Source organism: Sorex fumeus, unplaced genomic scaffold, assembly GCF_029834395.1.
Source record: "Sorex fumeus unplaced genomic scaffold, SorFum_2.1 ptg000043l, whole genome shotgun sequence".
NCBI lineage: Eukaryota > Metazoa > Chordata > Mammalia > Eulipotyphla > Soricidae > Sorex > Sorex fumeus.
Window position 1 is genome coordinate 24,954,314 of NW_026606100.1, and position 485,259 is coordinate 25,439,572.

The window sequence follows — 485,259 nt, forward strand, 5'->3', positions numbered from 1 at the left end:
TCCTGTGTCCTGACAGGATGGAGACACCCTTGAGATGCATGTACTGTGCGTTGGAGAGCAGTCCCCCATAGTCCCCCCAAAGACAGTATATTTTGTACTTTGTAAAGTGTTCATTAAAGTGAAGGAAACGCAAAATAAATAAATAAATGCCCTAGCACCACGACTGATTTGAGAGAAGCTGCAGCCCACGCTGAAGGTGATAGTCCTGGTCTCTGGGCCCTGATCATGGAGCTCTTGAAATGGGCAGGCTGAGTCACGACCCTATTGGAGGGTTAGCATCCACCCTGCTTCCCACTTAGATTTAAGCACCCAACCCCATGACCAACTCTGGAGAGAATCAGCAAGCAAGCCGAACCTGGTAGGCCCAAGATGCAGTGGTACTGGATCATCCTAGTCATACACCTGCTGACACAGGGCCAAGACATCTCCAAAGTTCACAGTACTGACAGTCCAGTAGGAACCCAGAAAATTAAATGGGAAAGATGCAGAGAGGTCCGCTAAGCTCAATGAGCAAAAACAATAGCACAGAAGGCCCGTCTAGCACCTAACAACTTAGCAAAACCATATATATATATATATACATATATATATATATACAATACAGAGTAAATTATTTTCTGCTTGCTAAGAGCATTCAAGGGGTATGGGTGGGTAACTTAGCACATTTGTGGAGAGAAGGTCACATTGGTGGTGGGATTGATATTGAAATATTGAATATTGAAGTGACTGTATAAGAAAAACAAAAAAGTTTCAAATGGGAAAAAATTAAGAATTAAAATTCGATGTTACCCAGAAATTCCAAAAATGTTATTTTGAAAATACTTTTGTTATCCTCTGTTCATTGTACTGCTAGTCACAATGTCCAAGATTTGGAAACAAACCAATTGTTCAAGAACAGATGACTAGATAAAAAAACTTTGCTATATATACACAATTAAATAACAATAAGCTGTAATAAAATATGAAATAATAAATTTGCTGCAATGCTTTGGAGCTAGAGGGAAATCAGTAGAAAAAAGCCAGGGGTAGGGGCAGACAAATAGAGAATTATTTCTCTCATATGTGGGATATGAAGAAAGAAAAGAAAAGAACAAAATTCCAAAGGCAACAGAACCTGAAAGTGGTCCACAGAACTGAGCTTACCAAGATGTGGGGAAATTAGATGGGAGGAAACTCTGGGACATTGGTGTATGCATGCTGACACCACAAAGACAGATGTGGTGTTAGAACATTGTATGCCTGAAATTCTATCATTAACCATGTAGTCAACAACGTTCCTCAATAAAACTTGCAAGAGGAAAAATAATTGATAAAAAACAAATTTCACTGGCATTCTTCAAGGTCATAGAAAAAAAGTACTACTAGGTTGACTCACCCACCTGCTGTACTGATTCTGATTTAATCTCCCAGGAGATGCACACCAGTCAGCTAAAACGCATGGAAACACCAATCCCTGTAACTGAAAACTCCAGAGGGCCCTAGGGAACCGAATGGGCTGAACACCTCTACCCTGCCAAAGTACCAAAGTATGGATGAGGCTGCATCCATACTCCATTGCTGCATCCGTGCCAAGGGCACAACTCTACCACTTAATGAATATTCTCTGCAGAGATGCCAAACTCTTGCAAATTTTATTGAGGAACATTATTTATTACATGGTTACTTTAAGATAATAAACTGAGGTTTCCATAGACAGGGTTGTGAGATTTACCAGAGATGATGAGAGATGGGGCTGATGAGAAGTGACATGAATCCTATGGTGGAGGAACTGTGTCACTAAAGTTTGTCTTTGGCACATCAAAAGCATAGATGTTAACCCTATTATGAAAAATACTATCTGAATAATAACAAAATAATAGCTTTACTAGAGTTAGAGCAGATTTATTTCACACAAGAAATTTGAACTGAATCTTGGAGAATGGAAAATTTTAAGAGACAGGGTTCAGGACTGTCAGTTCTGCTGTGAAGGAGTACATGGATACTGTCTAACACACAGGCTGAAGGCATTGCTCTGCAATCTGACAGTCAATAATTTCTTCAGACTGGAATGAAACATAGTTTATAGAAGGAAAGGACGGAGCCTACTCCACTGAGAACTGCACGGTGTCAATGTCCTTTGGTTTCAAGGTAAAATGCTGTAAAATACTAGTCAGAAATATAAACAGCTTCATACAGCCCAAGCCTCTCCAACACATGCTTTTTTTCCTGAAAATGAAACACAAACGGTGTTATTTTAATAGTGTTTGAATAATCAGACAGGGATATTTAAAGGGTTATATATTATAAATATCATCGTATTTATTTCCTCAATTCCACCTTGCCAGGTCACCAGTTAGTCAGCCTCTGAATTCTCTTATATGTTGAGGCATTCCTCTCTCTCTCTATCTCTCTATCTCTATCTCTATCTCTCATAAAAGTTTCTCTGGATTACAGAGACAGACTCCTTCTGTAGTAACCTAGAATGGTAACATCTCACTAATGTTAGTTCCAGAGTTCTTTTTCACACATTGTTACTTCTCTTATTCCTGCCAATGCCTTCAAAAATTAGTATCTTCTTTAAGCTCTCTAATTGACCTTTCTGAGTATGTTACCAGCGTCTGCCCAGAAACCTTGTTATGTTGAAGGAACATCTCAAATGGGCCTTTCTTTAATCTCAAACTACTATCCCTGCTGACCAGAAGACACAAGTCTTCTCTCGAGGCTCCTACAACAACTCCTGAAAGACATTCTCTTTTTAGTCTCATCTGTTACTGAGTCTTCCTCTTGGTATCCCTGAATATAGGTCTAGGTCTGTTACATATAATGTCCTCAGTGAATTTTTGAATTCTCTAACTGGCCAGGGCAGATGAGAAAAATATTTATAGAGTTTTATTTTTAGGACAATCCCCTTAGTTATAGAAAATAATGAAGCTTGCTTGCCTGCTGAAAAGGCCGTGAAGTAGTTGCTCTTCTTAAAGTTGCCACTTTGATCCAGGAAGTGGCCAGGATCAAATCTCTCTAGATTGGGAAACTCTTTGGCATCATAAAGGACAGATGTCAGAGATGTAAATATGGTTGTGCCCTGATAGAAGGAAGAAAAAAGTGAGTTATGAAAGTGAGTCTCCTTTTCCCGAGCCTGGCTGTCCTTGCTGGGGCCCCTTGGGGGTGGGGGGCGGGTTGAGTTTCTCTCCCCGCCCTGAGCAGAGCTCCAGCAGCCAAAGACCTCCAGAACCAGTCACAATAATGCTGAGACCACTCTCCACATGCATGAAGGTACCGGCAGAGGAACAAAGGCGTGTGAGTCCCAGGGCTGAGATCTCCAAGTCTGCTCGGATCAGGGCTGAGCATCCTCCACCCAGATCCTCCTTATTCCAGAGGCAGGGGTCACACCCACCAACTGAACCCTTGGCGCCATGTAATCCCATCAATGGCCAAGACCCAGAGACTACAAAACCCAGCTCCTGGAAGCGACATCTTATTACCTCATTCTTACTTTGGACAACGTAGCAGGCTACCGAATGTAAACTGCCCACATGACAGAGTCTGTGGTGTACCCAATATGCCAAATACCAGTAACAATGAGGAGTCTCATTCTCTTAACCCTAAAAGAGCCTTGAATATGGAACTTTAAAATTTCAGGGCTAGGACGAAGGAGACGTTACTGGTGCCTGCTCAAGGCAATCGACGAACAACAGGATGATCGTGATCATAATCGTGATGAAAGTCATTGAATAGGGCAGGGAAGAGGGGAAAGTGTGGGGCAGAGAGCCAGTTGGTGGGCATTTGCCTTGCATGCAGCCGACCCGGGTTTGAACTCCAGCACTCCATATGGTTTCCTGAGTACCACCAGGAGTGATCTCTAAGCCTAGAGCCAGAAGTAAGCCATCACCACTGCCAGATGTGACCCCCAAACCAAAATAAATAAAATATTAAATAAAAGAGAGGGTCATGGGGTTCAAACAAGTCTCTCATCTAATCATTTTCTTTTATAGATGAAACTGTTGAGACACAAGAAAAGGAGAATTTTCTTTCCCTGAAACAGATCAGATTAAAGAATAAACCTAATAGGAATTAAACCATGTAACACAAGATCAGAGTGGCCAATGAGCAACCCTCCAGAACTCACAGCTGCTTCTCCCGGAAGGGAGCATAAAATAAGGCACCCATAACATGCCACTGGATTCCATGCCAGGCTGATTTCACTTGGGGCACCCTAGAGAGGAGCGGGTGAGAGCCTTCCCCGCCCTAAGGGACCCAGCCCCGGCAGCCGACCTCCAACACCAAACCATCACCACGCTCTAGGCCATTTTCCACACACTTTAGCCAAGGTTCACATATGAGGAATATATTCCTGGACACCTCATAACACACTCACTACCCATTTTCGATAATTACCACACCATATTTGATTGGGTTCAAACAGTAGGCAACAAGCCATATAAGGATATATATATATAATATATACATATATATCATATATATACCTCTCGGAGAGCCCAGCAAGCTACCAAGTGTATCCCACCTGCAAGGCAGAGTCTGGCAAGCTGCCTGTGATGTATTCAATATGCCAAAAACATATCAAAAAGTAGCAATAATGGGTCTCTTTCCCCTGACCCTGAAAGAGCCTCCAATATGGCAGCATTGGGAAAGACAAGTAAGGAGGTGCTAATAAAAATAAAATCTCAGGGCAGGAACGAATGGAGACATTACTGGCACCCACTTGAGTAACTCAATGAACTGGATGACCATGGTACAGTGATACAGAAAACAAGTCCAAGACATTACTTATTGACTGCAAGACCAGTCTTATCAGCCTGACTCCAGCATCTACTCGTGTGAAAATTTAGGAAGCTCTCTGCAGTGCACTATTCTTTTTTGTTTGTTTTTGGTTTGGGAGTCACATCTGGCGATGCTAAATTCTCACTCCTGGCTCTGCTCTGCTCAGGAATCACTCTTCGTGGGCTGGAGGACCATAACAGCTGCCAGAGATCAAACCTGGTTGGCTACATGAGAGGGAAGCACCTTATGTGCTGTACTATCACTCTGCTCCATTTAATGCATTGTTCTTTTTTGTTGCTGTTGTTTTGAAGTGCGTTATTCTTGACAAGTAAATTACACTGTTGTCTCAAGGTCCTGTCTTTGTAAAGTATAACATTTCCTTTTAGATCTATGTTATTAGGCCTTCTACAAAGCTCTGGGAGTCATATTCTTGAAAACCCTTTACTCTCATCAAAATCAGAAACTGTTCACTCAATGTGTTTTCTGCTGATTTATTCTCACAGAAATGAAATAGCATGTCTGACTTGTGATGGGACTTTCTTAAACTCAGAAATATAACACAATGTAATGATTTGAAGTTTGGTTTTCAGAATTAATAAACTATTTTCTTTCCATAAAATTAAGTTCTGTGACTTTAGGTAAGTTGTATAACACTTCAGTGCTTCATTGCTAGTAAAATGTAAATAAATAAGAAAATTTTATTTTGTTTATTATAAGGACTGGACCGGAAGCACAGCAGGTAGGGTGTTTGCCTTGCACGCGGCTGACCCAGGTTCGATTCCTTTGTCCCTCTCAGAGAGCCCGGAAAGCTACTGAGAGTATTCTGCTCACATGGCAGAGTCTGGCAAGCTCCCTGTGCCATATTCAATATGCCAAAAACAGTAACAACAAGTCTCACAATGGAGATGTTACTGCTGCCCACTCGAGCAAATCGATGAAAAACAGGAGGACAGTGCTACAGTGCTACAGTTTATTATAAACATAAATTGAGATAATATGCTAAATTCCTTTACACATGCCAGTGTTTGAGATATTACAACCAGAAAGTTTATGGGCCTATCATCCAGGAGAAGGGTTTTGTTACAAATTCATTTTCTATGACAATGAGAGGTAACTAAAGTTACTATCTTTGTAAACCAAAAATAGAGTGATCAAAATTTGCGCCTAGAACTCATGAGCAAACAGGAGAGTAAGAATCTACAAACAGACAGCATTCAGCCGAAGAGAAGAACAACATGGAGGGCGGGATCCACAGATCCCGAAGGAAAAAAAAAAAAAAACAGGTTCCAAAAAGAGCCGAGATCATCGGGAAGCCCCAGATGGGGTAGGTACCGCATCCCGCCTCTCCCAGATGGAACCCCAGTGACAAGAAGCCTCTACAACCACAGCTCGAGTATGCGGGAACTAGGAATTTTCCTCAAAATGGCGCGGCTGCTCATGCGGCCGCGCGACATCTTTCTATATACAAAGTGATCCATGGGAAGTAAACCACCCAACGTTTCTCTCTGAAAATCATAGTTAAGTTTGGAGCATGGCCACAGCCCCAGAAGCACAAGGACTTAATGCAGAACCCAGCAGCTTGGAGCAGAAAAGTGAAAGGACTATGCATTAATCCAGGCCATCATGTCTGCCCGGAGGGGAAAGGGTGTTGGTCCCTTCCACCCTCCTCCCTCTGGAAAGAAAGATGGCGGCCACATGGGAGCCTTGTGGACAGCAGGTATGAGCCGGGGGTGTGGGGGCAACTAAAACCTCATGGGAAGGGGGGGCGTTCCGGTCCGTCCTTCACGCCCTACCGAGGTCACCAGTTGCCCCCCACGAGCGGCTCTCCAGCACGGCCACGGCCCCAGAAGCACAAGAACTTAATGCAGAACCCGGAAGCTTGGAGCAGAAAAGTGAATGGACCATGCGTTAATCCAGGCCATCAAGTCTGCCGGAGGAGAAAGGGTGTTGCCCCATTTGCCCTCTCTTCTCTGGAAAGAAGGATGGCGGCTGCATGGGAGCCTTGTGGACAGCAGGTATGAGCCGGGGGAGTGGGGGCGACTAAAACCTCATGGGAAGGGGGGCGTTCCAGTCCGTCCTTCACGCCCTACCAAGGTCACCACTTGCCCCCCGCGAGCGGCTCTCCAGCACGGCCATGGCCCCAGAAGCACAAGGACTTAATGCAGAACCCGACAGCTTGGAGCAGAAAAGTGAACGGACTATGCGTTAATCCAGGCCATCATGACTGTCCAGAGGGGAAAGGGTGTTGCCCCAGTCGCCTTCTCCTCTCTGGAAAGAAAGATGGTGGCCGCATGGGAGCCTTGTGGACAGCAGGTATGAGCCGGGGGAGTGGGGGCGACTAAAACCTCATGGGAAGGGGGGCGTTTCGGTCCGCCCTTCACGCCCTACAGAGGTCACCAGTTGCCCCCCATGAGCGGCTCTCCAGCACGGCCACAGCCCCAGAAGCACAAGGACTTAATGCAGAACCCAGCAGCTTGGAGCAGAAAAGTGAAAGGACTAAGCGTTAATCCAGGCCATCATGTCTGCCCGGAGGGGAAAGGGTGTTGGTCCCTTCCGCCCTCCTCCCTCTGGAAAGAAAGATGGTGGCCACATGGGAGCCTTGTGGACAGCAGGTATGAGCCGGGGGAGTGGGGGCGACTAAAACCTCATGGGAAGGGGGGCGTTTCGGTCCGCCCTTCACGCCCTACAGAGGTCACCAGTTGCCCCCCATGAGCGGCTCTCCAGCACGGCCACAGCCCCAGAAGCACAAGGACTTAATGCAGAACCCAGCAGCTTGGAGCAGAAAAGTGAAAGGACTAAGCGTTAATCCAGGCCATCATGTCTGCCCGGAGGGGAAAGGGTGTTGGTCCCTTCCGCCCTCCTCCCTCTGGAAAGAAAGATGGTGGCCACATGGGAGCCTTGTGGACAGCAGGTATGAGCCGGGGGAGTGGGGGCGACTAAAACCTCATGGGAAGGGGGGCGTTTCGGTCCGCCCTTCACGCCCTACCGAGGCCACCAGTTGCCCCCACTAGCGGCTCTCCAGCACGGCCACGACTCCAGAGCACAGAAACCAATTTCTTAACTATCTGACTTTCAGTAGAAATACTTCCAGGGTCAATAAGTAAAATAGCAGAAATCCAAAACCGACATATAATTCTTGAACCCAGCTGTAGAAAGCAAATCACTTCACAATGCTTTGTCAGCATGTCTGATTTGGGGGTGGGGGGGTAAACTCTAAATAATAGTGGTGAATCTTTTATTGAATCAATGAATCTAATCAAAGCAGATAGAGTGCTAACTAGAATTCATCTGCCCCACAGGGACTGGGAGGGGTGGGGGGTGGGGTTTTATTGGGGTTCTTCATGGTAAAAAATAAGTTTTGGTAAAGGGAAATGTGCTTGATATTTGCATGACTGAGACCTAAACCTGAAAGCTTTGTAACCTTTCCCATGGTGATTCAATAAATAAATTAATTAATTAAAAAAAAGAATCTACAAACATGATTGGACAATCTCAAGAGACTATAAAACTATTCTATGTAAATCCATGGCTGTAGGTTTGTGGCACAAATAAAGAAGAAAACTTCTCAAACATCTACCATTGTATTATTGCTGGAGAATTGAGAAAAGAAGACACATACCACAAAGATGGCAGATATCGTGCAGTGACATAGAAGTTGTAGTTCCATCCCAAAGTGGTGAAAAATTCCTTGACACTTCAGATTCTCTGTGGCGACTCCCTTCAACCCATATTTTTGGATTAAGAAACAGCCTAGAGCCATACCTAAACTCTCAATTCTAAGTTAAAATTAGGAAACAATAACATAGAATTGTCCTAAACTTAACAGAAAAACACCTAGCAGCAATTTAACTGCCTATCAAACTAAAAGTGATCAGTTTTAGAGAAAGATAGAATAATCCAGATTCCTCATAAGGCACCACTAAATATCAGCATATAGAAAAGCAAACTGCAGAAGAGAATGTCACAATTACTAAAAAAAAAAAAAAGTCAATATAAGTATATGCTATGGTTTCTTGGTTAGATTATCACACAAGAACACCAAATCAGGGGCCAGAGTGATAGTATAGCTGGTAGAGTGCTTGCCTTGAGCACAGCCACCCTGGTTCGATATGGGTCATCCCATATGGTCCCCCTTGCACCGCCTGGAGTAATTCTTGAGTGCAGAACCAGCATTAACCCTTGATGTTACCGAAAACGCCAAAACAAATACAAACACCAAGAATTTCAAATCATGTGATACCATCACAGTATGAAAGGAGTACTTTGCAATAACTAAGAATAAGTGAGAAATATTGACAGAGTAGTTATAACTATGAAACTTCTTTTGAAAGACCTCGCCTACAGATAATTACTATAAACTATGCAACACACATTGAAAAAGAGTCCAAAGCATGGAGGTTCTGAATTACAGAAAACATTTGAAAAAGAAAAAGTTCCTGAGTTAGTTTTCCATTTTTGTGACTTTTTCTGAGGGCTGCTTCCAGACAACAAAATATTGGTTGCCCATTCCCTGACCATAGGACAAAAAATTCAACCTTTTTTTATATTGAATCACCGTGAGAACAGTCACAAAGCTTTCAGGTTTAAGTCTCAGTCATACAATGAGCAAACACCCATCCCTCCACCAGTTCACATTTTCCACCACCAAGAACCTCAGTATGCCCCCCGCCCATCCCTCCCCTGCCAGCGTGGCAGATGACTTCCACGTTAGTCTCTCTCTACTTTGATTACATTCAATTTTTTGACAGAAGACCTAACATTATTATTTGCAATTTTCCCCCAACATTCAGACCTGCTGAGAAGGTATCATTATATAATTTGTTTTCTATTGCTGATAATGAAGAGCATATAATATTGTGCGATTGCAGCTGTGCAATTTTGAATTTCTTATATTTTAGTAATTAAGTCTGGAGGAATTTCTGCCAGAAACCACTGGGTTCCGGGATTGGTTTGTGTGCCTCTGGGATCATGGCCATTCAGGAGCTGAAGGAACCATTTGTGGATGGCAACTTGGAGTCTCAAAAGGGTGGGGAGAAGGGCCAGTTACAGCCCTCATCCCATGAGACCCCACATGTCTCGTCACTGCAGGCTCATACCTCTCAGTCCAATAGGCTCTGAAAGATGGCAGTCACCATGCTGCTGAGGGGGAGAAGGCAGAAGGGACAACGCCCTCCCAGGGCGGCATGGGGCCATGACTTGATTCACAGTCCAGAAGCATGAGCCACCATGAGATACATTTACAAAGCTTTTATGTTTGATATTCAGCTAAACAGTGATCAATCACCCATCCCTCCACCATTACAAACTTTTCACCACTAATATCCCCATTATTCCCTCCATTTCCATCTCAGTCCTTCCTCTTCCTCTACAGCAGGCAATTGCTCAGATACTCTCTATGCTCAGATACTCTCTAGGGCTGGAGCGATAGCACGGGTAGGGCATTCGCCTTACAAGCGGCCAACATGGCTGACCCGAGTTCGATTCCTCCGCCCCTCTTGGAGAGCCCGGCAAGCTACCAAGAATATTGGATATGCCAGACACAGTAACTACAAAGTCTCCAATGGAGACGTTACTGGGCCCGCTCGAGCAAATCGACGATCAACGGGAGGGCCTTTACCTTTACCTTTACTCTCTCTATAGTTTGGGGCATTATATTTTGCTTGGATATCCCCACCACCATTCAAGACTGCCTTCTATGGGCAGATGCTAGATCATCTATTTTCCATAGCTCACTTTGTATATCAAGCAAAGGTCCTGGTGCTCACATACTGGAGGAATGGTCCTGGTGCCCACATACCAGATCCATGCTCGTAGAAGCTCATGGTAGCCGAAATTCCATCTGGAGAAGGCGGGGAGACTGCACCTGTACCATATGGGGCACCCCGGTGATATCAGCTTGGTTTGGGACCCGGAGAACTCTCCGGTGTTGTGGTGCCCACTAGGTTTTTTCACTGCTGAGTGCAGCAGGATGGCGCCGGGAAATTCAACATTTTTTAGGTCCAGTACCTAAACAAAGGCTGGACACAAAAAGAATAAATTCAAGAAAAGAAAGCTCAAAAAAAGACGGGTTTATAGACTCAAGTAGATTATATTTGCATACTCATAGGGCAGGTAGCCTAAGATTCCTAAGAAGAAGTATAGAGGAAAATATTTTCACTTTCGGAATAAGGTATTCTCTGAACTTAATGTTCTGAGTCACGCATGAGGCAGGTTGTTGGGGATAATGTTGCCATATTCTGGATTTCACGTATTAAGGCATCCATGTCGGGCATGGATTAAAGGATCTGCATTAAAGGATTCTGGGGTCTGCCAATTACATGCTCAATCTCCTTCTTGGCTTTAGTTTGGCAAGGGAAAAATTGGAATTTATACAAAAGGGAAAATATTTCACTTTCTTAATCATGCTACATTGTGGCGGAAGATAAGATGTAGGAAAACTATGTTTGCTTGCTCTAAATTTTGGGTTTTTTCTTTTGGATATTACAAACAAAAAGTTTATTGAAACTGAACATGAATATTGTAAATCCTGGTACTTGGATAAAATGTTTTTAAAAATTAAAAATAAGGCCATCTTTGCAGCATTCAGCCTAAGAGAAGGACCACATGGAGGGTGCGGGAACCACAGATTCCGGAGAAAAAAAAAAACAAAACAGGTTCCAAAAAGAGCCGAGATCATCGGCAAGTCCCAGATGGGGTAGGTGCTGCATCCCGCCTCCCCCAGATGGAACCCCGGTGACCAGAAGCCTCTACAAACACAGCTCGAGTATGCGGGAACTAGGACTTTTTCTCAAATCTGCCGGACTACAGCTCCCAGGTAACCTCTGATTCCGGAAGTCACGCCCACAGCCCGCCCCCCAGCGCCATCTTTGCAGCATTCAGCCTAAGAGAAGGACCACATGGAGGGTGCGGGAACCACAGATCCCGGAGAAAAAAAAAAAAGAAGCAGGTTCCAGGAAGAGACGAGATCATCGGCAGGTCCCAGATGGGGTGGGTGCCGCATCCCGCCTCCCCCAGATGAAACCCCGGTGACCAGAGGCCTCTACAGACGCGGCTCGAGTGTGCGGGAACTAGGACTTTTTCTCAAATCTGCCGGACTACAGCTCCCAGGTAACCTCTGATTCCGGAAGTCATGCCCACAGCCCGCCCCCCAGCGCCATCTTTGCAGCATTCAGCCTAAGAGAGGGACCACATGGAGGGTGCGGGAACCACAGATCCCAGAGGAAAAAAAAAATACGGGTTCCAAGGGGAGCCGGGATCATCGGCAAGTCCCAGATGGGGTGGGTGCCGCGTCCCGCCTCCCCCAGATGGAGCCCCGGTGACCAGAGGCCTCTACAGACACGGCTCTAGTATGCGAGAGCTAGGACTTTTTCTCAAAACCGCGCGGCCGCTTACGTGACCGCGCGACATCTCTCTATATGCAGGGTGATCAATGGGAAGTAAACCACCCAATCTTTCTCCCTGAGGATCAGAGTTGGATTTGGAGCATGGCCACGGCCCCAGAAACACAAGGACTTGGTGCAGGGCCCAGCAGCTTGGAGCGGAGAAGTGGACGGACTGTGCGTTAATCCGGGCCATCATTTCTGCCCGGAGGGGAAAGGGTGTTGCCCCATTCGCCCTCTCTTCTCTGGAAAGAAGGATGGCGACCGCATGGGAGCCTTGTGGACAGCAGGTATGAGCCGTGGGTGTGGGGGCGACTAAAACCTCATGGGAAGGGGGGCATTCTGGTCCGTCCTTCACGCCCTACCAAGATCAACAGTTGCCCCCCACGAGCGACTCCCCAGCACGGCCACAGCCCCAGAAGCACAAGGACTTAATGCAGAACCCAGCAGCTTGGAGCAGAAAAGTGAAAGGACTATGCGTTAATCCAGGCAATCATGTCTGCCCAGAGGGGAAAGGGTGTTGCTCCCTTCCGCCCTCCTCCCTCTGGAAAGAAAGATGGTGGCCACATGGGAGCCTTGTGGACAGGAGGTATGAGCCGGGGGTGTGGGGGCGACTAAAGCCTCATGGGTCGGTGGGCGTTCCGGTCCGTCCTTCACGCCCTACCCAGGCCACCAGTTGCCCCCACGAGTGGCTCTCCAACATGGCCACGACTCCAGAACACAGATACCAATTTCTTAACTATCTGACTTTCAGTAGAAATACTTCCAGGGTCAATAGGTAAAATAACAGAAATCCAAAACCAACATTTAATTCTTGAACCCAGCTGTAGAAAGCAAATCACTTCACAATGCTTTTTCAGCATGTCTGATTTGGGGGGGGGGGGGTAAACTCTAAATAATAGTGGTGAATCTTTTATTGAAACAATGAATCTAATCAAAGCAGATAGAGTGTTAACTAGAATTCATCTGCCTCACAGGGACGGGGAGGGGTGGGGGGTGGGGTTTTATTGGTGTTCTTCATGGTAAAAAATAAGTATTGGTAAAGGGAAATGTGTTTGATATTTGCATGACTGAGACCTAAACCTGAAAGCTTTGTAACCTTTCCCACAGTGATTCAATAAATTAAAAAAAAATTAAAAATAAAACTGAACATGGAGTTGGTGCTCATTCTATCCTAAACCAAAGGAAGCTATTACTGTAGATCTTTCCTTTTTAAAAAAAAACTTGGTTTTGAATTAACCAAGAAATAAACAGTTACATAGTTTCCATGATTCTGCTTCAATCTTACAATGTTCCAGAATCCATCCCTTAGCCAGTGTACTCTTCCCACCAACAATGTCCCCAATTTCCCTCCTTCCACCTCCACCCTATCCTCAGTCTGCCTCTGTGGCAGTCACTTCTCTCTCTCTCTCTCTCTTCTCTCTCTCTCTCTCTTCTCTCTCTCTCTTTCTCTCTCTGTGTCTCTCATTCTTGCTAATGGTTTATCAATCTTCATTTTCTTAAAGAACCAGTTCTTGCTTTCATTGATCCTTTGAATAGCTTTTTTGTATTCTAGTTTAATTTCTGCTCTGTTTTATTATTTTCTTTCTCCTGCCTGATCTGGGTTCTTTTGTGGTCATTTTCCAAGATCTTAAGTTGAGAATTAAAGTTCTATATTTGGGTCCTTTCTTCCTTTCTGATAAATGCTTGTAGAGCTATTAACTTTCCTCTTAACACTGCATTTGCTGTGTTCCACAAGTTCTGGTAGTCATGTCCTCATTCTCATTTGTTTCCAAGAACCTTTTGATTTCCTCTTTGACTTCCTCTAATCTACTGGTTGTTCAACAATGAGCTGTTTAATTTACAGGTATTTGATCTGTTTCTCTGATTCTGTATGTTACAGAAAATTCTATTTCCAGTGCATCATGTTCTGAAAAGTTATTTGATAAAATTTCTATCTTCTTGCTTTTATGGAAATATGTTTTATGGTGCAGCGTGTGATATAACTTAGAGAATGTCCCATGTGCATTGGAGAAGAATGTTTATTCGGACGTTGGGGCATAAAAAGTCCTATATATATTTACTAGACACCTCTCTTCCATTTCTCCAGTCAAAACCAGTATTTCCTTGTTGAGGTTTAGTGTCATTGTTCTATCAAGAGGTGACCAAGCTGTGTTGAAGTTTCCAACTATTATTTTTTGTTACCAATATCTTCCTTGAAGTCTATTAGCAATTGTTTGAAGTATTTTACTGGTCCCTCATTGGTAGCATAAATGTTTAGGAGTGTAATTTCTTCCTGATGTGTATATTCCTTGATCATTAATAAATTGTGTTCGTTGTCCTTTCTAACCTTTTTCAGCCTGAAATCTATGTTGTCAAATACTAATACGCCCACCTCAGCCTTTTTGAAGAAGTTGTTTGCTTGAAGAATTGTTTTCCAGTCTTTAATATGGAGTCTGTGTTTGCTCTGACTATTCAAATATAATTCTTGTAGGCAGTAGACTATCGGATTCAGTTTTTAAACCATTTTGCTACTCAGTGACTCTTAATTAGTGTGTTTAGACCATTGACATTGAGAGAGATTAATGTCATGGGGTTTTGTGTACAAAATCTTTGTGTACAAAGTTGTTGTGCTTGTGATGTTTGTCTTGTCTTACAGTGGCCCCTTCAATCCTTCTTTTAAGGTTGGGTTTGAGTGAAGTTCCGGAACTGTTTACCCATGAGGTAGTGTATCATTCCTTTGAGTCTGAGTGAGAGTCTAGCCAGATAAAGTATTCTTGGTGGGCATTCATTTCAGTTTTTTCACTATATTCCAGGAGGGTCTCATCTGATAAGTCTGCTATAAATCTAAGGGACCAAGCAATAGTGGCAAAATCAGGTTTGGTTACCTAATATGTGTGTTTCACCACTGCAGCTCATTTTAAAAATCTTCTTTCTGCCACACTGCTGCCGCCAATCAGGTCTTCCACAAGGGGAGAGGCACCTGAGCTCCAAAGGAAGGGGACACCTGCCATCTGAGTCACCTTTAAGTTTTATTTTTAAAGGAACATAATTAGAAATTCTTGGGCATCTTAAATTCTACTAAATATATATCTGTATAATATAATAAGTGTTCCACAAGTTCTGGTAGTCATGTCCTCATTAGTACACACACTAAATTATATATAGCCTATATGGTGTATATATAGTATGTATATCATATGTGACATATTTTATATGATGTGCAGTATATTATATAGAATGTTAATATATATGATATGAATTCTATTATAACCAATATATACAAATATAAATTCACTGTATCACTGTCACTGTCATCCTGTTGTTCATCGATTTCCTTGAGCAGGCACCAGTAACATTTCCTTCATACTTGCCCTGAGATTTTAGAAAGTGCCACCTTTGAGGCTCTTTCATGGTCAGGGGAATGTGACCCATCATAAATATAAATTATATGTTGTAAATAATATATCACTTATATCACTTGTCATCCCGTTGCTCATTGATTTGCTCGAGCAGGGGACAGTAACGTCGCAATTTGACCCTGTCATGTGCTAATGTAGTCCAATGGCATCTGCTTGCCTAGGAACACAAAGAGCCTCAAACCATTCGTTCAGGGTCTTGAAGAAGTCCAACAATCTCATAGGTCAGGTCAGGCATTCTTTTGACATCCCATGGATTCCAGTTAGTCACAGCTCTAGTCCAGCAGTCATCTCCAAATCTCATTACATGTCTGGCCCAACTGATTTCTGACGCCTTGGCAAACAAGACAGCATCCCTGATTCTCGATCATCGACAGAGGTCGGAACTCCAGATTTCTTCTCTCACTTGAGTGAAACGTGATATTCCAAGCATAGCTCTTTTGATTCCTCTTTAGGAGACCCGAATAACATCCTCATCCTGTTTTCATAGAGCCCAGATCTCGGAGGCATATGCTAGTGCAGGAAGAATAGTGGAGTCGAAAAGATGTGCCCAGAGCCAGAGGTTCTTCATCTTCTTAACAACTTCTTCGACATTCTTGAAGGAATCCCATGCTGCTCCCTGCCTCCTGCTCAGCTCAGGTGCCAGGTCATTCGCCATGTTAAGTTCTCAACCCAAGTACACATAGCTGCTGCATTCGGAGATGTTTGTTCCCTTGAGAGCAAATGGAACATCAGGAACGAATCTGTTTCTCATGAACATTGTCTTCATGAGATTCAGCTGCAGTCCAATCTTTCCACACTCATGGTTGAAGTCGTCCAGCATTCAAGCTGCTTGGCTAATGTTTGGTGTTATTAGAACGATGTCATTAGCAAAGCTGTGGTGGTGTAGTTGCCTACAGTCGATCTTCACTCCCATTCCCATTCCTTTCCATTCCAGTCAGTCACTGTATGATGTTCTCGTGGATGGCACTGAAAAGTTTTGTAAAATGGTATCGCCCTGCTGAACCCCTCTCTTTACATCAATGATCACTTCCTTGTAGAATGGTGAGATCCTGGTGGTGAATCCATAATATGGCTCACGGAGGATCCTGATACTGAGTTTGAATGCCCTGTTTGGCTAGGGCTTCGATGAACACTTCAGTCTCAATATAATCAAAGACCTTCTTTATTTTTTTTTGGATTTTTATTAGTGAAACACCATGAGGTACAGTTGTAGACTTACAAATTTTTATGCTTGGGATCGAGTACCCATCCCTCCACCAGTGCCCATTCTCCACCATCAGTAATCCCAGTATCCCTCCCACCGCCCCATCCCTCCCATCCCACCCTGCCTCTGTGGCAGGGCACTCCCTTTTGTTCTCTCTCTCCTTTTGGGTGCTGTAGTTTGCAAAAGAGGCATTGAGTGGCAATCATGTTCAGTCTATAGTCTGCTTTCAGCATGCCTCTCCCATCCTGAGTGGATCTTCCCAACACCCTTTATTTGGTACTCCCTTCTCTATCTGAGCTCCCTTTTCCCCTAGCATGTGTGGCTGGCCTCCATGCCATGAAGTAAGCCTCCTGGTATTTATCTCAGCTATTCTTGGATGTTAGTCTCCTATTTTGTTACTTTATGTTCCCCAGATGAATGCAATCTTTCTATGCCTGTCCCTCTCTTTCTGACTCATTTCACTTAGCATGATACTTTCAATGTAGTACCACTTGTATGTAAATTTCATGACCTTCTGACAGCTACATAGTACTCCATTGTGTAGATGTTCCAAAGTTTCTTTAACCAGTCATCTGTTCTCGGGCACTCAGGTTTTTTCCAGATTCTAGCTATTGTGAATAGTGCAGCAATAAACATAGAATTGCAGATGTCATTTTGACTGTACTTTTTTGCCTCTCCAGGATATATTCCCAGTAGTGGTATTGCTGAGTCAAATGGGAGCTCAATGTCCAATTTTTTGAGAATCATCCATACTGTTTTCCAAAAGGGCTGAACCAGTCGGCATTCCCACCAGCAGTGAAGGAGGATCCCTTTCTCACCACATCCGCGCCAACACTGGTTGCTTTTGTTCTTGTGGATGTGGGCCAGTCTCTGTGGTGTGAAATGATATCTCATTGTTGTTTTGATCTGCATCTCCCTGATGATTAATCATGCAGAGCATTTTCTCATGTGTCCTTTAGCCATTCGGATTTCTTCCTTGAGAAAGTTTCTGTTCATTTCATCGCCCCATTTTTTGATGGGGTTGGATGTTTTCTTCTTGTGGAGTTCAACCAGTACTTTGTATATCTTTGATATAAACCCCTTGTTGGATGTGTATTCGGTGAATATCCTTTCCCATTCTGTAGACTGTCTTTGTATTTTGATCACTGTTTCTTTTGAGGTGCAGAAGCTTCTTAATTTAAGATAGTCCCATTTGTCTATCTCTGTTTTCACTTGCTTGGCCAGTGGCGTGACATCTTTGAAGAAACAATTAGATTCAATGTCATGGAGGGTTTTGCAAAGACCTTCTTTAAATCAATGAACATTAGACAAAGCAGCATCTTGAACACCTGAGAAACCTCAATGAGATGGTCACCATGTGGATATGGTTGATCATGCTGAATCCTTTTCGGAACCTGGCTTGCTCGCATGGTTGTCCTTCATCTACTGTTCTGCCAATCCTATTCAGAATGATTCAAATTAATAACTTGTAGACGATGAACAACAGGCAGATCTGGTGATAGTTGCCAATGTCGTGGATGTCTCCCTTATTGTCCAACAGAACGAACCTGCTGGTTTTCCATTGGGATGGAACCTTGCATTCATATGGGTAGTGTGTGAAGAGCTGAACCAGTATACACTTGATGAGTACTGGTGGCAGATTCTTCAGGTTTTCAGGTATGACCTTGTCTGGACTGGGTGCTGTACACCTCTTTACCAATGAAATGACATGTAGGATTTTGGAAAAGAGAACACTGAGAACGACATATCCATCCTGCAGAATTTGGTATGTGGGCAGGTGGACATGGCTATCAAAGAGATCTGAGTAGAAGTCCTGGATAACTTTCTCCATTGACCTTCTGGAAGATGTGATAGATCCATCAGGACATCGGAAGGCATCATCTTGGTCTTATAATTGGAGGACAGTCGGGCATTGTGAATACTTTTCCAGGTTTCTGCTGTGTCAGCCAACACTGCTGCTATTCTCTCTTTGAGGTCTTCCTTTATCCCTTCTCTGCACAGCTTTGCGATATCGGACTTTAGCTTGTGATTGCTTGTGGCTCACGCCAAACACGTTGGTGAATGAACTCGAGACTTTCCAAAGACAGGCATCTTTTTGTGCCTTTCCCACTATTGGCATTCCTCCCACAGTCATGAAGGTGCTAAAGCAGTAGATCGTATTCCTCGTCAATGTTGTCAACGACAGCATTTTCCCATATTGCTGGAATAGTGCCAAAGAACTCCCAGTTGGTGGTTGTTTTGGGAGTTCTTGTCTTAAACTTTTCAGCCCTTCTCCCCACTCTGTGAAGTATAATTTCACACAAAGGAGATGGTGGGTTAATCCCATTTGGAATTTTGGGTCAACAGTGACATTGGTCAGGCAAAACCATCAGCTGAATATGATATGGTCTACCGAAAGACTCCCATGTCCAGTGTTTAGATTCTGCTTTCTGGAACTGCGAATTACCATGAATAGTATTGGTCAACATGATGAACTCAAACAGTCTCTCTCACCCTGTTTGTTCCATTCTAGGCCATGGGTCCTGATGTGGACTTATTCAGGTGACCTTCTCAGTCCTATTTTGGCATTAAAATCACTAACAATGACCTTGTATAAGGTGTGGTCTTCTTTATAGAACTTCCCAGCTCCATGTAGAACTCCTCAATTTCTTCTTCGTCATAGTAGGATGGTGGTGGGTAGACAATGAAGATAGAAACTGCCAGCAATGAGCCACATCTATTCAAATGTAAGCATTCGATTCAGGTTGTTAGGCATTCAAATGAATCAATGTTCATGGCCAAGTTCATGTTGATGAGGACACCAACACCACTGACACCTCTAATGTCACATGTTTTGAAGAAGAGTTCTTCTCCAGTATCAAAAATTGCATGATGTGATCGATGCCTTCTCGTCTTGGTCAGACCAATGACATCGTATTTGATCTTCTGCACTTGCACCATCAGGTCCTAGATGGATGCTTCTGATGCCGGCATACCTGCATTGAAAGTACAGACAGTCATTTTAGTTTCTTCAGTTTGGCAGCCTAGTTTGACCCTGAGATTTTATTAGCCTCTCCTTGCTTGTCCTTCCTAATGCCGCCGTATTGGAGGATCTTTCAGGGTCAGGGGAATGAGGCTGAATATTGTTACTGTTTTGGGCATATCAAATATGCCACGGGTAGCTTGTCAGGCTCTGCCATGTGGGTGAGATATTCTCGGTAGCTTTCCAAGTTCTTCGAGAGGGAGGGAGGCTTTTAGGTTGGCCTCCAATCAACCTTACAGGTGCCCCCAGTCTACTGAATGCAAGCTTTTGGTCGCCTGGTATGTTGTAATGATCTGCACGCAGACAATCACACACCTGCCTGCATCTCTGGACAGCACCTGTTAGTTCACAATTCACCAGTTGGCACCGTTGCCACCCCTGCCACAATGAGGCGGTGAACCATCTAGGGGTGAACTTCCATATGACTTCACAATACCACTTCTGGGAATATATGCCGAGGGTGAAAAAAAAGCACAATACAAATAACATCTGTACCTATATGTTCATTGCAGCACTGTTCACAATAGCCAAAACCTGGAAACAACCAAGTGCCCAAGAACAGAAGACTGGTTAAAGAAACTTTGGTACATCAACACAATGGAATACTATGCATCTGTTAGGAGAGATGAAGTCATGAAATTACCTTATAAGTGAATAGACATGAGGAGTATCATGCTAAGTGAAATGAGTCAGAAAGAGAGGGACAGAGAAGGACTGCACTCAGTTGTGGAGTATAAAATAACAGAACAAGAGACTGATACCTAAGGACAGTAGATACAAGGGCCAGAAAGATTGCTCCAGAGTTGGAAGCCTGTCTCATGAGCAGGTGCAGGGAAGGGATGTGGAGAAGGCAGCTGACATAGAGAAGGGATCACACTAAGAAAATCAAGGTTGGAGGAGTAAGTAAGGATGGGAGGTATGTTCTGAAAGTAGATAAAGGAGCAAGCTTGATAACCTCTCATTATCTGCATTGCAAACCATAATGCCCAAAAGTAGAGAGAATGACAAATATTGTCTGCCATGGAGAGAGTGGGAGAGTAGGAAAGGGGGCGTATACTGAGGATATTGGTGGTGGGGAATGTGCACTGGTGGAGGGATGGGTGTTGATCATTGTGTGATTATAACTCAAATATGAAAGCTTTAACTATATCTCACGGTGATTCAATAAAAAAAGTAAAAGAAATTCTTAGACCTGAGAAAAATGCATTATCACTAGAGATCAGAGTTCAGAGTGATATGCAACCTAACAGTTTAAAAAAATTATGTACTTTTGGACCTTGTTAGACCAGTATTAGACTAAAAGGTTTGGTTTCTAAAACAAAATGTTGATCCCAGCTGAGTTTAATGAGAAGTTAGGCTGTTTTACAAGTAACAGAGGTACGGAAGTCATCAAAGAAAGCTTATTTTGTTTATAAAAATTGGAAATTTAAGTGTTTTCTTTTTCTGGTATCTGAAAGTTTACTAAAAGATCAAAGACCTTTTTCTGTAAGTGAATTTGTTTTTTTTATTTCTGTGTGGACGTGCTAGAATATTAGAATATCTAGCCTAGATAATTCATAATTTAAAATACTTATGATAAAATGCAAAACTGATACTCCTTCAAAAAGAAGAAATAGGTCCTTTTACTTTTGTGTAAACACAAAAAGGCAGCAGCAGAGGTCTGTCTCTCCCGCTGCCCACGTTCTGTAGTTTCAAGCTGCTTCCCCCACCCTGGGGATGTCTATGGCAATGGGTAGGCGAAGGAAGGAATAAAAGCCAGGCCGGTTGGTCTTAGCTGAAGTTTATTCCAATCCTCTCTCCATTCATTCCTGTCTTTCCTCTGCCTCCCCCCACCCCCAGCCCACTCTTACAGTCTAGTTATATCCCCCAGCATGAGGGGTTGGGGTAACAATTATGCATAGGTGTGGTCACAATCAATAGGGGTAGAGTTCTTTCCCTAGGGGAAAGCCTCTTCTAGGACAGATTCTCATTATTAGGTTGACCCACCCTAGAGCAGAATCCCCTGGGTCTGTTTCTCCTCTCCTTGTCCAACAAACATATAAGCATACATAATATAAATCATTTTGTATGGATACAATAAGAAATACCTTAAACTTATAGAATTGCTCTCTTAGTGCCATCTCGATCTCAGACTACACTGCTCAGGCAAGATAGTCTTTCCTATCCCTAGCAGGGTCCTAGTCTCGTCATTACTTTTGGATCATGACAGCATCTGTCCATGATAAAGCTCTTAACTTATAGTTAAGAATCATGGCACTTTGACCTGGCCCATTTCGATGCCAGGGTAGCTCAAGGCTTGCCCTGCATCCATTCAGTCCCTCGATGGGATCCTGCTTCTGGGGTGTTAGGAAGTAAGGGCAACTGAGGCTTAAGTTGAGAAAGCAGATGCCCGGGAGTGAATAATATTCAAAGCCAATTAAATTCTAAGTTTAACTGTCTTCTTGTATCTATACAAAAAGGACATTGCATTAAAGTAAACTATTCAAAAGACATAACGAGAGGAGAAAGGCAATATTAACTTACAATACAATTTCAGTGTCCTAGAAGGATCTGACCTTACAAATTAACAGGTCCTGATTAGGGGAAAAAGCTGATTGGGGTTGGAGAGCATAGAAGTGGTTACAGATAAGAAAGGAATGAAAGTGACTCAGGGGCAATGTGATGGGTGTGACTCAATGAACCTAATCTCCTGTGGCAAGGTGAAAAGGGCAAGCCAATGTTAAGCCTAAAATATTTGGAGCTATATTCCAATATACATTTATTTATTTATTTATTTAAAATGAATCACCATGAGATACACAAACTTTCATGATTGGGTTTCATTCATACAATGTTCTAACACCTGATCCTCTACAGTGCCCATTTCCCACCACCAATGTCCAAAGAATCCCTCCTGCCACCAAATTTAAAAAATTTAAAACCGAAATAATCAATGAGGTTTTTTCACATGAAACTAAACAGAACCAACAAAAAATTATTTTGTTCTTCAAACTGTATAGTCTATATATTTGACCTCTATAAGTCAAGGTGATAATGCTCTTCTTTATCTTTAGCCCTATAATCATTAGACCCCAAAATGATTTAGGGCCTACAGTTGAGCCTCAAGGAATGTTATACAGGCTCACTTTTAGTCTTGGCTTTACAAGATTATGTTTATGTTATGTCATTTTATGAATGATATCTTTTTTCTATTTTTTAATTTTTCTTAGTGAGACACCATGAGGTACAGTTATAGACTTACAAATTTTTGTGCTTGTCTTTCAATTATACAATTATCAAATACCCATCCCTCCCCAGAGCCCATTTCCCACCACCACAGATCCCAGTATCCCTCCCACCCCCCATCCCCCATCCCACCCTGCCTATGTGGCAGGGCATTCCCCTCTGTTCTCTCTCTTCTTTTAGGTGTTGTGGTTTGCAAAAGAGGCATTGAGTGGCAATCATGTTTGGTCTATAGTCTTCTTTCAGAATGCTTCTCCCATCCTGGGAAGATCCTCCCAACACCCTTTATTTGGTGTTCTATCTGAGCTCCCTTTTCCCCTAGCATGCATGGGTGGCCTCCAAGCCATGGAGCAAAATTCCTGGTACTAATCTGGGCCATTCTTGGGTGTTAGTCTCCTATTTTGTTACTTTATGTTCCCCAGATAAATGTAATCTTTCTATGTCTATCCCTCTCTTTCTGACTCATTTCCCTTAATATGATACTTTCCATGTAGTATCACTTGTATGTAAATTTCATGACTTCATCTTTTCTAACATCTACATAGTACTCCATTGTGGAAATGTACCAAAGTTTCTTTAACCAGTCATCTGTTCTCGGGAACTCAGGTTTTTTCCAGATTCTGGCTATTGTAAAGAGTGCTGCAATGAACAAACAAGTGCAATTTTTTGAGAATCGTCCATACTGTTTTCCAAAGGGGGCTGAACCAGTCAGCATTCCCACCAGCAGTGAAGGAGGGTCCCTTTCTCACCACATCCACGCCAACACCGGTTGCTTTTGTTCTTGTGGATGTGGGCCAGTCTCTGTGGTGTGAAATGATGTATCATTGTTGTTTTGATCTGCATCTTCCTGATGATTAATGATGTGGAGCATTTTCTCACATGCCTTTTAGCCATTCAGATTTCTTCTTTGAGAAAGTTTCTGTTCATTTCATCACCCCATTTTTTGATGGGGTTGGATGTTTTCTCTTTGTGGAGTTCAACCAGTACTTTGTATATCCTTGATATCAACCCCTTGTCGGATGTGTATTCAGCGAATGTCCTTTCCCATTCTGTAGACTGTCTTTGTATTTTGGTCACTGTTTCTTTTGAGGTGCAGAAGCTTCTTAGTTTAAGATAGTCCCATTTGTCTATCTCTGTTTTCACTTGCTTGACCAGTGGCGTGACATCTTTGAAGATACCATTAACTTCAATATCATGGAGAGTTTTGCCAACTTTGTCTTCAACAAACATTATGGATTCCGGTCTGATGTTGAGGTCATAAATCCATTTTGATCTTACTTTTGTGCATGGCATTAGGCAGAGATCTGAGCCCACTTTTTTGCATGTAGCCGTCCAGTTTTGCCAGCACAATTTATTAAAGAGGCTTTCCCTGCTCCATTTCACTTTTCTTGCCCCCTTATCGAAGATTAGATGATTATATGTTTGGGAGGAGATGTCAGTATTTTCAACTCTGTTCCATTGGTCTGCAGCTCTGCCTTTCTTCCAGTACCATGCTGTTTCAATTATTATTGCTTTGTAGTAGAGCTTGAAGTTAGGTAGGTTGATTCCTCCCATTTTCTTTTTCCCAAGAATTGCTTTAGCTATTCGTGGGGGCTTATTGTTCCAAATAAATTTCAGGAGTGTTTGCTCCATTTCTTTGAAGAATGTCATGGGCATCCTTATAGGGATTGCATTGAATTTGTACAGTGCTTTGGGAAGTATTGCCATTTTGACAATGTTAATTCTTCCCATCCATGAACAGGGGATATTTTTCCATTTCCTCGTGTCCTCTTTTATTTCCTGAAGTAGCTTTTTGTAGTTTTCTTTGTACAGGTCCTTTACTTCCTTAGTTAAGCTGATTCCTAGGTACTTGATTTTTCTGGGGCACAATGTGAACAGGATTGTTTTCTTCATGTCATTTTCTTCTCTTTCACTATTTGCATATAGGAAAGCCATGGACTTTTGGGTATTGATTTTATAGCCTGCAACTTTACTATACAAGTCTATTGTTTCTAGGAGTTTCTTCGTAGAGGTTTTAGGGTTCTCTAATTATAGTACCATATCATCTGCGAATAGTGAGAGCTTGATTTCTTTTTTTCGTACCTGGATGCCCTTAATATCTTTTTCTTGCCTGATCGCCATTGCAAGTACTTCCAGTACAATGTTGAACAGCAGTGGAGAGAGTGGACATCCTTGTCTCGTCCCTGATCTTAGGGGGAAGGCTCTCAGTTTTTCCCCATTGAGGATGATATTTGCTGTAGGCCTGTAGTAGATTGCTTTAACTATATTGAGGAAAGTCCCCTCTATCCCTGTTTTGGCGAGGGTTTTCATCATAAACGGGTGCTGGATCTGTCAAATGCTTTTTCTGCATCTATTGATATGATCATATTATTTTTATCTTTTCTTTTGTTGATATGATGGTTTCTGTTGATTGATTTCCGAGTGTCAAATCATCCTTGAATCCCCGGGATGAATCCCACTTGGTCATGTTGTATGATCTTTTTGATGAGTAGTTGAATTCTATTTGCTGGTATTTTCTTGAGAATCTTCGCATCCATGTTCATCAGGGATATCGGCCTGTAGTTTTCTTTTCTTGTGGTGTCTTTGTTTCCTTTTGGTATTAGAGAGATATGGGCTTCATAGAAACTGTTTGGGAGAGTTTCTGTTTTTTCAATTTCCTGGAAAAGCTTGAGAAGGACTGGCAGTAGGTTCTCTTTAAATGTTTGGAAAAATTTACTTGTGAATCCATCTGGGCCTGGACTTTTGTTTTGGGGAAGACTTTTGATTACAGTTTCAATTTCCTTTATGTTATTAGGTGTATCAGGTACTCTATATCTTCTTGATTCAGCTTTGGGAGATGATAGGAATCCAGGAATTTATCTATTTCTTCTAGGTTCTCTTGTTTTGTGGCATACAGACTTTTGAAGTAGTCTCTGATGATATTTTTAATTTCTTTAGTTTCTGTTGTGATATCCCCTTTCTCATTTCTGATTCGGTTTATTAGGGTTCTCTCTCTCTGTTTCTTTGTGAGTGTTGCTGGTGGTTTATCTATCTTGTTTATTTTCTCGAAGAACCAGCTCTTGGTTTCCTTGATCTTTCGGATTGTATCTTTGGTTTCCATTTCATTGATTTCTGCTCTAAGTTTTATGATCTCTTTCCTTTTGCCTGATTTAGGCTCTTTCTGTTGATACTTTTCTAAGGTCTTGAGCTGTGAGGTCAAGTTGTTTATGTGCATCCTTTCTTCAGTCCTGAGATATGCTTGCAGAGCTATAAACTTCCCCTTAATATGGCTTTTCTGCATCCGCATAAGTTTTGGTAGCTCATTTCTTCATTCTTATTTGTTTCCAGGTATCTTTTGATTTCATTCTTGACTTCCTTCCTGACCCACTCGTTGTTCAGCATTGATTTGTTCAATTTCCAGGTGTTTGATTTGGTTCTCCGTGTCTGTGTGTGATTCACTTCTATCCTCAGTGCATCATGGTCTGAAAAGATGGTTGATTCTATTCCTATCTTCCTGATTCTGTTGAGGTATGTTTTGTGGCCTAGCACATGGTCTATTTTGGAAAATGTTCCATGCGTGCTGGAGAAGAATGTGTATTCTTTCTTTTTGGGGTGTAAAGACCTTTATAGGTCTATCAGCCCTTTCTCTTCTCTTCTATTTCTTCTTTCAAAGCCAATGATTCCTTGCTGAGTTTTGTTCTTGTTAATTTATCCAGAGGTGATAAGGATATGTTGATGTCTATAACTACTATTGTTTTTCTTGCAATGTCCTCCTTAAAATCTGTTAGCAGTTGTTTTAAATATTTAGCTGTTCCCTCATTAGTTGCGTATACATTTAAGAGTGTGATTTCTTCCTGTGTATGTATACCTTGATGAAGAGAAAACATCTTTCACTGTACCTTCTAATCTTTTTCAACCTGAAATTAATGTTGTTGAATACTAGTATGATCACCCCAGCTTTTTTGAAGGAGCTGTTTGCTTGTAGGGTTGTTTTCCATCCTTTGACTTTGAGTCTGTGTTTGCTCTGACTGTTGAGATGAGTTTCTTGTAGGCAGCACAATTTTGGTTTCTGTCTCTGTATCCATTTTGCCACTCGGTGTCTCTTAAATGGTGAGTTTAGACCATTGACATTGAGAGAGATTACTGCTATGGGGTTTTGTGTCATCTTTTTGTAAGGGTCTGTTGTGGTTGTAGGGTTTGTCTTGTCTTATAGTAGCCCCTTTAGCCCTTGTTTTAGGTTTGGTTTTGAGTCTATGAAGTTCTTGAGCTGCTGTTTATCTAGAAAATAGTGTACCGTTCCTTCGAGTTTGAGTGAGAGTTTAGCCGGATAGAGTATTCTTGGTGAAGCATTCATTTCAGTAAGGTTTTTCATTACGTCTCGCCACTGCCTTCCAGCTTGGAGGTTTTCCTGTGATAGATCTGCTATGAATCTAAGGGGTGTTCCTTTGTATGTGATTTCCTTCTTTGACCTTGCTGATTGCAGTATTGTGTCTCTATCCGCAGCATCGATCATTCTAACTATGATATGTCTTGGAGTGCTTTTGTTAGGGGCCTGGAGCGATAGCACAGCGGTAGGGCGTTTGTCTTACAAGTGGCCAACATAGCCGACCCGAGTTCGATTCCTCCGCCCCTCTCGGAGAGCCCAGCAAGCTACCGAGAGTATCTCGCCCGCACAGCAGAGCCTGGCAAGCTACCTGTGACGTATTTGATCTCATATTCAATATGCCAAACACAGTAATAACAAGTCTCATGATGGAGACGTTACTGGGCCCGCTTGAGCAAATCGGTGAACAACGGGAGGACCGTGACCGTAACCGTGACCTCTTTTATCTGATACCCTTCAGGCTCCTTGAATCTGAATGGCTGCATTGTTGAGCTCTGGGAATTTTTCAGCTATGATTTGTTTTTCATTGGGATTGTTTCCCTGAGCTTTTGATAGTCCAATGATTCTAATGTGGTTTATCTTGGAATCGTCTCCTAGGACTCTGATTCTCTGTAGAGCTACTTTGAGGTCCCTTGCCACTATTTGTTGTTGCCTGTTGGCTTGGTGCAGCTGATCTTCCAGCTCACTGATTCTTTTCTCAGCTGTGGTCATTCTATTTTTGAGGGCACAGACTGAGTTTTTCATCTCATCTATGGAATCTTTAATTTGTGACTTTGCTGTGCATAGCTTTCCAATTTCTGCTCTCATTTCTTCAAGTCCCGGGTTCAAGAAGCAGCGGATAAACTCACCTGGGTGAGGGAGAAGACAAGCTCAACTGGGTGGGGGAGTAGACCAGCTCAGCTAGGGGACGAAAAGGAAGAGGGAAAGGTTCAGGACTACTTTGTCTCCCAAGGTCCGAGCGGATGCCTGGAGTGCTTCCAGGGAGAAATCCAAGTCACGGGTTCAAGAAGCGGCGGATAAACTCCCCTGGGTGGGGGAGAAGACCAGCTCAGTTTAGGGGACGAAAAGGAAGAGGCAGAGTCTAGGGTTGCTTTGTCTCCCAATGTCCGAGAGGATGCCTGGGGGGCTTGCAAGGAGAAATTCAAGTCCTGAGTTCGAAAAGCGTTGGACAAACTGACTTGAGAGGGAGAGAAGACTAGCTAAGCTTGGGGGATGAAAAGGAAGAGGCAGAGGCTCAGGGCTGCGTTCTCTCCCAAGGTCCAACTCCTGAGGGGCTTGCAGGGAGGAATCAAAGTCCTGGGTTTGAGAAGCGGTGGCTAAACTGACGTGGGTGAGGGAGAAGACCAGCTCAGCTTAGGGGACGAAAAGGAAGAGGCAGAGACTCAAGGCTTCTTTGTCTCCCAAGGTCCAAGATGACGCCAGGAGGACTTGCAGGGACAAATCCAAGTCCCGGGTTCGAGAAGTGACTGATAAACTAACTTGGGTGGGGGAGAAGACCAGCTCAGCTGGGTGGGGGAGTAGACCAGCTCAGCTAGGGGACGAAAAGGAAAAGGCAGAGGCTCAGGTGTTCTTTGTCTCCCAATGTCCGAGAGGACTCCTGGGGGCCTTGCAGGGAGAAATCCAAGTCCCGGGTTCTGGAAGCAGTGGATAAACAGACCTATGTGGGGGAGAAGACCAGCTCAGCCTGGGGAACGAAAAGGAAGAGGCAGAGGCTCACGACTGCGTTCTCTCCCAAGATCCGAGAGGACATCTGGGGGGCTTGGAGGGAGGAATCCAAGTCCCGGGTTCGAGAAGCAGCGGCTAAACTGACCTGGGTGCGAAAGAAGACCAGCTGAGCTTGGGAGCCGAAAAGGAAGAGGCAGAGGCTCAGGACTGCTTTGTCTCCCCAGGTCCAAGATGACACCTGGGGGGGGGGGGGGGGGTGCAGGGAGAAATCCAAGTCCCGGGTTTGAAAAGCAGCGGATAAACTGACCTGGGTGGGGGAGAAGACCAGCTAAGCTGGGTGGGGAATTAGACCAGCTCAGCTTGGTAACAAAAATCAAGGGGCTGAGATGCAGGCTGCTTTTTTCCCATGGTCCGAGAGGACGCCTTGCAGGGAGGAGGGCTTGCAGGGAGAAATCCAAGTCCCGGGTTTGAGAAGGGGCAACTATACTTACCTGGGTGGGGGAGAATACCAGCTCAGCTTGGGAGACGAAAAGGAAGAGGCAGAGGCTCAAGGATGCTTTGTCTCCGAAGGTCTAAGAGGATGCCAGGGGGACATGCAGGGAGAAATCCAGTCCTGGGTTCGAGAAGCGGCAGATAAACTGACCTGGGTGTAGGAGAAGACCAGCTCAGCTGGGTTGGGAAGTAGACCAGCTCAGCTTGGTAATGAATAGGCAGAGGAAGAGGCTCAGGGTTGCATTGTCTCCTAAAGTCCGGGAGGAGGCCTAGGGGGCTTGTAGGGAAAAATCCAAGTCCTGGGTTTGAGAAGCAGTGGATAAAATGACCTGGGTGGGGGAGAAGACCATCTCAGCTAGGTGGGAAGTAGACCAGCTCAGCTTGAGGGACGAAAAGGAAGAGGCTCAGGGCTGCTTTTTCTCCCACAGTCAGAGAGGACACCTGGGGGGCTTGCAGGGAGAAATCCAAGTCCCAGGTTCGAGAAGCAGCTGATAAACTCACCTGGGTGGGGGAGAAGTCCAGCTCAGTTGGGTAGGGGAGTAGACGAGCTCAGCTTGGGGGATGAGAAGGAAGACACAGAGGCTCAGAGCTGCTTTGTCCCCCATGTCCGAGAGGACGCCTGGGGGGGCTTGCAGGGAGAAATCCAAATCCCGGTTTCAAAAAGTGGTGGATAAAATGACCTGGTTGGAGGAGAAGACCAGCTCAGCTTGGCAAAGAAAAATGAAGACGCAGATACTCAGAGCTGCTTTATCTCCCAAGGTCTGAAAGGATGCCCGGGGGGGGGGGGGGGGGGGGGGGGGGCTTGCAGGGAGAAATCCAAGTCCTGGGTTCAAGAAGTGATAGATAAACTTATCTGGGTGGGGGAGAAGACCCGCTCAGCTTGGGGGTCGAATGTATGAATGATATCTTAATAATCACCCAATCTGATGATCACCTACAAACTGGTATTCCAATACTAAAAAATATCTTTTGGCTCAGACAGGGTTTCAGAAGGAATATCCAATTCTATATCTTGGTCATTTAATAAATAGGAGTATCATTGTGCCACAAAAAGGTACAGCTTATACTTGATAACTTAGCGAAGAAAACTGCCCGTTGGACCCCACAACTCCAATGCGGGCATCAGGACAATTCTTGCAAACTGCACGGGGACGCTGGAGCCGGGCAGTTCAGCCCCAGTTCCCAGGCAGCTTTTGATCCCGGAAGTCACGCCCACAACCCGCCCCCCTTCTCCATATTACAGCACACAGCTGAGAAGGAAACTGGCAAGCAGGCTCCACAACTCCCGGAGGATTCTCCGGGCCCCATACTGAGCTGATATCACTGGGAGGTCCCAGATCGGGTAGGTGCCCTCTCCCTGCCTTCTCCAGATGGAGTCCCGGTGACCATGAGCTTCTATAAGCATGGCTCCAGTATGCGGGTACCAGGACTATTCTTTCGAACCGTGATATTGAATCTGATCAATGTAGAGAGAGAAAGTAAAGTAGAAATCTGCCGCACAGGCGGGGGAAGGGCGGGTGGGAGGGGGGTACACTGGGATTCTTGGTGGTGAAAAATGTGCACTGGTGAAGGGACGGGTGTTTGATCATTGTATGATGGACTGAGACTTAAACTGAAAGGCTTTGTGACTGTTCTTACAGTGATTCAATAAAAAACAAAAAAAAGAACTGATAACTTAAACACTAAACACCCTAAACAACTTTCAGAAATGGAGATATAAACTGGTTCTAGCCTATTTTAGGAATCTCCACTTAATAAATTATAATTAAAATGGGGACAAGATAGAATTTATGAAACCAAATTAGAGCATATCTCTTTAGATGCAAAATAAGCTTGTTAGTTTTCCTTCAAAATTCCTCTAGAGGTGTTTTTTAATCAACAAGAAATTAAGGACTGGATATTTTTACCTCATGTACAACAACAACAACAAAAAAGACTGGAAATTTGCTTACACAAAATAGGAAGGATACTTTAGGACGCTCCCATTTACACCAATTAATTAATCAATACACAAATAAAATAGTCTTTTACCTTACTAATCTATACGTGAAGGAAACACTCTAAGTGAGTTTGGAATGGTAATTAGAACTTTCTGACTTCATTAGCGCCCATAGATAATGATTATACTTTTTCTAACTTGTTTCAATTCTTAAAGCTAATTGGATTTTAAAGGGGCCTATTAGGGATCCACTATGAAGATTAGGCAAACACCTTATTCCTCAGCCCAGAAAGTGAAAATGGTGGCAGTGATTCAATTATTAAAAGATGTGACAGGAGAAATATTGTTTCTGATAGCCAGTATGTAGTCAGAACAGTGCAAGATACAGAAAGTATTGACCTTTAGGAGACCATGAAGAAATTGATTAAATCTAAAGGCATTTACAAAATCACCAAGTTAAAGTATTTATTATGCATAAAATCTCATTTGTGAAAACAACCCTATTTTTTTTTGGTTTTTTGCTCTACAGGGAAAAGAAAAATTGTGCAGCTGAGAAACATTTGCAACTAGCCAGTGATAAAATCCAGATAAATGAGCATATCTGTTTTAGGGATGAAGAAAAGGGGAAACAGAATAAATAGAAAGATGCAAATGTTTGGTGGAGAGGATATGCATGTTTTTTGACAAGAAATGATAACCAACCTGTCCTTCAAAAGACCCAAGTCAGTGATCCATCAAGCATCACTGCACAGCTGGGGACTAATAAAGAAGTTTACCCAGGAGGCAGGAAGTAGTTGTCTTCTTTTTTTTAAAATTGAATCACTGTGAGATACAGTTACAAACCTGTTTATGATCAGGTTTCAGTCATACAATGTTCCAACACCCATCCCTCCACCAGTGTACGTTTCCCACCACCAATGTCCCCATTACCCCTCCTGCCACCTCCAAGTCTGTCTCTATGTCTCTATGGCAGGCAATCTCTCTCTCTCTCTCTCTCTCTCTCTCTCTCTCTCTCTCTCTCTCTCTCTCTCTCTCTCTCCCTCTCTCGGGCATTATGGTTTGCAATACAGATACAGAAAGGTTATAATGATTGTCCTTTTACCTACTTTTAGCATGCAGTTCTTGTCCAGAGTGATCATTTCCAACTATCACTGTCATAGTGGTCCCTTCTGTATCTCAACTGCCTTCTCCCCCAGCACTTGGGGAGAACAACTAGGTTGGAAACACTAGACTTCTAACTGTGAAAAATCCTCCTGGTCCTTGTTTCTACTGTCCTGGGGTATTAGTATCATACTATGTTTTATTTTATATCCCACAAACAAGTGCAGTCATACTGTCTACCCATCTTCTTCTTACTCATTTTACTCAGTATGATACTCTCCATTCATTTATAAGCAAATGTCATTACTTTATTTTTCCTCACAGCTGCATAGTTTCCATTGTGTAGATATACCATAGTTTCTCTATCCAGTTGTCTGTTTTGGGGCACTTGGGTTGCTTCTAGATTCTGGCTATTATGAATAGGGCTGCAATGAACATAGAAGTGCAGGCAGCATTTCTGTTGTGTGTCTTTGCGCCCCCAGGGTACATTCCAGAAGTGGTATTGCTGGGTCATATGGAAGCTAGATTTCAATTTTTTGAGGAATGCCCATATTATTTTCCAAGAAGACTGAACCAGTGGGTATTCCCACCAACAAGAAATAAGAGTCCCTTTATCTCTACCTCCATAGCAGCACTGGTTGTTCTTGTTCTTTCTGATGTGTGCCAGTCTCTGTGGTGTGAGCCGATATCTCATGGTCATTTTAATTTGCATCTCCCTGATGATTCATGATGCAGAGCATTTTATTTTCCTGTGCCTTTTGGTCATTTATATATCTTTTTTGAGGAAATTTCTGTTCATATCTTCTCTCTATTTTTTGATGGGGTTGGATTTTTTTCTTGTAAAGTTCTACCAGTGTTTTATATATCTTGAATATTAATCCCTTATCTGAAGCATATTGGGTAAACAGCTTTTTCTATTCCATGAGCTGTCTCTATATCTTGGTCCCTATTTGTTTTGAGGTCCAGATGTTTCTTAGTTTCATGTAGTCCCATTTGTTTATCTTTGTTTCCACTTGCTTGGTCAGTGGTCTTTCATCTTTAAAGATGCCTTGAGCTTCAATAGTCATGGAGATTCGAGGCAGGAAGAAAGAGTATTGATCCAGACCAATACTGGTAAGACACCAACTACTATGTTTCTAGCTATCATTGATATTATGAGCATACTGGTAATATATGCTGGTGAGCACCATACAGGGCTTTCTTCACTCGCCCCCAACTAAGCAGGTAGTGGAATGGGAGATATACCACCTCTGGAATTCACTAATGGAATTATATGGATGCCAGGTCCTGACATCAGAAAAAACAATGGGAAAAGGGAAAATTCTCAGAAACCGTACCCTGGATTTTTCCACTTTCCCAATCTGTTAAGGCTATGAAGATCATGTCTCAAGCTAGAAAATAAGTTTTGGATTCAGACTTACAAATACTACAGAAGGAGTTTTAGCCTAACAGATGTTATTAAGCTTTTCTCTTTAATGGCTTGGACCTGTGACTCAAAAAGATATATGACTTCCAAATATCTCCAGGCCATATATGTTAACTTGTAAAGTCAAACCATCTGACTTCTGGTTCTAAATTTTTGATACTATGGAACAATGAATAAACAGAGTAGGTAGAGTCCTACTAACTACCCACCATGGCAAGATAATTGATTGGAGACCTTTTGGTTTAGCCAGTGCAAACAAAAATTAATTAAGTTGAACAGTAAAATTGTTAGAGAAACTAAAACTATGATAGCTTATTCCAACATGATTGTCTATGGAATATGGAAGAACTTTCTCCTCCAATGCCCAGTATTCCAGGCAGGTCTCAATATCTGGAACTGTGGAGGCTTGTTGCAACTTTAAAACTCATGAAAGGATGGAAAGGGAAGTATCAAAATATTGGTAAAGAAACTCTGTCTGGCTTTAGTGTCACAGAAAATGACACTCATTTTATACAAACTTTTCTGACAATACCCATCCTATTAATAGGAAAATTAAGATTTGATAAAGAAAAACAAACCCTAGTCTGTGTCTTTTGCAGATTATTCACTTGCCTAAATTCAGGCATTTCCTTGCCTTTATTTATTTAAAGCCGTGGATGCCTGTTAAGCTTACTTAAAACTATGGATGCCTGTTAAGCTTCCTAGGGCATGGAGGACTCTCCTTCAATGTGCATTGTAGAAAGTTTGTTAGAGAAGATACTGAAAAGATCATGAAGGATTATATCACATGCATATCTTTGGAATCACGGGATTAATAGCATTAATGGCCACTGCAGCTGCTGCTGGAGCTGCCTTTCATCAGGGCATCCAAACTGTCCATTTTGTTGAGAACTGACATTATACTAGTTTATTATGACATAGTCAACAACAAATTAATACAAAAACTGTTACCTAAATAGCAGACTTGCAACAAGCAGTGTGTGTGTAACTTTTTAGGGGATGAAATACAAAATTTACAAACTAAAGCTGGCTTAATATGGAATTGGAATGTTACTCAGATCTGTGTTACTCCCAAAATTTATAATGAAACACAGCAGTCATGGAAATTAATTAGAAAACGTTTGCTTAATCAGGAAGTATTTCCTATCATATACAACATTTGCAACTTGAAATCTTTGACGCATTTTCTCATAAATTATGAGTTCTTTCCCACTGAGATCTACCTGAAAGCATGACTTGATGTTATACACAGTTTCAGTCACCCTATCCAGCCAGGACTACTAGGTCATGGAGCAGCAGAAAAAGGGGGGAGATATTGGGAACCAGCCAGAACCCTGGAGTCCATTTATGGAATGCTGCCCTGTAATACTGACTCGAGCAGGTGTCCTGTCTGCTCTATCTCTGTTCACCTTCTGAAAGAACTTCTCCTTAAGAAAGCTCTTTACACTTATGTTTATCCCAGTAAACTAACACCTTCTGATATGTAATAGTCTAACCTAGATCAAGATTGTTAGGTGCAATGAAAAAAAGAAAAAAGATTGTTTGGTGCCTGACCAAAGAATGTTGTTCTTCTCCATTTAATGATTATTGGTTCTTAGCAATAAGCAATAAATACTGTTTGTGAAGGACAGTCGGGGCTCTCAGTCCATGAGGCTGTTAGCCCCTTGATTGTAGGCTTTTGCTCTCTTATTTTTGTCTTTTTTGTAAATCTTCGTGATGCCTCTGACCTGTTTGCCCCTGGCTTGCCTTTGGCAGGTGTGGCCCCCAAACCAAAAATTAAATAAATAAAAGTGCCAGGCCTTAAAACTTTTTTTATTATTATCAATACCTGGTAATCCCAAAGTAGTATTAAATTAAACCAGTACCTACAGATGGTCGTTGGATTAAAGGTAAGAGAGGACTAAAGGCCATTTAATTATCTTTATCAGTGGGTCAAAGTTCACTCACAGAGTCTGTAACCGGTTGCCTTTTCAGAAAGGCACAAGTTGAATTAGCAGAAAGTGTTCTTAAAGATCTTTTGATTTCAGGTTAGCTTCTCTGAGTAAGAAGAGAATGTTTCCAGTTCTGTTGCTGGTGTTTTTTCTCTCCTGTTGGCTTCTTCTTTCACGGCAGAAACAGAATGCCAGTAAAGGAAAGCTTCCACCTGGCCCTACTCCTCTCCCAATTATTGGAAACATTCTACAAGTAGATGTTAAGAATATCAGCAAATCCCTGAGCAATGTGAGTATATTTTATGCTCCTTTTAATGATTTGAAATGTAAGTAATTTACACCAAATTTTAAAGGTAAGATATACTACCACTGGCACCCTATTAAAATAGACTCACTGTCAACTTTGTGATTCAAATTACTTCCAGTTATTTTAAAACTTTACCTTGTATTTTACTGTCACGGTAAACAGTGAAATAAAAGAATGAGTTTGTGTGTAGAGAACCAATTGGTTTTATCTGTGTGTGTGTCCTAAAACTGTAGTGCTATTTTAGACTGTGATAATTAAAAAAATTAAAATGACACGATAATATCATTTTGGAGAAAGCACAATATTTTATCAAATACTGACTTAGCATTTGCCTTTCCCAGCTCTCAAAAGTCTATGGCCCTGTGTTCACTGTGTATTTTGGTATGAAGCCTACTGTGGTACTGTACGGATATGAAGCAGTGAAGGAAGCCCTGGTAGATCTGGGAGAAGACTTTGCTGGAAGAAGTGATAACCCAGTAATTGAAAAACTTAATAAAGGACATGGTAGGTATGGCTGTGTTCAAGTATAGCACTGATACTGGGGATGAAAGAAATGGAAGACAGGAATTTGTTGTACTTTTCTGCAAAACTTGGCCAATTCCCTTAACCTCCTCCTCACAATGTTTCTCCTTTTTCTATCTTCTCTCATAGTTGGGATAGTGTTCAGTGTTGGAAAGACATGGAAGGAACTCAGGCGCTTCTCTCTCATGACCCTACGGAATTTTGGGATGGGGAAGAAGAGCATTGAGGAGCGAGTTCAAGAGGAAGCCCACTGCCTCGTGGAGGAGTTGAAAAAAACCAATGGTGGGATGATATGTGTGCTCTAATTGGGCCTGGAGGGCGTTTTCTGCTTTACCTCTGCCCTTGGAAAGGTCTCAGGTTCTGCTAACTACTTTTAGGGGTAGAAGCTGTCGGTCCTCTGTGGAAAGAATAACCTCGTTTGTTTATTTGTTTGCTTGGGGGCCACATTCAGTATTGTTTCAGGACTTACTCTAGATTCTGTGCTCAGAGATCACTCCTGATGTGTCCACGTGCAATGCAAACACCTTCCCTGCTGCACTATCCCTCAGACCTTCTAAGGAGGGGAATCTGAAGCAGAGAGTCAATTGAGACTGAAACATGTGTGCACCTATGTCTCACTGTGTATACACCTATTGTCGTATACACAGTGTGGGTATGACATATGAAATGTTATTCAGTTCTCTACTCAATTCAATTTTATTTTAATTTTTTAAATTATTTTAAAGTAGACAAATGCCACAACTGTTCATACAATTCTAGAGTTTAAATAGACTATCTAACAAAGTCCTAACATTAAAATCAATAAGCATAAAAGAATCATATTTGAAAATTGTTATATCCCATCATGGGGTTTTTAAGTCCTTGTCTAAAGATTTACTAGGCTCATTGTTGTTAATGGAGCCTACTGTGTTATTGTTTTTGTTTGTTGAGTTTAGTCAGCTTCTATATGATTTTTCCATCTAATTCGGTGTGCTCCTACTGGAACTTCAGTATTGAAGTATTAGGAGGTGTAGGAGGCTGCTTGGTCCAGAGACTGCTTGATTCAGAATCAATGGTCTGTGTCAATAAGCTGACAAGACAGAATCTTTGTGATGTGGACGTGTCTTTAGGGGCTTTTGGAAGTTGGGAGGTGGGGAGAGACTACATTATTCACAGTTTGGCACCTTTGTAGAGAGGATTAATGAAGTAATAGAGTTGAACCCTTGCCATGGCTGCAACACTGGGATGTGAATGCTTCTACTGGAGCTTCAGCATCGCAGGTACTCGACCCGCCCACCTCCCAAGGGCAGACCCAGAGTTTTCAACTATGAGGATTGGTGTTTTAGCTTCTTGGTGTATATCTCCTGGGAGATTTAGTTGGGAATCAGTCGAACAGGGGTATTAAATATAGTGGTGGCTGTGGAACGTCCTGAATTAAGTTTTTAGACCATAAATCACAGAGAATAGTTTTGAGTCATTAAATGAAAGAGTTAGGAAATGTTACTATAATTTTTGAACGTTTTACCAGTGAATGCTTGTCAAGTACACAAGGTAGGAATGATCTTAAGATACAAGAGACAAATATTTTCCTTAGTTGGACTAATTTATATAATCAGTCTCACAGACATGTCTCAGAGTTAACGCAGAGATCACGTCTACAATTTGGGCCAATAATAATACCAAGTTAAAATATTAATTGTGCAATTCTCATTACCAGTAGTTTTGTGCAAAGACAGCCTATTCAAAATATATCAGCATTAATTACTCTTTATTATCAATGCCCTCTGTGCTTAAATATGCTCTGCTTCATAATTCAATAATATATACACACAAAGTTATAAAACTTTAACCTTTGTCAGTAACTGTTTAACCGGCTTGTCTAAGTGGACGTTGGCTTTGTTTTCAGTTTACTAAACTTTACTCTATCTTTGTGATTTCTCTAGTGTGGGAAAGAGAAATATATCTTTCTATCCTCTACATTCTTTTGGTTTGTCTACTAATGACATTGGCATAAAGAAGATTAACAGGAAAAAATTACATTTAATTACAGACATCCAGCAACATAGAAACAGGAGACTCACAATAGTTAGGCAATGAGAAATTATATGAGATGGGGAAAAGAAGATAGTTTTAAACCTCAAAAAAATAGAAAATGTATAGAAAGAAGAGAAAAGTAAATATTTGGTAAACAGAAGTTTGTTGTACCATGCAGAGATAAAGAGAAACAGAGAAGAATTTGCAGAAACAGACCTTGCTAATCTCCCCAACCTAATCAGTCTAACATCATATTATTTTGTTGTATGCCTAGTAATGTCCAATTAATTGAGGCACTTTTGTGAATGGGTAAAACATGGCAATGGTAATAAATTAAATATTTTAATTGTTTTCTGTTAATGTTTATATTTTACTGTCAGATGTTATAAAATAAAATTTTCATTTATTTCATAGAACATTATTTAGCTACCTGGGTCAAAATAGTTTACACTGATTTAATGTAGAAGTGATCTCAGTTTTATACATGTTGGTATTTTCTTATTAAGGGAATTTTTAGGGAATATTTTATTTTGAAGGTTTTTTTTTATTTACTTGTCATCTAAAAAACAGTATTTCATGTGCATATTTTAATTGTATTTTAAAATATTCTCTGATCTTTAGCTTCACCTTGTGACCCCACCTTTATCCTGGGATGTGCTCCATGCAATGTGATCTGCTCCATTATTTTACAGAATCGCTTTGATTATAGAGATCAAGATTTTTTAAACTTGATGAAAAAGTTGAATGAAAATAGTGAAATTTTTAGCTCTCCATGGATTCAGGTGAGAATCCATTCACTTTTATTTATTTATTTATTCACTTTTACTTAGGAATTATTTTGTTCTTTTCTCCAAGATTGCAAACCTCTACATATACTAAGCTGAGAAGCAAATGTGTGAACACCACAGCCCTGCAGAGCTTAGCTTTCGATTGCTCATCTGTGAAATATGGCCTTGCCCCAGCAGTCCTCTTAGCACAGTAGGCAGAGCATCAATCTCATGATATGGCCTTGTCCCTGAAAATATTGGCAAAAAATGCTCAGAGTATTTTCAGAATGAAGAACTGGAATTAAATACTCTTGAGTGGGGCTGGAGCAATAGCACAGGGGGTAGGGCATTTGCCTTGCACAAGGCCGACCCAGGTTCGAGTCCCAGCATCCCATATGATCCCCTGAGCATCGCCAGGAGTTATTCATGAGTACAAAACCAGGAGTAACACCTGAGCATCGCCTGGTGTGACCCAAAAAGCAAAATAAATAAATAAATAAATAAATAAATAAATACTCTTGAGTTTGTCCCGTGCTTTTCTCACTAAAGTTCAAACCTATAAAGTTACTTTGGTAACTTCCCCAAAACATGTTCATTGCATTAAATATTCTTTTACACTCATTAAAAGAGTTCTGTTACCTACAAATATTGTTTTTCAACACTGAATAACACTTTCATCACATCAGATGCAAAAATATCTGTATTTGGGGAAGAGGACGATATTCTTTCAGGGAGTTCTATTATAGCGATGTGTTAAGCTTCAAGTGACCTTCTAACTAACAAAATAATTGGGGTTTTTTTTGAAGGGGTGGCAAGGAAAATCATGGTCTCACTCTGTATTGAGCTGATGTATCTGTACTCTGCCTCAAAGATAGTGATGTTATTTCAAAGAAATCTCACTATTCTATTGCACAGTTTCTATATATGTAGATTATTTAGATAGTATCTTGTGTTGAGATATTTCACAGTATCTTAAAGACATTTGCATTTCTAAAACACTAATTTTGTATCTGAAGCTAGTAGAAACAGCAGGATTTTTTTCACTGCCCAAACTTCCTTTTTTCTTTGGTGTCATTTAATATGTGTTCATTTGTGGATGTGCAGAGACAGTACAGGAGGTAAGATGTTTGCCTTCCAAACCACTGATCTAGGTCGTTATCCGGCACCACATATGATTTTCCAGTCTTGCTAAGAGTGATCCCTGAGCACAGAACCAGGAATAAGCCAGGAGTATTACAGCATGTGGCCCCCAAAACAAAAGTAAAATAAAATATGTAAATCTACCTCCTGAGCACAGAGGTAGGGGTAACCTCCAGTGTATTTCTTGAGTGTTGTCTCAAACCCACAAAACATGAACTCTAGTCGTTTCAATATTTAAGAATCTGTGAAAGATACATGAGAGAATTGATAAGGATTCTTGAATTCCATAAACATTACCTATGAATGAGAGGCATGATTATCAGATTGGTAACCTGGTTAAAAATGTTTTCTACCAAATCATCTATCGCATAAAAATAGCAGCTATTCAAAAAATAAATATTTTCTCTCAAGACAAAGACTCTTTTATTTAAATTTATAATGCAATTCCTAACCAGGCTTTGTGTTTATATGTAGATATTTAAATGTTCACTATTTAATAAACTTGTTTTCTCTTCTAGCTCTGCAATTCTTTTCCGATTCTCCTTGATTATTATCCAGGGATTTATAACAAATTAAATCACAATATTTCTTATTTTAAAAGTTATTTTATGGAGAAAATGGTGGAACATCAAGCATCTTTGGACATTGATAATCCTCGAGACTTTATTGATTGTTTCCTCGTCAAAATGGAGCAGGTAAGATGTTAGTAGAAGTTCAATTACTTGATTGTTAGTACAATTTTGACACATTGTGGTTTGTTGAATAGTTCTGCATTTATCAGAGATGTCTCAATAATTATACAAATAATGCTGTCAAGAGCTTTTATTGTGTGTTATATGCATGATTCTATACTAATCATTAAGGAAGATGCAAATTAAATTGTTAAAAATGAGTAGAATATTTTGTCCTGTTCTATGGTAACTGATAATTAACTCAAGAAGTGAGAAAATGATATTCAAGTAAAATAAATACAATTACAGAAAAATTGGAAATTGCAGAATTTCACATTATAATATGAAGATACACATAATTATTATATACAATGTCTAAGGGAAGGTAAAGGGGGCTCAGAATAATGGCCTTCTTCTACAGCTGGTGATTGCAGATAAATCTAAAATATTTTCAGGAAAGACAGGAGAAGGAATTTCAGATATGTCAATAATGCATATAACACACAGAGCTCTATGCTTGGATAATGTAGATAGAAATAAGAAAAACATGAATATACGATAGAAAGAATTTGATATAGGGGACTGGAGCAATAGCACAGTGGGTAGAGTGTTTGCCTTGCACCTGGCTGATCCGGGTTCGACTCCCAGCATCCCATATTGTCCCCTGAGTACCTCCTAGAGTAATTCCTGAGTGAAGAACCAGGAGTAACTCCTGTGCATTTCTGGGTCTGACCCAAAAAGCAAAAATAATAATAATAATAATGATAATAATAATAATAATTTGATATGGAAGAGGAGGGTTGTGTTTGAAAACATGATATGGAGGAGGAGGGTTATTTGAAAACATCTGTTGAAAAGATGGATTTTTCCACATGAGCAAACAATTATAGTTCCTAGTCAAAAATCAGTTGATGTAAATCTAAGAAATGATATTTTGAACCTCAACTACTAGTCTTAATTACTAGCTTTTAGCAATTTGAAATTGAACTGTAAATCTTCCCTTTGCTATTTTTCAAGATTTTTATCTTGGTTATTATTCTGGATCCACTGAATTTCCACATGCATTTTAGAATAAAGTTGTCAACTTTTTTTTTGAAGCAAGATAATTTTTATTAAATAAAACTTACTTTTAAAGTTGTGAGAGAAGAAAAAAAGGGGAAATGTGTTTAAGGGAGAACAGAGGCTTCTCCAGAGTGGAAATAGTACAGCCCTACCCACTGTACTATTGTTCTGGTCCCTAAGAGTTATTTTTGTGTGGATATTTTGTTAGTTTGTTACTTTATTTATATTACAGATGTGAATAAAAGCATCCAGCATTTATATTTCACTTTCTGTCTTGTTTTACTTTGCATATCTACAGGAAGATTTTATCATGCCCAAAACAACAGATTTCATCATTTTTAATAGCTAAGTAGTATTTTATTTAGTATATAAACCACACAGAGCCTGGCAAGCTACCCATGGCGTATTCGTTATGTCAAAAACAATAACAAGTCTCACTTCCTGCTACTGGAGCTAGCAGACAGGGACGAATGGAGATGTTACTGGATGAGGCTCGGCCCAAGCATGTGGAGAGCAGCCGTGAGCATGGCAGCGGTTGAGTTCTGGAGGTTTTAGGCTGCCAGGGCTGGGTCCTTTGGGATGGGGTGGTGTCTCACCCATCCCCCTCCAGGGCGCCCCAAATGAAACAGCCTGGTGCAGGGTCTGGTAGCATGGTTATGGTGAGTGTCGTATTATTATTTTTTTTTTGTTTTGCTTGTTATGTCTGTCTTCAGTTTTTTTTAATATTTTATTAGTGAAATCACCGTGGCGTACAGTTACAGACTTACAAACTTTCGTGCTTGTGTTTCAGTCATACAATGATCAAGTACTCATCCCTCTACCTGTGCCCATTCTCCACCACCAATGATCCCAAGATCCCTCCTACCACCCCCATCCCATCCCCCACCCCACTCCGCCTCTGAGGCAGGGCATTCCCTTTTGTTCTCTCTTTCCATTTGAGTGTTGTAGCACTGCAACACTATCTTCCAGTTGTTCATCGATTTTCTCGAGTGGGCCCAGTAACATCTCCATTGTGAGACCTGTTGTTACTATGTTTGGCATATTGAATAAGTCACAGGTAGCTTGCCAAGCTTTACCATGCGAGTGAGATACTCTTGGTAGCTTGCCGGATCTGAGAGGGGTAGAGGAATCAAACACAGCTCAGCTGGGCTGGCCTTGCGCAAGGCAGAGGCCCTACCGCTGTGCTGTCATCCAGCCCTTGGGTGTTGTAGTTTGCACTAAAAGCATTGTGTGGCCATTCTGTTGGATCTATAGTCTACATTCAGCTCTCATCTCCCAACCCGAACTGGTCCTCCAAATACCCTTTATTTGGTGTTCCCTGCTCCCTTCCAGGAGAGAAGGACATACAACACTGAATTGTGGCCGATGACAAGATTATCTGGCGCCTTTGAGTTATTTTCATAGTTTTGCACAAGGTGTTAAATAATGATCTATTTTCATTTATCATTTTCCCCTGTGGCTATACAACTGTCCCAACACTGTTTATTCAAAAAACTTCCTTCTTCAATGTATGGTCTTACTCTTTTGTTATAAATTAACTGTCCATATGTACTGGTGCTTATTTTCAGACTCACAATTATATTCCATATCTTATGTCTACTTTTGTTCAATATCTTAATTTTTATTATTAATGATTCTTTGTAATATAGTTTGAGTTAGTGTCATACAATAGCTTCATACTATCCTCCTTAGGATTCTTTTGTCCACAGTATTTGTGGTTTCACATAAATGTCACCAAATGGTAAATATTACATACAAATGTTACTTGTTCTACTTCCTTAAAATGTTGTTAGGAATTTGATGGGTATTATGCTGAATCTGTAAACTGTATTAGGTAAGATGGACATTTTAACACTATAAGACTTTAATATATTGTTTTGTAGCCTATCACTTTATTATATTCATTAGTTATTTCTAGTTAGATTTATTATAATCTTTTTTTAAAAAAATTATTAAATCACCGTGAAATACAGTTACAAAGCTTTCATGTTTGAGTTTCAGTCTTACAATGATTGAACACCCATCCCTCCACCAGCTCACATTTTCCACCACCAATGTCCCCAGTATGCACCTCCCTATCTCACCCCACCCCCTGCCTCTATGGCAGACAATTTCCCCCATACTCTCTCTCTCTGCTTTTGGACACTATAGCATACTCTTTATGTTTGTCTATTTCTGGATTTTTTTAAAGGGAGGGTGGTGTTTAGACCACATATAACTTTAGCTCAGGGCTTACTCCTCTATATTCAGGAATCATTCCTGGAGGTGCTCAGTGAGCCATATAAAATGCTGAAGATCCAACCCAGGTTAAGAGCAGTCAAGGCAAGCACCCTACCTGCTCTATTATCCTTATAATCCTGGTTGTCTGTTTATGATATTGTACTTTTTAGTATCTGAAACTATTAGCTTATTTTTTATTATCAATTCTCAGCTTTTTTATGCAGTTTTATGGTTATCTCTAGCTTTTTATATTTAAGACAGTAAATTTAAAACACTTATATTCTTATTTGTATTCCTATTGAGCATATTTAAGACATTTAAAGTATTATCTTGTAAATTTAATTTCTGGGATTACTCAATAATTTCATGTCAATTTAAATTTTCAACTATGAATGGGTCGTACACTTCTGTCTTTAAAAAAATATATGCTTTTTTTTTCTGTTGGGAATAGCACTGTAGCACTGAACTCCGGTTTTTCATCAATTTGCTCAAGTGGGCACCAGTAACGTCTTTATTGTGAGACTTGTTACTGTTTTTGGCATACCAAATACGCCACGGGGAGCTTGCCAGGCTCTGCTATTCGAGCGGGATACTCTCGGTAGCTTTCCGGGCTCTCCGAGAGGGAGAGAGGAATCCAACTCGGGTTGGCCACATGCAAAGCAAACACCCTACCCACTGTGCTATCCGTTGGTAATAGATTATTTAAATATTATTGTAATAAGGTACCACGACAAATAAGAATTTTCTTTTTTGGAATTACACTGTTACTTACTAAACATTTGTTTAGGAATTTTCTGTATCATTTTTGCCAATAGTTTTTTTTCTCACTTGTGTAGATACTTAAATCTCTGATTATCTCTGTGATCAGTGCCCTTTCAGAGAGTTGCCCTTAAATGAATAGATTTTAAAAAAACAAAGCAAAGTAAAAGGTGCCTTTCTGTTTGTATCCTTGGTGAAAGTCAGTGAAGAAAAAAAGTTTCTTAAGGCTATCGGGACTGAAACCATAGCTACTCTTGGTGCCACCCTCAGAGATCAGAGCACAACTCCAGTGCAGAAGATTCTATCCTTTTGCCACTTTGGAACCTTTATCTGTTGTAGAAATACCATTCATACTCTCAAGAATTGTCTGCCTTAGAAGAAAATAAGAATATAGGTCACTATATGTCAAACGTGCAAGACACTGATTTAAGCACTGCATTGTGTACCTCAACTGACCAAAACATCATCAGATTCAAGAGATCATTTAGAAAGTTTGTGCATGGTTAATAGTTGTTTCAGTGTAAGAACTGATTTGTGGGAACTTCGTCTCTGCCATGTTTGTGAGTTTACACCAGTAATGTCATTATAACAACATAGAGTTCCCAGATCTTCAAGGGAAGTCTTTCTGATTATTTAGATCTTCTTTGATTTCTTTCAGCATTATTTCATGTAATTTATGTTAACATTGTTTTGCCCAGTTTAATAATGATAGACCATGTGTACATACCTACTGCATCACAAACTTAATTCAGGGAATGAAAATAATGTTTTGTGAGTATACTGCTCTTTTTCACAGATATTAGTTTTCTTTTAATTTTAAATTTTTATTTTCCCCTTTATATAAACACTGTAGTTTACAGAGTTGTTCATGATGATTAGAGTTATTTTGAACTGAGAAATTTAAGTACTATATAAAGCCAATTATAACAAGGACATGATTATCCAGAAATTTCAAACATTCAGAGGACTTACTCTGCTTTATTGTGTTTATACATAATATTTAACATACATTTGCTCACTGACAATTACATGAGCATAATAAAATTAATGCAAGCCGGGGGATATGTTTGCAAGTACATACTCTTTTGTATGTTAATGATACTTTCCACATGTCACATCTTTATCTCAGTTCTTTTTATCTTCTTTGTTTTTGGGCCACATCCAGTGGAGTTCAGGGGTTTACTCCTGATTCTGTACTCAAGAATCACTCTTGGGACTTTTTGCAGTATGTTGTAAATCTATATTTATTCTTAAATTTGTTTCCTAGACCAAAATGCCTAATTCACTGAATGTGATATACAATATTTTATGATACTATATTGTCTTTGTGAATCTATTGTTTTGCTAGAATATATTTAAGGTTGAGCTGCTATATTAGCTACCATAAAATTTCAAAGTACTCACAATATTAAATTCATATAAATTTTTCACTGAGAGTGACCCTGGAATATCAGAATCAAATGTCTTCCACTATTCTTCATCCACACAGAGTATTTTATAATAAAACTTAATTAATGATTGACTCCTCTCACCCAAGATGGTATCTACTATTCTCTTCTATCTTAGTTTGGGATAAGAAGAAGAAATAGAGAAAATAACACACTCAGTCTCCCCTTATTTCTCACTGATAAAGAAGATGTTGCATGACACATCTAATTGTGAAAAAAATCTAATAATCAGAACTTCTAGGTGAGCAAGGGATTAGATACTGGAAAATGACCTTCTAATCATCTGATTTACAATGTTTTATCATACCATAAGGTAATATTTTCTAAAATATAACTGGAATCGCATGTTACTTAATTTTATAATGTGATTTATATTGCCTCAGCTATAATTCTGGAAAGTTATTTCTCAAATAATTTTATCAAAATCTTTTTAGGAAAAACAGAGTCAAGAGCTGATATTTACTTTAGAAAATTTGGTGATTGCTATACTTGATCTATTTGGAGCTGGGACAGAGACAACAAGCACCACACTGAAATATGCATTGCTTCTGCTGCTAAAGCACCCAGATGTCACAGGTATCACCAGCATGGTAGACTGGGAGAGTTTCAAAAACACCTTGATAGACACAGCAAAGGCACACAGAGTCTTGTTTTTCTCAGAAAAACTTCATTATTCAATTGTCTGACTACTTGCTTAATCTTCTCAAATGTAATAAAGAGAAAATAATGGGAATCTTTGATTAATATGAGAACATTATTGGGACAAATTAAATCATTGTAGGCAGCAAACAGCAACAACAAAAAAAATGGAAACCAGTGATTGGATTTCATGGACGGTTATCTGTGATAGGATGTCCATCTTGAATTGGCAAGAACTACATATTTGTTTTCATATGAAAAAAATTAGCCTGAAAGGATAGAGTGATAGAACAGAAGGTAGAGTGTTTGCCTTGCACGTGGATGACCCAGGTTTGATTCTCAGCATCCCATATGGTCCCCTGAGCACCAGGAGGAGTGATTCTGAGTGCATGAGCCAGGAGTAACCCTTGTGCATAGCCAGATGTGACCCAAAAAGAAAAAAAAATTAGTCTGAACAGTACATGTATCTGTACATGTATCAGTACAGATCTCTCCTGTACTGATAATGCACTGTTCAGATGTCAGGGAATAGAAAATATAAATTATCCATCTTAAATCACAGCTAGAAAAAATTTTTTAAAAAGGAAATTTTAGAAATCTATTGAATGTTTCTTAAATCATTTCCACAGAAAGGAAAGTATTGTTAAAGGTTATATTAACAATAAATATAATAATCTTCAGGTTTGTTTTAACAACTTACCATTGATTTACATTTTTGTGGAATTTCAGGAACTTAGCGTTACTCACCCAGATGATCTAGGTGATGTATATGTAGATAGGTGTTACCAAATCCACAATAAGTTTTTTAAAAAGATCTCTCATATGTTAGATTAAAAAAAAAGAAACACAGTAAGGGAACAACAAATGGTCAGACATCATAACAGGAGATTTTTCCTATGAGGTTATGTGGGAAGGGGTAGTAGGAGGAGGCCTTGGGACACTGGAGGGAAGTGATCTCTCTGGTGATGGTTGTGGTGTTGAAATGATGTATGCATTAAAAATATAATTAACAGTATTCTACATCCTGGTACATTGATAAAAATGACTAAAGTTAAGGAACTGTGGAAAGAGTTTTAAAAAAATAGTGAACTTTTAGCAGGTTTCTGAAACATAAAATATATCTAGCAATAAGGTACTACGTTGATAAAATAAGGCAGTAAGACTGTAGTCTAGGGGCTGGAGCGCAATAGCACAGCTGGTAGGGCATTTGCCTTGCAGACGATCGACCCAGGTTCTATTCCTAGCATCCCATATGGTCCCCTGAGCACCGCCAGAGGTAATTCCTGAGTGCAGAGCCAGGAGTAACCCCAGTGCTTTGCTGGGTGTGACTCCCCCCCCAAAAAAAAGGAAAAGAAAAAAAATAGCATGTAGTCTAATGTCAGAAAAGGAAGTAATATTGAGGAAAATCTTTTGTGTCCCTATAATTGTAAATTTCAGTAGTTGAAACTTAGTATCAGTGAAAATAAAGGAATAGGCTGATGCTGTCTTCCCTCCACAACTTCTTTAATGCTTTCCCGCAGTAGGGTGAGGGACATTTTCTCTCTGGAGAACCTGAATCTAAGGGGCTAGACACACAGGCACAGGAAAAGTGTGACGTGTACAACTGAAAAGAAAAATAAGAATTCAATTATTGAATTCAGAGACTTCAGAGACACTCAACTACTCCTCTGCCTCCTGAAATATAATGAACTGATTTTTTAAAAGAAATAAAAATAGATAGTTAATTGTTGTGGAGAAGACTTTCCTATTTTCAAATTAGATAGGTACTTGGTTGTCATTACAGTGTATGAAATATAAAACATACACTGCTCGACCCGCACATGCACAAACACACACATAGGTTTAAAGAATTTCACAGCAGTATTGAGGAGAGATTAAGAGTATTGCAGCGAGATTCATTAGGTTCTATAAAGTAGATGAGGATTTGGGACTGCATTACAGCATTAGAATTGTGTGTGTGTGTGTGTGTGTGTGTGTGTGTGTATTTTGGGTCATACTCAGCAATACTTAGGGATTACTTTGGCTCTGCATTCAGGAATTATTCCTGGAGGGGATGAGGGGACATATGGGATGCTGGGCATTGAACCTGAGTCAGTGACATGCAATGCAAAAGCCCTACCAGCTGTACTAACACTTGGGTCCCATTATTAGACTTCTTAACAGCAACTATCTAATTGTATGTTAGTGAAAGGAAAGTATACCCAGACTTATATGTTTGAAAAAATTCCCCCACATCCCTACACTCACTTTTTTTTTCCTCTCAATGTCTGAGATTATGTCAGGAGAAATAATGAACATCAAGAATCTGGGGAGCTTGTGAAGAATGAAAGAGTCAGGAAGTTACAAGATACCAGGCAGGATAGTAGAAAATTCAAAATAGAATAGCTGGACAAACAGTTAACAGAGGAGACACAAAGAATAAGAGAAGTGCTCGATTAGCACAGGTTTCCTATTATTATCCATTATTAATATAATATTTATTTTAATTCAGAGTTGCAAAAAGCTATCTCAGGATTTGAGAATAATTGTACATCAAAATATTCTTTAAAACCATGAACTGAAATGAAGATACATTATTAAGTGGAATAAAATAACACACATTTTGCATAATCATAGTTGTCTTACCAGGACACTTGGTTTATCTAGTCAGAACTATGTTAAAAGGAATATTCTAATAGCCAAAATTGTGGTCTAAGTATATTAGAGGAATGATATAAGGACAACTATATGTGTATAATTGTGCGTGTTTGCATTTCTACATGAACTATATCTTCTGTGTGAGATGGGGCTAGAAATAGTAAATGAGACCAGATAGTCTAAAAACAGGTAAGAAATAGAAATGGAGTTTTATTTAGAAATGGAGAATAAATTTCAGAAGAAACTTAAGTTTCAACATTTGAAGCAGTTGGCAAGTTGCAAGATGAAAGTAGTACTCTTGAAAATTGAACATACTAACAATACACAATTATACTGCAACACCACATTTAAAGTCATTGTAATTTAATTTTTTTGTGGACCACACTCGGCAGTGCTCAGAGTTTACTCCTTACTCTCAGGGATCACTCCCGGCAATCTTGGGGGACCATATAGAGTGTCAGGGATCAAACCCAGGTTGGCCACATGCAAGACAAATGCCTTACCTACTGCACTCCAGCCCCTGAATTTAATTTTTAACTGATAATTATTACATATATAATTATTACTTCCTACTTTTCTTTTAAAAGAAAGAGGCTAAAATTTCTTAATTTTATTCACATTTTGAGGCATTATTTTTTTATTATCACATGTGCTAACATATGGGTGTGGAGAGATGTATCTTATATGTGAGTTATATGCATTAGTAAATTCTGAAATGTAGCTGATGCCTATAAAGATGCTAGGACTTACATGATACTTTGCATATCCCTCTAATGATATACACATGTGGTACTTATTGTTCTCTTTTTCAATGAGTCTTACTTGCCTCTCATCAGCTAAAGCCCAAGAGGAGATTGAGCGTGTGATTGGTAAACAACGGAGGCCCTGTATGCAGGACAAGAGCAACATGCCTTACATGGATGCCTTGGTGCACGAGGTCCAGAGATTCATTGACCTCCTTCCCAACAATTTGCCTCATGCTGTGACCCGTGATGTTAAATTCAGAAATTACTTTATCCCCAAGGTAAGATTTTTTTATTGTTGTTATTCTGATCTCAGTGGTTCTATTACAAAGGTATTTCTTTCACATTATATAACCAATCATCTAAAAATATAAGAGTGCAAAATATAATAATATAATAGAATTATATTATATATTATAATTAATTAAATAAATCATTAATTAAAATAATTGTAGCACTGTGGCACTGTCCTCCCATTGTTCATCTATTTCTTTGAGCAAGCCTGATAACGTCTCCATTGTGAGACTAGTTGTTACTGTGTTTGGCATATTGAATACATCACAGGTAGCTTGCCAGGCTTTGCACTGTGGGCGAGATACTCTCGGTAGCTTGCTGAGCTCTCTGAGAGGGATGGATGAATTGAACCCAGGTCAGCCAGGCTGGACACGTACAAGGTAAATGCCCTACTGCTGTGCTATCGTTCCAGCCCTTAAATTAATTAATTTATTTAACTAAAGCAATTAAATAAATAGAACTAATTAGTGCAGAGAATATTAGTAAAGTGGTGGAGTTTAACCCTTGGCATGGCTCCAGCAGTAGGGTATGGGTACAGCTGCTGTGTCTTCAGCAGAGTACACGGCCTGCCCCTACACCCCATGATATCCTAGAATTTTCAGCCCAGGATACCTGTAGCACTGTAGCACTGACATCCCGTTGTTCATCGGTTTGCTCAAGTGGGCACCAGTAACATCTCCAATGTGAGACTTGTTGTTACTGTTTCTGGAATATTGAATACGCCACAGAAAACTTGCCAGGCTCTGCCATGTGTGCGGTATACTCTTCGTAGTTTGCCAGGCTCTTGAGAGGGACGAAGAAATCGAACCCAGGTCGGCCGCATGCAAGGCAAACACCCTACCTGCTGTGCTATCACTCCAGCCCCAGGGTACCTGTGTGTCCATAAATTTTAGCTGTTTGGCTTTCATCTCCTTGAAGATTTAGTCATGAATTGGTAGAACAGAACCTGTGGGTAAGTCAACATGGCAGTCAGTTGTGGGAGGTAAACATGGATGCCTAGGAATATTTTCATCCTAAATAATCTATTCCCTTACCTTCTTACTTTACCACATATTAATGAGGTCACCCAGTATTTGTCTTTCACTTTCTGAGTAATTTCACTTAGCATGACATCCTCCAGTTCCATTCAGTTTAAACTAACAGGCAAGAGTTTGTCTTCTCTCCTGGTTCAGTAGGTGTTCCATTGTGTAGGTGTTCCACATCTTTATTCCCTCATCTGTCATTGAACACCTAAGTTGTTTCCAGATCTTGGCTATTGTAAATCATGCTTCAATGAACATAGGTGTGCATATATCTTTTCAAGTAAGTGTTTTTGTGTTCTTGGAACAGATGCTTGAAGCACAATTTCTGTATCATGCGGTGTTCTATTTTTTTAATTTTTGAGGTCTTCATACTGTTTTCCATAGTAGTTGAACCAGTTTACATTCCTACCAACACTGAATGAAGGTTTCTGTTTCAACACTTCCCTGCTGTCTCTCATTGTTTCTGGTCATTTTGATATGTATCATTCTCACTGTGTGAGGTGCTAGCTCATTGATGTTTTATTTTTCTTTTTGGGTCACACCTGGCAATGCACAGGGGTTACTCCTGGCTCTGCACTCAGGAATTACTCCTGGCAGTGCTTGGGGAACCATATAGGATGCCGGGAATTGAACTTAGGTCGCCACATGCAAGGCAAACGGCCTACCCAGTGTACTATCACTCCGGACCTCATTGACAGTTTTGTTTAATAATTACTAATAATAATCATCTTTCACATGTGCCTGAAGGACGTCTTTATCTCTTCATTGTTTGCCTCCTCTCTACATTTCTGATGGGGTTGTCTGTTAATTTTATTGCAGTTTTGTGTACTCCTTAAATATCTTCAATATTTGCCCTGTGTCATATTTAATATGTGAATAATTTACCCATTCAATAAGGTAAGGTAAGGTAAAGGCCCTTCCGTTGATCGTCGATTTGCTCGAGCGAGCCCAGTAACGTCTCCATTGGAGACTTTGTTGTTACTGTGTTTGACATATTGAATACGTCACAGGGAGCTTGCCAGGCTCTACCGTGCGGGCGAGATACTCTCGGTAGCTTGCCGGGCTCTCCAAGTTTCATACATATTTCCATTTTATCTATGACCCATGTTAGAAATTAGTGAAAATAGAAACAAGATCATCCATCTGATAGTATAAGGTATCAGTGTCCAAATAAGTAGGATGGATTCAGAGGTTTGGTATTGTAGATGCCAAGGTTCAGTAGTTAAATGCTATTGAAGCCCTCGTTATTAACATCACCACCACTAGTTTTATACTATAGCTCTTTATTTTTCATTTTATCTGACTATGATACACTGACATTTCTTGGAACCAGGTTTTTAAAAAAAAATCTATAAGATTGGATTACTGTTGTTACTGTGATTGGCATATCAAATACATCACAGTAACAACAAAGTCTCCAATGGAGACGTTACTGGGCCCACTCGAGCAAATCTATGAACAACGGGAGGACAGTGACAGTGACAAGATTGGATTGAATTATTTTGAGTATTTCTTCCAGCTTCACAACTTCTTCATAACTCAGTTTTATATTTATTTCAGGGCACAATCATATTAACATCATTGACTTCAGTCCTGCATGATGACAAAGAATTTCCCAAACCAAAGGTGTTTGACCCTGGTCACTTTCTGGATAAGAGTGGCAACTTTAAGAAAAGTGACCATTTCATGGCTTTCTCAGCAGGTAATAAGTGTTTAATTTATTTGTACTTATAGGACAAGGTACATTTTGAGAATTAGTAAAAACTCATGTAGTACCCATTCTATTTTTTCAAATTTATTCATTGTGAAATTACAAAAGTTATTCATGATTGGTGGGTGGTTGGAGCAATAGTACAGCAGATAGGGCCTTTGCCTTGTGCACAACCAACCCGGGATTGACTCCCAGCATCCCACATGGTTATGTACCCTGAGCACTGCCAGGGGTGATTCCTGAGTGCAGAGCCAGGAGCAATCCCTGAGCATTGCCAGGTGTGGCCCACAAACAAAAGTTATTTATGGTTGGGTTTCAGATACACAATGTTTCAACACGAATTCCTTCATCAGTGTCCAGTTCCCTCTCTCATTTCTACCCACCCTGAATCCCATTTGGCTCCCATCCATCAGTCTGTTTCTACCAGAGGTGCTTTCAAAAAAACTATATGTAAGTTTTTGCACTGTGATTTACAGTACTGTTGCTGATAGAGTTTCATCCAAAAAACTTTACCACCCTTCAGCACCATCTCCTCCTCTTGCTTGAACACTTCTCTCCACTATAGATATTTTGCCCCACCCTGTCCTATCCCCTAGCAACATTCCCAAGTGGCATGTTTTCTACTGAAAACCAGTTCTCATGTTCTTCGTTTCTATTGTCTTTAGGCATTTGTTGTTCCACCATTATGGTTCTTTATATCCTGCATATGAAAGAGATTAGTGCGTGTGTGTGTGTCTCTCTGACTAACTTCACTTAACATGATACTTTCCAGGTTCCTCCATGTAGCAGCAGCAAATTTTCTTTATCTTTTTCTTATGGCTGAGTAGTATATGTGCATATGTACCACAATTTCTTTATCCAGTCATCTATTCTTGGACACTTGAATGCTCACAAGTGATAGCTGAGTTGATAGAATTGAGTTCATAGAATCGCTGTCTTTTAGTAAAAACATCAATCTTAGTATCCACACAATTTTCTTTTTATAACAATTATTGATCCCGATCACTGGAACTTTGGGTATTTCATCCAGTTTTTTAGAAGGTTAGAAACACAATTTGATCTAGGAACTAAAAAATATGAATAAAGGGTATACCAAAAACAACAGTGTAGTAAAATATCTAAACTTCTTGGTTTATTGAATTTTGATAAAGGAAGTAATAGCAGAAATGAGAGGTTATGAAGAATGGAAGTTATGGAATAACAGAGTAGGAACAGAAATTACTACTAATGCATGTGTATTTCTAGAAAAACACTGATCAAAGTTTTAAATGTCAAAATAGCAATTATAGGATTATTTAATGAATTATTTGGCATAATGTTGATCCTCAGTAAGTATTTACTTAAAGAGAAAATATGTGTTTAGGTAAATGTATTACATATGTGTCTACCTTTTGTTCATCTATCTATTCAAACCTTCTGTCTTTTATGCAACCATTCATCACACAGGTATTGCATATTCTCCATCTCACAAGAGAAAAAATAATCAAAACATTTTTGCATTCTGTTTGTTATTTTCAGGGAAAAGAGCATGTGCTGGAGAGAGTCTGGCTCGTATGGAGCTATTTTTGTTTCTCACCACTATTTTACAGAATTTTACCTTGAAATCTGAAGTTGATCCCAAGGACATTGACACTACCCCAACTTCCAATGGATTTATTTCTGTACCCCCTAACTACAAACTCTGCTTCATTCCTGTGTAAAGAATAGAGATCATTTGGTTTTTACAGTGATACTATCTATAACTTCTGCTCACCTGGGGGCGGGTTTACCTCCTTTCATTTTTTATCCATTTCCTGAAATTACCCTGTCTACCTCTCCTATCTTCATAAAAAAAAAAACCAGGAACATCCAATCTTTATTAAAAGAGAATTTCCGGGGCTGGAGTGATAGCACAGCAGGTAGGGGTTTTACCTTCACACGGCCAACCCAGGTTCAATTCCCAGCATCCTGTGTGGTCCCATGAGCACCGCCAAGAATAATTCCTGAGTGCGGAGCCAGGAGTAACCCTTGTGTATCGCTGAGTGTGATTCAAAAAAGCAAATAAAATGAAATAAAATAAAATAAATAAAAAGAATTTCCTTAATCTCAATGCACATGTATCAGTTATTTCAATAATCTATAACTTTTTTTCTGGCCACTATATATAATAATTTTTACTTAATATTGAGTAATTCTAGATAGACAATATGATAGAGAAAGATGATTAATATATACAAAATTATTTATATATATTTTTCCCTGTATGTTGTAAATAAAAGTTATAATTTGATGAGCCAAGAACTAGATTTTATTCCAATTTTCCATAATTCAGATAAGAAAAGAAGATTGAAAATGAGAGGCTAAAGAGAAAATAAGCAGGTAAGACATTTGCCTTGCATGCAGTGGACCCGGTTTTGATCCTAGGCATCCCATATAGTCCTAAAAATACCATCAAGAGTAATCCCCGAGGAGTTAGCCCTGAGCACTGCTGGGTATCCCACCCCCCAGAAATAAAAGCAATACAAAGAAGATCTTTTGATCTTCATAATGATTCACACAGGAAGGAGAAAAAGAAAGAGAATAGAACAGTCCTTGGGCTTAATATTATTGAGAGATATTGATACCAATTTTGAAAGTGTGGGAAAGCTGTTCAAAAGCAGCCTTATTCAATATCTCTAAAAAAGATATTGAAATGAGTGATGGTGAGGCATTTTGCCCACCTAAGCCATAAAGACTACAAAGAAAAATAAGAGCAGAAATCAATGAAATTACAAGCATACAATCAATATCGTATGAAAACAATGAAAGCAAAACTCTTTAAAAAGTTAATCATATTGATAAAACCAGGCTACTCTGAAGAGTGAAGATACAAATGTCTAATACCAAGTTTAACAAGGTACCATCACTTGATTTCACTGAAATTAAAAGAATTAAAAAATGAGTAATATCATATACCAAGAGTAGCACAACACATTTGATGGGGTTTAAAGTAGAAGGCAACCAATCTTAGGGGGAAGTGTATTTATGCAGATATATACATATAGCACACAAGGCTCAACCTTTAACAATATGTTACTAATCTCTTATAGAAGGGCTTAATGGCTCCTGGGTGGAATACAACAATCTTCACACACTTTCCTCTAAGAAACCCTTTTTGTTTCATAACAAGCAATATAAAAATAAATTATTTTGGTTCTACTTGGGGGGCAGGGTTTGGGGTTTGGGATGGAAATTATGATGGTGGGAAGGTGTAATGGTGGGGATTGGTGTTCGAATATTAAATGTAATCAAATGTTGCAAACATCTTTGTAAAAATAAAATAATTATTTAAAAAAAGAGTAGTATGAGCAAGTCTATGCCAAATATTTGATAATGTAAATGAAATATTTTCTCATCACACACTTAATAAAGCACTAAAGTACAAGATACCTGAAGCATTCAAAAAAGTAATAAGAAAATGATAACTCCATTAAAAAATGGAGAGAATAGATGAACAGACTTGTCCTCAAAGAAGGCACAAAGATATCCAATTGGCATATGAAAAAATGTTCTACCCACCATTGTTACACAAATTAAAGTAATGAGTTACTACGTCATACCAGTGAGACTAACATATCAGAAAAAGTAGGAACGGGGGTGAGAGAAAATTGGGCACTTGACTTGCACAAAGTCAACTGGAGTTTGATCGCCCGCACCCCATATGACCCTCTGATCCCCACCAATAGTGATCCCTGAGCACAGAGCCAGGAATAAGCTGTGAGCCCTGCTGGTTGTCCCTTTTGCGCCCCCCCCCAAAAAAGCCCACAAATCAATAAGAATAAACAACCAGTGCTGCCAGGGGTGCAGAAGAAAGGGGACACTCGTGTGCTATTAGGAATGCCATTAAGTTCATTCTCTATGAGAAAAAGTATGGAGATTACTCAAAATATATAATTGAAAAATAGCATGGACCCAAGACCATTCTCGGGTAGAAACTGTAGCCTGGCTGAAATTGCGGACCCAGACTCTGGACCCAGATCACCCGAGTCTTCTCAGAAGCGGGCTGGCTGAGTCACAGCCCTGCTGGCATCTTACTGTTCCCGGTACACATCCGCTTCTGCCAGCATTTAAAGGGCCTGACCCCCTCACCAATCTCAAAGAGAGCCTCAGCCACATGGAAGGGGCTAGGTGAAGTCTCCTGAACCAGCCCACTGGAGCTTTGTCTGGATGTGTCATGTCCAGTCCTGCCCAGCTGGAGGCCCCAGCGCGCCACCAACCACACCTGATTCTGCTCTCGTTTAAGTGGCGGGCCTCATGACGAATCTCTGAGACAAGCCTCAGATGTGCTGAATCTGCTCTCTTTATCCAGATCAATGGAGTTTTCTTGGGATAGCGCAAACCACGTCCCTGCCTGTAGGAGGACCCAAAGCCCCACCAGCCGACCGCCACTGACTTTTGCTCCTATTTAAATGGCCCAGCACCGCGACTGATTCTACAGAAGCTGCAACCCGCGCTGAAGGCAGTAGTCCTGGTCTCTGGGCCCTGATCATGGAGCTCTCAGGATGGGGCAGGCTGATTCACTACCCTACGCTGGTCAATACCCCCAGCATCCACCCTGCTTCCACTTGGGTTTAAGCACCCAGCCCCATGACCAACCACGGAGAGAATCATCAGGCAAGCAAAATCTGGTAGGCCCAAGATGCAACGGTACTGCATCATCCTAGTCATGCACCTGATGATGCAGGGCCAAGATATCTCCTTAGTCCACAGCGATGACAGTCCAGTAGGAACCCAGAAAATTAAATAAGAAAGATGCAGAGAGACCCACTAAGCTCAATGAGCAAAAACAATACCACAGAAGGCTCATCTAGTACCTAACAACTTAAAAAAACCTTGGACAATAACTTATAGAATATATATATATATATATATATTGGGCTGGGGCGATAGCACAGCGGGTAGGGCGTTTGCCTTGCACGCAGCCAACATGGCCAACCGGAGTTCGATTCCTCCGTCCCTCTCGGAGAGCCCAGCAAGCTACTGAGAGTATCTCATCCGGCGGCAAAGCCTGGCAAGCTACCCGTGATGTATTTGATATGCCAAACACAGTAACAAGTCTCACAATGTTACTGGGCCTGCTCGAGCAAATTGATGAACAACGGGAGGACCATGATCGCGACATATATATATAGTGTACCAAACCATACAGAGTAAATTATTTTCTGCTTGCTAAGGAGCATTCAGGGGGTATGGGTGAGTAACTTGACACATTTATAGAGAGAAGGTCACATTGGTGGTGGGATTGGTATTGGAATATTGAAATGACTGTATATAAAAAAAACTTTGTAAATCACAGTGTTTAAATAAAGTTTTAAATGGGAAAAATTAAGAATTAAAATTTGATGTTACCCAGAAATTCCAAAAATGTTATTTTGAAAATGCTTTTGTTCTCCTCTGTTCATTGCACTGCTAGTCACAATGTCCAAGATTTGTAAACAATCCAAGAGTTCAAGAACAGATGACTAGATAAAGAAACTGTGCTATATATGCACAGTTAAATAAAAGTCAGCTATAAGAAAATATGAAATAATGAAATTTGCTGCAATGCTTTGGAGCTAGAGGGAAATCAGTAAAAAAAAATATCTGGGGACAGGGGCAGACAAATAGAGAATTATTTCTATCATATGTGGGATATAAAGAAAGAAGAGAAAAGAACAAAATGCCAAGGCAACAGAACTTGAAAGAGGGCCACAGAACTGAGCTTACCAAGATGTCAGGGAATAGATGGGTGAAAATGCTGGGACATTGGTGTATGCAAGCTATACCACGAAGACAGATGTGGTGTTAGAGCATTTTATGCCTGAAATTCTATCATTAACCATGTAGTCAACAATGTTCCTCAATAAAACTTGCAAGAGGAAAAATAATTGATAAAAACAAATTCCACTGGCATTCTTCAAGGTCATAGAAAAAAAATTCTACTAGGTTGACTCACCCACCAGCCCTGCTCTAATAATCCTGATTTAATCTCCCAGGAGATGCACATCAAGCATCTAAAACTCATGGAAACACCGTTACAGTTACAGTTCAGTTCCCTGTAACTGAAAACTCCAGAGGGCCTTAGAGAAAAAAATGAGCTGAATACCTCTGCCCTGCCAAAATACCTGAAGTTGCATCCATACCTCATTGCTACATCCGTGCCAAGGGCTCAACTCTACCACTTAATGAATATTCTCTGAAGAGATGCCAAACACTTGCAATTTTTATTGAGGAACATTATTTATTACATGGTTACTTTAAGACATTGAACTGAGGATACCATAGACGGGGTTGTAGGATATACCAGAGATGGTGAGATATGGGGCTGATGAGAAGTGACGGAAATCCTAGGTGGAGGACCTGTGTCACTCGAGTTTGTCTTTGGTATTTTGTACATCAAAAGCATAGATATTAACGCTATTATAAATAATACTGCTAAATAATAACAAAATAGTAGCTTTACTAGAGGTAGACCATATTTATTTTATCTAAGAAATTTGAACTGAATCTCGGAGAATAGAAAATTAAAAGAGACAGGGTTCAGGAATGTCATTTCTGCTGTGAAGGAGTAGGTGGATAATGCCTAACACATAGGGGAGAAGGCATTGTTCTGCAATCTGGCAGTCAATAATTTCTTCAGACTGGAATGAAACATAGTTTATAGAAGGGAGGAACAGAGCCTACTCCACTGAGAACTGGGGTGATGTCAATGTCCTTTGGATCAACCAGAGGTTTCAAGGTAAAATGCTGTAAAATACTAGTCAGAAATATAAACAGCTCCATACGGGCCAAGCCCTCTCCAACACATGCTCTTTTTCCTGAAAATGAAACACAAACGGTGTTATTTTAATAGTGTTTGAATAATCAGACAGGGATAAATTCAAAGGGTTATATATTATAAATATCATCATATTTATTTTACATGTTGAGGCATCTCTCTCTCTCTCTCTCTCTCTCTCTCTCTCTCTCTCTCTCTCTCATAAAAGTCTCTCTGGATTACAGAGAAAGCCTCTTCTCAAGTCTGTAGTAATCTAGAATGGTAACTTCTCCTCACTAATGTTAGTTTCTGAGTTCTTTTTCACACCTTGTTACCTCCCTTATTCCTGCCAATGCCTCCAAAAATTAGTATCCTCTTTAAGCTCTCTAATTGACCTTTCTGAGTATGTTACCAGAGTCTGCCCAGAAACCTGGTTATTCGAAGGAACATCTCAAATAGGCCTTTCTTTAATCTCAAACTACTGTTCTCATGTTTGCCACTCAAAGCCTCTTTTGCAGACCACAACACCCAAAAGCAGAGAGAGAACAAAAGGGAATGCCCTGCCACAGAGGCAGCGTGGGATGGGGGGGGATGGGGGTGGGAGGGATATTATCTATGGTGGTAGAAAATGGGCACTGGTGGAGGAATGGGTATTTGATCATTGTATAATCGAAACCCAAGCACAAAAAATTGTAAATCTACAACTGTACCTCATGGTGTTTCACTAATAAAAATTTAAAAAAAAAAAAACTACTGTTCTCTATCCCTGCTGACCAGAAGACACAAGTCTTCTCTCACTAATGTTAGTTCCAGAGTTCTTTTTCACACCTTGTTACTTCTCTTATTCCTGTCAATGCCTCCAAAAATTAGTATCTTCTTTAAGCTCTCTAATTGACCTTTCTGAGTATGTTACCAGCATCTGCCCAGAAACCTTGTTATGTTGAAGGAACATCTCAAATGGGCCTTTCTTTAATCTCAAACTACTATCCCTGCTGACCAGAAGACACAAGTCTTCTCTCGAGGCTCCTACAACAACTCCTGATAGACATTCTCTTTTTAGTCTCATCTGTTACTGAGTCTTCCTCTTGGTATCCCTGAATATAGGTCTAGGTCTGTTACATATAAAGTCCTCAGTGAATTTTTGAATTCTCTAGCTGGCCAGGGCAGGTGAGAAAAATCTTTATGGAGTTTTATTTCTAGGACAATCCCCTTAGTTATGGAAAATAATGAAGCTTGCTTGCCTGCTGAAAAGGCCATGAAGTAGTTGCTCTTCTTAAAGTTGCCACTTTGATCCAGGAAGTGGCCAGGATCAAATCTTTCTGGATTGGGAAACTCTTTGGCATCATAAAGGACAGATGTTAGAGATGTAAATATTGTTGTGCCCTGATAGAAGGAGGGAAAAAGTGAGTTATGAAAGTCATTGACTAGAGCAGGGGAAGGGGTGGGACAGAGAGTCAGTTGGTGGGCATTTGCCTTGCATGCAGCCAACCCGGGTTTGAACTCCAGCACTCCATATGGTTTCCTGAGTACCACCAGGAATGATCTCTGAGCCTAAAGCCAGAAGTAAGACCTCAACACTAGTGTGACCTCCAAACCAAAATAAATAAAATATTAATTAAAAGAGAGGATCATGGGGTTCAAAACAAATCTCTCATCTAATCATTTTCTTTTATAGATGATAATGTAGAGACACAAAGAAAGGAGATTTTTTTCCCTGAAACAAATCAGATTATTGAATAAGCCTAATAGGAATTAAACCATGTAACACAAGTCCAAGATATTATTTATTGACGGCAAGGCCAATCTTATCAGCCTGACCCCAGCATTTTCTTGTGTGAAAACTTAGGAAGCTCTCTGCAGTGCACTGTTCTTTTTTTGTTTGGTTTTGGTTTGGGGGTCACATCTGGTGATGCTAAGATCCCACTCCTGGCTCTGCTCTGCTCAGGAATCACTTCTCGTGGGCTGGAGGACCATAAGGGATGCCAGAGACCAATCCTGGTTGGTTACATGAGAGGGAAGCACCTTATCTGCTGTACTATCACTCTACTCCATTTAGTGCATTTTTTTTGAAGTGCATTATTCTTGACAAGTAAATTGCACTGTTTTCTCAAGGTCCTGTCTTTGTAAAGTATAACATTTCCTTTTGGATCTATGTTATTAGGCCTTCTACAAAGCTCTAGGAGTCATATTCTTGAAAACCCTTTTCTCTCATCAAAATCAGAAACTGTTCACTCAATGTGTTTTCAACTGATTTCTTCTGACAGAAATGAAATAGCATGTCTGGCTTGTGATGGAACTTTCTTAAACTCAGAAATGTAACAAAATGTAATAATCTGAAGTTTGGTTTTCAGAATTAATCAACTATTTTCTTTCCTTAAAATTAAGTTCTGTGACTATAGGTAAGTTGTATAACATTTCAGTGTCTCATTGCTAGTAAAATGTAAATACATAAGAAATTTTTATTTAGTTTATTATAAACATAAAATGAGATAATACACTAAATTCCTTTACACCTGCCTATGCTTGAGCTATTACAACCAGAAAGTATATGAGCCTAACTTCCAGGAGAAGGGTCTTGTTACAAATTCAATTTCTATGAAATGAGAGGTAACTGAAGTTATTATCTTTGTAAGCTAAGAAGAGAGTGATCAAAAATTTGCACCTAGAACTCATGAGCAAACAGGAGAGTAAGAATCTATAAACAAGATTGGACAATTTAAGAGTCTATAAAACTATTCCATGTAAATTCATGACTGTGGGTTTTGTGGCACAGATAGAAAACTTCTCAAACATATACCAATGTATTATTGCTGGAGAATTGAGAAAAGAAGACAGATACCACAAATATGGCAGATATCATGCAATGACATAGAAATTGCGGTTCCATCCCAGAGTGGTGAGAACTTCCTTGATGTGTCAGATTCTCTGTGGTGACTCCCCATAACCCAAAATTTGAGATTAAGAAACAGCCTAGAGCCATACCCAAACTCTCAATTGAAAGTTAAAATTAGCAAACAATAACATAGAATTGGCCTGCACTTAACAGAAAAACACCTAACAGCGATTTAACTGCCTATCAAACTGAAAGTGATCCGTTTTAGAGGAAGATAGAATAATCCAGATTCCTCATAAGGCATCACTAAATATCAGCATATAAAAAAACAAACTGCAGAAGACAATGACATGGTTAATTAAAAAATAGACAATAGAAGTATATGCTATGTTTTCTTGATTAGATTATCACACAAGAGCTTCAAATCTGGGGCTAGAGTGATAGTATAGCTGACTGGGTGCTTGCCTTGAGCGCAGCCACCCTTGATTCGATCTGCGTCATCCCAAATGGTCCCCCTTGCACCACCTGGAGTAATTCCTGAGTGCAGAACCAGGAGTAACCCTGGAGTATCACTGGGTGTGACCCAAAATGCTTAAAGGAAAAAAAACAAAAACAAAAACTTCAAATCATGTGACACGGTCACAGTTTTAAGGGAATATTTTGCAATAACTAAGAATAAATGAGAAATATTGATAGAGTAGTTATAACTATGAAACTTCTTTTGAAAGAACTCTCAAACAGATAGCACTGTAGCAGCACTGTAGCACTGTCGTCCAGTTGTTCATCTATTTGCTTGAGCAGGCACCAGTAATGTCTCCATTGTGAGACTTGTTGTTACTGTTTATGACATATTGAATATGCCACAGGGAACTTGCCAGGCTCTGCTGTGTGGGCAGGATACTCTCGGTAGCTTGCTGGGCTCTCTGAGAGGGACGGAGGAACCATACACAGGTCAATCATTGTCAAGGCAAATGCCCTACCCACTGTGCTATCCCTCCAACAGATAATTACTATAAACTACGAAATACACACTGGAAAAGAGTCAAAAGCATGGAAGTTCTGAACTACAGAAAGCACTTGAAAAAGAAAGAGTTCCTGAGTCAGTTTTCCATTTTTGTGACTTTATCTGAGGGCAGGTTTCAGACAACAAAATATTGGTTGCCCATACCCTGACTATAAGCCACAAAAATGCAACATATTTTTAGGTCTAGTACCTAAACAAAGGCTGAACACAAAAAGAATAAATCCAAGAATAGAAATCTCCAAAGGGTTTTTAGACCCAAGTAGATTATATTTGCATACTTAAAGGGCTGGTAACCTAAGATTTCTAAGGAGAAGTATAGAGAAAAAAATTTTCACCTTCGGAATAAGGTATTCTCTGAACTTAATGTTCTGAGTCACAGCATGAGGCAGGCTGTTGGGGACAATGTCGATATATCTCTGGATTTCATGTATCAAGGCATCCATATAGGGCATGTTGCTCCTGTCTTGCATTGAAGGACTCCGGTGTCTGCCAATCACACGCTCAATCTCCTCCTTGGCTTTCGCTTGGCAAGAGAAAAATTGGAATTTATACAAAAGGGACAAGATTTCACTTTCTTAATCATGCTACATTGTGGCAAAGAATGAGAAGTAGGAAAATTATGTTCACTTGCTCTAAGTTTTGGGTTTTTTCTGTTTCTATAATACAAACAAAAAGTTTATTAAAACTGAACATGTGTATTGTAAATCTTGGTACTTTGATAATGTTTTAAAAAATTTTTTTAAATTAAAAATAAAACTGAATGTAAAGTTGGTGCTTGTGCTTTCCTAAACCAAAGGAAGCTATTACTGTAGATCTTTCAATCTTAAAATGTTCCAGCATCAATTCCTTCACCAGTGGACACTTCCCACCAACAATGTCCTAAATTTTCCTCCTTCCATCTCCACCCCATACTCAGTCTAACCTCTGTGGCAGGCACTTTTCTTCTCTCTCTCTCTCTCTTTCTCTCTCTCTCTCTCTCTCTCTCTCTCTCTCTCTCTCTCTCTCCTTGCTAATGTTTTGTCTAACTTTTTAATTTTCTTAAAGAACCAGCTCTTGGTTTAATTGGTCTTTTGGATAGCTTTTTGGTATTTCAGCTCTAATTTAATTTCTGCCCTATTTTATTATTTCCTCCTCATGCCTGGTCTGGTATTTTTTTTGTGGTCATTTTCCATGATCTTAAGATGAGAATTCAAGTTTTTTATATGGCCATTTTTTCCTTTCTAGTAAATGCTTGTAGATCTATTAACTTTCCTCTTAACACTACTTTTGCTGTGTTCCACAAGTTTTGGTAGTCATGTCCTCATTTTCATTTGTTTCCAAGAAACTTTTGATTTCCTCTCTGACTTCCTCTAATTTACTGGTTGATCAGCATTGAGTTGCTTAATTTCCAGCTTATTTCATATGATTCTCTGGTTCTGTATGTTACTAAATTCTATTTTCAGTGCATCATGTTCTGAAAAACTAGTTGATATAATTTTTATCTTCTTTATTTTATAGAAATGTGTTTTATGGCCCAACATGTGATATATCTTAGAGAATGTTCCATGTGCATTAGAATAATGTGTACTCAGCCTTTGGGGCATAAAAAGTCCCATATATATCTACTACCCACCTCTCCTCCATTTCTTCATTCAAACCAGTATTTCCTTATTGAGTTTTTGTGTCATTGTTCTAACAAGAGGTGACCAAGCTGTGTTGAAGCCTCCAACTATTATTTTGTTGCTACCAATGTCTTCCTTGAAGTCTATTAGCAGTTGTTTGAAGTATTTTACTGGTCCCTCTTTGGGAGCATAAATATTTAGGAGTATAGCTTCACACCCTACCAAGGTCACAAGTTGCCCCCCCCCCCCCCATGAGCGGCTCTCTGGCACGACCATGGCTCCAGAAGCACGAGGACTTAATGCAGAGCCCGGCAGCTTGCAGCAGAAAAGTGAATGGACTATGCATTAAACTACGGCACCATGCCTCCCTGGGAGGGAAACGGTGTTTCTCCCTTCACCTCTTTCCCCCCAGCAGCAAGGTGGCCGCCATCTCAGAGCTTCTTGGAAAGCCAGATATGAGCCAGCGGTGACGGGGTATCTGCAACCTCATGGGAAGGGGGGTGGTACCAGCTCATCCTTAACGTCCTAGTGAGGTCACAAGTTGCCCCCCACAAGCAGCTCTCCGGCACGGCCATGACTTCAGAGGCACAGAAACCAATCTCATAATTATCTGGCTCTTGGCAGAAATCCCTCCAGACTTAATTAGTAAAATATCAGAAATCCAAAATGGACACCATATGGTTCTCATAACCAGCTATAGAAAACAAATTATTTCACAATGCCTTTTCAGCAGTTCTGATTGTTGGGTGATACTCTAAACAATAATGGTGCATCTTTTGTCAAAATAATGAATATAATCAAAGTAGAGAGAGAGTTAAGTAGAAATCATTTGCCTCATAGGCATTGGGAGGGGTGGGATGGGGGATATATTGAGGTTCTTGGTGGTGAAAAATAAGTACTGGTGAACATACCAAGACTTAAACCTGAAAGCTTTGTAATTTTTCCCACAGGATTCAATAAATAAATATAACAAAAATATTTAGGAGTATAATTTCTTCCTGATGTGTATATCCCTTGATCATTAATAAATTGCCTTCGTTGTCCTTACTAACCTTTTTCAGACTGAAATCTATGTTGTCAGATACTAATACGCCTACCTCAGCCTTTTTGAAGAAGTTGTTTGCTTGAAGAATTGTTTTCCAGTCTTTAATATGGAGTCTGTGTTTGCTCTGACTTTTCAAATATAATTCTTGTAGGCAGTAGACTATCAGATTCAGTTTTTTAAACCATTTTGCTACTCAGTGTCTCTTAATCCATTTTGCTACTGAGTGTCTCTTAATTGGTGTGTTTAGACCATTGACATTGAGAGAGATTAGTGTCTTGGGGTTTTGTGCAATCTTTTGTAGAAAGTAGTTGTGCTTGTGATGTTTGTCTTGTCATACTGTAGCCCCTTTACTCCTTCTATTAAGGTTGGGGTTGAGTGAAGTTCCTGTGTTGTTTATCCATGAAGTAATGTCATCATTCCTTTGAGTCTGAGTGAGAGTCTAGCCAGATTTGAATAGCTTTTTTCTATCTAGCCAGATAAAGTATTCTTGATGAGTATTCATTTCAGTTTTTTTGCTATATCCCAGGAGGGTTTCATCTGATAAGTCTGCTATAAACCTAAGGGACATTCCTTTGTGTGCAATTTCCTTCTTTGATCTTGCAGCTTGCAGTATTGTGTCTCTACCTATAGTATTCATTGTTCTGATTATGATGTCTTGGAGGTTTCCTTTTATTAGGGTACCCTTTGAGCTTCTTGGATCTGGATGCCTGCATTATTCAGCTCTGGGAATTTTTCAGCAATGATGTCTTTAGCTGTCACTACCTCATTGAGGATACCTTACTGTCCCTCTTGGAATATGATGATTCCTATGTTTTTCTTTTTGAATTCATCCCATAGTTGCCCGCCCTTGAACTATTTTGAGATCTTTTTCCATCTTTTGTTGTTGCCTAGATATTTTCTGCAGCTCATCTTCAGGCTCACTGATTCTGTCTTCAGCTGTTGTTCCTCTCATTTGAAGGGACCCACTGAGTTTTTCATTTCATCTACCGATTTTGTTTTATTATTGACACTTCTGTTGGTATTATTCTTATTTCTGCTCTCATTTCTTCCTTTATCTTATTGGCTGTCCATTCCATTGTTTCTCTCTCGTATCCTCTTATATTTTATTGGTTGTCCATTGCACTGTCTCTTTGAATTCACTGAACATCCTCATTATTTCATCTCTGAATTCTTTATCAGAGAGATTATGGATGTAGATATTCATTGTTGAGGCTTCATAGCTATCTTCATTCATTCCCTGTGATGGGAGATGGGATGTTCTGTGCTGTTTTCCCATGGTACTTGTGGTGGTCTGGAGGTGGTTCCTTCCAAAAAATATCAGTGTATCCCCATAACAGCCAAGGAGTACTCTGTGGGAACTTGGTGAGTGGTGGTCTCTTCTTTCCCCTTTAGGGATATTTACTTTTCTCTTTGGTGCTCCTGGGTAACTTGTGTGAAGCCTCTTGCGCTGATTCAGTACATGTTCTTTGGTCTGAACTCATATCAGAGATTGGGGTTATATTGTTTTTTTGCACTCAGTGTTATTTTTGTGGGTTTGGGGAAAATGTTCATTGGAATAGGGGTTAAGGGCTATTGGTCTAATGTATTAGAGGTAGCCACATTGCTCTGTTGAGTGTTCAATATAAGAGTCTGAGACGAAGGTGTGGGTCTTATGGAATATGGAAGGGAAGATTAATTGGTGGCCATGTTTAGGGGAGGGACCAGGTATTAGTGGCACAATCAGGGTTGGTTACCAAATATGTGTGTTTCACCGCAGCAACTCATTTAAAAAATCTTCCTGCCACACTGCTACCGCCAAGTCGGGTCTTCCACGAGGGGAGGGGCATCTGAACTCCAAAGGAAGGGGGCACCTGCCATCTGAGTCACCTTTAAGTTTTATTTTAAAAGAACATAATTTCCAATTGTTGTACATCTTAAATTCTACTAATTATACATATTTAATATATAAATTTACATATTATGTACATTAAAATTATTGCATAAATAGATATTATGTCATAAATATTATATATTCCATACAGATGATAAATTATGTAATTATGATATATTGTTTATATAATATAATAACTCGAGCGGGCCCAGTAACGTCCCCATTGGAGACTTTGTTGTTACTGTGTTTGGCATATCGAATACGTCACGGGGAGCTTGCCAGGCTCTGCCGTGCGGGCGAGATACTCTCGGTAGCTTGCCGGGCTCTCCGAGAGCGGCGGAGGAATCGAACTCGGGTCGGCCATGTTGGCCGCTTGTAAGGCGAACGCCCTACCGCTGTGCTCTCGCTCCAGCCCGGGAGCGATAGCACAGTGGGTAGGGCGTTTCCCTTGCACGCAGCCAACATGGCCGACCCAAGTTCGATTCCTCCGCCCCTCTTGGAGAGCCCGGCAAGCTACCGAGAGTATTCGATATGCCAGACACAGTAACAACAAAGTCTCCAATGGAGACGTTACTGGGCCCGCTCGAGCAAAATCGATGATCAACGAGAGGGCCTTTACCTTACCTATAATATAATAAATTATATGATATATTACAATATATAATAAATTCTATCTATCCTATCTGATATATACTATGTATATCATATGTGATATATTATATATGATGTGTAATATATTATATATAGAATGTTAATATATGTGATATTTGTATGAATTATATTCTAAGCAATGTAGCACTGTAGCACTGTCCTCCCATTGTTCATCAATTTGCTAGAGCAGGCACCAGTAATGTCTCCATCATGAGACTTGTTACTGTTTTTGGCATATTGATTACCTCGCGGGTAGCTTACCAGGCTTTGCCGTGCGGGCGGGATACTCTCAGTAGCTTGCCGGGCTCTCGGAGAAGGGCAGAGGAATTGAACCCGAGTCTGCCATGTGCAAGACAAACTCCCTACCCACTGTGCTATCACACCAGCCCATTATAAGCAATATATACAAATATTATAAATTATATGTTGGGAATATAATATATAATAACTTATATATTATATATAATAAATGTATATTATATATACATATAATATGTATATTATATCAATGTATTAGAGCCCCGGCAGAGCCTCGGCAGCTGAAGACCTCTGAAATCCAGCCACAGCCATGCTTAAGACCACTCTCCACACCCGGACGAGCCACACGCATGAAGGAACCAGCAGAGGAACACAGGTGTGCAGTACCCGGGGCTGAGATCTCCAAGCCTGCTCAGATAAGGACTGGGCCTCCTCCACCCAGATCCTCCATCTTCCAGCAGCTAGGGGTTACACCACCAACTGCCTCCCACGCCCATGTAATCCCATCAACGGCCAAGATCCAGAGACTATAAAACCAAACTCCTGGAAGAGAACACTGCAGAGTCTCCTGCCCCCACACCTGGCTGTCCTCACCAGGGCCCCTTGGAAGGGGGCAGGTTGAGTTTTCCTGCCTGCCCCGAGCAGAGTCCCGGCAGCTAAAGACTTCTGAAATCCAGCCACAGTCATGCTTAAGACCACTCTCCACACACTCAGATGAGCCTCACACATGAAGGAACCAGCAGAGGAACCCAGGTGTTCGGGATCTGGGGCTGAGATCTCCAAGCCTGCTCGGATCAGGACTGGGCCTCCTCCACCCAGATCCCCTGTCTTCCAGCAGCTAGGTGTTACACCCACCAACTGCCCCTGGTGCCATGTAATCCCATCAACAATTATCCAGGTATAGGTATCAGTGAATTATTTGGCTGTTTGTTACTTAAAAGTAATACAACTGGATCACATTCCACCATAGCAAAGAAAACAATAGACTCTTCTATTTGAATTTATGATACTGCTTCATTTTTATATGATAATCTAACTTGAATTTAATACATACAATGATAGGAGGGTGTCATAATGATGAATATTTACTTGTGCGTCTTGGCTGACTAGTCATCAGTGTTGATTGCCAAAACCTCCCTGGAATTTCATCCTGTCCATTATCTGTGATCATACCTGTGATATCCGGGTACTTCAGTAAGAGCAGGAGTCCATATGTCAGGGTGGTAGTCATTGTCTCTGTTCCCGCAACAAATACATCGAATATGGTCATGATCAAGTTAGCCATAGTAAATTCAGGTTTTTTATTATGTTTTTCCTAAAAATAGTATGTTAAAATTACTTGATTAATGAATAAATTCATTTTTACTTTTATTGTTGTTGTTTTGGTCACATACTGTGGTGTTAAGGGATTACTCCTGGCTCTGTGCATAAGGATCACTTCTATCAGGCTCAGGGGACCATTATGAGTGTCCGGGGTTGAACCCAGGTTGGTGACATGCAAGGCAAATGCCCTACCCACTACACAAATACTTCAGCCCCTAAATTAATTATTGGAAGTAACACAAAACAACTCAACATAGCATCATATTTTATTATTTTCTTATTTAGAAAACTAAACCAGATATTAGAAAGTACTGTAATTCAAAGTGAAGGTGAATAGTTTTGAAGTTAAGATAGTTTTGAAGTTAAGATAACTTTAAAAAATACCTTGCCTGCCATAGAGCCATAGAGGCAAGCTGGGGGAAAGAGGTGGCCAGAGGGGAAAATGAGGTCATTAGGGGTGGAGGGATGGGTGTTCCATCATTGTACAACTGAAACCTGATCATGAACACCTTTGTAACTATGTATCTCATGGTGACTCAATTAAAAAATTAGAATTATAAAAGAAAGGGGAAAAAAGGTACCTTCAAAAAGTTAAATTAAAATATAGTAAAGGTTATAAACTTCCAATAAGTTCTTTCTGATTTCTCACATCTTCACTCACTAGAGGAAATTGGTCACTCTATAATTTCTCACAAAAATGAAATTTATCAAGTATGTGTTGACAACTCTAGCATCAATTTTCAATTTTATCATCTCTAAATCTCTTAGTCAAGTCTCCAGAATCACCTACCCTTCCGCCCTAAACTATATTTGTATTTCAACCTCATGGTGGTAGTACTCACTTTATCACTTGATATCCTGTTACTCATCAATTTGCTCGAGTGGGCGCCAGTAACATCTTCATTCATCCCTGTTGCGTGCTAGCATAGCCCAATGGCATCTGCTCGTTCTAGGAAGAGGAAGAACCTTAAACCAATCGTTCAGGGTCTTGACGAAGAAGTCTGACCATCTCGTAGGTGGGCGGCCACATGATCTTTTGACATCTCGTGGAATCCAGTCGATAATGGCTCTAGTCCAGCGGTCGTCTCTAAATCTCATTACGTGTCCAGCACACCTGATTTCCGATTCCTTGGCAAACGAGGCAGCGTTCCTGATTCTTGAGCATTGACGGAGGTCGGAACTCTAGATTCTTTCTCTCATTTGAGTGAAGTGTGATACTCCAAGCATAGCTCTTTTGATTCCTGGTTGAGAGACCCAAATAGTGTTCTCATTCTTTTTTCGTAGGGCCCAGGTCTCTGAGCATATGTTAATGCAGGAAGAACAGTGAAATCGAAAAGATGTGCTCAGAGCTGGAGGTTCTTCATCCTCTTAGTTATTCTTCAACACTCTCAAAGGCGTTCCAAGCCGCTCTCTTCCTCCTGTGCAACTCAGGTGCCAGGTCATTCGTCATGTTGACTTCTCAACCTAAGTACACATAACTGTTGCATTCGGAGATGGTCGTTCTGTTGAGAGTGAATGGAACATCAGGAACAAGACTGTTTCTCATGAACATTGTCTTTGTGAGATTCAGCTGTAATCCAACCTTTCCACATTTGTGCAGCTTGGCTGATATTTGGCGTTATTAGAACAATGTCATCAGCAAAGTGGAGGTGGTATAGTTGCCAACCATCTATCTTCACTCCCATTCCTTCCCATTCCAGTCGTCCCATGAAGTTCTCGAGGGTGGCACTGAAGAGTTTCAGTGAAATAGTATCACCTATCGAACCCCTCTCTTGACATCGATGATCACTTCTTTGTAGAATGGTGAAATCCTGGTAGTGAATCTGTAACACAGCTCATGGAGGATCCTGATGTATTGAGTTTGAATGCCCTGATTGGCTAGGGCTTCGATGACGGCCTCCGTCTCAACAGAATCAAAGGCCTTCTTTAAATCAATGAACATTAGACAGAGCTGCATCTTGAACTCCTGAGAAACCTCAATGAGCTTAGTTATCGTATGGATATGGTTAATCGTGCTGAATCCTTTTCAAAACCCAGCTTGCTTGCATGGTTGTCCTTCATCTAGTGTTCTGCCAATCCTATTTAGATGACTCAAGTGAACAGCTTGTAGATGACAGACAATAGGCAGATTGGGCAATAGTTGCCAATGTCATGGATGTCTCCCTGTCGTGGATGTATAGTAGTACAGTCCTGATGGCTTTCCATTGGGACGGAACCTTGCATTCAGATTGGTAGCATGTGAAGAGACAAGCCAGTGTATTGATGAGTACTGACGGTAGGTTCTTCAGGTGTTCAGGTCTGACCTTGTCTGAGCCAGGTGCTCTTTGTGTCTTTGCCGACAAGGTGGTGTGTCAGATTTCGGAAGGGAGAACATTGGGAACAACATATCCATCCTGTGGAATGTGGTATGTGGGCAAGTGGACATGGCTATTAAAAAGATTTGAGTAGAAGTCATGAATAATCTTCTCCATTGTCCTTCTGGAAGATGTGATAGATCTATCAGAACGTCAGAGGGCAGTGCAGTCATCTTGGTTTGTAGTCGGTGAAAGACAGGCGGGCATTATGAATACTTTTCCTGGCTTCTGCCTCATCTATCAGCACTGCTGCTCTTCTATCTGAGGTCTTCCTTGATTGCTTCTCTGCACTGTTTTGCGAGCTCGGACATTCGCTTGCGGTTGCCTGAGGCATGCGCCAATTCACATTGGCGAATACGCTTAAGAGTGTTCAAAGACAGCCTTTTCTTGTGGTTGTCTCTCTCTTGGTGTTCCTCGCACAATCATGAAGGTGCTGAACCAGTTGATCGTATTCCTTGTCAATGTTGTCAATGATGGCATCTTTCCATGTTGCAGCAACAGAGCCAAAGAGCTCCCAGTCATTGGTGGTTGTTCTGGGAGTTCTCTTAAACTTCGCATTCCTTTCTCCCCACTCTGTAAAGTAGAATTTTGCATGAAGGAGATGATGGTCCGATCCGGTTTGGAATTTTGGGGTAACAGCAACATCAGTCAGGCAAAACTGTCAATTGAATATGATGTCAATTTTGTTGTGGAACCATCCACCGGGAGACTCCCATGTCCAACGTTTAGATTCGGCCTTCTGGAACTGTGAGTTACCACGGATGGTTTTGCTCAACATGATGAACTCTGACAGTTGTCACCCTGTTCGTTCCATTCTAGGCTATGGGTCCCGAAGTGGAGTTCTTCAGCTGATCTTCTTGGTCCAATCTTGGCATTAAAATCACCGACAATGATCTTGTAGAAGGTGTGGTCTTCTTTATAAAACTTCTCCAGCTCCATGTAGAACTTCTCAATTTCTCCTTCACCATAATTGGATTTTGATGCGTAGACAACGAAGGTAGAAACTACCGGCAGTGAGCCACATCTATTCAAGTGTAATCATCCGATTTGGGTTGTTAGACATTCCAATGAATCAATGCTCATGGCTAAGTTCATATTGACAAAGACACCGACACCACGGATGCCTCTTTTGTAGCATGTTCCAAGGAACAGTTCTTCTCCAGTGTCGAAAATGGCGTGATGTGATTGATGCCTTCTTGTCTCTGTCAGACCAATGATGTCGTACTTGATCTTTCGTACTTGTACCATCAGGTCCTCGATGGATGCATCATATGCCAGAGTACGTGCATTGAAAGTACAGACAGTCATTTTTATCTTTCTTCATTTTGGCAGCCTAGTTCGGCCTTGAGATTTTATCAGCCTCTCCTTTCACTTCCTTCTCAATGCTGCCGAATTTAGGGTCAGGGGAATGAGACCCATTGTATTTACTGGATTTGGCATATTGAATACACCACAGATAGCTTGCCAGGCTCTGCCATGTGGGTGGGATATTATCAGTAGCCTGGAGCGAGTACTCTATGGTAGTACTCTGAGTGGTAGAACTGAGTGGTAATACTAATATATATATATATATATATATATATATATATATCAGTTACAGTTACAATGACAATAAATTTAACCTCTCTGGAAACTCTACACATTTTATCACTGCAATTTTAATTTCCTGAACAATTTTATCAACCAGGTCCATCTAAGCCAGAGTGTTGGCCAAAACTAGTACATCTGTGAAGATTTCATAGACTCTTTCTAAAGATTCCTATTCATTCCTATGTTTCCTCATTTGTGATGCTCTCCATTCAAGAAACTATCTTTATGAATAACAATAGATTGTCATGTATTTTTATTGTGTGTGTGCCTGTTTTGTTGAATGTGTGTATTTCAAACTGCTCCCAAATAATGAACCAACTTTGGACCTAAAAGGTAGCTGAAAGAACTGAAACACATGCTTTGCATAAAATGGTTCTCAATCTCCTGTCAGTACATGGCTCCCTAACACTACATGATCACCAGAGCATCACTATGTGTGGCCAAATGGTCCCTAAAGCAGTGCAGCATCACTAAAATGAACCTGAATCATCAGGCCCACAATAACAGGCCTAGTTCACCCAAAATGGTTACAAGTTCACTTGGGGTGTCCTCGCAGTTCCTTGATTACAGGGAGAATCCTCTTCTATTCCCCAAGGGGAGAAAAACAACTAGAGGACCAATTTAATATATTTTCTAAGTCCATTTCAGTTCTGAGATTTGATATGGTTGGACAAGCAACAGTTTTCACCAGCAAATAATAAATCTTCAACATTTTTTTCAGTTGGGCTATAAAGCAAATTATGAGTGGTATTTTTTATCCCAGTTCATTGGAAATAATAAAGCTAATCACTGAGTCACATCACCCAAAAAGTAAAGGACCCCATTATACCTTTTCCATTTTAATTAGAAAGTAGTCAATAAAATCTCGAGGGTTATTGAGGTCCAAAGTATCCTGGTGTTCTTTTATTTTCTCCAAAATAAACTTCTCTTGTTCTGCAATGTTTTTAAAAAACTTCCTATGACATCCTGGAAGGTGATGTACTAAAGCAGGGAAAGCATTGTAGAACTGAAGAAAAAGAATCATTCATTAATTCACTTGGCAAACATGCCCATTATCTATCAGGTATGTTGCTATATGCTGAGTAAGATGTATAAGAGGTATAAGACAAAGGAATTTTTAAAACCAACTAAATACGTTTCCTAATCATGTCTCTCTGAAACCATTCTGGAATATTACCACTTCTCCCAAAGTGAAAACATGACCATTGAGAAGGGTTAGTAAATGAGTCTTCAACACACCTGGCAATGGAGACTGAACCAACTGTTCATCCTAGTTTAGCATATACATATTTTCCCAGAGATCACCCACTGTGTTTGCAGGACTCATACCCTTTTCTTGTAATGAAGAAAGAGTGTACCATAAAGATGAAATAAATGTGAATTATTCATTTTCACATAAGTATTTACCTCTCCAAAATGTGTACAATATTCTCATTCATTCTGCCACTGCCATTTCTACAGTTTTCTGACTGACATTAAACTGTAATTTCAAGATTGAATATACTAATAATATGAATTCATTTTATAATGAATTATTATATTGAATTATTATAATGAATTATTCACATAATAATTTATTCAGATGTAACTTGTATCAAACAAGTAGTAAACAGAAATTTAGATTCTAAGTGTATTTCATTCTTATTCTTAGCAAGGCTACTTTGTAAAATAGATTAAAATAGAAAAATGTTAATTTCCTCTTTCAAAAATGCAGTACAGACTGTTCATTTTTGCAGGTCCTTTCCAGGCAGAACACATCAGAACTGTGAACTATACAGAATTGTAATCACTAGTAATTAAACAACATAGGTAAATAATAACATTTCTGGCAGTCTGCTTTAATATAAAACACACTTTACAATATCACTACCCTTTTTACAGATAAAACTACCAGTGAGAAAGGGGTTCCTAAAAGTTTTTCTTTGCTATAATTGATGAATCCCATTTTACTTTTCTATTACAATAGCACATACCTTAACTTTCATTTAAATATTTTGAATTGATTTGGCAGTGCTATAATTGGAAACATTACTTTAGCCAGTTTGAAATTGGTGGGCAGGAGTAAGTGGGGGGAGACAGAGATGACCAATAGATTAGCTAGAAAATTATTTCCAACTGGAAAAAAAGATTTAACTCACCTGTACCCAGGAGTTAGATGAAATTTTGAGGTTCTCTTGAATATATTCTAACAAGATTAGCAACTTATTATCATTGTACTCATAACGATTCTGGAAAATAATGGAGCAGATCACGTTGCAGGGAGCACAGCCCAAAAGGAAAGTAGGATCACAGGGAGATGCTACAAGCCAAGTAAGTCAACTATGAGAACACAATTTTTACATATCTCCTCAGTGAGCAGTTCAAAATCATTGAGAATGGTTGACTTCTAAGGATTTTTAATGTTAGGACTTACCTGGACATGTCATCATCACTGTTAACTCAATACGCTAGAATAAATGCACTGCTTTTCAAGACAATTCTGCCTAATACAGTTCGGTTAATTTATTGCTTTTCTTCAAATATTCTCATTAAGAACCACAAGGAAATTCACATAAATAAAACAAGATACTTAGTTTCAATGTGGATACTTTTATCCAGTGATAAAAGTGAGCATACTAATGGAAAATCAGGAGGCTGAGGAGATTTAAAGTCATATCTTACAAAGCACAAGTGGAAAAATACCCACAAACACACAATTGGTGTGCTTTTCTAGAAGAGGACTTGCAGAAATTGGAGTTGCATTCGGATCCTAAAAACAAACATTTTATATGTGATACAGATGTCTCCATTTTTCTTTTTTGATTGATGATAGCTTTAAACTTCACCTTCTTTCCTTCTACTCACTTCTGGACAATCTAACATAAAAACTTCAAGTAGTTCCTTTTTGGTACAAGCCTGACATTTTTAAACCACACAACCCTCTCCGGCATGCTACAATCCTCACCTCAACTTTTCCCCCAAACTACAATAAACATCTCAAGCCAGCATCCTGTTCTCCTCTTTCACATCTTCTTAAGATATGCAATGGAATATGCCTGATACCCTATTTTAATGTTTACAGTACCATAAATTTCAACATGTAAATCAAAGTTTGAAAGGAAGGTCCAAACTGCTTCTGAAAATTGACTACTTCAACTGTCTAATCCAAAATCAAAAGTTTTAGCATAAATCAATATAAGTTCCAGTAGAAAAACGTTCTACTCAATATGTGAAAGAAATGAACAACAAATGATGAAATGGGGCACAGAGGACTATGAAGTGCACATAACTGGTTGGACTCACATAGAATGTAGGTGATAACAGAGGAGACGGTTTAGAGAAGAACATAGTTACTGTGAGAAATGTTTACCTAAATTCTTTAGGTAAAGGTAAAGATAAAGGTCCTCCCGTTGATCGTCGATTTGCTCGAGCGGGCCCAGTAACGTCTCCATTGGAGACTTTGTTGTTACTGTGTCTGGCATATCGAATACTCTCGGTAGCTTGCTGGGCTCTCCGAGAGGGGCGGAGGAATCGAACTAGGGTCGGCCATGTTGGCTGCGTGTAAGGCGAACGCCCTACCCGCTGTGCTATCGCTCCAGCTAAAAAATATGTGGAAGTCAGCCAGATTGAGAGGGATTGATGCAGAATATCTCTCATATGTGGGATATAAAGAAGCATAGTAAGGGATGAGGCTGGAGCGATAGCACAGCGGGTAGGGCATTTGCCTTGCACGTTGCCAACCCAGGTTCGATTCCCAGCATCCTATATGGTCCCCCGAGCACTGCCAGGAGTAATTCCTGATGCAGAGCCAGAAGTAACCTCTGTGCATCGCTGGGTGTGAGCCAAAAAAAGAGAAAAAAAGCGACTAACTAAAGGCCAAAGGTAACAGAACAGAATTTTCTGAGAATGGATCTACAGAACTAACCTTACTATCGCTGGGAGCCAAGGGATGAATAATAGTGATCACTGGTGGAGGACATGGGATTGGAATATTACATGCATGGAACCCTATCATAAACAGTACTGTAATTCATTGTAACTAAGATAAAATACTTAAAATAATTTTAATTAAAAAATTAAAAATAAAATGTATAGAGTATGGTTCAAATATAAATTAAGTGAACCAAATAATTTTCTAAATAATATATCAAAATCTAATTCCAAAACGTGATTAAATCAGGGATCAGCAATGATTAACATGGATTGCATTTTTTAATTAATAGAACAAATAAATGGTTAGACTATGGTGTCTATTAAACAATGCAAAACTTAACTATTTTTTATAACATTCTTTTAACTCATTAAAAAATATGTGAAAATATCTTTTATGCCTTAGCTTACAAAACAATATACACAGATAAGCTTTATATGTCTATTTATATTCTACATAGATATGTATTATACATAGAAATATTAGATAACTATAAGGCTATAGATATAAAAACTGATAAAGATATATAGATATTTGTGATGCTAGGGACTGAACTCAGAGCTTCACATATGCAAAGTATGTCCTCTACCACTGAGTTTCATAAAGAGACCCATGTTTCAAATCTTCTTCTGCCAAATGTCCTGCCCCTGACCACAACACCCAAAAGGAGAGAGAAAACAAAAGGGAATGCGCTGCCACAGAGGCAGGGTGGGATGGAGGGGATGAGGGTGGGAGGGATACTGGGATCCATGATGGTGGAAAATGGGCACTGGTGGAGGGATGGGTATTTGATCATTGTCTAATCGAAACCCAAGCACAAAAATTTGTAAGTCTACAACTGTACCTCATGGTGTTTCACTAATAAAAATATAAAAAAATGTCCTGCCCCTTCCTAAGTAATATTTATCAAATGACCTAAAAGATATTCATTGATACCTAGCTGCCATTTCCAGAAATTTATTCCAAGGCAGAAGTTCAAATTATAGAAATATTTTTATGCCATTTTCTATTACTATCATAGAAAAGCAATCAACCTATCTGGGTGACACTAGTTTCACAATAGTGTCAATTCACTTCATAGGTTTAATGTTATTAAATTAATGATGTTCTTGAAAATTATTTGAATGTTAAGACTAATAATGTATAAATCTTCTATGACCTTGATCTGAGCCCTTCCTGCCGACTCTCTGACTGCCCAGTCTCCTTTTTCTCTCCGCCTATGCTACAAAAAAAAAAAAATCCACAAACAAATTAAGCACACTTGTGCTATTGCAATTGCAACTCCCTTCACACAACACTCCTCCAGATGAGCTGGCCATACAGCACCACACGCTAGAAAAAATTGCTGTAAGTTCCACCACTGAACTACTGCCCTAACTACTGTATTATCTACAGTGCTCTTCTTTTACATACAGTTATGTTTTTATATGCACAGACTAATGAAGTGTCAAGCATATACAGAAATGCTTGCAACTTATCAAGAAGTTCCTAGAAAACTTACTTCATTTTTCAAGTTGCCATGCCAGAACTTTTAAATGATTACTGAAATTCATGTTCTCTTCTTTCTGTGCACAAAATAACCAGCTTTTCTTAATTAGATGTGACCCTGAGTTATATAGCCCATGGAACACTAGAACAGGTTTGAATGTCATTGCATACCTAATCCATTAAAAACAATAGGTTTTGGGGCCAGAGAAATAATATAGTAGTTAGGGTAGTAGTAATTTCCTTGTGTGCCACTAACCCTGATTCGATCCAGGACATCAAATCTATATCTAAATATTTATATATAGAAATAGATATTGATAGATATATTCTCTCAAGCACTACCAGGACGATTCATCATCACATTGTCAGGAGTAAGCACAGAGCAACCCTAAGCATGGTCCCAAAACTAAAAAATTAAATTAACCAATATTTTCTTTTCTTGTTTATTGTTCTTTCAACCATAACGCAAAAAGGATTCTAAGTGACGCTATATACTATAGAACTTGGTACCTGAAAAATCTATTACTTTCACCTCTTATTACTATCATGTGAATAAAATTAAACTGCTGCATTTCAACCATCATTTATTTCAGAAGTCAACATTTAAAAGCACTAAATCTGTCCAAACTATTATTTTAATGATATGACAAAATACACACCATTGGTGTTTTTCAAGGCTTCCACCAGACACAAAGCCTCCTCTTGAATTCTGTCTTCAATTGTCCTCTTCCCCACCCCCATATTCCTTAAAACCATGAGAACGAAACGTCGGGTTTGCTTCCATGTTTCTCCAGAGCTGAAAGCTACTCCTATCAGGATAGAAGAAAAAAAATAAATAAAAAACATAGAAGAAACTATCAATAGTCACAAACTCTATCTGACAGTCTTCATCTTAGGTTATGATAACAACACTTAGTTGAGATGTAAATATAGTGGTAGCAGCCTATGAAATTTCCATGGAGCTCAATCTCACTTCCTTTCTCCCCTAACCCATATAGTATCTTGCTGTCTTAGTTTTACATATTATTAAACCTTTCTTCATCTTTGAGTTCGTCTAAACCTTAGAGTAATTCTGTGAAGCAATTGTGTTATTTCTTTTTGGCTGGTGACGATGCTGAAGATTATGGAGACAAAATTCTTCATCTCTGATCCCACAGCTAATAATTCATGAGTTAAATAAGTGAAATTGTCAGCACTGACCTATGAACATTATAAGTAAATTTTGGAGACACAGCTAAAGGGATCACATTTCAAGAAGAGGCTGTTCTTATGCATCAGAAGAATGTTCACAAAAATTATTCATCAGATTAGAATCAGCCACATTCATCCCATTTTAACATTTTCTCTTTATTTCCTAAATTTCTTCTGTGAAATGTGATGTTAGCATCAAACAAATTCAATATCAGATTTTTAGAACTAAGAAGCCATTTTTTTAAAATGTTTATTAGTGAAAAACCATGAGGTACAGTTGTAGATCTACAAATTTTTTGTGCTTGAGTTTCAGTTATACAATGATTGAGTACCCATCCCTCCACCAGTGCCCATTCCCCACCTCCAATGCTCCCAGCATCCTGCCCACCCCCCACCTCCCCATCCCACCCCACCCCTTCGGCAGGGCATTCCCTTTTGTTCTCTCTCTCCTTTTGGGTGCTGTGGTTTGCAAAAGAGGCATTGAGTGGCAATCATGCTCAGTCTATAGTCTACTTTCAGCATGCATCTCTCATCCTGGGAGGATCCTCCCAACATCCTTTACTTGGTGCCTTAAGAAGCTATTTGATAGTGTTCCTAAGAAACATGTCCAAGATGATCTTGCAGAACAATGTTCAGGTGAAAATGGCTTCATTCGAACTTTCATTTTTCCTGAATCTACTAACCTACCAGAGGACTGACATTGAACCAACTCCAAAAACAAATACATTCAGAGACTACTGGGGGGAAATCAGGATCATTGCAAAGTCTGCTGCCACTAGGATACTCTTCGGATCAGCCTCACCATGCCCCCTGTCTTATGAACTCAGAGTTCATAGCTAGGAAGCTGAACTCAGTCAAAATTTTGGCTCCAGATCATAACCCCTGCAAAGCGCTTAGTAGAGTAACATTTCACTACTTCATATATCATAGAAAGCACACATTGGCATCCTGACTCTGGTCACCTAGCCACTCCACACTACACAGAGAACACCTCCAGACTGCAAAAGGCACAATGGGAAAGCAACACAGAACACCATGCTATGCTTAGTGAGCAACTAAGATTCAGCCAGTAAAAACTAGCTACTAACCTCTCTAATAAGGACTTTGGAGAGGAAATGTTGAGGATGTGTTGGATGACACTGGAAACTTTACAACAAGCTCTACTCTGGGTCCAAGGGTGGGTTGATATCTTGGAGCAACAAATGAGACTGTTTTGTGACTGGAATAGCTCCTCTTTCTGTGTCAGCCCCCAAAAATATTTTGGATCAACTTAGACTTGGGACCAAATTAGATACCCTTGCAAGAGTTGAAAGGAAATAATGTCTTTTAGATACTCTCACTCTGATGTAGCCAGGTAGATAGGGAAAGGCCCTTTGCAATGAAACAAAGTTTCGTGGAAGAAGAATTCTAGGAACGACCCACCTTGTGGATACAGAAAACAAAGACCTGATAAGACCATCTGCAGACCCTGAGGATATAGGCCTCCTCTCCACGAAGTTCCTCTTTTTGGACCTCCCTGGTAACCTCGTTGGCAACAGACTTTTACCTGGGAAGAGGCCCCACATGGGGGCAGGCTGGAGAAACCCTATAAAGGCCACCTTGAACAAAGGAAGGGTGCGCATATGCTGCCCGAGCCCTTGTGCTGCTTGGGCCCACGAGGCCGAGCACATGTGGTGCCCAAGCACATGTGTCGCCCGCATCTCCCCTCTTGAGATGTGTACTTTCACACTTTCGTGACTAATGCTAGGATGTGTGTAGGGGCTCTCTTTGCCCTTGGAGAAGCCCGTGTTCTCTCTTGAGTATGTTACTCTCTCTCACTCTCTCTCCCTCCATACCTAAAAATCCTCCAAACAAAATCTATTTACTTCACTGCTTGTCTACTCCTGAAATTCCTTTCTGTGAGGTGAGACAAGAACCCAGTAACCCTGGGTCCCAGGTGGCAGGGGCGGTTGGGGAGAAAGTGACCGTCTTTTTCCTCCCCGCTTCACATAAGTCACCCGTGGGGCCCACCGATACCAACTCTTCAGAATAAGATCATCCAAATGTTTAAGGACAAACTCCCAGAAGTTCAGTGTGAAAACTTAGCCCAGGCTATTGCTGACGCATTACAGGGTCTTGACCCAAGGTAGGTCATGGTGGCAGAGTATCACACAGACTATTGGCAGTGCTGGTATAACCTTACTTATCATGTCCATTTTATTGATTATAGGATCCTGCCTCTTCCAGAAAAGAGTAGAAAATAATGAGGCCATGACCCATCAAACCTATTATCTTTGGCAATTTGTAAACAGAAAAAAAGGACATGTTGTATTAATCAGTTCTAAACTTGTTAGGTTTAATATTGCTTCATCATGGGCCAGAGTGATAGTACAGCGGGTAGGGCATTTGTTCGATCCCTGGCATCCCATATGGTCCCCAAGCACTGCCAGGAGCAATTCCTGAGTGCAAAGCCAGGAGTAACCCTGAGCATCACTGGGTGTGACCCAAAAAAACAAATATATATATATATATATATATATATTGGTTCATCCTTTCTCTGTCCTTTCTTCTCAGCCCCTTCTCCTCCACTGCAAGCAGCTTAGGTGTACTGAGTAACACCCATCACACACAATGCTTCCAAAGCACTCCCATTTCCTCAGTTTTCATCGTTAACTTCTCCTTTGTGCTCTGCTTCCTCTATTTGTTATTCACTCACTTCCCCTAATCAGAACCTGTGACTTGGAAAGTCAGATTCTTCAGAGATCTCTGGATTTTGTATTTATAAGTGAAATATTGCTTTTCTCTTTCCTTTGTGTCCTTTGTATAGTTTAGAGCAATGTCCTTTTTGTATAGACACAGAAAGACAATTATTGTTATGCTTTTGTGACTTGAGAGTTAATTGACTCCAAATATATTTACACTTGGGCATCTGCCATATTTACTCAACTTAAACCTCAGTTGCCTTTAATTCGTAGCACCCCATAAGGAGAGTCCTGACAAAGGGACTTGGATGGACCCAGAACAAGCTGTAAGCTATCCTGGCATTGAAAAGGAACAGGCTAACTTCAATAAAACTTATTTAAGTATCCCAAAAATAAATATAGTCATTCTATATCTGTCCCTTTCCTTCTGACTCATTTCACTCAACATGATACTCTCCAATCTATCGATTTATAGGCAAATTTCATGACCTCATTTTCCCTAATAAACAGTATGGGATACTAATATTACCCAATGCCAGGGAAAACAGGCCAGGAGGACTGGTCAATGGTTGGCTAATGGTGTGGGAGATGGTTGGTAGTTACAACAGAGGAGGATCCATTAATGGTAACACTAGTAGGAAATGATCTGGACAAGAACTGGGTGTTGAAATCAGGTAAGGGGATAATGATAACCTTTCAGCATCTACATTGCAAACCATAATGCCTAAAATGAGAGAGAGAAAGAAAGATCAGGCTGGGGTTGGGGAGGTGGCCTGAAGGGGTGAGAGGGAACTGAGGACACTGGTGCTGGGAAATTACACCAGTGGAGGGACAGGTGTTGGAACATTGTATGACTGAAATGGAATCATGAACAATTTTTTTTCTTCTTATATTTATTTATTGAATCACTGTGGGAAAAGTTACTAAGCTTTCAGGTTTAAGTCTCAGTCATACAATAATCAAACACGTCTTCCTTCACCAGTACTCATTTTTCACCACCAAGAACCCCAATATACCCCCCCAGTCCTCCCAATGCCTGTGAGGCAGATGATTTCCACTTAACTCTTCTCTACATTGATTACATTCATCATTTCGACAAAAGATACACCATTAATGTTTAGAATTCACACACACACACACACACAACAATCAGAATTGCTGAAAAGGCATTGTGAAATACTTTGTTTTCTATAGCTGGTTATGAGAATCATATAATGTCATGCGGCTGCGATTTGGGATTTCTGCAAAGAGTCAGATAATTATGAGATTGGTTTCTATGCGTCTGGTGTTATGGCCATGCCGGAAAGCCGCTTGTGGAGGGCAACTTGTGACCTTGGTAGGGCGTGAAGGACGAGCCGGTAACACCCCCCTTCCCATGAGACTGCAGTTGCCCTGGCACCGCCAGCTCATACCTTGCTTGCCCATAATCTCTGAGGTGGTAGCCACCTTGCTTGCTGCTGGGCGGGGGGCGGGGGGGGTGAGGAAGGGGGGAGGCAGAAGGGAGCAACACCCATTGCCTCCCAGGGAGGCATGGCGCCGTGGTTTAATGCATGGTCCATTCACTTTCATGAACAATTTTGTAATGCTCTATCGAATGGTGATTCAATACAACAACAACTAAACAGACTACTTTAAAACAAGACAAAACCCTCAAATACACCAGATGAGAAAGATGAGACAAAACAGCATAACAATAATCTCTTTCAATGTCAATGGGTTAAACGCACCAATTAAAAGTTACAGAGTGACGATTCAGCCTAAGAGAAGGACCACATGGAGGGTGCGGGAACCACAGATCCCGGAGGGAAAAAAAAAAAAAAAACAGGTTCCAAAAAGAGCCGAGATCACCGGCAAGTTCCAGATGGGGTAGGTGCCGCATCCCGCCTCCCCCAGATGGAACCCCGGTGACCAGAAGACTCTACAAACACAGCTCGAGTATGCGGGAACTAGGACTTTTTCTCAAATCTGCCGGACTACAGCTCCCAGGTAACCTCTGATTCCAGAAGTCACGCCCACAGCCCGCCCCCCAGCGCCATCTTTGAAGCATTCAGCCTAAGAGAAGGACCACATGGAGGGTGCGGGAACCACAGATCCCGGAGGAAAAAAAAAAAACAGGTTCCAAAAAGAGCCAAGATCACTGGCAAGTTCCAGATGGGGTAGGTGCCGCATCCCGCCTCCCCCAGATGGAACCCCGGTGACCAGAAGCCTCTACAAACACAGCTCGAGTATGCTGGAACTAGGACCTTTTCTCAAAACCGCGCAACCGCTTATGCGGCCGCGCGACATCTCTCTATATAAAAAGTGACCAATGAGAAGTAAACCACCCAATCTTTCTCCCTGAAAATCAGAGTTAAGTTTGGAGCACGGCCACAGCCCCAGAAACACAGTGACTTAATGCAGAACCCAGCAGCTTGGAGCAGAAAAGTGAACGGACTATGCGTTAATCCAGGCAATCATTTCTGCCCAGAGGGGAAAGGGTGTTGCCCCATTCGCCCTCTCTTCTCTGAAAAGAAGGATGGCGGCCGCATGGGAGCCTTGTGGACAGCAGGTATGAGCCGGGGGTGTGGGGGCGACTAAAACCTCATGGGAAGGGGGGCGTTCCGGTCCGTCCTTCACGCCCTACCGAGGCCACCAGTTGCCCCCCACGAGCAGCTCTCCAGCACGGCCACAGCCCCAGAAGCACAAGGATTTAATGCAGAACCCAGCAGCTTGGAGCAGAAAAGTGAACGGACTATGCGTTAATCCAGGCCATCAGGTCTGCCCAGAGGGGAAAGGGTGTTGCCCCATTCGCCCTCTCTTCTCTGGAAAGAAGGATGGCGGCCACATGGGAGCCTTGTGGACAGCAGGTATGAGCTGGGGGTGTGGGGGCGACTAAAACCTCATGGGAAGGGGGGCGTTCTGGTCTGTCCTTGTCCTTCACGCCCTACCGAGGCCACCAGTTGCCCCCCACGAGCAGCTCTCCAGCACGGCCACAGCCCCAGAAGCACAAGGACTTAATGCGGAACCTGGCAGCTTGGAGCAGAAAAGTGAAAGGACTATGCGTTAATCCAGGCCATCATGTCTGCCCGGAGGGGAAAGGGTGTTGGTCCCTTCCGCCCTCCTCCCTCTGGAAAGAAAGATGGCGGCCACATGGGAGCCTTCTGGACAGCAGGTATGGGCTGGGGGTGTGGAGGTGACTAGAACCTCATGGGAAGGGGGGCGTTCCGGTCTGTCCTTCACGCCCTACCAAGGCCACCAGTTGCCCCCCACGAGCGACTCTTCAGCACGGCCACAGCCCCAGAAGCACAAGGACTTAATGCAGAACCCAGCAGCTTGGTGCAGAAAAGTGAAAGGACTATGCATTAATACAGGCAATCATTTCTGCCCAGAGGGCAAAGGGTGTTGCTCCCTTCCGCCCTCCTCCCTCTGGAAAGAAAGATGGCGGCCACATGGGAGCCTTGTGGACAGCAGGTATGAGCCGGGGGTGTGGGGGCGACTAAAACCTCATGGGTCGGGGGGCGTTCCGGTCCGTCCTTCACGCCATACCGAGGTCACCAGTCGCCCCCCTCGAGTGGCTCTCCAGCACGGCCACGGCCCCAGAAGCACAAGGACTTAATGCAGAACCCGGCAGCTTGGAGCAGAAAAGTGAAAGGACTATGCATTGATCCAGGCCATCAAGTCTGCCGGAGGGGAAAGGGTGTTGCCCCATTCACCCTCTCCTCTCTGGAAAGAAAGATGGCGGCCACATGGGAGCCTTGTGGACAGCAGGTATGAGCCGGGAGTGTGGGGGCGACTAAAACCTCATGGGAAGGGGGGCGTTTCGGTCCGCCCTTCACGCCCTACCGAGGCCACCAGTTGCCCCCACGAGCGGCTCTCCAGCACGGCCACGACTCCAGAACACAGAAACCAATTTCTTAACTATCTGACTTTCAGTAGAAATACTTTCAGGGTCAATAGGTAAAATAGCAGAAATCCAAAACCAACATTTAATTCTTGAACCCAGCTGTAGAAAGCAAATCACTTCACAATGCTTTTTCAGCATGTCTGATTTGGGGCGGGGGTAAACTCTAAATAATAGTGGTGAATCTTTTATTGAAACAATGAATCTAATCAAAGCAGATAGAGTGTTAACTAGAATTCATCTGCCTTACAGGGACGGGGAGGGGTGGGGGTGGGGTTTTATTGGGGTTCTTCATGGTAAAAAATAAGTATTGGTAAAGGGAAATGTGTTTGATATTTGCATGACTGAGACCTAAACCTGAAAGCTTTGTAACCTTTCCCACAGTGATTCTATAAATAAGTAAATAAATAAATAAATATTAAAAGAAAAAGATACAGAGTGGCAAGATGGATCAGAAAATTGAACCCAACATTCTGCTGCCTGCAAGAAACACATATGAACAGTCAGAGCACTAGAAAACAATCCTACAGGCTAACAACTCCCAGAAAAAATGGGGTGCTAAAGTTTGTAAGTCGGTAACTGTACCTCATGGTGATTCATTAATAAAAAATTTACTAAAAAAACTCGATCATTGTAAGTATGACTGAAATGCAAGCATGAATGTTTGTTAAGTCAGTAACTGTACCTCATGGTGATTCATTAATAAAAAATTATTAAACAAAAAATCTGTAGTGGCCATTCTGGTATCAGACCACATTGATTTCAGACTGAAGAAGGTCACAAGAGACAGTGAAGTACATTTCTTATTGATCAAGGAACCTCTACGGCAGGAAAAACTTACACTCCTAAATGTATATGTACCTAACAAGGGAAACAAGGGACCAGCAAAGTACTTAAAAAACTACTCATAGATTTGAAGAAAGAAATCAATAACAACACAATACTAGTGGGAGATCTCAACACCATTTTTTCACCTCTCGATAGATCAACCAGACTCAAGCTTAGTAAGGAAATACTTTATCTGAGGGAAGATATGAAAGAAAGGGACTTCATAGATATATACAGACCACTTCATCCTCAAAAAGCTGAATACACATTCTTCTCAAGTGTACATGGGACATTCTCCAAGATAGATCACATGCTGAGCCACAAAACATACCTCTATAAAATTAAGAATATAGAGATTGTATCAGTGATCTTCTCAGACCATGATTCACTGAAAATAGAAGTAAATCACACACACAAACAGAAAATCAAATCAAACACCTGGAAATTAAACAGTTCACTACTGAACAATGAGTGGCTTGAGAGGAAAACAAAAGATTCCTGGAAATGAACAAAAATGAGGACACAAGTTACCAAAAGTTATGGGATATGGCAAAAGCCGTGTTAAGAGGAAAGTTTAAAGCTCTACAAGCATTCCTCAGGAAGGAAGAGCGAGCTCATATAAGTAACCTAATCTCACAGTTTAAGAGATTGGAGAATGACCAACAACAAGAGTCCAATCTGAGCAGGAGGAAGGAAATAATAAAACTCAGAGCAGAAATTAACTATATGGAAAACCAAAAAACAATCCAAAAGATCAATAAAATCAAGAGCTTGTTCTTTGAGAAAATAAACAAGATCGAGAAACCTCTAGCAAGTCTCACAAAGAAAGGGAGAGAGAAAACCCTAATAAACCGAATCTGAAATGAAACGGGGGGGGGACATCACATCACAACAGAAGCTACAGAAATTCAAAGGATCCCCAGAGATTAGTTTGAGAATCATTATGCCACGAAACAAGAAAACCTCGAGGAAATGGATAAATTTCTGGATTCCTATAGCCTCCCAAGGCGAACCAAGAGGACCTGGAATACCTGAACAGATCTATCACCATCAAGGAAATTGAAATGGTAATAAAAAGTCTCCCCAAACACAAAAGTCCTGGCCCAGATGGATTCACTAGTGAATTCTTCCAAATCTTTAAAGAGGGCTTTCTCCCAATCCTCTTTAAGCCTTTCCGGGAAATAGAAGTTTCATAAATAATTCAAAACAGCTTCTATGAAGCAAATATCACTCTGACACCAAAAGTAGTCAGAGATACCACAAAGAAAGTAATTACAAGCCGATATCCCAGATGAACACAGACACAAAGATTCTCAACAAAATCCTATCAAACAGAATCCAAAGACTCGACTCATCAAAAAGATCATATACCATGACTAAGTAGGATTCATCCCGGGGATGCAAGGATGGTTTAGCATTTGCAAGTCAATTAATATAATTCATCATATAAATAAAAGAAAGAATAAAAATCATATGATCATATCAATAGGCACAGAGAAAGCATTTGACAAGATCCAGCACCCGTTTATTATGAAAACTCTCAGCAAAATGGGCACTGAAGGAACTTTCCTCAATTTAGTTAAAGCCAAGCATCATTCTCAATGGGGAAAAACTAAAAGTCTTCCCTAGTCTAAGATCAAGCACAAGACAACATTGCCCGTTTTCACTTCTCCTATTCAATATAGTACTGGAATACTGGCCATAGCAGTTAGGCAAGAAAAGGATATAAAGGGAATACAGATAGAAAAGGAAGAGGTCAGGCTATTACTATTTGAAGATTTATGATACTATACTTAGAAAACCCTAAAGACTCTAGAGAAAATTTCCTAGAAACAATAGGTCTATGTAGTAAAGTGGCAGGCTACAAAATCAACACCCAAAATCCATGACTTTCTTATATACAAATAACGAAAGAGATGAAGGAGACATTAAAAAAACCAATCCCATTCACAACAGTCACTGTGCTTCTGTTGTTCATCAATTTGCTCGAGCGGGCCCAGTAACGTCTCCATTGTGACAATTGTTACTGTGTTTGGCATATCGAATACATCACAGGTAGCTGCAGGTAGCTTGCCAGGCTTTGCCATGTGGGCAAGAGACTCTCAGTAGCTCGCCAGGCTCTCTGAGAGGGGCGAAGGAATCAAACTCAGGCCGGCCATGTTGGCCACTTGCAAAGCAAATGCCCTACCCGCTGTGCTATCGCTCCAGCCCTCAGAAAACAGAGTACCTCAGAATCAGCTTAACTAAAGAGGTAAAGGACCTATACAATGAAAATTACAAAACACTACTTCAAGAAATAAAAGAGAAAACTAAGAAATGAAGACACATCCCCTGCTCATGGATAGGGAGAATTAACATTATCAAAATGGTAGTACTTCCCAATCAGTCCCTATAAGGTACCCATGATATTTTTCAAAAAAATAGACAAAATACTCCTGAAATTTATGTGGGACAATAAACCCCCACTAATAGCTAAAGCAATCCTTGGCGGGGCGAGGGAAGATGGGTAGCATCACCTTCCCCAACTTCAAACTGTACTACAAAGCAGTAGTAATTAAAACAGCAAGGTGTTGGGCTAGAAACAGACCAGCAGATCAATGGAACAGAGTTGAATATTCTATCACAGACTTTCAAATATATGATCACTTAATCTTTGACGGGCGGGCGGGCGGGCGGCCGGGCAGACTAAGCCTCCTCTTGGCGGCTCGAGAGCACAGCGGTAGGGCGTTCGCCTTACAAGCGGCCAACATGGCCGACCCTAGTTCGATTCCTCCGCCCCTCTCGGAGAACCCGGCAAGCTACCGAGAGTATTCGATATGCCAAACACAGTAACAGCAAAGTCTCCAATGGAGACGTTAGTGGGCCCTCTCGAGCAAATCGACGATCAACGGGAGGGCCTTTACCTTTACCTTTACCTTTAATCTTTGACAAAGGAGCAAGAAATGTGAAGTGGAACAAGGGAAGCCTTTTCAACAAGTGGTGCTGGGAAAACTGGATAGCTATCTGGGAAAACAATGAACTCTGACCCCTGTCTAAGGCCAGGCTCTAAAGTCAGATCAAAGTGGATTAAAGACCTCAATATCAGATCTGAATCCATAAGGTACATGGAGGAAAATGTAGGCATAACGGTCCAGGACATTGAAGCTAAAAGCATCTTTAAGAATGAAACACCACTGACCAAGCAAGTGGAAACAAACATGAACAAATGGGACTAAATCAAACTAATAAGCTTCTGCATTTCAAAATAAATAGTGACTAAAATAAAGAGAGAGCCCACAGAATGGGAAAGAATATTTACCCAATACCTATCTGATAAGGGATTAATATCCAGGATATACAAGACACTAGTATAATTGTACAAGAAAAAAACCTCCAACCCCATCAAAAAATGGGAAGAAGAAATGTACAGAAGCTTCCTCAAAAAAAAAGAAATATAAATGGCCAAAAGACACATGAAAAAGTGCTCCACATTGCTAATCGTCAGGGATATGCAGATCAAAACAAGAATGAGATATCATCTTCACCACAGAGACTGGCACATATTCAAAAGAACAAAAGCAAACAGTGCTGGCGTGGATGTGGGGACAAAGGGATGCTTTTTCACTGTTGGTGGGAATGCTGACTGGTCCAGTCTTTCTGGAAAACAATATGGACATTCTTTCAAAAACTAGAAATTGAGCTTTCATGACTCTGCAATACAATTCTGGGAACATATCCCAAGGGTGCACAGTAAAAATGACATCTGCACCTAAATGTTCATTGCAGCACTGTTCACAATAGCCAAAATCTGGAAACAACCCAAGTGCCCGAGAACAGACAACTGGTTAAAGAAACTTTGCTACATCTACACAATGGAATACTATGCAAATGTTAGGAGAGATGAAGTCATGAAATTTTATTATAAGTAAATAAGTATGGAGAGTATCATGCTAAGTGAAATGAGTTAGAAAGAGAAGGACAGAACTAGAAGGACTGCATTCATTTGTGGAGTACAAAATAACATAATATGAGGCTGACGCCCAATAACAGTTGAGGCTGACACCCAATAACAGTAGATACAAGGGCCAGGAGGATTGCCCCATGGCTGGAAGCCTGCCTCATTAGAGGAGGGGAGAAGGCAGCTGGAATATAGAAGGGATCACTAAGAAAATGATGGTTGGAGGGATAGTTTGGGATGGAAGATGTGTGCTGAAAATAGATAAAAGGCCAAACATGATAATGCCTCAGCATCTGTATTGAAAACTCTAATGCCCAAAAGTAGAGAGAGTGTGTGGGGGAAATTATCTGCCATGGAGGCAAGGTGAAGGGTGGGAAAGGAGGGGTATACTGGGGAGATTGGTATTGAGGAATGTGCACTTGTGGAGGGAAGAGTGTTTGATCATTGTATGATTGTAACGCAAATATGAAAGCTTGCAACTGTATCTCATGGTGATTCAATTAAAAGAAAATAATGGTGATTCTATTTTTAAAAATTATATAAGTTAAGAGCACAGTCATGATCAAATTCTGTCATGACCCAAAGAGAAACGACTGAACAAGAACACTGTTAGGGTTAGGAAAGACAAATCTGGCCTGAGCACTGTAGTCTGGGATATATAGCAAGATGTCCCCAGGAGAGCCACCCTATAAGCTTACTAAATCTCTTATTGTGTCCATACAAAGTGACTAGAAATATTATTAAGAAGTAAATTTAAGATGACCATTTGAATGGATGCAATGGTCTGCTACCAAATTAGTCCTGTCCTGTCTTGTCCTCTCGTTGTTCATTGATTTGCTTGAGCGGGCCCAGTAACATCTCAATTTTTGAGGCTTGTTGTCACTGTGTTTGGCATACCTGCTTTGCCATTCTGGCGAGATACTCTCAGTAGCTTGCCACACTCTCTGAGAGGGGCGGAGGAATCGAACCCCGCTCTGCCCAGCTGGCTGCGCACAAGGCAAACGCCCTACCGCTGTGCTATCGCTCCAGCCAGGCTGGAGCGATAGCACAGCGGTAGGGCGTTTGCCTTGCACGCAGCCAACATGGCCGACCCGAGTTCTATTCCTCCGCCCCTCTCGGAGAGTCTGGCAAGCTACCGAGAGTATCTCACCCACACGGCAGAGCCTGGCAAGCTACCCATGATGTATTTGATATGCCAAACACAGTAACAACAAAGTCTCCAATGAAGACGTTACTGGGCCCGCTCGAGCAAATCGATGAACAACGGGAGGACTGTGACCGTGACCGTGGTTTGAATGGATATGAACTAGGAAAGGGGTAATACGCCCCTAGATGGTATTCCACCCTTAGGCTATCTCCTTGCAGGATGACATTTTGTCCGAGAAGCTTCCCCTGAGAGAAGGGTTTTACATCTGTTTATTGTACAACCCTAGCACTGTAGCACTATCTTCCCGTTGTTCATCGATTTGCTCCAGCGGGCACCAATAACGTCTCCAATGTGAAACCTGTTGTTACTGTTTTTGGCATATCGAATATGCCATGGGGAGCTTCTCAGGCTCTGCTGTGTGGGCAGGATACTCTCAGTAACTTGCTGGGTTCTCCAAGAGGGTCAGAGGAATCAAGCCCGGGTCAGCTGCGTGCAAGGCAAATGCCAGACCCGCTGTGCTATCCCTCCAACCATACCTATGCAACCCCCAACCCTTCATTATTTTTCTATAACTAACACAGTGCAATGGGCTTGAGGAGAGACTAGAATAGGAAGACACTGGAATATGGGCAGGAGGAGACAGGAATACAAGACAGTGGGAGACTACCTTGGGTGGCAGAGAGTGAGACTTGAGGTTAGAATAAACAGTGACTGATCACCAATAAGCCTGGCCTCTATTTTCTTCTTCATTTGACCATCGTCATTCATCGTCCAGGATGGGGAGATGAGTCATGGCCACCAAATGCGCATCGCATAAAGAGGCCAAAGAAACAATGGAACAAGCAGCTAATAAAACAAAAAAGGATATGAGAGCAAAAATGAGAAAATTATAAGCAGAACTGACAGACAGAACTAAAGAATTTGGTGGGTGAAATGAAAAATTCACTAAGAGGTCTAAATAAAAAGCGTCTGATAAGATCCAGCAGTTGTAGCTGACAAAGCAGCTCAAATATCCTTGTAAAAACACCCTTGTAAGGAAGAAACTTGACTGCTCTGCCATTATCAAGTTCCCCCTGACCACTGAGTCAGCCATGATGCAGACATTTGGGATCACTGTGAATACCAATGACAACAAACACCCGATTAAAGTGAAGAACTTCTTATGATACTGATGTGACCAAGGTCAACATCCTGATTATACCTGATAGGGAGAAGGCATATGTTTATCTGGACCTGAACATTTGCTAACAAAATTGGAGCCATCTAAAATGTCTAGCAGACTAATCCTAAATACAATTTTTTCATGATAAAATAATGTGATTGTTATTTTATGATGATAAGAACAGCCTCCTTAAAAACTTTTTAAAAGTTTTAAAAGCTTTTTCCAATATCAATTTCCATTCATACTTATGTACATCACCTTAATCCATTTATCCAAACATGCTTATGTGCTTTGCTTTGAATTATGTTGGATTTAAATATTTCTTAGGATTTTTAGAAGAGAAGATTGAAGGTAATGTTGGAACTATTACAAATCTTTGTTGGTTCCATACTTATAAAAGTTTCCTAAAGTGTTTTCTAAGTAGCCATGAATTATACCAGAGAGCAAAATTTAGGGGAATAACTTATTTAATCATTTTTCTTCTTATTTTTTCTTTCTTTATCTTAACCAATAGTAATTTAAAGTAAGTATAATTTTTTTAGAAATTCTCAAAACACAGGTAGCTTGTTTCTTTGCACTTAATGTTTCATGGAATTAATGTGCTCCCTTCATAAGTTAAAATATGGATTAATGATATTTATATAAAAATACTGGAATTATATTCTCATAAATTTATCTAAATATAATTTCCAATTCCTTAGTTGATTTGAGTCTTTTTAATTACAAACCCACACATGCTTCCCAAAGAGAAACCTACCTAATCCTTGAATCGCCCTGTCTATTATTGGGAAACTTCCTCTGCCAGAAAACACCTCGCCGTGATCAATCAAGGCTTCTTTCACTGCATCATATCCATGCAGCACCACCGTGGGCTTCATGCCAAAATATACAGTGAACACAGGGCCATAGATTTCTGCAAGCTGAAAATGAAATAAGAGAATACAAGAATAGTAATATTTTCAAAACTGAAAATATACATGAGCAACAAAAAATACTACTGGTTTACAATACTCTAAAATTTCAGGGGTAGAACTTTATACCTTCTGCTGTGGAACACTCATGATATACCAGTCAAGTTTCTAATATCATATCAACTATAATAATGAGAACTCTGCCCATTTCTACCACTCTCTTTTTTGTCCAATATAGATTTTATCAAGTAGTTTGTAGTTTGTTTCCTTTAGGGTTTTTTGTCTGTTTTGTTTTGTTTTTTATTTTTTGGCCACACATGGCAAGCCTCAGAGTGACTCCTGGCTCTGTAGTCAGGAATTACTCCTGGAGGTGCTTGAGCACTATATGTGATGCTGGAAATGAACCCCAGGTCAGCCATGTGCTAGGCTAACACCCGACATAATTATGTTATGCAATTATGTTTAGTTTTTATATGAGTGAGATCATCCAGGAATAGTCTTTGTCTTTATAAATGCCAGCATTTCTTTATTCATTCATCTTTTTATGGGCATCTAGTATGGACTACAATTTGGCTATAACAGTTTTTATATTTTTCAGATACATTCCTTGAAGTGATATTGTAGAATTACATGGTAGTTTCATTTTTAGTTACCATAATGGACTACAATTTGGCTATAACAGTTTTTATATCTTTCAGATATACTCCTTGAAGTGATATTGTAGAATTACATGGTAGTTTCATTTTTAGTTTCCATAATGGTTAAAACAATTTCTCGTCCCACCAGTAATATAACAGAGTTTTTTTTTTCTTATTTTTTTAGTAAACAGAACATTTTACTGTTTTCCAACAACAAAGTATCTGTTAGTATCCATAAATTTCATAGCAGAGTTTTCTTAGTTCATCAACTCTTGATGCTTGTGACAGACTATAATTTAATCCAATGGGATTAAGTGGTGCTATAAACATTTCTTTTTTTGTTTTGTTTTTGAATTCTTTATGTTTCATTGAATCACCATGAGAAACACAGTTGCAAAGATGTTTCAGTCATGCAATGTTCCAACACCAACCCCTTCACCAGAGTGAAGGACAGTGTCCCCAGTTTTCCCCCTGCTACCCCTGGCCCCCAGCCTGGCTCTATGGCAGATACTTTTCTCCTTCCTCTCTCTCTCTCTCTCTCTCTCTCTCTCTCTCTCTCTCTCTTTCTCTCTCTCTCTCCTCTCTTCTCCCCCTTTTATGCCAGAGTTTCTTTTTTCTCCATATCTGTGCAGGCATTTGTTTAAAGTTTATTGATATAGGTCATTCTAACTGCAATCTTTATACCATTGTGATTTGGATTAGCATTTTCTTAATAATAAGCACTTCTTTTCAGATACCCCAAAATTGCTGCTGTGCCTTTGGCCAGACCCCAAAAACTTGGGGAAAAGTTTACCAAGAAAGTAAATGGACAAAAGTTAGGTATGTGGGAGACACACCCACAAACCACCCCCGGCTCAGCTATATAATTGGAGGCATGGCCTCTCTGGTTCCTAATTGAACTGCTTAATGGCCATGATCTCAGAGACTCAGAAATGAACCTCGGAACCCAAAGACTTTTGGCAGAAATGTGTCTTATTCCTGCAGTAGGTTACTGGGGCTGGGCCACTACAAGTGGAAATAGGTTTCGTGCCTTGGTCTGTTCCCCTTGGTGGCCCGTTGATAGTCATCCTCCAGAGGCCACTGGACAGACAGGTTTGGGTCTGCAGTGATGAGACACGCAGGGCCTCACCAGATCGAGGTGGAACCAGCCCTTTCTTCCCCATCCCAGCGAGACCCCGAGTTGCCGCCTACAAAGGCCTCTCTGGCTCCTGATCAAGCTGATTAATGGCCATGATCCCAGAGACTCAGAAACAAATCTCGAAACCCAGCGGCTTTGGGCAGAAATGCATCTGGACCACACACAGCCATGGCTCCAGAGGCAAAAGGACTTAATCCAGAGCCTGGCAGCTTGTAGCAGAAAAGTGAATGGACCATGCGTTAAACTACAGCACCATGCCACCCTGGGAGTGAAAGGTTATTAAGGTTATTGCTCCCTTCCACCTCCCCCCCCCCCCCCCCCCCCCAGGCAGCAAGGTAGCCGCCGCCTCAGAGCTTATTGGAAAGCCAGGTATGAGCCGGTGGTGCCAGGGCAACTGCAGTCTCGTGGGAAGGGGGCAGTACCGGCTCATCCTTCACACCCTACCAAGGTCACGAGTTGCCCCCCAGGAGCGGCTCTCCGGCATGGCCATAACACAGACGCATAGAAACTAATTTATAATTATCTGGCTCTTCGCAGAAATCCCAAATCGCAGCCGCATGACATTATATGATTCTCATAACCAGCTATAGAAAACAAAGTATTTCAGAATGCCTTTTCAGCAATTCTGATTTTGGGGCGGGGGGAGGAATTCTAAACAATAATGGTGTATCTTTTGTCGAAATGATGAATGTAATCAATGTAGAGAAGAATTAAGTGGAAATCATCTGCCTCACAGGCATTGGGAGGGCTGGGGGGGTATATTGGGGTTCTTGGTGGTGAAAAATGAGTACTGGGGAAGGGAGAGGTGTTTGATCATTGCATGACCGAGACTTAAACCTGAAAGCTTAGTAACTTTTCCCACAGTAATTCAGTAAATAAATATAAGAAGATAAATAAATAAATAAATAAAACTATGAAAAAAACAAGTAAAATGGAATTCATGCCCAATTCAATCAGCTAATCAGTGACTGAATAAATAACAGTACTCCTACATTAAAAATTAAAAAAAAAATTGGGGGGTATGGTACCGCCAGCAGGTCAACCTGTACCTGTGAGGTGAGTGCATCAGCAGCCTGATGGTGCCTTCAGACTTCCAGATACCCCAAAATTGCTGCTGTGCCTTTGGACCCCAAAAAACCTTGGGGCAAAGTTTACCAAGAAAGTAAACAGCCAAAAGTTAGGTATGTGGGAAACACACCCACAAACCACCTTCGGCTCAGCTATATAATCAGAGGCATGGCTTCTCTGGTTCCTGATTGAACTGCGTAATGGCCATGATCCCAGAGACTCAGGAACAAATCTCGGAACCCAAAGGCTGTTGGCAGAAATGAGTCCAGTCCCTGCAGTAGGTTACCGGTGCTGGGCCAACCAAGGTGGGAATAGGTTTCGTGCCTTGGCCTGTTCCCCCTGACGGTCTGGTGGCCACCATCCTCCAGAGGCTACTGGACAGTCAGGTTTGGGCCTGCAGCAATGAGACGCAGGACCTCACGGGATGGGGGTGGAGCCGAGCCTGTCCTCCCCACCCCAATGAGACCCCAAGTTGTCGCCCAAGAATGGCCTCTCTGGTTCCTGATCAAGCTACTTAACAGCCATGATCCCCAAGACTCAGAAACAAATCTCTAAACCCAGTGGCTTTTGGCAGAAATGTATCCGGACCCCACAGTAGGTTACTGTTGCCGGGCCACCCCAGGAGGGATGTTGTCACTCCGCCTGCTCCCCCTTGGCGGATGTTGTCACTCCGCCTGCTCCCCCTTGGTGGCTCAGTAGCCATTGGTCATCCTTCAGAGGCCATTGGACAGTCAGGCTTGGGCCCGCAGTAACAAAACTTGTTGGGCCTCATGGGATGAAGGTGGAGCCAGTCCTGTTCTCCCCACCCCAACGAGACCCCAAGTCATTGCCCACGAACAGCCTCTCTGGCTCCTGATCAAGCTGCTTAACGGCCATGATCCCAGAGACTCAGAAACAAGTCTCGAAACTCAGCGGCTTTTGGCAGAAATGCGTCTGGACCCCGCAGTAGGTGACTGTCGCTGAGCCACCCCAGGAGAGAAAGGGTGTCGTCCCTCCGCCTGCTTCCCCCTGGCGGCTCAGTGGCCGTCATCCTCCAGAGGCCATTGGACAGTCAGGTTTGGGCCTGCAGTGACGAGACATTTTGGGCCTCACGGGATGGGGGTGGAGCCAGTCCTGTCCTCCCCACCCCAATGAGAACCCAAGTCATCACCCACGAACGGTCTTTCTGTCTCCTGATCAAGCTGCTTAACGGCCATGCTCCCAGAGACTCAGGAGCAAATCTCGGAACCCAGCAGGTTTTTGCAGAAATCCCTCCAGATTTAAGTGTTAAAATTTGGAATTTCATAATCGTGCGGCCACGACTGCAGCCACGCGACATCATATGTTATTCATAACCAGCAATAGAATACAAATTTGTCTACTGCTGCCTTTTCAGCAGATCTGAGTGTTGGCGTAAAATCTAAAATAATAATGGTGGGTCTGGTGTCAAAATATTAAACGTGATAAAAGTAGAGGGAGAGTAATGTGGAAATCATATGCCCCACAGTTAGGGGGAGGGTGTGGAATGGGGGTATACTGGGGTTGTTGGGGGTGGATAATGGGCACTGGTGAAGGTATGGGTGTTTCATTGTATGACCAAGACTTAGACCCGAAAGCTTTGTAATTGCTCTCACGGTGATCCAATAAATAAAATTATAAAATTTTTTTTAAAAAGTCAGGTGGAGTTCATGCACAATTCAATCAGCTAATTAGTGGCTGAATTAATAGCAGTACTACTACATAAAAAAATAAATAAAATTTAAAAATTTTTTAAAAATTTAAAAAATTTAAAAATAAATAAAAAATAAATAATAAGCACTATTGAGAATTTTTCATTTGTCTCTGGAACATATTTGTCTCCCTTGGAAAAGTCCAAGGGAGACAAATATGTTTGTCTTTTTTTTTTTTCATGTCTTTTGCCTACTTTCTATTGGGCTTCTTGCTTTTTTTAATTCTTGATTTTTTTAGAGTTCTTTGTACTATTTTGATATAAATCCATTGTTCGATATATAATATACAAAAATCTTAACCCAATTAGAAGATTGCATCTTTATGTTTGTGGCAGGTTTTTTTTTTTACTGTATAAATGCTTTCTTAGTTTAAGTTGTCCCATTTATTTAATTTTTTTGTTTTTGTACCTTATCATTAGAGTTGAGTCCCAAAATATATCTCTGGGTCAGATGACATTAGTCGTGGGCGTGTCATATAGGGTATTTATTATGCTGCTATTAATAGAATACTACAGCCTTCCATTCCTCCTCCTACCTTAGTAGAAATAACAGTATATACGTGGCTTGACTATGACTAAAGAAATAAAGACAATAGCTTAGTGACACAAGTGATACAACACCAGAGAGATAAGACGCAGCACACAGGACACTTCCTTGCACATGATCTACCCAAGTTCAATTCCTAGCACCCCTTATGGCTCCCTGAGCCATCAGGAGTGCTCCCTGATCACAGAGACAGGAATAAGCACTGAGCACAGAGCCAAGACTGAGCACTGAGTATGACTGGGTATAGCCCAAAAACCAGTAACAACAACAAACAATAAATTGAAATCACCAGACTGAGAAAAACTAAGTAGTACCATGAAAGAGAGGCACTTTCTAACAGTCACCTATCATCATGTGATATAGAAATAAGTTTCTGTGTTCTTTAGCCCATTGTATTGTTGAGGTTTTTCTTTTATGTAAAATACATACTTATCCTCTTTCATCTAATCTAATATTCCAGGCCAATATTTTACATTCATTCTTCATTCTTCATAAAACAACCAGAGTGATCTTTTCACAAGACAAAGGTGAAAGACATTAGTGACACTAGGAATAATTATGAGAAAGGATGTGTGAGTCTCAATAAGAACAAATAATTCATTTGTTTGGCAGTTTCTGTAATTATCCCATGGATCTCATCCTCTCTGGCAGTCTTCCAATGGCATGCCATTTAAAATATACATGGGCATCCAATGGACACTTTCCTTCAAAACCACTTCCTATTAATTATGATGTCTGGTACCATGTCTTCTTTAAATGTTGACCTGTCTTACTTGATGTGAACAATTGAATAAAATAAAATTATGCTCACCTTTTGTAAGGATTTGTTGATATCGCTGGTATTTATTTGGAGAATATTTCCAATGATTGGGAGAGGGGTGGGACCAGGCGGAAGTTTCCCTTTGCTAGACCTTTGATTCCATAAGAAAAGAAAACTCAAACAAGAAAGAAAAATCACCAGGGCTATGAAGAGATCCATCATTAGTGTATACAAATCCAGAGTTTAGAATCCAAAGATTTTGTGAACATGGGAGGCAAGCTTACCACCAAAAAAACACACACCTTATCTTTGAAATTCTGGGCAAATATTGCTCTATCTCCAGTGTACTTTGGTATTTTGGCAGAAACAAAAACTGAGAGTGTTCACCTTAGTATTTATAAATTAAATACGCTATTTCTGAAAATTCCAACTAAAAATAGTTCAGTTCTTCTCAGAATATTTTAATATTGAAATGAAAGTCATCAGATTTTTAAAAGACTGGGGTGTATGATCTTGAAAGAAATTAAAACTGATACTTTGTAGAGTCCCTCACTAACACAGTTTCTGACTATATAGCTCAATGACTCCTGAGTTCACTTCTCCTGTCCTTATTATGAGAGAAAATGAAATAGTATGTGCTGTCTCAAAATCATATGAGCAAAATGGAAAATGCCCTCGCTTAGAGCCTTTCCCTAGAAGATCCTAGGAAATGCCAGAATTAATAGAAGGGAGCTGAATAAAAATGTATATGTATGTGTGTATGTATATATATGTGTGTGTGCGTGTGTATAATATATATATAAAAACTGGTAACAATCTGTGTTAGCAGGGATGTGGTGAAAAAGTAATTCTCACTCACTGTTGGTGTGAATGCTGTCCGGTTCAATCCCCATGGAAAACAGTTTAGAGATTTCCCAGAAAAATAAGAAGAGAGCTGCCATATGACACAGCAATTCTAATTCTTGGTATCTACCCAGGACACTAAAGCCTTTTTTCAAAAGGACACATGCACACCATTATTTATTACAGGAAATTATTCTAAACTTTGAGTGAAAATACAAAACTACAATTCTAAGAAGAAATAAAAATAAAAGATCATGCTCCCAGTGATATTTGACCTTTTGGGGAGGGAAAGTTCAGTGCTGAACCAGTGATTTCTTGATGCTTGGTCCAGGTGATACTGGGGTAAACAGAGCCTTGCTCTAAACTGAAAACAAGGTAATGCCTCAGACAAAGTCAGGGTTTGCACATATATAGGTCTTTTGAAAAATGTCCTAGTCCCATGATAATTTATAATATTGATCCAGATTAGTTTTAAGATATTTAAAGTCTAAATGTATATCATTGTCAGGGTCTTCCCATTGTTCATCGATTTGCTCGAGCGGGCCCAGTAACATTGTGAGACTTGTTACTTTGTTTGGCATATCCAATACATCACGGGTAGCTTGCCAGGCTTTGCCATGCGAGCGAGATATTCTCAGTAGCTTGCCGGGCTCTCCGAGAGGGGTGGAGGAATAGAACTCGGGTCAGCCATGTTGGCTGCGTGTAAGGCAAACACCCTACCCGCTGTGCTATTGCTCCAGGCCCTAAATGTATATAAACTTCACTAATATATAACAAAAACCTATAACATGATAAGATTAAGTGAGGATGTATTTTAGTAGCTCTTTCATGTCAGATATAGTGTTAAATGACTAAGTCTTTTAATTTGTTTGGTTTTTGTTTTTGGACCACACAGCCATGTTCAGGGCTTACTCATGGCTCTGTGCTTAGGAGTCATACCTGGTGGTGCTCAAGGTACTATATGCCCTCCCGTTGATCGTCGATTTGCTCGAGCGGGCCCAGTAACGTCTCCATTGGAGACTTTGTTGTTACTGTGTCTGGCATATCGAATACTCTTGGTAGCTTGCCGGGCTCTCCGAGGGGGAGCGGAGGAATCGAACCCGGCTCGGCCATGTTGGTCGCTTGTAAGGTGAACGCCCTACCCGCTGTGCTATCACTCCAGCGGGTACTATATTAAGGTACTATATGAAGTGTCAAAAACTAAACCAGTACCAACCGTGTATAAGGCAAGCAACATAATCCCTGTACTATCTCTCTGGTCTCTAGATCAGAGAGATTAGTATTTTTTTTAAAAAAATTCATAATACAAATGTGGAAAAATAATAAGGGTAGCTTAAAAAGAATCCGACACTTTTACATCCAGTTCATAAAAGAGAAGGCTGGAATTTGAATCTAAGCCATCAGACACATTTCCATAAATGCCAGTTATACTTAAGAAAGCACACAATAAATGTACATTCTACCGTGGTCTGGAGAAGAGTCTCCAAAGACCCATGCATAGATGGTGTCCAATACAGATCCCCTGTTTTGCTTAGTCATCTGCACTCCTCTTAATGAACTATGTCAAGTCTTTCAGCAGGAAAAGTCCATCGAGTGGAAATCAGCACAAAGGACAGAAGAGACATGAGTGTACCTCCATGGCAGTAGAGAAGCCCTACCAATCCAATAAGCAGCCACCAAGCTTATGAACACAGAGCAGTGCAATGGAAACAAAACACATGAAAAAAATACTTCAGTCTGGAGAGACAACCATGGCCAGGACACAGACCAGAATATAATATTTTAGACCAAAATATAAGTATAACAAAGTCAAAATTAAACTTTATATCAATGAAGTAAACTTAAAACCACTACTGTAAAACCCAGTTTTTTATTTTTAACAAAATGTCTAAACATAGTTTCCACAATTCAAAAGCAAATATTATTTTCATTTGCAAAGTTTTGAGGCAATTTTTATTTATTTTATTTTTATATCTCATTTATTTTGATTTTTTGGCTACTCCAGATGGGGTGTCAGTGATGAAACCCAGGTGGAAGAACCCTTTAAAACAATTTTTTAAAATATGTCTTATTATTTGACTCCCAAAATTAACCCATGAAACAGGTACTTTTATTTATTTTACAGATAGGAAACTAAGTATTATAATTGAAGGAATTCACTCAAGTTTCCATTGCACTGTAATGATAAGTAAGAAACTGAATGTAATAAGAGTTATGAAATTGTAATGTGGAGTAAGAAAACGTAATGGGGAAAGGGAAACAGAAAACTGAACCTTACGTTAAACAAGAGAAGGGAGGAAGAAGCCTTCCTTTACCCCCTCCAGGCAACCAGATTTACCAGAGTGTACTGGACCTGAGGAATTTACTGGAATGCTGGGAGGCACCTACGGGTGGCGCCAAATGAGCAGAATATACTGTCACTGACTGTTTTTCCTTTTGGCGCCTGAAGGCCATACCATAGGGAGAAGATGCTTTGATTGTTTGATCTTTTACCATTTATCTCTGTATCCCCTGTCTCACTGATAAGAAAGTATGTAGACTATAGACCACTCTTAGAGGATAAAAGAGAGACCCTCTCAGCAAACAGAGTTCCAAGTCTCTTTCTCTTATGATTTGGGGTCCTCAGCACTGAGCTTCTAATAAACTTACTATCCTATTCTGAGCTGTTTCTGTTTATTTGCGGCTTGAGCCAGCACAACGGCATAGACATAAAAAAAAAAAAAAAAAGACTGCGATTTTTTTTTCTTTTTGGGTCACACCCGGCGATGCTCAGGGGTTACTCCTGGCTCTGCACTCAGGAATCAGTCCTGGCGGTGCTCAGGAGACCATATAGGATATTGAGAATTGAATCCGGGTTGGCCCCGCACAAGGCAAACGCCCTACCCGCTGTGCTATGGCTCCAGCCCCAAGGCTGTGATTCTTAATCATGACTTGTCAACTCTGCTTGGAGAGTACTTCTATTCGATTACATTCCACAAAAAGTTTGGATAATAATTCAGTTATTTCACAGAAATTTTGTGGGGAATAATTAGGTGTGTCACAGTCTGACTTTGGCATTACACAAGCGGCTTAAAATTTAAGGTGCTATATCAGCAATTACACAATGGGTAAATAAAAGTGAGCATTCTGAAAGGTTTGTCCTTTTGTAATGTTCAGGACTTCATTGTAATGTTCGGGACTTCAGGAACCAGGATTTTAAAAATATGATCAATATGAAACAAAAATGGAAGTAGACAGCTAATGACAGCATATGAAATTGTAAAGAATCTAATGATGATTTCTACCTCTTTATTTTAGAAGCGGACTGAAGAGATAACACAGCGGTAGGGCGTTTGCCTTGCACATGGCCGACCTGGCTGACCCAGGTTCGATTCCTCCGCCCCCTCGGAGAGCCCAGCAAGCTACTGAGAGTATCTTGACGTATTCAATAATGTTTCTTCATCCGGTCATTCTAACCTTTTCTCGAGAATCTGGAGTGCATTCTTTGTTTTGGTGGAGGCCACCCCTGACTCAGCTCCCGGATCGCTCCTGGTGGTACAGGGGTGGGGCAGGGGAGCACGTTGGGGATGCCAGGGTAGAGCCCAGTTCAGCGCCCTGCACCACTGTCTCTGGGGCCCGGAACGCCTCTTCAGAGGTGGTCGTGTTATAAGCGGTTTTAGAATACTGCTGTGTTCTCCTGGAAGCCCGAAGTTTTGTGAGTAGATTGCAGAAGCTTACCTGGGTGTGTCCTAAACTGAAAGGTTGTCAGGCCTCTTCGTTTTTGACAACCGCCCGTTTTGTCTAATTTTAAGCCAGGAGACATTTGCCAGCCCAAGTGAACTGGCTGGGTTGGGCGCAATTCTGTGATCCATCTGCCCGCAGGCCAAGGTGCTTTCAGGCTTCACCTTTGCCTCCCTCCCTGGCCTCTAGGGTTGCCTGCCCCGGGCAAGTTCCTTAATCTCCTTATGCTTCACTTTCCCCCATCTGTAACGGGCCTGTCCTTGGGGGATTGGCCTGGACAGACTTGAGACCACATTTCTACCTGGGGAAAGCAGGAGAACAAGATGCAGCAACCAGGGTCATGATTACTTCATTCCTTCTCTCTTTTTCTGCATGACCCACTCATCATTTGAAATCTCAATATGAAAGTAAAAGCCATCTGCTTTTGGTGCTTGGTGCTTGAAGTACTGTGTGCTCCAAACTGGCCAAGGTCTCAGGTGGATTAGCGAACACACTATAGACAGTATCTTCCGCCTGCACTGTTTCTGTTCATAATTCATGTTGTGAGTCTCAGAGGTATATTTTATTTGTTTGGGTTTTTTTAATGGGTGATAGGCGAAAGATTTATATGATCTGAAGAGAAACCAGAAAATCTCGCCCGCAGAGCAAAGCCTGGCAAGCTACCTGTGACGTATTCGATATGCCAAACACAGTAACAAGTTTCACAGTGGAGACGTTACTGGACCCGCTCGAGCAAATCTATGAACAACGGGAGGACAGTGCTACAGTGCAGTGCTACATATGCCATACAAACAGATGAACTCATGCATTTGCACTGCCCTGCCAGCTGGTTGTCTCCTGGTTTCCATCCCCCACTGCCATTTCTACAGTGTCTGATATTGAAAACACAGGAAGCAGAGCAGAGCTGGACCCAAACCACAGTGCGCTCACACTGCTTTGGGTTCTTCAGGACAAGGCACTTCTGCGCCCTGTAAAAATGGAAAATTCGCTTTACTGATGTGCCATGTCTTAGTTTGAGGACTCCAGTCTAATTCTAAATTTTCATAAGTTCTGTGGGAAGGCATGGCCTTGGGGACAGAGAGGTGGGTTCAAGTTCTGATCCGAGGAGGTTCTAGAAACTCCCTCCACTTCCAGTGCCTGAGCTCAGTCTGGGTTTACAAGACCTGGGACACCATCAATGAGATGAATAGTCCCCAGTGAACAGCAATGCTCTGCTTTAGCAAGGTCAGACTTCCTCACTTTACATTTCAGGATCTTGAACCCTGAATGGATTTTTTCCAAGGACAAAAGAGAGAAGTGATTGTTTGGCAGCTATGTGTTCCCAGAAAAAGGAATAAATTGGTATTCAATCTGGTATTCGTAGTTTGTGAACACATAGTGTTCTACAGAGTGACCTGAGTGTTTCATATCCCCAAGTTTGACTTTACTCCTTTCTCCAAGACCTTGTCTGATAATCCCCTTTCAACACATGTGAATTCCCTACTGGTGGTCTTGGCTATTGCAGCATCTGTGTTCACCCCAATTATCTCACTTGGAATCTATTGGTTTAATTACTTCCCAGAAATTCTCTAGCCATTGGGCTCTTCCCCATTTACCTGTTTGCCTCAGAACAAATATATATATATATATATATATATATATATATATATATATATGATTGAGTTTCCCTCTCCATCCCTAGCAGAGTCCTGGCAGCTGAAGACCTATGGGACCCAGCCATAGCCATGCTAAGACCACTTTCCACATGCCCGGATGAGCCTCGCACATGAAAGAAACAGCAGAGGAACCCAGGTGTGTGGGACCCGGGGCTGAGATCTCCAAGTCTGCTCGGTTCATTGACGGAGGTTGGAACTCCGGATTTTTTCTCTCACTTGAGTGAAGTGTGATACTCAAAGCATAGCTCTTTCGATTCCTCTTTGGCTGATTCAAATAGCATTCTCGTCCTGTTTTCATAGGGCCCAGGTCTCTGAGGCATATGTTAATGCAGGAAGAATGGTGGAGTAAAAAGATGTGCCCAGAGCCAGAGGTTCTTCATCCTCTTAACAACTTCTTCAATGCTCTTGAAGGCATTCCACGCTGCTCTCTTCCTCTTGTGCAGTTCTGGCACTAAGTTGTTCCTCATGTTGAGTTCTTGACCCAGGTACACATAGCTGCTGCATTCAGAGATGATTGCTCCATTGAGAGTAAATGGAATGTCAGGGACAAGTTCTTTTTTTCATGAACATAGTCTTGGTGAGATTCGGCTGCAGTCCGACCTTTCCACACTCACGGTAGAAGTCAGCCAGCATTTGTGCCACTTGGATAATGTTTGGTATTATTAGAACAATGTCATCAGCGAAGTGGAGGTGGTGTGGTTGCCAACCATCTACCTTCACTCCCATTTCTTCCCATTCCAGTTGTCACATGACGTTCTCGAGGGTGGCACTGAAGGGTGAAATGGTATCACCCTGCTGAACCTCTCTTGACTTGGATGATCACTTCCTTGTAGAATGGTGAGGTCTTGGTGGTGAATACATAATACAGCTCACGGAAGATTCTGATGTACTGAGTTTGAATGCCCTATTTGGCTAGGGCTTCGATGATCGCTTCAGTCTCAACAGAATCAAAGACCTTCTTTAGATCCATGAACGTTAGAGAGAGTGGCATCTTGAACTCTGGCGAAACCTCAATGAGCTTGGTCACCATGTGGATATGGTCGATTGTGCTGAATCCTTTTCGAAACCCAGCTTGTTTGCTTGGTTGTCCTTCATCTAGTGTTCTGCCTATTCTATTCAGGATGACTCGAATGAACAACTTGTAGGCGATGGACAACAGAGAGATCGACTGGATTCCACAGGACATCAAAAGAACACCTGGCCGCCCACCTACGAAATGGTCAGACTTCTTTGTCAAGACCTGAACAAACAGTTTTATGCTCTTCATGTTCCTGGAGTGCAATGGAAACACCATTGCACTACATTAGCATGCGACAGGGTCAAATGGAGATGTTACTGGCACCCACTTGAGAAAATCGATGAACAACGGGATGACAAGTGATACAAGTGAATTCTTCTAATCTACAAACTGGGGATGTATATATACATTTTAATAGTGACATAATTCTTTGTAAAGAGAATTATGTCATTATTAATTTTACTTCCTTGTTAAGCAGTTTTCAAGGTATTTGATTTTGAGGAGCACACAAACACTGTCCTCCCGTTGTTCATTGATTTGCTCAAGCAGGCCCAGTAACATCTCATTTTGAGACTTGTTGTTACTGTGTTTGGCATATCGAAATACATCACGGGTAGCTTGCCAGGCTTTGTTGTGGAGGCCAGATATTCTCAGTAGCTTGCTGGGCTCCGAGAGGGGCAGAGAAATCGAACCCAGCTCGGCCCAGCTGACTGCACGCAAGACAAACACCCTATATGAATGATATTTTAAAAAAATATTTCTACTTCATTGTTTGTTGTATGTAGAAATCCTTCCATTTCAGAGTGTTTATTTTAAAGCCTAACATTTTTCTGTATAGGTGTACTGTTTCCAGGTTAATTTTTTAAAGAGTCCTTAGAGTTTTCTAAGTATAATATCATTCCACCACCAAATAGTGATATTTTGCCTTATTTTTCAATCTGGATACACTTAATATCTCATTCTTGCCTAACTGATGTTCAAGGACTTCCAATACTATAATAGAATTATATTTTTTAATTTTTATTTGTGAAACACTATGAGGTACAGTTGTAGACTTACAAATTTTTGTGCTTGGGTTTCAGTTCTACAATGATCAAGTACCCATCCCTCCACCGGTTCCCATTCTCCACCACCACTGATCCCAGTCTCCCTCCCACCCCCCATTTCCCCCCATCCCACCCTGTCTCTGTGGCAGGGAATTCACTTTTGTTCTCTCTCTCCTTTTGGGTGCTGTGGTTTGCAAAAGAGGTATTGTGTGGCAATTATGTTCGGTCTAGAATCTACTTTCAGCATGCATCTCCCATCCTGGGAGGATCCTTCCAACACTCTTTATTTGGTACTCCCTTCTCTATCTGAGCTGCCTTTTCCCCTAGCATGTGCGGCTGTCCTCCAAGCCATGGAGTAAACCTCCTGGTACTTATCTAGGCTATTCTGGGGTGTTAATCTCCTATTTTGTTACTTTATGTTCCCCAGATGAATGCAATCTTTCTATGTCTTTCTCTCTCTTTCTGAATCATTTCACTTAGCATAATACTTTCCATGTAGTACAACTTGTATGTAAATTTCATGACTTCAACTTTTCTTTTTTTTTTAATTTATTTATTTATTGAATCACCATGGGAAAGGTTACAAAGCTTTCAGGTTTAGGTCTCAGTCATGCAAATATCAAGCACATTTCCCTTTACCAAAACTTATTTTTTACCATGAAGAACCCCAATAAAACCCCACCCCCCACCCCTCCCAGTCCCTGTAAGGCAGATGAATTCTAGTTAACACTCTATCTGCTTTGATTAGATTCATTGTTTCAATAAAAGATTCACCACTATTATTTAGAGTTTACCCCCCCACCCCCAAATCAGACATGCTGACAAAGCATTGTGAAGTGATTTGCTTTCTATAGCTGGGTTCAAGAATTATATGTCGGTTTTGGATTTCTGCTATTTTACTTATTGACCCTGGAAGTATTTCTACTGAAAGTCAGATAGTTAAGAAATTGGTTTCTGTGCTCTGGAGTCGTGGCCGTGATGGAGAGCCGCTAGTGGGGGGCAACTGGTGGCCTCGGTAGGGCGTGAAGGGCGGACCGAAACGCCCCCCTTCCCATGAGGTTTTAGTCGCCCCCACACCCCCGGCTCATACCTGCTGTCCACAAGGCTCCCATGCGGCCGCCATCTTTCTTTCCAGAGAGGAGAAGGCGACTGAGGCAACACCCCTTCCCCTCCGGACAGACCTGATGGCCTGGATTAACGCATAGTCCTTTCACTTTTCTGCTCCAAGCTGCCGGGTTCTGCATTAAGTCCTTGTGCTTCTGGGGCCGTGGCCGTGCTGGAGAGCCGCTCGTGGGGGGCAACTGGTGACCTCGTTAGGGCGTGAAGGACGGACCGGAACGCCCCCTTTCCCATGAGGTTTTAGCCGCCCCCACACCCCCGGCTCATACCTGCTGTCCACAAGGCTCCCATGCGGCCGCCATCTTTCTTTCCAGAGAGGAGAGGGCGAATGGGGCAATACCCTTTCCCCTCCGGCAGACTTGATGGCCTGGATTAACGCATAGTCCGTTCACTTTTCTGCTCCAAGCTGCTGGGTTCTGCATTAAGTCCTTGTGCTTCTGGGGCTGTGGCCGTGCTGGAGAGCCGCTCGTGGGGGGCAACTGGTGGCCTCGGTAGGGCGTGAAGGGCGGACCGAAACGCCCCCTTTCCCATGAGGTTTTAGTCGCCCCCACACCCCCGGCTCATACTTGCTGTCCACAAGGCTCCCATGTGGCCTCCATCTTTCTTTCCAGAGAGGAGAGGGCGAATGGGGCAACACCCTTTCCCCTCCGGCAGACTTGATGGCCTGGATTAACGCATAGCCCGTTCACTTTTCTGCTCCAAGCTGCTGGGTTCTGCATTAAGTCCTTGTGCTTCTGGGGCTGTGGCCGTGCTGGAGAGCCGCTCGTGGGGGGCAACTGGTGGCCTCGGTAGGGCGTGAAGGGCGGACCGAAACGCCTCCCTTCCCATGAGGTTTTAGTCGCCCCCACACCCCCGGCTCATACCTGCTGTCCACAAGGCTCCCATGTGGCCACCATCTTTCTTTCCAGAGAGGAGAGGGCGAATGGGGCAACACCCTTTTCCCTCCGGCAGACTTGATGGCCTGGATTAACGCATAGTCCGTTCACTTTTCTGCTCCAAGCTGCTGGGTTATGCATTAAGTCCTTGTGTTTCTGGGGCTGTGGCCGTGCTCCAAACTTAACTATGATTTTCAGAGAGAAACGTTGGGTGGTTCACTTCCCATGGATCACTTTGTATATAGAGAGATGTCGCGCGGCCGCATGAGCGGCCGCGCCATTTTGAGGAAAAGTCCTAGTTCCCGCATACTCGAGCTGTGTTTGTAGAGGCTTCTGGTCACCAGGGTTCCATCTGGGGGAGGCGGGATGCGGTACCTACCCCATCTGGGGCTTCCCGATGATCTTGGCTCTTTTGGGAACCTGGTTTTTTTTTTTTCCCTTCAGGATCTGTGGATCCCGCCCTCTATGTTGTCCTTCTCTTCGGCTGAATGCTGTAAATATGACGCTGGGGGGGCGGGCTGTGGGTGTGACTTCTGGAATCTGAGGTTACCTGGGAGTTGTAGTCCCGGCAGATTTGAGGAAAAGTCCAAGTTCCCGCATACTCGAGCTGTGGTTGTAGAGGCTTCTGGTCACCAGGGTTCCATCTGGGGGAGGCGGGATGCGGTACCTACCCCATCTGGGGCTTCCCGATGATCTCGGCTCTTTTTGGAACCTGTTTTTTTTTTTTCCCTTCGGGATCTGTGGATCCCGCCCTCCATGTTGTCCTTCTCTTCGGCTGAATGCTGTAAATGACTTCAACTTTTCTAACAGCTACATATTACTCCACTGTGTAGATGTACCAAAGTTTCTTTAACCAGTCTGTTCTTGGTTACTCAGGTTTTTTCTAGATTCTGGCTATTGTAAACAGTGCTGCAATGAACAAACAAGTGTCACTTCGACTATACTTTTTTGCCTCTCTGGGATATATTCTGAGGAGTGGTATTGCTGGGACAAATTTCTAATTTTTTGAGAATCGTTCATACTGTTTTCCAAAAGGGTTGAACCAGTCAGCATTCAGGTACGGCATTTGCCTTGCATGCGGCCGACCTGGGTCGATTCTTTTGTCCCTCTCAGAGACATCGGCAAGCTACCAAGAGTATCCCATCCACATGGCAAAGCCTGACAAGCTACCTGTGGCATATTCAATATACCAAAAACACTAACACAAGTTTCACAATGGAGATGTTACTGGTGCCCACTCAAACAAATTAATGAACAAAGGAAGGACAGTGCTACAGTGCTACAGAATAATGTTATTAATATAATTAATAGGATTATTAATAAGTAAAAAGTAAAGGCCCTCCCGTTGATCATCGATTTGCTTGAGCGGGCCCAGTAACGTCTCCATTGGAGACTTTGTTGTTACTGTGTCTGGCATATCGAATACTCTCGGTAGCTTGCCGGGCTCTCCGAGAGGGGCGGAAGAATCGAACTCGGGTCAGCCATGTTGGCTGCGTGCAAGGCAGATGCCCTACCCGCTGTGCTATAGCACAGGATTATTAATAACCGAATAATAATTGAAAAAGTGGACATCTTTTCTTTTGCCTTATCATTGTAGAAAAGCTTTCAGGTTTTTAGCATTGAGCATGATGTTGATTGTGGCTTTGTGATAAAGGGCTTTAAATATACTAAAGAAATTTTCTTCTTTCCTCATTTTGTTGACTTTTTACCATGAATGGGTGTTGAATGTTGTTGAATACCTTATATCATTCTATTAATATGATCATATGATTTTATCTTTCTTATGTTGATACGATATATTGCTTGACTGACTTGCATATATTAAACCATCTTGCATTTTTGGAATAATCTCACCTATTGATGGTGTAAGATGTAATAAATGAGATCATCTTGTGTTTTTCTTTCTTTCTTCACTCAACATAATACCTTCCAATTTTAACCAGGTTGCAGCAAATTATTTTATGTTCTTTTGCAGCTACATAGTATTCACTTGTGTGCGTGTATACCCCACATCTTCATAATCCATTCATGTCGTTAGACACCAAGATATATTTCATATCTTAGCTATTGCACTGAGTTCAGCAATTAATAATGATGTGTATATGTTATTTTGGGAGTTTTTCTTTTATATCTTGAGGATAGATGCCCCAAAATGGAGTTTCTGGGTCATATGGCTGTTCAATTCTAAGTTTACTAAGAAATTTCCATATTCTTTTCCTCAGGGATTGTGGCAGAAAACATTCCCATTAGCAGTAGATAAGAGTTCCTTTTACACCTCATCTCTGCCAACAGGTACTGTTCCTACTATTTTTGATATGTGCCATCCTCAGTGGTGTGAGATATTTTATCATTGCCTTTATTTGAATTTCTATGAAGATAAGTCCTGCTGATTTTTTTTAATCTGCCTACTGCGTACAGTCCTGTTTTTCTCTGAAAAGTATCTAGTATTTTCTCCTACTCACTTTTTGAGAGGGTTTTTGAGTTTTAGGTTGTTGATCTTTATGAATGATTTGTATATCCTGGATGGCAAACCTTTACCTGATATGTTGAATAAAAATATTTTTCCCCATTAAAAAAAAGATGTATTTGGATTTGATTTTCTAATATTTTGTTGAGGATCTTTGCAATTATGTTTATTAGGGATACTGGTCTATAATTTTAATTTTTAATGATATCTCTGTCTGCTTCCAGTGTGAAAGTAATATAGAAATTACAGAAATTGGGAGAATTTCGATTTATGTAACTTTATGGAAGAGTCTGAAAAGGATAAAAAGTAGGTCTTTGGAGGTTTGGAAAAACTCTCTAGTAAATCACTCTGACTCAAGCTTTTGTCTTAGGGAGAGATTTTGATTACCATTTCCATTTCTTTGTCAGTAATTGGCCTGGGAATTTTTTCTCTTTCCTTCTGACTCAGTTTTGGGAGGTCATAGGATTTCAAAATTGCATCCATCTGTATGTAAAATTTTTATGGTAATCTCTGATTATCCTTTGGATTTCTGTGATATAAATTATAGTGTCTTCACTTTTGTTTAGTATCCCGTTTATTCAAGTTTTCTCTTTTATTTGTGATTCTAGCTAATTCACAGTCACAGTCCTCCAGTTGTTCATCGATTTGCTCGAGCGGGCCCAGTAACGTCTCCATCATGAGACTTGTTGTTACTGTGTTTGGCATATCGAATACATCACGGGCAGCTTGCCAGGCTCTGCCGTGCAGGCGAAATACTCTCAGTAGCTTGCCGGGCTCTCTCAGAGGGGCAGAGGAATCAAACTCGTGTCGGCCATGTTGGCCGCTTGTAAGGCAAACACCCTACCGCTGTGCTATCGCTCCAACCCTCTAGCTAATTAATGGTTAATTAATCTTGCTTATTCTTTTGAAAAACCAGTTCTTGATTTCAGCCAGTGAAACCAAATAAAACAACAAAAACTAGAACCAGAGAGATCATACAGCAGATAAACCTTACACAAACCTAGGTGGCAGACCCACGTTCAATCCCTAGCACTACATCTGGTCCACAGAGTACTGCCAAGAGTAATCCCTGAGCACATAGCCAGGAGAGGACCCTGAGCAGCACTAAGTGTGGCCCAAAAGACAGGAAAAAATAATAATAAAAGAAAATAAAGAACTAGTTTTTGGTTTCATTGATCTTTTTTATTTTTATTAATTTATTTATTTTTGGTTTCTGCATTGTTGATTTTTGCTCTAAGTTTTCTTTCCTTCCTTCTTGCTTATTTTGGGTTTCCTTTATTAGTCTTTTTTCTAATAACAAGTTGTGCAGGAAGGTGGTTTATTTGGGCCTTTTGCTTATTTCCTGATGAATGCTTCTATTGCGATGAACTTCCCTTTTAACACGGCACTTACTATGTCCCACATGTTTGGTAACTCATGTATCCATTATTTATTTTCATGAATCTTTATATTAATTCTTTAACCTACTGATTATTTAGTAGTAAATTGTAATAGTTGGCAACACAGGCCTAAACAGCATGGCATCTCCCATCTCTTGCATTGAATCATGAGTCTGATTGGCTGAGAATTATCAGTAGGGGCTCCCCATGACTCCTGATGACCACTGGGGAGACACCCACCAAAAAAATCACAAAAATCAATTCTTTAAAAATTATGCACAGTAATAAATATAGCTCATGGCAGCCATATTTATAATAGTCAAGATTTGGAAGCAGGGACTAGAGCAATAGCACTGTAGGTAGGGCATTTGCCTTACATGCGCTGACCTGGGTTCAATTCCCAGCAACCATATGGTCCCCTGAGCACTGCCAGGAGTAATTCCTGAGTGCAGAGCCATAGGTAACCCCTGTGCACCGCCAGGTGTGACCCAAAAAGCAAAAAGAAAATAATATTAAAAGATTTGGAAGCAACCCAAATGCCCACTGACAGGTGAAAGCATAAATAAACAGTTATGTATATGGAATACTACTCAATTACATGAAAATATGTAATATTGTCTTTTGTGTGATGTATGCACAAAATGGAATACCACTAAATTATAAAAATTTAATATGTATTCATTGTTACAACTTGAATGAAGCTATAAAGGTGTCATGTTAAGTGAAATTAATCAAAGGGAGGACAAAGGCCAACTGATCTTACTTTATATCATATATGAGGAAGAATAGAAAGTGAAAGGATAATGTCCAATGAAAACAACATGTGCAGTCTGAAAACAGACTGAGGTTACCAAGATGGGGTGCAGTGGGGGTTATGAGAGATGGGGCAGACTGGAATGACCTAAGAAAAAGGTGGAGTATATTTGGCACTAGGGTTCTTGTCATTTTTTTGTACACCAAAAGCATTAACATTTACACTTACAATTCATGCTAACTGAATAATATACAAATATGAGAACAATATTTTTATTACAGATGGAACTCTAATTCATGCAGGAAACTTGAACTGGGTATTGAAGACTGTAGACAATTAGAAGAGACATGGTTCAGAAATATCATTCCTTCTAGGAAGAAAGACATGGACAAAGCCAGTACATAGGCCAAAAAGCATCCTTCTGCAATAGAGCAGCCAGCAATTTCTTTAGGCTGGAATGAAACATAGCTTATAGAAAGGTGGTACAGAACCTAACCCATTAACAACTGGGGTAGTGTCAATGTCCTTTGGATCAACCAGAGGCTTCAAGGTAAAATGCTGTAAAATGCTAGTCAGAAATATAAACAGCTCCATACGGGCCAAGCCCTCGCCAGCACATACCCTTTTTCCTGAAAATGAAGCATAAACTAAATGTTATCTTAGTTATATTTCTGAGATGCAATAATGGCAACTCAAATCAACATGGAATTAACACATACACAAAAGCATTCATTCATAATTTGGAGTCAGAGCAATAGTACAGAGGGTAGGACATTTGCTTTGCATGCAGTTGACCCAGGGTTGATGCCTGGCATGCTATATGGTCCCCTGAGCCTGCCAGGAGTGATCTCTGAGCTCAAAGTCAAAAGTAAGCCCTGAGCACGCCAGGTATTCTCCCTGTTAACCAAAATCACTAATAATTAATTGCAAGTCAACCTGGCTTATTTCCTTAGCACATACTGCTGTGTGCATGCTATAAAAAAAATCTATTTGAACACCTACCTTGAAATTGCTATGCTAAGATTTACTTGTGACATTTTCCTATACACACACACACACACACACACACACACACACACACACCTATTCCAATTGACATGAGATATACACAACCTTTTTTCATCTACTTTCAATCCAAGACTGAACAATGATTTTTTTTCCTAACGAGATAGTGTTAACATGATACTCTTTTTAAAAAAAAAATTACCAGCTTACTATGGCTAAATCTAAAACAATTATCACACACTAGTCACAAGCACGATTAACTTTACACTATTCCACAAACTAAGACTAGCAATTTCAAATGTTATCTAGTTTCTAGTTGTCCTCCAGTAAGAATGGTCTTTCCCAATGTTCTGCCTACCAATAGTCTTCTTATCCGTATAGATCTAATTTAAATGATATTTGTACTGTGCAAACATCTATGGGCTGCCTTAACCCAGAAATTAGTTCCCTTTTGGGGCTGGAGCAATAGCACAGCGGGTAGGGCGTTTGTCTTGCATGCTGCCAACCCGGGTTCGATTCCCAGCATCCCATATGGTCCCCTGAGCACTGCCAGGGGTAATTCCTGAGCGCAGAGCCAGGAGGAACCCCTGTGCATTGCCGGGTGTGACCCAAAAAGCAAAAAAAAAAAAGAAATTAGTTCCCTCTTGGGATTCTAATTAATTCAATGGATTAAGTTTATATAAAGTCACACTACTTATTTTCTCACCACTTCCTTGCTAAGCACCCTTTAGACAATTACTAAAATCCTCCACTTGCACATTTATCTTCTATTAAAACATCCTTCTCTCTTTGTTAGAAGTTTATTTAGATTATAGTAAAACCCCTCTCATATCTCCAGTGACTTAAAATGATAGCATCTCCCCAATAATGCTAGTCTTGATATTTTTCTTAAATTAATCTTGATATTTTTCTTAATCCTACCTATGCCTCTGAAAACAATATCTTCCTTAAACTCTCTTTACTATTTTGGGTGTGCCACTTGTTTCTTCTAGGATTTGGTCAAATTACAACAGTACTCTCCTTGACTCTCAAATTACTATGACCTCTGCTCCCATCGACCAAAAAAGAACAGTATCTTCTCTTTTTATTTCTGAGATCTTCTTGTCTATCTTTCCATCTCTATGAAAGAGAATCTCTTTCTTATTCACAGTTTCTTTTTGCTTTTTGGGTCACACCCAGCAATGTTCAGGGGTTATTCCTGACTCTGCATTCAGGAATTACTCCTGGCAGTCCTTGGGGGACCATATGGGATGCCAGGGATCGAACCCGGGTCAGCTTTGTGCAAGGCAAATGCCCTACCCACTGTACTATCACTCCAGCCCCCTTATTCACATTTTTATTCCTGGATATAGCATGGGTCTGCTGTATAGCATGTTTCTCAGTGATTTTTTTTTCAAAAACTGGACTCTCAGGACAGATGAGAAATGTTTTTGAGAAATTTTACTATAATTAGAAATTTCATTGTAGCCTTCATGTAAAATCCTTCCTTATCAAAGTTGGTCCCTGTAGTACAGATAAAAATGAAAAGTTGAAAAACTTGCCTGTTGAAAAGGCCATGAAGTAGTCACTCTTCTTAAAATTACCACTTTCATCCAGGAAGTGGCCAGGATCAAATCGTTCTGGGTTGGGAAATTCTTTGCCATCATGAAGAACAGAACTCAGAGATGTTAATATCTCTGTGCCCTGATATAAAGAGGGGAGGAAAAGTGAAACATAAAGAAGGCTATGTAGCTTGAAACAAGCCTCAATGAATCCTTTTTTATTCATAGATGAAGAGGTTAAGACACACAAAGAATTTCTCCACGTCAAATAATTAATAAATGAATAAGCATAAAAGGTCTTAGATCTCTCAGTTAAAATTCAAGGCACTTTTCATTGATTCCAAGACCAAACTTGCAGCCAGTATTTTCATTTGTGAAAACTAAAGAAATTCTCTTCATTGCATTGTTGACAAGTAAACTGTACTGTTATCTCAATGTAATATCACTAAAAAGAAACTCATTCCTTGGATGCAAGTACAAGGTCTTCTACAAAACTACCTGATTGGAAATATTTTTTAAGACTTTTACTTTCTCATCAAAATTAGATATTGTTAATAATCTGCTCATTTTAATATGTTCTTTCAATTTACCTATTCTTGTGGAGATGACAGAGCATTTCAAACTTGTGGTAAAACTTTTCTAAACTCAGAGATATAGTTGGATATAATAATTTGGTGTTTAGGTTTTAGAATTAATGAAATCCTTCCTTTGTATAAAATTAAGCTCTGTGACCACAAGAAAATTGTTTAACATGTCAGTAGCTCATCATTAGTAAAGTGTAAATAAATAATACATTTGCATGAATTTATTATTTAAAATGAGATAAAACACTATATATTGAGGCCAGAGAGATACTAAAGCAAGTAGGGCACTTGCCTATATGTGGTAGATTCTAGGTTGGATCCCCAGCACCACATAGCCCTGTCAGGAGTAAGCCCTGAGTACCCCTGGGTATGGTCCAAAAAACAAAACCAACCAAGCAAATAAATAAACAAAAAAGCCCCACAAAATAACTTTTATATGTGTCAATCCAAGTGTGTTACTCTGTTATAACCAGAAAGCAGATGGTCCCATGAGCCAGGAGAGGATTTTGTCATAAACTAATCTATAAGGCTGAGAACCAACAAGAGTGCTTGTCTTTTTACACTAAGGGGATAATGGTTAAAATTTTACATCCTGGGGCTGGAGCGATAGCACAGCAGGTAGCGTGTTTGCTTTGCACGCAGCCAACCCAGGTTTGATTTCCAACATCCCATATGATCCCCCGAGCACTGCCAGGAGTAATTCCTGAGTGCAGAGACAGGAGTAACCCCTGAGTATTGCTGGGTGTGACCCAAAAGGAAAAAAAATTTACACCTAGAGGCCTGGAGCAGTGGTACAGTGGGTACCATGTAAAGCACTTGCCTTACATGCACCTGACTCAGGTTTTATCTCTGGCATTTCATACCATTACCTGAGTACTACCAGGAGTGATTCCTGAGTACAGAGCCAGGTTTAACCCATGAGCATTGCTAGGCATAGCCCAAAAATGAAAAAAAGAAATTTTAAAGAAGGATACAGGACAGGAAAAATTAACAAATAGGAAAATCTCAAAAGTTTATAAAACTGCTCCCCTAAGTTTATGACTGTGGATTGGGTTGCACAAATACACAGGGAAATTCCTTGAAGTCTATTAATGTATTGCTACTTAAGATAAGGGAAAAGAAGGTTGACAGCATATAAATGGCATATATTGTGAGTGTCACAGAAGACAGTTTCATTCCAGCTATGCAGCTATAGTGAAGAGAAATTGATATTTCTGATTTTTAATGGTCACTTCGAAAATTCTAATTTTTGTAATGAAAAAAATAGTGTAAATCCCACCCTCAAATACTAAATTATACTATAAATTAATAAATACACAAGCAGAAAGAGTAAGCCTAACAGATTTTAAAGCACCTGTAGCAATTTAACTATCAAAATAAAAATCATGCCCTTTAGAGAGAGGAAGACGAAATAATCAAAACTTCCCATAGAGTACCATCCAAACGTTAGTACATATGTAAAAATAGTGAGGAAATGACCCACAATTAAGGTAAAGTTGGGAACCCAATAGAAACAGATTCCATGATATCCTAGATGCTAAAATGATCACCCAAGAAATTCCAATCACATTATTAAAGAAACATTTCACAATAATGAAAGAATTAATTGGAAACACTTGAAAAAAAAAAGAGAAAAGTACCAAGTGAGTTTTCTTGGTCTCTCTCTTCTCTATTCCAGTCTCATTCATTTTTCTAACTTCATATCGAAATAGAAAGAGTTCAAGGCAACAAAGTATTGATTGACTGAAACTGGGTATAAGATACTAATCTCACTGATTTGACAGTTTTTAGATCCACTAAGTGTACAGTGGCTGCAGAGAGAGGGAATAAATACCCAGAAGAAAGATCTGAAGAAGAGGGGATTATAGACTCAATTAGACTGGTGTTTATAACTATATTACTATGACAGTTTATATCATACAATTCCTAATGGGGACTGTAGATAAAAAATAATGTTCACCTTTGGAAAAATGTACTCTCTGAACTTAATGTTCTGAGTCACAGCATGAGGCAAGTTGTTGGGAACAAGGTCTATGAATCTCTGGACCTCGTGCACCAAGGCATCCATGTAGGGCATGCTGCTCCTGTCCTGCATGCAGGGGCTCCGATGTTTGCCAATGACACGCTCAATCTCCTTCTGGGCTTTAGCTGGCAAAAGAGAAATCAGAATTTATGTGAAACAAAGGAGACTTTTATCTTCTTAATCATGGTAAATTGTGATAGAAGATGAGAACTTTTGTGTGTGTTGTTCAGAGATTTGTCAGGAAAAACAAAACCAAGCTCCCGGAAGAGGACAACACAGAGTCTCCCTGCCCCCACGCCTAGTTGTCCTCACCGGGGCCCCTTGGAGGAGGGCGGGTTGAGTTTCCTTCTCCTTCCTAAGCAAAGCCCCAGCAACTGAAGACCTCTGGGACCCAGCCACAGTCATGCTGAGACCACTCTCCACATGCTCAGACAAGCCTCACTCATGAAGGAACCGGCAGAGGAACCCAGGTGCGCGGGACCCGGAGCTGAAATCTCCAAGTCTGCTCGGTTCAGGACTGGGCCTCCTCCATCCCTCATTTTCCAGTAGCTAGACAGTTACACCCACCAACTGCTGTGTAACCCCATCAGCGGCCAGGATCCAGAGACTATAAAACAAAGCTCCCGGAAGCATGCAGCCACATTTGCGGCCACACGACCTCTTATTTTCTAATTCTCACTCTCAGAGAACCAGGCAGGCTACTGAAAGTATCCTACCCACATATATTCCTGACTGGGAACACCTGTAAAGGTCATTAGAGGCTGCCCCAAAAGCCTCCATCCCTCTCAAAGAGCCCAGCAAGCTACCGAGAGTACCCCGCCCACACAGCAGAGTCTGGCAAGCTACTTGTGGCATACTTAATATGTCAAAAACAGTAACAATGTTGGCCCTCATTCCCCTGACCTTGAAAGAGCCCGCAATATGCCACTGGACTACACGTGACAGGGATGAATGGAGACGATTTGCCCATTCGAGCAAATCAATGAACAATGGGGTGATAGTGATAGTGATAGTGACTTGTAAGAAAGAGCTCAGAAGAATGGCAAAATTTATTTATCACATAGTGAAGTGAGTTTTGTTTTCTGGGAAGTCACACCCAGTGATGCTCAGGGGTTACTCCTGGCTTTGTACTCAGGAATCACACCTGGTGCTGCTTGGGAAATCATATGGGATGCTGGGGAATGAACATAGGTCAGCCACATGCAAGGCAATTGCCCTACCTACTATCACTCCAGTCCTGGAAGTGAGCTCTTAGAAAAATAAAAAGACTGAATTTTTTTTAATCTTAAGACACATCTGTTTACTTGCTTCTGATCAAAATTAAGAAAACTCCTCTAAAGCAGGGAAAACACTTCTACCTTCCAAATTTCTGGTGTTGGTTAGTATTTTAGTCTGGTTTAGTACAATAATCTAATTTGAGTTTACCATAGTGAATGATAGGAAGATGTACTAATAAATATTTTACTTGAACATTTTCTTAGCTGGTATAGAGCAGCACACTCATTAGTGTTGACTTTCAATGGTTACGTGGAATTTCATTCTTTCAATCATCTGTGACCATACCTGTGACTTCTGGGTACTTCAGCAAAAGTAGGAGTCCATATCTCAAAGTAGTACTTGTTGTCTCTGTTCCGGCACTAAACACATCCCATATGGTAGTGATCAAGTTGTCCATAGTAAATTCAGATGCCTTATCATGTTTCTCCTAGCAATAAGGTGTTAAAATTACTTGATAGAGGAATAACTTCTTAGAAGTATCGTAAAATTTTCAATATAATATCATTACTTGATTTTCTTGTTCGGAAAATTTAACCAGACATTTTAAAAGTGCTATAGTTTAAGATAAAGTGAGTTGTTATGATTTCTCCAAACCCATAAAATACAATCAGATACAAACTTCCAGGGCTGGAGCAATAGCACAGTGGGTAGGGCTTTTGTCTTGCATGTGGCTGACCAGAGTTGGATTCCTCCGCCCCTCTTGGAGAGCTCAGAAAGCTACCAAGAGTATCTCTTCCACAAGGCAAAACCTGGCAAGCTCCCTGTGGCATATTGGATATGCCAAAAACAGTAACAAGTCTCACAATGTTACTGGGCCCACTCAAGCAAATCGATGAACAACAAGAGGACAGCATGCCAGTGACAAACTTCCAATGAGTCATTTCTTATTCCTCATTTTCTCACTCACTGAAGACAATTGGTTACTTTAGAATCCCTCTCTTGAATCACTTTTATCATGTACTGCCAACTTTGAGTCATTTTTCAATTATTTTGGATGTTGGGGATGGAGATATACCCAGCCATATTCAGGGACCATTCCTGGCTCTGTGCTAAGGAATGACACCTGGCAATGCTTAGAGAACCATATGTGGTGCCGGAGATTCAAATCCTTGTCAGCTGCCTCTGTACCATCTCTTCAGCACTAATTTTCAATTGTACTTAGTCTAAATTGCTCACTGAAGTCTCCAGACATGCTGCCCCATACATACAGCTCCTGCCAATCTAAGTCTCTATTCCAATCTCATAGTCATTATACCCAAAACTCAATTATAATCAAAAGAATGTCATTGGAAATTCTAGACATTTCATCTTTGTGCTTACAATTTATGGAACATATTATCATCCATGTCCATTTAATCCACAGTTTAAGTTAAACCTTGTATATCTGTAAAGATTTCATAGACTTTTCTAAAGATTCCTATCCATTCTTTTGTTTCCTCATTTATGGCATCTTCCAATCATGAAATTTATTTTACAATTAGTAATAGGCTATTAATCTTGAATGTGTTGTGTTTGTTGGTTTGAATATGTGTATTTAAAACAACCTCAGATATGAAGAGCCAGAACTGGGCTGGGGAGATAGTTCAAAGGACTGGCGCACATGCCTGCAAAAGGAGGCCTCCCACCACCTCGAACAGTATGGCCTACCTGGCAAAGTTCCCTAGGGCAGTGCTGCGTGTGGCATCAATGGTCCCCAAGCATCAAAAACCATCTGGGTTACCACTGAATAGTCAGGACCACCACACAACCTGGCAAACTTCACTTAAACTGACCCCAGGACCCCAAAGTATGCCTAGAGACCCAACAAAAAAGAAATAGAACCATTTATGTTACAGAAAACCTAAGTCATTTTCAGTGAAAATTTAGAAATAGTTTTTTGTTGTTTGTTTGGGGGGCCACACCAAGTAGTGCCCTCAGGGGTCACATCTGGCTCTGTGCTCAGTTATCACTCCTGGCAGGACTCAGGGAATCAAATCCAGGTTACCCGCATGCAAGGTACCTGCATCCATAGACATATTGTAAGTCCCCTAATATTCTTTGCACAAGCAATAAGTTTCACAAGCGATTAATATAACTTTAGTATTTTATTTTTCTTGGGATATTACTGGTTTATAAAAACAAATCAAGAGCACTTTCACTATCCTAACATCACTGGAAAGACAAGTTAATCCATGAGTCTTATCACCCACAAAGTTGAAGTAGCTAATCAGGCCCACATTACACCTTTTGCATTTTGTGTGTAATCATTTTTATAATTACCTTTTCCATTTTAATCAGAAAGTAGTCAATAAAGTCTCGTGGGTTATTGAAGTCCAGGGACTCTTGGTGTTCCTTTATCTTCTCCAAAATAAACTTATTTTGCTTAGCAATGTTTTTAAACAAGTCATTATGACATCCTGGGAGATAATGTATTAAAAAAGGAAAAGCATTGTAGAGCTGGAAGAGAAAGAATCATTAATTAATTCACTCAACAAATTTACATGCACATGCTACATATGAGACACTTTGTTATAAGCTCAGTAAATATTAATAAGACTTTTTTATTAATGAAAAGACTTGTTTCTTTAACTAGAAAATGCTGATAATTTGGAGGGGAATAAATGAAACAGCTAAGTTACATAATGCACAAATTACATAGCAATTTTTTTTGCTTTTTGGGTCACACTCGGGGATACACAGGGGTTACTCCTGGCTCTGCACTCAGGAATTACTCCTGACGGTGCTTGGGGGGCCATATGGGATGCTAGGAATCGAACCCAGGTCAGCCGATGCAAGGTAAATATTCTACCTACTGTACTATCGCTCCAGCCCCACAAAGCAATTTCAAAAACAACCAAATTCATTTCCTAACTGTTAACTCTCTGAAATAATTCTAGAATATACTGTAGCACTGTAGCACTGTCCTCCCACTCTTCATTGATTTTCTCAAGCAGGTATCAGTAACATCTCCATTGTGAGACTTGTTATTGTTTTTGGCATATCGAATACACAATGGGGAGCTTGCCAGGCTCTGCCATGTGAGCAGGATACTCTCGGTAGCTTAGCAGGCTCTCCGAGAGGGAGGGAGGAATCAAACCCCAGTTGGTCACATGCAAGGCAAACACCCTACCCGCTGTGCTATCACTCTAGCCCAAATATACTACCTCAGCTAAAATGAAAAAGTGGCTATGTGGGAAATAATGGAACATAGTAGGTTAATAACAAATGCCCAAAGCCAATAGATATCAAGAATTGGTCTTCAGTAGGATAGAGATGAAGGGAAGTAGACACTCTGTCCTATGACGCTAGAATGTGTTATGCATGGAACCCTACCATAAAAAGTTTTGTAAACCGTGGTGCCTAAAATAATTTTGTTGAACATAACCACTCCATAGGGCCAAAGTTGGCAAAAGTTCTAATGCTGACCTTCCTCCTAAGGCTAGTAAAAAATAAGTAAAATAAAATTAAATAAAAATGTGGAGGTTGAAAAGAGTTAGTCAATCTGTCTTAGACACAGTTGATTCAGTGATGAAGCCTGCACCAATCGTTCATTCCAGTTTTACCTCTATTATTTCTATTTTACCTTTACATTCTATTTTACCTCTATTATATCTATTTCTGCAGAGTATGTGCAGGATTCATACCCATTTTTTGTTATGAAGAAACAGTGCACCAAAACCCTCCATGACATAGAGGCTAATAGTATTTTCAAAGAGGCCACGCCACTGGCAGAGCAAGTGAAAACAGAGATAGATAAATGGGACTATCTTAAACTAAGAAGCTTCTGCACCTCCAAAGAAACAGTGACCAAAATACAAAGACAGTCTACTGAATGGGAAAGGATATTTGCCGAATACACATCTGACAAGGGGTTGATATCAAGAATATACAAAGTACTGGTTGAACTCCACAAGAAGAAAACATCCAACCCCATCCAAAAATGGGGCAATGAAATGAACAGAAACTTTCTCAAAGAAGAAATCCGAATGGCAAAAAAGCACATGAGAAAATGCTCTACATCATTAATCATCAGGGAGATGCAGATCAAAACCACAATGAGATACCATCTCACACCTCAGAGACTGGCCCACATTCAAAAGAACAAAAGCAACCAATGCTGGAGCGGATGTGGCGAGAAAGGGACACTCCTTCACTATTGGTGGGAATGTCGACTGGTTCAGCCCTTCTGGAAAACAGTATGGACGATTCTCAAAATATTAGAAATTGAGCTCCCATTTGACCCAGCAATACCACTCCTGGGAATATATTCCAGAGAGGCAAAAATGTGTAGTCGAAGTGACATCTGCACTTGTTTGTTCATTGCAGCACTCTTTACAATAGCCAGAAACTGGAAGAAACCTGAGTGCCCAAGAACAGATGACTGGTTAAAGAAACTTTGGTACGTCTACACAATGGAGTACTATGTAGCTCCTAGAAAAGATGAAGTCATAAAATTTACATACAAGTGGTACAATATGGAAAGTATGCTAAGCGAAATGAGTCAGAAAGAGAGGGATAGACATAGAAAGATTGCATTCATCTGGGGGATATAAAGTAACAAAATATGAGATTAATACCCAAGAATAGCTGAGATCAACACCAGGAGGATTACTCCATAGCTTAGAAGCCAGCGGGTATTCTAGGGGAAAGGGCAGCTCAGATAGAGAAGGGAGCACCAAATAAAGGGTGTTTGGAGGATCCTCCCAGGAGGGGAGATGCATGTTGAAAGTAGACTATGGACTGAACGTGTTTGCCACTCAATGCCTCTTTTGCAGACCACAACACCCAAAAGGAGAGAGAGAGAACAAAAGGGAATGCCCTGCCACAGAGGCAGGATGGGGGGGGGGGGGATATTATCCATGGTGGTGGAAAATGGGCACTGGTGGAGGGATGGGTATTTGATCATTGTATAACCGAAATCCAAGTACAAAAATTTGTAAATCTACAATTGGACCTCATAGTGCTTCACTAATAAAAAAAAAAGAAAAAAAAAGAAACAGTGCACCATAAAGATTTTTAAAAAGGCAAATTAATAATTTTTCTTTAGAGTCCTACACTCTCAGAAAAGTGTACAATATCCTTATTCATGCTGCTACTCCCAGTCTTAGAGTTTCCTGACTCATTTTGGACAGCTCTTTTTTGATTGAAGATTCTAAGTGTATTTTATTTCTTGTCTTGGCTAGTAAAATATTGTTGTCTCATTTAGAAAATGTTATTATAGTCAAGTAAAAATTCTTGTTCTAAAAATGATACTTAGGGCCTGAAGGGATAGTACACAAGGTAAGACTCCTTCGTTGTATACAATCAACTCAAGTTAAATTCTGGACATATATACGGTCCTCCAAACCTCACCGGAAGTGATCCCTGAGCACAGAGCCAGAAGTAAGCCAGGAACTCTGCTGAGTATGCCCCGCCCCACTTTCCCCAAAATGAAGCATAGACTGTTCATTCCTTCAGGTCCTTCCTAGGTAGAACATACCATAATCTTATGACCTAATCATGATTTAAGTTGTCAATGATTATGAATTGGAGGTTAATAACATCTTCTGACAGTGTGCAATAATACCAAACACATTCTACAACACCCTCTCCAGCTTCAGATATGAAAATAAGGAAGTGTACCTCAAAAAAAAACCTTACCATAATTGATGCATTATATTTTATTTTTCTATTACAATATCTTATGTTTTCATCTTTTTTCAATTTTTTATTAGTGAGTCACCGTGGGGTACAGTTACAGGCTTACAAACTTCCGTGCTTGTGTTTCAGTCATACAATGGTCGAGTACCCATCCCTCCACCAGTGCCCATTTTCCACCACCAATGGTCCCAGCATCCCTCCCACTGTTTTAATTTTTATTTGAAAACATTGACTGCATCTGCTAACACACCGTTTACAAGTGATAATTTGATAAACATTATAATCACTAATTTAAAGCATGAAAAAGCATGGGGTATAGAAATGAACAACACATCAGCAAGAAAATTATTTTTTATAAAAGAAAACCATGACCAACCTGTATCCAGGAAGAACTTGAAATTCTCAGGTTTTCATTAAAATATTCCATCATGATTAGAAATTTCTTATCACTGTACTCATAACGATCCTGGAAAATAATGGAGCAGATCACATTGCAGGGAGCACAGCCCAAAAGAAAAGTTGGATCACAGGGAGATGCTAAAAGCAAAGTAAGTTTAATGTTAGAACACAATTACCATATAAGTCTTAATTTAAAATACTGATTTTCTCAGTTGACTTCTAAGGCTTATAAATAAAAGAATAACCTGGACATGCCATCTGCAAACTCAACATACCTAAAATACAGTTCATTGTTTTCCCACCAGAATTGTCTAGTGCGTTTCAATTACTTTACTATTTTCTCAAGTATCTTCTATTTACATCATTCTCTAATAAGAACCACAAGGTAATTTATAAGATAGAAAACAAGAAGTAGTGGATAGGGCATTTGCTTTGCAAGTGGATGATCACGGGTTCTATCCCTAGCACCATGTATGGTCCCCTGAGCTCCACCAGACTGATCCCTGAGTGAAGTGCCAGGAAATAAGTTCAGGGAAGATCCAGGAACAAGCTACCTCTGCGCTTGTTCCTGGTCAGGTGTGGCCTTGCTGGGTAACAAACAAATGTAGTCATTCAAATATATAATTACATGTATAAAATTCAGCTCGGTGAGAAATATTTTGGTCTATCATTTTAGGGGAGTTTGTTTCTAGGGCCACGTCTGACAGTTTTCAGAGCTTACTCCTGGCTCTGGGCTCAGGGATCACTTCTGGCAGGGCTGGGGAACCCTATGGGGTGTGTAGTTTGGGCCCAGGTTGACGATATGCAAGGCAAGTGCCTCACCCACTCTACTCTGTCTCCAGCCCCCTTTGTGAGGATACTTATTTTTGATGCAGGAAAGTGGGTGTACTCACTAAAAATCAGAGGCTGAGTAGAATTGAATTCTATTTTGCAAAATACAATTAAAAACAAATAAGCATGTTTTTCTAGCAGGAGTGAAGAAGATTGAGGATATTGAAGTTATGTCCTGATCTTAAAAAAAAATTCTATAAAGGAGATAATATAACATCTTCTTTTAAAAATGTCTGATGACAGCTTTAAAGCCTTACTTTCCTTTCTTCTAATTGCATATGGTCATCTGACATAAAAAAAAATCTCAGGTGATTCTTCAATAAAAGCCTGAAGTGTAAACCACGCAACCCTCTCCAGCACACTGCAATCCTCCTCTCAGCTCAACCCACGAACCACCATAAGCACCACAAGCCAGCATCTTGTCCAGCCTCTCTCTCATGTTTCTCAATGCACAATCCAGTCACACAGGAGTATTTCAAATCCTGTTGAGATGTCTATGGAACCATCAATATGACCATCCAAACCCCATTTTGAATGAAAGATCCACCTTGCCTCTGGGAACTAACTACTAACACAAAATCTAATCCAAAGAAAAAAGGCTTATCAGGGATCAAGCTAGAAAAAAATGTTCTGGTCAAGATGTGAAAGAAACGTTTAACAGTGAGAGTGATGAAATGGAATCCTGAAGAATGTGAGATTTGATAAGTAGAGAATCTGAGTTACCACAGCCAGGGAGCTTAGTGGACATAATCACCATGAGAAAAGATAAATAAGTTAAAATAAAGTAGGGTAGTTTTGCTCAAATATAAATGAAGCATATATCATTATTTCCTAGAATATACATATACACATATATCAGAACCTTATTCTAAAAGAATTAAATATATGCATTGATTAATATGGATTGCAATTTTTACAATAGCAAAAATAATAAAAACAGTACATCTGACAAAAAATAAGATTTTTAAAATAAACTATGGTGCCTAAAAATTATGGAATACTATTGTATTTGTTTATAATATTCTTAAGAAACTAAACATGTGAAAAACATATACTTAACATTTTAGGCATAAAATGTTATAAAACAATATACATCAACAAGACTAATTTTCTTTTTATTTAGAAAAAATAATTGTGTATGTGTGTGTTGCTAGGGATCAAACTCAGAGCCTCATACCTGCAAGGTTTCTAGGAATATTTTGGCGTAGTGTTTTATAGACCAAAGTGTGCTCTCTCTCTCTCTCTCTCTCTATCTCTCACTCTCTCTCTCTCTATCTATCTATCTATCTATCTACTTATCTATCTCTGAACACAGTGCTGTATACATTTAAGATACACAACACAATGACTTGATAGATATATTAGATAATATAAATGTTTTTATCAAAAAATTCCTAGAAGTAAATTCATCTTTAAAACCACTGTGGCCAAAACTATTAAATGATTACTAAACTCCATATTCTCTTCTGTGTATAGCTAGACCCATTTCCCAAGTCCTCTTAGCTACATAGAGGTGACCCTGATTCACAATCCATGAACTATGAAAGAAATCTTGAGTGCCAATGCCACATCAGGCACTTATGTTATTTGCCCTTTTCACTACCATGCAAAGAGAAGTATTCTGGGTGATAAGGGCTGGAGCGATAGCACAGCGGTAGGGCGTTTGCCTTGCATGCAGCCAACATGGCCCACCCGAGTTCGATTCCTCCGCCCCTCCCGGAGAGTCCGGCAAGCTACCGAGAGTATCTCGCCCACACGGCAGAGCCTGGCAAGCTCCCCGTGACGTATTCGATATGCCAAACACAGTAACAACAAAGTCTCCAATGGAGACGTTACTGGGCCCGCTCGAGCAAATTGTAATGCCACATATGCTTGAAAAAATAGGTATGCTAACCACTTTGCTTCTTATTACCTTATTCACCACTTATTATGTGAACCAGAAGTTCTGTTGCATTTGAGCTATCAGATTCCTCTGGTCTACATTTAATAGTATCTTATCTATCCAAATTATTATTGTAATGGTATGAAATACACACCATTAGTTTTTTTCAAGGCTTCCACCAGATACAAAGCCTCTTCTTGAATTCTGTCTTCAATTGTCCTCTTCCCCATCCCCATATTCCTCAAAACCGTGAGGGCAAAACGTCGGGTTTGCTTCCACATTTCTCCATTGCTGAAAACAACTCCTATTAAAAGACAAAAGAAAAAAAGAAAGAAGTAGAGAAGAAAACCTTCTTAGCCACAGACTCTGGCTAGTAGTCTGCATCTTAGGCAATGAGGAAGATCCTTAGCAGGAAGATAAACAATGGTGGAATTTCCCTCAAGCTCAGCCTTACGGCTTCTTTTCCTAACCCAGTTGCTATCTTAACAAGGTTCTTGGTTTTATAGCTCCTTCATCCTTCAGCCCTCAAGCCTCAGACTAATCCTGTGAAGCATGTATTTTGTCTCCTATTTACTGCTGAGGATGCCGAATTTCATGGAAGCAAGATTCTTGCTTTCTGGTCACACACCTAATAAATCATGGGTGAAATTTTCAACACTGAATTTTGAACTTTGTAAGTAAATTCTAGGATATATAACAAAGGGATCACTGCGAATTTGATATGCCAAAAACAGTAACAAGAAGTTTCACAATGGAGACATTACTGGCGCCTGCTCGAGGAAATTGATGAACAATAGGACAGTGCTACAGTGCTACCATATATATGTGTTTATATATCCTTGTTATATACTCTTTTTAGAGAATGATTTTTTTGGTGTTTATGAATGTTTATATTTTTGGCAATTTTAAGAAATTTTATTTATTTCATTTATTTATTTATTTGTTGTTACTGTGTCTGGCATATTGAATACGTCACGGGGAGCTTGCCAGGCTCTGCCGTGCGGGCGAGATACTCTCCGTAGCTTGCCGGGCTCTCCAAGTTTCATACATATTTAGTGAAACACCATGAGGTACAGTTGTAGACTTACAAACGTTCGTGCTTGGGTTTCAGTTATACAATGATCAAGTACCCATCCCTCCATCAGTGCCCATTCTCCACCACCAATGATCCGAGTATCCCTCCCACCCCCACAACCCAACTCCCCTACCCCATCCCGCCTCTGTGGCAGAGAATTCCCTTTTGCTCACTGTTTCCCTTAGGGTGTTGTAGTTTGCAATAGAGGTTTTGAGAGGCCATCATGTTCGGTCTATAGTCTACTTATAGCCCACATCTCACATACCGAGTGAGTCCTCCAAACGCCCTTTACTTGGTGTTCACTTCTCTATCTGAGCTGCCTTTTCCCCAGCATGTGAGGCCGGCTTCCAAGCCCTGGAGCACACCTCCTGCTACTTATCTCAATTATTCTTGGGTGTTCGACTCCCATTCTGTTACTTTATATTCCCCAGATGAGTGCAGTTTTTCTATGTCTGTCCCTCTCTTTCTGCCTAATTTCACTTAGCATGACACTTTCCATGTAGAACCACTTGTATATAAATTTCATGACTTCATCTTTTCTAACAACTGCATAGTATTCCATTGTGTAGATGTATCAACATTTCTTTAACCAGTCATCTGTTCTCAAGCACTTGGGTTTTTTCCAAATTTTAGCTATTGTGAACAGTGCAGCAATGAACATATACGTGCAGATGTCACTTCAACTATACTTTTTTTGCCTCTCTGTGATATATTCCCAGGAGTGGTATTGCTGAGTCAAATGGGAGCTCAATTTCTAATTTTTTGAGACTTGCTCACACTGTTTTCGCAAAAAACGGAACCAGTCGACATTCCCACCAGCAGTGAAGGAGGATCCCTTTCTCACCACATCCGCGCCAACACTGGTTGCTTTTGTTCTTTTGGATGTGGGCCAGTTTCTGTGGTGTGAAATGATATCTCATTATGGTTTTGATCTGCATCTCCCTGATTAGTAATGATGTAGAGCATTTTCTCAAGTGACTTTTTGTCATTCGGATTTCTTCTTTGAGAAAGTTTCTGTTCATTTCGTCGCCCCATTTTTGGGGGGTTGAATGTTTTCTTCTTGTGGAGTTCAACCAGCACTTTGTATATCCTTGATATCAATACCTTGTTGGATGTGTATTGGGCGAATATCCTTTCCCATTCAGTAGACTGTCTTTGTATTTTGCTCACTGTTTCTTTGGAGGTGCAGAAGCTTCTTAGTTTAAGATAGTCCCATTTGTCTATCTCTGTTTTCACTTGCTTGGCCAGTGGCATGTCATCTTTGAAAATACCATTAGCTTCAATGTCGTGGAAGGTTTTGCAAACTTGTCTTCAATGTACCTTATGGATTCCGGTCTGATGTTGAGATTTTTGATCCATTCTGATCTTACTTTTGTACATGGTGTTAGGTAGAGATCTGAGACCATTTTTTTGCATGTAGCTGTCCAGTTTTTCCAGCATAATTGGTTAAAGAGGCTTTCCTTGCTCCACTTCACATTTCTTGCTCCCTTATCAAAGATTAGATGATCATATGTTTGTGGAGAGATGTCAGTATATTCAACCCTGTTCCATTGGTCTGCGGCTCTGCCTTTTTTCCAGTGCCATGCTGTTTTAATTATTGCTGCTTTGTAGTAGAGTTTGAAGTTAGGGAGGTTGATTCCTCCCATTTTTTTTTCCCAAAAATTGCTTTAGCTACTCGTGAGGTTTATTGTTCCGTATGAATTTCAGGAGTGTTTGTTCCATTTCTTTAAAGAATGTCATGGGTATCGTTATAGGGATCGCATTGAATTTGTACAATGCTTTGGGGAGTATTGCCATTTTGACGATGTTATTTCTCCCAATCCATGAGCAGGGGATATCTTTCCATTTCCTCGTGTTCTCTTTTATTTCCTGAAGTAGTGTTTTGTAGTTTTCTTTGAGCAGGTCTTTTAGTTCCTTAGTTAAGCTGATTCCAAGGTACATGGTTTTCTGGGGCATAATTGTGAACAGGATTATTTTTTCATGTCACTTTATTCTCTCTCATTACTTGCATATAGGAAGGTCATGGACTTTGGGTATTCATTTTATAGCCTGCAACTTTACTATACAAGACTATTGTTTCTAGGAGTTTCTTGGTGGAGGTCTTAGGGTTCTCTAAGTATAGTATCATATCATCTGCGAATAGTGAGAGCATGCTTTCTTCCTTTCCTACCTGAATGGCCTTAGTTTCTTTTTCTTGCCTAACCACTGTTGCAAGTACTTCCAGTACTATATTGAACAGCAGTGGAGAGAGTAGGCATCCTTGTCTTGTCCTTGATCTTAGAGGGAAGGCTCTCAGTTTTTCCCCATTGAGGATGATGTTTGCTGTAGGCTTGTGGTAGATGGCTTTAACTATATTGAGAAAAGTCCCCTCTATACCCATTTTGGCAAGGATTTTCATCATAAATGGGTGGTGGATCTTGTCAAGTGCTTTCTCTGCATCTATTGATATGATCATATGCTTTTTATCTTTTCTTTTGTTGATATGATGTATTGTGTTGATTGATTTCTGAATGTTAAACCATCCTTGCATCCCTGGGATGAATCCCACTTGGTCATGGTGTATGGTCATGGTGTATGAGTTGTTGAATTCTATTTGCTAGTATTTTGTTGAGAATCTTCGCATCCGTGTTCATCAGGGGTATCGGCCTATAGTTTTCTTTTCTTGTGGTGTCTTTGTTTCCTTTTGGTCTTAGAGAGATATGGGCTTCATAGAAACTGTTTGGGAGAGTTTCTGTTTTTTCAATTTCCTGGAAAAGCTTGAGAAGAACTGACAATATGTCCTCTTTAAGTGTTTAGAAAAATTTGCTAGTGAATCCATCTGGACCTGAGCTTTTATTTTTGAGAAGACTTTTGATTACAGTTTCAATTTTCTTGATGTTAATAGGAACATATACTATTCAGATACTCTAGATCTTCTTGATTCAGCCTTGGGAGATTATAGGAATCCAGAAATTTTTCCATTTCTTCTAGGTTCTCTTGTTTCATGGCATACAGACTTTCAAAGTAGTCTCTGATGATCTTTAGAATTTCTTTGGTTTCTGTTGTGATATCCCCCTTCTCATTTCTGATTCGGTTTGTTCAGGTTCTCTCCCTCTCTTTCTTTGTGAGTCTTACTAGTGGTTTATCTATCTTGTTTATTTTCTCAAAGAACCAGCTCTTGGATTCATTGATCTTTTGGATTGTTTTTTGGGTTTCCATGTCTTTGATTTCTGCTCTCAGATTTATGATCTCTTTCCTTCTGCTTGATTTAAGCTCCTTTTATTGGTCCTTTTCTAAGATCTTGAGCTGTGAAGTCATGTTGTTTATGTGGGCCCTTTCTTCCTTTCTGATAAATCTTGCAGAGCTATAAATTTTCCCCTTAACATGGTTTTAGCTGCATCCCCTAGATTCTGGTAGCTTGTGTCTTCATTCTCATTTGTTTCCAGGTATCTTTTAATTTCATCCTTGACTTCCTTCCTTACCCACTCATTGTTCAACATTGAATTGTTTAATTTCCAGGTGTTTGATTTGGTTCTCCATGTCTGAGTGTGATTCATTTCTATTCTCAGTGCATCGTGGTCTGAAAATATTTTTGATACTATTTCTACCTTTCTGGTTCTATTGAGGTATATTTTGTGTCCTATCACAAGGTCTATTTTGGAAAATGTTCCGTGTGCACTGGAGAAGAATGTGTATTCTTTCTTTTGGGGGTGTAAAGCCCTGTATAGGTCTATAAGCCTTCTCTCTTCTTTTTCTTTCTTCAAAGTCAATGTTTCCTTGCTGAATTTTGTTCTTGTTGATCTATCCAGAGCTGACAAGGCGATGTTGAAATCTCCAGCTACTATTGTGTTGCCAGCAATGTTCTCCTTAAAATCTGTTAGCAGTTGTTTTAAATATTTAGCTGTTTCCTCATTAGGTGCGTATACATTTAAGAGTGTGATTTCTTCCTGTTGTATGTATCCCTTGATAAATAGAAAATGGCCTTTGCTGTCTCTTCTAATCTTTTTCAACCTGAAATTCATGTTGTCGGATACTAGTATGGCCACCCCACCTTTTTTAAGGGAGCTAATTGCTTTCAGGATTGTTTCCCATCCTTTAAATTTGAGTCTGTGTTTGCTCTGACTGTTGAGATAAGTTTCTTGTAGGCAGCAGAATGTTGGGTTCTGCCTCTGAATCCATTTTGCCATTCTGTGTCTCTTAATTTAAACCATTGACATTGAGAGAGATTATTGTTATGGGGTTTTGTGTCATCTTTCTGTAAGGTTTTTTGTGCTTGTACAGGGTTCGTCTTGTCTTATAGTAGCCCCTTTAGCCCTTCTTTTAGAGTATGATTTTTCACTTGTTTTATATTAGATTAAAATATTTCTCATGCATTTTATAAGACTAGTTTGAAAACAAGATTGCAATATTACAAACCTTTGCTAACTCTATACATCATATACATGTTTCCTAAAATAGCTTCTTTGCATACATGACTCAGGTCAAAAAGCATAATTTGGGTAAATAAGATAACAATTATTTTTTCTCTCACTTTTCTCTTTTTTGCATTATCTTAACCAATTATAATTAAAAAGATCATAGTTTAGACACAAATATGTATATTATTACTGGGACCAGAACGAGAGTACAGTGAGTAGTACTCTTGCCTTGCATGTAGCTGTCTTGCATTCCATCCTTGGAGCCACATATGGTCCCCTGAGCACTGCCAGAATTGATCCCTGAGCACAGAGCCAGGAGTAAGTCCTGAGCACTGCCATGCATGGCCCAAAAACTAACAAAAAATAAATTTGCAGAACATTAGAAGTTAGTTTCACTGTATTTAAAGCTTCATTAAATTGTGTTATCTTTACCATTTTAAATATAGATTAATTATACTTATATAGAAAATATTAGTGACAGTGACAGAAAATATTAGAATTCTGACGTTATAATAAATTTCTGTAAATATAGTTTCCAATCCCTTAGTCTATTTGAGTCTATTTGGGTCTTTACAATTACAAGCCATACACGTTCCCCAAAGAGAAGCCTACCTAACCCTTTGGACGTGTGATCTATTGCTGGGAAATTTCCTCTGCCAGAAAACACCTCGCTGTGATCAATCAAGGCTTCCTTCACTGCATCATATCCATGCAGCACCACTGTGGGCTTCATTCCGAAATACACAGTGAACACAGGGCCATAGACTTCTGCAAGCTGGAAAATAAGAAATAGAATAGTTTCATTTTCAAAACTAAAAATGTAGAGAGGAAACATATTTTTATCCCTCATTCACAACACTCTGAAATTTATAGTTTCAAAGACTGAACTTACAAGGGTTACATACATATGTAACACCAATTAACCACTAATTTTCTAGTTCCCAGCATCAGAACGAGGCTTTATCCATCCTTCCCCATGCCTTCTCCTTTCGTCTACAATACCTATCTGAGATTCCATAAAGTCTATGAGTTAGAATGTTGGGTTTTCTTGTTTGTTTTAGTTTCTATATTCTATACATAATTGAAATTATTCAGTAATAGTCTTTCACTTCATTACTTACTTCATTTAGTGTACTCACCATTTTGAGTATATATGTACCACCACTTCTTTATACAGTCAACTGTATTTAAGATGACTCACATTTTGCTATTATGAAAAACTATGTAACTAATACAGAGAATCAATTATCTTTTCAAGCTAGTATTTTCATATCCTTTAGATAAATGCCTGAGTGGAAAAGCTGAAGCATATAGTACTTTCATTTTCAGTGTTTTAAAAGAATCTCCATGACATTTTCCATAAGTATTTATTAATTTACCTTTTCACCAAGAGCACACCAATTTTTCTCTACATCTTTGCCAACACATGTGTTCAGGCTTATTGACAAAGGTCATTCTCACTGGTGTCAGGTGATATATCATTATAGTTATAGAGGAAGGGAAGAAGAGTCATACAGTATTTCAAGTGTCATGTCCAAAGAGGTAAAAACAGGGGGAATGTCACTGTCACTGTTCACCTGTTGTTCATCGATTTGCTGGAACGGGCACCAGTAACGTCTCCATTGTGAGACCTATTTTTTTTTTTTGCTTTTTGGGTCACACCTGGCAATGCACAGGGGTCACTCCTGGCTCAGCACTCAGGAGTACTCCTGACGGTGCTCAGGGGACCATACGGGATGCTGGGAATTGAACCCGGGTTGGCCGCGTGCAAGGCAAACGCCCTACCTGCTGTGCTATCTCTCCAACCCCTTATTTTTCCTTTTTTAAAAGTTCATTTATTTTATTTTCCTTTTGGGGGTCATACCCAGCGATGCACAGGGGTTCCTCCTGGCTCTGCACTCAGGAATTATCCCTGCTGGTGCTCGGGGTACCATATGGGATGCTGGGAATTGAACTCGGGCGGGCTGCATGCAAGGCAAACACCCTACCTGCTGCGCTATTGCTCCAGCCCCCTGAGACCTTTTTGTTACTGTTTTTGGCATATCAAATACGCAACGGGTAGCTTGCCACGCTTTGCTGTGCAAGCGGGATACTCTCGGTAGCTTGCCAGGCTCTCCGAGAGGGACAGAGGAATCTAACCTGGGTTGGAGGTGCAAGGCAAACACCCTACCTGCTGTGCTGTCGCTCCAGCCCCAAGCCCCTTATTAAAGAGCATTATTAAACACTTACTCTCAAGATAGATCTAGGTCTGAATCCAAGACTCAGTTTCCCCACAGTCATCCTTACTGAACTGAATGGGGTTTTTTTTTTCATTCACTAAGATGCTTATTGAGGAGTTGAGTTTGAATCCTCTATCATCAATAGTCTATTCAACTTTTTCCGATATAGTGTTATCAAAGTGCTTTTAGTAAAAGATAATACTAATAGCTCTGAAAAAGCACAATGATATTAAAATAAGGCTTTGTACAAAATGTTCAATGTCCCTTGCATATTTCTGTTTAAGAGGTCAAAACTTAAAAAAAAAAAACTAGGAAAACTGAAATCAGCTTGTATGGATGTTCCTTTTATTTTATTTATTTTATTTTATTTTATTTTACTTTGCTTGTTTGGGATCACACCTGGCAATGCTCAGGGAACGATTTGGAGCCAGGCATCAAACTTGGCCCCAATATGCAAAGCATTTATTTCAGCCCACTGATCAATTTCTTGGGCCTCTTGGTTATTGGAGTAATTATTTTAAGGGTACCCATAAACCATACCCATGAGAGGGCTTTCTTAAGTCATATGTGTATTCTGGCAAATCTTGTCACTGACCACTGTCCTGTTTCTCCCCTTTTTCTCAGGCTTTCCTGCTTCTAATAGGCAACAATGATTAAATTAGGCCAATTAATAACTCTACAACTGTCTGAATAAAAGAAAGAGTGAAAGTGAAAAAGTCCAAGTGAAAAAAAGCATTCTGGGGCTGGAGCGATAGCACAGCGTGTAGGGTATTTGCCTTGCACGCAGCCAACGAGGGTTCGATTCCCAGCATCCCATATGGTCCCCCGAGCACCGCCAGGAGTAATTCCTGAGTACATGAGCCAGGAGTAACCCCTGTGCATCGCCGGGTGTGACCCAAAAAGCCAAAAAAAAGCATTCTAAACCTCATTTAACAAAAACTGGATTGAGCACATTGGAAGCTGAAACACTTTTGTCATATATTAAATTTATTTTTTAATGTATGTTCCTTCTCTGATAACCCAACTTATTGCTTTATCATAAATGTATGTTGAATCTTGTCAGATGGTTTTCAGCATCTACTGAAATAATGTGTTCTTTTTCATTTATTTTTGTTGATGTGGTATATTTATGTTAGCTGATTTGTGTATGATGAGTTATCTTAGGCAATTAGCTGGGATGCTCACATAGTCTCTTCAAATCTAAAGTCCAAAACACTACAGGAGCTTTATTCTGTAAATAGATGTTTCATGGGGGTAATATTTCAGATAATTTCTTTAGAGCATCTGAGAGATATTACTATATAAATATCTGAGATTAGAAAAGTAATTCATGCACTGATAAATATAATAGGACCTAAATGTGTTTGACTTCGTTATTTCCACAATTTCCAAAAGAAATGTGATTTTACGAAAACTTTCGTAAAATGACTTCATAACTGAAAGCAATTTTATTGCTATTAGTGATCGTTAAAAATTATGAGAAAAAGGGGTGTAGATCACAATATAAGTAGGTAATTAATACTTTTGGACAATTTCAACAATCTTCCTATGGATGTCATTTCCTTCTTATGACATTGAAAGCATGTCTGGATTTCCAATGAACCTTTTCATTTATTTATTTCTTGGACAGTCCTTCCAAGCAAGATCAGGAAGTCCAGAGCCCAATGGTGGTTGTTTACCAGCCAGACCATACAATGTGGCTCCCCTCTGGGAGGTGCCAGGGATACCTGGGCTGTCCCAGTGGGCCTGGGGCCACCAGAATACTTGATACTTGGAAGATCAGGTAGTGCTGGGAACTGAATCAAATAAGGAGCATGTTAAGCATGTTCTCTGACCACTCTACTATCTTCAGGCCTGGGACATTTCCCTTTAAAACCACGTCTTTTAACCATAGTACTTGATACCATGTTTTATTTAGATATTGAGCTGTCTTATTTAGTTGCTGCATGCAATTCAGTTAAAAGTAATCGTACTCACCTTGTCTAAGGATTTGCTGATGTTACTGGTATCTATTTGTAGAATATTTCCAATAATTGGAAGAGGAGTGGGGCCAGGTGGCAACTTTCCTTTGGTAGAATTTTGATTCCACAGAAAAAGGAAAATCAAACAAAAAAGACAAACTACCAGAATAGTGAAGAGGTCCATCACTGTGCTTTGCAAATTCAAAGCTTGAAGCTACAGACTAATACACACAAAATGGAAGGTGATCATCAATCCTGCACTCAGTCTTTGAAGTTTATATATTATTTCATCCTAAGTGCACTTTGATATATATTGCAGAAACAAAAAGCAAAGATGGTCATGTGGTTAATTATTAAGAAATTGGTGTTCTTTGAGTAAATTCTAATCAGAAAACAACTCCAACAGGGGAGGGGCAGAATAGACAAATGAGAAGCAAAGGAGGCCAAGTCAAGGGATTAAGGTACAAAGATAATGTTAAGGAATGATAGAGCCAAATATTCAAATCACATAGTCAATAACACTGAACTTAAGAGACCCAAACTTCTACAGTTCAACTTATAATGATGTCTGTCAAGAGGTTAGGCTGATGACTGAGACTTAAACCCGAAAGCTTTGCGGCTGCTCTGGCGGAGATTCAATGAATAGAATTGTAAGAAGTAGAAGTGGAAAAGGGTAGGGTGGAGTTCATGCACAATTCAATCAGCCTAATCAGTGGCTGAGTGAATGGCGGTACTCCTACATAAAAAAAAATAAAATAAAATAAAAAGAGGTCAGGCTGGGGGGAGGGGGGAGGCTATGAGAGGGAACCTGGAAACTTTAGTGGAGGGAAACTGACACTGGTGCTGGGATTGGTGCTACAATATTGTATATCTAAAACTTAACTATGTAAATCACAGTGCATTAAAAGAAAGAAACAAAAGAAAATAACTCCACTCTTCAGAGAGGGTCAAATGATTTATTAAATGTTAGGTCACAAATTTCTTGCAATAGTGTTAACATTTATCCTACCTCACCATCTATCACCAAAGTGTTAAGACTCTCCACCAATGTCCTTATGTGACTTCCACTCCCCAACATCTCCCCTATTACACCCCATTTTGTAATATCAGTTTTGTAATCCAGGGTCAAGGTTATTACTTGATATTACCATTCCTTTGTTCCTTTCTCCATGTACCAAAGATGAGTACATGGAGAAAGCCGCAAAGCCAGAGCAGCCGCAAAGCTTTCAGGTTTAAGTCTCAGTACATGGAGTACATTATCCAGGATTTGTCTCACTCCTTATGAGAAGAACATGATGTCCTCAAGATTATCCAAGTTGCAAGAAATTTCATGATTTCATCTTTCCTATGGCTGAAATTGTATTCTATCGTGTTAATGCACCAATACTTTCTAACTCATTCATCTGTTGCTGAACAAATTCATATCTTGACTGTTGTACTTAACAATTCAATAGACATAAGTGAGCATATGTATTTTCACATATTTTATGTGAAAAATTTAAAAATTAATGTTTTTGTGTTGAAAGGTAGACACCAAGAAATAGAAATACTGAGTTATGAGGAAGCTCTATACTGTTTTTGAGAAGCCATCATACTGTTTTCCATTAAGACTGAAGCAGACAATATTTCCACCAACAGTGAATGAGAGCTCTTTATTCTCTACATCCCCACCAACACTGATGCTTTTCAGCCTTTACATACATTCATTCATTCATTCATCATCCTGTTATTTGTCGATTGCCTTGAGCAGGCCCCAGTAACGTCTCTTTCATCCTAGCCCTGAGATTATATTCAAGGCTCTTTAGGAGAATGAGACCCAGAAATTGTTACTGGTATTTGGCATATTTGCTATGCCATGGGGAGTTTGCCAGACTCTGCCCTGTGGGCAGGCTACATTCGATAGCCTGCAAGTTTGTCCAAAGTAGGAGTGAGATAATAAGATATCATAAAAAGATGTCCTGATAAGATGTCGCGCGGCCACAAATGTGGCCGCGCGGTTCCAGGAGCTGGATTTTGGTCTCTGAGTCTTGGCCGTTGATGTGATTACACAGCGCCAGGGGGCCAGGTGGTGGGTGTGACCCCCGCCTACTGGAATTTGGAGGATCTGGGTGGAGAATGCTCTACTCCAATCCGAGTAGGCTTGGAGATCTCGGCCCCGGAACCCGCGTGGCTTTGTCCCTCTGCCAGTACCTTCATGTGTGCGGAGAGTGGTCTCAGCATGGTGGTGGCTGGTCCTAGAGGTCTTCGGCTGCCGGAGCCCTGGTCGGGCCGGGGAGGAAAGCTCAACCCGCTCCCCTCCAAGGGGCCCCGGCGAGGAACAGCCAGGCGCGGGGGCAGGAGACTGCACTGGTCTCCTCCGGGAGCTGGATTTTATAGTCTCTTAGTCTTGGCCATTGATGAGATTACACGGCGCCAGGGGTCCAGGTGGTGGGTGTGACCCCCGCCTACTGGAATTTGGAGTGTAATCCCATCAACCAGGGCTCCGGCATATATATATGTATATATATGCCTACCTATTGGCATGAGATATCTCATTGTCTTTCTGATTTATGTTTTCCTAATAGATGATGAAGAACACTTTTTCATACTCTCATACGTTTACCTTTATGTAAGTGTCTGTTCATCTCTCCCCACTTTTTGATGCAGTTGTTCATATTTGTGCATTGTGTATTTTAGATATTAAACTTTTACCTGAAGTACTGTGTGGAAATATTTTGTCCTACTCAGAAGAATATTTTTGTATTTCTCCAAAATCTTATGCATTCCCTTTGACAGGTAAGCTACCTTTATCTTCCATTGGTGAGAATTTTAGTTCCTTCTCTCTATGCTAAATTTACCTGCTGAGTTTTTCCAACAATGTTTGTGACCTCATTACCATTCAGATAGCATATAAGTCAGCACCCAATCCTACAGGTATCTATTTTCATGGCCCTTCCATTTAATGATGTTAAACTCCAGATATCAATTGTCACAGGTAAAGATACCAAAAGTTTGTTAGAGAATATTTTGGGTTATGGGGGTGCAGGGGCCACATCCAGCTGAGCTCAGAGCTTACTCCCAGCTCTGTGCTCAGGGATTACTCTTGGCAGGGCTCAGGGGACCATATGGCATGCCAAGGAATGAACCCAGGTACAAGGCAAGAGCCCTACATGACATACTCTCTATCCCTAGGGAAGGACAATTTCCTGAGGGAAAAGAAGAAAGCATGATAGATCTGAGAAAGAGATTGTAAACTGCAATGAATACCAAACACACATGCACGTGGGACTCAAAAACTACAATAGCCTTTAACATCACTGAAAGTTGGGTTCAAGGCACATTAGACCTCTATAATGATCAATCATTGCATATAATCTAATCAGGAAAAGAAACACTTTCAGCAATGAAGAAAGCTGGTAGACGACATCTACTTTTTGGCATCACTCCTGAAACCTAGACAAATAAACTCTTTGGTCCTTCCTAAAGCAACACAACCCACTCCTCATTGTAACAGCATATAGTGCCTCTAAATTTCAGTTACCTGGCTCTTTTCCAAAAATTCCCACATCTACTCTCCCTCTCATGATTTATTCTGAGCTTATGTGACCCCACCCCCAGCTTCAGCACCTCCTGCTCCCTCTGCTTTGGAGCATTTCTCCCCAGATCACCCCATAGTTTTCACTCTATACTCAGGTCTCTGCACAGACATCACACCTCAGAGAGAGCTCCTTGATCCTAAGACTGACCACCCCCTCCATCCTCATCCATGTCCCACCCTTATCTATGGCATCTTTTCCATATATTTCTCACTTTATTACCACGGAGTGGGCATATATACTAGTTTCATTCCTGTTTCCTCCCAAGAAAGGAAGCTCCATGAGGACAAGGACATGGCCTCTCTATTCAACACTGTGTTCCCGGCCTGCATTATATCTGGTATAGGGTCAGGACTCAGCAGGTATTGGGGAAATGAATGAAAACTGGTAAGTGACTCAAGTCCCCTGTCTTCACTATGCCCCATTAGTGCTTATTCCAATGTAGCAGATCTTCTGAGTATAGTAAAGTAAGTAAAGTAAAGGCCCTCCCGTTGATCATCGATTTGCTCGAACGGGCCCAGTAACATCTCCATTGGAGACTTTGTTGTTACTGTGTCTGGCATATCCAATACGTCACGGGGAGCTTGCCAGGCTCTGCCATGCGGGCGAGATACTCTCGGTAGCTTGCCGGGCTCTGCGAGAGGGGCGGAGGAATCGAACTCGGGTCGGCCATGTTGGCTGCGTGCAAGGCAAACGCCCTACCACTGTGCTAAATGTCATGATAATGCCAAGGTCTCTGCTGCCAGAGCATCTCTTGCCACTCAACCTCTATTATTTTCAGAAGCTGCCGTCTCTACAGAGCTGACATTACCAGAAGGTCATATAATTTAGAGATGCGTATGAACAAGTTTATATGCCAAAAAATTAAAAACTATAAAAGTATATGAAATCCAGACCAGCTAATTATAGCTTCAAGGTTTAAGAATGTAGGCAGTGACTACAGTGAAAAAGTAGAGACAGGATGCTATAATTGATATTTTCTAAATCCAGGGGAGTGGGTCAGGACACTTCTCCTCATTTAAGCAGTCATTGGCTCATCCAGTCATTCTATTTACAGGTGAAAGTTTTACTCTTCTGATCCTCCCCTTTCAACTTGGGGAACAGACCAAATACCTGAAGATAATCCATCAGCAAAGGGTATACCCAGAGTGGGTAAAATTATAAGATTCATTAAAAAAAGACTTTTGTCTTAGGTTTTCCACAAGTAGGCTGCATTTGCCAATTCCCTGAGCCATGTGTAAGTCTGGAGTTTAGACACTAGAGTTTGCTTCCCTTCACAAAGAAGATGGGTCAGAGTTGCAGCCATCAGCCTAGAGAGAAATTCATTCAGGAATATTTTAAGGCCAACCGGCAAAGCTCTACAAGTATCAGTCAGAAGGCATTCATTTCTTCTTCTAAGCCCCAGAACTGTCAGATATGGAAGCATCATTTCATTAGAACACAACTTGTATCTTCTGTGAAATCAGAGAAAGAAAGCTCAGAGCACTCTTCAAAATGTGATGTGTCGGGGGCTGGAGCAATAGCACAGTGGGTAGGGTGTTTGCCTTGCACACGGCCAACCTGGGTTCGATTCTCAGCATCCCATATGGTCCCCTAAGCACTGCCAGGAGTAATTCCTGAGTGCAGAGCCAGGAATAACCCCTGTGCATTGCCAGGTGTGACCTAAAAAAACAAAGAAAAAAAACAGTGATGTGTCAGGGTTAAACTGCAGTATTTGCACTGCTCTGCCCAGGCCCTTTGAATTAAGAAATGCTTTATCTCCATGTTTGTTGGGAAACTTAGAAACATATGCGAGTAACTAAGCACAGGTAGCCAGGGAGGGAGCCAGAGGCTGGAGTTCTGAGCAGCCCTGAAAGATATGAATAGGTCATAAATCATGACTGAGCAGAACGGAAAAGGACCCAAATCCACCTGCTACCTAGTAGGGAAGAGGAATGGGCCACCAAAACACTAAGTAGATTACTAAATGTCTACGGGACCTAAAGCAGGCATTTGCCTTGCACACAGTCAACCCTGGTTCGATTTCTCCATCCCTCTCGGACAGCCCGGCAAGCTACTGAGAGTATCCCGCTGACACGGCAGAGCCTAGCAAGCTCCCCGTGGCATATTGGATATGCCAAAAACAGTAACACCAAGTCTCACAGTGGAGACATTACTGGTGCCCGCTCAAGCAAATCGATGAACAATGGGAGGACAGTGCTACAGTGGTTTAGAAGGAGCCAGGACTCCTTCCGGCAAGGAAAAGGGGAGACTCCAAAACAGAATGTACCACCACAAAGATCCTAAGCAACATGGGCTCCCCTCTAAGTCCCATGTTTGGCCCTCCTGCCTCAGTGTACCCCAGTGTATAGTCACTCCTCAACAATCAAGAATTTCCATTCTTTTGTCCTTCTCCTCTTTGTCCCACAAGTTGCTATGTTGCCAGGAAACCAAAAAGAACTCTGAATCCCTGCTCTGAGCCGCAACTTCAGTTTTATTGTGGTCTGTCTTAATGTTAAACAATTAAATCTCCTAGTTTTCTCACCTAAAGATGTTTCCTATGACCGAAACTCAGGCACAAAGATTTGTAAATCTACAACTGTACCTCATGGTGCTTCACTAATAAAAAAAAAAAAAAGCCAATTATCGGGACTGGAGTGATAGCACAGCAGGTAGGGTGTTTGCCTTGCATGTGGCCGACCAGGGTTCAATTCTCAGCATCCTATATGGTTCCCCAAGCACCACCAGGAGTAATTCCTGAGTGTGGAGCCAGGGGTAACCCCTGTGCATTGCCGGTGTGACCCAAAAAGCCAAACAAAAAACTTTATTAAAAAATAGTAATGAAGAAAGATTCAAAACTATTACATCTTTGTTTCCAAAGTTTTTCTTTTACAAAAAATCTCAAACTATATTTTTATAAAGTGCCTAAGACAATTATCTATTTAAATTTACTTATAATCTTTATGACTTAATGAAAATAGGCAAATTTTATATCACCTATTTGCTAAGGAAAATATTAGGCATTTTCATATACTTATATTTTCTCCAGATTCTATACATTTTATTATAGTATATTATAACCACAAATAATACTTTTCCAAATGTAGAGATAGATTTATTTCTTTACCAAGTAGACTGGCACAAATGATGCCAGGCAAAGACAGTAATTCTGACCATATCATACCTTCAATTTAAATTAAAAAATCTTTCTTTGTATTGTTAGTTCAAAATTATTTGTTTTCCAATTTTGTATACTATGTTCCCCATTTTAATTTTCATTAAATCTACTTTGTATTTAAAAAAAAAAAAGAAATTGGTTTTCCTAAATAAGAGTACGAAGGCTTTAAGTGGTGTGGTTTGACAGCAATTTGTATTAGAGTCTAGAAGAGCACATTTGTAATGTCTTGTGGTAGTACATTTATCTCTTAGTGACAGAAGGAATAATTGCTTTAGAGAGTATATCAGTGACTGTTTAAAAATTTAACTCTTTATTTCCTATACCTAAGGTTACAAAATTGAGAGAAAGAAAAACAATATGGGAAGTGTAATCCAGGTAGAATAGTCATGAAATTATGGTTACTAGAAAAATGTACAAATTGTCAGTTTTCCAGAATGATAAAAAGACCTGAAAACTATAAAAAATTTATTTTCATTATATAGTATATTATTTATAGATATTACTATTATGTTCTAATATTCTAATATTTTTACATGTTTTGTCTCTGGAACACATTTTCAAGTTAAACACAACTGTCTAAAATGGTATTTTGTTCAAAGATGAACTATCTGATAAGTTGTTAATTAGGGTTTGCCATTCTATGCTCTCAAATTTGACATTTCTGATGACTATTTGAGCACGATCTCCCTTTTATCTATACCTTGGTGTGAAATCTGTTCATCTTTCAGGGTCTTGCTTTCCCTTGAAAATATCTGTTCATATTATGTCTCCCTTAGATTCTAACTATGTACCCAAGGGCACAAAATCAAAAAAAAAAAAAAAAGATGTTTCCAATGTCTCCAGTGCGTTTGGGTAAGCAAATTCTCTTACAACAAAAGAACTACTGGAATGCGGCTCATTCAAATGTCAGTTCTCACACCAGGAGGGAAAGAGCTGCAAATCCCAAAGTGGGAAGAAAGAAAGAAACAAACAAACAATGCTCCAAACAAGATTAAGAGGCTTTAGAAATCTCCTCTCGAAATAAAGCACAAGGTCAATGACAAAATGACACCACACTCTCTTAGGGTTCATAAATTTATTGAGTAAAAACAAAATAAGATCAGGCATATTAAATTTGGGTCTGTTTGAACGTGACCGATGTCCGTATGCAGCAGAGATGAAATGAGGTAAGTATAAGGGTAAGACAGTGTGCTCTGGCAAGCAGACACTGAGCAAAAGCCCTCTTCCCTCCATTGTAAAGGACCCACATTGTCGCTGCATCAGGAAGCAAAGGAAGGGGAACTGACAATTTAAACAGCAGGGATGAAACCATAGGGAGAAAGAACTTGCCAGAGCCGAGAGGGCTAGTGAGTGCAGAGAGAGAACAGACTGCCTGAGGGGCTAGTTGGAGAATGGATTCGGAGCGGATCTGCCTGCCAACTCACTTGGGGAACACAGCAACCACATCATAGCCCTCAGGGGGAGTCGTCCGCTCCCGGGCATGCTTTTCACAGTAGATTTGATCCTCTACAAAGAAATGGCCCTTCTGTTTCAGATTGGTGCCGCAGTCGGTGCACACGTAACACTCCGGGTGGCGGTGTCGTTCTCTCAGCTTCACAAACACGCCACTGCAGGAGAAGGAGAGAGAAGAAGCAAGGGGGAGGGGGGTGGGTGTCTGTGAAGAGTGAGTACCAAGCAGGGCCTCCAAACAATTCCTAGTTATCAGGAGCTTACTCACTCTTGGGATTCAGAGTCATTTCTTTCGTTTGGTTTTTGGGCCGTACCCTATGGTGCTCCTAGTTCTGCTCAAGAATCACTCCTAGCGGGCTCAGGGGACCCAGCGGGGAGCCAGAGACTGAGTCTGGGTCCGCTGAGTGCAAGGCAAGTGCGACCCCGCTGTACTAATGCTGCCACTCCCAAGAGATGTTTCCATTCACGCCCTGCAGGAGTCTCCCCCACTTTAAGGGAGCAGCCCTGCTTTTCCTGGCTTTATAGGTTCTTCATCTAAGGGCTCTCCAGCCCAGGCAGCCTCTCTGCAGTGGGCTCTGGGGCACGTGACCCACAGGCTCTTGCTGCTCTGCTGTTTCAGGCTAGACTCTCCCCCATGCCACACTCCAAATGAACAGCACTGCACAGCCACGAGCGCATTGTTGACCTTTGGAGTTCAAGGCCTGGGGAAGGTAGATACTTACACAATGCCAGTGCCGCATTTGTCACACATGGGCAGCTTTTGCGCATTTCCTATAGATGCAGCCACTTTGGTGACTGGAGCCTTTACACTTCTGAAACCAGTGGGTTTGTTGGGATCTCCTAAAATGAAAAAATAAATAAATAAATAAATAAAAATGGAGTTGGCCAGAAAGTAGAAAACCACATAAGTTACTTTTTCAGAAACACACACATACTCACATGCAGTATACGTATCTCTCTCCCACTCTGTATGTGTGTATATACTATATAAATCACAAATATAATATATATATACAAATACTTACATGTTCTAGGAAGATCATGGGTACTAGACTCAAACAGATCTAGCTCTGCTGTGTGATCCTAAGCAAGTTACTTAACCTTTCTAATCCCAAGTTTCCTGTTCAATAAAACAAGGGCTCATACTCCTCTCCCATTATGAGTACAAAAAAAAGTAAAAGTAAAGGCCCTCCCGTTGATCACTGATTTGCTCGAGCGGGCCCAATAACGTCTCCATTGGAGACTTTGTTGTTACTGTGTCTGGCATATCGAATACTCTCGGTAGCTTGCTGGGCTCTCCGAGAGGGGTGGAAGAATCGAACTCGGGTCGGCCATGTTGGCTGCGTGCAAGGCAAACGCCCTACCCGCTGTGCTGTCGCTCCAGCCCTGAGTACAAAAATTTTGTACTCAAAAATGAGTACAAAAATTCTCCTAAAATACCATCCCCTCAAAACACAAATTACTTTATGAGTACAAACATGCAAATACTAATATAGGAACATTAAAATGCTTTACTTAAACAAGACAAACAAAACATTGTTTGATAAACGAAAGACAATGTGCTTGGATGTAAAAACAAATCCATAAAAGAAAGTGATTCCTTTTTTTAACTCAACCTTTCTTGCCCCAGTCAGAACTATCATTCAAATAGTTGGAGGACTCCCTCTGCTGGCCTCTGAATGGAAGGACTTATTCCTAAGTACAGTCCCAGCCACTATTGCCCAGGCTCAAACCGAAATTGACCAGGAGTTTTATAGAGCCAAACTCTATAACACCAGTAGGAGCTACACTGGGTCATCCCCGAAACCCAAAATGGGCTGGCAAGAGAGGACAGCGTGTGTAGCACTTGCCTTTCATAGAACTGAGCCTAGTTTGATCCCCAGCGCTACCTGTAGTCCCTACTCCAGGAGTGACCCCTGAGCAGAGTTAGCAAGTTGGGTGTGACTTCCCAAAAAAAATAAATATATAAAACAGAAGCATATCAGTTTTGTCTTGATCATTAAAGGGTTTAGAGGCTTTAGAAGATAGATCTAGGCCGGATGTCTTTTTCACATCACCCTAATCTAGGCCTTGCTCCACGACATCTCAGAAGAACCTGTGGGCAGCTTTATGGCTCAAAGCACTCCAAATTTTCTGGCTACAGGTGTTGACACCACCTTGGCTTGCCTGTCCCTGTCAAAAATGAGGAAATGGCAGCATCTCTGGAGAAGGACAGGGCTCAGAAAGGCAAACTGTGTGCTCAAGATACCCACTCACAGAGATCGGGGGCTTCCACGTGATGGGTTGTTTTCCACACAACTTACTGCATCCGGAGGGGGAAATAATGGGAACAGGAAAGAACCCGGATGCTAGAGGGTAAAAGGAGAAGAAAGGGGGGACAGGAGAGCCCCCTTGTGGTGGCAGTAGAATCCACACTCCATCCTGAAATAAAGAGAATTGACCCTCAGGAAGCTGACAGAGAGGATAAAGCCAAACTCACTGTGGAGAGCGCAGACCCACAGTGCCACCTTCTGGCTCAAATTTTTCTCTTCTCACTTATTCAGTTAACACTAAATTTTTTTATACTTCCCTTCAACTTCCCTCCACCCCCATTTCCCTCCCTCAGTTTGCTTACAGTCAAAATAGTAGTAGTCATTAGATTTTGGGCAATTACAAAAATTTCCAAATTTCCCTTTTACCTAGTAAATCTTGCATCTCAAAGCTTCCCTGGGGCGAAGTGGGGGAGGGGCACACAAAAAATAGATTAATAATCTCAGTCTTTTTTCTACCCACTTCACTGTTCAACAACCTTCCCTGGTTGCTCAAACCCTGTAGATTCAGACTCACAGTGTTCCTTCTGATCTGAATCCAGACCAGCGAAGGATTCTCCGGCAACCTCAGATACCAGTCCTTAGGACCCTCGTCCTCCCTGAACAGGCCATCAGCTTTCTAAGCGCAAAGGCTTCCAATCACTAGGGTGTTTTCTAAGTCTGTGGTGCCGGCTTCCAAGTCTCCACTCATTCAAGGCGCCCTCCAATGGACAAATGAATAAATAAGATGTGGCATATCCACAGAAGGCAGCAGTATTCACTTTAAAAAAAAGAAAGGGCCAGAGCAAGATGCCAAGAATATATATGCCTGGCATGGGTCAGGACCCAACCTCAATGCCTGGCACTGCATGGCTCCCCCTAAGACAGCTGGTATAGCCATCCTGGTTCCTGAGAGTCACTGAAATAGCTCTGATGCCTGATGCTTCAAGCAGTGCCAGGTCCTAGCACTGAACAGCCACATTATTGGTCACCAGGAGTAGCCCCTAGTTTTCTCAAGAAGTACTTAGGAAGCCCCATTGAAAATAAATAAACAGGAAGAAAATTCAGACACTCTGCTATAAGCACTGAGTAATCTGGGTCTCAGACAATGCAGAATGTGAAGGGTTGGACGAATTGTTACCACTTCAAAACAGTCATCCATAGCAAGGCTGTCTATGAGAAATCAGGACAGCATTTATAAATAACAGCCTGGGAGGCACGTGAACCCTGAGGGCGATTGCTCACAAATGACCTTTGTGAGAATAAGGAAAAATCATCTTTTCCACAGACTCATCTAGTAAAACTGTCTCATAATGAACAGTTGCCATTATGATAGCATTACTAATATCTACTTGGAAACCAAAACCACATAGTAGGTCTACAAGGAGACCTGCAAAGCTACACAGGGTGGCCAGGGTACCATGAAAAGGCAGGCTGGTCCTGAGTCTCATGCTGAGCAATCGTCAATCGTCAGAATAGTTTACAAGCACCTCTTCTGGTCATGACTGTGATGGTGTCTGTGCAGTGTAGGACAATTGATCTTTACAATAATCTTAGAGAAAAGGAGTTTTATTCCTGAGGGTCAGAAGAAGTAGATGTGGCCAAACTGGGACAAAGGCTCTCATGAGGTCACTTACTGGCTCTCATGAAGTCACTTACTCTCAGAGCAGAACAAATATAAGTACCCAAGAGTAAACTCCCACACCTGGTGTTACCCAGCTGCAGATTTATCTTCACTCTGCTCTGTGATAACCCATGGCCTACCAGCTCTGACTCATGTTAAACACCATAAAAGGGTGACACGTGAGTTCAAACCAGTGGCCGGGAGACAGATCAACGGTATGCTACAACAGTCCAGCTGATCCTTACCTCAGTGTCCTGAGGCTCATGAGTCATAAAAATAGCCAGACAGGTGTGGCTGGGAACCTATGACCTTCCTCTGTCTTGTTTCCTCTCCCCCTCACCTCCCTCTCCTGTCCTCTTCCTCACTGTCATTATTTTCAAAATGTTATAAGGGACAGAGAGGTAGCACAGCAGGCAGGAACTCACCTGGCACATGACTGACCCCAGTTCGATCCCTGGTACCCCATATGATCCCCCAAGTCATCCAGGAGTGATCCCGGAGCACAGAGCTGGTAGTAAACCCTGAGCACTGGTGGATGTGGACCCCCCCACCCCCGAATAAAAACAAAAAACGAACACGAAAAATGCCTGTCCAAGAGTCAGGATGGTGTGGGAGGGAAAGTAGGGAGAAAACTTGGAGACATTAGTGGAAGAAAGTTAACACCAGTGCACTTGTACTAGTCTATAACTATAAATCATGGTGCTTTAACAAAAATTTTTCAAGAGAATTCAAAAAATAAATTATAAAAACCAAAATATTTAAAAGTCATGAACATTTTTAAATCCATCTCTTCCAATTCCACGCTGTGTTCTTCCTGCCTACTCCAAGCCCAGAGAGGTCAGCAATAGTTGCCCCTTAGCCCAAAGCTAGAACAAGACCCTCCAAACACAGGCTGAGCTGGTTACCTTTCTCCTCAGACTCGAGGATTTCCTGCAAAACCAAGAAGGAAGTGGATTGTTTCGGGGGTTCGTTCAACTCCTGCTTCTCCTGCAGCATCTTGTAGACTTCAGATTCCTTGCTGATGATGAGTCCGCTGGCAGGCTGAGAAGGGTCTAAGCTGTTAAGAGTGTACAGGAATTTATTAGAACTTGTACAAAGGGAGAAGAATTTTTCTAGGCATCCCTCTTATAAGCAAATACACCCCAAAATCAGAGACAGTTTTAGTCTTCTCTTCACCTAGCCCCACCTGCCAATGGTGTGATGGATCTGGGGTCTGATCAGGCAACTACTTCCACCTAGTAAGAGTCTTTCCCAAACAGCTTCAGTAACTTGATTGCCTCTGCCCGAACCCCATGGAATCAAAATGCTTTGCTTCTCCTTCAATAATAAAAACAACATTACGGTCCAGAGGAAATTCAGAAGGAAAATGCCAATCACCACCTGAGCACTGAAAAGTCGACCAGGCATGCTCAGTAGAAGGCTACAGAGATCACGATGTTCTTATTCCTGAGGGTGCTGAAGTGCTGCTGTCTCTGTAATTCCCAGGACTAGGGTCTCTGGTCTCTCACCTGCACTACTGAGGGAACAGACTTAGCTCTGCCTGGCTTACAGGACTGTGCCCAAGAAAATGCACAAGCACTGTGGAAACAGCCCAGGATGTTCACTGTATTTCACTGTGCAGTTGGTACACCTTGTTTTGCCATCTGAAATTTGGTTTTCTCTACAGGGGAGGTGGGAAGGATGGCTCCCAAGTGGTGCTCAGGGTCCTGGCAATATTCCACCAAGCGAGCCAACAACAGGACCCAAGGATTCAGTGCTGCTCAGGGCATGGGGTGCTGGGGACAAGCAGGGCCATCCCAGCAATGTTTACGGGCCTCTAGAGTCACATCCAGTAAGCTCGAGGGATCAGGTGATGCCAGGGATCAAAAGCTACAAGTAACAGTCCCACCCCACTTCTTTTTCCAAAAAACTCTGGCATAATGTTTGTGACATTATGGTGAAATATATGGTGAAATACAATAAAGAGGGAGTAGAGTCCTCAGCTCCTCCAGAACAGGCACTGGGAAAACCAGACCTTTCCTCCACACCTTCCACCATCATTGTGGGCTCCTGAGAGGTCTTTGGCTTTTTTCCCCAAAAAGGGGTATTTTCTAGTAGAGGAGGCCTCTGCTGCCTTTCTAGGAGTGTAAAGGGATGGAGACTCCAGTCGCCTTTACCCATTAAGTCTATCCTGAACCTACTCCTTCTCAGTACCCTTCCTCCACCACATGCCACAGTCATACCAGTATGTCTTATCAGCTTCCTAGTTTTCCCCCTGCTGCCATTTTCAACCCCAGGATATTGGGTGTTGCTCCCAAATAGTTCTCAGGGAACCCAGGGCCTACATTCTACCCAACAGGTCTGAGATTCAGTGCAAGGGCCTAAGGAGGCAGTGCTGTTCAGGCTCTACTAGGGCAATCCCAGTCATGGTGAGGGTCTCCACAAAGACACTAGGCAATGTTCAGGGGAGCTGTGTGGTGCCAGGGATCAAACCAAGTTGGGTGCATAACCCCTGTACCATCTCCTTGTCCTGGAGATACTTATGTTCAATTAGAGGCCAACTCAGATGTCAAACACAAGAATTAGACTCAGACTATGACAGGATGTGCTTCCATGCATTCTCATCTGATTGAAATGCCCAAAGAAATAAGATTTGGCAACAGAATACAAGCTAAATGTAATTTATTACCACGGGAGTAAATGTCATAATGAAAAGCAGACAGGCTCTCATGGCAATGTTCTTCCGTCTCCATGCACATCAACATGCACTCCTTGCTCATTTCAACTGAGGCATAATGTGAAAGCTCTTTCTTGAACACTCCTGAGCCTTTGTGCTTACTGCTCCCTCTGCTTGGAACATCTCTACCCAGACTGCCCCACAACTCCAATACTACCACGAGTTCTCTGCTCAAATATCATCCTTGAAGAATGCTCCCAAGCTTCCATTCTCATTTACTCTATTTTCAATCCCAGTTTGATCCATGGCACCATAATATATGGCCCCCTGAGCACCATTAAGAATGATTTCTGAGCACAGAACCAGGAGTAAGTCCTGGGTACCACAAGTTATGGCCCAACCCACCCCCAATCACACTAGCATATCAATTAACAGAACAAATATTTGTTAAAATTAAGTATACTTCTTCATGATTAAAAAACAAAAATTTAAGAAACTCAGAAGGAGATTATTTCCAAATTGTAAAGGCCATATGTGGAAAGCAATTGACATCATATTTAATGGTGAAAAACTAAGATTTTTTTTCCTTAAGATTGGGACCAAGGTAAGAAGTCCACCATCATTACTTCTCAGTGTAGTTTTTAAGTCCTCATCAGAGCAATTTAAAAGAAAAAGAAAAGGAAATTGAAAAGGAAAAGGGAAAATTATCTGTACATAACAACATTTTCTATTAATACTAAGGATTAACCCAAACACAAAACTGTTCACATAAAAGGATTCAGCAAAGTTGTATATACAAAAATCACTTGATGAACAATTCAAAAATAAAGTCAACAAAGTAATTCCATTTACAATATCATCAAAACAATATAATACTTAGGAATAAAGTAAACCAAGGAGATCAAAAACTTGTATACCAAAACCAAAAAAGATATGAAAGAAATTAAAGATGTAGGGGGCTGGAGCAATAATACAGCAGTAGTGTGTTTCTGCTGCACGTGAGTGATCTGGGACCACCCCATATGGTCCCCCAAATCTGCCAAGGAGTCATCCCTGAGTGAAGAAACAGGGATAAACCCTGAAGGTCACCGGGTGGAGCACCAAAACAACAATAATAATTATAGATTTAAATAAATGGGAGGACATCTAGGGTCACATACTGGCAAAATTAATATTCTTCAAATAATGATCCTATACAAGCAATCAACAGGTGTGATGCAATGAACATCATAACAAGGAAGTGTGACCCCTGGTGAGCATTGTGTGAGAACCACAGAGGCACAATACTCAGAGCTTTTGTGCCTAAACTAAGAAGTGCACTTTCTGGCAAGCATATGCCCAAAACCCACAACTACAAGAGTGTGAACTTCGTTGAGCACCAAGGCCAAGTGTGTGAGCATCACAACCTGATAAACACTCCCTGGGAATTACAACTAAATTGTGCAAGCACCCCAGTCAGGTGTGTGTGTAACCCCTGGTTGTGAGAGGGAGGGAAAGAATAAAGAAAACAGACAATTACCAGAAAAATTCAAATCAACTCAAAACCATGATAATATCCTCACTTCATGTCATTAGGATGGCTACTGTCAAAACAAACACATAGCAAAAACAGAAAATAGCAAGTGTTATAGATGGAAAAATAAGAATCTTACGCATTCTTGGTAAAAATGTAAAATGTTGCCACTTTTATGAAAAAAACGCAAAGAAGTTCTTTAAAAAAAATCAGCCACAACTACCATGTCATCTAACAATTACACTTCAGGGTATATATTCATAAGAAATAAAATCAGGATTTCAGAGAGATACTTTCAGCTTCAGTATCACTGCAGCATTATTCAGAGTATTTCAGAAGTACAAGAAAACCACCTGCAGGAGTAACAGATAAATGCATAAAGAAAATGTGGTGGATACATACACAATGGAACCTACAAAAGAATCCTGTCATATGCTAAAACATGATGAAACTAGTTATTCTCATGCTATAGCATGATGAACTTAGCATGATAAACTTAAGACAGTAAGCTAAGTGAAATCAGCCAGTCACATAGAGGCAAATATGATGATTTGATGATTTGATTTCTATTAGATATTGAGAGAAATCCTCCTTAAAAACAACAAGTGGAACAGTGGTTTTTCAAGAGAGAGGAAAGGGGAATAAGGAGAGCTATGTTCAGTGTCAGTTTTACACGATGAAAAATTTCTAAGATGAATTGCACAACAAACTGCATATAGTTATCATTACTTTACACTTAAAAATGGCTGGGATGATGTATTTTATATTACGTGTTTTCACTACAATGGAAACAAAGGTATGTCCTTTAAAATGAAATAAAAGGAAGCATTGGTACATTTTTTAAAAGGCTGAATAAATTTCCTGTGAATTATGCTAAGTAGAAAAAAAAAATCAATCCCCAGCCTTTTCTACTCTGAAAAAGATCGTGCTCTTTCTTGAACATCTCTCTCTGTCTCTCTCTCTCTGTGTCTCTCTGTGTCTCTTTCTCTGTCTCTCTCTCGCTTTCCCCCTTTGCTCGCAACATTCCTCTAAAATAATTTATTTAAATAAAACTATTTTACACTACTAAAAAAAGTATCCTCCAAAAGTTACATACTGTGTAATTCCATTAAGATATCACTGTATCACTGTCATCCCATTGTTCATATATTTCCTTGAGCAGGCACCAGTAATGTCTTCATTTGTCCTAGCCCTGAGATTTTACCAAGTGCCACATTGGAGGCTCTTTCAGGGTCAGGGAAATGAGACCCATCATTGTTACTGGATTTTGGCATATCGAATACTCCACGGGGAGCTTTCCAGACTCTGCTGTGCGGGCAGGATACTCTCGGTAGCCTGCCAGGCTCTCTGAGAGTGGGAACAAGACAAAAGAGGTCGCGCAGCTGGAGCTACAGTACAGTGGATAGGGCATTTGCCTTGCACGTGGCCGACCCAGGTCCGATTCCCAGCATCCCATATGGTCCCCTGAGCACGGCCAGGAGTAATTCCTGAGTGCAGAGCCAGGAGTAATCCCTCTGCATCGCTGGGTGTGACTCGAAAAGCCATTAAGATATAACATTTTTTAAAAAAGAAAAAGAAAATCACAAAAATAAAAGCAATTGATGGATTGTAAGGGATTAAGTAAGGGGAGAGGCATCAAAAATGGGATAAATGAGACAAACACACAGTTCTGTGAAGAAAATATACAAATGGACAAAAGTATATGAGGAAGTGTTCAATGACACTTATTATCAGAGAAATACAAATCAAAGCAACAAGATATCATCTTACACCAGTGACAGAGGCACATATAAAAGAATCTGAAACAACAGGTGTTGGCAGGGATGTATTAAAAAAAGAAATCCTCTTTCATTAGAGTGAGGATATTGACCAGCTTGGTTTCTGTGGAAAACAGCATGAAGTTTTCAACAAAACAAAAAACAGAGCTTTCATAAGACCCAGTAATTCTACTTCTTCACCTCTATCCCGCAAACACAAAAACATTAACTCAAAAAGTATCCACATACCTACATTCATTACATAGAAGTAAAAAATCCAGGATATAGAAAAAACCCAAATGTCCAATGACCAATGACTGGATAAAGAAGTTGTGGCATATTTATACCATGGGAATATAAGAAAAGATGATATGCAGCTATAAGAAAAGATGAAATGTTACATTTGGCTACAACTTGGATGGAAATGGAGAGGATCATGTTAAGCAAAGCAAGTCAGAGGCAGAAGAACAAATACCAGATGAGCTCATTCTCTGTGGTATACAGAGAATCAAAAACGGGAATAAACAGTAACAATTATGAATTCTTGGCCCTCAATTACAAAACTCAGATACCAAGCAGTTTAAAAGATAGGAGGGGCATGAAGAGGTGGAGTAGGAGTAACATAAGGACAGCGGTGGAGGGGATGGAATACTGTGGTGGTAGCGGGGAGCTGTAATTTTGTACATCAGAACTATAAATGTTAAACTATCGTAACCATGTTACCTAAACTATAATAAAAGCATGGGGAGAGGCAATATGAGAGGGTGAATGTGGCTGTAATAAAGGGCATCCTAAGGAACCCTTGTGGTGATGGAAATATTCAGAATCTTGACTGGGACAATGTCACTGTTCTAGTGTTGAAATTGTGCTCTAGTTTTCAAGATGTTATCATTGAAGGAAAGCGGGTGGAGGGTAAAGAAGATTTGACTGTATTAAGTCCTATAAGTATTTGTGAATTATTTCAGAGTAAAAAGCTTCATTTTTGAGAAGATAGCTTTTTCCCAAAAGCGGTGAATAGATTTGCCGACTTTGTTTTCAAGTAAGTGGGGAGGGGATAGAGAGATAGCACAGCGGACAGAGCATTTGCCTTACACGTGACTAAACCAGGTTTGATTCCCAGCATCCCATATTGTTCCCTGAGCACCATCAGGAGTGATTCCTGAGGGCAAAGCCAGGAGTAAGCCCTGCGCATTGCCAGGTGTGACCCAAAAAGAAAAAAAAAATATCAAGTAAGTGGGGAAAAGAGAGGTAGACCAATTCAGAAAAGAAACTTTTTTTTAATGACATACCAACCTAGTTACCTTAGGGTTCTCTCTCTCTCTCTCTCTCTCTCTCTCTCTCTCTCTCTCTCTCATATACACACACACACACACACACACACACACACAATGCAAATCTGGGAAACCCTATGCAACAATTTTTGAAAGGGGAGCCTAGTCAGAATATTCCCTAAATTCCCTAGACTTCAAAGGGCTAGATGCTGGACCTGTAATGAGAAACCAAAAGAGTAATTATGGCCACTGGGAGAGAGTGTAATCCAAACTCTAGAGCCAGTTCACTGTGGACTGCAGGCAAGTCCAAAAGCGGTTCAAAGTGCTACCCTCTTGCAAGAGGTTTCTTCTGAAGCAGCTCCAAATGAGTCAGACTTAGCATAATCCCTCTGATCTCATCTGACTAGAGACAATGCATTCTTTTATTTCCACTGCACCTGCTTAGAAATCTGCCCCAGAATATATGTGAGGAATGCTGAGAACACAATGGGAAGAGCTAGCACCTTTGTCAACTATGCTGGTTACAGGCACTCAACCAACTATTCCCTGGAAAGGTCACCACTCCCTCAGAAAGGTGATTAACTACACCAGTCCCTGGCTTACACTGTAAACTAAAAAGTTTACTATAGGTGACAGCGAAATCTCATCCAAGACATTCTGTCTGCATGCTCCCATCCTTCTTCAATCCCTAGTAATCAGAAGAGATGGTCCTAGAGCTTCTTGTGGGCAATGAAATCAGTAACAAATGGTATTTACTGAGCTTGTCTAGAAGCCATGCACCATGCTGGATGCTTCATACACATCATTTAGCACCTTCTCAGTAACCTGATGAGGAAGTCAGTGTTATCTGCACCTTAGAAATGAGGAGTCTGGGTTTCTGAGAAGGTACAGGTTCATGCAATTACAAAGAGGCAGAGCTGGAATTTAAGCACAGGTCCCTCTCACAAAGCAGGTACCTTTAGAATAGCATCAAGCAGCAACAAATATAATGAAATCCAGGTCCCAAAACACTAGTAAATGACCAGAACTCAACTAAAAGAGGTGAGGGAACAGGTGAAAACTTTCTACTGGACTGAATAGCATTTCCTCCACCCGCCTGGTTCATAGCAGGTACTCAATAATGAATGCTGAGCTGACCTGGCCTGGGGACCCTCCTGGTCAGCTGTGCCTGTGCTGAGAGGACAGGTGGCTATCGTACCCTCTTACCTGCCTTCCCAGCTGCATTTAGAAATGGTAATGCTATCAATCACTTGCTCAGAAACCCCACAAGAGAGGACAGCCCCAAAGCACAGGGCTTTGACATGAGCAGGACAAACAAGACTCAAGCGTTGACCCCCAGGAGATTGGCAATGACCTCAGAGGCGAAGTATGAAATAAGTCAATTCTGGAAGCTCAGGGACTTCCACAGAATAAACAGCGGGGATGAGTGGGTGCTTTGACCTCCTGCTGACTGAGCAAGCAGGTTGCCCAGTGGCTGCTGGCTCTGCAAGAGAAGCTCCCTTTGCTGAGAACCCAAAAGAGCCCACTTGAGGAATTGGCCAGTAAGCAGACACCCCAGGATATGCTGCATTAGCTATCCTGGCTGGCCTTTATTTCCTGGTAATGCTCACAGGCTGCTGGTATTCCCACAGTTTCTGGATTCATCCTTAAAGAGCTAGGGATGGAGCAGAAGTGGGGGCCTCTCTGCTGAGAAAATCTGAAAAGAGAATTCTGATAAAGACTTGAAGGCTACTGCAGCCAAAACATCTGTGACAGGAGGGGACAGAGGCATCCAGACAGTTTTAGAATTAAATTTCAGATTGGGAGGTGGGAGCTGGCAGGGAGTATGAGAGAAGAAAGAAGACATTAATGAAGGAATAACAGCCAAGGCCATACTAAAAATACTTCCCAGGCACATATTTCTCCCAATGCATAGCAGCTCTTGCAATTAAGGATGTGTCATTTCCTGGGTTATTAAATCCAGATCATAGAACATTCCTCTCTGGGACAGTAAAAGAGGGTCACATTCTCAGCCCAAAGCAGCAGAGAACAAGGCTCATGACCCTCGGAGTTTCTACCCACGTGGCTCCTCACAGAGCTGCATGAGAGAACTTTTGTCTGAGAACGCTGCAGTACTTCCTCCCAGGTGCCCTTAATGGCCCCATCATCACCTTGGAGGATATTGTTATTTCACCATAGTAAAGTCTTATCAAAACCAGAATTTGGCAAAAGCAGCAGGATATTGCTTCTTGAACTGGTTTACGACAACAAATGATAAGGATTTTTACAATCTTACAAAATCAAACAGCAAAGAAGTCTCCCCAACATGACTCTAAGAAACCTAAGAGGAAGTCTGAGATACAACCGGAGTTGAGGTACTTGTCTTGCATGAGGCTGACCTTGGTTTGATCCCCGGCCCCGCATATGGGCCCCTGAGCATTGCCAGGAAGAGCCAGGAACAGCCCCTGAGCATGATGAGAGTAGCTCCAAAAACACCTCCCGCGAAAGTAAACGTGAAAGGTAATCACTGTCCTTTCAGTGCTGGGCAACTGCTCCATGCCATTTCTCTGGTGAAAGATCAATATGCAGAGGAGGCCCTTTCTAAACATTTAAGTGCTTTGGAGTCCTTAACCACTCCGAATTTTCATTTGAAGTAACTGTTTTGCAACCTAATTACCCTAATTGCTTTTCAGATTCTGGTTAAAGGTGAACTGGGGAGAAATAAAGCGGCAAATTGGACATCAGAGTTAATCCAAAAAACGAGGATTCCACGCAGGAAAGATCTCCAAAGAGCAGATAAGGTTAGATCACACAATAAGCTTTTCCAATAAATTTGATTATCACTAACATTTTTTAAAAAATCACATTTCAAAGGGCCAGAGAAAGAGTGCAACAGGCTGGAGCAACCACTTTGCTTGCGGGAGGCCCAGGTTCAGTTTTCAGCATTGCCTGGCCCCCTCCTAGTGCTGGGAGTGACCCTGAGAATGCAAGAGCAGAGAGCAGCCCCTGAGTACAACCAGGTATGGTCCAAAAAGAAAAGAAAAGAGAAATGTCAAATAAAAAGAGCATATCTGAACTGAATGACATTTTCCAAAGTGGGAATTCGGTTCATCTAGGACAGGGTACGTGTGTTCTGCCTTTCCGTTGCCCATGCCTGGACTCAGAATTCCACCCCTGGATCATCATCTTCCCTGTCACTGGGAGCCTTTGAAGTGACAACCAGTGACCTCCTTCATCCCCTTTCCTCTTAGAAAGAACAGCGTCCATCTCTGGTTCTCCAGAATCAGCCCAGTTCTTTGCCACAAGCTGGCAAAGCTGGCAAAAACCCTGATGTTTCTGGTTCTACCTTCCCCTGCCTGGCTCCTTCCCTTGGGAAAATCCAGAGGATACATGGGATCAAGACACAGAGACACCATGTAAGAGAGAGTGTTGCAGGGGTGAAGGTCCTTGGTCCTTGTCTTGCATGTGGCCAAGCCTGGTTCTATCGTCAGTAACATCTGGTCCCCTGAGCATCACCAGATGTGCTCTGGAGGCCCTGAGTAGCTCCAGGGCGGCCCAGTTGATTCCAGTACCACAGGGCACAGCAGCATCACAGCCTCAGATCTGAGCACAGAACTACTCATCGGGGTGGTTGAGAATCTCCAGGAGGGCTCCTCCCCCCAGGTCTCATGAGCACCACTTGAGCCTCCTCGCCCGCAAACTTAGAGCACATGTGACCAAATGGATCATGGCATGTGGGGACGAGAGTTCCCCTTCCTTAGCCGTCTTCTCCCTGTCCAGCAGCACTGCCTTGCTCCCTCTGCCTTGGGCCCCGGAGCAGAGCCTGCTCCCGGGGACACACATTCAAAGACATAGGGACTGTAGTGGTGTCCTTTCCAGAGCACTGTCAAGGGTCATGGGGAGAGTCAACACTGCTTTCCTGGTAATCCATCCTAAAGGGAGTCTCCCATACTCCATGCAGATGGATACAAGAGCAGAAACCCCAAACTCTAAACACTGTAGAGCTTCCCAGGAAGGAAGAGGACTGCCAAGGAAAGAAGAATGTCACTGAGAAGGTGACCCAGGCCACAAAAATCAGGTCAGCTCCAGCACGGGATCTCAGTCCATCTATGTAGGTCAATAACACACTGGTGACTTTCCCACCTTGACTTCTTATTGCTACAAATACCCTACAAGCAGAAGCCCCCTTTTAGAGAAGAGGAAAAGGAATGTTGTAAGAATGGTGATGGAGAATGGGCACTGGTGGAGGCATGGGTACTTGATCATTGTATAACTGAAACCCAAGCACAAAAATTTGTAATAAAAATTTAAAAAAAAAGAAGAATGGTGTGAAAATAAAAAAGGGTGTTGGGAAGATCTGCCCAGGTTGGGAGATACATGCTGAGAGTAGACTATACAGACTATAGACCGAACATGACTGCCACTCAATTCCTCTTTTGCAAATGACAGCATCCAAAAGGAGAGAGAGAACAAAAGGCAATGCCCTGCCACAGAGGCAGGGTGGGATGGGGGGATGGGGGGTGGAATGGCTTCTGGGATCATTGGTGGTGGAGAATGGGCACTGGTGGAGGGATGGGTACTCGATCATTGTATAACTGAAACCCAAGCACAAAAATGTGTAAGTCTACAACTGTATCTCATGGTGTTTCACTAATAAATTTAAAAAAAAAAAGAATGGTGTGAAAGTAGGTATTTTTTTCACTGGGTCGTGGCGGAATCCCTCTTTCCTCCTGCCAAGAGCAAGGCAAAGGCTTACTCACATTCGGCCGTTCGCCTCCTCCCCACTCGCTGCTGTCTTTGACTCTAAGGCGTTGTTGAAGTTGGAGATGTTTTCTGAGGAGTACAGGCCAGCCGGGTTGTTGTACTGGTTCGTGATGATCCTGGGGGCAGAGCTGGAGGCAGGCGAGGCGGTGAAGGGCATGGCACTTCGGTTGTGGGCACTCCCTATATGCAGGACCTCCTGTCAACAGATCAGAGGAGCAATGAAGCAGGAAGCTCCAATGCACACCCCGACATGGGCAGTGCAGGGAGAAGGGCTCTGAGTGAGAGGTTCACCGCCACCCATCGATGAGAAGCTCTGCTATTCCATTAGACGCAGCAAAGGTGGGTAAGAGGGAGGCATCTTCACGGGCCAGCTTACCAGGAAAGCCTGACTTCCTTCTGCTCCTGGGTCCCCTGTGGGATTTCTCCCTGGCATGACCCCTTGACCACTACAGGTCACTGGACCTTTAAGGAGCACCTTGGGTCCTGACTTCTCTGGGAACTGGACTGTTGCCAGGGGAATCTGACATTTCTAACAATAACAGATTAATTGTCTTTGATTGCCATCAGCCCGATGACTTGAGACTTGGGAAACAGACATGTTTGGGTGTCAAACATACTTCAACCTTGCCTCTGCCTTAGAGATAAAGGACAGCAGCTTCTTCCTAGCCATAACAATACCCTCCCTCCCTCTGCCACCTGCTCGTTGTATACACAGGCATTCTCCCTCGGCCTCTATTTAACCATTGCCTATCCTAATAAACTTTCTCATAGGACTACAAGTTATGGCCCTTATGAGTGGCTTTGTCACGACCATGCAGCATGCACAACCTATGAGCATTTGGTTGCCCTATGTGCTAGGATCTTCTTCATGCTCCATGGGTCTCTGTAGTTACCAGATAACTATAGTCCCCCTTGACAGGATGCCCCTAGATGCCTGGGTTGTCAGAATCCAAGATGAAATGAAAACATCCTCTTAGGGCATCTTTCAGGGCTATTAAAGTAGGGGAAGAATAAGCAGTGGGGTAGAGGAGGACATAAAAGACAGCGAGGGTCAGCGAGAACACTCAGGGGGCTAAGGTGCATGCTTCCTGTCTGGCATGGTCATCCTGCACACTGACGGGAGCAGCCCCCAAACCACTCAAGCACAGAGTCAAGAGAAGTCGCAAAATACCCTGCAGATGAGGCCCCAAAACAAACTAAAAATATGGTGGTACATTCCTCTGAATGGAATGAGTCAGACAAGCCAGCAAAGAGGGTGGGGTATCCTCTGTAAAGCAGCTTCTCCCCAGGCACAGACCGCAGACCACTCAGCAGTGCTGGGCAGAAGGAAGAGACTCAAGATCTGTCATTTCTTTCTTTTTTTTCTCTTTTTGGGGTCTCACTCAGCAGTGCTCAGGAGTGATCCCTGGCCCGGCAGTGCTCAGGGAACCATATATGGTGCCCAGAATTCAAACCAGGGCTGAACAGGAAACAAGGCCAGCACGTTAAGCTCTGCACTATCTCTCCAGCCCAGGATCTGCCTTTTCTTGCAGGAGAAAGACAAGGCAAATCAGGAGAAAGACAAGGCAAATCAGATGTTAGACTGGAGGATACCTGTTACTGGGGCGGGCGGGGAGCTGCAGGAAGACTGAATTCCTTGTGGGTTCATTACCTTCTTTCTGTAATTTGAGGAAACATCCTCCACCCCCACTCCAGACCTCTGGGAGTCAGAGAGTGGATAATTGCATTTCAGAGCTTCTTTACAAATACCCAAAACAACTTTTTCAACAGAATTCCTTTAAAAAAATAAAACCTGGCTTTTCTGACAACTCCCTTAGCAGGATGATTTCCACAGAAGATTTTGGATCTACCAGCATGCTCTGCGCATATGCTCACTGTGTGTTCTATATCCTGGACCCCCAGAAATCTTTGTACTGGCTATCATGGCCAAAATCAACTGCACTCTAAAGAATTCATGTCTTCTAAAAGAATTCATGTCCTCTATTGCTTTTTCTTTTCTCCTTCTTTCTTCATTTCTCTTTCTTTCCTTCTCTTTTTCTTTTTCTTTCTCTCTTTTCCTTTCCTTTTTTTTTTTGGCTTAACCTTCAAATTTTTCATGCTTACTTGAAATACAACGTTCTGATTTTAAAATACAAAAGGAACATGAAAATGTATTTTATGATTAAGATTTTTCTTTTAGGGACCAAAGAGATAGTAAGGAGGTAAAAGAGAATGATTTCTTTCACTGTTCACACAGGTTTCCTCTTCAGCAAATGAGAATGAGGAAGATTGTTCCATATGAATGATATTGAGCTAACTTTATCCACATTGGACAAACACTCCATATGCAGATAATTCATAAAAGGAAAGTCTAATTCATCCAGAAAATAAACTCTAAAGTAGTCACCAAAGAATGGTGACATGAACTCTAGGACACAACTACCTCCAAGAAATAATGAGAGAGGCTGGAGCACAGGGAGTAGGGCGTTTGCCTTGCACGTGGTCGACCTGGGTTCAATTCCCAGGATCCCATATGGTTCCCCGAGCTCAGCCAGGAGTAATTCCTGAGTTCAGGAGCCAGGAGTAACCTCTGTGCATCGCTGGGTGTGATTCCCCCCACCCCCCAAATAAATAAATAAAATACTTGGAAAGAAAAAAAAGAAATAATGAGAGTCATTAAGGGCAGCAGACATGCAGCTAGATGGCCTGGGATATGGGCCTACACCCACTGGCTGATACACAGCAGACCGTGGATCACGCACAACAGCAGGCTGGAGTGAAATGCTTGCCTCCTTTCTCCTCTCTTCCTCCCCAAGGCAATTTCTAGGAGCAGAGTAGGACACTGAGCACCAGGGAACAATCCTACTCTTGGCCAAATTTTTCCACGTCACTTCCTGTTCAGCTGCTTGGGTAAGGTCTACCTCTAGGAGTCCACTTAGGAACAAGAGGCGCATGGTGTGGTGTCATGCACCAAAGAGGTGCCAGATGGTGCTCCTGAAACTCAAACAGTGCTGCAAAGCATTTCCTCCATTTAGCACAGATTAAAAGAAGGACCTCTTTCACCAGGCCAGGGTGTGAAATATTAATGTGCCGGGCACCCAGCAAGCATTCCAGCAGGACCCAGACCCTCCTTCCTTCAGAGGAACACACTTTCTCTCAGAATGGAAATCAGCAAAAAACTCAGGCTGGAAATTCTGGTTTTTACTCTATAGAGATCTTCCAAGAATATATCTGTTTTGTACATAAAAAGGAATATCTCTAAGCCTGTGTGAATACTGGTATTTCCAGAAGTCAGGCGGTTAATTCAGGGCCTGCCTTTGGAAGGGATGATGTAATTGTTTGGGCTTGTATTTATCAGTCTCCAAGGAAACTCAATAATAAGGAAATATAAAGTAGGTGTGTAACTACATTGACCTCAGATAAGCTGGGGTGTTGGTTGGCATTACATGAACTAATAGATCTTTTCATTCTATATGCACTCTCCTCTTACTCATTCCCCCAAGGAAACGGAAGATTTTGAAAGAGAAAAAAAAGAGAGGTGGGAAGTATTTCATATGAACAAAGAATTACTGGACTCAAAAATTACTCAAGTTAGAAGTTAAAAGCATCTGATCATATTTTGATGTGAAAGAATTACTTTTAACATATTAATAGGGAAATCACGTTTTATATATATTAAGCTGGAAATTCAAATATAATGCACATAAAAACTATAAAATTTAGGAATTAAGATATTTAAATAAGTTAGAATTTTAGATAATGGAAATTAAAACAAGATCATTCCTTATATATTACAAAATATAATATGTAATATTGTAACATGTAATATTGTAACATGTAATAATGTAACACATCAAACTTAACATTTATAGTAAATTTACCATAAACTGGCTGAGAATTGAGAATTAACAATAGCATGAGTATGTATAGTTGCCAGTTTATAAGCAGAATGTCACTTTAAGCATTTTCCTGGGCCTGGAGAGGTACTATGGAGGTTAAGGTTTGTGCCTTGTGTGTCACCAACCCCAGAGAGATCTCCAGTACCACATGGTATCCAACATCATGGGGCATAGCCCTGGAGGTCCTCGAGCTCTCCTGGGGATTAAAGGGGGCACATAATCTCCAGCACCACAGGGCCTGAGTAGCACCACATCCTCGGCCCCTTATACTGACCCATTTGCCTGGTAGGCTGAGAATCACTGGGAGAGACTCACAGACCTCCGGAGCAGCACCTGGGAGCCACACACACCTCCCCCACCAAAAAAATGATGAAAGAATTTTCCTTGTAGGAACTTTACAGAATGATATGTCCATGTCTATTTGAAATGTCAGATGCAAAACTCTAAAGTGATACTTAAAAGAATTCTTAAGCATCATTTTTTTAATATAATAATGGGGAAAATTGGCTACATTTCTGTTGTGCTAATAAAATCTCTTTGAGAAAATAATGAATTATATACAACCACTGAATTTACACACACCAAGGTACCCACTGAGTTCAATTTCATAAATTTCCATTTTATGTTTATAAGCTTGCTAGCTATAGGATGTCTTTTGATTTTTTTCTTAATTCACCATAAAAAATACTTCCCAGTACTTCCCAGAAAGAGAGTATAGTAGGTGGGGCATTTGCTTTGCACATGGCTGATCCAATTTCAGTATCTGGCACCACATTTGGTCCCCCAAGTCCAACTAGGAGTGATCCCTAAGCGCAGAACCAGGAATAAGCCTGAGTACCATCAAATGTGTCCCTCCCCTGCAAAAACAAAATAAATATTTGCCTAGACTATTTCAAATTGGTAGGGGGAAAAAGTCGAAATTTAATTTTGCATATAGTTATACAGTTGGGACAGTAACAATGATGGTCCTCATTCCCCTGACCCTGGAAGAGCCCCCAATATGCCATCAGGCTATACTAGCATGTGATAGAGATGAATGGAGACATCAATGGCGCCCACTCGAGCAAATTGATGAACAATGGGATAACAGTGACAGTGACAGTGACAGTGACAGTTGGGACTAAATGTATAACCACCACAAACCAAACAATAAGAAGTTTTCAGAAGTAATACTCATTTAATTATTACCTTATCACTAACAATTCAGTAATTTATCCAACATGTAACTTTGTGAAATGTATCATGTTAGGTTTAAAGAACTCTACGATGATGCTATAAACATTCTTTTAAGTTTTTTCCCTCTTAATTCAAAAGACTACTTATTCACTGCTATTATCCATAATGATATTATCCATTTCATTAATTTTGATTCTATATCAAACTACTAAGAAATGTATTGACAAACATGAGCTTTTCAGACAGTCTTTTGTCTCAGGGAATTCTATTTAGTCAACAAGTTATACCCTGATTCCCTGACACATTTTTCAATACACAAAGCTACTTTATTTTCATGCTTTTACTATTTCACTAGAAGTCTTACTATAACAATACTAGAAATTTTCATCCTCCAGCTCATAGAAACACAGTGGGACATGGAGAGAAGTAGGATTTACTATTAAACATCCTCTTAGTTCCCAGAGGCTCTAGGATTCAAGAACCACACTTCTTTCCAATTCCTGCCTGATTTATTTGTATCCGATATCCATAATAAGCTGAGTCCTCACTTGACATGGTCCTGCCACTCTATTGTGTACGGGAAGGCTTCCACCCGCTTCCCGTAGGGCCTTCCTATCCCAGGCCACGGTGTCACAGCCTAGGGGCTTTCCAAGCTCTTTCCTCTGACAGTTCCCTTACGGGAAGCACTTTACAAGAGCCAGATTCTAGCATGTCACTTGGCTCTCCCAGGCCTCCAAACACTGGAGCATGCTGAGCTATGTCCAAAGTCGAAAAGACAGCAGGAGACAAGAAGACTGGCAGTGAGGAGCAAGTACTTACTTGGGGTTCAGAGGCTAGATTCATCTTGTATGGATGACGTTTCCCTTCCTCTGTCACCAGAGGTGACCAGACTTTATGTTCAGATCTGCAACAGATTGACAAAGTTGTTGATACATTCATGTTTAAAAAAGTGACATATCCTAAGAAGAGAGCAGACAAATATCCTTGTGCTGAACCACTAGCCTCTGAACTACTAGTGCTCTGCCACCACCTTCCCCTCCTTCAAGCTACCACGAATGTGAGCTTTGAAAAGCACCAAGCCTGTGACATCTGGGTCTATGGATGCATAGGCTTACCCCAAAGATGCCTTCTCCATGCCCTTTAGGCTGCCCCAACTCTAGTCTTTCTTTCCACCCCTCTGACACCCCCAGACTGAACAATCAACTTAATCACACAACCTGTCTGGACTAAATAATTAAGCCTGTGAAAACTTCAGCAGCAACCTGAGTCTTACCTATTTTCAATACAGTTCTTTTTCCTTCCCTAAGTAGAGAACTACTGTATCTTTCAATTATCAGAGTGCCCTGCACTATGCCAGATATATAGTAGATATGCCTATTCAATCTCTTAAAAAAATGAATCAAAAATAAATGAATCAATGAATATATGTCTGGAACTGGGGTTTGTAGGAAGAAATTTGAACTGAGATAGAAATAAAGATAAGAATGAGGGGCACTTGTACTTTTCAGAGGTAATGATAAAAAAAAGTATACTTCCCATAAAGACAGGGTTCTGAAGTATACAAAAATTTTGATCATACTTCCCTACCCTCAGACTCCCTCACTGGTATGAGGTAAAGAAAACAGCTCAAGAGAATACATGCCTGGCATATGCAAGGCCCTGGTACTGAGTGCCAACCCCCACCCCCAAAAAAATACCACTGGATGTGACCAAAGTGTCTCCTAAACACTGAACAATTAGGCCCCCCAATGCTGGGTAAGGAATCACCAGAAGTGGCCCTCAGCTCCTCTGAGTACCAAAGGTGTCTCCTATGAAAATAACAAAAAATAAAGAAAGTGATAAACCTACTTCATGGTTGAGATCCTGAGAAAAGAAGTGAAAACTTTAATAAAACATTAAAGGGCAGGTTCACAGAAGATCAGAATAAAGAATGTGAACTTGATCCAACAGGAAACAGAGAGCCTTAAAGGATAAAAAAAAATCACTCCTGAAGCCATGCCTTTGCAGAGTCCCTCCCAAGGCTAAAGGAGAGAGAATAATGGGAATTTTAGTCCAATGATAACTCCCAATTCACTCTCCTCCCTCGCCAGTCTGTTGAGAACATTCAACCCTAGCTCTCCTTTCTTGCAGCATATTTCAAAGTTGTAAGAAAAGTAGTACTCAGCACTCTGAAGTGTTGAAGGCTTTCTCTGTTATTGTAACCTCCTGGCATGGTACCCACTGTTTTGCGTAGTACAGCAGGAACGGCATCCTAAGTAAACACAATGGTTTCCAGGAAGACATTTTCAGTACATTCTACCCACAGCTTTTAATTGATTGTACTTCCTTAAATGTGGGTGAGTTGTGCTGGATCAAGTGAAAAATGCAACTATTTTAGAGAAAGACGTCTACAGCATATAAAGCACTGTGAAAGGCAGGGAAGAAAGTGAGCAACCTGAAATTCCAACTCCACAGATCTTGGCTCTGGCTACAAGATCACAACTATGAGCTAGGGGCTGTAGAGGATTCCGAGTCAGGTAAAGCAATATTTTATTGCCCACAAGCCAATTCCAGTTAATCAGAAATGAATGAGCATGCCCACAGGCTGTACCTGGTTACTGTGAGAGTCATGTTGTTGTCTACACAGCCTTTAATTTTGTTCTGAGCTTCCAAGTGTGTCATATTGCTAGTATTTTCCCCATCAATAGCTGTGATTATATCTCCAATACATAAATTTGCTATAGCAGCCTTGCTTCCAGGAGTGACCTAAAGAAAAGAATAGGCTAGTTATTACTGATATATAGATAAATAAAACAAAACAAACAAAAAAAAACAACCACTAGTCAATTACCTGTGAGTTTTTGTACTCTGTTATATGGATCAAAGCATTTAAAAACTAAAGGAGGCTGAAATTATTGGCTTCACTAATAACAATCTCTTATATTCTGTAATATGGTTTACAAAAACTTTTTTAAATTAATTAATTAATTAATTTGAGTCACACCCAGCAATGCTCAGGGGTTAGTCCTGGCTCTGCACTCAGGAATTACTCCTGGCATTGCTTGTGGGAACATGTGGGATGCCAGGGATCGAACCCGGTTGGCCAAGTGCAAGGCAAATGCCCTACCCGCTCTACTATCTTTCCAGGCCTACAAAAAGTTATTTTCTATATGCCACTCACTGGGACCTTATAATGCCCTTGCAAGGAAAGGAAAATGCCAGTCACCATTTCAGAAAGAGGAGTCCAAGGTTCAGAAAGATCTGTTTTTTAACTACTGGTCCAATTGGCACAGTACAGGGCCAGGACTCAAACCCTGAGTCAGATTGAATGTTCCTCCTACTGACCCTTTTACTTTCCTAAAATAACTGACCAATTATATTTTTTAACACACACATATAGAGAACATTCTGGATAGTAAGATTCTATTTTCATAAAAATCTTAATGTTACTTATAGAAAGGAATACTTATAGAAATGGAAACACTGCACACAAACTGTTCTTTGTGTCATCACTTTGTTCTTTAAAATGAGCTTAGGCTACTTTTGTAAATGAAAGAAGCAGTAAAGAATATTTTAATAAATAAGGAATAAAGAATAAAGACACAATAAAGAATAATAGCAATTAAGATAACTTAAGTTTACACTGACTCATTAATTTATTTGGCAATACCCACACTGCTCTGTGGCCACTCTTGGCTGTGCTTAGAGGACCATGCACTGCTGGCAATGGAACTTGAGTCAACACCCTGGCCCTATATTGGTTCATTTCTTTCCACCCAAGAAGCTTAATAGATAATTAAGGTCTTCCTCCTAGATAGCTGGTTTCCTGCAGACTGATGCTTCCATACCAGAAGTTCCAAATCTATAGCCCACTGATTCTTGGTCAAGGCCAGTCAACTACCATGATGGGCTATCAAATCCATCTGCTTACTAAACACCACATGTGGACTGATAAACATCTTGCCTCACACACAGATGTACAATTATCTCAATTGAACACAGATGCTGTGTAATAAACAACATACAAATGCATTTTGGAATTACACTAACCTCAAAGTTTTCACTGTTATTTTCTAAATTGATATATACTAAGATAAAAAATAAAAGGTATAAAATGTATATATAAGTGTATGTGTTATAAATATACATACATCCATATATATACATCTCTGATGGATTCATGATATTAGATATGAAAAGACTGTTCTTGATGGCAGTTGCAAGTCCCCCCACTCCAGAGCATGGTGGGGGTAACACACCGAGCACCCACAGAGTGTTGGCCTACTCTGACAAAAGGAAGGCCCTTGACTCCCAGAAGTCACCTGAGAAGGAAGATGGAATACTTTGGTGTCTCCACAAATCTGAACCACACCTAAGACGTTAGTGCCTTCAAGGCACCAAACTGGAACACCAAACTAAAGTCCTATGTCTCCGCATCTGATGTCGATTTCAGCAGTCGGTTTCCAAATAGCCTCACCAAACTGCCATCACTGAGCCTTCTGAGGTGTCTAGTGTAATGCTGCAATCATGACTCATACCCCCAAGGAGTACCCTAAACCCTAAAATATAAGGGGTGGATGACTTGATCCTTGAGGCCCCTTTTGACTCAAAACATGCTATGACTTTATCAGACAAAACTTCCCTGGAATGTAGCAGGATGTGGAAACCAGTGCAGAGACCCTGACCTCCTAACCTTCCTTTCTAGCTTTCCCATCATCTGTTGGCCAGAGATCTGGCTTTGAGAGAATGAAAAGTCCCTGGTTCCAAGTTCAGACCTTCTCTCATGCAGCCACTGGGAAAAGACATTTTTGATGGGCAAGCGTAGGCTGTTCCCCTCTCAGTCAACATTGGGGAGTTAGCCTGTGAGTCACCAGCTACACGCAGAAAAACCAAATTCCTTTCATTTTCTGACTGTCTTCCTGAGAAGAGTGCTCTGGTCTGACTTCATGCATATTTCACTTTTTCTAAAGAAAGACACAGACCCCTTGTTTTCTTAATGGCCTTAGCCAGCCCTTTATTTGGGACTGAAAATGGTTCTGATTGGCAGACCTGATATCTAGAGAGGACAGCCTGACAGAAATCATTGACCATGACCAAATCTAATAGTGTGAAGGAGTGGTCCTCTTAGGGCGAAATTCCAAATCATGAATAATGCTCCTCATCTTCCTGCCTCTCCCTTAACTCAGCTCTGCCTGCAGGGTCCTGCCTTCCTACTTTCCACCCGTGAGCTGAAGCACCTGCTGGAAATCTCTGCCAGAGTCACTGCTTCTCATCTTCAGATCTTGGTTTAACTGACTCTTCTCAGCTGTGCCTTCCCTGACCTTCAACCCAGTTTGGATCTCCACTGTCATTCTCTCAATATACTTCTCAGGGCCAAAGAGATCATACAGTGCGTTAGCTTTGCACACTGTGACCCTGGCTTGATTCTCGGCACCACATATTATGATCCCCTGAATCTTACCAGGAGTGATTCCTGAGCAAAGAGACTGAATTGAGCCCTGAGCACTGCTGGGTGTGACTCAAAACTAAAACAAACTTAAAAAAAAAAACACTTCATTCCTCTTTTTTCATGACATCTATCTCACTAGGTTTCTAAATCTAATCGGTAGGTGTTGATTTAATATCTGAGAGCTTACCTAACGGTAAGCTGCATAAGTATAGACCTTTGTATGCCTTCTAGCCTATGGCAACCACATTTCTAGCACAGTAACACAGTGGGTGCTCAGTAAATATGTGTACAATGAATTGTTGAATCTAAAATACCTAGGGGCATTAGATAAGTAATCATGTTGCTTCCTTTAAAAATGATTTATACTTCTTTTGTTTGGGGGCCACATCCAGTAATGTTCAAGGTCTACTCTTGGCTGCTCTCAAGACCCATGGTGGTGGAAAATGGGCACTGGTGGAGGGATGGGTATTTGATCATTGTATAACTGAAACCCAAGCACAAAAATCTGTAAGTCTACAACTGTACCCCATGGTGTTTCACTAATAAAAATTTAAAAAAAAAGAATCACGGCAGTTCTTGGGGTACTATAGAGTACCAGAGATCAAAATGGAAACAGCTGCATGCAAGGCAAGTGCCTTACCCCTTATACTATCTTTCCAGCCATAACAATGCTTTTTTAATCTTTGCAAAAGTGGCCTTTTCAGAAGAAATGAAATGATCATTTTCTTCAAGTTTGCGATCCTGGAACATGCCTGCTCACAAAACTGAGATGATGACAGGGAATGGGTGAAAGGAAAGTTTGAAAAGATGAAAACAGACAGGATATTTCATTTTGATTCCATATGCTCAGCTGCAAACAACTCTGGAATTTACAGTATTTGGTTCAAACTGTCTTGTGGGACAGGCATTTCTGCTGAGTACATCTCAATAAGCCCTGGACAAGCTAGAACCAGTCATAAAAGCCCTGAGCCTGAGTAATCAAGGCTTGGCCCTCCAATTTTTCAGTTTGAATTTTTTTTAAGTCAAAGAAATGGGAAGTCAAAAGAAATCTCAGACAGTTCCAAACCAAAAGCAGCATAAGGATCTCAGACAGAATCACAAAGATTAAGCATATATTCTTTCATGATCTATCTCTTTTTAGGAGGAAAAAAAAAGGGACTTCAATAAAGGATGAGAACTGCCTCTTACAAAGCCCTTTCACATACAACTTCCCACTCAAGATAATAGTAATAATGACCTCACCACCAACACATAACTTTACAGAAGAAGAAACCGAGACTTAGAGAAGCTGTGATTGATTCAAGTTCACACAGCTACAAGCTGAAACTTGAAACCCAATCCTCCTATTCCAAATACAACAAGCTCTTACTGCTTTATTGCCATGCAGCTAGCGAAGACTCAAAACCCAACTGCTGGAGCCAAAGAGAAATTCGGCATGAAGGAGGTCCATCTATGGCCTCTGTCACAAGGAACTGTGAGGCCAGCAACTCAAGTCCCTGTTTGAGTGCTTCCCCACCATAAGATAACCATCTCCCCTGCAAAGCCAGGATCTGGTCAGACCATTCCTTACTAAAGAAGAAAATCCATCACACAACTGAAAAGGTCTCAGGGAGAAGACCTGAGACTGATTCTGGTTAGTTTTCCTCTTGAGCATTGGACTCCAAGCCTCACTATACCCTATTCATCACCATCATAATCATCCACCAGATAATGAGTGCCTTTATGTGCCAAGCACAGTTTAATTATTTGGCAAAGATTAATTTACCACTCCTCATGCAATGCTTATCGGGTAGGCAATATTATTTGCTTCATTAGAGATGAGGAAATGGAGGCACAGGAGTTAAGTGATTTTGCCTGAGGTTATACTGTTGGTGAGTGGCAGGCAGGCTCTGAGGCTCCAGACTTCATCGACTTAACCCAGGATACTAGCGTGTCTATTTAAATTTCCTCCTGACAGTCAAATTCCAGCAATAGCAGCTCCAAATGGAGTCAGGTTCAATCTGTGCATAGCACCAAAGAAATAGATCCATGGGCTCAATAACCATCCTCTAAAACATTCAGTTTACTTTCTCAGAGGTCAAACAGCTAGTACACAAATTCTCAAGAAAATAAATGGATTAGGCACAACCTCACTTAATGAACAACCTGCCATTTTCTGCAAGTTCATTTCTCCCCTACCCTTTACCCCAACTTATACCCCAATCTCAGGCAGACACTTTGTTCTGAGTCCAGCTTGGATAACCTCCCTAACTTATAAGTATTAATGCAACTTTATAAAAGGGACGGCAGAGCCTGGCAAGCTCCCCGTGACGTATTCGATATGCCAAACACAGTAACAACAAAGTCTCCAAAGGAGACATTACTGGGCCTGCTCGAGCAAATCGATGATCAACGGGAGGGCCTTTACCTTTACCTTTATAAAAGGCATGCATTGAGGCCAGATTCCTGAGAATATGAGGCTTTTGAGGAGTTTAGTTTCACACCTAAATGGTAAAGAATGAGATTAAAATGTAGCTATCCTGCTTTCTCCAACTTACATCAAAAAGCTAAATGGTGGACTGGAAACAGAACTCAATAGGCTAGAGTGCATGCTTTGCATGCTGATTTGATACACAGCAATGCATAATTCCTCCTGATCCACCAAAAATGATCCCCAAAGGGCTGGAGAGATGGTACAGTGGATAAGGTGTTTGCCCTGCACATGGCCGACCCAGGTTCAATCCCTGGCATCCCATATGGTCCCCCAAGCAGTCAGGAGTAATTCCTGACTGCAGAACCATAAGTAACCCCTGAGCATTGCTGGGTGTGTCCCCCCTCCCAAAAAAAGTGATTCCCCAAGCACCGAGTCAGGAGTCGCATCTAAACACCACTTCATTTAAACAGAAAAAAAGAAAAAGAAAAACAAATAAATATTTCTGGCAAACAGTACTGCAAACCTACATACCCATTGCTATGACAAACAAAAAGTGAATCTTATTTTCTTAGCGAAAATGACATGTCTCTATTAGATCCCAACCTCTTACTCATTCACTCCACAGCAAATAAAGGTAAAGTACATTCTAAAAGAATACATAGAGGTTACTACGATGTGGCTCTAGAGTCAAAGAAACAGGTTCAAGTCCATCCCAGCCACTTGTCAGAGAAGCCTTAGAGGCAACAGTTCACTCATATACCTCATTCTTGTTATCTAGCAAGGAGAAATAACAATATAGACATCAAAAGGCTTTTTGAGGATTCCATGTGATGACTCCAGCAAAGCATACTCTGCCAGAGCTCTAGAAACATGAGCTATTGTTTGTAGTTCCAGAAGCCACACAGGACACTGGAATTCAGATGTGGAAAGGATGAAGACAGTTACCAGGAGGCTCAGGATCTTCTGAGGCATGCACAGACAGGCGCGTACCAACAGGCATGCTAATACTGGTAAATACTATGCTAGAAGCATGAACAAAGAGATTGTAGAAGCCTCAATGTGAATCAAAGCTTTGCAAAAAAAAACTGAAAAGAGGGGCCAGAGTGATAGTACAGAGTGGGTCATTTTGCATTGCATGCAGCTGACCTGGGTTCAATCCTTGGCATCCCATATGGTACCCCAAGCACCGCCAGGAGTGATTCCTGAGTGCAGAGTGTGATCCAAAGCATCGCTGGGTGTGATCCAAAAAAGACAAAAACAAACAAACAACAACAACAACAACAAAAACTGCTAGCGCACTTTTGAAGGAAATGAAAACAACCAGACCAAGCTGCAGGAACACCATGTGAACTGGCATGGACAAAAACACAGGTGATCAAGATAAAGGAAGAGGATGAGGCTGGGTCTATATAGGCAAAGGCCAGGCCTTCTGAAACCTATTACATTCTTTCTAAAGGGATGGTATTTAATCTGGAAAACAATGCAGGAAGGATTTAAACCTAGTCTCTAACTCAATTGTCCAGTAATTGCCAAGAAATAACCATTAAGTCTTAGCTCTGGTTAGATGAGGTGACTATATCTGACATCTAATAGCAGTTCAAAGACTGCAAAGGGGTCACCTATTCAGCCTGGAGGGCAGTCATTCTAAGACTGACTCCCCAGTAGACCTTTCTTTCAGTGCCACTTGCACGTAAAATTAGGAGGTCTGTTGCTAGTTTGAAGAGGTTCCTTTATCTCCCTAAACTTCACTGAAGGCTGGAGGCCCAGGAACACAATCCTGGTGGAATTTTGCTTTATTTTTAATTATCTGCTAATATTTACATATGGGTAAATTTCACACAAAACCTCAGCTTCTCAGCTTCTGGTAGAGAGGGGGGGGGGGGGACAGACAGACAGACAGACAGACTGTGAAACCATATTGCTGTATGACAGTTATCAGCACTAGCTGAGGAGCCTCCGCACTCTGAATGAACCGTTGCCTTTCTCACTAAGCACTCACCACACCACTGCCTTAACACAGCAGTCTCTGACTAGCTGCCATTTATTATCATTCCAGCAGCTATTCAATTTTCTTACTACCTCCCCTTCAAGTTAAAACTCATTTGTACTGTTTCCTCACCCTTCACACAAACGCAGTTGCAACCCTGGCTTGGGTAATAAATCATGTAAAACAAAATTATATGCAGGAACCACCTTAGGTCTAAGATGATGAGACACCTGGTTTGCCCAGGATAGAAACCCATTATCCCAGATTAATTATCTAAAGTATACCCATTCCAACTCTCCACTGGATGAGAAAATGAATTGTCTTTGACAGAGATCATGTACTTGACCAAACAATTATAAGAAAGAAAAACGTTCAGAAGAGGGTTCTCTTAAGGAAAGTTCTCTAACTTTTTACCTGTAGACAAGAATTACAGCCAATTTCCTGACTATTCCTTGAACACTGTTAACCTTACCCCTTAAAACTGGCATATAAGTCTCAGGACGGAAATTGACTCCACTCACCAATAACTCAAGGGGAAAATTCTGACATTAGCAAGGATGAGACAATAGTTCCCCAAACAAATCAGTGACAGGTTCCTTTGGGAGTGGGGGTGGTGAAGAATAAAAATGAAAGATTTCCACCGCGAGGTCCAGGAATTTATATATTTCTATATTTTTAAAAGCTTCCCAGAAAATTATAATATTCATCTGGATTGAAAACATCCAGAGAAAATGCTGGCAATTCTTTCCCCCTAAGCGCTCTCTCTGAATAAAATCAATTTATCAAGTAAACAATCAGAACATACAATCTCAACTCCTAAAGAAAGTCTTAAGGAACTTGTATTACCTTGAAAGTATATAGAAACCCATTATCCTATATTAATTATCCAAAGTATCTATTTCACTCTCTCAACTGGATGACAAAATATAATGTCTTTGACTTAAAAGAAAATCACAAATCACAAATCATCCTGTTAATCGTTGATTGCCTCGAGCAGGCCCCAGTAACGTCTCCTTCATCCTAGCCCTGAGATTATATTCAAAGCTCTTTAGGAGAATGAGAGCCATCATTGTTACTGGTATTTGGCATATTGGGTACGCCACGGGGAGTTTACCAGACTCTGCCGTGTGGGCAGGCTACATTCGGTAGCCTGCCAGTTTGTCCAAAGTAGGAATGAGATAATAAGATGTCATAATACTATTCTTCTCAGAGCACAAAACTTATGTGCATCTCCTATAATTTTAGTCCCATTCTTCAAGATGCTGAGCAAATGGAGTGCTGTAGAGGCAATTTTATTTTATGGTTTAAATAACATAAAAATACAGTTCCCATTTGGCCATGAACAGAAAATCCAGAGCTAAATTACAAAAATTTAAAGGTCCTGGAATAGCTCTCTTCTTTGTTCCAATTTTTTGTTAGCCCTTATCATGTGTGTTCTGCTATTTTAAATACTATATGTGTTTTGGTTTGGTAAAGTACCTTTAAACATTTTTCTAGATAAATAATTGCATATATAATGATAGTTATAATCTAACAAAGTAAGGTAAGGAAACTGGAATAAAAATTTTACAATTCAGTTTTTATCCCAGTGGCAGATGAGGGAAATGTAAAAGTTCCTGAGCCAGGCCACAGCACTGCAATATCCCATTTAGGTATAGAATTTGAACTCTGCTTAGTTAAACTGGCTAAATTTGTTGAGAATCCAGATTGAGGCACAGACTTCTGAAGACACTTCTGAAGCTGGATGATCTTAGACAGGTTGGCCTGAAACTCTCAAAAATGTTTTTTTGAAATGTTCTTGGTTACTCTACAATCATTCTCTGAAGGAAATGAGGCAATAAAGTACTGTTCAAGTACTTGTAGATGACTTAGCTTCACTTGTACTTTTCATACTCAGTGAAAAAGAAAGCGATTAATACTGAGGTGGGTCCAAAATGACTTGGTGCTCTTAGTATAAAATGATTATTTCTTAGAAATGTAACCAAAAAGGGGCTGGAGAGATAGCACAGTGGGTAGGGCATTTGCCTTGCATGTGGCCCACCCGGGTTCAATTCCCAGCATCCCATATGGTCCCCTGAGCACTACCAGGAGTAACTCCTGAGTGCAGAGCCAGGAGTAACCCCTGTGCATCGCCAGGTGTGACCCAAAAAGCAAAAAAAAAAAAAAATGTAACCAAAAAAGGAAGCAAAATAGACTATTCTAATGTACTAAGAAGTCATGGGGTCTCTCAAATGTCTTCAAGCAAGTCCCTTTGGATGTCTGTACTTTATAAACAGCTCCTAAATAATAACCACCCATAGGCCAAAGACTAACCACCACAAAAGTTAGGCAAATTACCCGCTGGGCCTCAGTTTTTCAATATCAAATGAAATAGATAATAGTATCAACCTCATTGGGTTTTGGAATTAAATGAGATTACACTGGTAATACTTTAGAACAGTAACTGACACAAAATAGCATTCAATATGTGGTATCTTCCATCAACATTTTTTAAAAGTACCACTGAATCTTAATGCTGATACCATCCTATGTGTAAAAGCCAAAGTGCTCTGTTTTCGACATACATTATCTTAATCTTTGCCACTATCTTTGAAGGTTAAATGTCATTCCAGTGTTGGTAGATAGTACAGTGGACAGGGCACTTGAGCACTGCAGGGTGTGGCCCAAAAACAAAAACAAAGGAAAAAACCTGTCATTCTCACTTTACAAATTTGGGCAGTGCCCACCTCAGGTCACATGTTTAATAAATGAACAAGCCAGGATCTGAAGACTGTGTTTTCCTACAACATCAAGACATCTTTAATGCTTGGTTTGCTACAGTAAAAAGCAAGGAGAAGGAACAAAGCAATTAATGTCTAAATAGTTCACTAAGGTATTGGGGAGGGGGGCTGGAACATCCCCAGTTGTGCTCAGTAGCTATTCCTAACTCTGTGCTCAGGAGTGACCACTGCACAGGTAGGGGGACCGTATGCAGTGCCGGAGATCAAACTAGAGCTGGTCTCATTCAACGACAGCTCCTTAACCTCTGCATGATCTCTCTGGCCCCTGATGTGGTATTTTAAAATGCTACATGAATAGAAAAAAGTCTTGAGAAGTTTTATGGCCGTATTTTTACTGAAATTAAGACTGGGGAAGGCTTCTGACTTATACTTTTCAAATACTGAATACTATTTCATCTGTAATAACAAACATGGGGATGTTAAGGTAAACTTCATCAAAGCATACCCTGCATACAGAAAAGTGCATAAATCTGAAATAGGCCATTGGATGGATTCTCACAGATTGCACTCCCACAGAACCAGCACCAGATTTTAAAAAAATCACTTGAACTTCTGAAACCCCCACAAAATGCTTTCCTGTCACAAATATCTGGATAGAGGTTTCCAGGTTTCCATGAACCTGACTTCTAACATCAGAGGTTCCTTGCATTAGAGCTTGAATTTGCCTGATTAATTTGAAATGACTGGTATTGCATAATAGTGACCCTTTTGTGTCTGGCTTCTTTCTCTCAGTGTTTTGAGCATGCGTGTGTGAAAGCCAAGTCATTGTGAAAGCTATAATTCCTTCATTCTAATTGCTTTATTTTATAGAACTACTCCACCATTTATTTCTCTCCATTCTATTGTTCAACATTTGAATTGTTTCGTGTTTGAGCTATTGTGAATACTGCTGCCTTGACATTTTTAAACACAGCTTTTGGTGCCCAGGGGGACACATTTCTATTGAATAACTTGAAAAATTGTTGGGCCAAAGGATATGTGGACATTCAGCTTTAGAAACATGACTGGTGTGTGTGTGTGTGTGTGTGTGTGTGTGTGTGTGTGTGTGTGGTTTGGGACCATTTATTTGTTTCGGGACCACACCCAGCAGTGCTCAGGGCTTACTCCTGGCTCTTCATTTGGGATGACTCCCACTGGTACTCAGGAGACCAGATGCAATGGTAGGGATCAACCACAATCTGGCATGCAAAGCCAAAGCCTTAACCTCCAGATTATCAATCTGGTCCTAGTCCTTTATTTTTTTTAATAATTTTAATGGTATAGATGAATGGAAATCATTACTACATCATATAAATTTAATTTCCATATGAATTTCAGGCATCTTTATCATATAGGTCATACCTCTGTCCTCACTGTGTTATTTGATAAAAAGTATTCCTCTATGTAAAAATTACGCCCTGGGTCCTTGGTGAAAAACTTGGTCTCCTACAAGATTCAGGGGTTCTTCAGAAAGTTATTTTTAATATTTATGGCATTTATCCATAAAGTTTATGGCATTTACCCATAAAGCAGTATACTATATATGTGAAAAGTACATCACTGACCTCAGTTACAGATGAGCATTCAAATTCATACAGAATGATGCTAGTAAGAAAAACTACACTCATACAAAGTGCTATGGACCAATCAGAAATTTTCGGTCTTCAATTTTATGAGCACGTTTTGTTTTGTGACTGGCATCTTTCAAGGCACTTTATCAGCTGGGCACATGAAAGTGTTCACCCATTCATCATCATTTGCCATTAAAACTATTCCCAAGTTCCCTCTTAGCCAACCAAGGAGACTATACTTTGGCCAATGCTTCAACTCCTCTGCACTTCTGTTCTTCACTGTCCACAGACTCATTTCTCCCAGGAGGAGTCCTGGCTTCTGATTCAGAAGTAATAGGGAAGAAGGGCTGTGCTCTCAGGCTGGCTCTGAGCTCCAGAAGCAACCAGCTGAGATCACAAAGCAGAAAGAAGTCAATCCTCGTGAACACAGAAAGCTCTTGGGTGAGGACTCCAAGACAGAAATCCTGAGAAACTAAATGAAGAACCTGGAACAATGCTGACATCTAACAGGCCTACATATGTGTGAATCTTTACCCCAGCTATTCAAATATTCAAAGCCATTCAAATGTTCTACACATAACTTTCAAATATAAACAAAGGCTCCCTGTGACTAATACAATACTCAGCTGGGTAGATACAGCTGAATAGTACAATAGAAATCATCTAAAAACAGTCCTGAATTGATCATTTATTTTCTTAAATAACTCATAATTCAAGGTACAATTAATACCATGTGAAAGGTAGGGACACTTTTGAACAATAAGAAAGGAAACTGCCTCGCATTCACAGTTGCACGATTTCTCATACTCTACACCACTGATGTATCAAGGGTAGCACACCACATTTAATGAGGTGTAAAGTAGAAGGTAATAGATCTTGATTTTTTTTTTTGTTTTTTGGGTCACACCTGATGATGCACAGGGGTTACTCCTGGCTCTGCACTCAGGAATTACCCCTGGCAGTGCTCAGGAGACCATATGGGATGCTTGGAATCGAACCCGGGTTGGTAGCATGCAAGGCAAACACCCTACCCTCTGTGCTATTGCTCCAGCCCCTAGATCTTGATTTTTATACACATCCACCCACACACACACACACACACACACACACATATTGCACACAATTCTCAATCTGTAACAATGTGTCAGTAATCTCTTATACAAGGCCTCAATGGCTCCAGAATAAGACACAATAATCTTCACACACTTTGCTCTACGGAAACTTTTTTGGATCATTTTCAGCGGATTATTCATAACAAACAAATACAAAATAAATTATTTAGGAGCTGCTTTTGATGCAGGCTTTGGTGGTGGTGAAAAGATTTGAAATAATAGCGGTGAGAAGGTATCATAGTGGTGGGATTGGTGTTGGAATACTGAACGTAATCAATTATTGTGAACAACTTTATAAAAATAAAATTAAAAATTTTAAAAAAAAAACAAAAAACAAAGAGGGCCCTCTGAGTCAAAGTGCACAAATCCTTAGTTTGGCTTGTTCACTTGTCACGTTACCTTTTCAGAGCACTGAGCCCCAGAAGGCGCTGACTTGCTAAGGAGCAACCCCTGCTTGAATCCTTGCCTTGGACCCTTTCACAGGCACCAGCCACAACTTCTGGCAGTGACCCCAGGTTTTCTCTCAGTCATACCGTAAGTCAAACCATCTTCTAAAAAGTTTCTTTCTGATGACCCAAAGTGACTCTATGGTAAAAGAGCCTGAGAATGACACTGTGAATCTTATCCCTACTGCCACTCACATACAATGAGCACAGTCCCTGCAACTTTGCTGTTTGGAGTGTGTCAGATAGGGACACTTCCAAATAAAACTCGGAATTAAGATCCCATATGACACAGCGATTTTAGTTCCTGACAAGTACTCCAAAGAAGCCCAAAAACTCAGCAAAAACATTTGCATTTCTGTGTTCATTTTAGCACTATACACACCAGGGAAAACCTAGAAATAACCTAAGTATCTAAGAACAGATGATCGGATAATGAAACTATGGTACATATACACAATGGAATGCTACTTGGCCATAAGAAAAAAATGCAATCATGCAATTTGCTGCTAGGGATGTTGACCTGGAAAATATCTGGGGGAAAAAAGCTGAGTTAAGTTAGTCAGAAGTAGAGCACAGACACAGAACAACTCTCTCATGTGTCGGATGTTAGGAACATAGTAAGAGGATAACAAATTCCACCCAAATAACTGGTCTTCAGTAGGAAAATTACCATGCGTGGGGGGAGTGAGAGGCTATAGGATGGGGGGGGGGGGAGTGGTGCACAACAATAGGACAATGGTAGAGGGAAGAAGACCCTTGGTGGAGGGTGTGATGCTGGAATGACTTATGCAAGAAACCCTATCATTAACAGTACTGTAAACCATGGTGCCAGAAATAAAATAAAATTTTTTAAAAGTATGTGTTATCGGGGCTGGAGAGATAGCACAGCAGGTAGGGCATTTGCCTTGCACGTGGCCAACCCAGGTTCGATTCCCAGCATCCCATATGGTCCCCTGAGCACTGCCAGGGGTAACTCCTGAGTGCAGAGCCAGGAGTAACCTCTGTGCATCGCCAGGTGTGACCCAAAAAGCAAAAAAAAAAAAAAAGTATGTGTTATCTCCACAGCATAACTGAGTGTGTACAAGCCCCAAGACTAAAGTGTGCACCCTGACCAGTATATGACCCCTGGGGAACAACCACAACCAAGTGCACTAGAACCACAACAAGCACGTGTGTAAACCCTGAGTATCACAACAATAAAGGGAAGAAAAAAAAATATTTCTGACATAGTCAATGCTGCTGATTTTTATTCAATCTCCATGCTCTCCTTTCCAAGGAAGTTAAGAAGTAGTTCCATCAATAGAAAACTACACAAAATGTATGAAGTATTAAGGTAAAGGTAATCATCGATCATCGATTTGATCGAGCGGGCCCAGTAACGTCTCCATTGGAGACTTTGTTGTTACTGTGTCTGGCATATCGAATACTCTCGGTAGCTTGCCGGGCTCTCCAAGAGGGGCGGAGGAATCGAACTCGGGTCGGCCATGTTGGCTGCGTGCAAGGCAGACGCCCTACCCGCTGTGCTATCGCTCCAGCCCAAGTTACCTAAGCTATAGACACCTGATCAACTGCTCTGCAAATGGCAATGTTTTGGAGCTTTTCACTCCTCTGTGGAGCAATGACAAAGCATGATCAGCGTGCATTCCACAGAATGTGCATACCACAGAAGCATGTCCTAACCCAGGCCCTGCAGAAAGCAACTCCTGGCGGCTTTCCCCAATGCTGATAAGCACAGGAGACCCCAGAGGTTAGATGACTATCTCCTCTTCATCCCATGCCATATTATAGTATCTGCAAGCCATTTATCTCCTCTCCTTTCAAAGATAAACCTACAAGGATGGCATCAATGAGATCGGGTAAGAGAAAAGGTAGTACTTAGAGTCACATCATATATTGTCAAGTTGCATGCAAACAGGCTCAAGCATTCACTTATGAACACCTTTGATTCATTCTCTTCCTCTTCTCTCCTTTGATTAGCGGTGATCAACTGGAATAATATTTCCCAGGTGATCAGTTTTACAGAAAGGGGGAGTGCAGAGTAAGGGCCATTAATGCATAAAGAGCCTTAATGGACATTTCCTGCTTTTCATAATCTGACAAACCCTGCGCTTTCGACATCTAGGATATGCTATAAACCAAGTTGTATCCAAAAATAACATTATTAAATCAAAAAAGACACTGTGGTTATTAATTATCCTTCTCCTTTAATATACATAAGCAAAGGTACTAGCATTTGGCATAAAACTCTGAAACTCTTAGAAAAGTCTTGGGGGTTGGTGGGGTGTGGTTTCTTTCTACCAAGAGGATCCCCTTATCTCGGCCCCACCCCTTCCTGTCTTTTGTCAGTTGCTGGGAGAGAAAAAACAGTCAACAAAAACTGAGCAAGCAGTTTGGGCTGAGTATAGATTCTCTGGAGTAGCTTCTCTTTGAAAGTAACTAAAGGAAATAAGAAATTGAGATGGGTGGGGGAACCTCAAGGAGACAAACAAGTATAGATTTGAAACAGGAATTGATAGGGAAAATAATCTCAGGGGACAGTGGCAAAAGTATGGCTAGATCACAGAGAGACCAAAACAGGGGCTTTGAAGGAAGGAGAAGCTGAGAATAGGAGAGAGCGAGTTTATGTCCATTTAAAGTTGGAAGTCTGGACTACAGTCTTAAGTTCATAAGACTAAGTTTGATGAAAATATTTAGGCGTAAAAGCAGCTCTTCACACATGTACACACAAATGTCTTCTGCATGATTTTGTTTAGAAATAGCAAAATTAAGTTTTGGTGCCCAAGATATGTTTTTAGGTAGTAAAATGATAGAGAGAGTAAGGTGGATACAGCAAGTCAGGATAAGATTACATGTTGTGGGTTTTGGTAGAGTTCTAGCTCTAGACCTACCAGGTGATTAGACAGGCATTTGCTTTCTAACCATTTGCGATCATTTTATATTTTATAACTTTTTGATTTCACAACAGAAAATCAGTTCAAAAGAGAGAGAGAGAGAGAGAAAGAAACCAATTTCAAGAACACAAGATTACAAAATGATATTCGGAAGCGTTAGCAATTTAACAAAATCATTCATGCATAGAGGAAGCAAACACAGTTATTTAAATAAAAGGCACTCCTCTTCCAGTCTAATTTTATGGTTTGCTTTGGTGTGGAGACTCAGAGTCTACGTAGACAAAACCTCTGTGCCCAGGTTGAAGAACGTAGCACACACCTGTCACCCAGAGTGTGCAGGGTACTCAGCGTTCACACCTCACTGTAGTTTAAAGAGCTCGAACATTCCGTAACTCACAGTCCATGCTGTAGTCAGCCCCACTGCAGAGATAAAGGCGACCTCAGACTGGAGAGGGCTCACCCAAGCTCAAAAAAGCAGCAGAAATCTGACCAGATCTCAGGTGGCTCTCACAGGGCCTCTTTAAGGCACTGATTTTCCCTCTCAGGAGGAGCCCCCTCCTTTTTCTTTTCTTTTTTTTTTCCCAGTGAGGAAATAAGATGAAGAAACAAGTAAATTACTATCCACAAGAGAATGTCACTTCCTCTGAGTCACTTTCACTTTTCAACTAAAGTACTTGCCAAGGGCATAATAAAAAGGAGCGTCCCTCTCTTTATCATGAGCACCTAAAGAAGGAAGCTGGGGCCTTTCATCCCAAGGACACCCCCCCAGCTTCACAGATTCTGGAATATGGTATATGCATATTAAACATGTACTAATGAATCAATGAATGGACACAAACTAATGACTATGAGTGCTGTATCTTCTAACCCTCATCATCATGTACCACCACATGAAAATTTTTAAAAGCAGCTAAAATGAGAAGTGCTAACTGCCCTTTTAACAGATTACCATTTCTTAAAAAAAAAAGTTTTATGTCATATTCAAATGCAGATGTGGAGAGGGCTGACAGGGTAATTATAGACACAAAGATCAAGGATAAATGGACTATGAGGTAAGCGAGTCTAAATGTGCCTTCCTGGATAAGCATGTATTAATAAATCTGCAAAGATTTACTGCACACAGCCAGATTCAGTTCTGTGCCAGGCTTGGGGGCTGGGGTTCAGCTGAGAGAAAGGCACAGTTTCTGCACTTGAGGAATTCGGTGGCAGGAAAACTGTGTGCCTGCAAGAAGAATCAAAGAGATGCCCCGGGGACAGCAGGTGGAAGATGGGGAGAAGACAGAACCTAAGCACCAGTACTACGGGGGTCCGGGTGGGGGTGAAATTGACAAGGAAACTTCTGGAAGTCTACTGGGCTCACCTGGAAAGAAATGTGAATAGAAATGAGGCTGGTAGAAAAGCCAGGAGGCAGGCGCTGGAGCATAGTCCAGCAGGGAAGGTGTTTGCCTAGCATCTGCTTTGATGCCATCTGGTTTCCTGGGCCCACCAGGAGTGATTCCTGAGTACAGAGTCAGAAATAAGCCTGAGCCCTGATGGGTGTGGCCCAAAAACAAAAGAAGAAAAACCCAGAGGCAGCCCTAATTCTTCTACCACCAGGCTCCGCTGTTGGAAGAAGCAGGGTCTTGGGGCTGAGGGATAGTACAGCACGGAGGGCATTTGCCTTGCATGCAGCCGACCTGGGTTCCATCCAGGGCATCCCATATGGTCCTCTAAGCACCACCATGAACAATTCCTGAGTGCAGGACCAGGAGTAAAGCCTGAACATTGCTGGGTATGACTGGCAAAAGCAAAAAGCAAAAAACCCAAAATAAAAAAAAATTTTTTTAAAAAAGAAGAAGAAGCAGGGTCTTAAGTCACAAGGAACTGCAGGCTGGGACTAGAGAGACTAGATCAAGGAGTTAAGCTACAGCTGAGCACTGCTTATGGTCCCCAGAACACTGCCAGGAGTGATCCCTGAAAGGTCTTTCTTTCCAGGTCTTTCTCTCCCGGAGGCCAGTTTCGGTCTACTCCAGTAAGCAGATGGGCCCGAGAATGGAATGAGGAAAGAGAGGACCCCAGATGGTGCTTTGTGCTCCCCTTTATCATTCAGTCAAGAGACAATTATTGGCTGCAGTCTACAGGCAGACACTGAATTGGTGGGACACAAGCCTGTTCTCAGTCCAAACTAGAGGACCAAAGCCTGGCCCCACACTGACTCTGGGTCTCTGTGCCCGTCTGTTTTGTTCGGCTGGGGGTCGACCACTCCACTTGGGTGCTTGCAAAGACATGATGCTCCTCAGAAGTGTTCGAGCACCAACCTCCCCTCCAGACACTCACACAAGGTGCGGCTCCCTGTCCACCTGGTATTCCTGGGGGGAATACTTATGAAAGGATAATAGAGGGGGCTTATCTGGGAAGGACAAAATACAGTATAACCATCTCCAACAAAGTTTTACTTCACTTATTCCTAAAATCCGGGCTTGACTCCAAAGGGAATTAGGAGAGGTGGGTCCCGAGCCATGGATTAGGTCCGAAGAGTAGGAAACTGGCGGCTTGGGGTAATGTGTTTTAAAGTTCATCTCGCTCAACCCCTAGTTAACGCCAGTCCCGTTCCACCTTACTTCCCTGATGGTTCTCGCCGTTTCCACTCTGAGATTTACAAAGGACCCGGGAAGGTATCCTCAACCCACGGGGTGACAAAGCGTTCGGCACACTGTGGGCCGCGCTTCCGAGGCGAACACCCGAAAACCGCCTCCTGCTCTCCGGCTTAGGGGCTCGAGGGTGCGCAGCGCTTGCTGGGGACGCTGCAGGCCCGCAGCGCGCGCGGCAAAGCGCTCTGGGCACGGCGCACCTGGCAGTCCCCAGCGGTCCCAGCCGCGTCCCGGGCTCCTACAACCCGCCCCCTCCGACGGCGCCCGCGGGGCCCCAGCGTCCCCCCTCTCCTCCCCGCGTGCGCCCGCGGCAGCTCTTACCCGGGAAATGGCTAGAGGCTGCTCGAAGTCTTTGCCCCCCACGAGACGAAAGCCCCAGGGACCCGGCCCCTGGAGCACGATTTGCTGGGTGGTCATGGCGCGGCGACAGAGGGGACCGAGCGGGCAGGACGCGGTGCACTGGCTCCCCGGCAGCCGTCGGAGAAAGAGCGCGCAGCGCGGGTCCGGGAGCGCGGGGCGGGCGCGGGCGGGCGGGGGCGGCGGCGGGGCGGGGGCGGCTCCGCCCAGGCCCGGCGCAGCCGCGCGCCCCGCCCGTCCCCCCCGGCCCAGCTCCTGGGGCGCTCCCGGAGTCTCAGCCTCGTCTCCATCTGTCCCGCTGCTCTAGCAGGTTGCCACCATTCCAAACTTGCCTTTTTTTTTTTTTTTTTTTTGGCGAGTGTAGACAGTCTGTGCCAAGTCCACCTTCCTAGGTTGGCCCCGTTTCTTGTTTGCTTTCTGCGAACGGAATGGAGGGGTGGGGGAGGGATGATTTCGGGAGAATGCGCTCAGAGGATGCTTTTGAGGTCTTCGGGACTTTTAACCCCCTTTTAACAGACCAGGAACCGAGGGGGCCAGAAATGAAAAGATTTGCCCGAGGCCACACAGCTGCAGCTGGAGTGCTGACCGCGCTGCAGCCTGGGCTTCCCAGGCTGAAAAAAAACCCTTTTCTCATGCAAATGAGAACCATCCTTAGATGTTGTAATTGAACTTCAAACGCTTCCTAGAAACTTTTCCTCCAGGCCCGAGTTTGCTATAGGTGCGGACCCTCCGGGCGACGCAAACCTTTAGTCTGGGGTTGGCCACGCGCTTCGTGCGTGGAGATGGGACCTGTGTCTCCGGCCCCCACTAGCCTTGGAACTGCACTGCCTGCCAGGCTACGCCCGACACTATCGCTGGGTCTCTGCTTCTTTCCAGAAAGCCCGCATCCTTCAATCCTTCCGATGCTTTTAGGACTGCTCATAGAGTGGTCCCCAATTCTCTCCTCTCTGACCTCATCGCCTCCAGCAACTTCAACCCCCACCCCTGTCCCTATGTTCGTCACACACGCACACACACACACACACACACACACACACACACACACACACACACACACCCTTCCTCGCTCCTGCCTCAGGGTCTTGCATCAGAGCCCAGGAATGCCTTTCTCTCAGACTCCAGGCTCTTTGTTCACATGTCACCCTTTTAGGCAGGCCATCTCTGAGCCTCCAATTTAAAATTAACTCTGTAGAGCGCTCGGTCACCTTCTGCCTTTTGATCTTCATTGTATTGATCACTGTCTGCAGAATCAATATTTTACTTATTGACTCATGCCACCCCACCCCAAGGGTTATTTTCTTTCATTCACAACTGTTTCTCAGCTGGACACTAGTATTTCATCAGCTAGCCAACCTAGTTGCTAAGAGCCCTAACTTCTCTGGACTCCAGTTCTTTTATGGTCTGCTTGGAACCTGTTCTTCCTGGCACCTGGACGCCAGCTTGGTGCCTGGCACAAACACCTGCTCAGGTGAGGATGGAAAGCAGTCCTCTGCCCACCCTCCCCCCATCACGATCTCCTTGTTGAGGAGCACAGGAACATAATTCATTCATAAAAGGGTGATTTTTACTTGGCTTTCAACACATCAGTACCTGTAATTGGCAGCCTCTTGCTTATTTTTTTTAAGGAATGAGTGGATTTCTGGTCTCTCTGCCTCTCTGTTACTCCCTTGCATCCTAGTATTTTTTTCCTTATATCTGAGAGTAAACAAATAGAGTTATATAGCCAGAAACTGGCCATCTGTTTCACAGAACCCCTCCCAAACAAATCTTCTTTAATTTGGATACTATTGATTAGAAAACAGGCTAGAGTTTCATGTCCCTGCACAATTTTTAAAATGGGCAGATTCTGAGTTTTCACTAAGGTATGTAAGAGTTTTTGACATTTTTGTCTCCTCAAATGTTCCATGCTTCAAAGGTAAAACTATCCCTCAATTGTTTCTGGATGCACTGTACATACCAATAAGTATTTATTCTAAAAGAACCCTCTTAACAATAAAGGGGCTAGCACCTTTGTGAGTTGCTTTGTTGTTGGAAGTTCTTAGTTGTCATCCAGCTACACACAGCAAAGTCTATTAAACAGCAAACTCTCTGACCTAAACTTTGCCTTTCTGGGCACTAATCCCAAGGACATGGTTTTAAAGAAGAAAAAAATGCTATATGTACAAAGATATTTATAACAACATTATTTATAATGACCAAAAAAAATCTAGACTCAACCAGTAACAGAAAAGTGGCTAAATATGGTATGGCTACATGAGAGAATAGTACGCAACATGAAAATATGATAACCATGAGGCAATCTGGCTCCTAATATTTTCCTCCTGCTTCTTGTTCCAGCCCAGGGGACATCCTGGGCCGGAGCAAGAAATGGCCTCTTGGGATTGGACACCTTCCTAACTCTTGTCTACCCAGAACATGCTCTGTGCTGGGCCCACCTGGATGTGGGTACCAGTGTGCTGGGGCACCCTTACCCTCCCAGCTGGTGAGGGTGGATAGAAGGACTGGCAGGTCCCAGGGTAGCCCTGGAATTAAGGGGAGACCCTAGGAGTCTATAATTATATTGTCCTCTCCCTGATTCAACTGTATAGGTGGCACCAAACTTCAAATATGAGTGGTCTGCCCCACTGCCTTTTCACAAGCATTCTTGGTTCTTGAAAAGAAAGGGGGAGATTCCAATACATGGTCATACATAATTCATACTAATTTTTTCCTTTGGTTTTGGGGTCATACCCAGTTGTGCTCAGGGCTTACTCCTGCTCTGTGCTCAGGGAACCGTCCTGGTGCGGGTCAGGGGTCTATATGTGGTGCTAGGAATTGCACTCAGGTCAGCTGCATGCAAGGCAAGTGCCCTATCTGTTATACTATCTCTAGTCACTAAATTAAATATTTGTTCAGAAAAGTTAAGGTAAAAAAAGTTTTACATAGTCTAAGACAATATAAGACAATATAGCTTGTATTTGTCATAGACAATTATAGATAATTTAAAATGTAATTTTTATTACATTGTAATATCTGTTTATATGCCTGTATTTAAATTTGTGAGTTGGACACATTTCATATCTATTCTTATATTTTTGTGACTTCTTTCTAAATGTACCTAGAAATGTCCCAAAAGTTTACATTTGAGTTTTTAGCTCAAGTGGAACCAGCCCTTAACCCTCTCCCCAACAGAGGAAAAGTGGCTTGAGGTCAGGGTTACCCAGCAGGCCATAACCAGTATCCAGAAAATAGAAGAAGAATGAGTCAGAGAGTGAGCTGCGGTTTTGACATATGCTGTTGCGTTTCATCAGGACAAGAGTGCAATGGAGTGTTAAGATCCCTTGTTCGAGGGGTTCTGAGGTGCTACCCAGACCCCACATCATGGAAGGAGATATGGCCACTTTTTCACCATTGCTCCTTGGGGCTGCCTCAGCTGCAGAGAGCAGCCTAGCTCAGGAGAAGACCTTTGCCCTGGAGGCAGGGAGAATGGACTGACCATTCTGGCCCCACAATGGACCGTTCTCATGGGTAATATTGGCTCTTCCAGAGCTTACTATAGAAGAGGTTGAGTCAGTCTCTGCTACATGCCATCTTTACTCCTCCCTCTCCCTAACCCACCCTTGTTCCCTTCCACAGGCATCCAAATCCATAATTATTATCCTTCAGGCTGCACTCTGTCTCTAAGATCAGAAAATTCAGCCTGCATCAGGCCCAAGAGATTATGAGACTTGACTAAAATCCCTCAGTATCCAAGTAATGGGGAAAGGGGATGCAAGATCCGGATGTCTTTGTAATGGAAGGAAAAGGGGCAAGAAGTTATTCAGAGGTTCCTATGATTCCAGAAGACCTTACAGATCAACAATACATGGAAATCCCAAGGGCTAAATCTGCTCCTCTGGGCAGGGACCTAAAGCCCAAGGGCTGAATTTAGACCAGATTCTTTGTGGGGGGGATGGCATTTTGGATTTCGTCTTTGAAGGAGGTGGAATTTGAATTAAATTTTAAAAGTATGAACAAATATGGATGCAGAAAGGCCAATTTGGGCAGCAGAAATAGAACAAGATAGTAGGAGGGCCAAAGCACTATTTGCTAGCCCAATCTGACAGCATGATAGGCAGGCCAGAAAATTCTAGGGGAGGGCTCTGAATACCAGTGACCTGAGGTGCTGTGCACGGGGACAGGCACCATGTCATTCCACCCACCCATTCCACTCTGTGCATTTTCTCTGCAACATCCTCCCCCCCAAATTCATTTCCTGTCCGAGTTTGTCCATGCTGTGGGTCTGGTCTGGCCAGTGCTGATACTGAAACCACCTATTTATAGCATTTGAGGGCAGATGGAATGACAGAGCCAGTTTCCATGACGCCAGGGCTCCTAGAGGACAGCTTTCTCTGCTGGGTCCTCATCCGAGGGATGACTTCTCTCATGTGACCACTAACTCGACTTCCATGTGGTCATTTCTTCAGGAGTATCAGGGCTGCTAGGTGAGAAGAGAGCGGGAGGTGAACTAGCAATGGCAAGTCGCACTCCAGGTACCAGCACCAGGACACCCAGCTTAGGCTGCATGCCAGCCCCAGGACAGGTTTCAGCTGTCACTATGGGGTGATGTGGACCTGGGGTATTCTCCTATCCTCAAAGCCTAACCAGTCTTCAATAACAAAAATCCCTAGATTTCACTTTAAACATCAACAAGTCTTTATTTATTAAGCCATTCGTAAATCAGAAAGTAGTCAGTCAGACTCCTCTTTCATAGAAAGGTACCACCCCCCCCCCCCCCCGCAAAAAAAAACAATTCAAAATGAAAGTTTCTCAGGGATAGGAAAAGGCAAGATAAGAAAATAAAGTTATTTCAGGCTTAGGTAACTTACCTGAAGGGATTAGATAAGGGTCTTATGACAGATTATCTCATTTTCCTTGGGAGAATGGAAAAGATTTCCCTAATCAGTACTGACCAGACAGTTTACCACAGGCTAGTTGGGACGACATTCCTGGGGAAGGTTGAAATCAAAGGGGGAATTGAAACTGTAATTTATTTAGTATTAAATCTTGGTAGGATTCACAGAAACCTCCATCTGGGGCCTGTCACTACCTAGCATCTGCCTTCATGTCCCGCTCCCTGATCAATGGAGAATGCGAACTGCAGAGGCCTGGAGGTAAAAGAGATCAGCAAAAATTAGAGTTAATGTGGGAAAGTAACCACAAAGATATTTGCTATCCTGAGCTAGATATTAGCCTTTGTTGTGTGTCTTTGAAGCCGAAGAAAAGGTGAATTCTGGTGGGGTATTCTCTTGGTTGTTATTTGTTTTTTTATTTCAGCCATGAGGATTTGGCAAGTCATTTGATCCGTTGGGACTTCTTTTTCTCTTTTTTGTCAACAACTATTTATTTAACACTCCCCATTTTCTATGCACTGTTGTTTGTACTAGAAAATCAATAACAAACAAAACAGGCTGATGTTCTTCCATGTAGAATTTACATTTCAGTGTATCTGAAAAATCATAAAATAATTACATGAACTATATGGTATGTTTGTGAATGTTCATGTAGTGTGTGTATGTGTGTGCATATATAGGTTGTAGGTGTATTTATATATGTTTATATGTGTATATTTTCCTGCAAAGGGCCACAGAATATAGATAGAAGCATGAGTATACCTGAGTCTTTAACTTTATTTTTCAGAGACCATGAAAGAAGACAGGACTTCCAAAAGAAATTCTAGGCTGTAGTGGAATAGGTAAAAGATGACCCCAGAACAACTTGTTATGAAGAAAGTAAGAAAGCACTTAAAATATGATGAGATGGAGGGGTGAAGGAAAGCTGAATAGATACTTCCTCAGAGAGGATATACAGATGACCAATAGGCATATGAAAAGGTACTCATCTACACACTGGAGTACTATGTAGCTCTTAGAAAAGATGAAGTCATGAACTTTACATACAAGTGGTACAATATGGAAAGTATCATGCTAAGCTAAATGAGTCAGAAAGAGAGGGATAGACATAGAAAGATTGCATTCATCTGGGGGATATAAAGTAACAAAATATGAGATTAATACCCAAGAATAGCTGAGATCAACACCAGGAGGATTACTCCATAGCTAAGAGGCCAGCCGGGTATTCTAGGGGAAAGGACAGTTCAGACGGAGAAGGGAGCACCAAATGGAGGGTGTTTGGAGGATCCTCCCAGGAGGGGAGATGCAGGTTGAAAGTAGACTGGACTGAACATGTTTGCCACTCAGTGTCTCTTTTGCTGATCACAGCACCCAAGAGGAGAGAGAGAACAAAAGGAAATGCCCTGCCACAGTGTTAGGGGGGGATGGGGGGAATGGGGGGGGAGGGATATTATCCTTGGTGGTGGAAAATGGGCACTGGTGAAGGGATGGGTATTTGATCATGGTATGACCGAGCCCGGCAAGCTACCGAGAGTATTCGATATGCCAGACACAGTAACAACAAAGTCTCCAATGGAGACGTTACTGGGCCCACTCGAGCAAATCGACGATCAACGGGAGGGCCTTTATGACCGAGATCCAAGCACAAAAATTTGTAAGTCGACAACTGTACCTCATGGTGTTTCACTAATAAAAATTAAAAAAAAAAAAAAGAAAAGGTACTCTTCAATCACTTGTCGTCAGAGAAATGCAGATCAAAACAACAATGAAATATCATCATCACCTCACACCAACGACACTGTCCTACCTCAAAAAGAGAAACAATTTGTGCTGGGGGAATGTGAAAGGAAAGGAGCCTTCATCTACTGTTGGTAGAAACATTCTCTGGGAAACAGTATGGAGACTTTAAAAAAAAATGAGTATATTAGAGGCTAAAGCAACAGTGGGTAGGGCGCTTGCTTTACATGTTACCGACTGGGGTTCGATCCCTGGCACCACACTTGGTTCCCTGAACGCCACATGGAGTAATTCCTGAGTATGTGCAAAGCATAACCCCTGAGTATTGCCAGGTGTGACCCAAATGTGAAAAAAAGTTAAGTATTGAATTTCCATATAACTCAGTGATTCACCTCTTGTCATCTACCCCCAAGAGCCCAAAACTGATATTTTCACTCCTATATTCATTGCAGCACTAATACACAAAAACAAGCCAAATGCTCACTCAAGAACATATAAAGAAACTCTCTCTCTCTCTCTTTCTCTCTCTCTCTCTCTCTCTCTCTCTCTCTCTCTCTCTCTCTAGTGTGTTTGTGGTTCCATGTACCATATATCTGCAATGGACACTATGCAGTCATAAGAAAAGGTGATTTGCAATACAAATAATGAAAGGTTATCAGGTATATCCCTTTACCTGTGCCCTTCGCCCCACACACTCTTGTTGCAAGTTTACAACCATTGACCTGATCTGTCCTCCTGGCTCCTGTTTACCCTCACCTTGTATATTAGCCCCATAATATATATGCATATACGTATACGTATATGTATACGTATACATACACATACACATATACATACACATATACATATACATATATCTCCAACCCACGAAGGAATGTAGTCATTCTGTACTTGTCCCTCTGTTTCTGACTCATTTCACTCAACATTTGTAAGCAAATTTCATGAGTTCATTCTTCCTAACAGCTACATAGTTTCAAATCATAAGGCCCAAAAGGAAAGAGAGAGAGAGAGAAAGAGAAGAAAAGTGAAGTCCTCTGCCATAAAGGCAGACTGGGTGGTGCAGCAGGAGGGTATGGAGGACATTGGTGGTAGGAAATCTACACTGGTGGAGGGATGAGTGTTGGGACATTGTATTCCTGTATGACTGAAACTGAATTATGAAAACTTTGTAACTGTATCTCATGCAATTCAATTTTTAAAAAATGATGCCGCATGATGCAAAGGCTCATAAGCCTTTTTTTTCTTTTTGGGTCACACCCAGCGATGGTCAGGGGTTACTCCTAGATCTGCACTCAGGAATTACTCCTGGCAGTGCTTGGAGGACCATATGGGACGCCGGAAATCGAACCCAGGTCGGTCACGTGCAAGGCAAACGCCCTAACTGCTGTACTATTGCTCTGGCCCTGGCTCACAAGTCTTGTTAAAGAGGTTTTGACTGGTTAAATTTGGGGACGTTAAAGAATTAAAATAATAATTATAGCTTATTGTAAAAATATGAATCAATATGTCTACACAGTAGATTATTTACACAGATGACAGAGGGATTAAAATGGAGGGACTTAGAGGAGAGAAAAGGGAGAGGGAGGTGAAGAGAGGAAGGGGAAAGATAGAAGGGTCTATATTTACAGTAAAATTCTACTTGTGAAATAATAGATGTAGAAGGAGTACAGAGTTTGCGAAGAATTTTTTCACATCCATCATAGTAAAGACCAATCCAAATAAAAATTCAGCACTGGGTACAAAATCGAGGGTTAAAGTCTGATGAGGAACAGTATGCTTATATGATCTTAAAGTATCTTCCCACAAATTGTTAATTTGATGCAAAGAAGTGAAAAGGGTAAAATTGTTCATCTTGCTAGGAGATCAAAATCAATATTAATGAAGGGGAGAAAGTACCATGTGACTTAAAATGACAACTTGAGAAGGACATAGCATCCTTATATAACATTCCAGTCAAGAATCACTGTCACTGTCACTGTCCTCCCATTGTTCATCAATTTGCTTCAGAGGGCCCAGTAACATTGTGAAACTTGTTGTTACTGTGTTTGGCATATCGAATACCTCATGGGTAGCTTGCCAGGCTTTGCTGTTCGGGCTATGTACTCTCAGTAGCTTGCCGGGCTATCCGAGAGGGAAGGAGAAATCGAACTCGGGTCGACCAGGTCAGCCGCTTGCAAGGCAAATGCCCTACCCGCTGTGCTATCACTCCAGCCCTCAGTCAAGAATAAGAAATCTGAATCGAACCATAAGAAAGTATCATATATAACCCCACACCAAATAAAAGGGGACAGGGGCCTATTTGGGGTTCTGATCATCAGATTCTGGTGTTGGGGGCAATGAGATGGGGCTTACTCACTCCACCAGGCAATTCTACAGTCATCACTGGTATCCTACAATTAAATCCTGACACTATAGTCAGAGATAACACCATTTGCAGGTTAGGGATTTAGTCCTACAAGACTACCCCACTCCATTTTAGACTTCATTGTCAAACCCAGGTTGTTAGCTATGATCCTGACTTACTAGCTATCTATGGGAGTGTCCTATGATCCTCTCTCCTAACAGGGGGTGAATTGATTTGCTAGAGAGGCTCACAGAATTTAGAAACATTTTACCTACCAGATCACTAATTTACTGTAAAACCCTCTTACACTGTTGGTGAGAATGTGAATTTGTATAGCTTCAATGGAAAATACCAAGCTCTCAAAAGTTTTAAAATGTGTCTATCATATGATCCAGCAACTCTACTGCTAGGTTATCGATCCAACGACACAAAACCACTAATTGAAAACAACTATCAGAAAGTTGGATACTACATCTGGCAAGGCATGCTTGCCTTGCAAATGGGTGGTCTGGGTTCAATCCCTGGAATGATATATGGTCCCCCAAACCCTGTCTGGAGTAATCCCTGAGCACAGAGCCAGGTGTAAACTTTGAGCAAAACTACCATCTCTCCCCATTCAAAAACAACAGCAACAAAACAAAACATATGTACTCCTATTCATTGCAGCACTATTTAAAGACGTCAGTCAAAGTACGCAATGACAAAAGAGTGAATAAAGCTGTAGATATATGCACAATGGAATACTACTCACTCAATTATTAGAAAGAGTGAAATATTGCCTTTTGCTACAACATGGATAGAACCGGAAGGGGTAAAAGTAAAGTGAAATAAGTCAGGAGAAGGAAAAAAAAAACAAACAGATGATCTCACTTATATGTGGTATTTAAAGAAACAAAGCAAGGGACCAGACAAAGTCCAACAAAAACAAATTCTTACTCTGTGACTACAGCACTGAGATTACCAAAGGAGGAGAAAGTCTGCTGAAAGGATGGGGGAGTCCAGTGGGCAGTGGCGGAGGGATATTGGCAAATTAAGTATGGCATAACATTGCCAATAAAACATACTAACCCCCCAAAAAAACATACTAACCCAGACAGTCATATAGTACTATGAAAAATTAAAACTTAAGTGTTAAAAAAAAGGATAAAATTTTGGGAATGTTCCAGGTTAAAGGAGAATAAAAACTCAGACTATCCAAATACAATATATCTGACCATAAAGTTGATCCTGTACTGGAGGGAGTAAATGGATAGCAACAGTGGATTAGAGAAAAGAGTTGTATGGGAAAATTGGGAAAGGGCAGAACTCCATCTCATTCTCTTGGACTCTTCAAGATGACTTCACAAATTGACTCATGGAAGGTTAGCACAGGCAAAGACAAACTTTAATTATAAGCACACCAGGTTGCAAGAATCTGAACTGTCATATGTTTGTTCCAGTGAAGATATATAGGTTTTAGAAAGTTATAATAACATTTGCGTTGAAAAGACAGGGGGAAAACTCGGCAATTTTAAAAGAAGGAATTTTATAGGGTGTGCATGTGGATACAGACTTCGCAGCTTCTAGAGTCAGCAACAGGACTGTCTTTTCCTTTCAGGGGAGAGGAGCCATTTATTTTCTTTTGGAGGACTAGATAATCAGGCTAATTTCATTGCCCTCAATTTAGATAATCCTGCCACTTTGACATGTCCTGGGCAGTCAGTCTTTGATTACCACGGGATAATATTAAATTTACTGATCAACATCTAAATCGTGGTTGTGTAAGAATACATCCCTACCTTTAGGAAGAGAACGTTGAAGTACTTATGGATGGAGAACTGTAGTTATGTAATTTATGTAGCATATATACATACATACATATATAAAGCATGGTGCAGGAAAAATGTGGTATGTATGTGTATATGGAGAGAGTGAGAGAGAGAAAACAAATGAAGCAAACAGAATAAAATGTTAACAAATCATCAGTTAAAGGACATATGAAAGTTCTTTGCACTGTCATTATTCTTGGAATCTTTCCTATGATGTTGAAATCATTTCCAAATGAAATATTTTTAATAAAAAATAGTATGATCTGTGGTGTTATGTTTCATAGAAAACTAAGACAGGATTGCAAGTGTTAATAGTAAAAATGATGAGGGAAGTCTTCTCCAGCACCATCATCTGAGTCTAGACGGGTGAGTGGGCCTCTGGCCTGGAGAGCTGGGAGAAAGTTCAGGGGAAGTCGTTGCTCAGAAATGGGAACAAGCCTGGCAGGTTCTTAGGCAAACAGGACCTTGGTCTGGAGTTGGGCTGCAGGGGAAAGAGGAGGAGGCAGGGATGAGGTCAGAGAAATAATCCAGACCGAGGCAGCACCTGCAGGGCCATTTGAGAAACAGCAGGCATTTGAGGGAAGGTCATGGGGGCTGTGTACCGAGGACGAAACAGGTTCTGTCCCTTGTTTTCAACACTGTGTTGAAACAGAAGGAAGAGGAGGCAAGCATAAGGCAGGGGAGCAGTGACCGGTGATCATCTAGGCAGGAGGTGATCACAGGCTTGAATCAGTTGTATTCAGTCTCTGGCTCTGTGTGAAACTGTTTACTAAGGGGTTGAAGTCCAGGAAGGGTGTTGAGGGCGAGGCCAGGCCTTCACAGCAACCACAGAGAAGCTGCTCCCGGGGCACACTAAGGAATGAATGTTACCAGGATAGAACTGGGTTTCAGACAGTTGTGTGGTATTTCAGTGAGGACGGCACTGGCAGCTGTACCCAGGAGTCTGGAGTTCATGGGAGAGGCTGAAGTCAGAGGTGAGTATGCAGATTTGAATCAGGTGCTCTAAGGCAGTTCCTGTCTGATGGGTATCGTGGTCTATATGTGGTCCCAAGCATTCGAACCCCCAGACATATTCAAGTTGCATGTAAGCCACCTTTCCTCCTGTGCTGTCTTTCCACCCCAGGAATCTTTCCCCTTATTATTAACCTAAGAGTGGGAGGAGGCATCTTTGCAGGACCCCAGGGCCATTGCTCTATATTAAGGAACTTCATTTTTCTTCAGTAGGACATTGGTTCCTATTCTTTTTCTTTTTTTTGGGGGGGGGGTTACACCCGGCGAAGCACAGGGGTTACTCCTGGTTCTGCACTCAAGAATTACTCCTGGCGGTGCTCAGGGGACCATATGGAATGCTGGAAATCGAACCCGGGTTGGTCGTGTGCAAGGCAAACGCCCTACCTGCTGTGCTATTGCTCCAGCCCCGGTTCCTATTCTTTTTCTTTTCTTCCTTGTTGACCTTTAGCTATGTGCTTGGGGATCACTCCCAGTAGTGCTGGAGGAACCCTGAGGTATCAAGGATTAAATTCTAGTCTCCTGAATGGAAAATGTGTGCTCTAGCTCTCTGGGCTATTTCCCTGGAGTTTTTGGTTTTTTTGTTTGATTTTTTCTAGGCTGAGGATTAGCATCACATATGCAAGGCCAGTGCTGGACTGTAAACCATACCCCAGTCTTACTGTTGGGATTCCTGTTCTCTCACTGGCCCCAATCTGCTCTAGGTTGACCTTGAAATTTGGAACTTGAAGGTCCTGCAGTGCATCTTTGTGTATCTCTTCTTGAAAGCTCTGGTATCTCGCTTGCCTCTGAGGTCGTCCTTCCCTTTATCTCTCCTGACCTATTTTCTCCACAATTTTCTAGAAACCCTGTGGTTCCATACCTATCCCACTAAAACATCCCCCATGTGTCTCGGGGGGGGGGGGGGGGGGCTTCCCTGCCCCCTGTTTCTTATGCTAAGAAGTTTTTCTATGATTCTTTTTCTGGTACTGGTGGAGGTGGGAAGTGAAGGATTTTCCAGAGCAGCAGTGCTCAGGGCATTACTCTTGGCTCTGTGTTTATTTATTTTTTCTGTTTTATTTTAATTTTATTTATTTTTAAATGAATCACAGTGATATATACATTTACAAAATTGCTCATGATTGGATTTTGCTTCAACATCTGTCCCTTCACCAGTATACTCTTCTCCCCACCAATGTTCCCAGTTCCCCCCCACCCCCCATTGCTCCCCACCTGCAGGCACTCCCCTGCCCCCTCCTTTTGAACTTTATGGTTTGCAATACAGATAGTGAAAGATTATCAGGTATATCCCTTTACCTACTTTCAACATTCAGTTCCTGTCCAAAATGATTGTTTCCAACTATTATTGCCATGTTGGTCCCTTCTTTATCCTAACTGCCCTTTGGTGCCCCTCCCCCCCACACCCCCCCAACACACACTCTTGTGGCAAGCTTCCAACCATTGTGGCTTTGTGTTTAGGGATCGCTCCTAGCGGTGCTCAGGAAACCATATGTGGTGCTGGGGATCAAACTTGGGTCAACTGTGTGCAAGGCAAGCAAAACTACTTCCTGTACTATCTGTCCTACCCACCTGCTTCAGTTCTCTGAAAACATTCCAAGTATACTTAAAGCTCAGACTTTCATAACTGGACTTTCACTACAGATAATAAGGGCACCACACGGATTTCGTGAGTAGGAAACATTAACATAGAAGAGATTTCAAGTACTGGTATCAGTTGAGGGAGGATATACAAGGATGAATTCTTCACAGTAGAAAGGACAAATCTAAGATAATTTCCAAAGAACTGACAGATCTTGTGAACAGTTGTGTTAGAACAGGTAGGTGTTAAAAGTCTTAAAGAGACCTTAACCTTTGATTTAGTAATACTACTTGCAGAAATTTCTCTAGAAAAAGAATTTAGTTATTCAAGATAGATTATATAAATGGTTGTTCATCAAAGAATGAATATATTTGTTTATAATTGAACATAATAGTCTATAATTGAAAAATATTAGAAACACCATCAGTGTTAAAACTTATACCGTGGAATGCCATTCAAGCATTAATGATGTTGAGTAAGTATTGTTAAGAAAAGTGTAAACAAAGTGGTACTACATGGAAAGTATCATGTTAAGCGAAATGACTCAGAAAAAAAGGGATAGACATAGAAAGATTGCATTCATCTGGGGAACATAAAGTAATAAAATAGGAGACTAACACTCAAGAATGGCCGAGATTAGTACCAGGAATTTTACTCTATGGCTTGGAGGCCAACCACACAGGCTAGGGGAAAAGGGAGCTCAGATAGAGAAGGGAACACCAAATAAAGGTGTTGGGAGGATCCTCCCAGGATGGGAGAAGCATGCTGAAAGTAGACTATAGACTAAACATGATTGTCACCCATTGCCTCTTTTGCAAACCACAACACCCAATAAGAGAGAGAGAACAAAAGGGAATGCCCTGCCACAGAGGCAGGGTGGGATGGGGAGTGGGAGGGATACTGGGATCCGTGGTGGTGGGAAATGGGCACTGGTGGAGGGATGGGTATTTGATCATTGTATAATTGAAACCCAAACACAAAAATGAGTAAGTCTTCAACTGTACCTTATGATGTCTCACTATTAAAAAATTTTTTTAAAAAGTGTAAATAAGAAGTGCAAAAAGAAAATTACATATGGTACATCTGAAGAGATTATATTTCAGTGATAGTGATTATGGGCTTTCTTTCACTTTGTTGTTACTTTAGCCTCATCCTCGGTTTAGTGTGGTGGTGAGGAAACAGAGGCAGAGACTGGACTACAGTCCAGTGAGCAGCTGGAACAGCGAGAAATTTGTCTGGGATAAGAGAGCCAGGTGGGGAAGGGAGAGGGGGTGGCAGGATGTCTCTGAACTTGGACTTGAGGTTCTGGTACCACTAAGCAACCACCAGAGAACTGGGGCAAGCCTTAAAACACGATCACTTTATTTCCTCTTATGAACACTAAGGAGGCCAAGGGTGAAAGTAGAGACCAGTGAGGAAGTTACTGCAATGATCCTGATGAGAGACAGTTCTGTGGACTCTGGTGGCATATGTGATGGTGTTTGTAAACACCTTGGGAATGTTCAGTGGATGAATTTTGTTGGGTGGGATGGAGTGCTGTGACACAGGGCTCAGTGAGGAGGCCGTGAGACCCCTGCAGGGCACCCCCTGTGTATGTGTTATGGTCCCGAGTGACCCCAAAAGCATAGCAGGGGGCTTGAAGCTAGAGGTGGCAAGAATCAGTGGACAGAACACAGAGGGTTGGGATTTTGTTACAGGACAGACCCCTTGCCCTGAATGCAGCAAGTCACATCCAAATGAGATGGTCAGTCTTGGAATGCTGGGGAAGCCTGGATTCCAGTCACTGCCTTGGCAGCACACTGGGCTGGGGAGGAACAATTCGGGCAGGCTGCATTTTCACCAGCATTGCACTAGAAGACTCTGAGCAGATTTCTTAGAAAGACTAAGTGTTGCATGATTTTTCTCTATGTAGGTTGTGGAGCAAAACAAGACCCACAATACACCTTCTCTAATGTCCCTCTCATGTTTAAAGGAAGATGTATTATTGGTAATTAGAATAAGACTTGCTATAGAATGAACTGGTGAAAAGGTCAATGAGTCATCAGCTCAGAGAAGGGCATGCTATAGCAGAGAAAAAAGGTGAGAACTGAGGTGTCTTGCGGGAGCAGAAAGGAAGTGAGCAGAAAGGATTGAGCACAGACCACGGAGGGGAGTCCAAGAAGTGGAGGTGACGACTTCCAGCTGAGGAGCTTGGTAAAGGGAGGAGACAATGAATGGTAAAAACAAACCTATGCCACGCAGTTCTGAATAAAGTTTATTAAATAATATGTACAGCAAATGTAGTAAATTAACATGTCTAGCAAATCAATTCACTGCAATAAAGAAAAATAAATGAATGGAAAAATCTGTGTCTGCAGAGTACATGCTCTTGGTGTAGCATTAAATGGCAAAATACTTTAAATTAATTGGTTATATATAATGATGGTTTTCTGTCAGGATATAATTCTTGTAATCTTCTTTTAGCAATAGTCCATAAAACCACTGCAGATAAATAGGACTAAAATTTAAAAAAAAGAGAGAAACTATAACTGAGATAAGAGTTACCTCTTACAAGAAAGAATGAGTATTTTCACACTTTGCGATGGTTATTTTTGTGCCACAGATCTGCAGGTGACTTATTTGGAATTCCTTCATTTAAATAAAAATGCAAAAAACTTCATGACTTCCTTATTTTACCCCCTTCAGTTCAAATTTTTAAAATTCTTTTTTCTATACAAAGTAGTTACATGGGCTATACAAAGTTAAATATACATATTTACAGTCCCACTTCTGAAGCAAATGATATTTTTCTTTTACTGACCCCAGAGAGACTGCAAAAGCTAAGTCGTTTGAGGCTTGCCTTTACCCAGAAGCATGGCTAATATATCAAAATGTGCTGCAAGGCATGCTGCCAGTTAGTTGCACTTGCTATTAATAAACCTGTACAAACATTTCAGCATAAAAATAGGTATTTTATAATACTAAATGTCGGAAGACAAAAGAGCAATTGGAAACCTTTGATGTTTTGTCATATAGAGGAAGCTGAAGTTTGATGCGATTTTTAAACATGATTTTATTAAAGACGGTCAAATTGATGAGGCATACCTGGGTTTCTTGGAGCTATATAAATGCGTGAGGCTGGCATCATTTGCAAATGTGGCTTTACAAATTGGTTTTATTTTCTAGCTGTATTCAAAGAGGCATTTAAAATGACCTGACCAAGAAGCGCCCCCTCAAAAAAAAAAAAAGTAGAGAAGATCATGTTGTTAGTGGTTTGCGGCTAAAACAGGCCAGGAATCACATGAGCCAACTCAAAGATGACATTCGGAAAGGGGTGAAATGCTGCTGTGCACAGTGCATGGCCATCCACGCTGCTGCTAGATTCCCCCTGGGAGAGGGAACATGGAGAGTAAAAGCTATGTCCAGGAGGCTGCAACGGTCCCTCCAGAGCAACTGAGTCTGATCTAAGGGACATCAAGGCGGCCCTTGGTACTTCTCTCCCAACTGCAGTGCCACAGCCTTTCTCCCGCTGGCTTCGTTGAAACAAGAATGTCTCTGGGAATAGGTAACATTCCTTGTGTCAGTCCTGCACGCTTCTGAGAGAACAGGCAGAGAGCACAGCTGCTGTGGCTATCTGTGACAAGGGGAGGTTGCTGGAGGTATCCTACCAGGGGAAGCAGACACAGACACTGAGGCAGAGACACTGAAGACCAAACTTTGCTCATCTGTGAAGACATCCCACTTGGGGACAATGGTTCTGGGGGCAATTCTGCGCCCAGATTTCCTGTCCACACCCTACCCTCTAGAATTGCTACTCCTATTTGTGGGGAGGGTCAGTCTGAAGACTCTGGCAACAATTCCAAGTATTTTCAGCTACACAGAACCCCTCAGGCTAAGGTTCTTCCAGGACTGTAGGTGTTCAAAAGTGAGCTAACAGAGACAGAAATAGGGCAGTACTTTCTAGGATTCCTCCAGGGAAAATGTACCTCTTCCTCTCTCACACCCTTCTTAGCACGTATCACAGTCTCTCTTGATGTGGTATTTTGGAGTCTCTCTCTCATCACCTCTAAGTTCCCAGCGGACAGGAACTACTCATTTCTATCTTGATCTCTGTCAGAACAGAGAAGTCAACAAACATCCTTGAGCTGAGTGGAGTTGGGTGTCCACAGCCCTCATATGAAAGGATCCCCCTCCCTGGATCTGGGTGCTCCACCAAAGGCTAACTTCCTGAAGTGGCAGAACTGCCATCTCAATACTTGGAGGGGTGCCAGCACCTGCAGCTTCTCTCCAAAGCTACCCCAGGCTGGGTTACTCCATTCTTCGAGGTCCTTGAGCTTCTTTGGGGAGTAAAAGCAGAGACCCAGTGAGTCTCTTCCAAGGCATGGAGATTGTCTTGCTCATTGGTGTTCCTGGGATCTGGTGTTCACCAGTATCTGGGAAATGCATCAATGCTCATCTTTAGTTTCTCTGTGAGAAAAGGCCTATCAACCTCAAATTGTCCCGGCCAGAAACCAACAAAAAAGACAGGTTAGCTATGGTGCCCTGATATACTAAACGGTGCTGCCTGAGGGTGATTGTGTATGAAAAAGCCAGGGACATGGGAAACTTGCCCAGTGTAAGTGACCTTCAGAACTATAGGGCTTCTTGGGCTGTGAATATGGCTCAGTGGTAGAGCACTTGCCTTGCTTGGATGAGTCCCCGGGTTCCAGTCCCAGCACTTTAAATTAGCAACAACTATGGAAATTCTTGACTTAAGCACTTGGAAATCTCTCTGCCTGGCCACTTCGCTATTGTGGGCAAACCTATGTGTGTGCCTACCCCCCTTTGAGTTGAGTGCAGAGGGCACGGAGTCTTCACCTCCATTACCCCAGGTTCCTCAGCAGGTCCAGTGTGGGACTTGGTCTTGAGTAATTCGCAGGGGTGGCTTCAGAAGTCCAGGCTGAGTTCCTGCAGTGTTGCGGGATCAGCAGCCTCTAAGCAGCTGGGGGAGCCTGTGTGTGAAGTCACAGGAGAACAGGCGGGGAGCTGCCTGACACTGCAAGAGCGGGTTCAGGCTAAAAGACCTCTTTGAGCAGGAGCTGGTCATATCTGGACAGCAAGAGGTCTTTCTGGCCTATTGGCTCCTACTGGACTGGTTGGCAAGTCAGATTAACCAAGAAGGGGGAGGGATGGGGAAGGTTGGAGAGGCCGCCAGAAGCAGCTAAGGAAATAAAGATTTGCCTCATTCCTTTTTGTTCAACACACATTTCAACCCTGTCTGATACACCGTAAGCTTCGACAGGCCCAATGTTTCTCTGTCCCTCTCTTTTGCTTTCCACTTTATCCATTGCATTAGCTTTCTTACTGACTCAATGTTTAAATAAAGAGACCAGTTCATGAATTGGGTTTCATCCTCCAATAAAAATAATCTCTGTGCTTTTCAGTCTTCTTATAGATACAAAGGCTTTACATAGTTGCCTGGAAAAGTACCAAATTGCCTTGTCCTTCTTGAAGTACCTGTAAAAAAAAAAAAAGCACACATACACAAAATGAGAAGACTTGCCCATGTGAATGTAGAGCCATGTGATAGCCACCACCCGGAAGTTCATTGAGTAGCTTATGGTTCTAAAGTACTATCTTATCTCTTTTGGACAGCAAAATAATGCTGGGTGGTAGGCAAAGCAGGCGTTTCTCATACTGCTATTTTTCAGTGAGGAAGCCCAGACTCAGAGATCTTATGTGACAGGTCCGTGGTTTGGCCACTTAACAAGCAGCAGAAGCTGACTTGAAACCCATCTCCTGAAGCCAAGCCCATTGCCCTATCCACTACTTTTTTTTTCTTTTCATTTTTGGAGGAATCAACACATTTATTCAATCTAACTCTTAAAATCTTGGATATAAAATTTCCAAACTGTAGGATTCCTAAGTGTCCACTGGAAATGACCACAAATCAAACAGAAATTCTTCTCCTAAGCCTATGCCTAAGTCCCACACTGATTCCCTGTGTCTGTTATCAACTTTGTTAGGGTTCCTGCTGGGTCAGGCACATAGGACTATTGACAAGTGGGGGTGGGGGGAACCAAGACCTTCCTTGCCTTGGGGCTCTCTCTCTCTCTCTCTCTCTCTCTCAAGTCCAGGTGAGAAGTGGTAGACATATGTTTGTCATCCTGATCATTCCCTCACACTGAAAGCTGACCATTACACCTGTCCCCCTTGAATGTGGCTTAGAATCCTGCTGAACAGGATAGTTGAAATAGCCACCACCAGTGGGTTGAAGTTGTTGCCTGGAATGAAACATCAAAGCTGATAGAGTGTCGAGAACTTAGAGACAGCTTAAACAGCTAGCTGAATCTTTGTGTGTGTGTGTGTGTGTGTGTGTGTGTGTGTGTTTGCGTATGTGTGTGTGTGTAGTGGTGGCAGTAAAAGAAGCCACAGGGAAAGTGAGATGTGCCCTGATAGTTGGCTAGCATCTTTCTTGACAGATGAGAAAAATGAGTTCTGCTGGGTTTCTTTACTCAGTGTCAGCACTAGACTGCATTTTTTAAAAGTATTTGGGGAATCCAAAATATTTCTGTTACCTAGCTGCTGGGATGTCCCTTCAAAAAACTCAGTGCCTCACTCCCCACTCCTGGAAGAGTTTAAAACTAAAACTTGTGAGAGCAGTACTTATGTAGATCATGCCCACATGTGGCTCCTGAGAGCTTGAGACATGATTAGTCTAAACTGACCTATGCTGTAACTGTGTGTGGGGGTGGGGGTGGGAAAGGGGGGGGACATTGAATTTTGAACACTTACTAGGAAAAGAATGCAAAATATCTGACAACTTTTTTTTTTGTTGATTACACGGTCAAATGAGAATATCACTGCTGTCTTAGGTCTAATACAATGTTATTAACATCAGTGCCACTGGTTTTATTTTACTGTTCTCAATGTGACTTCAAGAAGAAGTAAAATGTCATACAAGAACTATTGGGGCTGGAGAGATAGCACAGCGGGTAGGGCATTTGCCTTGCACAGGGCCAAGCCGGGTTTGATTCCCAGCATCCCATATGGTCCCCTGAGCTCCGTCAGGAGTAATTCCTCAGTGCAGAGCCAGGAGTAATCTCTGTGCATTGCTGGGTGTGACCCAAAAATAAATAAATAAATGAATAAACAAATAAAGTGTTTTTTTTTTAAATAACTATTAGGTTTCTACCAAACTGGACTGCACCAGAGTTGCTGTCTTTTCAGATCTGAACAGAACAACTCAAGGCAGAGTAGGCCATAGGCACCTGGTGCAATAGGGTGGCTGATGGAAGCGAGACAAACTGGCTCCAGTTATGTGTAGGCATTGCTGTTCTCACTACTTCAGTCCTACCATTACTTTCCTTGAGCAAAACTTTTTCAGAAAGATCAGGAAAGAGCTAGTGTTTGGAAAGAAGATAAAGGTAAAGCTATGCATAGAGAGGGGAACTGACATAAGGAGTGAGTGTATGGCCCTAAAATCATATCCATGCATCCAGAACCTAAATGGAGGGAGAAAGGGCCTAAGTTCCAATACAAATGGTTCTATTTGCTATCCAGGTGACTGGGCCATTTGTTTAACCTCTACAGAACTCAGGTTTTGAATCTGTGAAATGAGGCTATTTGCGGAGAGGAAAGCAAGTGTCCGTTTTGTGATATAACCTCACTAAATGCTGACCTTTCCCACCACCTATCTTTATTTTAAATATGTGTCCTTTTTAATTAAGCAGGTGCTTTGATAAAAATATGGCATACATATGAACTTTTGAATATCTATATTTACACTTGAGATTCATGCTAAAGACTTAAGGCTCAATTTTTTTCTTTATCTGTTTTATAATGGTTTTTAGAAATAATATTCCAAATATATCCACAATGGAAATTCAAATGGAATTCAATGCAGTACATGTTGGCACAGTTTGTTTTTAGGTTCAAATTAGTGTGATCCACCCTGTCTTCAGAGGAAACAAGAAACCGGCTCGCCCAGCATTCCTAAGGATGGTGTAGGAATAGAGAAAGCTCTCCTTTCTCTGCAGGGAACACTGCTTTTTGTGTAGCTCATCACTACTAGTTAGTCCTTCAATACACAACTAGTAAGAAAAACATGAGGAATTCACTCACCAACAAACCATCCATCATCACATTTTTCCATGACATCAACAATATCTCCATCTCGGAGTTCCAATTCATCATCGTTCTGGGGTATATAGCTATATAATGCTTGGTAGCTAAATCTATAAATGAGAAAAATGAAAATTAAATGACTCAAACACTGGTAGGATTAAATAATTGGTCTAACAAACCGATTTCAATTAAATCTGCATCAGGTGGTATTTCCTACTAAGTGGTGAGAGAGAGAGAGAGAGAGAGAGAGAGAGAGAGAGAGCAGCGAATAGTGCACTTGCCTTATTTGGCCAACCTGTGTTTCATCCCTGTCACCACATAAAATCCTTTGAGTATTGCCAGGAGTGATACCTGAGCACAAAGCCAGGAATAAGCCCTGAGCACTGTCAAGTGTGATCCAAAAACAAAACAAAAAGGGTATTTTATGAGTGATTTCTTTAATAATAGCATTAGGGAGATATATTCAAATATAAGAAGCAATTTAAGCCTGAGATGACTGGGGGACTTCTAAGAAGCAAGTCATAAAGGAGTTCTTTTATTTAGTTTCACGTGGTAATGACAGAAAAGGTTTTTGTCGCCTCACTGGCAAAACTATCTTGAGTTTATTTACATGTCTACACACATTTCATTAATTGTTTTTAAAATATGGACATCATTTTTTCAAAGACTCCTGAAAGCATTTTGATTTTTGGGATTAAGAATTTTATTTACTTGCTAGTCTGAGGCAATTTGGACTACATTCTGTTCTAACAATAGTTGCTGAGAAAGTTGGAACTACTTGTGAAATTGGATATTTGCTTAGGCTACAAGGCAAAGCTTTGCTTTTATTTATGTCTCTGACAAGTACTTAAGAAACGTCAACTATGCACCAAATTCCTAATTCTGTTTAGTCAGTATTTTTAATTTATTTATCTAATTTTTTAGGCTTTTGGGCCACACCTGGCAATGTTCAGGGGTTATTTCTGCCTCTGTGCTCAGGAATTTATTCCTGGTGAGTTTCAGAGACCCTATAGGATGCCAGGGATCAAATCTGGTTCAAAGTGCAAGGCAAACGGCCTACCCACTGTACTATCTCTCCAGCCTCAGTTTAGTCAATATTTTAAAACAGTAGCAAGCAAAACTTTGCCTATGTGCCATTCATCTACTATTTCTAAAAGATGCCAGTGAATTCAGAGTGTGGATAAGAGAATGGAAATAAGAAAACAGAGTCAGTTTACAGAAACAAGAGATTCATTTTCCACAGCTAAAACCCAAGGAGTGATTACATTTACATATTTAGCCCAATGTTTTGGTACTTTGGTACTTGGGTATGCCTGTTAGAAGAAAAGGCTCTATTAAGAGGCAGACAGATTGTCAGTTGGCAAACTAATATAATTCTGATATCACAGTATTTGTCTGCCGTCTGCTGCCCAAACTGGTCTCTTTAGAATGCCTTCTCCCCTTAATGTCCCATGCCTGCTTCACTCTGGGAGACAACTCCTGACATCTCCTCTGTTCTCTGCCCAGACTGTGCAGATTGGCTGGAGAATGCTGCATTACTGTTGCTGCCTGGACACTGTCCCCTACCACCAATGTTCATTTTGGATGGAACCCTTGCTAGGCTCAGCATCCTGTTTCACTGAGTTCTTCCTTCATACCCTCTGATACTCCAGGCACCCGACTTAGCATAAGGCTTTCTTCTACCTGTTCATACTTTAATGTCCCTCCTTTCCAGTTTAAGTCTTTGCATGTGGACCCACCCTCCAGCAAATACTTCTTTACCCATACCTCTGTTCCAAGAGCCTGCAACGTCTTTTTATTTACAAGCCACCTGTAGTTATGTTGGCTAACAGGAAACATAGTCTGAACCAGCAACCCTTGGGGAAGCTGTTTGTTCCTTCCCCTCAGTTAACAACCCACATTCTTAAGTCCAATTGTTTACCAAGTATGTGAGAATGAAAGTATGCCCAAAGTACTTACAAATCTTGTGAGGTTTGATTCCTGTCTGGGGTGACTCTTCGCTGCTGGGCTTGAGGTTGCTGAGAAATGATTAAAGATGGTTTATTGTCAGAAGGGGATACTTTGTGATGAAAGTCAAGGGGGTGAGAAACAGTGCTGCAGTAATGAACAGATTTTTCGGCAATGTTTATGATCTCATTGCATACTGCTTCCTGTGAGGTGGCCCCGAGATATCCAGAAACCCCCATAAAAGTCAACATGGGGACAAAAAAAAAAGACAGAGAGAGGAAGAGATGTAACATTCCAGACGAAGCACATAAGTCCAGGGAAACAACAGAGTTGAAGATCCAGGTTAAAAAAATAGATATTCCAGTAGTGGAGTGCAGGAGGGATCCAGGCGTAAGCATGGAAAAACAGGTGAGATAAGGAAGAATTTGGAATTTAGTATGAATATTTTGTTTTAGAAAGGGCATCAGTTTAAAGGCCTGAAATTAGTGAATAAATGTTACAAATAACTCCAGGACAGAAATGCAAATATGTACCCCCAATCATGCACTAATACATTAATTTAATCCCACGTTCAGGCAGAGTAGAGGTATTGTCTCTAAAGTTCTCTGCTTTTTAAATTTTTTTTTTGAAGGCGTGGGAGTCCTAACATCTCGCTCCACTCCAACAGCCAGGTAATTCCTGTAAACAATGGCTCTGTGAATTAACCAGCCATTCCTCCAGTCTAGACCTTAGAATTCAGGAGAGATTGTCTTTAAAGCTGCAGTTGTATTCAACAGGCATCTTACCACATAGCTCTTTTCAGATTCTGTGAGATCAGGTCCTGCTCTCAATGAATGATGAGAAGGCTGTGATCATCAAGCAAATCATAAGGGAGACATTTTTAGCAGATGTCACATTGGAACGGATTCAAAATAAAAGCATGAGCAAATACACATACCACACCAGCATACTCGATGACACCGGATACTCGGGGCCTTCGGCCACTGAGTTTCCATGACAACATGGTGGGAGCACAGGAGAAAATGCAATGTACAGCGTTAGAAGCAAGCATCCAGGCAATGAAATGGCCCAGTGAGTTGAGAATGAGTAACATGGGGACCCCAGATTGGCAGAGGAAAGACACAGAGAAGCTATCTACAGGAGCCTACAGCCCTCTCCCATCACACAAACCGCTTGGTCTCCCGGCTCTTCGCCAGCCCGCATGGACAGGAGGGCTACTGTACCAAAAGCCAGTTTTGGTTATCATGCGGAAAAAGAACCTCCTCTGGCAAAGAAGGCTCCAGAAACTATCAGGTGTGCCTTATCTGAGGATGAATAAAAATAAAACCAAACAGAAAAATAGGCTTTTGAAAGTTCCTTGGTAATATCTGAAGTATCAAATACAACTGATCCCCCAGAAAAATCTGCACCTATCACTCCCCAGCCTGGTATGAGTTCAGGTAGCTCATAACAGAGCAGAATGTGCTTCCAGAAATAAGTATGTGCATCCCGAGTCAGTGAGAGAGATGAAGCCATGACTTCACTCCCCCCACTCAGGAACACAAGCTGACACCAGCACACAGGTACCACAGAGAGCAGGAGAGCCGTCTCTGCAGTGGGGCTCCCACAGGAGGGCCAGGAAGGCGAACCCTTTACTAGAAGATTGTTTGCAATCACTAAGAACTCCCCCAGCCCACCCCACCCCACCCTACCTCACCCCACCCCAGAGAATTCAATTCCAAGCCCTAGAAACCTCCCAAACTAAATTTTGTGTCTGAGCCACATCCAGTGATACACAGGGCTTACTCCTAGCTCTGTGCTCAAGGATCACTCCTGGAGGCGTGGGGGACCACCTGGGGTTCTGAGGATTGAACCTGGGTCAGCCACATGCAAAGAACATGCCCTTCCCCTACCTGCTGTACTATTGCTCCAGTCTCCCAGCAAACGAAGTATTTAAGGAGCCGCCCTAAGAGAAATCTCCCGCATAACCTGTCATAGTAGCCACAAGCCACAGCATCCTCCTGCCTCCCCTCCCTGTCCCTGGTCTTTTAAAAAGGCTATCAGAACTGTTCTGCAGCTGACCCACTTGTTTTATAGAGAGGCTCAGAGAGGGTGAGGATCTCTCCTGAGGACACACAGCAGACCAACATCTGTCTTGTCTCCTGGATTCAGCTCATGGCCCCAACAGACTTTCTCTTTCCATCTCAGACTATTCCCTACCTTAGCAATGTACTTGCTAACTTTCCCTCCAATGAGCCCTACAGAGGCCCTGGAGATGTGATCGGGTGGGCAGAGCATCTTATTTTCTTTTAAAACTCAGAATTACAGTGGCTGTGTGCCTCCCTCACTGGGTGACACTGCTAGGGAGAAAGAAAGTTACCAGGCTGCTCCACTGCCTTCCTGCCACGCCCTCCTGCGGGACCAACCGCCAACTCGTATGTCACTTCAACACTTTCACAGTTTCAGGAAATCTCTTCAAGCTTTCCAGCCCCTTAACAGGCAGCAATCACTTAAATCAGACCTGCTGGGCAAAAGAGGGCTGAGAGGGTTGATTTCATGCTCTTAAGATGTCTTGAGACCTGCCCGTCTTTGCCACAAGCGTGGTAGCTAACCTTATATAACCCCACTCAGGTCCCAGTCTCAGGGCTTCTGCATATCCAAGAGAAGCAATGATATTTTCCAAGTGCTTACTACGTAGCAGAAGAACATAACTTATTTCACGCATTGGAGGTTGAATTATTTCTCAATGGGATATTGGTGAGCCATGCTTCTCAAATTTCCACCCATACAGGGGTCACTCAGGATCCTACGAAAAAGCGGGTTCTGACTTAGCACATCTGTTGCGTGTTCAAAGACAGCACCTCTTTTTGGCAATGTTCACACTATTGATCTGCAGCCTAGCGCTCTTTAGTTATCTGATTCTGAGGTTCCCTGGCTGGCTGATCTTGGTGACATCTCACGAATACACAAATTCTTATTTAAAAAGAGCCAGAATATTTCCAAACTCTCCAGTCAAATGCAGTATAGAAAAAAGAACTTGACACTACCAATACAGCTTCCATAAATCCCTTTCTTAAGTGTCTTTCAGCCAATTTAATTCCCAATTGAGATTCCCCAGGCTAATGGACATTTAATAAATATTTGGTACTTAAAATGGATTTGAAGAATGCAGTACAGTAAGAAGGACCTGCTGGTTTACTTTTATCTCTTCAATGAAGCACTTAAAAAAAGGCAAAAACAACAACAACAAAAAAACTGCTTTGAAAGTACATACAGATCCCATGACATATGACTTTCACATTAACTCCCTGACTTGGGGGAAGCAGAGAAAGCAACTGAAGCTCAGGAAGGTCTGAAGTCTCGTGCAAGGTGGTAAAGCCCACAACCTGGAGTGTGTGATCATCACAGACTACCTCATGTCATGACAGAGCTGGGATCACAATGACAGCTCCCAACCCTGCCTATCCTGCAAATAAGCACGGTCATTTCTATTCCTGAATATTTTGTCTTTCAGGTAAAAAGTGAGGTATGGCTCGGGATGTTGGTTAGTGGTAGGTCCTGGGTTTGATTGCACACACATGAGCATGTGAGTGCACTACAGTGTGCAGTAATAAATACTGTCTGATCACCAACTCAAGGATTCACAGTCGTGGCAGGGATTCTGATATTCCAACTACTACCTTCCTTGCTCCCAGATCCCATCTAAATTGTAGGGTAATCATCATCCTAGCGGTCCCATCTGAATAAACTCAGGTAGGAAAGACCCACAGTTTCTTAGCATCTGTGGAAGCCATGAAGAAGGAAAGATAAACACTGATACTATTAACTAAGATTCAACTTCTCCTTGTTAGAAATTCATTTTTCAGATCTGAACCTCATATAGGTTCAAAGGTGTGTGTGTGTGTGTGTGTGTGTGTGTGTGTGTGTGTCTCACAGGCAGATCCTCAGTGAAGATAATGATTTATTTCTATCACAGGTATCTGCCCATCACTTTAAACTCTTGTTTTCCCTCTTGACATAAGTTTTCCTTTCTTTAGCCTCACTTTCTAACTATACACAGCTCTGGGCTCTCTCTCTCTCTCTCCTTCTTCCTACGGTGCCCAATACAGTAGCCAGTAGCCCTCCGTCTCATGAACGAGCACTGGAGATACAGCCTGAAAGAACAAGCTGTAAGTGTAACACATAAAATTCCATTTTCATATTAATTTGCATATATTAAAGTTTTTCTTATTTAAATTTTGGGGGTGGTGCTGGGCTACACCCAAAATGTTGGCTAGATCCTGGCTTTACAGTACTCAGGGATCACTCCTGGTGTTGCTCATAGGATGGTATGGGGTACTTGGTATTAAATCTGGGGTGGCCACGAGCAAGGCAAGAACTTTTCCTGCTCTGATCTTTGATTGTACATTTAAATATTATTTTAGATACTTTGGTTCTATAATATATTATTAAAATTAAATGTACCTGGGCTATTTTATCCCGGGAAAATCTGAAATTGCTCTCTCTTTTTTTTTTTTAATTAGTGAGACATCATGAGGTACAGTTGTAGACTTACAATTTTTTGTGCTTGGGTTTCAATTATACAATGATCAAATACCCATCCCTCCACCAGTGCCCATTTCCCACCACCACGGATCCCAGTATCCCTCCCACCCCCCCATTGCTCTCTACTTCTAACTGACACGGTTGCTCTTAGCCCTCCCCAGGCCTTTAGTATCTGTCCTCATGTAAACTTAAAAGTGGGCACAAGATCTTGTCAGGACCTCATCCAAGGTTAAGAATAAAGAGAGTATTATCTCATGTGTGGTACATTTTGGACTCTTGGAGATGCATTCCAGATTCATGTTCAGGAAAATAATGACCAACCTCCTCAGCATGCAGACGACATTCGATCAAGAGACTGCGTTTGCCCATCTTTGTGGACACTACTCCAGAAGCCTTCCTTCGCTCTTTGCTCTCTGCGGTGAGGAATCCCGTCTTCCTGAGTGGCTGCCTCAGTTCTTCAGTTCACACAAGTCCCTCAGATACCTGATCCTGCATTCCCAGGGGCCCTATTAATCCCTCTGGATCCACAAAGCACCTGGTACGACTGCTGGGGTTACTAAGCATCCTCTTTGGTTGTGAGCCAAAGAAACCCAAAATAAACTGTCCCTGGGCTAAAGAACAGCAGGAAGCCCTGGAGACAAAGACGTGGATGAACTCAACCTCAGGGTGACTGGTTCCTACAGAAATATTAGGAGTCTCTTCTGCTCCCCTAACTAGTCCAAGAGGTCGAAGACTTATCTCACACCCCGAAGCACCTCAACTTCTGAAACTTCAGCCCACCTTTCTGGTGACTTATACTGACCTCTCAGGGGACATTGGTTGGGGTGTGGTTAGCTCTGACACTAATGTATGGCTTCGGACCACACGTGGTGGTGCTCAGGGGTTACTTCTAGCTCTGCACTGAGGAATTACTTCTGGTGGTGCTCAGGAGATCATATGGAGTGCCAGGGCTCAAACTTGGGCATGCATGGCAAATGCCCTACCCACTGTACTATCTCTCCGACATCAGTGGTTAACTTCATTGGACTTCATATAAAGTTCTTCAATGCACTCCATATAAAGGTCTTTTATGACTCTGTGAATGCCGTTAGCATGAGTCAAGGATAAATTCTGGATGAGGGCTAATGGGCTAAAGTGGGGCAGCTCTGCCCACACTGCCCCCTGGAGAGTGGGTGGGAGGAGGGCTTTTGACTGCAAATGTAGATGGAGGTTAGCTTTTGACAGGGAGTTTTAGACGTGGATGAACTCTTAAAACAGCAGGGAGTTTTAACTCTTAAAACTACCACAGCATGCTCAAAATAGTCTCTGCTTCCACTGAGTTCTCTAGGATTTACTGAGAAAGATTAAATGCAGGCTAATTATAACCAATTAGGTCAACCATTTACTATCCTAGACTTGATCTCCTTGCATTTGATGCTGTAACAGCTGTTTTGTTCTTTGAATCAAATTACAACATAGAACTTAAACATCCAGCGTTCTTTATGTAAATATAAAACTTTAAACATCTTCTTACCTGAATCTGTAATGTGGCCTTCTGTTTCTTTCCTGAAACCATCAGAGGGGGAATGGCAAATGTGCATTCAAGAAATCAAAAGCCTTCCAAGAGGGTGCTTTGTACTCAAGGTGGGAGGGAGTAAGGAGAAATATTCGGGTATAGAATATAAATTCCACAGTTTTTATGTTCTGGATTTGTGTAGCCCACAGTAAAATGATTTCCCTATTTTCTACTTTGTTCTCCTGATGTCACCCCCCACTTTCCTCTGTTAAGGAAGAGTAAGTAGGCAGGAACAGGCCAACTACTTTACCCTATTTCCTCTGTATCATGCATCAGGTATTTTTATTTTGTTTATTTGAGTGACACCTGGCAGTACTTAGGGCTTATTCCTGGCTCTGTGCTCAGAGTTCACTCCCTGTAGAGCTTGGGGGACCATATGGGATGCCGGGGAACAAATCTGGATCAACAGAATGCAAGACAAGTGCCCGGCTCACTGGACTATCACTCCGGCCCCACATAGGTATTTAATGAGTTCCAGCTACATCTAATTTAATCTCTCCATTAACTCAATAATTATGATCTGCTCCTGTGGGTCTGTGCTCAGCCGGAGGAGCCCTCAGAGCAGTTAGAGATGCCAGATGTCAGGCTGAACGTGCCCAGCACTCTGCAGCTGCCCTGGGACTTCTAGTGATCTTGATAATTTCTCTAAACACCATTACAGGGGTGAACATTTCAACTTGGGCCTTCTATCCCCTACTATAGGTGGTGAAAGCATACCTGCTGGTTATAAAGATTTTTTTAAGAACTGTAGACAATGTCTCTTCCCATCCCATAAATAGTTAAACACCCCTGGTGTTTATTTAGAGATTTCCCTTCCGTATGAGTCAAAGGAAAACATTTCCCATGTTTAGCTGGATAGCTTAACATTTAAAATTTCCTTCTGGTTCTTGCAAGTTGTATCACATGTTTTCCTCTCTATGTCTGATTCCCAGGCCTAAGCCTTTGTTCTTATCATTCTGGGAACTAACCTAGTTTCCACTAAGTGAGGGGCAATCCCTGGGAAGTCACCGAAGCACATCCTCCTGTCACCAGCTGAGTAGCTTTCCCTCCCCTCCTTTCTTTAAGGCAGAAGTCTGTTCTTGTGTTTCTCAGATAGTGAATTTGAGGACACAGAAATTTCTAGAACAATTTCACGTCAAATTTCATGCACTTGATTTGTACTGTTTGGGTTCTAACCTTTGGAACCCAAACTGTCATCACAAATTCTGTCCCTTTTTTCCAGACTTCCTTTCTCCCAATTCTTCTGAAAAGTCAAAGAGATTAGGAGTTCTTAGTCTGGGTATCAGGGCAGCTCTTGAATGGACTCAGGTGTGAACTTCTTGAAACTTTATGAAAATGATAAGTGCGTCCCACTTTCTTCCTCAAACTTACTGGCCTAGCATACTTGGCCAACTTCAGATTCTCAAAGGTTCTGCAACCGAGAAAAAAAAGTTGTGATTCACTCATAGATGAACCCCAAAGTTTCTTTTAAATTTGGAAATTCTATAAGGCTCTCTCACAACTGTAGGAACACCTTAAAAACCAAGTCTGTGCACGAGTTGACACTCGGAGCTTCTATCTTGGGGAAGTTAAGTAAATATGTGGCAATGCAAATGATGGGAGATTTCCGAAATGGCCACCTCTTTTTCTTTCTTGATCTGTCATTCTCAACTTTCTCAATCAAAATGATGTGCAACAAAATAAAACCCAAGAACCTGGCAGGTAACTCTGAAGTTCTAACACATTTTATATACCTTTGTATATTTTTGTTCAATTAGTTAAGCTGTCTCTTAAAACAACAAACAAAAGGAAAAGCTTTCACTTTTCAACTGTGAAGGTTTGCAGGTGTAAAATATACCATCTATTTAAAATTTTGTAGTTGTTCTTCTTTCTTTTTTCTATTGAAATCCCAACAGGATTTATATCTAACCATAGAATATGAAAGCTATAAAGAACTTCAATTCTCTTCTTGTCTGGATCTTTTGTCAATGACAGGGAAGCTGCCAGAAAGAGGGACTACGTGAACCGGATGAAAGAACCTCCGGCAGGCAAATAACAGAGCTGGGAGTGGAAGCCCGGTCTGGCTACTTCTAACACAGCTCTTCCGACTCAAACCCAGTTCACCCAGACGCCAACTCTGCACCTCACTCACCTGCTTGTTCAGAGAACACACGTACCAAACCAACCGAATGCGGGAGCAGTTTGGGAATTCACAAAGGAGTGAAAAGTCAGATGTTTCACAAAGGAAGTGCTTGTTTGCAGGTCTGCAGAGTTGTGGGTAAAGGGGACTGGGGTGGGCCCGGAACAGGTGACTAATGGGAGGAAAGGAGCAAAGCAGGGACTTAGCCCCAAGCAGGGAAGTTTGACAAGTAAGTCAAGTAAGGTCAGCTAAGGAAGATAGCTGGGGAAGAAGACTAGGTGGTAGCAGGTGCTAATAAATAACTGCAGCACCAAACTCCACAGCTCTGCTCCCAGCTGCTGCCCCAGACTCCTCCTTCCCATCCATCTTATACCCTCTGCAACTAAGCCCTTGCCCCTCCCCCCCCCCCCCTTTCTTTTTCTGGGCCTTTGCTGAAGGCTTAGCCTCCTTGAATGCTGCCCTTTCCCTCCATGCTAGTACTTAGCTAAATCTCTCTATTCTTTCCCCCCAAATCAAGTGTCACCTTTTCTCACCTTCCAACCCCGCTCCTGAAACTTATTACTTGCCCCTATACCAAACTTTTAGAATGAACTGTGTATGACTCTCCATTGTGGGTCTTAAAATCACATGTAACCAGTGATGGTTGCGGTGTTGGAATTCCGTACACAGGAAACTATCATCAAAGATTAACAGTACTATAAATCACAGAATCTCAATCAATGAAAAGAGTTCCAAAACATGTCTTATTCCCTCAGTGGGATCAACGGCCCTTTAGATAGGATCAGTCATTTTTCATCTTTTCTTTCATTCAACAAATATTTACTGAATGCCTTTCAGATATCCTGTGCCATGGATGCAGACTTGTGACACTAATCCTCTAGTGGTGACATGGGCGATCAAAAAGATGAACAGGGCACAGCCGAGAAGGGCTATGCAGGTCAGGGGCAGGAGTTGTGGAAGTACAAAGTTAGAGCACTTAATCCTGTCTCGAAGGTAGGGGAGGTAGTCAGGAAATATTTTCTGGAAGAAGGGACATCCAAGTGGCTAGGAGAAAGACAAGTGGCAGGTACCCAGGTGATGAGCAGGGGATGCATTGGAAGGTGAGGCTGGCTGCCATCTATATGGTCAGATTGTATGAGGCTTCCATGCCAGTGAGGAGGGCATGGAAGGCAATGGGAACTGAAGGCAATGGGAACCCCTGATGATGCTCAGCACTCTCCTCCCCTCCTAAACATTTAGAATGTCCTAAATGCTTGAATAAGAGAGAAAATGATCGGGACATTTCAGAACGTCTTTTCATATATGGATCCCAGGTAAAATCCCCTCCACTTCTTAGAGTCAAGTAAGTGTCCCAACAATTAGAACTAACTAATATTCCCACAACCAGGAAAATACTAGTTGGTAACTTCCTGATAACAAGCCTGGAATGCATTTAATCTGGTAAGTGACCCAGCCTGAGCTTGTGACTTTCTGATTGCCTTTCCATTTCTAGCTCTTAAAGAGGCCCCTGACAGGTAGAATGTTTCTTGGGAGGACCTCCATTTCCAAAGCTGCAGACTCCTGCTTCCAGCTGCATAAAGGGAGAAGGAAGTGATTGGGAGGGGGAAGGAGTAGGCCGGAGTCCTTTCTCCCCAAGTCTTTGGCTCTCGACAGGGAGCCGGGCCAAGACCCACAGCCCAAGCACAGCCACGCAGAAGTGGCTGTGCTAGAAGAGCAAGAGGAAGGGAGGGGACAGGAAGTTGCATACTTGAGGTTCTATGCCCATCACGCAAGGAAAATGAATTTTCAGCAAGTTTGTTGAGTTCCATGTTGCCAGCTCCCCACCTCCTCTCCTCTGTTAGGAAGGGGATGTATAAACTCGCCTCACTCATAGGTCTGGCACCATATGCACTTCCTGTCCACGCAAGGCCTGGAAGCTGGTCACCGGGATGACTCACTGCTGACAGTAACCAGGGTTCCAGGCCCCATGTTCCACTTGAAACATGTACAGAATTGTTCTTGTGGCACAGACTTTGAATTCTTCTCAACCAACTACTTTGCTGCTACCATTCCCCCAATGAACCATTCTCTCCTTAACTGGATACTTCCTTTTCTTCTTCACAGAACACATTCCAAGGGCATCAGCTCCAGGGCTGGGCAAAGCCCTCCCCAGGTATTGAAATTCTCCCATGAACCCATAGCAAGAACCCACTTACGGACTTTCTCCGCATGAAAGGCACCACAGTATGTGCATTACCACATGGAATCTTTGTGACAGCCCTGAAGGGAGGGACTACTTTTACTCCTACTTGATACATAGACACTGTGACTCAATGTCACTTGCTAGCCTGATCATTTACCACTGTTCTATACTGCCACTTTCTGCAGCAAAGAGTCCACCATTTTCAGTCTCTGGCCTTAGAGGTCCGGTAACTGTCCTCTGTGCTCCTGTACCCTCCAAACCTCCAAGTCTGCCCTGTGACTCTGTTGTCTGCCTGTCTCTGTGGAACTGAAATTCCTAAAGAGCATGAAGATGACGACCCTTGTATTTTGCACAGAATCTGGTACATACAGGCCTTGAAACATTTGTTGAGTGAATAAATATAGCTTTATGCTTATAAACATAAACATAAATGAGTTCTGAATCACCTTAAGAGGCCAGAACTTAGCCTATCCTTTGCTTCCAACCCTCCTCAGATCTAACACCTGAACCAAGAACCCTGCTCCTCCTGGACAATACTAATACTCCCCAAGCAAGCAAACAGTTCTCGTGAGCATCCACTTGGCCTCAGTGGGCCTCAGAGAGCATCCACTTGGCCTCAAGCACAGTCTACTATGGGTAGCACTGTCTGTAGCACTGTCCTCCCGTTGTTCATTGATTTGCTCGAGCGGGCCCAGTAAAGTCTTCATTGTGAGACATATTGAATATGTGTTTGGCATATCAAATACATCACAGGGAGCTTGTCAGGCTTTGCTGTGCAGGCGAGAGACTCTCAGTAACTTGCTGGGCTTTCCGAGAGGGGCAGAGGAATTGAATCCGGGTCAGCTGGGCCCGCTGCGTGCAAGGCAAACGCCCTACCGCTGTGCTATCGCCCAGCCTTACTATGGTTATTAGACAATAAATGGTTTGGGGGCATTCTAGAATGTTCTCTACTCCAGAAGTGGCTCTACAGCACCCAAGATGGGAGCTCCACAGCTTCTATCTACAAAGTGTCGATGTTTTGTTTCTAGATCCTGTGCTAAGCACTCAGGCACACTGCTTTGGGGAATCCTTTCACCCACTTCTGAACTGAAGTTCAGAGAGAGGAAGTAATTCCCAAATAATCAGTAAGAGAGGCATCCAGACCTAGCTATTTACTTGGAGAAGCTGTCCAAAATCTTTAACTTTTGGGGGGTTACTGAACAGCAGTCAAAATGGGAATCATGATATAAGCACCACAATAACTCCCCAACCATTAGTCAGTCCTCAAAACACCCTGAGGTCATCTTGATCAAGATCCTGGAATTACTGACGCTGGCCCAGAGAATACATGGAAAGTCACCTAAAGACCCAGCATGCCCCTGGCAGGGCCTTATCTGTCAGGACTGCAGTGCTTGGTACGGCATAGTCTGTTTGTCCCAGTACCAAAATGTGCTTGCTCGTCAGTGAACAGTGTCCACAGTACCACACAAACATGAGACAGAACAAAGAGCTGACAGCTGAGCACTGGCAGAGCATCATAGGTTATGGAAACAAAGTGCATCTCACACAAAACCAAGCCACAGTGAGCCAAACCGCAGCTGCAGGGTTAGTCAGAGCAGACTGAGGTAACTCTCTGAACACATAGGGAGCATGAGGAAGTCCTTCCTTCTCACAGGCTGCCATCAGCCCCTCCCCCCTCCCGAAGGAAGGAGGGGGTAATTTCTGAATCACCTTAAGAGGCCAGAACTTAGCCTGTCCTTTGCTTCCAACCCTCCTCAGATATAACACCTTGAGCCAAGATCCCTGCACCCTCCTGGACAACATTAATACTCCTCAAGCAAGCAAACAGTTTTTGAGAGCATCCATTTGGCCTCAGCGGGCGGACCATGGCTGAGGCAGCTGGCCCGCCCTGCCCGGTGAGACGAAGGCACACACAGTCATGCCGCAGGCCTACCTGGCTCACAACACTCTGAGCGGCCTTCCTCTCAGCCTGCTCGCCACCTCTAGGAAGGTCTGTCTGCTCAATCTCCCTTTCCGGAAAGGGGCCACCCAGGGGCTTGCTGAGCCGGCTCTCCTCGGGACTGTGGAGATCTGAGAGTCTCTGTTCAGTGCTCAGGCTCCTGACCACGTCTGATGGCTTCAAGCAGCTCTTCTTAGAGATCTTGGGTCCGCCGAGGCCTCTCTCACCTGCCTCTCTTTCTGCTCTCCTCTCAGATTGTCCGCTCTCTTCTTGCCACAGCCGCTGCCTGCCCTGGCTACTAAAGGCATTGCTAAGTTCTGAGATGACCCTATCAGAGCTCCTAGGAGGCACTGGTGGCTGGGAGAAGCTATACTGGTGGACGCCAGGAGGGGACGTGTGGACACCATTGGCTCCATTGAGCTGAAGGGCAGTATGGGCACTGGGCTCTGGGGAGTAGGTTCTGTCAGGGGCAGGCAGAGCCAGCGGGGAAACAGCAGAGTAGGGGGCAGGATGGTCTGACCAATTCAGATGGGGGAGGCTGACAGAAAGCGAGGGACTGGGTCTTGACAAAAAGGCCAAGGGATCCCTCTTATAGATGGAAGCCTCTGGCAGAGGAGGCAAGGGAGGCGTCAGTGCCAGAGAACGCTGGCCTGGGACCCCGACAGTCAGTGAAATCCACTCAGAGGTGACAGCATGCATCTCAGGGGACAGGGCTCGGTGAGGGGAGGGCATGGATCGGGGGGCTGGTATGAGTTCCTTGCCGTGACTCGGAAACTTAAACAGAAAAGGAGAGAGGAAAAGAAAAGAAAGAAGCAAAAGGCACAAATGTCAGCATAAAGGAGAAAGAAGGAGACCCATCACAGGGGATATACAGAGAGGGGTGAGACAAGCAGGCACACTGGTGCCGGAGAAGGAATCACTGGGTTAAGTTTGGAGAGAAAATGGTATTTGGGCGGGCATCTTCACGTGCATGCAACATGTGTGTGCAGACGGAGGATGGGAGAAGTGGGATGAGGATGGGAGAAGGAGTCCCTTTGGGGCAGTGACTATGGTGCTGGCCTGGTTTGCGCAATCAGACATTCAAAGGGACACACTGGGATTCCTCCCCAACTCATCCCACCTCATCACCTCTGCAGTATGATGCAGAAACAGGAAGAAAGGGTTCCACCATTGCACTGCCCTGGCCCCTCTTGGATTTTCATTCCCTTGAGCAGTGTGTGTGTATGTGTGTGTGTGTGTGTGTGTGTGTGTGTATGGGGGTGGGGGGCATTGAAGGGGATATGTGCAGCCAAGAACCTTCTAGAGAGGAGTGTGAGTAATGCAGCCACCTGAATTTCTACTCCTGCCAGGCCCAGGTCAAGTGAAAAAACAATTTGAGTTTCCCATATTATCCCAAAGCAAAATGACCCGCACAGACATCACCCTGCTGAGCAAATCAAAGGGCTCAGGGCTAACTGCACAGGTATCCCTGGGACAGCCCGAGGCAAGGCTCTCAGCCAAGAGCCACCTCTGGGGTCACTGATGAGAAGGTGGAAGAAAAGGAAATGACTAGGCGATGAGAGAAGAGGACCAAACAAGTGTCACCCCTAGCCCTGGTCCCATGCTTCCCTCTGGCTTCCTCCTGACATGTACCACACAGAATGATCAGTGTCTTGCACAGGAAGTCACCCTAGGGCCTCTCCTGAGCCCAAGGGCCTAATATTTTTTTTGGCTTTGGAAAAGGGGAGACAGGTTTAGAATAACTTCTGTTCTCAAAATGAGTTTGCTCATAATGGTCAGAAAAGCAAACATTCGATAATCAGCCTTCGCTCTGCCCACCCAAAGTAGAGAGGATGTCTGATTCCCAACTTTATTCTGGCTTACCACGATACTCTGATCTTTACCTTCTGTAGGTCAACTATGACCAATGAGCTGACTGAGAACTACACTGGGTGGCGGACCAGGATGGGATGTTTCTAGCCTAGAGTTTGGGGCCAACTAATAATGGTTCTTATCTTTTGCCTTAGTCATCTTATTCCCAGAGTGATCAACTTAAGCAGTTTCTTTTCTCTTGAGCTAATATTTATGCCACCGAGTGCTAGGCAAATATTTGTACTCAAGAAAACACATCCCAGTGTGGATACCCGACATTGCTCCAGACAGTTCTCAATCACCCTGAAGAACCATGCCAGAGAGGCCGTGTGTGGCAGCCATGGTGGTTGTGCCATGCTGACTGTGAATACCAGAGATGAGAAGCTTTGGTACCTGGGGGCTTGCAGCAGTGCTCCGACTTGGGGATGAGAAAGGCAGGTCGATGTAATCCACGGGGTGCTTGACCAGTGGCCGTTTGAGCACATCCACATACGTGATGGGGAAGATGCCTTGGCGGGATGTCCCTGGAATCCTCCCCTCATACCAGTTCTCATCCACTTGTCGAAGCAGCGTGATCCTTTCACCCTGAAAGATGCAGCAAAGCAAAGCGTTCTTGTTACACCTGCCTCAGAAAAGCCTTTGACACAACCCCTGAACAGGATAATAGCTCACTGGAATAAGTATGGCATGCACCCCCTTGCCACACTCCCCCCAGCCTCCCTGGCAACAGGACCATCCAATATGATCCTAAGCAAGGAACCACTTACCTTTCTGAATGACATTTCTACTTGTGTATCACCATTAAAGTTAAACTTAGCAATAGCTTCTCCATATTCCAAAATCTGCACGGGTGGCAACTTTTTGGGCTGAGCCTTCTCAGCGGGAGGAAGCAGCTGAGAAAGTTAAAGGCAAAAGAGAAAAGGAAAAGGAAGAAAGTGGAGGAAATGAGAAGAGAAGGGGAGAAAAAAAACAAAAAATATGCAAGCATTTGGTAAATGATCAAGGTTTGGGTACAACCGGGTTTTTCTGTAGAAAGACAAGGACCACATGCAGTACCTCGATGTAGGTGCGGGGAAAGATGCCCACGCGGCCGTGGTGCTCTCCTTCATACCAGTTCTGATCAATCTGCCTATATATGTAAACAATATCTCCCTTCTGCAGAGGTAGCTCCCTGTCAACAGAGGGTCAAGACTTGTCAGCAAGTGTTTTATTAAATATTAAGACACTCAGCAAAAGGAGATTTGGAGAGGGGTCACAGGGGACAAATTATCGGAGGAGGCTCTACATTTAGAAGCAAGAACCTGTACTATTCAGGAAATTATGTAACTTGGGCATTTGTCCCAGTCTTTTGTGGGTTGGATGGTACCTTTAAAACCCTCTCGCTCTCAAAAAGCACTCAATGGTTGCGGTTTTCTTAAAAGTATGTTTTGTGAATGATGTCTTAGGCTAGAACATTTACACAACACACAAAAGTGCATCTCCCCATCTTAATTGACGTTCATTATCGTGATAAAAATGCTTCCTTATAAAGACATTAACTACCAGCACTGTTCTCTCCTACACCCTAGCAAGCCATGCCTTTCTTGCTTCAAGTTATTTGTGAAACACATCCTTCTCTCATTCCCTCCAGAGAGCTGCCACTCACTCACTCACCCTTTCACAATCTCTCTCTAATCCTGAAAGGTTATGAAGTTAGGTGGACCTAAGTTCAAAACACGATTACTCTATTTTACTAACTAAGGGATTCTGGGCAAGATTCTCTTTCTGAGATTACTTAATCTGAAAAAAAAAAAGCTAGTTGAGAGGTATTAAAAAAATTGAACTACAAAGTCCAAGCATAACACCTAGCACAGTGCCTCTGTCTGCAATTAGTGCTCAGTTACATTCATTCCCTTCCTTCTCAGTGTGGAAGAGGGACCATGAAAAGAAAAGTGGAGCATTTACTTATCCAAACCTATTCGTCAGGAATAATGTTAACCTGTAATAACTATGAGTTCTCTTGAAATGCAATAAAACAGAAAAAAGAAAGATAAATGACACACAAAATGATAACTTCAAAGGAAAGCGAAAAAAAAATGTGAGTTGAAATTTTCTTGAATTTAAAAGAAAAGGACCCAGGTCTTGATCCATTTGCACTGAACCAAGAGCACATCAAGCAAAGTTTCTGACTGTAATTTGAAGGAGGTGTGTCTGCTGAGTGGTGTGCCAGGAAGTCCCTCAGTACATGAGAGGGGCTGGCTACACAATGGGGGCACATCTGGAAAACTTTACACAAAGTCAACACTGTGCTGCATGAACAAGGCGGCCTTTGTGGATCTGGCATTGGTAGGTAGCATTTTAATCCTAAAGAGGTGCAGGAAGGAAGGGGAAGCGGGGTACTGGTTTCTAGAAAAAAGCAATGGTTTACTCAATTTTTGCCATAACCCTCTGTGTGGGGGTCCTGAGTACCACTTCTCTTCACTTCTAACCAAAGACATGGGGATAAACAAGACGTGCAGCACATCTAATCTTTTGGGAGATCTGCAGATTCAACCTCAGCCCAGCCAAAGTGACTTGCAGTTGGGAGCAACAATGGCCCCAGTGGAGGCAGAGTAGGACAGTGGGAGTGGCAGAAGTGTGTCGCTGTAGCCAAAGGAGGGGTGTCAAGAGCTACCCTCCTTCCAGCACTGTGGACCACACCCCATCTGGCAAAGAACCACTTCGATGAGATCTGGTGGGAACAATGTTTGAGAAACAACATGATCTAGCTGACATCTTTTCTGCCGTGTCCCCCTGTACATTAGCCTGGTGCAGTGCCCCAGAAGTCCTGTGCAAGAAGCCTGTTTCACTCTGAGGACCGAAATATTCCCACAGGATGCTCCTGTAGTAGCTTAACTAGGTGGGAAAATAGAACCTAGGGACTGAAAATATTAAAACTTTAATATTTAAAATATTTAAGAGACTCAAGTCCATGGTCTGACCTGGACTCTTTTGTACTTTTTTCTAGAGGTCTGCTGAAAACAGATTCAGGAGGAAGGAATCCTTTTGCCCTGCTGATAAATGGGACAAGCTGGGTTTTTCTCAGCTTCCCTACCTGTTCTATTTGATAGCACTTCTTGAATGAAAGACTGATTGTTGAAGTCTAGATAAACATAGCATCACAAAGTCATTCAATGAAAGTTTTAACTCAAGGGGGAAAAAGAGATACAAACTTAAGCTGTATGATGCAAAATACTTTTCAGTATCATCTTAGCTATTCTTTAAAAGAGGCATTTTGATGTCAATTCTACACCTGACAAAATGAGGTGGAAGAGGTGAGTGGATTGTCCACATTACAGGAATCACTAGTTGCGCCATCGAGATTCCAACCCAGACTCCTGACTCTAGAGCCCATCGCCTTTTCAGCCCTGGATACCACCACCTGATGAGCTAGAGGACAGGAGTAACTACAAACAAATCCAAGTTTACCTCATTTGGACCTCAGTTCTGATAATCAGGGCCTGACCACCTATCTGTGCTGGCGATGAGAACCACAGCTGAGTGCTGCAACTCAGCATTTCCTGCACGTGGTGTCCAGGGATGGGAGGGGAGCCCTCCCTCCTGCCACCAGATGTGAGACCTCCGGCAGAACAATGGGATGGCTGCTGTTCATTGCTGCCAATGAAAACTCAGGGTTCGTTTTCATCCATAATTAGACATGAAGTGAGTGGTTTCCTTTGGGAACCCCGTCTCTGGTAGCATTTCCCAAATCTCATTCCATGGAAAATATAAAGATTTCCTGGTCATCTAAATTTAGATGAGAAAATAAGCTAATCAGGTTTCTTCTAAGACTTCTAGAACTATGAATATGTCAATAGGAGGGAAGGTGGTAGAGACATAGTATGCAGTGGTTCCCCAACTATGCAGGAACTTTGAGAAGTATTTTTCCAGACTTATCACAATCCAGAACACAGTGTTTCTTCTTCATGTGCCTCTAAAGAGCCTTTAAGCTCTTGGGAGCAATATAAGCATAGCAAATCTGGTAAAGTTATTTTCCTAGAAAATGGACACAACTCCCTCCACAAAATAGGTGAGTCAGATGGAGTCATCTCTTAATCAAGTAAACAAAAGTCTCTTATAGGAAGCAGCAGCATGGTGTTTTGAGAAGAGTGCAGATTGCCTGGGTTTGAATTCCAACTCTATCATCATCCAGTTCCAGCAAGTTCCTTAACACTATAGTTTCTTGACTTCCCCAGATACATAGAACATTAGTAACTATAAGCCCCTCATAGGGTTACACATAATGGATATAGAAGAAGACAGAGTCTTTGTGTATAGTACTTTGAACAGCAATTGGTACCTTGAAAAATTCTATAAATGATTTCTTTTTATGTTATTATTTCTCTAACTCTCCCCTACAAAGCAAACATTCCTGTTTCAAAGAGGCAGTCAAAATGACAAATGTGACTGGTGGCACTTACTTTAGTGTCTGAGCTTTAAAGTCATATTTGGCTCTTGCCGGTCTCATCTAGACATAAGAAAATGATAACAAGTTAAAATCACAATTCACATATGATAAGAAGAACACAGTCCCACAAGTTTCCAGAAAGCAAAGCAGAAAATTCACTCTAACCAGTTCGTTCTGCTATAGAAATCTGGGAAAAATTCCACTTGTCTGACCTTAGCAGAATACTACATGGATTTTTGGTCAACTACGTCATGCATGAGCATCTCTCTTGGAAGGGCCAGATTTGGGGAAGACACGATTAGAAAAGTGGCAAAGCTTCAGTGCTAGTTCCCCAAAGCTGACCACAATCATTAAAGACACAAATAAGCCAAGATTGGCCAAAAGTTCTAACCCACTCCTAGGCTGTGGTCTTACTTTTCAAGGGACACATTCTATTTTCCTAATTTTCATTGAAATTATGATCTGAAAGTAGATAAAGCCCTGGTTGACCTCTCATGATAATTTTCAGCTGCATTTATTCATCTTGGTCCGTGAGATTCTCTGGAAAGTCAGATAAAAGTGAGCCCTGGGCTCATCTACGGCAAGGTTCCATTCCTGTTGAACTGCTTTTACCTTCCAGACCCCATCCCCACCTCCTCACCCCACCTCCAGTTATCAAGACACGACATCTGTCTAGAACCCTTCTCAGGACTGACCTCCAGTTCTGCAGGCACAAAGCTTCTTTTGTGAAACTTCGCACTGTCTCTCTTTAATCTACTGCCACTCAGGAGCATAAATAACATTCCTTGAATACTTCCATCACATCACTTCCTTGAAGTTGGCCCAGACTCTCAACCATCCCTCAGATCAAATCTCAATTCCTGACGTGGGTTAAGGCCTTTGGGTAATCTCTCCCCACTCACACCTAACTGCCTTCATCCTTTATTACACTTTTTGCTCCCGTCAGACAAAACTATTTGTTCTATCTTGTCTAAACTTTTCTGCCTGGTATTTCTTCATCTCCAATTCCAACCGAAAGTTGGTCTACACTATATTTATTTGTGAATTTTCTTCTATACTGTTAAAAAGGGAAGGGAGGAGAAATCATGTGAGGAGGCTGTTTATGGCTGTCACTATAATTCTGCCTCTAGTCATGAGCTGTTACAACTTCTTCAACTGCTATGATTCTCAGGACTTGGGAAACAATGTGATGCAAATTAAATTACACACTTCCTCTTCAGTTTTAGAGGGTATGAACTAAATGGAGTGGGGAAAATGGGAGAGACTAGGTGAGGAGAAATAGATAATTATGAGTTTCACCATGTAGAGGTTAGACCATAATTCTTAGTCATATCCAAGTACCTGACATTGGGATCTTGCCAGGATCTTCTGAAGGGTCATAAATTTACAAGAACTTTATTTTTTCCTTTTATGCTGATATTTCCACCTCTCTCTCAATATATACACATACTAGAGGTCAACAGAACACCTTATAAACCAATGTAACACAGCTCAATGCCTGCATTAATTTAAAATTTTAAATTTTAATAAGTGGTGCTCAGTGACACCCAGCTATAGAGCAAATTGATATCACCTATCAATTACTAAAACTTTGTAGGTATTTAGCTTGTTATATAGTTGGTAAATTGGCTTAGGTCAATATTGGGAGACGTTTTTCAATACAGAAAATCTCTCCATAATAAAAATTTTGAAAGAATGAGTCTATTGATACTTAAGACTTACTAAATGATTGACCACTGGTTATCCAAAACATCAGCTCCCTCTTAATTTTCTTCTTTCTGATGCCAAATCTATCTTTCCTTCCTCTTCTAGAGCACTGTTATCTACTACAGGAGAGATAACTGTTATGATGATGCCTTTTCCATTAAACCACCAGCTTTTCAGGGATATATCTGAATCTTACTGCTGCCTCCTGACTCAGGGTCATTGAGTGAATTAGTGGCCACCAAACTCTACTGAATGGAACCAAGCACTATATCTAGATGAGTGATTTTAAACTCCTGGTCCATTATTTGGTGTATGGAGCAGTGCTGGTTTGCAGGTATAGAAAGGTTGAACATCACTGGTCTATAAAGCCTGGTTTAAGACTTGTTGTTTCTCATTTAAATCCATATCTAATGCACTGATTCTCAAAGTGTGGGCCCTAAATTGATAGCTTCAAAGTCACCTGAGAACTGATTAGAGATGAAAACTTTCTGGTCCCACATCAGCATTGGAAATGCTATAGGCAGAGGTCCATGATGGGTATTTCAACCAGCCCCTCACTCATGAAGTCTGATGAAAGTTTGAGAATCACTACTCTGGGAGGAGGCTGAACAGGCTGGGCAGAGTTTTTTTTTGTCCTAGCTACACTTCCAGTTGCATGCATCCCTGTGAATTGGCAGCCTAAGGTACCTTTGCACATTCTCATCTCCCCCATCACTCGCGTGCAGGGAAACCAGTGAACAAGAATAATTGACCCTAGAAATTTTCTGAACAGGGAAGTTTTGAGAAGGAGCAAGAGCACAGAGGGCTGAGGACCTTCTGACTTTGGCAACTGACTACTTTCTGCCTCTTCCTTGTTACAAGATTTTTCTTTTTAGTCATTTTTTTTATTATGAAGAACCAGTGATGCCTCTGTTACTCAAGAGATAGAAACAAAAATATGAATTGACAATTAAAAAAAGTGAATATTGTATAGGACTCTGGGGTTTTACTCTACCAATTCTCGAACCCTCAACTCCCAGACACACAAATTCCATGAAAGGAGTAAATAATTCTTCAGCAGGCCTATGATGGGGCACGTGGCCAAACAAACTCTGACGCAGGCTCCAGCACTGGGCGAGCACAAGAATTTCAACATGCTGACCTTAGTGCAGGAGGCCAGGAAAGCCTGGATGAAATCACTTTGGTGGTTTATGGTTTTGCCCTGTTATAATATCAAGCTTTTGTAAACTCAACTGAGAAATGTCAAAATGAGGGAACAAACGCACTGTCTCTCATGGAGCTCCTTTATGGGCCATGGGCTTCCCCTATCTGTAAGAACTCTGGGTTTCAACATTTATTCATGGAAACTTTAGCCCTCATGAGCAGCAGTATTCTGCCCGAATATTTCAATGTGACTGGCACTAAAATTTGGAGCTACTGTCTATACTAGAAACAAAACATCACTGGGTAACTTTTGCCATTTCACAAAATCATTCCTTTAGAGAACCATCTTATCATTGTCTACCCCATAGCTACAAAGGTTTCTAAGCAGAATGCACAGGCAACACAGGCTCATGATAAAATGCAGGATGTACAGGACTGGACTCATGAAGGCAGCCGATGCTCTAAGGCATGCAATAGGGGTGTGCACTAGCAGATCCGGATCCCACAGCCAGGCATGCTTGAACATAACAGAGCACAGGACATAATGGGAATCACGTCCAGTGACCAGCCATAGAGGAGCCAAAGCAAGCCTAAGGGAAGGCAGGATGACAGATGCTGTTTGGAGAACTAATTTGGCCTACAGAGGGCACTGCCAAAGGAAGGCAAATATTGCTTTGGGTCAAGCAGCAGATCGAGGCAACCAAAACAGACCTCTGACCCAGATTTCCTTTTTGCCGTATCGTCTATATTGAGGAGGTCCCCAAAGCGCTCATTAGTGATAAACTGATGGTGTGTCGGAATGACGCCTGTGTGGCGTCGAGCTGCAATATCGGCCTCTTCTTGCTCACGCTTAAGTCGTCTCTGGTCCGCTAAAAGTTTCTGCCATGAGATTGCATAAAATGGGCAGTGAATCATCTGGTCCAGGGTAGGGTTAACTGACAACAAAAACAACTAAGGAAAAAGGTGTTGGGTCAATAGAGAGGAATTTGGACAGTCGGATGTCAGAGAGGCTTTATGGGTTCAATTCCCACGTTTCCCCGGAACCACTCTGGTTAGCTATATCCTGAAGTGCAGGGAGGAGGCAGCATTGCCCAGGAGAAGCCCACGAGAAACCCAGGGAAAGCTGGGATGCAGGGAAGGAGAGATTCCACAGTTACTCTGTTTATAAACAGCCCCCTGGCTCAGCCAAAAGCCTCCTGCTTCCTGATACACAGTAGCCAAGGTCAGGTGACCCAGGGGGACATCTGGACATTCACAAGCATGCTGGGGTGGCACTGTGGCCAGCTGTCTTGACTATGCTCACTTGGCCAGTGATTAATTTCCACAGTATATTCCCATGCTGGAAGCAGTAGGCTGATGCTTCCTGCCTAAGGCAGGCCTAATTCAACATGCCAAAGAGCACTTATCACGTGGGGTTTGTGGCAACTCTATCATTTTAGAGCTTCCTCCTTCTATTACTTTTTATTGAGAGGGCAGAGATTTAGAAAATATGGCGTCCTTTTCTCGTAAGTCAGATGACCCTTCCTCTGGCCTTAGGAAGGTTGAAGAGATCTTGGGACAGGCATCAGGGTTTATCTGTGTGATTGACAGAGAGCAGCAGATTCTTTCTTGATTCTGTTTGGGCAGGGGGGAAGGGAGTGGGATTGGGTATACATCCAGCTGTGCTCAGGTCTTACTTCTGGCCCTCTGCTCAGGGATCATTCCTGGTGGGCTCAGGAGACCATATGTGGTGCCAGAGACTGAACTTGAGTTGGCTGTGTATAAGGCACATGCCCTACTCACAATAATCTAGTCCATGATTATTTTTTCATTGGGTGAAATGATGCTTAGTTTAAGGGAATGATATATAATATGAAAACAGAAAGTACAGTAAGAATAATGGTGTCTGGGTTTAGAAAAAAAATACCCACTTATCATTAAAAATAATTAAATAATATTGACTTTTACCAAAGGTACTCTTTGTTTATTGTAATGACATGAAATAGAATGTTAACATCTTTTCTTATTCCATATCACCTAAATATTTCTGGTATTAGTATTTCTTGTAGAAGAGCACTCATTAGACTGATAGTTCTTAGCAAACTCAATAAAATAGCAGTCTTCTTCCAGGAGGCAATTCGGAGACACTGAGCTCAAGGTGGCCCTGATTTTTCCTTTTTTCTGTAGGATCTACAAATACTAAGGCAGCAATTAATCGAATGACTGAGTTTTCTAGTGTTCAGGTAAGTTGTTGTAAAATTACAATAAGACAGGAGAAAGTAATTTTCATGCACAGTGCTCTATTCTTGGGTAGCAGTCCAGGAATGTGAAGCCAACTAGCTCTCCCTCTAATACAAGTTGATTTACAATATGATCCTGGGCAAGTCAGATCCTGCTTCAGTCATACCTTTGATATAACAAGAGGGGTGGTTAGATTATCACCTTGCCTGTACAACTGACATGTTATTTTTGTCAATGTTAATAAGAACTGCTAATATTTTAAAATGTCAGAACTGAATCCCATTCACCAGGAAAAGTGCCTTGTTTCTATAACTGATGCTTGAGGATAACATGTTTCTTGGCTCACTGACTAAGGAAAAATAGAATCGGTGAAAGTGATTCCATGCAGTGTTGGGGTCTGCAAACCCATCTCTCCCCTAGTTTAATCACTGAGGCCATGAATAATGGTTAAGACACATTCTTAAAGCACTTGTGAGCCAGTGGGAATTAGATACAAATGGCTTCTCTTATGAATGTGCCTTTAGTACATCAACTACACAACCTGCTTCTTAGAGAAACAGGCCTGCAGTGCAGTGAGCAAGAATTCTATCAAAGCTTTCCATGTCGGATAGCAACTTAGACCAATGAAATGCTGGGCCATGGTCTTTTATCGTAGTAGCTCAGGCCTATACAGGGCACATTCTTTTTTTTGGGGGGTCACACCCGGCAATACACAGGGGTTACTCCTGGCTCATGCACTTAGGAATTACTCCTGGCAGTGCTCGGGGACCATATAGGATGCTGGGAATCGAACCTGAGTTGGCTACATGCAAGGCAAATACCCTATCAGCTGTGCTATCGCTCCAGCCCCTACAGGGCACATTCTTATATCTCCATGACAAGGTCTACAAATGATCTGATCTGTGACCGCAAGGACATGCACTGTGTTTTTCATTATTAAAAAGAAGTTTTTTGCACCTGTTCTTCAAGCCATGTTCTCCGTTGAACACGTTTCTCCCTTGTCTCTCTGTTTCTTTGCTTATTTTCACTCTTGAGAAGCCCGTGTGTTCTCTCCTGAACACACACGTCTCCCTTTCTTTTCCCTCACATCTTTCTAAATAAGTTTCAATAAAAATTATGTTGCTTCACATACAAAAAAATAATTCTGTGTGACCAGTGTTCCCTCTGGTTTCTTTCTGTGATTAGGAACAAGTGTCTGTGTGGCATCTGGAGAAGGGGTGGGCCACAGATTACTTTGTTGTCTCACTACCGGGCAGCTGATAACCATTCCGCTGTCCTCAAAGCCTACAACCATCTGAAGAATTACCCCCAAAATCCTTAAAGAAAGTTCCCTAAACTCTGGAAAACAGTCAAATAGCAGAAACCAAGGACTTCAGAGTTTACAGAAAAAGAGACAAAGCTGTGGACAATGAACATGCCTCTTCTTCCTCCTGATACCAAGTCAAAGCACTTCTTAGGAAAAATGGACACCAGAGTTTGATTAATCTACAGGAACCCTGCTCCTGGGAAGATAAAGTCCAAAGGCATGCCTCATGAAGACTTTATGATTTGGTTGTTTTTACAGTGCTGGGAATCAAACTTGGGATCTCCACCTGAGAAGAATGTGCTCTACCACCAGTTTTCATTCCTGACCACTTCTACTCCATGGCGACTTTCTATCAAAACAGACACATGGCTTTGCTCATTTGGTAACTATCCGGGCCTGTTCATCGCACTGCTGTGGACACATGTGCAAGAGCAGGACCAAGATCTGCTATGGTTGGTTAGGCTCCTTCATCGTCAGAGGGCTAGTTCTCTTATCCAAGTTAAAAGCAACTTCCTTAAATGTTTTTTTTATAACACTTATCGTGTTCATTATGATTTTCATCTTTGTCTTAAATGCTCTTTTCTAAATTTTAACTGTACTTTGTGGCAAAAACAGAGTTCTTGAGAAAGCATGGGTGAATTTCCCTAGAGAAAACCAGAGTGGGGGATAGGCGGGGGGGTGAGGGGAATAGGAGTGGCAAAAAATATGGAGCAAACACCAGGTTCCCAAGGTTCCCACCCATGAGATCTGAATGTAGTCATGGGTAACTTCTTCCTGAAACTCTCATGCAATAGTATACTGGATGGACTTGGGATGTAGATTCTATTGTCCTTTGTTGTGGTGGGGGATGCCCTACTTTTTGGAAAAATGAATTTAAAAAGGTATTCATGAGCTTATCTCACATAATAAATCACTTTGCGTCTAAATGCTCAGTCATCTCACCTCTCTCACAGATATCTAGAATGCACACTTCTTATTTTTATCTGAGCAAAAGCTAAGGTTGTAAAGATGGCATTTTACCTCTTTATCATCATGTCGCCTCCGAATATAATCTTCTGCAGATTCCAAATAATCAGCTGGTATAAAATGTCTTGGTGATTCTGAATCTTCAAGACAACAAAGTAGAATTAAAACAGGCAAAGATTTAGTAGGAACCCAGAGTGGGAAAAGATTTCACCTTCCATCTGTTACAAATAAAGTTGTTAAAGTTATTGATCAATGATCCACAAACAAATTCTTAAGGAATAAAACACATCTCCACCTCCCAGCCCCCCCTTTTATTTTAACCTTGTGAAGTAGTTTCATACAAAGAAAACTAATCAGAAGGTCAAAAGATGAGCAAAAAGAGAGAACTTCTTTGAAAACTTGTCCCTCCTAAGAGGCGTGCAGGATCTCACAGGGACACACTGTACACTCACACACTCGCAAACACACGGCCACCAAGAGTGGCTGCCTCTCGAAAAAACCCTGGGTGAGCGGGACGGAAGCAAACCTCACCAAGAGTTCAAATGAACAAATTTCTCAGAGGAGCGCAACGGCCAATTTTTCTTTCGAAATAAAGAGTTTGGCGGTTAGTCTAAATGGCATGGGGGTTTTGTTTTTAAAGAAGAGCAGCCACTACGAGCCATGATGGATTGCCAAGCAAAACAAACAGAAAACAAAGGACGGACCAGAAAAGGAACACCGGGGCCACAGAGGAAGGGGGGGACAAAGCAAGCAGTGGAGAGATGGGTGAAGTGAGACTGGGCAAAGACACAAAGGCCACCTCCAAGGGATGTTCCCAGTTCACTTTGTGGGTTGTTGTTCCTGTCCAGGCCGTGGTCTGAGTATGGCCCAGGGTTCCCATTGTTAAAGGCCCCTGGGCAGTCCTGGGGGGCCTCGTGTCTCTCCTGGGGGGGCTCTGTGGTCCGGCTCAGTCTGGCCATGGCCTGCCGGGAAGACACGCGTTTGGGGACGGGGGGCTTTCCCCCGGCGGCGTGGGGCTCATCCAGAGGGGGCTGACTGGGGAGGTCTGGCTTCTGGCCCGCCAGGGGGCCTGAGAGGTCACTGGGGGAAGTCTGTCTGGGGGCGTGCTGGAGGGGCTTTTTCAACCGGAAAGGGAGGGGGCTCATCAGGTAGATGTTTCTGAGGAGGGCGTTCTTGTCGCCTCTGGGGTCCGGGCGCCAGTCCGGCTGCCGGGGCGTCTGCTGCTGCTCGTGTTTGCGGATGGTGGTGAAGCGCGTGTAGGAGGCCGGGCAGGTGCCCTTGCACTTGGGGAGGCGGTGCTTGGGGAAGTCTCCGTGTACGCTGCCACTGCTGCCCTCTCGGCTGTCACTGGAGACATTGGAGCAGCGGTCCAGATCGTCGGAGCACATGGACAGGGGCTCGGAAGGCAGGGGGCCCCGGAGGCCCAAGGTGGGCTCTGCCACGTTGCTGCAGGTCGGGGAGGAGTAGATCCCCCGGGGGGTCATGCCCTCGATCTCCCTGGGCCGGAGCTTGGTGGATTCCAAGAGGGACTCAGCGGAGCGAGCCGCCGTCAGGCCCAGGCGGGACAGCACCGGTGTGGGGGACTTGCTGAGCCGGCCCGACAGGTCCAGGGACGGCATGGACCTGGAACGCTGGATTAGCTGCTCGAAGGCTGTGATGCGGGAGGAGACGGTGTGCTTGGGGATGTGCTCGGAGCCCTCCTGGCTGGCCCCCAGCTCCCCTCTGGCCAACGCCAGGCCACTCCTTTCAAAGTGGGACGCGAGGTCACGAACACTCGAGGAGGAGACCGAGCCGGGGAAGAGACCGGCCCGGTTGATGTGGTGCATGTCCCGATAGAGCATGGAGAACTGCATGCCGGGCTTCCTGGAGAGAGGACACGGCCTCCGGGCGCTGGTGCCGTACTCCTGCAGGCTCAGGGTGCTGCTGGACCGGCCATCGTACTCCCGCCGGGACCGCATGAGCAGGTTCTCGATGCTCCCCCCCAGCTGCAGGGGGAAACCTCTCCTGGCATCATTCAGAGAGGCGGAAACGCACAGGTTCTCACAGCTCTGAGTCTTCTCAGAGGGCAGCAGGATGCTCTTCTGGTCCCGCAAAAGAGCGCTGGGAGCAGAGAGCCTGGGTTTGAATTTGGAGGGGAGGATTTCCGAAATGCAGGCTTTGGCGGCGGACAGGGGTTTCTTGTGCTTACACACAGGGCCTAACGCATGGCTAGTGTTAGCTGTTCGGCTAGGAACTGAAGATGAAGAAATCATGTAAGCATTCCCACCTTTACGATCCACTGGAAAGCATGCAGAATAAAATAAACACACCCATTAGGTTAAAGCTGAAAGCTGCAAAAAAATAAAATAAAATAAAGTGGGGAGGCTGGGGTGGGGTGGTGATCTGGGAGAGGTAACATGCTCATTGGTCATAAGAGGGTATTTGGTTTTCCTTTAATTCCCAGTTGATGTCCTGAAGCAAAATGATCTGCGCTGCGAAGCAGGTGCAAAGATGCAAAGGAAAAAAAATTAATAAATGGCTACCCTGCTAGAATTAGGAAAGGCTAAAGCTCAGCTGATATCTAAGAAAAGGGAATCAAAACAAAAAAGAGAGAGAGAAAAAGAGAGATGCTTTGGGGAGAGAGAGGGTGAGGGCTTGAAGGAAAGGAAACTATTAATACCAGAAAGAAAAATGGCCGGTGGAAAATCTGGGAAGGGCTCAAAGGCCTGTGGGGTCTGATCCAGGCAGAAGTTCTCCCACTTGCTGGAGGAGCACCTGCCACCACGCCCTGGAAGGGCTGTGGAGGGGTGAGCGGCCTGCAGGACGTGCCCAGTTACCTTTCGTGGAGGCCGAGCTGGAGGGCCGCTTGAGCCCACTCAGGCCCTGGAGAGGGATATCGCCACCTTCCAAGACGCTTTTATAAATCTGCCTCTCGTTTTCCAAGCTAGCCAGATCCCCAGGAGCCCCATCGGATTCCTTCTTCACTGCATGGAAGTTGGAAGAATAAACACTAAGAACAAGGTGATGTGAAAAGAAAAAGGGAAAAAGAAAGACAAGGAGTTAGTATTTTTGTTCTTTTATTTTATCTTTCTTGAAAAACATACTATCAGCTGAGGACATAAAAACAGACTTCTTTATCATCCGAATTGAGAACCATCTTTTCTCAAGGGCATTCTTACTTAGCATAGAGTTCTACAAAAAAGATAGGCTCATGTCCCACGTGGATGCTCAGGAATTGTATCCAAAGAGGAGAGTGCTCTGATTGTATGCATGATTTAAAACAGAGGGTCCCAAAATTAATTTGGTCTATGCTGCCCCCCTTCCTGCCCCCCCCCTTCCAGGGCTGGAGCGATAGCACAGTGGTAGGGCATTTGCCTTGCACGCGGTCGACCTGGTCAGCCCAGGTTCGATTCCTCTGCCCCTCTCGGAGAGCCCGGCAAGCTACCAAGAGTATCTCACCCGCACGGCAAAGCCTGGCAAGCTACCCGTGATGGTGATGTATTCGATATGTCAAACACAGTAACAACAAGTCTCACAATGGAGGTGTTACTGGGCCTGCTCGAGTAAATTGATGAACAATGGGAGGACAGTGCTACAGTGCTGTCCCCCTCCCCAACAAAACAAAATGTAAAAGGTAAAGGTAAAGGCCCTCCTGTTGATCATCGATTTGCTCGAGTGGGCCCAGTAACGTCTCCATTGGAGACTTTGTTGTTACTGTGTCTGGCATATTGAATACGTCACGGAGAGCTCGCCAGGCTCTGCTGCGCGGGCAAGATACTCTCGGTAGCTTGCCGGGCTCTCCGAGAGGGGCGGAGGAATCGAACTCGGGTCAGCCACGTTGGCTGCGTGCAAGTCAAACGCCCTACCGCTGTGCTATCGCTCCAGCCCTAAAACAAAAACAAAAACAATTCAGCACATCCTTAGAAATCAATCTTAAATGAACAAGGTGCCCCCAAAGTTGCACCCGAGGACAATTATGAACTCCACCCTCCCCTTAACCCCAGCCCTGCCATCATTCAGCACAGAGCAGAGATTGGGGGATCTGGGGTGGGGGGAAGTAGTACTGCCCACTTTGGAAAGCGTATTTTAAAAATAACTGGGATACAGTGCCTAGGATGGGAGTGAGGTATGGGGATCATAGGACGAAGACAGAGAGGTGTCAGGGAAATGGCAGGAAGAAGGGAGGAAGAAAGAAAGGGCTGGAAGGAAGGGATGAAAGATGCTAGAGGGCAGGCGGGAAGAGGGGAAGGAGGTGGACAGGACAGGAGTTGGGAGGGTGGAGGTGGGGGAAGGCAAGACAGGGAAGCTGAGGACCCAGCAGCTGTGCACAAACGAGGTACGGATCTCACTGAAGCATCCCACTTAGAGGCCTATGAGTGTCAGTGATTTCAAGCCCTCTACTTGGGTCATTTTTCCAGGCTATTATTCTTCGTAGAACAGCCCTTGGCGGAAAGAAGATTAAAATCGACCAGGAGAGGAGGCAGCCCAGCTGTCTTGGGAACCCAGGAAGGCAAGTGGCACCTGGGACCCTACGCATTCTTGTTATGCAGCCGGGCTTTCTACCCACTTCTCTTCGATACTTGTGTTCAGAACTTTGGACCCATGTTGTTAGTATAAACTACTGCTCATTTAGACCCTTCATTTATTTTCATCTCCTTGAAATTCGAGGTATTTATTTTTTCAAGTTACTACAAATCCTTTCTGGAATGAGGTGGGGCACAGAAAAAAAAAAGAAAAGTGAAAAGTCCTCACTTGCTGAGTCTCCCTCCTCCCTAATCTCAGGGTTTTCTGCCTCACCCAGGGACACAGGGGAGTGACCCCTTCCTGCAGTAGAATGCTCAGGCTTCCACTGGGCTACTTTCCCTGCCAAATGAATCTGGTTTGCTGAATTCAACATGAATTTTCTAGCTCTGAAGATGTACATGGCTTGGTGGAATTTCTTTATTCCAATATTTTACTAGGAATGTGATCAAATATAGAGAAAAGTTGACAGAATCACTCTAGTACCTCTCTCCAGTCCTCCTTTCATCAGCAGTCAGATTCTTCAGGGGAAAATGCAGTTAGGGCTGCATCTGCTCTAACACATGCCTGGCCCTCTCTTTCCCTCTACCCAAGCTGCCAGTGATGGGGCTGTTTTCACATCCCAACCAACCACCTGCTGCTTTGGGATGGTCTTTAACGTTTTTCCTTTTGGTTAAGTTTTTAGATTCTGTCCTTCACCATTTCCGCTTTTTTTTTTTTTGGTATAACCCTGGCTGCAAAAGAGATCCATGTGTAGATGCCCTTTAGTTCCTGCCAACCAACAGCCATGGCAACCATTACATCCATTTTGTAAAAGGACAGTATCTAAAGCCCTACTTGCCTTGGTTTGGGGCTTCCCAGTCCTCCCTCAGAACTGGGGAGTGACTAAAGTAGTTTCCATCCACTTCCTTTGTCTCTGTTTACTGTTCTCTAAAATTGACTGAGCCCAGATTGGAATGTCCCAGGTCAGAACTTCTCACTTAGTTGCTCCCAACTTGCTCCAGTCCTGACTCTCAGCCTGACCTCACAACTCCTCTACCTCATTAGTCATCCAAACTCACAGCCATCACAAATTCTGGCTTTAATCCACCCCTTATCACTATTTTTTTCCTCCAGCCTTCCCACCAAAATGATGAACCAGCACTCAGGAAATCTCTTAGAACAGATTTGCTACAGCCAATTGTTTTCTTTCTGATACAAAAGCCAACAAGCTTTTTCCAGATGTGCAACACATTGCAACTGAGGTGCTCTTTATTTAAAAACTATTATCTAACAGCTCTGAAATGGCATATTTAAAATCTATTATTCCATCAAATTTCCATATGTTGGAAAGACACGCACCATTTGTCTTCTTATACTAAAGGGTAAACTGGGGACCAGAGTAGTGAAGGCGTTTTACAAAGCCCAAGAGTTCTTGGATCTTTGCTATGCTCAAATAGATCAGAGAGGATTAAAGAAAGCGGGCTGGGACCAGAGAGATAGCACAGACAGTTCTTGCCTTGTACCCCACTAATCTCTGGTTCAAATCTTCAACACTTCATATGGGCCTCTGAGCACTGCCAGGGGTCATTCTTGAGCACAGAGCCATGAATAACCCCAGAGTTCCACCAGATATGGTCCCAAACCAAACACTGGGATATATAAAAAAAAAAAAGCAGTTTGGTAGTCCAGGTTGATTGCGAAAGGCCCAGTCAGGATTAGCAGCTACTGATTACTTAACAAAAACAGGTTCCATTCAGATGCTCAGCACAGAGCAACCTGGACTGAGATAGCTTTCGGTTCAGATAATGCTAGCCAGGGCCAGGGAGAGAGCTCAAAGAGCTCAAGCATATGCCTGGAATGCCCAGGGCCCCAGCTTTAATCCCAGGCATCACAAGGCCTGCTGAGTGTAGTCCTAGTGGGCCTCAGCATTGCTGGGGAGCATCCCCCAAATGAAACAAAAGAGCAAACCAGCTGACCGCAGGAAGAACTCAACCTCCAGCTAAGACAGAGCTGGCTGCTGAGTTTTAAGGGAATTCAACAAAAACATACTCACTGGGAGAATAAAGTAAGAGAACAGAGCAATCATCTCAGGGCTGACAGTTTCCAGTTGTGCTAGCGGACGGGCTCTGGACGCGCAGGCGGGGTCTTGGCAAGCTGTGATCCCAGCCTGACTCCATAAAGGAATGTGTCACAGCTGAGAAAATGGGAAACAGCGGGCTGGAGCAATAGTACAGCGAGTAGTGAATTTGCCTTGCTCTTGGCCAAGCTGGGTTTGATCCCTGGCACTCCATATGGTCCCCCAAGCTCACCAGGAGTGATTCCTGAGTGCAGAACCAAGAGTAAGCTATGAGCACTACTGGGTATAGCCCCCCAAAACAAAAATAACAATGGGGAAAAATGAGTTGCTCTTAGCCTTAATTTCTTTCAGCTATAAAACTATAAGGCAAGGTAACACTCAAAATGTTGTCAAATCTGTTATCTCAGGGAACAGAGAGGGATAGTAAAAAAGTTAAACCACCTGCCTTGTATGCAGCTAGTCCAAGTTTGATCCCTGCACCACATATGGTCTCCTGAACACTACCAGGTATGGCCTAGAACCCCTTTCCCCTTGCAGAAGTCTGTTTATAAACCCTTCTTTTGAGCGCCTGACACATACCTTCAAATGCTTCCTGAACATCTCCACTTGGAGGGTCCTAAGTTATCTGAAGCCGAACATGTTCCAAGCCAAACCCAGTGCTATGCCTCAGCCTCCATCACCAACTCCAGGGAATCAACCTCCTTTTCACCTCCTTTTCCTTAGAAGCTAAATCAATCACCAGGTCCTATTTTCTCCCTGTATTTGATCCTTTCCTGTTGTCCCCTGGGTCTCACCTCACCCTGGCTCCCCTACACCTCTGCAGAGACCACACAATTACCCTCAGACATCTCGGATCAACTCTACAAACCACTACCAGTGAAATTTCTAGAAAAGATTCCATCCCACCATTCCAGTGGTCGTTTATTCATTCAGTAAAAATTTATTGAGCTTCTGCTAAGTATCAGTTACTCTCCAAGTTCAATAGAGAACAAAACGGACTGAGGAATATATAGCAGTGGTTATTACATTCATTATTCAAAAACACTTGGTTTTTTGGTGCTGGAGAGATAGCACAGCGGGTGGGGCATTTGCCTTGCACACAGCCGACCTGAGTTCGATTCCCAGCATCCGATATGGTCTCCTGAGCACCGCCAGGAGTGACTCCTGAGTGCAGAGCCAGGAATAACCCCTGTGCATCGCCGGGTGTGACCCAAAAAGAAAAAAAAAAAAACACTTGGTGTTTTCAGGAAGAAAGGAGTACAGGAGAATGGAAGGTATCAAATAATGGCAAATCTTTGACCTGGGATTACAGAACTGAGAGTAGTATCAAGTCAGGCAGAGAGAGAGGTGAGGAATGATGGGGTAGACTGACAGAACATAAGGAACATTGGTGGATGGTCTCGGGCACTTTGGGGGTGGTGAGGTGAGGTAAGTATACATTAAAACCATAAGTATTAGAAATATTGTAAACATGTGACCCAGAATATAATTATATATTTTGATGAGTTTACCCAGGGGGAATTGGTGGGATAGGAGAGAGTCCTGGACGGTAATTTGGTTGGAGGGATGCTGACACTGATGTTGAATGTGGAGTTAGAATATTGTGTACCTGAAACTCCATTTTTAACAGCATTACAGATAAAAATTTGGAAAGGGAAAAAAAATTTAAATGGAAAAATAGTAACTTTTTTTTTGTGGCCTTGGGGGAGTCTACACAATGCGGAAAGAACAGTTTCATTGTAGAGTTTCATTTTAAAAAATTCTTGTTTTCTTCCCCCAAAAGGTTTATTGGAAAGTAGAAGTGTAAGGGAAGGAAACTACCCAATTTTGTAAAAATTTTACTTTTAATCTTTGTATTCATAATATGTTGTTACTTACTTTTTCTTAGCTGCACCTTCAAATGGAGCCTTCCTTTCTTCCTCCACGATACAGAGGCCCAAGTTACATCTTGACCTTTACGGAATGGGACCTCATTGCTACTTACAAATCTGTCTCCCCATCGCACTGAATCCCCAAAGGTAGCCACTTTATCCTATTAGTTTTAGGCCTGCTGCCCTGTCCTGTTGTCCAATTATTATCAGTAGAATAGGTGATCCTACAAAATCAAATGCCTACATGCACTGAAATTCCTAAGATGTGGTAGTGTAATATTTCTATAGTTCTTCAGGTAATGACTATAGCTTGATGTTAAGTCAAACCAAAAGAAAAAACAGGGATTTCTCCATGGTTCCATCACTATCAATCAGCAAAACACTCGGACTGTTCTTGAGTGTCATCTTCTGGCCAAACAGAGTAAAGCTCTTTGGTGAGGGAGGGGAAAAAAAAAAAGCATTAGTATTTACCAATGCTGAGATTTTACTAAGCAATGATTAAAAGGAACAGCCTACAATATAGATTTTTAGATCTCATACCTATCTGTAAATGAAATGCAAAATTGGAGCAATAATCCAAGTATAAAAATACTTCTTTTTTGAGGATGGGTAGCTATATTAAGTTACTGGGACTATTGGTGAATTTCTTCTCGTGCTCCTAGGGTCTTTTAATATGTGACGTGTTGACTAATACTGCACTCTTCCAACATATGAAAGTGGATTTCAAACGACACCATCACTTCTCCAGCTGCTACAAAGTTCTTGAGCTGGGGCCATATGTGACTCCCCTTTCTTCAGTCAACTTGGGTTAAGTCAACTCTTGCCAATGTTTCTTTCAGCACGTCATTCCCATCCCTCCAGCAAAAGGAGTCAGATTCAGTTCACAAGTTGCCTGCCTTGGAGCTAAGTAAGTTGGATTTCAGTTAATTAAGATTTATAGATGCACTCGTTTATGCAGTAAACATTAGTTGTGTGCTTCCCTACGTGTTAGGCCCTGCACATGGTTCTGGCTTCTCACCAGAACCAACCACGAAAAAACCTTATTAATTTAAACAAACTGGGAGAAAACTAAATCTGAATTACTCAACAATCTCCAAATTGTTGAAGAACAAGAAGCAAAAAACTCAAGTATTTCTGCCAAGTGCTTAATGAGTGGTAGGCAACAGCTGAGCAAGAGGAGTATTTGGAGACCAATTCTGATGATACAAACAAGAGTCCTTGGTAAACAGAACATCAGATATCTTTACGTACACAAATTTTAGCGCACCTGAAAATCATTTGCTTTTAAACAGCTTCTAGTCATCCACTTAAATTCTGCACAGTGTTAATACAGTCACTTGAGCTGTTCTTTTTAATCACTCAAAAATAGTAAATTTTTGCATGCCTTCTGTTAATTTATTACCCAATTTGGACTCAGATTGGTGCAAATGAGTGTTTGCTGCTGATCTTGGTCCCCTCTAGTTCTAGAACTTCTCTGTCCCCTCTGGCTACAACTTTGCCATATACCAGCTATGGGAACTTGGGAGTACACTGTCTCTGAGCACCTATCTCCTCACCTATAAAGTGGGGGTCAAAAATAACACCTGATGTATTATGAGGAATGCTCAGAGGACTACATGAGGTAAGGTACCTAGGATGAAAAGTATAGGGCCTGGCCTGTGTAAATGACCAATAAGTTGTGGAAACTGTCATTTATTCCAGACCTGTGCTCCCAATCTTGACAGCCTAAGCACACTGCCTTTTCTTCGGAATACTTTTCCTCCTTAGAGTTTCTATTTCATTCATTTGCCACTTTGCCATTTTTATTTATTAACAGTTATTTAGATGTGTCTTCTTGGTCTCCAAAACCATGATGTGACAGTATATTTTGGGGGGAGGGCTAGCCATATTTGACACATTGCTTGGGGCCACTCTGCTGTGCTCAGGGGTCCGTGCAAATGCTGGTGATCTGGTCCAACCAGAACCTACAAAAGCAAGGCATGACCTTCTGAATTATCTTTGACTTACATTCTTCTAATACCTAGCATGGTGCTTTGTTCCAGCAGGGCTAAGGAATAAGACAGCCAAGACACAAGAAGCAGCGTGTGTGTGTGTGTGTGTGTGTGTGTGTGTGTGTGTGTGTAAGAGAGAGAGAGAGAGAGAGAGAGAGAGAGAGTAGTGGTTGTAGATGGGGGAAGACCAGGCTTTAGATACCAGGATAGTGCCATGTCATAATAAAAACAGTAGAGGCAGGGAGAGGTCTGGCGTGATCAGGCACTTAGCACGTGGACTCTGAAAATTACAAACTTTGTCACTTTGATAAAGAGGTGGCCATGGGGACCACGGAGAGTTTGTGAAAAATTCTGACCTTAAAAAAAAGCACAACCTTTATTTATAGGGAGCCCAAAGTCATCTGGTGGGCTGCACTTCCAAAAGCATATCTCGGGACCCTTGTGCCATCTTTGATTCTGATGGAACAGTTCAACCATTGTAAGAAAATCAGGGCCAAGGGACAGCTTAAGCTGCAGTGGGCACACCTAGCAGATGGGAATCTCAGAGTTTGATTTGTGACCTTCCCAGCACCAGTGGGTTATCCCTGGAGACCCCTGGGCATCAAACTGTCATTTCTATATGATCAAACTGAGCCACCGGGATAGGGCCCTCTACCAATAATAATTAAAAGTAAAGAGAGTAACCCTCAGAGCCCAGAATGGAGGGAGAAAGATGAAGAGGTTCTGAAGTTATGTCTGAGCTTTGAAGGCTCTCTGCCATATTGGTGGATATTGGCCTGATTGAAACCAGCAGGTCCAAAAACTCTCCATCCATCCTTCATGAAGATAAAAGTATCTTTAAGGCAGTAATCTTTTCTCTAACTACTGTCCTAATATAGCCTCTCAATTTATTCTTCCTCTCTGGGACATGTGAAATCACTAATGCACGTATTTTTAGGAAAAAAAATAGGAACAGATCTAGTTAGAGATTTGGTGGCTGCACTAAAAAGATTAAGGTTTTTCCAATTTTCCATGAAAACAAAGAAATTCCAGCAGACTGACTTTCAAACAAAAACATGTTTGCAAAATATCTCTTTGGCAAGGCAGGTAGCACATGACCAATGACCAGAATAATTCATCCCTACCCCTAAAATTCCAGCAATTCAGCATTTAAACAAAGTAGCCTTTTATTTATATAAGCAAGCTTATAACTGATTTACCCAGCCCACAAGAAAGGCAGTGGTTTGCTTTTCTTCCCTGTCCTATTTCACAGGAGATAAGAAGAAGAGAAGGTGCTTCTGTAACAACAAGCTCCAAATCTACTGGGTGTACCAGGACAATCTCTGTCCTCAAGAGAGGACTTCATTGTCTATTAGCAGTTGTATGAACACATGAGTATCGTTTAAACATACAGCAAATGGAGGTGTCAAAAAAGGCAGCATTATGATACTAGGCAAGGAAGGCTCAGCTCAGGTTCATTTCTGCAAGCTGAAATGCTTATTAGCTACCATTTCTAAAGAGGGTGGGGGCATGCAAAGAGGCACTGAAACCATCTCCACTGGGTCGGTCAGCTGTGTGGCCAAGTACTGGAAGTAATTCAGCAGGTAGAGCCCTCCAATGTGAGTCACCTGGAGATTTTTTTTTCCTTTTTGGGTCACACCCAACAATGCACAGGGGTTACTCCTGGCCCATGCACTCAGGAATTACTGCTCAGGGGGCCATATGGGATGCTGGGAATCAAACCTGGGTGAGCTGCGTACAAGGAAAACGCCCCACCCACTGTGCTATTGCTCCAGCCCCATCACCTGGAAAGTTTTAATATTTATAATGTCTTCTAATCTTCCTAATAACATGGTTGAGGGCCAGACCACAATGACATCAGAATCATGTCTGAGGGCAGAGCCCAGGATTTAGCAGCTTTGAATCTGTTCAGATGATTTCTGTGTACAATCATTCTTGATATTCATGTGGCAGAGGGCTCAGAATGGCTGGGGAAAGACAGAAAAGGGGCTGTTGCACACCCCCAGAAAGAAGTGAATGGGGTGTGCACAGAACAGTCTGGCATAATCCTAAGATCTGGTGTGGGGATCTGAATCCACATGTCAGAATCAGATAAGTGAGTGGGACCCCTCTTTCCCTGTGACGGGTCGAGCCTGAGAGCCCCGGCATCACCTTGTCTTGGTCACACAGACCCTCCTTCCAAGTATCAGTCAATGAGATGCCATTAGATTCTCAATTCACGCAAATCAATCAACTCACATTCTAAAGGGAAGGATGTCAACACAGTGAAAGCTTATCTAATAGGAAGGAGCACAAAATTAATTTAGAAGGAAAGAAGACAAAAAACTCCTATGACCGATGTACTCAAGAACAGATGACTGGATAAAGAAGCAATGGTACATATATACAAGAGAATAGTATTTGGCAGTAAGAAAAGATAAAAAGTCATGCAGTTTGCTGCTCTGTGGATGGATCTGCTGAATGTTGAATGTTGAATGAAGTCAGAGAGAGGAACATGCACAGTATGGTAGTTCTTATTTGTGGGATATAAAGAAACTTTGTAAGGGAGTAACAAAGCCCGGAAGGTAATAGACAAAGGAAGAGCAGGAGAACTGTTCTACATCAGGGAGTTTGCCACCGGACTGGAGGTGGTAGGATAAATTAGGGAAGGACAATGGCGGAGGGGAAAGGAGCCTACCACAGAAGCAGGAAAGCAGGAGACACGAGGGAAACCGGGACATTGGTGGAGGGAAGTGGACACTAGTGAAGGGACTGGTGTTGGAACACTGTATACCTGAAACTTAATCATGAATAACTTTGTAATTCATGTAATTATGAATTACATAATTCATAATTCAAAAATTTTAAATTATTTTAAAAATTCTTTGAAAACAAGTGGAAGCATCCTTTTTGCTGGATTTTGAAGTCAATAAACTGCTCCATCCTACGGGGGAAAGAGTCCAAAGTGCAAACCTTTTCCCATTTCAGACATTCGAGACAGAAAGCCGTGTACACAGCGTGGCAACTTACTATCCAGGGGGCTCCGAAGAAACGTCCAGAGAGGGGCTGACCACGGAACTCTGCAAATGTGAAGGAAATAAAAATAGATGATGTATTCTGATTTAGATATTTCCAGCGGGGGTGAAGGGAGAGATCCCTCTCCTTTTCTAAGTCAGAGATGAGCCTCTGGGTGTTGGGGGTCCCTGGTGGGACGGGATCCGCGCTCCTGCTTTGGGAAGACTTGCAGGCAAGTGAGCTCCTGGCCTTTCCTTCCCAGTGAGCAACAGCTCTGGGGTGGGGGCTGCTGAGGGGATCCAGAGATGGTCTCTACCTTCTCTGAATCTTTGGCTGCACCCCCTTCCCGCCCCACCTCCACCCCCACCATGGAAAACCGATTGGCCGACATGCATTAATGGCAGATAGCACACCCTTCACCAGCTGGTCCGCAGCCCTCGCACCCTGCTGCCAAGCCCACCACACACTCCTGCACACACCCCAGGAGCCACACCCAGAGAGAGGGTTGCCAGACAGTTCAGTTTCAGAATGTGCAGAAATAAGCTTTTAAAGACACCTTCCCCTGACAGCCCAATGAGTTTAAGAGTCCTTGATTGTCCCCTGCAGCTTTAAAAAGTGTGTGTGTGTGGGGGGGGGATGGGGGGTGTCTCCCCACTCCGTGAAGTGCAGCTTCGCAAAACTTATTCATGATCATTTCAGTCTAAGAGTTGGGAACATTGTACAAAATTACAGGCTGCTGCACAGAAGGAAGAATACAATTAACCGCAAGCTTCATGCAGAGAGAAAAAAAAGCATCATAATCACCTAGATTAGGGCACTATGCTGTTTGTGAGGGTAGAAGGGAAAAAGGTTCGAGATGCCTGTTTTAGAAATAAGGTGTGAGTTTTCTAAATCCATATAAAAGCTAGCTTCAAATACACTCTTATCCCCGATAAAGACTACATCAAAGAAAATAGCTTTTGGAGAATAGATTCTTAGAGAAAGGAGTGAGACACAAACGCACATGCAGCCAGAGAGATAAAAGGCAGAGATGGTGGAAGGAGAGGGAAGGTGACCTTGAGCAGGGGTTCTGCCCCTCAACCTGCTGCATCTTTCATTTTCATGGGCACCTTTGTTCAGGTAAGAATGCAGCATCCCCATCCCTGCTCCAATGGCAGCTAAGAGGCAGTAATTTCCCTCGAGGTCACCCTTCCAGGTCCTGCACCTGCCCTGGCCTCCCATGTCCCTCCTCTTTAGCATGAGGCTCTTGCCTTTGACATCTGTCCCACAGGAGGGGGTGGGGGTGGTTCTCCACTCATTGGGAGGATGATGCCCCAGTCTCCACCTGACTCTAATAGGAGCCTGCTGAGTTTTCTGGGAACACTCCCCCCCGCCCCCGTGCCCTTTCACACATGCACCCCATCAGCAGTTGCCCCCCAGTGGGCCCTGGATTCCTTATCACATACTCTGGATTCCATCCATTCCACACCCAGCAACCCTCAGTTTTTAGAAATCTCTCGGTTATCAAATCCACTAGCCATCCCTGGGAGAGGTTGAGGGGTTGAAGGGCTCTCTGGAGGGGGGTTCTTAGATAGTCTCTTCCTCCACCATGTTCCTCTGATTTCTCCAAACCTTTCTTGCTCCCCCTCCCGCTCACGCTTCAGTTATATGGCAGCCGACATCCTGCAAGGTAGTCACAGAACTGTGTGTCATTCTTTTCCCAAAAAGAACCCCCCAATTCACCCATAATCTTTCACATCTCTTGGAGTATGAGCCATCACTTCATTTCAGAGGCTTCCACTGGCTTTGTGAGCCCCTACCAGGCTCCTAAGACCCAGTATTTGCTGCCCAGCTTAACTGCATATTTCCCAGTAAGTCCCCAATACCTCAAAAAAAAAAATGACCTGAGATGCACTCTATCTAACCTGTGTTCTCAGGGGATATAGTTATGTCCCCACTCTTTCAGCTGCTTGGCTCAAATCCTAGAGAGATGCCTGTCACCATCCCACTCCTCCAGTCTTTGTTCTTTACACCAGTTGGCCCATAGGATTTGCCATCACTTCCTCTATTGTCTCATCTCACCTGCTCACACCTCTCTGACTGGAGGTGCCGCAGGAGTGAGCTCTCACCTCTATACTCTATATTCCTACATTGCTGCCAAAGCACCTGCCCTCAGTCTTGACGGGTGTGTCTCCTTCCAGCTCATGCTCTAGTGAGTGGAGACACTCACCTTCCGAAAGCACATCCTGAGTCACCAACCTGGTCTCTGGGCAAATCATGTCCAAGCTACGAGTTTAGAACTGCTACAACTCAGGTCCTTTGTTCCCACCTCCAATCATCCCATTATGACCAGCCAAATTTTCTACCAGAGCTGATTTTGTCTATTTAACCCCTTTCATACATCCTGTACACTTCTTTACCATGCCTCAATCGGGTAGCCCTATTTTCTTCATGGACTTCAGCTTCATCTACCCTTTAAGCTCTTGACTACTGACTGGACAAATAGTACAGGTGGTAAGGCACTTGTCACAACCCTCGTTTGAATCCCTGGCACCACATCTGGTCTCCTGAGTACAGATCTAGAAATAGTCCCTTGAATACCAGTGGATGTGGCCCTGAACCCAAAACCAAATAAACTAATCTCAACTAATGTCTCTGAGAAACATTTCTTGATTCTTCACACGCTTTCTCTCTCTTGAGGCACTTAGATCCCCCATCACTGGCTTGGGTCTTAGCAGGCACTGCTGCGGCCACTAGAGATCTTTAGCTGTGATGAAAATTATGTGTTCATGACAGCAAAAACCATTTGGGGAGTTAGATGAGCACCACCCTCTGCACATCTTGCACTCCTTAGGGACAAGGGGAAGCAGGTCACTGAGCAATCGGAGGGGAAGCAGGTCACTGAGCAATCGGAAGGTGGTTCACTTGGGTGTCAAGCACTGTGCTCACCACACTTGCTTTGGGCAGGACTCTGGGTACTGGAAGCAGACTCTGCCCTCTGGGTAGCTAATTGCTTCCTTAGTTCTCCAGGGGCTTCCCTCCAGGCACGTGTGACAGAACTGCTTATTTTGGACTATTTTGAAAAATAACCACTGATTCGTTTGGGGGGTTGACCTCTTGAGTCCAGAATCCCTACCCTATCCAGTTCAATTTAGTATACATACCTACAGCCCAGTTCTGCCTGGAGAACTAACTCAGATCTTCAATCCCAGGGGGTAGCGCTGGTGCCAATCTCCACTCTGGGGTGCCCACTTTCCCTGCCTTACCCCACTGTGTCTGGGGTACACTGTTGCTTTTTGCTTGCATCTCTTCCAAGTTCTGAAAAGGGGTCTGAGCACTGCTGCTCCATGATGCTAGCTCATCTTCTGATAATTCTGAGTTCCCGAATCCCATCTCCCCTCATCTGTCTGCAATTCCCTGGATTCTGGTCCTCTCACCCAGACTACAGCAGTTATGATAACACTCTGATTTTGTTAGTCCTTTCTTCATTTCAATCTCTGACACTCACATGACTTTTCACACCCAAGTCACCTAGGTTGGTGGTCAAAAATTCCTTGTCTTTGTTCTGCTTAGGAATAACACAAGCCATTAGCATTTTTCAGTCCAGTGGTGAACCTTCCCAACCTCTTCAGCCATATCTGCATTCCCATTTTATTTTCTATCAAAATACTCTTTCTCCCTATGAGTCTTCATTGTTTGGTTAGGAAGCCTGGAGGTTGGGGCGGAAAGGCTCCAAGCTTTTGGTAGTTTTCCCCCTTGGGAGCCCATTTACTTTGGACTCTATTTCTGACATATTCTTTAATAAACCACACTGGCATGGCTCCCTGTAAAAATATCAATGCAGGTTCAGTTTCAAATCCTTGTTTGTGGCGAGGCCATCTGGTCCATGGAGTGCATTTTTCCATTGAGAACTTTCTGACCTGTGCAACTACAAATACTATGAACCTATCAGTGCCATGCACATAAAAGGTGCTCAAGTCACCACTTTCTTTTTCAAAATGATCCTTGAGGTTGGTATCTCCCAGACTCCAAAAGTAAAACAGAAATTGTCCCCCCAAATAGCACCCTGAACATTCAGAGGGTATCACAGAGATAGATTTAAAAGGCTCAACCCTTGAAAGTACAGGGAGAGAAAGATGTAGAGGAAAGGGAGTAGTTTAAATCCCAAGCCCCCCCCCCATTGTGGTTTTAAACACCCACACTGGGAAGATGCCAAGCTCAAAAAAAATCCAAGCGAAAACTGAGTTGTGGGGCGAGGAATTGAAAATAGGAGTCAGAAAGCCATGCATTTTAAAAATAGCTAGTAAAATAATTCATCACCTCAACTACATCAAAAATCATAGGACAAATCAGGAGAAAAACCAAAAACCAAAACAGAGCTTTAAAGGGAACCGATGGTGTGAGGGAAAAAAAAATCTCGAAAATACCTGTGACAGGTTTGTAGTGGGGGCTTTACTAAGCGTCTCCACTTTTTCTAAATCTGCCTCTAACTCTGTTTGGTAGAGGTGGAGATCTTTTTCTAGGTTAGTCTGGTTCGAGAAAGAAAAGACAGGAAAGAAGGTTTTAGTTTGGGGAAAAGGCACAAAATATGGAAGGTTAAGTTTGAAAAACAAATGTTCTTAGTGTTAAACTTTAAAAAGGCAGAGATGGCATGACTCAAATGCAAAAGCTCACTAGAAATTAAAGGCGTGAAAACAAAGAATACAGCATTAGGAATATAAAACAGAATCCTGAAGTCATCAGCACTTCAAAACTATTCTACTTGCTAAAGAAAACTACAGACACCACAAAAACCTACCTGCAAGGAAGTACCTATTTCCTCTCTTTTCAATAGTATGATGATGGCAACTAATACTCTACATCCAGAAGACTAAGTAATTGCTCTAAAAATTGTTCTAGGTATCAGTGTTATGTCTTAGAGAATTTAAATGGTTTCATCACCCAATCAAAAGAAAAAGTTGATCATCAAGTTATCATTTATTTAAGTGATTTAAGAAAATAAAAGGAAAGAAAAAAATCCCACAACACACTCACACTAACCAGGCTAGAGAGCACACACACAGCCCACGGAGGCGGCAGAGCAGAATTACCTTTCTATCCTCTCTAGGAAGGATAGAGCAGTCTCCAGGAGTATAATCCCATATCTTTTTGGGAGGCTGACGGGAAGCAGAGGAGGAAATGAAGAAATGAGCATAAAGACATAAGACAAACATGGAGACTGGCTCAAACAAAGAGGGGCACACTCAGAAAACTGTATCAACACAGAAAACTAAGAGTGCAGGGAGAGGGCTCAGCTTGCTAAGGATACCCCCCTCCCCCAGGGATACCAAGCTAAAGAGGAACCCTGCAGAAACTAGGAGCTGACCACATTAACTCTACGCCTGTGTCTCAAGAGGAAAATCATTCTCGGGAAGTAAATACTGAGAACTTAAAGGGAACCAAAAAAAGAGAGAGAAAGAGAAAACAACAATCCCTGTTTGAACAAAACTAGAAACTTTCAAATTCCTCGCTGATTTTTTCAAATGAAGACTATTGTCAGAGCATCGACACATTAGTCTACACAATCTTTTCCTCTTGTAAATTACTTATGTGTTCATAAACGCATGAATTGGGAGATCGGAGTTCAACTGATACACTGTGGTCTGTGGACTCCATGTCCACAGTGGGTGCTCAGCACTGCATACAGAACTAGGAAATTACACTGTGTAAAGTCTTCTTTATAGTTTCACTAGACATGAGTAACATTGCTGGTGGTTGAGTGAGACTCTGTTCTCCCTCAGGGAACTGAGTTGACATCTAAATGCTGAACCATAAGCTTATTTAATTGTCTCCTTTAAGTCTTCATGTTGCAATTAGAGTTGTAGTCCTAAAATATAAATTTGCCAGAACTTTAAATTTAATGAAGGTGGGATAGGAAAACAGGGTATTCAGAAGTGGCCTCAGGTAATCTCTTTCCTACAGAATGAATCTTCCCAACCCCATTTATTTGAATTTAAAAAAAAAAACAACAAACCCTGAAATGACTAAAACACTGCCCAAAACATTTATTTCTGAACCTTTTTTTCTCCCTGTTCTAAGTTTTTTTTGTTAATTTTTAACTTCATTCATTTATTTTCTTTTTTTCTTTAGTTTTTTGCTTTTGTTTTTTGGGGGCATCACACCCAGAGATGCTCAGGGGTTACTCCTGGCTCTACACTCAGGAATTACTCCTGGCAGTGCTTGGGGGACCATATGGGATGCCGGGGATTGAACCTGGGTCGGCCGTGTGCAAGGCAAACTCCCTACCCACTGTACTATCACTGTGAACACGTATTCATTTACTTTCTAAGGGGCGGGGGGGGGGGGGGTCCTTCTTCTTGTTCTACCTTCACCTTGAGAGTTCTGGATCAATGGCCTTTAAGGAGAGGGCATCAATAATAATTCCTAGAATTTTGTACAAAGTTCATTATAGCCAGCTCTGTGGAAGCATCCAAATTAGCTTTTGTTGTGACACTTTGCCTTGAGCTTACTTAGACAAAACTCATCAATTTCTGCAAAATTTGGGGGTGGGGAAGGAGAAAGAACAGGTACCCAGGCTCTGATCAAGAATCTGAAAGGGAAAAGTCATCTGATTTCAAAGTGCTTCTACATGGACAGGCACATGTGTATACTTTGCAGTTGGTAAAGATGGTGTTAAAAACTATGGTTATTCATATTTAAGCATTTATTAACATCCTTGGACTATTAATCTAAAAAAATAAGTTTTAAAAAGAAAACCACTTTTGGTATCCCTCACTCTATTTGCTTGCTACAAAAATAAGGTAACTTATTAAGTGTAAAAAAAGTATTTACACTTTATATTGGCTTCATATAATTCACCCAAAAATGGTTCCTGGAGGTTTGAATGGACATGTTATGATAATCTATTGAAGATAAAAGGTTAGTTAGGGGCCAGAGCGATAGTATAGCAGGTAGGGTGTTTGCCTTGCACACGACTGCCCAGGTTCGATCCCTGGCATCTCATATGGTCCCCTGAGCACCGCCAGGAGGAGTAATTCCTGAGTGCAAAGTCAGGAGTTACCCCTGAGCACTGCCGGGAGCGATCCAAAATTTTTTTTTTTTAAAAAGGTGTTAGAACCAGGATCTTGCTAAAATGTAAACTCATTTGAGGGTGGCTTTAACTGAAAGGGTTGAAGAAGAAAAGAGTTCAGGGTAAATCTAGTTGCTGAAGGTTCTACTTACTCCGGGAAAGCAGGCCCTTAGTTGGTATTGGGGTAAAAATATAATAACAAGTAGACTCACATGATTTGGTTTTACTTTCATTTTGGTCAGAATGACTAAGGAAAGTTTCCCAGATAACTTCTATAGTTTATTCCACTTTTATTTCATGCCTCTCACTCTTAAGTGTTACAGAGTGATTGCATAGGAGAGAAGAGAAAAAAAAATTCTGCTACCCTTTCTTCCCAAGTTCTGTGAGCAATATCCAATCACCAATTTGGCTCAATGAGATAACAGGCCCACCCCGGGATACTTCAGCCCATAAGAACCACTTATTTCTATGTTGGTGCTTAGGCTACAGTGGTTGATTGTGTCATTTTGTCAAGTTTTTGCCAAGTATTCTCTTAGCATTTTTAAAGATCCATATAAGAAATAGTGGTAGTAGTAGTTGTGGTGGTGGTGGTGGTGAGTCTTACATAAGGACTTTAAAATCTATGCCAGTAAAAAACACACATGGCTTCATAGAAAACGAGTTTGGAAAAGTATCTCTGAGTCTCAATCTTTAAACAATTAAGAGTCTATGAGAACAACAGGGTAGGGATACAAATTACAAGACAGTCCCAATACACAAATGGGTAGTTTCCTCAATGTTTGTTTGGACTGGTTACTGTGGTACTCAGACCACACGTGTAGAAACTGTGCTAATTTGTGAAGCTATTTGTGGTGTGTAGCTCATCATATTCAGCAACTAAAATAATGTCTGTTGCTAACAAAATTAAAATTTTTTGTCATAAACTAAGAAGTAGTCTATCAGTAATAAATAGTTGCAATTATTTAAAAGAAAAAATAATAAAGGCTTCACAGCTTTCCCTAAAAGCTTTCCCTAAAAGCTTTCCAGCTATCTGGAAAATCTGAGGATAGTTGGAAAATTGTGAATTCTAAAAGGAATTTCAAAACTCAGTGTCACACATTATTCCATATAATTTTGCTTTTTTTTGATGAAATTATGGCTCCACCCACCCCCTGCTTTTTAAACCATCACCTCAGCTCTTCAGTAGGAGGAGGGGCTGGTGAGCAGAGAACTAGTTAACTTTTTTTTAAGTGAGATAATTGAGCAGGTGTTTAGGATAAAGAAAGGAACAGCATGTGATATGGGACACTGTTAAATATTTGTCTGATACAGACTTCTCTGGCATCTGAATGGGAAACAACAGAAAATAAAGGGATAAAAAGGAGAAAATGGGGTGCACTGCGCCAAAGCTTTGGGAGAAGAGGTGCTTTCCTCAGCATCTGTCACTAGGTGGCACTGTTCACCCAGGATCGCTTAGGGTATATTTGGAAATTGCTTGCAAATGGAGAAGGTGAAAGGCCTCTTCCTCCAAAGGATGTGCACAGGTCAAGAACTCCCATCTCAGAAGGTGACTAAACTTTCAAACAAGCTTAGCATGACTAAATCAAAACAGCAACTGCAAAGCACTGCTTTTTTTTTAAATCTCATCTTAATAAGAAAATGTAGTCATGGAATTGAACACTTCTACTGAATTATAAAGTTAATTCCAGCCTGCAATAAAACTCATTTCAAACCACAATGATCCAAGTGCTGATTCAAGGCTAGTGTCTCATATAAACATCAAATAAAAATGCTATGTTTCAATACATTTAATTCCCATGCCTGTAAATTAGTTTTGCAGCGTAATGATTAAGACTAGAGTAAAAAGGAATTTTGAGGCTAATTTCTAGTCATCTCCAGTGGAAAGATGATCTCAATTCTCCCTTCTATTTAATACTGATGGGGGTTCAGGGCTAAGAAAACTCTCCTTTTTTAAGTGTCAAAAGTCAAATTGTACCTAAATTAATTTGTACTCAAGCCAACACAGATAGTTTCCTGGAGGTTGCAAAACAGTATTAGGCTAAAAATACATTTGCTCAAATTCTTACCATTACCCTAACTCAAGAAACAATTACATAAAGTTACCTCTAAGGGTTGGATTCACGGATCCTATCTGCACAAAGAAGCCCTTTTGGGTCTGCTATGACATTTCCCTTGCATATGTGTTTTTAAACATGCTTTTATGGCCGTGATAAAGCTGCTGTTCTGTGTGCATTGTGTTTTTCTGTTTGTCTACACTATGTCAGAGAGTCTTTGGTTAAGAAACTCAACCAACTGCTAAAACAATGCCATCTACAAGGCAAAAAAAAAATTGGTGCTAGCTGTGGTGATATAAGATAAGCAATGATTTATTTAGATATGTGTGTCTGGGATCTTCTGGAAATAAATTCCTCCAACGCTCGCCTTCCTTTCTCGGTGAAGTAAAGTGATGGAAAGTTTACACAGGGTGGAGTAAGAATAGATAATCCCGCGCTGGAAAGGGACGTGGCCCTTCCCCACTTCCTGAATTCCTTCCAAGGAGATCTGACTCCTTAGCAGCAACAGCACATCAACAGCATCATTTTAAAAGGTGTCTATAACCACTGAAGCTATTAAACTTACCGGTTTCCCAAACTCCAATTCCGAAAAGAATTTATACCAAGGTTCATTCTTTAAATCTATCTCTTCTGGGCTTATATCCCGACTCTATAAGGGGTTGGTGACAGGGAAATGGAAGAGAGAGAAGGATAACATTATGCAAAGATTACATAGGAACAGGCCAGTAGAGATGCAGTGGTCTCCAGGTGACAGGGCAACTGCATTCAGTAGCAGCAATCATTCTTTCTTAGCGCCATCAGCAAAAACAGCTAGAACAGGTTGGGGAGGATGGGTTTCTAGAAACAGACACTGCGGTAAGGGCCAGTGGGGGGATCATTCTCAGTCCTCAGGCAGAAGGCCACTGAACTGTATAGAGAAGTCTCCCTCACACCGCTCCCGCTGCCACAGATCTGAGTGTGGGCATAACTTTAGCCCTTCACAGCACTGCCAGTACTGTGGAGAGAAAAGAAAGCCATTATTTCCTCTTGACAGAGATCTATTAGTCACAAACAAATAACCTGGTGAACACGTCAAACATTTAGGCATTGTTGCCAGGTGAGCGGAGCAAATCATTTTTATGGGCTAGTACAGTTTTAGTACTTTGCAAGGCTGCCTTAAGGTTTTCAAAATAAATGCAAATACACTGTAAAAAGCCAATTTGTTAATACTGCATCTTTAATGGCACATGAGTAGGTGAGAAACCATGTCCCATACATAGTAAAGTGACAGATGACATAAGTAAAAAACAGAAGACACGGGTAAAAAAACATTTTAAACAAGCATCTGTGGGGAATGAAAACAGACAGAATATACTTTGTGTTCTAACAAATAAATGTTAAGGAACTGGGGAAAAAAATAAAGCGAGGGAAAGTGGAGCAAGATAGATAACAGAACAACAGGGGGAAAAATCTTCTGTTATATTACCCCCTCCCCAAAAAAAGTTAATTTCTCACTTTATTTAAATCTAGAGTTAGTTCACTGAGACCCATTGTTTGGTCCTGTGGGATTTCATTTTATAAATATATTTATAAAGTTTTTGTACTTTGCAACTGTACTTTATTATCCCATGGAGGGATAAAATGTGTTTCTGAAAATAAGGAGTTAGAAAGTAAATACCTGGAAAGCAAATCAGGTTTGTGTGTAATTAATAGGAGCTATGTTCACAGCAGACAAAGGTATCTGACACTCATGGCTCAATTAAGTTTATACAGGTAAACAGGTTACAAAGCCCCTGGCGGTCACAGAAGAGAGACATGGTGTCTTTCTGTAACAACGTAAATACACAATATATATTGTGTGAGAGTGAAAATACTGGGGCTGGAGTAATAGTATAGCAGGTAGGGCATTTGCCTTGCACGTGGCCGACCCAGGTTCAATTCCCAGCATCCCATATAGTTCCCCAGGTCCTCCAAGTACCACCAGGAGTAATCCTGAGTGCAGAGCCAGGAGTAACCCCTGAGCGTCACTGGGTGTGACCCCTCCCCCCAAAAAGAGAGAGAGAGTGAAAATATCTGCTAATAAAATCCACTCCCAGGGGAGGAGAAATAGTTCAGGGGTAAAAGTGCATGCCTGTGGGGCACTTGCCTGACTTGCACAAGGCCCTGGGCTGGATTTCCGGTATGATGGGGGAAAACACATACCAAAAAGATGTCTTTCTCATATATGGCTGACCCTGGTTCAATTCCCAGCATTATGAGGATCCCCATATATTGCCAGATACAGCCCTGGTACCCCTCCCCACCCCACAGCACCACTAGGGTGGTCCAAATAATCCCTAGTACCACAGGACCCTTGTACTCTTGGGTCCTCACGGTGAAGTCCCATCCTGATTGGTGTAGAACTGCCCAGAAGACCCGTCCCCAATGCTGCTACCTTCCCAGGCTGCCTTCTTGGACATGTTTTCCTTAACCCTCAGTTCACAGGCTTTTAGACTAAATTCTTTAGAAGAACTTTAGAAGAACTTTAGAAGAACTTTAGAACTTTAGAACTAAATTCTTTAGAAGAAAGAATTTAGAAGAACTAAATTCTTTAGAAGAACATCTCCAAATCAGCCGCTTGCTTTTTGGGCTGGAGCGATAGCACAGCGGGTAGGGCGTTCGCCTTACAAGCGGCCAACATGGCCGACCCGAGTTCGATTCCTCCACCCCTCTCGGAGAGCCCGGCAAGCTACCGAGAGTATTCGATATGCCAGACACAGTAACAACAAAGTCTCCAATGGAGACGTTACTGGGCCCGCTCGAGCAAATTGACGATCAACGGGAGGGCCTTTACTTTACTTTACTTACTTTTACTATTGTTCCTACTCTTCCTTTGCAAAAAGTAAACTTTTCCTTAACCGACACTGGCTGAATACAAGTGACCTGGAACCAGTGTATAGAAACAGAATCTGTCTTCTTGTATTCATATTAAAACCTTCCCCAATAGTTCACAGTGATCCAAGGCTTACATCCTGAAGAATGTTTGTTCCTCAGAAGATTCTGTAATTATGTACAATAATGGACTCTGATGGTGTCTGTATTTGGTCGATGAAATGAGGGACACTAGCAAGATTTTTCAGCAGGGACTGACCAAATGTCCTAGGTCCTTATATAATGGGCTTGTGGAAACGTACTTCATGTTTATTGTTTTAAAAAACTGCTTAGAAACTGCTCTCTGGGAAAAGATGGAGCTTTATAAAAAAATAAAATGCATCAACTCTTTCAGGAAACTGACCTTTTGTTAGTCAGCCCTGAAAGAATTAACCTAATTTTATTACCTAGAGGTTGTTTGCAAATGGTTTTACTGCTGAGGGGAATATTATATCAAGAATTGAATCATACAAAAAAAAATAAAAGCTGGAGTTACAGTACAGTGGGTAAGGCATTTTGTCTTGCACGTGGCTGACCTGGGTTTGATCCCTAGACAGTCCCCTGAGCACTGTCAGGAGTGATCCCTGAGCACAGAACTAGGAGTAAGCCCTAAGAACAGCCAGAAATGCCACGCCCCCTTGACCCCTACTGCAATTTTAAAAAAGAGTGAATCAGGTGATATATCAACCAGTTTGTAGCTGAAATAGTAGGTCTCATTCAAGCCCTGTGAATTACCCAGAAAGAAAGAGTTAAAGAATAATAACACTTATAATGTGGTAACAGGCACACCCTTCTGTATGTATAGCAGGTCTCTGACCTAAGCTGGCAGGGCAGGCTAAGTTTTCTCTTGGATGACTCGCATTGTGGCAGCAGCTTTGGGGAGAACAGCAGACTCACCAGGAAGACAGCTGATTCTCCTCAAGGACAGTTTTGCTGCTTGGACAGGAGCCAGAGACTAGAATACAATTTTTTTTGTGGGGTTTTGGGTTCCAGGTGGCAATGGTCAGGGATTACTCCTGGCTCTGTTCTCAGAGGACTCAGGATCAATTTTAAACTCAGTTCTGTGAATATGGTATATCCATTTGCACAGCACTTTTTATCTGTGGTCCTTTTACCCATAACAATCCTCTCATTCAATCTTTCACAAGATTGGCAGGCCAGAGAATACGTCTGCTTTAAAGATGAAAACAGTGAAGTTCAGAAAGGTCACATGACTTGCCCCAAGACAAAAGTCAGAGCCAGAACTTTAGAACTCAGATCTTCCAAATACTAGTCCAGTTCTCATTACACCAGACTGATGACTTTCAACCACTGCAGTTCTGACCCACAGGTGTAGTCTTAAAACCATTGCACTAGATTATATTCCACTTCTCATACTCCCTATGGCCCATGAGGTTTGCACATGGTGTCAAACTTAAAGAGGGAAGACCAACTTGACAACTCAAGACAGAATTCAAAATGGCCATGTTTTGAAAGAAACCACATTAGGTAAACCTGTATGAGATGTCTTTACTTTCCACCATATTCTATAGGGGCGGGAAACCTCAACATCTTATTCAGGACTTGACACATAACAGTTACTATGTGTACCTGTATATATTTGCTCAATTGAGCTGGGAAAGTTCTGCTAGGTACTTGGAAGGAAATGTAAAGGAATTAAGACTGGAAAAAGCCACTTCTGATCAAGCAGGAGAGGATCTGCCCAAGAGAGCTGCAATTCCATGGCCAGAAGAGAAAAAAATGGATCTGTGCATGATACAAAGGTAGACTAAGTAGTTATGAAGAACTTCATATCAATTTGTCAAATAACTGAACAGGTCATGAAAATGCACATTTCCAAGGGGAGTGTTGTCTTTCACCTTCTGGGGATGGTCTTGTTGACTCTAGGGATGAAACAGCCTCTATGTAGCCCTGACAGTTGACCATTGTAGGCTTCCTTTGAACATGAGTAGACATCCCTATGAGGACATAGTCTTTTAAGATACATCAGACTTAAAAGTATGGAGGAAAGCACATCTTTTGATTTTTCCCCCCAAAAAAAGACTTGTGTATGCCTGGGAACAAATTTAGATTTTACATCTGCCACTAATTATTGTCCTTATCTAGTTACCAACTAACTAGCGTATGTTGGTGGTAGTGGTGTTGGCAGTAGGGAATCCTCAGATTCTGGGAAAACAGGCACTAGGTACCCAAATCAATAATTCACAAACTAAAAATCACTTCGATTACAACTTTTCCTGTGGTAAAAGTAGACGGGAGCAAAATTCCAAATAAATTCAACTACTGCAAAGAGTAGATGGAGCAAACTGAGTTAAATTTTCTCTCTAAAATAAGATTTTTTGGGACAGAGTGTTAAATAGGGGAAAGGGCCCTAAACCAAACAATTGTACAGTCATGTGGCTTACTGGCCATGTGCCCCATTACCGGATAGACCTATAGCCTAGAACAATCCAGGGGGCTTCTTGGGGCTAAACACCTTAAGAGCTGCTTTGCAATATGTGGGTGTGATCACTGCAGCATCCTAAACTCCCCTGGACCACATCCCCATGGGCCTAAATGTTGTTTTTCAATGTTTATAAAACCAATATAAATGATCCCAAGAACTGTGGTTTGGCAGATACTTGAAACCACTGTGCTATCAATAAGAAAAATGAGTATTTGTTTTATTTCCTTCTTCTGAATAACGATCAAAGTATGAGGAAACAAGAAAAGGGGAGGGGGCAGAAGATATTTTAAAAAGCTACAGATTTCACATAAAAGCTGTGGCCATCTATGAACAATAATAAGGTCTCCCCCCTAAAAAAAAGAAACACCCAAAATCATTTAAATCATGTTATGGTGTATCCTCATCTTGTCATTCAAGTGTGTCAATGACAAGTGTGTCAAGAGTAGGACTTTCCTTCCAGGAATATCCATGTGGAAGGTTCCCTGCCAAGCTTGTTCTTTCAATAGGGAGAGAGCCTGTATTGAAGGGAAGAGCCAGGGACAAAAATCCCCTGCTTTCTCTCTGAACTTTCTGCTTAAAATAACCAGGGTATGCTGTAAATGCCAAAAAATGACAACTCTAAATCATTTTCGCGAACTGCTGTCCTTTTTCTCTAATTAAAATTGCTAATCAACTTTTGCTTTTAAAGATGTCACATTTTTATTTTAGTGAAAGCGAAACCAAGCATTCCTTAAAAACACGTAGAGCAGAAGAGGATCAAGGAAAATAATTTGGAATCTGCATTTCAGAGGTCTACTTATTCTAAACTCTGTGTGGTAATAACATTTTACTGAAAAGCAATCCTCAGCATGATAATTCCATCCGGCTGGCTCGGCTGGAGAGCTGTGATGTTTACAGGACTTTGGAGAATCCCTTTACCCACAATCAGAATTCTGAACTAGCCTTTTCTATGGGGTCTTTAAGGGGAGTGTGATAGACAGACACGAAACAAATCCATTTGTAAAAATTCCTTCTCATTGCCCCAAACAGTTGCTTTTACAGGGTGGTCCAACTCTGCCCATATAGGTGATTTCCCACACCTAAAATAAGTTGGAGATATGACTGGCAATACCAGATTGAAAAGGAAATTATTCCTCAATATTTATTACACTAGGCAGAAAAGACCTAACAACATATTTTTCTAACAGCCTGGAGCTTCCCCCCCGCCCCCAAGTCATAACATCATATCAATTATTTAGTTTGGCATGATGTACTAGCAAGTTCTTGCAAATTTTAAGCATGTTCAAATAAATGTCACTTAAAAAAATAACAACAAACAACCCCCCCACTTTGTCCAGTTAGTAACAAGCCTGATAAAATTCATGGTTAGATATATATATACATAAAAGACAGCAATACAATTAATCTTTATATTAGCAGAAAAATTAAAATGAGTTAAAACCATGCACAAGAAGAGCAACAATGCCACAAATAAAAGGATTCTTTTAAAGCTGACTCGTAGGACTTATTTTATGAACACCTGCAAAAATGGAAAGGGTAAAAATACTTCAGTTTTTCATTGTCTTCTAAACAAAGCAAGTCTATCTCAAGGGAGAAATACAATAATCCAAGCGCACAATACATCCGGATTAAAGAACATGGCAGGGTGAGACAAAGAACTTCAATATGCACATTACCATCTTTTCGTTGGTCAGAACGGAGGACTTGCCCGGCTGATATTCATAAATGCTTCTGGGCTCTGCACGGTATTTTCTTGTATCCACTTTCTTATCTGGGGGCTCCCAGTCGTTTCTGTTGAAAGAAAATCCTATGAGAGCTATTTTCATGAAAATTGACATCCGGCATGGCCTGATTTTGGCTGACTGCAGTCTAGTCAAGGAATTTGTATATCCGAAGCAGATAATCAAACTCAGGACGAGGCATTTTGGTTGTACTGGTTTCCTGCTCTCTGTGTCCACTTCACAGAAGGCTTGAGGTTCTCTGTGCTCAAAATCAGAAAGAGAAAAGGAGGGAGGGAGGAAAAGCAGCAAGCTTGCTCTGGAAAAATCCTATACCTCGCTCTGTTTTCATGAGCTTTCATTTCCCAAACATGCTGGCACTTCCCACTCATACTAGTACAGAAAGAGACTGTAGATTCAGGAGCCAGTAGGCTGTGGTTCAAATCCCTGCTATGGCATTTGCTAATGTGGTGATCTGGGTCAAGTACCTTTACTTCTTGCTACCTCACCTTCCTAATCTGAAAAATAACATAGTTGTAAGGATAAGCAAGAGAATGCTAAGTCCACTGCAACCATTCAATAAACGTTATTTGCTATCCCAGCTGTGACTTCTCTATTCTTCGCCCACTCTGCAAAGCTCCCAAATCATCTCCCACTCTGCTGTCCTTGGCAGCAGAGCTAGTTAATCTGGTATTCAGCAATCGGTTTCAGAGCATGCATAAATCCTTGATTATTGTCTGCATTTTTAGGGGGTGGGTGGGACTCATTTAGGACAAAACAGTGTTGCTCTGTGGCTTCTGTTGGTACACTGCTCAAGGGTTGTTCCTTGCCACTCTGGGGAATGATGAGATATCAGGGATTGAACCAGAACCTCCCAGTAGTGCTCACTCTTTGAGCGATCTCTCTGGCCTTGTCTGCAAAAAATTTCTAGGCTTGAACATTACTGCCTTTGCACTGTGCTTACATTTACTTTTTCTTGCAAGACTTTGAGGTCAAGAACTCTGATTTATTCATGCATATAGGAGACAGACAGAGAGAGAGAAAGAGAGAGAGAGAAAATAAGAGAGAGAAAATGAGAGAGAGTTCAAGTGACAGACACATGTTAGCAGGTGTGAAGTGTGATGTGAGGTCTGGAATTTGATGTCAAGTACCCAGTGTTCTCCCTCTCACACCTGGGCAAGCACTATTGGTGTAGTTCTGGCCCATGAGCACCACTGGGCATGAGCCCTACATAAAAAAAATATAGTGGAAAATATGTTTATATTCTTCCATAACATTTGGTTCAATCTGTGCACAAAATACATGTAGGCACTTGTTCAATGTACTTGTAAAGGATTTATTGGCATACCTGGCCTTCCTTTCAGATTAATTAGCAAACTCTTCACGTATATGCCTCTTAGTATGGTGTGTGGCTTTACAAACAGCCTTGCATTTGTCTATGAAGATGGAAAGGGCATAGAGGTACGAAACTAAGTGTGTATTTAAGAGAAAGATTCAGTATGGAGAAAGTTACTTTTGTGTTGATAAGTGGAAGCTGGGAGGGGAAGATGAATGGAAACCAACCAAGTTTAGATGCTCTGCAGGACGTAAGAACTCAATTAATGAAAACCATTTCATTAGTTCAGGCTTTATAAAAGGTAAAGGCCCTCCCGTTGATCGTCGATTTGCTCGAGCGGGCCCAGTAACGTCTCCATTGGAGACTTTGTTGTTACTGTGTCTGGCATATCGAATACTCTCGGTAGCTTGCCGGGCTCTCCGAGAGGGGCGGAGGACTCGAACTCGGGTCGGCCATGTTGGCCGCGTGTAAGGCGAACGCCCTACCGCTGTGCTATCGCTCCGGCCTCAGGCTTTATAAGATGACCAAAAAGAGTTGGGGCAGCAGTTCAATGAGAGAAGACATGTTATGTATATATATATATATATATATATATATATATATATATTCCTAGGATTGAGGCCTAACATAGGGCTGCATGGGAGATGACTCAAGTGAGAACCAATCCTTGCTTTATATCATTAAAATATGTTGATATAAACAAATACACAGATAAACATTGCTTTACTTTAAAATTATATTCACTGCCCTAAGTCCTATTGGCAGGCAAATAGTAGGAAAAGACAAGTAAAATCTTATAGCTATGCTTTCTTTTGGGGGGAAAAATGCAAAAGGGGAAGACAGTAGTCAATATTCACAAAGTCTCTTCTGTACTGGCACTCAGAAAATTTTATCTGCATTATTTTGTCTTACCCTTGCAACCTACTCTATGAACATAAAATTTATTCCCATTTTGCAAGTGAGGATATTAAGATTCAAAAAAAAAACCAAGAAAAAAAGAAAAGAATGACAGAAAGACAAAAAGAGAGACAGAAAGAGAGAAAGAAAGAAACAAAGAAACAAAGAGAGAAGAGCAGAGAATTACAACATTACTATCAGATATAAACAAATAAACTGATAAGCTATGGAAAAATCTAAATATTGTCAGGAGAGTGAACAATATTCACAATCAGGTCAGCTTGACTCCTGACTCCAATGCAGCCTGACCCAGCAGAGGGAGTTTATACTTTACCGGAAGATTGTTCTCACCTAATAGCACAGGGCTGATGGTAGGTGAAAGCCTACTTACCTTTCTGGGCTAGATTTTAGTGAGGAAGAGCGGGCTGGGAGGGGAAGTGTGGCCGACCTCTTAACTACCTTCTCCCCATCAATGTAGTTCATCTCACTTTTTGAGCGAGGTACAGACAGGGGCACTTTTGCTGGAGAAGGAAAGGTGTGTACAAGAGACTTTTAAAATGGATAAAAACAGACAACAAGATGTCTCCCCTCACCCACCACCCTCCCCGCCTCCCCCTCAAGCCAGGAAGTTCCAAGTCACTTACTGTCTTCAGAAAAGGAGTACCGAGGGGAGTACAGGTCTGAATCATCATCTATAGTGAACAAAACAAAACGTCATCAGGAGAGATCAGGTGAGGGTGAGAGAGCTGAGTGACCTGTCTTCCGCTTCCACAGTCCTGCCCTGGGATCCGGCCACACCAGAGAGCCCAGCGGAGAGAGAAGGAGCCAAGCGCGAGGAGCGACACCACAGCAAACCACATTGGAGAAAAGCAGGCTTGTGGAGTCCACCCACCACACGGACCTGTGGTCTAGCAGGCCCATTCAGAATGCCAGACAGCAGGAAGACCAGAGGGCACCTGGAGATCCAGGTCCTCCTTCAGCGAATATGTATCTACAGCCCAAACTGGAACACAAGGTCCCCAGCCTGGCTGAACTAGAGGCTGGGGTAGAGTATCTGGTCTGGCCTGCTGGCTTCCGCAGATTCCGCCCCAGAGCCCTCTTCGAGATGGGATGGGGAGGTCCAGAAGTGTGGTTCCTCTCTGCCTACCTTGGCTGACAGAAATTGAGAAATAGTTCTTACAAGACGGGGAAAAAAATAGCACAGCTTGGGAAGTTAAACAGCTTATGGGCTTTAAAAAGTAAGAGAAGGAAAGATGTGGACATGACGGCAGCAGGGAAGGAAGTCTGAATGACTGAATGCGTGTGGGTGGGGTAAACAGCCATCCAAGGCAACCTGAGCAGGGCCATCTTGTGTGAACAGCTTTATGCTTTTGGAGAAGTGCCCATGCTGAGTCTGATATGTGCATGTCAGTGTGCCGACTATTAAGAGGGCAGAATGGGGCTGGAGAGATAGTCCAGTGGGTAGGGCTCCTGCCTCACATGTAGCTGACCTGGGTTTGATCCCCTGCATTCTGTATGGTCCCCCAGGGAACCGTCAGGAGTAATTCCTGAGAGTAGAGTCAGAAGCAACCCCTGAGCATCACTAGGTATGATCCAAAGACTGAGGAAAAAAAAAGGGGGGGGGGTGAGGCGGGGGCAAACCCAAGTAAGATGGATTTCTCTAAACTTTGATGAAATTTATTTTTCCTTTTTGGGTCACACCCGGCAATGCACAGGGGTTACTTCTGGCTCTGCACTCAGAAATTACTCCTGGCTGTGCTCAGGGGACCACATGGGATGGTAGGAATCGAACCTGGGTTGGCGGCATGCAAGGCAAACGCCCTATCCACTGTATTATTGCTCCAGCCCCTAAACTTTGATGATTAGTTCTCAAGGCATGCCATTAACTCTCATTGCCTAATGTTTATTTTATAGATCTAAGAGAATAAAATGTTACCTATCCTTATGGATAAAAATGACAATAGTGATCAAACACTATTTTACTCATAAGGATTGATCATTGTATAATTGAAATCCAAGCACAAATATATGTAAATCTACAACTGTACCTCATGGTGTTTCACTAATAAAAAAAAATTTTTTTAAAAATTGACAGGTGGAGGATGGGCACTGGTGGAGTGATGGGTACTTGATTATTGTATAACTGGAACCCAAGCACAAAAATTTATAAATCTATAACTGTACCTCATGATGTTTCACTAATAAAAAAATAAAAAATAAATTAAAAAATTTGACAATAGTATTCTCTAATTATTAGATATCTAAAAGTAATTAGTAATCTACAAATAGTTCACTTCTGTCTTAAAAAAATACCAAGAAGTACATAAATATATCATTTTATGGGCAAAGAAATTTAGGCCCAGGTAAACTGATAATCTAGGAATCAGAGCAACTGGCCTTGCATGCCACAGACTCCTGGCAGATCCCTGGCACTGCATGATCCCTTGGACACCACTAGAGATCAGCCTCCAAGCACAGAATTGGTAGAAGCCCCAGCACTAGTGGGGGGATTGGGAGTGCTCCCCCCACCCCCAATAAACAAGAACCAAATTAAGGTCCAAAATATCTGCCCTGGGCCACTCTCTGGGACGCAAACAGAGCAGTAATGGATTTGAAGTTTTGTAATCCATAGTCTCTATGCCACCTGGAAACCGGGGATGAGCACAGATGCTCCATGGTGCTCTGTCCTATGCACAATGCAGGAACAGCTGTGGCTACTCCAGCGTGGTTTTTATTGTGAAACAGAAGCTTCGGTTGTTGAGCAAAACTCAAGTCATGTACAGCAGTGCTGGCCACACTAACTTCCTGCCTGCAAAGCCTTTGCTCTATTTTCCTACATCACTCCAGCCCTGGTGGCACCAAGGCAAGTTTTCTGATTCACCCCACGACTTCTGGTTGCCCTTCTGCTGGTGTCCATGCACAGAGGACAAAACAGAGTCATTTATACTCTATCTGTCACTTGCTGCTTCTTGGTATCTTCTCTTGCAGGCTGGGTCTATAACCAGATAGAGGGCACAAAGTTTTAAAGTCCAATGAAAGGGCAAACTGGGTGCAAGAATCACCACTCTATCATCCAGACACCAGAGCTTTCCAAAGGGAACATGTGATTTTCACCACAGTGAAGATAATCAATCAGTAAGATGTCGCTCAAGCTGCCTATGCACACAAACACTGTGTCTGAAACTCTGCCTTCACTCTCCCCCACCATGGAAAACAATGCCCTCATGGGTTCGGCTGAGGACCTTGTGACTGAATCCTGCTCATGGTGAGCTTCACACTGCCTGTGCCCCCCTCGGAGATCCAAGCAGCAAACATCCAACCTTGGCAGGAACTCGCAGAACTTCTTGTGTGCCAGTGACTTCCAAGAAGCCCAACACTAAGTAGGATTTACTCAGGGGGAACAACTCAAGACTGGGTCCCAAAGGTCCCCCTAGCCCCTCAATGAGGCCTTTGTCAATCTGTCCTTGGTATACAACTTGGGGACAACCACTCTCTTAAAACTGCCAGGAGCCACATAATTGCCTTTTCAAGCACAGTGACTTCAAACCAGAGATTCTCAAACTGATTTGGCCAACCGCCCCTTTTTAGAAAAAAAAAAAAAGTAGCTGTCTAGAATCTTGAAGCAAACAAAGCTGTACCCAAGGATACTATGGCCCTGTGAATCTTCTAGTGCCCCTCAGGGGGTGAAAGAAGTATGGCCCACTTTGGGAAAGACTGAGTTAAGTGAGCCTCTTTTAAGAAAAGAATTTATAATAATCTTAAAGATAATGGAGGATGGTTAATAATCCTTAACAGCGCCTGTTAAGAATAGTTGTTCTATTAACAGTATGTTATTGACCAAAATGGGATGAAAGGTAAAAAGCAGCATTTGCATCATCACTTACCTGGATCAGTTACATTTCAATTTTAAACATTTCTTAGGCTTTGACACTTCAGATTCCTTTGCTAATTATCAGGGGGAACATTTTCTTTCCCATTGCTCAAATCAATACCTTCTACTTCATTCAAAGTACTTAGGAAGGGAAAGGATAACAGGGTCAAGAGAGAGAGGCACAAAATAAAAACAAAAAGAATGGGAGGGATACCAGGGTAGGGCTAAGGTGTGGGTGAGGCTGGAGAGGAAGAGACTAAGCAAAGGGGACAACGGGCAGGAGGATCTGCCTAGGAGCCTGGGAAAAGACTGACAAAGTTCTCTATGTTCTGGTTAAAAGCGACCACACTTTAAAGAATGACCCAAAAACTCAAAATAGAAGGTAGAATAGTAACAGAACCTAAGTTTTGGGGTTTCTTGAAATGAAACGAGTAGAGCAAGAGAATGGGGTGGAGGAGGAAACGGGGCTGGGGGTAGGGGGTAGGGGGCACCTGAGAGAACCAGAGGGCTAGAAAAAGACTCACCATGCCCCTGTCCTGTGGCATTTCTGGGCCTGAAAGGTGGCCAAGTAGTAACTGCCATCTCCTCACTACCTTGCGGGCCCGTGGAAAATTCTTGCACTTGTTGGGCGGCTCCAGTTATGGGAGCAAAGGTGACTGACGGAGCTCTTGGCCCCTCCTCTGGGCAGTCCCAACTAGAGTTTGGGGCAGAAGGCACAGATCCCAGCCAGGCATCTTCACAATAGAATGATGTGTGCTGCACTCAGGGCAAAAATCAGGCTATTCTTAGAAATCCTGTAAGGCCCTCAGAAGATCATTTTACTCAAATATAGATGTGGCTGGGAAAAATCAGCCCCTGTAAATCAGGGCTGCAGTGCACCCTTCAAGAGAAGAGAAGAAAAAGCTCAATGAAACACACCAGGGTCCTGTGGCTTGTCACTGACTCCTGGGGATACCCAGAGGGGGCAACTGGAGTCACTTCGCCAGTGTGGACAGTGGCCCCCACCTGCTGGACAGAGATGGGAAAGGCATCTGAAAGCAAGCCAGAGGCTGCTCTCAAGGACATCACCTCTGGCAGGACAGCCTTTACTTGATTTGGGTTTTCAGGGGCCATATGGAACACAAAGTGACACACCAGTTACCTGGTTTTGCTGTTTCAAGGAGGTGTCATTTGCAAATATCTTGCAATTATTTGACATAAAACATAAAAGAAACATCTGACCATGTTCAGAGTCGCGGAGAATCCACTCTTGGATTCTATTTCCCACACACATTCTGTCTCTAACTCCCCCACCTCAAAGCATGGAGGGCATCTTCTACCCCATTTGGAGGGTAGAAAAGGTGGTATTCTAGAGGTTCCAGTGGTTCTCCTCTCCAGTATGCATGAAATCACTCAAGGAGCTTTTCCAGATAGCAAGCAGGGAAGAAGCAGGCTCAGCTGAGTGAAGCTGAGCAAACTGGATGACTGAATTCGGGAGCTTCTGGCCAGGGGGACAACTCAGGCCCCAAAGTGCAACAAGGAAGGGAAAGGAATCAGGGGGCACCTGAGTGGAGTCAGACAAGGCCTGTCTAGAAGCCCTTCTGATCTGATGGAAACTGACTGTCCCTTACGCTGTGATCTTGCAAACCTTAAGCTTTCTAAGCCTCATACTCTTAAAACCCCCCACGGGCCTTACTGGGAAGGTAAAGGTAAAGGTAAAGGCCCTCCCGTTGATCGTCGATTTGCTCGAGCGGGCCCAGTAACGTCTCCATTGGAGACTTTGTTGTTACTGTGTCTGGCATATCGAATACTCTCGGTAGCTTGCCGGGCTCTCCAAGAGGGGCGGAGGAATCGAACTCGGGTCGGCCATGTTGGCCGCTTGTAAGGCGAACGCCCTACCGCTGTGCTATCGCTCCTGGAATCATCCCAATGCCTGCAGCACAGAGCCTTGGGTCTGGTCTGGGCTCCATAACTGGCAGTGACAGCACCATCCCATGTTAACAGGTTTTGTTATTCTTGTTACTGATACTATTATGATTCGTGGAACTGTGACTGAGCCACTGAGGTGCCAGTTACCGCACCACTGCTTCTTAAAGCAGGAGGGAGGGGGCGAGACAGCCATGCGCTCTGGAAGCTAGTTCCCACACCGCTCCTCTCCATCACGTTGCAGGGAGCAATCAGGGGCAGGTTGGTCTGAAGATGTGTAGCAGCCCTTGGTGGGGCTGGCAGGCTCTGTTCGCCACCAGAAACTCCTCCCCCAATTCTAGAGTCTTTCTGAGGCAGATGCAAAAAGGGGACATTTCCCTCTAGGAGAACTATGGCGGGTAATTCCCAGCTTCAGGGCAGATAGGAAGGGATGATGGAGAAGAGAGGGTGGTTCAAGGAAAAGATAAAAGACAAAACGAAACTCACCTGGTTAGCCTTGAGTAAAAAGTATTTTTGGTAAATTAATCTCATTTTAAATAATCTCTCTAGAGGTCAGGGTATACAATGAAAGTCTCTTGAATCCATTTGGGATTCCAAATTTCTAAACCCAGATTCTTTCCAACTCGCTACCATATGAAATAGCAATTATAGGGATCCTGGCCGCAGCTGACCTGAATGGTCTCTAAGATGATTAAGGCATCCAAAGTGAGTAATCTCTTAGAATTTACAGATTTCTTTCAAAGTACCTTTGGAAATAATACACATGGACACACATTCACATAGTCCTTGGCTAGCCTAAATTTCATGTTCATTAATATCTCTGGAGGCTGATCTTCTCCTAGCATCTTTCACTGACAGACATAAACCTTTCTTGGGTTCAGAAAGAAATGCGAAATACCTGTCAGCCGACCAGGGCGGGAGTCACACTACGGTCAAGGCTGGGAAATCTCACAGGCCCTCCCAGACAACCAGCTCCAACTCAAGAATCTGCTGCTTTGAAACCAAATAAAAATTCTGAAATGATTCTAGCTCAGATGTCTCACTCATTTCTCAAAAGCCTCCGTCTAACCGAGCCTGCGTCTGGATCTGCCATTTAGGCAAGGTGCGGGGGTGACAGATGGAGTCGACCCTATTTTTGAAAGGTCTCTAGGGAGGACGGCTTCTGAGAAACGTGTATTAAAGTCTAACTGTCGTGGTTAATGTGAATTATTTCGGTCGCCTCGAACTTTTTTCCTTTTCTAATCCTTTAAGATGATTTATTCCTCTTGGGGTTGTGGAAATTGAAAAAAAAAATTTGCCTCCTAAATGATGAGGGGGTTGAAAGTAATCAAGTGAGCCCTTATTTGTTTTTAGCCTCTAGGCAAAGGAGAAAGAATTTCTTCTTGGGTCTGACTTGATATGTACCAAAAAGCAGACGTCAGTGTCAGCTGGGGTTGCTAGGTGTGGCAGATAATGACAAAGCAGCTCTGAGCAGGAGCCAGGCTGACAGTGAAAGGTGCTGGCGCTGCCCAGCAGTTGGCATTCTTTCCATCCCATGGCACTCCCTGTTTACAATGCAGGCTCCTTCAGATGGCCTTTCTCCACCCATGTCTCTGGGACACTTTGCTTTCAAGCAGACTGTGTACTTGTCATCCTATCTGGAAGAGGGTCCTATTTTATGAGTGGGCTGGGTCCTCTAGTCAAATAAAACAACAGAACAACATTTGCAATCAGACAAAATTACCCTATATTTCCCCCACCTGTCCAACTCTGGTTTCTTAAGCAGACCATTGGGTAAAATCAGCTCTCCTAGAATATCTGCCACCTAAGTTACTCCATTAGGAGGTCACTGATAAAAATGAAAGTAACAGCTTTAGGGGCTGAAGTGATAGCACAGCAGGTAGGGCGTTTGCCTTGCACGCAGCCAATATGTCCGACCCGAGTTCGATTCCTCCGCCCCTCTCAGAGAGCCCAGCAAGCTACCAAGAGAATCTCACCCACACGGCAAAGCCTGGCAAGCTACCCATGACGTATTCAATATGCCAAACACAGTAACAAGTCTCACAGTGTTACTGGGCCCACTCCAGCAAATCGATGAACAACGGGAGGACAGTGATAGTGACAGTGACGGCCGACCTGGGTTCGATTCCCAGCATCTCATATGGTCCCCCAAGCACCACCAGGAGTAATTACTGAGTGCAGAGCCAGGAGTAACTCCTGTGCATCACAGGGTGTGACCCAAAGAGAAAAAAAAAGTAACAGCTTTTAGTTTCTTCAACACTGGCTTGTTGGGTCGGCTTTTCTTCTGTTTGAAATAGGAATAGAAAACGGTTGCAAAGCACTGACATGCACATCTGGTATTTTAAGACTGTACCCAACACTTTATCCCAGTGAGTGATGTGATACATGATAAATGATGGGTGAAAGTTTGGGGAGTAACTGAATAAATGACTTTCCCAATGAGGAGGGCTGTGTGGAATGATTTGTGGAGCTAATTAGACTAGAGAGGCACCAAGGTGATCAGAGAGAGCTTCATCCTATTTCGATTTTTTTATCCTTTAAGATGATTTATTCCTTCAGGGTTTCGAAAATTGAAAAAGAAAAAAAAACTGTCTCCTAAATTACAGGGAGCAGGGTGTTGAAAATATCAAGCGAGCCTTTATTTGTTGAGCTTTGAGTGAGCTTCATCCTAAGAATTCTGGTACATCGTGATACAAAGCTTTTTCTCTGGATAACCACAAGTTTTGTGTAGCCTGGACACGTGATCTTACAACTGCCACCGCACTAGTATGGTGTAATGGCGTGGCCTTATTCAGCTTCCTTCTAATAATAAACTTTGGAGCACAGAGGTCATATGGAGCTATATTCAATTCCAAAGACAATGGTGCCTATATTTTATGCTACTCAAAGTAAATGAAACTCAGCATGCTCAACCTCTCATCCTAGAAGAGGATTTAATAAAACTTCCTTCATAAAAATCTTTCTGGTCATATATCTAAGATCAGAATTAGATCTTAGATATATGACCAGAAAGATGAATTAGAATCATCCTCCTGCTGGGGCCCCCACTCACCAATTATATGTAATCTTACTCTGACCTAGACTTCTTTGCCCCAGAAAAAAATCTCTCAGATACAAAAAAGTGGCTCTTTTCCCTGGCATGTCCAAATCCTACCCAGCTTTTTCATGAAATGCTTTCTCACTTGGTTAAACCCTTATTTCCAAGCACCACCTTCCTTGCCACAACTGAATTTCATGCCTGGATGCGTCTCTGTGAAGTCCCTACCCAGAAAGTATATTCCCAAGGGCCCAGTGACAAGTTAGTTGTGTATATACTGCCCAGATAACTACTCTATTAATATAGCTGATAAACCTCCCTCTGCTCATTGGCCACAATGACTCAGCTTTTCTGAGTCACTGCCCAGCCTTAGAGCACCATGTGACAACCACAAATATACAGCCTTGGTAGAAGGGGATGCTTTGCCCAGAGCCCCACATGTCCAAAGCATTATAACTAAGCTACACTGGCTATCCCATTAATCATGCAAACTCCACAGGAATAGGATTAAAATACCATCTGGGTAGACTTGATTAGACAGCCAGTACAGAGCAGGCCACCACCACAAACACAAGGTTAGAAGCAGAAGGATGGGGAGAGAGCCTCAAGCCATCGAGAAAACTCCCAAGGTGCAAAAGAAAGAAACAGCACCAGTACAGAGAAGCATATGATTTCCCTTTAATTACCTTCAGATTTAGGACTAGGAGTAGATGCAGGAAACTGGTAGGTAGGAGTGTAAGGATTGTCCTCTGTAGCAGAGAAAAGCAGTGGATTTTGAAAGTATCCACCAGAAAACAGAGGAAGTGACAAGCCCCCAGTTGACTTTTGAATGACTGATTACCTATTTTAGTGTTATTAAAGCACCCGGGCATCACACTTCAGTATATATTAATGAATTAGAAAAGACTAGTCATTTTAATATAATACATCATGCAAATGAGTGAAATAAAATGTTTACCAATCAAAAGCAGCTTAAAAAAAACTCAACAACTAAAAGCCAATCTTATGCCTCTATTGGAACTAAAAGAATTAAATTAAAGCTAGGACAACAGATAGACTGTCTAAGTTTATGGTACCTTCAGAACTTGGCTGGATTTCAGGAAGTTCAGGGAATTTGTACGTAGGGAAATAAGGGTTTTCTTCAGGAGTGTCTGGACAGAGGAGCAGGTTTGGGAGAGAGCACAGAGGAAGATACAAATGGAGAGAATAAATGAACGGGAACCCATACACAATTCAGACTCCTTGAATTCTGGGACATACTAAGCTTCATGGATGGTATGAAAGAAGTTCAAAGTGCTCTTTAAAAATCCAGTCCTTTTGCCTGAATTACTGAGACACATCTAAAGAAACAATATCATTTTGTGCACCAAGAATCACACACTATATAAGGAAGAGGCACTCAGCACAAAGGTTTTATCTTTTGAGGTTTTCACCTTTTATTCTAAAAACAAATTATGCAAACTAATAAGGTGATAAAAACACTATTATAAAATGATTTATTTGAAGTCAAATCTTGTGCAAAGAGGCACTTGATTTACAGTAAACAAGTGGATTCTTAATTTTTCAAAGACCTTTGCCCACCAGTAGGGTGGGGCATTTTATTCAGAAGCTCTCATTTAAGTTGGGTTTACAGCTATAACATGGGAGAGGCCCAGCGCTGCCTGAGGGGTAGAACTATGTTATTTCCCAAGATCGCACACGTGCTACAGCACTTGGGCTGCCAACACTGGGCCTACGGGTGAGAAAGGCACAGACTAATGAAAAAAATGGATGTCAACTTTAAGAAGGGACCAGTGGATTCGACCTGTCTGATCAGAGACCCCACATTTAGCCCATCACCCCTGTACTGAGCTCATCCACTTAATTGCAGTGGTTTTATCCTTGGCTCAGGAAGGGAAGCCCGGGGCATCTCAATTTAGAGACACAGTTTTCAGAGGGGCACAGCCAGGTTCATTTTGAACACGGCAGGAGCTCATTAACAGTGATGCTGGCTGGCATGCACAGCTAATCGGAGGGATTGTTTATTTGAAGCTTGGGCCAACACTGACCAGAATGCTTTTTTCCTCGCCTTCATGTGTCATCCAGGCCAGGCAGCCAGACTGGATTTGGCCACAAGGAGAGACAGGATGCTGGGCCTGAGGAAGGAGTGGTACCCTTCCCACAGCGCTGCGGCATCCCGCCTAAGAGTCAATGGGCAGCACAGGTGGATGAGAGCTGCAGGGTCAGGACCTGCCCGCACGCACACTGGTCAGGGCATCTCCTGCCATGCTGGGTGACCTGCTGACAGCCCAGCGGATCCTGATTTGAAAGCATTTCTCTTCCAGCTTGAGCAGGCTCTGGCGTGTCAGCGCTTGACTGACTCTCAGGACTCCCTGCCAAGCACTTGTTCCCAGCTGGGCTAGATTAGTTTTCATATTAATGCATCTTTCAGGTGCACCAGGCATATATCTCACCAGGTGACTTTTGCTCTCCTTCGGTCCCTGCAACATCCCTCAAAGGAAGGGAAGTGGGACAAACATAGAGGCAGAGAATTGGCCTAAAGTCACACACGAGTCCTTAAGGGACTGAATCCGGGTGAGAATGGTTTTCTAGATGCCTGGTTTGGTGTTTTCTTGATGTGCAGTGCCTACAAGGCAGTCAGGGGCTGACAGCGGGGCTATACCTAAAGCTGGAAGCGCGTGGGACTCGGAGATGCCTGCAGCCTCGGCGGGGAGAGTGTGGAACACAGGCAGAGGCTGGGTTCAGCCTGCCGCCACCTGGGAGCGGGGGCTAATGAGCAGCCTTAGAACCCCACCGATGAGGCAAGCACACATGTGCTCCCACCCTCCATCTGGTCCAAATGTGTATGGCTGAGTTCAGGTAGGATCTAATGAGGTCCAGCTGCAAGGTTCTCTGGAGGAGAAATCCAGGCCTTCACCATACAACCAACATATGGGCACCATACAGATTCTACAGATCAGTGGAAATCAGTACCTCGGTTCAGTTTGTGGATCTGTTTGAACATGGTCTTGTACCAGTCTTTGGATCTCTCGGTGTTCTGGAGAAAAACAGAGGTAAAATGCAACATAAAACAGAAGCTTCGTTACATTTCAGAATTTCTATGATGGCAAAATCAAAATGGACAGGACAAGCAATGAAGCCAGAACTCTGGAACTATCCTTTTTGTGATGCCATTAGTGACACATTTCTTTGAAAATGCAACACATTTGATGGGAGAGTCAGAATCAGGGAGCAAACTTTCTCCTAAAGCATGCGGATTCTGAAAAGAGTGGTCACAGATCCACCAGAAATTGTCCCCATTTGTGAATAACTATTTACCACTTCGTGCTGAGAGACCAGCTCTTTGTATTGAGATGACTAAATGGAAGTAAAGCCACCTAACAACCTGAGACAAAGGACACCTGCCCTCACCCATGTTCAGGTCAGCTTGCAAGAGACCAGATTCATCCACACATAAACCACGGAGGCCTCCAGTAACACAGAGTTACGGTCCGAAACACAAAGCTGGCCAGTGTGTGCATTATTATAAGAAAAGAAAATCCAACAAGGAAGGGGACAGAGAGGTGGTCGGATCATGAATTTTTACTCTCACTTTACAGAGGAGAAGGAGGAAATTAGATAAAAACAAACAAACAAACAAAAAACCCAAGTGGACTACACAAAGGTCAGAGAGCTGGGGAAGGACACTAGCAGGATGCTTTAGCTACTTGGCTCTGCAAGTCAGGCTGCTCCATATTCCCAGGAGGCGCCACCCTGATCAAGAAATATCATTCCTCTGGAGCTTGGGTTCTTCCTCCCTGGCATGGGAATGAGATTAGTGTTCTTGAAGAAGGAAGGTGGTTCAAACATTAGTGTAACCAGCCAAGACAGCTGTGCTTACTCTTAGTAACAAACCTCTTTTGACTTCTTTTTTCTTACTTTACAATTATTATTATGGGGAGGGGGGAAAGAGAAGAGGTGGGGTGGGGGTGAGGAGGGTTAGCCACAACTGTTTCTACTGACTTTCTCTAAAGGGACACAAAAAACAGTGCAATTGCTAGATGGAAATCACAAAGAAAATAGATTGCAACCAGTGTTCTAGTAGGTACAAAGAGAAGAATAGAATGTACCCTAATCAGGTTTCCAAAGCCAGATCCCCAGGAATTCCCCAGGGTGGCAGGAGGTCAGCATGGGCTTATGGCGGCAGAAGCCAGGCAAGTGGTGGCAGACCCACTCTGTTCTGTCCCAGAGGCCACAGGAAGCTCAGGCTGAAGACCGTCTCTGGTGCTTCTAGAGGTGCCAACCACCCCGATGACCAGCATCTCCCCACCTCATGAACCCCTCCCTGAAAGTGGAAACAGGGTCCCGGGGCCTGGCACTCCCACCAGGTTCTCTAAGCCCAGGCTAACAATTTCCCAGGTGTGTTCCAGAAACAGTAACAGCAAGAGTTCCGGAAACACCGCCCACAACGTCTGCTGGACAAGCGCGCACGCGCGCGCGCACACACACACACACACACACACAGATCATAGATGCCTCTTACAAGTTCTGCTGCAGAGAGATCTTGCTCCTCCCAGCTTTCTGCCACATCCATTAACTACAGAACCCTTTTCTCTTGAGACCCTCGGGCACCTAACACATCCAAGGCAAAAGAGCCCAGGACCAAGGTATTCTCAGGAGGCTGGGGCAGTTTTGAAAGGTCTCAGACTCCCGCTCTGAGGGGTGAGGAGGGTGGTGGGAACCCTCCTCGAGTCCTTTCACCATGCATAGGTGAGGTCACATGTGCCTGTCACTGGCTCCTCACAACAAAGCCCCAGGAGGACTTCCCATCTGGCATTCATACCCGGAGAGGGATGCCCACTTCATCTGCAGAGACATCGCTTAGGTCCTGAGCACTCTTGGCCACCCGCCGACTGTCATCCTTGGCTTTCTTTTCAGAAGCCCTGCCAGGGGAGGTAGGCTTTTCTTGGGCGGGTGCAGAGTTCTGATTTCCCACTCGTCTTTCGGGGACAGGATCTGGAAAGGAAGACAACAACATTAGCTGAGGTTCTTCAGGCAGCCAGAAAAAAAAAAACCTAAATAATCCAGCTTGGGGAAAGAATTTAAAGCTCTCAATTTGGAACATGCTTTGCTTAGACAAGGGTCAGCACTGTGTGGCCTCACTGCCTATTTTATTTTTGTTTGTTTTTGTTGTTGTTGTTGTTGTTTTAAAGAAGCTTGACTGGGACTACAACAATAGTACAAGTAGGGCACTTACCTGTCCAGTGAATATCAGAGCTGGATTCAGGAATACAGGTGAGGGGGTTAATAGACACACAGACATGGTCTACAGACTGTAAAATTACTAAACAAAACTTGTTCTTCCAAGACAGGCCACTCATTACAGAAAAACATTGTCAGGTGCAATGGATTCACATGCCCTGTGGAAATGAGGGGCACCCACTCATGGTCCAGCTTTCCAGAAACTTTGTCTTACTAGGTGGCAAAACAAAGACAGCCATCAAGGAGAACTGCCAAATGCCAGCTCAGGAGAGGCATTTAGGTCAGGGCCAACCTCTCAGAGAAGGAGTAAGCTGGATAAATAGGAAGTGATGAGAGCTTCTGGCAGGCCACAGAGCAATGAGCAAAAAGCAGGGAGCCTCCAAACTTCTCATATGCCCAGCATTGTGCTAAACCCTTCAGACACATGACCTCAGTCTAGCTTCCCAACACTGCTATGGGGAAGAGACTGTTAACTGTTTCTCAACTCTTTTTTAAAAAATGGAGCGATAGCACAGCAGTAGGGCATTTGCCTTACAAGCAGCCGGCCTGGCCGACCTGAGTTCGATTCTTCCACCCCTCTCGGAGAGCCCGGCAAGCTACCGAGAGTATCTCGCCCAAGCGGCAAAGTCTGGCAAGCTACCCGTGATGTATTCAATATGCCAAACACAGTAGTAACAAGTCTCATGATGGAGATGTTATTGGGCCCGCTCGAGCAAATCAATGAACAATGGGAGGACCATGACCGTGACCAAAGCAAACTGAAAGTCCAGAGAAATCAAAGTGTCCCAAGATCACCATCAGTATGTGGGCAAGCTAGGACTTGGCCAAACATCCACTTAACTCCAGACATTCTCCCTGCCTTGTCTTCTTCCAAATTAACAACACAAGTTTGTGCCTGGAAGCTTGGCATGATCCAAATCCAACATCTGGAAAGAAAACTGGGTTGGGGAAGGGAGGGAGCGATGGTCACTTCACTAAGATATGGTAACTTTGAGAAGCCAGTGAGACATGCTTTTAGATATATCCTGGAGGCCCTGGAAGGGGTAAAATTTTTTGGTCATCCCCACAAAAGTGATGACTGAAACCAAGGAGAGGGGACCGTGTTGAGGAGGGGTGGGAGCAGTTGGGGGGCTGAAGACTGGGGAATGTCAGGGCTAAAAGGCACTACAGAATCCTCCAGTGGATGTGGAAATCAGCAGCATGGCGGAATAATTTGAAAGGGGCAGCCAGGTGTCCGCGGATCCTGGAAAGACAGAATCCCAAGAAGCAGGTGGTCACACGCATGCACACACAGACGCAAGGAAACAGGCAGAGAAGGTGGTGCTGGATGAAACAAAAGAAAAACAGCACAATCACCAGGGACGGACAGGTGGATGGATGGACAGATAAGATAGAAAGAAAGACAAAAAGAAATGCCATACATTAAAGAAGTCAAAGACCAATGCAGGTTAGACTGACTCAGGTTGTATCTCTGGCCTGGAGGCTCCCACATGCCTCACTCTTGAATGCCATCTAAGAAGCGGGGGACAAGTAGAGACAGGGCAAGGGCCCCAGGCAATATTTCTGACATAGTGACACATGGGATGACAATTCCTAGATTTGTTCCAAAGCTGCAAGCATCTTTTTCATCCACAAAAACGAGCCCTGAATTATTGAACTCTAAGGCCTGTGGCCACAGGATCCACTGACTGGGTCGATTTCAATAGATAATGGACTGGACAGCAGTCCCTGAAGGAAAAAAATTTTTTTAAATGGTGAATGCCCATGGTGACATGAAGCCTTTGTCACAAGAGGGCTGTGCTGTCTCCCACCAGGCACAGGACGCTTCCTCACGTAACATCCCCTTCAGGTTTGATCTCAGGTTTCCAAAAGGAAGTTCTTGGCGAGGGCCACCCAGTGGCTACTGCTGCCACCAACCTCAGCAGGGCCTCTGGGCTGCAGGAAGTGGAGGTACCCTTCTTCTTTGCACCCAGACTCTGAGACTGTGGAGAAGACACTGGCCTTGAGGGTGCAGGGGTGGCCCCTCGACACTCACTGCCAACCCCTGATCCTGGTCCATCCCTCTACCCAGGCCACACATCATGAGCTTCACAAGGCCCAATTCCACATAGGCTCTGCACCCACATGAATCTGAGTACAAAGCCCACGCGCTCAGTGAAAATCCAGCCAAAGGAGTGTGCCCCTTCCAAGGCCTTCACCGTGGCTGCGAGGGGCAGAGTTGCACATCTGTGTACTGACTTGTTTTCAATCACCTGTGCTCCGTGGGTATCAGTGATCAGGTATAAAATGTTTGAGAACTGCCACACTAACCAACCAGGCCACCTCCAACCCAGCAGCACCTTAAGGGGAGCTTCTGACCAAAAAGGTACTGCTTGTGAAACAAAAACTCCATTTGGTATTTTGTTTTGTTTTGGTGAAGGGGTGGTTGGACAGTTCCTGGCAGTACTGGGGGCTCATGAGACCATGTGGTATCAGGGATCATTACGGGATGGCTGCATGCAAGGCAAGCATCTTCACTGCAGTTCTATTTCCCTGGCCCACAAAAACTAACACTGAATGAGCACTTTATGTTCCACTCCATCAAACACCGTCAGTGAATCTGTCTTCCAAACTGTAAGAGTACACAGCACTCAGTTTATTTTAGAGATGGAGAAGGACAGTGTTCGCATAACACTCTGCAGCCAGCAAAGCCTATTATCACATTGAACATTGACCATACTGTGGAGGCAGGGGCAAGACACGAAATCTCCACTTCCTGTACGAGCACACTTTGACTCAGAGAGGGAAAGCCACATGCTCAGAGATAAACAGCTACAAGGGGGAAGTCACAGGAACCAAACTCTGGGTCTCCTAACTGATTTGCATCTATCCCTCTGCTGCTTTCATTCTCCCTAAGGGCAGTTAGGAGCCAACGAGAGCCCATACCAGTGTTTAGAGCCCTACGGTTTAGTGCTGGGGCTGGTGGTGAGTGGAGTGGGCTACAGTGTGGCAGCTCCTGTAGGGGCAGTGAAGGGCACCTTCAGATACACACAATCTGTCCTGGTCCTGCGGCCAAGTCCCAACAAAGCCAAGAGGCTGTAATCACCCCATGTCCTGCCTGCCACCAGCTCTCAGGAATGAAGTAACAGGAATCAGGCAGCAGCTGCTCAGAAAATGGAAGCTTAGTATTATTATTTTTTTTTACCAGCCAGGTCAAGTTCTTAACCCTGAGGTTCATGACTGTCTGTCAATCCATCCTGTATGTGTTTGCACACGTGTGGTCTCTCCCCAGAGAATAAACTGACTGCTTTTATTAGCAGTCCCAAGTGAGCCCAGGATCCAAACAGGCCCCCACACACCAAAATAAGCTGATCGGGACACACAGGATTGAAGCCCAGCAAACAGACAAGGGGATTGACGGAGGCACCTACTGATCTTGGGTGTGAACACCCTGGGCTCAGCTCCTTGGGAGGAGAATGCATGAGGCATGATTTCTTTCCCATCTGCCAAACACAAAAACTGACCTGGAGTTTCAATCCTACCTTCTGAAACTGTGGAACACGCTAACCCCTGTGGGTCACTGAATGTCAGGGTCATTTTAAAGTAAATTGTTTTATGTCTTATTATCCATATATGTTTGCCTTGTATACTGATTTCATTTTCATTTCATCATTCGTCGATTGTCTCGAGCAGGCCCCAGTAACGTCTCTTTCATCCTAGCCCTGAGATTATATTCAAGGCTATTTAGGAGAATGAGACCCATCATTGTTACTGGTATTTGGCATATTTGGTACGCCACGGGGAGTTTGCCAGACTCTGCCCTGTGGGCAGGCTACATTCGATAGCCTGCAAGTTTGTCCAAAGTAGGAATGAGACAATAAGATGTCATTAAAAAAAAGTTCTGATAAGATGTCGCGCAGCCGCATTTGCGGCCGCGCGGTTCCGGGATCTGGATGTTATAGTCTCTGAGTCTTGGCCGCTGATGGGATTACACAGCGCCAGGGGGCCAGGTGGTGGGTGTGACCCCTGCCTACTGGAATTTGGAGGATCTGGGTGGAAGATGCTCGACTCCAATTCAAGTAGGCTTCATATACCTAGAAACCTGGGGCTGCAAAAGTAGAGAGAGATTATGGGGGATAATGTCTGCTATGGAGGCAGGGGGAGGGTGGGAAAGGGGGGCATATCACTGTATCACTGTCCTCCGGTTGTTCATAGATTTGCTCGAGCGGGCCCAGTAACGTCTCCATTGGAGACTTTGTTGTTACTGTGTTTGGCATATCGGATACATCACGAGTAGCTTGCCAGGCTCTGCCATGTGGGCGAGATACTCTCGGTAGCTTGCCGGGCTCTCCGAGAGGGGCAGAGGAATCGAACTCGGGTCGGCCATATTGGCTGCGTGCAAGGCAAACGCCCTACCGCTGTGCTATCGCTCTATGGGAAGGGGGGAGGGCGTATATCGGGGATATTGGTGGTGGGGAATGTGCACTGGTGGAGGGATGGGTGTTTGATCATTGTGTGATTGTAACCCAAACATGAAAGCTTGTAACTATCTCACGGTGATTCAATAAAATTTAAAAAAAAAAAACAAACCCCCCCCCAAGGCTGAATAAGAATTTCGTGGATGAGGAAGGGTGGCAAGCAGAAAATGTTGAAGACCTGATTTAGTTTTGTTTCATTGGAGGAGGGGGTCGGGGTGGGCAATTTCTGGCAGTACTGGGGACTGCAAGAACTCTGTGATCAGGAGACCATGTGATGCCAGGGATCGTAGCAGGTTGGCTGCAAGCAAGGCAAACATCTTCACCGTTGTATCTCCCCAGTCCACAAAAACTAAGTGAGAACTTTATGTTCCACTCTATCAAACACTGTGAGTGGATCTGTCCTCCAAAGTCTAAGAGGATAGCACTCGGCTTATTTTAGAGATGGAGGAGGAGGAGAAGGAGGAGGAGGATATTCATATAACACTCTGCAGCCAGCAAAGCCTATTATCACACAGAACATTGACCATACTGCAGAGGCAAGAGCAAGACACACAATCCCCCATTTCCAATTTTCAATCTTTTTATACCTGCAGGCCAGCACTGACCTGATTAGATGTCATGGATGTGACTAAAGTTTTAGCCGCTTCAATGAACCACTGCTCTTTTTGTTTGTTTTGGGACCGCACCTAGCTATGCTTAGGGTTTACTCCTGGATCTGCACGCAGGGGTCACTCTTGCTGGGGCTCAGGAGACCATATGGAGTCCTGGGGACTGAACTTAGGTTGGGAGTATGCAAGGCAAACAGCCAACCTACTGTACTACCTCTGCAGTTTAGAACCCCTGCTTTTCAACCTCTCTTCACCTGTGTACCAGCAGTCCATGGATTGGTGGCTGAAAACCTGTGGTTTGGCCCAGTCATCACCTGCCTAAAGCCACACTGCCAATACTTTGCAGAACCAGGACCCAAAGAAGAGTGACAACAGGAAGCCACAGAAAAAGGCTAAACATGCCCATTCCTGGGTTTCCTCAAAATTTCAGCCCCCATTTGTTTTTTCTCACCCTGGCACTGGTCCCAGCCTGCACATTTAATCAGGAAGGGAACCCTAGGCTCTGATGGAATTTGCAGTCACGCCCACCACTGTCAGCTCTGGGTGAGATTCCCTACTCTCTAGAGAGAGCAGCAACATTGGCATCACCAGGCAGCCGGGTGAAAGTGCAACTTCTTTTTTTTTTTTTTACAAAAATAAGTGTTTTTTCAGATATATCTTTGAAATCATCCAGTTAAATTTCATTATTTAATAGCTGATGTGATTTTTAAAAAAAAATTTATTAGTGAGACACCATGAGGTACAGTTGTAGACTTACAAATTTTTGTGCTTGGTTTCAATTATACAATGATCAAATACCCATCCCTCTACCAGTGCCCATTTCCCACCACCGCGATCCCAGTATCCCTAATAAAGGTGTTGGGAGGATCCTCCCAGGACAGGAGAAGCATGCTGAAAGTAGACAAAACATGATTGCCACTCAATGCCTCTTTTGCAAACCACAACACCCAAAAGGAGAGAAAGTGCAACTTCTTGAACCAGAGAGATAGTACCAGGGTCAAGGCTTTTGTCTTGTATGGAGCTGACCCTGGTTTGATTCCTGACAATGCAGAGGGTCCCCCAAGCACCACTGGGAGTGATCTTTGAGTGTGGAGCCAGGCCCCCAAAACCCAACCCTGCTGGATATAGACCAACCCTCCCCCATGCCTCCCCACCCAAAGGCAAATCCTAACCCACACCCATGAAATACCAAACTCCTGCAGGCAGGGGTGTGGCTCAGGAATCTAGATTTGGCAATGTCCTGGAGGTCTGTGATACCTGCTCAAATTCAAGAAGCAGAGATCTCACACCTCCAGGCAGTGGCTCTCCCCTGGGTCCATCCATCCTCTTGAAAAGCATTTACCAGGCACCTGGCTCAATCCCCTCCCCACACACATACCCCAAAATTAAAGAACTGGTCCTCATCTCCCAACCCTTGACTAGACATATTCTAGAAGAAACAACAGAATCATGGCATCTTCAATAAGGCCTGCTTTGAAGACGTCTTCCAAAACAGATCACCTGTTCCTCTGATTCATATTAGCCTGCCTCAGCCCTCCAGGTACTCAGATATATTTGCTGCTCTGACGTACAAGCCAGGCCTGACCCCATCAACCTGGTACATCCTCCTTACAGGCCAAACACAGAGGAGTCCCCAACATGGCAGAGGGGTTCAGAGCTCTCTGCCGATGAAGCAGCTGGTGAGCAGAGATGACTTTATAGGAACAGTGCAAGCAAATAAGAAAAGCAAAATATTTCACACCTACCTGAAAGGTTACTGAGTCGTTTCTGCTGTTCTGTGGCAAAAGGAAAAAAAAAAAAACAAAACACAGAATCAGTGAGAGAAACAAAGATCAAGAAGGCATTGAAACTCAATCATGAACATCTCTGTAATTCACAGCAATTCCATGTTTTTTTTTATTTATTTATTTTGCTTTTTTGGGTTACACCCAGCATTACTCAGGGGTTATTCCTGGCTCTGCACTCAGGAATTATTTCTGGCAGTGCTTGGGGGACCATATGGGATGCCGGAGATCAAACCCAGGTTAGCTACATGCAAGGCAAATGCCCTACCCGCTGTGCTATCGCTCCGGCCCCCAGAAATTCCATTTTTTAAATGTGCATGAAGACAGGGGAAAAGAAAAAAGAAAGAAGGAAGACCTGGCAGAACTCATCAGGACCCCGAAGTCTAGATTCTCTGCTAGGCTGAGATACTTTAACGTATTGTTGTGCAGCTGATTGTAGGGGTTTCACTGTATCATCCTCATCTCATTGTTCATTGATTTACTCAAGCAGGCACCAGTAATGTCTCCATTCGTCCTAGCCCTGAGATTTTAGCAGCCTCTCCTTACTTGTCCTTCCCAACACTGCCATACTGGAGACTCTTTCAGGGTCAGGGGAATGAGACATGTTATTGTTACTGTTGTTGGCCTATCAAATACGCAATGGGTAGATTGCCAGGCTCTGCCATGAATGCAGGGGTATGCCATGGAGTTTTCTTACCTAGGACTCGGAGAAGTGTCACTCCCCTCAGGTCCCTTGCATTTCCCCATGTTCTGAAGGAGACCTTCACCCAACAGCACTGAAAAGTGCCTGGACCTGTGGGACCCCAGCACCAATGTCTTTGGAGAGGCATGTCATTGTAATCAAAGCCTTGGCAGTAAGCATTGCATGAGAGCTTGTCCAGTGCCAGGCATTATCTTAAGAACTTTCACACATGTTCATTAGCCTCTTACTCTGTACAATGCATCCCAAGCTGTTAGGGTAGGACTGGCTGACAGATAAGAGGCAAGAAGGTGCCAAAAACCAGAGCTAGTCTAGAGCCTGGCTTCTCCAAATCCAGGGCTCTCCTGTCCAACTCTAACCCCAGGGTCCCTGCTGCTCCTGAACATCCGAGGCCTCTCAGTTTTCCCAGCATGCTGGGCATTCCCAACATTGTTTTTTTGGCAAGTTCTATGTGTACGTGCGATGGGATGAAGCACAAAAATAAACTTTACCTTCTACAGCTACTAAAGATAAAGCAGCTACATAGATAAAAATAGTTTTGCCAGCCCCTGGGTGCTGTCATCATGCTGCTTGGCCATTCCTCAGCCAGCCTCCAGAGCAGGGTGGGCAAGAAGTAAACAGAGTAGCAGGGAGGCGCAGAGCTGGTGGGGCGGGCCTGTCCACCATGGACAGGCCAGGAGGCTCTGAGAGCAAGCAGAGGCCTAGCAGAGTTTCGGGCTCGGCTCTGCCAGTTCCTGATGGATGACACTGACCAGTCAAGCTCTCTCACCCAGTTTTCTCATCCATTAAATCAAAGTGCTCATGATGGAATAGAGAAGGGATCACTAAGAAAATGGTGGCCGGAGGAATCAGTCCGGATGGGAGATGTGTGCCGAAAGTAGATAATGGACTAAACATGATGACCTCTCAGTGTCTGGACTGCGAACCATAATGCCCAAAAGTAGAAAAAGAGTGTGGGGAATATTGTCTGCCATGGAGGCAGGAGGCGGGTGGGGAAGGGGGATACACTGGGGAGATTGGTGGTAGGGAATGTGCACTGGTGGAGGGATAGATGTTTGATCATTGTGTGATTGTAACCCAAACATGAAAGCTTGTAACTTTCTCACGGTGATTCAAATAAAATTTTAAAAAAATCAAAGTGCTCACTATGACAAACTACTATCCGTCAGCAATAGCCAAGGATGTTCCCTGGTAGGCAACAGCAAATTTCAGACCATCTTGTTCTCACTTCTGAGGTCTGAGACGTCCTTTCCCTCACTGAATGGTAGGTGAGATAGACGAGAGGGAAGATTCAGAGGTGCAATGTAGTAACACTGGGGATTAGCAATCTGCATGTGGTCATGTGCCCATGACAAACTGAGACTGCCCTACATATGCCTCAAAGTTTCAGAACCGCTGCTGGGTTTGTGCCTGCATTGGGGCCCATGGGCTGGTAGGCTCTGAGAACCTGCCAAAACAAACAGAATCTGGTGCTATTCCAGACCTCTCAAATCCAAGCAGGCAAATTACAAAGATTCCCAGGGCCCTGTGCTCAAGACTGAGAAGCCTCAAACTAGGGGACCCAGTCTCTCTTTCAGTCCTGAGAGTTCCCCTATTCAAATGTTCCTCCAAGAATGATTGTATATGATCAGACCTCAGATATGTGGGGCACAAAAGCTCAGGAGAGAGGCCCGAGGGGTCTTCGTGGAGCAGGGTCTCGAGAATCAGGCTGGCAGATGGTCCTTTCCACCTACCCGGGGCTTAGAAGGAAGGGCTGGTGCATTATCCCATGATCCCTGGGACAATCCTAGCAGGAACCTTACTTAGGAAGGCTAAACTAGAATTACAGAAGTGGAGTAAAGTGATCATTCCCTCAGAGACTGCAATCATTAAGAAATGCTTTCACAGGTCCTGTCTATGAACTGAAAAAGATCTGCCAGGTTGGGCAAATTCCAAAATGCAGCCAAAAATACTTGACCTAAACCTGGCTGGCAATTGGTGCACCAAGGTTGTGCCACCAAGGCACTTCCAATTTCCTTAACTCTCAGGCCCCTCCTCCTCCAGATCCTATGGTTTGGCCCTGTGGGAAGCTACCTTTTAATTCCAAAAAAAAGAAAGGTTTTTTTTTTTTTAATCCTTTTCTGAAGTATCAATTCGGGCTGCACAGTTCTGGTTTTTAAATTCAAGTGCAGGATCTGGCCAAAAGAGAAAAGCAAGAACCAAAGGCATTTGGGTAAATAAGAGTTTGTTTGTTCAGGAATGAAACAAAAAAGGGTCCAGGGACAGTTGACACTGCAACTGGCATTTTCCAAAAACCAAGAGTTGCCTTGGGAATAGTCCCATTTTTAGAGATACTGCCTTTCTTTCTGGGAATGAACTTGGTTCTGTTGGGGCGAATCTTTTTTTTTTTTTTTAGAAGATGAGTCATAAGCTCATAGAGAATCAAAATTCACTTTGTCCTCCTGAATTACAGACCCTTTCTGGGCAGAGAAAGCTCCTGTCAGTCTCAGGCATGAGAGGACATGGACTCAGAAAGAGCTCAGTTTGAGGCAGCCACCCGTCTTCAGTGTGTGAAGAACACAGATTCGTGGTGAAAATTAAAATGGGAGCCACATATCATGGGAAAATATAAAAAGACAAAAATAACTAAGATTCGAGTAGGAAGATTTTTAAGTGAGAACATATTTCATTCATCTGCTTTTTAAGTTTGAAGCAGGGAACCAAAAAATTTCCTTTCATATGGAAAACAATTAAAAATAGATTCCAGTTCTCTTTGCCATCCAAGTTAAAGGGGAAAGGGGGGGAGGGTGATGTAATAAGACCCATGCCATCTGCAAGCAGGGAGTGGAGAAGAGGACGATTCTGTAGCCAGCTCTGTGCTCTGAACAAAATAACTCAGCTGCTACTGTATGAAATTCAGACTAATCCTTTTTATACTGAAAAAGCAGCTTGAAAACTTTATAATTCACATGGCAAAGGTCTTTTGTGAAAGGAAAGTCTATTCCTCTGTTGAAATCCGAAAGAGAAATCTTTGAATCATCTTCTGAAATTTGTTATTGTTTTTTTGGAGGCCACACCTGGTGGCATGGGGGCGATTTGAGCTCACTGCAAAGCATGAGCTTCAGCCCTTTGAGCTAGCTCTCTGGCCCGTTTTTGGAATGTTTAAGCTGTTGACGTATATCACTATTACCTGGAAACACTTAAGATGTCCCTTCTAAAAAAGCATGTGATGCAAAGAGCTGCAGAAACCTCGTGTCCTGAGAGAACACCACTGTTGCAAAAATGAGGCCAGGGCACCACTCACAACAAGTCCAGCAGAGAGTTTGTTTCAGAGATGACAATATTTCTTTACGTTGTAAGATCTTCCATCCAACAAAAACATTTCCATTCCAAATATCTCACGTTGGATTTCAAAATTTGCTTTCTAGGGGCTGGGGCAATAGCAGAGCAGGTAGGGCATTTGCTTTGCACACGGCCAACCCGGGTTCGATTCCCAGCATCCCATATGGTCCCCTGAGCACCACCAGGGGTAGTTTCTGAGTGCTGAGTCATGAGCAACCCCTGAGCATCGTTGGGTGTGACCGAAAAAGCAAAATGAAAGTTTCCTTTCTAAATATCTGTGATGTTGCAAAAAGAAATGACATTTAACACTATTTGAAAGAAGGATTACTGTGCCTAGATTTTCCCAGCAGGCTCTCATTAGAATTCTCATGCTAAGGAATTATAGGACTCCAAGTTTTTGCTTACCATGAACACCCACACTGTGGAAGTTCAATACATCAATATCCTTATTCAGACCCCCGACTTTATCCCAACCCAGGGGTCTGTTTGCCTGCTGGCAATGGATGCGATGAGTTCTGGGAGGGAGTACACTGGGACTAAGGGCACTTGAGTAGGATGAGATTTGAGAACATTTCTATGGCACAACAGAATTCCTGCCCAAGAGATCCAGAGTGACCACCTGATCCCAGTAACCCAAGTATGAGTACAGGGGGCTTCGTCCCTACCTCGATTGTGCTGCAAGAGCACAATAGTGGGATTGACAATTGTTGTGGAGGGGTAGGCAGATGATGGCTTGCTGACTGGTGCAAAAGCTTGCGAGTCACTTCCACCATGGGATGAGGAAACTTCATTTAGCAGAGGACTTGAATCCTGAAAAGAAAGCAACATTGAAGCTTAATACAAATGCATGAAATCTAGAATTAATGCTATATCTTTTTAACAGAACAAGTTTCAACTTTACACGGACTTTGATTGTAGAAAGAAATGTAACGAAGGAGATGTTAATTCCACTTAAAAGCTTAATCCGGAAGGCTTATTTTCTTCAATTGGTATTAGTAAGGGGAGAAAGAAGGAAGGAAAATGTTGAAAAGGTCTCAGCAACGCCATTCATTATTTTCACCTGCTAATGATTGTGGATCAATCTGGTTACTGAAAAAGCAAATTCATATCAAAGTAGTACATGCAAAAGTCATGCAATTCCAAATGCAGTCCAAGACTGAGAGCTGGTTTTAATTGGGAAAAATAAGAGTTTAGTACATTTATCTAAAGAAACATGAGACAAGATGAGGCCAAGAAATCACCATGAAAGACTAAGGAGGAATTACCTATGGACTTTTTCAGAATGTTCCTCCCAGCACCACTGACCAAATCTCACACTAGCTTGCTTCTGAGTTCTGGGTATCAGCCTGTCCTATCTCTCTCCCTTCCAATACTGAGTGACACAAAGAGCTTTGAAGTAAAGACTTACAAAATACTGACTTTAAAACTTGAGGCTCATAAAAAAAAAACCACCCAAAACTTTACACTCTATCAAAAGTATTCTTTCAAAATAAAATTACTACTAACACTATAATCTGCATGGTGGAATTAATGCTGGCCTTTTAAAATACATGGAAATCATACTCAGGTATGTGATAAGGACAGTAACTTTCCTCTAAGTCATATAAACAGTCACTGTCACTGTCACTGTCCTCCTGTTGTTCATCAATTTTCTCGAGCGGGCCCAGTAACGTCTCCATTGTGAGACTTTGTTGTTACTGTGTTTGGCATATCGAATATGTCATGGGGAGCTTGCCAGGCTTTGCCATGCAGGCGAGACACTCTCGGTAGCTTGCCGGGTTCTCCGAGAGGGGCGGAAGAATCGAACTCGGGTGGACCATCTTGGCTGCGTGGAAGGCAAATGCCCTACTCGCTGTGCTATCGCTCCAGCCCGGTGTAGACAGTAAAAAAAAAGAAAAATATACATTTCAATATATAATGCCTAACACCAGAATGTCATTTCTGAAATGTCTGAGGAATGGGGCTCTGATGGTTACTCTTCAGACAAAAGTATGGCCCAAGGCAATCAATAGGCTCCATGGAAGATCAGTGGTTCTATTAGATCTATAGGATGATAGATGAGACCTTTCTCCTTTCCCCACCATCACACCCTGCAGGTGCTCAGTAAATACCACATGACTGATAGGAGCTACAACCAGCAAAAGGATTCTGAGCAACACTTGCAACAGGGGAACACATTCCTATTGAAAGAGGTGTATATCAGGACCCTGGAGAGCACCCAACACATAGTAGGGGCTTCTGTACAATGACTCAGCCCAATTCTTCTGAACATGCCTTGAAACTGTAGTTGCTAGTTATGGGTGGCAACTGAGGTGAACGAATGAACTTTTCCCCAAACTTGAGAGGCACAGTATCTATCGATTTTTGGTGGGGGGAGTGCCTCTTTCTCAATTTTTCACTTGTCAAGTGGAAAACAAATCAGACTCGCCCTAACTTGCTTTCAGAGAGCTCTAGTGTACCAAAGAAACAAAGATAAGAAAGCTGCTCCTTAAGGCATGCACCACTAATGTGATAACTGGATGGATCATGTGGTCCTCCAGCAGTTTACAAATTCTACTCTGGGTCTCAAGTCTTATTTCTGGAACGGCACAAAAACAGCTCTTGACAAAAAAGGACCATAGCCAAAGAAAGATGAATTAACATGAATTTTCTTCTTCGCTCTTACTCTCAGATAGTTTTTTAAGGGCTTCTGACCCCCATCTGCTAGGTACTTCCTCAGCGGCATGGCTAACACTGATGAAATATTCCTTCTCTAACCAACTCCAGACCAGAAACGCCGACGTACTCGGACCCTGTACTCCATAGCCCCATGAGTATCTCTGAAGGCTCATTTGAGGAGACATTTGCTGAGGTTCTCTCAAGGCCTGTCAAATCCCAGGGCTCTGAAGGAGACCCTGGCCACGGGCCTGCATTGTCCCACCTACTGTCGGATGCCGGATCTTCACAGGATGGCACCTGAGACATCAGGAACCCCTTTAACTTCCTGTGACTCATAGGTGCTATTTGGCCACAAATGGCCCAGCAACCACTAGAGCACTCCACAAATTATTTGCCACTTTGAAGGACTATTCCTAACCTTTTGTGAAAATCAGGTTTTCAAACCCAATTCCTTAATTAAACTCCCCCCCCCCCCCCCCCCCCCCGCTTCTTTTTAACAGTCTCAGCCTCAGCTGTCTGTCAGTTTGCTAAGTCAATGAAAGGGTGAATCTTCCCTCCCTGGAATCTCCCTGCTCCCTAGTGGAGAAACTGGGAGTCTACACCCCGCGTGGCAGCCCGCCTTCCTCTTCCTCCTGCATCTCCTCTGTTCCAGCTGCCTGACCTGTGGAGATGACCCTGGCCAGGAAACAGACCACGAGGAGGCTTTTCTCGCGCCAGGAGAAAACCAATTTCTTTCAGGAAGGTTTGCATTCCAAAGAGGACAGAGAAGAGTGGGGACACGAGGGACTGATGAGGACCCTCAGGAGCCCCCTCCCAACCCCACCCCCCACCCTCACCACGACCCCTCAGGCTGCCCAGGGCCCCCACCCAGGAGACATGCAATTCAGGGCAAAAGCAGACAGCCTCAGTCAGACACAGCGCAGTGCAGCCAATGCTTCCGAGGGCACTTAGTACTTGGGTGAGAAAGGGTTTCTCTACTCGGGGGAGTCCAGGCAGAAGGGGTCGGGGAACGGCAGCAAGCTTACGGTACTGGAGATGGCTCCCGTGAGGTCAGGCTCCCAGGCTCTGTGGAAGCGCTCGGGGGCCGCAGGGACCAACGGAGGCAGTGGAGAGAAGGATGGCGGAGGTGGACTAACAGTAACTGGGGGGACAGGGCCAGGGGTGCCGGCCCGCGGGTGGTGCTGGGGTCGCCTCTGCAGATGAGGGGGAATGAAATCATCTAGAGTCGGGAAGGTCAGAGGTGAGCTGGCAGGGGTGGTCGCCGGGGCAGGGGGGCTCAGTGGCCCCAGAGATGCTGGAGGTCTGGCGGCAGGGCCTTCTTGCCCTCGGTCAGTACTGACCAGGTAGAGAGGGACAACTATGACCTCGGGCTGGGCTGGGCTGGAGGAAGAGACGTCCTGCAGGAAATAAGGGGTGGTTACGTCAAAGGGGCGGTGGGGGGAGGCAGCATTCCACATGTACAGAGCAGAGAGTGGACATGCAGTGATGTTCGCTGAGAAATATTTAATCGGTGCCCTTTCCGCGGAGGACGTGGGCCCTGGGGGCGAGCCAGCTGGCCTCCGGACACGCTCCGACACAGAGGGAAGCCCATCCAAGTGTTCGTTCCATCCATCTATTTTTGAATTCTCTTAATATTTTACGAGAGAGAAAGAGAAAACGGCAAAATAGGCAGGCAGGCTGTGATCAATCCCCTCCCACCCCCCAAACTGCTCGCAGAGACTGCAAAGCTCGGGAATAAATACACTTTCTCCAGCGCCTTGTTAGGAAACAAACACTCCGTGTGTCTCATTAGTTGTACAGACACCCGCACGGGCAGACTTACACATTTACAGAGAAGAGGGAAGGGTGGCAGAGGGGCCGGTGTAGGGGTGTTTAGAGAGAAGTTGGGGATCAAGCCGGAGCATCGTTAACGGGGTAGGGGGGGTAGGGGGAGGAGGCCGAAGCAGCCCAGAAAACAAAGGCGCTGCTCGCAGGGGTTTGGAGAGAGACGGTGTAGGAGGCACACACACATTCCTAATTCCTTGCCTTGGCTGGAAAACACGGCTGCCAAGGGGAAGTTTCATTTCTCTTCTGGTTCTCGGGCTCAGAGGTAAGCTGGGGGCCTAGCACAGGTGGTCTCGTTGCATCTGGGAAGGCAGGCCCAGTGCCCTGAGGAGGGACCTCGCCGCAGCCCGCAGCATCTCTTGCAGTGCCAGAGCACAGCTCAGGGGGGCCGGGAGGAGGAGCAGAGGGGGACTTTCTTGTGCCGGCTGTGCAGGAGCCAGTGCTGGGAGCCGGTGCTAGAGCGCCTGAAGCTTCCAAGGGTGTGCCTCTGCCTGGGTCACGTGCACCCCCCCAGTTCTCCGAGGCCGCCCGGCAAGTGTTATTAGATAAACAAGGTACATATAAGCTGCTGACCTTTTTATTCCCAGTCGCCTCGTCACATGGGCCAGGGCTCACATTCTCCCTATAAACTGCCCTGGCCGCCACCAAGGGGTGCTGGGCTTGGGATGAAGCACTAGGGTGTGTGGAACCTGGAAGCGAGGGCCCAGGACATGTCCCGGCAGCAGGAGCTGAGCCGGCTGCCAGGGGCCCGGCTAGGGACTGTGGCTGTGAGGCACCGGGCTGGCTAGGGGTGCTGGCTGGGATGTAGGGCTTCGGGGAGCTCCAGTAAAGAGAGTCCTTGTAGGTGCTGTGGATGATGAGGGGCTGCCATGCAAAGCGATCCTCTTTAGGGCGAGGAGGGCTTGAGGGAGAGAGAGTCTAGAGTATGAATTTCAAAGCACAATAACCAAACAGGAAGGGGGGGGAAGAGGAGGAGAAATGGTTGACCATTAGAAGGAGCAACACAACAACGAATCTGAAGAAAAAAACAATTCTTGGCATGGTCTTAAGCAAGCAAATCATTCTCATTTTAGTCTCCTTAGAGTTTTCCTCTGGGGGAAGGCCCAGGACTAGCTTTACTCACCTGGAGAGGGACGCTGGGAGCAGGGTCCAGAAGACAGGCCAGAGCTCAGTCAACTTGACACCAACCCTTGGTGAACCCTTTCTAGCCCCCTGACTAAAGAAGCGTGTCAATGGACTAAGTGCCATGGGGACAAGCCCCAAAGACCTTTGTCTTCTCATACACATCCCTTTCCATAAATTGTTTCCTCTTTAAGCCTTTGCTTTAAAAGCTTCCCGAAACTTTCCAGCGTTCTCGTTCTTCAGCCTTAGGAGAGAAGAGTCTCATTTGTGTTCACAGGAGACAGACATCTTCACTGAATGACTGAGATTTAGCACTCAACTCCATAAGCAGAACACATTAAATCCGACCCCCCCCCCCCCGAAGGAAATGCTAAATATTTTTAACCTATATGTGAGCTTTCTTCAGAGGAAACACTTTGATGGAGCTAATTACTACAAGGAAGACAGGAATGAGATTAAAGGCATGTAAAGGTAAAAGGTAAAGGCCCTCCCGTTGATCGTCGATTTGCTCGAGCGGGCCCAGTAACGTCTCCATTGGAGACTTTGTTGTTACTGTGTCTGGCATATTGAATACTCTCGGAAGCTTGCCGGGCTCTCTGAGAGGGGGAGGAATCGAACTCGGGTCGGCCATGTTGGCCGCGTGCAAGGCAAACGCCCTACCCGCTGTGCTATCACTCCAGCCCTAAAGGCATGTAGTCTCCCATTTTTGACAACCACAGAACAAAGGGACCAGGCAATGAAACACTTAATTTGGCCTACTGGATGGGACTGTGCCTGGTTTCTTAAATTGCAGCCCCTGTCCCATTCAGGTCCTTCAATCTTGAGGCGCAGCTAATCCCGCAGTGAGCGAAGAGGTGGGGGTGACTAGCCTCAGGCTCCTGGCTTAAGCTCTGATTCCAGGTTCAGAGCTAGAAAGCTGCAGCTCACATTTCACTCCCTCTTCACAACCCTAGCTAGGCTCCCCCTTGTGACCTCATGGGGCACAGGATCAGTGAAGGGGCAACTCTCCAGTCTGATCCTCACTGCAGTAAGAGCCATCTGCCAGTCTTTGGCTCAATGGGGAATTAGGCCATACAATAAGGAAAGGTTCTTTTTCCTAGTGCTATGGACGAAATGTCTGTATCCTCAAAATGCCTCTGTCAAATCTCTTGCCCCAAGTGATGACATTTGAAGGTGAAGGCCTTTGGGCAGTCACGAGGATTAGAGGAGGGCATGAGGGTGGGGATCCCCAGGAGAGGATGGGTGCCCTTTCAAGATGAGGAAGTAGAAAACTGAGCTCTCTCTTCCATCAGATGAGAGAAGCTGGCTGTCTTTAAGCAGAAGGAGAGCCCTAACCGAGAGCTGAAAGGCTGGCACCTGGACTTGTACTTCTGCTCCAGAAATGGAGAAACAGGTATTGGTATAGAAGCTGTCTGTTGGTGAGGGTCTTTTAGAGCACTCCTGACTAGGACACACAGATTGTCTTCACTGACCACTACCTTTGAAAACAGAAAGTAGTGGCTACAGTAGAAGAATGTCAAACCCTCTGCCAGACTGCACAGGTGATGAATAGTGAAATTTGGTTTATCTCTGAGAACAGGGTTATGGCCAACAACTGGTGTGGATCTGTGATGGGGTTCCCCTTTCTTACATTTAACTTTGATTTGCGTGTGTGTGTGTGTGTGTGTGGTGTGTGTGTGTGTGTGTGGTTGTGTGTGTGGTGTGTGTGTGTGGTTGTGTGTGTGTGTGTGTGCGTGTGTGTGTGTGGTCTCAAGGGTATAGAAATAAAAAAAATTGTGAGTCTGGATTAAAGCTATCAACACAGAAACAGCAAACAAAAACATCTTTCAGCCTCAGTTTTCAAGTTTCAGATGACCTAAGAGGAGAAAAATTATTTGGGTGCCCTCGATGAACTTAATGCCTCTCCTTTCCCAGGGTGCCCACAATGGTGCCAATAGATCAGGACCCAACCTACCAGCCACAGATATAAAACAGCAGCAGCCTCTCTTCAGCAGTTATCAGGAACAAAGACTTGCAGATGGACTGAGTTTCGGGGGATTAGACTGGAGGCAGGGGCATGTTTATAAAGAAAGATGCTCTCTAGAAAAGCAACATTTGAACTAGCACACACCCAAGGGACTACAGGGCAAGTTTATGGTGGTTGTCAGGGAGCTAAGTAAAAGAATTTTGCATTAGGCTCAGATTTGCTTTTACTTTGAGCTCCCATGTGTGACTGAGAGTCCCACATGTGATTCCTTCTTGTCCAAAGATAGAAATCCATTTCAATGAATTTTTAACTTCATTTGTCTGTGGCCGTATAAGGCGCCAGAGTGGCATTACGTCAGGCACAACCTCCCGGGGGCTCTGACCTGCAGAGCGGATGTTTCCCCAGAGTGTTGACAAAGGACTCAGAGGCGAGAACCTTTCTATACAGGGGTTGCCGTTAGCCCTAAAGGCAGGGAGTAGGTAGGCAGACACTTAATGTAGAAGAAACTAATTTTTGTTTTATTGTGAACAGTAGGAACCCCCGAGGCAGTCTGTATTTCTCCCCAACCGGCCTATAATGAACTTCCACTTATCTTTTGAGATGGTTCAGCACTGGGTCAAAAAGGGGTGGGGTGGAGGGTGTTTGAAGAATCTGAGATGCTCCTTATTTATACAGTTGCAGAAGCTATCAATCAATTCTCACCTCCACTGGACCCACCATGGCTATGCTGGGAGAGACAGAGGGAAGCTTTGGTTCCTATTTACTGAGGGTGAGACCAGAGAAGCAGATTCAGGTCAGTAGACAAAAGGCAGAAGATGGGGCTCCCCTAGGGCCTGTGAGACTCCTGAACATAAAATCAGTCCTTTTGGAGATGCTAGGCCTACAGAGATCTGAGATCTTTCTCCCTCTGAAACCAAGTGAGTCTGACCTACCTCTATTCTAAGCCAGAGCATACTTGGATCTCTAGTAGCAGCTGTAGATTTGAGTCATTTCTGTACTCAGAAAACAAATTCAAAGGTTGTGCCTGATATCAGTGCTCAAGATATCAAAGGCGGGGCCAAAGCAATAGTAAGCAGGCAGGGTGTTTGCCTTGCATGCAGCCGACCTGGGTTCAGTCACCGGCATCCCATATGGTTCCCTGAGCACCGCTAGGAGTGATTCCTGAGTGCAGAGCCAGGAGTAACCCCTGAGCATCACGGGGTGTGACCCAAAAAGTCAAAAAAATAAAAATAAAAAAGATATGAATGGCCAATTTTACCCTGAATCGAAGGAAGAAAACCACTAGAGCAGAAGTTTATTTGGTTCCCTTTAAGGTGCCTGGGGAAAAAGAAAATTCATAAGAAAATATGCTATTTGTAGTATTACTAAAAATAAGGTTGTTTTTCCTTATTATAAGGCTCACTTGTATAAACTTCTTGTGTTTAACACAGTGATGTGAATACCACTAAAGGTCAAACAAGTTTGGGCAAATATCTGTTTCTAAAAGAATTTTTATTCACTTCACATGTTTTTAGAATTCTTTCTTTAGAAGAGCTGTTGTAAGCCAAAAGGAATTACAAAGCTATCTTTTGGTAATCAGCACTATTTCCTAAGCATCATAGAGTCAGCTGGATCCGCTCCTTGAAATAGCTGAGAAGAAGAGCGTCCGCCATAAGCACAACAATTATTCACCAGGAAAAGTCTGAGAAATAGAAAAACTATGGCAACTCACTGACTGGACACTGACCACCAAGTCCCCATTGTTACTGAGGGTGTTAGGAGGCCAAGTCTATGTGCAACTCCTGGTTCTAACTGATGGTCTTGAGTGCTCATGGCAGGCCATGGTGTCAGGTGGAAAGGCTTAGTGGTTTCACTTCAGGCGTCAGTGCAATTTTATGTCCTCAGGAGCAGAAATCAGAGGGTCATTGGGGGGAAAGAACAGAGATAAGAAAGAAGCCAAATTCCTGGCTCCTCCTGAGTTCTGTGGGTACCTTCTGAGAAGGCAGACACAGGGAAGGGGACCACAAAAAGATGACTTTCTGCAGAAATTTGAAATGACACACCAGCCTTACTTAAGAGAAAGGAACAACCCTGCTTCATGGTCATGATTCCTTTATAATCACCCTCCTCATGGGTGGAAAAAGAATCTGACACACTGGTGGGAGGAATATAAATTGATGCGGCCCCTATGGACACAATATTGAAAAAACAAAGAGGGATGGGAAATAATACCAGAATTAGGGTACATGTCTAACATGTGCCTTACCCAGGTTCAATCCCCAGTACCATATGGTCCCCTGAGCATCACTGGGTCAGTCCTGGAATCCCTGAACACCATCAGGTGGCATTGGAAGCCTCTCAAGCACGGCTAAGGTAGCAGCCTGGCACACTCAGGCCCTCATGTTGGTCCCAAAACCTGGTTTCTCAAGAATTGTGGATGAGGCTCCCGAGTGTCTGGAGCACCACTTGGAAACCCTCTCTCTTCCAAAGAACAGACAGAGGATTAGAGGACAGTAGAGAGTCAAAGCATGGGCCTTGCATATGGCCAACCCTGGTTAAATTATCAGCACTACCTGGTTCCCAAGTAGCACCCTGGGTGGTCCAGGTAACACCCAGAAGCACAGCAGTGCCACATCCACAGGCTAGGAATCATCAGGAGGGATGCCCAGGCCTCCTGAGCACTTCGGGAAGGCTCAAATACAATAAAGTAAAATTAAAATAAAACAGGAAATTCCATACCCTGTTTTGGATGGGTATGATACCTAAGCATATATTCAAAGAACTTAAAAAAAAAAGAATTCAAAAGGAGATTTTCACCTTACTGTTTAGAGCAGCACTATTCATAGTAGCCAAAATGTGAAACGTGAAATAAACTAACTGCTCATCAACATATGAGGCTGAAAAAAGAATAGGTGACATAAATTTATATGTCTGTGCATATTTATACATATATATACATGAAATACTACTCTGCCCCTTAAAATCATGAAATAGGAAATAGTGCTTTGGGGACAAAATAGGGCTCCTGAAAAACAAGTAATGAAGTAAAAGACAACCACTGTGAGGTTTGAATCAGATGAGGAATGTGAATAATGAAAGCAAACAGGGAAGAACCAAAACTAATTCCTAGACTGAATGAATACTATGGTGGTCACTGGGGTGATGGGGGAGGGGGCTGGGAAGAATGAGTCAAGGAGACTTTCTGGTGGTAGAATAGCACTAGGAATTTTGGTAGTAGTTGTGATATTATACACATAAGAAGGTGCAATGCTAAACTCTCAAAATCCGTAATACTGTAAACCAAAAAGAAATTAAAAGAAATTTATCACCTAAGTTAGAATGGGGTCTCTGCCTTTCCTCAAAAGGCAAAGGGGCAGCTGTGGGTAAGGAATAAATATCAGGAAACCACCTGGGGAGAAAACTGAGGTAAAGTTACCAAGTAAAGGACCAGGGAACACTTCTGTAGGGCACTGTGCTGTGACTCCCTTCTGACTCTTACCTTCTGTCCCAGGCTGCTGGACTAGGGTCTGGCCAGAGCATCTGATCTCAACCAGCAGGGGCAGTGCTGCTGGAACCCTTACAGGGACAACCCCAGACAACCAATGGGAGAGACACACTGTTCCCTTGAGCAGGTTACTCTGAAGAGTTTTGAACAAATGTGGGCTGTTCTCTCCCTGACTTATTCAAAACTGAATGGATCCCCTCTTCCAGAGCCTTTCCACATTGCAAACCTAGAAAACGTTGGGCTTTTATTTCCAAACGCTGGTAAAAGCTAAGCTCATCCCAGGTCTCTGTTGCCTTGACCCCAACTTCTGCCCAACTCGGGTCCTTGCAAGAACACCTCATCCAAGCTGGATAAGCAGGAAGTTGCACGTCTACGGTGGCAAGACTAGAAAACAGTACCACTTCCACCAGTCCCCCCTGCCCCCGGACACATGCCTACCTGGGACTTGTCCGAAGACAGGTTGGGATGCACGCTCCTGTAGCCCTTGGCAGCGAGTGAAGACAGCTGGGCATTTCCATTGGCATCGGCATTGGGAGAAAACCTCCACTCATCTGAGAAACAAGAGGGGAAAAAACAGAAACCTTTAATCACAGGGACTCCGTTCTGGTTCTTCTCTAAGCATAGGATCCTTGGTGAGAGGGAAAGAATCCAAGCAAAACCATACCTGACGAGGAATTCTCAGACTCCAGAACTTCTGTGGCGCAAAGAGATACAAAACAAGAGGAAGAGGGGAAAACAGAAATGGTTACATTTGCCGGAAGCGAGCAGGCATTGCAGGGGAAGGCAAAAATCCAGCGCCCCGTGGCCTGACACAAAATGCCCTCAGTCACGATGGCCTCATTACCATAGGAACCCACTCGAAACCATGATGTGCTCACAGGGGCTGACCTTTGAAAACACAAGGCTCACATTCACAGTAATGAAGAAACAACTGTTCCTTGGCATTCTTATTTTACAGACAGAAAGGCAGGAGAACTCTCTGCTGCCCAGTCCCGACTCCAAGTGCTCATTTCCCTCCTTCAATCTGCTGTGGGCTCAGAGGAAACCCTCATTAGCAGGCAGGGGCAATTAGATAAGCACTTTCTCCCTGGCTGTTGGTGCTGGGCTAGGGGGAGTACATGATTTAAACCCAGAACTATCTGCTGCGATAAGGAGTTTTTCCCCTCCCTGACTGTTTTTCCTTCTTTTCGTTAAATCAGCTACACAAACATTTCAAAACCTAAGCACCTTTTCGTCGTTTCCATCCCACCAGAAGGCACTTTTGTCTGCCCTGCCTGCCATCAATGATGCATCTCAGAGACCCCAAGCCTCTCCCAACCTGACCCACCTAGTGCCATGGGATGTAATAGGGCATGGTAATGACAGCTCAGCTGAAGTTAACTGGAGCTCAGTTCAAATCCCAGATTCACTTATGAGCCTGGTGATTCTGGGGAAGTTGTAAGCCTTAGATTCCCCATCTGAAATATGGAGCTAATAATATGCAGACTTCATAGCATTGTAAGAACTAAATGTTGCAGTTGATGAGTAACTTCTGGGAATCTAAAGTACAGCATAGTGATAATAGTTACTAATACTGTATTAGGTACTTGAAAATTCCTGAGAGATCTTAACTATTCTGAGAAGAAATGGTAGTGACCACACAAGCACTGTGGCAGTAATCATTCTGCAATATTTTAATCTATCAAATCAACTTATTAGAAACCTAATATGTATTATATGCCAATTATATCTCAAATTCTGAAAAGACAAAATAATTAAACTACTCATGACTTTAAAAAAGAATCCAATAATATAATTTTATACCAGGAGTCAAAGATATCATGATTAGTAGGACCCTGCCTGGTTGAACACAGTTTAAATATGTGTTTTTCTCATCATCTTCTGCATTATATCTTCCTTCTATTTTCTATCCTCACTCCAGCCCAGGGGTCAGCAAACTTCTTTCTATTAAAGGACCAGACAGGAAATGCTACAAAATGCTTTGTAGACCCTGTGATCGCAGACATAATTATTCAACTCTGCTGAAGTAGCTCAAAAGATTCACAGACAATATGTGAATGAATGAATGTGGCTGGCTGGGTTCCAATCACCCTATTAACTTATGAACAGCAGAATTTAAATTTCATATATATTTTTTTCTGTGAGTTATTCAATGTCCCTTACATTTTACTTCTATTTAAAACTACAAAATTATTCTTAGCCCATAGGTTGTCAAAAAGTCCATGGACAGACTTGGCCTGTGGCCAGTTTCCTTTTTTCCCCAGCCACCTTCTCCTCTCTTACTGGGACATGGAGATAATGGGGCTATTACCATCCCTTTCACAGCCAAAGCCTCTGTTTCAATGCAGTTCTCTTGGGGAGCAAAGATGGGCTTTCCAGATGTCAAGCTGACCACAAACATTTAACACCTTCCTAAGTGCCAGATACTAATAAGCAGTTTTTGCACCTATGTAGTGCTTGATTGATTTACTCTAGTGTGTACAAATTTGTCAGGCAGAAAACCAGTCAGTTTCATGGTTAAGGAAACAGAGGCCAAGTGACTTGCCTAAAGTCACACAGCCAGGTAGTGACAAGGCAGTCAGCCTATGGACAGTGCTCTGTCGACTGCACAAATAACCCCCTACCATCAGGCAAGAAGCATTCCAGAGGGAGATGGGGGCCCAAAGACATTCAACATGAGAGCAAAGACAAGAGAGGGGGAGCATCTGACACGGTTTCATGGGCAGTTCACCTGAATCAGAGGCTCAACTACTTCTTAAACACAAATGGGGGAGGAGGGGTGCGCAGAGTGTGATTCTGCTGCTGGAAGGAGAGAGAATTTGCATTTCTAACATGTTCCCAGGTGATGCTGGGTCTACTAGTCCACAGCCCACACTTGGAGAAACATTCATATCAGGAATACCAAAAAACACCCTTATTCTAAAAACATAACTGCATCCCTTTTTGCTTGTTTTCCCCAAGAATCCACAGACATGTTTGCAGTTGTTCATTCTTTTCAGCAGTTGCCTTGAAGACTCTTCCTTAAAGATAATTCCTATGTATTTGTCTTCTTTTCTTAATCACATAGGTGGAAGTTTATAAGATCTGAATTTTACAGCAGTGAAGTATCTTACAAGTGGTCTTTCTGTTTTGCTTTCTTCTTGTTTGTTGGTGGAGGAGGCACACCCAGCTGTGCACAGGGCTTATGCCTGGCTCTGTACACAGGGATCATTCCTGGAGAGGCTTGGGAGACCATATATGGTGCTGGGGATCAAACCCAGGACAACCAATTGCAAGGCAAGCACCCCACCTGCTCAAGTGACCATTTTTAATAAGCACAGTTGCATCCATCCCAATCCCTGGCCTAGAGACTTCTCTCCATTAATAAGCTCTCAGACAAAGTGACACATAGTGACAATGGTCCTTCCTCCTCCCTTGCATCTGTTCCATCTTTTGAACTTGCTTTTTCTAGTCCATCTTTGTGAGGTCTTTCCATCTAGTTTATTGCATTTACACATATACAAAGTATTAGGGGTATGCATATATGTTTATATATAGACATACATATATGTGTGTGTATATATATATATATATATATATATATATATGCATGCTTGTAAACTCTGTATGGATTTAGGGGCACATAATTTTTGTTACCCTATGTCCTCATCTGGGTTGATTCTATATAGGTGAAATCAACAAAGATATGTCACTTGGAAGAAAAGAAGGTAGAAATGTATCTGTCCTGCCCAACTTTTATTCATCACCAAAGGACTCTCTTTTCGTTCTTCCCTCTCCCCTAGCCACACCTGGTGGCACTCAGGGCTGATTCCTGGCTCTGTGCTCAGGATCACCCTTGGTGAGGTCTGAGGAATCGTATGAGGCACTGTGGGCTGAACCAGGTTGGCCATGTGCAAGCTAAGTGCCCTGTGCCCTGTCTGATGCTCTGGTCCCCAAAGGGCTCTCATTTGGTACCAAGCTGGCAAATTCTCCAAGGGTATCTCCATCACTGAGTACTAGTGGTTCCAAATCCACACCTTGGGCTCCCAAAATGCAAGTGCCTATTAGACACTTCCTCACAAGTCTTACCTTGCCAACACATAAAACTATGGACTCTCCATCTCTTTTTTCTTTCTTTTCTTTTTTTTTTTTCTGCTTTTTGGGTAACACTCGGTGATGCACGGGGGTTACTCCTGGCTCATGCACTTAGGAATTACTCCTGGCAGTGCTCGGGGGACCATATGGGATGCTGGGAATCGAACCTGGGTCCACCGCAAGCGAGGCAAACGCCCTACCTGCTGTACTATCTCTCCAGCACCCTGGACTCTCCATCTTGCTGACTGTACCACATATGAGTAATGATTTATCTGTGAAATGAGGTGATATCAGCCACTTTAGGATGATGAGGCTCAATGGAGGTGTGTGGCATAAATATATGCTAGTAAGATAAGGATCTGGAGCCCTGATACTCCCCTACATTGACTCTATCATGTGTGCAGTAACTTCAAGGACATAATACCTTAGGGATCAACTCACTTTTCCCTTTCCTTTTCATTTCAAACATTTAAACTTATTCCTTCATCCTATCCCAGAAAGGCAACCTCCAGGACCAATGAATCTCCTCCCCTTAAAACTAATGCAGACCTTTTTTCCAACAGTTTCAGCATCCCTCATCTAGTCCTCTGAACCTTGAAGGTTGGTAGCAGCCCAGGGCCATCTGTATTTTTATATACCTAATCATCAATTATTAACTCTCAGTTGAAGCCATCAAAATGCTTCCTTCAGAACTTGTTCTCTCAAAGCTCCTAAGTGGGGAGGAGAGCCTGGGAAAGTTAGAACTTAGTGAGGTTTTGCAGTCCTGAACCCAGACACCGGCTTTTTTATGAGAAAGAAACTATTTTAGCCTTATGTTTAGCTCCATGTGTTCCTTACATACACTTTTTTCTGATCTGTGCTCACAGTCCCTTGACACTTTCTTTCATCTCATTCTGTGCTAATTGAGTTTTGATCGGTTCAAAGGTTGCTTTGTGATTTGGTGCTTCTGGGTATAAACTGCATTGGGTTGAGACTGATATGTTCTGGTGGTTTCCTAGAGTTAGATGAGAGGTGTCAGACATCCAAATAGCAGTGTTCCAAATTATACTTCTATTACTTTTTATCCCAATAGTCTAGTAAAGTATTTATTTCTTTAACTTGACACCACAAGAGGCCTGGCTTTTGGCCTCTGGATTCTGGGGATTCATCTGTAAGCTTCATGTACTGTCATATGAGAAGAGTCTTTGGGCCACATCAATGTGATTTAGAAGTGTGCAGTGAGATCAGTCACCTTGGTTGGGGAGAATTCCTATGAGATGGAGCCCCAGTAAAAACTCTGAGCTGGAGTGAACATCCTGTTTGGAAATACTCTGAGGACACTGCCAGGCCTCAGTGCTGGGAACTAATGAGCCCTGATCCCCACAGGAGAGGAACGAGGAAGCAACAAGATTGGTTTCTCCAGAATCTACCCCATGCGCTCCCTCTCTTGGCTGATTTTGGTTTTGTTTTTGGGCCACACCCAGCAGTGCTTAGGGGACCACAAGTTGTAATAGGGATCAAGTAAGGGTTGGCTGTGTTCAAAGTAAATGCCCCACTCACTGTATTTATTATGCTCCAGCTCTCTCTCAGCAAATTTTAAGCTGCTTTCTCTCCCTGTAATAAACACAACTGTGCGTATAATAGCTCCCAATGGACTTTGAAAATCCTTCTCGCAAATGATCACACCTGAAGGTGGTTTGGGGAATCCCCTGATCCTGCAGTTGTCCAAGATGAGGGTGTTGAGGGTGTTTGCTGATGGACACTTCTCAGCCAATCCTAATGCACATACGCACTCGCAAAAAAAAAAAAAAAAAAAACCGGGTTCAGAGGTGGGAGAGGGAGTGTCTTTAACTGAGTCAATGCCAGTTTTCTCATGTGTCTTTTGCTACTGTCATTTCTGGAGATCAGATGTGAGGAAATGAGTTGATTAGAGGTTGAAGAATCTTTACACTCAAAGCTAACTTTGCAGTCAAGAATCAGGAAGAAAGGGTTTGAGCCAACTGGCACAGAATGAGCAGCCGATAAGGGATGAACAGGGTTTGGGCTGTGAGTCAGAACACAGGCATGGACGGTCTTCAGGCTACACCAGACGGGAAGCTGAATATCACACCTACAGAACTCTGTCTCTTCTTGGCTGAAAAACCCTGGCCTCAGGGCACAGGTGGAAAGTCACTGGGCACCAACAGGGCCAAGACCCGAACCTGGTCAGGCAATGACCACAGGAAGCAGGAATGAGGGAGTGAGTCTCGCCCAGAGGCAGGGCTTCAGTATAGAGATTACTGCAGTGCTTTCCAGATGGTTCTTAGCCCAAAGATGAAAACCAAAACTGTGGTCAGGGATCAAGAATCAAGCCTCCACTTTAGTCTGGAGGGCATCCCATCTCTGAGGGCATCTCCATCACTGGTGATCCCAAACCCACATCTCAGGCCCCACATTTCCAAGTGCCTATTAGACACTTCCCCCCGAGTCTTATCTTACCAACATATCAAACTATGGATCTAAACCTTCCTTTTCTTTTTCACTCTTCAAAAACCCAGCACCTCCATGCAGAAAAATATTCTCCAGCCTCCTGGGATGGCCCCACTGGTTAGCAGGGACTCCACTTCTCTATGGTCCTCCAAGATGACACATTGGGCCCTACGTTAAACAGCTCCAACGGTACTTCCCATGGGCCCTTTCCTTTAGTGCTCACCAAACTAGGCCCTAAAGAAATTCAGGCCGTCCTGAACAAGCTCCTAAGCTGCAGTAATTAGACAGATACCATAAGGAACACTGTGCTAAATCTTGTATAAAAGAGCTCACAGGGGACAGGAGATAGGACAGAAGTTAAGGTGTGTGCCCGGCACACAACCAATGCAGGTTCGATTCCAAGCACCACACAGTCCCCCAAGCATTGCCATGTGCAGCCTCGGAGGCACCTAAGTATCCCCAAGTGATCCCCCAAAACCACCAGCAGTAGCTGGAAACTGAAGGGTTTAAGCAGCAATCATTTCCTTGGGCACTGACCCACCAACACAGTTGGCCAAGAATCATTGGTGCCCCTACACCCCACCCCACCCCAGACCTTTGGAGCACTGCTTGGGAGTCCCAAAAATACAATAAAGGTAGAGAGCATAGAATTTCAATCACTCTAGTAACGATTACCCACATTTTGTAGAGGTGAAAATAGAAGCTCTTGAAGATTGAGCAACTTGTCCATGGCACAAAGAGTTAAGTGGCAGAGCCAAGCCCTCCAAGGCAGATAGTGTGATGGAGACCAGACCATTTCTCAAATGTAAGGAGGCTGGGGCAAAAATTGGAAATGGGGTTCTCTCTGAAGTGTGGGCATTAAGAGCCACGTAAGGAAAGAAATCAAGAATTGGACAGTAATGCATGCCTGGAGTTTTCAGTACTGTCAAATGATCAGCAACACAGAAGGAGGAGGAAGCTAGGAAGCAAGGCAGAGAGGAGGCAGACAGAGCAGCTGGGCTCAGTCTTGGCAGTGAGGGGGCCCTGACACTAGCCACCCGTGGAGACACCGAGGGTAGAAAGCATGCCCAAGAGTTGGCATGAGCAGCTCGTTAGCTCAAACTTGGGCTCCAGTCAAGGCTCCACTGAAAATATGGATGATTTTTTTTTTGCTTCTTTTTTGGGTCATACCCGGCGATGCACAGGGGTTAATCCTGGCTCTGCACTCAGAAGTTACTCCTGTCAGTGTTAGGGACCATATGGGATGCTGGATGCTGGGAATCGAACCTGGGTTGGCCGTATGCAAGGCAAATGCCCTACCCGCTGTGTATTGCTCCAGCCCCTTGGCTGAATTCTTGAGATCAGTCAAAGCCATGTGTGGGCCAGCCACCTGCTCTTCTGAGATGAAGGAGGATAATCAGGCAGGGATGAGAAGAGAGAGATGAGAGGCAGCAGGAGGCTGGCTAATGATCAACAGGGTACAAGCCAAGATCCCCCATTCCTAAGGTCACATCTCTAGAGTCACATCTTCTTTTGGGGGCACGGGAAAATGTTCAGTCATGCTCAGTGCTAACTCCTGATCTGCACTTAGGGATCATTCTTGGAAGTTTTCAGAAACTACATGGGATGACAGAAGTAGAACCAGTGTCAGACACATACAAGGAAAGTATCTTAATCCCTGTAATATCTTTTCACCCACATTCTGCTTTATTTTTGTTTGGTTTGGGAACCACACCTGGAAGTGCCCATGGCTTACTCCTGGATCTGTGCTTAGGGATCACTTCTGGTGGGTCTCAGGGGGCCATAGGTGGTGCCAGGGATAGAATCAGAGTCAGCCCTTTGCAAGACAAGTGCCTTACCCACTGTCTCTCTTGTCCCCACATTTGCTTTCAACACCATTCCCCTAGGCAAATTCTTTCTAGCCTGTCTACTAGGTCTGTCTATACTCTTATTTGGTATGGTTGAGTTTGGTCCTTTTCACTCAAACCAGTGCCTAACCTTGAACCTGACCCCCATGAAAGGCTCTATGAGGGTGCCAGGTAAACTCCCAAATGTCCAGGATCACTGAGTGCCTCAGAACAAGAAAGGCTTAGAAACCATTTTGTCTGTGTCCCTCATATTAACCTCACAATGTGACTTTCTCAGGCCCTCAAAGCACAGTTTGCACAGGGAGCCTACACCTGACCCTTCTGTTGCACAAACTGCCTTTTGCCCCACTCCCAAACAACTCTTCCTTTCTCCATTCCACCATCACAATTCCCAGTGACTCACTTAGTACCTGTAACAACACAAAGGGTGTGGAAGGAACATCTGCTGATTGGGATTCACTGACCTCAATTTGCCAGGGGGGAAGTAATTACTAAGATTAGTCAATAGTAAGGTGTGAATGAGCTGGAGGGATAGCACAGTGGGTAGGGCGTGTGCCTTGCATGTGGCTGACCTGGGTTCGTTTCCTCTGTCTCTCTTGGAGAGCCTGGCAAGCTACCGAGAGTATCCCACCCGCCCAGCAGAGCCTGGCAAACTCCCCATGGTGTATTCGATATGCCAAAAACAGTAACAACAAGTCTCACAATGGAGACATTACTGGTGTCCACTCGAGCAAATCGATGAACAACGGGAGGACAGTGCTAAGACAGTGCTATAGTGCTAAGGCGTGAATAGTCGACTGACAGTAATTCCCTCACTCTTCAAAGAATTTGTATTTCAAAACAATATTTGCTCCCATTCAAATTAGCTGTCAGAAACTCAAAAGATACAAGTATTATTTCAGGACCAGAGAGAGATTCCTAAAATACTCAGATCACTACACATGCTATAGTGCCAGCCAGTAGACAAGAGCCTACAGGGTGAAAAGTATTTGCATTTAATGCTGGTGCCACATTATAGCCACTAGAGGGAGCTAAAGGCTCCCCACTGGTCCACTGCCCCTGCTCACTCCTATTCACCACCAGCAAGGCCACCAACAAATCATTTTATTGGGACATTCTGCTGCACATCTGGTCTTTGCTTTTAAATTATTCCTTGGGATTCTGCCTTTCCCCAGTATGCTCCAGCCTCGGAAGTGGATCTTCCGTGTTAGCTCGAAGGAGGCTGAATTCGTCTCATTTTAGATGACTCTGCCTTCTCTCCTCCGCCTCACCTTTCCTGCGGCAACTTGGCACAAGGGTCGGGGAGGTGTGGATCCGGCCCCAGACATGACCAGATCCTACTTTTGACCTGCAGTGCTGGCTACTCACGCCTTCCCTCAGCCTGCAGAACCCCCCACAGGGTCCAGCATTTTCAGAGAGGAAACTCTCCTTGAACCCGAGCCTGCTCCTCCACGGGCACCTGCCTTGGCTCCTCTCTTCTCCTCACCCCTGTCACAGAGGTGGTGAGCGAGGGAGAAAGTCTTGTTTCTGGGCATCAGGGCACTGATGGTGCCCTGACTCCCCCCTTATCCCAGCTCTGGAGCCGGAAAACCACAGCAGCCGATAGCAAACACGGGCCTCGAACCAGCAGCACCTTGCTTCACCTGGGGATGGGTCAGAAATGCAAATGCCCAAGCCTGCAAGTGGGAATGGGGATCGAGAGTCATGCTGGAGGACTCAGGGCTTTAAACTCCAGGGTTCTCTGGGGCAAAGTGAGAGAGGTACGGCTGTGCCCTGTGGAGACAGGCTGTCTCAGCCATGGTCAGCTGTCAGTGAAGTCAGCCTCTGCCCACTGCAAGCACCCTGGGGCTTCGGGGACCCCTCTCTATCAAGACCTAAAGAATCACTCGTGTGGGTGAGGGAGGAAGGGCAGTTAAGATAGAGAAGAAATCAACATGTCAATAAGGGATGGGTACTCGATCACTGTACAACTGAAACCCAAGCACAAACATTTGTAAGTCTATAACTGTACGTCATGGTGTTTCACTAATAAAAATTAAAAGTAAATAAATAAATAATAGCTGGAAGACCTTTTGCTGGCCTTTGGCATGCACTGTGTTCCAGACTCAAGGCCTTTGACCAGGGGTAGATAACAGCAAGAGGTGGGTTTCAGAGGGGCTCTTTCTCCTGGTCTGTGCTGGCCTCAGGTTTTCTCTCCTGATTCTGCCACCTTGGCGGCCAGAGGCTGTCTCCCAGGCCTGAACCCTGTTCACTCAACTCTCTCAGGGTCAGGGTCAGTGACCTGCAAGTCTCAGTATTTCCTGGTTATATTCTCAGTCCTGCCCAGATGGTCAGAACCAAGCTCTCGGAAACGGTGATGGATTAAGGGCAGCTTGACCTCTGGTCACTCTCACCACCCAGTGTCCACAGTCTGCAGAACGACTAGCTAATAGCAGATTCTCTGCTCACTGATTCAGTCAGAAACTAGGATTGTGGGACCAGAGTGATAGTACAGCGGGCTGGGTGTTTGCCTTGCACATGGATTACCCCTGGAATCATAAGTGTTCCACTGAGCCCCACCAGGAGTGAGCCCTGAGCACAGAGTCATGAGTAAGCCCTGAGCACTGCTGGGTGTGGTCGCTAAACAACCAAAAACAAATCCAAAAAAGCTACAATCGAGTGGAGGCTATTGCTGCATACCCACTGAGGCAGGTGAGTGGGATGCCAGTTCTGAACCCCAACCAACATTCTTTCTAGAAGGGGTCCAGAGAGGGCCGTCCCGGGAGTCCCTGGGCAAAGCAAGAGGCAGCTAGTGAACTCAGCCTGGGGAACAGACACACACAGACAGGCCTGCCATCCTCCTGAGGCTCTGAACACCGCCCCCTGGTGGCAGGTGCTGCACACCTGGTTTGCCTTCAAGCTGCGGGGTGTCCTGCAGGCTCACGGGGCTCCCAGGGCTGCCGCTCGGGGTTTCCCTGGGGGAGGATGAGGCCCGGAGAGTCACCGCTCCCTTCCCAGTGCAGATTTTTGTAGGATCCATGTCTGAAAAAAAAAATACAAGAAGAGAAAAGTGAGTCCAAGGCTCCTGAATGCTGGAAGCAGCAGGCAGCTGGCGACAGCCAGGGAGTGAGATGGATCTCCGGTACAGCCACGCAGTCTTGTGGTCGATGGAAATGAATTTGTGGGTGGCAGAGAGGGAGACATCCCATTTTTCGAGGTTTACCGCACATCGTGAGGTTAGGGCGGGGAATGGAGGCAGCAGTGAGCAGTATCAGCTGAGGACATGTCACCAGTGAAAGCAGGTTGATGCCTTCTAGTCGATGACATTAATATCACATTAATTCTAACCGATTAGTAAGGCACAGCTCAAGAAAAAGTCCCAAGAAGATTTCTCAAGCTCCCAGACAGACCATCCGCCAATTTAAAAAAAAAAAAAGCATGGTGACCACCTTGAGAATTAGGCGGTTCTTCTGTTCAGAAACAATGCTCTTCACAGCTCTTCAATGGTGGGGGAAAGTGGGGGAGAAACGGAAAAGGAAATCTCTGGTATCAGCAAGACCCCAGTAGGGATGAGACAGGATATGCTGCCTGGGGTGGGGGGAGGGGGAGACAGGACAGGAGACAGACATCCTCACATTCCACAGTTAATGAAGAAAATTCGCACCAAAGAAAAGGGTTACAAATGCTGAACTGGCCCACCGACAGTGCTGGCTGCACCCCCAGCTGAGTCTGTGTTAGGGGGTGGGGGTGGGAGTCCCAGATGCTCCTACAGTTCACAAAGGCTTGATCACAGACCCAGGTCATCTTTCAGAATTCTACTCAGAAGAATTTCAAAACAGGCTTCAAAAGATGTGGGTGTTCATCCTTCAGGAAACACCACAATGGGGAGGCAAGAAACCGCTCAGACCACACAGTTCTGGAAGGTTCCTGTATGCAATGCTCCCCCATACACCGAACTACACTGAATTCCAGGGCACCATTTTCCAAATGACTTGTAGCACAGCCTGGACATAAAGACTGGTGGGACTATGGGTTAGAGTCTCAGATGGGGACCGGACAGGATGATGTCAGATTCAGCCCTGCTCTCATGCAGGGCAAACCCTTCTCCCTCTGCATATTCCAGTGTATTCCCCTTGGGCAGACCCTTCGTGATGCTCAGAAAGGAAGATCTTAGCGTTGCTCAAGAGATCAGATCTGTGTCCTCAGAGCCTCTTTCCTTGAAAGTGAAAGCCTCAAAACACAAACATACTCAGAGCAGGAGCAGCCTTAGAGAGCAACTGACTTGTACAGCTCTAAAAAGGGGACAAGTGACAGAAGTCACAGACCTCCAGGGACAACTGGCTCATGGGTTTTGTTGTTGTTGTTTATTTATTTATTTATTTATTTTTTCAAATAGATGAGAACAGCACAGCAGGTAGGGCATTTGCCTTGCACACGGCCGACCTGGCCGACCCAGGTTCGATTCCTCCTCCCCTCTTGAAGAGCCCGGCAAGCTACCGAGAATATCTCACCCGCATGGCAAAGCCTGGCAAGCTCCCCGTGATGTATTTGATATGCCAAACACAGTAATAAGTGTCACGATGGAGACGTTATGGGGAACACTTGAGCAAATCGATGAACAATGAGAGGACAGTGACAGTGGGGAACAAGCTGACAGAAGCAGCCTGTCCCTGGGTTCTTAGCTGCCTAGCCAGATTTGCCCCTTTGACCCATTCCTGAAAGTTCCATGGGGTTAAACAAAATGCTCCCTGGGCCTTTTTGGCTTTGTTCTACAAAGACAGAAATTATGAGCTGGAGTTCACACCCGACCTTTATGCCCACCTTGACGTGGCAGGCAGGAAGAGGCTGCAGGTGGAGGACTGGGGGGGAAGGGGGGCACAGTCGAGGTTGCATAAGAGGACAGGCTAGAGTCCCTGTCTGGCTGCTTCCAGCTTTGCTCAATGAGGTGGCTCCCTGAGCAGCCCCATTAACTATCTGCAAAACTGGAGTGGCAAAGAAAGCACTGAGAGGTAGAAGACTCCAGAGAGAGCCTAACAGGCTCAGAAACCAGAATTTGTTCTCAGTTCCTCTCACACTTAAGCACAGAAAAACATGCACACATGCACACATGTGTGAAGAGACAGGAAACCAGCTGAGGAAGTTAAGCATGGATGCATCCTAACCATGCAAGGACTAAGGCTCCTAGTCTTGTTAGAAGGAAAGAAGGGAAAACCATGCATGACCTGCTAGCAATTAAAAAAAAAAAAGATGTTCTGTTTTATTTTTAAGGGAAACAACCCAAGGGGAGATACCTGGAGAGAGTACCAGGCCTGAAGAGTTTGTCACTGTCTTCACGGGAATTATTTTAACAGCAGATACAGAGCGTACACGTAAAAGGTCAACAGGGGCTGCAAACACAAAAGGGTCAATGGTACATCCAGAAAGAACATTTGGGAGGCATTCAGGCAGCTGAGAAACTGGGCCCGGACAATTGCAGGAAGTCGCCCACATGGCAAGAACAATAGGAGTGGTACAGGCAGTGGTCTTAGACAAACTGAATTTCAAATGCTTTCTCTCTTCTGAGCCCTGCGCCAAGTTGGCAGAACCTTCCCTCCTCCTGTCCCCCAAATGCAGTTGGTCAGTGTTGATCGTGCCTCCTGTCACACCAGGAGCTTGCCAAGACTCTGGACAAAGAGATTCACAGAGATGCAGATGGCCTGGCAAAGAGAGGAAAGGGAGCACAATCGGTGTCCAAGGGGGTCCCCAACCCCCCGGAGAATACTACGGGGAGGACTCCCAGGATCAGAGGGATGACTCAGTTCCCGGTGAGGGAGGAGGTAGAAGACCAAGCCCAGAGGTTGCCTGGTCATTTCAGCCATCACAACAGCTCCCCCAGAATCATGACTTTTGGGGTCTTGTGCCTGCTCTGGTAATCACAACCTTCTAGCCCTGACTCAGTCAGAACCCCTGTGGGCTGGGCAGCAGATGGTCCTGTTAAACTCACCCTTTCCTGGGCAGCACAATGCCAAGTGTCCCAGGGCACACTCCAGTCTCTGTCTGGGCAGCCCTCAAGTACCCAGGCCAAGACCCTGACTTCAGCCAAGTGGAGGGGAGCTGGGATAAGCAGGAAGGATGGGGTGAGCACTCATGGTAGTCTCTCTGCAAGCATCTTTGCTCACCCCATCTCCCCAGGTTCTGGAATCTCAAGGAAGGGCGGGCCCCCAAGTCCTCCTTCTCACAACAAGTGTGAGGGCTTCCTGGGCCCCCTCTAATGGAAATGGAAGAGATGTGGGTGCAGAGGCTACAATGGACTTGGGACCCCAAAGCCAGGCAGTCACTGTGGCTTCAGTCTTGAGTTGGCCAGTCTGGCATGAGGAGCAAAGGAAGAGAAGCTACTCAGAGCTGAGGCGCTCGCCTTCCTGCCCACCATGCTGCCGTCTCATAGCGGTGTGGTGACCCTCAGTGACAGCTGCTGCTGACAAGACTGCACCTTGGGAGATTGGACTATGCTCCACGGACTGCGCTTCTCACGGCCTCAGAGCATGGCTGGGTGGGAGAGCTTCTGTGAAAGAAGCAAGAGGTTCCAAGAACAGTCCAGAGCCCTCCAGTTCTCAGGACGAGAGGCAGGGGCTGGAGCTCAGTCATCCCACACCTGGTACATGGACCTCCAAGGCCGCCCAGATCACCTTCAACCCACCTTCACCTCTTTGCTGATCCTGGTGGTACCGGGAATTGAACCCAGGGCCTCGCGCACCAAAGCTCAGCAACTTTACCACTGAGCCATATCCTCAGCCCATGACTCTTTTTTTCAACTAAAGGTGATTTTCCCTGAGGAGAGAGTGAACGCTACCTCCATCAAGCCCCTCCTCACACACCTTTTAAGTCTCCTCCATGAAAAATTAATAGTCATTGGGTTGACAGCCAACTGGTTTTAAAAGCATGGAAGCCTAGGGTATGGCACTCGCCTTGCATACAGCCAATCCAGGCTTGAACCGTGGCATCCCATATAGTTTCCCAAGCACCACCAGGAGTAATTCCTGAGTGCAGAGCCTGAAATAACCCCTGAGCACTGCCAGGTATAGCCCCCAAACAAACAAACAAACAAACAAACAAAAAATGTACACAGGCTCCCCACATCATCTTATGTTCTTCATCAAAGGCTCAATTCCTCCCTTATATGCACTCAACGGTCACAGGCCTTCAATATTCTCTGACTGCAATTCAGCCAAGAGTGTCCAAGACTCCCGGGAATGTCACCAAGAGGCCACGGCCCCCAAACCAAAAATGCCCCACACTCCTCAGCCCTCCTTCATATGTCTCTGCTGTCTCTCTGCCCAGCTGGCCCCTCTGACTAATGCTTTGCCTTGTCTCAAAAGGAATACTTGGGTGAGCCATATGAGAACTTCCTGAAGTTACTCTGTGAGAGATACGGCATCTGGACATCCATGTCCAAGGACGGAACTTTGCATAACAAAAGATATCGGGGCTGTGCCCCAATAAAATCTCTGTCATTCACAATTTAAAGCAGAAATTCAAACTTTAAATATCAAACTTCCTTGTTTTACAGATCTGGGAACCCACAACCATGAAAACAAAGGACCTCCTGGGATCTCTCTGTGAGCAGTTGTAAATGGGACTTGTATTCCTTCTTCCCACCACCCGTGAAGGAAAATGAGGGGACCCTGAGGGCTTCCCACCGTGGGAAGCCACACTGATCGCTGGGGGTTATATGAACATTTACAGGAACTCACAGGACTTCAGAGATCCTCTCACCCATGATTTGTTCCATATGTAAATTTAGAACAATTCTAAACTGAAAGTTATGAAGAACACTGAGTGAAAGAAATTCCCCAAAGATGACTTTTTTCACCCTCTGAGCTCTTGACTTGAGTTCAGGTGTGAATATACTGATATTACAGGTTGAAGGTGAAATGCTGGGCAAGGGAGATTTGAGGTGGATACATGCCAAACGTGCCATACGTGAGGTATTACATCATCAGATGTGAAGTACTACATCACCAGATGTGAGGTACTGCATCATCAGATGTGAGGTGCTACATCACCAGATGTGAGGTACTGTATCTTTGGATTTGTTTGTTATTGGTGGTATTCCTGTGAACTGGGGAGAATATTTTGGTTTTGGTTTTGTTTGTTGTGTTCAGAAGTTATTCCTGGCTCTGCACTCAGAAATTACTCCTGGCAGTGCTCAGGGGACTATATGGAATGCTGGGGATTGAACGTGGGTTGGACACATGCACAGCAAATGCCCTTCCCACTGTGCTATCCTCCCAGTTCCTGAGGAAAGTGTTTGATACTTCACCTCACCATGGAATGCAGCAGCCTCAGATGCAGGAGATGCAAGAACATGCTCCACTGTCTCAGACATTGTGGGAAATGGGTCCCCAGTTCATGGCCTCAATCAACCAATGTCTGACCCCTCCAGACAGGTGGCCCAAGCCCAACAGGCACTATTCCTTGTAGAAACACAATCCAGCCCCCAGTTAGGTGGTCTTAAGGAGCCTTACCTTTGTCTTGCCCATTGCTGCCTGGTGGCAGCCCGTTCACCACAGCTTTTGAAGCGTCAACATCACACTCTGAAAGAGACAAAGAGCACCAGGCTTGGAAGAGGCCTCTGGGACAATGACAGGGCCCCACCTGCTGCAGTGCTAGGGACACACAGATTTTCTCAAGTCTGGGAGGAGCCTGGAAGGTATGGGGGAGAATCCTGAAGATGTGCTGAGCCTTGAGCCAGGAGGGGGTGCAAAAGCTGTCTGGGGACAGGAAGGGTGTGGCGGGTGAGGCCAATTCTCTGGCCTCTGACCTGGTTGTGCTTCTCGCTTTGAAAAGAAATCTTTACTCCCTCCAAAGGAAACTTGGCCCCTGACCTAGGATCACCAGCTCAAAAGCCAACTGAAAGCCACCCCCAGGGAGATCTTTCTAGAATCAGGGCGGAAGCCTGCCGCTCTGGGAGACTTTCCTTCACTCCATCCCTCATGCCCTGGTTAAGATCAGCGTCCCTCCCCAGATACAGCTCTAGGCACTGAGCTCCCTCCCCAGCCCACTGCTCTCGGTGGAGGCTCTTGTGGCTTCCTGCTCACCCTTGGACCATCATTCTGGCCCTTCCTTGCCCCAGGTCACCTCTGCATCTGCTGGCACAGTCCTCCTGGCTTAAAGAGTTCCATGTTGTGGAACAAACGAACACAAAATAGGACAAACCTATAGGAAGTCTCTAAAACCCTCCACTGGGCTCAGATCATCTCCCCATCGTTTCTACTCTGCTTGGAAAGGGAAATGACGGCACGGTGTGGGAAGCCAATCATTCAGATGATTGTCTGCAGGCAGGAAAATGGAATTTGAAGTTCCCCCAATTACACAAGTGATGGTCTTATTTTTTCACTAAATGGAATGATCCTTGATCATATTTATACTAATTTATTATATTTACTTAACTATCAAGACTGTAGCAATAGTACAGCCGGTAGAATGTTTGCTTTGCATGCAGCTGGCCTAGCCCAGGTTCGATCCCTGGCATCCCATATTGTCCCTCAAGCACTGCCAGGAGTGATCCCTGAGTACAGAGCCAGGAGTAACCCCAGAGTACCACTGGTGTGGTCCCCAAACAACAAAAACAAAAAAAAATTAATTTTTTTTTAATAGGCTGACTTTTAAAAGAAGAGCTGACCCTGAGAATCAAACAAGAAGCAGAGGCCACCTGCTACCGTGGGGACAGAGTCTGGTCACCTCACCCAGAACTAGGGGCTTTTCCTCCCCTGGTCTTGGCCTTTCCGTCTGCTTGGCCCACCACAGCCTGTCCTCGTGACCCCGTGAGTAGGTCAGAAACTTTCAGGCCTCAATCACTATGGGAAAGCCTTCTCACTTGTCTTGACCTTGGGGGGAATCCTGTGCCGCTGGTTCCACTCAGTTGTAGAAATTAAGAAGCCCACTGCCCTCCCGCAGTTGCTGCCCACCCAGTACTCAATCTCCAAAACCAGGCGAGCAGGAGAGGGAGGATAAGAAGCTGAGCAGGGGACTGGAGCGATAGCACAATGGGTAGGGCATTTGCCTTGCACGCAGCTGACCTGGGTTCAATCCCCAGCATCCCATATGGTCCCCTGAGCACCGCCAGGAGTAATTCCTGATTGCAGAGCCAGGAGTAACCCCTGAGCATCGCCAGGTGTGACCCAAAAAGGCAAACAAACAAACAAAAAGAAGCTGAGCAGGCAGGTGGACCCCACTGCTCTGGGACATGTGCCTGGAGTGACCCCAACCGTCAAGAGTCAGCCAAGCCACAAAGACAATCAGCACAGCTGTTCTTCCCCATATCTGTGGACTGAACTTGAGAATCAAAACTAAGAATCCACAATTAGCATTTCATTTTATCCCTAATACCTGGCACCCTGGAGCACTTGCCTACAGATATGAACTTTGAGGGGCCAGAAAGACAGTAGAGCGGGGTCTCACGTGGCTGATCTGGGTTTGATCCCCAGCACCACATACAGTTCCCCTGAGTCCCACCATGCGTGATCCCCAAGTACAGCCAGATGTGAGCTCCCCCCTCCCAAATAAAAACACCAAAAAAAAAAAAGCACCTTTAGGGTTCAACAAGGATGTGAGAGTCCAAGAACACTAATCTAGGATCTGCTCTGTGGTCCTTCCCATTCCCAAACTCATCTTTGTTCTCAACTGGGATAAATATTTAAGCATTTTGGCTTCCTGGTTTATCTATCTACTTCCTCACATGTTAGGACTGGGGCTCACCCTAAACCCCATAGTTCATTTGTTACAGACCAGGTCACCCATACCAGCTCTTCACCAGCGTCTTCAAAGACCAATGGTCTGACACCTACCACTGAAAAGCCAGCATGGACGCTGCCTGGATCCACGGAACCCCTTCCCCAGAACCTGGCCCCCTCACCCCAGGCTCTGTCCGGCCACAGCCCTGAGTCCACTAATCCTCCCAGAGATACCCACATTTCTGGGACAGACAGAAGGACAGTGTCAGTAAGGCCACTGGGCTTCACTGGCAGAACAGGACCAGCTCCATCACCAATCAGCTCTGTCTCTCTACACCCCATCCCCTCAGCTGCCCGATCGTCTGACTGTCTCCCTCCTAGGGTTCAGGCCTTGCGTTGGGCCTCTCCAAGCTGGGGGGGAGGGGGGCCGTCTCCGAACACCCCATGCCCTTCCTCTCCTTCTTTTCTTTGAATTAAAAACAACAAAAGTGACACACAACAAAAATAACTTGAGCACAGCAAGGGTACGAGCACCTCAATCGAGGATATAATCTCCGGCGAGCACTATAACACAACACATGTGAGAGCACCACAACTAAAACTTGTGACTTCCGGGTCACAGGTGGGAGCACCACCACTGAGTCTGTGACCTCAGGCATGCAGCAACCACAGAAACATAACTGGGAGCAACTATAAATAGACACAGGCATGATACATAAACACATCCATAAGTATGTAAACAAATAATGCAGCTGCGTTGTTTTTAAAAGGCTTTTTTAAAGGGTTTTTAAAAGGCTGGAGCAATAGCACAGCGGTAGGGCATTTGCCTTGCATGCAGCTGGCCAGCCAACCTGGGTTCAATACCTGCACCCCTCTCAGAGAGCACAGCAAGCTACCGAGAGTATCTTGCCCACACGGCAAAGCCTGGCAAGCCACCCATGATGTATTCGATATGCCAAACACAGTAAAAACAAGTCTCACAATGGAGACATTACTAGGCCTGCTCGAGCAAATTGATGAACAACAGGAGGACAGTGCTTCAGTGCTATTGTTTTTAAAAAACAACCTAGTTAAACTTGAAGACTTTTGGAAGACAATTCCACAGCCTCACACTGCCACCTCCAACCCCAAGTTCCCAGCAGCCCAAGTTAGCTTCAGCGACATTGAGTAGGACACCCCAGATAAAACACTACCCCATAGGGCCCTGGCCTGCCCACCACCAGAGTGAGGGGGTGAGGTGAGAGGGTGCAGGAGAAGCATCTGCTTCCGTGCCCCATAGCCCCATTCCAGTGGGAATCAAGGAGGCAGCAACACCCTCACAGATGCTGTGTCCACCAAAAGTGAGGACAGAAGCCCATGATGGCTACCACCTTGCTGGCGATGATGGGGAGGAACAGCAGCCAGACCCTCCATGGAGAGATTTCCCCAATGATCCCACTCATCCCACACCTTCCTCGAAGGTGTGGCTCCTGTTTCCTCTAAAGTAGGAGAGAAATTCCCGAGTGGGATAAGCAGGCCAGAGAGCCCAGATTTTCTTTTCTTTTTTTTTTTTCCCTTTCCTAGGAAACGCCTCCTTCCTGTGCTACACCCCAGGAGATCTTGGGGAGGAGTCCCACTCCCCAGCTCCCCACGTTTTGGCATTTCCACACCCTTCCCCACCCCACTGTGGGTCCCTCCCTTCCTCTCTTATTAATGCTGGGGAGAAGCCCTGCCAGTTTAGAAGAGCATGAAATTTTAGGCCACAGAGCAAACCTTTTTTTTTTTTAAAGGCCAGGACTACACTCAATGACCACAAAAACAAAAGCCAAACACAAAACCTGAGTTACAAAGCGGGAGCTTCTGGCAGTGTGGCATTCACAGGGAGGGGAGAGGGTAGAAGGACATGCTCCAGAGCATAGCACCAAAGGTGTCAGGGACAAGTTAACTCTCTGCCTTGACAAGGAGGAGCTCAAGGCTGGTGACCCACAGGCCCTGCCCTAGGCATGGTTCTCAGTACGTGGCTCTGCTTCCTGAACTCCTGCAAAATCTCCAGGAGCGGGTGCTTTTAGGATATGTGTTCTAGAGAACGAGATGCAGAGAAGGGTCCACTGCAGAACTAAGGCTGCAAGAGGATATAAGTGGGTGCAAGGGGCCAAGTGTGGCCGTGAGCTGTCGCACTGGGACCCACAAAAGGCCATACTCACAGACTGGCCTGCACAGCTCAGGGTGACCTGGAAATGCACGGGAGGGCCAGTTTTCAACTTGCTGACATCTCTGAAACACCCTGGGGTGAAAGCAGGGTTAGGGACCCCTTGAATGAGCTGGTACTTCACTGCCTGGAGGTTTCTGAGAGGTTCCAGAAGGCTCAGCAGCCAAACAGGGCTTTAAACTCCAGAGGAAAATTTCTCTGCCTGAAATTCTGGGCTGGACAGCTGACAGCTCCGGGCTGGACAATGAGCAATTCCCTGGCCCAGGTTTCCACTAGGCTTGAAATGAAAAATACCTAAAACTGGTCATCTGTTTAGGACTTGGGTTTCCCCGCCACCCACCTCCAGCAAAGGCATAGCAAAGGAGTGAGGAAACTTGTTCTCCCAGCCTGGAAGAAGGAAGTGTGGCGTGAGCTCGCACCTGTGGAGATTTGTTCAATCTGTTTACTTCTGCTACCATTGCCGGGATTAAGAAATGTCACTGAGGTATATGTACACTTACGTCAAATTGATCAAACTGTATGCTCAGAATATTTGCTGTTTATTGCCTCTCAATTAGATCTCAATCTGTTAAAAACAATAGAGGGAGGGGGGCTATTAGAAAGATTAGGACACGGTGTAGACAAAGTGTATGTCATGTAGCTTTCACACCTAGCAGGTACTCAGCAAATCATCAGTATGAGGTGATAATAACTCATACCAAGTCTTGGCACTGTGTCTCCAAAGGAGAAAAAAATTTCAAAATGTTTTAATGGAGCTGGGGTATTCAGAATACATGGGAAATCTAGCTGGGGTGCCCAGACCTGTCTCATTTGTCAAAAGGAGAAAGAGGCTTACTTTCATTCTGGATTTATAGATTTATATTCCATATATGGCTTTTGACCACACCTGGTAGGGCTACTTTCGGCTCAGTGCTCAGGGATCACTGCTGGCAGTACTTGGGGGATAAACTCAGAGCTCAGCTCCAGCACTTTGAGCCATTCATCTGGCCCCTAGATCAACTTTTTTTTCTTTTGGTGGGGGTGGTGGTGCTGGGACTGAAGCCTGGGCCATACACACACCAGACATGTCCTCCGTGGGCTAAGTTCTATCCTCAGGCCCAAAGAGAGGGTTTTTAAAAACTTACCAGAGTTCATGGTGGTGACAGGAAAGTCTTCTGCAATTGGGCCTCAGCACAGCTCTGCAAAACATAAGCCCCACACAATGGAATTAATGAATGGCTGGTTCAACATAATCCCCAGTGATTCATGTTTAAAATGCAAACACTAGCTGACCCTTGACAAAACAGGGCTGAGGCAGGAGTTGCCTGTCAGGCTTCTGGTTCTGGTTCTCGGTTCTATCTCCCATACTGGGTTTTGATAGTGGCCAAGATCTCGTCCAGCTCTAACTCTCTACTAAAAGGTTCAAGTTACCCTCAGAGGTAAGTTGTTAGTTTATGCAGATGAAGAAACCCTGGAAGAGAGGACGAAATATACAATATATACTATACTATGTGTATATATACATATATACATATATGTACATATATACATATATACAGTGTGTGCGAGTATGTGTGTGTGTGTCTGGTGTATACCTGGGGTCACAACTGACAGTGCTCAGCCTGATGGTACAAGCATGATGGTTCAGACACAGTGAAGTACTGCTGCTCAAGCTCTGCAGGCTGGGGGCCTTGCAGTTCCTGGTTGGGGGTGAGGAATGGGGGAGAAGACAGAGACGAAACTCAGCCACACGTGTGCGAGGTAGGAGCTCTGTCACTTGCACTGTCTCCTGTGGCCACACTCACTCCACTGCCCTGATTCTCCCACTGACCACGATATTCAGATAAAAAACATCTCCTCACGGTCCCTTCCAACAGCCCCAAGAACTCAACTGCTTTCCCTCATAGACGTTTATAAAAATGTTATCAGAGCAGAGTGAATCCTTTATGCCTCACTTCTCTCATTTAACAACACTTGAACAGCCACTGGCCACATGTATGTATGGCTCAATTTCCAAACTTGATTTGTTCCATTAATCTATCTTTGTTCTCAGTGTTGTCACAACTATACCTTTAAAAGTCTGTGAAGCTGGAGTGATAGCACTGCAGGTAGGGCATTTGCCTTGTGCTGGCCAACCCAGGTTCAATTCCCAGCCTCCCAAATGATCCCCCAGCACCGCCAGGAGTAATTCCTGAGTGCAGCGCCAGGAGTAACACCTGTGTATTGCCAGGTGTGACCCAAAAAGAAAAAAAAAACATAAGTCTTAAAGGACTCAAGTAGTCCTTACCAACTTATTCTGGCTATCCTAGGACCATTGTATTTTCATACAAAATTTGAAACAGTCATCCATGTCTATACTTTGGTCACGGTCACCGTCCTCCCGTTGTTCATCGATTTGCTCGAGCGGGCCCAGTAACGTCTCCATCATGAGACTTGTTGTTGCTGTGTTTGGCATATTGAATACGTCACGGGTAGCTTGCCAGGCTCTGCCGTGCGGGCGAGATACTCTCGGTAGCTTGCCGGGCTCTCCGAGAGGGGTGGAGGAATCGAACTTGGGTCGGCCATATTGGCTGCGTGCAAGGCAAACGCCCTACTGCTGTGCTATCGCTCCAGCCCTATGTCTATACTACCTCTTCCAAAAGTCTGCAAAAGTCTACTACATAAATTGCTCAAAATCCTGCGGTGCAAACCTCGCATGCAGAAGCCCAGAGTTCTATCAGAGTTCTACATCCCCCAAACACCACTGAGTGTGGCCCTGATAACCGTCCTCTGTGTGCACTAGCACTGAACCTCTGGGCCACGTACTGATGGAAGTGACTCCTAGACCCCTCTGAACACTGCTGGAAAGCCTCCTCTCACTCCATGTTGACTCTATAGATAAGGCTACAGAAGGTAGCCTGAAATGTTTGTTTTCTAAACATTTCCATTTCCAATTCATGGGAATGAGAAACTCCCTTTAACTGGTCTTAATTTTTCTGCAATATTTTGAAAGTACCAGTTATGCAAATGTTTTAACTTGGAACGTTTAGTTCAGTTTTTCCCAAAGTGGTTGATGCCACTGCCCAGGGCTTGAATCGATGCAGGCTGAGGGCAATAGTAGCTTCAGATGCAATTGGAGAGTGATGTCTGTTAGTCTGCTGAAAGAAGGTAGATTTCTGGAAAACAAGGGGTGACACTTTTCCTGAAAAGGGGACAGTAATCAAATCTGGGAACTATTAGAAAAATCTTAAGGCCATAAACTGAGAAGTAAGTCTGCAGGATACGTGAACTTCGCTGTTTAAAGTGCAATCTTTAGGGACCAGAGTGATAGCACAGTGGGTAGGGCGCTTGGCTTGCATACAACCAACCTGGGTTTGATCCCTGGTACCCCATATGGTCCCCTGTACCCTGCTAGGAGTGATTTCTGAGCCCAAAGTGTAATCAGTAGACCAGTGACATTGCCATCAGTCAGGAGCTTGTTAAAAACACTGAAACTCAAATGTGACCTTATACCAATTGCATCAGAATTTGCACTGTAACATGAGACCCAGCTGGTCCCTACACATTTTAAAGTGTGAGAAGCAACACCATTAGCCAAATTAACTGCACCGCGGCCAAGGCGAGGTGGGAAGATCTGCACAAGGAGATACACGCTTGCTTGCTTTTTGACAAGCCCAAGTCACCAGTGGCTTCCTTTTGGGACTGCTGCCTTGCTCACTGTCCTTGGAACTGAAGGAACAGAATGCAAGGGGTGGAAAAGGAAATTATTCTAAGTCCTTCCCTGCAGTCCAAATCAGCAGTAACTTTGCCTCTGCCACTTTGAATCCACCTGAGACTCTGTGACACCTTCAGCAATCCCCTCACACTATTCAATAGCATGGAAACATTTGCTCTCCCAGTCAAGTAACACAGCCTGCTGTGCTTGATACGCCCCCAGGGCTGCTTCCTAGTCCTTCTGCAAATGCCTACAAAATACTTATATGCCAGTGAACATATATCTGGAAGGTCACAATATATTCCGGCTTTTAACTGAGCTCCTGCAAGAACACTAGTCTGAATTTCTGCAGCCAGCCTCATTAAAAAGGTGCATAATATTTCATGGCAATACCACCACTGCACAACTCCTTTAGCAGTCCCTTCCGTGGAGCTTAGTTTCACTCATCTCCATTTGGAAGATGAGTACATGGCACATGCCATTCTTCTGTTGAGGGAGACATGACAGGGGCCAAAGAGAAAGGATGCCTCGTCTTACACGATGAGTAGTTTCTGCATGCTATGGGGGTTGCCCTCTGCCCTTCTTCTGACTCTCAGTATAGACACTACTGCTTTCTAGGAGTCAGTTCCCCTCTTACTAATAAGCTGATGGAAAGCACACAGGGTGAGGACCAAGATCCAAAATACTGAACCCTCGTGTTGCCATAAAGATCAGGATAGACACCAGCTATGATGCCGCCTGGGAGCCATGCCAGCTACTGGCTGTTTCAGGGCTGCTGATAAGAAGGTGGGAGAAGACTGGGCCCATGGTGGCAGAGAAGAGAACGATTTCAGTATTTTAGGCCTGAGTACAACAGTCGTGCGTGATAGTGTCATATACAGTGAATAGGTGAGAGCCAAGAACTCTAGAGGCTATAGGTTCTATTGCATTAAGTTGATACTTCATTTGCTGGGGGTTTTAATCTGATGCAGGGGATAGTTAAAGATAATATTAAAAACTGTGGCAAAGGTGTGGCAAGGACTACTGTGCCCAGGATGGTGCCCAAGATTCAGTGCTCACCAGCCAGGCACAGCACCACCAGCCCCTGTGATGACTGCAGTGCTGCTTCCGGTCCACTCGGGCTCCTGGAATTCCTGCCCGGGTCATGATGCAGCATTCTGGGCTCACTCCAATGGCCCAAGATCACAACCATAAATCTTAGTCTAGAGTTAGCCAGAGGCAATTTCTAGTCATCTGTAATCCCTACACCCTGACCACCAGGGGGTAACAGGCAGCTGGGGATCTGTTACTTGAAGAAGAGCATCTTCAAGGAAGAGAGAAGTGCCTGCCATAGAGGCAGGCTGGGGGTGGGGAGGGGGGGGGAGATGGTGGGAGGGAAATTAGGGACACTGGTGCTGAGAAATGTGTACTGGTGAAGGGATGGGTGGTAGAACACTATGACTAAAACCTAATCATGAACAGCTTTGTAAGGGTTTATCTCACAGTGATTCAATTAAAAAAAAAATCTTCATTCTTCTCTCCTGCATGAGACCTGCCTGCCCTGAAACCTCAGCAAATGTTTTTGTCTGCTCAACCTGAAAGACGAGAGTCAGGGTGGTAAGGAAGACAAGAAAGAGTACTTAAGAATGCAGAAAACCGGGGAGCTGTAAAGATAGTACAGGGGCTAATGCATCTTATACGGCGCTAGTTTGGTCAAGGGTCATTCCAGGAATAGTCTCTGAGGCCACCAGGTATGGCCAAACCCCAGAAAACTAGACTAGGGATGTGGCTCAGGAGTAGAGCACAAGTCTCATTTGTCTCACTGGGTTTGATCCCTGGCACCACACACACACACACACACACACACACACACACACTGCTGAAACTTGGGTAAGTTTTGCAAAAGACCTACACATCATAATCCAATCCTTGTTGAGACTCAAGTAATAACAATCATATGTAGATCCTGAGAGTTTAGTTTACATAAAACATCTCACACTTAGCATTTATTAAGGAACTAAGCTTTGTCAGGAGCTTGATTTGGTTGTGAATATGATGGGACATCTTTGGAATTTCTCCCATGTTTTCCCCTTACCTCCCCTCCCACAAAGGAGACAGCAACCTTGGGGTAAAAGCCAAAAAGTACAGTGCCATCTGGTGGCAAAGACTGACAGCTGCGAGTGGGTGGTTATTCCCACCCATTGTGGGCTGCAGGAACCAATTGTCCTGCAGCTTGGGTGGGCCACTGAGGGTCAAGCTGTCATTCCAATGTTTGGGCTGTCAAGACCTACCATACTTGGTCAAAGCATTACAGCATCAACACAGACATTCCACCAGAAGAACAAGATGTGAAGTAGCCAAAGTCGTTAAGCATGCATGCAGATAATTAACGTTCTGCTTGGTCCTTTCAGAACTACATGACCCTACAACTCTGAGCAAACGCTTGCTGATAAGGAATGAATGATTGTTAAAAAGGAAGAGGTGTATTCATATTTCCAGCTAGCTGAGGATTCAATAACTAAATATGGGTTGCTTCTTGGGTAAGGGAAGAAGGTCCTTATATGGATGATACAAGGATATATCTATTCAATTTGCCATATAAATGAATTCAAGGACCAACAAAGGTTTGGAAGAGAACAAACTTTCATAGTATGTGGTGTCCTGCTTTCATACACAGACATACATCCCACGCACTCTCATCTTCTCATTCACCCTCTCCCTCTCTGCCCCTCCACTCACCTCTCTTTCTCTTTTTTTCTCTCTCTCTCTCTATTTCTCTCTCTCTCTCTCTCTCTCTCTCTCTCACACACACACACACACACACACGAGCTTACACTGGATGCTCATTCATGAACTTTGCCCTTGTCGCTATTTGGCTCCCAGAACTTCACATGGGACTATTATCTTCAAGATAACCAGGACCTTCCATAACTCACTCCACTGCAGCTGCTTCAAAGGAAACTAGCTCCCCTCTCCCACCAAATCCTGGTGATGCTCTAGCTTTGAAAGCTAATCTGGGATTTAGTTTTATGTATTTGCAGCTATTTCCAAGGGCTTGAAAAGAATAGGGACAAAGCTTACAAAGTCCCAGAATAAATGCTTGACCTGATTGCTTTATACTCTGCTGATCCACCAGCAAAACCACCCATCTCCAGTTTTTTGACAGCTCATTCCCTCCTCAATCTCTATTAATGTCATTTTGCTGCAATGTGCTCCCTACATTATTGAAGGGGGTGCATTTCTCTGCAGAAAACCAGAAAGGATAAACACTGAGTTGCTGACACTTCCTGTCAAGGGGAGGAAATTAAGATAAACCTCACCCTGCCGTTAACTTTGGTCTGGAATCCTCTGACAGGGTTGGGGGCTCAGAACACAAGCACTGATGTTCTGTGAGGAGACCGGGGCCCTGGAGAGGGAGCAGTTGGAAAACGGCAGGGAGGCCATCCCCCACATCCTCCCATTTCCTCCTGGAGTCCCTCCAGCACGGTTTCCGTTCTGACCAATTATCTGAAATGGCCTTCACAAAGGTTTCCAACGCACACACTTGGGCAAGCCCAACAGTTTCTGCACTGGCCAGGGGCTCACTGGCCAGGGCCTCACTGACCTTTCTGCTGATTCGAAGGTGGTTAACTCCCTCTTGCCACCCTTTCTGGCCCTGACTGCTTTCTAAGGGGCACTGTGCACTGGCTAGCATCAGGCCGTAAGGATCTTCCTTAGTAAAGTTCTAAAGCTCTGTGAGGAGCTTGCAAAAGCTGGAATTGGCCAGGACCCTCCTTCCTTGCCTCCTGCTCACTTCCTTGAGGATTCTGTCTGGAGTATCAGAATCCAAGGATGCATGCATGTTACCTCATCGTGTCCAAGTCCCTCCTGCACAAGAAGGCAGGTCCCTTGACACTCCCAGACACTCCCACAATGTGGGCGTCCATCCTACACCCTTCACTTCAACCATGGCAGCTGTATTTCTATCATTCCATTCAGCTTGGGAAAATGAGTTCTGTAATGAACTTTCTCACGCTCAAAAGTCAAAAATTTAACCCACCCCCTTACTACTTGAGTGCAAAACTACGATCCAGAAAAGGTTTCCCTTCGTCTTGCTTTTTACCCTAAAAAGACCCCAATTTGGGCTAGAGTAATAGCACAGTGAGTAGAGCATTTGCCTTGCACACGGCCAACCTGTGTTCGATTCCCAGCATCCCATATGGTCCCCTGAGCATCTCCAGGAGTGATTGCTGAGGGCAAAGCCAGGAGTAACCCCTGTGCATCGCCGGGTTTGACCCAAAAAGAAAAAAGAAAAAAAAGACACCTCAATTCCCTCCTGTCCCTTTCTACTTCCTCAGTACTCCTTTTCAGCCTTTGGCTTCTTGGCCATGGAGACAGAATTCCAGATGAGAATCAGTCTGCCACAGTCAATATGTGGCCAAGACTGTGTAATTTCCCCCTTTAGACATCACCCCTTTACTAGCTGAACAATGCAAAATCCTGATAATCTTACGGAAGATCTGCCAGGTCCACTGCAGGCACACCTCAGGCACATGGTGAGTTCCGTTCCAGACACCGCAATAGAGCCGTGATGGCAGTAACGTGAGTCAGGCCAACGTTCTGGTTTTCCAAGTGCATTTAAAATTGATGTTTATATAATACTGACGTCTATTAAGTGTGCAATAGCATGAAGTCTTAAAAATAAATGAACAGGGCAAGGGAGACAGCTCGATGGGCTGGAGTGTATGTTTTGCATGTGGAGTCCCAGGTTCAATTCCCCAGCACAGCATGACTCCCTCCCCGCCCCCATCACTGCCAGAAGTAATCCCAAAGCACTGAGCAGCTTCCAAGTACTGCTGGATGCAGCCCCCAAACAAAACTAACCAAACACAAAGGACATACCTAAATTAAAAATACTTTATTGCGCCCAAATACTAACTATCATCTGAGCCTGGGGGAAGGTGAAATCCTTTAGCACTGTCACTGTAGCACTGTCTTCCCGTTGTTCATCAATTTACTCAAACGGGCTCAGTAACATCTCCATTGTGAGACTTGTTACTGTGTTTGGCATATCGAATATGTCATGGAGAGTTTGCCAGGCTTTGCTGTGTGGGCAAGATACTCTCGGTAGCTTGCTGAGCTCTCCAAGACGGATGGAGGAATCGAACCCAGGTCAGCTGCGTGCAAGGTGAAAGTGCTATCGCTCCAGCCTGAAATCCTTTAGGGGAACTTGAAATCCTTTAGTAGGGCAGTAGGCCTGGTCAAAGACACAATATCTGAGACACGTAATGAAAAGAAGGATGCCTGCTCTTTCTCCCCATCACTCCTCATCTCTCTGCTCCTCCAATCAGGCTTCAATCCCCAGCCCTCTAAAATAGCCATTAGCCAACTGGGCAGGGCCTTGCTCATGTCTGTCTCCTAATATCGAACACACTGCAGTGTTCGATATTTCTTCGTGGAATGCCTTTTCCTTCCCTTCTCCAATCTTTAAGGCCCAATACCTATGCCTAAGGAAACTAAAGGTTTTCACATTGGTTCAATAGTGCTGCTGCTATCAAACATCATGGTGCTAAGGAGAACGTTTTTATTTTGGGGGGAGTACAAAGCTGGCCCCCAACTAATCATCCAGCCCTCCAGAGACATTGCGCCCCCCCTCCCCCCAACCGCTATTTCTCCTTCCAGGCCATGCCCTCTCCTCCATCCTGATAAATAAGGCTTCTCTGCTGAGGCATCCCGTCACCTCTGCTTTTTCAACCTCACACACATCCTTCCATTCCACCCCCACATCCCTCAGCTACCACAACTTCCCAGTAACCCTTTGTATCATCCTACAACCCATGGACTGCCACGTTCTGACTTAAGCAGGGAAGGAGTGTTTAGGCCAAATTGCCAATTAGGAGAGAAAAATTCTTATAAACTCAGAGGGGGAAGCTAGGCATACTAGGGGAAAAAAAAAGAGAATAAAGCAGTAAATAAAGATCAGTGGGGTAATGTTGCAAGTATTTGAAAAACAAGTCTAGAGATACCTTTTTAACAGGACCCTTTAATGCCTTTGCACCTAGAATACTGCACATCCCAGAAGAGACCACCAGAGACCAACATAAATCAGAGATGGTTAGTATCTTTGAGGCTACCAGGAAGTAGTCTGGGAGACAGATATTTGACTATAACATGGTGGGTAGTCTCCTGCTAGCAATTGACTAAGAGGACAAAAAGAAAAGGAATAAATTTATTCTGCATTGCACAGAGAACCAAGAAATAAAAAAAAAAATTAAAAATTTCAAACGTTCAATGACACACCTTCTAAAAGTCACCTCAGGGGCTGGAGCAATAGCACAGTGGGTACGGTGTTTGCCTTGCAAGCAGCCAACCCAAGTTCATCCCTTGCATCCCATAGGGTCCCCCAAGCCCACCAGGAGTAATTCCCGAGTGCAGAGCCAGGAGTAATCCCTGAGCATCACCAGGTGTGGCCCAACACCCTCTTCTTTCTTAAAGAAAATTAAAAAAATAAATAAATAAAAATCACTTCAGATGTCATACTTTAGGTAAATACTAATCTAGAAATTTGTGTTCAAATTCTTCCATATGCCTCAAGGTCCTTAAACTAAGGTCACAATTACTTTTTCAGCCCCAGTTCCTGTGGGTGCTAAGCTCCTTCATGTGCTACACAGACAAGATCTTCCATTTCCTCTGTTTCTGAGTCCTCACTCTTGATGTTTCTTGCTGTGATGCCTTTTCCTTCCCTTCTCCAATCTTTAAGGCCCAATACCTATGCCCAAAGGAAATGAAAGATTTTCACTTTGGTTCAATAGTGCTGCTGCTATCAAACATCATGGTGCTAAGGAGGACGTTTTTATTTTGGGGGGTCACACCCCCAGTGATGCTCAGGACTTGCTCTTGGTTCAGTGCTCAGGGATCACTCCTGGGAGTGCTCAGGATATAAAATGCATTGCTGCAGAATGGAACCCAGATCAGCCACAGGTAAGGTATATTCCCTCCCAATCCGCTGTACCCTCTGTGAAGTATCACTATTAAAGAGACACAATTTAATAGAATTAATTATGATGAAAAAAGTCATAAGCCCCAGGTCCAGGTTCCTTCTAAAGTCATTACTCTGTCATCCATTACCGATGTGAGAAAGTCAGATGCAGTGCCAGAAAGTTAGTTACTTGCAATTGTTTTTCATTATCTTATATTTAAATGGCACCTTTAAATAAATGTACAATGTAGATTGCTGCCAACAAAATTACCAGTGAACAAAATAGAGCCCCCAAAGAATTTCTTTTTTTTTAACCTTTTTATTGAATCACTGTGAGAAAGATCATTACACAGCTGTTCATGATTGGATTTCAGTCATACAGTATTCCAATACCCATCCCTCCACCAGTGTACATTTCCCAGCAACAGTGTCCCCAAGTTTCCTCCCATCACCCCCCACCCCCTGCCTGCCTCTATGGCAGGTGCTTTTCTTTTCTTTCTCTGTCTCTGTCTGTCTCTGTCTTTCTGTGTCTGTCTCTGTCTCTCTCCTTTTGGGCATTGTGGTTTGCAATATTGATACTGAAAAGTTATTAAGAATATACCTTACCTACTTTTAACCCTCAGTTCTTGTCCAGCATGATAATTTACAGCTATTATTGTTATAGTGGTCTCTTCTCTATCTTACTTACCCTCACCTACCCTCAGCCCCAAACACACTTGGTTAGTTCCAACCATTGACCAGTCCTCCTAACCCTTGTTTTCCCTAGTCATGGATATTATTCTCTCTCTCTCTTTCTTCTCTCTCTCTCTCTCTCTCTCTCTATATATATATATATATATTATACCACAAGCCCCCAAAGAGTTTCAAGTCATCTCTGTACAATGTTATTTGTGCATTGACTTTAAAAAATAGACCTTAGTAGACAAGCCACAATCATATATGATATTACCTATGTGTTAAAATGCATGGTTTGCAGCAAATATGACAAATGGGACCATGGACTATATTAAACTAAAAAGGGTTTCCATTAAAAAATATTGTATTAAATTTTAAAAAATCATACTCAACAGGAGAAAATATTTGTACACCATAAATCTGATAAAGGGCTAATTTCAAAGGTATATAAAGTATTCATAAAGCAGAACAACAACAAAAACCCTCCCACAAATGGGAGAGGAAATGAACAGATACTTCCTTGAATAGAGATGGCCAGTAGGTAAATAAAAAAAAAAGTGTCCTGGGGCTGGAGTGATAGCACAGCGGGTAGGGCGTTTGCCTTGCACGTAGTCCACCCAGGTTCGATTCCCAGCATCCCATATGGTCCCCTGAGCACCACCAGGAGTAATTCCTGAGTGCAAAGCCAGGAGTAACCTCTGAGCATCGCCAGGTGTGACCCAAAGAGCAAAAAAAAAAGTGCTCTGTATAACTTGATATTAGGGAAATGAAAATCATAAATATAATAAGACATTGTTTCACACCAGTGAAAATAGCCTATCTCCAAAGAATGGGCACAAGTTTTGGCAAGGATGTGATGAAAATGTTATCCTCATTTATTACTTCTTAGTAGGACTCTGCTCTGATTCAGTCACGATGGAAAATAGTATGACTATTTTTCTCAAAAAATTAGAAAGGGAACTCTCATATGACCCAGCGATTCTATTCCTTGACCTCTATCTCAAGAACACAAATACATTAACTCGAAAAGATATATGCACACCTATGTTAATTGCAGCACTACTTAAAATAGCCAACAAACCAAATGCCTAATGACAGAGGGGTGGAGGGGTGGATAAAGGAATTATGTATGTATAGAAACAGGTTGTGAGGGATGAAGTGGGGGTGCTAGAGGGAAACATGGGGCAGTGGTCATGGGAAATGTACACTGGTGAAGGGATAGGTGTTGGAACACTGTATGACTGAAACCCAAACATGAACAACTTTGTAACTGTCTATCTCACAGTGATTCAATTAAAAACAAGAAATTAAGTATATATACTCAGTACAACACATCTCAGCTATAAGAAAATATAGCTGCCTTTTGCTACATTGGAGCTAGAGGGTGTTAAGTTAAATGAAATAAGTGGGGGAGGGAAATAATCTCTCTTATAGGTTATATATAAACAAACAATATATGAAGGAGGAATGGACAGCATCTAATGATAAATCTTTGGACCTTCACCACAGAACTGAAGTGAGGGAGGAGGAAGCAACTAATAGTGACAAAGGAGAGGAGATGCAGTGACTTTGTACACCAAAAGTATCAACATTGATACTATTATAATCCTGATACCTCAACTACAGTAAAAAAATAAAATTTTGTAAGAGAAAATGAGACATTCTTAGTTACAGCTCACCCACACTAATTAGCACCCCCCCAACTGTTTGAAAGTACAAAAACATCATCCCCAGGGAAAAAGTACAAATAAACCTTGTAAAAACGTTCACATACAATGATTCATTTTTCCGAAAAATGACTATGCGTTTTCCTACTCCTTAAATTAGTCCACAAATTTAGGGACACTAACACTCAATATGAACGGGTATGAGGACAATGGTGTTTCCTGAAATAGTCAGTGATGCTTCACATGTTCCCCACTGTTTGGGGCATCGAGAACCATCCACCTCATACCCTTTGTGTTTGGAGCAAGAGTGAAAACCCCAATGACAGTAGGGCTTTCCTCAGAGAGATGTTAATACTGTTTTATTAGTTCTGGTGAAACCTAAAGCCACTCCAGGAACAGAGGACTTATGACTTGGCAATACCTCCTCTGAGTGGGCTACTGAACCATATTATAGGAATGATTAGGAGGGCCACACAAAGTGGCCAAAGATTGTAGAGTTAGGTGACTAAAGTAGGGTATATCTCTGTGTGATGATAGTTATAAAAAAAACTATATAAAATATTAAAATGAAATATTCCCAAACTCTAATGATGGTATAACACTATAGAAATAGTGGTAACTTTAAACAACGATTTATTTCTACTTTCTAATCATTTATAACAATGTTCTTAACTGAGAACCAGATGGCCCCTGGGGACCCTTAGGATATTCCAAGGGGGCCACAGGTGAAATTTCATAAATGGAGAGTCTCAACTAGGCGATCAACCAGTGGGAAAGAGGCCAGGACAAAAAACAAGGTCAGAAGGGGGCCATGATTGGGAAATGGTTGCGAAATATCCTGATTCATAACGTGATTACAACACATTTCTCTTTAAAGTAAAGGTAATTGGTTTGTTTTTTTTTTTAGCTCACACTTGGCACTTGATATATAATTGTTAATCTTTAGAACTTCACAAAGAAAAAGCTAGGAAAGGCTAAAAAAAATCCTTAGAACCTTCTCCATTAAAATATGGTAGCCTCACATGACACAAATCTTCCAAGACACAAACAGCAAACACCCCAAATGGGGATTTGGACATTACTTCGCCAGTGATTGCTTTTGCCTAATGAAGGCCAAAGTACTCCAATGCAGTTCCTTATGAGGGCAAGGAGGTGGTGGGGGCAATAAAATGACCTGGACATTCAGCCAAATTTCCTAAAGAAGTAACTGCACCAAAATATTTCATCTTGAAACAGTCAGCCGGGGCTGCCAGGTGACAACACACACAGCACCCCACTGCTGCCCTAGACCACTTGCTGCCAATTCCCTGCTCCTGCCCGACTTCATGGCATTCCAGAGCCCTGAGCTCCTTCTCAGACTCTTTATATGTACAACTCTGGGCACACCACGTTTCCTAAACATGCATTGTTAACCAAGAGAAGACTTAAATGCAAAAAAGGGCCCATTTGTGTTTCCCAAATATGGTTGTGTCTACAGACAGAAACAGAACTGTCTAGAATCGCTGTGTCCCAAACTGTGTCCCAATCGCTGTATCCTCCACTCAGACCTTCAAGATAATTCAAGCAAGGGCAGATTCCCGGATCCATTTTATGAATGTAAAGTAGTTTAGTTCTGTGTCAATTATAAACACTCCAACTAACAAAGGCAAGCCCAGGATACCAGTGATACTTTCTTCCTCAGTGGTCACTACACAAAATCTTATGCAGAGAAAGCATAAGCAAAACCATTTTTGAATTTCTGAGAAGAGTCAAGCATAGGCTATAGCCACAATATGAGTGACAGGAACTAAGAAGTTACTCTGTGAAAACTTATAACTGTCTCATGGTGATTTAATAAAATTTTTTTAAAAAATAAAAAAAAGTTACTCAGTGAGGCTGGAAATTGGGGGGAAAATATTGCAAACTGAAAGGGGTCTGTTAGAGCTTGGGAACACAGGAGAAAGGTCAGCCTGATACAGAAGGGCAGGGTTACTCTCACAGACACCCCAGAGTTCCCTCTCAGCCTTTCCTCTATGCCATGGAATTCCTCAGGCTTGTATTTACCACACCGTATATTATACACACAGCTGCAGAACAGACCATACCATGCTCAGGAATGAGAGAACAGAGGTTCCATTCAGTAAAAAAATCTTTGGGTCTTTTGCAAATATAGAGTTGAAATACCTCAACTCATAATGCTGGCTTATTCGGGAATTGCTTGCTTTCCTTCAGAAGTTTTGAAATTCTACTGAAAGTGTACTAACTGAGCAAAAAGTCAATAGGAGACACTGAAAGCACAGTATCTTTTCTGAGAGAAATCTCTCTTCACCGGGGCCTGTTAGTCTGAGGTGGAACACACAGAGACCCACAATCAACAATCCCTGAACTTGGACCTTGAAGGTTGAGGGCAGCATGAGGCCATTCGTGACAAACTGTGATAAGTTTGAGACCCCAGCTTCCATTAACTATGGCCAATCATATTAGCTACTTTGCTCTAGTGTCTTAATTTTATTTTGAACTCATTTATGCAATTTTTGAATAAAACAGTTTTAAAGACTGCATCTGAGTAGTTGAAAATATGGTACAAATTTCTTAAATTGATTTTCCTCAAACTAAACTAAAAAATCAAATGTTCAATATAGTGTCAACCAGACATTCAATAAAAGTATTTCAAGGAAAGGAAAAAAAAACCTTTGGTTGCTTCTCAAAAGAGAGAGAGAGACCTGAAAACAATCTGTTCTTTTCCTAAATGCCGCCTACTTATAAGCTAGCCACTTCACCCACATTATTTCCAGTCTTCAGAACATCTTTCCCGGTGTCTATACCCTCTCTTTCCAATGGAGAAACTGATTCTCAGTGAAAGTGAGAAGTCTGGTGGGAGAGTCTCACAGAAGTCAGAAGGGAAGCTGGAGGACAGGGCTTCGTGTCAGCTCCACGGCCAGGCTCTTCCACTCCAGGATGTCATTCAGAGACAGAATAGGCCCTGCTGAAGCACGACGCTCCAACATGCAAGTTGTTCAGAGAACAGACGTGTCTCCCCACACCATACCCCTGCTCCTACTGCACTGTAGCACCGTCCTCCCATTGTTCATCAATTTGCTCAAGCGGGCACCAGTAACATCTCCATTGTGAGACTTGTTACTGTTTTGGCATATCAAATATGCCACAGGGAACTTGCCAGGCTCTGCTGTGTGGGTGGGATACTCTCAGTAGCTTGCCAGGCTGTCTGAGCGGGACAGAGGAATCGAACTTGGGTCAGCCCCATGCAGGGCAAATGCCCTACCCTCTGTGTTATTGCTCCAGCAGCCCGAGAGAGAGAGAGAGAGAGAGAGAGAGAGAGAGATCATCTCAATGGAAGTGATCTCTGAGAAAGGGAAGCAGCCCCACACCAAGCACCACAGGGTGTGCCCCAAGACACCCTAAACACATCCCTTCCCCAAGAGGAAGGGAGAGAGTGAGACAGAATGGGGGGGGAAGAGAGGAAAAACACTATTTTCTTTCTTTCTTTCTTTCTTTCTTTCTTTCTTTCTTTCTTTCTTTCTTTTGCTTTTTGAGTCACACCTGGCAATGCACAGAGGTTACTCCTGGCTCATGCACTCAGGAATTACTCCTGGCGGTGCTCGAGGGACCATATGGGATGCTGGGAATCGAACCCGGGTCGGCCGCGTGCAAAGCAAAATGCCTTACCCGCTGTGCTATTCCTCCTGCCCAACACTATTTTCTAAGGTGTTTAAACGTACCTCCAGAGTTGGATATTTCAAGAGGCTGAAGAATATACGTCACATGCAGGATCAATATTCAACTCCTGTGACCACATAGTCCCCCAAGCACAGAGACAGGAGTAGAGCCTGAGCATCACTGGCGTGACCCCAAAACCAAAATAGGTGTAAAGAAAAATTTTTAAATGATTGGTGTGACCAAACATGCAGGATGAACCAGACAGGTGAGAACACTGAGTCACAGAGTCTGAGACCAAACTTTTCCTAAGCCCAGGTCAAAGGAGGGGTGATTGATATCCACCCCAACCACCCAACTTCCTTCATCTCAAATATACCCTCTTTGTCTAGAAAGAAGCTTCCAGAAAACTTGCTCTGCCTACTTAGTTGTGAGAGAACCACAAAGGCCTTGATTTCAGCAACTACAAGTGACAATTTTCACATTTGTCTTGTCTTGCTTACTCGTGGCAAAAAGTGCTGCTCAAAGAGAATTTGATTTTCTGAGTTTATTCTTTAAAGCTCATTCTGCCACTTTCCCCCACAGTGAATCTCTCTTTTTCTGCCCAATTGCCTTGGTGACTGACAACATAAAATTATCAGAGAATACAAGATGTCAAAAATCCTTTAGAATTCAAAGTAACTCACTAACTGTAGAGACACTAAATAAAGAGGGGTGAGGGTGAGTGGAGAGTGGTTTCAGAAGCAAACACTAAAACAAAATCAAAGATGACAGGCATGGTTAAGAGAACATTTCCAAACCAATATTAACAGGAACAGTTCTGAATGCAAAAAAAAAAAAAAATCTTTTCTTCACACTTGGCAACTATATAAAGTGCTTGAGGTCTTAGCATTTAAGCTGCTCTGCAACTCTATATGAGGTCATGAATTTTTAAAAATTTTGTTCTTAAGTCACTTTACTTATAAGTCATTTTAAGTAAATGTTTTTGCCGATGATTTTGTACAAATTTCCAAGGCAAAAAGGGGATATGAGAGGAAAATGTTAAGGCAGCCCTGATCTAGATACTTAAAGATAAGACTCTAATATAGCAAACCTCAGTTTCTCTCACATGCAAAACAGCTCTGACTTCCCTGCTGTGGGGATTCATGGGACCAAGTATTTCTCTCCATAGCTTAGTGCCTGACACACATATACATTGACAAAACTGGTTTATTTCCCGTGTGTCACATGCTACTTCTAAAAATGCAAACAGTTGGAAAGTGGATGGAAATCCTGGTTAATGAAAGGCCCTATCTAGTCGTTCATTAAGTGATTCTTTCTTGAAAAGGTTTTCTGGGATTTTGCTTAAGGGAGGCTAAGAATGAACGTGTTATTGTCTTGAGCAGAGAAAATATCAAATGAGAGGGCTGGAGTGATAGCACAGCGGGTAGGGAGTTTGCCTTGCACGCAGCTCAACCCGGGTTCGATTCCCAGCATCCCATTTGGTCCCCTGAGCATGGCCAGGAGTAATTCCTGTGTGCATGAACCAGGAATAACCCCTGTGCATCGCTGGCTGTGACCCAAAAAGCAAAAAACAAAAATGAAAATATCAAATGAATGGTGTCCTCATCCAGCTCCCCAAATTTGCAAGAAATTTACAAGTTATAGTTCAGAACGGTCATATCCTTGGCTGCTGACTAAACCCAGGAGATGCTGCGTACAACTCAAAAAAAAAAAAAGAAAAGTAAAGTAAAAAAGAGGGAAAAAAGGGAAAAGAGGAAGCAATGTAATTTGATCTGTCTTTAACACATTTCATGTGGCCAATGACTCAGAACATCAGAGCAGAAAGCATCACATTTCCAAATGTTATGAGCCTTGAAGTCCTGAGCAATTCACTGACATGAGAAAATGTGGGTTCCAAGCACATATCCCACCTGAAATAGAAAGTACCCCCACCCCCACCCTGCCAAGCCCTTACAACAAAATCAGAAGGGAAACCACGTCAGCAATTAAGTGCCACTACCGCTACGCCCACAGTAAATGAAATTGCTTCTAAATTTCATCATGGCATTCTCTCTCCTCTTAAATCTACGGTTTCATAACACTTAAGATCCAGTCATAAAAGACTCTAAGAGGAAAATCTTATGTCTCATATATAAGCACAAAGTTGCAGAATAAACGACTTTCTCTCATTTCAAAATAAATCATTAACTTATACAAGTCCACAATCTAATGTCCTTCAGTGCTTCTGTGCAGATTAACTCTTTCAACAAAAGTCAATTGAATAGTATTTATAATTCTAGTACATCTTCCATGTCTGGAAGTCAAACCAACACAAATTGTAACATTTTGAGAAGTCTGCAGAGACCGGAAAGAAATCAGGTCCCATAAAACAGCCCCAACTCCCTTAAGTATTTAAGTAACAAAAATCCTTTACAAGAATACAATCTCAGAGTTCTGAGTTAGTTTGCAATCTTCTCTAAGGAAGATCTGGTATTTTTGGTATTTGTAGAGTTTAGTTAACATATTACAATTACAGAGAAAATTCAGTTTAAGACGTATAATCAGACTTTCTTCCTATCTGTTTAATAATAAAAGTACAAAAATAAGGAAGTTTTCCCTTCTGTAAAGATGTAAAAACTAATTAAATACACTAAATTATAATAGGAAAAAACTAAAACATAAACTGAAAACTTAAGACAGAAATGAAAATGATCTCAGCATGGTAATAAAGCATTTCCAGTTCCCATCTGTTGATATCACAGGTCTGAAAACTAACCAGCCAATACAGAGGAAGAGAATCAGGTGCAAGGGGCTGTGGGCTGCGGACTATACCCAGCTTGTCAACAGATTGCTAAATTATCGACTCCAACCAGCAAACAGGAACACAGAATCCTGGCAACTCAAGATGCTTCCTATGTGGATGCTTTGAAATACTCACCCTCCTACTTCACTGCTAGTCACAGCAAAGTCCAAAGAGAGAGGAGGAGGAGGAGGAGGAGGAGCCGGACTGGGGAATGTGCTTTAGACACCGATCAGACGAGAACCAGCAGCAAAGGCCCTTTTTTGGAGTCACCCCACAAGTCCGCACTGACTCATTTAACACGGACAAGCAGAGGAGTCCAGCCGAGGGGGGTACCAGATGGGGAAACCCTTCTCAGGCACTGGGCTCAAACTGTCTCATTAAATTCAGAGTGAAACCAGCTGCCAAAAAAGGCCAAGGATGACCCAGCCATGGCTTAGAAAATTCCTAGTAAAGAAAATAAATCGAGTGCCTGCATCCAATGTAGAAGGCAGACTCTGGGAACATGAAGAAGATGAGGAATGCCACCCTGCTCCTGGCCAGAAATGGAGTGCGCTTCCTTTGTCAGATGTGCCAGGTCCACCCTACATCCCTCAGCCTGCTGCTGGGGAAACGAGAGCAGATGAAGACACAGGAAGAAGAGCAGAGAACCCCCCAAAACCACTAAAAAATGGTGTGGACAGAAAGTATTTCAATATTTCCCAAATCTCACAGTATTTCCAAGGGTAAGTAGGATCAATTCTTTATAAGAACTATTAAGATCATAGAAAACATACAAAAGTCCTCATTTAAACCAAGATGAAAAAGTTCAACCTTAATCTTACTGTCTTCCATCACTGAGATCTAGACAAAGGACACCCAGGAATTATATTTAAATATAGAGACGGTCTGTGAAGACACTTTTAAAGCTAAAGAAATTTGAAGATAATCCAAGTGATTGTCCTTCCCAAGCCTGATTTGTTTTGCACTCTGAAGGTAAAAAGATACATCTGAAACACAAGGTCTAAGAGACACAAAATAATCTCTGGCTTTTATTTCATCACTTTAAAAAACCAAAAACATTGCTTCAAGCATCTACTTGTTTAAAAAAAATCCTAATAAAACTCTATTGATCTTTTTTGGAGACTGACATCTCGGACATAAATACAGTTTTTCTATTATTTTCCTTATGCTAACCCCCAAATCAATTAAATTTATTAAATTAAAAACAGGTTGTAACCTGAAAGATTAGGTAACTAACTTCCTCATCATCCCTCTTCATTCCCTTTCTTTAAAGTACAGTAATTTCTTCTAAATTAGCTATAAATATAAATTCACACATGACTCAATATCAATAATTTTCTCAAATGTCAGCCTTTTTGGGGGGATGGGGTCAAGTGTTCAGGGCTTACTCCTTGTTCTGTGCTCAGGACCATACATGGTATGGGGGGGGGGGGGTCAAACACAGCTATGTGTAAGGCAAGTACCCACTGTACTACTACCCAGAGCTATCAAATGTAAAGCTCATAAAAACATAAAGTACTTGAAAGTACTATATGCAATGCCATTTCCAGACAACTCTAGGTGAAGAATTGTTAAACTAAACAAAAAAACTAGCAAGAACATTCTAAAAAGTATCCTCACGTGTGCCCTTCAACTAAAGTTTTAGCATGTACTCCAATTATAAATTTGACTCTGCATATTAAAATGTTTTTGAATTCTGATGACTAGCATCATCTTTACAAAATGTTCCTCCCGTAATAGAAGATCTCAAACACTGCCATACTTGGATAACCTGGGAATGTCCTTGTATAAAATGAACAGTATATGTTTTCCTCCCAGAAACTGTGATATTATCAGAAGGCCCTGGAAATTGAATTTCCAGCAAAGATCACTTAAAGACCATACTTTGGGGCTGAAGAATGAAAAGGTAAGGCATTTGCCTTGCATATGGCCATTTCAGTTAACTCTAGTTCAATCACTGGCACCATATATGGTTCCCTGAGTACTGCCAGGGGTCACTCCTGAGCACAGAACCAGGAATAAGCTAGAACACTGCTGGAGCTAACTCAACCCTCCCCTTCCCCAAAATAAATAAAGGTTCTACTTTGAGGAACACTGCTCAGTATAACCAAATCACTGCAAGACCTTGTATTAAATACCCATGACTCCACCCCAACCTTACATAAAGCTGGATATGAGCATGAATATGGTACATTACTTTAAATATAATTTATAAATTGTGCTGATTGTGTCAGAATTTCATTTGATCAGGGGGAGCTCCTTTTTTCCCCCTCACAAAATGTTCACAGTGAATAAAACAATGTGTGAATGTCATTCCTCTTGCAGGGCCTGCCAGACACGACTGTGCTCCATCTGTACTCAGTCTGGCATGGGAGGCCTCCAAAGGAGAAATTTAGAAGGAATACACTCATCTATTAGCTTCAATATTTCTATACTGGATGGCAAAGAAAGCAAAAACTCAAAATTTTTTCAAAACTTAGGACTATTTCATACCATAATCCACAATAATATAATCTGAAGAACCTGATATATTTTGGTACATCTGTTGATGCCATCTAAAAAGCAAATGTCTACTTTTCACTAGATAGGCTTTGATTTTTAATAGTACAGTGCTAATTTATACTATTATTAGAAAAGTAAAGTTTTCATTTTTGCAGGAGTGGGAGTTGTTGGACCATATCTAGCAGTGTTCAGAGGCTATTTCTGGCTCTGTGGTCAGGAGTTACCCCTGGGAGAGGTTATGGGAGCATATACAGTGGATCAAACCAGTGTCAGTCACATGTAAGGCAAGAATCTTATTTCCTGGCCCAAGTTTTCATTTTGCTATCAAACTCTAAAAACTGCCAACCTGTTTATGTGTTTGCACTAAACGCCATTAGTTATTACTATTCAGTAACAGAAACATTTCTTGTAGAAATCAAATAGAAAAATAGCAAAAAGCAAAATAAACAAAAGCGATTGTACAAGTATTAAACATTTTTAAGACTAATCCCTCTTTCATCTCCAGTGTAGCTTTTTACTTTAACAGGCTTGTTTTAGTTTTAAAAGCTTACACACACAAAAAAAAATCCCACAAAACTAAACATTTATAAATTAAATAAAATTAGAAAACTAAACAACAGAAAATTAAAGAAAAAAGATTCACAATGCCACCAGCCTAATACACTCTCTTAGTTTATAAAGTTTATATCACACTCCTACAAATTCCACTTGCTCCCCCGTGAACAAGTCTCTGGTCCAGGTAATTTGCAAGTGGTCAGGATTTTATCACTGTGATAACATATAAGATTTTTCTTTTGGGGGATGAGTAGTTCACAAGCTCTGTGTCCCATCCATGTGCTTTGAAAGGCAAACTCAGAGGCAATTTATTTGTTGTTGGAGGGGGAAACACCTCTTGCTACCTTTAAGAGACCCCCTTGAAGCATATGCTTACCATGTGACAATGACTCCTTTAACCCTAATAACCTTAGGATGTATGCACTGTTATTACCAATTTAGAAAGCAGGCCACAGGTCAGTACCCTTTCCTAGTCACAGGACCCAGTAAGTGGTGAAACAAAACCTGATCTCTCTGATCCCAAGCAGGGGGCTCTTAACCCCTACCACATCCTACAAAGACAGCACTTCGGCCCTTTTTGCCTTCCTTCCACTCCCTCTGCTCATTTCTGAACCATCTTTCCACTGCACTAGTTTTTATGAAGACCATGAAGTATCTACTCAGTGCCTCATACATTGTACTCAGTGCTTAGATGAAAGGGATGAACGCTAGAACAGCCCTGGAGGGGCTAACAATCCTCGGCACAGAGGGTGCTGAAAAGCATGACAATGTTTGGGTTGGTTTGGCTTTTTCTTCAGCCACATGATGCCTGGACAAAGTCCACTGCCAGCTGCTGAGAGTGACAGCGAACAGAAACTTGGACTGAAGTCTGTGAGTAGATACTGTGACCAACCCCGCTTTGGCTCGGGAAATGAACTGAGAGGTAGTTAAGGACTCTTCACATTTTCATTCTGAGTCTTTGGCAGCACGAAAATTCCAAAACCAGGAATTGTATTTGGCTCAGCAAGTAGAGGAATTAAAAAGAAACCATCAGCTTAAAGTAAAACTGAGTCTTGGAAAATTTGCACCAAAAAAAAAAAAAAAAGTTTACAAAACCTTTTCGGATTATGCTGTTGAGGTCAAGCTTTCAAGTCTGCATCTTGTTGAGTCCAGCTGTTTACACCCTAACTTGGCTCTCATCATCTCAAGTGGCACAGAGAGCCCAAGTTCCAGTAAACACAGTGCTCATTTTAGCACTGGCAGGGAGGCTGGAGGGGAGCAGGGAGGAGGAATTTCAACCCAGCTCAGACTAGAGTCATAAGGAGAGGCGGCGTCCCCCAAGGTCCACCAGGGCAGTGACAGGTAATCCAAGTAAGAAAACCTGAAGGATGAGTTCATATAGGTGGTGCATAGTCAGAAATAGCCTTGTCTTCCATCACTGACTCTGGGAACCTGTGCTTTCCCTTAATGAGAGGGACAGTGGCATCTTTCTATTCATGTCTCCCCCTTCCTCAGAGGCACCACAATTAAGAGAACAAACTCAAGTTGGAAGATCACGACTGTACTGCTTCCAAGGTGGGAGACAGCGTCAGGTGGCTACTACAAGGTTTGGCTGGACCAACGTGGATGAAAGCACTTGGAAACACCTAGAACAAAGCCAAGCTAAGATGCAAGTCCTTGAAAATGACAGCAGTGACTCCAGGCTTGGGGATCTCACTGTCTAGTCCACACTTTGTCCCACTAATGGGACAGCTCACATATCATTTACTCCTCTGTAAATGATGGATAATTCTTTAATGGGGGCTCAGTACTCTGCACTACGATACACTTGTTGCTGTGTACAGTGCTCCATGTTTGCAGGACAGTAAAATAAAAACATTTTAAAAAATTTATCTGGCTATGAGGGACCTCTGAAACTCCCAAAAGTAAAAGACCTCTGAAAGTTAGCTAGAACTATCCCAGGACCTTATAATACAGAGGAATATAAACATTAGAAATCACTGCTAGGAAAAAAGGAAAAAGAAACAGTTATTGTTGAATCTATTCTGTTGTGAAGTACCTTAGAAATTATCTATTACTGGATAGAGGACAATACAGGGCAAATGAGACAGAAAAAGTACCTTCCCCTACACACACACACACACACACACACACACACACACACACACACACACCATGCACACACCATACACACCTGAGTGAGAATAAGCCTGTCATCTAAATACAAATTAAACTAGGACTTTTAACCATCGATCCAGTATTCTTTCATCCAAAGGATATTTCCCTGAATCAGGAAAGCGTTAATTGGCTTTACCTTTTCACAGTCAAAATTGGAAAGGAGAATGTCACTTGTAAGTTTCAAGAGAAGCAAAATTCTTTATTCACTAAAAATATTCTTCCCCAAATTTAACTGTAGCCTCCGGTCTAGTCCCAAGGGGTAATAAATATTTGACTTGGTTTTACATAAAAAGGCAAAAAAATACTAGAAAACATATGCTACACAAAAAAAAATCCTTCTAGGTACTGACTTTCCACATACAAAGAAAGAGCAGAATGCTCTGGATAGTGAAAAATACTGGATGAAATTGTCAGACTGCCTGTGCCACACCTCGCCATGCGTATTGAAGACCTCGAGGATGGAACACCTAACGCCCATGGTGATAGGGTCTTGGTGAGGTGATTAGATCAAAAACTGACAGCATCCTCATGGGTGTGACTAATGCTCTTCCCAAAGCCCCAGAGGTACTCCATGCTCCTTCTACCACATAAGGGTACAAGAACCTTACTACCCAAGACAAGGCCCCTTAGCCAAAACATGACTATTCAAGGGCCTTGCTCCTGAATTTCCCAACATCCACAACTATGAGAAATGTTTCTGTGGTATTTTTTCATAGCAGCCTGGAAACACTAAGATGCGGATTCTCTAAGAAGTCAACTTTTTGAAGAATGAGACATATCAAGAAAATAACCACAAAGGCAGGTATCATAGATTTCTTTAAAAAAAAAAGAAATAAACTTTGTAGATACATAAAAAGTTAAAAAATAATAACACTTACTATACTATTCTTTATAGTAATATAATTATCAGATTGAACCATACCAAAAAATTTTCAAGTCAAAAGTAGTCCAATATTAGAACAGAGGCTCACAAATTTAACTGGCCTACCACTCCCTTTTCAGAAAAGAAAAAGAAAAAATGCTCAGCACATCCCTAGGAATCTACCTTCTTTCATGCAAGTAAACAGGAAGTGCCCCCGAATTGTACTCAAGGTCACTATCACCTCCTGGATCATTGCAGCACCCAAGGATGGGGGCAGTGGTATTGTCCAGTTTGGGAAACACGATTATAGTATCACCTTGTTTAAACTAACATATAATATCAAGAAAGCCAAAACCTTGGCCATCAAAAACAGCTGAAAGAAAATCACCTCCATATTATGAGGACTTCCTTCAAAGAGTTCTGGAGCAGAAAAAGCAGAAGAATTTGGGATTAACAGCTGTCTCAGTTACTCAAAACTCCATTAACCAGAAGTTTTTTATTTTCTAAGCATTCCTATTAAAGTTTTACTGCAGAATAATTTATGAGACAGCAGAGGCATGTTATGAAAAAAAAACATGTCTGACATTTAAGATTATTTTAAAACAACTCTCTTGTAAAAAGAGTTGGAGGTGTGGCAGGTTTGGGCCTTGCTCATGCCCAGGGGAGAATTGAGTTTTCAGCAGTTCAGAGCACAGACCTGGCAAGGCCTCAACACTCAGAGGCCAGGCGAGCTCCCCACATACCCTGGGATGTTGCTGGGCAAAGCTAGCATCTGTGTTCCTCTCCGTAGCCTCTGCACTGGTTCAGGGTTCCCTGCAGCCTAAGGAAACAGGCTAAATGTTTCCTTAAAGGACCACTGTGGAGGCAGAACAGGAAATAAAGGTTTACTCCACTGACTTCACACTAATAAAGAGTTGGTGGGGTTAACATTTGAGATTCACAGTTTTCCAGCAACTTGTTCTTTTTGCCAGATGTTTTCCAAGGCAGGTACTATGCATAGTATATGAGAGGTGGTGCTTCTCATTTTTTAGAATAAAAAGGATGCGCTCATAAGAGACCATCTATACAAACATTCAAAAGTCAACCAGAATACAACCGGAACAGAGGGCAGGGCAGGGCAGGGGGCACAAGTGAAACCAAGCATTCATATACTTGGAAGTTCTGGAAGGAGACTCAACCTCTCCCACCTTCTAACAAAGATCTAAGACTAAACTAAAGAAATGTCCCCGGACTACTATGGAAAACTAGATTGCAAGGAACCTTCAGGCCCCACCATGACTTCTCTCCCCTTTCTGCTTGCTCCTATTAATAAACTTATAATACTCATTGTGTCATACTTCCATCACACTTTTATCTGATGTGCTCTTTTCTCTCATCTTGCCTGATCAGAGCAATACAACTAGTTCAGAGCATGTGCTTCTTTCATGCAGAAAGAACGATGAAAGAAAGGATGTTCTGCCTAAAGAAATGTGCAGTACAGTGCCTAAAAGGAAAAGAGAAAAACAAAAAGTGTGCCACAGAGGCTGGGGGGGCAGGGGCAGGAGGGAAACTGGGGACACTGGTGGAGGAAAATAGATAATGATGAAGGGATGGGTGCTTGAACATTGTACAACTGAAACTCAGCCATGAAGAATTTCATAATTTTGTATCTCATGGTGATTCAATATATTAAAACATAATTTTTTTTAAAAAAAGAAATGTGTGCAGTGACGGTACAAGGCTATAAATTCTGAATTCTGTCTCCATGAACACTCTACTTTTGAAGGATGCATTGCCTCCCTGAGCTCCATTGTCCTCTTCTGCAAAGTCTGGAATAATAAAATCTATCTTTGGTTTATGATGAGGATGATAGTTGATGTACGTAAAACTCTATGTAGATAGAGGGATTCAAGTCCTGCATTAAGCATTGTTACTTTATCCAAACTCTGCCTACATCGTTTATAAATAGCTCCTTTATTTCAATATCCTTAAATTACCTGATGTGAATGAGCCATATGTTTCCTGCCAGGATTCCAACATGCACAGTAAGTGACATTTTCCTCTCCTTGTCTTCCCCTAATATATAGCTTTTTCCCTATGGAAAATTTGCTCCTTTAAGTATAGATTCTTTCATTCCTCACTGTTTAGTTACTTTCTCATCAGTTCCATTATACAAGTCATAAATTATTACAAGCCAGATGATAAATCCATAAATTATTACAAGCCAAATGACAAATTTGGCATCGTGTCTGACTTAGCCTGAATTTGAAGTTTCTGGATTTCTCACTGATTTACAGGGTCATAAAATCTCAAAGCTCAAACTGCTCTTAACAGATCACCAAATCTAGCTGGCAGCTCCCAAAATCACTTGAGGAGTTAGTCGGGTTGTAGAAGTAAAGGTGTTCTCGTGTCTATAGAGTATATTAACCCTCCCCAGGGCAACTCTTAGAGGTCCTCAAGGAAATTTTTGGGTATCTGGGAAGTCCTATCAGGAAAGTCTTCTTGATGCTCACTGAAGCCAGATTTCACTAACTTCTTTGGCCACAGAACCCCTTGTTTATTCCTACCTTTGGGGCATCCACTGACATCCTAGAACAAATTTCCACTGAACACCCTCACGGGGGAGAGAAGAAAAACTTTCTTTCCAGAGGTCTGGCAGTAAATGGCAGAACTGGTTCTCTCCTCTGACCCCTCATCCCTTGCTCTTCAAACTATACCAGAAGTTCTCTAACTTCTGCCGGCAGCAGAATCTCCACAAAGAGTGCTAATTTCATCCTGCACTTTCTGAGTGGCTGTGGGGTGTCTGTGTGTGTGTGTGTGTGTGTGTGTGTGTGTGTGTGTGTGCGCGCGCGCACGCATGCAACTTGTCCTCAGTGATGGTGCTGATGCTTTAAGAACCACTGCACAGGGGGCAAGAATACAGCTCAAAGGGCTGGTTATATACCTGGCATGCACAGGGCCCCAGGTTCAATCCCCGACCTTGCAAAACCTTCTAGGCATCATTAGATGTACCCCATACCCCACTCATCTTCCAAAATAAGAACCACTACTGGATCTGGAGTATAGGTCCGTGGTAAAGCACATGCCTAGCATGTGTGAAGGCTCAGGTTTAATCCCTGCCACTGGAAAAAGAAGAACAAAAACACAAACACCATCCCGCATCCCGTACAGGAGCCAGAGAGAAAAAGTTTAATGGGGAAGCCAAGGCACAAAACAAACCTTTGAAAACACCTAAATGACTAGCAGCACTCATAACTATCAGTTCAACAAGCTTGGGTGTCTCTAACAGCTGGTCCAATGGCTTAAAGTCAAAGAACTACAAAAAGAACTAGACATTAGGGATTATGCTAGATCTTAAAGGATGGGAAGGATTGAGCATGAGAGAGAAGTGGAAAGAGAATTTCAAGCAGCAACAATGGCTCCGAGGACCCGAACAACAGACTTGCTTAGCTGGAAGGGACCTACCCTGCATGTTTTTGGAGAGCGTTTTGGTTCTTAGATTTGAATATGGGTGTGACTGCTATTTCAAAAATTCACAGTAGAACACTTGGTGCAAAAGAGACTATGTCCTCAAATAAGTGCTTTGGAGACGCTAGCAAAGTTTCTGCAAGCTTTCCAACTGGATCCTTGCTTTCCCTATTCATCCCATATGTTTTGCAACCCAGGAAGCCACCTCTACCAGTGTAAATCACAGCTGAGCAAAACTGGCCATGAAGCCTACAAAGTGCTTCAAAGTTAATGAGTACATGCATTTTTCAAGCGAACAAAATAATTAAAGCGATCTTTTTACAAGTGTCACTTTAATGTGCATTGATGAAATTAAAAGTTCTAGATAACTCCTTTACTCTTCCCTCCTAAACCCTCAACAAAAAAATCCTGCAAATGTATGGGAAAATAAATTCCATAAGTGGCTATTGAAAATTTCCTTAAAGGACTAATCAAGAATGAAAAATATTGTTCTCTTTGGTCATCTCATAGGTCATTATGCCTCAAGAGGCCCCTCATTCCAATCTCACAAACCTGTTGCTAGCTACAATTTTCAAGTAAATTGCAAAGACCTCCCCTCCCTTAGGCAGAGAAACAGTAAGACTTCCACTTAAACACTTGCAGGCATTCACTGAACATTTGGTTAACATATGTAAGGCAGGATACCAGCATCAGGACTGAGACACAGACTGCCCTCCCAGTTACTGCAGACAAAGCAGACTGGACAACCCAAAGGCAAGTCGGGAGAGAAGGAATGAAACACACCGGAGTTTCAGGTGATGTGGCTATTTTCAGAGGACTGCGGAGGTGATAGATGGAAGTGGGATGGAGGAGAAGGAAGTTCAAAAGAGCTGGTGCTTCATAAGCATCTGTTCTGTGTCAAGTCCTTCGGCTACTCTCTCCTCTAATCAATCCTTTTAAAGTCCTAGGAGGTAATTCAATGCCTCCATTTTCAAATGGGGAATTATCCAGAGCATTGAGAGTGTGACTTGCTCAAAATCAAACAGCAAGAAACACCAACATGAGGATTTTAGCTCTGGTTTATCTGATTCTAAAAATCGGGCCAAGACCATAATACAGCAGGTAGGGTGCTTATCTTGAATGTGGCTGGCCTGGGTTCAAATCCCTGGCACCCCACATGGTTCCGCAAGACCTCCACAGTGATTTCTGAATGCAGAGCTAAGAGTAAGCCTTAGCACAGTCGGATGTGACCCAAAAACAAACAAGCAAAAGCTCCTCTTTGATAGAGTGAGACTTATAGGGGATGTGAGACTCTGTAACTTCCATCAAAGTCAACTGCATCAGGTAAGTAGATTCTCAAGTCTTTTCCAAAGATTTAATTTGCAATCAAAATATGGTGAAATCACTGAATAAATTTTACTCACACACATATACTTACAAACTATATATCTGAAGGTAAAACACATGTGTCATAAGGCTCTAACTCATATATAGGGAAAAATTATAGCACTAGTTACAGTTTAACATGGTTGAGCTTTGCATGCTTGAATCCCTGGCTTTGATCCCCAGCACTGCATGGCCACCGTCCAGCAACACCAGGTATAGCCCTGATGACCCCTCGGCACTGCTGGGCCAAATATTGTTGGGAGTGACCTCAGGGACTAATGAAAAAGACATCCCTCCACAAAAATGATCACAAAAAAGGTATTAGGCCTTTGAAGAAGCATGCCTTTGAAAGTGGTCCTGAAGTTACACCTCCCCTGTTCTCCTTCAGGATGTCACACAAAAGTCAAGGAAGTAGGGTGGGGGGAAAAGGAAGAACATGACATTTCAGTACATTTACAAAGACGTAAGTCACAGACTCCTCAGAGCCTCTCAAAGTCACAGAGATTGGCTCCATATCATGAGGAGATAAGAAAATGGTAGAATTCAAGTATTTCTACATCATGGAAAGTGATTATTCTAGTCAATACATAACATACCTAACATTGCTTTATAAAGAGTAGTGTTTGCAATCATCACATTCAATTAGATAAATCCTATCTTTAAAATAAAGAAACTGAGACAGAGAGACTATAGCTAAACAAAAAATACAGAAATTAAAACATGGGCCCTTCAGCTACAGAGCCCATACTCATTCTACTGGGATAAACTGCCTGTCCTGTGATGAGCAAGACTACCATTACATCACGATTTCAGTAACAAAAGATGGCCTAAATACAATCCACAGGCAAGTGTTCATGTGTTATGATGCTTCTGCTCAACGGAAACAACAATGAGAGATCATGAAGTAGTTCAATTTGTGATATGGAATGATTTCTTGGATTACAGTTAAAGAACCAAGTTCAAAATACTATAGATAGTCTAATGTGTTTTATGTAGGGAAAATGTACATATTTGCTAAATGCAGAGAAAATCTTCAGAATAGAATACAAGAAAACAAACTGGTACACAGAAATGCTTCTGAAGAGAACCAGGTATCTGGATACAGTAGAAGATTTACTTCCATTACTTATTTCTAATTTTTAAATTTAAAAAATGATCCTATTTTATCTGGATATTAAAAGCAACTTAGCACTGTAGCACTGTCCTCCCACTGTTCATCGATTTGCCCGAGCGGGCACCAGTAATGTCTCTATTGTGAGACTTGTTGTTACTGTTTTTGGCATTTGGAATATGCCAGAGGGAGCTTGCCAGACTCTGCTGTGTGAACAGGATACTCTCGGTAGCTTGGTAGCTTGCTAAGCTCTCTGAGAGGGATGGAGGAATCAAACCCGGGTAGGCCACATGCAAAGCAAACACCCTACCCGCTGTAAATTATTTGGAAAAAAAAATCATGGTGAATGATTTTCAATATAACTTACAGGAGAGAAAGTGAATAAGAGAGAAGTGATCAGAGAACCTGTCTTCCAAAGAACAGTAACAACTCTCTACTCACTGAGTAGAGAGAAGTGAGTAACTTCCTGCAATTTTTCATAGTAGAAACTCTGCAAAGCTTAGAGCTAACAAAAAAAACAAAAGCTATGATGCCATCCACTTTCTTCAACTGAGGCACTCGTTTCTTAAAAACATAGTAGTCAGTACCAGAGACAGGACTCTGGTAGAGTGTGAAAGCCTCGTAGGTTTAAGGCCCTGGTTTAAATCTCCCACAGCACCAAAGCAATAGAAAGAAAAAAAAAGTAGTGGACAAATAAAAGGAGAGAATTCCTGCATAGATGTAAGGGACATATTTCAATTTCTGTACATACAAAAATGTATGAGAAGTTCCCCAAAATAAAATAGAGACAGCAGCACAACCATCATGGAGTGAACATAAAAACGGTTATGTCTCCTCCATGCCACTACAGAAATGGAGTCCCTCATGTCCTACAAAACATGCGAGGCATCTTGCTTTGCCAAATTTAAACGAGGACTTTATTTTTAAGTTCCTATAATTAGTTCCCATTTGTCTATGAATCAGCCTTTATGAGGCAATAGCATCTAAGCCCCATCAGATGAAACCTGAGGCGACATCATCTCTGCTGATTATTTTGAAAAGAAAGAAAGGGTGCCAAGTTTCCTGCAACACCCAATTCAAACACGGCAATGTGGAGGACAGAATGTCCTGTTGTCCACATCTTCCAAATAATGCTTCAGGTTCAGCTGACAACAGGAAAGAACTGAGTTCCAGAGCTTAAATAAAAGTAGGACTTAAGTACTAAAGCACCTCCCACTGCTCATATAGAATATGACTTATATTTTAACCCCTTACGTGGCAACATTGTTTTAAGTGCCCATAATCACGACAGCATTTTCATCTAGAGAGTATCTGCCTACGTGACCAGAGATTGGCAAATGCAGGTGCTGGAAAGCTATTTTTACAAGGCTTTCATAATTAAGTTTCTCTCTGGCAAGGAAGAGCTTCTATAGCAAACAGAAAGGTGAGGTACTGGAGGATTGGGGAGCATTACTATGTAGCCTGGGCTTCTGAATGACATGGCTCTTGGTAGAACCTCTGAATCAGGCTTAGACATACAGTAGAATCCCGTGGTCTCCAAAGGGATTTTGGGCAGACAGCAGGCAACATGCAAGCAGTCAGAATCTGAGTCAGGGGTTGTAAAGAGAATCTGAATAAGTTTCAGACCCAAGAGAAGGGTACAAGCTCCATGCTGATGTCACGAAACACAGGGAGTGGCAAATTTCGGGAGGGTGGACAGTAGGTACAGAAGAAGAGATACATTATTCAGCCTAGCTAGTATTATATCTATACTCATCGATTCACTCTTTCTAGACATCTTATAACAAAGATAGTATATGCACGCACAGCCCTATGCTCCTGAGGAAGAGGTATGGGTCACCAACATCTTTGATGGCAAGTAACTATGGATGCTGATTCCAGTATTTACAAGCAAGTTTCTTTTGTGCTAACCATTTTAACCCATTTTAGATAATACTTAACAAAATATTATTAGTATTTCATCCAATCCACCCCAACCCTCCCCCCCAACATAACACCAATAAAAAATAAGGAACATGGAGACAGTGGTATTTCTCTTTAAACTCACAGAAATCCTTGAAGATAAAAAAATAAATTCAGGGCTTCTAAGTATTTAAATTTTAGCAAGCATTTATATAACACCATGTGCCAGACATGACACGCTGTGCGATTCTTTTTGTTGTTGTTGTTGTTGTTTGTCTTTTTTGGTCACTCTTGGCAATGCTCAGGGGTTACTCCTGGCTTGGCATTCAGGAATTACTCCTGGAGGTGCTCAGAGGACATAAGGGATGCCAGCAATTGAACCCAGGTCGGCCAAGCAAAAGGCAAACACCCTACCTGCTGTATTATCATCTAGCTCCACTCTGTAATTTGTAAACAACTTCCTGATACAAGTACTAGTAATATCATCCCTGTTTTACAGGTAAGAAAACAAAGTTTCAGAGAGGCTCAATAATCTGCTCCATGTTACATAAATCGGTAGTTGAACTTGAGCAGTTTGACTCTAGAGCTCATAAGACTGGACACTGTGCCGCCTGCCTGAACACCCCGCCCCCTACTGCCCCATGTCACCAGTGAGGAAGAGGGAGCTCAGGAGTTTGGTTACCTTCGAACTGAGATCACTGGGCAGCATGTGGCAGAAAGCCAGGGCCAGGAATCATGGCCATGAATTAAGTTATTTACACTGCACCTAGCATGCTCTACCACACTCTTTTGAAAGGTAAGAGTGGGAGGCGGATAGCTTCCTCAGGGAGGAAAAGGCTCTCAAGCCCCCCAACCCCCAACCCCATCCCACCCTGCCCCCAAGACCAAGTCTGGAGCTGCACACAGCAGGTGCCCACTGCAGCAGGAAGCTAATAAGGATAATTATACTTTTATAAATATATAAATACACTATTTATAAATTTATACTATTTATAAATATATAAATATACTATTATACAGAAATACTTTCAGTGTTGGGATAGAATTGCAAAAGGGAATGAGACTACTCAATTTGAATGAGGCGAAATTCCTTCCGGGCAGAATGCTGACCGTTCTCTTTAAAAAGTGTGTAAAACAGTCGTAGCCTATCCCAACAGGTGGAATATCCCAGGTGTTTAGGTGCTTTAATTCCTCCTACCCTTTCAGCTCCTGGGGTAGCAGGACCAGCTCACCCAGGTTCTCCTGGAACTTTCTGGGAAGTATCATGTCCTTGAAGGACAAGTGTTAGTATGTTAGTGTTACTATGTTAGTGTTAGTATGTTAGCAGGACAAGTGTTAGCTGCCCCCCCCCCCCCCCCCGCTTTCCCCCACATCCCTAGCCCCAGTTCCAGCAAGCTGCCTTGCTTTTACCACACAAGTGTTGCTAAGCAGCTGTCCACAGGCAGCTAAGATGACTATGTGAGAATCATCTTAATTAGCACTTCCATTGTTTATATGCAAATGTACATGCCTAAAGTGGGTTCTTTATAAAGTTTTTCTAAATCAACATCCCTCCAGGGTTTTTCTCAGAAAATTCCATTCCATAGACAGTAAAGCTAATGATCCTGAATCAGTAATAATGGAGTTAAGAAACTTTTCTTTAGAAGCAAGTCTGGAGTGAAGAAATGTAAGACACTCCCAGGCACCAGGATGGAGCGGCTCCTAGAAGCATTCATCCCAAAACAGGAGGAGCAACTCAGAGAGATGGACATACTCTCAGGACCAGTTCTAGCAGACTGCCCAGCTGCCCTGGTTCCCTGTACCCAGTCACCAGCATCAGGCCAAAGGAACTTCTTGGTCTCGCCCTTCACTCCCTTCCCCAAATGTCCAACATCCTGCTTCCAACTCAGCCTGCCAGTTCTCTCTACTGGCCCATCCCTGGCCATGTCCTTCCTTTGGTTCTCTGACCTACAGGATGGGCAGTGTTGGACCTGTGCTTCTTTTCCAAGGGGTCCAGATGCTGCCCGGGAATTCAGCCCTGGCAGAGGATGGGCAGACAGAGCCCTGACCGCCCTGTTCATGGTGAGGATTCGGATGGGTTCTTATGGAATTAGGGCGGGAAGAACAATTCTAGGCAGACCCCATGGCTGAATCCTATCCTGTCACTATGGCAGTCCTGAGCAGTTATCTCAGGCAGCCCAGAGAATCAGTCACAACTTAAAATTAGAGAGAACACAATGGTGAAAGCAAAGTTCTCAGAAGGGCAAATGGAAACAAGTTATCTAAGCTTGGGGGAAAAAAAAATCTCCTGTGGAGCTAAAAAAGCACTGGAAAGTCCTTTAAATGGCTACAAAGCACTCTTAGCTTTGGAATGCTCTATTTGCATGTCTGGGTGGCGGCAGGAGGCTGGGAGCTAGTGGCACTGAATAACTGTTAGCAGTCTTTATAGTCTTTATCAGCAGAACAAAGTCCAAAAGGCAAATGTCTGGGATGAGCTAAGACACGCAAGAAATGTGACTATCAGGAGGTAAATGCTGTTTCGTTTTTCCATTTTTTTTAAAGCTATAATCAAGGAGGAAATCACTGGACAGACCTACTGGGGGAAGAGATATGATGTGAAAGGTCAGCAGAGGAGCCTCGCTTGTCTGTTTCCACCTCCTCCATTGGAAAGGAAATTCTTCCCATTGGAAAAGGCCAGTCAGCTGAGAGGGAACTGGCTCAGGAGGCAGGAGTGGGGCGCGGGGGGTGGTGGGAGGTGGGGGAGCAGTGTCTCAGTGGCCTCAGAGAGCGCGAACACAACAGGTATCTCAGACAGATCACAGTCAGGAATGCTGCAGCAACCTCAAAGAAAGGAACATTGCTGGAAGGTGGTGGTGGGGGGAAGGGGAGTACATCAAGAAACTCAACATCAATATCAACATCAATATCACCAATATCAATATCAATAGGCAGAAAATTCCTACTCTATAGTATTCAATGATTTGAAGACAGGAGAAAAAAACAAGTGGTGATGACCAAGAACTGACCCACGTTCACTCTGAATAGGGAGCCAATGAATAAGTTCCTTTTGGCGAGTAGATTAGAGAGTTCAGAAAAGTATAACGCATAGGAGCCAGACTTCAATGGGGTGCCATGATTCTCTTGTGAATATGACCAAAGAAACACAGAGAACTGGGAGACAACAGAGATGACTGAACCATGGCTGGAGAGACAGTTCAGGGAACCAGGTCATTTGCCTTGCATGGGATCCACCCAGGTGCGATGTCTGGCATTCTGTATGGTCCCATGAGCCCACCAGGAGTGAAGAGTAAACCTGAGCATTGTTAGGTATGGACCAAAAAAAAAGCAAACTAACAAAAAAGAGATGACTGAACCACCGGGCCACAAGTACATGGGCTTTAGCCCCATCCTGTTTGCTATCTACTTCAGTCAACAACTTGTGGGCAGGGTCCATGACCAGTAAGATGATAAATGCTCTGTGTGAAGTTCCTCCTGGGTTATAAGAGGAATCATTTCTAACAAGATGACACAAAAGATAAAGACAGGTCAAGTCACACATTGCTGGAAGAAACTCAGGAGCAGGGTGTACTTGGTTGTCCTGTGTGCCACAGAGAGCCCAAAGTAGTTACTGAAGAGAGAGCTTGAGGCTTAGCTGCATCATGGTCCTTATGCCAACCGTCAGAGAGCTTCCAGACAGGACCCCAATACAACTTTGGGCCTCCCCTTCTCTCCAAAGAGCCTCTTCTAATGTTCTCATTCATAACAGCAGTGCCCTGATGCCAAACCAAAAAATCACACACACCCGTAGGAGAGGCTAGGCAAGGTCAACACCTTTCAGGTCCCAGCCCAGCAACATGCGGGCGGACACTTTGGAATACACTCTTGGTCAATATCTGCTATCTCCAAGACTGCTGTTGAAAGATGGTCCTTCTCAAAGCTGGTCCACAAAACTACTCAAAAAGCACCTCAATTTGCTGATGGCCTTCTCACCCAATGGCCTGTAGCCGACTAGCCGAAAGCCATGGAAGGAAAATGCCTGGCTGGAATGCCTTCTTAGCACATCAAACAAGTATCTTTACAGCTATTTTTTTCCAAGGAAGGGGACGTCCCTGGAGGAAATGAGTAGATGCCGAGGAAGAGAATATAGCCAAATCAAAATACTTTCTGACGTCGTCCAACTTCGTGGCTGATGTACTCCCACTCCCAACTCAGTTGCTAGATCTCAAGACCAGTCCATAGAGAAATAGAAACCAGCTGCCACTTGGCTGAGAGCCAAGAGAGTCCAAAGTAGCTACAGCAACCCCTGAGACAAAACCAAAACCCTGGGGTTTTTCCAAGCCACCAAATTTCTAAGGTAAAGGAGACCTTGAATGATATTGAATTCTTCCTTTTGGGGGAACACAGTGGTGCTAAAGGAAAGGAGTATTGGGAGAATTCCCAAAAGCAATGAAAAAAATCAGAAGCCCCTGGTTTGAGGGCATTTTTTTTACCACAGACTATTTGGTTAGTTAAAACAGAGGAGTCCAGAGATCCAAACCTGTCATCCCTACACCCAGAGCTCAGTGAGCACCTCTCCCTGAACTGGAACTGACACTGAGGTACTTTGGACCATGAGGGATGATGGCGAGAGTGCTAACAGTCCACTGGCAACTGGAATCTGCATCACAAAACTGCACCATCCCTGAACAAGGAAGGAGGTAACCAGGCACTCTCTCTCAGGCTGCAATTCCGAACCTAAAGAGAACATTCTGGATGTTGCACACTGCCCAGAAACTCAGAGACAAGATTTATAGATGGAAAACATGCAGACACATTTCTAGACATCCCACTTATTTCCCACAACCCAAGCATGGGTCTGGAGCCCCCACAAGTTCATCATTTTCCTTTTCACACACACACACACACACACACACACACACACAAAAAAAAAGCTGGTTGAGAAAGTCTCCAGTTTCGTAGAGCATGAAAGAAAGTCTCTGCTTTCTCTCTCCCGAGATTCCCCTCTCCCGGAGCTCTCATACTCGCTACTTGCTCCAAAAAGGAAACTTCCATCATGCAATACCCGACTTCCGCCTGCTACACCTGGGACATTGGGAACTGGGCACAGCAATGACAACAGTCAGAGAGAGGCCAGGCCCAGGCAAAAAGCAGTGCCCGTCAGCCTGAAAATTCAACCTCTGAATCTGCAATTCCTCTATTTACTTAGAAACGGTTGCTGATGCTTCTCCCAACTCCAGATAAACGGGACAAACCCGGAAAGGGAAGAGGAAGCAGTGAGGTCAGGGCTGTCGTAAACCTGGCACCATACACAGGAAAAGCTCCTTGCGTTGTCAGGACACTGTTTTCCTCACAGAGATAACACTCCTCTGGGAAGAGTGAGTGGCACTGGGCTGCACGAAGCAGAGGCAACAGGCCTGCTGCCTTTGAGCACTCAGAAGTCATCTTCACACACATCTGGAGATGGCCAGGCTGGAGTGGGAACAACAAGGCATTTGGAGCCTGTGAGGGGAATTCTCGCTCTGGCTTGAGCAAGCTTTGCTATCTCGGGGGAGGCACTCAACCTCTCTAACTTTTGGCTCCCCGGGAACTAGAAAATGTATGAGCCGGGCTGGCTCATCTCATACAACATCATGCCACAAAGAATGCAGCAAAGCAGCTATACCTTCATGCAACACGCATGTCCTGAATACCCTCTACATCATGCCAGGAGTGCTGCAGGTTCTAGAACAGTCTTGCATGTAAGGAACCTTCCGATCCATACATAGCAACTACCTAGGGTCCAGTCAAAGAGAGACACAGAATACAGCACAGAGGAATCAGAAGCTGCTTCCCAGAAGGGACAATCAGACCAGTGCTTGGAAGTAATGAGAGGCCACAGGGAAGGACAAATAAAATGCACAATCACATATGAACAGTACAACATAGCACACATGGTGGGAGAAGTCCAGAGATGAAGAACTGTATTGCCCAGCACCCTTGGGCAGCTCAACTTCCCTGCTGCTCTCCTCACCACCTCCCTATATAGCTACCACACTAGGGACAGCTCACTCCCACACCAGACACCAAACAGCTGGCCACCTCCTGTGCCCAGCCTCTCCTTTTGTCCCTGAGTCACAGCCAGGCCACACCTGCTGTACTTAAAGACTTCCTCTCTCTGGGACCTGCGGGCCCTCACTTTCACCTCTTGCTCAGCCCCTAGTGCCCAGCCCATGGCAGCTGTTCCAAATAGTTTCCATCTTCCTCAGAGCTACAGTCGCATCCCACCCACCCGACTCATACTCGGATGATCCCCACCTCCTCTGTCCCTGGCAACTACGACTGTCGCAGCACAACCCCTGTAGTAACTCTCTATGCCCACCTGTCCCAAGTTCCTTCCGAAACACAAAGGCCAAGCTCTAGCCACGACTGCTGCCCACAGGATGAAAAACACAAAGACTCATTCACGAGAGAGAAAGCAACGCCAGCTGTTACCCATGCATTTGATTAGGCTCCGAAAGCAGCACACTTAAAGGGAATAAGGTATAGGGATGCATTCCAACCTGCCAAGAGGCATAACATAAATATTACTGCTCAGACCCTTGGCTGAATAAACGAATGAACAAATCAATGACTGTAATGTCAAAGAAGCAGACTCTGGCATGTGAATCAAGAATGCAGCCTAGAATTCTGCCAAGAGGGTCAGAGAAATGGTTCAAAGGCTGGGCACATGCTTTGCATATGAGGGGCCTAGGTATGATTGCTGGCACCACATGGTATTCTGAGCATCGCTGAGAGCAACCCAAATACCACCATGTGGGACCCAAAACCAAAAGCAAACTATTCTGCCAGGAAGATTCTCTGACTAACACAATGGGCAATGCTTCTTCAAGCCTGCCTAGTTTCCTGCTTTGCCCATACAAATTCAATCAATCTAGAGCTGATTCAAGCAGCACTAAATCACTTTAGTGCCATTTATTTTTGAAATAAAATTTCTTAGAACACCATTTAACATAAAAATACATATTCACTGGGTTTGATATCTAGACATGTCTTTTCCTTCCCTTTCATTGTTGTCTCTGCCACAGCCAGCGACTGACTCACACTTGGCTGCAATGAACCATTGGTTGCACCATTGGGACACCAAGAAACACAAAGGTCATGCAAACAATTGCCCACGTGATGAGGGGCAGTGCTGGGCATCAAACTCAGGGCCTCACACATGGAAGCCTTTATTACTAAGCCACATCCTGGACCGTGTCAGATGTCTCATGCTCATTTTTTTCACACTCCAAGTGCCATTTAAGTTCTCAGATGACCCCTGGCACAGCTCTGCTGCAAAACACACTTCACAACCTCCGTGGCACCATCCTGCATGGAGCATGTTCTGTAACACATACTGCTCACTCTGCTAACACCTCACTATCTGACTCTTAGTTCTTATTCTGGTCAACAATTCTAACTCATGGGGCCACAAAAACAGTATAGTGGTCAGGGCACTTGATTTGTAAACTGCCAATTCAGGTTTGATCCTTCACACCCCATGTGGTCAACAAACCTGCTGGGAGTGATTCTTGAGTGCACAGTCAGGAGTAACTCCTGAGTACTACTGGGTATAATCAAAAAACAAAAGCAAGAAGAAGAGGAGGAGGAGGAGGAAGATAAAGAAGAAGGAGAAGGAGGAGAAGGAAGAGGAAGAACACAAGGAGGAAGAGGAGAAGGAGGAGGAGGAGGGGGAGATGGAGGAGGAGGAGGAGAAGGAGGAGAGAGAAACAGAGAGGAAGGAGGGAAGGAAGGAAGGAAGGAAGGAAGGAAGGAATTTCTGACTCACGAGGGCCAAGAGAGTATGCAGCCTGTGTCAGACCCGGCACAAAAAGGGGAAAAGTATCACCCAGAATTATGAAATTCAAATATGAAGGTGCTGCTCCCAGATCAGGAAGTTGGCCGGGAGCACCCATTTTCAAGACTATTTGATGAAACATTCAGAAGGTAGAAATCTGTCTGATGAGTTTTACCATCTGCCAAAGAGACCAACAGAGTACCTTCCCCAGGCTGCAATTTCAGGGTCATGCATGAGCTCATGAGTGCAATACTCATGATACTTGGTTTTTCTGCACTGATCACAGGGAAGCATGAGGATGAATGACGACCCCAGGCTCCCTTCTCCATGGAACTCTGCTCTTCTCGTCCCCTACGACCTGCAATGTGACCAGTTTCACCATGCACACCCAGTACTCAGTGTGGCCTGCCTGTGACAGACAAGAAGAATACTGTTTTGACAATAAGAATTCTCAAATGGAATCTCATCTTATACAAAAAGTAAATAAAGCCCAGGAAGAGCAGATGGCTATAGGATTGGCAAATCAAGACCTAAAGGTGGCCATGGTAAGGTTGTCTAACCAACACAGTCAAGCATCTATGATGAGCTTCCAGCCTAAAACAGAGAGCTAAAAGTATGGTCTGGAAGACTTAGAACATGAATCTTGTGAAGATGAGGTCATGACTTCCATCCCCGGCACTTTCATGTGTACCATGAAAAAGATTAAGGATGCTATCTCTACCCTGACTAGTTTTTTGTTTTCGGGAATGTTTTTCAGAGGATGGTTTTCAGAGAAAGGGGCATTATTAGAAGAAATAGAAACTGCTGATCACAATAGTTTATTAAAAGGAAATGACTTAGATAAAATCCACAAGATTAGCAAAGGTTTTGGTTGACTTTTTTTTTTTTTGCTTTATCTGGTTGATGTGAAGCCTTTTCCTATAAAGCTACTAGATACTTTGGAAAGTACCAGGGCCTAAGAAGCTATTTTTTCTGTTTCATTAAAATATGCGTGACTTCTGTGGTCCCATCTTTGGTCTACTTATTGTAAGAAGAAAAAAGACTTCTTATTTTCCCATTTGAATTCCTTTGATTTCTTTGTCTTGCTGATTGCTGTTTATAGGACTTCTAATATTATACTGAACAGCAGACCAATTTCCCTGATAAACAATGATGCAAAAGTTCTCAAAAAAGAAGTTAGCAAACCAAATCCAGCATCATATCAAAAAGACCATATACCACGATTAAGTAGGATTCATCCCATAGATGCAAGGATGGTTCAACACATGTAAATCCATTAATATAATATACCACATGAAAGGAAAGATAAGAATCATATGATCATATCAACTGATGCAGAGAGATGATGCTTCAGGGTAATATGGGTATCCTCCTTTTGAATTGATGCTTTGACAAAATCTAACATCTGATCATAATTAAAACCCTCAACAAAATAGGGGTAGAAGGAACCTTCCTCAAAAATAGTAATAGCCATCTAAACCCACAGCCAGTATCATTCTCAATAGTAAAAAACTGAAAGGATTCCCTGAGATCAGAAACAAGGCTGTTCACTGCCTCCACTATCATTCAATATAGCAATTCCATGCAATGTGGATGGAACTAAAAATTATTATATGAAGTGAAGTGAGTCAGAAGACAAATATCAGATGACTTCAGTTATCTGTGGCATATAGAAGAACAGGAGGAGGGAATGCATATTTTCAAAGGGAGGATACCCAGATTACCCTTGACCCTTGATTAGATAAATAAAAAAAAAAACAGGAAAGGAAAGAAACTGGGTGTTTGGTGGGGGTGCAGGATGGAGGGGAGGTAAAAGTGGCGTTGAGCTTGTTGGTGGTATAGAGGTGTAGTATAGGTATATACATGTACATATGTGGTATATGTATAGATACACAAACTATAGAACCAAAAATAATGCAAACATAAGATCCAAACTACAACAACCAAGCTTTAAAAGGTGCCTGTTGGGGCCAGAGCAACAGTACATTAGGTATGGTGCTCGCTTTGCATATAGCAGACCTGGGTTTGAATCCCTGGAACCCTATATGGTTCCCCGAGCATTGGCAGGAATGATCCCTGAGTGCAGAGCCAGGAGTAATCCCTGAGCACTGTCAGGTATGGCCCAAACCCTGGCCCACTCTCACCAGGAAATATATATCACTGAGGCAGACTGGGGGCCTGAAAAGATAGTACAGCAGGTAAGATGCTTGCCTTGTTTATGGTCGACCCAGGTATAATCCCTGGAACCCCACAGAGATCTCCCAAGCACTGCCAGGAGTAATCCCTGAGCACAGAGCCAGGAGTAAACCCCAAGTAACCACTGCATATGACCCCCCCAAACCAAAACCAAAACAAGGAGGTGGGTTGGGGACATTGGTGGAGGGAAGTAGACACAGGTGGTGGGAACGGTGCTGGAACATTGCACTCCTGAAACTCAACTATGAATAACTATGTAAATCATAGTGCCTTAATATTTAATAAAAATGTAAAATTTAAAAATTAAATAAAAATAAGAGGAAAGACTAAGAAGTGTTCTGTTCCTTCAAGTTCAGCAGTTCAGTTAAATTTAAAAAGAAAAGATCAAATATAATTTGTAGATTTGTATAAATGTTCCCAGTATAATCACTTTATGAACAAACCACATTATACAGAGTACATGATATATTTTAAAACTAATATAATGATTTGATATTTGCAAAGTACACCAAAAAATTATTATGGCTTTCTTTCCTTTTCCTCTCATTTAAAGATGTACAAATCTCTTCAAGTGGTGGGGGAAAACACTTGTTTTGCTTATTCCACTCCCTCAACTTCTGGTCAATTATGTTTTGCTTAGTTTCCATTTTGAAAAGTGATAGTTCAAGGTCTCCCGATTTTCCAAGGTAAGATTTTTAAATGGAAACTGTATGTCTAGCATTACTAAATAAAAATCCTGAGAGGGTCAGACAGGGAACCAATGGGAATACCCTGAGACTGTAGGGAACTCGGCTCACATGGCTAGAGAGTGGACAGCTGCAGTTCCAGCTAGCCCATTCTGTTGAAAGCAAGAACAGGGTTGATGCTGCTAGATATTCTGCCAAATGTAGTTAGAGATCCAATTCTGTGATGTTTTGTTTTTTTAAAATACTGACCACTTTGCAAGTTTTTAAAACACGTTTTTGATGGGCAGCCAGTCTGCAAGCTGCCGGGCAGAACCAACAGATTATAAATGTAATTAACCCAAGAGCAAATTCAACATCTAGAAACACAAATTTGGTTAGAAAATGAAGGTTGGTCTATCTATAACTATTTTTAAAGCTGAATGCCCCTCTAATAACCTTTCCTTGGCCAGAAAATGACGGAATGAGGGAAGGAAAATAAATGAACTTGAGGGGAAGGGGGAAAATAAAACAACAACACTAATTTAGCCCTTAGAAAATGAAAAGGGTAAGGGTGTCGCTACTTCCTTTAAAAGTCTTTTTTTTTTTAATTGAATCACCAGGAGATAGAGCATATGAAATTGTCCAAGATTGCGTTTCAGTCATACAACACCTATCCCTCCAACAATGTAATTTCCCAGCACCAGTGTCCCCAGGTCCCCAGTTTCCTTCCCACCCCTTCAAGCCCCTCCCCACCCTAGCCTAGTCTATGGCAGACACCCTCTCTTCTCTCTTCTCTCTCCTCTCTCTCTCTCTCTCTCTCTCTCTCTCTCTCTCTCTCTCTCTCATTTTAGGAAGTATGGTTTGCAATACAGATGCTGAAAGGTTATCATCTATATCCCTTTACCTGCTTTCAACACTAAGTTTTTGTCCAGAAAAATCATTTCCAATGGACCCTCCTCTATCTAAACTACCCTCCATCTCCCACACCATTGACCAAACATTGACTAGTCCTTCTGGCCCGTTTTCCCTGGCCTTGGATATTAGTTCCATACTATTAAAAGTCTTTAACAACAGCACTTCATAGAAGAGAAAGTCTAGCTTTTGGGTCCATGTAGAGACAATTACAGAAGCTGTTAGATTTGGTTGCAATTAATCTTCCTAAAATATAACTGTCTATGTTCCCTAATGCCATCCTGAGATCTGCCCATCCATCAAAGCTCTTCAGACACTGCCTGTCATTTATAATGATGGGTCCAGAGTTTGTATGACTAGAACAGGGGTAGGGGGCAGGAGGGGCAGGGAGGAAGAGAGGAAAGAGGGGGAGAGACAGGAGGAGTATCACCTCCTGAAAATGGAAACGTAATAGAGATGTGATCTGGGGACTTGAGGACATAGTTCAAGTAGTAGCTTGAACTCAAGGATATGGCTTTGAGTTTGATCCTCATAACTGCACAGCCCCCACTCCCATGCACCACCTAGTGTAGCCCTGGTGGCCCCCAGCACTGTTGGCCAAGATACTAGGCAGTCTGAGCACTGGAGCTCTGCCAGGAGTGTCCCTGGGCCGGGAACCCTGCTGGGTGTGTCTCCTAGAGAAAACAAGTATATCTGCAAATTGTGTAGGTACAGCTACAGCTTGGAGGGATCCTTGGTCCCTCTTTCCCAGACCCAAAGAACCAACAGAGTCAATGGGGCAAGTTCAAGCATAAATAATGCATTGTTTCAAGCATACCCTCCAAGAACCATTTTTATTTCATCACTGCTGTAATCAGCAGACCTGAGAAAATCTCTTTGTGTGAGGAAAACACAGTGAGTTGCTTTTATGTGGTAAGGAGATTGCAGGAGAGGGTCTGGTGGGAGGTGGAGATCACTCAGACCTTTTTGACAAAAATCAGTCTATGAAGCTAATAGTTTCGACCCAGATAATAATCAAAATAATTTCTTCCCAGATAATCCATCAATTGCTGGAAATGATGTTGAACATCTTATTTCAATGAAAATCCCCAGGAAGATCTAACATTTACTTTCCCAAATGGGCACGCACTGGGGTGTTTATGTATTTCACTATCTGTAATCACTACTAGATGGAAAAGGAGAAAATATCTTGTTTTCACATATGGCCAGCAAATGTGATTAACTTCCTGTGTAAAAAGTCCAAAATCAACAGCATAAACTTGTCAGAGAAACAGTAACACCTAGAAAGGTCAAGGCAAAATGAATATTGTATCTTCGTCACCGTCATCGTCCTCCCATTGTTCATCGATTTGCTCAAGCGGGTCCAGTAACGTCTCCATTTTGAGACTTGTTGTTACTGTGTTTGGCATATTGAATACATATGCTTGGGAGCTTGCCAATACAGGGAGCTTGCCAGGCTCTGCCGTGGGGACGAGATACTCTCGGTAGCTTGCCGGGCTCTCCAAGAGGGGCAGAGGAATCAAACCCAGCTCTGCCAGGCTGGCTGCATGCAAAGCAAACACCCTACCGCTGTGCTATATTGCTCCAGCCCATTGTATTTTCATAGGAGACAATATTTTTTTTGCAGGAAAGTGGCCTTAATAACACAAGCCAATATGGCAGCCCAGGAAGATAGTTCTAGACAATGGCTCCAGCAGAAGCTGCCCCAATACATATTTCAAAGGACAGTTATTAGTAACGCTCATCCTAGACACTGAATACTAAGATTCTCTGAAAGTTGGCAACTTGAAGCAAATTCTTTTCTGATCACTTCTAGACAATAGCTGAGTTTTTTTTTTTTACATCATTTACACTGTTTTCTCCATCATGTTTATTTATCAGGACATATTTCCTTTAAGCATACTGAAAACACAACCTTCATTGCCTATTTCCTTGAATTCAAATGCATGAAATACGGGAGCAGGAACTTTTATGCAATGTTCACCCCTCTGTCACCAGTACTCATAAACCAACAAATAGTGTAAACACTTGATATTTGCAGTTGGAATGGGTTTTGAATAACATCAAACTTCAAAGGTAAACACTCTCTTACTCAGAGATGAAGCAGATATTTAGAGTTTAAAAATAATTATCACTTAAATATTTCATATGGGACCTCCAAATCTTAGAAGAAACCTGAAACTAAGTTACAGGGAATTGATGAGAAACATATAACCTGCTTCTTTCCCCACAAAGGGCAAGCATCTGTTAAGAAATGTTGGGGCTCCCACCTCCCTCTTCTTATGCATGCACCAGGTGGCTACTAATACTATAAAAATAATCATTATTGGTTGAGATAAATACTTTAATTCTTTTTTATTTTTATTTTATTTTTTTTAATTTTTATTAGTGAAACACCATGAGGTACAGTTGTAGACTTACAAATTTTTGTGCTTGGGTTTCAGTTATACAATGATTGAGTACCTATCCCTCCACCAGTGCCCATTCTCCACCACCACTAATCCCAGTATCCCTCCCACCCCCCATTCCCCCATCCTACCCTGCTGATGCTCAAGGACTACTCCCAATATAGCTGAGATTTTTAAGATAAGGAAAATGAGTTTGGGTTCTTCTTTAATTTGTCTGAAATCTGAAATTAGAAACTATCAACCACAATAGATTGTGGATTATATATCCTATTCACAATGCAATAAGACTTTGCACTAAAGGTTGGCAGGAAACTGTCCAGTTGAGATGCCCATAATTTGTAGATCAATTCAATGCAATAACATTTCACTTCAAATCTTTATTTGTCTGGAGCAGAAATAAAATATGGATCATGTATTTTATGATCCATATATCTTAACAGTCTTTCCTTTTTGAAAATAGAAGGAACAAAAGAAAGTGGCTGGACTGCCATATCACTAAATATGCAAAACTATAAAAGCTAAGTGAAAGAAGCCTATTTCCAAGTTGCTCATGAACATGGAGCCTCAGAACCAATGAAGACCATGGATAGGGGGAGAGATAGTGCAATGGGTAAGACACTTGCATTGCATATGGTTGACCTGGGTTTGATCCTTGGCATGCCACATGGTGCCCTGAGCCTGCAAGGAGTGATCCCTGAGCACAGAGCCAGGAGTAAATGTCTTAATGTCTCCCTGAGCATAGGAGAATATCTATGGGGCCCGGAAATAACATGACTGAAGAGATGCCCAGCATTTACACCTCTTCAATAAACATTTTGAAGAGATATAAACGTCTACCCCTAAAATAAAGTCTTGTAAACCAACAGTAAGAACTGCATATGGTCCACCAACGTCTCCACCAGCACCGCACAACCAGAAGCAAGCCAAGCAACATAGGTGGGTACACCCGCCCCCCCCCCCACAGGAGAAGCCCCATTTAGGTTTGACCTAATCACATTCACCACTGAGCCACAAGTAGCCCCTGGATACTTCCCAGTGTGGTTCCAAAATAAAACAAATACAAATCTTTAGACTCTGACAACAGAATTGAGATAAAAAGTGGGTGATAGGGAAAGAGGAAGAGACAAGACTAGAAGGAACGTAAGGACAGAGGTAGAAAGCATCAGTCACGTTGATGGTGGCAGAGATACAATAATGGTACACTAAAACCATAAAAATTAATATTACTGAGGCCAGGGACATGGTCCAAAGGGCTGGAGCACAAGCTTTGCATTCAGGAGACCTGAAGACCATACCTTGAACCCAGAACCACATTTGGGAGTGATTCCCCAGCCCCTGAGCATTGAGCCAGTGTCTAAGCAACATTGGATATGGCCAAAACAAACAAAACCCCAAAAAACAGTAACACTGTTAAAAATATCACTTCAATAATGAAAAACCAGATTTTTAAACACCAATATTCTCCATAAGACGTGGCATTGTTGTCAGCCTATACCTGTGGTGTCATACCTAACTTCACTGAAGAATAAAGAAGCATGACTGAACACAAATGTTTTAAGTAGGTGAAAAGATATAAAAGGAAAAAAATAAAGAAATGCACCAATAACTTGAAAATAAAAACCTAAGGAGCTCAATGAATAAAGGTAGGAATTTCATTGTGTCTGAGAAAATGGATAAATCTAACACACTTAGATCAGCTACATTTAATAGCAGGAGCCTGAAAGAGTAGAACATACAGAAGTATTTTTCTCATAAGTCAGTGGAGTGCGGGTTATACCTGAAAGGCATACATCTACTACAACCAACACAGTACATTATTGTGTTTTACAGCATAGATCCTTGATCATTCAAAGATAACCTAAATCAAGCTTCTAAATCAAGGTCCTGCAAAATCAAGGTGCTTATCTCATCTTTAGTGGACTCATAGCATAGGGCTCTTTACAGAACTTTATCAAATCTTTTACTGCAAAATTAAGTTTATGTTCACTTAATATTTTCTACTTTAGGGTCACTAAACCATTTAATGAGCTTCTAAATGATTATTAATAAAAAATATGAAAGGTATAGTGAATTAAACCTTATTATAGTGAATTAAACCTCAAAGTCATCAAAATTGATGGAAGGATCTAGAGTCCACGTACAGAATAGTGTCATTCACAGACTATTGGCATTACTATTCACAGACTCTTCTGCTTGCCAGTCAAAGACACAGCCATGAGCCAACTGCATAAATGCAGTTTATAATTCACCCAGCTGACCAGATTTAAAATTAGGCAATTCTAAAACTAATTTCCTTGATTTGGGAGAAATCACAATATTTCATTTTTTAAAAATACAGAAGGCAAGGCTTTATTACTACTTTTATATCATATTGTCTCATTTGAATGATTTATATCTGCATCACATAGACTCGGTACATATTCATTAGCATGTGTCTTAATTTATTTGCTAGTAGGGATTTTATATGAAAAAACCAATCTGTTGCCTTCCCTCTTTCTCTATTCATCCCTCTTTTCTCTTCCTAACTGATCTCATTCCAGTCTCTTAGCTTCAAATACCTTCCATGGCCTGATGACTCTCCAAGGTACCATCTGTAGCCCAAATCAACTCTCCAACTCAGCAAGAATATGAAATGGCCAACTCAGACTTAATGTCTCCAAAGAATTCCCAACTTCCCTCTTTGTTCCAGTAAACACCAAATCTTAATAAATAGCAATGTCATTTACCCAGGCAAAAGACACTATACTTTTTTTCATTCATACCTCATACCCAACCCAGGAGATATCATCTTCAAAATATAATCCCAAATTTGATCACTTCACATCATTCTAGAATCATCATGCTCCAGGTCAGAGCAATAGTACAGCAGGTAGGCATTTGCCTTGTACACAGTCAACCTAGGTTCAATCCCTGGCATCCCATATGGTCCCCTAAGTACCACCAGGAGTAATTACTGAGTACAGAAGTCAGGAGTAACTCCTAAGTATTGGTAGTATGGCCCAAAAACCAAAAAGAAAAAAATACAAAAAAAAAAGAATATCATGCTAATCTAAGACATGCCCATATCTCTTGCCTAGACCACTAGAAGGCTCTCCTATAAGTTATACTGATTCTGCTCTTGCCTCAAAATCTATTATGTACTTGGTAACAAGAAAAATCATTAAAGCACAAAAAATATTGGCTAGTCTTTATCAAATTATACTCTGACATCTCCAATAATAACCAATTATATGTGAAGTAAAATCCAAACCCCTTATCATGGCTATAAGATCTGGCTCCCACCAACCACTGATCTCATTTAGTATTACTCACCATCCCCATAATGACCATCAGCTAGAGATCTGCCAAAACTGGCTGTCTTCCTGTTCCCTATCATACCAAGCTTGGCCAACATCAAAGTCTTTTCTTGTTACTTGCTGCTCCTTCTGCCCAAACACCCCCAGATTCCACTGCTCCTTTTAGATCTCTGCATTCATGCATTATGTGTCTGTCTGTTTCTCATGCTTCCCTCCTCTCTCTGCCTCTTTTCTTCCCTCAATTTCTCACGTGATCATAGAGCACTTTTCAAAAAGACCTCCTCTTCCTACTCCTCATTTGTTCTTACAACACTTACAATTACCTGAAACAATGCAGATATTTACTTAAATTGGAGCTCTGGAGAGGCAGGGGTACAGTCTGCCATATGACTATTACTTTATCTTCCAGTTTATCTTCCAGTCCCCAGAGTAATGTCTTGGTGCAAAGCTGATATTATTTATACATCCTGATGGGAAGGGTGGTGTCCACCCTCTACTTGAATCCATCGCTTCCTGAGGACTCCCACCACAAAGCTCTTCCTACCAACCAGATGAGACTCCAGCTGAAAGACCCGATGTCCACTGTGTTCCTAGATAGTCTGGACTGCCAGTCCCTCCCCTCATGCCTGAGTTGAGTTCCCCTTCCCCACATCATGACTGTTTGTCTTTCCCACCCCAATCCCCACCAGCCTTTATACTTCACGGCTGTCAGGCCACTGGAATTTGTCTACCTGGGTCACAAAAGCAACAAATGGTACAAGTTGACCAGGCAGTTAGCAAATGAACTAGCTTCTCTCAACAAAACGTGGCTGCCATCAAGTGACACAGGCCATCCTGCCTCCCTAACACTTGCGCACCCTTCCCCTCCAAAGCTCCAGGGGACTTTCAATATCCAGACTATGCCACCAAGTCTGGGCACAGTCTCAGCTCCACATAGGGAAAGCTGCTCTTAGGGACCTATTTTTGCTGCTTTCAACTGCCACAGAGGCAAGACATTTACCTGCGATGATGAAAAATCAAATTTCTTACAAAAACAGAAAAGTATTTGTTAACTGTTCAATTATGTGAGCGCAAATAAAAAAGGATGGTGATTGTGAAACACAGTTAATCCAGCTTTTCGGGGTGTGGGGAGGTAGTACAGCTGCAAATGATAGGGGAAAAAATGCAAATCTACCAAAGAACCACTCTGGAGGCTTCCATAATATTGAAAACTATGTTTCCAGCACATGTGTGCATATTTTCATTGATCTGCCAGCTTAAAACTGCCCTGTTCTATACCTCAGAATCCAGTAGAATTGCCTTAAACTTGCCCAGAGCTTTTCACTACAGTGTTCTCACTATCTCTGTTAGCAGGGAAGGCCTCACCTCACTTTTATGTCTGAAGTTCAGAGAGGTCATACAGTTGCTCTAAGAGCCCCCAGTTGAAGCAGCAGAAACCAAGCAACCAGAACCTATGATACTTCCTCCTATAACAGAAAGGACTCCAGGGGGAGGGGAGTGGTCTCTATGAGGCATCACTCTGAAAATTGGGGGATAAACTGGGAGATGAGGTGATAGTCATATGGCAAAAAACATGTACTCACCAGTGGTCCAGGGTGGTGGAAAGCAGCATTGGTCCTGGAGCTCTGGACAGAGGGATGACTTCCCCAGCTTTTCTGATAAATGCTCACTCCTGTGAAGACCAACAGATAAAACATCTGTTATGAATCAGCACCATGCACCCATTCCCCAAGGGGGCATTCAAACATGGATGCCAGGAACCCTATATAGGCTCCAAGCCCTCATATGACCCTCTTCTGTCCACAGTCCCTTTCTCCCCTAACATCCCCAAGAGGGTAGAAAAAGAATCTTCTATTTCATCAGCTGAAACAGTTCCGATTGGAATTAATGGATCTTGCAACGAAAGAAGCTTTAGAGATCATCTCTAAGAGGGATCACAAACTGAAGTGTCCAGTGGATCATCTCTAACCTGTAGGCATAATATACTGATTTGCAGGGTAAATTTAGAAAACATCACCCAAAACATGAAAAATCAGAGATGTCACATAAAAACCCAGGGCCACCACTCCAGACTGCTCAACCCAGGGAAGACCTATACAAGCACTGTGGAACAGACGTCTTTCCCTCTACCAGTGAGTATAATGAAAGTGGGAAATCAAAAGAAAATGGGGCAATGTTCCAAGGAAAAATGAGTAAATACAGCAACTTCAGTAGCCCACAACTCACACTGATAAGACACCTGCAGTCTCTGAACAGTTACCACACTCTCAATTACAACAAATATAAGTAGAAAACCAACTTGGCTGCCCCCACAGATAGACGTAGAACTCATTCTAGAATACAGAGAATCCAAGGCTCCCTATGCCAATACACAGCCGACTCCTCTATGAAGCAAAAATACACAGCTCTATATATATATATATATATATATATATATATATACACACACACACACATATACACAGCTTTGAAAGAACAAACTCAAGAAAATAGAGCAAACATATCCCACCCAATTTGTAATGAAACACTTGTCCCTTGATTTGTCAAAGACTATGAGAAAGAATTACATTCTGAGTATTTGTTTCTTAATGTGATGTTTTCAATAATTTTGTGGCTTTAAGTACAAAAAAAGTACATTCGCAATGCATCTACTACTTCCAATGTGCTAAGTTAATGTCTAAACTATTCTTTGTACTAGAAAAGTTCCCTTTACTATGCATCTTGAATGGAAGGCTATAAATTTCCATGCAAGGTACTAGCATTTGTGTAATAAATGAATAGTGTTCAACAAATAAGATATTTGTGGGAGTTATTTATATCATCCCCTAAAAGAATGTATTGATTCACTCACTCAGATGTTTACTGAACCCTACTACATGCCAGGCAGTGTGTGAGGTAATAGAGACATAAAAATAAACAAGACCTACTTCTGTCTGAGTAAAAGACAGATCCAAATACTCAAAAAGAATTTAAAAACAATGAGCAACTGTAAAGACTGGGTGGGCAGAACTGGGCAGTTAACAGCTAGAACCTAATAAGTATCCAAGCCATAAACAGGATGTTCTGGAGAAAATGTCCCAAAATAACTGACTATCCAGGTTCTCCTTTTCTCTGAGGATAAGAAAGGTATGAGTCATCATCCCTGGTATAAAGGCAGGGGGGCAATATCCTCAAAGACAGAGAGCTTTTGGAAGGAAATAGGAGAGGAGAGAAGGAGAATGGAGGGGAGAAGAAAAAAGAAAAGAAGAAAAAGAACAAAACCTTGATTAAGGTTCAGGAATCAAAGCCAGTTATCAGAAAACAAAGTGAAGAGTGAAAGAGCTTCCCTGAATCTGTAATTGCTGGGCATATTCCCAAATCTAGCTAAAAAATAAAATCACTTAGAAAGCTGGTGCAGGGTGGCATTTGGAGGGGGTTGGGGAAACAGGGGAATTAGACTCACTAGAGCAGAATTTCTGTTTTGGAGGCCCGGGGTTTGTTCAGGTAATTCTGATGCCCAGATTCTGAAGTCCTTTTGCAAAGGCTTTGGTAAGTCGCATAGAATGTTTAGAATATTTATGTCTAGACATTAGAATGTAATGTTTTAGAACATTCACCTACTCCACAAATCACATTATGATAGCCACTACTTAACTCCTCTTTATTTTAAATAAATTGTTCTAAAAAAATAGCATGTCAGCAGCCAGAACAGCATCTGAGTAAGTAAAGGAGACTCCCTCTTTGCCCCCAGTCTGCTGTCTACCATGGCCTGATGCCAAGGCTTACAATAAAAGCAGCACTGTACAGTCTCAATGGCAGACCTGAGCCTTCAGACATCTTGTGCAGACTCACACTGGGCAGACAGGGCCTGGAATCCATCAAGGTGCCTTCGAGGAACATCTCTCCAGGGTACTGTGATCGGGTCTTTACTGCCCACCAAAGAGCAGGTCACTGCAAATCAATGCAATGCCTAGAAACCTGCCAATCCAGCTGAGAGCTTCGCTTCACAGATTTCCACACTGTGGTCGAGTAATGGCCTGTGTAATCACAGGCCAAGAAAGGCAAAGTAAAAGCTGTGCATCACAGAAATGACAGATCAGTTAAGTCGGTTCCCTGAACCGCCTAGAGATGTCTTCCCAGGTGTCATCAAATACAGTCTAGCACCAGAGAAACCCAAGCACAGCCTTCCTGATGGCAAGACTCAGCAGTAACTCAGAGTATCCTACAACTGAGCAAGTAGACTGAGCAGAAAGTCTGACAGCTCAAGATACCAATGGTATCTTCCATTGAGTCTCGTGTTTTAGGAAAAATCTATTATACATATGTGTGTTTGTGTGTGTGCATAGCACTACAGCACTGTCCTCCCATTGTTCATCGATTTTCTTGAGCGGGCACCAATAACATCTCCATTGTGAGACTTGTTGTCACTGTTTTTGGCATATTGAATATGTCAAGGGTAGCTTGCCAGGCTTTGTTGTGCGGGCGGAATACTCTCGGTAGCTTGCCAGGCTCTCCAAGAGGGGCAGAGCAAACGAACTCAGGTCGGCCATGTGCAAGGCAAATGCCCTACCTGCTATGCTATTTTGCTTGATACAAGACTTTCTCTGACCCAATCTTCCAAAAGAAAACACAAGGTTTGACCCAAACCCTAATGCCTTATACTGTTACTCTCCACCTCTTTATCCTTATTTCAACAATACAGAAAATTACTAGATATTGTGAAAGTCATCTTAACCCACATTCAATTTCACCAGATCATCTAACCAACTCTAGACCAATGTGCATGATCTCACAGCACCATGAATCTCTCCTTTACTACACATATCATTGGTTTTACATTGCTTTCCATCTATATAGACAAGGACCCAGATCATCATTTGTCCTATTTTTTTATTTGTTTTTACATTTTTCATTGACTAGCTTATAACAATGTCCCAATGAAGTGCCTTTGAACTATACCCAAAATTACATGTCTTCCTTATTAAAAAAATAAAAGTAATACAGCACATTTTCCAACTATTCAATCTTGCCATTAGCTTTGAAATCTAGGCAGCACCAAAATTAGATGAGTAGGAAGAACCTTGCTCAGATGGATAATCTAAGTATTGGTAAAGCACTAGTCCAGATGGACTCCCAAGACTAGGTACACCAGTGTATATGAAAACCAGCATGGGAAAGAAAGGTTATAACATAATGAGGGGGTAAAGAAGACTATCGAGATGTGAAACCCCAGGCTCTCAGTAAAATTTGACCCAAGCCTTCCTCCTAGCTTGATGTTTCAGTAGCTACTCTGCCTGAGAGTACCTGTGGGTACTGGTTTCTGCCTCACAGGAGTACGGCAAAACTCCACTTAGTTGGCCTAGGAAGACAATGCTTTACACTCCTGCTGCCCTTGGGCTCCTATAAACTTCCTTGGAGTCCCTAACCATTGCCTAAAATTCTGGTCACACCCTCCTGCCCTGGCTGACCTCTGCTACTTGGCATTTGCCCTAACATCACCTGAGTATGCCATCTTGGCAGACCCTGCCCATTCCACTTGCCTTGATGTTGGCTCTCTCCTGATGGCTGACCTCCTAGTAGAGTTCTCACACAGAAGTATCTATAGAAGGTAACTTAATCTGACCTCCCAGCAACCTGGCCTCTCTCCTTGTTCTGAGCCTAAGACCCAACCTGCTTCCTGAGCTCATGAGATACCCTCTTCTCCTCCCTCCACAAATTCCAACTCCTCTATCAATAAACCCAGAGTCCAGGGAGAAAGTCCCAAACTGGCCATGAGTCCAAATCAACTCAGGAAGGAAACAAATCAGAATAATGATCTTTATTTCCTTTCCATGCAATGTCTTATCAAAATCACATGATATGCATTACTTTAAGATGACTTTCTAATATATGTAAAATAAGCTCCCCGTTTTGATATAGAAAATAAACTTCCCTATTTCCCGGGGTGTGGGGCAGGGGATGGGGAATGCTGCCCTAGGGTTAGGCAGCTGTGACATCCTAGGACTTCCAAACTGTTTGGTGCCAAGATAGCCCTCACTCCTGGCACCTCTCATCCTGTTGCCTAGTTGTCCTTCTTCCACACCCATTGGCAGAGGACAGTGAATCTTGGCAAGCTTTTTCAAGCTCCCCTACCTACTCCACAGATTCAGTAGGAGGGAGAATAAACGTTTCCAAGTTCTCTGAATGACAGAAAGCTCATAAAGTAGAATAAAATTAGTTGAAAAATAGCAACAAAAAAATTTTTTTTAGCTCCCCTTTAAAAACACGGGCTGGAGCGATAGCACAGTGGTAGGGCGTTTGCCTTGCACGCAGCCAACATGGCCGACCCGAGTTCCGATTCCTCCGCCCCTCTCGGAGAGCCCGGCAAGCTACGAGAGTATCTCGCCCGCACGGCAGAGCCTGGCAAGCTCCCTGTGACGTATTACATATGCCAAACACAGTAACAACAAAGTCTCCAATGGAGACGTTACTGGGCCCGCTCGAGCAAATCAACGAACAATGGGAGGGCCTTTACAAACACACACACGCCTACTTTAAATGATTCACGGTGACTTCATAGTTTTTCTTCCACTGGGATATGCTGTTCTTCCTCCCCAAATGAATGGTTCACTCCTTCCCTGTCCCCCCACTTCACTTCTAAGACAAGAAGATTCTAATGGGGTTCCCCCCCAAGTCCTTGAGAAAATCCTGACAAAGGCCAGCGTAGCCCCTGCAGTGAGTCAGAGGTTCCTTCTCTTCACCATCGCTCTTGCCTCTGCCAGCAGAGCTCCCTCCCAGTTTCTTACCAGGGCTCGGGTATCCATACCACTGAGAGCTCAGATCAAATGTCATCCTTTGACTGGGGCCAGACCTGACGAACTGTATGCCACCTGCACAAACCACTCTCCTAGTAGGACACGTCACAATCTATAATTATCTAATTTATCCGTGATCTTCTTTGGGGCATGGGAATCTTGTGTGGGTTGTTCATTGCTGAAACCCCACACCATGATAATTACTGGCACAAAGCAAGAGTTCAATAAATCACAGTTGAGTGTGCAAATCAGTCAGGTGGAAACTGGGCTGACAACTCAACACAGACACCCCATGACAGGACTTTATCTGGCATAGCCCCTGGAATAGTCTCCTGGCTCCTGTCTCTTGCCCTGATCCTTAGCTGTCTGATACTGTTTAAATAATTTAGATACTGTTTCTATAACTGAGGACCTTATATCACACCTCTACTGCTGAGACATGGGCATTCCTCTGGATACTTAACTCCCAAGTATGATTTCCATTCACCCATCTTCAGCTTGAAAAAAACTCAGACATCCACGGGGATAGCTGACCAAGATTCTCAAAGAACTGACCTAATCCAACCCTTCCACCTGCATCTCCAATATCACCTTATACTGCCCTTCCATTCCCAATCAGCTCACAGCTATATCCTTCCATTGCCTTCGTACCTTCAGTCCTCTAACCACATTGCCCCACCACCAGTATGGTATGTTCCTGGTACCTAGCCTACTACCACACAATCATGATAGGTAATTCAATATTCTGATGCTGTATGTTTCCCACAACTGGCTGTCCTTAATAATGAGAGCCCAGTCTAACTCACCTCTGTTGGCCCAGAGCCTGCCTCACAGAAAAGGTAGGTTGACCTAAACTGCCTTGTTTTCTCTTCTATAGTCCCCATGTCCACAGCAATTCCTTGAAAAGCCTTAACACTCAACCCAAATAACAGAAAACATTCGGTTTATTAAGCACGTTTACTAAAGCCAACAAAAAGAAATTACTGTCATAGGAAGAAGTGGCTGCATCAAGCAGGCCCAGAACTTTGAAACAGTCTTGGTGCTCTAGTTTTGTCATCATTGTCAAATTGAGGACTTGAAGGTGAGTGGCAGAAAGACGTGGCTCAAGTTCAGACTAGGCCATCCACCAATGAGCATGCCACACCCCTCTCTGACCCCAAGAAAAATGATATAATACCAAATGCAAAAGATCATCTATTGTATGATTCCACTGATGTGAAATTTCCATAATAGAAATGCAGACAGGAAATAGTATATTTGTGGTGGCCAGGGGCTAAAGGGAGGGACAAAGAAAGATATGAATACTAGGGAGTATAAGGTTTCTTTTTTAGGCAATGAAAATGTTCTAGAAATAGAGAATAAGCCAGCTGCACAAAAAGGAACATGTTAACAGTCGCTTGTACCCTTTAAAATGGTTAATATCTGAGGATGGGCGTGGTGTTAGAATCATGTGCATGAGAAGCCATTATTAAGAGTGCTGTAAACCACAGAATCTCAATCAATATAATTTATTTAAAAAACAATAAAGGAGCTAAAACTAAAATGATTAATATGATGAGTTTCATCTAATTTTTTTAATGAAAAGATTATTATACCAGAATAAAGATAGAAAAGTGGAGACTCAACAGGCCACACCAGGCTTATGGCAAGTTCTTTAGACCTAAACTTAGTAATGTTTTTGCACAAAATTTAAGTCATTGTTTTGATTGTGGTGGTTTTACAAATTACGCTTGAAAAATACACAGAACGTACACACACACACACACACACACACACACACACATACATACAGAGTCTGTAACTGAATAAGGCCTGCTGATTATAGCAATCCTCTTTGTTCTGGTTCTAATACTGCACTGTAGTTATCATGACAACATGACCACTGCAAGAATCTTCTTGGGAGGATATAAGACCCCTCTCTCTGTCTCTGTCTCTGTCTGCCTATCTCTCTTTCTTTCCCTCCCTCCCTCTTTCCTCTCTCTCTCTCTCTCTCCAACTTCCCATGAATACATGTTCTAAATGAAAAACAAAAAAATCCTACAGATTTCATCTTTTAAGTGTCCCTGATTTGTGACTTCTTATACATGGTAGACTCTGGGAGTGGAAAAGTAGACCAAAGGGCTAGAGCAACTTTGTGGCATGTGCCAGGCCCCAAGTTCAAGCACTGAACCCAACTCTAGCATCACTGGGCATAGCCCTGGTGACTCATAGCATTGAGCACCAGGCCTGAGCACTGCCCCCGCTTCAGCCCACAGAACCGACAAAGTGAAATATCACTAGCAGCGGTCTTGAGGCCCTGAGTCACTGCTTGGGACACTTCTACCCCACAAAGCCCGACAAGCTCTGTAGCCCTGCCTCCAGTCAGCAGGTGGATGGAGAGGGACAGGAGCTATTCCCAGTCACATGAAATGACTTTCAGTCCTTCCTAATCACCAGGGCCAGGGGTCACTTGTCATTTATCTTGGTGCTTGCTCTGCTGTTTCTCTTAGGAAAACTATCAGCAGGAAAATGAAAAAGTAAAAAGGGTCTTGGTATTTTCAGAAAAACAGGCTGATTCCAGTATTTCTGTGAAGGTGAAGAACCTTCCTACAAGCTTCATGGGTCATCTCCCACCTTGCTTTGGTGTGACCTCCCTGACCTGGGAGACCTCTGAGGTTTGGATCCCGGGACTCACCCAGAACTCTAGAAAGCTCAATTTCTACTCCAAGTCAGCAAACCAACTTCATAACCAAACCACAGGAAAAGAACGGAGATTGAGTACACGGTATCCCATTCTCCCTGGTTATTTTGGTTCTTTCGTTTCACCTTTCCTGAGAACACAGGATCCTGCCCTTCACCGCCAAAAGGGAAGGTTCCACCCCTTATGCACAATCACATCCAGATAAATAAGCAAGATTTCTTGCTTCCCTGGAAAGGGCAGTTGTTTAGTGGGGTGTGGAAATAGGCCCACAAGATACATATTCCTCAACTCTCCTTCTGCAAAACCACCTCTGCCCCTCAGGAACATGCTCAGAATGTGTGTCCCTGGCAAGGGGGCGGGGGCAAAGTCCCAGGAAGACTCATGGGTGCAGCTGTTCCTAGCAGGCTACATGCAGGGAAGCATCACCTGGAGCTCTAGACCATGAGGGACTTGAACATCAGCCTCCTCGGGTGACACTCTGCAGAATGCCCAATGGTGATTCAAACTGGGGTTTTGGAAACCAGCAAGGTAGGACTTTGTGACCTCTGGCTACTCCCTACCTTGGGACACACCTCTACAGGAAAGGGCTGCTAGACTGGACTGTCCTTCAGCTCTTGTCACAAGTGGCCACTTCCAATGAGGCTACAGTAGGCAGAGAGTGAAAGAGAATTTTGAAGAAGGCAGTGGGGAGGGTGTTGTTTGAACTTAAAACAGCTCATTGACATTTTAAAAATAATAATATTCTTATTGATATGACAACATTTTGGCTATATTAAATTAAGGAAAATGTAGCTAAAATTCATTTCACTTATTTCTTTTTACCTTCTTTATGCGGCTACTAGAAAACCTTACATTGCCTCTGTAGTTCACAACTTATTTCTACTGCACAGCCACGCTCCAGGAGACACTCATTCTAGCTCAGGGATTAACGGGGAAAATGAGAGCTTTGGTCAAGCCTGATCTCTGTCCACTGCCTGATCCTAAGTAATCAATCCTCCACGTTGGATTTCTGCCCACGTATGCCAGCTTTGGGCACAGAGCTCTGGCCGGGGGAGGAGGGGTGAAAATGAAAACCAACTCAACTCCTGCACACTTCCTTTCCTCCTTCCTTCCTTTCTTGACTTCCCTGAGGCTACAAGGCTGGAACGGGTTCCCCTTGCATCTGATTCATTGGCGACAAACCCAGTTCTGCACATGATGGCACATGGCACACAGGTCCACTGTCCTCAAGGTATCAAGTATTCCCCTGGAGATCCCCACGCCTCATTGATGCAGATGCCATCCACTGGGTGTCGACCCAGGGAAACATACTAATCATTACAATGGCAGTGCATTCTGATGCCCCTAGTCTAGACGTCCCTCTGATACACCTGGTGTCACTGGGGAATCCAACCAATACCATCAGGGATTCCGGGGATCTCCCCAGCCCTCAATGACACAAGCCAGTTTGAACAAGACAGCTGACTGACCAGAGCCACAAACTGACTAATGTCTTCACGCCCCCTAGCAGCAGGGGAATTTTCATCCTTTCCTGAAGCCTCTGAAAGTCAGGTAAGAACGGACTGGTCCAGAAATGGTTTTCAATACCAGCAGGCAGCTGCCACTCCCTGTCCTCTCACAGGGCCCCTTAAGAGGATCAAAACAAAGGAAGATTGCAAGGTGCCAATAGCTTGGCATTTGGACTACAAAGACTATATTCATACATTCCAATAAGAGAGGCACTAGGGCAGGTCTTCTTTGTCCGTCCTTGCCTGGTTACCGAAGGCACCAAAGCTAGCCAGCCCTTCTGGTTCCGCTGCAGTGCTTCTGCTCTCATAGGAATCAACAGAAAAGGGCCAGACTTCTGCCATAGACCTGCAAGTTCCAGTAGCCCATTTATCCTGGGACCTTCAGCCACAGGCAAGCAGTCTTTACTGAAGGAGAATGGTGGGCAGGCGGGCACACAAATCAACTCAACCCCAGGAGGCAGCTGGCAGGAGAGAGCACTCTCTTTATCTAAACCAAACAGGCACTGCTCCTTCCCTCCCTGTAAAAACCTTCCCTGAGCTAAGCCACTTCATCTCCAATCAGTGCAAATGAACAATTTCTTGGAGAACAAAAATGTATGCATCCCCCCAGCCCCGCCACACCACACACACACACACACACACACACACACACACACACACAGTAGTTCTGTCAGTAAAACCTGGCCAAGAAATTCAATCTTCTCCTCCTTCATATGGCAAATTTCATCTCTACCAGGGAAAAAATTGCAACGAGAATTAATTGATACATTTTCCTACTAAGTCTGAGCTGTCTCAATATTTTTTTCCCTGGGGGAGAGAGGAGAAATAGGCTACCAAAATCAATATGCACGGAACCTGAGACTTCTGGTGTTTTTCCTTTCTCTTTAATGCGGGAAAACAGTCTAGGAGTGGTTTGAGTGCAGTTAACCCAAATCAGATACTGAGTCTGGCACATCAGTCCAGGGCCCCTGGACATCCATCACAGTCCATGTGCCGGAGATCACCCCCTTCCAGCCTCTGCTTTGCACATCCTGCTGCCCCACAGGCAGTCTCTGTCTCCCAAAGAGAAGAGGCCAGTGTGATGTGGACGCTCCATGCAGCCCAGTCTCTAGCCAGCAGCCAAAAAGCCAACAGTTTGGTGCAACCAAGGCCTCTGAATACAACCATGACAAAAAAAATGTAAATGCTCATTTTAAAATCCTCCCTCCTGGTTTCCTACACACAGACAGCTGCTATTCATCTCAACACATTCCTCTCCACCTCCTCACTTCCCTCAAACCCTAGCTCACAACTTCTCTCTTCTTTTCTGTAACCTCCACTCACTCTCTCTCACAAGGATGGGTCCTTTCAGATACAAATAGAGCTAAGGCTTCACACACACACACACACACACACACACACACACACACACACCAACAATCCCTACCTTCTATCTGGTGCTTCAACTCAGTGGACTAAGTAGATATGAGAAAAGTCCAAGAACTGAGCAAACCAAGAGAAAGTTGCCCTTAGATGTTAGAGCAGTGAGAAAGAGTTACAGACAATAGGTGCCTCTTCAAAAAGAGCAAGAAAAGGCCCAGGAACACTCACCTAGCATGCAGCCAGCCAAGAGACAATGAGTGTTATGCTAATTCTCAGTATTACTAAATGTTCTGACGAAGATCAGTCCCACAGCTTCAGAATAGATGCTCTTTTGATTCAAGTTAGAGCTCTGCTGGGTAGACAGACAGTCCCTACACACTGATTACTAAACCACACCACCTCAGCTTCCGAAGGGTCCATAACACATCGCCAGGGTTTACCTTAAACTACATTCACAGTAGCATATGGAGACAGCAGAGATTCAGCCTCCTGTGATGAGAAGTTATCGTGTGTGAACAATGATCTCAAAGTGTGAAACTAGTGTTCTAGTCCCCAAAAGGAAAGCTCTGCTTATGCAAAGGACTTTGTTGCTTCATTCGTCACCACATACTGAGGCAGTGTGGGAGAACCGGGTGGAGGGAGAGAAGACATGATGAAAATGACCCAGCCTCTACTACTTTCTTTTCTTCAAGGATATTAGGCAAGGGGAGGGGGGCTCTCCCAAGTGGTGCTCAGGGGAACCTCAGGACATTCCCAGTGATACTCAGCCTAGTATTGCTCAGGCCCAGTGGTGCTGATGGCCACCATGCAGTACTGGGAATCAAACCCAGGGCCTCCAGATACCAGGCATGCTCTCCATACCTTTGACTAGCTCCCCCGTCCACAGACTATTTTCTAAGAAGCAAGAGGATAACAGCCAAATAAGGTAAAAGCTGAGGAAGAGCTGTGTCTGACTAAGAGAGGAGAGAGAGAGGGGCCTGGGCTCAGAGAGAAGAATGCTAACTTAAGTGCTGGCTCTGCCTTGGACTGACTGTGTGGCCTTGGGCAAGTTCCTGTGCCTTTCTGAGTCTATGTCCACCCCTGCAAAACCAAAGGACTGGCCATTAGTGAGCAGATTCCCCTGGAGCACCGATATTCTCAATGAATTTAACAGTACCTCCTGTGGGAGGTGTGGACAAGGGCAACTAGAAGGGCAGAGAAGAAGAGTACAATTTATTCCAAAATATTCATTATTATGATCATGGACTGTCTCTCTATGAAAAACATTTACTGCAGCTTTTTTTTTATTGAATCACTGTGAGAAACAGTTACAAAGCTTCCATGTTTGAGTTTTCGTCATACGATGATTGAACACCCATCCCTCCCTCAGTGCACATTTTCTACCACCAATGTCCCCCGTATCCCCCTCCTCTCATTCCTCCCCCTGTCTCTGTGACAAACAATTTTCCCCAAACTCTCTCTCTCTCTCTACTTTTGGACATTATGGTTTGTAATACAGATACTGAGAGATTATCACGCCTGGTCCTTTATCTACTCTCAGCACACATCTCCCATTTGCAGTTTCTAATGTCAGCTGTCCCATAAGTTTCTGGACCGTTAACCTCCAGAACAGAACAATGTATGTACTGTGCTCAAAGCAGACCCTTTGCTGAAGGGACACACTGAAGACAGATGAAGAGCAGTGTCCTCCTCCCACAGTGGGGAAACCCACGCCATCATGCAGTCAAACTCCGTTTTCCCTAGTTTGCAGATGACAGGTTCAGCGAATCCAAGTAGATCCCCATGTCACACAGCTTGGAGGAGTAGAACCAGGAGAAGTGCTCAGATGGTGTGACTCAACCACCACTAAATGCCAATTAGATAACTGTGTGGGATGCCTGCAGAGCTTGGACATTCCAAAACCCCACCGAGATGCACCAAACTGGTCCAAGAGGATGAGGGAAGATTAGAAAGAGGGGAGCCAACAGCAGCCTTTTCTTCATCCACCACCTTGCAGAGCAGGTTGTGGGGGCTGACAGACACTTGTTCTTCTATTAAACGTATAAAACCCCTCATTAAATCATACAAGTAGAGGCTTGTTTTCTAGAAATGAAGAACGCCAGTTTTGCCAAAACCATAGGCAGACTTGACCACTTTCTGAATTATGTCCGTGTATCCAAGTCAACAGACATCTCACTGTCCTGGTTTCCTCATTTCTGGAATAGGGACACCAGGGATCATAAGAATAACAATTCCCGTAACTCACATGGTTATGACTAAAACAGATTACACATATATAAGTGCTTAGCACGATGTCTGCAGCATAAGCATGAGCAATTATCACAATAACTTTCCTGAGACAAAAATCCAAGGCTTTTTTCAGATTCTCCGTGACACTCAGGGACAAACTGGCTCATTCTGGGTTCATCAGGATGCTCGAAGAAGCTCAGACACCAATCCAGATCTGAGGTCCAAAGAAATGGGGTTGGGGTGTGAAGATGATGGTCTACAAAGAGTTAGTTGAGCTGAGCAGGAATTAAAGATAAAGGGTATAAAAGGTGTCAGTAGTGGAAATTAATTGAAATACTGCCTTTACTGCTCTTTGCCCTCATAACTCTGTCCTCTGAGACTCAGTTTGCCAATCAATATAGGGAGGAGGGTAATTAACAGTCCCTGCTTCCAGGAAAGATACCCAGATGGTTGTCTTCCCACCTACTGTTAAATGCCAACTACATAATTATGTGGGATCCCTGCAAAGCTTGGACACTTAAAAACTTCATGGAAATGAAGAGGAGTTAAGAGGATCAAATGAAATCATCTATGTAGAAAGTTAACACAGTATCTGGCATACCATAAGTGCTCACTCAATGCCAACTATTATCATTATGGGGAGGAGGAGGATTAAGGATGAGACAGGCAAAGGTTAGCACAGTCATGAAGCCCTATGGTGTTACTGACTTTTTGTTGTTTAGATATGGTTGCATTAAAATCAAAATCAAGACTGGTTTGTGAAGAAAAAAACAAACATTACTAGAGGGAATACAGGTGCTGGGTCCAAATCACAACTCTGATAATATAATCCCAACCCTGGGTTCTCAACTCAGCAAGTTCCACTCGGCAGTGAAGTAGGAGGATATAGATGGGTACTGAAGAAAGGACCACCTCAAACACGACAAACTTTTACTCTCAGCTGGAACAGCACCAAATCCACAAATCAACCCAGTAACTCCAACTGTCAGTCTATCTTTGATCAAGGTTGGAGAGTTTATTCCTTAATAATAGCAGTATTTTAATTTTTATTAAATAAATTGGAGTGATAGTACAGTGGAAAGGATGTTTGCCTTGCACAGGTTCAATTCCTGCACCCCATATGGTACTCTGAGCCCCGCCGAGTGATCTTTGAGCTAAAAGCCAGGATTAAGCCCTGAGTACCACTGGCGGTGGCTCCAAACCAAAAACAAAACAAACCCCAAAAGGAGAAAGAAGCACAGTGTGAGCTAGCTGAAGCCTTTTGAAGCAAAGATTAGTTAGATGAAAAAATACCTATGAAATTCAAAAGCCGCATATCTGATGGCAAAAATACTGGGGACAACAGCTCTGTGGCAGTCCTAGCTCCACTTGTCCTTTTGTTCCAATCTGTTTTCTCGCCTTTATTTTTCACCTTGCTGTCTCAATAACAGACTGAGATGAGATTGAAGGCAATCAAACTCTCTTCCCAAGGGATTTTTCTCTGATAGAAAAGTTGTGCATGCTCATCTTGGAAGACTGAGAAGGCAAAGGAGGTCTCCAAGGAAACACGGTAAATCAACCAATACTGAAGTACTGGTTTACTGCAGACAATTTTTTCTCACCATCTTTATGGTAAATCATTTTTTCTCAAGATTCAGTTTTCCTAGGATGGCAATTCTTTCTGGAGATTCTGGAAAACCTGAGAACTGGTGATAAAAGGGAGATACGTGCACCTGTGCAGGCACACACATAAGCCCGGGGACAAGTCTCATCTCTTAAACTCTCCATACAAAATGGTCACTCACTAGGGCCACCCCAGAACTAAGGTTACACTCAGAGGATCAAAAAAAGAACTCCACCCACTAAAACAATGCTCTTGAAGTACAAAAAAAAATGTCTAGCATTTCAAACGAGAGTTTTCAAAAACACATTTTTGAGAACCCCAAACCTATGATGTGTTCCTTGGCACAAATCTGGGTTGGTTCCTGGTGGGGTTCCAGGATAAAATTTCAAAAGATACCATAATTATTCCTCATGTCACTGATACCATTCTATCACACTTGGATAAATCGAAATCGCAAGGAGGAAGGAAAACAAAACTGAACCTCTGTGGCAGCATACTTGATGCTGAGAAAACATGAGGTTTTACCCACTCCTTTACAACTGCCATTTTCAATAGCACTTATGCCTGAGAAGTAGGAAAGGTAATTTGCTGATGAGTTTCAACAACATTGCCCAATTTTTCAAAGAGACTCTATATATATATGCTAGGGAAAATTTGAGAGGAAGCCGCCTAGGGAAGGTAGAACATATAACAGCTGCATGGTAAGCTCATTTTTTTTTCATTTTTGCCAAGATTCACTCACACACACAAACACACACACACACATGCACACACACACGCACGCACACACACACGCACACACACACACGCACGCTGAAGATCCTGTTCTTTATTAAACTGATCTCCCCAATCCTTTCCTGATCACAAATGGGTGAGGAGCTGAGGAAGGATACAAGTATTGATGAGAGGAATGAGTGGTCCTAGGACCACAAGTGAACCACCACCTTAAAGCCTGCTTTTTGCCACGATGCCATCTTTCCAGCAGAGTGAGCCAATCCTTCCTTTCACTAAATATGCCCTTCTCATCTTCCTCAGTTACTGTTGTGTATCATTTCCTACTTAAGTTCAGAATTCAACTTTAAAGGTTATAGTGTAATTCTTGCTTAACATATTCTTTTTCAAAAGAATTTTATACTGGGGGCTGGAGTGATAGCACAGCGGGTATGGCGTTTGCCTTGCACGCAGCCAACATGACCAACACAGGTTCGATTCCCAGCACCCCATATGGTCCCCTGAGTACCGCCAGGAGCAATACCTGAGTGCATGAGCCAGGAGTAACCCCTGAGCATCGCCAGGTGTGACCCAAAAAGCAAAAAAAAAAAAAAAAAAAATTTTATACTTAATCACAAAACAAATTCAGAGTTACATGAAAAAAGTAGCAGCACACAGAAATGGATTATAGCACCCAGAGATGAAGTATCTAAGCAGTTATATACCCTTGACAAAAAACTGTTGGTCAAGAATATTCTTATATATAAATATTTGCCACTTTTGTGGAATAAAAATAACAATAATAATAATAATAAACTTTTTTTAACATTGAGTAGAGCTCCGAGAAATTAATTCCTAAAATAGGTTACTTCAATGTTTCCAACTAACAGGGTTCCACAAGGCTAAAAGTTCAAACAACTCACCTGAGTAGTAAAAGTCAACCAATCATGTTTCTTCTATTTGGACAGTGCCAGTTACTTTTACTTTTTCTAAAGACTTTATTCATCTATTATTTCATCTGGCACCGCCAGAGTAATAGAAAGTGTAACTTGTTGACTAGTCTCAACACACTGTACCTTACAGTGTATCTTCATCTGCTCAGGATACAAAAGTCTCAGACAAGAATGTCAGCTCAGGAGAAAAGAATTTTCTAGTTAGATGAGCCACTCATCATTGGAAAGAGTTGCTCAGAGAGAGAGAAAGAGAGAAAGAGTGAGAGACAGAGAGGTACCTCACTCCCAAAGATAAGAAGGCAAAGTTATATATGTGCATGTGATTTCCAGACTTCTGACAACTTAAAGATTCAGAGTCTTCCAGTTTCTTACAAGATGAGTCACTCATGAGAGTATGGCCAAGTTGCCTTCCCTCCTTCATCCTTAATAAGAAAGTAAAATCACTGACACTAGTGTCAGGGAAGGCTCCTTCAGAACCTAGAAAGGCCATAGCCAGACAAGATGTGGGAGTCACTTAGGAACCTGTGTGAAGTAGGCATGCCCTGGAAATGACCCCTGAACCTGGACTAGGATGTCAGGTGTCTATGGGGTGGCACTGAGAACAAAGCAAAATTCTGAGATGTGGAGTATGGTCTGTATGCCCTATCTTGAAATTGGACTGCAGCTTCTTCCCTGGAAAGTGGTACTTGGCAGATTAAACACAAATCATGCTTGGTTCTCAGAACACAGACATCTTTACCTCACTTCACACATACCCTAGACATCACTAACCACATGTAAATAAAAGCTGTAAGAATGTACTGAAACGGGCTGGAGCGATAGCACAGCGGATAGGGTGTTTGCCTTGCACACGGCCGACCTGGGTTCGATTCCCGGCACCCCATGTAGTTCTCCAAGCACTGCCAGGAGTAATTCCTGAGTGCAGAGCCAGAAATAACCCCTGAGCATCGCTGGGTGTGATCCAAAAAGTAAAAAAAAAAAAGAAAGAAAAAGAATGTACTGAAACTTTGCAGCTGAAAGAATGGGGCTCCTACAATTTCAATGTTACCAAGTTCAGCAAACAACCATAATTAAGCAGGGTGATACATTTTCCCTGTATTCAACTTATTTAATAAAAACAAATGGTATTTTTTTTAAAAAAATGGTATTTAACCCCAAAAACAACCTCCACGAGATGCCCTAATTCACCCCAGATTCCCTTGTGTCCTTGCTTTTGGCTGCCATGCAGTTTGTAAGAACAAAGGTCAACTCAAACCCAAAACTGACCTTCAAAGAACACAGGTTTGAACCATATCAGTCCACTTAGACTTGGATTAAAAGACCCTATGGAAAACAGTACAGAGACCTCATACTGTTAAGAATTTAGTTAAGAAATTAATAAGTTCCAAACAACATAGTAATTCCCATTTTTGGAATCGACCTCAAGGGCCCAAAATTAATTTCAAAAACCCATTTACATCACTGTAGCACTATACACAATAGCTATGATCTGGGAACAACCCAAATGCCCAAGAACAGGAGACTGGATAAGGAAACATACACACATACATGTGATAAAACAGTATATAACAGAATACTACTCAGTTAAAAGAAAAGATGAAATCCAGTCAGAGATACAGCATTGAGGGTTGAGTGCTTGCCTGCATGAGGCTGACCTGGGTTTGATCCCTGGTATCACATATAGTCCCCCAAGTTCTACCAGGAATGACCCCTAAACACAGATCCAGAAATAAGCCCTGAGTACAGTTGGGTGTGCCCAAAATTCCTTTTTAAAAAGATGAAATCATGCAATTAGCAAATAAGTGACTGAAACTTGAGTATGTATCATACTGAGTAAAGGAAAGAGAGGGACAAATATAGAATGATTTCTTTTATATGTGAAATATCAAAAAACATAGTATGGGAATAAACACAGCCAATGCAGGCAGGGTGAACTGGTTCACAGAACTGAGTTTTGGGGTGGCAGCTGAAAGGGAGGGGTACTGGGGATCTTGGAGACTGGAGGTGGGTGTTCTGTTGGAATTTGGACATGGAAAACCATCATTAACAGCACTTTGAATCACATGACCTCGATCAACATTTTTAAAGCTTGAAAAATACCAAAATACCTCAAAAGAAATGATGACCAAAATACAAAGACAGCCTACAAAATGGGAAAAATTATTATTATTATTATTATTATTATTATTATTTTGCTTTTTAGTTCACAGCTGGAATTACACAGAAGTTACTCCTGACTCATGCACTCAGGAATTACTCCTGGCGGTGATTGGGGCACCATATGGGATGCTGGGAATCGGACATGGGTCGGCTGCATGCAAGGTAAATGCCCTACCCGCTGTACTATCGCTCCAGCCCTGAAACAGGAAAAATTATTTACCCAATACTCATCTTAAAAGGGGTTAAAATAAAAAATATGTAAAATACTGGTGGAACTTTACAAGAAAAGACATCCACCCCATTAAAAAAGTGGGGAGAAGAAATAAACAGAAACTTCCTCAAAGAAGGAATTCAGATGGTCAAAAAGCACATGAAAAGATGCCCTACATCACCAATCATCAGGGAGATGCAAATCAAAACAATGAGATTATCATCTCACACCACAGAGACTGGCACACATCAAAAAGAACAAGAACAACCAGTGCAGATACAGGGAGAAAGGAATACTCTTATTTATTGTTGGTTGGAATGTTGACTGGTTCAGTTTATTTGGAAAACAACATGGGCATTCTTTAAAAAAAAAAAAACAGAAATTGAGCTTCCATATGACCCAGCAATATCACTTCAGGGAATACACTCTGGGGGCCAAAAAATACACAGCAGAGACACCAACTGCACTTCTATGTTCATTATAGCACTATTCACAATAGTCAGGATCTGAAAAGAATCTGAGTGTTCAAAAACAGACAACTGGATAAAGAAACTATGGTACATCTATACAACGGAATACTATGCAGCCACACGAAAAAAAATTAATGAAATTTGCTTATACATGGATAGACATGTAAAGTATCATGCTAAGTGAAAAGAGTCAGAGAGGGAAAGACAGAATAACTGCACTCATTTATGGGATATGAAAAACCATAGTATGAGGCTAATAACCAAGGACAGAAGAAATAGGAGCTAGAAAGACTGGTCTATGCCACTAATGTGGGTGGAGTGGAGGGCAGTTAGAGAAGGAAACTACTATGACATAATAGTTGGAAATGATCACTCTGGACAAGACCAAGTGCTGAAAGAAATAAAGAACAGGTAAAGGGATATACATGATAACCTTTCAGTACATGTATTTCAAATCATAATGCCCCAAAGGAAAGAGAGACAGAGACAGAGACAGAGACAGAGACAGAGACAGAGACAGAGACAGAGACAGAGAAGAAATGTGCCTGCCATAGAGACAGTGGGGTGGAGGTGAGGGTGGAAAATGGGGACCTAGCTAGTGGGAAATGTACACTGGGGAAGGGATGGGTGTTGAACATTGTACAACTGAAACCCAATCATGAACAACTTTTTTTGCTCAAGCGGGCCCAGTAACTTCTCCATTGGAGACTTTGTTGTTACTGTGTTTGGCATATCAAATACGTCACGGGGAACTTGCCAGGCTCTGCCGCGTGGGCGAGATACTCTCGGTAGCTTGTCAGGCTCTCCGAGAGGGACGGAGGAATCGAACTCGGGTCGGCCATCTTGGCTGCGTGCAAGGCAAATGCCCTACCGCTGTGCTATCGCTCCAGCCAAATCGGTTAGCGCGCGGTACTTACACGGCAGTACGAACAACTTTTTAACTGTGAAAAAAATAAAGATAATTGAACTTAAAAAATTAATACCAAAATATTAAAACAAAACTGTGACAAAAAAATCTAAAAAGTTCTTTTTTAACATTAAAATTTTCTAAATAAAATTTATCAGATTGTCACCAAAAAAAAAAAAAAAATCAATGGCAGCAGAACCTGAGAGTTGGCCTACAAAGCTGAGTCTAACAAGGCAAGGGGATCAGGAACCTGGAGGCACTGGTGGAGGGATTCTGACACTGGTGGTAGATGTGGTGATGGAAGTATATGCATGAAACCTTATCAGTTACATAATCACAAATCACAGTGCCTGATTGAAAAACTAAAAACTAAACTAAAAGCAATGAATCAAAAACAAAAAATAAAATTCACACATTTCACATTCATACAACTACATGTCAATTGCTTGAAATTGCCAACACCCTCACCTCTATCCCCACCAAGTTTCTGAAAAAACTTCGAAAACCTTATTAATAAGATCATAAAAGGCCAAATGAGGTGTGTGTGTGACTCCATGTAAAGACTCCTTACCCACACTGGGAATATGGCTCATGTGGTAGAGGACATGCCCAGCATGTGCCAGACCCCAGTACCATCCCCAGCATAGCAGGGCCCCTAAGTTTCACTTGGTTTGGCCCCTAAAAAAGCAAAGTGGAAATAGACTTTGAGTCAGAGAGAGCACATGAAGTGAGAACTACAAGTGTTAGACATGCAAAATCCTGAATTTGATCAGGTACCACAGCTGGAAGACACTCACCCACATCCAAAAAATAAAAATCCTTGTTGCTTCTCGGGTAAGACATGACACATAAATTTGAGAGAAACAGGATAGGATTTTTCTTCCTCCAACCACAATGTTGGTGATACAGTATCACCATGCTGGGCCCAACACACACTGAACCCTCGGGCTTGGCTGCCCAATAAGCTAGGAGTGACCCCCATACATCCTGAGCATTGCATAAAAGAAGAGGTCAGGAAACTATGGATGCATATCAAGATTTCACTGTGTAAGGATAAGTCAGGAAAGGGGAGAAGAGCTAAATCCTCATCTTACATGGTATGAAGTCAACAGATAACTCTCCAAAGTACCAAAATACGCCAGCTATTCAAAATATGGAAGCTATTACTAAACAAATCAGCTAAGATTTTAAAATAACAGTCACTGTGAATTGAGGGCATGGAGGTCACAAATGAGTGGCAAGAGAGTTGTGGTATCCTCTAGAACATTTTAAGTACTGAAACTATATATGAATATAACTGATAAGAGTGGTGGGAGAGAGAGTACAGCTAGTAAGGCTCTTGCCTTGCATTGGCTTATCTGCATTCAATCCTGAACACCCTATATGGTCCTCCAAACATGCCAGATGTGATTCTTGAATGCAGAGACGGGGTAAGCCCTGAGCACTACCAGGTGTGCCCCCCCCCCAAAACAAATGAGAGAAGAGAGAGAGAGAGAGAGAGAGAGAGAGAGAGAGAGAGAGAGATGATAAGAATTACAAATTTTGAAAGTAGAAGGAAAGAGGAACAGGAAAGTTCAAAGATCTGGAGACTGGGAGTTCTTACCTGATACCATATAGCACCTAAGCACTGCAGTTGTACCTCCAGATGCCTCCCAAGTACCACCAGGATTAGCCCTCATAGGTTCCATGCACTGTCAGGTGAGGTCCTGGTGGCTCCCAGAACCTCTAAGCCTGAATACAAAGAATTCCATGTATCCCTTTTCTAAAGTTGTTTATTCTCATTGCAACATCAAAGACCTGACCAGGACACTCAAAAATCAGAGGATCTCTGAGACTGTCTGGAAGTCACTGTGAATGGAAAGGAGGCCTTGTGTGGACAAAATGGGGGTCTGAGGCAGGGTTCCCAGAGGTGAGGCCAGGGAAGAGAATAACTGCCAAGGTGAACTTACCCAACTATGGAGGCACCCAGCCTATCACCACATACTAGGGTCCAGAAGGCAAAACTAAAGGTATCTGGGTATCCAGCTAAAGAATCACTTATTCCTTCATACTTTCAGAAGGGCCTACCTTCTTGTCTGCTCATCCAAAATGCCTGAGTCTTTCTCTCACAAGACCATCTTTTAAGATTGGGCCACCCACTTCCTACACTCATGAGCTGGATTTTTGGAACCCAGATGCTGGACACATCTTAAAAGCCTCATAGGTACTGATTGTTCTTTGAAGTAGGAACCCCCTGCCACCTCAGGCACAAGACTGTACTTCACAGGGCTGCCTTCAAAAATCTCCAAGTGTCTGATCAAATATATTGACTCACACACCATCCCAAAATTACCCCCATGGCCCTCCACGTGGAGAAATACCAAGCTTATCTGGTCATCCAGACCTCACTTCCCACTTCAGTCAGTGAGAGGCTCCGACTGGAATTCTTCCTAGTGGAGGCCTCTTGAAGATCGGCACATGAGCTACAGCACATGCCTGAGTCCACACAGCAAAGAAGAGGATTCTTTTGGCGGTTCTGGACTCCAGAAACACACACTGCTTCTCTGTGCCTTGGCCGTAGCCCACTTCCTGGTCACAGATGCCAAGCCTTTCCACGTGAAGACAGGTGGAAACTAAACTAGAAGACACGGGCAGTCTTTGAACCCTGCCACTTTGAGGAAACTTAGTCAATGGCTCCAGTTCTAAGGAAGAAGCCAGTCGACTTCCCCAAGTCAGCAAATGTTCTACAAATGATGTAGCAATGGTGGGGAAATGATGGTGGGAGGAAGGCCACAAAAGGGCGAGCAGAAGGAATGAGCCAGTCGTCCTCACAGGATGGCAAGATGAAACAAGTCTCCACATAGTGGCAAATGTTCCTCTTGGACTGGCTTCAAACCTGTGAGTGGGCCGACTCTGAAATCAACCAAATTCTCTTGTCTCACAGAGGTGAAGAGGTGACTATACCGGTGAGGGTTCAGACGGAAAAGAAATCGCCCACAAATCACCTCTGACTAGGAGTCAGATGAGCCCTGCCTGCCCTGGGTCTTGACTCGGCAAAAGTTGACCCCGTTGGTACAATGGCCTCCTTAAGTCTCCCCAAACCACAAAGGGCTTGGTCTCCACTGTGGTTCAAGTTCAATGAAACCCTGAACTGGGACCATTTTTCAGGGAACTGAATCACCATGGGCCACCCAGCCCAGAGTCGGAATGCCAATGCTGGCGGCGATCCGCTCCGCCACCCCCCACCACCGGGGGAGGCACCACGTCCTGAACAGCAGTTGGCCAAACACGTGTGAGGGAGGTGCAGCTGCCGAGCCTTCGTGTTTACCAGGAAGAAAGACTGTTGATTTTGCAGATTTGAGATAATGTTTTCACAGGCAGTGTTATTCCCAACCCATTTGAAAATGCAATCTGAACAACACCCCTTTCCTCATCAGTCTCCTTGAACTTCAATGATCCTATCACCCTGGGCTCTGGAAAGAAATCATTTCCTTTCAAGGGGCCTCACCTCCCTTTGGCCAAGGGTCCCCAGGTAGCTCTTAGATTGGAGGGCCCCACTAGGACCATCTGGGAAGGACTCTGCAGCTGGAACCATCTTCGGGTCTGTGGTTAAACTGAACTGCTTCCATGTTCTCACTTTCAAAATAGTTATGCTCCAAATGCAACGAGCCAAGAAAATTCAAAAGGATGAACTGAGAAGTGACTTTAGCTTGAGAGAAAAGAATGGGTGCAGCAACTGGCAATCTTGCGGGAGGGGTCTGGCATACCACCACAGAGAAGGTTCAGGCTAGAAAGAGCCATTTACAAAATGCTGACAGCTTGCCCAAGCCCTTTTGAAAAGTTCTTGGGTCCCCCCTCCCCCCAATTTTTTTCTCCACAATATTGAACACTGAGTATATTATAAAATAAAAGAAGAAGAAAAAATGTAAAGGGACAAAATATACCCTTGGGATACACAGAAGAATGCTATTTGAAGTGAGGCCCTTTTCTCTCTTTTGCACACACAAACTCACACTCATAGATGCTCCAGTAGCTTTCAGGGTAATCCACTGCCAGAGCCCATGATCAGCTAGTTCTGCCATAGAGAGCAGCTTCTGCCAAGCACTCGTGCAGTGGAAGAGCTATCCGAGCAGTTCTCTTTCTGATGTTTGTCTATTTTTGGTTAAAACTCCAGGCTTCAGTTGGGGCCCAGACTAGCCCAAGGCTTCTCCCTTGGGAGTACTCTTTGATGCTAGGAATCCTCAAGGGCTTGACTAAAAACGATTTTCCTTGTCAGAAACATTGCATATCAAGTCAGTTCTGGTTCCTTATTGCTGTGGTTTTGAGTTCTGGGTAGGGATTGAACACTGATGATCCCAGGCCAAAAACATCCTACCACTGATTAGGTATCTGAAGGCCCTGCACCATGAGGACATAATTTCCAGGAGACTTCAGTACAATTTCAGAGATAAAAGTTGGATGCTGGCGCATATGCTGCCTGAGCTCATGTGCTGCTCTAGCCCACGTGGCTGAGCACATGTGGGCTGAGCACATGTGTTGCCCACATCTCTCCTCTTGAGAAGTGTACTTTCATGCTTTTATGTCTAATGCTAGGATGTGTATAGGGGCTCTCTCCGCCCTTGGAGAAGCCTGGGTTCTCTCTTGAGTATGTTACTCTCACTCTCCCTCCATACCTAAAAATCCTCCAAATAAAATCTATTTATTTCAAAAAAAAAAGTTGGATGCTAGCCAGTGAAAGACAGTCATATAAAGTCAAAGAAATTTAGAATCCATCATTAGTCCCCAGAAGTTATGAAAATGGGTCAAGGGTGAGGGACATTGGTCACCCAGACTTTGCTAGTGGTCTTGGGGCAGAAGTAGAAATTGTATATGTAAAATAATGGAAGAGACACTCCATATGACAGACCTCTCTAGAAACTAGAATGGAAACACTGAGGCTGTCTTCTCAGAAAAACCAAGGCCAGGTCAGTTGACCATGAGGGAAAATTTAACTTCCTCAGCCTTCAACCTCCCACTTTTGCCTCTCAAGTATGGAACACAGATTTTTAAGGAGGAGAGATGTCCACTCCATGGGTGCTGGGAAGTCAGACTGAGAGCAGTGCCCACAGCTTGTGAGCAGACAGAAAAAGAAGTTAAATTCTCTTATCAAAGTGTGTGGTTCTCGGATGCCTGCATCAGAATCCCCAGAATCACTCCAGACCTGAACAATCAAAATCTTCGAGGTGTGGCCACTGAATCTGCAAATCTGAGGCTTCAACAAGTCATTCAATTAGATCCCAAGAGGGTGAGAGTTGCTGCTGGCCTGTTCCAGCCCGTCCTGTTCTGAACTGGGAGTAATTACAGAAAAGGTTGGGTTCCTCAATTAGGAAACAGATTTCAGGGAAAACCACCCATGTGGTAGAAAGGAGTAGCTGGAGTCCTTAGAGGGAAATCTCTTTTGGAGGGGGTGGGGGGAAGAGAACTGTGGACAAGCCACACAGGGAGAATCTGCCCACCCCCCCACCCCCCGCAACCTTGGAAGATGAGAGGAAAGGCGATTTCTTTAGAGGAGCTGTGTTTAGGTGGATCTGGAACAAAAGAACTCCCCAGTGTGGATGGGACGGTTGGGTTGGGTCCTTTGCAAGAAGACCTTCTTCCACACTTACCATACCAATCCTGAGGGAGTAGTACTACCAGATGTTTCTCATCCTAAGTCCTGAAGGAATCTTAGGAAACAACAAAGTTGCTTCCACCCCACTCTGGACATCATAGCCACTGACCAAGGGCCAACAGTGCCCACTCATCTCTGTCTGGTTACCACAACTCTCTGGGCTAAGGCAGTGACAGAGCCAAGTAGCTCTAGATCTAAGTGATGGGTGTCAACATCCTCAAAGTGTGGTCGCCAGCCAGCAGAAGCATATGAGTTTATTTAACATATAAATCCAGAGCCAGAGCAATAGTACAGTGGGTAGAGTACTTGCCTTGCATTCAGCTGACTGGGTTCAATCCCTAGCATCCCAGATTTTTTTTGTTGTTGTTATTTGGGTCACACCTGACAACTCTCAAGGGTTATTCCTGGCTCTGCACTCAGTAATTACTCCTGGTGGCACCAGGAAACAATACAGGATGCCAGGGATCACACCCAGATCAGTCACATGCAAGGCAAACACCCTACCCACTGTACTGTAGCTCCAACCCCTCATATGGTCCCTTGAGCATCATCAGGTGTGGCCCAAAGACCCCACTTTAGAGCAACTGAATCAAATCCTGGAGAGGAGTCCAGCCATCAACAGGTGAAGAGCCCTCCAAGTGATCCCCAAAAAGTGAGAGTTGGAGGAACAATATGCTTTATGTTCATAACATGAACCACAATGGGAAATCAACAAAAGTGGCATCCATTTCAAAAGACCAACAAAACACTTTCAAAGATACTATCTCCAGGGTATTTTCTAATCCTACAGCCCATAATTCATCAGTCTGTCACAGCAACACTGAAAGAAAGCAGCAGTACGATCCCACTCCTCAACTGAAGCTCAGAGAAATGAAATGACTGACAGATGACCAGAGCCCAGAATTGACGCATCGTCAAGTCCCATGAGAGCCAATGAGGCTGATAAAATAAATATGATACACGTTTTAAGTTATAAAAAGGGGTAGTTACCAGCCACAACACCATTTCTTTCTTTTCCCTCTGGGCCACAGCCATACAGCTGGCAGTAGAAGTGAAATTAACATTCTTTTTTTCTCCCCAATCTGGTACATTGTTATTCACCTCAAGTGAGACTATCCTTCATTAGTTCTGATTTGAACTGAAAAAGCGCTTTTAAAACCACTGCAAGACAGTCCCACTTAGTCTAAATGCTGACCTGACACACACAACAAACCTCAACAGATAAATGGACCATGTGCTGAAAGTTCATTTATAAGTTGGAGGGTTGGCTCCCACACTGCATTATTCAATGGGCATCACATGCAAGTGGTACTGGCTCCCCAGGTCAAGTCAAAAACACCCACCAGCAACAAGGGAAGTGGAAAGGCCTGGGTAGGTCTGGCAATATTCCAGAAGGTTCAGCAGTCAGCTTCCCCATCTTTAACCCATGTCAGAGAAAAGGCCAAACAGGGAATCATAACTCTTACCCTGCAGGATTGTTGAGAAAACTGACAATGTGTATGGTGCCTGCTACTATCTGCATTTAAAAAATGGCTGCCGTTAATATTAACTCTGAAATTATCAGCCACACCATTATTTTTTGCCCTGAAAACGATGCTATTAAAATAAATATCACTTTGGTTTGCAAAAGAGGCACTGAGTGGCAATCATGTTCGGTCTACAGTCTACTTTCAGCATGCTTCTCCCATCCTGGGAGGATCCTCCCAACACCCTTTATTTGGTGCTCCCTTCTCTATCTGAGCTGCCTTTTCCCCTAGCATGTGTGGTTGGCCTCCAAGCCATGGAGTAAACCTCCTGGTACTTATCTTGGTTATTCTTGGGTGTTAGTCTACAACTGTACCTCATGGTGTTTCACTAATAAAAATTTTTTTTGAAAATTTAAAAATAAAATAATAAATAAATAAAATACCCTGAAAAAATTAAAGTAAATATCACACACATTTTAAGTTATAAAAGTATTGGTGGCATGAGGATTAACTCCCTCTGAAAAGACTAAGGAAAAAATAGAGGGGGACAAGCTCAGTGGTTGCCGGGAAAGGTCAGATGACTTGGTAATCCTCCCCTTGGTCATCCTGCAGCTCTCAACTAAATGGTCCCTTCTTGCGGAAGCACAGCCTGCTAGACTAGGTTAGATAGTGTGTGGTCGAAAGTCATAAGCCCTTCCACTACAAAGCCTGACAATAATTACAATTTTACCTCATTTGATAATGGCTGTCTTCCCACCACCCTATCAGCTGCAGAGAGTCAAGATCCAGGTCTGGTTCTGCTCCCTGGTATAGTGCCTGGCATGCTGCCCTGTGCCTAGGACACAGTAGGCACTCAACTATTTGGAGAATGAATCATACTAGGGCAGCCAGTCAGGATGGGATAAGCGAAAAAAAGAGATTGTGTACAGCTGGCTGTGCAAGTGTACAAATCACATGAGTCAAAGGTCTATGACCCAGGGTTCCCTGGAGAAGCACTTAATCTATTTTTCTGCCCTAATAATATCAATCTGTCTCTGCCATATCACTCAGCCAAAAAAAAAAGCTAATTATTGGGACTGGGGGTATGGTCAAATGGAAAGGTATGGGTCTTACTTGAGCGAGGCCCTGAGTTTGATCCCTTGTACCATATGTTCCTGACACATAGCACCACTGTCTACTGCACTTGTAACCCCCAAAATCCAAACAGATGAAAGAGTGATTATTAAACCTTACAAGCTATATAACCCACAGCTATCTTCTTCCACTGGGGACAGATTCCCCAAGGCCTCATACAGTAAATGCTGAATAAAGTGAAAAAAAAATCAGGACTGTAGGTGGTTTTGAAATTGGTTGTGGTTTCTCCTCACTTCTGTATTTGTTCAGGGGAAGGGGAGACCCCAGATCAAACTCTGAAGCAAGGTGTGAGAAATGATGCTCCCAAGTCAATGAGATAGGCACAGTTCCCATTCAGCAGACAAGGAAAACAAGGCTCTGGGACATTAGGAACATGCTTGTGATCACGTCATTGATACACAGCAGAGCCTGGGGTATGACCTAGAACCCAGATTAGTCAGACTGCAAAGCAGATGCTCTTCGCCACACTGAGCTACTTATGCCACAATGGGTGTTACATTTCTCTGAGCTGTGAAGAATGCGCAGATCTCCATGAGTCAACATAAGGGTGTAAAAGACACAACAGAAAGAAGACAATCCTGGTCTGGGTTTTTCTATTATTATGATCTACTACTATGTGTACTGGGGTAAGCAGATTCACCTCTCAAGGATACAGGAAGGCGTCATTCACAGTAATGCAAAAGAGCGAGCCAGAAAACCACTAAACGGAGGTGTCTTGGTGCAGCTGGCCAGTTAGAAAAGCAGCCAGTCCAAATCTCTCAGGGAACCACATTTGCCTGGGTCCTCCCAGGCTGTTCCTCAGCTCTCCCTTGCTCAAAGTGGAAATAAGCCAGAGAGTTCAGACTGAGAACTTTCCAGAAGAGTGAAGGAATGACAGACTTTTCTACTAGGTCCCCTGAAACTGGCCTGGAACGGACCACAGAGAAGCAACGACTGTTTACCATACGTTTAATTAAACCTGAACCTCCCTTCCTGTAGCAGGAAATTGAAAAAAGATCTATGCAGTAAAAGCAGCATATCCCCAAGTTTCCTTTGGGCCCATGCCCACTGCCCTTCCATAAAGTACAGCACAGCTCCCTCTGGGATGGGTTCAACGTATACCCAAGCCTCTCTACCAGAGCTACCAGCAGGAGCCAAGGCTATCCATCCAAGCAACAACAGCCCCTCACTGCTGTCCAAAGGATCTGGAATTTGCAGTCCCTTCTACAAAGCCTTACAAGGTCAAAACTGTTAAAGTTGTGTAATTCCTATGATGAAAGGGTTGTGGAACAGCACAGACTCGATGGCCAATACAAACGATGCTTCAAAACACAAGAGCCAAAACACGCATTCAGCAGCGGGCACCGGGGAAAGCCAAGGAGGCTGCAGATGGCCAGGCTTCTGCAACACCAGAGCCCGTGTTGCCGCCAGTCCCCAGAGAAGTTGTCTCCACTTGCCAGATCCCGTCGAGAATGAACAATCACCCCCAGCACCAAAATAAGTGGCATCACACTGCAAAACGCTTATATGCATGGCAAGGCAGAGGTCAGGGGTGGGGTGCAAGGCAGCCCAGGGGTATCATTCCCCTTAGAATAAAGCCTGAACTTTGAGGAGCAGAGGGGGCAGTGCACCTACCATAACCCTAGATTGCACTAAGTCTATTAACACACACAAAAGATCTCAGGGGCAGAGACACAGAGAGAAGCCAGGGAGATAAAGAGAGTAAGGAGGAAAGGGAAAATTGAAAAGGAGAAGACCGTTCAAGAGGAAACCTTGGGTCAAACACCCTGGCTGACACTCTCTGGAGGCCTTGGCAGTGTCAAGGGTTGTTCTAGCAAGCTGGTAAGTGGGAGTTCTATGACTCCCCAAACATCCAACCTCGAAGACATAACAAACATAGGAGGACCAACCAACAGCACTATGTCATACCCAATCTCCTGCAAAATAAGAAAATTAAACTGACAGATGTTAAAGAGACCCAATACACTACCAGATACTGTCTGAAGGCATTGCTAGCTTCTATAACAAGATCGGCAAGCTACCCAGAGTATTCGATATGCCAGACACAGTAACAACAAAGACTCCAATGGAGACGTTACTGGGCCCGCTCGAGCAAATCGACGATCAACGGGAGGGCCTTTACCTTTTACCTTTATAACAAGATCCTGGGGCCGGAGAGATAGTACAGAGGGTAAGGCACTTGCCTTGCATGTGGCCAACCTGAATTCAATCCATTTGGTCCCCTGAGCATTGCCAGGATCCCTGAGCACAGAGCCAGGAGTAAGCCCTAGCACTGCCAGGTGTGGCCCCCAAAACCAAAACATGAAAAATAAATAAGTTCCTTAGTGCTTGAATAGACTTAGGCAAACCCTTTTAAACTGATAAAATGCAGCTTTATAAAACAAAAGTTTTAAGTTATTTGAAAACAAAGGAAGCCTTATGCTTACATTCTGAAAGGGCATAAAAAAATATACCGGGATTTTGCAATAAATGGTGGGACATTTTCAGAAACTGAGAATGGAGGTAATCTGTTAGATCAAAAGCTCTGGCTCCACAAATCAGAGGAAACAGAATTAAGACCCCCACATTTCCATACTATGTAAAAGATGCTGCAAAGAACATTTTTGCAAAGATATACTCTGTGACTTAACATATTCATCTGACATCTCTGCACTCTTAATATTCAGATATTAAAATGGCAGTCACATGAAGAGTGTTTATTCAACAACTACTCTGTGCCAGACCTCTGAGAAACAGCCCCTTTGCCTGCCCCTTATTCTCCAGGTCCCCAAAGGCTATGACAGGTTAGAAAAAGCACTACAGTTATATCCTGCCTCCAGATACTGACCTTTAACAGCAGGCAAAGGGGAATGGCATATCTGAAGAGCTCAGAGCTCTGTGCAACTGTGGGACATGTCAGTCCTAATTCAGAGTTGACTTTGTTGTCTTAAGAGCACGAAATGTAGCCTGCTTAACTCTTTCACTGTCTCTTTTCTAATTTTCCCTAATGACTGCTGAGCAATCCTCCCTCCTGCAGGGCCCCACGAGGGCAATTTTCAGCCTGTCATTTTATCTTGTTTCTGGATTACCTCTGACATTCAGCAGGACCCAGAAGCAGCAAAGCAGACACTGGGTTGTCTTGGGATATGTATGGACCCCCACCACTTATGCTTAAAAAAGTTTTAGGTCCTCCTACAGCTCAGAACCAGGTCTCAGTGTAAGTTAGAGAGACAAAGGTCCTAAGACCCAACCCAAAGGGGCCTCTTTTCCTTTTCATTTCTTATTCCCTGTTGGTATTGATTCCCCTTTTGTTAACTAATCCATTTCTTGAGCCTTACACATCCACATGTTTCCCAGTATAACACAGCTTTCATCAACAGAATGTAACTGTACCAAGCACCTAACATTTCATGAAGTCTGGACCTTCCAGGATCTTGCAGAAAGTCTTCAGAGAAAAATGACTGGTGATATAAAATGTCACCGTTGTTGTTACTGTGGATCATAATTCCCATCACCAACCCCACAGTTCATGAGCTTCACCTCATTTTTCAGAATCACAATGCAAAACACTAGTAATGTAGGCCAGACCAGAACTCTTTCTGCCTGAGTACCTAGAGGACACATATAACAATCAAACAGTTAATAATGGAAAACAGCAGTCACTATATGGTGAGTACCTACTCATATAAAGGTCATGCATTAGGCTGGTGCTTATATAAGCCATAGGTTTCAATTCTTACAACTGTGAGGCCAATTTGATCCATTTCAAAACCAGTGAGTGAAAAGTTTCGCTCCAATACCTGACAGGAATCACACAGGTAAGAAGAGCCAAAATCTGGACCCAGGATGGTCCCACCATTCCAATATTCACAAAGATGGAACATAATTAGACAGGAACCAATATTGGGTAAGACCTTCCCAGTTCTAGGTGCCCAACCCTTCGTGACTAGGCATGGCACCTGGAAATGAATGTCACTGTCACTGTCACTGTCCTCCCGTTGTTTATCGATTTGCTCGAGCGGACCCAGTAACATTGTGAGACATGTTGTTACTGTGTTTGTCATATCAAATACATCACGGGTAGCTTGCCAAGCTTTGCCATGCAGGCAAGATACTCTCGGTAGCTTGCTGGGCGCTCCAAGAGGGGTGAAGGAATTGAACTCGAGTCGACCAGGTCGGCCACGTGCAAGGCAAACACCCTAGTGGGTAGAAAATCTATATGCCAGAAAAATATTCTAGGGAGTGGTAGTGGTGAATATACATAATTTATTTTCATCATTTTTAAATCAGAGAAGGAAGAAATCTGCATTGAAGCATTTTCTCAGTGCTCCCAACAATGTTACCATTATTTTAAGCCTGTGTTTGAACATTTTAAAAGCAGAGAATCAGAGAGAGTACAACATGCCAGGCACTTGGCTCGCATATGGTAAATCTAGGTTCAATCCCTGGTACCCCACACAGTTCCCTAGCACTGCTAGAAGTGATCCAAGAGCACAGAGTTAGGACTAAGCCCTGAGTAAAGCTCTGAACACCCCTCCCAAAATAAAAGTGAAACAGCTCTCGCTATGTAAAAGAGACTTTAGCATAGAGAAACAAGGTCAGGTCAGGTTGCCAGAAGCAATCAGTACCATTTCATTCAGGTTACATCCAAGATTTGTCCAGAACTTTCAGATTTCAATGCTTATACTGGACTACTCAAAGAGATGTGGGGTATCAATATTAGCTTCTCTATTTCATTCTCAGTTACCACCGATGGAAATGCCAAAGATTCATGAGCACTTGCTAGCCTGACAAGAAAAATTTCAAGCTTCCAATACTTCAACAAGCCAGCAGCCAAGATCTGTAAGCCTGAGTCACTGAAGACCAGAGTGCATGCATGCAGCATTAATACTGAAATACTCTGACATAATATACTCCCATTTGGAAAACTAGAGAAAATAAGAACACATTTACCAACATCGCTACCACAGTATCATTTGGCGGCATTTCCTTGCAGCTTTTCAGGCACACAGTTGGCTACACACAATACACATTGCAGCTCACACACAATTCTGTCTTCTGTTCCTCCAACTTAGGTTTATCAAGTGAGTGTCACCTGTTCTGGGAAAGGCTTTCCAAGTCGTCCACCTGCCCAGTTGAAATGGACTCTCTGCTTCTCTGCCTATCTTCCACTCGCAACTGAATTGCATTCTTTTAAAACTTAACTAGCTTACACACCAGGCTTCCCCTATAAACCATAGCTCTTCCAAAGCAGAGCCATGGTAAGCTTTGATGATTCTTCACATCGAAGGCAGAAGTGACAGCCAAAATGTTAATAATAATGGCTGCACTGGAGTGGCTTGCCACAAAGTACTTGTTTTAGCATTCCTTCCACATTTGATGTGGTTCCCCATTTCCTTTAGGCCTTGTATAATTCCTTCGTGCGTATTTAATTCATTATAAACATTTTGTAGACCTTTGACTGATCAACTTCAAATATCATGCAAATGAAACAGGGGTCTGAGGATACAAGACATGGGCAAATGTCCAACTTCAAAGTGAAAACTATGTGTGAATCTGATAACTATGAATAAATAAGCCCTGGTGACTATAAACCACCATTATTGCTGGCAATATCATAAAACAAATGGTTTGGGGGCATTAAGAAAAGAATGTGACCAATAAAAAGAAATACGGTGGTAGATAATAAGTAAGTCATACAAAAGAGTAACTAGCCGTTTCTTGCTGTGATTGTCTACCAGGGGCTGGAGAGATAGTACAGTGGGTAGAACACTTGCCTTGTATATAGCAGACCCTAGTTCTATCCCTGGCATCCCATATGGTCTCCTGAGCCACATCAGGAGTAATTCCTGAGCACAGAGCAAGGAGTAACCCCTGAGGATGCTGGGTGAGGCCCAAATGCCAAAAAAAAAGTGGCAAACTATATAAAACATGGAAGATAATGCATCTTAATTTCTGTATTAAGTATCTTAAAAAACCTTCCATGATTCACTTGTAGAAAAGTCATGAAATATAAGCAAGCATCTTATACTACTTTTTGTTTGTTCTTTGAGCCTCGCAATGGTGCTCAGGAGGTTATGTGGTACCCGGGATTGAACTCAGGGCCCTGTGCATGTGTGCCAGCCTTTGGGGCTTGGTCGCTGGCCCCAAGCAACATAAAAAATTGTGTGACCATCTGACCAGTTGAATAACTACCCTCAGAGAATGTGTATCACTTGCTCCTAGGATCCTCATCATCCTGTGCACAGCCCTCTCACAGCACAAATAATTTGACAATTTACTACTACTCTGTCTTCCTTCTCAGTCAGGAATCAGCACCAGAACCCAAAAACCCAAATCCTGTCTGACATCTGTTTTTGTGAAACATCCTCACCATCCATCCACACATCATCTCCGGGCACTTGTGTACTACAATAATAGAGCTGAATACTGACAAGAGAATGCATGACCCACCAAACAGAAAACATATACTCTCTGACCCCACTGAGCAGAAAGCTCTCCAACCAGATGGAATCTTCTTCAGGCAGGAAGCTTATTTTTTCTTTTTAAAGGAGGTCACACCTGCCAGTACTCAGGAATCACTAAAGCTATACAAGCAGGGCTCATATGGAGGATCAAAGTCAGGATGTCCCTCAAGATAAGCATGTTGCATGAACTATCTCACTGGTTCCCAGAAAGTTAACCTTATTCTGATAGGTACCCTCCAGATGAGCACAGGGCCTGGCACATCAAAGACAGACATTACACTAGTGACTAAATGCACAAACTGTTAAGTATGGTGGCTTCATGACACACTGCAGAAAGGTTACTGACACCCAGGTACAGTTTTCAACTCTTAGCCATACCCGACACTCTAAAGTCGGACATAAGAGGCAGACTCATCAATCCCCAGGATGGCACAAACCAAGAGAAAGAGCTAATGCTATAGATGACAGCATACAAAGTCAAATGACCCCAACAGATAAACATTCTGGGTCAAACACAAAGCCGGGTTGTGCAATCATAGGCTTGGGGTAGTTCTAAATCTCCTTGAGTACAGGGCACCGCCCTGGCAGTCATTCATGTGAAACAGAGCTGGTGCTGTTGTTGACCACAAGGTTTATCGGAACCCACAGTGCCAAGAGTAATGCAATCTTCAGTGGTATCCAAAGTAGGACAGTGTCCAATTCACGGAAAAACCGTAATACTCCCTCTGCATCCCCTAGAAATCAGGCCGCAAGGGAAAGATGCAGCTCAGGTCACACTCTTATAAATGATTTTTAGTGATTATCATTTATAGTCGTGTGATTTTTATTTCTCTTTATAAAGTTGTTCATGATTTATTACATTCAATATTCCAACACCAATCCCACCACCATTACACCTACCCATCACCATTATTTCCAACTTTCCCCAACCACCCCTCCAGCCTGCCCTATAGCAGGTCCTATAGTCACAAGATTTAGAAGGCAGGAATAGCTTATATTGAGATGTCCTATTCCACCCAGTTCCTTCTTCAGTGTCAATCAGCCTTGCCATTTCGTTGGTACACTTCTAGAAGTATTATATGCAACACAGCAAAGAAATATCCATTTTCTCCCTTCTTTGCATGGAAGGTAGCACACTCTATAGGTAGTTTTGCACGCAGCATTTTTCATTTTCCATGTATGTCCTAGAGTCTTGAGAAGCAGCCTAAATCAGATACAGCTGCCTAGAGTCTAGTTTGACAAACACAGGTTATTCTGGTTGTTTTGCTATTATAATATTGTATGGAAAAAACAAACATCCTCTTTTTCCTCTGCAGGCATGGCTGTAGAACAAATTCCAAGAACTGGAATTACAAGGATGAAATGTAGATGCATTTTTAAATGTTGATGAATATTGTCAAATAGTACAGTGCCTTGTTTCATTTTACACATTTTTTTTTCTTTTGGGTGTTGGGGTCACACCGGCAGTGCTCAGGATTTACTTCTAGCTCTCTGCTCAGGGGTCACTCCTGACTGAACTCAGAGGGGCCTATGCAGTACCAGGAATCAAACTTGGGTAGGCCACATTCAAGGTAAGAGTATACTCATGGCATTATCTCTCTGGTCCCAACATTGCCTTTATTAAAGAGAAGCATGGAAAAAGTAGAGTTTCTCAAAAGTGACAAAAGAGGAATTGTACCCCGGAGAAAGATTTAAAGGGGTTGAGTGTGGAGACCAAAGGGTTGGGAAGAAAGAAAAGTCCCATCAGCACCAAGCACCCAAGCAATCTCCTGTAAATGCAGCCCTCATTCACTAACCATGCAAGGGACACATCTCTGCAGGCTTACAGACATCATCCCAACTCCACAGACCATAAAGTCTCCCCCTTGGTAGTACAAGACAACTCTGTGGAGTGGGCATCTTTACCTTCATTATGCAGACAAGGAAAAGGAGGCCAGAATTCTCTTGCTCCAGCCACAGAGCTGGTCTGGGACAGGTCAAGATGCAACCTAAATTCGTATTAACTCCCTGTTCCTTACCCTCACAGCTCCCACCCTGAACCACACAAGAGAAGCACCTGGACAGTTTCTGCACAAATCCTGACCTTACAATTTGACCTAATGGCAGACACAGACTTACCAGCCCCGCTTTTCTGGAGAATTCAGTGAGCTCTCAAGACTAAGAACTATTTCTCTACTCTTCCTCTACCAGGAAAGGCAGCAGAATCACTCAAAATCTTGTAAAATGGATTTTTTTGCAAGGGAGGTAGTAGTTAGGGGCCACCTGTCAGTGCTCAGGAGCCATTCCCAGCTTGGTGCTCTGGATCACTCTCAGTGGTGCTCTGCAAGCTATGCAGTGGGGGAACTGAACTCAGGGCTGTTGCATGCAAAGCAAGCACTTCAGCCTTTGACCTATCTTCCCAACCCAGAAACTAGGTTCTGAGACCTATCCCCAAGTTTCTGAGTCAGCAGGTCTAAGGGGGCCACACTGAGAATCTGCACTTCAAGCAAGTTCCCTGGTGATGCTGATAGTGTTGGGACTATGTGTGGAGGACCAGAAATACTGAAAGTTACTCCCACTTAGCAATAGGCAGCAATAAACATTATTCATGGCACATCAACCTTATGAATTTGCACTGCTTGACAAGGCCCAATGGGACAGGTAACATCCTCTATAAAATAAAGTGAAAACAGATACTCAAGAGTCTGAGCAAGTACTCAAGTCAAACAAAACCTTCCTTTTCTTCTGTTTATTTTGTCCCCCCACCCCTCACTGTTGTTGTTTTTGCACTATCTGGTTGTGGTGCTCGCTGGGGGTTGCAAATTCGAGGATTACAAATGGCAGTACCCCTAGAATATGAGCAATGGCAGAGAGCGAGCTCAATCAAGGATTATACACGAAAGGCAAGAGCTCTATCCCTGAGCCACATTCCACTACCAGGTCCATTTGTTTGTCTGTAGAAAATTTCTTTGGCTCGGCCTAATATATAGTTTTCTGATATAAAATTCAAAGCTCCTTCCACAATACTAACACTATATTGCACATTTCAGGAGGCAGAAATCTTGAAGATTTTATTCAACTCTTATTCCTCCTGAATTTAAAACTTAATCAACGCTCAAGTCACATGACTGAATGAATGCATGAACCATGGTGTGTAAAAAACATAGAAAGTGGATGCTACAAAGAATATAATGAGATTGGTGATAGCTCCTATCAAAGGATTCTAATAATTAGAAGCATTCAAAAACAAAATTAACTGCTTCAGCAGAGAGTAAGTTCCTGTCCTTGGAGAAACACCAGCAAAAGCTAAACAGCCAAGTGACAGCCAAGTGATAGAAATGTCACAAAGCAACTAGGCACTCCAAGGTGACCTCCATCACTGCTCACAGACTTTGCAAAGTCATATTTTAATTCTTAAAGGAGTACTTTATAAATCATCCTTGGTATTGGTCAGCTTGCCAACTGTTTCACTACGTAAATTTAGACGCACAACTTCACTCCTTGTGTCTCAGTTTCCCTGAATACAAAATAAAAGGGGTTCTAAATGTATCTCTCAGGATTACCTAACGGGCTAGCAAATACTAAACAACTAACAGATGTAGCAGAGTACTTAATATGCACACAACGTCTGCCTCTTCAGTTCTGCCATTTTGCACTGCTGCTAATCTTGCATCTAATTGATATTTACATGAAAATTAAACTTAAGGAAGAACCAAGGGCAAATTTAAAATCACACCAATCTACCCTCTGCAGTCCATGCCTTCCTTTCCCAGCTTAAATGCTGCTCTCTCTCTCTATTTTTCTTTTCTTCCCTAAACCTCTCCTCCAACAGTCAAACACTGGACACCATGTAAGCAGAGAACTGTGTGGGACCCTTGGGTAATACACCCAACCCTACTCCTTGGGCACATTGCTACACTGACCACATATGAGACAACTGTGGATTTCTCCCAGTTAGATATATGTCGAGGGGTATTCATGAGAAGTTACTACAGTTGAATTCCATGTCTACAAATTAATTTTAATAAGGCAATCCACAATATAGCACAGAACCAAACACTCAAGATCCAGAGAAAAAACGTCTTTAATTTTTAAGATCTAAGATTAGAGATTAATCAGTTTAACAATAACTCACATCCAGACTGGAGCGATAGCACAGTGGCAGGGAATTTGCCTTGCGTGAGGACAGCCTGGCAGAGATGGGTTCGATTCCTCCGCCCTTCTAGGAGAGCCTGGCAAGCTACCAAGAGTATCTGGCAAGCTACCCGTGACGTATTCGATATGCCAAACACAGTAACAACAAGTCTCACAATGGAGACGTTACTGGGCCCGCTCAAGCAAATCAATGAACAATGGGAGGACAGTGCAGTGCAGTGCAGGATTAGAGGTTCTAGTTCCATCTTTCTGATGGGCCAGAATACAGCATGTATCTGGTCTAGTACGCATTAATACATTACATTCACACCTGAAGGTAATGAAGGAATTATGGCTCATAAACAGATTCTGCTTATCCCGATCAATAGGAAGGGATCAGACTGATCGAGGTTCTTAAGACAAGAGCTTCTCAATTACCAGCACTGTGCAGTCTCAGGGGCTAGCAGGACCTTTTGAGTGGAAAAAAGGATAAGAAACTGGAGATGACTCCCAGGAAGCAACAGAAAGGCCTTATTTGTGTTTTCACACACAAGTCAAAACATGAGAACACACACAGCACATAAAACACTATGACCCTCCCTTAACAATCTCAGGAAGATGATCAGAAAAGAAAGAGAATGCAAGCAGAGAAGATAAAACCCCTCTGGCTCCAGAGGGACAGTGCAAATGACCTTGTCAGAACGCAGGAGGCCCAAGCAGGATGACTCAGAGAAGGGATGCCAAACCCTCCAAAGCCAAAGATGAAAAGCTGAGATGGGCATTTGCCATGATGCTTCCGCTCATAAACAGATTCTGCTTGTCCCGATCAGGTGCATTGTCAGCAAGGCTTCCCCTCAGCAACATCCAGCCTAGCCAGTGGTACGGCTCACAACCCACATGGTCAAGATTTAGGACACCTCAACCATGAAACAGTTGGCATCATTACCAAAGATTTGAAAACATCAGGAAAACTAACCTTCCACCCTCCTTCCAGCTCCTGATATTGCCTGTGAACATACAGATACATAGCTGAGATTAGAGCTGAGTGCTGGAAGAAAGTTAAAATGATGCCACTCGGGGGTCCCAAAACTCTGAGATGTCTAGAGTGCCTGTTACATACAGATTTCTGCTGTCCCCACAGAATCTGACAGTAAGACTAGGAAGAAAGTGTAAACCCATGAAGACAGGCTTATTAGGTATGTGCACCCTAGACTTTTTATTTTCCTAAGTGAGGATAACAAAGCCTAGAGAAAAGTCCCTTGTCCCAGTCCAACTCCCTAAGTCCAGTGCTAGCTCCAAAGAGGAAAAAACTGCTGTCAGAATGGATGTCTCATGGTATAGTCCAAATTGGCAATGACCAATTCCATCTGGAACAAAATAGAGTCACCCTGTACGCAGAGATGTGAAACTGTGTCCCCAAAGGTAAGCCACTGGCAAATCAACTACATTTGGGGTATATTTCTGTTTTAGTTTCAGAAAAAGTTTTTGTGGCAGAAGAGATTGCTCAACAAGCTGAGCACATGTTTTGCATGTGGTAGGCCAGGATTCAGTCCTTGGCACCCCATATGGTCGTCCCCTGCCCCTTCCCCCCCTCCACTGCCAAGCACAGCCAGGAATGATCCTGGAGAACAGAGACAGGAGCAGCCCCATAGCATGACTTGATATGCCCCCAAAAAACAAAGATTAAATCGAAAAACATTTTGCCAATGCACATTTTACCAAAAACATTTTACCAAAGCACAAACTTAGAAAAGTATTGACGCCCTTAGGACAATGGCTTTGGACTGCAGGTTTGCAGACTGATGCAGATAAACATGCAGAAGGCCAGTTCACAGGCATAAGAACGTGGAAAGCTGTTGCATGAAAAGAAGATGGATGAGAAAATATTTAGCACTTTAATTGGGCAGGGCCTCTGTTTCCCTGGGATTCTGTCCCCACCCCAACCACACAGTCACCTGCATTGTCACTTTCCAGGGCCCTGGCTGAGAGCACCTGAGGCAGGATGCACATAGGACTCTCAAAGAGCACATTCGAGGACCATCGTTTTGTTAAGATGAGACATTGCAACCCTCTGCCTACATTCCCCACCCAAGGGTGGGTCCAGGCACACTTCCTACCAGACTTCCAGTCCCAGCTTAGGTGACACCTCCTCTGAGAAGTAACTGTCCCTCCTCCCACAGATGCCACCAGGTTCTCCCTCCAACCTTCCCCAGATGGTTCTGAGCCTACCTGTTATAACCTATCACACAGCCTTGTCATCATCCTGCTTACTGTGAGATTTTCCTGGAGGGCAATGATCTTGACTTTGAAACCTCGGCACCAAGCTCAGTTGGACAGGAAAAAGGGGCTCACCAAGAGTTTTAGAGGATCACTAATAAATGGGTTTGTGTGTAGGGGTGGGTAGGGGGATGATAGATAGGAAGGACAGAAAGGAGAAAATCTTAAATATCACACTAAAACCTCAAAACCCTATAAAACTGAAGAGAAATGTGCTTCAGTGGGCCCAGGAGTGAGGGGGAAATACCCTGTTATTCTCTCTACCCATATCTGGAAAGTCAGTTTCTCCAGAGCTACCATGAGAGAAAGCTAAGATGGCTTCCCTGGGGGAAAGAGCCACACCTGCGGATGCACCCCCTCCCCACCCAGGCTTGGAGTTCCATCTCCACACAACAACATCAACCCCCTCCCTCTGGCTCATCCTGAGATTCCGGAGCCCCCAGGGTCCTCCCACAACTGCCACAGGCTGCACCTCTGGTGTGCAGCCCTGGGTACTTATCTCTACCCACGGTGTACCTTAGTTGCCTCCCCGGCATCTGTGGCCAGCACTCCCACAGAGACCAGGTAATTTGCCAAGGAAGACTCCAAACATTGAGCTTTGTAGATGATGCTGAGAGGAAACTGAAGCCAGACCCCTGCCCTGGGCCCCGCTGAGATGCCCCTGCACTCTGGCCAATGAACAGTTCACACGGGGTAGAACTAAGGCCAGCTGGAAACTTCGGGGGGTCCACTCTGTAGCTCACACCCTGATATGCCCTCACTTTGTAAAGCCCAGTTGTGCTGCTCAGCCCTTTACTTCTCTGCCCTCTCCTCTTGCCACACTGTCAGTCAGTCCCACCCCCGCCATATGTGGGCACTGTTCTAGAAGGTCGGGGACTTGTGTGAAGTCTCGCCAACGGAACGCAGCATGCGGTTGCGGGGCGGGGGGAAGTGGAAGCACACACCGCTGGCCCACCCTCTTACCCCTCTCAGTCAGGGCTCCTGCAATCAAATTCAACAAACTTCGAGGCCCTTTTGTGTGTTTTGAGTTTTTACTATTTGCAGTTTAGCAAACCAGATTTCCTGTTTTTTTCTGGTGTTTATTCTGCTCGGGATATTTTTTTTTCCTAGGGCCCTGAGAATTATTCCCAGAGGAAACATTCCGCTCCTCAGGAACTCTTTGGGCACTGAAAACCCTTGTCTTTCCCTGAGAACTTTCCTTCAGGGGCACAAGGCTGGCAGCCTCTGATAAGCCGCAGGGAGCAGCAGTGGCTTAGACTCAGGCTGCCCTGGCTCCGGCACCAGCAAGCTGTGTGGCCCATCACATGCAGTGTCATCTTCCCCAGCCTCAGTTTCCCCATCAAATATGGATCATAATGCCAAAAGGTTGTGGAATCTAGGATCATGTAAATCCCATACCATACACTCAGGGGCTGTGACCACCACCCCCTCATGTGGGGATAAAATAATAATAAAAATAACAATAATTACGTTAACGGCTCTCAGGCACAGCCAGTGTGAGGGAATTTTTTTTAATCATGCCCTGAGATTTCTGCCCAGAGGAAACACTCAGAAAGGCCTCCTGACAGAAATAATTGCAGTCATGAAGGAGAAATCAGGAATGAAGAGAGCTGTTTTGACATCTCAAGGAAGGCAAAAAACATTTTTTAAACAGGGGGAAATGATTACTCTCTGAGGCCAACAAGGTCTCCCAAACACCTGGTTTCCACACTCCAGCCCCACAACCTCCCCCACCCCCGTATTATCTGTCCACAAATCACTGGAGCTCAGCGAGACTCATCCCTCGTGTGTAGACAGAGATAACCTCACCACGTGTTCAGGATGACAGGAGGTTGTTTCTAGCCAGGTGCTCTGGAGTTGCTGCAGTCCCTGCTCTTTCCATCCTAACAGAGCTTTCATTCTGAGAACTAGAGTTCTCTCAGAGAGAGAGAGAGAGAGAGAGAGAGAGAGAGAGAGAGAGAGAGAGAGAGAGAACCAGAAGCCTCTCTCTTCTTCCTCTGGATGTGGCCACACCTGACAGACATTTGAAAATGCTGCTGTCAGCTCGTTTGTAGCTTGCAAATGAAGCCAAAGATGGCAGAGATGAGAACAAATCTGGGGACTTCTGACATCACTGAGTCACAAAAAAACAATCCACTCCCAAGCCCACTCTACCTCCAGATTCAGCCTCTCCCCATTGCACAGCCCCCGGGAGCACGATTCACACTGTGGTCCCCAAGAATGGTGGGTGCTGGTCCCCACGAACAGTGGGTGCCGGAACTGTACAGAGCACCACACCCAAGTGTGAGACAAAGAGTTCCCCACTGTGAGTCAATCAGTTTGTTACTCCTGGCTAAAAATATTCAGCTATAACTTGCATAACATTAAAAAACAGATGATTGGGTCCTACCATACACTTTTTATTTAGAAGTGCTCCAGGTGATTCTGATGCTCCCCAGAGTTTAGCCATCATGCTTTATTTTTTTTATAGTTTACCCTTTATTTTTTTTAATTTTATTTATTTTTATTGTGAGATACAGTTAAAGACTTACAATTTTTTGTGATTACGTTTCAATCAAACAATGTTCGAGTACCCATCCCTCCACCAGTGCCCATTCTCCACCACCAATGTTCCCAGTGTCCTTCACACCACCCCCACCCCGCCCCACCCCCTGCCTCTGTGGCAGACACAGTCTCTCTTACTCTCTCTTTCCTTTGGGGGTGTTATGGTTTGCAACACAGGCACTAAGCATCCATCATGTTTGGTTCATGGCCTACTTTCAGCATGCATCTACCATCCCGAGTGAGCCCTCCAACCATCATTTGCTTAGTGGTCTCTTCTCCCTCCCACCTGCCTTTTCCCCCAGCACATGAGGTCGGCTTCCAAGCTGTGGGGCCACCCTCCTGGCCTTTTTCTCTACTATCCTTAGATGTTATCCTCCTATTATGTTACTTTATATTCCACAAATGGAGCCACCGCACTTTAAAGAAATGTACAGACACCAAGTGCCGGGACACTGCCACACAGAGTCAGAGACCAGAATGGATTTACCAGAGAAACACCTTCCCACCTTCTTACAGCCTGATGAAAGCTACTGAAGGAAGAAGAGATGAGGGCAACAGACAGGGGAATGTAAGTTGTCAAACAAATCTTAACTCTTCCCACAAAATGCTGCCTGGCGCAGTTTTAAGAAAACGTCTGCAAGCACTCAGCCAAAACCCTCTTCCATGACAACCGACGCTGTTCGTTTCCTGGGCAGTCTCAGCTGGAGTCATTACCTGGATTCTCGTCCCGTGCCGACCACAGCACACGGCACAGTGGCTCGTGGCCATATATCTGCCCATCCCTGCTCTCCCAGCGGCCCTTTCAACTTTATTGAAAGGTCATTTTTCTGGCTTATTTCTCCTCATCCTGGTCTGATTAACCCCGTGGCACCAGGAAACAGCAAAGGGAGGCTGGATTTTTATGAAAGGCAGATAAAAGGAGGAGGAGGCTGAGTTATCAAACTGATTCCTGAAATGATTGTTCTTGCAAGGTCAGAAGTGCCAGGATTTTGAGAGGTCAAGGACTACCCCCTCATTCAAGGGGGAAGCATGATCAGAAAAAGAGTGAAGTTTGGAGCTCCTTACTGATATGATTCTATCTTTTCAGCATTAGATTTAGAGGGTTTCTTTTTTTTTTTAATTTTTATTAGTGACAAACCAAGAGGTACAGTTGTAGACTTACAAATTTTTGTGCTTGGGTTTCAATTATACAATGATTAAGTGCCCATCCCTCCATCAGTGCCCATTTTCCACCACCATAGATCCCAATATCCCCCCACCCCCCATTCCCCCCCATCCCACCCTGCCTCTGTGGCAGGGCATTCCCTTTTGTTCTCGGATTTAGAGGGTTTCTTTTCGGCAAAGGTAAGGAACAGAGCAGGAAAAGTATCTACTAACCATGATGAGTGGGGGGAGGGGGCGGGAAGTGGGAACAGATGAAGGGGGAGGATAGGCACCAATTCCGAGGGGATTGTGTAGGATGCAAGTTGCCTGAATAAACCACAAACATCAACATCAGCAAAGAATATCTCACTGTTCTTTTTGATGTTAAGATTCTTGAGGCTGGATCTTATCTCGTTGAGATTGTTTTTAGTCAATACATATCTCAGAGGCTTTAAAATAAAAAGCATTAACACACCAGGGGTCACAGTGAAAAGAAAAGATGCCAAAACTGTACCTGAGATGGACCTCAGAGAAACAGAAAAGAAAGGCAAATGCTTATAGTAGAAAATAAGAAATCAAGTGTCACTAAGGCAAGTGTCTTTAGAAAGCCTTCCCCAACTCTCCCACGGTCAGTGGGAACCAGGCACCACTCGCTCCGTAATTCCCCAGCAGACTGAGTATAATCCTGTTGTACCAGCTACTGCACATCCCGAAACTACTTGCTCATGCATCAATTTTTGTCTCCCACATCAAGGCACTCATCTCGTTTTCATCTGCAATCACCAGCACAGGAGCTGGAATAGGACGTGCTCAGTGAATGCGGGAATGGCTAAACAGATGGATGAATAACAGATGGATGATGGATGAGTGGTGGATGGGAATGCAAAAGAATGCAGGGCAGGGAATCAGGGAAAGCTTTAGGAAGGGCTTCGTATTTGAGCTGGACCATGAAGCAATTAAAGTAGAATGAAAGAAGAACCCAGTTTATCCAAAGTGTCCAGTACTGTCAAAGGCATAAAAGGTGCTTCATAAATATTTCCTGGATGCAAAAACTCAAAGCTAGTTTTCTGTAAGTGAAAGAAGCTAGTTTTATCCCCCACTATCTTATGTTCTTCCCTAGGTATACAGAACAAATGCCTAAATAAAAATTAACTTGATAAAATAAGGATAAGGTAGATACTAGAGCAACAGCACAACAGGTGGGGCACTTGCTGACATTGGTACCCTATATGGTCCCAGAAACCCACCAGGAGTAAGCACTGAGCACTACTGGGTGTGATCCAAAGACGAACAAAAAAAAACATGGGAAAGGTACAATTTCTACAAACACCACCAACCAAGAGATTTTAGCAGAATGGAGACATTCCATAACTACTGTTCAACAGTTTTCAGATATGCTGTTAAGTGAGTGACAAAGGCAATGTATATCATATCTGCACACATACAGAAGAATGTACAAAGAACCAAAACACACAATTACCTATCCATAGGGGAATATATCACTTATTACCTTAATTGGAACATTTGGAAGGGTGAAAGAGGGTGTATACTGATCAACTACTGGGACAAAGAACATAAGCTAGGGCCGTTCAAGGCAAATGGGAATGGATACACAACTCACCCAATAGGCTTTGGGGAGTAAAGTAAACATCACAGGGATGAGAGTACAAATTTTTATTGCACATATTTTAATAGTGTTTTGATTTCTTTTGCTGCTGTTATCTGTGAGCTCTATACTTGACAGTCTTTAAGGTAATGCCTTAACATCAACATTTTTTAAAATGCAATAATCTTTTTTCATGGGAAGGGAAAAATGTCAAAGAATTTAGACTTCCAAGTCTCTTGGACAAAGAAAGCTCATTTGGGGGCAGTGATCCTGAAGAGCACTCCCAGATATAAAATAAAGTCACTGTTCACAATATAACCCTTTTACAGCACATGAGGAAATAGCCGTAGGAGAATCAAAGCCATCCATGACCTAAAAAGGCAATGGCTCCATGCAGGGCCAGCTAGGATGGGGAACATCAGGGAATATAAACAGTGTGAGACAGACATAAAGCAGTTCAGGTTTTACACAATCATGGTAACAAAGTGAGATTGATTCAGGACTGAATTAAGCTCTTTATATTGTTTCTACTTAAAAAGGAAATGTATTGACTACAGTCCTCCTCACAGATTTATCTTTCCTGACATCAAGCACATTCATAACCTATTTTAAATTCCAATGAACAATACGAGGGTTTAGGAAAGTGAATACCAGTGTGTTCACCAGAAAGTTGTGGAAGCTGGGGAGAAGCTTCTCTGACTTTTAATTGCTCAGGAAACCGGCACAATGTAGATTATGTTCTTATCAGTCTTAACTTCGATTTAGGAAAAAGGCTTATCCAGGATGCCTGAACTTTAGAATGGGTCTATCTCTGGAGCCATCTCAGGGACCATGTGTGGTGTCACTTTGGCTTTAGGCTCTTTTGTAAGCATCTCTTGCAGATATCACTGCTCCCAGGCCTGGGCCTGAATTATCTGGTCTAGATAATGTCTCATCTCCTCCTTTCATATTTCACCAAGCTCTGTGGGCACTGACCGTCCAAGGGCCAGCCTGGCCGCATCCTACTCTTGAATTCTGAGAGCTCCAACCAGCCTTCAGGATTCCAGGAACTTAGAATTCGTCATCCAAATCTGAAGGTAAATTGAAGACACAACTAGCATACACACTGCAACAATAGCAAAAGCCCTCTGGGAACCTGGATAAGAGGTCATCCCTCTGTAGGATAAATCCTATCCCTTTACTATAGCTGGATTTCAAAACTAGCACCATCTGGCACCAACTCACCTTTTCAGTCTTCTTGCATCCTGATCAAAGACAAGGTCCAATCATGTATATTGTACCCGCAGTTACCCTGCATGCTTGGAGCTTTACAATCTCCATGCATTCGATCATACTGCACAGAGCCAGGAGTAAGCTCTGAGCACCGCCCAAAAAAGAGAAGAGAATTTATATTGAAGAAGTTATTCGGTCTGAAGACAGTTTCCTAACACTTAGCTTGGCGTTTTCTCCCTGAATCCCTGTGGTTTCTAAGGTGAACCTGAACATCTAATGACCTTAGAGCAACACCCCAGACCCTACCACCCTGATTCAGCAAACTCATGTGCAAGGATGAAACATCCCCTGGTTCAACAATGTTGCTTCTCTATATAGGTCAGGAAACTCACTCCAGGTCTCGCAGTAATTTAGTAATTTAGAGGAGGGATCAAATAGTAACACCAGCAAGACTGAGAATGACTGGACCAGTGAACCTGAGTCACTGTGGCAGAAGGTGTCTGGTGCCAGGCAGTGGCCCTCATACCTTCCTTGAGGTGGGACTAAGGTGTTGGAAAGGAAGAAATGGGAGGTTCCCATCACAGTGCCTATCAGGGGCAAAACACTTTAATGAGACTGGGGACAAAGTGTCCTTTCACCATCAAACATGAGGACATGGACAACTTTGCCCTGCCTGGCCTGGAGCAGAGAGGAGTCAAGTAACCACACTCTCCTACACGGGCCCAGCCTCTGCCTCAGGAGAAGGCACTGCTCTATCAGACAGACTCTGCTATCACCAAAGCTCAGATAAAGTTATCCCATAATCACCCCAATAAACTCAAATCAAGTCCAGGGTTCCTATTCCCGGGGCTTCAGCTCTGCCTCCATTCGGCCCTAACCAGCACATGGCAGACCAGTATTAGATCACACAGTAAAAGCAACAGGGCAACTGGCAAGCTGCATGGTTGTATCTGCATGCACCTGGAACACAGAGACTTTTTTCTCAAACTTTTCCATGGTTGGCTGTTGCAGCCATAATTTATTTTCTAGACAAGAAAGACAACTGGCTGAATCTGAATACTTAATGACACGGGGGGGGGGGGGGGGGGGGGCGGCGGGAAATCCCACGTTCAGCAGTCTGAACTGGACCCAACCACATCACCTCACTCACCTGAACCACCAAGCCTGCCACTCCTGGCTGGAGTTTCTCTTCCTGGCTTCCATACTTCCATATTTCCATACCACTACCACTACACTAGCTTCACAGGGCTTGGTCAGTGTGAAGTCCAAACTGCAAACATCACCAAGATACCTGAGAAGTTTCTGCAACCTAAGGACCAATTCAAGTTCTTCGTTGGGATTTCCAAATGGCCCTGTGCTCTTTGTGGACAATCAGGTCCCTAAAGCTTGACATTCAGAACATTTGGCTCAGGACACTTCTTTGGGACTGTCCCATATGGACTCTGTACTCTGATACCACTAGCATCCCTGAAACTGTGACAATCAAAGATGATCTCCAGACAACCAAAAGTCCCCAGGGGTAAATTTTCCCCTGAGAATGATGGTCTCCCTAAAGGTATTCTGTTCATTCCTTTATATTTAGGAACTAGGAAGAAACTGTCCTACAAGACTGCTAAAGGGTTTAAGACAGCATGTTGGGTCAGGTGATGCTAGATCAGCTGCACATGTGGTGGAGTCCCAGCTCCATGTCTTACTAAGTCAATTAGCATCAATCAGGTGAGTCACTTAGCATCCTTGAGCCCAAATCCTTCAACTATAAAATGGAAATGGGGGAGGGGAGTAAGCATTGGACCACATGGGAAAGCCACAGCAACAACATAAAATGACAAGTGAAAATTGCCTGGCATGGGGTATATCCAATAAATATTAGTGATTATTGGCTGACCCAGAAAATTCCTTTTAACCAAGCCTACAGTTTAGTTTTCTATTTTGGTGGCCTCTGATCTTCCCCCTCCTTCCTATGCCCTTCCTATCTGTTGAATCCCTTTGGTCTTAACCTTTGGTCTTAAGGAATCTTTCCTGCTGGTTCAAAGGCATCTAAGGCTAAAGTGAAGGAAAAAGCACATGCATGAGTGTACACGTGTACACACACACACACACACACACACACACACACACACACATGACCTTTCAGATCTAAGCTTGCCCAGACTAACTCTCAAGACAAAGGACTCCATTGTTGTCTAAAAAACAAACTTTTCCACAGGGAATGCTTAAAAGAGCTATAAAAATCTCAAAGTCTCCATCCTCTTCTCATTCTCCTCCCTGTTGTGTCCCTGGCATTGGTACATCCCTTCTGCTTTCAGACGCTCCACTTCCTGATCTGAAAGATGAGGGTTTTAGACCATGGTGCTTTCTATGCCCCCCTCATTACAGAAGGTGCTGGTGGCACGGGTGACAGCTGGACACACATTACAGCTGGTCCTTAATGAGGACTAAGGACCAGAGACCAACATCCCCTGGTCATCCTGTTCCCCGAAGAGCCAGCTGGGTCTGAAAGAGAATACAGCAGGTAAGGGATCTCTGGAATCCCAGATGGTTCACTGAGCCTGCCAGGAGTAGTTCCTTAATGCACAGACAGGAGTTACCCCTGAGTACTGCCATCTGTGGCTGGTGCAAAAACTAACAAAAAAATAAATAGGTGTTTACTACTACTGGAGTGGGAGGCCTAGTAAAATGAAATCCTTCCCACCCCTACCCCTCAGAGGCTGGGCAAAGTAGTTCCTCTAATCCTGTTGCCACCTCAGGACAGTGGGACGCTCAAAGCAGTAGAAATGAGGGGAAAGACTGTGAGACTGTGACCGGGAAAGCATCTGGTACAGCACCGGTGTATGCTATGCACGAGGAGATCCGGGCACGCCTTCTTTCCAGGTGCTATTTAAAGTTTGTAATACAACTCCACATCACTCTCCCGGGTGAAGCCCTTCTCTTCTTTCCAAAAAAGCCCTGTCCAGCTCCCCTGTCTGCCAGGAAGTCTTCTGGGCGCAGTGTTTCTAAAGGTCCAAGGTCATCAATTTCCCAAAGATTGATGAAGGGAGCCAGAGGCAGAGTTGGGGGTAAAGAGTTCGGTAACAGTAAGTTCTCTGCCCTAACAACTTCCTTTCTGCAACTCTGGGGAGATGAGTCCTCCCCTGCCCCACCCCAGAATAATCCCGGCATCTACCCTCAACATCTGCGTAGGTTTAGTGCTCACAAGCCCAGTGAGTTCAGGAGGCGCAAAACCACCGTTGAGACCAGAAGGGAAAGTCAGGATAGCACAGCCCTCCAACTCCAGAGCGCAGCGCCCACCCCACTGCCCACAATAGAAGACTAGTTTCTGTCACCCCCACACAGAGCTGCCTCACAGCTCTTTGGCCATGACCCTTCCTTCCCCTCCCCTCACCCAAGGACCGGAAGGATTCCAACATCCCGGGATGGCTCATCAACTTGAACCATCCCGGGATGAGAGATGAGACCAAAACCTGGAACTCCGGAGATGTAGGGGTTGGCCCAAGTTCTTGAGCTAGGTCCCATTAGGGCTGAGGTGAGAAGAGGGTCTCGGGATTCTGGATATACCAAGCCTCTACCTTTCCCTTTTTCTCAGCAGCTGGTCACCTCTCAACTCAAGCATCATCACGTTTTAGACAGGGAAGTTTGTGATTGGCTCCACATCTTCCCTGGGTTTACTTCTTGCATCCTCTTAGCACCAACACAAGGAACCCTATCATGGACAAGGACTGCAGAGTCACCCCTGCCAAGACACATGTCTTTGCTCCTATCACCCCAGAATGAGAAGCACAGGCCAGACTCCCCTGCAGTCCATTCCGCCCCCTCAGAGCCACATTCTTCTATCTGACTCATGTCTCTCTTGTGGCCAGCCAAGAGCCAGAACTCCTCTCCTATCCCCCTAGCATGCTGCCCCCAACCCAGGAATCAGGTTCACCCACTCTAGCACACTGCTTGCATCCTGCTCCCTGGTGCCCTCCTTCCCCTCTGCCCGCTGCACTCCTTCCTTTGGCAGGTTCCCTTCCCCCCATTCCCATCTATTGGTCCTGCCCAGTCCTGTCCAAGGTGCCCTCCAGTCAGGGCAATCTCTGACTCCTGAGCATCAGCCCTGCCCACTGAGGACCTAGCCTCAAGTCACTGTGCTGTCTGAACTCTACCTACTCACCAAGTCACAAGTGGCTACCCAAGAACTTGGCCCTGTTCCTCCTACCTCTAACCTCAGCCTGGCATTTGTTCCAAATACTACCCAGCACCTCTAATATGCCAGAAAGTTCTTGTCCTCACTCAAGAAACCTCCTCACCCATCTTAAATGCCACCTGCTTTGGAATCCTATCCTAATTTTCTCCCACTCAGGACTCTATTGTCTTAGCCGGGACACACACCCTCCCCCCCACGCCCTTGCAGGCTGTTCTCAGGTCCCCCCATGACCTCCTGGAGATCCAGGTCATTTCCTTGCTCATGGTTGGATCTTCCCACAATACCCCTTATCAAGAAGTTGTTCAATGAATGGCTTTCACTGAACTGAAACAGAATCTGCCCCAACTCTCAGGCCAATCCAGGCTCCTGGGTGGCCTCAAGCCTCGTCCATCCAAATGACCTCTTACTGTTCTCCCAAGATTGGATTTGGGCCCAGACTGAGTCAAATGACCTCTTATCATTCTTCCAAAATTAGGCTTTCCTCTTTAATTACGCCTTATCTAGCCACGCTTGATGTGGATTCTAATTACATAATTACTTCAAGCCCTGGGACTTAAAAACAAAAAAAGAAAAAGAAAGGAGTATGGATGATGCCACAGGTAAGTAAATAAGACAAATACACATTTATCTACACTGGATGGCATTTTATTGTTCATATACAGTTTTTTAAACCAGAAAATAGAATTCGCAATGGGCCTTCAATGACATTAAGGTAAAACTCTCCCCAGAAAAGAGTAGAAGGAGAACTTCATTGCAATGCCCAACCCTCTGGTCAACTTTAAAGCAATCTAATGGCTACTACCACCCTGTGCCCCTCCCTTTCTGCAATGAAAGCAGGGAGCTGTGTGACTGGGGCATGGAGGATTTTGAAAGCAAGACCAGGACCTCCTACCTAAATTACCACATTCTTCTGCATTCCAGCTACACACTGTGCCATCTCTCTCCTTGGGCACTTCTGACTAATTCTTTCCCACTAGACTATGTCCATCCTGCAAGCAGAGGTCTGGTCTCATCCATCTTGCTATCCCAAATTCTCCATCCCACCCAAAACTGGGTGGGAGGGGGAGGGGGTAAATGGGAGCACGGCAGATCCTCCTCCTTCTCTCAACCTTTTTTTCTCAAGGCACTAACCCTTCTCATGCCCAGCATTCTAACATGCTGATCTCTCTGGTCTCTTCTTTGGTTCCCTTGAAGTCCCCTTGCCATGTGATCCCTGTCACACCTTGCAATTTCTTTAGCTTAGTGCTCCTCAGTCGTTGGTATAAAAACCCTTTCAGATCTCCAGAGATCAAACTTTTTGATCCCAACTTTCTATGGGTAAAATTGCTTCAAGCATATTTATTTATAGGTTAATTATAAACCTCGCACTGCTAAAAATAGGAGAGCTACATAATCCTTTCATTAGAGCTAAAGAATAAACAAAACTGTCCCTGATAATGTTTTCTTCCTGTCTCTCCATGGCTATCTTGAAAGCTCATCTCCTGCTTTGGACAAGAAACAACAGGTCAGCAGGAGTGTTCCAGTCTCTTTGTAAGACAGAAACTGGGTAGAGAACCCAAAAGTGAATAAATGAGCGAATTTACATGGCACAGAGAGTAAAGCCATGCTGCTGACAGACACGTGCCACCCTGAGATAGAATGTTGATAAATAAACAGCCCTGGCCAGTGGTCATGGGTCCCACAGATGATGGGAAAACAATGGTTTTCCAAATGCATGTGACAGAACCACTGAGGTGGACGCCATAAAGAATGTTCCACGCAGACACCAAATCCTGAAAGCTGTGGAAAGGGGTGTCAGAGAAGGCTACCCCAAAGTGCTGTTCCAGTGAACAGGGAATGACTAGCAGCACTCCCAGGGCTAAGGAAACTGCAAGGGCAAACACCAGCACCACCACACCCAGCCCTGACCAGACAGAGAAGCCTGCATGGAGGCACTAACGGGGGTCTGTAAAGACATTGATCAGTACCCAAATGGGGGGAGTCCTCTTCCCCTTTGCTCCTCTTGACTTAAGACCATCCTGAACTTCAAATTTCTGAAGGTATCACTCAGGCCAGTGATGAAGCACAGTAGGAGTGTAAGCTTTGCATGCATAAGACCCTGGGTTTAAGTCTCTGTACAAAAATAAATTGATGGGAGCAGGCGGGGGGGTGGGCAGGTCATGCAGCCCTGCTACTGCCCAAGCTCTGAGTCAAACAGAGCAGACAGGCTGTCTGCGTCTGCAAGGGCAGACCTCACCCTTCAGAGGGAGGAAGAGGCCCAGAAAGACAGCCTGGAAAGCTTGTATGGTGTCCCAAGCTTTACCAATCAAAAGCTCCTGAGTAATTCAATTCTTTAAAGAGAGTTTTAAATGTTCTGCACCTTATGGAAGCACTCTTACTTCCTGGTCTGTCTTGGAAAGGAACACCCTCAACCCCTTGAATCAGGGATTTCCACAAAGTGCCAGTCTATATGCCAATCCATGGACATATGCACTGGCCCTTGAGGGCATCTGCTTGCCAAGTTCTGTAATTCTTTGATGGATGGATGGATGGATCTCGATGAATCCAGAACCAGTCTCCAACTGGTTTCTATCAGTGTTCCTTTGACCCAGGAAGGAAAAATCAGTTATAATGATGCTTCAGGGGAATATTTAAAAGAACTCATAACTTTAATAGTTAAAGGTGAAAAACCAAGACTGCATGTTATATTGCAGGCTAGCAGGTTGCGAGGCCACCTCCTCTAACAACTGTTCTCACAAGTACTAAGACCTGACTAACACTTCCCAGGTCCTTGGGGGCCTTACCCACTCACACCTGCCAGACTGGCTCACTTGGACACCATGTCCAACAGGGAGGCCCCACTGCAGACATGAAGTCGTCCTTGGCCCAAGCCTATGGGCAGAACAACTTGGCTTTCAACAACCACCAAACCTTGCTTAGGCCCTGGGCCCTTTCCTGAGAATAGCTTTCCTCAGCCACTCTATTTCCTGTCCCTGTTGGGATTTTGCTTTCTTTTGAGCTTTATTCATTTTGTCCTGCTTAGAGCAGGACAAATCCACTAGACCTGAAGGGTCTCAAGTCCACTGTCCAGGATCCTGGGAGAGGCCGCAACTCTCCCAGTTCCCAAGTCTACCTCTTCTATCTCAGCCCGTCTTCAAAGACTGCACTGCCTCTGGCCTCTGGCCTCCTGTGTGTACTGTCTATTAAAGGACATTCAAACACTGAAGAATCATCCACATGTATATTATAGCACCTTGTAAATACTTTCCAATAACAACATAATACAAAAATGTTCGTATTTCTACCCCCAACCCCACTGGCTTTCTATACCCAACTATAACCTCTATCATTTCGTACTGGCCAGAAACCATTACTCAAAACTAGATCTGCCCAAGTAAACACAAACTCTAAGAACAGGAACCTGTAGAAATCTCTGAATTCTGAATCTGCAGAATCTGAATTTTCTCTTTCTGTGTCAGACCAGGACACTGCCACCAGGTTCCACACCAATTCCAGGCAATAAGAGAAACTGTTTGTATTTCACAAAGGATGTGCCAAGGACACTGCATACTGGGAGACCGAGGTCAAAGGTCGGCCTACAGGCTGGTGTTAGTAATCGATGCATAAGGCATCCTATAAATGAGTAATGAGTTTTTTGCATTGACAAGCAGGCAGAAGAGCAATGCCAGGATCTGGTAAGCACCCATTCCTGTTTCAGCTGCTGTGAGCTCACCCACCATGATGGAAAGTCTGGGAAAAGATGGGCAGCATCCATGACAGATGAACATCTAAGTGCTCAGTATTCCAGACCATTGATTCTCAGGCAGAACCTCCACTTCCATGCCATGCTGAGAATCCAGGTTGTCAGGAACAGTCTCATCCCAGGACCCACCACTACTAGACACCTCTCCCGCGGCCCGTCACAGGCCTCTCCCTTTCTGTCCTGAGTGCTGGGTAAAACAATGTAGATACCTCGCTATTCCCACACATTCTGTATACTAAAACCCTCCTACATCAGAACCTGAAACAAACTCCTCAAAGCAGCCAGTCCTCTCAGTGTTAGCAAGGAAATAAAATGTAGGAAGGCAGGGCCACAAGTCTGCCAATATTTCTCTAGCAAATAAACAGGACTGTGATTTTTGTTTCTTTGCTTGTTTTTGTTTTTGACCCACATCCAGCTGTGTTCAGGACTTATTCTTCACTCTGCACTCTGGAATTACTCCTGGCAGTGCTCAGGGGACCATATAGTATGCCAGGGATCAAACTCAGGTACTTTCTCTCAGGTCCCAGGACTGTGATTATTAAAGCACATTTTTTTTAAAGTTTTGGAGCCCTAAAGTTTTGGTGGTATACTCAGGGATTACTCACAGCTCTGTGCTCAAGGGCCCACCCATGCATGCAAAGTATGCATCAGCCCTTTGAGACTTCCTAAGGTGCCACAAGCAGGTGGTGATTCACCCAGCAAAGGAGTCACCATTCCATTTCTGGAGCCAGCATCAGAGCATTTTTCTCCTCATCAGCAAAATAGGGCGTCTGTAGGACACCAGGCTATAGGAGATGCACCTGCTAACAAGAATGAGCAGTGGTGGGGATGCCAAAAAAAAAAAAGTTCTCATCACAGAGACAAAGAGATAGTACAAGGGTTAGGGTCCTTGCCTTGCATGTAGCTGCTCCTAGTTCAAGCACAGCATCCTTCTCTAGTTCAACTTCTGCCCCCTTCTCATTCTCAATAGAGCCACTAGCTTTATAATTTCTTTGAGTCAGTATAGCTGCAGTCTCAATCTCTCTCTTTCACTCTCTCTCTCTCTCACACACACATACACACATACACACACACACACACACACACACACACACACACACACCACTGTTAGTCAGGCACTAATTCCTTTCTCTGTTTTAATGATGAGGCAACTGAGGCACAGAGCAGTCATTTGTCCTGGGAAACAGCAGCACTGGGATGGTAACCCCGACTAGGAGAATAGAGCAGAGACCATACTCTCAGTCCGCTCCCCCACCTCAGTTCCAGACAAGAGCCAAACTCCAAGAAAAGAGACCTGCCTCATCTTAGGCCCAGCCAGCCACATGACTTTAAACAAATGGTTTTTCTGTGCCTCATTGCTTCCACAGTGAAACAAGGCTAATCACAGATGCCTGCTCCAGAAACAGGACTCTGGAGTCCAGCACAGGAAGCCCAAGAAATCTCAAAAGGCAGAAATCTTCTCTACCTGTGTTGTCCATATGGCAGCCAAGAGCCATACACAGTGAATGAGCACTTGAAATCTGGCAGGTGTGACTGAGAAACTGAATTTTTTTTATTGCATTTCAGTTTTCATTAACTTAAGTAGCTATATGTGGCTAGTGTCTGCCATAATGGGATGTAGAGCTCATATCTATAAATTCTAAAATAGTGAGAATCACATCCCTTTGGTCACCATTATATCTCCAGGGCCAACATAGACCGTGATGTACTGCTGCTATTCACAACCTGTTGAACAAATCCAAAGGAAAGGATTTTAAAGGCTTCCAAACAGCTTCCTGTCCCAGGCAGGCACTGATTCTGCAGGTTCCCACGCCAATGATCTCTAACCTTAGCCTAACAGGGAGCGTGGAGAAAGGTTCTATACTGTGCTGGAGAAGGGCTCTCATGAAGAAAATCTCTCCTCTGGAGCTGAGTCCATTCCCCTGAAATTTCTAATTACTAATTTTGGCACATTAGTTCACAAGTTTATGGAAACCAAAGTAAGTTATGGGGGGTTGGGGGAAGCCCTTAAACATTTGTAAATGTAAATTTAACACTATAAATGCAGGATTCTATCCTTTATTCACTTTTTTGGCTAAGCTGAATCCCATCTTAACATGTAACATATGATTAAACAAAGATAAGACTATGGTGTGTTTGGGGTGCTAGACTCAGGCTGGAATCCAGAATCTTTATCTCCAGTGACTATATCAACCTAGTCCAAATCTCTAACCCCATAAATCACTCAGACTGAATGCATTCAAGTCCTAGTATGTTAGGTCTTGTTTTCCAAGCAAGGACTGGGGATTGCAGCATAGCGCCTCCTATTTTCATATTTTCTTGATAATATCTAACCAGTACGATACACCTCCTATATGCCAAGGACTATGGCAAGCACAGAAGGGTGAGACAGCAGTGACAACAATGTGGCCCTCACAAGAAGCCCATAGACTAGAGAGAGTAAGAAGGCAAATCTCTAGACTCCTTACTAAGATCAGGAGAGTCACACAAACCATACACAATCCATTTTATGTGACACATGCCACAACAGACATATGTACTGGGTGACAACCTTAAAAGAGACCCAGAAGGGTCTCAGAACTGTGCACAGCACATAGCAGTACTTGGTTGAATGAGTTCAATCAGACCTTGACTCACAGCTCATTTTAAGGCTGAAGAAACCCAGACCCAGATGACTTTTCAAGGTGACCCAGGCAGTTGGTGATGGGACTGTATCTAACACCTGGGCCCCATTGCTCCTCAACACAGCAGCCCAGAGCTCTATCTCACCCTCACCCTGCTTCTTAGCCTATACTGCCTGGGCAGAGTGGCAGCCTCCACTGCCTGTTATTCTCTCTATCTCAGAATAAACAATGGGCTTATTTTCACAAGACTGTGTGTCTGGAACACTCTTGAAATCTGATGACTAACCATATGCACCCCATCTCAAAAACACATGTTCGATCATTTAATAAAGATGATCTTGGGAATATACTGGAGGTCAGGGAGGAACTAGATAAAGAGACAAAACAGGTCAACTCGGGCATTGAAGACTATCTCTACTCTCAGGCAGAAGCCCACTAAAAGGGAACATGGAGTCAATCCATTTTTCAATGTGAGGGAGACAACAGCAGAAGAAAATTGTCAACAGAACTTGAAGTTGGAGGGGAGCTGACTGTCCTGCAGTAGCTGGCTGAGGTTTCTCCTTCATCTGCTTAAGTGCAAGCAAGGGAGGAAACCACTAAGCAAGTGGCAACTTACACCACAGAAACAGGAGAAGGCTCAGGAGTCAGAGGTATGTGCACGATGTGGGGAAAAATTGGAGGGGGTTAAGAGAAAACACTGTTGAAAGCTGATGCAAGGAGCATCCTCTGACCCCACGGTCCATGCTGCAACTGGTCTAATCCGTGGATGTCCCTCCCACAAATAGCAAAAGGTGGAGATTTACTGTTTAGGCAAATGATACCAGCCACTCTCTAGGTTGAGAGATGGATACAGCTGAAGGAGGAGGGGAGAGTGGGAAGCAACTTTTGGAAAACAGAAGAAGTGAGATAAAGTCTGCATACCAAAGTAGCTAGCCCCTTTCCCTATTCTTGTATCCCAGAATGCAAGACAACCAGGCAAAATCAACACTCCTGGAAAAAAATTTAAGCACTGACATCTACATGTGCCCAGTAGGAAAAGAGGGGTGCTCCCCTCTGTCTCATGTGACAATCAAGTGCACAAGTCCCTTTCTGTAGCACAACTCCCAGGCAGCATTTGTGTCTACTTTTTAAAAAAAATTTCTTTATTCCTCTTCCTTTTGCTGTTGTTGTTCTTGTTGCTCTGATAGCACACACTAGTGGCAGGGCTTGCACAGTAGCTGAGAGGCTTGCACACGTGACCACAGATATTTTCACTGCTGTGTGAGCTGGGAGTCACACGTGGCAGTGATGCTCACAACTTAGTTACAGTGCTCGCCAGGTGGGACACACTTTAACTGTTGCTCTAATACTTGGTAAGTGGGAACAGAAAATCACACGCTTGGTTGAGGCACCAGGGATCCCAAAAGGTAGTGCTGTTGGGAGGACCATGTGGGGTGGTGCCAGGACCAAACTCAAGGCTGAGGCTTTCTGTACATGGACAGATAAGGAAAAGGTACATGGAAGGATCACTCCAATGAAAAATACATCCAAGAAAACAAGCAAGAAAGGGGACTGTTGGGGCTGGGGGCAGAGGGAGAAAAAGAAGAAAATTAAGCTAAGAAAAGCAAATTTAAGAATACACGAAAACACCAGTAGAGCCATCAAGGGGACTAGGAGGGAAATGATTCAATATGCATTACTTTATGCTACAACACTGGCAGTCACTATTGCTGCAGCAATACTAAGTCACGTCCAATGACTGATGAGTGAGGACCTGGAACAGAGTCTTCTAAGGAGTCTCACAGCATTGACTTTTAAAGTCACATACATGACTTGGGTACAAAATAGAATTTAATTGAAAGGGAGAGGAAGCAGATTCTCTCTTGCCACATCTCACAAGCTAGAGAAGGAAGCAGCAATGACAATAGGAGAAGGGTGGATGCTAGAGGAAAAAAACCTCTGGCAAGGGAACAAGCCCTGGTGTGGACCTCTCCTTAGGACATGGCAGAATTCTGTACTTCTGAGGAATGGGTGGCTCTGGCAGGCATCAGGAAAGGTCGCTTTGGAAGCTGGAGTATGGCACGTGATGTGAGGATTTGGGATGGGCATCAACAACAGAGGGCACAAGATAAACAACATTTCCTGATCATGAGCTGCACTTAACCATAAAACGTTTTCCATGCTTTTCTCTTTTTAAAAAAAAAATTGGGGCTTTACCCAGCAATGCTCAGGAGTTACTCCTGGCTCTGCACTCAGGAATTACTCCCGGCAGTGCTCAGGGACCATATGGGATGCCAGGGATCAACCCCGGTTGGCCACAGGCAAGGTAAATGCCGTACCCACTGTATTATCTCTCTGGTCCCCTTAAGTTCTTTTCTACTAGAACCATCACAGACACCTCACAGAATGCAAATCCCATGGGACTTCTCCCCAGACAACTGTACACTTCCAGGAAACTGCTTGTTGAAGAGGTCCACTTGAGGCAAGCTATCCACTGACCCCTGAGCAATCCATGTTGTCTGTAATTAATCCATCAGAAGAAAAGCTTAAAGCTAAAACACTGCAGAACACATTTGTCCTATCATCAGCCTGTCGATGGCTGCCTGCCTTTCCCCTGTCACCAGGTCCCCACCAGCACTGATCAGAAAAGGGAGAAGCAGGCAGCCTTATCCTGCTACTAGTCACTGGGTCGGCTCAGCCCAGGGAAAAAAGAAAAAACCAACACACTGAATTCTTCCAAGATGTACTCTCTTGGCCATAAGCCTGCCTACCTCACCCACTCTAAGTATTACCAGAATCACCAACAAGGACTCCAGTTTTGCCATCAGCACCTCGACCCCTTAAAGTTACAGTCTTCAGTTACAGAAAGCATTGCAAACACTCTTTCAGTGGAAGGAAATCAAGAAATAGGGCGACTCTCTAGGGTGAAAGTGTCCCTTGTGGCCATAATATAAGCGTGGAAATTTTTTCTATTGCTATAGCTGGTTTATTATGGTTTTCTGTTATTGTTGTTGTCATTGTTGTTATAAAAACACTAACAAACACATGATAGCGAGTTGGGGATTTTTGGTTTGTTTCTATAGTCGTAACTGACCACAGAAGAGAAGTGGGGGTAGGAGGCGGGTAACCTCAGTGAAAGGCCACATCAAAGTGAAAAACAATTTAATAGGGTTGGGTCGGGTTTGTGTGTAAAACACAAATACATTCAGAAACAGTGAACTCAACTGACTTCAGATTAAGAATAGAGAGGATGAAATTTTAATGACTCACTCAGAAACAATATTAAAATGTACAACAAAGCTACACAATTGGTGGTAAAAAAAAAAAGATAGGGGAGATGGGCTAGAAGAAACATACAGCATGAGGCGAGTAGAAGTTGTGGAAAGGAAGGGAGGAAATGGTAGAGAGAGGTGTGGGGAAAGTAGGATGGGAGAACACCAAGACACAGCAATAGACACACATGCTGAGTCAGTCACACAAAGCAGGAAGAATAAATCCACAGAGATACTCCATGAGCCTGAAGAGTTAAAGTAAGCAACACACAATACATGAAGGCTTGTTGGCTTGGGCTATAGATTTCAAGGCATTATCACCTTTTACCTTGCCTTTGAATGGTTACTGATCTGGTTAACCACAGTTCACAGCTCTTTAATTGCTCATTGAAAGGGTCTGAGGCTTAGCTCAGGTCAGAGGCCAGCAGTTAGCCTCCAGTGAGGTGGAGTCAGTAAATCAGTCATCTCCAAGTGTCCCCTCTGAAAGGGGAGGACCAGCAACATGAGCTCAACATGGACAATGCACCCATGAAAGTTAAAGGAAAAAAAACTGCTTGAGTTAAAAAAAAAAACAAGAAAAGGGTTTTTTGTGTGTGTTTTTTGTTTTTTTTTTTTTTTTTTAGTTTTGTGTTTTTAAAAAAAGTAGCACTGGGGGCTGGAGTGATAGCACAGCAGGTAGGACGTTTGCCTTGCACACGGCCAACCCAGATTCGATTCCGAGCATCCCATATGGTCCCCTGAGCACCGCTAGAAGTAATTCCTGAGTGCAGAGCCAGGAGTAAGCCCTGTGCATCACTAGGTATGACCCAAAAAGAAAAAAAAATAGCACTGGATCCCACCTCAGCATTCTCCAGCAGCACCCTGGCCACACCTGACCTGACAGAGGGTCACAGGATGAAGAGCTGCATGCCCAATGGCTATGCAACCCAACAGCCTCCAGTCCACACTGAAACTGACAGCGGAATAAGGAGGGAAATTCCAAGGAGAGTCCAAGAGAGTCCCCATCCGGCCTAGACTCTTGGTCCACTAAGCCCCCACCATAATCCCCAACCTTGTGTAAACCAAGTTGCTGCTTACTTACTTCCCAGCTGCTGGAGCTTCCCCTCAACCCCAGCCCTCCCCCCACCAAGCCCACCATAAGTATTTCCTGTCCCCTTCTGACCTGTCTATCCCGAGCTTGCTACTTGGTCCTACCTCTCCCTTCTTTCAACCACTATTCCTCCTTTCTTTTCCTCGCCCCTTCTTGGAATCATTTCTCTCTGAGGAAGAGGGGGCTTAAGAGATGGGTCCAGAACATAGGAGGCAGAATCTGTCCACCTGGATTTCTGCCCCAGCTCTGCATTGCTAGCTGTGTGACTATGTGACCTTGGACAAACTGCCAAACCTCCAACCACTCAAATTCCTCAGTGAAGGAGGTTGAATCTGGCAATCACTGAGGTTGCTTCCAACTCCAGAACTCAAACCTCCACCTGCATAACCATAAATAAAAGCAGTGAGCTACACACACTTAAAAAGAGAAAATAAATCCTAGAAACCAACCCTTGTCTTCATCTCTCCCGCCAAGCACCCATTCCTGATGCTCCATGCCTCACTCTGGGCGACTCTCCATCCTTTGCAGACAATAAAATCTCATGAGGGGCTGGAGTGATAGTACAGCGGGTAGGGCATTTGCCTTGAATGGGGCTGATATGAGTTCGATCCTTGGCATCCCATATAGTCCCATGAGCACCGCCAGGTATGACCCAAAAAGCAAAAACAAAAAAAAAACTCATGAATTTCAGTCAGCAGGGGAAAGGTGAATCTGAATTCAGCAGCGGCTGGAGTCCTGAAAAGTTTTTTTCATGCCATTGACCAATACTGTAAGCATGCCATCACCTTAAAAAATGAACGAGAATCAAAGAACACCATCACAAACTGTACTTGTGACCCTACAAACAGCAATGCTCTCAGGAACTCAGAAAGAGGTCTGCTCCCAGTCCCTGCCATTTACCAACAAGGAGACCAATCCAGAGAGGAGGCAGAGACCACTTGCCCCAAGATCAAAGCTTTTCTCAGGCCCAGAAAGCCCTTCCCCATTAAAGTTTGTTTTTTTATGAAAACCATTCCATTGCATGTGTCACAGATGAAACCCAAAATCAGCAGCGAGCGCTCATTACAGCAAGTCTAGCATGTCCAGGGCAGCTTCCAGAGCTAAGTTTGGATGGTCAGCTGGCTACTAATGCATAAAGGCTTCTCTCCCCGCTAGAACCCTGCCCATTCATTCATTCCCTGCAAAGAAAATACCAGTCTCTACTATCTGTATTGAACTCTATTTTGAAGTGGAAATAATTGAACAGTTCTTTGTTGGACCAATGAGAAGCACTTTCTGGTCCTTCCCCATGACTCCTATCTCACCCCTCAAGACCCCTGATCCATTCTGAAAAGTTCACCCCATCTCTCCAACTAGAATGAAGGAGGGGGGAAGGGCCAAGAATAAATGGGTGCCGGAGAAGATGACAATGTACTGTCATCTCTTCTGCCTACAGAAAGCACTGCGTGTCACATACTAACTCCTTGTGAAGATGTCACCACAGCTAGTTCAGGCCAGGCCCCCAGCTACAAAATATACTCTCAGCAGCCCCTGAAAAATTAACCCTTTTCCATCCATTCTAAACAATGTCCAGGGCAAAAATGCCCAGAGACCAGTCCTCTCCCTGGTCCATGAGCCTGAGATGCCCCGGCTTGGCTGGCAAGGCTCTATATAAAACAGTACCAAGAGGGTGGGGCAGGGCATTGGTGGCAGAGTCCTCCTCACCACCCCACCCTCCCTTCAGCACACCCTCCCACCCCCACTCTCTGCACCTATATAGGGGAAGCTGGTCAGAAGGCCCCAGCATGTATTTCTGTCATTGTAGCTGCTGTCCCCACCTGCTGTCCACCTCACTTTTAATTCACCCCTTTTCTTCAGTCGCCACTAAAGCACCTTTCCAAGCCAAAGCAAACACAACGGTGAATTTAAACAGTGTGCTCAAACACGGAACACTGGGTGGGGGCTGGGGGGTGGGGGGAGGGGAGGTCTGGATACAGGCCCTCCTGGCCTGGCTTGGCCTTCACTTAGGAGAGGAAAGGACGCTCTGTGGGGGAGGGGCGGTGTCAGAGGCCTGGCGTGCCAAACAGGTTCCATGATGTCTCTAAATGAATGTCCCTCCTATTGATGGTGAAATCAGTTGGGGCCACGTTATCAGGTCAACCCTGTGACAAGAGGGTCACCCCAGCGCTCAGTTTAAAATAAATATCCAAAAGCCCAGCCAGAATATGCTGGGGGAAAACCCAGGATCTGGATATAAAAAAAAAAAAAAATTAAAAAAAGAGCCGGGCTCAGCGTAATCCTTTCTCCTTTTATGTAGCAATGCAATAGACTAATAAATTCTGTCTTCCTGAAGAATGCACCGATGAATTTCAAAGCCATCGCATAACAGCAGATGCACCGGGGATGCACTGCACATCGCCCACCCCCCTCCACCATGAAAGGCACAGAATTGCCTCTATCCCTCTCTTGAATGGCGCTGCTGCTTCCCAAGGAAGGGACGCCAAGCGACGCCGTCAAGCTGCCAGCTAGGGGCCTGGGAATTGCGAGAGAGGAGTTGCTCTCAGTTCATAGGTGACTGACTGCCTAGCAAGATGCTTGCCGGTCGCTCCGGGGATGAAGAAGGCGCATGGGCGAATGGGCAGACCCGAGGTTCCCGGGGTCGGCGGGGACACAGACGGACCCCCTGTTTGGAGGCGGGTCCTTAGGCCAGACCGGTCGACCTTCCAGCCCCTCCGGCCGCCCGCTCCTCCAGGGGTGGGATGCTGATGGGCGCGTACACCTGAGACGCCTGCATCCTGCCACGGGCGCCCTCCTCCTTCCTCCGGCTGCTGCAGAGGAGCCCCTCCTCGGTAGTTTCACTTTACGGCGAAAACCCACCGCCCCGGCGAGGCTGTCTCCTGCACCAGCCTGGAGCAGGCTGACGTTCTTTCCCCGGCAGAGGCCATGATCGCACGGAGCCCCCACCCGGACCCCACCACCACCACCCGTCACACTCACATACACACACAAATGCTCCAGAATCCCCGCACCCTGGGCAACTTTCCTTGCAAGATTCGGGGATCCACCAAGCAGACAAGAAAGGATGCTTTGATGGAAGGGGATGGAGGAGGGGGAAACGATTTCCTCCCTGACTACTCCGGGAGATGCTCAGAGGGCGGGGGTCCGGGGGTCCCACCCACCCACACACACACACACATACACACAAGTCCTTCCCAACAGCTGGCCCTTTAAACGCGCCTCCTCCGAGCGCCGAACAAAGACGGCGCCCGCGGGGGCCGGGTCGGCGCACGCCCCCCGGGGCCGCGGCGGCGGGCGGGCGAGCGGCGGGCGCGGGCTTACCTTGCGGGTCGCCGGGCGGGCGGCGGGCGGGCTGCGCGCGTCCGGCCCCACTCGCACTACACGCTGCAGTTGGCCCCGCTCTGTTTTTCTGGGACTCGCTGCTGACTTCACCGACACTTCGCCGCCGGCCAATGGGCTGCAGTGACCGCCCCCTCATTAGCATGCGGCTGGGACCGCCCACTCCGGCGGCGCCCGGTCGGCGGGCGGGACCCGGGGGGCGGGGTCGGGGCCTCGGCGGTGACAGGAAGGGGCGTCTGCGCCAATGAGAGGCGTGGAGAGCGTCCGCCGCCCCGCCCCGCGTCATTGTGAGCCGGGGAGCGCGGGCCCGCGCATATCCCCGCTGAGAATGCGCGCGCGCGGTCCCGTAACCCTTTCTGTCCTGGAGCCCGGAGGATCGGCTGGCCACGAGAGATCGACCCGGAGGAGCTGTGCGAGAACCCAGGGAGTATGGGCCGGAGTGATCGCAGAGCGGGGAGGGCGTTTGCCTTGCACGCGGCCGACCGGGGTTCAATCCCCGGCATTCCATACGGTTCCCCGCGCACCGCCGGGAGTAATTTCTGCATGCGAAACCAAGAGATACCCCTGAGCACTACCAGGTGTGACCAAAACAAACAAACAAAAACCTTGGGAATAAAATTTTACAATCAAGCTATCTTGAGAGCATATATATTACTGAACCGCTGTACCCCAATTTGTTCACCTGTGAAATGGCATATTAATACTACCTATTTTGTAAGCTTGTGTGATGATAACAGTTAATCAATCTAAATTCTTTTTTTACACACAGATACCAGTTTATTTATTTACTAAAATAAATAAAAATTATAAAATTATTCTGGACATAATGGCTGGAGCGATAGCACAGCAGGTAGGGCGTTCGCCTTACATGTGGCCAACATGGCCGACCCGAGTTCGATTCCTCCGCCCCTCTCGGAGAGCCTGGCAAGCTACTGAGAGTATTGGATATGCCAGACACAGTAACAACAAAGTCTCCAATGGAGACGTTACTGGGCCCGCTCGAGCAAATCGACCATCAACGGGAGGGCCTTTACCTTTACCTATAATATGAAGTGATTACACAAATACATATATATTTTTAATCCTTGACTGGAAAAAGAGATGCTTTGATAATGTTATTTGGAAATGTGTCTAGTTCACTTACTTCTTTTATTAATAGATTAAAGTAGGACCAATGTGTTCATCTAAGCCTTAAAACCGAGATCTTACAAAGATTACTAAAATAAGATTTAGTAAACTATGTGTGACATTGATGTCCGATTTCTACTGGAACTCATGCCTTTCTTACTTACAGCCTCTATATATTGTTCGCATATACCAAGATTCTAGTAACAATCTAAATTCTTTAGATCAGTGCAGGGTCATCCACTACAGAAAGGTTGATTGGAGTCCTTATATTCTATTTCAGCCTATGTGTTTAATACTTCCTTAAATGTTTTCTCATTTGATCCTCACAGCCCAGTAACAGAGACATAGTTACCATTCCCAATTTTGCAAGTGGGGAAATTGAGCTGTGGTCTAACTGGTTTACCAAAGGTTGTAAGCATGGCTCTCCCCTCATAATTTTTCCATATTAGAGAGAGACTCAGGGCAGATAATTGGGTTCAGTGCTAATCACTGAACAACTACCCTGGCCTCCTAGGATGCTGTCAGCATTATAGGATGAAGGGGGAGCAATTACTTGGACCAAGTGTGTGGGTGGGGGGGGCGGTGGACAGCAAGCAAGTAGCTGGCCTGAAACTTGCTGCCTCCAGTCCTAGATCTCCATACATACCTCTAGGACATCCCTGAAGGGACAGCATTCCTCCCCTGCATGAAACACAACTGATCTTGTCAGCTGCCCTTAGCAAGACTAGCACAGCCTCAGCAGCACACCCTGTCAACAATGTGTGTCGAGGTAAAGGCAAGCCTTGATGACTGCACAAACTGATGAGCTGTACATCTGCTAAGGTTCTTAGATGTCAGGGAACAGTGACATATCTTTGCTCCAAAACACCTGCTCTCTTCTGCTGTATAAGGGTAAAAAGAGAAAGAACAATTAGCAGACTCCTAGCTCCCTGGGAGCTTCCATTATAACTAAGAAAGGGGGGTGGGGAACACTCAAAAACTACTCTCTCTTGAAAAATCCGCTTTCCTATATGGATCTTCCCCTATTGCACCTCATTCTGCTGCTTCGCAAAGAATACCAAAAGGGACTTCAGGCTTCACCCACTGCTCTCCACAGTCTGTGCCAGATAGTTCCTTCTGAGCCTATAGAGCATTAAATGACTAATATTTATTGAAAAACCTAGTCTGTTCTGCTTTATACTGTGTTTGTGCTGGGAGTTGTACATCTACTAACTAACTGATGCCATACAACTTCAGGAGATAGCCATTGTAATATCTTAAAAGTTATTTATGGAAGAAAGTCAGAAGCAGAGAAACTAAGTAGGTTGCCTACACTCAGCAAATCTCAAGAAAAGAAAATATCAAGAAAAGAATAGTAGCACTGTAGCACTGTCCTCCCGTTGTTTATCGATTTGCTCGAGCGGGCACCAGTAACGTCTCCATTGTGAGACTTGTTGTTACTGTTTTTGGCGTATCAAATACACCACTGAGAGCTTGCCACTCTCTGCCTTGCAGGTGGGATGCTCTTGGTAGCTTGCCGGGCTCTCCAAGAGGGGTGGAAGAATCAAACTGGGGTCGGCCATGTGCAAGGCAAACACCCTACCCGCTGTGCTATCGCTCCAGCCCCCAGAAGAGAATAGTAAAACTATATAACAGAATATATCTATACTGCCATGAAAAATAAAAAGATACAGTGATATTTAACACTCAAAGTTACTCATATATTATTAAATGAAAAAGTAGGTTGAAAACTAGTTTTATACTGCAGGTCCATTATTACTTATGGAATAGTGAGTAGTTTTTTTTTTTGGCTCATCTATAGCAAATCGATGAACAATGGGAGGACAGTGCTGCTGCTATATTTTTCTGATTTTTGTCCTTCAGCACTATCAAAATATTTGATGAAAAATGAATAAAATGATTTTTAAATGAAAAATGGGCTCTCCACATGGATATATAATTTATAGGCATCTTTGTAAGAAAAATTTCCATGAGGAATCAAATTAAGGCCTAGGTCTTTTGAGTTAAACTTCAGTATTGAACTTCTCTGCTCCAAAATGTATAACTCATGAATTTCTCACTGTAAAGACTGACATTATCAGTAGAGTTTTTGAGAGAAATGCAAAACTCCTAAAATAACAATGGGAAAAGAAAACACAGGAAGGAAAAATCCTGTTCTCTTTCAAGATTCATCTCAAGGTCTCATCCAATGGGTGTTCAGAGCCATAGTCTAATGACATTTTAAGATGAAAGCAAGCCACAAAATTACCAGACATAATAGTGTCGTTTCCCTTTTGGTTTTAACTCATTCACTGATTCATCTGAGCAGCAGACTCTGAATTGAACACTGATGCAGCCTGGCTCCCCACCTACCAGAGCGGAAAAGACCCAAAACACTTGCTCCATGGAGATACCACCATTGGAGGAAGGATTTCAGGCTTGTTTTATTGCTCTGTTCTTGTTATCCAGAAGTTCTTCACTTTGAAACAAGGGGCCCCCACATTCTCATTTGGATCCGAGCCTGTAGACTATGTGTCCTGTTGGGGAGAGGAGAAAGAGAAAAGCCTCACTCAGAGTCCAGTGTCAGACCTGGAGTAAAGCTTGAGCCTTGTGCTTTCCAGCCCAGAATCCTCTCTCATCACATGTTCTTATTTGTGATTTCCCAGGGAAATGCAAGGCCTCCAGCTTCCCACCCCTTTATCACTTCATTTATTTCTTTCTGAAGGAATCTACCATATTTGGCTTGAAATCATCTATCTTTGTCTGTAGTCTTCTTCCTTAAACTCTCAAGCCCCAGACTGTAAATTCCATGAGGCCCTGACTTGTGTCTACTCATCTTAAACAGTGCTTCACAATGTGCTTTATGCACTGTTCAAAAAATGTACTTAGGTTAAACTTAATCTTATTTGTTTCCTCTTCATGTGCATCCGATTATTCCCAGTAGTCCTTCTGCCATTGGAGAGAAATAAAAATATCGGGTAGGAGGAAATGAACACACACAAACCAGGATCACAAACAGTCTGTAGGAAACATCCCTCAGTCAGATTGTAAATATGAGCCATTAGGAGAAGAGGGAACAAAAATTGAAGATAACTCAAAGTCACCAGTTTTTCCTCCATTTCCAGAATCACATAAACTGGGAGAGATGGTTACTAAAAGAGATGATATCACTGTCACTGTCCTCCCGTTGTTCATCAATTTGCTCAAGTGGGCCCAGTAACATTGTGAGACTTGTTACTGTGTTTGGCATACTGAATACGTCACGGGTAGCTCAGTAGCTTGCCAGGCTCTCCGAGAAGGGCGGAGGAATCCAACTCGGGCCAGCCATGTTGGCTGCATGCAAGGCGAACGCCCTACCAGCTGTGATATCGCTCCAGCCCAGGAGATGATATAGAGGTAGCAATTGAGAACAGTGGTTAAGTCTGTGGACCTGGCTCCACCAACTAATGTGGATCTCCTGAAAGTTCTCAGGTCCCTTAACAGTAAGGAAAATGCAACCCTCCTAGACTTCACTTCTGACCTGCAGTTGAGAGCATGCAAAGAAGCAGCTGGCTTACAGGCATTCAGTAAGTGGATGTTATAAACTGGGGGTGTGGCTCAAGTGGTACAGTATATGCCTTGCCCTGTATGTGTGAGGTTCAGGGTTTGATCTTTTAAGCACCATCAGTGCCACAATAAGAAACAAGGAGATGTAATTAATATTACTAGGAGGACAAGTTGTGAAAGATGCTCTCTTAAAATGTTCTGGTTTGGGTAACTCATTGCCCAAAAGATTGCCTCTAGTTATTTTCAGATGTATCACTGGAGAATGCAATTTGTACTCATTTCTTTTGTAGCATCCTGAAGAAAGTGAAACAAGTATAGGAAAAAGCTAAACTTCCTTGAACAACCAATTCTTTTATACCCTTTTCTTTGTGTGTGTGTGTGTGTTTATGTGTGTATGTGTGTCTATGTGTGTGTCTGGGTGTGTTGGAGGGTGGGGATAGAAGGGGGCAGGCACAGCTGTCAATGCTCAGGGCATTATGAAATGCCAGGAATTAAACCTAGAGCTCCCATATGCAAAATATTATTCCCAGCCACTTAAGCTATCTACATGCCCCTAGTTATTTCTCTTCATTATTGTTCTTAATAAACTCATTTCAGGGAGGGAAGGAAAGAAACAAACAAAAGAAAGAGAAAGAAAGAAGGAGGAGAGGAGAGGAGAGGAGAGGAGAGGAGAGGAGAGGAGAGGAGAGGAGAGGAGGAGATATGTCTTGTGCTGTTACTTGGGTGAAAACATTTATTCATAATAGAACTCGCATTCTATATCATTGTATTATGTTCACCCAAAGATATAGGACTTGGCTTTGAGACTATTTTAGGTTATTAGTCAAAATAAATTAAAATGTTGCCCTAAGTTGTCCTTTAAGAGAAATCAGAGGTAGAGAACATGCTTCTACTCACTCTCACTGTGTGGTGGCAGGGCCTGCCTGAGGGGGTTGGAAGCTGGAATGGAGGAGAGGACAGTCGGAAGGCAACCGCTGGGAGATCCACTTTCTCCAGCTAGGCAGGAGATTCTTTGATTACAATATGCTGAGCTCAACTCTATAAGACGTACCACTTCAAAGTAATTTGATTAATAAAGTGTTTGCTTCAGAAAAACATCTTTTAGGGTTGGTGGCTTTCGATGATAGCTCTGACAGGCATTACTCTGATTGAAGTGGGAGGTAAATAGGGAAAGCCAGGAAGGAGTGTGAGGAGAGAGGCCAGTACAGGGAAAGTAGGGGAGAGTCAGAGAAAGCCAGAAAAACAGCAAGAGAGAGGAACAGAGATAATTAAATGGCCTGAGAGGGAAAACATACACAAACTTCAGAAATGGGGCACCAGCCTTACTAAGCTAATGTAACCTTAACAAGGTTTAAAAATCAACAACAATGGTGTTAAGGGAATAACTGACATTCTGGAAGCTGTTGGAAGCTTGTCAGGGATGATTGGAAGAGTTCACTGAGGAACTCATTACGCAGGGCCAAACTGAGCCACCCGGGTGCCCTGGGAAGGTTAATAACACTCTGTCAGCATTTATTAAGAGGAGACGCTGAGTGGTGTGTGGAGAAATAGCAAGAAAGGAAGATGGCAGCCATGTCTTTCAGGGATCAGTCCTTTCCCCACTGCCTCGGCAAATCTGTCCTGCCCCCAGAATTACTTTCTCTGTCGTAAGTCAGGAAAACTTAAACTATTCCTTAAACCACTTCACAAAACTAGCAGTGTGGTAACCATCTTTAGTCGCTTCCTCATGCACCTAAGGGCTCTTATCTCCTGCTTCCCCAACCAGCTGAACAAATGATTCATCTAGGCATGCAAGGCTTTTTATGAGAAGAGGTCTCAGAAAGTCAGTTATTTCCAGAGATGTTTGAAACTCTACCCAAATTGGCCACATATGCAGTGTTTGCAGGGCCTACCTATTTAGCTGACTCTATAAGGAGATAATCTGAAAGAAGGAAAAATAAAAATTGTGTTCTACGACCAAGGGAATGAAAGCAACTAAACTCTGTGCAAGGAAAAGTCAGGCAGAGATACCGCTAGCTTTCCTTAGGCCTGGAGAACCAAAGACTTGTTCACTGACCCTGAATAAGGAATCAAAGAGAAACAGAGGGCATGTTAGAACTAGATTTCCAGAATCTCTGGCAGCCTAAACTATCACCTCCAAATAAGAATTATTCATGATACCAAAAGAGAAAAATGAGGAGTCAGTGGCAGCCCCTTTGACTCAGTGTGATTCTGTACAAATCTCAGTGGGTTTAACCATGTTACTCCACCACTGGTATCCAAACTATAAGCTGCTCCACTCTTTCATTCCAGCGTATTCAATACCTAGGCCAAGGTTTTCATCATCCAGACAATTCATTTAGGGGTAGAAGGGATAGCAGGGGAAGAGCATCAGTTAGGTAGCCTTTGGATTGTGGAAGAACTCAGAAATCATTCAATTAACCAATATCAAAAACTTATTTCTTTCCAGATGCTAGAGCAAAGCTTAACTTATGGGATATGACTTCAGAGTGGGTTAGATAACTGAATGTAAGGGTCACAGATTTCTTTTATGTACCTGTCTACCCAAAGTTGCACACCAATTTCTTGGATGAAAGGGTCATAAGTTAAAACTCTTTAAGAAGCTCTTCTCTAGAGTGATGGAGAACCAGAGGATGAGGATAGGAGCTTGTGGCCAACACACCCACAGCCTAGTGGGAGAGACCAATTGATAACTCAGACAATTACAAACAGTATCTGAAATGGGTCTGGAGAGATAGCTCAACAGTGCCTTCGTTCATGCAGTTGGCCTGGGATCTGTTCCTAGCAGTGCATCATCCCTCAAGTACCAAGCCAGAAGTAGCCCCAGAACATGACCAAGTGTAACCCCCTGTTATGTACATATTCTATTTAAAATTGATACATAATTTACATACCACAACCTTTACCCTTTCAAAGAATGCAATCCGGGACTTTCATAGTTTCTTTTGGGGTGAAGAGAACACAATCTGTTATATTCAGGGCTTAACTCCTGGCCCTGTGTTCAGGGATCACTCCTGGTGCTCAGGGGACTGTCTGTGGTACTTAGGTCAGGTATATGCAAGGCAAGTGCCTTACCTGCTCTACTATCTTTCTGGCCCTGTTTTAGTAGTTTCCATTAGGTGAACTGATTAGGTAACCAGTTCAATAGCTTTAAATCCAGACTACTTCACCACTGCAGAAAGAAGTTCTGTAATATTAGCTGTCTTTTCTCCTCTATCACCAATCCCTGTCTATCCATAGCATACTTTGTCTTTGTAGGCTTGTCTGTTCAAGACATCTCGCAAACATGGAATCCTATAATGTATAGTCTCTTTTCTCTGGATTCTCTTAGGATGATGTTTCAAAGGTTCATCCTTGTTGAAGCATATGTTAGTACTTTTTTCTCTCTTCCAGCTGAATAACATTCCTCTACACATATATACAACAATTTGTTTACCCCATCATCAGTTGATAGACATTTGGGTTGTTTCCATTCTGGCTATTATGAATAATCCTGCTACTAACATTCATGTTTAAAAATTTTTATATAAACATGTGTTTTTAATTCTCTTGCTCCATACTTAGTAGTGGGATTTCTAGGTCATATGGTAACTCTGTGTACAGTTAACTTTTTGAGAAAAGATCGGCCCTATTTTAAGTTCAGTTTCTATTATTTTAACTGACAGAATAAATAGAGCTGACTGAATGTTTAGTGTGGGTCACACTTATTAGTTTATGTATCTATCATTAATTTATGTATTTTTCTTAAAATTGCTGAGGATAAGCGTGATATTATTAATTTTGGGCAAACTTGAAAGTTAAGAAAAGTTTAAAGGCAAAAGAAAATCTAGGGGCCGGATGTGGCTCAAGTGGTAGAGAGCACATGCCTGGCATGTGGGAAGCCGTTGGCACTTCCATGTTTATCCCTGGCACTGAGTGGCCAACTGGCACTACTGATCCTTGCCCTGGGGACCCTGAGCAGCACATACTCTCTATAAAGCAATGTCTTACTGTTTGTGAAGTTCAATGTTATGGTCTTCTCTCTAACCATCAATTTTTTTAAGTGGTTCAACCTAAAAACCATCCATTTCATAAGCCAGTCTTCAAATTTATTAAAAGTTTTTCCTTTTGAAAGGCTAACTTTATTTTCTTACTTTTGAAGAGGTGCTAAGGTGAGAGAAAGAGTATAGGAGAAACGGGAAGATGCCAAGAAGAATTCCCGATACCGGAAAAAATTATAAAAGCAGACATGAGCCTTGCTTGCCATTCTAAATCTGTGTGTTACTCTGCCCGCTTCCAGAAAAGATTTAAGGCCCTTTTGTCCTTGTGTCCTTTTCTCTCTCCAGTCTCTTTCCCCAGTGATTCCTGCTGCAGTAGCTTCGGTTCCATGTTTCTGAGCCCTGGGGCTGAGTCCAAGCAGATTTCTGCAGGCTGCAATTCAAGATGGCCAACTTGCAATTCTTGCAGAATCAATCTATTGGAAATGAATGAAGCACACATAACTCATGCACTCTGAGGCTGATCTGCCAAATGAGACGAACAGGGCTCGATCAGCAGGGAAAATCAATGATGCAAAGATGCATTTCAATCTAGTTTTATTTCCCCTTGGGATGCACACAACATCACATTTCATTGTTGTGATGCTTCTCTGGTGATTTTTGTCTCAGCTTCTGTGTACTGGGCGAGGAGATGTCTCTCACCTATGGTTTCACATGCCTTGGACCTGGTAAATGCCAAGATTTGGTGACTGTAATGGAGAGGCCTGGCATCCAGTGAGTGAAAGAAGTGAGAACTTTCAGTTTTGCAAGCAAACACTAACCTCCAGGTTCCTAAATAGCCTCTGGAACAAGTGATATAATTAGCAAGGTTCATTATTATGAACTTTCAAGGAAATCATAAGCATATTCTGCCATTAATCCATATTTATAAAACATGAAATAGAGTAAAATCCTATCACCTTACGTCACTAATTTTATTTTCTTTTAAATATATATATATTTATTTATACTTTTGCATTTTGGGTCACACTCGGCGATCCTCAGGGGTTACTCCTGGCTTTTCACTCAGGAATTACTCCTGGTGGAGCTCAGGGGACCATATGGGATGCTGGGAATCGAACCTGGGTCAGCTGCATGCAAGGCAAATGCCCTTCCCAATGTACTATCACTCCAACCCTCTTTTAAATATTATACCAGTAAGAATAATCATTATAGGGCCAGGGAATTGCTCGAATGGCAGAAGTGCATACCTTCCATAAATGAGACCCTAAGTTTGATCCCTGGGACTACATGCCCTAGCCTAGCACTTCTAGACAAGGCCCTGGCCTGAGCTACACTCCTTAGCTGGGCCTTAGCATTTGTCTACTTAACTGCCAGGCATCATTGCTGGGTCAAGGCAGATCTTGGGTTCCTGAGCACAGCTGGGAAAACATCTTCACCAATGGATAATTACTATTTAAAAATTAGAAACTGGGGCCTGAGGATAGTATAGCAGGTAAGATGCTTACTTTGCATCAGGGTGACTTGATAAACCTGGGGGACAAATGGTCCCCCAAACACCGCCAGGAATGATCCCTGAGTGGCACTGGAGAGATAGTGCAGTGGGTAAGGCACTTGGCCTTGCACACACCCAATCCAGGTTCTACCCCCAGCACTACATGAGGTCCACCAGGAATAGCCCCATGAGCACAGAGCTAGAAGTATTCCTGAGCATCCCTGGGTATGACCCCAAAACCAAAAAAAAAACAACAATAAATTAGAAACTATTGATAAGCAAAAATTTTTAACCATCGTATTGAAATGTATTATAACTTTTCAAATTTCTCTTCCTATGTAGAACTGTTTTAGAAACAACACTGTAATACATGTGACTTTATTACTTTAAAAAACATGTAAGATAATGGAGTCATTTATTCTAAACTTGCCATTCCCACATAGTTGTTGTATGGCCCAGGAAAAGCAAGCCCACTTATGATCTATCTATTTAGAAGCCCACTTGGCAACTGTAAATAGAATGGTTTGACTCAGAGAAGTGAAGAAGAGACTCTCATGAACACAAACTAGAAGAAATGGGCACTAGAGCCCATCAGTCAAATAGCTCCAAGACAATTATTATGGATGAACAACAGCCCAATTTCCCTTATGGGATCAACAGAGTAAACCCAAGAGTAATCAGAATACCAGGAGAACAAGATAAGACCCAAAACATACTGGTCAATATGATTCAGGGTGAGATCCCCCTCTAAGGGTTATGGAGAACCTGTGAATAACCTAAAGTTGTTGATTCTCTCCTCAAGAACATGATCTGGATCGGCATGTACCAGCCACAAGGACAAGAAGAGAAGAAATTTAGAGTCTTGTTTAGTCTGGGTTTTTGATTTGGTACATATTTGTTAAATAAAAGAAGGTGGTTCTACTTCTTAACAATGCTCTGGTTTTAGTTCAGATATCATCTGGAGATCAGATAGAAACGGGAATGATAGTTCAGGCTAAATGAATGGCTGGAGTATAGTCAAGGAGGTGACCAACAGCAAAATGTGTGAGAAGACAATAAAGCATCCAGGAAAGTGAGTGCCAAAGATGTTAATTGAAACTAGAGTGCAATGATCTTGAAAGTGAGGTTCATGATTTCTTTCTGGTAGTCAGTAAAGAGTCATCCCCAAACTGGTGGGTAGTCTGATGAAGATGACATGTAAAGACAACCTATCTGGTGGTGGCAGCAGGATGAATTCGATCCAGGAAAGATCATATGCAGAACAACCAGTTTAGAGTTTACTTCAAAAGTCTCTGGGTGAAGTAATAAGAGCTGGAAAGAGGGTGGAGTGCAGGGGGCGGGGAAAGGCAGAGACATTTCCTTCATCTATTTATTCACTCATTAAGTAAATATTTATTCATCACCATGAACCCAAACTATGTTAGATCTGAGCATTGAATTCATAAAGAGAAGACGTAGAAATATTTCCTTCAACGGGGGAATCAAGAACTTAGCAGAACGTGACCGAAGGTAGATGACTAAGATCATGATGGTGTCACTGAGCAGGAGTATGTCTACCGCATGGGCTATATAAGGCCTGGTAATCATGTGGTCTGGCCTGGGATGTGACTGATCAGATTCAAAAGCTTCTTGTCAGCTGCCTGTGACCCGTCTGCCTATATTACATGGACTATGACGTTATAAATATCCAAATGGTCCTTGGCAGAAAAAAGAATTCCCCACCTCTGCCATTGAGAGAAACAGAGATGTCAAAAGCAAGTCTTCAATTGGTCATCTATGAAATTATTCGGAATTGATTTTAGTGATACAGGAAGATAAGAAGCTGAAAGAATCCAACAGCAGAAAAATACAGGACTTAGACTAGAGAGAAACAACAAAGGAAGAAAGAAAAGTTAGCTCTCTCAGAGGAGGAGTTTCAAATTCACAGTTCTGTGACTTATACTTAATCAGCTCAACTAAGCTTCATCTCAAGATTAGAGTTGGGGAGAAAATTACTTAGATCTGTACAAACTTATTGTCTCTCTCCTGTGATACCTGACCCTGTGGCCCCATTTCATTATTTTCAGACACCGATTATTTAAAACCGCCTATGTGATTCCTGTTTCACCTTTGACTTGAATTGTGCTGCTTTCTCTGTCTCAGCTAGGATAGTGTGCTGCAGGCAGATGGTAAACTGTGAACAGAAATAAACTCTTCACATGTAGCAAGTATATTTATATCCAATCCTATAATATAACTGCAGGCATAAATATAGCCAATCTGGTCATTGTGTTGTGGGTATTAGGCATCAGAAACCAACCAAATGTGTCATGGAGACCAGAACGTTATGGCTATTGATATAGGGAGCTGCAGGGCCAGCTGCTGGTCTAACAAAATGATTGGGTGAAAGAGGGCAGAGCTATTTGCAACTTTTAGAGGGGCTCTGCCAACAGAGGTGGCAAAAAAGATAATTTCCTGGGTTATGGCTGGAGCAATAGCATAGCAGGTAGGGAGTTTGCCTTGCATGCGGCTGACCTGGGTTCAATTCCTCCATCAAGCTCCTGCTTCAATAGTATGGTATGTTTTCAACCTGACATTAAAAATAATAAAGTCTGGGGCTGGAGCAATACCACGTTTGCCTTGCACGCAGCCAACCTGGGTTCGATTCCCAGCATCCTATATGGTCCCCTGAGCATCACCAGGGGTAATTCCTGAGTGCAGAGCCAGGAGTAACCCCTGTGCATTGCCAGGTGTGACCACCCAAAAAAAAGGCAAAAAAAATTATAATGTTTATAATTATAATGTTTACATTATGAAACATTATAAAATTATAATGTTTACACATTACACAAAGTTTTAAAAACACAGAAAATTGCCCATAACACTGATCACTTGATCACTTGACTTTCCGTTAATCATCGATTTGCTCGAGCGGGCACCAGTAATGTCTCCATTTGTCCCTGTCGCATACTAGTGTAGCCCATAGCCTAATGGTGTCTGTTCATTCTAGGAACACGAAAAGCCTCAAACCGATCATTCATGATCTTGATAAAGAAGTCTGACCATCTGGTAGGTGGGCAGCCACGTGGTCTTTTGACGTCCCGTGGAATCCAGTCAGTAATGGCTCTAGTCCAGCGGTTGTCTCTAAATCTCATTACATGTCTAGCCCATCTGATTTTTGACACCTTGGCAAATGAGACAGCATCCCTGATTCTTGATAATCTACGATGGAGGTTGGAACTTCCGATTCTTTCTCTCTTTTGAGTGAAATGTGATTCTCCAAGCATAGCTCTTTCAATTCCTCTTTGGGAGACCCAAATAGTGTTCTCATCCTGTTTGCAGAGGGCCCAGGTCTCTGAGGCATATGTTAATGCAGGAAGAACAGTGGAATCAAAGAGATGTGCCCGGAGCCGGAGGTTCTTTGTCCTCTTAGCTATTTCTTTGACATTCTTGAAGGCGTTCCAAGCCACTCTCTTCCTCCTGTGCAGCTCAGGTGCACAGTCATTCATCATGTTGACTTCTCGACCTAGGTACACATAACTGTTGCATTTGGAGATGGTTGTTCCATTGAGAGTGAATGGAGCGTCAGGAACGAGGCTGTTTCTCATAAACATTGTCTTCGTAAGATTCAGCTGTAGTCCGACCTTTCCACACTCACGGTCAAAGTCGGCCAGCATTTGTGCCGCTTGGCTAATGTTTGGTGTTATTAGAACAATGTCATCAGCAAAGCGAAGATGGTGTAGTTGCCGACCATATATCTTCACTCCCATTTCTTCCCATTCCAGTTGTCACATGATTTTCCCAAAGGTGGCACTGAAGAGTTTTGGTGAAATGGTATCACCCTGCCGAACCCCTCTCTTGACATCAATGATTACTTCTTTGTAGAATGGTGAGATCCTGGTAGTGAATCTGTAATACAGCTCACAGAGAATCCTGATGTATTGAGTTTGAATGCCCTGATTGGCTAGGGCTTCAATGACGGCTTCCGTCTCAACAGAATCAACGGTCTTCTTTAAATCAATGAACATTAGACAGAGTGGCATCTTGAACTCCTGAGAAACCTCAATGAGCTTGGTTATCGTGTGGATATGGTCGATGGTGCTGAATCCTTTGCTGAACCCAGCTTGCTCGCATGGTTGTCCATCTAGTGTTCTGCCAATCCTATTCAGGATAACTCGAGTGAACAACTTGTAGATGTCAGACAATAGGCAGATCGGGCGATAGTTGCCAATGTTGTGGATGTCTCCCTTCTTGTACAGTAGTACGGTCCTGCTGGTTTTCCATTGGGACGGAAGCTTGCATTCAGACAGGTAGCGTGTGAAGAGCCAAGCCAGCGTAACACAGAAAATTGCCCATAACACTACAATTACTTTAAAAATATTTGTCATTGCAGCATTTCTTTTTTTTAAATTGTTTTTTATTAGTGAAACACCATGAGGTACAGTTATAGACTTACAAATTTTTGTGCTTGGGTTTCAGTTATACAATGATCAAGTACCCATTCCTCCACCAGTGCCCATCCTCCACCACCAAGGGTCCCAGCATCCCTCCCACCCCCCCACCCCCGTCCCACCCTGCCTCTGTGGCAGGGCATTCCCCCTTGTTCTCTCTCTCTTCTTTTGGGTACTGTGTTTTGCAAGAGAGGCCTTGAGTGGCAGTCATGTTTGGTCTATGAACTACTTTTAGCATGCTTCTCCCATCCTGGGAGGGTCTCACAATAACCTTTATTTGGTGCTCTCTTCTCTATCTGAGCTTCCTTTTCACCTAGTACATGTGACTGGCCTTCAAGTCATGGAGCAAAGTTCCTGGTACTAATCTCAGCCATTCCTGGATGTTAGTCTCCTGTTTTGTTGCTTTATGTTCCCCAGATGAATGCAATCTTTCTGTGTCTATCCTGCTCTTTCTGACTCATTTCACTTAACATGATACTTTCCATGTAGTACCACTTGTATGTAAATTTCAAAACGTCATCTTTTTTAACAGCTACATAGTACTCCATTGTGTAAATGTACCAAAGTTTCTTTAACCAGTCATCTGTTCTCGGGCACTCAGGTTTTTTCCAGATTCTGGCTATTGTAAAGAGTGCTGCAATGAACAAACAATTGCAGATGTCACTTCGACTATACCTTTTTGCCTCTCTGGGATATATTCCCAGGAGTGCTATAGCTGGGTCAAATGGGAGATCAAATTCTAATTTTTTGAGAATCGTCCATACTGTTTTCCAAAAGCCGGCATTCCCACCAGCAGTGAAGGAAGGTCCCTTTCTTGCCACATCCACGTCAGCACCGGTTGCTTTTGTTCTTGTGGATGTAGGCCAGTCTCTGTGGTGTGAAATGATATCTCATTGTTGTTTTGATCTGCATCTCTCTGATGATTAGTGATGTAGAGCATTTTCTCATGTGCCTTTTTGCCATTAGGATTTCTTCTTTGTGAAAGTTTCTGTTCATTTCCTCGCCCCATGTTTTGATGGGGTTGGGTAATTTCTTCTTGTGGAGTTCAACCAGTACCTTGTATATCCTTGATATCCACCCCTTGTCGGATGTGTATTTGGTGAATATCCTTTCCCATTCTGTAGGCTGTCTTTGTATTTTGGTCACTGTTTCTTTTGAGGTGCAGAAGCTTCTTAGTTTAAGATAGTCTCATCTAAAATATAAATAATGTTTTGTATCTTGTTTTTTTAACTTAACATCATGAGAGCTTTTCCTATATAATTTAGTTGTATATAATCATCTCCCCGCACAGCAAAGCCTGACAAGCTACCTGTGATGTATTTGATATGCCAAACACAGTAACAAGTCTCACAATGTTATTGGGCCCATTCGAGCAAATCAGTGAACAATGGGAGGACAGTGACAGTGAAGATAATCATCTGAATAAGACATTAAAAAAGGATAAATTAGTTTCATATATTAAAACATGTTTTCTTAATGTAAGGTTAATTTAAAGGTTAATTTCCAAAGCCAGGTATATGATTAAATGTTTGAGAAGAAAATATTAAAACCAATATTTTATATTATTAATGTAATTATTGTCTAGCAGATATATGAAAATACAAAAAAAATCAATGGAAAGAGGTTAAAGTTAGGGGTATGAAAAGGCTATTTCTGCATGTTATTTATTTTTAAATGATACTGAAGAGAGGGTGGAGTGATAGTACAGTGAGCAGGGCACTGCCTTGTATGTAGCCAATCTGGATTTGATTCCCAGCTCTGTTTATGGTACCCCAAATACCACCAGGAGTTGTAAGAGCAGAGAGTAGTAAGCCCTGAGCACTATCAGGTGTGGCTCAAAACCAACCAAACAAACAAACAAAATAGCACACAAACAAAGAGTGGGGTCAAAGAGATAGTTCAGGAGGTAAGGCTCTTGCCTTGCACATGGTCATCCCAGTTTGATCCCCAGCTATATTTGCCAAATCTCCCACTATATTTGCCCCTGAACACTAAAGGGATTAGTCATGAGCACAGAGCAGAAATAGCACTTCTGGGTGTGCCCAAACCACGCCCCCCAATTAAAAAAGAATCTAAATCAAATAAGGAAAAACCTTTAGACTTATTAACTCTATGTAGTGTATAAATATGTACTCTTATATTTTCTTTATTCTTCAGCTTGTTTGAAGTCTTACAGAATACTTTATTTTAATTGATAGACTTTAATTTTTAAAGCCTTTTAATTTTATACAGCAGTTTGGCAAAAAGTAGAGAGAATTTCTGTAGACCTTCTTACACCTCTTGCTATACACACAAACACACACACACACGCACACACACACACACACAGAAAATTCCCATAAAGTTCAGGCCCAATTCAATCAGCCTAATCAATGGCTGAATAAATAGCAAAACTCCTACATTAAAATTTAAAAAATAAGAAAATTCCCTATTATTGGTATTTTTCCCCTTTATTTTATTTTATTGTTTTTTACAGTTGTAGATTTACAATTTTTTGTGCTTTGGTTTCAATTATACAATGATCAGATACCCATCCCTCCACCAGTGCCCATTTTCCACCACCATGGATAATATCCCTCCCACCCCCACCCCCCCATCCCCCCTGTCTCTGTGGCAGGGCAATGCCCTGTGTTCTCTCTCTCCTTTTGGGTGTTGTGGTCTGCAAAAGAGGCACTGAGTGGCAAACATGTTCAGTACATAGTCTACTTTCGACATGAATCTCCCCTCCTGGGAGGATCCTCCAAACATCCTTTATTTAGTGCTCCCTTCTCTATCTGAACTGCCCTTTCCTCTAGGATACCCGGCTGGCCTCTAAGTTATGGAGTAATCGTCCTGGTGCTGATCTCAGCTATTCTTGGGTATTAATCTCATACTTTGTTACTTTATATCCCCCAGATGAATGCAATCTTTCTATGTCTATCCCTCTCTTTCTGACTCATTTCGCTTAGCATGATACTTTCCATATTGTAACACTTGCATGTAAATTTCATAACTTCATCTTTTCTAACAGCTACATAGTACTCCATTGTGTAGATGTACCAAAGTTTCTTTAACCAGTCATATGTTCTTGGGCATTCAGGTTTCTTCCAGTTTCTGGCTATTGTAAAGAGTGCTGCAATGAACAAACAAGTGCAGATGTCACTTCGACTATACCTTTTTGCCTCTCTGGGATATATTCCCAGGAGTGGTATTGCTGGGTCAAATGGGAGCTCAATTTCTAATTTTTTGAGAATCGTCCATACTGTTTTCCAGAAGGGCTGAACCAGTGGACATTCCCACCAACAGTGAAGGAGTGTCCCTTTCTCGCCACATCCACGCCAGCATCGGTTGCTTTTGTTCTTTTGAATGTGGGCCAGTCTCTGAGGTGTGAGATGGTATCTCATTGTGGTTTTGATCTGCATCTCCCTGATGATTAATGATGTAGAGCATTTTCTCATGTGCTTTTTTGCCATTCGGATTTCTTCTTTGAGAAAGTTTCTGTTCATTTCCTCACCCCATTTTTGGATGGGGTTGGATGTTTTCTTCTTGTGGAGTTTAACCAGTATTTTGTATATCCTGGATATCAACCCCTTGTCAGATGTGTATTCGGTGAATATCCTTTCCCATTCTATAGACTGTCTTTGTATTTTGGTCACTGTTTCTTTGGAGGTGCAGAAGCTTCTTAGTTTAAGATAGTCCCATTTATCTATCTCTGTTTTCACTTGCTCGGCCAGTGGCATGGCATCTTTGAAGATACCATTAGCTTCAATGTCATGGAGGGTTTTGCCAACTTTATCTTCAATGTACCTTATGGTTTCTGGTCTGATGTTGAGGTCTTTAATCCATTTTGATCTTACTTTTGTACATGGTGATAGGCAGAGTTCTGAGCCTATTTTTTTGCATGTAGTCATCCAGTGATGCCAACACAATTTATTAAAGAGGCTTTCCTTACTCCACTTCACATTACTTGCACCTTTATCAAAGATTAGATGAGCATATGATTGAGGGGAGATGTCAGTGTATTCAACCCTGTTCCATTGGTCTGCAGTTCTGCCTTTGTTCCAGTACCATGCTGTTTTAATTATTACCACTTTGTAGTACAGTTTGAAGTTCGGGAGGTTGATTCCTCCCATTTTCTTTTTCCCAAGAATTGCTTTAGCTATTCGTGGGGGCTTATTGTTCCATATAAATTTCAGGAGTGTTTGTTCCATTTCTTTGAAGAATGTCATGGGTATCCTTATAGGGATTGCATTGAATTTATACAATGCTTTCGGTAGTATTGCCATTTTGACAATGTTAAGTCTCCCGACCCATGAGCAGGGGATATCTTTCCATTTCCTCATGTCCTCTTTTATTTCCTTAAGTAGCGTTTTGTAGTTTTCTTTGTACAGGTCCTTTACTTCCTTAGTTAAGCTGATTCCTAGGTACTTGATTTTCTGGGGCACAATTGTGAACGGGATTGTTTTTTTCATGTTGCTTTCTTCTCTCTCACTGTTTGCGTATAGGAAAGCCATGGACTTTTGGGTATTGATTTTATAACCTGCAACTTTACTATACGAGTCTATTGTTTCTAGGAGTTTTTTGGTGGAAGTTATTGGGTTCTCTAAGTAGAGTATCATATCATCTGCGAATAGTGAGAGCTTGATTTCTTCCTTTCCTACCTGAATGCCCTTAATATCTTTTTCCTGCCTAATCGCTATTGCAAGTACTTCCAGTACTATATTGAACAGCAGTGGAGAGAGTGGGCATCCCTGTCTCGTCCCTGATCTTAGAGGGAAGGCTCTCAGTTTTTCCCCATTGAGGATGATGCTTGCTGTAGGCTTGTGGTAGATGGCTTTAATTATGTTGAGGAAGGTCCCCTCTATACCCATTTTGGCTAGGGTTTTCATCATAAAGGGGTGCTGGATCTTATCAAATGCTTTCTCTGCATCTATTGATATGATCATATGCTTTTTATCTTTTCTTTTGTTGATATGGTGGATTATGTTGATTGATTTCCGAATGTTAAACCATCCTTGCATCCCTGGGATGAATCCTACTTGGTCATGGTGTATGATCTTTTTGATGAGTAGTTGGATTCTATTTGCTAGTAGTTTGTTGAGGATCTTTGCATCTGTGTTCATCAGGGATATCGGCCTGTAATTCTCTTTCTTTGTGGTATCTCTGTCTGCTTTTGGTATCAGTGTGATATTTGCTTCGTAGAAACTGTTTGGAAGTGTTTTTGATATTTCAATTTCGTGGAAAAGCTTAAAGAGCATTGGGAGTAAGTCCTCTTTAAAGATTTGGAAGAATTCACTAGTGAATCCATCCGGGCCAGGACTTTTGTGCTTGGGGAGACTTTTTATTACCATTTCAATTTCCTTGATGGTGATAGGTCTGTTCAGGTATTCCAGGTCTTCTTGGTTCAGCCTTGGGAGTCTGTAGGAGTCTAGGAATTTATCCATTTCCTCGAGGTTTTGATGTTCCGTGGCATAAAGTTTCTCAAAGTACTCCCTGAGGATCCTCTGAATTTCTGTGGTTTCTGTTGTAATGACCCCCTTTTCATTTCTGATTCGATTTATTAGGGTTTTCTCTCTCCCTTTCTTTGTGAGTTTTGCTAGAGGCTTATCGATCTTGTTAATTTTCTCAAAGAACCAGCTCTTGGTTTCATTGATCTTTCGGATTGTTTTTTGGGTTTCCATCTCGTTAATCTCTGCTCTGAGTTTTATTATTTCCTTTCTCCTGTTCGGGTTGTGCTCCTTTTTTTGGTCCTTCTCCAAGCTCTTAAGCTGTGAGGTTAGGTTACTTATGTGTGCTCGCTCCTCCTTCCTGAGGAATGCTTGTAGAGCTATAAACTTTCCTCTTAACACAGCCTTTGATGTGTCCCATAAGTTTTGGTAACTCGTGTTCTCATTTTCATTCGTTTCTAGGAATCTTTTGATTTCCTCTTTGATTTCCTGTCTAATCCACTCGTTGTTCAATAGTGCACTGTTTAATTTCCAGGTGTTTGATTTAGTTTTCTGTTTTTGTGTGTGATTTACTTCTAATTTCAGCGCATTATGGTCTGAGAAGATTGTTGATACAATCTCTACCTTCTTAATTTTATGGAGGCATGTTTTGTGGCTCAGCATGTGGTCTATCTTGGAGAATGTTCCATGTACGCTTGAGAAGAATGTGTATTCAGCTTTTTGTGGATGAAGTGTCCTGTATATATCTACTAAGTCCCTTTCTTCCATTGTTTCCCTCAAATGAAGTATGTCCTTGCTAAGCTTGAGTCTGGTTGATCTATCAAGAGGTGACAAAGCAGTGTTGAAGTCTTCCACTAGTATTGTGTTGCTATTGATGTCTTTTTCCAAATCTATGAGTAGTTGTTTTAAGTACTTCGCTGGTCTCTCATTAGGTGCATATACATTTATTATTGTAAGTTCTTTCTGTTGTACAGATCCTTTGATCAATAAGAAATGGCCTTCACTGTCTCTTATGAGCTTCCTCACTCTGAAATCGATGTGGTCTGATATAAGGATGGCTACCCCAGCTTTTTTATGGGAGCTGTTTGCCTGTAGGATTGTTTTCCAGCCTTTGACTCTGAGTCTGTGTTTGCTTTGACTATTGAGATGCGTTTCTTGCAGGCAGCAGAATGTTGGGTTCAATTTTCTAATCCATCCTGCCACTCTATGTCTTTTAATTGTTGCGTTTAGCCCATTGACATTGAGAGAGATTATTGTTATGGGATTTTGTCCCATTGTTCTGTTAAAATTTGGTGTATTTGAGGGGCCTTTCTTGCCTTAAAGTAGCCCATTTAGTTGTTCTTGTAACCATGGTTTTGAGTCTATGAAGTTCCTGAGCTGTTGTTTGTCTGTGAAACTGTGTGTTGTTCCTTCTATTATGAATGAGAGTCTTGCTGGGAAAAGTATTTTTGGGGAGGCATTTATTTCATTGAGTTTTTTTACTATGTCCCACCACTGTTTTCGGGCCATGAGGGTTTCATCAGAAAAATCATCTGTGAATTTTAAGGATGCTCCTTTGTAAGAGATTTCTTTCTTCGATCTTGCTGCTTTCAGAATTTTGTTTCTGTCTAAGGTTTTGGTCATTTTGATCAGAATGTGTCTTGGGGTATTTTATTCGGATTTCTTCTAGCTGGTACCCTTCGGGCCTCCTGAATGTGGTCACAAGTTTTCTTCAGCTCTGGAAACGTTGTAGCAATGATGTCTTTGACAGTTTCTTCTTCATCGAGGTTTTCTTCCTGTACCTCTGGGACTCCAATAATTCTTATGTTACCCCTCTTGGCTTCATCACGATCTTCTCTTGCCATCTGTTCCCGAATTGTGAGTCTCTTTTCCATTTTCTGCTCTTTTCTGGAGAGTCTCTGAACTTCATCCTCGAGCTCACTGATTCTGTTCTCAGCAGCTGTTACTCTGCTGCTGAGGCCTTCCACTGAGCTTTTCAATTCGCCTACGAGATTTTTCAGGTCTGACATTTCTAATTGCATTTTCCTCATTTCTGCCTTCAGATCCTCTTGTCTTCTATTGGCATTGGTTTCCATTGTTTCTTTTAATTCCCTAAGCATCCTAAGTAGCTCCCTTCTGAATTCCTTGTCAGAGAGGTTGTCTAACACTACAGTACTGTTGGTGTCATCTGGGCTAGACTCTTCAATATGAATGTTTGGTGGGCTTTTGCGTTGCTTTACCATTGTGAGAGGTGTGGTTTAGTCCTTCACGTTCACTGTTACTATTCTGCTTGATATGCAGTGTGAGTTAAGATAGGCTTATGAGTTATTGGCTACTGTGTTTCTAGTGGCTGAGCTAAAATAGAGAAGTTTCCATCTAAGAGGGTAGCTTATGGTTCCTATGGCATATGTAGTGGGAAAATATTTCGCGGCCGCATTAGCGGCCGCGTCTCCGGAAAGAGTCCCTGGCACGTGGCGAGGAGTTGGGAACGTCTCCTGTTTGGAATTGGGGCCGTTCAGCTTTGTTGCCCAGAGCTGGGCCTCTGTGCCCGTCCCACGCAGATCAGGGGTTGAAAACTGGCTTTCTAGGGGCTGGTTCTAGTTGTGCGTGCCCAGAGAGGGACCCAGGCCCTTGGGGGCGGGCTGTACCTGTTGGAATTGGAGCCGGTCAGCTTTGTTGCCCAGAGCTGGGCCTCTGTGCCCGTCCCACGCAGATCAGGGGTTGAAAACCGGCTTTCTAGGGGCTGGTTCTAGCTGCGCGTGCCCAGAGAGGGGACCGGTATTTTTTTATTTTTTAAAAAATATTTAGACAATCATTTACAAAGTTGCTTATAATACAATTACAGGAACACAGTGTTCCCTAACTCCAATCTCACCACCCCATGACCTCATCTTTCTACCCCAGGCTACCCTTTCACCCCCCAATCTGAATACTTAACACAAACATTTTTAAAATTTAATTATTGTAGTTTGGGTCCCATGCATTCAGTTGTTGTTAGGCCTAGTGGTATGTACACATACATCATCTCCATGTCACATACCTCCATAGTTCTTCTGTTGTTGGACATCTATGGTTTTCCCATATTCTATTTCACTAAGTGCTACAATGAATGCAGGTATGTTATTAATATCTTACATGTATTACTGAGGTATTAGTGAGCCAATATTGGCACATTACTATTAACTGAAGTCCATTGATGCCATAAAGTTTCCTTCTTTGTTTTTGTATATCCCACAGGGTCTAGTGACAGTCTAATGACACACATCTACCATTACAGCACCAGACAAAAGAGTTTCACTGCCCTGAAAATTACTTGGGCTCCACCTATCTGTGTCTCATGTCTCCTGCCCTCCACCCAAGGCCCTGGAAACCACTTATCTCCAGACAGTTTCATTCTTCTAGGACATGATACTGTTGAAATTATAGAGCATGTAGCTTCTGAATAAATTATTTTAACATGAAACATTTGAAGTTCACCATAATAAAGAAAACAATCTCAAGAAATTCATTCTTTTTGAGAGTCATTGTTAACCATGCTGCAATGTATCTTTTCTTTCTTACAAGTGACTTCATGGTATGCAAAATATTATGTACTCTTCATATTTTTCCTCCATAAGCAAGTGATACAAGCTTATGAAACTAGTATCATTCCATATACTTTTATAGTCAGCTCTTATCATATTTCTGGATACAGAGTATCTGTGAGTTAACCAGTTCTTATTGTTGGATATTTAGGATGTTTTTACTTGGGGCAGGAAAGTTTTCAGGCAGTTGGAGTCCCTTTAGACTAGGGAAAAAATATTTGAAGCTCCAGAGAATTAGGAATAGCGATCTTGGTGTGTGGCTCTGGACATCACGCTTGTCATTAATGCAAGTTCCTCACAAAGACTCTCTCCAGGCTGCTGAGCAAAAGGGAGCACATGGAACATGTGAGTGAATTGGGGTGATTGCTAAGGAGCTTCTCCAACCACAAAAAGGGTGACTTTAGAAACTCAGATTGTTTATTATGAACCCAAGAAAAAGATTAGGGAGCCCTACTTGTGGAGCAGAGCTTGAAGGGTGGCCATGAGGAACTGGGGCAGGAACAGTGGGCGGGACCTGAGGGTGTGTGTGGGACAGGCCCTACCAGGCTGCACAGTGAGAACCTGACCTGAGGCCCAGGAACTCAGCAACCCAGAGTGGCTTAAGTTTTGTGTAGGTGGAGAGAAAGAGCTCAGTCTCTCCTCAAGAGCTTTCTCTTCCAGTTTTTATTGTTGTTGTTGTTGTTGTTGAAAATGTGGACTTAACTGGACTTCTGGTTTAGATCCCCACTCAGTCACTGTCAGGCTCTTTAACTCTCTGGGCAAGTGACTAAGCCATAATGGCTTCAGTCTCAGAGAGAGAATACCAAAGTGCCAGCCTCCAAGAGTGTACTGTGAGGGTTAAATGAGGTACAGAATCATGGCACTTAGAAAGTGCTCAGTTATATGCCAGCCAAGTTGACTGCCCTAGTTTAAAACCTGTTCTTTCAAATAGCAAGATGGTCAATCATTAGAAGCTTGCAAAGCCAAGTCAAGAGAGCCACCATTGCTCTTTTGGAGTTTTATTGTCAGGCTGGGGTAGGGGTGGGGTGCTCAGGAATGGCCCCTGGCAGTGTTCAGGAGAATCACAGGCAGTGCCAGGGCTCAAACTCGGTTCACCACATGCAAGGCAGGCAGCTTATCTCCTCTATTATCTCTCCAGCTGCCAAGTTACTGTGATTCTTGCACAAATGCTTTCATCCAAGAGAAAAGCTTGGCACATTTCACAATGCCAGCAATGACCTGAAATCAAGTGGGTGGGAAGCTATAGGAACAGACAACTCTGAAAACATTCAATGGGAAACAGGAGTCACTTTACTGATTTTCGCAAGCCACCAGCCAATCTCCACATTCTCAACATGTTTATGCTTGTGCTCACGTATAAAGATAGGAAACTAGAGGTAGGAAACTAGCCTATCTTTAGGAACTATCCTATCTTTATAGGAACCTCCAGTTCCTGTCTTTTGTTTGACTGCTCCATCCAGTGACTTCAGCTGGGTTTTCAAATGGTTACAAAAAAGTTGCCTCATTCTCTTTCCCAGAACATAAAGAGGTTTTTATCCATAATATCTCCCTACATCCTCATCTAACCTAAGACAGTGGTTTTATATCCAGGACCTGCGTCAGTCTGCAAACCAAGATTTAAAATAATCAGTGATCTAGGAAACAATGTAAATTTCTTCTGTTCTATCAGTCCTTTCCTCGCTAACCTTGTAGATTCTGTCTTCAAAATGGTTCTTAAATCTGTCCTCTTCCTACTCTCAGCAATGCCCTCATCCCTCACCAAAGTGCTGTGGGGACAGTTAAGAGCCACTCCTTGTGATATTTAGCCTGATGATGTGGACCCAACAATTCAGTGCTAGCACCAGGTGGGGTTTTCCCAGTGGTACCCAAGACTGAAGACAGGGTCTGACACCAGTGAGGCATATGTTCTACTGCTCTACATTTTCTCCTCCTAGCCACCCCCCCCTTTTTTTTTTGGAGCCACTAGCTATGCTCAGGACTTACTCCTGGTTTTGCACTCAGGGATCACTCCTGGCAGGCTCAGGGGACCATATGTGATGATGCAGGGGATTGAATCCAGGTCAGTGGCGTGCAAGGCAAATGCCCTATCCATTGTACTATCTCTCTGGACCCAGTCCTCCTCTTTATTTTTTTAAAATTCTTTCCTATTTTGCTTTCAACCTTGGCTCTAGAGCCTGAGGAAATGAACAACCAGATAACAGTCCAGTTGGCAAATGCCAGTTCTCCTACTTCATAGGAATCTTAAGCTACAGGCCATTTTCCATCTGCTCCTTGCCATAGATGGAGTGATAAATCAAGGCCAAGAAGGGGTGTCATAAGCAGCAAGGACAAAGGAGAAATAAATAGCTTTCTTTCCCTTTTACCTGTGTTTATTTCTTTTCTTGACCATCAAATTAGAATATTGCCGCGATAATTGTCTGTCTTCCTGACAAATGAGAATCCTTCCGATATCTTTCCATTATGTTTCTACCCCCTAGGATTTTGTTCTAAATAGCCTTTATTGAATATGGAATATTCTTTGTTGGGCCTGGTTTGCTGTGTTTGTGAGTTTATAGTTGTGCTTCCTTAGGCTTGCATTTATAGTTTGGAAGTGGAATTCTGACAATCAAGGAAGCAGAGTGACAAGTAGGTTGGCTTGTGAGAGATCCTGAGAATATTAAAAGTAAGAATTGGGTCAATTAGGCAGGTTAGATGATGACAGAACATCCTATCCTGAGGGACTGTCGTGGTAATGATACTTACTTCCCACACTCTGCCCTCACACATGGTTATTTAACCTCCACTAGACCCATGAGTGTACTATGACAAAACTTGGCTCTTGTTAGAGAGTTCTTATTTCTTCTTTATTTAATTTAAATAAGCAGCTCTTAATTTTCAAGAAGCTTTTTTGGCCTAAATTGGAGCAGAAAATTGAAACTTCATCCCTTTTCACGTGAAAGCGTTCTGGAGGTGGATCTGATCCCGGGTTTCTGTTCCTATCAGCTACTGTGAAAGCCACTTCTTGTTCTTGCTGTGGGCAGAACAAGCCTATTTCCTCCCTGATGTAAATTCAGGAAGGAAACCAAATAATTCCCAGTAGAGACAAGAGTTGACCACAGCACCATCTTAAAAGGGCTTTTAAAGATTTTAATCTAGCCTGTGAGAACACTGGCGACCCATTGACTGTTTGCTCCACATTGTCTGCTTGAGAGGAGATGTGCTTCTTTCATTTTGACAGAAAAATCTTTTTTTGATGTAGAAGAGACAGCAGATGAAACACTTCTGAGGTGTACACTTCAGTACTGGAAAATTTCAAAAGTGTTTGTGACATGCATCCTAAACAAAATACTGGTTTTTGACAAAACAATCAGCACATTCTGTGGGAACGGTGAAAGGAAGGAACATTTAAACCTAACATTACCTATCTGCAAATTACCACTTAATACCTATTACATGTTGACTCTGAAGATTTTCCCCCCTAAAACTGATAGAAAATTGCACAAACTACTTCTAGGTAATGAAGAGTTGATTGTGCTTGATTTCTACATTGGGGGTTGGGGACTGGTTGGGACCACACCCAGTTTTTCTAAGGGCTTCTCTGGTTCTGTGCTAAGGGACCAGATACAATGCAGGAAATTGAACTAGAGTCAGCTATGTGTCAAGAGAGTACCTTCACTGTCTGTCTCGGTACTTGATTCCTCTGCTTAGTTCCATTCTTAGGTGAAGATGGGTAAGAAAAATAAGTACAAAATAAGTACAAAGCAAATTTTAATAAAAGGAAATTTTGAACAACTGGTAAAGTGTCAGATAGCTTTGGAATAGTCTCAGAAAGTGGCAAGAATATACAATCTATGAAAAACAATTAAAGGAACTGGCCTTGCTCAACCTTAAAAAGAGAAGGTGACAGGCTAACATAGTGACTGCTTCTAGTAATTTAAATCATTTATAACCTCCCCATGTCTCCCCCCCACACACACACACACCTATAATCAGCTGAGGGGAAAAGTAAGGCACTTGGTTGAAAAGAACTGGACTCTAGCCCCACCTCTGCCAGTGGGTGATCTGGACAGTATCTCTGTTGAGGCCTCAGTTTCCACCTAAAATTGTACCACTTTAGGGTCTCCAGCCAAGATTTACCTTAAATCTCCACAAAAGATATATTAGGGAGATGATGAGATAGTACCACAGGTATGTTGCTTGGTTTGCATGCAGCTGATCTGGGTTTGATCTCTACATCCCATATTATTCGCTGAGAAATGCTAAGAGTGATCTCTGAGCACAGAACCAGGAATAAACCGTGAGAACTGTGGGATGTTGCCCAAATTCCTGACCCCCCCCCCACACACACACCACAAAAAAACATATTTCAATTCACTCTAAAGCTAAGATTATTACATAGTGAATGCACTCATTTAGTGATCAGAAGCAACTGAACTTGGAGCTCAGGAGGAAAAAAAAGAATAAAAGAGGTGCTGGGAACCAGGTTTTAGACACTAGAGGAAGGATGGTATCACCTCATCTTATAGCTCTTAGCACCCAGTGAAAGACAAGATTAACAAAGATTTCTGGAAAAAAAAGAAATTAGCATAATTAATTTGATGCAGAGAACTCACTGATGAGATGTGACCAAGGAGAAAGGAAGGGGGAACATACCCAGCAGTTCGCAGAGGTTAGTCCCGATACTTGGAAGATCAAGGAATGCTGGGGATCTAACTGCATGTGCTCCAGCCCATGGAGCTACCGCCGACACAAGGTCTTGCTTTCTTTCTGATTAGTAGCTTGAATCTCCGGGCTGGCACATCTCCTGACTGCAGGACAGCTGCTGGAGTCCCAGGCATTCTATCAAACCTGACAATATTGACAAACAGAACAGAGAGATGGCCTCTTCCTGTTTTCTCTTTTTAAAGTACTGGAGAAATTTCCAGGAAGACTCCAATTGATCACATCTCTCATTTTATGGCCTGAAAAGGGTAACACACATATACCTAACCATCTACTGACCTTGGGTTGGGGTTACTGCTATAGGTCTCTACTAGGTGTGATTCAACCCTGAACTAAGAGAGAAATATATAAAACATTCTGGGGTGAGGGGTGGGGGAGTGTAAATGAGAATTTTTACAGGAAATATGGGAATAAAATGTTAGGTTAACCAACAGTTTTTGCTACAAACAACATAAGACATACAGAAGAAATCAATTGTTCTGTCCAAGATCAACCAATTAATGGCAAGTATGGGATTTAAACTCTGACCTGTTTCTAAAACCTACTGTATTCTGGGAGATAGTCCTCTCGGATTCTCTGGGTTTTGAAGAACTCAAGTCACTAAGTGAGCTTGAGTCCTTCACGGGAGAGCTGGTGTGGGAGCCAGTGGTCAATTAGATTCAAAAGACCAAACAGTTCATTCATTCTCTTCCCCTTGACTCAATCAATTCCCATAAGTCTGGTACACAGGAAACCTAGAAAAATGCTGTCGCTGTCCTCCCATTGTTCATCGATTTGCTCGAGTGGGCCCAGTAACATCTCCATTGTGAGACTTCTTGTTACTGTGTTTGGCATACTGAACATTCTCGGTAGCTTGCCAGACTCTCTGAGAGGGGCGGAGGAATCGAATCTGGCTCAGCCAAGCTCGCTGCGCACAAGGCAAACACCCTACCGCTGTGCTATCGCAAACACAGCAAATATAAGGCTGCTCTCAGATTTATGAGTGAGTTTCATCACTTGATCACTTGATCTCTTGACATCCCGTTACTCATCGATTTGCTCGAGCAGGCGCCAGTAACGTCTCCTTTAGTCCCTGTCACGTGCTAGTGTAGCCCAATAGCATCTGCTTGCTCCAGGAGCACAAAGAACCTCAAACCTATCATGCAGGGTCTTGACAAAGAAGTATGACCATCTCATAGGTGGGTGGCATGCAATCTGTTGATGTCCCGTGGAATCCAGTCAGTAATGGCTCTAGCCCAGCGGTCGTCTCCAAATCGCATTACGTGTCCAGTCCATCTGATTTCCGACATCTTGGCAAACGAGATAGCATCCCTGATTCTCAATCGTCAACAGAGGTTGGAACTCCGGATTCTTTCTCTCACTTGAGTGTACTCCAAACATAGCTCTTTCAATTCCTCTTTGGGAGACCCTAATAGCGTTCTCATCCTGTTTGCGTAGGGCCCAGGTCTCTGAGGCGTATGTTAATGCAGGAAGAACAGTGGAATCAAAGAGATGTGCCTGGAGCCGGAGGTTCTTCGTCCTCTTAGCTATTTTTTCAATGCTTTTGAAGGCGTTCCATGCTGCTTTCTTCCTCCTGTGCAACTCAGGTGCCAGGTCATTCGTCATGTTAACTTCTTGACCTAGGTACACATAACTGTTTGCATTCAGAGATGTTCATCCTGTTGAGAGTGAATGGAACATCAGGAACAAGACTGTTTCTCATAAACATTGTCTTTGTGAGATTCAGCTATAGTCCGACCTTTCCATCTCACCGTTTAAGTCGCCAACATTTGTGCCACTTGGCTGATGTTTGGTATTATTAGAACAATGTCATCAGTGAAGCGGATGTGGTGTAGTTGCTGACCGTCTATCTTCACTCCCATTCCTTCCCATTCCAGTCATCGCATGAAGTTCTCGAGGGTGGCACTGAAGAGGTTCAGTGAAGTGGTATCACCCTGCTGAACCACTCTCTTGATGTCAATGATCACCTCCCTGTAGAATGGTGAGATCCTGGTAGTGAATCCGCAATACAGCTCACAGAGGATCCTGATGTATTGAGTTTGAACACCCTGTTTGGCTAGGTTTCAATGACGGTTTCTGTCTCAACAGAATCAAAGAATCAAAGGCCTTCTTTAAATCAATGAACATTGGACAGAGTGGCATCTTGAACTCCCAAGAAACCTCAATGAACTTGGTTATCGTGTGGATATGGTCGATCATGCTGAGTCCTTTTCAGAACCCGGCTTGCTCGCATGGTTGTCCTTCATCTAGTGTTCTGCCAATCCTATTCAGGATGACTCAAGTGAACAGCTTTTAGATGACAGACAATAGGCAGATCGGGCGATAGTTGCCAATGTCGTGGATGTCTCCCGTCTTGTACAGTAGAACAGTACTGCTGGTTTTCCACTGGAATGGAAACTTGCATTCAGACAGGTAGCATGTGAAGAGTCGAGCGAGTGTATTGATGAGTACTGACGGCAGGTTCTTCAGGTGTTTGGGTCTGACCTTGTCTGGGCCAGGTGCTGTTCCCTTTACCAACGAAATGGCATGTCAGATTTCGGAAGGGAGAACGTTGGGAATGACATATCCATCCTGTGGAATTTGGTATGTGAGCAGGTAGATGTGGCTATCGAAGAGATCCAAGTAGAAGTCATGGATAATCTTCTCCATTGCCCTTCTGGAAGATGTGATTGATCCATCAAGATGTCAGAGGGCAGTCATCTTGGTCTTGTAGTTAGCAAAGGACAGGCAGGCCTTGTGAATGCTTTTCCAGGCTTCTGCCGCATCTGCCAGCACTGCTGTTCTTCTCTTTTTGAGGTTGCTTCTCTGCACTGCTTTGTGAGCTCGGACGTTTGCTTGTGGTTGCCTGAGGCTTGCGCCAAGCCACATTGGCAAATGAGTTCGAGAGTTTTTGAAGACAGGCATCTTTTTGTGACTATCTCTCTCTTGGCATTCCTTGCACAATCATAAAGGTGCTGAACCAGTCTATCGTATTCTTTGTCAATGTTGTCAACAATGGCATCTTCCCATGTTGCCGCAATAGGCTAAATAGTTCCCAGTTGGTGCTCATTCTGGGAGTTGTCTTCTTAAATTTTGCAGCCCTTTCTCCCCGCTCTGTGAAGTAGAATTTTGCACGAAGGAGACGGTGGTCTGATCCCATTTGGAATTTTGGGACAACAGCAACATCAGTCAGGCAAACCCGTGGATTGAATATGATGTGGTCTATTTCGTTGTGGAACCGTCCACTGGGAGACTCCCATGTCCAATGTTTAGATTCGGCCTTCTGGAATCTTGAATTACCATGAATGGTCTTGGTCAACATGATGCTCAGACAGTTTCTCACCCTGTTTGTCCCATTCTAGGCCATGGGTCCCGATGTGGAGTTCTTCGGCTGATCTTCTTGGTCCTATCTTGGCATTAAAATCACCGACAATGATCTTGTAGAAGGTGTGGTCTTCTTTATAGAACTTCTCCAGCTCCATGTAGAACTTCTCAATTTCTCCTTCATCATAATTGGATGTTGATGCATAGACAACAAAGATAGAAACTGCTGACAGTGAGCCACATCTGTTCAAGTATAATCGTCTGTTTCAGGTTGTTAGGCATTCGAATGAATCAATGCTTATGGCCAAGTTCGTGTTGACAAGGACACCAACACCACTGATGACTCTTTTGACGTATGTTCCAAGAAACAGTTCTTCTCCAGTGTCAAAAATGGCGTGATGTGATTGATGCCGTCTCGTCTCAGTCAGACCAATGATGTCGTACTTGATCTTTCGCGCTTGCATCATCAGGTCCTCAATGGATGCATCCGATGCCCGTGTACGTGCATTGAAAGTACAGTCATTTTTGTCCTTCTTCATTTTGGCAGCCTAGTTCAGCCTTGAGATTTTATCAGCCTCTCCTTCCTCATCCTTTTTAACACTGCCGTATTGGTGGCTCTAGCCAAGTTCAATTTCTCCACCCCTCTCCGAGAGCACAGCAAGCTACTGAGAGTATTTCGCCTGCACAGCAAAGCCTGGCAAGCTACCCGTGACGTATTCGATATGCCAAACACAGTAACAACAGGTCTCACAATGGATATGTTACTGGGCCCACTCAAGCAAATATCGATGATCAATGGGAGGACAGGACAGGAGAGGATAGGACATGATGTGTATTATTAAGTGTCTTAGGAGTTTCACAGGTAGGCAAAAATTCCTTGTTATGCCTTTCATTCTTCCTTTTATCCTGCCATTGCCCTCTTTGAGAAAATTTCTTCTTCCCAACTTCATTCACTGATTCTAATGGGGCTTATGATACCTTAGGGGTGACATCAGTATAGTTGATAGGGGCTTTTTAGTAGAGACAGTAGATTAACATGCATGGCTTGCATGTAGCCAACCATGGCGGGATCTCCATCACCACATGGCTCCCTCAAAATTTCACTGGGTATGGCCCTGAAAGCCTTCCAGCACTGCCAGGGTAGCCCTGGTAATCCCCATCACCACGAAGCCTGAACAGCAACAAATTCTCAGGCCCTTGCACTGACACACCAAGTCAGCTAGCCATGAATCCCCAGGTGGAGTCTCCCAGGCCTCCTGAGCACCACTTAGGAGACCTAAATGGGAAAGCACGAATAGACACCAATGGGTCAGAAGAAAACACTTTTGCAGCAGTGTTTAAAGAAAGGTCCTGGAGCCCCTTACCTGGGCCAGGGATGAACTCTTTTTTCATTGGATTGTAAGGAAGTCAGGATGTCCCAGTAAGGGTCAGATGACCAGGAAAGTGAAGGGAAAGGAACTCTGGAGTTAGATAGTTAGTATTAAGCAAGTTCATTTACTGAATTCTTCATTTTGGATATTGCACATTCCAATTCTAGACTGTTTATTTTGCTCTTTTATCTTATAGACTCCAATTCTCAAATGTATTAATTTTGCATCTGACCTGTTCTTTTCTTCTATTTTCTTGAATGTCTCTAAGATCCTTATTAAAAATTTCTTGTCTGATAATTTAAAGATAAGACTCACTTGCAGATCTGTTTCTTCTCTTAATTATTATTAAAAGTTTCCTTCTCTGTGCATATTTCATAAGTATAGAAAAGAAAACATAGAGGTTGTAGATACTATTTTCCTCCAGAAAAAATTTCTTTTCCTTCTATTAGCAGATGAGCGACTTATCATCTCAATCTAAACAAGGACTCAGCTGCAGGATGAATGGACTCTAGCTTTAATGCATGCCAAGCCATCTCTTGGTCCTCTTGTTCCCCAGAGGGGGCCCACTTGAGGTTTTTATTGACAGCTTGCTAAGTCTTTGTTTCCTCAACCCTAAAAGTTTATAGGAGATGATGCAATTTTGTTTTTCTGAGCTGTGTTTTTGGTCTCTTACCCTATAGTGTCTCAAAATTCAGCAAATATGTTGGGGGTGGTGGGAAAAGAGAAAGACCCATCTTATGGTGGATATAGTCCTCCTTCTTAAGAGAACTTTATATATTTTTAAAAACCCTTTTATTGTTGTTTTAGTTAAGGTAACATGTTGTATGTGATATTGGTGATTTATGATATTGATTATATCATATAGTTACTGCACATCACCAAAGTGCTCAAAACCTTCCACCAATGCCCCTATGCTTATTCTAGCCCAACTCTTTATTTTTGTCCTCACTTCTGTCCCTGCTTGGTAATTGCATTTTGTCATCTAAGGCCCAAGATATTTAGTTGTTCAATACTGGCTCTTCCCTGATTTTGTTTCTTTGTATACCACAGATAAGTGAGATCACATGGTATTTGGCCTTCGCCTTCTATTTCACTTAACATGCCATCCTTTCATTCCACTCAAATTGCAGCAACTTGCAAGACTTAACCTTTTCTTACAGTTACACAGTGTACCATCATGTATATACGCCATCCTTTTCTAATCATCTATTGTTGGATATTTGGGTTGACTCCATTTCCTGGCTATTGCACTAAGAACTCAGGTGTTCTTATATCTTTATGAATTAAGGATTTTGTATTTTGGGAGTAGACATCAAGAAAGTGAAATCATTGGGTCATATGGAAGCTCTAGTTTTTTTTTACTCTTTGATAGAAATCTCCATAAGCTAACAGGACCTTATTTTCTATATGCTACAAATCTCTCAGATATTTCCTTTATCATTAGATGCTTCTAGTCCAATCTTTCCTGCTCTACCCAGAATCCAGAAAATGTCCATAGTTGAAACTCACCATGACTTTGAACCCCCTTTATATTTCACTGTTGCACCAGATCACATTAATCAGCCTGGTTTACTTCCCCATTAGAGACTTGATGTCCAGGCTAGACTCTGTGGGTAGCATTGGCATGTGTGAACTTTTGGAAAATTTCCCCAGGGGAAAAATCATGGGAGATTATTAATTCTTTAGTTCATAGTGTTCTTCTTCAGAATTTAAATTCATTTGTCTACATTGCCTCCATAACTCTCCAGTTCTTTTTTTTTTTAAAGAATTTTGTAACTAACCAGATTTTCCCAGTTGTTTTGAACATTTGATTTTGCTACTCCTACCCAGAAAAAGTTCTATGGAAAACACTCCATGGTCTTGTCTTCAGTGACATCTTCAGTGCTTCAACTCCATTGGCAAGGGTGGCGGGGGCGGGGGGAGGGAGCAAAAGTAAATGAAGGAATTACATCAAACACAAAAGCTTCTGCATTGTGAAAGAAACTGTCACCAGAACAAAAAAGTCGTTTACTTGAGAAAATATTCACACATCATACATCTGCCAAAGGACTAATGGCCAAAATATGTAAAACTCCGTAAAACTTAATAGTAACAAAACAAATAATACCATCAAAAAATGGGGATAAGAGTGGACCAGTGACAATTTTTCAGACACAGAGGATCTTTATTCTTGTATAGGTGCGAGATCGTATAAAACTGAGAACAGTCTGGAAGCTTTCACTATGTGCTATTCTTATAGAAGGAGCCAATTTCCAGTAGGAAGACATGGAACCCTCATGAAGAAGGAGAAGGAGAAACTCACAAAGGAAGGAGTGATGTCAGAGTCCCTGACTCCAGTCATCCAGTCACTCACTCTAGCTGTGGTTTGCTTACCCGAGGCACATTCATCACTTTTGCTTGAGCTATTTCCAATCCCTTGAGAGGCTGGACCAACTCTCTCTATCCTTCTCTCTCTCTCTCTATCCTTCTCTCTCTCTCTCTCCTTCTCCCTCTCTCTCTCTCCCCCTCTCCGCCCCCTCTCTCATCTCTTGGAGTTTTAAAAAATATCCCATGTCTATCTTTCCTTCTTAAGCACAGTGGAGGTGGCTTATGTTACGTGTAACTCAAAGAGTCTTAACTAAGACTGCTTCTTTAATGATGGGCAGGTTGAGAAGGGCTGATGAAAGGTATCTCACTCAGTCAACAGAAGCGAGGAAGTGAGGATGATGATATTGCTCAGAACTCTGCACAGGATCATGGATCCTCATTCCCAAGAGAGACAAATGCTTCTGGACTTTGGAATCAAGCTCTGTGTGAGATAGTTCAGACATACCTGAGAAAGAGTCCTAATTTGTCTGCCAGAGCCCTGCGATTTTACTGTAATCCAACTGGACTGGGAAGACTACATTCTTACTCTCAGACAATACTTAAACATGAGAGGGGGAAAAAACCAGCAGAGACTCGTGTGTTTGCACACTGTACCTACTTCTGGGGCTCCTGACTTGCAGAGGAGCCTGAAGTTTACACCAGAGAGCAAACAAGATAGCTATTTGGACACCACACACCACTTTGCCAGTTTCCGTTCTCCTGAATTATTTACTATCTAATTGTCTGCATTGAAACAGAACCTGGAAGCACAAAGTCAGAGATGTAGCCTTATTTGTGAGTTAGGGAAGGAAAACTGGAGTTCAGTGAAGTAGCTGGAGTGGAAACATTTTCCAGCATTTGGGGTCCTCGTGCTATAGAGATGGGAGGGCTGAGAGCACAGGGGGAGAAACCCATACAACCATAGACTGAGCACAGCAGGCCAACTGGGGGTCCCCTAGAGCCAACTCACCAGCCACTCCTTTGAAATTCCAAATTCCAAGCTAGCTCTGAAGCCTGGGGGTGGGGGGGTCAGTCTACATTACCCGCTCACTGGCTATGTCACCCACTGCCCTAGAGTTTCCCATCTGCAAAGATACAGTAGTGAGTAGTGAGTAGTGTGGCTGAGTCGCTTTCTAGAATGGAAAAAGTATTGTAATAAACTTTATTTTCACCATCATACCAACAATTTCCTATAG

General features: G+C 43.1%; 5 protein-coding genes and 1 pseudogene across 52 annotated transcripts; 1 reads left to right on the top strand and 5 right to left on the bottom strand.

Moving 5' to 3' along the window:
• Window positions 1-2,037: 2,037 nt before the first annotated feature.
• Window positions 2,038-33,929, bottom strand: LOC130029820 (cytochrome P450 2C42-like; annotated as a pseudogene).
• LOC130029575 (cytochrome P450 2C5-like) lies at window positions 30,761-55,991 on the top strand. Its single transcript, XM_056120559.1, has 10 exons — window positions 30,761-30,848; window positions 36,000-36,192; window positions 36,552-36,714; window positions 36,862-37,014; window positions 39,367-39,527; window positions 41,171-41,347; window positions 47,247-47,388; window positions 50,925-51,112; window positions 53,708-53,849; window positions 55,377-55,991. Exons 2-10 carry the CDS (start codon window positions 36,025-36,027, stop codon window positions 55,556-55,558), a joined length of 1,476 nt encoding a protein of 491 aa, XP_055976534.1. The 5' UTR covers window positions 30,761-30,848; window positions 36,000-36,024; the 3' UTR covers window positions 55,559-55,991.
• A 4,147-nt stretch (window positions 55,992-60,138) lies between these two features.
• LOC130029752 (cytochrome P450 2C21-like) lies at window positions 60,139-102,452 on the bottom strand. Its single transcript, XM_056120783.1, has 9 exons — window positions 102,207-102,452; window positions 96,143-96,305; window positions 81,219-81,368; window positions 77,300-77,460; window positions 75,991-76,167; window positions 71,068-71,209; window positions 64,805-64,992; window positions 61,854-61,995; window positions 60,139-60,673 (listed from the first exon to the last, which is right to left on the bottom strand). Exons 1-9 carry the CDS (start codon window positions 102,375-102,377, stop codon window positions 60,492-60,494), a joined length of 1,476 nt encoding a protein of 491 aa, XP_055976758.1. The 5' UTR covers window positions 102,378-102,452; the 3' UTR covers window positions 60,139-60,491.
• A 14,573-nt stretch (window positions 102,453-117,025) lies between these two features.
• Window positions 117,026-142,126, bottom strand: LOC130029854 (cytochrome P450 2C21-like). Its single transcript, XM_056120932.1, has 9 exons — window positions 141,862-142,126; window positions 138,278-138,440; window positions 132,348-132,497; window positions 129,458-129,618; window positions 125,722-125,898; window positions 123,748-123,889; window positions 122,122-122,309; window positions 119,578-119,719; window positions 117,026-117,660 (listed from the first exon to the last, which is right to left on the bottom strand). The coding sequence occupies exons 1-9, from the start codon at window positions 142,027-142,029 to the stop codon at window positions 117,479-117,481; spliced, it is 1,473 nt and encodes a 490-aa protein (XP_055976907.1). The 5' UTR covers window positions 142,030-142,126; the 3' UTR covers window positions 117,026-117,478.
• A 7,511-nt stretch (window positions 142,127-149,637) lies between these two features.
• Window positions 149,638-192,678, bottom strand: PDLIM1 (PDZ and LIM domain 1). Its single transcript, XM_056120724.1, has 7 exons — window positions 192,491-192,678; window positions 173,523-173,677; window positions 171,752-171,836; window positions 165,875-166,074; window positions 154,844-154,995; window positions 150,749-150,866; window positions 149,638-150,184 (listed from the first exon to the last, which is right to left on the bottom strand). The coding sequence occupies exons 1-7, from the start codon at window positions 192,584-192,586 to the stop codon at window positions 149,998-150,000; spliced, it is 993 nt and encodes a 330-aa protein (XP_055976699.1). The 5' UTR covers window positions 192,587-192,678; the 3' UTR covers window positions 149,638-149,997.
• Window positions 192,679-208,104: 15,426 nt separating this feature from the next.
• On the bottom strand, window positions 208,105-448,902 carry SORBS1 (sorbin and SH3 domain containing 1). Of its 48 annotated transcripts, none has more exons than XM_056120862.1 (35): window positions 448,782-448,902; window positions 383,020-383,108; window positions 331,997-332,050; window positions 326,477-326,545; window positions 320,877-321,014; window positions 310,289-310,318; window positions 310,063-310,175; window positions 302,254-302,625; window positions 299,236-299,380; window positions 294,511-294,540; window positions 287,282-287,454; window positions 285,433-285,496; window positions 283,536-283,610; window positions 283,146-283,208; window positions 274,291-274,338; window positions 274,038-274,167; window positions 271,372-271,486; window positions 264,926-265,009; window positions 260,328-260,393; window positions 259,665-259,766; window positions 255,274-255,323; window positions 244,660-244,832; window positions 242,643-244,121; window positions 241,898-241,983; window positions 238,063-238,230; window positions 234,515-234,561; window positions 231,132-231,246; window positions 230,843-230,968; window positions 230,469-230,660; window positions 228,219-228,998; window positions 216,691-216,750; window positions 215,918-216,108; window positions 214,240-214,341; window positions 213,956-214,068; window positions 208,105-211,348 (listed from the first exon to the last, which is right to left on the bottom strand). In XM_056120862.1, the coding sequence occupies exons 3-35, from the start codon at window positions 332,004-332,006 to the stop codon at window positions 211,281-211,283; spliced, it is 5,577 nt and encodes a 1,858-aa protein (XP_055976837.1). In that variant the 5' UTR covers window positions 332,007-332,050; window positions 383,020-383,108; window positions 448,782-448,902; the 3' UTR covers window positions 208,105-211,280. The 48 variants fall into 48 exon arrangements, with proteins under 48 accessions (XP_055976837.1, XP_055976840.1, XP_055976838.1 ...); XM_056120865.1 differs by lacking the exon at window positions 302,254-302,625 and adding an exon at window positions 323,264-323,359; XM_056120863.1 differs by lacking the exon at window positions 310,289-310,318.
• Between the last annotated feature and the right edge of the window lie 36,357 nt (window positions 448,903-485,259).

Coding starts and splice junctions, on each gene's coding strand:
- LOC130029752 (XM_056120783.1), bottom strand. CDS start 102,377: ATGATGGATCTCTTCATAGCCCTGGTGATTTTTCTTTCTTGTTTGAGT. Junction 96,306..102,206: donor TCAACAAATCCTTACAAAAG/GTGAGCATAATT, acceptor TTTCATTTTCAG/CTTGCAGAAATCTATGGCCC. Junction 61,996..64,804: donor GAGAATACCTTATTCCGAAG/GTGAAAATTTTT, acceptor TCCTTCTATCAG/GGCACAACAATATTTACATC.
- LOC130029854 (XM_056120932.1), bottom strand. CDS start 142,029: ATGGACCTCTTCACTATTCTGGTAGTTTGTCTTTTTTGTTTGATTTTC. Junction 125,899..129,457: donor CAAGTTCTTCCTGGATACAG/GTTGGTCATGGT, acceptor TTTCTCTTCCAG/CTCTACAATGCTTTTCCTTT. Junction 117,661..119,577: donor CTTCATGGCCTTTTCAACAG/GCAAGTTTTTCA, acceptor CTTCATTTTCAG/GAAAAAGGGTATGTGCTGGC.
- SORBS1 (XM_056120862.1), bottom strand. Junction 244,833..255,273: donor TCTTCGGAGCCCCCTGGATA/GTAAGTTGCCAC, acceptor CCTTGTTCTTAG/TGTTTATTCTTCCAACTTCC. Junction 231,247..234,514: donor TTTAAAGCTCAGACACTAAA/GTAAGTGCCACC, acceptor CTCTGTTGACAG/GGAGCTACCTCTGCAGAAGG.
- PDLIM1 (XM_056120724.1), bottom strand. CDS start 192,586: ATGACCACCCAGCAAATCGTGCTCCAGGGGCCGGGTCCCTGGGGCTTT. Junction 171,837..173,522: donor ATGACTCTCACAGTAACCAG/GTACAGCCTGTG, acceptor AATCTGTTGCAG/ATCTGAACATAAAGTCTGGT. Junction 150,185..150,748: donor AAATGCGGCACTGGCATTGT/GTAAGTATCTAC, acceptor CTTCTCCTGCAG/TGGCGTGTTTGTGAAGCTGA.
- LOC130029575 (XM_056120559.1), top strand. CDS start 36,025: ATGTTTCCAGTTCTGTTGCTGGTGTTTTTTCTCTCCTGTTGGCTTCTT. Junction 37,015..39,366: donor GGAGTTGAAAAAAACCAATG/GTGGGATGATAT, acceptor TCTGATCTTTAG/CTTCACCTTGTGACCCCACC. Junction 47,389..50,924: donor AAAGCACCCAGATGTCACAG/GTATCACCAGCA, acceptor GCCTCTCATCAG/CTAAAGCCCAAGAGGAGATT.